Raw genomic sequence first — 495,873 nt, 5'->3', positions numbered from 1 at the left:
CGGGGGCCTAGCAGTTGTAGTTAATAAATGTTGATGGAAATGAATGAATTGGCTTCTTGGCATCATATTTGAAAATGAAATCTGGGAATCACACGTAGCTGCTTGAAATGAGTCCATTTACTTACATTTTTAAAAACGAGTGTTGAAAATAGAGTAATACAAATGTCCTAGATGAGAAGGCAAGAATATGCCCTTTCAGGGCTTTTAAAAAGAATTCAGAGCCCGGCGTTGCGGCACATGCCTGTAATCTCAGGACTTTAGGGGCAGGTTGAGGCAGGAGGATCTATATCAGTTCATGGAGAGTTTAAACTGTAGCCAGCCTAAACTGCACGGTGAAACCCAGAGTCAAACCAAACAGCAGCACCACCACCACCACCACCACCACCACCAACAACAACAACAACAAAACGAATTTGGGCCTGGAGCAGGAGGAAGAGCCCTTCAAGTTATCCTGGAGAAGTAATCATCTAAAAACTCTCATTTAAGTAGTTGTTATTACAGAAATAAAAATCGGGTGAAGGGAATGCACTACTTTAAAGGTATTTACAATAATCTATTCTTTCATTTTTGGTATTAATATTCCTAGTAGCATTTCAGATATAATTCATGAATATGCTACATAGAAAAGTAGAAATACTATTTGGTCACATTTGTGCCTCACACAAATGCAAATTTTTAAGAAGCATGTACAAAATAGGTTTACTGAAATATTACAGAGGTGAACCACTAACCAGTTAATTTCTATAAAAATCACATTTTATATATTTGTTTTCTGTTTACTTTAAACCTCTTTATCTTACACTAAAAGAAAATTTTTAAAAACCCACAAAACATTTTCTTAGGAAATCAACTCAAAAACTCATTAACTATAAAGCCTTAATGTGTTTCCTTCTTCAAGAAAAATTTATAACTTAATACTTACAAAGGCTAAAATAGTGCAAATTTAACTATGAAATATCAAGGACAGAGGTTAATAAAGGCACTTCTTGAATAAAACTCTTTCATAGGCATCCTCCTATTGGTGGGGTAAGTTTTTACTAAAGAATTATCCCTAGCAGAGTGAGTAGAAAATTTTTACCTTAGGTGGGATTGTTGATGGAGGAACCCTGCCTAAAATTTTAAAAATTCACGTACTATGTGCATTCTCTTTCGCAGTCAATCTTGTTTTAATATAAAAATAAAGTGGCTCCTCTGACTCTCCTCAAATCTTTGAGTAATATTTACACTGAAGCAAGACACCCTGTGTTTATCCTGTGGCTTTCCCTCCCTGGCGAGATGCCATTGCCTGCAGGGGTATGCATACCCCGGTTTGAAAGCTCTATCGTATCACATATGTGGGTTTGGATAAGAAGAAAGAGCCCTGTGCTCCAAGTCAGGGCATGTGGGGTTTAGTCTCAGCTCTGACATTAACTAGTTGTTAGCCAATTTCGAGCCACTTACTGCTCTCTGGCCTCAGTTTCTTCAACAGTAAAATAAAGAAGTTGAAAGTTCAGTTAAAAAAGAAACACTTTTTTATAAAAAGTATAAATGTAAAGAAAAAAAGCACTTGTTTAATTATACTAATCTACCAGGATAGTATTTACTGTTTACAGTTCATAGAGAGTTTGTGGAGATGTTGGCATATTGATTATTTTTAAAGAAAAAATTTACTGTCAAAATGTTAAGAAAAATGATGCATGTGGTGATTGTTATTAAACCTATACACCTTAAAAATTCTCTTTCTAATTTTGTCTTAAGTAATTCTAATGGCCAGTCTAGACATTCCTTTTTTAACAGTAAATATATTTATTAGATAAGATGAGCAACACCTTTTCTACTGTAAAGAATGAGAGTAGAATGTACAATATATGAACTGCAAGTAATGCATACTTATATTTCGCAAATAAAAAGAGACACCTTTTCATGATATCTGATGATCATGGAATCAATATCTTCATCCTTATAAGTTTAAGCACAATAACAACTTGCTACAGCTACAATTTTTTCACAAAATGTAAATGACAGTGGAATGTTAGCAGGCAGCTATCAGTCTCTCATATTGCTTTGTTGAGCAAAGGTACTGATTGCTTTTGTAAAAGACTGTATTTTCAAGGATGCTTATATAGTGAACACCTGTGGAAGACATAGTGTCTACCACGAGAGCAAAGGTAGATATTTTCCTTTTGTTTTTACTGAGAACTGTAGTAAAAATAATGTCTCCATCTTTACAATAAAGAATAAAAAGCAGCCTTACTGCCCATTATAAAATCTGTGGCTTCCCTAAGCTCAGAGTTCCTCTTCTGTTACACAACTCATTGCTGTACTTTTTTTTTTTTAAGAAATTGTCATTTGCATTTTTTTATAAATTAGTTTCCACATTCACTGCTTAATTTTTAATATCCAAATACCAATGACTTAACCCTTTTGAGCAGGGTAACAGGCTTCCTACGTATTTCCCAAAGTCGTCAGTGAGTTGCTTTCAGTCATCTGTTGTGCTGGAGGTTTGATCCTCAAGTAGCAGGTGGGAGTGTTGAGGAGGTAGAACTTTCAAGGGCTGGGAGCTAGTGGGCAGTGTTAGGCCACGGGTGGCACAGCCCTTGGAAGGGCTTAAGGTAGATCTCTTGGGACCCTGGTAATTTCCATGAGAGGGAATTGTTATAAAAGAGAAAATGCCACCCCTAGAGTGATCTTTGAGTGTCTCCCTTTCATCACCTACTCTCCCTCTCACGTTCTTCTGCCATGCTGTCTTCCATTGGTCCACCACGAGGCCCTCCGCAGAGTCTGGACAAATGTAACTACCTAACCTTGGATTTTCAGCCTCAAACATGGAAGCTGAGTAATCTTCTTTTCTTTCCTACACTATCCAGTATCAGGTATTTTATTATAGCGATGGGAAATAGACTAAGGGGGCAACCTTGGTAATGTGCTCATGAATCCTGCCTCTGGGTTTTCACATCCTCATATGATTGTCTGTCTTTGCATGTGGGCTGGAGTGATGAATGCCTACTGAATAGAATATGGAGGATATGAAGTCACATCTGAGATTAGATTATGAAAAACTATGCTTTCTGTCTTAAACACTCTTTTTCTTGATCTTTAGCCCACTCTGAGGGAAACCGGTTGCTGAGTTGTGAATTGATCTATATGGAAGAAAACACGGCTGGGTATTGATACTGGTGGGAGAAAAACAAGGCTTATCGGTGAGGAAGCATGGAAGGGGGTCTCTTCCCCAAGGGAGCATGAAATAACTGCTGTCCTGATCTTGACTGCAGCCTTGTGGAGACGCTGACCAGAGGCACCCAGCAGAGCAACACACAGGGCACTCCTGACACTCAGGCGTGACAGTAACAATTGTTAATTGTTTTAAATTAACTAGATAGTTTTCTCTGCATCAAGATAATGAATTATAAACATCTCCATATATATTACTATGTAATATATATATATATATATGTATATGTATATAAATTACAAACATGCAAAAAGTGGCATTCCTCTGGTCAAACACTCCACAAAAGAATCCTAGTTCTTGTCACTATATGCAGTAAAAACTTGACATTTCTCATCTTGACAATTACCAAAGTGATATTCATATTTAAAAAGATTTACTCTTGGAATGTTATGTAGATGCTATTGTATATTTAAAAATAAAAATAAACCCAATTCTTTTTACCATAAGAGACAATAATTTAGTATGAGGATAACTTTAAAAGGGTAATTACTAAGCTACAAATTAGTCTAAATTGAGTGCTGTGAAAAGTTTTTGCAGTTTATTAATCTTCACGTGGCCAGCGTTGGCGCTGACAAAACATTCTGTATCCCCTTATTGCGTAAGATTTTCTTTGTTTGTTACAATTGATAAAGTCATACAGAATCTTTACTCTCATTTTTTGCCAGGACCAGTGCTACAATTTTCAGTCCCCTGAGTGTTTTTATTTTTTTCTTGTGTCCTTTTCATTGCTTTCTTATTCCAATACATGCCATGTCTTAGAATGCTTGGATTCATTTTTCTTTGCATCACCCAAGCAATCATAAATCATACCAAAGCCAACTGTCCTACCATCACAAAAATGAGTTCTCAATCCAGATACGAAGATGGTACCCAAAGTTGTCTTGTACGTTTTGTCTACTTTCCCCCTACAATTTTGATTGTATGTACCATTGCCTCCCCAAAGTGTAGGACAGCAGTGACCACTTGTTTCCTTTGAAGAAGTAGGAGGTCGGCCCTGAGCCTCCCGGTTTGCTATTTCTTCATCATTCCTGAGGGAAGCTGCCCCCAGGGAGCCTGAGAGGAACTGAGGACTGCCGTGCGGTATCCAACACTAACACGCATGGGATGAAAATACTAAATGGAGTACCAGCATGTACAGAAAATTTTTCTGCTTATGAAAACATTTTCAGATGCGCTACACATTTAAAACAGGAGCAGAGGAACAGTGTAAACCAGGATCATTATGTCAAATTTGGGACATAATCTGTCACACTATGGTTTTGACCCATCGATATATGGTTTCTAGAAATCTTTAGAACTTAAATTTTTGAGGCTACCTGGATCTTCTGTGCCCTTTCACCACTTTTAGGTAGGTTTCAGAAAGATGATTTCGCGGGCAAACCATGTTCCTTGTTGGCCTGGAACAGTTTTATAGATGATCACTGTCAGCAGTGGCATCCAGAAGCCTTGGCCACAGGTTCTTTGTTTCTCTCTTCTGCACTCTCTGATGACGGGATGAGACTCCAGAGCCCACTCCAGGAAACCAGGGTCACCACGTGTGGCCAGACACATGCTGTGAAACCATTTGAAGTACTCTTTTCACTGCATAAGGAAACTATTTTAGATAATCTGGCACCCATCATCTATTTATTAATTTAGTCAGCAGGCATGAAATTAACTGAGTCCTTGCAATAAACCACACACTCTACCAGGGACTGGAGATGTGAATAAGAAACTCTCCAAAGATTGGAAGTTAGAAAGCAAATAGCCTAAATACTCATAGCTTTAAATGGGCTTTAATTGTGTTTGTTCTGCCTGGTATTGTCTGGCAATCAAATGGATCATTAGAGATGTTACTATTATTTGCTGAGAGGCTGAAGTACTTCAATTGTCTTCATACATAATTCCAAACTCTCTCAGTGACCACATGAACAGTGTGTTTTTTGTGGTCTTTATTCAGCTGCTAGGTTCTTATTAATGATGCTCTCATTTCTACCTTTTCATACAAAACAAATAGCAGAGTAAAGTTCAATAATCATTTTAATTAGAGGCACTGCATGTTGAAAAGTAGTTCAAAAGAAATCTTTTTCATAAAAATTTCAAAGGCTTTGAGAGGTTTTTACATTGCAAGTTCTGAAGTTCTACAAAATAATTTTCATTGCAATGAATTCATGTGTGATCATAACAAAGAAAGAAAATCTTACACAATAAGGGGATACGTGCCCAGAAACTTGGCAATGTTTCATAAATTTGCACAAAAAAAGGTAGGCCAAGAGCTAATTTAGGTTCTGTTGAATTCCTTATAATTTACCTGGCTATGTGGATAATTAGTTTCAGTAAGAAATCATGCTGAAGGCCACCACTGCCTGCATGATTGATGCCTGCAGGGGACTCCCATAGGCATGGACTATTGAGAATGCGTGGGGGAAAGGGAGACCAAGCGATTGAAAGAGAAGAAAACAATAACACAAGGCAGAGAAAGAAGAGTCAAAAGAGAAAAGTATAAAAAAGGATGGAGATAAAGGATAAGGAAAAGAAAGAAACAGAGGTTAGAGGGACGGGAAGGAGGAAAGTGAAGGAAGGGAAATCCGTGATTGGGAATTACTTTAGAGATTAATCACCCTCATCTTTTGAGAGGAAGGTGTTCTCTGGGAGCTCTGCTTCACCTCGAGTCCTGTATCCCTGTGAGTCAGACAACCATAAATGTCTAGATTTCTGACATTAAGTTAAGGTTAAGCGTTTGATCTGAGCAAGTCTAGGCAAAATAATGTCCCCTGGGTTTTTCCAATGGGAACCAAGGGAAAGGAGCCGTCCTTTCCTTGTGATGAAACTGTGCTGTAAAGCCAGTAAACCTTCCTTATCCAACAGACCACGTGTGGCTTCTGCTCACCCCAAGCAGCAGGTTTCTGCCCTTATCAGGATGATGAATTACTGAGTCTGATTATGTTCTACTGAGGGGCCACTTCCCTCTTGACACTGCAAAGGCTACCCCCAACCCCACTGTCCCCAGCCGTCCCCTCTTGTAGCCCCTGAGTTCTCTCTCCGCGGGCATATGTGGCACACAGCATCCCTTCCTCTCACTGTGAGACTAATAACTGCTGTTGGTCTCAACCATCCAGTGTCAGATGGCTCCCATTTGGCTAACAGGATGACCCTAGGTTGGGATACCTCCTACAACAATAGAGAGAAAGGAATTAAAACCAACTCTGAGACAAACTTCCTGCTGCCAGGCCAGATTTCTAGCCTGGACAGGGGCTGGTACAAAGATGGTATAGAAAGAAAGGCAGACCTGGGAGTTCCTTCAGACTTGGAATTCCTTGGTTTTAATCACCTGCAGTATCTGCTCATCCTATGACTTTCTGTAAATTCTCCTTTCAGTCTCTGGCAGGTTGATTAGCGATGCTTTCAATGGCATTAGGAGTTAAATGGATGCAGGTAGCAAGGAAAGGTGGCATGGGAAGAAAAACAGTTGTACATGGTGAGTTACACATAATGTGCACACTAGCCATTGCTCAAGTATTAGTGAAACCAGTGCTGTTTGTTTTCTATATTTGAGTTGAACCACGTAGTGCATGAGATATATTCCTTCTAGATTGACAGATATAGAACAGATCAAGAAGACAAGTAGTTCCACATTATGAATAAAAAAAAGTCATATATATAAGTCATATACTGTCATGGACTAGTGAAGACATAACTTTCCTAAAAGTGATCCTTAACAAGAAAATAAAATATTCAGAAATTAGAATATTGCCCACAAATTAGAATTTAAACTTAAAAGCCCTAAAATGATTGCAGGGTAGAGCTCAAGTTTGTAAACTCGAAGAGGGGATCTGAAAATCTATTAACTGATGATGTTTTAAAACATTTTTTATGGAGGCAAAGTTCACTTAACGTTACCATCTTCAAGTGTACAAGTCAGTGTAATTTAGTGCATTCCCAGGGCAATCTTGGTTCAGAACATTCTGATCACTCCCAAAGGAGATCCTCTGTGCAGTAAGCAATTTCTCTCCACAGCAACACCAAGCACCCACTAATCTGCTCTCTGTCTCTATGTCACCTATTCTGGTGTTTTCTGTAAATGGAATCATACAACATGTGACCTTTTAGAGCTAGCTTCCTTCACTTAGCAAAATTGTTTTGAGTTTCATATACCTTGTTACATATACTTCATTTCTTTGTTTATTAAGTTTATTGGTACAGTTTAGATACCCATAGTGATTGCATTCACCATAGGAAATTTGCACCTGTGTATGATAAGTTGGATTCCTCTCTTTTCCCCAATCCCCTCCCCTCTTTTCAACCTCTCATCTCCTCATTTCCAAAGTTTTGTTTCTGTTTTATCCTTTTAAATGTTTTATTCTTTTTCCTTTTCTTCTTTCCTCACTTTCCCCTCCTTAGTTCCTCTTTCTTTTTGAACAACTTCTTCCTATTTCACGATATCTATTGTACATTTTGGTCCTCATTTGCTTTTTCAGTTTCTCATATTAGGGAGACAATCAGACATTTACACGTGTGTCCCATTTATTTCACTGAAAAATCTGGTCTCAAAGTGGATCCATTTAGCTATAAGAGGCTCAAGATTATCCTTTATGGCTGAATAGTACTGCATTGTATTAAAAAAAAAACCCACATCTTTTTTATCCATTCCTCAGTTGATGGGCATTTGGGTTGTTGCCAACATTTAGCTATTAGAAACTGTGCTGCTATAAACATGGATGCACATATATGACTGTGGTATGATGTTTTTAATTCCTCTGGGAAGATACTCAAAAAGGGAATAGCTGGGTCAAATGGAACCTCTAATCTCAGTTTCTTGAGGAATTTTCACATGGATTTCTGCAATATTTCACCAGTCTACACTCTCACCAACAGTGGAGAAGGGTTCCTTTTTCCCCATAGCCTTGCCAGCATTTTTTATTGGTTTATTTCTTGATGATAGCCATTCTTTCAAGAGTAAGATAGAATCTCAGCTTTGTTTTATTTTGTATCTCTCACATGATCTGTAATATTGGACATTTTTCATATATTTATTTGCTATTTGTATTTCTTCAACTGAAAAGTATGTTTTCATCTCAGGCGCCAGTTTTTAGATTGAGTCTTTAAATTTAGAGGAGTTTGATTTTTTCAGTTTTTTTATGTGTTTTAGATAGAAATATTTTGTCTGAGGGATAACTGGCTAAATTTTTCCCCCACTCTGTGGGTTGGCATTATATTGATTTCTTTTTGCTGTACAAAAGCTTTTTAATAGGATGTGATCCCAGTTGTTGATTCTTTGTATTATTTCCCTTTGATCAGGTGTTTTGTTCATGAAACCTTTGCCTACACCTAGGTCTTCAAGAGTTCTGCCTATTCTCTCTCCCAGAAGACAGCTTTTATTTTAATATTTAGATCTTTAATCCATCTTGATTTTAGTTTAGTGCATGGTAATTGACATGTGTCTAGTTTCAGTTTTGGCATGTGGAAAGCCAGGATTTCAAGTACCATTTATTAAAGGGGCTATCTTTCTTCCAGAGAAATTACAGAAGAAAAAGAAATAAAAGGAATAAAGATATGAAGGAAGAATTTAGACTATCATTATTTGCAGATGATGGGACACTCTATATAACTCTTCTGACCCCCAAAACTCCACCAAAAGATTTGTAGATTCAATAACCAAATTCAGTAGTGTAATTAGATACAAATGAGCACTCAAAAACTAATAGCATACCTGTACACAAATAACAAACTCACTAAGACACAAGTAAGAGAAAAAAACCTTTCACAATAGCATCCAAAACAGTGAAATACTTTAGGAGTCAGTATAACTAAGAAAATAAAATATCCTACATTGGAAATTACACTACTCTGAAAAAGAAGATCAAAGAGGATATCAGGAAATGGAAAGATATCCCTTGCTCATGGATGGGAAGAACCAACATAATGAAAACAGACATTCTCCCCAAATTGTTATTTATCCTTATCAAACCCTTTTCAAAATAACCATTAGTATATCTTGCAGAACTAGAGAAAACATTCCTAACATTCATTTGGCACCAGAAGAGACAGACCTAGAAAGGCTAAAACAATTCTTGGTAAAAAAAGGCAAGGCAGGGGGCACCACAATCCCCAATTTGAAATTATGCTATAATGCTAGTGATAAAAACAATATGATACTGGGAAACAAGAAAGACAGAGAGGGGGGAAGAGAGGAAAGAAGGAAGGAAAGAAGGAGGAAAGGAAAGAAGGAAAGAAAAAAGAAAGAAAGAAAGAAAAACAGACCTGTTGCTCAATAGAACAAATTAGAAGATGCCAAAAGAATTTTAAACACACTCAGCCACATTGTCTTTGACAAAGAGGCCAAACACTTTTCTTGGAAGGATGATAACTGCTTTATTCCTTTTTATAGCTGAAAAAATATTCCATTTATAAGTATACCACTTTTGTTAATCCGTTCATCTGTTGACAGATTTTTAAATTATTTCCACCTTTTGGTTATTATGATAGCACTGCTAATTATATTTATTTTCAAGTGTTTGAATAGCTGCTTTTCAAGTCCTTTGGATATGTACCTGAATGGAATTACTAGGTCATATGTTAATTCCAAGTTTAATTTTTAAGGAGCCAAAAAACTTTTTCTACAGTGTTTGTAACTTCGTATATCTCCACTAGTAATGTATGAGGTCTCAATTTCTGCATAATTCGCCAACATTCATGGTCTTGCATTGCATTTTCCTAAAGACTGATGTGTTGAACATCTTTTCATGGGCTCCTGTTTATATATTTTCTTGGGGAAATGTCTATTCAAGATCTTGTTCATTTATTAATTAGGCTGTTTGTCTTTTAGTTGTTAAGTTTTAAAGGTTCTTTTCATGCTGAATACTTCCCTTATCTGATATGTGATTTGCAAATATCTCTTCCATTTTATAGGTTGTTGTTATAAAATAATGACTTTTACAAGCTGCTTATATATGTTCTCTATGTGATGCTAATTAGAATCTTTCCTACATGTACTTTTGTTGAGGATTCATTTTTTGATCTTATCCATATAATGAGAGGTTTTGTCAAACAGTAGAGTCTACGTGACTCACCCGCTGGCCATAGTCATTGCTTTAGAGGTGGGAACCTAAATTTAATGGGCCTTACAAACTAGCCACAGATACTAGTCTGGCACCTAAGTCAAAGCAATCAGAATCCTTCTCTCCAGTCTTTCCATGAAGTGGTTAATACACAAGCTGCCATCAGCCATGTGTCTTTCTACAGGATGGGTCAATAGTGGAAGAAAACGCACAATACAACAGAGCATATTTTGTAATATTTGAATGCATAGTTCTAGATAGCTCCATACCCATTTTTATTGTAATTTAATTGTGCAGATTACTTCTCTTTTGATTTAAGTTGGTGTATTTTCTATTTTTCTATTTCATATCAAAATCTGACCAAATAGATGATTTAGTAATGTTGTCATGTGAGCATATCTCATAATGTCATTGTATTGTTACAATTTTGTGTCACTCTGAGGTTCATCCTGTCTCCAATGATGCTACGTTTTGATGTAAAGAGTTTATAAATCTTCCGGCCTCTCTCCCTAAATTAAAAAATTACAGGGACATTGAAATCATTTCTGGCATAATTGTTGTATTGCTCTTTCTTGCTATGTAAAAATTTAAAATGATTGGCTAGTTGCCAAGAGCTTGAAGTACAGCTGCCTTTTGTGAATTAATTAGATTCCATAGCCCTGTTTGCACTTTAAAAAAAAAAATCAGTCACTGGAATGGATGTTATAAAAAAAGCATTTCCTAAAAGGAATGTGTTGTGAAATGTGATGTATTGTACATGTAGGTGGTCTAAAAGCTATTTTACTGCATTCCTTAGGAACTTTTCACTTAGGAACTTTTAAAATACTGTCACTAACGTGTGAATACCATTCAACTAAAGGAAGTCAACTAAGCCTTTTATATGTCATTATTTTGAACAATCCTTTCTGTATTTTCTAAGTCAGGTTGTATAATTAGCTAATCCACCTACCTATTGTGATATTAGGTGGTGAAAAATGTCATGCATCCTGTCTTTGGTGTAATTACATACATTCTTTTTCAATTTCCTTTTGTTGACTTTAGTTATATTTTGTATCATAGCTTTAGTAACTTGGGAAGTCTTTTGGGCAAAGAAAGCCCTTATTTCCGATCTTTGTCATTTACAAATTAATGACTCAAAGTATTACATGTGCACTTCCATAATTGTTTGCTTTGGCGTGGCCCATGATGAAAATGATTTCCATTGTTCACATTGTGGTGCTTCTCTGACACAAGCTCTTGGTGATTTTCTGTTTTCTGTAGAAGTTTAGGAATTGTCTGTCGGAAGTTCCTTGACAAGAAAATTTAACAAGATTATTACTGAATTGGTAAACTTGACAGCTTCTTTGCTAAGAAATTATAGCTTTCACAGTTTAAGTTTTTCTTGCCCTCTGGCTATTTTTCTACTGCTTCATTATTTCTTATCATTTTGATGTGACTTTGATTTGAATAAACAATTTTTATTAACTTTATTTAGTTTTTACTTAAATATGGCTCAGGTCTAAGTTGTATAGCTATAGAAACATAACAAGTTCATGCTTTGCACTGACTATGATTAAGAGGTTTCATTTAACTCATGGAATGACCCTGAGGCTCTTGTCTGGAATTCCACATCAGAGACCCCAAGGGGAGATCTTCACATCTGGCTGTGGCTTTCTCCCAGGTAAGGGCAGATGCTGAGCACTGGATGCTACACTGTTTGTCTATAAATTATCCTCATTGTGGCTTCCAATAATCCACAATATAAATCCCTCTAATTCATCTTACACAGAGCCATTAGCAGAGTTTTTAGCCATGATATGTGATAACTTTGGCATAAAGTTATCATCAATTATTAGTTATGGTGCTTTTTCATTATCATATTGGGAAACCAAGATCTACTTGTTTAAACAATTAAAAATGTTTTTCCTCCATTAACAAGAAATCCAAAAGGGGATCAGTTTTATGTTTCATATGATCAGAGTCAGACTTTGAAATCTCTGCTAGATCTAAATCCTATACTACTATAAGTTGGCTTTCTTTTTAGGTCAACTGTCCCCAAAATAGTGGTAGTTCCAGATTTTATACACTGGCATATCATTATAGTGACAGGAAAAGGAGGCCTATATTATTCCATTATTATCTTTTTAGAAAGAGAAACATTTTCCTGAACATCTTCATTCAGGCAGCCTTTGCAGAACCGAGTCACGCGCCCACCCCAACTCAGTCTTTGGCAAGGGGAATGGCATTACTATTACTAGTAGAAGGTTTACCTTGGAGGTAGGGTTAGCTGGGCAGATTGAAGAGACAGCTGAGCAAAGAGATAAGGCTTCAGCTGGGAGGAGAAATGTTTGGAATGGATGTTGGCAGGAAAAGGTGATTATTTTTTCCAGCCATTCATATTCCATTCTGAAAAGTTGTCTCACTCTACTGAATTCTATTCTGTATTCAGTAGAAAATGCTGATCCATAGTTCTTTCTATCTCTCCGATTTTCACAGTCTGTACTGTGGTGACTGAAAAAGGAGAGAATCTGTTTTGATGCTTTTTCTACTTGAGAACAGCAAGAAGACAGGCAGGGAGCTGTGTCCCAGCACTGGGTGATTTTCTACAAGATTTTGAGCTTACTGTTTTAGTCACTTTGGACTGTTATAATGCAGTGCCACCAAATGACAGCTCACAAACAATAGAAATGCATTTTTTATAATCCAGAGGACTACAAGTCCAAGCTCAGGTCCATACTTCCTAATACCATTGCTTTGAGGATCTGAACATATGAATATTGGGGACATAAACATTCAGTTTATAACAACTATCTAGAGCCTGGGGAAAGATGTGGTCACCAAAGGTAGCTATCTTTATTCTACACCTATCACCAACTCTATTGACCAGTCATTACAGTCCCACTGAACTGTATTCACCCCACTCTAAGGGATATAGAGTCAAATGACAAGCCGTACTTTAACTGTACCTAGTGATGAGAATGTATATGGGATTCTTTTTTGAAGGTGGAAATACTGTCTCAGGAAGCGGATGGTTTCTCCTGCAGAGGCAACTGGCCCTGGCACTCTGGTGGAGTGTTATTATGGCATTTTGTGTGTTCAGTGAGTAGGTGTGTACTGGAACCGTTCCCTATACTTTGATTTGTACCTGGCACTAGAAGAAAGAAGGGGAAAAGAATCTAGCATAGAGTGACCAGAATTCAACAACTGGAGTACTACAGGTGGAGCCCTTTATGGCATAAGAACAAAGATTTAGCAACTGTGATGTTGGAATTCAGCAAGATTGTCTCATTTACATACTGACTCTCACCCTGCTGGAGCTCTCGAGCTGCACTGTGGGCTTCCCTCCTTCTTTAGAGGTGTTTGGTTCCCTAATGTGAACTTTGACGTTGCACCTTTCCAATGGGTCTTCCTCCTCCTGCAGTAGCTTGATCAGTTATGGGGCTGTTGGATTTCCCACATGGATGTCTTCTCTCAGGTCAGATTCTTTATGCTGGCAACACTGATTGCTTACCACATCCTGTTGCAACAGGAGTTAAAACCTTCTTCAGAGGAAATCTTTACAGCAATCTATGTAGAGAAGGAAGTGGATATGGCACACACACACACACACACACACACACACACAGAGAAAGAGAGAGATAGAGAGAGAGAGAGAGAGAGAGAGAGAGCTAGTAATTGTGATTTTCTTAAGCAAGAAAATGCATGCATTTCATTTGCTTATCAGCAGTATGTCAAGTGACAGAAAGAGAGAATAACAATTTGAAATGAAATTTTGACTTTTCAGACTTTTGTGGTGATACCAATTAGAATTATAAAAAGTAAGAATCTAGCTTTCTTTCTTACAAAAAGAATTTAAAATAGAATAGTTACATTTAGGAATTATCATCATGATTCTTCTGACCAATCCCTAATACAATTTCATTGTTCTTGCCAGCAGAAGAAAACATAGAGTGGCAATAAACTTTTATAAATAATGGTAGGATGTATTAGTATGTTTTGGGTTATTATGAAATACTGAGTATTCTTATAAGGCTGGGGTTTATTTTGGCTCATCCTTTCAAAAGTCCAGTGTTGGGGAGTTGCACCTAGTAATGGCCTTCCTACTTGTAGAATCCCAAAGTGGCCCTAAGAGTTAGGGACAAGGCATGCATCTTTTGATCACTTTATTTTTTTTGGGGGGGGTCAACTCATGACCTTATGCTTACCAGGCAGGTGCTTATGCCACTGAGCTAAATCCCCTGCCCCTTTATCACTTTTTCTAAAGCCATCAGTATTCAGTCATGAGAGCTCCACTCTGATGAATTTAATCCCAATCACCTCCCAAAGACTCTACCTCTCAGCACCACTGTCAGATTGAGTTCACCTCTTAATATCTCACAGTTGAGTTAAATTTTAATACACAAACCTTTGGTGGGGGTTTGTCATATTCCAACCATATCCAAACCACCATGAAGCTTATTTTAAAGATGATAATGTCGAGCACACAGAATTTAGTAACTGGTTTAGAGTCACACAGCACGTAACAGGAACAGGCAAGATTCACCCCATTTTGTCTGGTTCCCCTGCTCTTATCCTCCATACTGTATGCTGTCTTTGGGTAAAAGGAAATATATTACTGTAGTATTACCTTTAACACAGAAAGGCTAGGAAACAGCAATAGAAGAAAAAGAAATTATTAATCATAAATTCTGTGCAAAATAGCAGGCACCACATGTCTACAAGCTCACCTCAAATAAACAATGGTCATAACTCTGGTCCATGGAGGTTCCTTGTTAGAAGAAAAAACACAAAGCATCCAAGAGATGTTGAGGTCCTTTGGGGAGCTTCTGCTAAGGACTGGCCTTTCCCAATAGATGGTCTGTGCAGAACACCCTGACCTGATTTCTGTTTAACTTGCCAGGAGTTCAAGTTCATCATGTAGTGGGAAGGAGTCTGATGCTGGGGAGACATAAAAATGAGGTGCAGATTTTGGCATGGGAGTTAGGATTAATCTTCCAGTCTACCACTTCCAAACCGTGGGCAGCTCCATTGAAGAGGTCACATTTTGGTTCTGACTGTGAGGGAGGATCAGTATCCAGAACACAGAACCCAATAGGTAAAGACAGGAAACACAAACACTCTTGTTATGATTTCTCCATTTTTTTCATACTAGTTACCACATGATGTTATCATATGAAAAACATTGGGCTTCCCTGCTAGATTCATGCTGTATTCAATGGTCAGATCTAGAGCCCAGGATGCTGGGTTCAGGATCAGAGGGAAGACTCAAAGACCATCCCCAAAAAGGAAGCTTCCCCAACTAATCACAAAGTTCAGCAGTCAGTTGGGAGGTCTTGGATCCTGCAGAAAGGTGACCCACATTCTGCAGGTGATCCCAGCATAGGAGAAGACACAGACGTCACCACTATCTAAATGTGTAGTAGTTAGTAAATCATTTGGCAAGGGAAGTTTCTTACTTGGTGTTTTTTATGGCTTGTGTCTAGATGCTACCCAAAGCCTCATGCAATCATAGATAGTGGGTGAATCTAGAGTGCATGATTGATTCATGGTGCAATGCTAGTTTTAAGTGTGGGTGATTACTAAATCAACCCCGATTGGTTTGGCACTGCCTAATTCCGCTAGCCTGGATACAGACTGGGACAGAAAAAGGCTTCTCCTGTCCCTTGCTTACTTTGCTACCTTCTGCACACTATGAAGTATCTGTCATCTGCGGCGCCTGTCTACCATGACACCAGCTTTTGGAGCCAGCTGGTTATGGACTAAAACCTCTACAAACTGTGAGCTAAATAAGCCTTTCCCATTAACTTTCAGTGTCAGGTATTTTTGTCTCAGCAATGACAGAACAGTAACTAAGACAGTGCTTTTAGAAAATAATGGTCAATTAGTATGAACATTCTGATTGAGCCAGGTGTGGTGGTGCACACTTATAACTCCAGCACTCGAGAGGCTGAAACACAAGATCATTGCGAGTATGAGGCCAACCTGGGCTGCAAAGTGAGCTCAAGACCAGCCTGAACTGCATAGACGCTGACTCAGACAAAAAAGAAAAAAGTCCCCCCCAACAAACATTCTGATGAAAGTAACATTACTCTCAGTTGTCTTCTTTCTTTGTTTATTTCTTATAGAAGTTCTACTTACCCCCAAATATTTGTTTACAATCTCCTATGTTACAGACATTGTTCTAAGCGCTAGAGACAAAACAGTTTTAAAAAATTCCTACCCTCATTAAGATTGCATTGTAGTGGTGACACACAAATTATTTAACTTTCTGTATCATTACCCATAGCTACTTCCAGTAAAACCAAGAAAAGCAGAAAGTTTACTTTTAAGCAATGACTTATGGCACCACTCGAGGTGCTTGTCCTGTGTCCAGTCCTTCTCAGCTCCTGACATATGGTAACCACGCACTTCTTTGCCCTTTCTAGTTGAGTGGAACCAGATGACCAGCAGTCACCAGTGAGTTGTTAACAGCAGTAACGTGAATAATTGCTAAGCTGCAGCCTTGAAATGCCAGTATGGCTCTTCAGGACATTTCTTTTGTTGTGACATGAAGATGGGTAACACTTGAGGCACTGGCTGCTTCGTCGATCTTGGTAACCAAAGAAACGAGCAGCGAGAAGATTGAATGGAGAATGAGGCTTAGGAGACCCACTTTTGCAGGACCTCCCAGAAAGACTGACCCGCTGAACGTATCTCACTAATACACAGCATTGTCAGGCAGGAGCTCCACTGTAGACCTTCAGGACTCTTAATTTCTACCTTTTCTCTTCTGTTCTTGTCAAAGGATTAAAGCTACTCCTAGGGCAATGGATATTTAAAAATCCAGTCCATGTTGATGAGATTACATTGAAAATCAGCGAAGGAGAAATAAAGATCAGGAAGACAGTAGAGCAAAGATGACAGGAAAGGATGAATTCTCACACACAAGGTACCAGCCAAGCAGGAAGGACCCCTGCTCTACCTAGGCAGCTGCCCGTGCAGTGTGGAAGGAGCTTGGGCAGAGGACAGCATGTGATACATTTTGAAATAGAAATAAGCAAGTACTGAAACTTTTTTTTTTTTTGCAGACTGCTTCTACGTTGTTTTAAATTACGGAAATTTCTAACGATTATTGAGTCCAAGTGTAGCTTATTTCTAAGACAAAAGAAATTCAGTCGAAAGTCATAGCAACGGAGTGGTTTGAGAAGAAAGTAACTCGAGTTCACCTTGGTATTACTTCTCCAGGGTATGTTACGTATGAAAGTATAAACATGTTTTACATTAAAGGTGGACACAGTCACTGTGGAGCCTGGTTCAGAGCCGCTCCCAGGCTTTCTTTCTCTCCCTTACTCCCCTTAGCATCCCTTTCAGCCCTCCATTCTCTCTCTGTCTCTCTCTGTCTTTGTCTCTTTGTTGTTGTTGTTTACTGATTGTAGTCAGAGTTTACAAAGGAATAGATTTAATATAGGGCACGTAACTTACAGGATTATTTGATAATATTCACCCAAAAAGTCAAATGCAGAAAAGTGCAAGAGATCTGTCCACATGTTGGAGACCCAAAGGCCTTGGTAAGAGCGAGGACCTGCGCGTCTTTGACACGCCTGGCCACATTTAAATCAGGAAGACCAGCTGTAGCAAGCTTCTCCAGGAAAATTACCATCAGGCAACCTTCCCCTCCAGTTCTTGTTTTATATGGCTGACAGCAATCCTCAGGTGGCTCTTCCACTCCCCGAACCCCACTGACCCTGTTCCGTTGGGCGTTCCCACCCAAGCTGACCATTAGTTAATCCACCACACTCACTACCCTGCTCTTAGGCCTCTGCATTTCCCAGGTCTCTTGACTGCCATGGCCTCTCCCACTGCCAGATCAGCGCATTTGTGCTCCCCCCAGACCCATTTCTTCAGTGGCATCCTTTCTGCTTCCCTCTCATGTCTATTCCCTAGACTCAAATCCTTGTCTACATTAGAAGGTTTTTCCTAAGAGCAATCTCAGTTGTCTGTTACCTCTCAGAATCCCTGCAAAGCCTGAAGTGCTGGCAAATCTCCCAGGACTCCTTGCAGTGATTTACCCAGGGACGTTTTGCCGAGTGTTCCCAGGAACTGAGTCACTCAAGCCCTGCATGTTTGGCGAAAGCTCCTGTTTTTCCAACGAGGCTGACAGGGCAGCAGAATGCTGCACGCAGCTGAAATGTACAAATTCCAACTTTCAGTATTTTTTCTTGTCACTTTTCTTGTTTTGGGTCCAGAAAACCAGCTCCTTGTCCTGTCTGCTCCAGCTGATGACAGACCCTGCCAAGAATCCGGGTATGGGGTCCTGTGGCTTCACTGTCTGCAGCCCATCAGTGGGGAGATGGCATGGCCCTGGGGAGCACAGTTTGTGGTGGCTCCCACATTCAGTTTGCTTTTGTTTGTTACCCATTGTTGTCCCAAGATCTTTTGCTTCTCTGCCTTTGATCAGATATTTTGTTTTTTCCCAATGAAATGTGGTCTCTCACTTTCGCATTAGGGAGTAGATGGGGCCAGAAAGTGCAGAGCATGGCAGAAGCCCTGGGAGGGGAGGCAGTTAGAAACCCCCTTACCCTATGATAAGATTGTTACACATTTAAAAAGTGAACAGGTGAAAGCTCGCTTTTCTTTTTAAAAGTTACGTTCCGGTTACTTCATATTGATTAACTGCGGGCAATTTTGACAGTGAACTTTTCTCAAAACAAGGTTTTTTTACTGTTTAATGAAAAATTGCTTACTGCTTTCACATTTATTACAAAATGAAATACTAACCCTTCCTACGCAAATGAAAGGAGCCCCAATACATATTCAATATGACCTTAATATGATGTTTCAACATTTTCTTGTGTGGTGACTTATTTAACATATATTTTAAAGCTAATGAATGTTTGCTTACTCTGTGTCCTGATATGCCTGCTGATTATGACATCTGATTTTTTAAAATTCTTCATTCTTTTAATATAAATCTCAAATTTACCTAAATGTAGGGAGAATATCTTGGTAATATTTCTTTATCCATCTACTCATACATTTATTTTTCTTGGTGTCCTTTAAAACAAATTCTGTATTTCATATCATTCCATTATAAAGAACTTCAGTATTAGAGACAAACATGTTTTGGAAATTTAAACATAACCACAGTGCTATTAAAACTATTTTAAATAGTGCTTGATATCATGCAGTATTCATTCCATGTTCAAATTTCTTCAACTGTCTCAAAGATAGCATTTTACAACTTATTTCTTCAATCAGGATTGGAAGAAAGTCCACAATTAATTATGTTTCTTAAATCTCTTTAAATTTATTCCTACTAGCTGCCTTTCTCCATGCTAATACCCTTTAGTTATTCAATAATGGACCTTTAAAGCAACAATCCCCAATTTCTCAGGTACCAGGGATTGGTTTTTTGGAAGATAAGTTTTCCATGAGCCAAGGATGAGGGGAGGGTGGTTTTGGGATGATTTAAAAAACTTACGTTTATCACACGTTATTTTTATTATCAGTACATTGCATTATAACATAGAATAACTGTACAACTCACCATAATGTACAGTGAGGTAAATAAAGCAGGCTATGCATGGACTATACTTTTGGATTCTGATTTAAAGCTTGCCACCAGATGCAGCTGTAAAATTAAAGTGTGTCATCTCACTTGCTGCTATAAAGCCTGCCACCAGATGCAGTTTAGACATCACTTGCCACTCACCAGCAGGGTTTTGGTATCACCTTACAAATGATGGTATTATGGATTAAAAACTGTGGTCACCTTAACACCAGCTGGATTACATCAGCATGGTGCTGAGCGTAAATGTCCCACCTGGGGAAAGCTGCCAGCATAGAGACGTGGAGAAGGAGAAGCTATGTGTTGAGATGTTGAGGCATTGTGGATTCTCCTATGAGTTACTGTTTGAGCTGTTGGTTCTCCTGGAGAAGCTTTGGTCCTCACATCGAGCGTTGCTTCCTGACCCCGGAGGGGAAGATACGTGCTGCGTGGTCTCCATGATGAACTTGTCATGCTGGCTTCCTGGCATGTACTCGACTGTGCTTGTTGTCAGAGGAGCTCGGGGCGTCTGTGTTGCTGAGAATGGCTGTGGTGCCTTACAGGACAGCCCTGGTATTTGTTTTGAGTGTGACTTCACAGCTCTAGCAGAGAACCCTCATCCCACCAGCACAGCTCCTTCACCCCGCTGGCATGGATTTTCTGGCTTCCACTGCTGACCTTGGGGCCTTCCCAGCACGGATCCATAAAAGAGACTGGCGTGAGTCCTTCTTGTGGGCTCTGGACCTCCAGCTGGACTCATGGGAGGCACTGTCATGAGCTCTGGGTCTTCATCTGGAGTCATGTGGGACATTGGTGTGGGATTCAGGCCCTTGGCTAAATATTCTATGTCTTTGGTGTTGTGGACAGATTTCCTGCAGTTTCTTGTGTTAACTTTGTGTGGCCATCATAAAAACAACATAAACATCATGTCCTGATTCTAATTGTCTCTGCACAATCCCTGACTACAACAAATGGGATCTTGTTTTTGTTGGTACTGGGAATCAAACTCAGGACCTCACCCTTGCCAGGAAGGTGCTGGGCCCCTGAGCTATATCCCCAGCCTCTGTAAGGGTGCTGCTGATCTGACAGGGGACTGAATTGGGAGGTGATGGGAGTGGCTGTGGAGAGAGGTGCAGCATCGCAGACTGGCTCAGGGCTCTTCTCCTGTGCTGCATCCTGGTTTCCAACAGGCCACACACCAGTTCGTGGGTTAGGAGTTGGGGATCCTCTGCTTTAAAAACTACCTTCTGTATTTGGTTGCTTTCTGCGGTATTTATTTGTGCTTCTATTGTTGTATTTTCTTATAAATTGGGAGTTAGATCTATTCATAGGCTTGATTTAAATTCTAGTGAAATATTACTTTTGTCTTTTTTTAGGGAAGATATTTTATAGATGGCATTGTCTACTTAACACAGCCTTCAGGGGATGATCCCTTCTGTCCTAATTCTGGAGATATTATGAAGGATGATTGATTCAGGAGCTGTCAGCCTGTTCCCCTCCCAGAATTTTCCCTATGATCCTTTCATGGAGCAACCTTTGGTGTTTTTCTAGTTTCTTTATTTCTTTAGGGACTGCAAAATGCAGATGGTGGTCACTGCTTTTTCCAACATCTGTAAGCTTATTAACTGTAAGTCTTCTGTAAATATCTTTCTTTTACCCATCAGTTTGCCACCTGTACAGCTTGACAGGGAAAATAGGGCAAATGTTTCATTTTTTCTCCTTGATTTATTTTCAAACATGATTTGGTGTCACAAACCTCCAAAGATGATCGGTGAGTTTTTATTAAAGTTTTGTGGTGAGTTTATAGACTCCTACATGTTTGATGTATTTTAATTTATTATAGTCAAAATTATTTTTAAATCTATCATTGTACCTCAGAACCCAAAACACAAAGCTTACTCAAGTTTTCTCATGTTGGGGGTTATACAGACAACCAAGAGATGCTTATGTTAACGTGTGTATTGGTGTCATTGATTAGTAAGGGTTATCGTGTCAGTGGAAACAAACATTAAAAGGATGGCTTTGTAAGAAAAGGGCTTTAATTAAAAGTAAGAGAACATAGGGTGAGTGCAGTGCTGACAAAGATCAAGCTGGTCCCCTAACAAAGAAAGTAAAAACAAATAGGGAAAGACACCAGCTTGAGTAGCGGCAGGAAGGACACTCTGGTGAGGAGGATGGGATGGGCCCCCAAAAGGGCAGGAGGACAGTCTTTAAAGGTTAGCTAAGGTGGGCCAAGGACCAGCTGATTATTTCTGTCTTGGTTTCCTGTTGGAGACCACTACGAAGCGGCTCTGAGCAGAATTTAAATTTTACTAATTGGCTTTCTATGTTTGTCTGGGAGTCTGTCCTAGGCCTAGGCCCCTTGCCTGATGACGGGAACTGAATCATAGTAAGTGAACCTCTATGAATTACAGGTCCTGGCTGAGGCCTGTAGTGGCCTGTGAGGCCAGAGATACCTCAAAGGGCAAAATAAGGCCACAGCTGCGGATACTCTGGCTCCAACCCCACTTAACAAGGCAGAGACTGCAGCTGCAAAGATTACTCCTACAGTCTCACTTCTACCATGTCTTTATGATAAGACAGTGCTACTGAATTGACTTGATTCATTACTTAGCGAGGTCTTTGAAGTGACTCCCAAAGTCCTGCTCATTGCCTGAGCTTTCCTCAGTTTCTCTGCCCTTTGTCCTTGGTCCTAATATAGTGGACTGATCCAGAAAAATCCTTTGTCTTTTCCCTCAAAGCCTCGAGCTTAATTAAAGGGTTTTGACCCTCCTGGAGCCCTAAAAATCATACGATTTGTCTTTTTTTTTTAATTTAACCTTCGCCATACACTCGTTTGGGAGATCAGGGATCTAGGACAAGACCCAATAGTTTCCTAGTTCAGCTTCAGTTCTGTGACCTGAGGGGCAGGTGTGTTCCCATGAGAGGAGTCTTCATAGCTTGAAGGGCCATCTCAGCCATGTGAGGCTCTGCTGGGATCCACGCTGACCATAGGGTCAGGGCAATGGAGACTTTTTGACATTGGTATTTTAAGCCTTGAAAGGCAAGGAAGTAGGCTGGGTAAATTTCAAGCTAATATTTGTTCTGCCAACTTTTAGACAGGTGCTCCTTAAATGACAAACGCAGTTATAGGCAGAGTTGAGAAGAATTTGATCCAAAATTAAAAAAAAAAAAATGACAGTTAAGCTTTGTTCTGCTTTTGGTCACCTATTAGACATTTGTAGGCCCAAGTGAAGAGTCACAATTTTTAGCAAAAGCCACTTTTAAGGTCTTGTCTATCGTAGGAAAAAAACTACACATCATGCTTTTAATGAGTAACAGGTGAAGGGCCAGGAGTCTGAGCTTTGGTCCTATGGTAGTTTTCTGATTAGACCGTGAGGAGTGAGGAGGGATGCTTTGGGGTATCAAAACAGACCTGGCATGGTAAAAGGGTGCAGCTAAAGTTCTTGTAAAAGGCAACAGATTTATGAGTGTTCATTGTAAAATTCTTTCTTTTATAATTTCATACTGGGAAAGGTGGAAAAACTGGTTTTTCCAAGTTGACATGGAAAATTATAATACTTCACAGGGTAAAAATGGACGTAAGGATATGAAAGGTGCTTTCCATCATATCTTTCCATGAGTGTTATAAAATTGTAACAGTGGAACACTCAGACGGCTACAATTTCTTTTGACCTCTGATATGTGACATTTCCCTCAAATTAAATCAAGACTATTTAACCTTGTAGGGATAACACAATCTTGATTTGTTTGAGAAACACATTTGGAAAAGTTATGATGAACTTTAATGGGAAACACACTTGCATAGAGGCCTGGGCATAAGATTGAAATTGATCATCACATTGTTTGTTTAGAAAAGAAAACATAACATTCAAAGAATATGTTGGAAGCATTGGATTTCTTCACATGAGAACACACACATTGAAGATGATGAGGCTTTGATAAAGCATAAATTACAGACTACTTTTATTTTCTTTCCTCCAGAGTGTCGTTTTAAAAAATATGCATATATTATTGCATATATTAAAAGTTAATTAAAACTGTTTTGCATGGGGACTCTTTTAGAAAAAAGTCCCAAAATAATAAAACTTAAAAAAAAAATACTAATGACCGACGTTTGGAAATAATTCCATGAACAGAAAACTGAGATGACAGACAATTTACAGCAAGCCAAATATGGAGATTTTAGGTGGCAACCTATCCTTGCTCAGCATGGGTGGTCTCCCATTTCCAGAAAAGAAGATTGCTAAGCTTTGTGATAGGCTGGACTCTCTACCTACGGGGCCTTTGTGTGTGGGGCTGGAGGGAGAATGGGTAATTTTTTAAACAGTCATAGGAAGAGGTCAAAAAACACAAAGGAAACTTGCAAAGTTATATAAGCCAATCCACTTACCCTCAAGAAAAACCACACCTAAATTCTTCCAGACAGATTAGAATCTTTCCTGTTTCTAAAGACCTCCTGAGAAGGAGTTTCCATTTCCTTGCTGTAGTGTTTAACAACCTTCACTCTCAAGAGCGCCGTCTTCTTGCCTGTGATATTGCCAGGAGCCTTATTTACTCTTTTAATACCCTTACAAGGAGAGAGGATCACTGAGTTAACTTGCTTCAAATGCACTTTCCCTGCCCCACAGTTCCTTCAACTTCTTAAAAGCAAGGATTACTTTTAGAATTTGGGTAGATACTATATAATTTGTAGGCTTGCAGACTGTAGGAAGTATGTACCATTAATTTATGATTTTAAAAATCCATCATTAAAATGGAGAAGCGAGGCTATTTTAAAGGTATTTAGGTGTATGTTTATTAAGAGTACCAAGCAGGCTGAGTCAAATTCAACTTGAGGATGAATTCTTGCTTGAGGGGCTATGATCATTATTTGTGCAAGGTCAATGTTATTGCATTAAGAAGCACCTAGTAGATTAGGAAAAGACACTTTTAGGTATGCCTAGGTAGGTCACAGAAGTCTTGAGTACTATATATGGTCTCTGGCCCCCCTTTTTTAGCATCATTCCTTTGCTCTGCTTCCTGGTTACCATGAGTTGGGCAGCTCTCCTCCACAATGTTGTTTCTGTCTTGGAGCCAGGCAACCATGGATGGAACCCCCTGAAACCATGAGCCAGTCATCAAAGATGACTGCTCTGAAAAGCTCTCCCTTTGACTCCCTTTGCATTTAGATGTCCCCCCAAAGTCTCATGCAGTCATAGAGGAAGCTTTTCAGAGGTGGCTGGATGGATCTAGAGTGTGTGGTGCTTGGATCAAGGGTGTGTGTTTACTAAATTAGTCCACTGATTGGTTTGGCAACTGCCCTACTCCTGGCAGCCTAGATAGCACACAAAAGGGCCAGAAAGAAGCTGCTAGAGTCAGTTGGGCTTGCTTATTTGTTACTTCATTGCTTTGCTACCTTCTATCTGCCATACACTGTGTGGGATGCTCCTCTGCCATGGCAGTCTGCCTTGGAGCCAGCATATTATAGACTGAAACCTCTACAAACTGTGAACCAAAATAAACCTTTCCCCCTCTAAATCTGAGTAGTGGGTATGTGGTCTCAGCAATGAGAAAAATAATTAACACAAAATAAACCTCTCCCCCTTTAAGTTGTATCAGGTATTTTGTTCCAGTGGTAGAAAAGTGACTAATACAGTCACATGCTTCTATCTTTGCTTTACATCTTTCCCAAAAGATCAGGGCATGGTACTAAGGTTGCATTTGCTTGTGTATACATGCTGAAAGTCTAGGCTTAATTTAATTCTGATCCCTGTTTATATTCTCCAGTGCTGTAGGCATTCATTGTAATATGATTCATTTTGGACACTATTACTCTGCAAGAGATGTTAATGTGTGTTAGCTATGAGACAGCTTTCAGCAATCCATGCCTGTTGGTATTTGTACCCTTGTGTGCCATCCTCATGCAATCTATAATACTGCGGAAGGATGGTGTGTGACTTCTGACTCTAGGTAATATAAGTCATCTCAACCCTTGTCTTTGTCTGTTAAATCACTTGCTGCAGAGGATGTGCAAACAGTTGTCTGCACAGGATCTGAGGCCTTCAACCAACAGCTAGCACACGCTGGACTAGTGAGTGAGCTACTTTGGAAATGGATTCTCTAGATCCAACCAAGTCTTTGATGACTGCAAGAGAGGCTGACATGTGACTTCAACTACTAAAGAGACTCCACATGAAGACTACTCCTGGACCCCTTCCTGGATGGCCACCCGAAACTTAATGTGATCAATGTGTCAGCTACTACACTTTGAGGGGTCAGCTGTCAGGTAGCAATCAATGACAAATGATTTACAGTTATGCATCTACAACCACAGTAATGTCTATTAAAATGAGTGAAATGACCAATCCTGGTGACCCACTTCTTTCTGTTTTCTTGGCACTGGGAAGAGGGTTCTTCAGGAATGTCAAGCCAGGAATAATGTAGGATCCAGGTGATTTTATAGGGATACTTGTCACATCATTGGATAACTCCTTCTCGGAAAAAGGAGTTTCTTGAGTTTAGAAAAAAGGATAGAGTATTCTGTGATGGCGCACACCTGTAATCCCAGCACTCAGGAGTCTGAGGCTGGAGGATAGCCATGAGTTTGAAGCCAACCTGTGCTATATAGTGAGTTCAAGGCCTGCATGAACTACATAAAAACAAAAAAAAAGGCCAGCCAGCTTGTCAGAGAGAGAAAGAGAGAGAGAGAGAGAGAGAGAGAGAGAGAGAGAGAGAGAGGAGGGTTTCCATTCTAGTCTCCTGAAGAGCCACTTGGGTCTTTTGCTTCCAGGTCAAAGGTCAGCAATCTGTTCTACCTATTTTAATTAAGTAGAATTCTCACTGGGCAGAATGAAATAAAAAGATTAGCTCTAGAGTGGTTAAGTAGAGATCTAGTATTAGCAATAAGAAATGTTGACCAGAAAAAATGATGCATAAAAATCAGTATGTGTGCCATTTGGACAAATAAATCAGGTAGATTTCTTTTTTTTTAAGCGAAACACTAAAAAACTAGCAAAGAGGCTGAAGAAATTTTGAGCTCTTCAAGACTTTCCAGCACTTTCCTCTGGCCAGGCAGAGGAAATGGCTACCAAGACCCCTAGGGAGCCAGGGAAACAGGAAAACAAATCCTTTCCTTCACATCAGTGGACACAGCAGCCACACTTGGTAGTGTGGAGAAGCAGGAGGCAGGGAGAGGCCGAGAGAATTTGCTCAGGATCCCAGCACTGGCTGCAGTGCACGCCCATTCCCTGGGCAGCTGTGTTCTGTCCTCGACTCATTGGGGCAGATACATGAGGAACCCAAAGGAAGCAAAGTCCAAACAGGTGACTCATTAGGAGCCTAGGATGGAAGACCCATCTATCTTTTGCCTTAAATCCAAGAAAAGTAAGCTATCTCCAAGCAGGATTTGGCTAGCCTTGACTTTGAAGAGATAGCAATCAGGGCAGGTCTTCCCAAGAGGAAGAAATCTTTATACAAGGCAAAAAAAAAATAGCGATCCTGAAGAAACAGGCTGCAGGGATTCTCTTCCAAAAAGGATCCAGGCAGCAGTGATGCTTAAGAGAGCAGAAGTTCCCACAGCCATGCCAGGAAGCTTATAAGTGACATTCCCTGGGGGAAAAGACATATCCTGTGGTGACATTTCTCCATCTATGTCCTATACCCCAATAAAATGGGGTATAGGACACACACACCAAAATTAAAAAAAAACACTCTCGAGTAGCAGATGTTTTTGATGCCCTGCTTAACTTCCTTCCTGCTCATCTCCTTTTTAGTGCATCTGGGTGGCCGGCTCTATGCAAGCTCACACTTAGGTTGACAGCATCCTATGTTAAACATGTGCCAGACATAAAGCTGCTGAACTTAGAGAAAAACATCTCTCTCTCTCTCTCTCTCTCTCTCTCTCTCTCTCTCTCGCTCTCGCTCTCGCTCTCGCTCTCGCTCTCTCTCTCTTTCTCTCTCTCTCTCTCTTTCCACTTTCGGCTTTGGAGGTTTCTCTGTAGCCACAGGAACCTCCACAATCTGGGTACAGAAAGTCAAGCGAGAAATACCTTCCAATGGTGGAAGTACGGCCAGCCAGCACCTATCCCTGGATGGAGAGCAGAAGCAAGCTGCTTCTCCCGGGTCCCACAGTGGCTGTCTCAGCAGCTGTGACTGTGCTGGCTTGTCCTTCTGCCTTTCACACTCTCCTGGCTGCTTCATTCTGCTCCCTACAAATAATGTTCTTCTGTTCCTTGGGAATCTATGTTTGGGAGAAAGCAGCCTAAATTAAGACAACATATTTGTGCACAGAGACAAATATGAGCCTATGTTCCCCCACAATACTATTAAATAGACATAAATTTAAAAAATGAGTTTATGGTAATATGTGGTTCCCTAATGACATAAAGATATCATTTTAGATATTAACTAAATAAAAAATCTGGCAATTTACTTTTGAAGAAGGGACAATTTCATTATTTGACTGTAAACAAACTCCTTGCTCATTATGAACTTAAAGCCTCCTGCCTCAAATCCTCACTAATACATATGAACTAATCTATTTTAGAGTAAATATATTTTAAATGTAATAATAGTTTTTTAAGGAAGTAATTGAAACAGTTTATTTAAGAATATTTGCAGTAAATTGGGGAAACTTGTGATTATTAGTCCTCAGGTAGTTTTGGTCATCAGTTTAGAATTGTGATAATACTCAAAAGTTACATTCGTTTTTGGCAGTGTTTTGCATGTCATGAACCATAGATTTCAAGGACCTTTAGACGGTGCTAGGTTCTGCATAAAACAATCTATCATCTCCTTCTAGCTGTTTGGCAGAGGCAGCTAATGACTTGTTCTGTCATGAACTGAATTCATAGATATTCATGAGGCACAGAGAAACACTGCATTGTTCCTGATTGTTTTGTTATTTTAAAATAAATCATAAAGGCACCATCCCACACATAGCTGGCAAAGAAATGTTTGCCCTCACTTTTATAGGGTAGTGTTTTGACTTGCATGGTTTAGCCCACATTATAGATTTTCTTCTTTATTGTATGTTGCATAGTTTTTAAAGTACCATGTACCCATGACCTCATGTCATCAAAATTAGGTAACAATTAAAAAAATCAGTGTGACATGTGTCCCTAAGTCAGAATGATGCTGTTTTCCCACAGACTAAGGGACTTGGAGAATGGCAAGCTTAATACAGGTGGGAATTGTCCGAGTTCCTCACCTGCATCAACCTTTATCATCCCTTGTTGGTGAAGATCTCTTTAGAATCGGTTGTAAATGAATTTTTGTTTTTTGTCCTGCAAGGATATCTTTTGGGTTTTAGCAACAGCATTAATAGCACACAACACAGAAAAAACTTGGGTAGCAAGGCTTTATACTCTGAATTCTATAATAAAAATTAAATTAAGAACAAGTTTCATAATTTTAATATAAGAAAAAATTTCACGTAGCAAATTTTACACTTTCGATAAAAAGAAAAAGGTGAATATTTATATCTGAAGCTGTCTAACTTCCTCTCTGTGTCTGCTGCTCCCTAATCTGCGTAATCATATGCTGGTGAAATCTTATAAAGTCCAGAAAGCTAAAATTCCAGAGAAGTAAAATTCAAAGGCTAGAAATCCCAGAGACAAAAAAGCCATTGAGTGTTCTGATCGCCACCAACGTGGTTCTCGGAAAAGACAGTTTATTGGATCTTCCTGGCTAAGAATTGTTTTCAGCAACAATGCTTGAGTCAAACATTTATTGCTTTGGATTATAACAATAGCTATTTGTTTAGATGGCACATTGCCTACTTAGAATTTAGTAAAATTCTTGCCATAGGGATCAACACTATTTAAAAGGACAAACATTAATAAAAATGTGGCTCCGTGCAGGGTTGGAGTCAGATTACTTAGGTTTGAATCCTGGCCCTAGATGTATTCGCCAGTGAACTCAGGTAATGTATTTGATTTTTAACCGTAGGTTGTTTCATTGTATTTACTTAACCATTTTGAGAATAGTTTCAGTGTAGAGCAGGCCTCCTATAACGTTTAGCTATTATCTGTATTATCAGATAGCGTGCAAAGAACAACATACTCAAGTCAAATTAAACAGAAAAGGACTTTGTTAAAGGAAAGGATGCCATTAATAGATGCTGGGGTGGGAAGGACCACGAATCAGAGTTGGCAGTAACATAAATGGAACGATGCCTAGATAGGGACACAGTGGATCTTACACTGAGAGCTGCAGAAATTGTGCAACCCAGTGCATGATGAAAATATGGGGCTACTTGTTCAAAAATAGGTAAATTTCTAATCAAGGTATTAAAGATAAAGCTCCTCTGGCTCTTTTTTCATTCACTCTCAAACTTTTCAGTGTACTTTTCCAACAGTACTTTTGAGGGTTTTTACTCTACTTATTCACATTCTGAGAAAAACTAAAAATCAAAAAAACTAAAATTTAAAATGCTTAGTGTGAATTTTTTCATTCATCTTTGTGGCAGTTTTAAATGCAAATAGAAGAGCATTTAATTTGCATGCAGAATTACTGAGTTAACCACAATTCATACATCATCCCTCAACTGTGCATATGCTCCAATTTTTTCTACTTTTGATGGACTTGTGAGAAAGGAAGCACTAGAAAGAAAAGTATCTGCAGGTTGTCTTGTGCTTCTCTTTCGTAATTTTTGGTGTAAGTAGTTAGCTTTACAGGGAAGCCACAGGAAGGAGAAAAGATGGGAGAGGGTTCCTTTTTCCTTGGTGCCCCTTGGAAGGACCCAGTATTCATCTGCACTGGACAGCTCCGATTCAAACAGTGAACCCAATCCCCTCTGGGGCCTGCCAGCCTCCCGGCCGCCCGATTACTCAGTGGATGCTAACACAGTTACTCTGTGCCCTCTGGGGCCTCACCGAACACCCAGGCATGAAGGTTTACAGCTCAGCTGGGCTCACCGCTCAGTAAACACGGTGTGCAAATCCACAATGAGGGAAAGGGGGAGACAGTCTGTGTCTGTTGTGCAAATTATTACATTTGCCATAATCTAGTTGGGGTGTGTCTTGGGAATTTTTATTTTTCATCTCAGAAGTCATATACCTTACTGTCTATGAATGCTCCTTTCTAAGAAGGCAAACGCTAATGCTGGAAATTGCATACATTCTGTTCAAAGAAGCCCACAGGCTGCATAGGACTAAGTAGAAGAAATGGGAATTCATCATTGTCCTGTTACGTATAATAGGCTTAAGGAAAAAGTCTTCTGATACAGTGCATTGTATAATCATGATCCCCCCTAAAAAAGGCCTATGAGGAGACACTGTATAAAGTTACCACGATACAGTGTGTTATTTTTTTCTTGAAGGTCATTTTAAAACTCACTTTTCATTCTATTTTAACAGCATACTATTCAGAAAAATTTTTGTTCTTTAACTTTAAAAGCAGATTAATTTATGGGTGTAACATATTTTGTACTACTATATATATTAATGTTTGAAAATTTTCCTAACTCCAAGCTTGTTGGCATATTAATTTGATTTTCCTTTTCAGGACTGAGGGTTGAACCCAGGAGCCTCTTACTGAGCTGCATTTCCTGCCATTCTTTTAAAATTTTTGAGTCATGGTCTCATTATAGTATTCAGGCTGAGCTCAAACTCTCAATCCTCCTGCCTCAGCCTTCCAGAGTGTTCGCATTATACTACATGCGACTATGTAAAGCTTCATTTATGATCTTAATTTATTTCATCATATAAGCAAGGTTTTACGCATTTTTTTTTTGTCTTTTTCCTTTTTGTCGGTACCAGGAATTGAATTCACGACTGCCTGCTTGCAAGGCAGACGCGTATGCCGCTGAAAGGTTTTATACTCTGAATTCCATAATAAAAATTAAATTAAGAAAAGTTACATGATTTTAAGATAGAAATAACATTGTTAAAAATAGTTTCTATTTCCTCCCAAATATTTATTTATCAATTCAAGTGATTTAGATAAATTGTATGATGTACATAGATGAGCACTGTGAGTCTCTTTTGAGATTTTCTCTCTGGCATTTTTTTCAGAACTGACATAGATAACTTGTTGGTCAAAAAATATTTATTTTAAAAAATGTCTCAAGGGGCTGGGGATTTAGCTCAGCGGCATAAGCGCCTGCCTTGCAAGCAGGTGGTCATGAGTTCGATCCCTGGTACCGGTAAAAAAATAAAATAAAATAAAATAAAAAATTAAAAAATGACTCAAGTAGGTTATAATGATGATTCTAATGAAATTGTCAGCCCATGTTCATAACAGAAAATAGACTTAGGGAAAGAAATTCCACAAAATTTGATTTCTCATTTTGGATCAAGAGTATCTTCAATTAACTTTCTAGAAATTTTTATAATTTCTTAAAAATATGAAAGAGGTTAAGTGAATTATTTAAAGAAAGTAAGTTAGCTCAAGTATTTATTTATTTAAAGTATCAGGAATCGAACTCACAACCTCACACTTGCCAGACAGGTGCTTACACCGCTGAGCTGGACTCCCATCCCTAGCACAAGTGTTTCAGGAAAGAAATTAGGCTGCTGGGGTTCTCTTCCTACCTGAGTGGTGGGGTTCCAGAGGACAGCCTGTGGCAGCTTCCTCATCCTCCTTTCCTCCTTCCCAGCCAGGTTTTCAGCTAGATTCATGGTGGTCCTCACAAAAGACTCCCTCCAGACATTCTTATATATAGCAGTGTGTGTTCTGGGACTTGATTTTCTTTTTCCTGTGATATATTTTAAGACCAGTGAAACATGTGTACAAGTGATACATACAATTCAGAATGCCTAGTTCAAAGGAGAAGAACAAAAGTCAACCTTATACAAGTCATTGTGATTTGCGTTTTATATTACATAGGCCAAACCTTAAGATCTAGTGTCTTTAGAAACAAGAGAATGTAAAAATCCATTAATCTACTTAAATAAATTACTGTAAAATGTAAATATTTGGATTATATACATGTGACTATACATGTATATATATGTTAGTTTAATATTTGAAGAAATATCTTTAAAATAATCTATTTCAACTCTATCTGGTTTTGGAAGTTCAGTTTTCTCCAGTATAAAGCACTGGTCTAGTTCAGCTCTGGATCTGGGGACCATCTGAAACATCATTGTATAGTGCATGACTGAAATAAAAACTCCTTCAGAATTCTTAAAATTTACTTTAGAGCCAAATCATCCTAGCTTGACTCCTGGATTAATGGCTTGCAAGTTGTTGATAAGAGGTGAATTGCATGCATTCCTTGAAAAGTATGGGTTACAATGTGCCTTTAGCGATGGTTGCTGTGATTATAGATACTATCACAGCACATTCATGTAGCATTGACTCTCACAGAAGAGGAATTAATAGGTGGTTGTTATTATTACTGAGATTACAGAGATGCAATTTTTGATATATTTGGTTCCAATATGTCAGGTGAGAGTTAATGGTGAAAGAAAGAAAGCCTGATAGGAAAAATATAAACTGTATTTTAAACAAGTGTACTGTGTAAGTGAATTCTTTTTTTTTAAATTTTAGCTTAAAGAGAACAAAATCAGACAAAGTGAAACAGAACAAAGCCAAACAAAACAATGAGAGCAATACAGGATTTCAAAACAAGAAATAGGAAATCAACAATGGCTGCCGTAATACATCTTGTTATCTTCAAAATAGTTGCCTGCACCATCAGACATAATAGGATCTAACAAAAAAAAAAAGAATAAAACCAAACCAAACAATGAAAATTACACAGGACTTCAAAATAAGTTAATAGACAATTAACAATGGCTCCCACTTTTAGACATTTCCTCCCCTTTCATCTTCACAACATCTATTGTACATTTTGGACCTCACTAACTCCTGTTTTTTATAGTAGGGAGACAACATGATATTTACCCATGTGAGTCCAAACCATTTCACTCATGAGCGTGATCTCAAGTTGCATCCATTTACCTACAAGAGCCTTGAGGTTATCCTTTATAGCTGAGTAGCTTTCCAGTGTATAAAAATACCATATCTTTCCTATCCATTCATGGTTGATGGGCAAGCTACCCCTGTTTTTTACTGGGTCACTGTCACACGGAGCCTTGTCTTGTCTCCTCCGATCTTCAGTCCATGAATCTTCTTTGGAGTTAAATGTGTTTCTTGTATACAGCATATTGATGGATCTTGTCTCCTGATCCACTCTACCCATGTTTCTTTTTATTGGTGAGTGGAGGTCCTCCACATTAATAGTTACAATCGACATGCACTGGCTCATCTCTGCCATGTTATACTCCCGGCACTGGCTGCCCAATATCCCCCTCCACTCAATTGCCTGCCCTGCTTGAAGGTACTCTTGAAATATGTTTAATACATAGCAAGAGAGATATAATGAGAGTTCTATTCATAACAAAGATACCCATCTCTATAATCAACATAAGAAAACTGGATAGGACAATTTTAAAAATCTACTAGCCATATATGGAACAGAAGTTTGTTAAGAAATATAAAAATATAAAAAGACTTGAATAAATTTAGAGACTCTTTGTGTTCCTAATTGATAAATATATTAAAAGAAAGTTTTACTCAATTGTTTTGTTATAGGCACTACCTCAATCAAGTTTGTCACAACTTAGGTCCTCCAAAATAAAAGAAGGTGAAATGCAATGAGATAAAAGACATTCACTATGGATTGTGTGCTGTGAAAGAAATAGTTGTAGGATAAAGCAAGAGCAGAAATAAAACAGACCCTGCACCCTCGGCTAATCCAGGAGAGCCCCCAGCAGACGCCCAGCAGAGTCATCTCAGGACAGAAGAGGAGGACTGCTTTATTGTGTGGCAGCGGCCTCAGGAAGAGCAGCCCCCAAAGCAGCTGACAGCTAGATTCTGTCTGTGCACTCCCCACAGCTGGGCAACTGGCCCTTCCTTGAAGTGGCATAGGTGGCGCATTTCCATGTTTACCATGATTGTTAGACAATTTGACAAAGTGATTTGGAAGCTCAGCTGCAAGGCTTGACCAACAAGAATAGCCAACTATTTATTTATTTATTTTTTTGGAAAAGGAGACTACTGAGAAAGGTGTTTTTTTGTGTGTGCCAGGCATCAAAATGCATTTTTAAAGACTCTGTAGTTCCTGGTGGTGTTGTCAAAGGGATAGATTAAAGGCTCAGTGACACCCATGTGAAGATCAGAAACCGTTCCCTGTACACATAAATATTTAGTGCACAGTTGTGGGGCAACAAGTTTGTTCTTTATTTATTTTGGTGATGCTGAGAAGATTCAGGCGGTGACATCATTTGTGAGTCCCAGGGTGCCGTCTGATTCCCATCGCCTGGCCTCATGTGCTGTGGCCTTGTTGGTAATTAGGTTTATTGAAAATTGCTTTAAATTAAAGGCAAACCTAGATAACTTTGTATTCATAACAGAGCCATACATGGAAGTAATTATCTTGTTAATGTTATGTTCTGCTGGACTGGGAACATACACTCCAGATATTTAAAACTCGTGGTAAAACAAAAGTTTGGTTCTTAATGTCATCCTGACAAGGCTGTATGTGGGGTGTTACTAGTAGTTATGATCCTTATTAGGAAACAAACAAACAAAGTATCTACTCCTGCTCTGTGATCTCTGCCTTTCCATATATCTGGCTAATCAATTCATAATTATAATATAGTTAAGAAAAAATAAGACTAATGAGATCTGTATCTTGTTAATTTGTAATTCCTTTGAAACTCTGAAATACTAAGGCGACCAAAAGTCAGTGGAAAAAGATTGAATGTTCAATAGACTCTATTTTAAAATGGATGTAATTATTTGAGAATAATTTTTAAAAGGTAACTACCTTTTATACTATATCAAATTTTATATAATAAAGATAATCAATTACAAGTTAAAATGTACATATATATTTATCTGATTCCGGGGAGAGAAAAAGCCCTTGGAAACCATAAAGTGCAAGATGTAGATGGGTGATGCTAATACCCATGCATACCCACCCACTGACTTAGATAAATAACCTGCAGAAAAGCATATACGACTTAGTCTCAAAGTATACACAGCTTGTGGTTTAAGACAAAAGTTTACACATGAATGGTTTATTTAGGGATTTGATCCCAAATAACAGGAGCAAGTCACAGCAGGCAGGAAACGGGTTAGCGGAGACAGGTGATAAAGGGACGCACTGCCCAGTTGACCATCCTCTGTGTGTCAGGTTATTCTGTTTCTAGCGATGTTCTAAGAAGAAGAATGTTCACTTGAAAAAAGTATGGAAGAAATATTGCTTTCAGACCCAAATAGTCAATACTGAAAATAATCCAAAGATGTTAAATCATCCAGATTTTTAGGTTGCACCATAATATACAAGTCGATTCTTTGGAGTGTCCTGCTGAGGGGTCAGGAAGCCTCAGATAGGAAGCTACAGATCTGGGACTACCGCTTGAGCAAATGCTCCTGGGTTACATGTCAGTGAAGTTGGTGGAGCCATCTGGGAGCGCGACGATTCTTTGGTGGCTGGAAAAGGGGGGAAACTGGGCAATGTGGGTGGAGCACAAGAGTCAGGTACAAGCCAGCAAGCCAACAATCACAGGCAAAATTAGGCACCAACTCAAGTTGAGAAATATATTTTCTATATATGATAAAGCATTAATGGCTCACAGGTAAAGAACTCTTAGAAAAGCAATGAAGACATAAAGGAAATGCAATTTAAAGATGAAGAGACAAATAATAAAGGAGAGAAAACTTGTGATAAACATGAATAATGGTCCTACTGATTCACAGTTTTGTAGATGATCATTCAATTGCTCATTAAAGAAGCAATTCAACTGAAATTATTGTTCTCAGTTTTGGTGTGGAAAGAAAAAAGTGCTTGCTTTCACACATGGCTTAAGAGCATTCAATATAATGTTTTCAAAGGTTAATTTGGCATTATATTTGCAAATGTTATAAAATGAGCCTATTCTGTAATCATGGGGTCATTCCCTTATCATATTTTCAGAACTCAAAATAGAAAATAGAACTAAAGTATAACTTGTGTGGGAAATACAAAACATCAATCAATAAATTGAAAATACCCCAACATAATAATGAGCAAAAAATAAAAATTAAAACATATGGCCTTGATTGGGATTGCGTTAAATCTGTATAACAGTTTTGGGAATAGGGACATTTTCACAATGTTGATTCTTCCTAGCCAAAAGCAAGAAATATCCTCCCATTTTCTAATATCCTCTGCAGTCTCCTTTTTTAGAATAGCATAATTTTCAGCATATAGGTCTTTTACATTCTTAGGTTGATTCCTAAGTATTTCATTTTTTAGATGCTATTGTGAAGGGCAATATTTCCATAATTTCTCTCTCGGTGAGTTTTTTGTTTGTCTACAGGAATGCTATTGATTTTTGAGCATTGACTTTGTATCCACTTACACTGCTGAATTTGTTTATTACCTCTGGTAGTATTTTAATAGAGTTTTTTGGGTCTTCTATATAGAGTATCATGTCATTTGCAAATAGTGATAATTTAACTTCTTCCTTTCCTATCCTTACTCTTTGTATTTCTCTCTCTTGTCTAATTGCTCTGGCTAGTATTTCCATAACTATATTGAATAGGAGAGGTGATAAAGGACATCCTTGTCTTGTGCCTGATTTTAAAGTGAAAGCTTTCAGTTTTTGTCCATTTAGTATAATGTTGGCTATTGGCTTGTCATAGATGGCCATTATAAAATTCAGATAGACACCATATATTCTGAGTTTCTGAAGGGTTTTTATCATGAACATGTGTGGGACTTTATCAAAAACTTTTTCTGCATCTATTGAGATGAACATTAACATACCTCACAGATCTAGAGAAAACACTCCTAAAATTCATTTGGAAACAGAAGAAACCTAGAATAGTAAAGGCAATTCTGGGCAACAAAAGGGAAGGCAGGAGGCATCTCAATTCCTGACCTGAAACTATACTACAAAGCCACAGTGATAAAATCAGCATGGTACTGGCAAAGAAATAGATCTGAGGATTAATGGGACAGATTAGAAGATGCAAACACAACTATAAAGACACTCAGCTATCTGATATTTGACAAAGGGGCTAAAAGTGTTAATTTGAAGAAGGATAGCTTCTTTAATAAATGGTGTTGGAAAAATTTGAAAAATTTTGTGCATGCCTGTTACCACACACAAAACTAAAATCTAAATGGATCAAAGACCTAAATATTAAAACAGAAACACAAAATCTACTGGAAGAAAAATTAGGTAGAAGTCTTGGAGACAAAGGAGTTGGCAGAGAATTCATGAACAAAATGCAAATTGCATGAGAAACACTTCAAAGAATTAACAATTGGGATCTCATATTATTGAAAAATTTTTGCACTTCAAAATAAATCACCAACAGAGTGAAAAGAATGTGAACTAATTTTAGCCAGCAACCCCTCAAAAGACTTATATCCAGAACATATAAAGAACTGAAAAACATCAAGCCCCTCAAATTCAAAGATCTCCAATAATTATCTCCAGAACTGGGCATCTGAGATGAACACACAGTTCTGATGAAGATATACAAATGGCAAATAAATACATAAAGAAATGTTCACCATCACTGGTCATTTGAGAAATGTAAATTAAAACAGAACTGAGATTTCATCTCATTCCGGAAAGAATAACTGCCATCAAGAAATCAACTGATAACAAATGTTGGCGAGGATGCAGGGAAAAAGGAACACTGCTCCTCTGTTGGTGGGAGTGTGGACCGGTACAACCACTATGGAAATCAGTATGGAGAATCCTCAGAAGACTAGCATTGGAAGTTCCATTCAACCCATCTATTCCTCTCTTGGGTATTTTCCCAGAAAAACTGAAAAGGTCATATCACAGTGATATATGTGCACACAGGTTCACAGCAGCACAACCAAAATGCCTATCAACCACAGAGTGGATGAAAAAGATGTGGTATGTTTATACAGTGGAATATTACTCAGCTATAGCAAGGATGATCATAAGGCCTTCATAGGTAAATGTAGACAACTTGAGACTATCCTTATTAGTGAAATAAATACAAATCATATTTGTAAATATCTCATTGAGTTGCTAGTGTAGAAAGTAATAAGAACTGTAGGAGTAACAAAACCCAAAATGTGTAATTGCCATTGTAAAAAAGAAAGGAAAAGAAAGTGCTCTAAAGGATATAACTGCATGTTTGTTGAAGTGTGTAGGATTGATAACCATATTACTAAGTTTTTGTTGGATTGTTGAACATAACTGTTTGCAGTCTCACTGTTTGAATGTCCACTTTGCATGCTTTAATTTTGTAACTTGAACAACTATTTTTAAGAGGACAATACGTAATTTATCAACTAGTGATTTCTTACTGTTTATTTTTTTTTGAAATTCTGTATTATTTATACCCTTTTTCTGTAAGGGGTGGGGATACAGCTTAGTTGCACAGAGCCTGCCTAGTAAGCCAACGTCCTAAGTTTGATTCCTGGTACCAAAAAACAAACACAAATATAACCTTTATTATCTATTAAATTTATAAACAATGTTTATCAACTAAAATGTGAGTTTTTAAAAATTAGCAATACAATAGAGAATTCTAATCAGAGTGGGGCTTATTGCAAGCAAGTTTGTATGTCAAGCTCTAGATACGAGTTAGCATCCTGTATCGATCATCACTGAATCCATTTTAATTAAGGAAATAAAAATATCTGTCTACGAATGATTTTGCTTCAGTGGAATTTAACCTGCTGAGGGAAGCGCCAGGGGTGGTGGTACAAGCCTGTTATCCCAGTACTAAGGAGGCTGAGGCAGGAGGACCACTGTGAGTTTGAGGCCAGCCTAGGCCACATAGTGAGTTCTAGGCCAGCCTGAACTGTATAGCGAGACCCTGCCTCAACAAACAAAACAAACAAACAAACAAACAAAAATATTTACTAAGGGATAGATTACAACTAAAAAGTGATAAACAATGTCTAGAACTTAAAGTTTAAAAATACTAGGACCAATTCAAGTGAGGAATCATACAAAATTGCCTGTCATTACTAATCTAATTTTTGTGGAAAATTTTAATCAGAAGAATAAATAAAAAATGATAGAAAAAGAAATATAAAAAGGGAGCAATAAATCTATTACAAGTATGTGATTTAACAAGAAATACTGAGATAATTGAAAAATTGTTATTACAGTAGTCCAAGGCAAGATCAACTCTCAACTTCAAATGGTTTTCGGTTAACATGCAGCATATACAATATGAGAAAACCCCATGTTAACAGCAGCCTGAAATGGAAAATACCTTTGATTAAACTTAAGAAATGTACATAACGAAAACTACAAAACTTGACTCAAGGATGAATAAATGGAATAACTGAAAAAAAGTTGGGCAGAAATTAAACAATGCCAAACTTTCAATTAAACACTTGATAATGATTGATTGATATAGCTATCAATTCAATATCATATCAATAAAATATTAATGTTGCACCTGTCTCATGATAGCACTAGTTATCTAAGGTAAGGATGAGTTTTTAATTTAATTTATTCCTAAGTATTTCTGGGCTGTCCCCTTACAAATACATTATTTGCTTTGAAAAGTTGCCATGTGTAGGAGAACAGAACTTTGGCCTTTTCACAAATCATTTGCAAAAGAATTTAAATTCTGAACAGCTTTAAGTTCTTATTTAGTTCACTAACTATTAGCCTAAAACCACAGTTGGATAATCGCTACTTTCATTTCCTTCTTTTGTATATTTAACTGACTACGATTTTGGTGATGTCGTTAAATGATAACCATTTGCAGAGTGAAGGGACTGAGTTCTCTGCCATAGCACTTTTCTAAATAATAACGGTTACTTTGTTGCACTTCAAGCTAAAAAGAAGAGCTATACAAGGAAGAATTATTCCCTGATCAATTTAGTGAAAAAATACAGGACACCGAGTTTCCTCCAGATATATCCTAGTCAGGTAGGAGCAAACAAGAAAGCCCCTTGTGTCAGGAGCTTACTTGCTGGTGGAGTGGTGGACGTACAACTGAGAGTGACTGATGGAAACATTTCTGCTGCGGTGGCTTTAGACAACAGGTATCCGAGGGAGAAATGCTTCAGGAACAGGGACAGAGCTCGTGCCAAGACCTTGGGACAGTGGTACATTTGCAACATGTAAAGCAGGAGAGATGTGACAAGGTCACAGCAAGGCACCAGTTTCCTCACAGTCTCAAGAGCATGCCTGAGGGATGGAAAGTACCCGTGGGCTCGGAGGGCAGCAGTGATGCCCGCAGGAGGAAGCAGATAAGAGGTCAGCTTTGCAGTTGCCCAGGTTAGGAAGATAACGGTGTCTTGGACCGTCGTTGAAGTGGAAAGGGCAGGAAGTGATCGGATCCTAGATATAATCTGAGAGAAGCATAGACAGTGTTTGTTGGTAGATTTGAAACACATGTAACACAGAACCAGGAAGGATGTTTGATGAAGTAAATTGGATAAAGACATTCACTTCCTAGGAATGGACAGCATAGAGATTTCAGGAACATCCTCGCCTTATTTTGGAAATAGGCCAGGTTAGAACGAGTACCTGGTCCGACAGTGCTAGGAGGTTAAGATGAATCAGAGAATCATCAGTTCCTTTTCTGAGGAAATAGAATGCTGCTGAAATGTGTCCCGCCTGCCTCTCTTCCATGTCCAGCTGAAGTCAGGATTTCAGCCACAAGCATCGCTTGTGACCGATCACCGCCACACCTTCCCCTGTCTCTGTGTCTTCTTCTGCTGTCCCTCCAGGCCCGCTTTCCCTTTCTCCCTCCTTCCCTTGCTGTCTCTCTCTGACTCTCTCTCTCTCTCTCTCTCTCTCTCTCTCTCTCTCTCTTTCTCTCTCTCTCTCTCTCTCTCTCGTCCTTCGCTGTTCAGGACTTTCTTTCTGCCCAGAAAGTCTATCTGTTCAGTCTTCTATAATTTGATAGATGTAAATATGCATACTAAATATTTGAAATTTAATTTGGCTCTACGATCCTCCAGCTTTAACTACCCAAAATCTCATGCGCATCGTGTCACTTATTTGCTCAAAATTCTTCTCCAGGACCATGGACTTTCTAATAAAATTTAAACTTCTTCAGAGGACAAACACCAGTTACTCAACATCTTGATGTGATTACCTTTTTACCTCTCTTCCGCCTACTCCCTGGGAGGCGTTTCCAGACAATTATAGTTTTTAAAATTTGTTTTACTTTCCTCCCTGCTAGATATGGCTGCATATATTATTCCTTCATTGTTGAATGCTCAGCTCACTTGCGTTTATCATTTGACTGTTTTTATTTAATGCTCTGTTCAACATTCACCCTCACTGGGAAGCTTTTTCACCAGTTTTGAGCCCTATTTCTATTCTCCTTTACTTAAAACTTTATATTTTAATTATCTGTTTAACTGACTGTCTCCCCATTGGGCTATAAATTTAGGGGAAGTGGCGTTATTCTATAACTTCAGGGCAAGTTGCAGTCCCTAGGACATAACAAGCACTCCACGTGTTAGTTAAATTATGAATAAGTGAAGGGAAACAACAGCGACAGCAAAAAAGGGATAATATAAATCCCACAGGGGAAACGTTCATTCTTTTATCACTGATAAGAAAAATTCAGTTTTCAGATTGGGGAGGTTAGACAAGAAAAACTCACCAGTTTTTAGATTGAGGAGGTTAGACGACGCAGATGAGGATTTAAGATGTGAATTCTTGAAAGGCTGTAGGCCTTGTTTTGTATCATAGGATGATTCCACTAGATCAAAGAGAGGCTTGGCAAGCAGTTGTTAAGGAACCCTGAAACCATGCCAACATTTCTGAGCTGATCTTCTCAAGAGTGAATAAATTTTAAGGAACTGTAATTATCATGTGCATTAGCCACCTTTATAATTGGAAAGGCAAAATAGTGCAGAAATGGTGCTATAAATGACAGCATTTATGTGCTTAAGGGTTGTCTTTAAAGGCTCAATTTTATACAGATTTGATCTGCAGGGATGCAAGCCTTTCAAGTGCTTCAGCCTTGGACTTGTACGGTATTTGGAGACAGAGTCACCCTGGGGTGTGGCCGTGCACAGTTGTAGTTTGTTTTGCTCAGCTTCTAAAGCCAGCCAGATTCCTGAGACTACCAAGTATGGCAACAACCCTAGCAGAACATTTAGATGGTCACTAAACAGCTCGCAATGTCCTGGCATGAGTGGACTTGGTTCAGTTTGTTTCAAGATCCTCTTTGGCCCTTTGTCAGAGAAGCCTGGTCTCCCCAAACACTGGCAGCCGATAGCCCCCAAACTGCATTATAAACATGCTGGAGAATTAAGCCTCAAGACAATATAAACTGTTAGTTGACATAAAAAAAATTCTAAACCATAAGCCATGTTAAGGATCTTCTTGGTCTTTTCTTGTGGAAAGCAATTTTCATCAATGCCCCTTAATCAGAGAATAATGGTTAAACTCTTTCCATGAGATTTTTAATTAACTTAGACTTTTGCCAACTGTAAACAAAGCCAAAAGCCTGCAAGAGATTTTGCAGCAGCATCAACTAAAGGTAAAAGCAATGGTGTACAAAAAGAGCCATGGTCACAATGTAGGCATTGCTTCTGTATAAAAAGCATTTTTCTCTTCAAAACAAACCTTTAAGTCTTATCTGTTCCTATGTGTTTCAGACTATGCTCGATGATGTGACTTAGTTATATGGTAAGCTCTTAACTTGAGGGTCTAGTGACAGCGTAGTTTATTTTTGTTGCAATTATATGATTATACTGCTATTGTCTCTATATTATTGCTAAACCCAAGACCTCACTGAGTTGAATCCTCAGGCTTTTTCATTGTTTGATTTTGAGATGGGGTCTCTTTAAGTTGCTAAATTGTCAAGACTGGGCTATACTTTCTATCCTCCTGCCTCAGTTTCTAAGAGTGCTGGGAATAAAGGTAAGTACCACCATGTCTGGCTGGCATTATTTTCTATGTGAAATGATGGATGTCACATAATCCTATATGTAATAATGTCAAAGAACACTTTACAATGGGCATTTTCTCTTTAATCAATGTAAGAAAGGTTTCTAAGTTAAAGATTGATTATAAATGTATCAAGATACACAGAATATCTTGATGCTTGACTTGAAAAGTGTGAATGTGTATGAAGAGGGTGTGAATTCCACCTAAGCAATTATCAACATTGTTTGATGTATATGTTTTTAAATAGTTTAATGAAAGCACAGAGGACCATCAGACGCTGCTCATCAATGTTCTCTCTCGTGGTAGGAGTCCGGGCCGCCCAGGATCTTTATGTCTACAAGCTGAAGACATACATATCCTTCTGGATCCTCGCAATCTCCGATGAATGTGGTCCCCATCCCTTTCTGAATCATGGCCTCCTGTCTGCGACCCTGTCAGAAAGAAGAGTTTGGCTTCTGGTCTTTCTAAAAGTGCATAATCTCAACCTCATTCTTTTCCTCCTAGTTCTCCTCTTCCCCAATTATCTGGATGAAGGGAATGAAAAAAAAAACAGTGAATGAAAAAATACTGTAGCTCAAAACAAATGCCCTGCTACAAAGAAAGGAGAAAACTTAAAAATGCTCAAAATATCCATCAATAAAGAACTGATAAATCGATTATGACATGTCCATAAAATTAATACGTTGAAGAGAACAAGGTAAATCTGCTCATGGGAAATGATCAGCATGTAAATTAAGTGCAAAATATATAAATCATTACCATGATGTAATCTGTATGAAAAATTTAAATACATATGCATGTATATGCCCACATGTATACCTATACATGTTTTTGAATACAGAAAATATATGCAGAAATCACCATAATAAACTCTTAATTGTCATTATTTCTGAAGAAGAAAATGTAGGAAGGATAGGAAAAGGCAAATTTATCCTTCTATTTAATGAACTATTTATATTTTACAAAATATATATTTTTCAGTTTTTATAGCTCCAGTGTTTAAAAAGATTAAAACCTATGTGAATCTTTTCCATAACTCAATAATTTATTTATTGAATGAATTTTTACATAAATTTAAATGTTACTAAGTAATTATGCTAACTTTCTATTTACTGCCCTGGGAACAGTAAGAGTACTTGTCCAGAAATGTGAGTATTTATTCATTCACTTATTTTTAAAGAGAAAAAAAACAGAAAAATCGAGATGCAAACAATTAAAAAATCAGAGCAAAACCAAAATGATGACAACAACAACAACAAAACAATTACAACATAGGATTTCAAAACAAGAGGATAGACATTTAACAATGATTGTTATATGGCATATTGTTATCTTCAAAATAATCACTCAAGCTACCAAATACAGGCATGCAAGATTGATCAAACAATATAATTTCCCTTTGAGCAGTGTCTTTCCCTTTTACTGTATCTCTTGTAAATTTTGCATCTTATTTACTCTTTCAGTAAATGTGAATATTTTAAAAAGCATGCCCTTTCAAGCTACATAAAGTAAATATGCTAAATAACAGCATCCTTTCCTCTTATATTTTGGTAGACAAATTTATTACATTTTAAATTATTTTACTGATCCTAAATGTGTTTGCTGTACCTTAAGGCTGGCAACATAATTGTAATATTTTATTAAGATTAAAATAACTGTCCATGTATTATTTTAAATTATATATTGGAATTATCAGAGATCCGTATCCCATATGGTTAAAGCTTACCTTTGGCCCAATTGTCTTTATGTTTCTTTTCTATTGTTCGATTAATTAAATCTATGCATTCAAGAAAGGTTGCAAGGAGAGTTTTGAATTGTTAAAAGATCACTCGTGGGGAAGAGAGGCATTCCTGGCTGGAGGAACAGTACGTGCAAAGGCAAGAAGCCATTAAATGGGAAAGGCAAGGATGAAAATCTACTATTGAAGCATATGAGACAAGTCAAGAAGCTGCAAGAAATGCAGATAGCTGGCTCATGAAGGCTTTTACTTTTAAGGCAAGGGAAGGGAGCATGTGATTTTTAAATGAGATGTTCAGATACACGCGTTCAAAAGCTCACTCTGGATCTTATGGAGACTGAGACAAGACATGAGTTAACAGTAATGACCTAGTTCAAGCAAATGCTATGAAAACTTAAATGAAGCCAGCAGCTATATAGACAATAAAAAAGATTTGACAGATGGTTATTTATGGGTTCATACAAAGCACAAACCTTATATTTTATAAGCCTGCATAAAGATAACTATTCAGTAGTTTGTTCTAGTTGGAAACTACTAAAACCATGAAGTTAATTTAAAAATCTAGGGGCATGTTTAAGTGATAGATAGACGTAGAAGTATAAATCAAAGTTTGAAACCAGTGTCGCTTGACAAGTTTTCTGAACCAAGATCCAATCGCACTAACATGTAGGACAAAATGAGTGCTAGTCTGTGCCTGAAAGAGTTCTTGAGTTCTGGGTCCAGCTGTCTCTCAAGACAATTTCTCTTGGGTTTCCATCAGCAGGCTTAAACTTTATTGTCTTTCTAACCACCTGGCAACCTAGCTTCACAACATCGTTTACATCCATCTTCACCTTTCCTCTCCCTTTCAGACTCAGGATCTTATTCTTTTTCAGCCGGGCTCCTGCAGTGATGTTCTCCTTGCCCGTGTCCCACTTTACCCACATCTACACCACTGTATACACTGCAGCTGGGTTCAGTGTGCCCAAGCATAGTGCTGATCTTATCCCTTTTTCAAACTTAACTGAGCCTGGTGAAAATTTCCATTAATAAAATTATTTTAGAAAACTTGTAGGTATTATCTACTAAGGTTGACCATATATACATCCTGTATCTCCATTTCATGACTACATATGTACCCAACAAAAATATATGTCTATTGTCACAGTTTGTGTTTACGTTCCCCCGCCCCCACAAGCCTCAGGCAATCATGGAGGCGTCTGAATTCTAGCCTTTGTGATTGGTTTGTTGTCTAGTGCTGGGATTGGTGGTGTGAATGCTGCACCCGCCCAGGGGCGGAGCTAACATACAATTTAAGGGCGGGGAAGACGGCGTGTTTTTCCTCTTTCTCTTTTGCCCTGTTGGTTCTTGCAGCTTGCAGTCACCGTGAGTGGTTGCTCCTCAGCCATGCTACCTTGCATTGGAGCCAGTTGAATATGGACAGAAAGCTCCAAAAACTGACAAATAAACCTTTCCTTCCTTCATTTTGGGTGTCAATAATGAATGAAAAGTAACCGAGGCACCTATACAACCAATATGCTTCCAAAAGACAGATATAAGAGTGTGTACGTCACTAGCATTATTCACTATAGTCCAAAACCAGAGACAACCCCAATTAATAGACTGGATAAATAAATTGTAGGGTATTCATATAAAGCCACAGTATCCAACAAGGAAAAAAGGCACTTTTGGTATTGTTTTAAAATAGGCAAAATTAATAACCAATGTTGAAAATTAGAATGGTTTAGATTAAGGAGAAGGAAAGAAGGCGTAAAGGGGGAACTTCTGGTCACTGGAAAATTTCTGTCATTCGACATGGATGGATGTTACATGGCGTTTTTACTTTGCAAAAATAAACATAAACAGCTTCACATACACATGCTTTGATGGATTTCTATGGTCTATCTGTAAATGTACAAAGCAGGATTAGTCAGTGGCCTGCTCCAAGCCATATTTCCAATCCATGTAACCAAACTTGTTATCTATCTATCAATCCTGGGGGCTATGGGACTCTCCCACTCACCCCCATGTTCTCCCTGAACAAAGTGAGGAGGAAAATAATATCATTAAGAAACATCAGAATTAAAATTAGAAATTTTATTTCCCAATGAAGACCAAGGCATTGTTGGACATAAGTCCTCTGCTAAATTCTTTCTGTCTTCCAGGTTTCTGACATAGCAGGGAACTGCAAACTGTGCAGTCTTCAAGCTCAAGCCTGTACTGGTGATGTAGAATCATACCAGGCTTTTCCATGAAGCCTGCTGGTACTCGAATATAATGCTTCTCAGAAAAGAATGAAGCAATAGTGTATGTTGCCAGGGCCAGGAACCTTGTTTGGCTGTGGCATGCCCCTAAAGCAGTGAACAAAAATCAGAACCACAGTGATCAAAGTATTTGGCCTAAACCTGGGTCAATACTGATTTCTGAGTGAATCAGGTATGGCTGCCAAAATTTCTAATGGGGGATGATACCATGGCAGGTAGTAATTCTTATGGTTCTAAGTGCCCATTTCTGTGGAACAGCACATTAGCAAGTAATGTAGGAACACACTGTCAAGTCCTGAGGCAGAAATAAATATAGCAAAAGGAAATGGGTCAGGGTTTTAGCTAAGTGGGCTGAGCTGCAGGGCAGGGCTTCCATCTGACTGTGAGAACTGGAAAAATCTAGAGCAAAGGCCCAGTTACATGGGTTAAGCAACTCTCAAGGACTGTGGTGGTGGGGTATCACAGTTATGAAGGTATGTGCATATATATTTTAACAGTGCATCTGTAACTTTAGAGAATCATGTGGGTAGTTTGTTAAAATATAGATTCCTGGGCTCCAGCCTAAGGTGTTCTGACTGGTCTGAGGTTCCACCCAGGGTTTGCATTCCTTCCTTCCTTCCTTCCTTCCTTCCTTCCTTCCTTCCTTCCTTCCTTCCTTCCTTCCTTTCTTCTTTCCTTCTTTCCTTCCTTCCTCTTTCCTTTCTTCCTTCTCTCTCACTCTTTAGAAAGAAAGTCTTGATGAGTTGTGATCTTTTTACCTCTGTATCCCAGATTACTGGGATTACAAGCATGCACCACCATGTTTGCCTCAGAGTTTGCATTTCTAACAAGTTCCCAGATGAAACACTGCCTTATAGTAACTATCAGGAAAACAAAACAACAAAACCAATGTCAGTTAACATCGACCACTAGGGGCAGGATATTTAAGATGCTGCTAGCCTTGATCAGATTTCATTTAGGGAATACATGGAACAAAAATAAACGATGAGGACTTCAATTCCTGTTGCACAAGATAGCGATAACAAAGGACATCTTACTTTTGTCTCTAGTTTGAAAAATCAGATGAAAGCCTTTCTCCTGCTGTCCTAACCTGCTTCCTAGAGTTCATAGGCAAGGTTCTGTAAATGAGGGACAGGTTATTAGTATTTGGAAGAAGCCAAGATGCTCCTAAATATCCTCCAATGTACAGCAGTTCTCCCTTCCAGAGGGCAACGCTGAGTAACGCTATCCAGCAATCTAGATTGGACCTGGAGCATTCTCTTGAGTTTTATATCAGATTACCCAGATCATTGTAAGTAGAGTAATCCACATCAGTGCTGTCCCTTTTAAGACAGCTTATGATAGAAGAAATATTTAATTACCAAATTAAACCAAGAAGCATCTAAAGAAGGTAAAAAGAAAGGACTCAACAAAAGTAATGAGAGAGGAAGAAAGAAAAGTGTACAAGGAGATTAGGTTAAGGTGGTTTCCTTTAGTGCAATTCAGAACAGGAGATTTTGGGGAAAGGAAGATGGGGCAGGCTATGCTTCATGTCGCTCTGCAGTCCTAGACCACACACGTCATCTTGGAGACCCCTGGGCTCAGCGCGTGCTGATACAAAGCACATGAAAGCGGTTAGTCCATCTCCTTGTCGAGGATTTCTTTGGATAAAGACACGACAGTGGTTTGTTGGTTTTTTTCCCCCTAAACACACGTTATCCACTTTACCAGTTAACAAATTCTATTCTATTAACTAAAACTCTATTAAATTGTTAAAACCATGAAGTACCAAATGCCATCCATCTTTCATCCAGTAAATATTCTTGTTCACATTTATCCTAATTCTTCTCTTGTCAAAGATAAAAACAACTAATTAGGCTATTTTTTTAAACTAAATTGACATTTACTTCTTTGGCAGGCTAAACAACTTCCTTTCCCTTAACCTTTTCCAAGTCATGTTTATAATTGGAAGACTATAATGAGAAATAGTACTTTTAATTCACATTCAAGGAAAATTTTCCACATTTTGTGGGCAGATTTTATGCTAGACACTTTTATATTTTTTTGTTACTCTATAAGGTAGGTATGTAAGGTCATGATTTACAGATGAAAGAAATGACTTAGTTTTAGAAAGTGTATTAAAGTTCATGCAGACTATAATTGGCCAAAATGAGATCCAAGTTTACTCTCTTTTACAGAAAGGAAGACACTCTCTTTTACAGAATGGAGTGCTGCTCAATTGTAGAGTTGAAAAAAAAGTTAAGATCTGAAAAAATGAAGATTTCTGTTCAGGTTTTCTGATTTCAGTTCCAGGAGTTGTCAGGCTTCTTCATATCAGACCAATGGTAGTAATTCTGATCCCATGATTTATTATAATGGTACCACATTGATGCTTCAGCTGTGACTTGAAAAAAGAGATCTCAAAGAGCACCCAAAGCAGAAAAGTAGAGTGGCCATGTTTAACAGTTCCACACAAGATGCTCTCTAGGACCTGGCATGAGTCATCAAATGGCTTAATGGCAATAGCTTCATTTTTATAAAATAATATTGTATTGATTATCTATGACTGTATAGCAAACTATCTGCCCAAATTACGAGCTTTTTGTTCTTGGGCTGTCTCTGGTTCAACATATTTCATAGGGAAACTTTTGGGTACAGGTCAGGACCGCTGCCTCATCTGAAGCTGTAACTGAGAGGTTTGCTTCCAAGCTTATCGTGTATTTGTTGATGGAATTCCAGGCTATTGGGCTGAGGGCCTTGGTTCCTTACTGGCTGCAGACATGGTTCCTCCCTACACAGGCTTCTCCACAGGCCGCTCCCAGCACGGTAGCTGGCTTCCATCAAAGCAAGCAAAGGAATCAAAGAAGTCACAGTCTCTCAGGAACTTGATCTTAGAAGTTTTGTCTCATCATGTTGGTATACTGTACTCATTGGGAATCATTATGTTCATCATGCACTCAGAAAAGAGATTACTGCAAGGTCGTAATACTATGAGGGAGAGGATCCTGGGAACCATAGTGCCTACCAAAAATACCGGTTCATCTTTTTATATGTTAAAAAGGTTTCCTTATGTATCTTAAATATTTAATTTACTCACTTATTCAGTGGCACTTATAAAACAAAAACAGTTCACAAGACTTTTATTTAGCGCTCGTGCCATGTAAATTGGACATGAAAAAGAAATGGATGTTAGCCAAGAAAGAAAAATAAGGGGAGGATATTCTTTTTTGTTGTTGTTCTTTTGGACACAGGGTTTTGTTATGTGGTTTAGACTGGCCTTGAGCTCACTTTGTAGCCCAGACTGGCCTCGAACGCACAGCAAACTTCCTGCCTCAGCCTCCCAAGTGCTGAGATTACAGTCTATGAGGTGAGGATACTCTAAGTGGAGGGAAAGATATATATATATCAAGACTTGAAGATGAAAAAGAATCAATTATAATATTAAATATCCATACTCATAATCTTACCAGAGTGTTTTTGTTTGTGATTATTCATAATGAAGTAAACAGATCTGAATAACTGCTCAAGATTAAATAATAGGTATTTCTCTTTTATTTCAGTAGTTTGCTAAGTGGAGTCCCACAGGACACACTGGACCTAGTAGTTCTGAAATTTTCTTGTGCACATCTATCAACTAATTTTGCTCCTGCTAGAGGGGCTCTCCAGTGGTTGAGCTTACAGAGTACTAGGCGCAGAGAAGATTTAGCCAGTGCTCGTTAATATGGTCAATTCAATAATTAAATTAAAATTAAAGTCTCGTGCTCTGGACACAAAACAGAAAAGGCAGTCGAAGAGAATTCAGATGATTTCAACTCTCTTCCTGTAGGGTTTGGGATTACAAGTCAATGGTTAATATTACCATATTAACAATGGTTAATATTAACATTGTATAACGAGTGTCAAGCGCCTGGCCAATCAGGACAAGAAATTCTGCATAGTATTTCAGAAGGATGTTTGATATATAACTTCCATTGATGCAAAATAAAGTGATACATTATTTTTCAGGAGGGATGTTAGAATAAATAACAACATATAACTTTAGGACAGAGCTCTGATTGTTATTAGGAGGATGTGTACATAGCATTTAGAATATACACAAGAATAAGCAGACTACAATACACAACCCATGACAAATTTTTCAACACACACAACCCTGATGACACCCCTTCCACATTACTTTTTTCTATATTACCTTTGAAGCTCATTATAGACACCATATAATTTCATCTATAGATATTATATAGTATTATATGCCTCCAAAGGAGTAGTCGTTGTTATGAAGCAAAACAGTATCATTTTTCTTCTGAAAAAAAGTATAACATTTCCTTATGATTGCTAAATATTAGTTTTGCATTCTTATTTTAAAATTTCTTTTTATGGTGCAATAGATGGATAGACAATTGGTTCTTAATCGGAGGTGCTTTTACCCACTAGGGGGCATTTGGCAATGTTTGGAATTCTTTTTGTTACCACTAGCTGGGGGGAGGTGTGCTGCTGGCATCTAGTGGGTGGAAGTTAGGGATGCTGGAAACCCAGAGGAAGGTCCTTCGTGATGAATAAATGCTTCTTCCAAAAAATCACTGGGGTGACTGTGACGTTCCCGCAGAGGTAGAGAGGAGTGGGAAAGAAAGGTGGAGGGAGGGGAAAGGAAGGAGGGAAAGGAGGATGGAAGAAACGAAGGAAAGAAGGAAGGGAAGGTGAATAGCAGTTAGCGTGGGTCATAGCTTATCAAGAACAGCCATACAAAACATTCAGGCTCCAGCCATTTCAGTTGTCACCCTAATGACAAAAATGGATTTATATTCGGAAAGCTGATTCACAATATGTAGTTATTTTAATCAAAATGTTCCATGAATCAAATAAACCTTCATAATTTTTTTATGTAAGGGAAGAAAATCAGTGACCTAATATTAATTAATAGAACACCTATTTCAAGTGTGGAGAAGATAGCATTTCTTACTTGGGCAGTGGAGTCAAATTAAATAATGAACAAAATGTTTAATAAATAGAGGTTATGTTCTGCAACAAAAAATACTCTGGGAAAAATTATTTTTAACTTGGTAAACAATAGTCTGTCCAAGAGAGCTTTTTTTGTGTGTAAACTGACTCTGTGAATGTCAATTCTTAAGGCACATTTTAAAGAGAAGAATTGGAATTAGTTTACTCTAACATAGATAGAACTCTGTCCATTATTTTCTACACAGAACTCCTGGCAATATTTCACCTAGCAGCACAGCATTTCAAACACATCAAAGCAGCATTATTTAAGTGTCCAGAGGGCAGCTGTTAGCTCTGTGTGCCACCTTAAAGAAATAATCTGACTTGCTTCTTGAGAGACAAAACATAGTGAACTAACTGCGGGCTTCACTCACGTCCTGCACTACAGAAACTCACATGTATTCCCGCCTCTCCCTTCCCAAATACTCTAAAATCTGAGGGGAGTACAGAACAAATGTGAGAAAGTCAGTCTTTTCAGATAAACAGCAACATATTTTCCTTTAGTCTAAACTTGAATGTAAGCTAAATTCAGGAAAGGAAACGGCACAGTAGAGTCTGTCGTTGCTATAGAAAGAGCTTGCTTGCTTCTGCTCACAGACAAGTGAAGTCCAACTCTGAAATTTCAGGCAATTTGTATAGCAAGCTCCTCCTTTTGTGCAGCCTTCTTTTCCATTGGTAAAATTCTTTTGCAGGGTCATGTAGGGATCCCACCCCTTCTCTGTGTTTTTACTCTGCAGCTCTACACAACTTTACACCTGAATGAACGCCAAACCTCTGTGGATATATAAAGGGGACCTTGAGGAGGAATCTCACAGTTACAGTGCAGAAGCAGAGGGAAAGGAATTAACCAGCTCTGCAGCCAAGCGAATCCTCCTCTCACCATGCTTCCTCCTGCCATTCATTTCTATCTCATTCCCCTTGCATGCATCCTGATGAAAAGCTGTTTGGCTTTTAAAAATGATGCCACAGAAATTCTTTATTCACATGTGGTTAAACCTGTTCCAGCACAGCCCAGCAGCAACAGCACGCTGAATCAAGCCAGAAATGGAGGCAGGCATTTCAGTAACACTGGACTGGATCGGAACAGTAAGTGTGTTTTACTTGTGCAGCTTTTCTTTCTTCTTGTTTGGTAGCATTAACTCTCATTCCTGTCAAATTGCTTCTCTGTGAACTAAGCCGAATCACATATATCTTTGCAGGACAATCTGGGAGCAATTGTGGCATGTGGAGGTTGGCATTCTTCTCTAGGTAGAGTGAGCATAATTAAAATAGTGGCTTGCTCATGACAAGTACAGACTTAAGTTTTACCAGACATCCACAATCCAGGAATTAAACTGTTGCCTTTTTAACTCTATGCCAGAAAAGAATTTTAAAGTGGTGCTGTACATACTTGTAAGTTCAGGCTCTTTTGTCAATGTATCCCAGGACATGTGCAATTTTGGTAAAGCATATAAATGCAATGAACTAACCAAGAGTACCTATAGGAAATAAGAAGAAAAAAATTCCTGTGGATATCTAAGTCTAGTGAAATAAAGTTTACTGATGCTCAATGCAAGACAGATAAAGCTCAAACTGCTGGATAGTCATATTTTTTTCCAAACTTAGCCCTCATATATCACATCAAATTTTAAGTAGCTGCAAAAGATGGGGTATTTAAAATTAACAGTACACTACCATTTCACACAGGGAGCATTCTTTTATCCTTTTCTGTTTGCTTAATCGACATACTAATTGATCACTAGCTAGGAGGATTCAATTTCTTCCCCTAATTTTTGTTTCATTCTTTTCTTTTAGAAGTACATTCTTTCCTTTTCCGATAATCAGGGAGAGAAAGAGAGAGAGAGAGAGAGAGAGAGAGAGAGAGAGAGAGAGAGAGAGAGCACAGCAGTGCACAAGAAATCTTACACAAATCTTTGTACCTCCTTCCTTAAACTCCATTCAACTACGAAAGTAGTTTTGACCTTTAAAAAGTCAAAGAAACATGGCAGTTAATGTCTTCTGGAGAAAACTAAGGTGCTTCAATTTTCCTGAAGGTTACTGCTGCTTTTAAGTATGTAAGAAATATGTGATTATTATTAGATTACTGAGCAATGTGGTGGGTATTCAATGTCAATGAACTGTCACTGCAAAAATGCTGAATGTCTGTATGTACAGGAACAAAAAGCTAGACAAGCCAAAGTCACCTCTGGCTGTTTCCAGGTGCATTCTTAAGGCAGCTGTGGGAAGGTGAAGTGGAATCAGGAGCAGGCAAGCCCAGCGCACTGTGGAACCAACCCAATGATTTCCCCTTTCACTTCAAGTCCCTACAGCTCTAGACCTATATGTATACATATATGTGCATCCATATATTTTTCCACAGTCTCACCTTCCCCTTCAGCTGTGTCTCATCTCAAAAGTACCAGGGTACAAGGATGAAGTAAAACTGATTTACTTCTTACTTTGAGTCAGCTTTTGGTATTCTATTAGAACAACTTCAGTGTCTTTTATAATTTTTACTTTTAAAAGTCCATCAGTCCTGTGCTCTAAAATATGGTTTTGCTTTTCCTGGATAACAAGCTTCAATTTCTTCTCAAGCATGTTACAGGAAAGTTTGTTATTCTAAAGTTTTGATAGCAAAGTTACGTTAAAAAAAAAGTTCAAGTATTTCAAGATTAATTTTTATTGTAATTGTATAAGGCATGTAACAAGAATCTGTCAATTAGAGAATAGACTTATCAAATCCAAATAAGTTTCAAAAAAAGTTTGCCATGACCAATATTCAGGAAATGAATACCATGGTTCTTTTTGCAGTTGTAAATCAGACATGTTAGGTATTTTTCTGCCATAAAATTCATGGAAATGTAGCCAAGTTGTCATGGCAACCATACGTTTCTGATTTAGGAGCATTTATATTCTTTAAATTTTGAGTTGTGGTGGTACTTTGCATTTCAAACACTTTACTATTTGTGTTTTTAAGACATAGCTTGAGAATTACATTTAAAATGCACTTATTAAATTTAATATGCAAAATGTCAAAGGTGGTACTCGTGTCCATGTATGATTCTGTGCAGATGAATTATATAATTGAAATCAAATATTGCTGAGTGCATATGTATTGTACACACTATTTAAGTACTTTCCACATTTTCTCAACAGATTTTTTTTTTCTAAAAAAACCTAATTAAAAGCACTTGCAGACATTAACCAACAGGACCCATGAGAAACAGAAGATTAAAGTGGATTCTTTTTAACTTATTGCAAAATGAATATTTACACAAAAGTGGAAGAGTTGCTAAGCTTTTATTGGGGGGTTAGAATAAGAAAATGAGGTTTTTCTAATATAGCAATAAACAATTAGCTAATGTTATACATAGAAAAAAAGTCAGGCCTAGAGGTTTTTTTTTCCAAAAAAGTTATAGCATTTATTTAAAATGATGTAACTGATGTTCTTCTTGAAAGTAGTATTTTACTTTCTTTTTGGCAATGTGCTACCTTTTGGATATCATTGCAATGTATTTTTAAAAAAAAATTTTAAAGGCTTCATTTGTTTTTTGTCTGTGATGCATATTCTTTTCCGTTTCCTGCAGGTCGGGTTCAAGTGGGTTGCCGGGAACTGCGATCCACCAAATACATCTCCGATGGCCAGTGCACCAGCATCAGCCCTCTGAAGGAGCTGGTGTGTGCGGGGGAGTGCTTGCCCCTGCCGGTGCTCCCTAACTGGATTGGAGGAGGCTATGGAACCAAGTACTGGAGCAGGAGGAGCTCCCAGGAGTGGAGGTGTGTCAACGACAAAACGCGCACCCAGAGAATCCAGCTGCAGTGCCAGGATGGCAGCACACGCACCTACAAAATCACAGTGGTCACCGCCTGCAAATGCAAGCGGTACACCCGGCAGCACAACGAGTCCAGCCACAACTTTGAGAGTGTGTCGCCTGCCAAGCCAGCCCAGCATCACAGAGAGAGGAAGAGAGCCAGCAAATCCAGCAAGCACAGCATGAGTTAGAACTCAGACGCTCCGGCTGGACTGACTCTAACCATCTGCTTTACAGATTGATTGCTTGGAAGACTCAAGCCTGCCATTGCTATTTTCTCACTTGAAAGTATAATGCTTTCTGCTTTGATCAAACCCAGCAAGCTGTCCTAAGATTCAGGACCTTCTCTGGGAATAGCTTTTCCTCCTCAAGTTTTTCAAGATGTGTGTATGTTCATGCATGCAATTTGCATTTAAATTCCATACATCCTGTAGTTTTAATCCCCATCATTCAAGAGACTATTGATACTATAAGCATTGCTCAGTCTTGACATTTTAAAACAGAAAAGGGCCTCTTTGTTCTTTAGCCTATTCCTGTCCTTTCCACACAACATGCCTTCAAAACAGAAAAGCTGAAAATGTGGTTGCTCTGAATCTTCACAGTAACATTTCAGAAAGGTGCTTTTCCAGTCACTTTCATGGGAATAGTTTAGCAGCCACCAGTGATCTTCTTTGAAAGAGGGAGAAAGACCATGTGACATTTCACTTCAAAAATAAGCCCTGTAGCTTTTTACAGTCTCATAGTTTGCAATTATACCCTGCATGCTGACCCTTGCTTGGAATGGAATGCCAGAAATGCATGGCAGCAGCTAATAAGTAAAGCTGATTAACTATTTATTTGTCAATGTTATTATTTAATGAGCTTTCACATGTGATTTTTTTTTTCAAAAATTTTTGTTAATTTGTTAATTTTTTATGTTTTGAAGCTTTTTCATGTGCCTATATATTTTCCTATATGATTTGTGGTTGATCTAGAAATATGAAAATACATTTTGTAGATATGTAAATTAAATATTTTAGGTTCCTTTTTACATATGTGTTTCAACATTAACTTTATCAATAGTATTGATCTTTTAAAACCAAAAAGATGCTTTGTAAAGCCGAAATATGTAATACTTTCTTGTTTAGTTTGTGCAATCAGAAGGTGACTTTACCTTCACTTCTATTGGTTTCTTTTAACAAAAATAAACACTATTAAAGTTATCGTCCTTGGCTATCCGTGTACAAAAGGATACATATTTGCAAAAACTGTAGAATAAAGTATAAGAGGAATTGCTTTTGTGTGTGCGCATGTGTGTGTGCGTGTGTGTGTGTGTGTGTGATTGAACTAGGCTTTGTGCATGCTAAGAATACATTTTACCACTCAGCCACATCACAGCCTTAGTAATTGGCTGCTTTGCTAAGTGACATTAAAGTTTGACAGAAATGTCTGTATAAGAGAGGAGGAAAAGAGAAAGAAGGCAGATCAAGTCTCTGAAAAATGGGATGGTTGAAAAGTTGGGTGGCAGTCCAGCTCTCCTAATGAGAATTCCAGATTTTCTGCAAGGGTAGATGTCAAGGCTGTTGCACAAGGTGACCACCCGGGGGAGGGTTCTAAGGCCCACTGGTCAGGCTTTCATCCAAGTTACATCAGCATTTCTGGGGACAGAACTCAGAATCAGCAGTAAACTTTTCCAGGCGATTTCAATGTACAGCTAAGTTTGAGGAAGAATGAAGAAATCAGTATGTTATATTGGGGAACTTTGAATATTTATTTATGGCCCCAAATGAAAGACTAAAACAAAAAAAATGATCTCCCTCTCCAAAGCTATTTTTTCAGTGTTTTCAACATTGCTATATTAAGCAAAATAATCATAGTCTTGAACTAGATTTTAGAATTAAATGACTGTTGGGTTAATTCAATCAAGTGATTGATTCAGTTCCTCTACCTGGAGAAAATCAGAATGTGGGTTATGTACAGGTAAAGTTTTCTGGGTTTTTTTCTTTTAGATGCTGAGCACTGAGGACTTCTTAGCACACTATTACTGCAGGTTGTTCTTTTTGTAATTATAAGCTTAAAAATAACATGCATATTACATATGACATTTAAACAAGGAGGCTAATATTGTTTCTCCTTCTGAGATGTAGAAAAGAGTGTGTATACATATATATAAACATCTCTAGACTTCAAAATAATGCCAATGTTGTATCATCAAAGAAAAAAAATAATAGTCTAGTACTGATTAATATTCATCTTAGCTAAGATGTTAAACTACATTATATCATAATTTTGGTTGAATATACCAAAATTTGTTATTACCTACATCTGTTCTACTTGTTTAACTGCAACATGGAATATTAAAAATAACAAAAAGCTTAGGACGATTTAGTCATTTATTCCTTTCCAGTAAGATTATATCTTCTAAGAAGACCTCGGAGATGACCTCAAAATTTAGTGTGTCCTAAGATCTGAGGCATGAATAGAGAAGACTGTTTTGTTGCCTGTTACTAATAAAATGCTTAAAGTTTTCAGTGAAAATAAAATGCTCAATTCTCTGAATTGATTACTAATGGTGTATTAGCATTAGAAAAATAAGTCATGAATATACTAAGAAACAGAACATGGCGGAAAAGAAGCTTATGAATAAGACTTTTGTCTTCTCTGCTAAACCAAGAATTGGCTCTGCTTCTTACCATCATCGGTCACCTTCAATTGGTTGATCTATGTCAGCCATGTTACACTGGTAACACATTCACTGCATAGAATTTCACAGCAAATGAGAGGAAAAGGTCAGCAATGAAGTGAAAATTAAGTCAAAGGAGCAGCTTCTGGTTATTATTTTAAAATGATACAACAGCGCTGGGTCTGAATTACTGATTGTATTTTATGTCTTTTCCTCCAGTTAACTCACATGCCCCAGTCTGATATGCTATATATAGTTTTATTTTACTTTAGAAACTATCATTTCAAAATGGTGGATTATGGTAATTTTAGGTGGTCTCTTGTGGATGAAAACATTCATCCATAAGAGAATTTACTTATCAAATTTATTCGGGCCACTGGATAATGAACTTTTGTCAAGTGGTTTGATAGATACATAGATACATGGACAGACATAAATATATTAATATTTATAGCCATATTATATATCATCCATATATAGACATATCAACAATGATAATGAAAGAAAAATTAATAGCACATATACAGATGAATTACATACACAGTATGCTAGACCTAAGCCAAAATGGACATGGAACCTTAAAAAATATGTATCTGTACATGAGTTAATATTTTAGTTACAAATAATTTATATTTATTAATTTATGACATTTAATAATAATTACTAACCACCACTAGTTTATTAATCACATTTATTTTACTGTTTTTGAAAAGCAATCAGAGTTAAGGTATGTGTTTAATAAAAAAAGACCCAATTTTAATTCATTTCTGCCCTTTCTCAAATGTGTGAGGTCTTACCAGGAGATATTACAGTATCATTCATCCTATAAATCACTATTAAATATCCACTATGATGTTGGAATAATTTTTATTATTAATATGAACTGTCTGATTAATACAATGCTTTTAATGGGTACTTATCATGATGGAATACTAAGAAGTGATGTGTCAAGAAAATGGTTATTTAGCAGCCGCAAAATCAGCAAAGTTTCAATTTGCTAAAATCAAAACATTGAAAGCCTACATTTAGTATGTTGTTGTTATTTTTTGCCGTCACTATGAAATTCAAGTCATCAAAATCTAATGCATTGCCTTTGGAATTAAAGCATCACATGGATGAGACTAAACTCTTGAAAGTACTTGTTAGGTATAAAATGTTAATTTGTCCCATCCCCTAAGCTCACAATCATATGTTCCTACTACTCATTAAGTCCTAATAAAAAAATGAAATGCATGGAAAGGTTTGGTGGAATCCTCATTGGAAGTCAGAAGTGTGTTGGTAAAATAACTTACAATGTTCAGCGCTGGGAAGCTGCATTCTTTTGTTAGAAAATATTTCTCTCCCTCAAGAAGCAATGGCTTTCAGTGTGGTTACATTGGACCATATGAAATCTAGCTCTGTGCTGAAACAGGTTCAGGTTTGTGAAGTAAGTAGACATTTGGCCACTAGAAACTTGTGTTACAACCACAAAGAGACCTACTGAAATAGATGCCTAAGGCATTTTTCACCTCAGTGTCATCTTCAATTTCACTGGTGTGTACATCATTCCTCTAACACATTTGGTACATTCACTTGTATATTTTGCAAATTATTTGGAAGAGATGTAGGGTAACAACTACTGCAGAAATCCTTTTAGGGAGATGTTTCAATTTCCAGGTTTAAGAATTGATTAAAATGAATTCATGCCAAACTGACTGCATAATCATTTCCAGAGCAAACTAGACAGAGAGGTAGTTTATCATTTGCACTGGCTGACTTGCTGAAGGATTTATTTTCTGTTAACAAATGAGTGAAGCAGCTTGGGGGATTCTTTATGAAAGAACTTAGAATATTTTACTTTAATTTTAGTAACTGCAACCCAAGAGTTAGCTTGTATTGCTGATTTCATTTTTAGCAGTGGGATTAGGTACTTGAATCTAAGACAGAATGTTGCAACTGAATGACACTGTCATTGATTCAGACTTAGTCAAAGTTTATTGTTCAAACTGATCCAGAGTTTCCCATGGTTTAAAGATGCTACTGTTGAAATACAGACATCGTTTTTTTCAGTAGAAATATATTCTTGTTTTGAAATTTATTGTCATTTAAACTCACACGTTTTAAAATAATTATCTTACAATATCGACAGATTTGCCACAAAATGCTCATTTGTATCCTCTTATTCATTCAGTTGTTAATCTGAATTTGGCACTCAAAGACAGCCTAATTGCTCAGTAATCAGGACTTTCAATAACTTCTAAAATCTCCAGTAGGCACAGTATTTCATGTTAAATCCTTGACAATTTTTATTGATGTATATATACATATACATATGTATATATACTCTATCTAAGACATATTTATATACAAGTATAATCTTTCACCTTGTTGCCTTACATTTCATACATAGTTCATAAATTAAAAACTAATTTCTTTTTAAAAATTTTCTGAAGTTCAACGGTTTCAGAGTTTCTTAGCTGGGTGTGGTGGTACATACCTGTAATCCAGCACTCAGGGCGATGAGGCAGGAGGGTCAAAAGTTTGAGTCCAGCATGGGCAACATAATGTGACCTGGTCTCAAAATAGAAAAAATAAATAGATTTAAAAGAGCTGGGACTGTAGTTCAGAGCAAAGACCCTACATTCCATTTCCAGCATCACGAAACCAAAATAAATCTTTCTTGCTGCAAATTTTTTATTGCAAATGAAAGGCAAAAAAAAAAAAAATTACCAAGTGCATGTAATAATCTAGTGAAGAGTTTGCTTTGTTACCACTACCTTAATTTGATCTCATATTTATGCTAATAAACATTTCACATTTAATCTGCAATTTAATTTGATACTAAACTTAAAGATCGTAAGTGAAGTTTTCAATCTGGCTCTTTTGCAGTGAGTTGCAAGTTTGAAGACATCTGAACTTGAAAACACAAAAGCAGGCATCTGGTTCACACTGCTCTACCGCCAACATGTTGGGTGAGTTCATACTTGTGTCCTCAGTTTCCTGAGTCTCGGTGACTTCATCAGTAATGGAAAGCAGTTGAGCTAGATTATGTCTAAAATGTCTTTCAGCTCTAAATATTTCACATTTCATTTTCTCAGACAGTATGATCATATTTCCAGTCACAATGACACCCACAAAAGTAGGTTTGATTTAAATCACTTGAATTCCAATTCTGTTTCCTGTTGGCTCCATCAGGAGATTTCAGAGTAAGATTCTGGTCAAAGCTGCTATGGAAAGATGATGGACTGCATCCTACCGAGTACCAATGCTAAGCAGGCAACATGAGATGGAGGAGAGACCTAGCTCCAAGAGAATGCAGATGAAAGCTTGTTTCTAGGTGCTTCCAGACTTTGTCCAAATTTGAACAAATACCAGGAGGATGTTAAGGACTAAGTAAAAGATGAGAGCCGTTGGTATAAAACAGAATAGAATTTTGCTGGTAATATTCCATTAGAGTTCTATTCTCTATGTCTTTCTAGAAAAAAAACATAAAGAAAGAGACTGCAATCTAGAATGAGAATTGAGTTCTACAGTAAAATGATAGTGTTATATCTCTTTTGAAAACATTTAAAAATATTAAGCATATATATTGTGATTTAAGTAGGATAGTGATATTTCTACTAAGTGTATTTTATGATATTTGAAAGTCATTTGGTAATTTATACCTTTGTACAGTAACTGCTGAAAACTTAGATTCTGTCTATTGGGTTAGTGTAAAACACATTGGTGAACAAATAGCAATTCAGAAAAGAACAAATGCTCTATTGCAATATGCAAAAATAAATACATATAATTCCTTCTTCAGCAAGACTCAGCATCATTGTTTCATCACCAAATCTGTCTTAAAACATGAAGATTATATCTTCAAAGGCAATAATAGTACTGCCATGAATATTTGAGGTAAACTATAACAAGTACAAAATAATAGAAAAAATTATCAGTTTTTATGATGTAAAGATGCCAAATAGAGCTGAAATCTTCATTTTTAAGCAGATAATATCTCAATAGTTTTTCAAAAGAACCAACTGTCATGTTTAAAATTGTGAGGAATTTTAAACATTTCTGAACTTTATTCTTTAACTCCATATATTCATAAGTTGCTTTTGAAGTCTACTTTCTTTTAAACATTCACATCAAACATAATTTTTGTTTCAGGACAATTTCCTTTAAATAAAATCACATTATTGTAGTTTTAGATAAATTTAATAAGCAAATGCATGGAGATTTGTTCATCTGGACCACTAAGTAGTGCCTGTATCCATTGTTTAGAAAGCTATTTTAAAATCATTGAACACTTCTGAAATACATGTCCTCGTAATCAGTTTGCCCTGGAGAGGGGTGTGCGATGATAGGGTGATCCACTTGGCTGTATATATTAAGGAAGATGTCTCCAAAGATCTGGAAAATCTTATGGCTTATGCTAGATGACTGCAGTGATATCATGCAGGCCATGATATTATTGTACATAAGTTAGTTCTCAGTCATTAACATATGTTTGAGGTTAATAACCTTTAAAGGTTTGAATTGCATTTGTGTAAATGTATATTATATTCCCATTCTTTAATCCATATAATGGGGGAAAAATTCAAAAAGATCCCTCTAGCAGATGTTGGAGCTGGAACAAGACTTCTTTTTGATCATTGTATTCCTTTGGAGTTAAGATGTTTATGATTTTATGATAGTATTAAGCTGAAACAGGTGTGGTCATTGGACAGTCTGGGTTATGGAGTTTTGGGTTGTGCTTTATTATCTTTTACTATTATCAGAAATCACAAGCATGTTCAATGGGAAGATGGCCGTAATACTGCAGGGGCTGTATACTGGGCTGAAATGAAGGGCTAGAAAATGCTGAAGATGCAGGGAAAGGGCTGTAAGGACACATAATCAACACTGTAGAACAGCTCTGGAATGAGTGTTGAGAGGCCACTGTCTCTGAATACGCCTGTCCAGAATAGGAACCTTCAAAACTGTGTAACTGAAATACTATCAGAAATCTTGCTGCTCTTTGCCTGGTAAAGCAAAGCAAAAAACAAAAACACATCTCTCTCCAACTTTTCTGTAACTACTGATAGATAATATTCTGTCATTAGAAGATAATTTCCATTGTCTAACTTTTTAAATTATTGTCAAATACAAACATCTTTGGAAGAGAAAATGCACCAAGGGAAAGTTTGCTAACTCAATGCTCATTGGGTCCAGTAGGCTGGGAGCATGGCCAGGGAAACTGGTGGGGACCATAGAAAAGAAGACAGCCTCAAATGTCTACTGAACAGTAGTCAAACACACACCAAAAATCCCAATATTATATATACATGTTAATAATTTTGTATACCAGCAGCAAATTAAAAATATTCTGTACCTGCCAAACTATATGTATCTAACTATTCACAGGGCCAGTGGAATATTTCAGTCAATTCCCAGAAGTTAGGAGAACTGAATTTTAATCTCAAATCTACTACTTTTTAAAAAATATTTTTTATGCTTTTTTTTTTGTACTGGAGATCAAACTCACAACCTCGCATTCACCAAGTAGGCGCATATGCTGCTGGGCTAAATCTCTAGTTTCAAATCTGCTACTTTTGAATGACCTCAGAAAACCTGGCTAACCTGTAAACTTCCTGAGACCTGAGTTTCTATCCCTGTATCAGTTAACAACCCTAAAGGAGATGACAGACTCAGAGTAAATTAAGGGGGCTTTATTTACAAGGAAATCAGTCATGACATTCCAGGCGGGGAAAGCCCAGGCAGGCCCAGCAGCAGCCCCACTGTCATCACAGCGGGCCTGAAAAATAGGGGAAGGATGAGGTTATTGAAGATGGAAGAAGACACAATCAACTGTGGTCAACCCGTCAGAGGAATGTACAAAGCGAGGGAGCCAGGGAGAAAATAACCCTGCCATTCCCTCTCTTCTAAGTGATCTTCTGCCAAGGCTTCTCATTGGCTGACCTCATGTGGAGACTACAGAGCTGGGAGCTGATAAATGCAGTTCACTCATGTCAGACCTGGGCCTCCTCGCCTTTCCAAAAAACATTTTTTTTTATTTTTCTGAATTTTAAAAATTTATTTATTATGGTACTGGGGATCGAACTAATGACCTCGCGCTTGGCAGGCAGGTACTTGTGCTGTGGAACTAAATCCCCAGCCCCAGGGCCTCTCTTTCTTTACAACATTTGAAACAACGTGTTAAATCTAGTTGGCAAGGAATTATTACTACTCAGTTTTGCCTTTTGTTTAATTTCTAAAAAGTAGACACTAAGGTGTTAAGGGCACATTCAACATCCATCGTCTCACTTCATTATTTGATACTTGAAATGAGAACGTAAAAGGGATAAATTTGGAAAAAATTCTGAGAATGTTAGATGCTTTATCCTAAAATCAGGAATCATGTACCTCATGACAAAAGCCAAAAGAAAAACAAAGCACAAAAACAATAAAGATGACAAAGCAATCAAACCAAACCAAAGTAACCTAAATTAAAGCCAAAAGACACCAAAATGAGATGACTTTTTTTAGAAGTATCATATAGCATATAAAATACAGGGGAATGTTTACTATAGACTTCTATAGTGTCTGAGAAATTTTCACAAATTTACCCTCATGAGGGAGGTAGGGATTGAAAGGTTTTGTTATTAATATTGTTGGATGCTTTATAACCATAGCATTAGAATATGCTATGAACCATTAATAGATACTATTAGTGCTTAATGTATGATCAGTGGATCAAATTCAATTTTAGTCTTTGTTTCAAAAGGTTACTAAAAATTTGAAACGAGTTATTAATTGGAAGAAAAAACTTAATAGTGTACAAATTCATTAAAAATTGGCAGGCACAGAAAAGAATAATAGGGAGTCATAGTATGTTATGTGCACATGTGAATCTGTCAAAGTGAAGACCACTAATCTGTACAACTAATAAAAAATGGGAAAAATTTAGACAGCAATGATGCTCACCAACACACAACTAAAACACAACAAATGTATTCTATGATAAACCCCATTCCTCAATGCTAGGAAAGAAAGCATCTGAATCTTCTCCTAGCTCGCGGGGTTGGCTGCACTGTTATCTATGGTGAAAATACACCTTCAGAATTAAGGTTGAAGGTCCGTGGCTTAGTGCAGGGTAGTTGCATAACTCTTCCACGATTTCAAACCATGTAATGCTCCCCCATTCACGTAGTGTCCTCCAGCAGTGGTTGGCATAAGCCACGAGCTGCACGGAGTTGTAGAAGAAGATCATCATGGTGCCACATGCAGCTGGCTCTTCACATGGGACAGAGATGATTACACTGCGGTTTCCCAGAGGGAGACACAGATCCAGGGAATGATGACAGTGGGTGCCAAGCCGCTTTAGACACACATCAAAGCTGACCTCAAAACTTGGCATTGGCGTGGAATGGTGGGCCAAGGAGCGCGTGGCTTTCAGGATTTCCAAGACTCACTTTAAGGGAAAAGCACTACAGAGCTAAAAGACCACAGACAGAAGGAACAGCTGTGCCCGGATTTGCTTAGGGTTGCACTGCCAAACACAACCTTTGGCTGTCCAAAGGACAAAAGTCAGTATCAGCTATGCAATGTCTTCTTCATCTAGAAATAACAAGGTCTGTAAGTGGAACTGTTTTCCTTTCCTCTCCTCCCACCCCTGTATATCAGCTTGCAAAACTGTACACTGGGCTTAATCTATTATTGGTAGTATTACTTGACTTGAGTACAGGTTTAGATGTTGGGATTTTAGGAGTGGGAATGCAATGAATCCATTCAAAATTCCCTTGCATTTTATTTTGATATTGTGACACAGAGGTAAAAGATACTAGAACTAAATACCCAAGTTTGAACCTTGCCTTGCTTCTTGAAGTTAATTAATTTAAGCAATGTATGTCTCAGTTTTCTCATCTGTAAAATGGAATAATTACGTCTATTTAAAAGAATACTTGTGTATAAGGGCTCATGGTGTTACCTAGTACTGCTATGGTTACTGGTTTTGGTTCATGTTTATTAGGCTCATATTAGCTAGATGGGTGGTGAGAATGCAGATTTGAATAGGGAATGTCTTCCATAAGCTCTTGGTACAGAGCTGACTAGAAACAGGATGGGGAGAAGCAGAGGAGAGATGGAAGAGTTAATAAGGTTGAAAAACAAGGCAGACAGAATCGTCTTTGGGAAACATTGCGGACGAGTTGTTTCAATTTTAAATAAGAATACAATGCTTTAGCATTTTTTGGTAGTTTTCAAAGGGAGGCTTTCTTTTATTAACTGAACTCTTTTTTTGCCTCTACAGTCCTGACTAATATTGCCTTTGCTTCCTTTACAAATATATCAGTGTGGGGCTCGCCCTCCTTGTTCATTTCTTCTGTAGAAGGAACAAGAGCAGCTTTCCTCTTGCTTCGTTTCTGACTTTGACATAGTTTCAACAAATAAGACTATTCCATCATGAATGTTTGGATTACCACTTTATTCTGTTTTCTCTTTTTTATAATTCAAATGCTTTGATGGTTCATAACCCTTAAGGGTCAGCTCTATTTCCAATATGTTCCTCACAAGAAAAGATATTATATTACCTTTCCTTGTATATATTTTACTTATTTACAAATTCTGTATGACCTTAATGCATTAGATGCATTGTAAGGCACACATTTAAAAGCACATTGCGTAAAATGAGACAAAAACAAATACATTATTTTTTTCCAATATGCCAATGGTTCATTAGAACTTAAAAAAAAAATAACAGTATTGCTATTATCTGAATACTTGTGCTCCATCTACCCCAGTTCATACATTAAAACTTAATCCCCAGTGTGCAGATAATAAGAGATAGTGATTTGGGGAAGGTGCTGAGTCCTGGGGTTCTGTCTCCAGAACTGGATTACTATTCAGATAGCAGACCTTTCAGAAAGCTAAGTAGTCGGTCCCTTGTACAGTTTGAGGGTGCTGTCTGTGAGAGGCAGGATCTGACCAGTCACTGCTTTGATCTTAAACTTCTCAGCATCTAGAACCATGATAAGGGAGTGTTTATCAGCCACCGGGTTCATGGTGTTATTGTAGCCAAAAAGGGGTCCAACAAAATGCACTAAATTAGCTGAATATAATAATCCCTGAATGATTTTGGAAAACTTAATGGAAGAATGTTATTTATTTGTACTCTACTTCTAAGCATTTCTTGCTCATTTCTCAATTCAGTTACTATCTCATAAAATGCTGGGTCGTCAGTACTTGTATGTCACAAATTGGTTTCCTTTGAGACTACGATTTGGTTAATCTACCACTTATTAAGTAATTTATTTGCCAAAACATGTTTGTGTTTGCTGAGATGGTTTTATGCAAGTAAAACCCAGAAGAAAATAATATAAACTGAAATAAAATGTGTAATACCAGTCATAAAAGCACTGGCTAAATTTCAGAGAAATATGTCTACTTTATATCAAATTATATTTCATTTCTGGTCTTGTGAGAGGATATTTGAAAGAATTATAAACAGAGGCTTTGCCGCAAAAGCTTCCAGCATGGTTTGCTGGTATAAGAATGTTTATATGGGGGCTGGGGATTTTGCTCAGCGGCATAAGCACCTGCCTTGTGAGCAGGCAGTCGTGAGTTCGATCCCCGGTACCGATACAAAGGAAAAAGACAAAAAAAAATGTTTATACATACCTCTATTATATATTTTACTATACATTTATATTAAATGTAATATGAATATATAATATTTATTCATATATAAATGTATATTCATATTATATAAATATTTTGTTTTCTAGATTTTAGAAACTTTATTCCTAATATCTGCATTTAATATGTCTATTAACTTTTCACTTGCATCTCTTTCATACAAGAAAGGCACGGCAGATACACTGAAGTTTTCATTTCCATAGATAGAAAAATATTGTTTAATTTTTGTACTAGAAATAAATATAATTTGGTAATTTTAAAATTATGTGAAGCTTTTTTCCCTATTTTGTGTTTGTTTTGCATGGGCAAAACCATTGTCACATAAATGTTAAGCCAATTCTAAACAGAAAGTGGTTCTCATTACAATACATATAAGTCTTATAGTCAAACTCTCCCAGGATGAAAATAAAAACATATGATTAGATGCTTATATCATCTATTGCTTAATCTAAATCACACAATACAGCACTTACTTGCATTAGGTTTTAGGTACTTTTCTGTTGAATTTGACAGGAATTTCTTGGAGGAGTGTACCATGTACAATCTGCATAGCTTATCTAATAGGTCAATACTCTCTTGATAAGGAAGAATTATTCTTGTTTCTCTTAAAGTACAGAACAGGTGAGGGAGTTAAGTTGACTGCTTCCGTGAGATGGACAGAGATTCTTAAGGCCCTCAGACAGCAAAGTGGTCAAAAATGTCCCCTCACACTCTTCTCATCATAGCATTGTATACCCAGCCATGTCAAAGAGGCCTGGCTACAGCACCACCTTTCTGTCAGTGCTGGGCCTGGCATCAGTTCTTGATTCTTGACTGGCTGAGGCCTGTCTGTAACAGATGAGTGTTAAATAGACCAATGATATTAATTAATAGAAAAACGAAAAGTGTTAGTGAGATTTACTGAAAAGGGCAGATAAAAAGTCAAACTGGATTCTGCATGTGTTAGGATTTTATGGAAAATCTGTTTTCTAAGGTTCATGTATTTCTAATGCTCATTATCATTTTCCAGCATTTCTTTAAGATCAGTATCTCAACTCAGTGTTAGTCTCCCAATATTCTTCTTCAGTCTTTTTGAGGTGGAAATAGGCATTCCAAATATGGTTTTGAACCTCAGAGGGCACGCACACTGCCCTTAGCACAAATAATCATTGTTTAATAAAATAGGAAAATTTCGACAATGTGTATCAAACAAAGTAGGTTTCTGTGTAAATTTAGTTGGTGAATGCTTTCTTTGATATGGTTTTCATACATTGAAATAGGGTTTTAGGGCTAGTTGAGTCAGGCAGTTCTGATTGTTCTGTTTCACTACTAATATTCTTGTAACAGTGTTCATAAAGTGTTTTGCAACCATATCCAAAAAGTTATTGATATTGATGTATTCTTTTAATTTCACCAACCTTGAGAGAACTTTATCAAACCTTTTACTTCAGCCCTTATTTATTTTAATTTGTTGTTTATTGGCTAAATTGTCTTTTCTCAGTGAAGATGAGACTTTGGACTTAATGGATCACAGCAATGGCCTAAGGTGAATAAATAGTTCCTTCTTGCACAGATCATACTATTTCTGTAAAGATAAAACATGGTACATTAACTATCAGTAATAAGATCAGGTGAATACAGATTTCAAAGTTCTATTTCTATCTCCATCTCTGAACCATGATTTGATAAAAGTCATTTCATTATTCTGCTTTGATTTTTTCATTTTGGCTAAAATGTGTTACTTGTGGAGAATCATATAACTTATCTAAGTTCTTGGGATAGATTTTGTTATCCAGTTGCTATGTTTCAAGGTCTGTCATATTGGCCAACATTAAATTAATTCTGTGTACTCATGAGCTATGTTCCATTTAAATTGTATGACTAATGCCTTTGAATTACTATCAAGGCTAAGACTCTTGAATCTAATTCTGAAGGAGAAAGCCATATAATTCAGGAAAATAAGAACTCAGATAAAACCAGAAGAAAAATATCATAAAGATAACTTTTGCTTTACTCATATGAAGTCTGGGTTCTCGAGAGCTAGAAATCTTACCAGAGGGCATTGCCAAAGACAAGCAATGTGGAGTTGTAAGGGATACACCCTCCATGGAGTACAGAAGCAGTGGCTTTTCAAGTCATAAGCATTAGCTTCATGTGAGAGCTCATTAAAAATTCAAATTCCGTGATCCTGCTGCATCAGGAAGTGACTCAAGAAACAGTATGTTTTCCCACTCCTTTGGGTGATTATGATGCTTAAATGTGAGACCCGCTGCCTTAGTGAAAGGCTGGAGAGACACCTGAGCCAGCACCAAACACGCCACTAACTAAAAGATCAAATATACTTTCAATGTATTATTGAGACTGTAGATGACCTAGTCAGCCTTGAGGGTTTTTCACTGTTGTTTGTTTGCGTTATCAAAAATTAATAAACTTTATTAAAATAAAATGGGAAGTATATACAACTCCTGTATGTTCACCCCCTACACCATAGGGCTTACGACTTCCCCCACTATTAACATCCTGCATCAAATATTTACCTTTGCTACAAGAGGTCAATCTGTGTCGGCATGCCATCAGCCACACTCCACAGTTTACATTAGGCTTCACCCCAGATGTGTGTTCTATGGATTTCTCAGTAATATGCAATTAAATGTCCTCGCACTGTTCTTTCAGGCTTGCTGGCTGAATTTCTTTTCAATGCCGAATAGTTTTTCAAAGTCTGAATGTACCATATAGTACATTCACCAACTGAGGACATCATAGTTGCCTCAAAGTTTTCTTTTTTGATTCAGTACAGTTGATTAAATTCAATGATATTCTCATTAACTTTCTACTAGCTGGATCTGCCCATTTCCAATAGATGGTGTTAATATGTCCAACTATGATAGAGGGATCACCTGTATCTGTTTACTGTTTATTTGTTTTTACCTTATGTATTTTATTCCTCTGTTAGATGTATGTACACATATTAAAAATCATTATGTCTTCTTTTAGAACTGACCTTTTATCATTATGTATTATTTCTCATTATGCTTGGTAACTTTTGTCTGAAATGAATATTCCTAATTCACACTTTCAAAAAACCAGTTTTAGTATATTTTTCTCCATCCTTTTACTATAATTTTACATGTGTCTTTATACTCACAGATAACATATAGTTGGGTCTTGTCTTTTTGACCCAATGGGACAATCAGTATATTTGGACTATTAACATTTAAGGTTATCATTGATATAGTTGAATTAATAGCTAGCACATTTGTTATTGTCCTTTCTGTTTCTATTTTGTTTTTCATATTTTTTTCTATCTTTTGGTTTTAGAGCATTAAATTTTTCCTATACATTTTATTGCAAATTATAATTTTATAAAAAAAAGTGACCATTCTTAATGTGTCCTATTTGTGAACTTATTCATTTGAATAAAAATGTATGACACATTATAAAAATGGATAACTATAAATCTATTCTGAAAACTAATCAATCAAGAAATACCTTTGGTATTTGGTGGCCCTCAAACCTAGCATCATAGACCAAAAATAAAGCTTCTGTCTTCACAGAACATACGGTTCAACGGGAAAAAAAACAATAATCTAGTGAATAATTTAATATTTTTATAAATATTGGGAAACAAATGCCTTTGGGCACTATTTATTCCTGTTCTTTCAAGAGACTTACTGATTCAAATGAGATTAGTCTGTGGGTATTTATTAGTTCATACCCCAAGGGTTTTGGGGTATGGTACAACTATAGGCTAATCAGAAATGATTACAGAAACTATTAAAGTTTCTTGAAATCTTGGAAGTTTCAAGTTTCAGAAATCTTGGGAATCAGTCTAATTTTGAATTAGCACCTTTTAGTCAAAGGTATAGAGTTAATCAAGTATTAAGAATTTCTATGCAACTCATCCAGTGCCAAATGACCACTAACATGCTGTTTTCAATTGTAGAGACTCCTTGGTTTGAGATAGAAGGCATAAAAATTGTTCCCAGCTATAAAATGACTTTATTTCACTATTTCTGCTCATCTATTTGAGATAGAACATATAAAAATATTGCCAGCTATAATATTGCCACTGAGCTTGCTCCCTAAAGAAAAAGCTTGTTTCATAATATAAGAAATTCACTGACTCAAATGAATATTAATTAAAGACATTTTAAGATCGGGAGAAATAAAATCTAAATATATAGGAAGCTTATGAAAGAACTCATCATTATAATGAATGATTTTCCCAAGAGCCCTGCTTCCATGAATGTTATTTTTATACTCTGGGCCAACTTCTCCAGTGCATACTCGGACTTTGTCATAGGTGTCAACCAACTAAACTCCAGTCCAGCTTGAAGGGCTGCTGCAATTTGCTGAAATTCTTCCTTGGCTGGTGAAAGAAGAGCAATTCCAAATGTACTGGATTCTTTTGCCAAGGTGTCCCGTGAGTTTATTTCCAAAGAACCTCTGCTGCCGACAACAATTACTCATCCTCCATGTGAGAGAAGTTTCAAATAATTACTGAGATTTACATTAATTAGCATTTCAGTAATCATATCAATCTCTTTTTCATCAAGTTTCCCTAATTTCATCAATATAATTAATCTCTCTCTGATTAAACACTTTGAGAATGTCATTTTTCAAAACAATTTTTGTCCCTTCTTAGTACCAGCTGTGCCCAAAACTTTTGAGTCATATGCTTTATCAGTGTGTTATGTTCTTCTAATGCAACTCTTCCGTTAGCCCCATGAACCAACGCGTTTTCTCCAGCCTTCAAATGGGCACTGTGGGGTAGAGCTCTACACTCAATAAAGTGTGCGATATTGATCACATTTCCTTGTCTGAATTCCAGTTTTCCAGCAGTGTGTAACCAGTGTGAGCTACTGTGAGACCATGGTTGCTTCCTGCCTTGAGATTGTGATGTTCCTAAAGTCTGCGCGATCTTTCTTGGAAGGAGATACGTTATTTCCACCAGATCCTGTTAGCCCAGTCAAGTCAGAGCCAGAAATATGGGGAAAAAATGATTTTCTGTTATAAGCACCAGAGCAATATATGTCTACACTGGCTTTGTACCATATAAGCAAGCTTTGGCTAGAATCTGATGATCTTTTGGAAACCTGTACTGTAACATCCAGCTGGAGTTTCTGGTCTACCAAATTCATAAGTTCTAACAGCTTTCAATAGTTTCTGTCCAGTTGCCATGATGCTCTAGATAGCATCTTTAGAGTGGGAACCGAAGTCTGCTAGGCTTCCTTCAGATTCCATAGGAGAAATAGGCAGGCCAGCTTTCTGGAACTTTTGCCTTATTTGAGCATTTATATATTTCCCCTTTTCTCATTTTTAAAAATATCAATTATACCGCTTTTTTTAAAAAGCCTTTTCTTAGCAATTTCCCTAGAGTCTGCCACATACATTTACAACTAAACAAGTCCACCTTTAAATCTTTAGTCACTCATGCTGCTTAATATTCCCATGGCCAAAGAAAACCACAAAAGTGAGGTGGGACATCACAGTCAGCACTCCATATCTATGCATTCCACAGCTACAGAGGAAAAATAATAAAAAAATTGCATCTGTATTGTGTATGTGCAGATTTTTTTCTCATCATTATCCCCTAAACAATGTAGTATCACAATCTTTCACATAGTAGTTACATTGTATTAGGTATAAGTAATGTTGAGATTACCTAAAATATATAGGAGGATGCACATGGATTTTTTTTGCAAATACTACACTATTGTATATAAGAAACTTGAACATCTGTGCATTTTGGTATCTATGGGGTGTCTTGAAACCAGTCTCCTCTGGATAAGAAGGCACAACTCTTGTCTTCTTTTTGGAAGAAACTACAAAAACAATTATGTTAGAGGGCAGTAGAATTCAAGAATGAGTAAAGATTGGAAGTAATTAATTAAAACTACTACAGGTATCTTCATCCAGATCCAATCTATGTCCCAGATGTTGGAGCACTACACTGACTCAATCCTTGTCAAGTTATTTGGAATTATTGATTAGGTACAGATAAAATCTTGAATTGGATTTCTTTCAATTTTCATTATACTGGCTATAAAGCATATATTATTTAGATGAAAGATTTAGAGCTCATTATTCAACATGGTTTGTCAAAGGCATTTGATACAAAGAAATAAACAAATAAAATATTTAGCTTAAAAAATCACTATCAGAATTGATTCTGATCAGACCATGGAAAAAAAGAAAAAAGCTTTCATCTCTCCAAAGACCTAAATGATGAAAGGATATCAATAAAACATGGACTCAGGTCTCTCCTAACAACTCTAAACACAGTATTTCACCAAGTTTTAAAGTTTTATCCCAAGTTTTAAAGAAAAAAACACACAATGTGTCCACTAATCAATTTCAGGTGTACTGTTTTAAGTTAGGGATATAACGCAATTGAACCTCTAAGCTATCCACCATACAATAAGGGGGTAGGATAGAGTTGACACTAAAACGCCTTCCTGTGTGATCATATTCACATTCTATTACATCTCCAAGTTGACACTGCTCATTCCATTAGGGAACTATTTGTGTTACAACATAGTATTTGGTGAAGAGCTACTTTCTTCATTCCTTCTTATTTAGGGATGGTTTTTAGCAAAACTGTAAAGTGGGCTAGACATTTGTTTGGCTTCTGATAAACTTGAAAACACCAATGAAAGGTCAGTGGACATTTAGATACTGCTGATTACCCAAATGTGTTCATTCAAGATTCTTAATAAATTTTGTGCTGTGACAGGTGCAGGAGATATAATGTTGAATAAAACAATTCCTTACTCACACACTCATGGTGAGGAGGAAATTTGTTTAACCACACTGGAACACTGTTTGGCATATCTACTGAAACTGAACATATGCATACCCCATGACCCAGTAATTCCGTTGCTATGTATAGATGCCACAGAAGAATATACATATGTTCACCAAAAGACAGTATTTTTCACGAACATTTATTTATAGAATTATTTGAAATATTTCTAAGTAGACACTACCCAACTGTATAGAAAAGCAAATAAATTTGGTATATTCACACAAAGTAATATAGATCAATAAGTATGAATAATTTTAAGTTCTCTATCACTATAAAGAAACACTTGACATAATTAACTAATAAAGAGAAACAGTTTGTTTTTCAGTTTTGGAGGTTCCATTCAAAGACTGGGTAGACCCAGAGCTTTGGGCCTCTGAAGGGAAAGGAATGGCAGTCCCAGGAAATATGTGATGGTCCCTCAGGGCCAGGAAGCAAATGAGAGGAAGAGGAAGGGCTGGAGTCCCGCACTCCTCAACACAGGACTATTCCCAATAATTTAAGACACCCCCCACCCTGGCCCCTGGCCTCGTCTTCCAAAGCTTCTATCACCTTCCAGTAGCATCATTTTGGAGACCAAGCTTTTACTACATGAACCTTTGGGGAACATTTACTGAAATCATAACATTCCAACAATATGAATCTTATAAATATTATATTAAGAAAAAGAAGGGATTGGTGGATTCTGAACCTGGAAGTACTCGGCTGTCTCTGGAGGCAACCAGTTTGCGAAGCTCTGCATGCGCTAAGGTTGCAGAATGGTCGGCGTCGGTGGGAAGCGCAGGCCCGGCAGGGATGGGCAGCAGTGTGAAAATACAGTTGATGTGAAGAAGAGTAGATCCTGTGAAGCTGATGTCTCCGGTGATCTTTGCAAAGAAGTAGAAAATCATTACAAGCTTTCTCTACCTGAAGACTTCTATCACTTCTGGAAGTTCTGTGAAGAACTTGATCCTGAAAAGCCAGCTGATGCACTTTTCACAAGCCTTGGACTACACTTAGTGGGTCCTTATGATATTCTTGCTGGAAAACATAAAATGAAGAAAATATCAATAGGCTTGAACTTTAATCTTCACTGGAGATTTTACTATGATCTTCCTGAGTTCCAGACCATTATTGTTGGAGATAATAAAACTCAGTACCACATGGGGTATTTCAGAGATTCTCCTGATGAACTTCCTATATATATTGGTACAAATGAAGCAAAGAAAAATTGTATAATTGTTCAAACTGGAGATAATGTGTTTGCTGCAGTCAAATTATATTTGATGAAAAAGCTTAAAGAAGTAACAGATGACAAGAAAGTTAGTTTCTTGAAAAACATAGATGAAAAACTCACAGAAGCAGCCAGAAAATTGGGTTACTCGTTGGAACAGAGAACCACGAAGATGAATCAGAGAGACAAGAAAGTTGTGACAAAGAGCTTTCATGGTGCGGGCTTGGTTGTTCCAGTAGATAAAAATGATGTTGGATACAGAGAACTCCCTGAAACAGATGCTGACCTCAAGAAAATTTGCAAAACAATTGTTGAGGCTACAAGTGATAAAGAGAGACTAAAAGCTTTTGCTGCATTCAGGAAATGATGACTTTTGTGCAGTTTGCTAATGATGAATGTGATTATGGCATGGGGCTTGAGGTGGGAATGGACCTCTTTTGCTATGGTTCACATTATTTTCACAAAGTGGCCGGACAGCTTTTACCTCTGGCATATAATCTGCTGAAGAGGAGTCTATTTGCAGAAATTATCGAGGATCATCTGGCCAACAGAAGTAGAGAGAACATAGACCAACTTGCAGGATAAATGAGTTTGCTTTGGTGTACAGTTTTAAACTACTAAAATCAAACTTGAAGTTTTGTTTTTAAGGAATATAGAAAATAAACTGAAGGAAACATTTACTAAGAAAAAAAAAAAAAAAAAAGGAAAAGAAAAAGAAGCCAGACACAGAATAGTCCATTCCTTATAATTTCATTTATATTAAATCTAAGAACAGGCAAAAGTAATCTTAGCTTTTAGGAAGTGTTTACATCAGGAAGTGTTTACATTTGGAGTACAGCAATTGGGGAGTTGTTGCCTTTTATGAAAAATCCTCCCTCCCTACCAAAAATGACATGGGGGAGCTTCCAGGTTAGAGAAGGAGACAAATAAAATAAATAACAAGCATCAAATGCAAGGAAGGAATTGAAGAGAATGGAGTAAATATTGAGTGTCTATAATGGGGAGAATGCACTGCTTAAAGTGATCCTGGTTTGGCAGTCACAGTCATTACACACAGAAATGTTGGGGATTCAAAACTGTGTTTGCTTCTGATTCTGAGGGAGGTACTCCATCTCTGTGAAGGCTGTAGGCTGGTCACCTGGCTGCAGTGATTTTTAGTGTGCACAGTTATGCAGCGTTCCTTACGTACTCTTGCTTTAAGAACTGTACTAATTCTGCCCACCATGCTTATGTTTGCTCCACCCCATTCTGCTACCATCTGTTCTCTCTTTTATGTCCTCTGCCCTGGAGGATGTACTAATAATCGGCAAGGCGTCTGAGGACTTACAGTGGAGATCAGCGAGACTACGAACATGTGGGTGGCTGATACTTTGACTTCACCATAGACAAACATAATTTAAATCTATTTATAAGTTTTAGTAATTGAGATCCAAATATTGCATGAATTTTTTTCAAACTTCAAAATCATTTTTTTTCTTTTGGTGGCTATACTTAGGCATCTGGGAAATTTCTGGAATATATTTTAAAATGACAGTAAAATCTGTCCATTTTAAAAGATCCCCACTGTGTTGCTGCAATAAATAAATATTGATAGATTGAACTCTAAGTTCGACTTTAGTCACCCACCTAGAAGTAGGTTGTGTTATACCAGTTGGCCTGTGAAAGATCCCTGAGGCCCCAGGACATGCAATGCACTAATGAGGAAGCCTTCATCTTCACTTTTTTTTTTTTTTTTGCAATTAACTTGTGACCAAAAAAACTCACTTTTTATAATTACAAACAATTTTTAGAAGCACAAAATGTGTTTACAGCATGCTGTTAATATGCAACAGACTATGTAACCTCCCAGAGATGTAATCCTGATGGATGAGGAAAAGATTCATCTCTGTTTACTCCATGCTCCCAAGTTCTTAGCCTGGTCCCCAGAACCCTCTGCATGTCGCTGGCTGTCATGCTGCACCATCAGCATGAAAAATCTACTGATCTTGAATCAACTGAGTCTCCAGTCTGCTAAGGAGATGATAATTTGAAGTCTGTTTCTGACAAGAGCTATTTTAAGTCTACTATTGACTATTTGGGATCCAATTATCTATGATCTAAGTATCTAATTCTCTTTTTTCAAAGCTTTGCCTCTCCTCATCTCTTGCTCCTTGCTTTCTGGCTAATTCACTCCCCATTAATTGAAACAAATAAGAAGTCTATAGATAGGGTAAGAAAAAAGAAGAGACTTAACTGGCCAACGTGAACTGCTGAATATAACTCTAGACTTAGGATTTTTACAATAAAAGCCAGGCAGGTGTAAAATTCTTCAACTGACTCAGAAAAGTAGTATTTAGGAAAGTAAGAAAGATTGCATTTAAATTTAAACATTAGGGAAAGCAAATTTAAACAGTTCAGAAAATACGATTGTTTTCTAAATTTTAAGATTCAGTTTCTGAAAGTAAATGTAATGGTATCTTGAATGGTTAATTTTTAAAATACATTTTATAACTTTTTCTGATTTGTTAAAAACAATTTGTTAGAGCATATATTTGGAAGAAAAAAGTGAAAGTTGTCCAAAGAAAGGCATATGCTTGAGAATGGATGTACTTCTGTTCAAACACATGATTTTTTCTTTTTTCAAACACAAAATTATGGTTTTCAGAAAAATAGGAGCTTAGATAAATTCAAATTTTAATCAAATGTACCCATTGTTTACATATATTCAAAATAAATCTGTACACACATAAATGCAGGAGAGAAATTTCGGTGTTACTTGGATAAGGGAGAGCTTAAAATATTAGCAATAAATTTAACACAAACTCTAATTTTCCAATCTTTTCTATAATGAAAGAAACTGGGGAAAACTCATTGAGCTCCATCAAATAAGTGGTTAAGCAAACACCTCAAAATATATGATGAGTACTTTGATAGTTTTTTGATAGTTGATTCCTCTAGTCACTAAGTATTTGAGTACATAGCATATTCAAGGCACTCTTCAGTCAAAGGAGATGATGCAGAGATATGGATAAACTGTTGTCCAGATAGCTTTCCTTATGCAGAAAAATGACCAAAAAGCACCAAATTGGGAAAAATTCAACAGTGCAACCATAGGGAACAGAACACAGAAACTGCTTTAATGATTAACTGCCAAACTTCCAACACTTCTGTGGGTGGCAGGTTGACTGCCTAGACAGGTATAAATCAAGCATTCACTCAGAGCAGCTTTGCCTTTTTATTTATAAAAGTGCTCAGGGGCACACGAGTTGGTACTGGTTGGAACCCCTCAGACATCATAGCATTTCTTTCTGAAAAGGAAGGGCAACCTGGAAAACAGAAGGCCACCGTTCCTTCATAAGCAGCTTCTTTTTTTTTTTTCTTCTTTTTTAAGAACTCATAATGGGTAAGACATTGTGTTAGACACCAAGAAGAATTCGATAAAAGTGCAAGGCAGAGAGAAATTCCATTTCTCCCAGTCAAATACGATTTGGCAGGAGAAGATGGTTCATAAACCAAGAAATAATAAGAAATGTTAGCAATGTTCTTTAGAGTTCATGGCAAGTTTTCACATATATGCTACATAAACATTTTATTCTGAACACAGTCCTGTGACGTGAGACAGGGAAATGACACTGTGATGCCCAATTGTTTATAAGAAGAAATTGAGCTCAGTAAAAGTGAGAATGACTTTCTCCAATATCACAGTGCTAGGGATGTAGTAGGACTTAACTTGGTTCCTCACACTTGATGATCATTTAGGTCATCACATCTTGTTTTTTGCACAAGATTGTTAATGGTACGGTATATAACTTATTCTTTTACTTACACATTTACTGAACACTTGTTATTGTCTAGCTACTGCAAAAAGTGCTGGACATACACAAATGAGCTATTGTCTGCTCTCAAAGTGTCTACATATATATGAATAGCACTTCGTATCTTACAAAACCCTTCACAAAACAACAATCAACATATCATTGTTACTTATATTTTGCAGATGAGAAAACAGAGGCTTAGAGAAATTTTATGACTTACCAAAGATCAAAAAGATAGTAGGGACTCAGGAAGGTGCAAAGGATTAAAAAAGAAGAATTAATAAGTGTTACATACATGTACCAACTCCTCACGATAAATGTAATCACTTTGTGCTGCAAATATATACTAATAAGAGAAAAGACAGAAAGATCTGAGGAAGGCTTAGTCATTGCTTAAGCAAGAGATGAGTATGAAATACAGGACATTAGCTCTAAATTTTGTTGGACATGTATCTCTCACTAAAGACCCTTCATCATGTACTAGCACACAGTTTTAGTATGCATCTCTTAAAGGTTTATATAGTATATGTGTATTGCTGTACCAATGCTACTCTACAAAAACTCATAAAAATACAGGCAGAAGTTTTACTATTTACTTCCTGTTCTCTCGTGAATTATTTCCCATATCTTCAAGGGTACACATACTTCTCTGGAGATCACAGCTGTAATAGATCATGAACACTGAACAAGTGTTCAAAGGGGTCAGTCAGTGAGGGAAAGTGGCAGTTGTCCTGAGTTCTGGCTGTGTACTAAGGGATGGTTGAATAACCAGCAATGTCGCAAAATCTGATCTTCACAACAAAGCACAAATGTCTACAATAAAACACCAGCTAGATGTCAGTTTTCCACATTTTCTTCTACCAGTTTGTTTCTGGGTTATACTTTTCAGCTTCTTGACAATCTGACAATCAAAAAGGTTGATTGCACAAAGACTGCGAACAAATGAATGTCTGCTTGACAAGCACATAAAAGGGAAATACATTCATTCATTAACAATTATATAAATCCTTTTTAAAACTCAAAAGAGGGGAGCCTTTGAAACTTAGAAACATTTGATTTCATTTCTCTATTAGCGATTAATATAATTTATGCTGTCACAATAGCTGTGTATCCTTCTATCAAGATGGTTACTTTCCGTTCATGAAGAGATCACTTTTCCCTCTAAAATCAATTCTAATTGACCTCCATTTTAATTGTGATTTATAATTTGTACAAACTGTCTGTCATAAAGAATTTTCTTACTTCAAACACAGCCATTTCGAAATTCAGTTTTTTTACGTAGATGTTAGCTCAGTGGACAGTTTTTAGCTAGGGGAAAACAGAAAATTTTAATTCACTCTTTCTTTGAAAGATCTAAAAATCATAATGCAGGAGGTTCTGATTTTTTAAAAAAAATTTCAAACCCCAAATACAAATACACACATATGTACATTTACATATAAACCCCCTCCACACCTTCTAAAATTAAACAAGAAGTAAAATAATAATAAATAAAACTTTCTATCTCCTGTTGTATTTCTCAATTTCAGGAATCAAGACTTACAGTGTATTTCTAGGCATAGTGACTCCTGGAATATTGCAACATGGTGGTCTTTTTCCCTATTAAGTAGAGCAAATTACTAGGGAAATTAAAATATGGATTTTTAAAGAGATAATTAGGTCTCCATGTTAGATGAGGACTCTTTGTAAAACTAATTGAACATATTTAAAACCAAAAAAAAGGCTTTTCAAAGTTCAACAACAAAGACCATTGAAAATTGAGTCACTGTGCAATTTTTGGGAATATTTCAGCATGAATAGAGGGCTCAATTTAAATTTATTTAGCACTTTTATCCAAAAGAATTTTAGTATTCTTTCTGGCTTATGTCAGTAAATTTTTGAGTTTTTTTTTATCCAATGCTGGGGACTTAACCCAAGACTTAACTCATATGAGATGATTTTGGAAATAAATCTTAGAACATAATTAAAGTGTTGAAATGAGATGATAAAGTGAATAAATAGAAATATTTGGAGGAAAATAAATTTATACCATGGGATGGTGATGTAAGAATCATTATTCAAGATAAAAAGGCATTTTAATTTCCAAGGCATCTTTTAGTTTTCAACATCTTTTGCACTTACCACATCTCATTTATGCAGAGAAGCTTACACTAGCAGATAGTGCTTTTTGGAGAGTAATCTACTAACACTTGTCAAAGGAAAAAGGCACGAATGATCTGAACTTCACTATAAAGAATATTGAATACAGATCGGAATCATTGTCTTCTATCTTCAGAGGGACATACAGGTTGACAGACCTGGGGTCTCAATCACTTGTTCTAGCAGGTCACTAATTTCAGGTTCCCTATTCGTAAAAAGCAAGCAGTAATAAGTTTTATCTCACAAAGCAGTTGAATGAATTATTCATAAAAGCATCTAATACTGTGCCTGATACATACTACTTATAATTTGTTGCATTTGTTCCACAAGCTTGAACCACCACACAACTTTCATGTTCAGCTCCTTATACAATACTGCCTCTGTTCACCCTGATCAGTGACAAGTTGTTAAACTATACCAGGGTTTCTACCTATGTGGAAATCTAGCATGGCAATTATCAACATAGGTGTGTATCAAATGAGTCCTTCATGAGTCCTATGAGTCCTACGAGTCAAATGAGTCCTATGTCACAGTGCGATTCACCATCCACACGTAAAAAATCTCACAGATAATTTGGATATGTGGTCCAGTTGAGAACTACTAGTCTAGGTTACATGCCAAGAAGAAAGTCATCTGCTTTTTATCTCCAAACTCTCCAGTTTATTGAGGCAAAGCTGTTTTTGCCTTAGTTGGTATTACTATGTGAACTTTCTTTGCATCCACATGAGGTGCAATCAGAAGCTGAAATAAACTAGGGAATGATAAACAGTAAAGGTGATCACTTCTGCTACTTGATCTGACTTCTCTGTTTGTTGATGATTTCTCCCACTGTTTTCTGGCCTGATATGCTCATTTATGTTCTTCAGATTTGTAACTGGAAAGAAGGCTGTAAAAGGACTCTTAAATCCAATTTCACTCCCAGTGTATGAAGAAGCAGTTTATTCAAGTGGAGCATATATGATTTCCAATGAAAGGTCTCAGGTAAATGAAGTTTGTTGAAGTGGGAGCCTATCTGGGTCAGGTGTTGGGGCAAAAATATCTGACAACTACAATTTAAAAGAAGAGAAGCTTAATTGGGCTCACGTTTTCAGTCCATGGTTGGCTGTCTCTAAGGCAGAAACATCATGTGGGGTGTGGTTGAGGAACCCAGGCATTTCATGGCTGTCTGGAAACACAGCACAGGGAAAGGGCTCCAACTAGGGATACCCTCCAAAAACACACCCGCAGTGATCCACCTCTTCCCGCTGGGCCTCACCTCCTAGCATCACCATCAGTGGTGAGCACCACAGATGCCCGATGAGCATGATGCTCCTGTGGTCCTATCACCGTTCCATGACTCTTTTAAGCCATCTGCGCTGACGACCATAATTAATGGCCACACAGAACCCGTGTCATATTAAATGAATTAAGTAGGTTAAATATATTATTTTCCTCTCAATGGTAACCATCTGTGGGTTATCAAAAACTGATAATCGGGTAGTCATTCTGTTAAAGCAAGTTTATGCATGTCTAGTAAACATTGGGGGCCTCTGGATCCCTATACAACATACTGTAGGTTTGATGTTCAGAAATTTCTGGCTGGCTCTATATATAACTCTTAGTGGAGAAATAAAACCCACATTACTTTGTAGACATTTCTCTAATTTAGAGTAAGTGGCCACAATAAACTGAATATAAAGTGCATAGGGGTATAATTCTTTTTAAATCTGCTTGATACCTATACTGAAATCACCTGAAGTGGTCTATTCAAAATACAGATAAGTTGGGCATGGAGTCTTGTACATCCACAAGGGGAGAGCTGAGTCAGGAGAATTGCAAAAATTAAGTCCAGCCTGGGCAACTTAGTAACTTAGTGAGACCCTGTCTTAAAATAAAAATATTAAAATAAATAAATAAATATATAAACAAATATTAAAAGATATAAAAATATTTTAAAATGCAACTCAGTATAATGGACTTGAGTTCAACCACTATCACTGCATTGACACCCACAAAATTGCAGATTTCTGGGGTCTTGGACATACCGAATAAAAATTTTATTAGTATAGCCAAACATTTAGCACCTGTCTGACAAGCATGAGGTCATGGGTTCAATCTCCAGTACCAAAAAACCAAAAATTATTAACCGCAATCAGAAATATTTTTTCTAGGATTATTATATAATACATAAATTATTATTTTAAAGTGGTTTATATAACATGATCATCATAGAAATAGTATTTTGTTATATAAAATATTTAAAAAACTATATAACTGTCCCCAAGTAATTATTATGAAAAGCTAAATCTTTGTACAGTTGTTTAAATTTGTCTTAAGAGTCTTTACTATTGTTTTCCTTTTTACCTATACTGTAAAGACAAAGCGGACTGTTGAGACAGTTGATAATTAACTTTTCAGAAATACTGAAAAATGAAAGACAATTTTATTGTGTAGTGTTATTTAATTTGCATCTATAGAAGATCTTAATTCTGAGCATCACCTTTATTATGTATAAAAATGAATTAAAAGTCAGAGATTAACAGGCTATCATTACATTAGATGGGAAAACAGGAATTAGAAATTCATTGGCTCACCAAAATTCTAGACCAGGCTCACAGAAGACTAATAATTTATTTTCTCTGGCTATGATTTCAAAGGGTAAACCATATTTATTAGTATTTGTGAGGAAGATTACGATTCATCTCTAGAGATGGTATTAAAGTAATATGTGTGGTCCAGGAGGAGGAAAATAATTGATAATTATCTTGAATTAACACTAGAATATTTAATCCTGCTAGATCTGAAATTAAAGCTTCTAGGGTATATTGATAGGTCAAACAAATGAATAAAAAACAAGTGTTTAGTCTTTCTAATGCAAAATGAAACCAGTTCTATTTAGTATACACAAAACTCTACTTTGAAAAATAAAGACAATAAGAAACAATTATAGCATTGCTGTAGGATATAAATTTAATACAAAAAGTCAACTGAATTCTATATACTATATCAGGAATGAACAAGAGGAATGCAGAATAAACAGGCAATACCTTTGCTATGGCTTAAGCACATACCATGAAGGCCCCTATAGTAAAGACTTGGTCTCCAGGACTGTGCTGATGGAGGATTCAGTGGACCCTTAAGACATGGGCGGGGGAGGTCCTTGGTTATGACAGTGCATGCATGAAAAGGATTGTTGGATTACAGTTTTTTTGTCCCCACTCTATCTAGTTTCTTACCAGAAGTAAAACGATACCTTCTGTCCACCCTGTGCCCATACTTGGACTTTGGCCTTCCAAAACTGTAAGCTAAATAAACTTTGCTTTTCATAAGATGGGTGCCTAAGTACTTTGTTGTAATGCAAAGCTGATTAATATAGTACAGTCATTTACATGCAAGCTACTCAAAATGAAATACTACCAAAATATAAGATCTATGTGAGAGAGGGCGGGCAGTGCTGGAGCCTGAGTGTCACCTGACCTGGGAGGCTCCTAGAGCTGTGGGTGCTTCTTGCTGCTGGCTCCAGGAGTTGTCATGCCTACAACACAGCAGTCACCTCAGGATGAACAGGAGAAACTCCTGAATGAAGCCATACAGGCTATAAAGGTTCAGTCCTTCCAGATGAAGAGATGCTTGGACAAAAACAAGCTTATGGATGCTCTAAAACACGCATCTAATATGCTTGGTGAACTCCGGACTTCTATGTTATCACCAAAGAGCTACTATGAACTTTATATGGCTATTTCTGATGAACTGCACTATTTGGAAGTCTACCTGACAGATGAGTTTGCTAAAGGAAGGAAAGAGGCAGATCTCTATGAACTTGTACAATATGCTGGAAACATTATCCCAAGGCTTTATCTGTTGATCACAGTCGGAGTTGTGTATGTCAAGTCATTTCCTCAGTCCAGGAAAGATATTTTGAAAGATTTGGTAGAAATGGGCCGAGGTATACAGCATCCACTGAGGGGTTTATTTCTTTGAAATTACCTTTTTCAGTGTACCAGAAACATTTTACCTGATGAAGGAAGGAGAGCCAACAGATGAGGAAACAACTGGGGATATCAGTGATTCCATGGATTTTGTGCTCCTCAACTTTGCAGAAATGAACAAGCTTTGGGTGCGGATGCAGCACCAAGGACACAGCCGAGATAGAGAAAAAAGAGAACGAGAAAGACAAGAGCTGAGAATTTTAGTAGGGACAAATTTGGTGCGCCTCAGTCAGTTGGAAGGCATAAATGTGGAACGTTACAAGCAGATTGTTTTAACTGGCATATTGGAGCAGGTTGTGAATTGTAGGGATGCTTTGGCTCAAGAATATCTCATGGAGTGTATTATTCAGGTTTTTCCTGATGAATTCCACCTCCAGACTTTGAATCCTTTTCTTCGGGCCTGTGCTGTTACACCAAAATGTAAATGTGAAAAATATAATCATTGCTTTAATTGATAGATTAGCTTTATTTTCTCATCGTGAAGATGGACCTGGGATTCCAGCAGATATTAAACTTTTTGATATATTTTCACAGCAGGTGGCCACAGTGATACAATCTAGACAAGACATGCCTTCCGAGGATGTTGTATCTTTACAAGTGTCTCTCATTAATCTTGCCATGAAATGTTACCCTGATCATGTGGACTATGTGGATAAAGTTCTGGAAACAATGGTGGAGATATTCAACAAGCTCAACCTTGAACATATTGCTACCAGTAGTGCAGTTTCAAAGGAACTCACCAGACTTTTGAAGATACCTGTTGATACTTACAACAATATTTTGACCGTCTTGAAATTGAAACATTTCCACCCACTGTTTGAGTACTTTGACTATGAGTCCAGAAAGAGTATGAGTTATTATGTGCTTAGTAATGTTCTGGATTATAATACAGAAATTGTCTCTCAAGACCAGGTGGATTCCATAATGAATTTGGTGTCCACATTGATTCAAGATCAGCCAGATCAACCTATGGAAGACCCCTGATCCAGAAGACTTTGCAGATGAGCAGAGCCTTGTGGGCTGATTCATTCATCTTCTTCGGTCTGAGGACCCTAATCAGCAGTACTTGATCTTAAATACAGCATGAAAGCATTTTGGAGCTGGTGGAAATCAGCGGATTCGCTTCACACTGCCACCTTTGGTGTTTGCTGCTTACCAGCTGGCTTTTCGATACAAAGAGAATTCTAAAGTGGATAACAAATGGGAAAAAAAATGCCAGATCTTTTCATTTGCTCACCAGACTATTGGTGCTTTGATCAAAGCAGAGCTGGCAGAATTACCCTTAAGACTTTTTCTTCAGGGAGCCCTAGCTGCTGGTGAGATTGGCTTTGAAAATCATGAAACAGTAGCATATGAATTTATGTCCCAGGCATTTTCCCTGTATGAAGATGAAATCAGTGATTCCAAAGCACAGCTGGCTGCCATCACATTGATTATTGGTACTTTTGAAAGGATGAAATGCTTCAGTGAAGAGAATCATGAACCCTTGAGAACTCAGTGTGCACTTGCTGCATCCAAACTTCTAAAAAAGCCCGATCAGGGCTGAGCCATGAGCACCTGTGCACATCTCTTCTGGTCCGGCAGAAACACAGACAAAAATGGAGAGGAGCTTCATGGAGGGAAGAGGGTCATAGAGTGCCTAAAGAAAGCTCTAAAAATAGCAAATCAGTGCATGGACCCCTCTCTACAAGTGCAACTTTTTATAGAAATTCTGAACAGATATATCTATTTTTATGAAAAGGAAAATGATGCGGTAACAATTCAGGTGTTGAATCAGTTTATCCAAAAGATTCGAGAAGACCTCCCAAACCTTGAGTCCGGTGAAGAAACAGAACAGAGTAACAAACATTTTCATAACACACTAGAGCATTTGCGTTTGAGGCGGGAATCACCAGAGTCTGAGGGTCCAATTTATGAAGGTCTTGTCCTTTAAAAACAAAGTAGCTCACTCCTTTCCATGTACATTCAGTAAGGGTTTTATTGAACTAGATCTCCCATCCATAGATTGTGCCTTCCAGAAATGCTGAGATAGGTTTCCTGTTTCTAATCTGTGATGTGTTTTACCTAGCACCTCAGACACTCACTTTCAGGACCTTAATAAAATTATTCACTTCATAAGTGTTCAAATCTGTCCTATCACCCCAAGTAGCATGACTAATCTGCTACTTAAAATTCCTGTGACCTATTAAAAAAAAAACTCCACTTATCTTGGCTACTAATGAAGTTCTCCTTCCTTTTGTTTCATTGTTGTGTATTTTCTTTATTACTGGGGAATATTAACCCAAAAATATCTGTCTTTTTGTTCTCTAGTCCTATTTGATTTAGAGGCAAGAAATACTGTATGTGAAATTCAGCTTGAGCTTTTCCCTAAATACAAGATAAGGCCGTGTGTAATATTTTCCCTAAAACTAAAATATATAAATGCATGTTTGAGAATCTCAAAGCATCATATTCAGAACCAGAAGCTATATTTTGCATATTGGGACTCTGCCATCCATTAAGAATGTATGTTGCCCTCTGGGTATATTTATCAAAACAATTGGGTTCTAAATAGCATAAAATAGAAAATTTGTGATTTATATAATTTATAACCTCCTTTATTATAAATTTAATGGGAAATGCATTACACTTACCATGATTTTTTTTGGCACTTGTGAATCAATAAAGTTGCTATTAACAGTGTGTTTTAATAATATCTTGATAAAAAAATCTATATGAGAAAAAATACAAAGCTGTGATGAAAGACATTAAAAACACACTAAAGTTATACCATGTTCATGGAGTGAAATATCAAGGTCTCAGTTTCTTTCAATTTGACCTACATATTAAAGGAATTTAAATCAAAATTTCAGAAAGCTGTTTTGTGAATCTTGTCAAATTGATTACAGTCTTCATGTGGAGGTGCAAAAGATTCTGAACAGCCATGAAATGTGGAAGAACAAAGTTTAAAGACTTGCACTATCTAACTTCAAGAAATATTATAAAGGTATAGTAATCAAGAGAGTGGGGTATTGAACAATAGAAACAGCCCCAACATAGATCCATATAAATATAAATCTTTGACAAAGAGCAAAAATGGTGCTAGAATAACTGGATACCCACATGAAAAATACATCTTTTTTTAAGATATAAATAGATCTTAAGACAAGATAGATCGAGACATAGACTTTCTACCCTTCACAAAAATTAGATTAAAAAATGGATCACAGATTACAGGTAAAATTCAAAACTATAAAGTTTTTAGAAGATAATGTAAAGAGAATAGGACACATTTGTAAAGCAGAGGTTTTTAAAGCAATAAAACTACTTTGTGTGATCCTGTAATGGTGAATATATGTCATTTGAAATCCAAACCCACAGAATGAATGTACAACACCAAAAGTGAACAGTAGTACAAATCATGTGACTTCCTTACATTTTCTTTGCTGGGACAAAATATCCGCCACCCACAACTTAAAAGGAGGAAAGGTTTATTTTAGTGCAGTTTGTGAAGTTTCAGTCCAGAGTGAGCTGGTTCTAAGCCAGGGCAGCCCGGCAGAGGACACACAGCCCACAGCACGGGAGGCAGGAGCCAGCAGACTTCTTTTGTCTTTCCCTTTTACTCCACCCAGGCTATACGCTACTGGCTGGTGCCACCACATCCAGGGCGGTTCTTCCCTGTTCAGTAATTCTATCATCCACATTCAGAACCATGCTAAAGGAATCAGTGGACTGATCCAGGATCACACAGCCATGATCCAGTCACTCCCCAAAGCCCCACCTATGAGCACATGAGGGTTTGTGGGGAGGGGACCATCTACACGTAAGCCATAAGCCATGGATGGTGGCTGATAATGACGTATCACTGTGACCTCATCAGTTGTCACAAATGCACTACTCTAATGGGGCTGCTGCTAATGAGCAGACGACCCATGGACTAGGGAGCACAGGGAAATCTCTCTACCTTGCTCTCAGTTTTGCTGTGAACATAACAGTACTCCAAAAAAATAAGGCTACTAGAAAAGTAAAGACATGGCAAAGTAAGTTCAGTACTTTATTTTTTCTATTATACCAGTGCGTGAAGTATGATAAAATATGGTGAATGGTAAAATGTTTGAAAAGACACATTGCCATCAATATCCCTCCAAACACACCCCGCCACACATACACTTCAGACATACTTATCTCAACGTTTTTGTCACCTTCTGAAGCAGTTCTGGGAACCCTGTTTTGTGTCTTACTTGCACCTCCACTGCTGCCTTGATGCCTGAATTGCTAAAAAATGTTTACTTTTCATAGTCATTTTGACTATGAGGAAGAACCAGAAGTTACACAGTGATAGATCTGGTGAATAAGGTGGATGAGGACATTGTAATGTTTTTATTTGACGGAGACTATAGCACAGGTTTGATTAATGGGAGGTGATCACACACTATGGGTGAATGTTTAAATTAAAATGTATTACATTGAAAGACACATTGTCATTAATTTCCTTCAGTATACTCAGAATACGCCTCCTCTCTTCAGTACATTTATTCTGTCACTCTTTGCAACATGTCTTTTACTGCAAGAAGTTTTAAAAAATGTAAACAGGCACCAGATCTTTCAATGGTTCCTTGTATTTTGTAGGTATAGCTTCATTTGCAGATTAAAGTCAAATTACCAATGTAAAGCTCTTCTGAAGTGTGCAAATGTTAGTTTTCTAGTTTTGTCACAACAAATTACTACAAACGCCGTGGCTTAAAACACAAACATTATTTACAGTGCTGGATATCAGATGGCAGAAAAAGGCAGACTTGTTGAGGACTGTCGAGAGGCAGGACTATATTCTTCTGGAAACTCTAGAAGAATCTATTTCTTTGCTTTTTCCAGTTGTAGAAGTTGCTCACATCCCTTCTCAGAACTCTGCATCACTTTCACCATTCTCTAACTTTAATCTCCTCATAAGGACTCTTGTGAGTAGGTCGGGCCCACTAGAGAATCCAGTCATCTCAATGTCTGTATCTTAAATCATATTTGCAGTGTCTTTTTAAGTAATGCAACAACATATTGATAGGTTTTGGGGACTAGAACATGGGCATCTTAGGAGAGCTATTATTTTGCACACCACAGAAGCCCACAACAAAAATCATTCCAAGAACTTTGTCACGTTACATGCTTCTCTTTGAAATATAGTTGGGATTTATTTTTTACTGGAAATACTGGGGATTGAACCAAGGGCCTCAGAATAGGGCTACATTACCAGCTCTTTTCAAACATCTTTAGAGAAAGCATCTGGCTAAGATATGAAGTTGTCCAAACTGGGTTTGAACTTGTGATCCTCCTGGCTCAGCCTCCCAGAGTGGTGATTACAGACTGGTACTACCATGCCCTGTTTAGGATCTTTTTCTGAACCCTTCAGCTGATACCATAGAACAGTTTTACCAATAGGTTTTAGCAGATCTCATTTTCTAGGATCTGTATCTTTAAAGGATGAATATACAGATTTTCTCATAATATGGCTGCTATAACCTAGTATTAAGTAGCAGAAAATCACCTCTTTTGTCCAAAATATGCATCATATGGATCTTCCTGTATCTCTAAAACAAAGATGAGTAAAAAAAAAGTCCCTTCTTGATGAGGTACAAATGGCAAATACATGAAAAACTGTTCAACAGCACTGGTCATTTGAGAGATGCAAATTAGAACAATGCTGAGATTCTGTTTCTCTCCAGAAAGAATGGCTAGTATCAACAAATTAACCAATAACCAATGCTAAACAGGATAAAGGGAAAAAGGAACCCTTCTCCTCTGTTGGGAGTATAGACTGGTACTCCTCTGTTGAGGGTATAGAATGGTACCACCATTGTGGAAATCAGTATGAGATTCCTCAAAAAAAGTAGGACTAGAGGTTCCATCTGACCCATCTCTCTTCTTGGTACCTTCCCAAAAGAATTAAAAGCATCACACTGCAGCCATATATGCACAGCCATGTTTATAGCAGTGTGCAATACTTAAATCTTGGAAACAACTCAAATGCCCATCAAAGAATGGATAAAAAAGATGTGGGTTTTATTTTTTTAATAAAAAGGAGTAGCACTTGGCCATAAAGGATAAATGTGAGACGGTTATAGCTAAATGAATGGATCATGAGGTCATAGTCTTAAATGAAGTAAATTGGGCACATATGTGTAAATATTGTGTTGTCTCTCTAGTGTGAGACACTAAAAGTGTAAATAAGAACCAAAATGTATAATACATATTGTAAAATAGGAAGTAATTGCTCAAAAGGAAAGGGAAATTGTGGCAGGGTAGAAGGGAAAAGAGAAATGAGCGAGAAAAAAGGATAAAAATGGAAACAAATTTTTGTAAATGAGGGGGGAAAAGGAGGAACTAAGATATATCATGTACAGGTAAAAATTTCCTATGGTGAACATGATCACTATGTCTATTTAAATTGTACCAAGAATTAATCATTTATTTGTACCACTTTCTCCCTCATATATTTGCTTATTACTTATACTTTTATAAAATTGTAGCAGTTACTCTAGAAAAACATTTTTTTTAGGGAAAGGTCTAAATTTTTGAGTTCTTTACAAATTCCTGATACCAGCCCCTTATCTGTCTGAGGAGCAGCTGGCAAATTTTGCTCCCATTCTGCAGACTGTCTCTTCCTTTGCTGTGCAGCAGGTTACACCTGCCGGATATTCTGGCTTCAGTGGGAGAATGGAGCCAGTTGCATAGAGAAGTTGGATGGTTTCAGAGCAAAGGGGCAGGATGGGACCTGCGATCTGAACTGTGGCAGTGATGGTGCTGGCTGGACCCAGTGGGAGGCCAGAGTGACTCAGGAGGTTGTCGTAACATAAATAAATGAATAAAGTTTTTTAAAAAAGAAATCTGTTCCTAAAATGTTCCTTTGTATGTTATACACATGAACATTGTAGTCCGTACTTATGCTCATTATAGTTGATCCATCAGACATTGTTCATACACAGAATGTAAGATCCACGCATTCATAGTGAACAAACCTAAATTAATAAATTTATTCTAAGAACAAAACTCAAACAACAAAATAAGGTTCTGGTTAAAATTTGTCAAGGTTTGATCCTATAGCAATTAGTTAAATAAGATTGTTATTACTATGTTTTTTGTATGCACTAAATGAAGAAAAGGAAAACTAGGTTTATTGTTACTAGGTTTAGATGAAAAAGTGAAGTTAAAGATTAATATTAATGGAACCAGGAATTTTCCTTTCTGCTCTCGTAGACTCAGGTATTCAGTCACTCACCCAGTTAAACAGATATTCCCTGAAAGCGCAGTACAGACCAGATACAGGTGTGATCGGGGTGCTACAGTCCAGTCATAAATTTGTTTGCTTTAATTGCTGCCTCAGCAGTGTTTTAGTTTCCTGGAAACACAGCTGCACCTCATCACTTTTCGGTCCCTTCCTTGTATATTTGCAACATAACCCACTTGTCCCCCATTCTTCAAATTCAAACTCCAACAAATACACAGCTGCTGACCTTGATAAAGGCTAACGGCTCACAGAATCATATAAATTCTCTCCTTGCATGGGTTTTAAACAACTAACCAACCCCTAACCACCACGGAAAGACCAAATTCTCACAAACCCTAATAAAGGCATGGTGCCACAGCTTGTGTCTCTCCTGCTGTGTACCTGCTAGTTGAGACCCTTGGTGTCTCCAGACTTTCTGTTGGGTCTTTGGCATTTTATCTTCCTTCTCTGGAAGATCTGTAAGTGATAAAATCCTTTGGGTACTTTTGTTGTGCTACCCACTGTAGTATCTCACTTGTCCAGTTACAAGTCAAAATTTAACTCCCGCCCACCACACACCTCTCTTGGAGTGTGGCTTTCTTGGCTTTTTATGGAAACTCTCAGGAGCATCAAGACCAAGTTGGAAGGAAACTGTTACATAAAAGTCTTAAGAATACTCTGAAGTCTTCTTCTCATCTAAATCAGTAAGTAGTGTGACAAACTTCAACTAGCACAGGAGATAACCTTTGGTCATAATGAAAATAATAAAAACCAAAACTGTTTTCTAGTACTGAGCAAAGAGGAGAAGAACAGGACGTTTTTAATTTCATTGCTTTAACCTGGCAAAATGGATAGAAATGATAAAAAAAATGGTATATTGATAATAATTTCAATATTATCAATTCTTTATGAATCCCTCATATTAGCTATTGGTGGGTGAAGATAGATCACCATGAACTAGCAAATAATTACCTATACTTTATCATTAATTATTCAGAAATTATTCAGAAATTCATTTAATAAATATGAAGCCTCTGCTGCATTCCAGGAGCTGGATACAGGGTATGCCCTCACTCTGCCTCCAAAGGAAAAAAACAAACCTTGTTCAAATGTGGTTTACATTCCAGGACCCAACACAATCGTGGTCTGGCACTTCAGATGCCTCATTATATTTTCCTGGTAACACCACCAAGCCAAGAGGACAGTACTAAATAAGGGCAAGATATGCTTTGGGCCTGGAGCTCCTCAACTCTGGTATAGGAACTTCTGCTTTGCCATGAGTGGAACAGACTTCTGTGAGATAAACATTCTGCCCCAGCCCCACCCCGACCATTGTCTTGGGGGTTAAAGGAGACCTATGTGTTGATCATTCAGCAATTCATATTACTGCTTTGGTTCTGTGTTCCAGAAAAAAAGTGCCAGCTCCTTAGAATGGTCTAATGGATCTTTAGACTCCAAAGGCCAGACCACACACCAGACCAACTAAATCCCAGTCTTTGTGGAATAGCTGGTTCCGATGCGCAGACAAACCTGGGAACCAGATCTGCAGTTTGGATTATTGTGGTTTCATGACATTTGCCTGTCTTTAGCCCAGTGGAACCTAGAAGCCTCAGAATTTAATGAAATTTGGAGAATTGAGGTGCACACAAGCTCTGGGTCCCGCACTGTGACTTGAAGCCACTTTCCCTCCACGTGTTGGAGCGGGACCGAGTCCCAGCTGACCTCTGCGACGCGCACCGCCCGGGGCAGGACCCTCCGACGGGAGGACGAGCGCCTGCACGCCTGCGGCCTCCCGGTGGCGCTGGGCCCGGGCAGTCGCGGCGGGGTCGCCGGGGCAGGGGTCGCCTTCCGCCCGCCCGTCCGCCGCGCGCTCCCCCGGTGTCCCGTCTGCCGCGCGCCCCGGGCCGCCATGGAGCGGGCAGTGCTCGGCCGCGCAGGGCCCGCGGAGCCGGGGCCTTTCCTGAGCAGCGCGCGCGGCCCCGAGCCGCCGGGCTCGGCTTCCTCCGCCTGCGCGCTCGCGGTGGCCGCCGTGCTGCCGGCGGGGGGCTGCGGGGAGCGCATGGGCGTCGCCACCCCGAAGCAGTTCTGCCCGGTCCTGGAGCGGCCGCTCATCAGCTACACCCTGCAGGCCCTGGAGAGGTAACGCCCGGCGCCGCGTCCCTGCCCGCCCCGCCAGCCCCTCGGGGACCCCCGCGCTGGCCTCTTAACAGACGGCGTTAACGGGAGCCTGAGCTGCCCACAGAGCCCGCTGTGTGTGCAAGCAGACTACGGGGCAGGGAAGTCCGGCCGCGAAGCTGGGCCCTGGAGGGGACGAGAGACTTTAGCTCCGGGCCTCCGGGAACAGCTCCTCCTGCAGCATGGCGCTTCCCGCCTCTGCGCAGGCGCGCACTGCGCCGTCCGGGTGTCAGGTCCAGTTCGCTGGGCGGCTGTCCCTTGACTGACAAATAAACGTTTCCCAGTGTGAGACAGACCGAGCCAGTCACCGGGCGCTGAAAAGGTGGAGACAGGAGTAGAATTTAATCCAAACCTTTCAGTAGTAGAAACGGATTTAAGGGTGAAATTGAGGCCAGTACACCCTTTATTGTTTTATAATAGAGGCTGGAGGTAACTAGTTCAAGACTCGTGGGAGGGAGAGGGAGAGGTGTCACAAGGACCAGGGTAAAAGTAGCTAGGAGGTGAAAGGGAGGAGCACGTGATTTTTCCTTTTTTCCTAACCCCCAATCAATGTAATGGGATGGGACCCAGGGGAGGCCGAGAGTAGCAGAATTATAGAGAGCACATTTTGCAGTGTGTTTAAAGTGCTTTTTCAAGCCCATAGGAAGCCGTGGTGGTCACTTAACCTGGGCTACAGCCATCTTTTTACCTTAGAAGATAGTGGCCTTTGCAGGAAGGAGGCTTTTGGGGAACCACTGCACTGGGCATGCTGTCCAACAAGGCGCAATTTCCTCCCCTCCCCCGCCCCCACTACCCTCACACCAGAAGCCAAAAGGCAAAAATTATTTCTTAAAAGTTCATTTTACTTTCTGAATATTGCCGTTTGGAAGATAAAAGTGTAAAGAGCCATAATCATTCTTGAAAGAATGTAATCAGCCCCGTGGTTAATCTGCAACGAGTACAGACTTTGAAACTGTTCCAGTTACTGTCAGTCTTCTGTTTTCTGGGTAGTGACTCTGGAGAGCAGTCTCTGAGACTGTAGTAATCAATCACACCTACAGTGTTCTAGTGCCACAGACATGGTGACAGCTTAGTTCATACGTGCAGGTAATTCTACGGGCCATAATGGATCTTGGCCAGCAGGATCTTTCTCTGACTGGTTATTAGATGAGGAGGGGATATTAGTCATTTTTACATTTAACATTCCTTCCCTTGGAAAAAGTTTTGTATTAATTTGTATTTTTGCATCTTCTAAAGCCATCTGAGGTAAGGAGACTAAAAATTAAATCTTTGAAAATAAAAGAATGTTTGGAAAGGTCTTGTTTATGGAAAAGGAGGCAAAAGAACACTTGTTTTCCATTTTCACTTAATTGACAACAGCAGCCATGAAATCCTAACTAATAGGCTTGTAGCACAGAAATGTGATTTCTAACAGGTTATAACTTAACTTCCCTTTGTCATTTTATTGAGGAGGAACGGGGATCAGGAATATTTGTCCATTAGTAGCTACTGGTTTGTGACCTGAATTTGCACAAGGAAAGGAACATGATTGCTCCAAGAAATCATGTGACAGTGGCCTTATTGGCAGGGATATAAAACTCAACTCCCACTGTAAAATGCACTCAGTTGATCAAACTCACGTACCTATATTTCACTGTTTAGGAATATCTGTTTCTTGGATATGAAGTAGGAAGTTGTTGTGGCCTTCACATCCATCGATGAGAGTCCCCTTGTGCAGCAGGAGAATTTTGACAAGAGAGTGTGTGCCCTGAATCCCCTGGCAATAGGGCTGCATGGGGTTGCAAAGAAACAAGCATTAAACACCGGACTGATCACTCTTCTGGGCACCAACCTAACCCTAAGCCATCTGAGCATCTTTATCAGCACCTAGAATGGCCAAGGTCATGGGCTAAAACTTTGCAGGGAAAACCTGCAGCTGGCTGGGTCACAGGATCATCACAGCACTTTGTTTTAGTCAGGACACAAAGAGTGAATGGGGGTGGGCAGGAGAGGGCAATCCAGAGACCTTGTAGATTAAAGATTCCTGCCAGCAGTGTGCTTTCTGGCTTCACATCTGTAAGGAAAGCAGATGTCATTTAGGAGGGTTGATTAGCCCAGACTTGCTGCAAAGTAACAAGATGACAGGGACTGTATGTCAGGCACAAATGAGAGATGCTTATTCAGTGTTCTGGGCTGGGAATACCTAACTGTAGACCTGAGCAGACTTTCCCGTATTTTCTGAGATTTCCTGAGTTCTCTTACATGGAGGATCTTGCTTAAGATAACATGATCCTTGATGTGATTCGTGCTTATCAAAAGCTATTATAATTTGGCCTTCTGTCTGAATCTACAGGAAAAAGGTGGGCCCTGTTACTGGTAGGAAGCATTCCAGACCTTGTGACACTAATGTCTGCCACTATATATTACTATATTATATCGTATCGATCCATAGTTCAGGCTTTTTAGTTTGACTAGAATGAATTGGTCATGATATAACAATGCACAGTAAATTTTAAAAAGTTAGTTTTGTACAGCTGCATGTGTGTAGATAAGGGACATGCAGTCTTGTGAGTGAGATTTGGTTGCTATCTTGTCTTACTGTTGATTAGTTACCAAATTATAAGGGGTGTTTGTGTGTGGTGTATGTATGTGTGTGTGTGTTTCCCAAGGTATGTTTTTCAGTGTTTTAACACATAGTTTATTTAATATACTGCTTTCTCTTGTTTTCAGTTTTTTTCTCTTGTACTTTAAAAATTATTCTGCCCTATATTTCCTATCCAAATTCTACTGAGCAAGATAAGATACAAATAAATACATGAATATTTGCTCAAATGAGCAATATTGGAATATGACTTAAGCTGAGAAAGTGGGAATGCAGTGAAGGATAGAGGAGAAATATTTAGGAAATAGCACCAGAGGTTCTCAGTGATTAACAGAATTCAGAAAGAGAAAGGTGTGGAAAACGCTTTTAGTTGAGTGGTCAGATACTTGAATTTGACTTCAGGACTCTTGACGAATAGGGTCAAGTCTGAGTCAAAGAAAGAACGGAGAGCTGCTGTATTTTGTGTGGATCATGTGATCAGAAGTTTATGCAGAATTTCCCAAGGCCCCTATGGGACTGGTTCAGAACAAGACCAAGACTAAGTAGTAGGCTGAGTCTTGATGAAAACTGGAAGTCTTCAGGGGCCGTAGTAAAGACATTTTGCTATTGTGAAGGCATCAGGAACCAGCCCATCACACCAGTTAAGTATTTGGCTGCTTAAAAAGCAGGGCAGATATGGAGAGATGGAAACTCACAGATAGTGGCCACAGTGCAGTTCAGAAGCCAAGTTTCCATGAAGGCTGTCAGGAACCAATAGCTGTCACTTTCTGTTGGAGGCCAGATGTCTGCAGGCTGGATGAAAGTGCTTTAGAGTTGTTAATAGGGCTTGATGTTCCTATGCTTTTTCTTTTTTTTTTTTAAGCATTTAAAAAATGTTTTCTATTGATCTTATTAAACTGTCCAGACAGGATTTGCTTGTAAGTAGTAGTATTTCAGAAGAAAATCACTTCCGAGATATTACATTTCTTCTTCAAAATGTCTGTAGGTGTTACAAGCTTGGGGCTTGGTTTATATTTGCCTGTGGAATGTGCTAGGAAGGAAATAATCAGTAGAACGTGATAGGATCAAGTTGCTGGGGTTTTGGTGTGGACTTGCCTTCAGCTAAGAGGTAGACGAGATGTCTTTATTCAGCAAATATTTGCTCAGTAGACGCTGTGTGAGGTACTTAGGCCCTTCTCAGTCCCATGACTTTATATTATTAAAAGCTTTTTACAGTATTAAAATTTAATTCTATAACTAGAAAAGAATGTGAATAAATCCTTTGAAATACAAACAGTGCTTATAAAGGCTTGCAAGCACTGGGTGTATCCTGGGTTGCCGAACGAAATAGCATAAGCCCGTTATCTTTTGAGTAGCTTGAAACGAGGTATTTTGGACTTTGTCCCTCGTTATGTACTTATGTGCTATGCATTTTAATTTTTCTACTCTGTTTCATTTGTCCAACACTGTTGGTTTTAACTTATGAATTGATTTCTCTATAAACTAATGGTTTCTTGAAATTTACAGTTTGTGATACAAACTGTGTTATTATATTGAGACTCTCATGAAATTGAAAGGTATCTGTGTTTATATCTACTGTGACTATTTTGTTTTTGGAACGCAGAAAGTTGTTTTATAGTTATGATAAGGCATTTTAGTAGAATTGGGAGCAAATGCATCAATGTACTGAAGGTATTTGTAATAGCCTTTTGTTTTTCTTCCTCTTTTAAATTTTAATACTTAATTCAATTTATTTTTTTCATTAGAAGTAACAAAGTGATCACTATAAAAGTTGTTCTTAACAGACTTCTCTGGTGGGCTATGTTATGGAAAGTAACACAGGTGAATGTTTGCAGGCAAAAATTGCCTTATGGGAAAATCTTACCACTGATTTGGTTAAATGTGTATTATAACTCCTGTGTGACAATGTGAGGTCACATTAAATAATCGACATAGATAAGTTGCTTTTAATAATTTGTTATAAATTAAAAGCATTTTTTTTTTTTTTTTTTGGTACTGGGGATTGAACTCATGACCTTGTGTTTGCCATGCAGGCATTTATGCCGCTGAGCTAAACCCCCGGCCCGATTAAAAGCAGTTTTATACTTAATTTTGGAGAATTTTTAAATTTATTTAACAGCTATTTATCAACATATAGTCTTTCATGTACAGAATTCTGTCAGTTTTGTTTCTTACTCTGTAACTAGCATCTGGCTTAATACTTATTTACTTAGTGAATATATGGGTGGAGGATTGTCTACATTTTCTGGAGTTATTAGAAATCATAAGAAATTCGAGTATTTCATTATAAAAGCAGCAGTGCCATATAATTCAGCCCTGGAAACATAAATGAAGTGCCTGAAACAAAATAAAATAATCTGGAATAAAAAGACAAAAAAAAAATCTGGAATAGTCATTTCTATCCTGGTTGTTAATGCTCTTCCTCTGTGTTTTAGCTACTTTTCTTTTATAGCTGGGACAAAATATCCAACATCTAGAATGAAGGAAGGAAAAGTTTATTTAGATCATAGTTTGTGGAGGTTTTAGTCCATAATCAGCTGGCTCAAAAAAGACAGCAAAATAAGAGCAAAATGTGGGTATGTGGGGAACAAGCCTCTTTTCTTCTCTTATGTTGTAATCAGGTCACCAGCACTGGGGTAGGTACATCACTCACATATCTCCTGCCCTTCTCTTGCACAGCTGAGGATGTTTACAAAGTAAGGACCCTGACCCCCTGCAGAGTTACTTAAATTTATAAACTTCTCAAATTGACACAGTGAATCAACCATTACAACATTCTGGACTGTAAAGAGCTGCCCTAGGGCATGTCCTCTACACCCTAGGATTTAGAATTCCTGAGTTACTTGATTGAGCTTCTAAACTTTCTATACTGACACAATGTATGAACAGTTATACTCTGTGATACTGTTAGTGTATTTGCATAGTAAAGCTGTGAGCTCAAAATCAGATTGACATTATAACCCAGGCCCTTCATGATCTAGGCATGGGTAGGTCATTGTCACTGTGTCCTCATCTATATAACTGAGATGATACTGATTTATCTCACAGAGCTAATAGTGCCATCCAATGAGAAGTTGCTGGGAAAATGCTCTACAGAATCCGCGCAGCTAGCCTAAATTCCATATTTCTTGCTGTTCTTTTTACTATTAATGTTTCTGAAAGTTATGCATGTGCCAAGTTCTGGGGGGGGTAGCTTTGAACTCTGAGTTGGCAGCCTAGGGAGACAGATAGAAAATGACAAATGCTGTACAGTGCACTACGATGCTTATTATTCCCCTGGAGGTGGATCTCCTGGAAACTGGGAGGAGATAGAGGGGCAGTCATGGAGGGCTTCCACAAGGGGGCTTTGTTTGAGTGGGACTAAAACAGGAGTGGGTGGCACTCAGGAGAGGGGGATAGAGGCAGTGTTGAGTCCAAGAAAGCCGCACACAACCCTGCATAGGGGAGAATGCGATTCCCTCTCTCAGGAGACCAGGTCAGTGTGTGGGAAGTAGGGTCCAGCTAGGTCTCCCAGGGCCTTGCTCCAGAGCCAGCAGGGCGTGACCTCAGAATTTGCACTTGAGGAAAGTGGCAAGAAAGGATTATGACAGGATGAACAGACAGCAAAGAGACTGACTGGCTGAGTTATGGGAGAGGTAGAGTTGTGAGAGAATGGTGGGCCGTAGTTGTGGCAGTGAAGCCAGAGCCTTGGGAAACCTCACGTGGACAAGGGACCACAGGACGGTTACTTCCTACTTGCGAAAGGCTTTGTGAGCAATAGAATGCAGTGCATACTCCAGAATTGTTAAATGTGCATGCACGGACTGCAAAAAAGTACAGGCAGTTCTTTGGCATTCTGTGTTATTTCATTTTCTGAATTTGTTATTAAAATTTTGTAGAGATGTCCAACAAAGTATAAAAAGAAACCTGCATCAAGAACCTTAGAACCTAGAAATCAGTACAGTCCAATATCTACAAATAGTAACAGGCTATAAAACCGTACTACCTCTGGGCATGCTGATGCACGCCTGTCATTCCAGTGCTGTAGGAGCCTGACGCAGGAAGAGGAGTTTGAGCTCAGCCTGGGCAACTTAGTGACATAGTGAGATGCTGTCTCAAAATAAAAAAAAAAAAAAAAAAAAAAAAAAAGAAAGAAAGAAAGAAAAAAGAAAAAAACGGGCTGAAAATTTAGTTCAGTGCACAGATCCTGGGTTCAATCCCCATTACAGCAAAAACAGAACAAAACAGGATGAAACAAAACACAGCTGCATAGGAAAGGCTAATTTGTGCTCTTTGTTTTGTTTTTTGTTTGTCAGAGTAATAAGGAACACATTTTGTTTTCATCCTCTTTGAGTCTGTGGTGCTTGGTAAGATGTTACACTGCTCCTGGTCATTTATTCAGTCAACATGTATTTATTGGGCACCTACTATAAATTAGGTGTAAGGCAATGGAAAACAGATCAGCTTTGCTGTCAGGAAGTGATGTTCGGAGACTACAGAAGCAGAATGTTTTGTTGTTTTAATGAAAAATGGTATTTTTTTATCCAATTTCAAGTCCTTTTTGGAATGAAATGATAATATAGAGATCTTTAATGTATTTGTATATTCATATCTTTCTGACTTGTTTCTTGCACTTTTATAAGGCAGTATAAAAGTGTTACTGTGAAGATTATATGAGGTAAAATAGTCAGATTGTGATTTTTTTCTAGTAATTATTTTATATTATGTGATAGTTGACTTAGTTTCAAGACTTAGCTGGTCTAACATGAGGATCCAGGGTCTCACAGGCTAAAAATTCCGTTACATTTTTAAGGCACATTCATTTAAAGGTGATGTGAGCCGTCAGAGGCAATTGTCTTGGTGTGGAGTTTCTGACTGTGAAACATTGAACCTTCAATGACCCTTGGTTCTGGGGACAGCAGACTTCTTTAATTCAGTAGCCACTTACTGATCTGGACTATTTGCAATGTGGTGGGTCAGTAGATCTTTCTTGAGCAAAATGTATACAAAAGAAGAAAATAATTCTACTGACTTATTTATATATAACTGATTATTATAGAATCCCCACTCAAACTACACATTTAATCTTGGTTAGGCAAGATTTGTATAGAGATGGTTTATGTAGCTTTGATATTTGAGTGGTGAGTTGCCAGCCCAGTGGACCTCTTGAAAAAATGCTGACTCTTAGAATTAAAAATTACTTCGACCCCAGTGAAAGGGGAAAAGTATTAGGAAAAACTTAAAAACGTATTCGACTTCTCTTTTCTCTCAGTCTACTGATACAATGGTTATTCAAATTTAAGTTAAAAAACTCCTCATATAACTGGTTAGTAGTATACTGTGTTCTTTATATACCTTATGGGGTACCCTGCACTACGTCCAATGCAAAATGATCTCTGCAGTGCGACACGTTCTTTTTTTCTGTAGATCTCTTTACTGGACCTATTAAAAATGCATAGACCTTCTTTAGTTATTAGCTTTCAGTTTATAATTTCTCTATGTAAATAACCATGATACATAGTAGTACTGTAATTTAATTTTGTAATTAGCTTGCCTGTCTAAGGATTCATATATATGAAATGTGTATGTACTTTGCTTTTAGAGTATGTTGGATAAAGGACATTGTTGTGGCAGTAACTAGAGAGAACATAGAAGCAATGAGAAGTATCATTCAGAAGTATCAACATAAAGGCATCTCACTGGTGGAGGCAGGAGTGACTCGCCACAGGTCCATTTTCAGTGGACTGAAAGCACTGGCAGGGGACCAGCCTGGCTCCAGACTCTCCAAGCCCGAAGTTGTGATTATCCATGATGCCGTGAGACCATTTTTTGAGGAGGATGACCTCCTCAAAGTTGTCAAAGCTGCTAAGGAACATGGGGTAAGTACTTTTACTCCTGAGAGTAAGGAACAAGGGGCAAACACTGGTAGTTTAGTTTGTTGAGTTCTGATAGGAATGTATTTAAATATCATTATTTAAAGTGAGCGTGATGACCTGAAGACATTATGGTAAGTGTTTTAGGAATTGCATAGTATTGTAGATTATGAGACTGGTCTAGAATTGCCTTTGCTATGATCATTTATCATAAGGTAATAGGAGCTATTTGAAGAAGAATGTACTAATGATTTCAGAGTGTGGATTGAAGTGGAACATCAATGAATGAAATTAAATAAGCAGTTATAGTAAAAGGGCTGGAAAAGTCTTTCAGAAGTGCAGCATACACGAAACTAATAACGAAAAAGTCCATTGAACTTAGTTTTGAATTTTTGAAAGTGGTCTGTCTTCTAGTACAAATAGCGATACAAGAGTTTTGCACCCTTTCAACTAAATCATCCTGAGATAACAAGATTTGTTTCTCTTTCTGTTTCACCAGAATGAATATCGGGATCACAAGTCACCTACTGTAATCACTGGAGTACTCTGTTCTTTTCTTTCTATTACCAGTTGAAATTTTATAAATGTGGTAATACTAAATTTATAGTCTGAGCTTGAAACTTAGTGGAAAAATTTGTTGCACAGAAATGGTCTAGTATGTAGTACTAGACTGTGCATGTGGACAGACCCAACCCTGACTCTTTCGGTTTTTCTAATTACTAGTGGCTTGGTGTCTTCAGTCCTCTCCACATCTTTCTGCCTGTAAAAATACAAGTAGCAATACATGTAAGGTTATTTTTGCATTGGAAATTTATTTGGTAAAGTCATAAGAGACAAAAGAGGTTTCTTTGTCTTGCCATAATTAATATGCTCAGGATATCACTGTTTTATTTATGATTAATAAAGCACATTAAAATGTATAGCAGATACTTTTCTTAAGCGTTTGTGATAATTTCTAGTAGCATGTGTAATTTCCTCAAATTATGTTCTGATTAACAAATTTAAGATTAAATCACATTATTTTTCTTAAAACCAACAGATTGTACTTTAATGAAATCTGTGAAAATTTTTGCTTATACTTCAGAAACTTGTTCAGAAGTACAACTTTATGAACTATTTATTTTGAAGACAACTTCAGAAATATGGTTTGTTTTAAGGCTTTCCTTTAATGTTAAAGTATACTTTTCACAAATGGATAAAATCATCAGTCTTACATAAATACATGTAGTTACTTATTAAGAATTTTCTTTAATTCATTAACGAGGAAACTAGGCAGATGTTACAACTGGTTCAAAATTGAATCCAGAGAAATACAAACTTCTGTATAATAAAAAGGAATGCTGTCGTGAATGTGAAAACAGGAAAAACTAGGATTTCCGTGGAGGAGTCAATTGAATCTCCACCAGAGAGAATTTATTTGCATATTTATAGGAAGAAATTATTTTGTATTGCTTATTAACTATCTATAACTTTTAGAGTTGTGGAAGAGTTCAGGATCCACATCCGTCTAATCTGTAAGGGTCTTCTCTAAGCAATATATTTTTCCACTGGAGCCACTCAGTAAGCTCTTTTGTTTGTTCTGAATTTTCTTACAATGTTGGGGTAGTGTTCCCACTGCCTCGCTTAAATCCAGGCTGTCCTTCCTGCCAACTCTAACGCTGTTCTGACTTGTAATCACAAAAACATAAATGCAGTTGAGACTTAGACTAGTAGTTGAACTTCTTAAATTGATGGGAAGTATTGGCATGTTTTCAACCTGTCAACAGAAACCGTGGCAGAATGATCTGAGTCATGTGCTGCCCCATGGCATGAAAATTCTATTGACTGCCGAGAGCCACTTCAGACTGTCTCCCAAGGCTTCCTGTTAACTTTCCATTGTTCTCTTATGTAATATTCTACACACTCTAATTGATGCGTGTTCTTGCTCTGGCTTGCTAGCTTGTGCTCTTTCTTGCTCCCAATTTTCAAATTCTACCCAAAGGTCCCATTAAGACAACTTTTTTACTAAGTTACAGTGACTGGAGAGGGTTAGGATGGCTAGATATGCTGAAGATAATCTGGTATTTTCAGCTTATATTCTATTTTTGAGTTTTAAAATAATGAGCTGGTAAGAGTGGCATCGAGGTTGTCTGCACCCAGCTCAAAAGTGTCACCAGGCAAGACCCACTTTTTCTTCCCGTCCCCTGGAGACTCGATGGCTTCTTTCGGGCCAGTGGCTGAATTCTTTCAGGAATGCTTCTCTCTTTCTGTTGAGTTGCAGTGTAAAAGTCTACGATTTTTTTTCCTTCCTTGTTATTTTGGAAATTGGTTATGTCACCGTTTCCTGGCTTTTATGCTGCTTTTGAGAAGCCCTCTAATTTATACACTGTATCCCTTTGAAAGTAATCTGCCTTTTTTTTTTCCTTAATGCTTACGTTTTCTTTCTCATGGTTGTTTAGTGTCTGTGATGTGTCTAGACATGGATTTGTGTTTTTTCTCCTTGCTTTGGATTTACAGTCTTTCATGAACTTTGATTCATGTCTTTTTATTCTAGAACATTCGGAACTCCTATATGATTGAATTTTGATTTTTTGCACCATTTCTTATCCAAACAATTTTTTTTGCCCTCACCTTATGAGTTATTATATGTATGTTAGATCTTTTAATCCTCTTTTCATGTTTCTTGATTCTTCCACAATACCGTATTTTTGTATGCTGCATCTTGGCTCATCTGTTTTCTACTTCGTTCACTGTTTAACTGTGTCTAATGTTCTGTTTAAGGGTTTTCAACTTTTTAAATATTTTTCAATTCTTTGGAGTTTTTTAAGTGTTCTTTTTTTCAGATATGACTAGCCCTTCTGTTTTTGATTTTACATTTCTGTTTTTTAATATTTAAATTATACATTGTAGCTAATTATGTTTTTAGGCTTTTGTCCAAATTTTCATTTCTTTTCACATCTGCTGAGGATTTGTTTCCGCCTTTGCTTTATAATTTGAATTTTAAGCACATACTTGGCAGGACTTTATCAGGAAGAACCCTTTGCGTATGGGATAAGGGTTTGTCTGAAGCATGAATTTGTGTTCCTTCTGCCAGTGATTCCAAGCACTTCACCAACTTGGAACAACTTTATGTTAATCTTGGTTTGAGGTTTTGCAGATCCTATGGTAATGTTAAGTCAAACCGTAAATCTACCTGAAGCTAACCTGATCATTATAACTTCTCAAAAGCAACCATCCCTGTTCCTTAGACCCAGTGCCAAGACTGACAGTCCTGGTTTCCTGTCTTCCTGTGCGTGTGGGTTTTGTTTCTGGTTGTTTTTTTAAATGATAGCACCGTTCTTCATATTCCTCTTTTAACCGAGTAGCACAGACTTAAGGATTCTAGTTCCTCATTCTTTATCATGTGTTAAAAACAAACACAAAATTAGAGCCTCTTGTTATACCAAAGCAAATCTGACCATCTTAATTTCCTTTGTTTCTCGCTATTATGATGTTTGTTACTCCTAGGAAAGTTTGCTGTCTGTATTGTCCTACTTTTAAAAGGCAGTAACATAAAGTTATGTCTTGCATTTCTTGTTCCTTTTTTTTAAAACTGAAAACATTTTCCAAGATAGCGTCATTGCCACCTTGCCAAAAATGGTAGTATTTTCATCTTTCTAAGTATGAATTATTCATATTGTTCTGTATAATTATGTCAAGAGATGACTAGTAACATAGATTTCTTATAAGGGAAGTGATGATAAGAGTAAAGTAAATTAAAACATTGAAATGACCCAAAAGGTGAGTGAGAATCATTTTTATGACTAATGCACTATCATGTACCCTAAGAATTTCCCGTAATTGCATGAATTGAAAACGAGGTGGCATCAGCCAAGCAGACTTCTAAAGACTTGTTCTTAGGGGGAGATGCTTGATAAATTCCGTGTGCATCTTTCTTTCCTCAGCTATTTGCAGGTGTTATCATCTCCTTTCTATTTAACTTCTTTTTATAGTATTTTTATTTTTTTTAACTTTTTATCGGTACCGGGGATCGAACTCACGACTGCCTGCTTGCAAGGCAGGTGCTTATGCTGCTGAGCTAAATCCCCAGCCCCTCTATTTAACTTCTAACATTCTATCTCTGTTTCTGTACCCCAAGTTTATTCCTCAGTATATGGAATCCATTTTTTTCCTTTGTTCTTTGTTTTTTAACCTCTGAGTATTATTTTAAAATCTCCTGTGACTTCCTGATTTACAGGTTAAATTATTTTTGGGTCTGTTTCATAAAGAACTGTATTGGCCTTGGTTCTAGGTTCCTAGGAAGAAGAGTCTGAGTACTTGGAATTGTCCGAGGAATAGTAGAATTTTTGTTCTTCCCAAGCCCCTTGAATAACACCTAGAGTTTATTCTAGTGAGATAATGTGACTTGGGATGCACACTGATCTGGTAACCACTGCCACCACAGATAGCTTATAGGATGTTTGAGCACTCCAGAGAATTGTCTCTTGTGCTCTGTGCCTTCAGGCCCACCCCTAACTGTGACAATCCTATGTTCTCTTCCTGTATTTTTCCTCTTCCACAGTACCATATAAATGGAATCATATAGTGGGCTAATTTTGGAGACTATTTTTTCACTTTGCTTTATGCATTTGCAATGTATACATTTTTAATTCCCTTTAATCTATTGGTATCTTCTAAGTCTCATATGATTTGCCCTTTCTCCTGAATTCCAGACCTTTCATACTCAACTTTCCACTTGACAGAACCTTGCATTTGCCTTTCTCAATGTCTGTGGCGTCTTGTGCATGTTTGAATTTGTTAATCCTCTTTAATGTCTTGCCTTGAATTTTATTCTATAAGCTAGAAGGGAGTGGCATTGATTCCTCACACTCTTCTGCTTTCCAATCAGATTTAGATTTTTGGAAAGATGAGTAGGTTAAGAGAATGTCTTTAAGTGAGATTAAAAGTTAGTTTGGAAACTGTAGTAATGGCCCCGTTGAGAGGTAATGAAGGCCTATCTAAGCCCTCAGGACTGAGAGGAGGGTAGAGAATGTTTAGGGAGCTGGATTGTCTGGACTTGATTTATGCGAGCCAAGAGGAACTGAGACACATGCATCTTGTGTTTCTCTATGCCTTTCCTTTTGCTGCTGGAAGACCTCATGATTTCTTCTCCTGAGATCTCTGCTTCTGCCTTCCCCCACCTTCCCTATGTATCTCCGAGGTTCTATGAGATTAAAGTTTAGATATTGGCTTGCTTCCTGCATTTTGCATATGTACCTTTGGAAACTGTATTTATGTAAGAGATTTAACTGCCCGGGGCTTCTTAAGCACTAGTTCGTGGTACCTTTTACAGCTTTATCTCTTTAGACAAGATTTTCTGCATTTGTCTTCTACATTCTGTTAAATCTGGAGTACTTAAAACAACAAGGACTTTTGTGCTTGAGAGCAGACTCCAAATGGTTGAATAGTGATAGGGCTCAGTGTTTCTGGGCTTTTGCATCATTGACATTTTAAGATAGTTCTTTGTTGTGGATGACAGTCCTGTGCTCTGTTGGGTGGTCATTTCCTGTTTACTTCCTCAGGTCCTGTTGAAAACCACTAATGTGGCAAGGCTATGAATTTGAAGAGAGAATGTAACTGTTCAAGTTTTAAGCATGAGGGTTTATCATTATTCCTTAAAAAGGTGAATAGTAATAACTTAATGAGCAATTGAGTATAATGTGAGTGTAAAAATGGCTCAGGTTATTTTGTTGAACAGGTTAAAAATCTGTAGTATTGGTTGAGTGTTACAGAACACTTAAAACCAAAGGACTTTTCATAGACATAACTTCTTGTATAGTAAATGAGTTTTTAGTTAGAAAAAATATAAGCCATTTTCACTATATCTCTTGAGAAATAATGAAATGTACGTAATTAGAAACACTGATAGCAGAGTGTATCTTTGTAATCTCTGGATTCTGCAACATGACTATATTTAGCACTGATTAATAGCACCGTGGAAATCCTATTAAAGTTCATACGTGTGCATTTGCAAGATTATGCTTTTCTACTACCTAGGTTTCATGCCATGTTTTCTGGGCATGTATTTTAGAATACAAATGGAAAATCACTTGGCAGATTTTTGACTCTGTGTTTGGAAATTCGACTTTAAGTAGTATTAAGTACAGCTAATCACTTGTGTTTGATTGTAATCAGTGTGCTGAAAATCAGATTTATTTCTGTGTGGGGGTGAGGTAATGATCTTTCCTGGGTGATTAGTGTCCTTATCATTATTGGAGAGGAACTTCGATATTGATTTAAATCCTAGGCTAATGAGACAATTCTGTGGCAATGTGTGGGAAAATTTTAGGCTTCTTTTGTCAAGTTAAAATACCCAGAGTGAGCTATTTTCTGGACTGCCATGGAATGAAGTGAATCTTGATGTGTTTTTGATGTTGGAAAAGCTACTGCTTGATAAGCTTTTATTTGACTTTATTTAAACTACCTCTGTGCTTCTATGCATCACCTTTAAATAAAGTCAGAACAAGGGGGTCAAAAACGATGAGTATATCTAGGAATGAAAATGAAATGATGTTTGTTATTACATAATTCTTGATCACTTCAGAATGGGAGAAAATGATAACAACTTTTAATTTCTAGGAATTAGGATGGAAGAAATGGAAGCCTTTCTATTCTTTTTTTGTTGCATATGTACTTTTAGCAGTGTTTGGTAAAGTAATAAAAATAATTTGAGCATTGGTTTTACTAGAACACTTCTATTTCTGGGCTGGTAGGTTGTTTATTCAATTTATTTATCAAAAAGGGGATAGCATATTTCACATTTTTATAAAATATTTCTCAAACCTCCTAATTATCAGTGGTTAGCTTTGAAGGTGCCATGTTCTGTAAACATTTATTAAGTAATCTTTAAATGAGACAACTCACGAAGTAAAACCATAATTATGTGGTTGGAGGATTTTTGTTGTACATTGTTCTAATTAACTAGAATATAGACCCCTGAGGAGGAATTCATGTTAGCATGTGCTGTGTGGATGGATCGTAGGTATTGTTCAATTTTGCTTCCAAAAAAATAAAGGAGGTATGGTCAGTCCTTCTGCATTTTATTATTTATATCTGTGATGATTTTCGGTCATTGACATGTGTAAGTACTTTAATAGATTAGCTGGAGAGGCAAGTAATCACTATGGTGCTGTGTTATTAAGATTCTGTTCAGAACTTACTAGGCTAATACCTAAGGAGACACTTCTATTTGATGACTTGGGGATGATACTTCTTAGAACTTTCTGGTAGCTAATGTTTTGTCAGTAATTGGTGTTGTCCATATTTGGGTCACAGTCTTGATATTTCAATTTTCACAAAATATCATACAACTAAGGGTTCATTGCTCGTGTTTGTTTCTGAGGTCCTCTAACAGAATCCTCTATGGAGTCCTGCCTGGTAGCAGTAGCATCTCTCTTGGGTGTGTTTATACCTAGGGGCTAGGTGAATAGAAGTCAGAAGGATTAGCACAAGATCTGTCTTCCTGGGTCTTTTGTTCAGTGAACCCCTGGAGCTGCTGGTACCTTGTGTGAGAAATTCACAGCTCTTAGTATTGTTTCATTTTTCCTACTGATCTTGAGGCTTTCATAGAACCAGAACCTAATTACTGGAATTTACCAATTCTGCCATCATGGTATCTGAATTGTGGATGGATTCTGTTCTGGAAAATCTAGTTTTCATTAATCAAGGCAGAAGCCTGAAAATATACCCTTTAGAGATTTTTTAAAAAATATTGATAGGTGGAGAACTTCGGAAATCTTAATGTCTCCTTATAGTAAATGGAATGTAATCATTAACTTTGAAACTATGTCTTCCCAGTCTCACTTAACTTCCCACCCATTAGGTAAACATTACTGGAAATTTATTGCTCCTTTGCATTTATCTTTAGTTACATACAATATATCCCAAAAGAATATACTGGTTAAGTTTGCATGAATTTTAACTTAAGTTTTATATATATTTTGACATTTCTTGTAGCATATATTTAGGGAAATGATTTCATGTAAATATGTAAAGCTGCCTCATTTATCATCACTACTGTGTAAATCACAATTCACTTGTTTTAGAGATGACTTTTAAAGTTTTCAATAATGCAGATGCTGTTGTTTAAACTTTGTTATATATCTATGTCTTTTGGTGCTGGTGTGCAAGGGTTGCTCCAGAGTGATATACAGTGGTTATCTCCTTCATATGATACGGGATTTCTTTCAAAACTTACATTGCTATAATGCCTGCATAGTTTGTAACAGGAATTTGAGCTGTCCTCTGCCTGTACTATCAGTGTGTATTTCCCAGTACAAAAGGTGTGGTTAACATGTACAGTGAATGGTAAAATTTTCAAAAAATCTTTGATAGTAAAAGACCATTACCATTAATCGCCTTCAGAATTACTCCCTCTTACTGTGAACACGCTTATTCCATCATTGTTGACTTGGTAGCAGCTATGGAATTCTCTTTAGAGAGTGTTTCTTATGAGTTGCGATAAAAAAACAGTGCGATGAATGCTACTGCCCAATGCTGTCCAGCAGACAGGAAAGCTTGTAAAAATACCGCAGTGTGTCCTTACTCACCTTTAATGGATGTGGTACCATGCAACTTCTGGCTCTTCCCCAAAGTCAAAATGACCATGAAAGGTAAATGGTTTGAATCAGTCGGGACACTGAGGTAGCCAGGACAGCAGAACCAGGTATTTATGAAGAAGAACTTTCAGGACTGATTGAGAAAGTAGCATAAAGAGTGGAGAAAGGCTATTCATGCAGAAGAGTGGGTATTTTGATGGATATTAATAACAGTGTTTTTTACTATAATAAATTTTTAAAATTAAACATTCACCATGTTTGGATAATACCTCAGAGTTAATGGGAAGTTCTTTCTCTCTGCAGTTTAAATTAGCATTTTGTTAATAGACTGGACATTTTAAAACATATTTATGGGTTTAATTATGTTTATAAAATGTCCATGTCAGTCTTTTGTCCTGTATCTATTTTTAAAACACTGACTTATTGGAATTATATATGTGGGACACTAATGCTTGAAATATACTATGACATATACTTTGTTTTATATGTGGCATTTTGTGGTGAAAGTACTTTGTTTTAACAGTAACAATTACTAATGTTTCTTACAGCTTTTGTTAGTATATTTTTATAGAGAATTTTTCTTACAGTGATGCCATGAAGATATCAATTTTTTTCTTTTAAAATCTTTTATAAGAATATAAAATTCAAAACTGTATCTCTTTGGACTGTATGGATGAGTAAGAGACTGATTTCATTTTTTCTTTCTCCTTTTTTGTCCTTCCTTTTTTCCTGCTTTGCTCTGTCCACCCATCTATCTTTTTTCCTCCCTTCCTTCTCCTCGCCTGCCTGCCTCTAGATAACTTGCTATCCCAGGGACATCTGTGGAATAATCTCTTCCCCTGTGACCTGCACTGGCACCTCAGTTGTTTACTGAGTTCTGCATATGCCTGAGTCTGTTGCTACTCTTATTATTAGTCTATTTTTCTTCCCCAATTTCACAAATACAGCTATTTATTGATTTTTTGTAATTGCTACATCAAGTACCTCATCATCAGAGGTTCTGACAAAGTACACTCTTTTTAGTGCACTTCTTAAACTAACGCTGTGGTCTAATTTTCCTTCATGCTATTCATATTTCTGTGCATATGTACCTTCAAACGTTAGAAACTTTTTGACATTTTGAAAATAGTAGTTTGCTCAACCATACATCCACGCAGCAAACACTTGAGAAACCATACTTCAGGAAGTTTTTTGTTTGCCTCTCACATTTTTTTCTGAAACTTGGGGCTCATCAGCTCCAATATTTTTCAGAATTATAACTTGTATTATTGCCTAGTTTTCAGTTATGTTCTCTAGACCTTAAGATCTTTGACAAGAACAGTTACTCTATTTGTGTGAATCCTTAGAACTTCCAAGTATATACTGCAAAGAAATGTTTGGTTAATAAGTAAATCAATGAAAGAATGCGTTTGGGGGAAAAGCTATATAATTAAGAACCAATATTCTTAATCAGACTATCTAGGGAGAGAGACTGTGTATCCTTGGCATATCTTATGCTTTTTATTGTTCTACAGAGGTGTATGAGAGAAGTTATTTTTATTTAAGCCGTGTCATTCTTTCAAAGTAATATGAAACAGTGAATAGTCCTGATTTTGTTGTAATGAGAACTTGTTAGGAAGTTTTTATGACAGGGATTGTGCCAAAATTAGTATCAAAGATACTTTTATTCATCAGGGAACTGATATGTAGGAAATAAGTACAGAGCATATTTATAGCACTTTAATGTCTTTATGATCAGTCCCTGGCACCACCACTGCCCCACAGCACACAGCTGTCAACCTTTCAGAACAAGGATTACCTTATTATATCAACTGCTAGAGTGTAGGAATATAGCTGTAGTCCAATTTCTTTAAGGTAATTAATATAAATCTATCATATGAACTAAATAATTGAGTGAAAATGGGACAAAACTATGGGTTTTCTGGGTATAAATTTTGAACTCTTTGTTAAATATACTGCAGTTTAATTTTAAACAGATTTTTTTTCATTTCATTTTTGGCTTATTCATTGCTACCATATAGAAATAAAATTGATTTTTGTGTATTGAACTTGTTTTATGCATACTTTTTGAATTTGTTAATTCCAAGTTCTTTAAGGAGTTCCTAAGTGGGCGTTATATACAAGATGATGCTATAATCAAATAGAGATAATTCTTTTTTTGGATAGCCTTTATTAATTTTTTTTAGTTAATTGTTCTGGCTAGATCTTCTGTTACACTGCTTAATGAAAGTGGTGACTGGATTTTCTTTTATCTTGATCATGAGTGAACAACATTCAGTCTTTCACTTGTGTATGGTCTTAGCTATGGGATTTTCATAGATGCTCTTTATCAGATTAAGTTGTCTTCTGTTTCTAATTTGTATTTTTTATTCCTGAAAGATGGTTGGATTTTGTGCAGAGTTTTCTGCATATATTGAAATGTTTGTGTGCTTTACCCTTTATTCTATTAATATGGTGTATTACATTGATTTTTTTAGTATGTTAAATCAATCTGGAATCCTGGAATAAATCCTATTCGGTCATGGTTTGTAATACTTTCTATATGTTGCTCAATATGGTTTGTAAGTATAGTCAGCCCTCCATATCCTTAAGTTCCACATTATAGATTCAACCAACTGTGAATGGGAAATATTTGGATAAAACCTACATCTGTGCCAAACATGTGCGGACTTTTCTTGTCCTTCCCTAAATAATATAATGTAACAACTATTTACATCCCATTTACATTGTTTTAGGAGTCATAAATAATCTGTGATTTAAAGTATATGAAAATATGTGTATAAAATCCTTTGGAGTTTGAATATAATTATGTACATTTTCATATACTTAGATAAATAAGATTCTCATACATACAGGCATTTCTGAAATTAATACCTTTAGGATACAGAGACTTTTGGAGGGATTTTTTTGCATATATATTCATAAGAGATATTAATGTGTAGTTTTCTTTCCTTGTGATAGCTTTGATTGGTTTTGGTACCAGGGTCTTTCAAAAAAAGTTGGGAATTATTTCCTCTCTCACTTTTCTTTGGAAAAGTTTTGTGAGGAATTACTGTTTTTCTTCAAATTTTTGGCATAGTTAACCAGTGAACCATGTAGATCTGAACATCATTTTGAATAGTTTTTAAGGTGCCATTTTAGTTTCCTTGCCATAAGTCTACTCAAAGATTCCATTCTTGAGTTAGTTTTGATAGGTTATCTTTCAAGGAATTTTGTCATCTGTTCTCTCATTGGTTGGACTATAGTTGCTCATAGTTTTATATTTGTTGCTTCTTTAAGGTTGGTGGAATTGTCACTATTTGTATTTCTGATTTCATTAATTTGTTGTCTTCTTTTTTTTGAGACTAGTTAAAAGTTTCTCAGTTTTTTCTCCAAAATTGTATTTTAGTTGTTTTTCTTTTCTTTTTAAAAGATGAAAACAGAAATCAGTGATTTGCTACTTATGTTTTCTTTAGATTTTCTTTCCAGCATCTCAAGATGGAAACTTATATTTTTAACTTGTGAGTTTTTTTTTGCTTAAGTATTTGTTGTTATAAAATTTTTTTCTAACTTCTACTTTAGCTGTGTTTTTTAAGTATTTATACATTGCTTGTGTTTTTATTTCAATTTTTTCTAATAATGTGCTTTTCAATTTTTAAATTTCCCAATTTTCTGTTATTTCTCCTTTTAGTTTATTTTAAGAAGAAACCAACTTAGCATAATTCTTATCCTTTAAATTTTATTGCGTGTTTGTGGGGGCTTAGAAAATTGTCTCTCCTACAGAACGTTCCATATGCACTTAAGAACCTGTGAGTGGTATATTCAGTAGATGTCTGATAAGTTAATTTGTCTTTTAGTGATTTTCAAATACTGGATTTCTATGTTGGTATGTCATTGATCTATCACTTTTAAATGTGGGATACTGATGTTGCCAACTGTTTTTGAATTGTTGATTTTTTTCACTCAATTGTCAGTTTTTCTTCCTGTGTCTTGGGGGATCTTTTAAGTGAATATGTTTAATTCTTCAATCTTCCTGGTAAACATCATTTTCATTGTATAGTAGTAGTTTTAAAATTGCATGTATTTATAATAGTATGTCTACATTTTTCTTATGGTTACAACTTGCGTTTGTATCTTTTTTTAGTCCTTTATTTTCTGCCCTTTGGTCTGTTTACATCTCAGTAGTGTATCCTTTACGTAGCAGTTGGAGTTGGATTTTTATATCCAGTTTGACCATCTCTGTCTTTTCATTGTTTATTCATACATATGTATCAAGTACTTGAATTTTTTGTCTATAAGTTTGTGTGTGTGTGTGCCATATGTCTTTACTATTTTTTTTGCATTAAATGGATATTTTCTTTTTCTTTTTTTTATTTAGAGAAAAAAAGCAAAACAGAAAAAAAGGATAGAAATAGTACTGAATTTCAAAAAGAAAGTAAGAAATCACTAGTTGATAAATTACATATTGTTATATTAGAAGTAGTTGTTCAAGTCACAAAAATCAAAACATAAAAAGTGGACAATCAAACAATGACAGTACAAACCATTCTGTTTGATGAATAAGTGGATATTTCTATTGAAACACTTTAATTCTTTTAATTATGTTCTTAAATTTTTGACTTACATGTTTTTGTGTTGCTGTAGAACCCATATTATACATGTTAACATGAATTAGAATTTGGCTGTCTAATTCAGTGAGTTATAGGGGCATTACTATTATCAATGGAGATTTCTTTTACTTTTTTATGTTATTATGCAGTTATATACACCTGTGTTAGAAACTCCAGTCTAAATTACAGACTATCATTATTAGTTTCTATCATCCTTTGTGGATGAAAAAAGTGAATGAGTGTATTTGTTTGTAGCTAGCTTTTTGTTTGCCATTAGTTTACTTACTGTTACGTATTTGTTACCAAACATTGTCTTCTTCTCTTACTTATTTTGTGCTTTTTTTGTTAAATATGTTACAATCTAGTATATGATAGGCTGATCATATACGTATATATTGTTTCATTCAGTTGCTAATTGAATTAGTTAATACTGCATAAGAAGGGAGAAATAATGCATTTACAATCTTCTAAAATTATACATTCGTTTTAATGGTGTGCTTTGCTTTTTGTGGCCCAGAATTGCCATTTGGGTTTAATTTCTTTTAGTTTGCAAAACATTTTATGTTTTCTTGTAAGATGAATTTTCTAGCGAAACATTTTGTTCACTTTCTATGAACTTTTGAGATTTTAGTTTTGAGGATATTGAAATCTTTAATATTCACCGCTAAAATAAAATGTCATCCTAATGCTTTATACTTTTCAATATTTCTGTTGGGAAGTCAGTTGTTAATCTTTATCAGTAATTTGTTGATGATACATTTTGAAAGCAATAAAATGACTTTTGTTTGCTTTTGGCTTTCACTGTTTTACTAAATGTGTCTAGTTATGAATTTCTTTGTGTTTACTTTACTTGGAGTTTATTGTGCTCCTTGAAATGCAGGATTTTCCATATTTTTCTGGGAAATTTTCTCTCCTAATTAAAATGTTTTATGGCTCTTGCCCTTTCTCCTTTTCTTTTGATGCTTCCAATACAAAACTGGTGTGCTGTTGGTATCCTGTGTTCTTTGGAATCTGTGCACTTTTCTTTTTGACTCTATTCTTTGGATTGCATGATCTCTATTGATGCAGGTTTCCGTTTACTGTGGTTTAGATCTAGAATGTCTCCCAGAAGGCTCCCGTGTTCGGGGTTTGGCTTTTGGAAGGTGATTGGCTCCTGCGGGTGCTACATTCATTGATAAGGTACTGGAGAGTCCGAAGCTGAATGTGCTGTGCGGAGTGAAGGTCTTTCGGGAAGAGGCGGTCACCGGGGCTGTGACCCTCCCTAGTTACTCTTTTCTCTTGCTCCTTCCCAGCTGCCATGGATTGTACAGCTTTTCTCTGCCAAAGCCCTCCCCTGTGTCCTTCCTGCACTTAGCTGATGATGGACTGAATCTTCCCCAAACTATGAGTCAAAATAAACCCTCCTCCTTAAATTGTGGGTGTTGAGTGTTCTGTCAAGTGAGAAAAGGGTGACTCAGATATAATTCATTGATTCTTTTCTAGTTCAAGGCTATTATTGAACTACTCTAGAAAAGTGTTCAGTTATTGAAGTTCTTTAAACATTTTACTGTTTTAAAATTTCAATAGTGAGATCGTATTGATATTGTCATATCTTTCTTTACTTCAAGTATGATTTTCTTTAGTTCTTGAATGTTTTGATAACAGCTAATTTGAAGTCTTTATCTGCTAAATTTGACGTGTTGGCCTTTGCACAGGCAGTTTCTATATCTTGTTTCCAGTTCTCCCTGTCTCCTGTGTATGGACCATACTTTTCTCCTTAGATGCAATTTTTTTGTTGTTGTTAAAAATGGGGTATTTTAGAAAAATATTTTTGATGTCCAGGTACTGATTCTATAACTCCTCCCTTTTAAACACTTATACTTGGTTGCTTACTTGTTTATAACTTGGCCAGCCTATTTTAGTTGAATGTTTTTTATTTATTTGTTACTTTTCAGAGAGCAGGAACTTGGACACCTACATAGTCACATTGGAATGACAGCGGGTTTGGCAGGGCTCTTGCCCTGACCTCTCATGCTGTCTGGCCCTGTTGGTACCAGCCTCACTGTTAAACTCCTTTCATTGCCTGCAGTTGCTCAACTTTATATACATTTTTGATGACGCCTGAGGCATAATCACTGTATAATGTCATCCAGTTAAACTCTGGCCCCTTTGTTGGGGTAGTTTTGAGGTCAGTATTTGAGACTGGCCCTGACACTAGAAGTGTTCTTGTTGACTGTATTTTTCTTTGTCTTTTCTGGTAAGCTAGATGCTCTGTAAGTGAGCTTTTTTATTTTCATATAGATACCACTTATGGTAATTGGTTACCATATGATCTACCCTTTAAATGAACGCCTTTAGGGTTGAATTTTCCCTCTATCCTGTCTCAAGTACACTGAGCTCTTTTGCAGAGCTTCATAGATCACTGAGACCATTGCTCCTCCTCTCTGTCAGATCTTTATATTACTGCTTTAGTCTGTGGGTGGGCGCAATGTCCTGTTTCTCTTTAAAAGTGATGAGTTTGTTGTGATCAAGGTGCTGAATGGGAGCAGCAGAAGACTGGCTGTCTCCTTGCTTCTCTCCTCCTTTCTTAGCATGTGTACAAGCTAGGAACTTCTTGTTCAAATCTCCCTGGGTGTCAACCTTTGTATCATGCTGCTAAAGAGAATGTGAAATAATAGCACCTTGCCTCTTCTTCTGGGCCTTTGGGAGAGAGGGAGCCTTGTATTTTAGTTGTACCTACCCCAGCTATGGCTTCTGCCATGCTGAGCTGGGTGGGGGATAAAAGACAAAGGTCATGGCTCAAGTGTCACACTTTTTTGAAGCCAAAATTTGGAAGATGTTCTTGTTTAAGTGTTTTTTCTTAGGGGCTTAAATTCTCAGGGGTTTAAATTGTTGTTTTAAAAATATCTTTTGCTAGTTTTGCTGGTATAAAAGTCTGCTAAACTTCTCATACTGACATTTTCAACATCTCACGTTCTCTTTTAGTGAAGTTTTTAAGAATTCATGGCCTGGTGTCTAATTTTAGGATTATCCCAGTAGTTACATTAGACATTTCATGTTTTCCTTAAAAAGCAGTGCAAAAGAAGCACACGTGCTTCCTTCCTATCTTCTAACCCCTACCAGGTGTCAGTTTTGGCCAACTGGACTTGTTCTTTGTCTACTTTTCACCTAGTTGGACTCCATTTCTTGTCTCCGTCCCAGCTGCCTCATTTTTGCATTTATGCCTGCTCCAAATTTCCACTTGAGGCACTGGAAATGGTGATGCAATTTGTAAACTGTCTGCTTGGCTCATACATCAGCTTTGATTTTCAGCCAGTCCCTTAGCTTGTATAAACCAGCATGTGGACTGTATCTTGCTCAGATGTTGGTCTCTTCAAAAGCATACTTGTTCTTTTAGGATGCTGGTTTTGTTTACTGTGATGCTCATGTAACAGTTGTATGAAAGAAAGGACATTTGTGAGTCAATGTAAGGTGTGGCCAACAGAAACTTATTTTAAGGGAACTTCATCACGGCTCCTCTCTAGTAATAACATTCAAGGCTGCATTACAAATGAAACCCCATTAAAAATAAAGGGACAATTGTCAGACACGTTGGTGTCTCTTTATAGATTTAGATGCAATAATTATTAGATGCAATCATTAATGAGACAGCTTTCATCATATTAATGGAAGTCAATGGATACGTTGCCTGGGGAGGCTTTGTGTGGAGGGTATGTCTGAAAGGAACTGTTTCTCAAAGGAGTTAGAGTGAGACCTAGATTCATTGTCATTTAGGTTGTTTAGAGATCTTGGGGAGTTTGTTTCCTTAAATTATGTAATGTTTAAATTATATGTTCTAAATACAACTAATTAGTAAACATCAGTCTGTAACTTATTTCATTTGTTTCAAAACAGCCTCTTTGTTCTTCCCATCTTCAGAGAACACACACTTTCATGTTAGTGTTTGTGTTAGTCGGCTCTTCGTTGATGTGACTCAATATCTGAGAAAAACAATTTAAAGGAGGGAAGGATTATTTTGGCTAGAGGTTTCTGTTCATGGTTGACCAGCTCCATTGTTTTAGGCCTCTGGCAAGGCAGCTGAATCATGACTAAAAAGTGGCAGGAGAAAGATGCCCACCTCACGGCAGCCAGAAAGTTGATGGCCTGAGAGAGGAAAGGCACAGCCTTCCAAGGTGTGCTCTCGGTGACACACCTCCTTCAACTGACCCAGCCTCCCAACAGACCAGTAAGCTCTGAACTCATCAGTGTACTAATTCATTGATGAGGTCAGTGCCCTCATGATCCAACCTCTTCTGTAGGATGACTATGACCACATCAGAGATCAAGCCCTCAGTGTGAGTCTTAGAGGAATACTTCACATTTAAGCCGTAACAGTATCCTTTGATGGTATTTGGTGTGAGTAACTTGTGAGGAAAAGGATTTTGAATCTGTTATGAGAGTCACAATTTTTACTTTGTAGAGTATGGAAGGACAACATTTAAATTACTCCTTGGTCTGAGATAATACTTTGAGTTGTGAACTAAGCAAACTTTGTTCAGATACTATTTTGAGATAAGTGGTTGAAGATATACATGACATTTATTATTGAAAGTGAGGTTACAAAATTTGTAGTTTTTCTTTAAAAATGCTCTGTAGTTGAAATAAGTATGTTATTTGCCTGTTTTTCTTTTTTTGTTTCTTCAGGCTGCGGGAGCAGTTCGACCTCTCGTATCTACGGTCATCAGTCCCTCTACTGAAGGTTGCTTAGACCACTCGTTAGAACGTGCCAGATACAGAGCAAGTGAAATGCCACAGGCATTTCTATTTGATGTGATCTATGAAGCCTATCAGCGGGTAAGAATCTTGAGTTTTTAAAGAAGGTGGTATTATGTCGTATTTCCTGAACCATGTACACATTTAGAGAATTTCTACGAAAACACATGGTGTATAGTTGTACTCATAGGCTAAGATTTATTGCCATGAAGTCATAAGGATATGCATCTTGATCAGAAGAGAGATATGGACAGTCTGCAGGAATTCATCTGGGGGCTTCCTTATCCTTTCTTCCTCCCCTAACAGGACGCAAGGCATGATCAATCCAGAGAAAATGCAGCAACATGTGTGCAGTGTTTCTCCCAAGGACACCGTTTAGAGACTTAGTGCACAGGTGTTTATTGGGGTTGGTTGCATAGATACCCTCTGGCTAGCATGTACAAACATTCTATTCTCTGAAGGAAAGCAGATGTTCAGCATAAACAGTGCTATGCATGCAGACAGTCCAGGCATAGTGAACCATTCCCATCCATTAACTATCAAGTGCTAACCCATGGCCTGTCTTGGAAACCTGTCTTCCTAAGCACAGTAGTCTCAGTTTTACTATGATAAATGTTTTGCATCACTACCTAGACATTTTAGCTAAAACTGTAATTAAAGATAAGTAATTTCTTAAAGTTGTTAAACATTTTTTGATGTTACTATCATATTTTTGGATTTTCTTCTTCTGTTTGGGAATGCTTCTGGACTTACATAATTTTATTACTATATATTTACATATTTGAGTAGACAGCTATTAAATGTCATGCATGTATTGGGCTTGTCAGGAAACTTCTAAATGTAGTAGATTAGAGCAATCTGCTCTGTGCTATGGTGATGTTAGGCAATCAGCAAATAATTTGAGATAGACTTAGGATTACAGGGTAAGGATAATATGAATATTGATGTTTTATCAGAAGACTGTAATAGGTATGATTTGGACAGAGGGTTATTTATACATTGCATACATTGAATTATAACTCAGTAATCTTGACTCCAGCAGTTACTGTTTTACTGTCTTTGGAGAGGTACATTCAATATAGCGGAATAGAGGAGGGGCTATGTTGAGCTGCTCAGAGAAAATCAACTAAAAACACAGGTAACCGGACGGAAGGGAAAGATGTACCTCCTGATGTCAAAGTCAGTCTGAAATTAGAAACTTGGAGATCACACAAAGCACAGACGTAGGACTTTGCAAAGTGATTATCTAGCCCACAGGGCTGCCTATGGATCTCCCACCTGTGTGTGGAGCATGGCCACCATTCTGAGAAACTTTAAAAAAATTTACCTGGTGGCCTGAAATAATGTGGCTGACTCCAGCCAAATAGGATAGATTTGGGGTGTAATAACCTTGCCCCTTTGCCTCCCTCCAAATAGAAAATGCTGCAGCCTGGCAGCAAATCGTGCTTGTACACACAGGGATGTGAAACCAGGAAGAGGCTCCTTCCCTGACCAGCCACCGGTGGTCTTTTTTTTTCACACACCATAGTAGCTAACTGGATCCTCTAGGAATGACAAAGTTAGGGGCCACAGCAGTAGTGGGGAGGGCAGTAAGTGCAACAGCAGGACCCCTTCTGCTTTAAGGCCAGCACAAGCAAGAGAGAGATGTGGCTTGCTGATGCAGGATTCAAGCAGCCTTGGGGCAGGAAGTCAGCACTCACTAAGCCCTGCAACCAGCAGTACAAGTAGCCTTGGGCTATTAGGGAGTCAGTGGTGGGGAACAGAGGAGACTGTGCAAGATCCAGGAGGAGCCAATCCTATGGAGCTGGAAGCAGCCTCAAGCTATTGCTGTTCTGAGTCAGCAACTGGGAGTGTATTGTCAAGACAAAAAGGGTAAGAAGGGTAGGCAGGCCATTGAGAGAACTGCTGGCTGAAGACACTGACCCCCAACCCCAGCATTTAGAAGCAAAGATGAACACACCCAACACTAAATGTACTGGTAGGGTTGTGCAACACAGTTCTGAGGTCTGACTTGAAAGTCATCTTATTAGAAAGCCTGTTCACAGCAAAAGAAGTCATCAACAGTAAAGAGATAATTCACAAAGTGGGAAAAACATTTTTCCCAGCTGTTCCTCAGACAGAAGACTAATACCTACAATATATAAAGAACTGAAAAGAAACCCCGAGAATTTAAAGATCCAACCCCAAAATGAGCATCTGAGATGGATAGACACTTCTCAGATGAAGAAATACAAACAGAATAAATGTTTAGCACCACTGATCGTTTGAGAGATGCAAATTAAAACATTGTTGAGATTTATCTCACTATAGAAAGAATGACAGTTATCAAGAAATCAACCAATAGCAAATGCTGGAGGGGCTGTGGGGAAAAAGGAATCCTTCTCCACTGTTGGTCAGAGTGCAGACTGTTGCAACCACTCTGGAAATCGGTGTGAAGATTCCTCAAAAAGTAGGACTAGAAGTCTCATTTAATCCAGCTATACCCCTTACTGGTATCTTCCCAAAAGAATTAAAAGCATCATACTACAGTCATATATGGACACCCATGTTTTTACTAGCACAATTTATAATACCTAAATCTTGAAACTGTCCAAATGTCTACCCATCAATAAATAGATAAAAGAAGATGTGTGTGTGACTTTTCCAGGTCAATGGATGCACCTGAAGACCATACTCTTAAGTGAAATAAATTGGCCTTACATGTGTAAACATTACATCATTTCTCTAGTGTGAGAAAATGGAAAAACATAAATAAGGACCAAAATATATAAGATATATTGTGAAATAGAAAGAAAATATTCAGTGGGGAGGGAAAAGAAAATTTACTAGAAAAGAAAGGCAAAATGGAAACAAAACTTTTGTAAATAATAATAATAAGAGAGGTAGAAGGGAGTTGTCTTGGTTACTTTTCTCTTGCTGCTGAGACAAAATGCCTGATGCCCAAAATTAGGGAAGGAAAGGTTTATTTATCTTACAGGTTTTGGAGATTTCAGTCCATACTCAGCTGGCTCCGAGGCAGGGTGGCGTAACTGAGTGCCAGCCTTTCATGGCTGCTACAAACAGCGAAGCACAAACTGGTGAGAGAGAAAAGCCACGCCTTCTTCCCTGCCCTTACACTGTATCCTGGCTCCACCCCTGGGTGACTGTAGCACTGACACCACCAATCCCAGCATCAGACAAATCACAAACGCCAGACTCATCCCCATTCATGATTGCATGAGGCTTAAGTGGGGGCCATGGGAGGACACGATAACAGGAGGGCAAGGGAAAGGGGAAAAAATAATCAAGATATATTTTGCACAGGTACAGATTCCACATGATGAATGTGATCATTATGTGTATCTAAATTGTATCAATAAACTCAATGACATAACACAAAATTAAATATTAGCAAAATCTTACTAAGCATTTATTTGTGTGAAAAATAGTAGGCCCTTTTCATATACCATTTCATGTTCATTAAACATGTTAGTACCAAAAAAAGTGAGATTTAGTAAGTGAAATTCATTAGAATGATCCATTTTGAGTTGTATTTTCTTAAAATAATGAATTTGGTATATAGGAATTTACTTTTAGGATTTGGTCATTAATTATACACATTATAAATTCCTTCAGATTTTGAGTTCATGTATTCTGTTTTTTAGACTAAATATTGCTGGGCTACCCCGTGTACCATATTTCTAAGATTGCTGGAAGAATTTATTTACTTTCATATGAATGCTCATCTTAGAGTAAATATGATGTATGATATGTATATATTAGAAGAAAGTATGAGAATGATTTATTATACATTCATTAAAGTAGTTTTTCAAAAGCTTTTTCCGGGTCTTTTAGGGGCAGAGCAGTGTGTAAAGTTTGTGAGGCTTGAGGAAAAGTGCCGTAAAGGGGGCTTGGGAGCATGTGTGTTGGGATGGGCCTGGTTCTGTGTCTGCAGGGTCCTAGAGCTCTATTACAGGCCTTTGGACTTTGCTGTGAGTGAGATGGGAAACCATGGTGGTTCTTGTAGAGTTTTATGGTGTCACCTTGTCAGTTGGTGTCAGACAGCAAAAGAAGAAGTAAAACACTCTTGTGGTAACTAAAACCAAGGCAAAGTGTGCCAGTGACAATTGAGGCAGATTGGAGAATGGAGAATATCGTGCAAAGCTCTTGTATTCTGAATATATCTGAATGTAGAAGTTGGAAAACCATTGGATGTCAGAGATAGGGAATAGTCATGAACTCAAATATCTGTTCTGAAAAACTAGAATGCAGTTGTTTGAGATGGAAAAGATTTATTTTGGAAGATTTAGAATTTAGTTTTGACACTTGAGATTCGTGCTAGACACATAATTGCAAGCATTAAAGAGGTCATTGGATATATAATTCTAGAATTCAGTGGAGAGGTTTAGCTGGGGTATTTGTGGGAATTGTCATCATAGAGCCACCGAATATTTCAGATTGATTAGGGTCAACAAAGGAGTCAGTACATACAGGGTAGAAGGATCCAAAAAGGTTAAACCAAATATTTGAGGTTGGAAGAATATTTGTTTTTTCTTGCTGCCATAACAAATCACCAGAAACTTAATTAATGAAAACAGCAGAGATGTATTTTCTTTCATTTCTGGAAATCAGAGCCCTAAAATGAGGTGTTAGTGGTGCTGAGTGACTTTTGGAAACCCTATGGTAGAGCATCTTCCCCAGTATTTTCCTGCGTTCCGAGTCTGGTTCTTCCCTTGCACACTCCAACCTCTTCCTTTCATTGCAGCATCCTCTAGACCTCAGTCCGATTGTGCCATCCTTCTCATGCAAGGGTCCTCGGATTACCCCGGAATCAGGTCTCACCTGCAAAACTCAGGACATACTTTTTTCAGCTCATCCTTAATTTAATAACATGTCCAAAGTTCCTTTGCCATCTCTAATGTGTCCACAGATTTCAAAGGTTAAGATATGACCATATTTTTATGCCTGTATTTTCAGATTCTCTCATAGCCTCTTTTCATACTTCTTTTAAATCTTTATGTAAGTGTGGCCTCTTCAGAGAAGTCTTCCCTGGTGGTGTTATATGAAATAGTCTCTGTCATTTACTTCTTTATTCTGCTTTAGTTTGCCTTATTAGATGTCGCTCCTTGGCACGCCTACTGTTTTGCTGTTTGATCATCTTCCCTACTAGAGCGCTAAATTTTCCAACCAGTATCTTCCCTACTCCATCTTTGTAGGCCTTAAGTTTACAGGCCCTTAATTTACAGGAGCTTCTTTTCTGATCAAACTCAAAACTTTTAAATTAATCACTTGAACCATGTGTTCTTTATTCTCAATGAAGAATGTAGAACTGACTACAAACTCCCAACAGTATCCAAACCGCAGGTTGAATGTTTGGTTGCCTTGAAGTTTCTTTAGTTCATCACCTCCAATCTTAATCTCCTTCAAAGTCTCAGGACATGAACAAAATGCAGACACATTTTCTGTCTGAGCATAACACAAATGGCTTAGAGTCTAACAACAGACGGAGTCCTTGTTCACAGTTAAAACCTCCTAAGCCTGGTCTTTTTCTCTGCTATTTTATCATCATTCTGGCCTTCTGATCTGTAAACAGAATCTCCTGTCAGTCTCAGCTTACTGCAGTGTAGGGCTGGTTTCCAGCCAGCATTTCCATGTATTTCCAAACTTCTTTTGCAAACCAATTTCAAAGGTTCCAAGTCTGTCTGCCATGCCATGTGGTGTCATAGCAACTACCCCACTTCTGATACCAGTTTGTCTTACTTTGTTGTCACTGGTGCATAATACTGAATGCAACAGATTAAATGAGGAAAATTTATTTTGGCTCAGTTTCAGTCCATAGTTTGCTGAACGGAAGGCTGGACAACATGGCAGACAGGCATGGCAGAGGAGAGAGCTTATGGCCTGTGGTGGGAAGTAGAGAGAAATTAAGGGAAAGAGAGGGAGATACACTCCTGTCACACCCATAGTAACTGACTTCCTCTGACCCGGCTTTACCTATCATCACATTTAGCTGTAAATTCATCAGTGGAGTAATCATATCATGCCCTTATGATCCAGTCACCTCATGAAAGACTTACTTATGAGCCTCACTTATGAGGCTTTGAGGGCACATGTAGATATAAACTTCTACATGTGACCTTGGCTGGGATTTTAAGTATAATCATTACTTATAGAAATTTCTTATTAATTAATTTAAAACTATAAAGTCTGTTTTTTGTCTTTCATTCAATTGTAGTGTAAGGTCATGAGCTGATTAGTGATTGTAGTTGTATAAATTCATTTAAATTTAGTTTTGTAAGTTTGTCAGTGTTCCTAGTTTTATTTCAACCATGTCTTCTGAAGTTTTTAACTTTCACTTTTATAATTTTATGAGTCTGGTGGGTTATTACAACTTCTATCTTTTAATTTGAATTTATTTTGTTGCTGTGATATATGTATGCTTCCAATATTCTGTATTGCTTGTAGCTTTCATCTTAATTTCCATAACAATTCTAAGTTCATATACTGAAATCTAACCTTGCGAAGGTGTTAACAGGTGGTGTTAACAGGTGGGGAGTGTAGTGAGGTGGTTAAGTCATTAAGGCTCCATCCTCATGAGTGAGATTAGTACCTTTGTTAAAGGAGGCCTGCGGCAGCTTGCTTACCACTTCTGCTATTCTAAGACTCAGCAAGAATTCCATCTACCAGGCCATACCTTCCATGAGGACTGGGGCTTTGCTAGATACAGAACCTGCTACCTGCTAGTGATTTATTCTTTGATTTTCCAACCTGTGGAACTGTAATGATTTGTTCATAAATTACCTACTCTGAGGTTTTTTTGTTTTTGTTTTTTTTTTTTTTGTAGCCTGAGTGGACCTAAGACACATTAAAATTGTATCCATTTTTCTTATTAACGTCTCCTGTTCTTTTTTCTTTTGGGTGTCTTGTTAGTGGGGCTTCTTCTTTATCCTAGAGCACTAGTGGTCAACCTATGGCACTTGTGTTATTATGTTTTTCTCAAGACAAAATATGTTAATGTATTGCTGTTTTCTAAACTACAATCTTTATTTAGGTTTAATTGCAGTGTTGACACTTTGGGATAAATAAGTGGGTTTTGGGATGCAGGGTGGCACTTGATCTTGAAAAGATTCACCAGGACAGTCCTAGATACTATTCCGTTCTTGGTTTTGTACATTGCAAATGTCTTCTCTTAACTGCTCAATGTTGTCTTTAACACACTTCTGTTTGATACAGTCAACCACTATGAGTTTTAGATCTTAATTTTCCCTTAAATGCCTCCCCCTACATACACTTCCCTTTCTTCTCCATGGTGGCTATATTCCATTTTACAGTGTTTTGCATTTTTACAAAGGTACCTTACCCTCCCCAACCTTTATAAAGTGAACTAGATTTTGTAGCATTGTTTATTATATCACCTATTCTTCTCTGACTCCTTGTTGTTTTATAATATATACATAAATTTATTTTTAGGTTCATAATCACTGATATATTTCCTGTGAAACTACTGCATTTAAAAAATTACTTTCAAAATGATCTTTTTTGCACAGGTTCCCTAGGAAATAGGGCCCCAGGCAAAGTTTAAATCCTGATGCAAGGTGATAGATATATTACCAGGCTGGCCACTGCTTCACAAACAAACACACCTGGTCACTTCACACAGGACATATTCAGACAAGTTTATCCAAAACTGTTTGCATGTTTCCCTTCTGTGGATTGTTCTAAAAGACAGAATTCATCTGCCAGTTACCTCTTAGTTAACATTTCTCATAGAAATTAACTCATATTTTCTAGACCCTTCAGTAGGCAGGGAAGCCAGATCTCATGATGGGAACTGTAGTGCTTTGTGGCAAGAAGCAGCTTCAGGGAGAAACCAGAGACTGTGGCTTTGTCCTCAGATACATGTGGGCCCACATGCAGCCACTTGTTTTTGCTGCATAGGACTGGGAGACAGATGAGACTATGAGAATCTAGGGCACAGCATCTATTGTGACTGTTAAATCATGGGAGACCTTTATTACCTTTCTATAAGTCAGATGTCTTAGGTCAAACCCCCTGTCTGGTATTTATTGGAATTGCAAACTTGGGATTGAATTGATGTCTTTAAGTTTTAAATTCTTATTTATAAACATGTCTCATATCTTTTACATTCTTCGAAAGACTTTCATTGTGTATTTTTAGCTGTCATATAACATTCTGATATTTGTTAGGTGTTTTTCTTTGCTGTATTGAGCACATAGCAGGCAGATTTCTTGAAAATGTGGTCTTAAGTTTGTACTTGCATTCTTGGTTTGTGACATAAATGATCATATCTGAAGATGATGACAAATTTATCCTTTTCTTTTTTATTTTTATTTTTCTTTGTTGCTTTGCCCAGAACAGCAAATTTAGTAGTTGTTTAAATGTGTGTCATGTGAGAATTTGAAAAGAAGGATTTTTTAATAGTGTGAAATTTGGCATGTTCTTAAAATTGTGCATTTATTTTCTCTATGTGCTACAGACTAGAAAACTGGACTAACTGTGGAATCTCTGGAGAAAAATACTACCAACATTTTAGACTTTCCCTCTAGTTCCCCCTTTTTCATTACAGACCATGTCTTAACAAATGTGAATATCTATCTTTAGCTCTTTTAACCTAGCATTTAGCTAGGTTAGATGAATTTTTGAAGAAAAAAATTCAAACAAGCGTGCAGTTTAGTTGAAAATATACCTAAGAATAAGAGATAATAAACAAAAGATGAGACAAACAGAGGACATAGAATCTGAGTGTTGCGAGAGCTACCAAAAATAAGTTGCTTTACCCAGTACCGATAAAAAGGAAAAAGACCAAAAAAAAAAAAAAAAAAAAAAAAAGTTGCTTTGCTCTTGTGGTCTGTTGTGAGTTCAATGCATTGTAGTAAGAAAAAAACCAGACTCCTGGGAAAATTTTTCACTCTAGAAGGTTATTAGAAATTTTTTGTTTGTGTTTTTCTGGTAAGTAAGTTAAAGTTGGGAAATGAAGTATGTGAGGAGGCATGACATTCTGTCATGAAGAGTAGGTAAAAAGATTTGTCAAACCCGTCAATGACTTTTTTGTTTCTAATCCTGATCTTTTCATTACAAAATTCAGCAAGCAAGGCATTTCTTTCTTCTTTCTTTCGTTTTCTTTTGGGACAGGGTCTCCCTACACAGTGCAAGCTGGCCTTGAACTCACTTTGTAGCCCAGGCTGGTCTCAAACTCTCAATGATCCACCTGCGTCATCCTCCTGAGTGCTGGAGTTACAAGTGTGCTCCACCATCCCAAGTGATGAAAGGCTGCTTTTTAAAAAAATTGGAATGACCATTGGGACATAGCATTGCTTCTTCCTGATCTTCTACTGTACGTTTCTGCCTCTCAAATCAGGTGCTGACTTCTGCTGGACAGTCAGGAGATGACAGTTTATAAGGAAGTTTCAATAAAGTGCACAAGTGGATACTAAAAAGTTGAACATAACTGGCACACTCTCAACTTTGTACATGGCAAGCACCACATACAGACACCAGTACCTAGGTGACTGACATTCTCCTAAAGGGGGCAGAGCCATAGCTGACCCAGTAATTCTGTGACAGGAGAACTTGTCACCATATCAGAAGCTACTTGTGTGTTGGCAAGGACACACCATTTTGTAGGGGAAGAAATAAAGTTCAAGATGAAAAGTTTTTATTCAGCTGAATACTAAAGAAAATCTTGGTGGTATGGGTTTATCCGAGATTAGAGGATGAAATAGGGTTGTTTCAGTCTCCTTTGGTCCTTGGATCTTGTTTAGTCCTTTGTAAGCAGATTTGTGTAGTATAGTAACATCATCTGTGCAGAACTTCCACACTTTATGGCTGGAATAAACCTATTTCCTAGACTGATCTGAGAATGTCACTGCTTTATAGTTTTGGCTAATGTCAGAAAATTGCAACATGATGGGAAAAGTATGGTAGGATTGAGAATATACTGAATCATAAAGAAATACAGATTTAAAAAATTCTACAGTGATTTTGTTCAGATCTTTCTCAGTAAGCAAATTAATTAGTCTTTTTCTCTAAGCACGATTGGGACTGGCAAAGATCTGTACCCTCCCAAATGAGTGTACGGTGAAGGCTTAAATGAGACAAGTGGTACGATTTTAGGGCTCCAGGAAGATCAAAACACTAGCAGAGTTCAAGACTCTGGTGACTGAGACAAGGAATATTTTGGGTGACCCATATTTATTTAGTTTTCAAACAAGGAAGCGGTTAGAGTGAAAAATGCAAGAAACTGAGCAGGACTTTGGGAGTGGTTCAAGGACTTTTCCAAGTAACAGATTCTGTTTATTTAGGAGAACTATGTTATGTTAATTTAGGAGAAGTATCTTAGGAGGAAGTTTCCAAATTGACTTTTAATACAGGAGTGAAATGCTTGCAGCTACAACCTCTGTCTTGTTAATTGGAGTTGGAGCCAGGTGTCCTCAGCTGTGGCCGTATCTTGCCCTTTGAGGCATCTCTGTTCTTTGATCAGCTGTGCTTCTGCCATGCTGCAGCCCTGCACATATGTTCAATTTCCAGCTTCTGTGGCTCCCAACACAGCACTATATGCTACTCATCTGTGGTGGGTGCTATAGTAGTTTTGGTTAAACTGAAAACTTCTTTCTCAGTTACATTGACTGAAAGAGCACTATGAACCACGCATGCTGGTACACAGCCTGTAATTCTAGCGCTGGGGAGGCTGAGGCTGGCAGAGTACAGCAAGTTCAAGGCCAGCCTGAACTGCATAGTGAGACCCTGTCTCAAAAAGCCCGCTCCCAATAAAAAGTAGTAAGATTTGAGAAGCTCATGTGAAACAAAAACTGTTTTTCTCCAACAACCTTTTTGTATGGTGACCAAAAAGTTTCATGGATGGGTTATGTCCACTTAGAGGTGATATAAGCAACTCTGATTGCCTTTTACCATTGCCAAATTATTTTCTTACTTAGAAAAGAATACATTTTTAGAAGATGCACTTCTAAGGCAGTAATTCTCCAAGATGCTTGGTACTAAAATCATTTGAGTTTGTAACATAACTTTCTTTCTTGGATGTATCACTAAGTATTTAGCCATTAACAAAAAAAAAAAAAAAAAAAAAACTAGAAGAAAAAGTTTTGCTTTCAACTGGTTCTGGCTGGAAAGTCAGAAATAATTTCTAAAGAAGATGAGTTGTCTTGTAATATTAAGACAAAGTTGCTTATGAGTCATGTTTGTTATAGAAATTAGTTATCTCAGATAGTTCTGTAGGATCCATATCATGCAAAATTATATATCCTTACACAAATGCATAATACAGTTGTTTAACAAAAAGTTTTCTTATACATGATTCCAAGTTCAAGTCATTATTTGTTTTATGGACATTACTTGCATTGCTTGTGGGCATTAACATTTCGAGAAAATCTTTGGTATTGCTAGTTATGAAATAGAAATGTATTTTGTATTATATGGCAAATTAGGCATTTAAATAAGCTTTTGAATAAACTTAATTTCTTAACTTATCAAGACTGAGAGATATGAGTTTTTCAGTGAGAGAGAGTATTTTAGACAAGGGTTTAGTAGTGAAATTTGTATTCATTATTGAATACCAAGATATCTAAAAATTTTAGAAATCCCACAGTAGGTAGTATGGAACATAATGTAGTGGAAATTCCTTCTATTGCATTCCATGACATAGATTCTAAAGGGCCTGGTTAGATTCTGTGTCAAATCGTTGTCCAGGCTTTTTGACTCCTAGTCATGATCGCAGAGCTTGTACAGCCACCCTGAGGTGGACAAAAACAGCAAATTCCAATGTATGTGTAGAGACTGATGGGGCGGCACATAGGTTTGACACCTTTGTATCAAGGCAATTTTGTTGCCTCTTAGCTCCATTAAATCTATAAATCTCTCTTCTTTGCCAAAGAGCTGTAAGCTTTACCAGTGGAGGGTTCTGAAAGGACACAGCAGGAGGAACTAGGTTCTATTTATTCTTGATTCTGGTATGGACTGGAACTCGCTGGCCCCACTGCTGCAATGCAGCCCTCCATGGTGTTTTTGCCTAGCAGATTTTGGGTGCCACTCTAGCCTGCTTCTGTCTGTCACATTGATGGGGTTTCCCTTTTTTTTGCTCCTGGCATGGTTCAGTGCTTTCAGCCCTGGCACCCTGGTACTACAGCCTAGGTTTCCAGCTTGCTGGTCCCATTTGGAATTCTGTGATCATCAACCCATTTTAGTGAGTGTCCCCTTTCATAAGGGTCAAACGTCCTCCCACCTGGCTACTGCTGGAGCTTCCCTACTCCCTGTTCTGCCAGGGATGTTAGACACCAGCATCAGTAAGGACATTGGCAGTTGAAAATGGGCTACTTTTATTTTTAACTCAGCGACCTTGAACAATAGTGATCACCTACTAGAATGTCTCTGGGCCAGTTTTTACACCTCTAAATGAGGACTTTGGACCAGATGGTCTTCAAGACTCAGTCTACACCTGGCTTCTCAATTCAGAAATAAGTAAAAGTCTCTCCAAGGTAATGATTTTCCAAAAAGCACTGAGTGGAGATTTAAAAGAAAACCAAGTGTAATTTGGTTGGTTATATGAGCATTATAGCATGAGAGATTAATTCACTTAGAACACTCTGTACTAATGGACAACTCTAGTTAAATTATATGGAGAGTTGTGGTAAAGACATTTGCCAGCTGAATCACCACAAGGAAATTTTAAATTGTTTCAGAGAAGCAATATTGCTTTTAAGATTTTATACTGGAAGAATAAAACAAACTGAGAAGTTTATATTCAATGGTAACATTTTAGCCTTTATATCCACAACTTCAGTAATAACAGATCCTTTAGCTTATGGAACTGAAACATTTAATAACTCATGTTTCTATTCAATGACATTGCTTCCTTCCTCTAACATTTTTAAATATAGCAATTACATTTCAGAATGTATTGCTCATTGAATGAAATACATCCCCATTATGTAGTTCAGAAGTACTTGTCCTTTGCCTGAACTGCAGTTGGGATTGGGGCTTCCGTGGTAATATCTAAGTGATGGCTTGGAGCTACCTTGTGTCTTCTGGGTGTCTGTACACATTAGGAGTTTAAGTAGAGGGGCTGGGGATTTAGCTCAGCAGCATAAGCACCTGCCTTGCAAGCAGGCGGTTGTAAGTTCAATTCTCGGTACCGGTAAAAAAAAAAAAAAAAAAAAAAAAAAAAGGAGTTTAAGTAGACTAGGGCTTGATGGAGGAGGAGTACAGTAATGGTTTTGAGAGTACTGGGTCACTTTCAACTCTGAGCTAAAATGAACTCTTCATCCTTGCCCTAGCATATACTTCAGTTATCAGATAGACATGGAATTTTCAATTTGTGCAGGAGCAAAGTAGTTCTTTGAATACTCATTCCATGGGATACATAATAACTAGTGATAACCCTATTATAAATCAAAGTACTTGCAGAAAGCATTTACGTGTCTTATTCTAGTAATGCTTTTGCTGACATGCCTGTAAAACATAATTAATTAGTCAAGTACCTTTTGATAAAATTTAGCAACCAAATATGAAAAGGCTATAAAGAATATTTCCTTTACTGGTCAGGTCAGTGTGTTTTTATCCATATGTTGTTTACCATTTTGTCTGTGGTTTTTAACTTTCTCATTTAAGTTTGTGGTTTATTCTTTATGTTGTGTTCTTTTGGACACACATGCCTTAGAGGAAATAAATCTATTTAAATATAAGAAACAGAACAGACAGATAACTATATTTTCTAAGGGCTATAGTTCAGTGAGAGGTTCAGGAAACCTCCGATTAAATCTATGTTTTTAAGAACAGTAAATTTTTTTTCTCTCAAAAACACACCTTTTTCTCAACCATCGTCATCTTTAGTGTAAATCAGAAAACTGAAAGGAAAAATCCCCCCCCGCCCCGTTTCTCCAAATAAATAAAAATAAATGTCTTTTTCTCTAAGATAATCTCATGTTTCTTTGGAAGCTAACAACAAAAAACAAAACAATAAAAAAACCTGAAAAAGCAAATTCCAGTGCCTGTTTATGCTGATCAAGATGTTACATCCTTTCACGCAGTCTGTGTGTCCCCACCACAGAATATTAAATGGAATTAAGAAGATGAGGAAGTCAGGTGGACCTTTTTCTTTTCATTAAAAGTAAGCCAGTCTTTTTGCTTCATTCCTGATTCTGATGAATTTGCAGCACACAAATGCCCTTTGTTTCCAGCTGTATTTTAAGTCATCATATCATATGATGTCCTGGTGAGTACAAAGCGGTACAACTTTAGATGGTGAGAAAATGCACTCAGACATCAGGCCTGCATTTTAAATTGCAGTTTTTATTCATACCTTGTTTACTAGTACAAATTAATTTATTAAGCCCAGTTTTATTTTAGAAAGAATGTGCGACCCATGTCTTTGTCATGAGTGTTTTTTTGTCATTATCAGATCATGTACTTAAAATGTAACCTGATAGTATTTTTAATAAGGCATTACTATTAAAACAATTTAATTTGGTAAATTTCCTAAAAATCATGTTTAAGTGATAGCAAAGTTGTTTCTTTTTGTTGCTATAGCTGCTCGCTGCTTTAAAAAGTTTTATTTTTGTCAAATAATTGTATATATTATGGGATACAGTTTGAGTGCATTTCATGGAATGATTGAATTGAGCTAATTGAAATATTCATCATCTCAAATGTTTGTTTTCTTTGGGGGATAATTTAAAAATCCTTTTGGTTATGTAGAAATGCACAGTGTGTTATTGCCATGTTTTGTGGCAGATGACCCGGACAGCTTCCCGGGTAAAAGAAGCTTTGGACTTTGGACCAGCTTTCCTGCTCTCCCTGTCCCCTGCCGCTGCCCCAGACAAGCCACTGATAAATGCTCTGTTCTCTAAGTCCATGTTGTTTGTCCATGAAAGTGAGACCTTGTTGTTGTGATTGTCTTTTCATGACCGCACGGTTACAAGGCAGGTGCTTATGCCGCTGAGCTAAATCCCCAGCCCCGTTATTGAATATATTTCAGTTCCAGTTTTTTTTTTTTTTTTCTGATGTGGAGTCTTTTAGAAAACACAATTTAATTTTTCCTATATAGATGCCTTTTCTTCCTGGTTAATAACTTTGGCTAGGTCTTCTACTATTAGATTGAACAGAAGTAGAGAATGCAAGTCTTCATCTTGTTTCCTAATCTTCGTGGAACGCCTCCAGTTTTTTACCTGTGAGTATGATAATGGTGGTCTTGTCATGTATGGCCTTCCTTGTGTTGGATACAGTCCTCTGATATCTAATTTGTTCAGAATTCTTAGCATGAAGGGATGTTGATTTTTATTGAATGTTTTGTCTGCATCTGTTGAGATGATTCTACTTTTTTGTTGTTGATTATGTAATTCAGTTGGTTGAACCTTCCTTCTATCCTAGGGATAATGCCTATTTGATCATGGTGAATGATACATTGATCTCCTGCTGAATATGATTTACTAGTATTTGTTGATGATTTTTATATGTATTCATCAGAGGTAATTTTCCTGTAGTTTTTTTTTCTTTCTTTCTTGTATTAGGTTTCTGGTTTTGTTGATAGCAGAGTGATTTGGCATCATAAAAATACTTTTGTATTATTTTTATCTATTTGTTTTGGAAAAGTTTGCAAGGGATTTATATTAGTTTGTCTTTAAATATTTGATAGAGTGTAGTTGTGAAGGTACTGGGTCCTGGGCTTTTTTTGGAGGAAACTTTTAACTGTGATTCAGTCTCATTATTGGTCAGTTCAGATTTCTTTGTGATTTAGTTTTGGTAGGTTATGTGTCTCTAATATCTGATTATTTTCATGGTTCACAATTGTTGACATAGTTTCTCATAGTTATCACTTAGGGTCCTTTTTACTTTGTAGTATCAGTTGTAATGTCTCATTTCATTCCTGATTTCAATTTTTATTTTCTTGATTAGTATCACTAAAGGTTTGTTGGTTTTACTGTGGCAAAATTTTGTGTATCTTTATTGTGCTTCTATTCACAATTACATTTATTTTTGCTCTGATTTTTGTTTCTTTCCTTCTATCTTTGATTTTACTTTGTTTTTGTATTTTCTTGTATGTTGTTGTTTTTTGGAGATTTGTTTTGATGTAGATGCTTGCTGTGTTTCCCTCTTAGAACTGCTTTTTCTGTATTCTATATTTTTAAATTTGTCTTATGCAATCTTTGAACCAGTAGTTGTTCTGGGCTATATTTTTTTTTCAAGTCAAATGGGTAATTGCTGATGTTGTAAAAAGGTTTGAAGGAGGCGCATGTAATGCATGCAGCATGAACTCCTAATCACCGTGCTTATGAACCTGAGGATCCCGAGGTATATTTTTAAATTTCCATATAGTTATTAATTTCCCATTGTTCTTTTTAATTTATGACTTCTAGTTTTATACCATTGTAGATGAAAAATACTCGATATGTCTATAAACTCATTAAAACTCATCTTGTGGACTGTCATAGGATTTATCCTGAAGCATTCTCCACTGCACATCAAGAATATGTAATCTGTTGCTGTTGGCTAGAAGCTTCTGTATATGTCTGCTAGGTTCATTTCATCAAGAGCACAATTCATCTTCCGCGTTTCCATGTGAATTTACTATCTGACTAGTTTGCTGTTGAATTTGGGTTATAATTTTGAAATCTCTTAATTTTGTTTTGTTGTCTGTGTCCCTTCAAATTTTGTAACATTTGAGATACACAGAGACACAGACATGCACACACATATGCTGTGATGGATGGTTCACATATATTTATAATGTTTATATCCCCTCAATGAATCAACTTTTTATCACTATATATTGACTTTCTCTGTGTTTGTATGTCAGTTTTGGTCTAAAGTCTTTTTTTTTTTTCTAGAAATAAGTATAGGTACTCCTGCTCTCCTTTGGTTCCTGTTCCATACAGACTATCTTTTTATATCTCTGCTTTTAGTCTGAAAGTCTTCTAAGGTACACTGAGGGTCTTGAATGTACCATGTCACACTGTCTTGTATTCATACCTGTTCAACCCTGACTGCCTTTGCATTGGGAAACTTAGTCCAGTTACCTTCAAAGTACTCAGTAATAGGGGATTTTTGATGCTTTTTTGCTATTTGTGTTTGTAGCTTATTTATTATTTTCTTTCTGTCTTGATTTCTTGTTTTGTGATTCGATGATTTGCCTGGTGTTAAGTTTTGGATCTTTTCTTTTAACTTTTTTTGGTGTATTATAGCAACAGTATTGAACAGCAGTAGTATTAAGGTAGGATAGAAGAAATGAAGCTAGGTAGGAAGGAGACAAGGAAATGAAGATTTTTAAAATTAAGAAAACTGCAACTTCAGGACATAACAGTTACTCAAGCCTTTTTCCCTTTTGGGAAACTCACTCAAAAAAAAAAAAAAAATCCTAAAGATCCTTTTACAATAAGCCTGTAAATCAGGGCTCTGAACACATGTGGGTGGCTTGTATTGTCACCTGACAGTGAAAATATATATCCTAGAGCACTCATCTTGAACACACCTCCTTAAACATACCCCACTCTGTCTCATAATGTCTCATTTCTGAACACCCACCCTCCATTCTTTGAGAGCGTCCTGAACCTATATATCTCTAATAAACTTTGTCATGTCTTGAAAGTTTATTTTCTTGCAATAGCAATCAGAAAGTTGCAAAGTTATTTTAAAGGATGGGATAGGTCCCAACCCAGTGACAATCTTATTTTCTTTAGTTTGTACCCAGCTAAAGTAGAGCTGACTGGGGCAAGCACAGCCGGAAACACAAGTACACAAGTACCTTATTTTTTTCCTTTCATTTTATTCTTTTATGTTCTTTTTTAATTTTGAAAATAAAACAAAATAGAATAAAAATGATGGTATAGAATTTCAAAACAATAAGAAATTAACACTAGTTAATGTATTGCATATTATCTTCAAAGTAGTTGTTTAGATTACAAGATTTAGGTATAAAAATGATCAGACAAACAATGGAAGCATTAGATGTTCTTTTCGATGAACTAACAGAGATTAGTAGTATAATTATCTGTCTTGGGCCAGATATTTAGCTCAGCAGCTTAGCGTAAGCGCCTGCCTGGCAAGTGCTGGGTTGTGAATTTGATCCCTGGTACCAAAAAAAAAAAAAAAAAAAAATCTATCTTGTGTGTGTGTGTATGTGTATTATATATATATATATATATATATATATATATATATATATAATCTTTTCCCTTCTTCCTTTTCTCCTATCCCAGTTGTTCTTTCCTCTCAAGCACTTTCTTTCCCTTTCATTTTCACAATATCTGTTGTATATTTGGATCTTTTTTACTCTTTCAGTTTTTTTTTTACACTAAGGGAAACAATATGACATTTACACATGCAAGTCTGATTTATTTCACTTATGAGTATGGTCTTAGGTTGCCTCCATTTACCTATAAAAGCCTCAAGTTTATCTTTATATCTGAGTAATACTTCATTGTATAAAAAGAAAACATCACTGGTCATTTGAGAAATACAAATCAGAACAACAGTGAGATTGCATCACACTCCAGAAAGAAGGGTTGTCATCAAAAAATCAACCAATAACAAATGCTGGGGGGATATGGGGAAAAAGGAGCCCTTCTCCACTGGTGGTAGGAATGTAGACTAGCACCACTACTGTGGAAATCAGTGTGGAGACTCCTCAAAACACTAGGGTTGGAGGTCCTATTCAGTCTAGCTCTTCCCCTTCTGGGGATTTTCCCAGAAGAATTGAAAACATCATGCCACAGTGATGTGTGTGCACCCATGTTTATAGCAGTACGTTTTGTAAATAGCTAAATCTTGGAACCCACCTAAATGCCCATCAACCACAGAATGGATAAAAAAGTACTTTATTTTTTACAGTTCACATGTATAAGTGCTATACTTAAAGTAGGTCAAGGATATATTTACTGATGCTAATGTTAGAATTTAGTCATTAGGAGGGAGAATTTTATAAGTGAGACCGGGTCATAGGACTTGGGAATCTGCTGGCTGGGTGGGATCCTACAGTGACTGGTTATTTAATCTGGCAGTCTCAGGCTTTGATAAACAGGACTAAAAGTAGTATCTATCTCCTGAGGTGGTAGGTTTGGATGAGCTAATCTCCATCCAATGCCTAGTACTGTGTGTAATATTATAAATACTTGCGAGCTTTTGTTATGCAGATAGTTTCAAAGCTGTAGGTAACAGCCATCATTTGTTGTTCAGTGTCTTCAGGTTGACTGGGTGATGATTGGTCTGGGAGGGACCTGACAGCTGCTCTGCTGATGGCTGCTGTCTGGCTGTGCACAGCTCCTTCCTGAGGACATGCTCTTGTTTGCTCCCTTTCTTTGGACCCTGGGCTGAAGGGGCAGCAGGAGATATTTCCTCACTGGCAGGAGATGTACTATTATAATTGGAAAAATGTGATATTTTAGAAGGAATATACATGGACTGCCAATTCCACTCACATTTCTTTACTGAAAGGAGGCCACGTGAAAAGGCCGCCATTGGTGAAGTTCACATCTAGTGTATTCACACCCATGAGGCGGTTCTGGGGTGCGGGTGTATCATTCTATTACAAGAAGAGGACTTACAATTGAATCTAATGCAGTAGTCAGGAAGTACTACTAGCTCCTGCTTCCACTGCTTTTCTTTTAATTATTCTTACCCTCCTTCTGTTCTCTTGCCATGAACTTTGTGGCATACAGCATATAGGTACTGAACCCGTAACATTCTTGTGGTTTTAGCAGCAATACAAGCCCGAATAGTAGCTACATTTCTTTTTCACAACCAACAATAGCTCTTTTTCTTATACTTCGGCTTAATTTCAACCCCGCGGTTTCAGTTCCTTCTGGAGCCTTCCCTGGTGTGTGCGTTTCCTGGTTTTACCATTCTTCTCCCTGGTTCCTGGTGATGTAAGCAGTGGATGTTACTGGCGAACCCTGTGCATGATGGTAAGTTCACTCTTGGTTCTTTCAAGTCTCTTGCCATGGCTTTTTGATGGTTTGATTCTCATGGACGTAACTGTGAATCTCTGTATTACTCTTACTTGGAAGTTCATGCGACTTTTTGGATGTGTAGGTTACTTTTTAAAAAATCAAATATAGAATGTTCTTAGTGATTATGTTTTCTAAAAAATGCCTTTTGCTCTTTTATCTCTCCTCTCTCCTTTTAGATGGCTCTTTATACATATTTTGGAGTGCTTCATTATATACTACAGATCTCAGAGATTCTGGGTTTTTTTTACCTTTTTGTTTCTCAATTTAAATTATCTTAGCATCTTCATATATACTGGTACTTTTTCCTAATTGCTTAAGTGTGCTGTCATTTTTGTCTAGAGAATTTTTCTTTTGTATTAGTTTTCAACTCTCAAATTTATATCTCTTCCTTTCTGAAAACATTTCTAGCTCTTCATTTTTAAGAATTTTTTTTATTTTTTGCTACCTGGAATTGAACTCGGGACCTTGTGCTTATCAGGCAGGCACTGTGCCACTGGGCTCTATCCCCGGCCTTCTACTCTTTATTAATGTCATCTAGGAAAGTAGTGTTCTTGTATCTTGATTTACATACTGTTTTATTTAGTTTATTCAATATATGTAAATAATTTATTTGCTTTGTCTACTAAGGCCAAAACCTAGGTTTCCTTAGGTCAATTCTCCTCATTGCTTTTGTTCTTTGTAAGTGGTCCTATGTTCCTGATTGTATACTTCTCTCTTGTTTTCTCAGTGGATACCTTTAGGACTATAATTTGACAACACATGATGTCAAATCCTTTGTTCAGAGTTTGCTTCTATAAATGTTGTGTTGCTATTTATTTAACAACTTTCCTGAAGTAATTCTCTACACAGGGTCCTGTGGGGTCATTGGAGTACCTTTGGATAGCTTGGGGTCAGTCAGCCAGTGGATACACAGAGATTTCCTTTAATATTTGTTTCCTAGCATTCTCCTAGCCTTTGCTTAGGGACTCTACAGATATTGGGGAATGCGTTTTCTTTCAGTGCACAGGGAAACAATTTAAAACTCTATTTTAGACCACTTTTCCTATGTGTGCAGAGGTACATGACCGTCTAGGGCTGGTAGTGTGTGTCCTTCTCGGGTCTTTCTTAGGCATGAGCACAGCTCTGATCATATACGTGGCTTTTCTTAGTTCATCAAGAATAGGTTTGAACTTTTCAGAATCTGTTATGGGCATCACCTTCCCTGGCTTATTCTTTGAAGTATTTGATATGCTTGTTTGCCCAACTATTATCAGCAGTGTAGACGTGATATTGAGCAATTACTGCTGATTGTTTTTAGCAAAAACTCAAAGAAAACCGAGTAAACTAGGAAGATAAACCTTAGAATTAAGAGTTCCTGGGGAAGTTCTAGACTGCTCAAATTGTAGTAGTTCTCTGGAAAATGGAATTACTCCAGTCTTGGTTTGCCTCCCCTGTTAGCTGCTGGGCTCCTGTGGTTTTGTTCTGTGGTTATAGGCTACTATCATAGTTTGCAAAGGAAGAGTCAGTATCGAAAGAGATCATGGTCTGGTTTCCTTGGTCTCTTGTTATTTTAAAGGTGCTTCCGTGCATATGATCTGCATCAACCTCATTGTCTTCTTCTGATTCTCCCTCTGTTGGTCATTTCTACTGCCCACAATTTCAAGAGTGTTACATCCTCTGTTCCATCTTGATATCTTTTCATGGTCTCTAATTCTTTGTTAAAATGATCATTCAGGTCTTATATCACCTTGGCTAGTTCAGCCAACATTTTGTTTGTGCCTTCTGTAAGAACGTTGATCATTTTGTCAATTAACTCCTTATCTGTTTAGCGACATTGTCTTGGAGTATATATTGAAGATGCTCCATTTACTTATTTCTTCTTTTATCCCCTGAAATATGTTTGGTTTTTAACTGTTTAGTTTTGCTATTTCTTCCACATCAGTGCAAGATCAGCTTTGGGACCGTTAAGAATTTTTGGAGGCAACTTATTGTCTTGATTTCTCACATTTCTATCTTTGCTTTCTTGCTTTTTTTAATTTCCTGCACAAGTTTGAGGATAAATGGGACTAGAAAAATTCTTTTGCTAAAATGGAGAGCTCTTTAGTTTGCATATGTTTCCCTATGATGGGTCTTGGCTTTGGCTATGTTTTGGTATTTGTTTACCTCTTCAACCTACTCAGTGTCAGAGGATCAGGCCCAGACACTGCCTTGCAGGGAGAGAACTGCTAATGGTTACATTAGCATCTTCAGAGCCAATGTATCTATCATGTAGTATAAACATGTGTCAAAAACTTCGCCCCCCCCCCCTTTTTTTAAATGATTTGTAAATGCTGTGGTACAGTACTAGTGATAGGTAGGCTGGCATCTAGAGGACCAGGGAAGGAAAAAGGAAGAGAAAAAGTAGGGAGTAGATCTGAAGGAAGAAAAGCAGAAAAACGATAACAGCAAAAGAAGGGAAGAGAAGAGATCAGACTTTGTTGATAATTTTATAGCTGGAGAGGTGGTTTGAGTGAAAATTTGTGGGGGCAGGAGAAGCAGTGTGGAGGGAAAGAAGTTTTCTGGTGAAAGAGTTTGGGGAGCAATAGAGAAGTAAAAGTACAAAACATTCTGGACGTGGAAAGGAGCACACGACCCATGGTGGCTGCACTGACTCCTTTGACCCGGATATGGGAGGTATGGACATATGTAACCTTGGAGCAGGGGTGGCGCTTAGGGTGGGCATTGATGACCAGTGAGGAGCTGATTGGAATTTTCTTTGGGTGCAAATAGGAAAGGGGGTTGCAATTAAGGCTGAGGAAGAAGCAGGAAGTGGTCAGCGTTCCCTTTGGCCTTCTGCCACGTTAGACCACCGCCGTACCCATACAGTAATTTATTCTAGGGCCAAACTCTTTCAGCTGGACATTCAGGGAAGCTGTTAGGAGGTTAAAACTTGTTAATATACAGATAGTGTATATTACAGATAGTGTATAAGCTTGTGTTTGAGTCTGCTGTATATAATTTTTGGTGTGTCCATCACAGGCAGTATTTAGATGAAAGCACTTGTTAATTCCTATTCTTTTTACATGTACAGAAAAAAAGGAACAAGAAAGAAAGAATTTTTATAAAAAGGAAAATCGCCCATATGTTACAAAAGCACAAATTTAAATTGTTCTGTTAGTTCTCCTGTTCTGTGATCTGAATTGGACCAGTGCGCTTTTTAGGGTGCTCACAAGTGGAGACGCTTTGATGCCTGGGGGGTTCTGGAGAGACTTTGTGCTTTCTCCTTGTCCTCCACCAGTCTAAAGAGTGCCTTTTCGTCTCCCTTTTATCCGTCCAGCGCCCATCCTTGCCCCTCACCGAGTGGACATCTCTGCTAATACCACTGCTGTGTGCTCTTGGCTGCCACTGAGTGGAGGGACTTAGGGATCTGAGTGGGCTCCTGAGACTGCCTGTTTGCTGCAGGGAGTGCTGGGCCTTGTCTTGTGATGTGAAGCTTTACTGAGTAGGGGTAGGAGCACAGGAGGGTGCAGTGTGGTTGAGCTGGAACCTAGTCCTTGGTTGATTCCTGAAAATGAAAGGGTTTTGGCCCAGATGGGACACTGTAGCCAGAAAAGACCTCAGCCGGAATCAGGGAGCTCCTGTCTCCCCGGCCCCTGGAGATTTACCTGTAACTCTATATCCCGCCCCCCCCCCCACTTCGGAATCTGCCCTTGGCTACAAACAGGTGCCAATGAAATACCTGTGCATCTCTAATGGCCCTAGGGCACTACCCTAAGCTTAGGCTACTTATATCCCCCCCCAGGCCACGTGTCCGAGAGAGAGATCACAGGACTACAGCGGCCGGGGTGTCAGTCATCTCTTGCCGTGTTCTCAGAATAAAGGCCTCTTTTTGTTTTATACTTCTCATCTTTTGGAAATACTTTTCATCTTTTGGAAATAATCCTATCAGAAAGGACTGTCTAGATCTCTGCTTTGCTTCCCTCCACAGTAATTCCCAGGACCAGCCTCCTGCCTTTTAGATGGATGCAGAGAAGAGAGCTTTATCTTGCCCTCTGGCTAAGCTGCTCCTCCAGCTCTTCCCACACTCTTGCTCCTCTTTCTCTACACTCTACATAGTGCGCTGTCTAACCCTTGGATTCCGTGGTATCTTAGGGCTCCTGGTGCTTAGCTGTTTTTGACTGGAGGTGCAGGGGATGGGAGTTCCTGGGTCGGCACTGACATTGAATGGTGCTCAGTGGGCAGGATACCCCAAGAGTACAGGACTCCTCAGTGTTTGCGGGAGCAAAGGGAGAGCCTCTGCTTTGGTGCTTGTCAAATTGTTTTTCTCCCCCAGCTCTTGCTATTTGCGATCACTGCCCAGCCCTGCAACTCCCTGAGGCTCTGATTCCTCATTGTGTAGTTCCAGGTGCCTAATCAGGACCCTGTTCTTGTTTTCAATTTCCCCAGGGCCTCTTCCCTCTGGGTGACACTGGCTTTCAGTTTTCTCTGGTGCTTTCATCTGCAAATATCTTGCCTTTTGGGCTCCTTCTCCTAGTGGAGAGAGTGAATAGGTTAGGAGCCTGTCCCAGAGTTCAGAGCATTTCTTTTCAGGTACTGGCTCACTCTCTCAGGGCTTCGGATCCTTCCCCAAGACTGACTTCCCACAGACCTGCAGTGTTCTGGTTCAGAGGCATCCCGCTTCCTTTTCTAAATCCCTTGATATTGAACTCATTCTGGTGGGTTTCTCCTTCGCATTCTTTTGGTATCTGTCCACCTTTGTTTGCTTCACAGATTTCTGAGTCCCTGCACTTCCTGGTGCACACTTTAAGCTGCTTCTTTGCACTTGTGCCTCTTGATGACCATGAAGGAAAAAGAGAGCTTATCTGTGCCCAGGGGCAGAGCCTACAGGAATGATCACTTCTTATTAGGCTTGCCTCCCAATGCCATCCCATCAGAGATAAAGATTTCACCACAAAAATTTTGAGCAACACAATCAAACCTCAGTAGTATCCTCCTTTGCTAATTAGCATTCAGTGCTATAAATTTCCCTCTAAGACCTGCTTTTTTTGGCATCTCAAAATTTTGATATGTTGTTTTAATTTTAATTCGAAGTAATTTTGAATACCAATTGACTTCCTCTTTGACACATATTACTTAGAAATGTGTTTAATCTGAAAATATTTTGGGATTTGCCATCCGTATTTCTGTTACTGATTTCTAGTTTAATTGTACTGTGATCTGATAATTAGACGTTATGTGATTTTTGTTATTAAAAACATATTAAGGTGCTTTTTATGCAATGTCTGTACCCTATCTTGGTGAATGTTTTTGAGAATATACATTTTCTAATGTTGAAGTAGTCAACAGATACATATTCTATTCAGGCACTGTTGAGATCAACTTTTTTTTTTTTTTTTTTTTTTTTTTACTAATTTTCTGTTTAGTCTTTTGCTGATAGAAAGGCTTTGAAGTCTCCAACTTTAATGATGGATTCATTTATTTCTCATAATGTTCTATCAGTTTTGCCTCATGTTTTGACCATTTCTTAGATGTATAAATGAATCGGATTATGTCTTATTGGACAACTGATCTTTTTGTCATTATGTATTGAACCTCTTTATCACTAATAACTTTCTCTGCTGAATTTGGCTGTGTGTGATACTAATTTAGTCATTCCCATTGTTACAGGCAGCTGATTAGAAATATTATAGGCAGTCAGGCAGGGCAAGGCCCTGGAAGAAGCACTCACAGAGGACCAAATATCTTGTTGATATAGGGGAATGAAACTCCCAGTCTACTATGTCCAGTATGAGTTTGTGTTCTCTAAAATTGAAGAATGAATTTTAGGAACAACAGAGGCTAAGCACCGAATATATTTATTGAGAGAAAGAAAGCTTCTGTCTGAGAGACAGAAGGGGTCTCCAGCTAGTTGCTGAGGACTCTGTCTTTTCCAGGGACTTTTATAGAGTAAAATCATGGGATGAGACTGGTTTAAGGTGGGGAAAACTGGGAACTCACAAGGCAGATGGGCATAAGGTGGGACAGAACTGTGGTTAGCCAATAAGATAGTAGTTCAGGTAAAATTGATTAAATTGGAGACAAATGAGGAAGCGAGTCACATAGAAAGTGGGCATTCTTAGAGAGCAGTGACTCTTCCTAGGGGGTTGGAATGGTGACTTTTGACTTCCTCGGGGTGATAGAGAGCTGTTTAGAATATCAGTCCTTAGGATATCAGTACATTTGTTTGATCTTTTGTCTTAAGGCCTGGTCCACAGCGGGAGGTGTGTGTCTCCCCCAGTCGCAAGGTATCTGGGCCTTTGCACTGGCTCCTTTGAGGACCTAGCCCTGTCTCACTGCCTAAGGTATTTCTAACTAACTCAGCTGCCTGCAGCATTGTGATCTTGGAGGAGACACACCCCTCTTGCTGTGGGCCAGATATCAAAACAGAAGGCAAAACAAATGCAACCACACCCTTAAGTATAAACATTAGGGATTAGATACAGATCATCTAGAGAAGCCCTATAGGAGGAGTCACTAATCCATAAAGAATGCTTGCTTACTACATACACGACTGGCTTCCCCATTTATGCCTAATTTGGTCAATTTTACCTGAACATTTAAACTTACTGGCTGACCATGGTTCTGTCCCACATCATGCCCCTCTGCCTTGCAAGTTCCCAGTTTTCTCCCCTTTAGCCCCGCCTCACCTCATGGTTTTACTCTATAAAAATCCCAAGAAATGCAGACTCTTTTGGCAACCCACTGGGGGCTCCTTCTGTCTCTCTCTGACAGAAGCTTTCTTTCTCTCAGTAAATAATTCTTCCCTTAACCTCTGTTGTTGCTAAAATTCATTCTTCGATTTTTAAAGAACTTGAACTGGCACTGGACATAAAGTAGATCAGGAGATTTGTTTCCTTCTATTACCATTATATTTTGGTTAGTATTAACATAGCTTATTTTCCTCAACCCATTTATTTTTGATTTTTATATAGATTAAAATATATAGATTTTATATAGATTATGGATGATTTTTAAAAGTGAGTTTCTTGTAGACAACATCAAGTTGGGTTTTTAAAAAATTCAATAGCAATGTATCTTTAATTGGCATACTTACAACCTTAACATTTAATGACATTATTGATACAGTTGTCAACTACTTTTTTGTTTTCTGTATAGTACTTTGTTCCTGTTTGACTTTTGCTGTCCTTTTAATTGAGTTTAGCATTTTGACTTTTATTTTTAAATCACTTATAGCTTGTTTTGATATTTGTAATAGTTATCATATATGTTTATAACTAATCTCAGTCTATTCTCAAAAGACATTGAACCTCTTCATAGGTAGAGTACTGCATAACGACATAATCTTACTGTCTTGTACCCTAGTACCATTGCTGTTACTCAGTTCAATCCTGAACGTGCTTCCTATGATAACACATGGGCACGTACAATTGAATATATCTTTACTACATTGTTAACCTGAACATACTTTATCTTTTAAATAAAGAATGATAAAAATAAGGGAAGGGAATGTAGCTCAGTGATGTAGTAGTCATCTACCATGCACAAGGTTGCCACCCACAGTACTGCCAAAGAAAAAGACTCCTCCCAAAAAACCTCTTATGTAGATTTACATTTCTAGTGTGCATCATTTCTACCTCTCTATAAAGTTTCTTTTAGCATTTCTTATGAGGCAGGGCTATTGGCAATAATTATCCTCAATTTTCGCATCTGAGAATGTTTATTCATCTCTCTTTTCTGAAGGATAATTTCACAGAGTATAGACATCTAGACTAGTGATACTTTTTTCCCTCTGAACACTTTAAGAATTTCACTTATTTCCTTGTTTGCCTTGTTTTCTGAGAAGTCAGATGTAAGCATCTTGTCTCCTCTATTCATATTTATTTTTCTGGTTGCTTTAAAGATTTTCTTTTCCTTTCTTTGATTTTTCTGTAGTTTGAATATAACATACCTAGATTGAGATTTTTTGGCATATTCTTTGCCGGTGTTTGAAGCTTCCCAGATCTCTGGTTTTCTATATGATGCTAAACTGGGATGATTGTCATCATTATTTCTACTGTTTCATCTGACACTATTCTCCTTTAATTTTGTTGTTGTTGTTGTTTTGGTATTGATATCCTGCAAATAGTATATCTTTGGTCATTGTCTGACAATTCTTGAGGATTCTGATTTTTTTTTTTTCTGTCATTATTTTTTTACTTTGGAGGTGTTTAATGAGTCCTCAAAGTTTAGAGATTCTTCTGTAGTCATTTCTAGTCTATTATTGAGTCTGTCCAAGACATTCTATCTACATTTCTTCTAGACATCCTAATTTTCTTCTTAATGTTTGTCTCTGTTTAATTTGCCTGTGTATACTTCTACTCCCTGTGTACTTCAACCACAAGATCCTTTTGTATGTAATACTTATTTTAAATTCTTTTTCTGATAATTCCAGCATCCCTGATGCATGTGATTCTAATTTTGTTCATTCTCTTCAACAGTATTTTTTGCCTTTTAATTACTGTGTAATGTTTTGTTGGAGGATGGACACAGTGTATTAAAATAATCTAGATCGGACTTCCGGGAGAACATGGCGGACAGATAACAGCAACTACTGGAGGCTCTCTGAAAGGCTCGGCTCAGAAGTCAGGAACGATGCGGACTAAGGAGACATGAGCCGGTAGAGATATGCTCTGCTGACTCAGGAACGAACTGGGCTGAGAAAAACCAACTTGGAATGCAGTCCTGGCGCTAAAATAGGAACAGAAAAGACTCGGTGTGGAGGCTGGGCCCCGTGCCATTGGAAACTGCAATTTGGGTTTCCCGCCGCTTGGCGGCTGGCTGCCTCCACAGCGGCTCGGCAAGGAGAGATGTGCAGAAGCTCTGGGAACGGGAGTCTGCGAACAGAGTTGAAAACAGGACGGACAAGGAGGCATACACTGACTTGTGGCGAGGTGAGTGAGAGAAACTGACACTCTACCTCAGTTTGACTCCAGCGGAGGACTTTCTGGGCTCGGGCAGTCCTGTAAGAGCAGGGCGCGGTGGCGACTCAAGCCACACATTCCCCTCTCAGACGGGATTGGTGAAAAGTGCCTGGCCTGCGTGATGCTACGGGCGGTCTTGGTAGGCTGGCCTAACCCAGATCCCAGAGCCTGACGGTGGCCCGGAGGGGCAACTGACTCCCGAGTAGGCTTCCTAGTACGTAATTCCCTGGTGCACAGCGGTGGGCGGGAACACCTAGCCAGCGCAATTTGATCAGGCCATGGCTGACAGGCAGGGAAGCTGGGCCTCCTATATAAGCTTGCATATATATAAGGAACAGAGAATATGGGGAAGGGAAGCAACAAGAAAGGCTCCTCGGCCCCCAATTCTGAGAAACAGGCAATAGCGGACACCGCACCAATAGACATTAAGCGCCATATAGAGAGCCTCATAGACCAATTCAGGAATGAAGTTATCAATGACCTGAAGCTAGAAGTATGCAGAATAATTAGAGAAATGCTAAGCACCACCCAGGAAAAAACAGATGGTGGAATGGAAGAACAGAAAAAGAGGGGAGAATTGTTTGATGGAGAAAACAGAGAAAGCATAGAGTACGTGAAGCAGGTTCAAAGGGACTATCAAGAAATTAAGAAGTCTATCCAAGACTGGCATAACAGCTTGGAAGAAACTAAGGACAGAATATCTGAACTGGAGGGCAGACTTGTAATATGGGAGAATGAAATGAAAAACTTCTTAAAAATAACAAGAAACAAACAGCAATAATACAAAGACAAGAAGATGATAAGAGGAGCCATAACTTAAGGATTAAGAACATAAAAGAAGAAGTAGGGACACAAACAAGTGAACTACAAAAGCTACTCACAGAAATAATCCAGGAGAATTTTCCTAATTTAGCAAAAGGTAAAGATACTCAGATGTATGAGGCATACAGGACCCCAGCTACCTACAACCCTAACAGAGAAACACCCAGGCATATAATAATAAAAATTCCAGAAATTCAATACAAGAACAGAATATTAAAAGCTGTAAGAGACAAGAAACAGACCACTTACAAGGGAACACCCATCAGAATTACAGCAGATTTCTCTGCACAAACCATCAAATCACGAAGAGCATGGGGGGAAATAATTCAAGCTTTGAAAGATAATAATCTCCAGCCAAGATTGAAATATCCTGCACAACTGTCCCTGGAAATTGATGGAAAAACAAGGTGCTTCCAGGATAAAGAGGAACTGGGGGAATTTGCAACCACCAATTCAATCCTACAGAAAGTATTGCAGGATATTCTAAAAAAAGAAAAATACAAAGAACCCAGAAATAGTGGCAGGGAGGCCACAATGAATGGAGCAGAGAACAAAATGAAGAAGACAAACTGACAGCTACTGACAGAAAAAGAGCTCAACAGAAATGAGACAGAGAAGATTGGATGATAGGAACAGCTATTTTGGAGAAAATGACATCTTAATAGGTAATACTGATTTAGTATCATCTTGTTTTGAAGTCTCATCTAGCTTTTGTTCTTCTGTCTCCAATGGTCTAAACAGGTTGTATCTTATTGGATTTTATTATGTACAATAGTATAAGCAAAAACCTTTTAAAGACAAGGAGATTATACAGAAACCATTGTTCATTTTCTGTTAGTCGATTCTAGATACCCTGTAATGCTGTCATTCTCTTAAATGGTTTTACATTGTTTTGATATACTTAATGCTACAGTATACGAAGTTGTACTCAAGGACTTCAAGGAAAGAGTCAATATGGTAACTACTTTTGGGTCGGAATTATCTGGTGGTGAAACACTATTCTGGTTAAATGGTTATGTTTTGATCTGTGCTGTTTCGCTGTTATGCCCTCTTTTTTCTCAATCTCCACTCCATTATTTACTTTTTTATTTTTATCCGTTTAATTAAAGGGAAAAAAATAGCAGGATATAATATAGTAACCCACTTTGACTTTCTATTATCTCGATTTGAAGCCCTGTATTACTCTCACCATCTTGTTTTTGACTGATGTTCCCCTATTCTGTTTTGCTGGATAGTATCAGGTTCGAAAGTTTAGGCATCAGCTGAGAAGATAATGAGATTCATTATAACGCCCATTCTTGTTGACTTTTATCTACTTTTGAAGACCTACAATGTCTCCAATGTTTTGGTTTTGTCAGTTTTGTTCTTTACTGTTTTGTTCGATTGTATTATAACTAATGATATAGGCAATTCTATTAGAGATAGCGGGAGGCATTATGGTAACCATTGTTGATCACCTTGTATTATGTTTTTATATTATCTATTATGTCCACCCTTTTGACTTGACCGATTGTGTTCTGTTATGTCTCATTTGGTTTTACTCTCTTCCAAAAAAACAATAAGAACTGTGGGAGCAATGAAACCCAAAATGTGTAATAGTCATTGTACAAAAGAGAGGAAAAGAAAGTGCTCTAAACTATATAACTGCATGTATATTTAAGTGTATAAGATAGAAAATGATATCACAGAGTTTTATTGGATCATTGAACAGAACTGTTTGCAGTATCATTGTTGGAATGTCCACTCTACAAGCTTTAATTTTGTGACTTGAACAATTATTTCTAAGATGGCAATATGTAATCCATTAACTAATGATTTCCTACTGTTCATTTTTTTTCTTCTGTAAATCTGTATAACTTGTACCCTTTCACTGTTTTTTTTTTTTCTCCTTAAATAAAAAAAAAAAAACTAAAAAAAAATAATCTAGATCAGTGGTGATGAAGCTCTGGCACATGTGTTATTTTTCTTATAAGATGAAAGTTGTTAATGCATGAGGTTTTTTTCTAAACTGAAACCTCAGTATTCACGTTTAATTCTAGTGATTGCATTTTGCAATAAATAAGTGGAGTTTGGGTTGCAGTTTGGGAACTCATCTCTAAAGCTTCACCATTATTGATCTACATTAAGAAAGCCTTTAATAATTTAGTAATTTAGATGGTGAGTTGGGTGTGGGAGTGAGGATACTTTCCGTAATCCTAGCATTAGAGGGTCTCAGTCTTTTTGTGAGCCTATAGCTCTGTATTGTGAATTTTGTAAGATGAATTTTTCCTTACTTTTTTGGTGGGATAGAGTAACTGAAAGGCCGGAGTGGGTATTTATAATCTGCAGGGAAGAGGTGGCTCTAATTTGATATTTCCATTTCTCCAGGTCAGTTACACTCTGAAAATCCCGCAGCAAATTAGGCTCTCATTAACTCTGTGACAATTAAGATTACTTGGTACCTTTAATGGCATGGGTACCACCTAGCAGGTTAGTAAGACATACTTCTGGGTATATGTTGAAGGTCCTGAAGGTGTGACCTTGAGTACTGTGTATGGTCTCTGGTCCTTTCCTCTCTGGAGCTATTCTTTTGCCCTGATTTCCAGCTGCCATGAATTTTGCTCTTTCATGCCCTTTTGCAACAGTGTACCTGCCTTGGAGCCAGTGGGTTGTGGACTGAATTCATAAGACTAATTAGACCTCTCTACCTTTAAACTTTGCACAGAGACAAGAAGGATGCTGTGAGAACAACTCAGAATTTAGCAGGAATTCATCCACGATACAGTCAAGAGTGCAAAATGTCAATCTTTCATTTGAGAAGAGAGTCCTTGAGACTGCTGTTCAAGAAGGGATTCCTAGAGAATTGGTTCTCCAGCAATCGTTTCTTCTGTGCTCAGTCATCTAGGCACTCAGAAGCTTCTGCAGCCATGGTTCAAAGGTGCCTGGCTGCTGCTTTTAGTGACAGCAGATGTTGGTACTGCCCACATGATGCCAATTTTACCAGCATGCAGAGTACAGAGTTGTTGCTTCCAAGAGGCTTCTATCCACATAACGAAGGAAGGCCTGAATGGCTGGGCATAATCCTTGTACTTGCCTCTGTTTTGGGGGCAGCCAATCATGGACTGAATTTCTTGAAACGAGGCTAAACTAAGTTTAAATTGGGTAAAATTATGTCTCAATGGGAAAGCTGACTAATACAACTAATTTTTCTTGAGTAAGAAATTTTCTGTTGAAAGCAGGAGATTTTCTACAATTTTTATTGTAAGAATCTCATCAGGCTATTATAGATAATTCATAAAAGTATGAGATTCCATATATAAAGCTTAAATATTTTCTTTAAGACTTGTCCAAACTTGAGCTGTCAAAAATTAATCTTTTGGAGAAAAATGAGTAAATTCAAAATATGATAAAAAGAAACAAAAAGAATGCCCTACCTGTACTTACTGCTTTTCTCTGTTCTGACATGAAAAAGATACTATGATTTAAGGCAATGTTTTTTTCCTCACTGTAGCAAGAGAGCCAGAAATGATACTAACTGATACAATCACAGTGCCACTTGTATGACCGATAGATTTTCAGGTGCTAGAGGAGAAATTTAATGTTATTTGGAATTATATCAGGGAACTGTACCCTTTTGCTTTATACTTGTATGGTGTAGAGATAGCTTTTAGCTTTCAGCCTTGTCCTGACGTTTTTTACTAGTATGCATTATACTTGGGAAAAATCATTGTACATGCTATTCAAAGTCTATAAGGTTGGACCAGAATTAGGCAGTATGTAAAATTTGGAACATAACACAAAGAAATTTGTTAAATATATTTAGCATAGATTAACATGTTCGCACCAGTTTTAATCCCTGGTGACACATGCATGACTCTCCCATAAGGCACCTTGTAGCACTGTTGGTACACATGGACCTCATCATTTTTATTGATTTTCTTTCTAATAAAACTAATACAAGTCACCCAGTGGTGCAGTCTTACGTGTACCACTGATGATTCCAACCACTCAGCAATGAGGACACATGACTTATTGTCCTATTGTGAATGTTATGCAGCCCCTTCTCCCCTTTAGGAATATTGCTTAACAGTGTGTGTGTGTGTGTTTTTTAAGTGCTTATAAATCGAGAATATTGAGATAAATTGAGATAATGTTAGTTCACGATGGGCATGATTGTTATTAAATCCTCTGTTCATATGTGGATTCCCTAGAGGAATAGGAACTGTGATTGCCTTTGTAGGACATATGATCTATCTTGATCCTGTGACATCTACATTTTAAGAGATTTTCTACTTTAATATCTAAATATGTTTCACAATGAAAACTCATCAGCAAGCCTGTTTTGTCCTCTTTTTTTCATATTTAATCAAGGCCTGTGTTAGACGTCTGCTTAATATCCTTTTTGAGATAGAATGTGCTTTTGATTAGATGAATAGCAATAAATAAATGTCAACACTCAGGAAATAATAGCTATTAATCTGGGAGGGAATGTAGTTCTTTCAGAGGACTTAGAACTAGTTATGTGCAGGAGTCGTTTTTAGCCTCAGTGTTCTAGTGACTCACCCAGAGTTTCTAAAGCGTATTTTGTATTTTAGGAGATAGTTGTTATGATTTGGGTATGATGTGAATGTATACTTCAGAGTTTCAGTGCTGGAATTTTTATCTTCCTATAAAGGTATTGAGATGTGATGGCTCTTTAAGAAGTGGGTGCAGGGAATGTGACTAGGTATAGGGCATCATTGTTGGCGTTCTCTCGTGACTCTGGTGATTCTAAGAGACTGGGTGGTTATGAAGCACAGCCACTTCATATGCTTGACTCCCTTCTGTACTCAGCTGTTTGCCTTTACTCTGTCATCTGACACAGCCACTGGGGTGGGTGGGGGTTGGCGCCTATCGCATGCCCGTGTTGTAGGATTTGGACCTCACCCACAGAACCATGGGCCAAAGAGACCTCTTCATTATGCATTACAGTCAGGGATTTTGTTATAGGAACAAAAATTGGACTCAGACAACATCCTTATTTTTGGGAAGAGTATTATACACCATGATTTTTGAATGTAAAGATAAAGTTAAAAGTAGTTCACAGTTACCCTTTATCCTCTTATGTTGCCAAGTGTATACATTATCAAAATTCTATTTTAAAAGGAATTTCATTGGTTGGTTGCATGGTTGGTGGAATCCTTTGTACAAATGTACTTTACAGTTTAAAGTGGTATCCTTTGTCTGAAAATTTGTGGTATCTAGAATGATTTTTGCATAGAGATTCCATTAATGTTCGTAAGTATTCTGGAGCTGGCATTCTGGAGATTTCGTATGGCCTATTAATCTAGCCAACACTTTCATACAGTTTTAATATAATGACTTCTTGTCATTTTGCTGTGGAAAATGTTCTTGATAATTTGACAAATTTACAAATGCTATCATACTCATACAGTCATAACTCTTCTGGAGATTCTTGAAATCATTGTCTCTATTTATACTTATTATCATGCCTAGAATTTTCCATCCATGAAATCTTCCAGATTAGCTCCTATGTTTCCAAGGGACAGAGACTCAAAGTTTTCCAAGAAAGACATAATCTGTTGGAAAGCCAGAATTAGTTGGTAACCATCAAGTTAAAACTGAGTTATTTCTAGAGTGTGTAATTCTTTATGTGGATTTGTTATTTGTTTTACTTCCCATCTGCTTAATCTATGATTTTTGTCTACCTCTGATTTGATCCTTAGTTTCTGTAGATCTCTAGTTCAAGAGCACTGTGAAATTCTTTCATTATGTTGTAGCACAAATTCCTTGCAGATGACCCGTGATTTACTTGACTTTGTCATCTAACTCATTTAGATTGTAAATCACAAACAACCAGCAAACTGCTTTGAGAATAGGTCCTGAGTAGCAGACCAATGAGAACTTACGGAATAGAGCAGAGGAAGAATATTAAGAAATAAAAAAGGTGAACACGTTCTCTCCCTCCCCCAGTTTTTACTAGTGTTTATTACAGATTAATGGGTTTCGTTCTGGCAGATTTTTGCATGTACATCACATATCATAATTTTGCTACACTTTCCCCTACTTTCCTATTTTGAGAGGCTTCTATGGATAAGGTAGTTTATCTTGTTCATGCACCCGATTATTGGCTCTTAGCACCCTGCCTCTTCCTCCTTCCACTCCTTCTGTTCCTCTTTGTTTTCTTGACACCTTTTTAGATTCCACACGTTAGGAAGAAAATCCAATGTCCATCTTTGAGAGTCTGACTCACTTTGTTCAACAGAATAATCTCCAGATCCTCTCATTTTGCTATTATTACTATTAAACTTTATAAATTTTTATCTATGTAGTGTACTCTGTGTTATTGTAGCTGATTTATTCTGTATTGTTAGTGGTGGTACAGATGTTACTTTTAGATCTTTCCTGTAAGTCAATATCTGCTTTGTCTTTGTGTCTCTGTTGTTAAGGGTGGCATAGCTTTCCCTTGGTGCTAAGGAATCTTAGGAAGTTACTCAGGATAGATTGTTACTTATTAGAGAAGAATTACTGCAGTCTAGGTGTTCCTGGCTACCTTCCCAGTGTGCTCAGACAGTCCTGAGCTGTAACTACTAAATGCTTCCTCTCATCTTCAACTGTTAGCAGTTGAAGATGCTATACAGTTCATCTTCATCCAGGGATTCCATCTTCACTGTCTTCTCTTAGGGAGGGCATGAAGGGCTTACTTTGTCAGGAATACTTTGTATTCATAAGTGTATCAGTTTAAATGATGTAACATATTCCTAAGAAGGCACAATATACAGTTGATAGATTGATCTAAAGATGTTATGGCTTATATCTAGATGTCACCCAGAGCATCATGCACTCAGGTGAGGCTTTGGAGGGTGACTGGATCATGTATGTGTGATACTGGATGGTGGGTATATGATGCTGGAATGGTCTACTAATTGGTTTAGCATGGTTGTGGGTGTGGATGATGGATTTCCTGAAGAGGGGATACCCACCCCCACCCCATGGTGTGGGTGGCACCAACCAATAGGCTAGATTGGAATTCAAGGGGAAAGAGGAAGGAAGTCTTGCCGCTTCCTGCAGGCCATGGATGAACTCTTTCTTCTCTGCCATGCTGCCCTGCCTTGGAGCCAGCTGTGAACTGAAGCCTTTACAAACTGTGAGCCAAAATAAACCTTTTCTCCTTTGACTTGAAGTTTTTGGGTATGGTGTCTCAGTGATGAGAAATTAAGAGCAAAGACAAATAGTAGGTATTTAACTTTGTGTTCATTCAGCTTTCCAGACCAAATAGTGCCAGTATGGTATGTGATCTCCTCTGTATTCTTTCCTGTTTGCAGCCCATTTGTGATTATATTCCTCTGTTTTCTAGTATTGTCCTTAGTTTTGTGTTAATAAATTCATTGCCTTGGTATTATTTAGCATATATGCAAGTGTTTCTAAAATTGCTTATTTGGATGTTTTTATTAAATGGAATCACAGAAGCATTATTTTTGTGATGTTTTGCACAGTGATTTTGCTATTTCAATTGTACATATCTGTAATTCATTAATTTTGATTGCAGTAATATACTAGAGACTGGTTTATCACAGAATTCTTTTTAGTTTTGGGCTAATATGGAACATTTTCCAACACTTACATGAATTTGTTGTTGTTATACAAATGGTGTGTAATAAACCATCTAGGAAGACAGTCACTTAATGGAAACCAGTTAATGCTCAAGTTTCTGTGAGTTAGCTGGTGCTTTGCTGATGTAGAATGGACTTGAGTAGGCAGCTGTGGTTTTCACTACCGGTCTGGACAAAATTCTGGTCGATATTGTGTCATCTTTCTTTGACAAGTAGACTGTTAAAAAGCATGTTCTTATGGAGATGACACAGGTACAAGAAGGGAAAATCACGTGAAGTGTCTTAAAGGCTAGGCTGCAGCTGGTACATTGTCATTTCTGCCTCATTCTTGGTTAGGTAAATCACATAACCAAGGTCCACGCCAAGGGGTGCCAATACAGACTTCCCTGCTGTGTGAGGAGAAACATAAAATTACATGGCCGAGTGTGTACATATGGGGAGGAGTTTACCTTCTTAGCCACAATTACTTGCATTCCTCCAGTACTTAAATATACTGAGTAAAATTCCAGGATCCTTTAAATGTTCAGGTAGTCATATCATTGTTCTCTCACAATGTCATGATTCATCAGATCCTAAATCCTAATATAGCATCTTTTTTTGTCTGGAGATTTTTAAGCCAAAATGAGGGATACAGTTATGGAGCTTGAAAAAATTACAATGAATAGATGTCTTGAAATGGGATAAGGATGGAAGGCAAATGCTCATCGTTGACCCACAGGAATATTAAAATTCTCCTGGAGGATGTTGTCAAATTTTCTTACCCTGATCAGTTTTTCAGTTAAATTCTGGTTCTGTTCCCTAATGGATTCCAGGGTTGTGGATTTCATGGGTATTCTCAGGTTCTTCTTAGAATCTTTTTCTAGGTTGATGGAAGGTCAGTTTTTCAAGTTGTCAAATACTCGATTTTCTGTATTATTTTTAATTTCTGTGTACAAACTTGTCCATTTTTAGCTCTTCCCATTCATGTAGTACCTTCACATACTCATTGTGGAAACCAGATCAGGCTTTTTTTTTTTTAATAGGAAGGAAAGATTTATTTAGCTCACAGCCTGTGGAGGTTTCTGTCCATAATGAGCTAGCTCCCAAGCAGGGTGGCATGGTAGCAGTTCAAGGTCACTCTAAGACAGCAAAGGCAACGAGAACAAAAAGGGGGGAAGCAAGCCTGTTTTCTTCCCTTACACTATAAGCGGGCTGTCATCCCTTTGGGCAGGTGTAGCACTCACACCATCTTCATGCCCTCCTCTTGTACAGGATGATGTGAGAATGTTTGCAAAGTGAGGTCCCTGTTTCCCTGCGAGATCATGCTTTTAACATGCTTCCTAGTAGCCATCTTCTCCTAGTTCATTCATCTACTGGCTGAATTATTTGTCTTCCAGCGTATTGCAGGCACTTCCCTACCTGTGCCACTATAAAGAGTGCTGAAAAATAAGATGAATGCTTAAATTAAGAAAAAAACCTTATTATAGTAAAGATGCATTGCTATAACACCTCTGCCCCCAAACATTCCACCTCACTTTGAACAAGCATACTTTTCCTATCATTCTTGCTGGTTTATAAAGTAGTTCCCTACTTTGTGTGGGCAGATGGTTTCGTTCTGCATCAAGGCAGTGCGTTCTGTCACACATCATTTGTTGTATGGAAATTTCTACCAATAAAATGGTTATTCTGGGTCTTCATTGACGTTATTCACCGTGTCTGGCACTGTGTGGCTTCCGAACCCTTCTCAAATCAGTGCAGCCTTGACAGCTCAGCTATAGATACAAGACGATTTCCACAACTGCTTCCAAAGGTGGCAAGCATGATGGGATGACTGTGTTAGAAGCAAGAAGGAATATTTTTAGGGGCATTAATGCCAATGTATTGTTTACTGTAAGGATTTTTAAAAATTTAATCATTGTATATTTAGATTATACCTTATATGTGACAAGGTTTTTTTTTTTTTCCTTTCAATTTCTTTGCCTTAAAATCCCAGGTTCTTAAAGGAAAAGCAGATTTTAAGTTTTCATGTTATTGTCTGTGTTTTAAAGGTACATGTGTCTAAAGACTGTTGTTAAGAGGTTTTGAAATGGAGTGTGTTAATAAATTAAGAAATTTATGGTTTCACTTCTGCAAAGTTCAAAGTCACAGTGTTGGAAGGTCCATGCGCTCTTTTTGACATCTCCAGGATTGAATTTTTGCTTGCCTTTTCCAGCTTGTGGCGTTTCCCAGGAGTCCTTCCCTGTCCTGGGCTCATGGTGCATTACTGCAGTCACTTAACTGTCTTCTGTCTGTGTATCTCCTCTTTGTCCAAGATTTCACATTTTTGTAAGAATTAGGACCCATCCTAGTGAGCTCATTTTAATTTGATTGCCTCTGTCAAAACTCTGTTCCCATCAAGAAGTTCATATTCTGACATACTAGAGGTTAAGATCTCAGCATATCTTTTTCCTAGTATACAGTTCAACCCATAATAGATCATTATCTTATATGAGTGATATCTTGATACCCATGTCCATATCGATTTGCTATTGCTACACAAATATTCCGTAATAGAAACCACTCGTCAGTGGCCTAGAACAAGAATCATGTGTTTGATATATCTGCTGCTAGCTGTGCTTCTTTCTGAAAAGGGGTTGGTTAGTTTGACAGCCCAGTCCCAGGTCTTTGTAGCCAGAATATCAGAGAATGGGGATGAGCAGAGATATAAGAGGGCATGTGCATACATGAGACCCTTAAAGTTTTGGCTTGGAACTGCCCCAGTGTCCTGCTTCATTCTGTTGTCCAGGTAAATTTTAGGCCATACTCAAAATCAAATAGCAGGAAAAAAATACCATTTTGTTGCATTATGAGGTCATGTAGTCATTGATATGCATGGATAGGCAGGGATAGTTCCATCCACCACAGTGGTCCTGCTCATGTCTGCTGGGCCTCTGAAATATATACCTAAAAGAGATATTTGTGAGAAAAATTTGTCATATGATATGTGCACATTTAAATTTGTTAGATGCTCAGCGGCATAAGCACCTGCCTTGCAAGCAGGCGGTCGTGAGTTCAATCCCTAGTACCGATAAAAAGTTAAAAAAAAAAAAAAAGAGCAAACATTTAAATTTGTTAGAGAAGCAAAATGTTTTCTGAAGTGATGGTGATGTCTTATGCTCCAAGCCTTGGATGTAAGAGCTCTTATTTCTTGAGACTCAACACTTATTATAGATCATCTTTAAATCTTTCTCAATCTAGTGTACTTTAATATCTTCTGGGTGTTTTATTTTGCATATTTCTGATTATTAGTAATACTGTATTTCAGATATGTGTAGATAACTTGCATTTTGTTTTGTGAAATCCCTTTGCCAGTTTTTATGTTCACATCTTACTGATTTCTCGAGTTCTTTTTATAATCTAGATGCAAATTATTTGTTATTAATGGTGTAAATACTTCTCTCATTGGGCTCCCCACCAAACTTTCTGGGGGTTTTGGATGAAGAAAATTTCTTAATTGAAACATAGTTGAGATTGTCTTTCTTTTAAGGAAATTACATTTTGAGGCCATAAAAATGTTATTTTTTGTGAATTTTCTTTATATTGTGTGAGTGTATATGCAATTTTTACTTTTTGTAGTCATAACCATTTTCACTAGCACTATCACAGAATAATTCTTAGCGTGCAGCTTAACTGTAATTTCATGCATGTCATGTGTCAGGTATCCATATGCATATGAATCCTTTTCTGCTGTCAAGTTCCAAGGGCTATTTGTCTTTTTATTACTAGACTCAATATCTTAATTGCTGTTATATTATTGTTAGACTCTATCTTAATTGCTATAGCATTATAATATTTTACATTACACTGATGAAATAATTTTAATAAACATCACATCATATATACTTTTAATGGCAATATAATTATAACATTTAATATTTACTGAGCTCCATCTTCTGGCCTGAATTTTAAGAATAATGTGGTAAATTTGGACCTTATTCATTGTAGAATTTTCAGGACCAATTCATCAAATTTCATGAAAAGCATTTTTGGCATTTTATTTGATTTGCAATGTGTCTATGTGCCAACTTGGGGAATGTTACCATTCTAAAGTATTATCTATGCCTAGCAGTTATTTCTCTGAAGATATTTTTTAAAAACTTAAAACAAAATTTTAGTTTTCTCCCTAGAGGTCTTATTGCTGTTTTGGTTAAATTTTTTATTAGGTAGCTTGTTGTCTGAGTGTTTGGTTTTGTTGTTGTAACTATAAGTGTTTTGATTTTATTTTATGTTTAACGTTTATTGAGGTAATTTAGATGAGATGAACTTTCACCTAAATATTCAGTGAGTATTGGGAAAGTTACACATTCCTGTAAACCTTACCTCAATTTACCTAAGGAATGTTTTCATCACCCCAAAAATGTATTTTGTGCCCTGTGGATGTTGGTTTGATTTTATTCCAAAAGGTTCTAGTTACCCATTATCTGTTTGGTAGTCTGTCTGTCTGTCTGTCTTTCTTTCTTTCTAGAAGCTTGTGTAAGCAAAATCACCAATTTGTGATCTTTTTGTTCTGCTTGTTGCTTTAAAACATGATTTTGAGATTCATTCATGTTGTTGGATTTATCTGTATTTCATTCTACTTTATTGTAGACAAGCTGTATTTGATTAGCATTCAACCAGTGACCAAATTGTTTAGGCAAATTTAGGTTTTTTTTTTTTGCCTGTTGTGACATCTCTGATTGGAGAGCATAAATTCTAGCGAACATAAAAAAGATATTTGTAAAACAACAGACTGCGTAGTGTTTCTTAGAAAATGTCAAGAGTCAAGAGTTGGATTGCAGAATGAATGAGTTGCAGGAAAGGTTTGAAAACATATGGACTAAGAACTGGAGAGAGGGCAGAAGGTTCTAAACATTAGTATAAGGATTAAGTTCTGTGCGGGTCAAGCTGTTTGTGTAGAAAATGGGTCAATAAATGACTTGAGATGATTTCTGACTAGGGTTTAAAGCTCACTGTTACACTTCTAATTGCTCATTTAACTCTATTATAATGTACCTACTTTTTTAAAAATGAGAACATGATCTTAGTAGAATCCTTGGGCCACTCCTCTATTTCCCCAGTGTGTGAACTTACCTCCATTACAGTGGTGATCTTGCCTATGTGGTTGTTTTTGGAAACTTTAATCATTCTTCTCAACTGTATTTCCTGGTAATCTTTCCAGAAATATTTGCTTAGTTAATGAGTAAAATGTTATCTAATTTTTTCAATCATTTCTTTTCATGTTTCTTCCATAAAAGAGTGGTCATATATTTCAAACTGCCTATGAGAATTTTTACCAGATAGTATACCGTGAATTTATATCTAACCCACTAGCTTAACCAATGTGTTTGTTCCTTTTTACTGCATCATCCAGTGTGGTTAATACTGTGGCCCACTACTGTTGATACTGAAGTAATTTCTGAATCTGGGCCCTCCTTTCTCTGCATCTTGTGGCTTATTTCATATTCTTATAATCTCTCAATGAAGTTGTTACAAAAGCCTCAAACTGTTCTCCTCAAGAATTTAAGCTTTTTCTCTTGTGTTGGATAATGATACAAGGTTTTGATTTTTTTCATTTAGTGTTTACATTGATATTAGGGAGGTCACATGATGCATAGCTAGTTATTTCTTTGTCACAAAAAGTTAGTAATTCATGTTTCATGGATAAAGTAAACTTTTTATCAGTCTACTTTATCAAAGAAGAAAAAGAGAGTATGTTCCAATAGAATTCTTGTATTTTATAGCATTTGACAATATTTGATTGTGAGGTTCAACAGCAGTGGTAGGGGATGCAATTTTAAAATTAATGGTGATACTGTTACAAATCTTCTAAATTATTTGGACACACACAGACAAATCTAGGATATGTTTAACTGACAGGGGTGATGGTGTTGCCCGTGAATTCAAAATGGATTATAATAGCTAAATCTCGGAATCAATCCAAATGCCTATCAATTGAGGGATGGGTCCTTTTTTCTATAATGGAGTACTACTCAGCCATAAAAGAGGATGGACTTGCGACTTTTATAGTTAAGTGGAATCAGTTGGAGACCATACTCATAAGTGAAATAAATCAGACCCATGGTGTAAACATCATATTGTCTCACTAGTGTGAGAAGCTGAACAAGTAAATAAGATCCAAAATGTGCAATAGATATTGTGAATTAGGAAGAAACTATGCAAAAGAAAAGAGAAACTGATGGTGGAAAAAGGAAATGAAAGAAAAGGGGAAATATATATATATATATATATACACACAAGATAGTTATTCATCTAGTTTCTCTTAGTTTATTGAAAAGAAAGGTTTGTACTAATATTGTTTGATCAGTATTTTATGCCAATATCTAGTACTCTGAGTAATTACTATGAAAATAACAATATGCAATATATTAATTACTGTTGCTCTCCTATTAGCCTTTATGGAAACTTATTTTTATTTCTATTTTTATCTTTAAAATTAAAAAATTTTGAATAAATTATTTTTTTCTCACTGATAGTTATTTAAAAGACTTGTGTGAACATAATTCTATGTAAGCTCGTTAAAAATTTTCTACCCAAAGAAGAAATCTTGTTCTTCTGTACTTTGATTTCTCTTAGAATGTTTTATTCATGTTGTTAGCTTAATGCAGACTTAGTCTGACTTGGTTGTCTGCTTATAAAATGATCTGATACATAATGAAAACAAAGCTTCTTTGACAACTGTCTCATGCGATTTTAAAGTATATTGCATAATTCAAGCAATGTAAATGTATGCAAAGTATTTCAGATTTGATTTTCAGATGATAAATTGAATGCAGGTGTTCATTGTTTTCCTAATTGTCAGATAGTCTATTTTATTTCTACTTGAAATATGATGAATGCAGCCTTACAACTGCACTGCGAGAAGCCTGTGCATACATGCCTTTGGTTTAATTTTACTCTAATGTATATATGATTTCTTGTTGGGCAAACCTCCCAGGTTTCCTTGCCAGCATGGTATTGTGAATGATGTTAAGGCTTGAAGGATCTGTAATCAGATTACTTATAGCTGTGGACCATTACATTATTATGATAAAACAATGGTTTCTAACTTTTCTGTGTTACAAAACCTCTGAGAGTTGTAGAATCCCTCCCTGAGAGAATAATTGCATTATACACAAATATATTTTTCAGTCCCTTTGAATCATATTATTTTACCTCAGATTAAAAACTCTGCCATGTTTTTGTACATTGTTTATGGGAATATCAGTGGAAACCACCTTTGGCAATTTGGAATACTTGTTCTAATTAGAATACACGTACTCCTGTTTCTGGGTAGACATTTATGTGATTTTGCTCGCTAATCAACCCTTCTTTAAAGCTGCTAGAAAGTGACATAAACTCTAGAACAAGAATAGAAGATAACTTTGGCAAAAACTGGCTGGAAAGCAAGGGTATTACTAGTGATAGCCTCAAAAGCTCTGAGAAGGCCAAATTATAAGCAAATAGTCAAGCAAGCAAAGATTTTGTTTGCTGAAGAATTCTAAAAATTCAGGATCTGGTAGTACCAGCTACCTTAGGAACTGGATGGATCAGGAGTGTTTGTTAAAGGCTGTAAGTGGCAGTCTCATCTCTAAGTCCCTGTCAGCAGCCTGTGACTGTCTCAAAAGACATGTGTGTGTTCTTTGTTGACTGGGAAAACATTGGATGCAGTCAAGGACTTGAGTGCATTCCCAAAAGCAGCGAGGAACAGACCGTGCATGTATGACTGCTGAACGGGGAACCCACAGTTTCTGCAGTTTTACAGCCACTATCCTGGTGGCTTGACTCTATCATGGCTGGAAATGGGAAGAGTTTAGTTTCTACAATCTAAGTCTAGTCTAGAAGGAAAGACTTACATACAAACCTCAGAAGTTTCCCTAAGCATCTCACTGCAATTACACCATAGAAAGCTATTGGAGAATTTGTTCCAGGAAAACAAGTCAACTATGAAAGAAGATTGGATGGGATATAGAAATTAAAAGTCTATGATACAATAGAGATGAAGAGTTATCCCTGAGCTGGTGGTATAGTTCTTGGTCGAAAGCTGTATGACTAGCAGAAAAAGGTTAGGGAACTCCAAGTGTGACTTTTTAGGAATATAAAAGTAGTGAAATGTTTTATATGTTAGAACATCTTGAGAATAGATTTAGATGAATAGCTAGTGTTTGGTGTTGAGGGAATCATGAGCGTATAGAAATCTAACCACATCAAAACAGAAGATAAGCTCTAATTCTATGGAAAACAATGAGTTATTCAAGAAAGGAATTTTAGTAATGTGTGGTTCAGCTATGAGTAGTGTTTCTATAGTCAAGGATGTAAACACTCACTATTGATTTAATCAAAATGATGCTATTGAAAGGATGGAGAATAGGAAATGTGAGTGTGTATTGTGGGTTTGGAAACTTCATTCTTCTATAGGTAATAAAGCAGAACCATCAGAGGGCAGTATGGAGAGTTACTAGGTGGAGGTATTGTAAGGTAATTAAATTACTAAGCATGATGCTTCATCCTCTGGAAAGAGTCTTCTGTTTTTGTGCCCTGGTCATGGCCTCATTGTGCATGAAGTATGTTCTCTTATCTTTGTTTCTGGATTTGACTGTCTGACTTGCTTTGGACAATGGGATTTTACCAGATGTACCGTAGGCAAACCCTTAAAATGTGCCTCTGCTGCTGGGCTTGTCCTCTCGTGCTGCTCTCACTGCCATAAGAAGACAGACTCTAGGTGCTGCCCCTCCCGTGTCCACGGCAGATCCTACACACGGATCAGAGCTCCACAGCCCTGTGGCGGAGCACAGTGAGTTTTCAGCCACCACACAGCTATGTGAGTGAGAATGAAGTTTGTTGCCCCATGCCATTGAGGTTTATCATGTACTTGTTACTCAGCAAAAGTTAACATTACACGTAAAGGTAAACAGTAGAGTAGCTGGTTAAAAGAAGGAAGAAGGACTGCCTCCCAGGACAACAAAGTGGGGCAAAACAGATGAGATGCATGGTTTTTCATAACAAATCTTGTGGAGATGTTTGGTTCTTTAAACCTGGTGTGTGACTTTTAGGGTCATCGAGTGGTGTATTCATTATCCTTTCAGTGGAATGAGGGGAAAAGTCACAGTTTTTGCTATTTTTGGAATCTATCCATGTGTTAAGGGAAGAATGCTGTTCACCATGCAACAATTCGCTCATATACTATTAGGTAGTATTGTGCAGGTGCTGAAAGTACAAAGTGGTATTCTACAAAACTTTTATATTCATATATGCATTGCTTCAAATTATATTTTCTTGAATCCAGAGTCTTCACACTGACCTACATCTCCAGACCCCTTTAGTTTTCGGGTTTTTAGTAGATGTGTGCAGTACATAAAGCTTGCCCCCCTCGTGTGGAGTTGGTGCGTGTATAAGACACATCTTCATTCCTTTCCCTCCGTTTCCTTCTCTCCTTCCATCTCTCCATCCCTTCCCATATGAGAAAGAGCTATCTCTTTATTTCCTTTTTTCCATCTTTTGTTTTGCTCTTTAAAGACAAAAACAAGCAATATCTTAGCCCATGTGTCTGATTTATTTCACTGAACGTTATGGTTTTAATCTGCATCCAGTTTCTTACAAATGACTGAAGTTTATCTTTCTTTATGATAGAGCAGCACTCCTTTGTGTAAATACCCCATTTTCTTTATCCATTCATCTGTTGATGAACATACAGCCAATTTAGCTGGTATGATTCGTGCTACTTTAAACATAGATATGCATGTATCACTGCAGTATGATGCCCTAAACTTTTTGGAAAGATACCTAAAAGAAAATAGCTATGTCTGATGAAATTTCTAGTTTTAGTTTTGTGAGGAATCTCCCATCTCTTTTAAAAGATATTTTATTCTGATACAAATTCTCTCTAATTCACTAAGTTTTCCCAGGCTGGGCTTCTACTTGTGATCCTCCTTCCTCAGCCTCCCAGAGTATGAGATTACAGACAGGTGCCACCGTGTCTATCCTGTTGCAAATTATTTAAGTTGGCCTCCTTTTTTTGGCCTGAGTTCCTAGGGCCAGTATTCACGTGTCATTTGTCTTGCTTGGACTGGCATTAATACAGAGCTTGGCAACGTGTAATCACTCAGTGAGTATTTGGCTGAATTATACTATTGCATTATTTTGGTGACTCTTCTCAAAATGCTTAAAATGTTATTTACATTTTACTGAATCTGAAAGATATTTCCGTTTTTTCTCACAATTGAAACTCACTATTCTCATGTTCGGAAATGACATGTAGCTCTTTGAAGGAGGATAGATTGATATTTTATGTATTAAAATGAATAAGAGAACTGTGACCTATAAATGTCTTGAGATACAAATACAGAGGATTTGGGTTTTACAGATGTGTATGTTTCTTAAATGAAGAGTTCTTATACAGTAATTCCTCAGCCATAGCTTCAGGCATTTTATAATGGGTTTAGGGGAGTAGTTTATTCATTTATCTGTCACCTGAAACTATTGAGGGGACTCTATAAACTGTTGGAATTGTACCATTCCTGTTTACTCATTTTGTTTTGCTTTCAGGGAACAGGAATCCTATTATAATGTAATCAGTGGCTCTTTAAACGGTTTGTGAGTTGGCTGGGCTCTTCCTCTTGTGTTTGCCATTGTTTATGAAATAAAAGGCTTGTTTTTATTTAAATTGCATTGTCATTTCTTAACTCCCTGTCTTTGTTTTCCTTTTTACACTAGTGTAGTGACTATGACTTGGACTTTGGAACTGAGTGCTTGCAGTTGGCTCTGAAGTACTGTTGCACTAATGCCAAACTTGTGGAAGGATCCCCTGACCTCTGGAAGGTAAGAGAGAAGGTTGATTGCTCTGTCTCTTCTCCCTTGCTTGAACACACGTGCGCATGTACACGCCCTTATATTTTAAAGTGATAGAACGTAGGACTTTAGAAGAAGAGTCTCACTGGGTTTCCTGAGCTTTTAAAGTACGATTTTGTTTCTGTTCCTTGGCCTCAAATAAATTCACTTTCAGTAATAAAAAAATGACACCCTTTTAGTGCATCGGTCTGTTTTTGTCACCATTTCCCCCTTTTTCCCCTTGTGTATCTCATTCACTCAGTTGGAATGAGGCTTTGCTGTCCCCGTGCAGTATTCCCTTCCAGGCTGGACTGGTAGCTGCAACTTAACTGGGTTGCAAGCCTGCCTGCCTCCGTGCAGGGCAGTGGCTGGACACATTCTTGGCCCCAAATGAGGAAACAGACTCTTTCCTTTGGCAAGGTCCAACTTTTATAGTAGCAGGCTTATTTCTTTTGGCCAGAATGAGTGGTAGAATGGTGGTTGGACACAGGGCAGTCGCATGATCACACTTGCTGTTAATAGGGAGTGTTTTTACGTGGTGACTTTCTTTTGTTTCATTAGGTAGAGATATGTTGAACTGAACTGTACACTCCAAGCTAGAGTTGTAGGATCATCTCGCAATTTAAAAATAGGTACCAATTCTTTGGGAATATTATTTGAAATGTTTGGAAATCTTTATAAAATGTCTACTAAATTCTGGTTGCACAGAATCTTCCTAAATGAGTGATATGAGTTTCTAAGCATATTTCCTTGTTGATTCTTAAGCTAGAAAGCCCTCTCCACTAATTGGGGTATTTTCCACAGTGCTGTGGTGGGCCTTGCCACATATTAAGATTGTTTCAGACGCACTAAACTTCCAAAGATATTGACATGTTTGCATTGTGGCTTAGTAAGAAAAAATCATACAGTACTTTTTCTTAGTTAAGTATGTCTAAATACTATCAGCCCAGCAAAGCAAGTGTGTTTTTCCATTTTGTTTGGATTTTACTGCATATGTCTCCCATCAGCTTCTCTCAGTTGCACTTTATAGACATTCCTGAGGCTATCCAGGGATATCTTTGATATCTTGCCTCTGGAATGAGTCAGGAAGAGGCAGTTATTGCTATTCATCTCTGGGATTTAACCATGTGTTGCAAAGAAAATTGCCTACTCTCTATACCTACCACATCCTCCTGGTGTAATAGGGTAGTAATATAACATTAGCATGCTATGCTGCTTATGGTGACATTAGTATTAACTATGAGGATTTTGACAATTGTGAACTAGGTATTTTGTCAAAGATCCTGGCTGTATCTCCATATAACTGCTTTGCCTGTCCATTAGATCTAATTTGAAGATCCTGATAAAAAGTGGAAATACAGAGGCATTGTGCTACTACTCAGCTCTTAACACTCTGACTTCAATTGATTTCTTTGGAGGAATAATTATTTGCCTCTTTGGGTAAATATGTTGAGCCTTCATTAATCCAATAAAGCACCAATATAATAAAGATATGTAGCTAACAGAAGCATCACCTTGCATTTTGAATTAGATCTTCACCAAGTTATTTCAAAGGGGTCCTATTTCACTACTGTTTTTGGCAACAGAGAATTAATCTTCAGATACATCTTCATCCTGTGCCTCCTTGTACATGCACTGAAGACCAGGACCCTGTGAGGTGCCTGGTCTGCCCACAGTGCTTTATTGGCTCCACTGTTATGACGAGGTCTTAACAAGGTAGGGTAGGCCCTAAAGCCATCATAACTGGTGTCCTTGTAAGACTAGAGAGTCACAGAAGAATGCTGTGTGACGATGAAGGCAGAGATTAGGGTGAGGTATTTATGAGCCAAGGAACGTAAGACATACCAGAAGCTAGGAATCAAGCTGGGAAAGGATCCTCCCAGTGGCTGTTAGAGTGAGCCTGGGTCTACCCAATCCTGGTTTTCAGACTTGGAGCCTCCACAGGCAGGAGCGAGTGGATTCCTGTGCTTTAAGCCCCCCAGTTTGTATTACTTTCTTACAGTAACACTGAAAACATTTGCTCCTGTTCTTGTTGGTAGCATCGTATAATTTGTCTGTAGACTTTTAATTTACTCTTGTAATATTGTTTTTTATGAGCAGAGTTTAATTGCTACTGAAACCGCAGGAATGAAATCTGCTCTTTGAGATTAGTCTTAGATGTGCTACACTGTCAAAACTGGGTCCAGATGGCAGGACCAAGTACATGGAATGTGATGTGGAAGTCAGATATAACAAATGAAACTCACCTCTGAGAGGTAACCAAGAGCCGCCCATACCTTAAAACAGTGAGCTCAGTGAAGCTTCTGAAATAGGGCATAGTCTCTTTGCCTGCCTGTCAGAAACCAGAGGAAGAATGACTTGAAATTTCTGATGATTGCATATAGGACTATTTTACCTGCTGCCTGAAATTCTAGGAGGAGGATTAGTTTGAATTTGACATACACATTTTGATAGAAGTTAATACAGAAATATAATGTTCAGGGTTGATGCTTGCTGGCTTCCTCTGCTAGCTAGTTAGGTGTTTGACAACACATCATTTTTTTTCTTTTTACATCACTATCTAGGGAACCACCTCCTAGAATGACCAATGACAAAAACGTACAGCATTTTCTTCTAGAAACCATTGTGCTCTCATACTTTCCCTGAATAGTTGTCTGCGGTAGGCCATGGTAACCACTTTTGTTTGGGAATACAATTTTATATGATCTTCATAAGAATTTAAGTTTATAGTTTTGCTGTGTTTCTGGCCTAATACAGGTTTAAATGCTAACCAGCTCACTCACTGTACTGCAGTCCAAGTTGAACAGACTTCTTGTTTCTGAATGTCAACACCACCTTCAAGGCACGAGATTTATAACCAGCTATTGAAGAAATTTAATGGCTGTATTTCATTGCCTGGAAATACTAATTTAAGGGAGCATTTTTGTCATCACAATATTAGTGAAATGAACAATTAAAGGATCCCTTTTGATGGAGTCTGCGTTTTTTTAGATCTGGCATCTTTGTTTAAAAACAAAAGAAACAAAATAGATTCATTATTTGGTTTTTGACTTCAGCAATACAATATGGTAATGTATCTTTCCTAAAAGTTTTGTACAGTTGTCTATCTAGAGAAAAGTATGTTTTTTAGGTGTGCATAATTGATGAAATGAGAGGAAAGTTCCAAAAAGTATCTATATGTGTAATGAATATTGTATATGTTTAAAAATAAAAGAATTTCCAGCTTTTAAAACAAGTCCTAAGTGTTAGAGTTATATACTCATTATCTTGTGGGGTGAAATGGCAGATGGTGTTAAATGGAGGTTTACTCAGAGAAGGAAGTTGTTGGCCACTGGACTCAGCTCTCTTCCGAAAGACCTGATGTTGTCTTGTGTCTCAATGCAGAGAGAGATCAACAAAATCTAATTTTAAGCATCACAGCTGGAATGGACAATTCCTTGAGGTAGCTGAGAGAGTCCTGGCCTAGGAAAGAGAAGACAGTTATGTCTGTTGCTGTGAGCTTCTGGTTTCTTTTCTCTTGAATTTTGTCTTTCAGCTAAGTATATTACTCCTATAAATTATTACGTAGAGACCAAACTTGAGTTGAACTAGACTAGTGGCAGATGCTGGGTTGGGGTCTCATCTGCTCCAAACACCAAACTCTGTTGCCATTATTAATGTCTTGATATCCCCCCTTGAGGTTCCAGTTATCATAGTTTGGACACAAGTTGGTGAAAGAATTGACATTCTATTCCTCTACTACCAGGCTTTCAAGAGTAGTATTTTTCATAATAGGATATTGTGCAAGGTCAAAGGCAAACTACCGATCATGCTGCCAGAAGAAAATCATCTTCAAAAGTGATTGTTAGGATGCCCTTTAAGAAATTAAAAATCAGGAAAGAACAACCCCTTTTACTGTAAAATAAAAACGAATAACTCAACAATTTAGAATTACAACATTTTCCTGTAACACTCTCTTTGAAGTACATTAGCTGTTTTAGTTAGGAAAAAATAATACTGTTCTTTCAAAATTTGTATACTTCTGAAGCTTGTCAGATGCTTTCCATAGTTTATTCTTATTAAATAGTAGTTTTTGAGAATTGTAATGGAGGTAATCAAGGCTTTGTGCAGGTGGTAATCTGAGTAAAGTTCTAACGTGTGTGTAGTGGATATCTATGACTTATAGGATGATTTATTAGGTGAAATAAGTTTAAGAACCTTTCTCTTTTATATACTTAATATTAGAAGAAAGCAAACTTTTAGGTAATAAAATGTATATTTAACTCATAAGTCTAACTCCAATGCAAAAATTGTCCTGTAAGTACTATGTTCGATGTCATTTTAGTATTTGAGAATAACTTTTCTATAAATTTAAAAATCCATCACTAACTTCTATTTTTCAGTTACTTTCAGAATACTATTATATTTAGAATATAATTTTATCCTTTAAAACAGGGTAAGGTAAAAAATGAATAATGGTAACTAGGAATCTTACCCTTAATATCTGTTTTAAATTTGTACAGCAGTTACTGTAGAAAAATTTCTCATTTAAATTGATTTCAGATATGCAGTTACCTTTTCAAAGAAAAGCATTCAACTGGTTTTACTTAGTTTCACAACAAGAAGTTCTGGACTAAATTGGAGTCTCTACAGGTTAAAGATTTTGCCCAGTGTTTTTTTTTGTTCTATTCCACACACTTACAGCTAGGCCTACAACATAATCTCTTGATAAACTGTTTTGAGAGACTGTATCACATCCATCCTTTTGGTGACACGTGTAGCATGTCCGTTTTCTGTAACTTGTTACAGAATTACATTGTGGGTCAGTAATCAGCCCTAGAATTCAGCAATGCTTGTAGGTATGTGCTTGTGTTAGAGACAATGCAGAGGTAACCCATTTGATTTTAATAGATCAGGGGAATGCTTGAGCAACTTTCTGACTTACTCAATACACTGCTACTTTGATTTTGGAAAGTGAGGTATCCTTTTGGTGCAGAATTTACCTGCCAAGATAAAGGTGTAAAAAGGGCATCTATTTTGGGCAGGAGTGCTTTGGTTTGCTTGATCTAAACAAAGCATCTCTAGAAATCCATTTCTGAGCTAATCCAGAGGAATAAAACCCCAAAACATAGGTATGATAAGGTGTGTACTGAGTGAGCATTTGTTGCGGTGGGTAACTGGATGATTATCATCACAATCATGGTGGTACTAGAATGGTGAGCTTCTGTGACATTAGTCTACTTACTATGATACTTTAAAACTGACTGCAGCTTTCACTTGTGGAGGTCTAATTCTCCAGTGCACTTAGGTGTTCTCTACCTGAGGTCACCAGTAAGATCTGGGAAGTACCTGCCACACTGAAAAAGCATATCCTGTGACCAACTGCATTGCAACAAGAACATAATTAGGCAGCGGTATGTTCCTAAAGAAATAACAGCATCAACTCTTTAGCTGTACAGTAGTACTGTGTATGTTTTTTCTATCAGAGCTGTATTTTAATAAAAAGGCGATTCTCATCTAGATATGTAATGATGTACTCAATTTGAATATGAGTTGATCTTTCAGAATTTCTGCTGAGAATAATTCTTGGATTTTTTTTTTTTTTTGTTATACAAAACCTTTTTGCCTTCTTTTCAATATTAAACTTTTACTATTAAGTAATCCTAACATGTTTATTTGAACACTATCACCTTTTCTGATTATATTACTTCAGTTATATTATTAACATTTCAGTAACTACTACTAAGTAATATCTTAATTCAAAGATTTAAACTGAAACCTTCAATCATGTGTAGAAATAGATTCAGTGTGCATTTGCTAAGCCTGTTCTAATTTAGACATTGTCAGTGTTATATGGGTGTAGTTTCTCCAAAATGAAGAATTTCCTTGGGGGCATGATTATGCTGCTTTCACATTCCTTCCTGCTCTGTTAAGTCTAATGAAGTTTATCTGTCCTCCAGGTGACCTACAAACGAGATCTGTATGCGGCTGAATCGATTATTAAGGGTATGTTTGGCCTTGTAATTGTCAGTTCCTGTGTTTCAAAAAATGTAAGCCAGTTCAGAATTTCTCATGACATTTTAAATCCCAGCTGTCTCAAAAGAATAAATGGCTGTAGGCCACTGAGGTCTGTGATTTGTTTTTAGAAAATAATTATATTTTGTTTCCTGTTATGAAATATCACTCAAGGCACATTGGCTTAATTTTTATAAAAGAAATACTTTTAATTTAAGATGGGGCATTGGTACTCTTGTGAGTCAACAGTGAAAACTGATATTTTAATGACATCTGTAAAAGTATCTCATGTTTACTGCTAAGATGCCTGCTCCATCCCTTAATGTTGAGACAGCGTCTTTCTTATGAGAAAAATATTTTTAAATTCATTTTTTTGTGTTCTGACGGTGATTGCCATTTTGTTTTGTAATTTTAGATAATATATATTACAAACCCTCTCTTGTTTTTTTTAAAGGACAATGCCTAACATTTCAGCTACACAGCCTATTTTAATTAGTACTCACAAAGTCATTATTATTTTTACGTGTAATTTTTTTTTTTTTTTGGTATCGGGGATCAAACTCACGACATCATGTCTGCCAAGCAGGCACTTACACCGCTGAACTGAACCTCTGGCCCTATAAAGTCATTATTATTGTCCTTAATATCGTGTTAGGATGCAGAAGGATATTTCTATATTTTTACATCATTGATCTTTAAATTGGATTTCTTAACTGGGGCATCATATTGGCATTTTAGATCCTGTCGTTTCTTGATTTAGTACTATTGTGCATTGTGCCTTGTATAGTAGCATGACTTATCTCTACTCAATAGATGCTTAGAAAGACCATTTTATCACTTACCTCCTCCCTGGGTTGTAGCTGTTAATTTTGTCAGATGTCCCCTCAATCATAAAATTAAGAACTATTGTTTTATTTTTTATTTTAAAGAGAAAAGACCAGAAAAATCAAGAAGCAAACAATTAAAAAAACAACAAAAGCAAAATGATGATAGCAACAGCAACAACAACAACAAAACAATGGCAATATAGGATTTCAAAACAAGAGGTTTTAACAATGGCTGTTTTATTGCATATTGTTATCCTCAAAATAATTGCTCAGGCTACCAGATAACAGGCATGCAAGACTGATCAAACAAAAAAATTTTCCTCTGAGCAGCTGCTTTTCCTTTTACTGTATGTATTGTAACTTTTGGATCTCATTTACTCTTTCAGTTTTTTTATACTAGTCAGACAATTCCATGTTTACACATGTCAGGCTGATTTATTTCACTTATGCATATGGTTTCTTGTTGCATCCATTTACCTATAAAATTTTGAATTTATTAGAGAACCACTGTTTTAAATATATAGACTTAGAAAGATCAGAATTGTTTACTTCAAATCATAAAACAAGTAATGTTTTATAAGAAGTCAGGGATTGACTATCAAAATCATATTATGGATAGAATTATAACACTCAAGTTTCTATTGAGAAGTAAGCTTTAAATTCAAACATTTATTGAAGTAGCAAAGGTGCTTAATCTGAGTTCTGATTGCATTAGTTCATTCTAAAAGCTTGGTAAATGCTTTTAACATTTCATTTTTGATAAAAACTATCAATTGACTTCACTTGCAGAAAACTAAGATCTGTCTTCTGATTACAACACTGTGTTTGTAGTTTTTGCTCCACTTCTTTGTTCCTCAAGCATATTTAGTTTCAAACCATTAGTGTACTCTAATTTGTGTATATAAACAGATGTTCTATAACCATAAATCAAAATGTTGACATATATTTATATATCAGCCAGGCAATGTATAAATATTACTTCAGAGAGGTTGGCTAAACCATGATGTAGTTGGTTATGCTTTCAACATAAATACAAATCTCAGTTTGGTTTTGTTACAACTTCATATCTGAAATACTTAGGTAAAATGGAACTAGACGCTTTTGTGAATAATTAGTAAGTGGTTCAACTGAGGATTCTTATGGTATAAAAACTATATTTTAACTATAATTGCAGAGATTATGACTTTGGAAGTTGTTAGGAGAAAGAATTTGTTTTCCTTATTAAATATTTGAAAAGTATTCTATTTTATGTCAGAGAAAATTATCAGGCTGCATGGATAAAAACAGTGATTTATGTTAACAAACTCTTAACAGTTTCTTTGTACTTTGAAGTTTGTGTTCTCAAAACTTTCCAGAAGACTCACACTGCTGGTACTAGAGGACTATTATTCTAGTTACACCCCAGAGCAGCAACATTGTGGTTAACAGAGGACTTGGAAGTAGAATTCCTAGCCCTGCTTCATCAGTCAGAATCTGCATTTTGAGAAAAACTCTGGGTAGTTACTTTGCACATTGAATTCCAAAAGCATTCCTGTTGCCCGCCCCCCAACCTTTTGTAGGTCTTTTCTTTTGAAAGCCACCTTATTGCATTCAAACTTTAAAGTGTTACTCTGCTGTGCCAGCTCCAAATGCTTATTGCTCACCTCAAGTAGCCCCCTGACTTCATAAATTGTACTAAATACTGATAACTGAGATCCTCTGGACTTACAAAAAAGAAAACTTCTGGATTAAGCAAAAAGTAAGTTTCAAAATATAATATAGACACAAGGCTATCCCAGTTATATGTTCACCCCTTTTACCTTTCCATAGTGTATTAATCATGTTTATCCAGGGGAAGAGAATGGATAGGGTGGGTGTAGACATACAGAGATTCACTGTGAGAGCTTGGCTCACAGGATTATGGAGGCTAAGTACGTGAGAGATCTACTATCTCGAGCCCTAAAAAGTTGGGGATTGGTGCTTGTACAATGCCAGAGACTTGAGAAACAGCAGGACCAGTAAGTAGTCTTTTAAACTCAACTTGGGACGTAGAGTGGGAGAAAATGAATTTCCTAATTCCAGAAGAGGAGGAAATTGCCTTTCCTCTTTTTTTTGTGGTTAGGTCTTCAGTGGATTAGAAGATGCCCATCCATCTTCTCTGCTCAGTTCACTCAAGCAAAGGCTAATTTTCTCAGAAACACTCGCACGCACACACTCACAGACACACCCAGCAGTGCTGCACCAGCTCTCTAGGTTTTCCTTAACCAAGTGAAATTGGCACACACATTTAACCATCACACCTAGTAAATGTTCAAGTGTTTTTCTAAACAGTACTATTATTATATAATACTTATTAGGCACTTACTTTAAGTGATGCATTGTTTGAAGCATTTTGTATATATTGTCTCTATCTTCTTCAAGAACTCAGTGATGTGAGTAGTGTTACTGTTACTATATTATAGTATATTTAAAGATTGTAAAGCAAACATTACCTTGAGAAGGACAGAAAGTAAATTCTAAATACAAGCATTTGCCTTTGGCACTTTCCCCTCTTCCATTATTGTCTTGGTTACTTTTCTGTCATTGCTCAGACAAAATACTTGATATACAGAATGAAAGAAGGAAAGGTTTATTTAGTTTACAGTTTGTGGAGGTCTCAGTCCATACTCAGCTGGCTGCAAATCAGGTTGGAATGGCTAACAGGCAACCATTCATAGCATCCACAAGTGACAAGAACAAAAAATGGGAAAGCACACCTCCTTTTCTCCCTTATATTGTATGCTGGCTACCTGCCCCTGCTGGGTACAGCACTGACAGTGCCAATCTCAGCAACAGATGATGAAACAATCACAAATGCTAGATTCAGCTGCCTTCAAAAGGCCCACACCCTATGACTGCATGAGTTCTTGGGAGACATCTAGACACAAACCATAATTTTTCATCCCTGATGCCCCAAAGACACATGCACATTCTTTATGTAAAAGGCATTTACTCTATCTCCAACTTGGACTTTGCTGAAAAGAACAAGTCTCAAGTCTCCTCCAAGAGCTAAGACAAACTCTTTTTCAAATGAAAACAAAGTTAAGCACTTTCAACATTCAATGGTACAAGGTAAACATCACCATTCCAAAGGGTACAAACATTCAATGGTACAAGGTAAACATCACCATTCCAAAGGGGGGATACAAAGGAATGGAACCAAAAGGAGCCCAAAATCCAGCAGGGCAAACATTAAGTCCTGGAATTCCACATGGAGCATCTCAAACAATCTGGTTATGAGCATTTAAAGACTTGAGTGACCCCACCCCCATGGCACTTCCAGTGGTTGTAGCTCCCATGGCCTCTCTCTTGGGCTTGCTTTGCTCCCTCTTTGCAGGTTTCCTTGGGCAATCAATTTTCCTGGCTTTTTCAAACTTCTGGATTTTCCATTGCACTTTTGCCTTCATGCCCACAGCTTCACATACTGCCCTTTCAGGGGCACGTTGCCTTGCCTCCCAGGTCTTCTGAAATCAAGGTGGAAGCCTTTTTCACCTCGGAACTCTTGCATTCTGTATGCTCCTAAAATCTGTTGATGCTGCTGAGTTCTCTGCCAGTTGGAGCAATAGCCAAGCTTTCCTCTCTGTTGACTGCAGAGGTTGAGTACCTGGATCATTGAGCACTCTGAACCTGATTGTGAGGATCAAGTTCTCTGTGTTGCCACCATTCAGGAATCTGGCACAGCTGCTACCATTTTGGAACCTTATGTGGCCTCTGCCATCATTCTGGACCTTGTGTGGCTGCTGCCACCATTCTTGAACATGGTGCTCTGTGACTTTTTCCGCAAAGCAAAGTCTTTCACTTCTGCAGTTTTGAGACTTCAAAGAATGGAGACATGCTGCTTCCTGTCATGTTCCCAGGCCATTTTTCTATTCTTTTGTTCTTTCTCAGCAATTGTGATCTCAGCTCTATCTCTATAGTCCATAGCTTTATTAGTGCTTCCTTTCTGGTCAGAATCACAATATTTTAAATCATCCTTTTGGGATCTTTGCTCTTGATACACAACATAAATCTGGCTAAAACTCTCAAATAGCCATGCCATTGCCTCTCCATTCAATTGCCTTGAAATTTCTTTTGCTGGATTAATTAATACATTACCCTCAAGTCCCAGACAGTCTCTGGACAGGAGCAAAATGCAGACAAGCTTTGTGCCAAGCCATAACACACATCATCTTGAGTTCAACATCCAATAAGTTTCTCCCAGCAAAGGATCTTTACCAGCTGGATTTCTATCAGCCTTCTGGTCTTCTAAGCTCTGACCAGAATCTCCCATACAAAATAGCATAAGCTGTTCTAGGGCTATTCTTTCAGGTGACATCTTTGAGCCTTTCTGAACTCTTCCCATAAGCCATTCCCAAGTCTCTTGAACCACACAGTCAGGTACAGTCACAGCCACACCCTACACCTGGTACCAAATTTCGTCTTGGTTACTTTTCTCTTATTGCTGAGACAAAATACTTGACACTTAAAAAATACTTGACATTAAAATGAAGGAAGGAAAGGTTTATTTAGCTTACAGTTTGTGGAGGTCTCAGTCCATACTCAGCTGGCAGCAAGGCACAGTGGAATGGCTAAGGGGGCAACCATTCATGGTACCTGCAAGTGACAAGGGCTAAAAAAGGGAAAAGCATGCCTCCTTCCCTCTCTGATACTGCATGCTGGCTGTCCCCCATCCTGGGTGGGTGCAGCACTCACACAATCAATCTCAGCACTAGACAATGAACCAATCACAAACACTAGCTTTAGCTGCCTTTGAAAGGCCAAACCCCATAACTTCATGAGACTTTGCCGGGGCATCTAGACACAAACCATAACAATTATGTATCAGTTATACTTTTTTTTTTTCCTGCTTTAAGTAGAGATTTTCAGATTCTTTTACTTGGAAGCTGTGAGTTACATGTGTTTAGGCACTTGGAAACTTTGTACTTTTGGAAACTAAACCATACCATATATCACAGAATGAAACTTATGATGTATAAGTGTTTAAAACTCATTGTGATAATAAATACTGTGGACCTGGTAGACAGTTTAAGTTCAGGAGTGATTTTCCAAGTTATATATGAAAACAGTTATTTTTGTTTTAAGAATATTTTTTTTCAGCATTGCCCAGTGTAGGATGACCACATTTCAGATTACAATTCAGTGAAGGTGGGAATACTGTCTATATTGTTGTTTCTATTGTATCTTCTAATATTGAGTTGCATTGAATTGTGTGACATGCTAACAGATGCAGCTAGTTATTATTTTCTCTAAAGCAGTGGTGGTGAACCTATGTGACATACATGCCACAGCACGGTGTTTATTATTATTGAAAGCTCTGAAAGGTTTGCCATCACTGCTCTAAAGGTGTAAATTGTAGAAATGTATGATCTTACTTACCCATCTTCCTGTTTGCTGTACTTGCTTCAAGCAAATGTATATGGGGATCTCACAAGTGTATTCCTATATCACATATCTTCTTTTTCTTTCTTCTTAAATGTTGAATGTGGAAATGTTCCTGTGTTGAGCTTTGCGATTACCTGGGTCCATATGCTTTATATGTGGTACTTCATTTATTCTTTACAATAATGATGTAAAGATGAAATCATTGCTCCCATATTTTTGTTGGGAAAACTGAGACTCAGTTTAGGTATTTTTCTCTGGATTATACAACAAGACCCACAATTTAATCTCAGGTCTCCACTGGCCTTCATTCTGATGCTATTTTGGAACATGAATGTTTTGTATCTCTGAATCGTGTATTTGTCACCCATGGTTGTCAGTATTGGCTTCAGTGAGCACTCTGGTCATTCATTCTGCCCAGCTCTGATTCCTTGGGTTGGGAACCATGCCTTCAGCTGGCATTTAAGCCTGGAGGTCTGAACCACTCACTGCTTTTTCTAAGCATAGCATGTAGTGTTTTAGACAGTGATTGTTGCTGGCATTGTAGGTGTATGGAAAATAGAAACTAGTGAAATAACAGATTTCTAGACATTCCCAGAGAGACATAAAAATTCAGTACCAGAATAATAGTTTTTAAATTATGAGTTGCATGCTCTTTATTTATTTGTTATTTATTTGTGATATACTTGGCAGTTTAATGCTGATTATATAGACATAACAGGTTTTTCTTTTTCTATGTTTGAACTTTTTTCATGCTGTTATATGAGTATTAGTGTTCCATAATTTGTCAGTCTGAACTGCATTTACTCTTGGTTATGACTTACTGATGTTCAACAAATGTACTGACATATGATGTTCATGTTTATTTGTTTTTCAGAATGTAAATCATTGCTAGGACAGATATCTCTTGTCTTAAAGAGCATTTTGTACTTTCTGGTTTACTCAGTAGTATAATAGCATATGTGTATTTTGATTCATCTTAATTTATGTTCACATCAACAATGAAATTTAAATCTTAAGGAGAGCAATTTCATTTTATTGGTATTTGACTTAGGTTTCCTAATTTTAGGCAACCTTCTTTATCTAAATTGTTAAATATGGTAAGTGTGGTGATGAAGTAGAATTTTAGTTGATTGACTTTGCGATCCACCCCTGGATGGAGTATACTTCTAGGTGGATCTGGATGGATATAGAGGTGTGGTCTCTATATGAGACCACACACACACACAGAAAATGGCCTCTATGCCTCGTTCTTGCTCCTGTCTGTCTGACTCTCTTTCCTCATTTTCCATGAACTAAGTAGCTTTGCTCCGCCACACCTTCTGCCCTAACATTGCATTCTTGGCTCCTGATAATCATGGACTAAAACCATAATCAAATTAAACCTACCCTCCTTTACTTTTTGAGCACTGGGTGTGTCTGGTGTAAAAAAGTTGCTAAATATAGTAAGTCTTCAAATCTGTTTTTGATCTTATCTTGATAATTTTTTAAAACCTGTATTTATTTTAGCATCAATGTTTGCATGGACTTCCACTTACAGAGATGTAAAAAAATGTGGAAAAAGTGATACTCTTATATTTGCTTTTCACAGAATTTCTGATAATATGTAGTTAATCACAAGTTTCATATTATAACTATGTAGAAGTTTCAAAATTCTTTTTTTCCCTAAGTTGGAGAGTAGGCTTTGGTCACTGTTTGTGTTTAACTCTTTTAAGTATCTCTGAAAATTAAAACAAACTTTTCCAGAGTAGTGTGATTAATTGGTGCAACAAGGCATTGGGCGACTGATAAGTTTACAAACATCCATTTAACAAAGAGGCATTGTATTTTTGTCTTACAAACTGGTTGAGCCCACCCAAGCCTTCTGTACATGCTCAGGCGAACCCAAGCTATATTAAAGTGGTAACAGATGCCAGAAGTAATATTATCGAGATTTGCATAAGCCGTACAAACAATCCCAACCCACACTTGATTTAATATTCTGACCATATCCTGGCAAAAGGGTCAGTATTCTAAGACAGATCTTCTAAGACAAAAACCCCTTATGGATTTTAGAAATAAAAGATTGTGTTTCTTTTCTGCCACCATTCTTTAGCAACCTTCTAATATATTCAATTGTGTGGCTAAACAGTGTTGAAAAACAATTTCACTTTATTCTCTCCTGGCCATAACTGTACAAACTCAAGTAAATTTATGTTATAAAAACTGTCTGTAGTGCCTCTTTTCATATGGTGGTTTGTATAAAAATGGAAAAATAAAAGTTAAAATTGAAAATCATTTGTTTTAACTGGCTCTAGTTAAAATTAGTTAATAATAATGTTCATATAAAATGTATGTCTTTTCCCTTTTTTATGTAATGCTTTCCATTTGTTAAACATTTGCCTTATTTTAAAGGAAAAATAATTCAATTTGATTTCTTTAAAGTAGAACATCTTCTATTGGGTCAGAAATTTACAATTCATTCAGAAAAAACACTTTTGAACATCAATGATAAAGGGGATTTTATATGGTATTTAGGAGGAGTCAAGGTACATATATATATAAAACCTCATTTTTTATATAGTCATAGAACTTGTGCTAGTGGGAAAGCAGTGGGGTTCTTTTGCATTAGTGCCTCGAAAGTAGCTGAATATAGTTTTAAATTGGCTGTCACTGAAAGGGATAAAATAAAATCACATGTGAATAAATATAGTTCAGTATTAATGAGATTTAAGAGGACTTACTTGGCTTTCCTAAGCATATAAAGAATTTAGTGCTATAATCTCATAGTGAGCCTTAAACATTTTCACTTTAGGATGGTGATTTTAAGTGCAAAGTCATTCTGAAACTTTTGAATCAAGTTAAAAAGGTGAACACTATTAAGTGAGGTTTTCTTCATCTGTAACTGAATAACATTCTGTGTGCTATGTCCTCACCAGGCTTTTCTTTTCAAATACTATGTGATATTACCATTTATGTTATTAATTATGTGTTTTTGGAAAATGCAAAGTGACAGGTAAGATTTACTTACAAATGTTGTTTTTGATGTTTCTGTTGCTTTTGACTGATCCTTAATTTTCCACATTTTCTCATTAGTACTCAAACTTCTTTGTACATAATAGGTTTTGTTCCTTGCTCTCTTGAAAATAGCCGTGCGACTATATCTTATGTAAGTATGTAAGAACGTGTGCGTCAAGCTTTAGTGAGAACCGGAAGGCTGAAAAATGACTCAAAAGGATTTTGGTTTCCTTGGAATTTATTATTAAAAATGATGTAAATTGGAAAGCTAAATGTTCAGCTCAAGAGGAGAGAAAGTAAAGTTCACTTGTTTGTTATAATTTTCTTAATTTGTCATCAGTGAAATGGTGATTCGAGCATGAACAAGTAAATCAGGCATTTTCACCATTTCAGAGATCACAATGTGATTTATTTAACTAATTAATTAACTAATTAAATAAATCTTGACAGCAGACATAAGACAGCCCCTTGTACTTCATTCTGACCTAGGTGCTTAAAAAACACTGCTGTGGTATTAATGTTTAAAGCAGTAGTACAATACATTCGTAGATACTCTGATGAGTGCATAACCTTAGAAAATTACATTTCTTTCAAAATTGTTTTTCCCAACTGAGAAAGTGTATACAAGAAAGGCAAGAAAAGTCTGATCATTCTTGGAAAATAAGAACATGTACAGGAGATAAAATGTTAAATACCTGCTCATTTAATTATACAGTAGGAAATTTTGTTCTGTATTCTGTGAGTCTCTTAAAAATGTGGTTAGGATCTGAGAATATAAAACATCCTTAAAAAGACTCTGCTTTCATGTGATTGCCCTTTATTTGAAACATGAACAGTTAACAACGCAGCTAACTGCTTGGAAGACCACTTTGACCTCTTGATGTGAGTGCCTACAGTTTTCCGAGAAGTTTCTATTTACTGACCCTGATGTAACCTTGTCTTACAGTCTTGGCTCGTTGGCTGCTTTCTCCTTACTGTCTGTCTGCCTTCTCCTTCCTACACGAATGGCTTGCTCCATTAAGTTGTTCAGAGAAATTTTAAGCCTCTTCTTTTACTTGAAACTGAGACAAAGGCATCAAGGCTGAGTAGTGCTGATTCTTTCTAATATCACATTAAAATCTTTGAGAAGCAGAAGGTAGACCCTGAGATTGTCTTTCAGGTCAGTGAGTTATACGAGCACATGCAACGTCTGCTACACCTGGGCTCCTTTTGCACTTCCTGTGCGTGGTAGCCGTAGGAGGCGGAGTTAGGACTGCTGCCCTGTACTTTCCCCTACACAGTGTTCCATTGCTGCTTGTGCAGTTGGTGTTTGAGTACTGCATGATTAAGTCATGAAAAACACTGCTAAAAATCATGTAATTCTAAAAGTTTACAACCTTGTGTGACTGCATGGAGCCTGGGACCCAATGGGTTGAACACACCTTGATTAGAGTTTGAAGTATCTCTTCAGAACTGACTCCTTCCAGATTCGATACCGTTCTTGTTTACTTAGGTACACAAAAACTGATTTCAGAGGTCAGTACGGTGGACAGAGAAGCCTGGTGGAAGAATAGCAAGGTGTTAGATGATTTCAAGAAAATTGAAGACTGATTTGTAGAGTTTTTGCCTGTTTCTTATTATGCTTTATCTGAAGGAGAATTAAAAAGTGTTACTAATTTTGTCCTCTTTTGTAAACATTCAGATTTATATGCTATAACTCATATAGCTTATGAAGGAATTTAGTTATAATAACACTGGATTTTGAGCATTTGTGAAACATTATATATAACCTCATATTGCTATACCATGCATCCTAACAAAAAGTGTTGAAATTTTACGTTGTAAAGAACATTGCATCAGGGATGGAAAAACCTGAAGAAATTCTATGTACTTAGAACTTGATTGAAACTTTAGAGAATTTTAAAGCAGTCTGCCAGATGGAGCTGTGATATAGTTCAAACTATGGCATTCAAGACATCAAACTAGAGGTTCTTTGATGTACCTTGCAGGGGGGTTGGTTAGAATCAGGACAATGTTTCTCCCTCTCTGGCACCATCATCTTCTTGAAGAGCAAGGGAATAAGCAGAAGGAGGAGCATCTTCTGTCTGAGTCCTAAGATCTGCTATTAGTTTCAGCTAATGGAATATAGTAATTGTTGAATTGAAAGGTCCTGAACAAAAGAACAACTAACCTCCAAGAAGTTGTCTCCTCCAGTTTACATCTGCCTGTGTTTCAGTGACTGTGATTTGTTTTCGTATTTGAATGTATTTAGATTCATTGTTAAAACTTGTAGTTCTATACCCCTAAGCATGTGTTTTAGAGTAGTCTTAGGGAATATTCTCATCTCAAAACTGATTAATATAACTACACAAGTGGGAATGTTTTGAAATTCAAGTGCCTGCCTACCTTTTATTGTTTTGGCACAAGATGGCTAACATTCTGTTAGATAAACAGTTGTGTACTAAATGGTTGTGTTGTGTGATTAGAGAGACATGTAATAGGTTCTTTGATTCTATCATGTTCTATTTACCTAAAGTACAATTGATTATAAGAACTATTTTATATACTAATAAGAAAGACATTTGAACTGTAAGGTTTATTTTTATTTAGAAACTGTTTTATATTAAGTAAACTATGTTTAGACAGATTTGCATCTCACTTGTTTAAGAAGATTTGAATAGGGCCTTATTTTTACATAAGACGGACCAACAGACTTACTGCCTTCATCAAATGAAGTTGGAAGACCTGGAAAGAATACATGGACTAGCCATTTGACTGAGGTAAATGGTAATGAAAAAGAACTAGATTTGGCAGTGAAGTTTAGCATTTTAATTCTCTGGACCTGGAGCAGCCCCCAAGCAAGAAATGGGTCTCAGACTAGACAGAGCTTCAGATGATGCCCGTTAAATCTTATTAGAGTGGCAGAAAGGTATCCTGCTTTTGAGAAATTCCACCCTCTCCTTTTCCTCTTTCTCATACTCTGATACTGTATTACATGCATAATCCTAGTAGTAGCACTAACAGTGGGAGCTCACTGGAACTGAAAATCCTGAGAGAAGAGAACATTTTGCTTTGATCTGAGTTGGTACGGTCAGCCGGTGGGGTGAGTGCCGTTACTATTCCTTCCTCTCCTCTTGCTGTTTAGTTCTGGACACAGGTGTAATCACTGGAAATGTGGGGCAAGTACTGTAAACCTAGCACTTTTTGCTATGAGTATTGAAAAAGGATGTCTAAGGAAAAGGAGAGATTGTGGTAGATCAGCATGAAAGTTCATAAATTTCTGTATGAATTTCTAGCATACTCTTGAGCTAGTGGATTTAATCCTGAACTTTAAGAACTAAACTATTGGATGGACCAGGTCTCAGATTGTGTACTGAAAGGTTGATTCAGATGGTATCATGAAACTTTGCAAAAAAGGAATTGTGGTTGGAAATGTGACAGACAATGGTTAAAATTGAGGGCTGAGAGAAACTGGGTTGAAATATTGCTAAAGCAATACCAAATGGAATAAGACCCAGAGTTTCACAGCAGAATATGATCTAACAGGTGCCTTGACGTAAAGAACGTAATCTTAAAATTAGGAAAATCTGAACAGATGTCAGAAAAGAAAATCAACAGATATTCTTGCCAAAATGGCAAATATAAGTTATCATCTGAAAAGTATATTAAAGCATGGGTTATAAAAGTACTACCGCAATTCTTGTGAAATGAAAAATGGAAGACTCTCGAATAGAAAACATGAGGCACTAAATGATAATTTTGGACTGAGAAAATTGTCCACATCAAGAAAAGTTCTTGTTGGATGGGCTGAATAATAGAATGGAGATGACAAAAGAGGTAGTGAAGTGAAACTGATCCCTCAGAATTTCTGTGTGAACAACAGAATAAAGACAGATTATGGGTTATAAATAAGCAATGACTGGCACTTGTGGGGGGACACTAACAAGCATTTCCATCCTAGAAGTATAGGAAAAAGATTGAAATGTAAGAAAAAGCTTGAATTCTGTAAAAGGTCCCAAATTGGACAGAACACACAAACCTACCAATGTAAGATGCTTAATAAACTCCAATATGATATTCCAAAAGAAATCCCAGTGAGATGCTTATTAATTAAACTACTGGAAACTGATGTCACACTAAAAAAAACCTGAAAGTACCTAAAGAAAAATGGTATATTATGCAGAGAGCACTGTAGATTTCTCAGCAGAAACTATGGAGGCTAGAATAAAGCTGAGGAAGATTTTCAGAGGGCTGTTGACATGCTACTAACCTGGTATTCTATATCCAGATATTATTCTGAAATAAATGAAATAGTTTCTTGGATGAAAGGAAATTAAGAATTCAGTACCAGCAGATGTACCCTAAGAGAATATCTAAAGGAGGCTCTTCACAAAGAAGGAAATAAGAAGTATTAAGAGTTTGCAAAAATATCAGAACTGACAGATGCCTGACTGACTAGATTCATAAAATTCTCTTTAATTTTTAAATGTGTTTGATAGTGAAAAAACACCACTTACGTTTTCTAAGGGAGATTTCATGTGGGAGCCAGAAGTATCATTGTAGATATCCACATAGAGAGGATGGGGTTAAGGGACTTATCCCATGGGTAAATGTCTGCTTTCCAGTTGAAGCAGAGAAATATTTAATGTCGATATTAGAAAGTTAATTATGCATATCACAATTTCTAGAGAAAATGCTAAAATGAATTGAAAGGAAAAACAACTGTACAGAGATTGTTACAGACACAGAGATTTAATAATACTAAAACAAGCCAAAAGATGCCAGGCATAGTGACTGATGCCTATAATCTCAGCCCTTGAGAGCTGAGACTGGCGAATCACTGCGAGTTTGATGCCAAGCTGTACTACACAGTGAGACCTTGTTTCATAAAACAAAAGGAAAAAAACCAAAAGGAGGTAAAAGAGAAGCAGATGAAAACAAAAATGATCTATATTCAGACAGAGAAATTACCATACGTTACCTTGATATGCTGTTGCAGGAGCATATCAATTAACAGGAAAGTATTTTTGTAATATTATACTATGACCTCTATATACTCTCTATAAGACCTCATTATTATTATACAGGTTTGTTAAAGACTGGTGAGGAGAAGGAAAACATACACATACACTGTTCAAAAGAAAATAGTGGTGGTTACATTGTCAGTCAAGGAGAGTGGCACATGAAAGCTTGCCTATGATGAAGAGGGGTATCCCATCACACAATCCACAGTCTTGGTCCATGTTCTGTTGTAATAGAACATTACAGAGTGAGTAATGGTGAAGAACAGAATTTCATCTCTCATAATTCTGGAAGCTGAGAAGGTCCAGGTGGTAGTATGTGATGTGGGCCTCTTAGTGTGTCCTCTCATGGAAGAATGTCGAAAGACAAGAAAATAATCATTGAGTTCTTGTGTGGTAGGACAGCAAATGATACATTTTTCTTTTTAATTTTTACAAAGCCTAATTGTCTGATTTTTAAAATGTCTTTGCCTTTGGTGATATATCCAAAAAGTCACTGCTAACTCCAGTGTCATGAATCCTTTGCTTTATATACTCTTAAGAGTTTTGGAGTCGTAGGTCTTCTATTCATTTAGAAGTTTCAGACAACAGCATTATGTTATGGTTCAGTATTATTGTTTTGCAGGACCATTTATTAAAAAGACTTCTTTCTCTATTGAATAGTTTTGGTTCCTTTGTAAACAATAAATTGACCATTTATGTGTGGGTTTATTATTGGGCTTTCCATTTTATGTTGTTGGTCTTTGTGTATGTGTTTATGGCCATGCCACTCAGTTTTGATTATTATAATTCTGTAGTGACTTTTGAAAGCAGAGTACAAATACAGGTTTTATTCTTCTTTCACTTGGGCTATTCAGGAATCCTCTAAAGTTTTGTATGATTGTAGAATGACTTTTTCTTTTTCTGGAAAAATAAAAACAAAAAACAAACAAATCATTATGGGAAATTTGAGCATGTGAAGCTTTAGGGAAACATCTAAATACAAGCCATAATAAGAGTCTGGAAGTGAAGTGTGTGGTAGAGTTCTTCTGATCTGTGATTTCATATGACTGTAAGATCTGGATAGTCTGTGGATAGGTTTTAGGTAGTATCAACAGTGTTAAATTTCTCAGTCTGTGACCAGTGATTTATTTTTATTACCTCCTTGATTATTTCAACAATGTTTTTATGATTTATGTTGTGTAAGTCTTTTACCTCCCTGGTTAATTTTGTTCCCAAGTTTTTGTTCACTTTGATACTATTGTAAATAGAATTATTTCCTCATTGCCTTTTTAGATTGCTCATTGTTAATATATAAAAATGAAAATAATTTTTATTTGTTGTGTTTGTATCCTACTGTTTTGCTGAATTCATTTACTTGGAGAGTTTTATTTATTTGATGGAAAAAAGATACAACAGAATTTCATAACAAAATTTTAGTTAATAGATTACATATTGTCATCTTCAAAGTAATTTAGACTACAAAATACGGGCATAAAAAATTCTCCAAATGACATTTCCATAAACCTTTCAATAAAATAAGATGCATTAATAGTATAATTAACTTGCATTATTCTGAGAGCTTTAAATTGAATCATCAAGATGTTTTATGAACAGAATCATTTCATTTGTGAATGAAAGAATTTTTATTTCTCTCTTTACTATTTAATTTTTTTGTGTTATCTGGCAACAACTTCCAGCAGTATAATGCATAGATATGGATAAAGAAGATATCCTTGTCTTATTCCTGATCTTAGAGGAAAAGCCTTCATCTGTGGAGTATCTCTTAAATAATCTTTGGAATATTTTGGAACCAGAAATACTTGAGACTTTTTAATCTATTTGGAAATGTTTTTGTATAGTTTGGATATCTAAAATCTGAAATTTTAAATGCTCCAAAATCCCAAACTGACAGTTTGTATTTTTATATTTTGTATCTCAAAGTTTTAGGTTAGGGATGTTCAACCTGCACTAGCAAACTGAATTCAGTAGCTACAAACAGGATTATGTACCATGATCAACTGGGATTTATCCTGGGATGCAAGTGTGATTGGATATAAAAAACTCAACTTCTATAATATACTGCATTTGTTGGATAAAAAATGCTTATTACATAATCATATTGATACAGAAAAACCACTTTATGAAACTGCTTTTCTAAACAGTACAATTTCATGATAAAGTCAATGAATAGAAGGAAATTGTCATTGTAATAAAATCTGTGTATAAGGAAAGTACATTGAACACTATATACAAATGGTTTTCATTTACAGAAAGCTGGTAACATATTTTTACTTAGTTATATTGAATTGACTAGAATTTAAACTTTTTAAATTAGTTGGAGCTTTGACCCTTGAAGCTATATATAAATAAAAATACCATCTCACTGGTTATTTCATGTTCTCATTAGTTTTTATATTGAGTTAAACTTTGTAAAGTTTCCCAGCTGTTTTACTAGTATGGTACAGATATTTATGTACCTTTGTGATATATCCAAGCCATTCTTTTATTGCTTGATTATAAAAAGATATTTTTGGAATAAGTAAAAATAGTATAGATAAAAGAGCGAGAGCACATTCAGATAATATTTTTAAACTAGCATAGTATTAAATCAGAAACAGAAAACTAAGTGAAATTTATAGTTTTATAGCACTTTGCATGGCTGCTTAACCATTTAGCTTGAAGAATAGAACTTGCCACCCAAAGGAAAAAACTTGCCTACACATTCATCCAATTAGGACCTATGCCCTATTCAAAAGTATCAGCTATCTAGATCTTACAGTCATATGAAATCACAGGTCAGAAGAACTCCACCATACACTTGCATTTCTAGATTCTTATTATGGCTTGTATTTAGATGTTCTCCCAAAGCTTCATATGCTCATAGGTGTAGCTTTTTAGAGCTTTCTATATCTAGGGTGTGTGATACTGGGATTCAGGGCATGTGGTTTTGCATTAATTCACTGATTCATTGGAACTAGCATAGTTCTGGGAGTGGCTGGATGGATTTACTGAAAACAGAATTGCCACCCTGGGTGTTGGTGACATCACCCAAAAAGCTTGCAGTTTGGATGGGATAAAAGGAAGGCTTCCTTGTTGCTGTTATTTGTTGCTTTGCTGCCTCTTTGCCATGGACAGTTTCTTCTCTGTGATGTCCCTCTGCCAGGAACTTTCCCTGGAGCCATTCAGCTATGGACTGAAATCTCTACAAACTGTGCACTGAAGTAAACTTTTCCTCCTTTAACTTTGGGTGTTAAGTATTTTGTCTCAGCAACAAGAAAATTGAGACAACACTATAGCTTATTCATGATTTTAAAAAAAAACCATAAAAACAAATTACATGTAAAGGAACCAATGTTCAGATGGGTGGCATAGAATTTAATGAAAATAATAATATAGAACTTTCTGGATATTCTGAAAGAAATAGATAAAACTGTAATACTGTTGAACCTCCCCATGTTGTGTCATAGTGAAATATGAAGAGTTCTGAACTAGAAGAGCTTAAAGAAATAAGTGCAGAGTTGTTTAGAGAAGTAAACCTGTCAGAATAACTACAAACTTCTCTGTGAAAATCTTAGAGGCCAGGTGAGCATGAAATGATATATTACAAGACCTGAAAAAAAGTTGTCCCTCTCATAGTATCTAGTATAGCTGTCCTTCAGAAATGACAGAGAAATACAGATGTTCGAGTATAATTGTAAAGAAATTAATGACCTTTATGCCAGTGTTGCAGAAGATTCTTAAAGGAATCTTACCTAAGAACAAGAAGAATAGATAAGTTATTGACAATTAGGAAAGAATCAAACATTAGAAAAATGATCAAATGGCAGAAGCTAATACATTCCTGTATATGATAATTTTGAATACAAATGGTCTTATTCCATGTAAGTATATGAAAGCAAGCAATAGTAGCTGTGCCTATATACAAGACACACTTTTAAGACAAAATTAGAAGTGAAGAGACCAGAACACATTAATACAAGAAAAATAAATTAAGAAGATATAATTGTAAATATATGCATTGAAAATTGGTGTATCTAATATTGTAAAACAGATAATACTCAATATAAAGTGACATGTAAATCCTAGTACAGTAAAAGTGGGAGAGTCCAGTACGCCACTCTTCCCAAAAGACCAGGCAGCCAAATAAAGAAAAAAATCAACAGAAAACTCAAGAGTTAAACTGTACTTCAGACCAAATGGATACCTGCCGAATATTCCATCCAACAACTACAGAATACACAGTCACTTCATCAGCTCAAGAGATGATCTCCATAAAAGATTACACTTTATACCAGAGACTAAAGGAACAATACACAGGATCAGTGCAGCACATAACTGGTTCTTGAAAAAACTAGAAATTGCTAAACCTACAACCAAACTAACAAAATGAAAAAGGAATTAAAAAACCAAATCAATACAATTAGAGACAAAACATGGTGTGTTATCACAAATATCACTGAAATCTAGAATATCATGAGTGACTTTTTAAAAACCTATATTTAGTAATTTGAAAAATAGAGAAGAAATGGATAAATTTCTAGGCACAATGACCTGTAGACATTTATTCAAGTGCATATTAAAACTTGAGCTGATCAATAAGAAATAATGAGAGCAAAACAACAAAATGTCTCCGGACAAATGGGTTTACTGTAAACATCCTCATAATGTTACGTGAAAAAGAAAAGAAATGAATAGTGACAAACTCATGCTACAAGGCCAGCTTTGCACTGCCACCAACACTGGACAAGGACACAGCAACAATTCCAAAACTATAGACCAATATCCTGGATAAACACAGATGCAGAAATCTTTAATAAAATAGTTGCAAATAGGAATGCATTAAAAAGATCATTCATCTGATCAAGTTGCTTTCATTCCAAGGATACAGGACTATTTCAACATATGCAAGTCAATAAGTGTGACATAATACATTAATTGAATCAAAGATAAAAATTACATAATCATCTCAGTTGACACAGAAAAAGCCTTTGACAAAATCCAACATCCCTTCATGATAAAAGACCTGAAGAAACTAGATATTGATGGATCATCCCTCAACAAACTAAAGGCTGTATGTAACAGAGTCACAGCTAACATCATTCTGCATAAGAAAAAACTTAAAACACTTCTTCAAAATCAGGAAAAAGGCAGTGCATATGCACTCACAGCCCCTCTGTTCAATAAAGAACAACATTTTCGTTAGAGCAATTAGGAAAGAGGAAAAAATAGAAGGAAGAAAAATAAAGGAAAAATTCAAATTATCTTATTTGTAGTTGGTGAGATACTAACAAAGCCATGTGAATCCCACCAAAAACTTTTAAATATATTAAATTTAGAGCTGTCAGGGAGGCTTCTGGCTGGTAACCAACTTGGCTCAGGAGGCAGTGGCCAGCCCCGAGCCTCCCAAACACTCCACCAGCCATCTGGGAGCCAATACAGGCTGGGAAAAGCAGCAAGTGAACTTGCTTGCTCCACACAAGTGAACTCAGTGGCCACCATCAGATACCCATAGCCAGCACTGGCCAGGAGAACCAAACAGTCTTACTTCAGAGAAATTGAAGCCAATGCAGGAAGTGTCTGGGACCCCACTACCCACTTGACCAGAAGAACCAAGAAATGTGTCAAGATGAGGAAGCAAAAGGCAGTTTCTGGCCTCTAACCCAAGCAGAGCAAGTCCAGGAGTTATAAACATGGAAGAAATGGGAAGTTGCATACCTGAAGTTCCTGAAGTGATGGCAACAGAAATAAACAACTTCATGAAGCTATAAAAGAAATTGGAACAGAAATACTGTCTTGATTAAAAGAAGAAATGAAAAACATAAAAGAATTTTTAATCACCTCTACAGAAGACATAAATAAAAAAACTAGAGGAGCATAGGAAAATGAGGGAAACTGGGAGTGAACAATATAAGAGAGATGTAGAATGCATGAAACAGACTCAAAGAGATATCCAGGAAATCAAAAACTCCATTGAAAGTTGGCAAAACCACTTGGAAAAAACTGAAGATAAATAAACCTTCAGACCTTGAAGACAGGGGTGCAACTTGTGATTGTAAAAAGGAAGATCTCTTAAAAATAACAAGCAACCAGGAAGTAACAATTCAAGGGCTGCAGGACAATGCAAAGAAACACAACTTAAGAATAATAGGTGTGAGTGAAAAAGCAGAGATCAACACAAATGACATTAAAAGTGTATTTACAGAAGTAATAGCAGAAAACTTCCCAAGCATAGGAAAAGGATGTGACATTCAGATAAGTGAGGTATACAGAACTCCAGCTAGCCATAACCAAAATAAATCTACACCCACACATATAATAATAAAGACCCCAGACATTCAATACAAGAATAGAATATTAAAAGCTGTTAGAGAATAGAAACAGATCACCTACAGAGGAAAGCCCATCAGAAACACAACAGACGTCTCAACACAAACCGTAAGTCGGAAATAGGCTGGAGTATAAAGTATTGCAAGTCCTGAAAGAAAACAACTTCCAACCCAGATGGATGTACCCTGCAAAACCTTCTTTCAAAATTAATGGAGAAACAACATACTTTCATAAAGAACAACTGAAGAAATTCATGACCATCAAGCCAACCCTACAAAGAATACTGAAGGACATTCTAGAGAGAGATAAAAATGACCACAGTTTCAGGAACAGTGGCAGAGGGATCACCAACTGGGCAGATAGTTGAATGGAGGATAAAAATAGGGAACCAGTGGCAGGAAAATAGCATGGCAGAGACACGCCAGTGCATGTTGACCATAATGGTTTTGTAGATGGCCTCAATTCACCAATAAAAAGAAACAGGCAGAGTAGATAGGAGACTATACCCATCAATATGCTTTATACATGAAACATTTAACCGGAAAGAAAATGCATAGACTGTAAGTCAAAGCAGAGAGAACAATGCTCTATGTGACAGGGAATCTGAAAAAAGTAAGGATAGCTTGCCCAGCGACTGCAGAATGAATAAGAAAGATACGGCATTTTTATACAGTTGAAAGCTACTCAGCTGTAAAGAAAGTGAACCTCAACATTCTTGTAGGTAAGTGGATACAACTGCTTGTGGATGAAAATGGGTCAGAGTCACATGGGTGAACATTGTGTTGTCTCCCTCGTATAAAAAACTAAAGGAGTTAGTGGGATCCAAAATGCACAATAAACATTGCGAAAGTGAAAGGGGAGAAAATGTCTAAAAAGGAATGGCAGTGGCCATTGTTAAACATTGAAAACACATTATTATGTTTTGAAACCCAGTATTGTTTTCATTGTTCTGTTTAGTTTGGTTTTATTCTGTTTTGTTTTGATTTTATTATATTTGATGGCATAGACAAGAAGATATATTATGGTAACTATTATTGATTTCCTATTATCTTGTTTTGAAATTCTGTACCACATTTATTATTTTGTTTTGATTGACTATTCTGTTTATTTCATTTGGTTTTATTCTCTTCAAAATAAAAAATAAAGATACTAAATTCAGCAAAATAACAGAATAAACATAAATATTGAAATAATTAATAGTTTTTCTGTGTACCAATGAAGAACTAACTAGCTAACAAAGAAATCAGGGAAACAGTTTCATTCAGAGTAGCCTCAAAATATAAAAAATACCTAGGGATAAAGCTAACTAGGAGGTAAAAGACTTCTACACTTAAATTAAAAAACACAAAAATTAAAACTGAAGAAGATAGTAGAATATGGAAAAATCTGTCCTGTTAATCTATCAACACAATATTGTTAAAATGGCCATTTTACAAAAAATGACCTACAGATTCAGCGCAACCTCATCAAAATTCTAATGACATCCTTCACAGAACTACAGAAAAAGTCCTGAGATTCATTTGGAAATAAAAAAAGATCTAGAATAGCCAAAACAGTCCTAAGGACAGAGAGCAAGGCTGAATGCATCATAAAACTTGTTATCAAATTATACTATAAAGCTGTAACCTCTATGAAAATAGACACAAATCAGTGGAATACAGGACACAAATAATTCCATGTAACTACAGTCATTTATTTCTTGACTAGGGACCAAAAAGTACACAGTAGAGAAAAGAACTAGCCTCTTTAATAAATAGTGCTGGATACTCACATGTAGAAGATTGAAACTAGATTTGTATTGCACATTCTTTCTGAAAATCATCGCAAAGTGGATTAAAGACCTAGATATAAGACTGGAAACATTGGAACTACTGGAAGAATCCATAGGAAGTAATACCTGAAGTCACGGCATAGGCAAAGACTTCTTGGTTAGGGCTGTAATAGCACAAGAAGTGATAAGAATCAAGAAATGGGATTATATCCCATTAATAAGATCTCGCACTATACGGGAAACAGTCATCAATTTGAAGGAATGGTTTACAATATGGGAGAAAATATTTGCTAGCTCCTTTTCCAACAGAGGCATATATAGAATATATGAAATCCAAAAACCAATCAACAACAAAAAAATCAAATAGCCTAACCAATAAATAATCTAAAGAACTGAGTCAACACTCTTCAAAAAAAAAGTATAAATGGCCAAAAAGTATATGAAAAAATATTTAACTTCTTTAGATGTTAGGGAAATGCAAATCAGAATTACATTAAAATTGCATTTATCACAGTCAGAATGGCTATAAATACCGAAAACATTAAGTGGAAGTGAGGATGCAGAAAAAAGGAACCCTGACTTGCTGATTGGAATGTAAATTAGTGCAGCATTTGTGGAAATCACTATGGAGACGCCTCAAAAAACTATGGAAATACCATTTGTTTTACCTTTACTGCTCCTTGGTATATACCTGATGGTATTAAAGCCAGCATGTGACAGGGACACCTTCATATCCATGTTATGGTGGGACAATCTACTCCAGCATGGTATTGAACCTGCCTAGGGGCCCAGCAGCAGAAAAATGGATAAAGAAATTTTGGTATGTTACACAACAATGGATTATTGTTCAGCTGTAAAGAACAACAAATTTGTCATTTGTAGAAAATGCGTAGAAATAGAGATCGTCATGTTAAGTGATATAAGCCAGACAGAAAGACAGTCTTGGATTTTTTCCTTAATATGTGGAATCTACAGAAAATGACATTAAAATGGAGAAGAGACTAGATAAATAGAAAGGAACAAAGGGGACATATTATGGTGACTAGTGGTGGATCGGACATGCTACATATGTGACTGAAACTCAGTATTTTATAAAATTAATAAGCATTAATGAAGCTATATTTAAAATAAATAATCATTTAATCTAGTTTTCCTAACTTTTATTTTTCTTACAGTTTTTATTTTGTTAAACCAGCCCATCTGGCCAGTACGTACTCTTGTCTAAATCTTGAGTACATAGACATTAACTGTGCTGTTCTATATTTCTTTGCCATTTTTAAAGTAATTGCTTAATCCTGGACTTGATCAGATTTAAATTCTTTTTTTTTAGCAAGACTAGAGATGGTATGCGTTTTATCAGATGGCACCCTAAAGGTGATAGCCACTGATAGTTAATGCTTGTCTTTTTTTAATTGGAGGGAGATGCAAATAGTATTTTAATATAACCATTAGTTTCATGTCATAATGTTTTTATTAGTGTTTCTCATAATCTCTTTAGTGTACAGTAATACAGTTCATATTGAAAAGTATAAATATTTCATTATTTTTCTTTGAATTTTCAAATGAATGAACAGAAGAAAAGATGCAAGAATTGCACAAATAATTTTTTCTATCCTTATTTTAGTTCTGTAGAATACCTGTGTATCTGTATTCATTTCTTTGAATATGAATCCTTCTCAACTACTCACAACTCTAAAATTTGGCAAATTACTTCATTTTCCTGAAATCCAGTTTCCAGAATTTGTTCATAGACTCATTGCTCCTGTAGGGTCATCTCAGGGTTTATGTCCTTATATAACTCCTGAAATACAGAGTGTTTTTTTCAGATAGTTTTCTTCATTAGTACATGTTTGCAACACACGTAATGTTTACATTCTTTGTGAGAAGTTGTTACATGTACACAATATATCTTAATTCTCTTCCATCCCTTTATGAGAAATATGTGACAGTAATAGAGGAATCTTTTATTTTAACTATTTTCCTCATCTTTGTTTGGAAAGAGTCATTGTTACTTGATCAGTGATGATATAGAACACATTTCATAGAGTTACTCATGCAAGAAGCAGCTCGGGTCAAGTGTTAATCAGACAACATGTTCACTCCTATTTGAAATTAAGCTTTGTTTACTTTATACCTAACATACTATAGAATGGTTCCTTTCTTAGTCACTATAAATCCCCTTCAGAATTGCTTACTGTAGAGAGGGACTGTGCTTTTTTTAGGAGAATGCTTTCCAGAGATAAATATTGTTGTGTCATATAATTTCTCTTTTTATATCCAGCCATCTCAACCATAGTAGATTTGAAGAGACCTGAACTATTTGCGCTTGTTTTAGGAAGAGTCCAAACAGGAATTTAGTTGTGTTGACTTGAAAATCTGGAGGAATGCCTGGCATTTTTGCATAGGAGATAAACTTTTAGCTTAGAGAGTGAATCTGTCTGAAATGTGAGACTCCTTCAGATTCTGGGAGACTCTTTGTATAGAGGGAAACACTGAAGTGCCCAGCCAAATGGTTGTCACTTTAAATCATTTCCTGTCAAATTTGAAGTAAGATCTCTTATTTCTGAAATAAGATATCTTATTTCTGTTGGTTGTGTGACTACTGGATACCCACCCACATCATATTTAATGCATAAGTTTATTGCCTTGTATAGTAAATGATTCAAGGACATAATACAGGTCACTCCACTTGGTCTGAAGCCGGGACCTCTCTGGTCTTGGCCAAGGATTTTGAAAAACACTCGAGCCTAACTTTCAGCACAATTGGAGTTTATATTGAACTTTTTTCTTTTAATTTCAGAGAGGATTTCACAAGAAATTTGCATAATTGTGGATAGAGAAGACAAGGAACATGTAGCTCATCTTCTTGAAGCTGTACTAAAAAATGAATTAAATGTAAGTATTCAGACTAAGTTTGATAAGCTTTACTTCAGTGCCCCAAAGCTGTATAGATAAAGGTAACTTCCTTGAAAGAACAAGTAAGGAAATCATTCAGTCTTATTGCTGACTTGATGATCTTTTGGTCTGCTAACACTTAGGACTTGAAATAAACTCCAGCCACTTTTTGATACCTCTGGAGGCTTTCTCCGATGCTCATGTGGGACTTTCCTTGGAAAATTCTGTTTGATGCTTTGGTACTAAGCAAAGGCCCAGACTTTTCTTGAGAGCCTCATTGACCAAATGCTAGGGGCTTAGCAAATTTTGTTGATTATATAAAACAAGAGTAAGATTACGAAGATGAATGAGGATAAAGAAAGACAGATGGTGGAAAAAGATGAGATAATCGGGATATTAAGTGTATGAACCTCATTTTTTAAATTAGTTAACTCCTTATTTAAGCTCCTAATATTAGGAGTAGGGAACAGAAGAAGCAGTAAGTGTGAGGGTGTCCATAGAAACAGTTTACAGCTTTTGCCACTAAAACTTCCATCACTTTTACAACTTTTCGGTTTTGAAGTATTTTAGTTGCTTACCCAATTTTAATAAACTTTAATTTCCCCATTTTGATTAAAATAGTAAACATATCAAGGATTTTTGATCAACATATAGTGACTTTTTAATGTCCATGATGCACGTTTCTAGTCAAAAGCAGAAGAAAACTCCTTTTAGTTAGCCTTTCCGTTTATGATAACACAGTTGGAAAGAACCGCCTCTGATGTCAGTCGGAATATCTGTACCTGGATGTCACTTGTGTTGCTTAACTTCTCGATCTGTAAATTAAATACACTTAAAAACATTCGTGAGGTGTGATCAAAACATGACTAAGAATGTAAGTTTAAAAAATATGGTACAGCAAAAACCTCACCGCCTGCTCAAGACTCATCTTTGCTTCGAACACACTTCGCTGATCATTCTTGCTACTCTCACAGGCAGTGCTGACTGTCGTCTTTCGTGAGGGTCTTTGGGAGGTGGGAACCAAAATGCAGTGAGTGCTGCTCCCCAGTGCCATCCCACAGCAGAGAGGCTCCTTTGGGCATTACGGTGTAGACTCATCCACCTTCCTCACCTGCTCTGGCATCGGCCACTTCTGGCTCTTCTCCGAAGTCAAAATGACCATTAAAGGTCAATGTTTTGAATCATTTTAAGACATTGAGGCAGCTGTGCCTTGAAAAAGGTACCCTCGAAAGAGAACTTTCAAAACTGCTTTGGAAAGTGGCACAAAAGAAGGGATAAGTATTTTTTTTTAAGAGTGGAATGCATTTATTGAGAGAAAAAAAGCTTCTGTCTTCATAGACAGAAGGGGTCCTGAGTGAATCAAAACAAACCAGTGTAAGAGATACAGGACTTCAAAACATTACGAAATCAACAATGGTTACCACAATGCCTCTTGATGTCTTTAAAATAGCTGCAGATAACTTCGGACATAGTAAAAATCAAACAGAACAGAATAGGATAGTAACAATAAAAACAAAACAATGAATGCAGTAAAGGATTTCAAAACAAGCCATAGTAAATTCAAAGTTGCTACCATATTTCTTGCTATCTTTGAAATAGATACTCTTGCCATCAGATTTGGCATAATCAAACAAAACAAAAGAAAATAAAACCTAACCTAAAAACAATGGAAATGATATAGCACCTCAAAATAGGACCATAGGGAATCAATAATGACTGTAACCCTCAGAAGGAGATTCCCCCAGATGCCACACGGCATACCACTGTCCTGTGAACCCAGGATTAGACCACTGACCCTAGACCTGCAATGTCAGTGAAACACCAAAGCACCACAGGCATCCAATTACATTTCACCTTAATAGCTATGATCACAGCCTGTGTTTCTCTTGATAAGCTGGTTGTTTATGGTGGTGATGGGAGCTGGTACTTCTTGTTTGCCAGTCTGCATGATGGAAAGACCTGGGGTCTATCTTCCAGTCCAGCGGTAGCCCGCACATTGCGCTGGTTCCCAGACTGGGCTTGCTTCCTGGTATGGCCTTCTCTCTATACCCAGTAGGCGAATGACCACACCTCACACTATATAAAGGTGGTAGGGGTGGATCAAAGTACTTATTCTGTGTTGTATAAATATATATTTAATACTCACCATAAACCTAAATACTGATAATTCTGCAAATCTTTTTTTTTTTTTTTTTTTTTTTGATATTGGGAATTGAACTCAGGACCTTGTAATTCCAGAAAGGTATTGTGCTACTGAGCTGTATATCCCTGTCCCAATCCTGCAAATCATTTTAGCTGTCTAAAACTAATCCTTCAGCAGATTTTCCAAGAAGGGCTCACAGCAGTCTTTCCAGTTCCGTGTAAATAAAATTATTCCCCAGGTCAAAATCTTCAAGGTGATTTTGATTAGATTAAAAACAAAAAGCACAAAATACCTGGGTTAAAAATTTTCCTTAAGGATGATTAATTCCTGTAATAAGTAAATTATATCCATTTTCCTGTTCATAATTACTATAATAAGATAAATATTTTTTGTTTTTGTTTCTAAGTTATTCTAGTCCTACTTGAAATTTCATTTAGCTTATTAAATGATGATTCCATTTTCATCTTTATTTTGAGTAATTCTCTTTGGTATACCATACATCACCTATGGGAACATCATTATGTTCTTTGGTTTGTCGATTTTTGTTTTTTTTAGACAGAGTCTCACTACATAATTCTGGTTGGCCTTAAACTCACTGTGTAGTCTATACTAGCCTCCAACTCACAAGCAATTCTCCTGCCTCAGCCTCATGAGTGCTGGGATTATAGGCATGCACTATCATACCCCGCCTGTTTATTTCTCACATTAAAATTTTATGAGACTTGTTTGAGATTCTGTGCTGGAACACCTTTCAAAGAAAGACAGTATCTCCTTTTCAGAGGAAGGACTGGGTGAAAATAATTTTTGTAGCATCATAGTATAATATTTCTCATTTATTTTCACAAAAAGCTGAAAGATAAGGTCAGGCTCTTTGAGATTTTTGCCCTCCTTCTGTGCCTGGACTTTTTTTTTTCTCTCTAGCCTACCTCTCATTGCTGATGTAGATCCTTTAGGGTGGTGCTTTCTTCCACAAAGGTACTGCCATGTATAGTTTTGAGCGTCCCTTGAGTCCAGCATCCAGGTATCCCTAGCCAGATGACAACCTTCATGGTTCTGTTTGTATTCATCTGTGCATTGGCATCCATAGTGGCCTCTCCTTGTTTCTGTTACTTCCAGACTTGCCTGCTAAACTAACCAGAATGCATCTCATGGTGAGTGTGGCAGTTCTGTGTTGATTTTCTTCTTTCTGCAATACTGTGGGTCTGTAGGTGCTGGAAATTTATTTCTACCCACTGACACTGGTAGATACTGCAGATAGATACTGATAGATATTGCAGATTTCTGATTTTGTTATCCTTCTTACATTCTGTTTTGATGCAAAGATCTGCAGAAACTTGAAGCAACATCTTTGTAGAATCTTTTCCCCTTTCGTTCTTATGTAATCTAGCTCTTTCAGCCATTTCTAACTTTATTTATTTATTTATTTATTTTTAAATATTTTATTTAAAAGGAAAAAGAGAAAAATAAGCAGAACAAAACAAAACAGTGTAAGGGTACAAGTAATTCAGAACTACAGAAAAGCAAAAAACAAAAAACAGTAAGCTATCACCAGTTAATAGATTACTCGCTATCATCTTAGAAATGGTGTTTCAGGTCACAGGATCAAAGCACACAAAGCGAACATTCAAACAGTGAGACTGCAAACAGTTGTGTTCAGTAATCCAATCCAAAATATTAATATGGTCTTCTATGTAACACACCTAAACACCCTTGCTGTTGTATCCTTCAGGGCACTTTTCTTTCCCTCTCTTTATTACAACAAAATTTATACATTTTGGGCTTTATTGCTCCCTTAGATCTTATTACTTTTTTTTTTAAGAGAATAAAATCAAGCATGATAAAACAAAGCTGTCAATCAATAACAAGGATAGACATAGCACATGATGTAAAAACAGAGTACAAGTTTATCAACAATGGTTACCATAATGCCTCTTGCATCCTTAAGAAGAATTGTCTATCTCTTTAGGTATTATAAACAAAACAGTAGAGAACAAGACCAATAAAACCTAAACTTTGTAAATCTTACAGCATCTCATAAGACGATAATAGTCAAACCAGAATGGGCATCATAGTGAATCTTATTGCCTTCAAAGTAGTTGCCTATACTCTGATACTTGACACTTTCATACAGAGCAGAATAGAGTCTAATCAGTCAAAACAAGATAACGGGGGTATTACAGGACTTCAAGTTGATAGGAAATCAAAAAAGTTACTATAATATATCCTGCTAGACTTTTGATTTTTTCCCCTTAGTTTAAACTCTTAAATTTCTCTCTTAATTTTAAATATAGGTAGAGTTGACAACTTTGAAATTTTTTAAAAATTTAGGTTTGTTTTAAGGTTAGGTATTTACTTATAGAGGAAACAAAGCTAACTAATATACATATATTCCAAAGGAAAAAAATACCATTTTCTAAAGTACTTTTTTATTGTTCTGCCTTCTTTTGGCAGGATACCTTACACTATTTGTTTTTCAGTGAGCTATATTGTAGAACTTTTTTGAATTTTAATGTTTAAACACTTTTATTTTGACTTGATGTACAATTGTATATATTTATGAAATATACTGTAGTATTTCAACAAAAATATATAATGATCAGGTCAACGTTGGCATCTTAATCACCTTTCACATTTATTGTTTTGTCCTGTGGCAAGCATTCCAACTTTAACTAGCTTTTAGGAGATGCATTGTGCTTGCCAGCTTTAGTTACCCTATTGCGTTGTAGAACGTTGGACGCCTAACGTAGAACTAACAGAGAAATATGGATGTCCTGCTGTCTTACTTGGAGAGTCTTGGTTGACCTTGGAAGATGTGGTCCCTGCTTTCCACTCTGTAGCTTCTAGAATTGCATAGCAAATGTTTAAGCCACAGAAAGACTTATCACAATGTCTTCTCCTCATAAGATCCACAACCTCACAATTTTGGGTAATTTTCTTTGTGCCTGCAACAGTACTGTACACTTTTGTCTTTAAAATCACCCTGTAACTTTCTCCTTTGTTTTACAAATAAACTTTCTGATTTTAATGATGTGCATCAGTAAATGTGGGTGCCAGTGAGTGGGATATGGTTTCTACAAATTAAAATTCTAAGAAAACTGAAATGAGAATGAAAAGAGAGATTTTCATTTGACAGAAAGCCTAGATTTAAGGTTTGAAAGAACTTGTTGTTTTAGGAAACAATTTATCTATACTTTTATGTAAGTTTTCTCTTTCCTCATAAAGGAAGTTTATCTTGTCATGGTTTTTACCCAATAATCTACAGAAAACAAAAAATATCATATATTCTAACATTTTTTCTTTCTTTCTTTTTTAACCTCTGAGAACTTTGCTGTATTTTGAAAAGAATATATGAACAGGATGAAGTCATCACTTTCGAAATCTGCAGGGCAAATCAGTGTGGGTGTGGAGCAGCTCAACGAACAATGAAAATATTGTTTTGTTGGTGTGAGAAGAAAAAATTCTCTCATTGAAAATGAAGGAAGAGATTGGGTATACTTATGGTAATTACCTGGGTTAGAATTTTGAGACATACCTTAGGGGTGATCCAAATGTCTAGCTCTCCTTTAGTGGAAAACGTGAAATTCATGCGAGTGATTGCTAAAAGGTAAAAAGGGGCTAACTCCTGAGAGACACCTATTTCACCCTCCGGACACATTTCATTGATACGTGAATTTCAGGTCTTTATTGTTAGTCTTCTATACTCCTTGTTTTGTTTTTTTAAGCATCTTGAACAGAACTGTCCTGCTTTACAGAGAGAATTGACTAGCGAGACTTCAAGATATCAGAGTGATGAAAAATATTGAAAAATAGTCTGAAAGCAGTAAGGAATGTCCAAGTAGGAAAATGAGATCAGTCTTTTGTTAGATCCTTAATTCATTATTTATCAAATAACAAATGTCTATTATGATCTGAATGAAGCAAATACAGTGGTTCTGGGTTCTAAAGAGGTTATTGTTTAGTTGGAGACAAAACAGTAAACAAATGCAAGTGTGAAAGAGTGCTTAATTACAAATCATTATGGATATTAAAGGGAAAGTGAACGGCTTGTGTAAGAAAGCAGGGAAAATGATCTATTGGCAGTGAGTGAGAGCTGTTGAGGGAGCTGACAGGACTAAAATGGTAACCAGGAGCTGGCTGTTCAAAGTGCAAACCAAAGCAACAAGATGGGAAAGGAACAGGGCGAGCCTGATTCGAGGGAACTGGAGTAAGGCTTTGTGGTCTGAGTGGGGATGGCGTGGTGAGAGATGCTGGTGAAGCGGGGGTCAGCTTGGAGGCTATGCCAAGCAGGCTGTCTAACGGCTAATACTATTTACATTTTGTATTAAAGAGTGAACCAAAGTGCTAGAAGACTTTAGCTGCGGAGGATGTGATCCGATTTACCTTTTCAAAAAGTTCACGATGGTTGTTGCTGCTTCTTTCTGTAGCTGATGACATGGCAGTGTTTTAATGTTTCATACATCACACTGACCATCACACTGACCCTAAGAACATGTAAGTGTGTTCAATCCCATTCTCATTCCTATAATAAGAGAAATGGAGCACCTAAAGAATGCCAGTCTATAATCCTGAATAATCAAGGACTATAGAAATTTTTTGTGTGTTTTGATTATCCACTCCTTCCTGTTTCCTGGAGCACATGATTTAATTATTGTTTTGTGTAACCACAAATGACAAGCAGGGTATGACTGAAAATCTTTTGTTTTCTGCATTATAAAGCATGTACTGTTTTGTTAAAGTTGTTTTATGGAGGCTATGTTATTTTTTTCTAAAGTCTTCCCAAGCTGTGTCCAGTATATCCATCTGTGCCTTTTCTTATAGAAGTCACCAAATTCAATTTATGACACCAAAAATAGCAAATGAAGCGAGAGGAAAGTCAGAAAAGAAAGAAAGAGCACATGAAGCCATAGCAACATCTTAGTACACATGCAAAGTAGTTATTTTGTGCCTATTTTGATACAGATGATAGGATTTTAATCTGAAAATATAGAATTTCCCCCTTTTGATGCTGAATGCAAGCCAAGAATAGTAAAATGACACTATAAAACTTCATTTCAGCCTGTGACTCTGAAAGATAGCGATCAGTTCACCTTGCTGGGATGGTGTATGAGTGGATAGAACAGTGGAACCAGCTGAAGACTGGCCCATTAGTCCATTGGATTTTTAAAAATAGCTAAATTCTCTCATGAACATGTATTCTCTAGAGCTGAGCTACGCATTGCTCAGTTTAATGTTAATCCTATGTATACCGTGTTTAATAAAATTAGCAATATTTAAGAAAAATAGTTGCTTTTCATGACTTTATGACATGATTATTAATGAGTAAGTTGGAATACTCTGTCATTTTATTATTTTCTATGAATTCACCATGCTTTCATCTTTTTAGGTAGCTTTTTATCTTGAGATAAAAGAACCAGTCAAAAATACTAATCCTTTTGGATAAATCAGAAGTTTGTAGAAATGTTCTCTGCACCCCCTTTGTATTTAGCTCACAAATTCTAGACAAACATTGTGCTGAGTTTACAAAAAAACAAATTAACAGCCAGTGTTTATTATTGAGCATATATTTGTGAAGCTGGATTTTCTAATTCAGGAAGCTTTTATGTGAGAGTAATATTTCTAGAAGGAAAATCTATATATAACATTAGAAAAATTGCTGTTTCAAAGCTCAGTGGTAAAGCACTTGCCTAACATGTGTAAAACTCATAAAAAAATGTTGTCTTTTTGTCAGTTACATTATATAGTTGTAGCTCTCAACAATTTAGCAGTTCATTTCAATGAATATATATACATTTACTTGCTTATTTTATTTGAATTGAAGTATAATTTTAGCTCATACTATGATTGTGCTTCATTCTACTGATTTTTAAAAGCTGATTATGGGGTACATGATGTTTTAAAATATCTTCTTATATTTTAAAATATTTCCCTTACAATTGAGTTAGGCAGTACATTTCACTTCCACTGTTTGGGTGAGGTATATTTGTACTTTACAAGACCAAAAAATAGTGTTTTATTATTTTAGTGGCTTTAGCTAAATAATAGTACCAAGGTTTTGATGATTCTAGGAAAAACAGAACAACTCCTTTGTGCTTGTGGGCAGAAAAAATTATCTGTGGCACTTCATTACTCGAAAACGTATTCCCAAGCTTACAACTAGCAACTTACCATCCACTTGGGGTCAAAATCCTGTCCTTTTTTCCCTCTTACCTTGATAGTGTGTATCTTCAGGGACTACTCAGTGTGTGGGAATCAGACATAATTCCTGCAGACTGGCCAGTCAATTGAGACCTTTCCCTGTCTGTACCGAACATTTCTCTCACAGTGTTATTGCTTTTCATAGTCAAACACTCATAAATGTCTTAAAATTATGTAGTTTCATTTTTTTTGCCTCATTTGTACCCAGCATCTTACTTGATTGCATGCCTTCTCTACTTGTTGAGTTTATGTTTTAAAATATAGTTGGTTATTACCCTACCCTTTGAGTCGTCTCCATTTGTATACTTTCTGGACCTCTTTAAGTACTCACCCCCAGTGGTGTCATCCTGCACAGTCTACCTTTGCTGTCATTGTGCTCATCCCTTTCACCACCTCTTATCACTGATCCTAGCACAGTGCTGTGTGTATGGTGGGAGTCAGATAAATAGTTGTGGTTAACGATGATAGGATGATGTATAAGCAGGCTTCCAGAATACTTTTCCACCTGGACACCAGCCAAATATGTTTCTGTAGATAAAGAGGTAGCTGCTGGGTGTCCATCAATCATGTGAATAGTTGAGAAGAGTTTAAGAAGCGAAGTACACCCAAGACGCTCTAATTGAGTTCCTAACCAGAATATTCACAAGAGGAGGGAAGGGATGGGCAGGACAGATTGCAGATGTTGCAGAGATTAGATTAGTTGGTGTCAGCACCAGTGATGAAATAAATGATGAGCAGCCTTCAGGAAAAAGACACAGTGATGGAGAAATGAGCAGGCCTAGCGGGTATGTGTGTGTGTGTGTGTGTGTGTGTGTGTGTGTGTATGTGCATGTGCGCACTTGTGTGCTTGTGTATGTGTAACAATAGGTCCATAAACAACAATTTAAAATTCTTTAAAAAACTGTTTAAAATTCTTGAGAATATGCAATAAGATTCTATATCAAGGTTGGAGTCTGTCTTTCTGTTTGGTCTGAAAAAGTTCTACTTTAAAAAACTATCTGAAGTAAGCAGGGCATGGTAGTGTGTGGCTGTAATCCCAGAACTCTGGGAGCTGAGGCAGGAGGATTGCAAGTTGAATCCCAGCATGAGCAGCAAGGCTCTGTCTCAGAATAAAAATGAGTAGGGTTGTAGTGTAGTGCCAGGACCTTCAGTTTGATCTGCAGTACTGAAAATAAAATGTGAGGTACATACCTGTTGGCTCACGTGTGAAATAAATAATGTGATTGTGTTTTTGCCCTTTTGTTGAAAATGTGACTCGCCCTTAAATGTTTGAAAAGTATTTTGAAACTGTAAGCCAAGCAATATATGTCTAATAGGTTAGTAATGTAGCTCTTGTAGAACAAAGTTGTATAAGATGGAAAATTTTCATATAAATATAGTAAGCATATTTCTCATCGAAGAGGAAAATGCAGTAACAAAAATAGCTTGTGTTACTGTGTACATCTAGATGAAATATAATAGCAGTATTCAAGTTAATTCTAATTGGTAATTTTAAGTTAACATTTTACTTAGAATATAACTTGTTTGTATGCTTTAGTGTGTATTTATATGGAAAAAGTCTGTAATTATACTTTTATATACATCTAGGCTATGTTCATATTACTTGGAAAAACTTAAACCTTGCATATGTAAATAAAATTAGGCTTTGATATAAATTTGGCAAGAACTTGAAGGAAAATCAGTTGAAGTCTCTAATTTTAATAATTTATGTTTGCCCTACTGGTAGATTGGATAAAGATACAGGTAACTAATTTTAGATGATAGAGACAGACAGTTATTTTGGTTTTTGTTAAAGCTAAAGTTGTCATTGCATTGCTAGCACAAAATGAGAAAAGATTTCAGATTAATATAGATTTAAATGACCTAAGCTCTTGTATTTCAGAGTGGGGTACATGGATCAGTAATATGAATGTTAAGGGAAAAGTTATTAGAAGTATTTCTTCTTAGGCACCATCCAACATCTAAAAGAACATTACCAATGCATAGATAAGCTACATGATTTCAAAATGTGTATTTTTAACAATATTCCCAAGAATTGTCATGCACATTAAAATTTGAGAAACAGCAGTCTATTTTTTTTGCATTCACAGTTTAATAGGGCCTCCGTGGGGGCAGAAGCTTCCCAACCTTTCATGTACTCTCAATATGAAATGTAGTCCTCAGTAAAGATTTGTTGGTTAAATAAGTGAAACCTTATATAAATCCATCACTGGAAAGGATACTCCACTTTTCTTGACTCTGTGTTTTAAAATAAATAGGAGTTGTTTAGGTCAGCCTGGGAGATTTTAGCTTGCAAATGTTTTATGCATTACTGTTAAAACAGATTGCATTTCTGTATGTACCTTTACATCATATAATCCTTTGTCATGTTAACTCAGTAACTAAAAATTATGCTAGCTAAGCATGATTTTATGGGTCATTGCCCATTATTTCCTAATTCACTTACTATATTTTCTACTGGTTATATGATAGTATAATAGTCTCTGGTAAAAATTCAGCAGAAAGAGAATCTTGAACAGATTTGTATTTGGTACCTTGATATTTTGTTTAAACTCTATCCATCTTTGGGTATACAATCTGTAGAATAAAAAGGGAGCCTTGAATTTTTATGTTAGATTGTTCAGTTGTGTAAGCATTAGAGATCATTGTTTTCTATTCACAGTCTTTATCATTTTCTATCAGAATAATCTTTGGTCTTCAATGTGAATTTTAACAGAGAAACGAATTTCCAAGGGAAGACTTCTTAGTGGAGCATTACCACAATAATCCTTCTTGCCAGTTGCTTAGCATCCTAATTTATATATTTGCAGTGACTCAAAAGTGCTTGACACTTCTGAAACATCAAATCTGAAGAACTGAGTTAAGTGGCATGGTTTAAATATTTTCTTCCATTTTTAAGACCCAGAAAGATAGAGATTGTGTGAGTCAGCAGTTAGAATTGTTAGTACTCCACTGATTATTGCCAAATGAAATGTTTTTTTTGAGTTGACTTTGTTATGTTACACTGCTTTAAGTAATAGTTTTGTGATTTCCATGACAAGGTAAAACTACTCAGAGCAACATTGAGCAGGGTACTTTAGATGTGCGAACCTAAGGAATTCGACAGACTGAAGTCTTGAGTAGAGCTTTCTTTGCTGTATGATCGTGGTTTTGTGTCTTGTCTTCCATGATGAGGACCCTAAGGGCTGCCTGTGTACAGAAACACAATGTGATTTCAATTTGTAATTGTTTAATGTTTTTACTGTAGATTCCAGCAAGTGATAAAGCATCAATAAATGTCAGATATTGATTGCGAAGAGGTAGTTGAGATATGATAATGCATTGTCTTAGTTACGTTTTACTCATCACTGAGACAAAATACCTGATGCTTGAAGTTGGGAAAGGAATGGTTTATTTCTTACAGTTTTTGGAGGTTTCAGTCCGTACTCAGTTGGCTCCTAGGCCGGGTGGCACAGTGGGGCTGCAGTTCATGGCGGCTGCAAACAACAAGGCAGAAACTGGCAAGAGAGAGAGAGAGACACCTTCTTCCTGCCATTACATTGTGTGCTGGCTCCACCTCTATGTGGATGTAGCACTAACACCATCAATCCAAACTCTAGACAATGAGCCAGTCACAAATGCATAATGCAAATGCATGAGGCCTGGGGGCCACTGACATAAGCCATGACAATGTGTTAGAATGTCATGAAAAAATATGGCAGTTAAGTGAGTGGCATCTCAGTAAATATGCAGCATGTCACTGTGTGCAAGTATGGTTATTAGTGTAATAGTGAATATTTAAGTAAAAAATACTATTACAGGTAAGGACACACTGCCATTAATACCTCTTAAAATACCCTCCCTGTCTTCAAACACACTTAGTACTCCATTATTCTAGTGACTTTCTGAAGCAGTTCTAGAAGTAGTCTTTCCTGAGCGTCTTTAGTTGTATTATTGTAACTACTTGGATTGCCAGAAATGACCCAAAATGTGTACTTTTCATGGTAAATTTGCTTGGGGAAAGATCCAGAGTTGCACGATGATGGATCTGATGGCTGAGGACACACTGTAATGTTTTTTCAAGTCTCCTTTTCCTTTGGGTAACACTCAGCAGCAATATTTACTGTAGTCTTTATGGAATGTCATAAAAGTATTCACAAAACAGGACCTCTAGAACTGCTTCAGAAAATGGCAAGGATTGAGAGATGAGTATATGCAAAGCCAGAGGATGTATCTTGAAGGGGCTCAATGGTAATGTGTTCTTTACTGTAATTAAATTTATACATTCACCATACATTTTAATCTCCCTTTGAATACTAGGCTTCAGACTTTCTAGAACAGTGTTTGTTGGAGAAAGCCTTTGGGCTCAAAAACAGACAGTATTTACATTATATAGCATTGCAAAGGTGCTTTAAAAGTCCTGTTAGACTACAATCTTTCTCCTGTATGGCTTTTTAGACTGTATAATTAGAGAAGCACCAGCCATTTCCCTGGTGTGTTGAGGTACTTGGATCCAGTAGCAATATGACACAGCACATCTTGGATGTAATGCTCTTCTATTTGACATGTAGAATTGTGAGTACACCAACATATCCGTTGCTATGACCAGCTGGCTAAGGTCTGAATCTCTGGTAGCAGGTTTTGAACTAGAAGGCTGCTTGTATAATCCACCAACTTACCATTCAAAGTTAGCCAATTCGTACCCTAATTGACTGTTCACTTCAAAATGCTACCAATTTTGAATATATTAGGGCAGTAGCTTTTTTTTTTTTTTTTCTTTTTTCCTCAAGAGGCACTCTTCTCCAAAACTATCCAGGAGGCTGGCCTCTATAGTAAGATTTTGGAAAATCTAGCCCCTTATATCTATTATGTTAATGTAGCAAATTCTCGTATTGATTTCTAGGACATGATTATTTTACTTATGAATGAAATGAGCCACAGGACTCATTAAGTAGCTTGTCAAATATCATACAAGTGTGTCAGAGATAGAGTCAAACCCAGGAAGTTTAGCTGAAGTCCATGTTGTTAATTACAAAGAGCCCAGAAGTTGTAATCAAAGGAAGATAATCGTAAATGCCCAATTCTTGGGGAATAAAACAACTTTACAGGGAGGAAGGAAAATGCTTCACTCTCCACTCTCTTGTTTATCAACAGTAATGCTGTTGTTTCAATGTGGGAGGGGTGAAACTCTGGCAGATTGAAATGCAGAGATGACCCAGCCAGCATGTGTAAAGAGCACCGACTCTCAGAAACACATTTCTGAACCTCTGACATATGGGACCCAAACCAAATCCTTTCAGACTTAGTTAAGCCTTGGTTCTTCTGGAAATTAAAACTATTTTTTGACAACCCATCTTCTGTCCTATTATCCATGCTCTGAATAGTATTTTGAGAATGCAGTTGTTTGTAAATCTTTATTGAATTCTTACTTGTTACACTGTAAGGAAAGGATTTAATTTCTTGGTATATTTCTTTAATTTTACTGAGCACATAGGAAAATTGTTTTATATTTTGTTTATATGTTCTTTGATTCAAAATATTTACAGAACAAGAAGTTCTTCTAGCCAGCAGATTGTTCCATTTGTTGTGTATAAGTGTGGAAACATTAAGAACAACAATATAGGATGCCATGAGCTTTTTCATAAACAACCTAAACATGGTCTAATGTCTCTGTTTATTAAAGATGTCAAAGATTCTTTTGATATGTTTAGGTAAAATTTAAGTTTCTTTACTCAAGCATGGAGAATATTGATTGTTTTCTGTTTTGGAGGAAAGCAGTATGTATGGATAAATAAATGAATTGCAGTTAACTGTTAATTGTTATTAGGAGATTCAATTACAAGTAGAGAAGAATTGCAGTTTGGGTTGTGTTTTTCTATAAAAACTAATTCTAAATGCTTTTTATATAAATATTATTGTCCATCTCTCAGTCTATGAACACTAGCTGATGATTGGCATTATCTTGGATTTTTAATTTATCAAATAGCTAAGCAAATACATTTTTATTATAAAGCGATAATATCTAGCACTATCTGAGCTGTGTACTCTGTATTTTGAGAGTTTAATTTTTATTAACTTTTATCAGTGTGAATTAAAATTGCCCCAGGAAAAATGAGCCCAGTGACTGTGACTGTACAAGGAAATGGTTTTATTAGTTAAATATTTGTGAAGAACAGAGTTGAATGGTTGGGATTTGAATTGGTAAATTAGAAAGAGATTATGGAGGACTTTAATAAAAAGTTAATGATTTTCAGTTTAATCTAATAGGAGTTACACACAAACACATAAATAAAATTGCAAGTCCTTATTTAGGAAAAAATAAGGACTTGTGGATCTCTGTTTTGGCAATAATGATGTTTAAATACTCTTACTATTTACTGAGTACTTTTCCTTTTTAGAATGAGCAACAGAAAAGTAAAATAATTTCTTGAGGTATTTAAGAATAATAATAGCAACCAGGTCAGTGTGATACAATAAAGATCATGTACAAAATCTCTCCTATCTAGTACTTTACCAAAGGGAAAAATACTTAATAAAGCATGTAAAATGTTAACGGTAGCAAATCAAAGCCATCTAGCCAAACATTGGGCAGAATTTTTAAAAAAGTAACAATGAAGGAAGAAACTGAACATATTTTCAGGATCATGATGTCCCCTCAGCCCTGTGTGTGGACTCTTAAGTCTTTTTCAGGAAAGGAAAGGTGATTCATTAAGCGTAGATAAATTCTAAATTTTTAACATAACTCCAGGAGTGACTTGAAGACTCAGGGAGAAGTCAAAAACAACAATAACAACAACAACAGCAACAACACTCTCAAGAGTAGAAATGTTCCTTAATTTTTGTGGCATCTCTGCAGAGTCCAGGACTCTTTATCAATGTCCACTGTTTTCTAACTGTTCAACTCATAAAAAATTGCCAGGAAATTATATAATTTCTACTAGCAGTAATCATGGAACACACAGATCTAATGTGATAAATCTGGAGAAGCCCAGGACTCTTTTTGTGCTTGAAATATCACATCTATATATTCTGTAGAACTCAAAATCTGAATTCAAAGAAAAAAATACTAAACGCTAGATTGTAAGACATTAACAGTGATTGAATGAAGGAACAAAATTAAACTAGAAGAGCACCATTGTAGAATTAATTATCTATTAGAAACCCAGTATAGCAAAAAAATTCTGTTACTATTATGAAGACAAAATTTGAGATATCATAGTACATTCCAAGTAAAAGGTAGGTAAAATAGAATAGATGTGAATGATAAAATCATCTAATATAGGGATAATTTTTGTATATCAAGTAGAAAAACCAAAACATTCTTTAGGAAAATAGAAGAAAAATTCCTTGTTGTAACACACTAATGCTGTATGACTTGAAGGGCTTTATTTTCAGCAAAAAAATGAGTAATAATTGGTAATAAAACTTACTATCATTAAGGTTGTGACCTATATATAGAATTTTGGAGGAATATACCTAGGTAAAAAACCTAAGACTTCAAGAGTACAGACCTCTCAAATCCCCAGATTTCCCTCCAAATATAACGATGCCTTGCCAAAAATCTTCAAATGAAAACAGAATTCAGAAGTATTTCTGCTAGCCAAATTGTCTTTCAGCTATAAAGGAAAAAGGAAATAGAATTTCACATGTAACATCTGAAGATTTTTTTGGGAAAAACTGAAATATAGCCAATAAAATGAAGACCAGAGTGTGGATGAATCATGAGCAGTATGAGAAGTACCAGTTAAACACGCTGTTTCAGCAGCTTTTCGGCACTGTTAATTTCTTGCAATATGCTCTTCAGCATTTTTTATCTTGAATTCAGATTCTAAATTCTACAGAATAAGTGGGTGTGATACATGGGGGACCAAAAGAGTCTTAAGATTTTTTCTAGATTTATTTTATTAGATTTGTGCGTTCCAACGTTAGCTAGCAATCTCTGAGGAAAATGCAGTGTAAGCAAACTTTTGTAGATTAGCTGCATTTACAGTATGAAAGCAAGAGCTTGAGCAGCGAAAATATGGTTAAAACTTTGTGTAAAGAAGCAAAACCTAAATACCTATGAAAACTTGTAGAGAATATTGTTTACAAGTTAGTGTTCTTGAATTATGTGTCTAAAATATTTCTATTACAGTTATAATACAGAACACGAGTCTGATAAACCTTAAGAGGATAAAAATATGAGAACTAGGCTGCTGGTGAAAATTAAGATGTATTACTTCTTCTGTCTCGTATAAGTCAATACTGACATATAAATGAATTGGGGAACCACTGAAAATCTTTATCATACCTTTATTATGTGTCTGTTACCTCTTGTTAGCATTTAGAACTAGCTTCCTTGAATGTGGAGAATAACCTGAAGTGGTTAGCAGTGCTTCACTTTTCCTGTATTTGGTTTTCTTTCATTAAAATTAAGTAATTAAAAATGGCATGAGTAGTGCAATATCATTTTAATAAAATCCAGCATTTTGTCCTTCAGGTTAGTGCGTATGTTACTGCTTTTTTTTTTTTTTTTTTTTTTTTTTTTTGGTATTGGAGATCAAACTGATGCTCTCACAATTGCCAAGCAGACTCTTATGCCACTGAGCTAAATCCCTGGCCTCCCTTACTGCGTAAGTTATTGATAGAGAATTCTCAGAATGATACCAATCCAGCGTTCAAACTGACTTCCTTTGTATTAGTATTTTTTAGTGACTTGGTTTTTTACCTTTTAAATTTTTTTTCACATTGCTAATTTTAAGGACAAATCTAATGTTGTTTTGGACAAAGATCTTTTTCCTTTACAAAAAACTGTTACAAAATTTTGAACTATTTGTTAAGCATTTGATGGTTGTTAAAAACATGCACTGTTTCTGTCCTTAGTAATTCCGAGGTCTGTTTTAAGGGATTTTTACCCATTTTTTTGTTGTCTTGTTTGAAAAGCTGAATATGAATATGTGTCTCATTCTCCCCCTAGGCCTCATTTGTTTATATTCAAAAGGAATTTGTAGTGTAAGTTATTTTTCTAAGTGTAGGACTCACTTATGTATCTTCGTTGAAGCTAAGCTCTGATGATGTCTTGTTTTCTGTCTGTCACAGAGGCATGTCAGGATCTGAGTTATCCCTACTCACATACAAAGAAGTGAGTGTGACACAGGGCCCTAGATAATTGGCAGAATGCCTGGGACTCTAAAAAACAAAGCAGCACTGATTTTTTAAATTTCAGATCCCACAGAGAGATAGAGTTAGGATTTCATACTGTTAAAAAGAACCTTGATATTAGGAGGCTTGGCCTTATAACATGGGCTGCTGTCAAAAGAGCTCATCCTGTCCCGAGAGAGTCATATCTTTTTTACCCTGAAATCCTATGGAAATCTACTCCTAAGAGACTGGGGTCTCTTTGTTTTCTGGAAAATAAGTAAATCTGCCTTGAAAGAGATGTTTCTTGCAAGTCTACACACTATGTGTGCAAATGTTCTTGGAGACAGTCTGGAGCTAAGAAAGATCTAAAAGGCCTAAGAAAAAAGTGTCTCCTTGTAAAATCTGAAAGACTAGATGATGTGACTCCCTGATCAAAGTTAACACCTCACAGTGGAAGCTGATGTCTTTTACAGTGTCTTACCATATAACTGGTGGTATGGAAGGTTAATTTTTAAGTTTTCTTCTTGAACAGTGTATCCAATACAAATTTTGAGTTTAAATAAATCTCTTAGAATTTATAATCCAACTAATTTCTATAGCAAAGCTAAGAACTTTAAATCTTTCCTTTCTCAGTTCCAAATATTTTGTTGAAGTTATGTAAATTAAGCTGTTTAATGGGTAATGGTCTTACAGGTTCATTTTTATTTTTTAGTTGAATACAACATTGTATTTTGAAACTGTAAATTGTAAATTATTCTAAATGGAATGCCAGTATGAACCACTGAAATGTAAGTTCTATGAAATTATTGGAGCAAAGATACAGTTATAAAAGATCCTTTGTGTATTAATTTTTAAGTTTTCGTTCATACAGTTGTAATAGAAAGAACTTGAAGTAGAGTATTAAGTTATAAGAAATAAAAATCTTATTCAGAAAGGTGATATATACACCATTCCTTGTAAGTTTGAGACATCTCTGTTTACTTTGGCAGTCTGTTTTTTTATCAGTAATTATTGCCAAAATTCAAGTTTTTTTCCTCTCTTTGATGGACACTATCATGATTTATTTTTGCATTCCTTGTTTTGAGTCATTATAGGTTTAGTGATTTCTGCTATTTGCTGTTATAATATTTAACTTCCTTCCAGAATCTTCCAAACATCCTTGTCTAACCCACTTTTCTATTGTAGTTTTTCAGCATTCTTTGCAATAAATTTAATGTAAATTTAAATAAATAAATGTCAGTTAAACCAGAGTGAGGCTTGGTGGTCTCTGCCTGTAATCCCAGCACTCTGGGGGACTGAGGCAGGAGGGTCACAGCCTGGGAAATTTACCACTTTACCAAGATCCTGTTTCAGCAAAAGGGAAGGGTGGGGAATTTATCTTAGTGCAAAAACTTTGGATTCATTCCCATTCTGCAAAAATTAAATAAATGAATCATAAGAACTAAAACCAACTACTTGTCTGATTCTGAATATATCTTTGCTGCATTTTTCTTACCTGAAGCAGTTTGTTATATTCTTGTTTGTTAAGTGTTTACCAAGTATTAGTAAATGAATGTGTAGTCATGGCCTGGATGGTCTTTGCTTGATAACCTGATACAATTTACCCTGGATTTATTTTTGTGTATTTTACTAGGCTTTATGTACCTCTCCTATAAAAACTGTATGCAAAGTTGTTTTTGTGCATGTTTTTTATTTCTATCCAGTTTGTGAACTTTTTTCTGTACGCATTTTCTCCTAGCATGTAAAAGTCACATCTGGAGCTCCGTGTCCTTCCGGCAGCAGTGTTCAGCGCGTCATGTTAGAACAGTGCTACAGTTTTGTTTGTGTGAATGTAAGTAGTCAATACAAGTGATTGAAAGAGGCTGACGATCTAAACAAATACAGTATCAAAGAGAAATACTAACTTTTCTGGTTCTTTAAACATTTGAATGTGAAATGCTGATAGTTGAGTTGTCTTATATAATATGCATTTGGAAATTTTATTTTTTTTTTATTTAAAATAGGGAAATAACATTTCCTAATAAGCTGATGCCCATGATGGGTATTTCTTTAAATGTATTTTTAATTTTTTGCTTTGTACTTGGTATTGAGTAGATGATAAGATACAAATTTTTGAATTAATAACTCAAATTTAATACATATATATAACTTACAGGTATTCCATTAAATTGTTTGAAAAATACACTTGATAAATATTTTGAGTGTGGTGCCAGATCTCTCCATTTTCCCTTTAACTTTTAAGTCATGTGAAAGCTTCTTTTTACTTTCTTGGTCTTTCAGGTTATGACAACTGATTTTCAAAATACCCAGAAATTCCTGCGCATGCTTGAGGAAAGCAACCTTTCCATTTTATATCCTGTAGTAGTTGTTTCGGTAAGTGAACAGATGCAGACTTTTCTCATCAAACTCGTTCTTCCTGACCTTTAACTCAGAATTTTTACTAGCAGTGTTACACCCAACAGAGTACTGACCAAAACTCAGAGGAAGCAATTTTTCTTGTGGATTTGTGAAGTGATTTTTTACAGTGATTTCTTTGAACACTTGCCTTTATTATCATTTGTGTGGACAGACAGATTTGAAAACTATTTAATTCCATCTAACAGTCAATTTCATTGCTTTTTCTTCATTAAAGTCTCAAATTATATTGGTGGGTTCACTAAGTGTTTAAATAAAGTGAACGAGTTCTATTTAACAATTTACTATAATGCTACTAGATAAGATATTCAGAAGTTGAGAAAAAATAGAGAAAATTGAGAAAGAAATCTAAAGGAAGAAAATTTATTCTTGCATTCTCCTTCTTTGTTCCGTGGAAAGCATGAATAGGATGAGTAATATATTAAAGAGAATACCTAGGAGAATGGCTCATGAAAATCTTGGAAAATGTTTCTTGAAAAGAGTAAAAGAATATATTTAATGCAGAATATACACGAATGCCCTATTGAACTGTTTTCAAGGGGGATATCAGCATGCAAAGCTAGTCAGATAGAAGATTAGAAGCCAAATTAGCCAAACTGGCTAACGAGCAGGATCTGTAATATATAGTAGCTAGGTGTGGGAAGGGATTCCAGAGACGAAATTCTTAAAATTTCTTAGAAGTTGTGAGTATCAGAAAGCTCAGGCCCATCCCACAGCATGAGAACTTCATTGTCATTAGGTAAAATAATGAATACTGGATAAAGATAGTACTGGGTATTAAAAATAAATAACTCTAATATAAACAAAGCAAATAGAAACTAATTAGCAGCAGAAAAGATTCAGTCAATACCTTGGCATCTTGTGTTTGGTTCTGTACCATTAAGGGAGGCTCCAGGGAGGGCTGCTAATGGAACCCAAGTCTGCTTACAATTGATGTACACAAATATGGAGGCTGTCATTGAGCACTTTGGGAGGCATGGCAAGAACCCAGTGCTGGAGGACTCTAAGGCTCTGTAGGATAGAGGCAGGTTCTAAGTGCGGTGTTTACCTTTCAATTCTTATCCACATTTACTCTTAGAAATCTCATTCCTTTCATGTTCTTAATTATTATGTCTAAGAGGCCGTGCAATATATTTTGAGGGGTAAAAAGGTGGCTTTGAACTCAGAATACCTTAATTCTTTCCCCAAGCTACTTAAATTTTTCAAGGCTCCATTTTCACTCTGTACAAATGAGGCTAAGATCCCCATTTCTTAAGTACTAAGGACCAAAATGAATGAATACAAAACTTCATGCCGCATCCTTGGCAAGCAGATATTGTTAGCTTCAGGTCTAGATGAGAGTCTTTCTTTGACACTTCAGATAACTCAAAGTTCACTTCCATTGTTCTAATCTGACTTCTGAGCTCCCGAGATACTCTTTTGCATTTTTCTCTTAGTTACTTCACTTCTCAAGTTTATGTCAGATCAATCACAAAAGCACATTGCCCCCCAGTGAATGTCTCCTAATGGCGATGCAGTTGTGACAACACAGGGCTCCAAGTTGGAATCTGTCATCTTCAAGACTTTTTTCCTCCCTTTCTTTCTCTTGTTATCAAATACACACATACCCATACTGGCTTACCTTTTAAACAGTTGTTCATTATTTTCCACTACTGTATGTCAACCCTAAGCCCTTGTATTGCTTCTTTATATGAATTTAGTTTTATGGTGACTTTTCTTGAGTTGAATTTCATGGTTCCTAGAAAAATGCCAAAATTGTTTGGCTCCCTAGCATTCTATATCCAACTACAAAAAGATGGGAAAATTTCCAGTTATAAGTCAAATGTTTCTTAGAACTAGTTTAAGAAGTATTATAGGCCTATGTACTGCAAATACTCTAGTTGAAAAATTGTCACTCCCTAATTATAATACTCATTTTTCCATTGCATCAGACTTCTCAGGATGGTGGTATTGAAGTTATTATTAAACTTAGTAGGAAAATATGTTATTCAAATATATATGTAGCCTTAGGCTGAAGCATGTCACTAGAAATGGTGGAGTGAATTAAAAATACTATTTCATGAGGTGAGTAGTGAATACTCCTCTGGATGTTTGAATTGTTCTGTAAATGATTGTAACTATAGCTTACCAGCCTTCATCCTTTTCTTTTATAATGGCTGCACAATAAATTAAAAACATTTTAATCTAAGCCTGAGTATCTTGCTTGGTACCCTAGTAAGAATTAAAAATATATACAGTACATAAATACGGTGTTTGGATGTGTAACTGTGAATATCCATGCAAGAAAAATGTTCTGGTGTATGTGATTGAAAAGATGTATTATGTATTAGGCAACTCCGAGACTATACTGTCCATTGTGGTTCTATCTGAACTTTGTTAAAAAGTCAAACAAGGATAAAAGACTTCTTCATGGTTTTTATTGTTGGTTCTTTTTAAGTAAGTTTTTGCTAAACAATTCTAAATTCTGAGAATAGTTCAAAAGGAATCTGATTATTTGCTTCCTCAAACGGGTAGCCTTTGCCATCAGAAGCATATTAAAAATGCCATGAAAATTATAGATGTTGTTTATTTTTATATTGGAGTTGGGTAGTTCATAGATGTCGAATGAATGTATTTCATTTCATGTATTTCATGTGTTTAAAGGCCTATTTTATCTTAACTGAGTTGATCCTTTTTCCTATGCAAGGGTTTTTAACTTTTAATTCTATTCCCTCTAAAGAGAGGAAGATTTAGCAGGAATTAGCCAGATGCAATTATGTGGTTACTAGACATTTGTTAAGTTTTTCAAGATAGATAATGTCAATAAGGTTGTTATTTGAAATATCATTGTGTTTCATGTATAAGGACAAATACTTGCAAAAACAAGACTGACGGTTAGTTTAGCAAGGGCTGTTGGTACAAATAACGTGGTGTTATATTTAAAGTGCTAAGAATTGGTATTAAGCTACAGTACTGATAGGGCCCAAATCATCTGGTATTTTCAGGTAGGTATAGAAAAATATTTTAAAATTCCGTTGTATGTATCATTCAGTAGTCACTTAAAAGGGACACATAATTTAATCTCATCTAGAATGTGTAAGACTCTTAAGTACCAAAAGAAGCAAAATATTGATGGCTGTGCTTTTGGAATAGTGATATTTTCCATGGTTAGTTTTAGATTAGGTTCTACTGAGGTCTCATTTATATGGTCAGTTCTCCTGAAAAGTGAAATGGGTTAAAAAAATATTTAGGTTTGTGTTATCTAAGATAAACTAGCAGAGATAAGTGGCTATTACTTTAGGATTCTCTTAAAGAAAGGTATAAAATTTCAACCATGAAGAGTAGAAAAAGTAGAACTTTATCATGAAAAGAACTGGATACTAAGAACTAAGATACTTACCAAAACAAATTTAGTTTTGTTTAAAAAATTTCTTTAAAAAACATGTCACTATTTGTAAACCTAAGCTTTTGCATAATATTGTCAACATTATGTAATAGTATGTTGTGACTTTAAATGATTAGTGCTCAGAAATATTTTTGGTTACTTTTAGTTCTCTTAAAAATCCTTCATTGATCTTTAACATTCAAAATACTCTTGGAACATCTATTTGATCTTCATTCTTATTCTTTTTTTTGATCTGTTACTCATTTGACTTGATTGGTTTATAGTCTAATTTTGTCAACATTGAGACTTCATGTCAGTAGCATTTCATATGATGTATAAAATTAACCTTATTTGATTCAACCTAAAATCTTTATACTTTGGTAATCATAATGTAATATAATAGAATAATCAAGAGTTTACAAATTTCTACAACCAAAGACTGGTAGTATTAACTACTTGGTCTAAAATAGATGACTGATTCCACATGGAAAAGATTGTTAGGTGTGTCATTTTATAAATGTTCTGTTTCTTAATGAATTTGTATGTGTTTATGGTGACATTGGTTTTGTGCACCTTTTATCTGTGAGTTTTTGCAAATGCATACTAAGATAATGAGTACTCTGAACCTTGCAAGAATTCTCCCTATTTGAAAGAAAACTCTTTTTCACTAGAGATTAATAAGCACAATAGAATTCTGAAATTGTAGATTTCTTATGTTCATCAAGACAAATCTCATTAAGCACATGTTAAGCACCAGTGCTATGTAAAATAAGATCATCCCGTCCTTCCAACAGTCTAGTTTATCAGTAGTACCCTATACAATGTTTTTTCCCCTCATGATCCCATGGTGACTGTGAGCTGGAACTCACTGCTATCACCGGGCATCACTGGAGAACATCATAAGGATAGTCTAGGAAAACATCAAAACCCAGTCTCAAAGTAGGATTTCTATTGAATGCTTAGCTTATTGCTGTTACACCGCAATAGTCAAATCATTGTTAGCGGTCCTGTCTTTATTTGGGGCCTGTCTGCATTGCTGCCTGCCTTGTGAGACTGTGTCCCTCAAGAGGTTGATCTGAACATTGTTTTCAGACTGGTCTGACCCAAAAACTATGAATACAGATGTCACTAGTTCTCTGATTACTATTTGTATGTGTTTATGGTCACTATTTAAATAGCAATAACAAATACTTAGAAAAACAAAGTAATGCATGTCTTAAAATTCTAAAAGACATATTCATAAAAAGTTAATCGGAGAAAACATATACAGTTCACAAAAGCTAAGAGTATGAATTAGACTGAGTTCATTGCTTACAAATTAATGAAAAAGCTATTTTTCCTTTTGTATAACTATGAAAAGAGATTTCAGGAGGCAAAACTAGAAATAAAATGGACTAGAAATAAAATAAAATATACAAAATTAATTGTAAACCCCTTAAAAATGCCTTTCCATGTACAAAGAGTAAAATAGGAATTCTAATTTTTTTGTTTCTGGAAAAGGTTACACAAAACATCCTTTGATAATATCAGAGAAAATAGTAGGCAATACATTTATATTAACTTCACTTAAAAGGCACCAAATGAATGTTTAGTTATTATATTTTGAAAGAAATGGGTGACAAATGTAAGTAGAAGTTAAAAAATAAGAAGTGAAGCAAATTCTTTAATTTTGTTTGGGAAAATAGTTTGTCACTTTTCCAAAAGCAAAATAATATTACTATGATTATCTAGATAATTATATGAGAGCTCTGCTTTTCTCTGCCTGTGTTCAAAATTTTATTAATGTATCATGAGGAAGGAATCATTTTATAAATTTACTTTAGCAAAGGCATAAATTACCAAGTGGAATTCTAATGCTTTGAAAAGTGTAAATAAACCTTGAAAAGTATCTGATTTTGTTCTACTTAGTAGGAAGTAGTTTATTAACAGATCAAAATAGATGATGTTTAAAGCACTTCAAAATGTTTAATATTTGAACATGTCAGCAATTTATAAAAAAAACACCCAGAAAATCACCGTCCATTGACACTTGATACTTTCACATATGGGGAAACTGTCAGAGGGACGTAAATTGTTTCCAGAAGGTTCCATAGCTCACAAGGGCAGCATCAGGGAAGGAATCAATTCAATGTGCACTGTATCCTATACACTTGTTACTTTCATGCTCTTACATTAATGGAGAAGATTAAAAAAATGCATATACATATATGTATTTAATATTTGTTCCTAACAAGGAACAAATGACAACAGGGAAAATATAGTGATTCTTCTTTCATGTGCTAATGGCTTCATTTATTTGTTTCACAGGGTATTGAGCCTTTACTGAATTTACATTACAATAATCTAGGGTCCTGTAAAATTTTTAACCAGATCCGAGACATGAATCTTTGTCACTTTTTACTTAACTGCTTATTGTATATATTTCCTCTTGTTAATCCTCTTTTTACTAGATTAAGAAAATGTGTTTTCAAGTTACAAGTTCTTGTAAACTGAGAGGAGAGAGAGAGCCAGCAACACCATTTTAATTTCCACTGTCTCCCTATTTTGTTTGCTTTTTACAATCTATGTATTTCAGGTCCCTAGATTATTTGTTCTTATTTTCAACGGAATGTGATGTGTGCGTGCATGAAGATGAGATAGAGATAGAGACCGATACAGAGACAGAGACAGAGACAGAGCCAGAGCGATAGAGACCATTGACAGACCTCAGGGACAGATCCAAATACCTGTTCCATTTCAGTCTCACCCTCCTTGATATTTTAGCCTTACGAATACTATTCCCTTTGCCTTCAGAGAAATTATAGTTTTATTATATATTGAATTTTTAGAACGTTTTACTTAAGGTATATTAAAGTTTTCTTTTTTGAGGCACAGCCAAAACAACAGAAATAAAATTACTTGTAGATTCTAAACATTCTTTCATTTGTTTTCTGCAAAGTGTAGTCAGTCTCAAGTATTTCCTGCCTAAATCAATAATAAAACCTAAGTAAACACTGGTTGAAAAATACCTTTAGAACCTTTTTCCAGCTGTGGTCATGAAGGAATTCATTTCTAACACAAAGACTAGGAATGATGCAATCGTTGTATGGGAAGTATTGAATAGAAAGAATTGACTGTGTTGTTCTAAGTTTTAGGAGATCTTTGCTTATGGCTAAGTGGTTAGTGAAAAGCTTGTGTTGTGGGCTATAGAAACTCCCTAAGATTAACTATGATGGACGTGTAACTGATGATGTGTAAAGAAATGATTCTCATGGGTCACACCTACCAAGTATTCATTCTTTTGAAGAATAGAGGTCATTTGTTTTCTGATACAGTGGAGTTCTAATAAAATATTCAGATAGAAAAGAATTCAGAGAACTTTTTCTAATTTTCATGAATACATTTTTCTTAATGGAGCCCTGAGTTTGGAATTGCTGTTTGACTAGCTTTAAGCAGTTTGTGAATTTGGTTAGTTAGTTGTCAATGCTAACCTAGTGAATCACTTTATAAAATTTAACAAACCAAATGCACAGAGGACTAAACAAATGAAACTAGACTGCTTTGTTAGGCAGCTTATATTCATTTTATTACTATAAGGAATTGCATAATTGATTGGGTTACTCAGCTTCCCAAAAATATGCCTGGGAATTTATCACTATATTTTGTTGGTGGCACTGAATTCTGTTTATTGACAATGCCCTTTCACATAGTTCTGTCACACTTTTTCTTTACAAAGAAGGAACCAAGTTCATTTTCAGTGTTATTTCAAAATTATATATTGTGCTTGTATGATGAACAGCATTTCATATATAACTCACAATACTTATGTACAGGTTTAGAATATTCAAAAATGATTTACTTTTTGGAGAAAAATAAATTATGTTCTTGTAAAACAACATGCTAAACAGATTGAGTATGGAGTTAGGTTAGGATACATGTAGTAGATCTACAATTGATAAGTACAGTATCTCTTAACCTGTCCAAGTTAGTTAATGTTTTGAAATTTCTGTTCAAACATTCTTTATCCATGAACAAATTGTATCCTTGATGGATTCTAAGTGGCTTCTCTTTCTTAAGAATATTTCTTATATAACAACATGTTGGAAACTCATCTTACTTTTATATGCGATACTGTGGATGTTTTTTAATATATAGTTACACCACAGCACTTTGAATTATAACAAGCATGTTAAACATGCGTCAGGTGGAATGACCCAGCTATCTGTGAGACCATGTGTACTTTAATCTTTAACGAAAGATTCATGAATTGTTTTTATGTTCTGTCTTTATTTGTCCCTCTGTAATTTTCAGTTTTTCATATTTTGGTTTAGACGTCCTCTTTTTTAGCATTTCAGCCAGCTTTCTGTTTTGCTGTCTTTTCATTTTCCACCAATCTGTTCGTCTACATGTTTCTTTGGCCTTATTTTGTGATGATGATTTAGTGATTAAAATCACACTGTTTTTTGCGTAACCATTTCATTTTCAATGTACTTTAGATCCTATGTAGTTAGTACTTTACAAAGAAACATCTTGTCCTCTTTCCTAACAGAATGCTTAATATAGATTCATACTGTATTTATTGAACATCTGTGTGATATGTATTTTGAATACTTGTAGCCTATTTGATAATCTTTTTAAAAGTGGTATCTTAGGTAACTGAGGTATTACAGTGTAAGGTAAATGTGTGAGAAGTGAATATAAGGTACATTTATATTCCGCTTTATCAGTTAAGGAAATATATTTATGTTTTTGTTTCCTAAAGTAGAACTTGTTTTCTAAAATGAGAATTAATAATAATAGCTTAAATAGCATGAGTGGCCCAGGGAAGTGCTCCAGGGCTTTGAATTCAAGTGATCTGGTCCTTTTCAGCCTACCATCCTGAAGTTTAAGAACCTGCAGACAAGAGCAGATTAGCCTGAGAAGTCTCATTATGGGTGTAAAGAAGCATAGATTCAGAGGGAGGAGCAGGTTTCAGCTCTGCAGTGTGGGACGAATAACTCCTCAGCATTGACAGCGGCAGAGAAATTGGTCAGAAGTGGGTCTGATGGGGCAGGAATCACATATTAGGGAGAGGCTGGGACCGACCAGAAACTAACACAGCTGGGATCTACAGGGACACACAGAAGAGGGATACTCCGATTCTGTTTTAAGAAACCAAGGATTTAATTATTGGTTCTTGATTAAATGACACAAGAAATATAATTTCTAATTTTATGTCTGGGAAACTCATAGTAATGCAGGGAACATTAGAGCAGGTCCCTCTTGTTTCTTAAGTAGATAAATGGTTACCCCAAATTTGTTGGGAGAGGCTAGTTTGGAACATTTGAGACATATTCAAGTACATTCTATTCCTGTGTGTTTGTGTAGAGCTCATGTCTTGAAGCTTATTTGGAAAATTAGGTCAGATGTTTCCATAGGTTCTATGAGTAAAGTCTGAGTTGCAGTGAGAATCCTAGAATTTTAGACATGCCAGGAATGTGCGATACCTGCTGTTTTATATTAAGGATAATAATGTTGCTAATTCTGTCTAAATTTTTAGGTCATCATTTCCCTGTGTGTAAATTTAAACTTAATAAATTTTACTATTTTGACTTTATATTACCCTCCATACTTTTTAGTGTAGTTCAGTTTTTTAATTTTCTAGATTGCTTTGGAGAAAACTTTTTATTTCAAAATTTTAATTCTCTACCAGATGACTGCTTTTAGTTTTTAATGAAGTATATCTACATATCAATAAATAACTCCTGTTATCTCACTTATTTTGTATATACACCAAAAAGTAGCACTAACTTTTAAAGTGTTTCATTGTTAAATGAGATTTTAAACTTAAAAACTGAATTTATGAAGTGACATTCAAACAGTTTTAGAGTAGTCATCTTTTTTCATTTGTCCCAAAATATATTTTAAATGAATCACTATATAAAGCAAACAGAGCTGAACATCATTTTGATCTTTTAGTTCTTATGTTCAACTTATATAATACTTATATGTTTATTAAATATGCTAACTTTGATAAAGATGAAACTCTGAAATAAACTCTTGCAATTCTCTTCCTGCTTATTTATTGAATTTGTTTGGATCATGCCATAAATTGATCTATTAGATAGTTATAATATGAACTAAAGGAAGGAAGTTGTTTCTTGCAATCTGACTATCCTGTTCAAGAAGATATGTTCAACAGCCCGAAAATGAAGTGTATACACTTCTCTTGAATAGAAAATTGGAGGTGTTGCCTTCAAATTTATTATAAGTGCTAAGGTTCTATCAATAAACATGAGAATACTGATTTGTTGTTAACTTATACCATGATGAAACCATTTGCCAAGCAGATGTTCTCCTGCCTTCTCCAGCCATTTATTGAGCTCATAATGCATTCCTGTGATGGAGAACCTCCCTGGACAAGTTATGGGTGCAGTCATCAGCCGACTTGAATTTTTTATTTTAAATGTAATGCATTTTTTATTTTAAATGTAATTTTTCTCTAGAAGTTTAAGTCCTTTTTACATTTTGTATTTCTCTATATAGCTTCTTAATATATAAAATAATGTGGTTAATGTATAACAAGTTTTAATATCCTTGCTCACTAATCTTAATATCTCTTAGTTTTGGGTGAGTTTAAAGTAATATGCATATCTCCTCATTAGTGGGTCATCATTTCCTGCTTTTTGTATCATTTTATTTATAATATGTGGACTTCTAAATTGTCATCTAATCTGGAAAATTTTCACCATTGTTTTCAGATTTTTTTTCCTGTTACACATTTTTTGGAGCTTTAGTTTTTATGTACTGGCTATTGAAGTGGATCTGCATGGCACTGGTAGTCATTTGATTTGTTCTATTTTTGAGCCTCCTTTTTCAGTTTCATTTTAAATAGTTTCTGTAGTGTTTTAAATTTACTAGCTGGTACTGTCTCAGTAATCAGCTATTAATCTCCCTCAGTATTTTTTCCAAATTTCAGATACAGTTTTCAGTTGTAGATGTTACATTTAGCTCAATGTTACAGCTTCCTTTTTCTGTACTTTTAATGTTTTGCCTTTCTATAACTTTTGAGCCTCTGGAATACTATAATAATACTTGTTTTAAAGTCCTTTTTAATTTTAATATCAGTATCAGTTTTTATCATTGACTTTACCCTTTATAATGTGTCATGTTTTCTGCTTTTTTATTAGTTGCAAACATCATACATTCTACTTATTGAATGCTAAACATTTTGGTATTTTTATCAATATTCTTGATATTTTTTCTAGGATCTGGTTACCATTTGATCCACGGAGGACTTTTATCAATCTTATGCAGAACTTATTGATGTATTTAATGTAGGGCTAATTGTTCCCTACAACTGAGGCAAGACCATTCTTAGTACTTTACCAAACACCTTAAAATTACAAGAATCTGGCTCACGCCTTCCATTACTTCTCCAGCCTCATGTACATCAAGCACCATTTCTATTAATCTGCGTAGTTCTTCCCCGAGTCTGAATTTTCTCACATGTTGTGCATTGATTGTTAACTGCCATCATAAGTGGGATACTTTGTTAATCTTGAGACCTCTCTCTCGGGAGCTCTCTTATCTTTGGCATTCTGAAGATCACCTTGATCTTCCCGCACTGTCCACTTCGTCTTTTAGCTCGGAGTTGAAACCCACATTCCCTGAAATTCTTTCAAGGCAGTAAGATGGGAGACATGGATTACTCACTTCACTTGCTTCGCATCTCGCAAGGCTTGTTCTCCCTCCATTGTCTCATAAATAGTGTCTTTAAAACCACTGTTTTCTATAGTTTGTCTACTTTTTACATTTGTCTTAGTTACTTTTTACTCATCGCTGAGACAAAATACCTGATGTCCAAAGTTGGGGAAGCAAAGTTTTATTTCTTACAGTTTTTGGAGGTTTCAGTCCACACTCAGTTGGCTCCAAGGCAGGCTGGCATGGCTGGGTCGCAGTTCATGGCAGCTGCAAACAGTAAAGCAGAAACCAGCAAAAGAGCAAGACACACCTTCTTCCTGCCGTTACATCACATCCTGGCTCTATGCTAGGCCAGTGTAGCACTCACATCCCCAATCCAAGCGATAGTGAACCAATCACAAATGCACAATGCATGCATGAGACTTGGGGGCCACAGACATAAACCATGACAACATTCATTATAATTGTCATGAAAAATCAAAAACAGGGAAGATCCTAAATGCTACAGAACAAGAGAAATAACATGTAAGTATCTTGTGGTGTAGCTAGCCACAGATCTCTCAAACTGTCTTGGCCAGGAAACAATAGGTTGATATAGTCTAAATATTGAAGGGGAAAAATAAACAAGTTGTTAACAACCTGTGAAGCTGTCTATACCTTGGGAAGCTGTCTTTCAGAAACGAAGACATAAGGTCTTTCCCAAACAAACAAAATCTGAGTTCTTCCCTATGAAGCCCATCTGACAAGGAATGTGAAACAGAATTTGTTAAGCTGAAATAAAAGAATGCAAATCAGACACTCAAGAGCACTTAAAAATATGAAACTTATAAAAATATAAGGTCAAATTCAGAATACTAAACATTCTAAAGTGCTAGAGTAATGGTGGATTGTAAATTACTTATCTTTGGTATGAAGGTTAGAATCAAAAATTAATACCTAACAATAATTTGTTAAGACACAGGAAAATATAAAATGGCATTAATGATGACATAAAAATTCAAGTGGTGCAAGTGTGATGTAAAAGGGTTGAATTTTTTTCTCATCAAAGTGAATAACCTGTTTTAGGATGTTTTATGTTAAACTCACGGGAACCACAAAACAAACTTTACAGTAGGTACACAAAAATAATGACTAATAAAACATAACCCTAGAAGAGGACTTAGCTACAAAGAAAGGAAGAAATTACCTGTAAAATGGTTTAAAAATTTGATTTAATGGTAGTAGTGGCTCCTCACCTATCAATCATTATCTTGAGTGTAAATGAATTATTAAATTCTTCAGTTAAAATATGCCAGAGCCTGGGAAGTATGTGGGGAAAACGGAGGATAGTTAACACGTACAAGGATAAAGTTGGATGGCAGAAATAACTTCGTATGTTCTACAGCGTGGTAAATTGATGTACTTGACAACAACTAATTGAGTATTTCAAAGTAGCTAGTAGAGAAGATTTTGAATTTTCTTCACACAAAGAAATGATAAATAGAATGACATGCCAGTTACGTTTATCTGATTATTATATGTGTTTTGAAATGCTGTAGTGCATCCCAAACATGAACAATTTTTATGTATCTGTGAAAAAACACATTAAAAGCAAAGATATACCCTATTTTAATATAACTGTGCTTTTAGAAGAAGAAATTTGGGCACACTCCTAGAGAATGGAGGCCATGTGTGGTTATGCCAAAAATACATATCTGCAAGAAGAGGCTTCAGGAGATACAAATCTATAGATAATTTGGTCTTTAGCTTTCAGCTCCTGGATGGTGAGGGAATGTCTGCTTAAGAAAAAGAGCAGAAGAAAAAGTCCCTTATGTTTCCAGAAAGTAAAACTGAGTTGCTTGTCTCCTAGGAATCAAGAGAGAGCACTTGCTTACTATTCCACACACACACCATTCCCTACACAATTTTGAAATCTTTTAAAAGTATTTTCAGAATGATTACTTTTAGCTAGATTTACCAAGAAATTGAAAAAAAATAATGATCTGTAAATAGTACTGCAAAGAGAAAACTGCTGTTCTGAGAAACAAATGCATGATGGAGAACTGATTAAAGATTGTGTCCATTATAAATCTAAAATGGTAACTGATGAATTTAAATGTCATTTGACCATCGGAGTCTGACTTTCTTCTGTAGGAGAATCTGAGTCTTATACTATATGTCAGTTGCTTAGAATCTCGTGTTTGATTCTTGGCCCTGCATAGGTTTTTTCCTTAATTTTTGAATGCAGGTACTTGTTATTGATTGCAAATGCATATGCTTTTGTTCCCCCATTAGTCACAAGTCATGATGGCCATAATGTAAAATTGATACAATGTTATCAATTTTATTCTTGGCCATATTCTTTATGGGGCTTGTAGATTTCTGCTTCTAATTTGTGCCAAGATTATTTGTTAAATTTCATGTCTCTTATTCTGATTTACTAAAGTCTAAAAGTAATATCTAAATTGCACGATCTTCTTTTGATCCTGAGGGAAGGTTTTCAAAAGGTGGAATATTAAAAAAGAGTTTGAATTTTTTGGTAAGAAAATTGAATTAATGAATCAACCTACTCATTTCCTAACTAGTGTGTTATGATTTTTGAGATAATACATTTTCTTGATCATTTAAACCAGTTGGGGTATAGCAGTGAGGGCAAACCTTTTAGAGACACATGTGCAAACTGCACCCCAAAAGCCACTTATGTATCCCAAAGTGCCAGTGCTGAAGTTAAGCCAGAGCACTGATGATTTAGTTTGAAAAAACAACTCATCTTTTGCCTTACAAGTACAACAAATAATATACATGTTTTGCCTCTACTGGTGTAGGGTTTTTTGCTACTTGTAGCTAAGTGTATCCTAATTAAGAAACTAGAAATTCAAAATTTCTTTTCATCAAATGCTGAATTCGTTTCCTCTCTTGATCTCTTATGTTTTATTTTTTCTGTAATAATCCCTGTTTTGTGTTGCATGAATTTTTTTCAGATAAGCTTTTCTTTCGAAGGGTATGTGTAAACCATACTTCCTGAGTCATAGTATATTTAACTACTGTATATATTTTGTCTATATACATTGAAAGATACATATTTAACTTTACAAAGTCATGGAGTGAGTGAATGAATTTTTAAAAATGACTTGCAACATTGTACTAACTATAACAGAATCACTTATGAATATGTATAGAGTGATGGTGAAGGGCTGGAAAAATCTGGAAGAGAGCAGGATCATTGTGCTTGTGTCTGATAAAATAGACTTTAAACCAAAAACTGTGAAAGGCCTTTGTGTGTAATGAAGGAGTTGGTTCAGCAAGATAATGCAGCATTTGTAAGTATATGGAGCCAATAGTGGAGCACCTTACCGTATAAAGCAACTGTGAATAGTCCTGAGAGGAGAAATGGACTGCCATGCAGTCAGAGAGGACTCCAGCATCTCCCTGTGAGCAATGGACAGACCACCCAGACTTAGACTGCTCTCTGATCAAGTGAATTTAGCAGACATATACAGAATGTTTTATCCACCATCTGAAGAGTATACCTCCTTCTCAGTTCCACATGCTTCATTCTCCCCGATTAATCAGGTTAGCTCATCTAATAATTCTCAAGACATTTATAAATACTAAAATGATTATATCTCACATTATTGTTTCGCATAGTAAGAGAGGATTTGGTGGGGGTTATTTGAGTATTGCTTACATGTTGTACATGCATGAATTTTATGTATTTTGGTCCTATCTTTGAAAACTTTACGTTTCCTCTCTGTACTTCAGTCACTGTAATTTCTGTGAAGCTCTTTTACAATTATGTTCCCTGTTGAAACACATTCAATGCACATATATATCACATTTATGTATGATTTATATACATATAAATCATCTACAAGTATAGGTGTATACATGAGAATCACTTTTTACAAACTCTAGATAGTGTAATACACTTTATAGTAGTTTGCCAATATGCACAAGGTCTCTTTATTTGTAGACTCCAAAAATACTCATTGCTTTAAAAAAAATCTTGCAGTGCTAATCCAGGTGATTTGCAGACAGCATTAAAATCAATTCTTGTTACATTAAACTCATTTCTGCAAGCAATAAAATATTGACAATTCACTGCACTATACAGATGGAGCTGGTTTAAAATGGTTCAACTTGAGATCTTTTTGAGTTTGTGATTGTGAAAAAGACATACACATTCAGTGCAAACTGTTATTTGATTTTTGCGTTTTGAGCTTTTCCTGGGCAGTTTGTACAGTGTGATGTTCGTTCTCCATGCCGCAGAGTGGTAGTGAGTTTCAGCTCTTGGTTAGCCATGCAGGCCCAAAGCTGAACAACTGGCTATCCATAGAATACTGTGTTGCTAGGTTGTGATGTTTGGGAGGTTATACATATTAAATGCATTTTTTATGTATGATATTATAAACCTACAGTTTGCTTATCTGAATGTAGCTACATTGTTAGTGAAGGAGTATTTGTATAAATATGGTATAATAAACAGTGGAATTTTGATTGGATGTAACTTCCTTCCTGGATGATTTGTTTTCTCTGGTAGTTTTTTCAGAGAGGAAAAAAATAGATAAAGACATAGGCATTAAATAATATTGGTGAGACAAATTGATATATATGTTAATCTCAGAACATTTTTAACTTTTGATTCTAAAATTTGTTATGAATGATACAGATGTTAATTAATTGTAGATGTGTGCTATACTTAAGGTAATTGTGCTCCACTACAACAGTGGCAAAATTAAGTTCTTACAAATAATAGCCTGAAGCAAAGTTTATGATTTTTTTTTAAAAAATGCTTTTAAAGTTTTTTGCTTGATTGCTTAAATGTGAAGTGATTGTGTTACGTTTATTTCTAGAGTAAGGATCTGAAACAGTGTGTACTTAAAAGAGACACTCATATTGAGATATAAAACCCTTACTTTTTAATTGTTTGAATTGAAAAATAAATTTAAATTTCTCGTATGGTGAATGTTTGTCTGTGGTGCTTGGGATTGAAACCAAGGCCTGTCGCTTGTAACGCGGGCACTGTGTTTCTGAGCTACCATTCAGCCCAGCTTGTGTGGTTAATATTTTAATGTGATATGCTGCTTCTTTTATTTACTACCATATTGTTAAAAGCCACTATTACTCAACCTAGTCGTATTTCTGGTTTTGTATTTTGTGAACATTCATAAATGGGGTTTTAAGCATTTGCTCTGAATTTCAATGATAGCTTATAACTTAATTATTTTCTATTCATTAGTATTGTAAGTTGTCTTTCGTGATGTTTATTTAAAGTTGTTCTTTAGTGAAGTGGTTCAATATTAGATGTTTGTTCTTTTTTTACTTTTAAAAAGTACTGTTTATTAAATTAAAGTAATTTTCATTAATAGAATCCGTATAACTCATAAATAGTTGAAGTAGGATGAAAGTTTTCCTAAAACTCTTTCTAATTCTTGAGATAAACTGTTCCTTTGATCTGCTTAGTAACTGGCCAGTTCCATCATTTATTAGGTTTTCTTCATACTTCTTTTGAAAAGAGATATTGTGAAGATGCTGGGACTAATTCATCCAATTTATTTTTCTATACACATATGTAGATAATTTTGAAGGGTCTATTGTGTGGATTCAAAGACTCTCTCTGGCCTACCTACTGATTCAAAGTTCTTTATTTGATAATTACCAGAACTTTCATTTGGACTGTACTTCCTTCCACCATGGTGGGCATTAAGCAATATATTATTTGGGTAAATACTTAAGCTTCCCAAATTAACTTTCTTCTTAGTCAAATAAACAGAGTATTTCCCCTCATAACATCAGCCTTAACTTTCTTCTCTAGCCTTCCTGTGAACATGGACTCTGAAATAAGGGGAAAATGTTACATGTGGGGTTTCAAGAAATGCTATGTTCAAATAAGTTATACTCTTTTAATTAACATATCTGTCCTGAGGAACAAGTGGAAAAAAATCACATTTAAAAATATAAAAAATTAATTGGAATTCATCTGAGGCCAAGAATATATTAAATGATTGCTGGGCAAATCTAAAGCATGTGTTGAACTGGATGTGGAAGACAGAGGAGGTTCGGAGGAGCCCTTTCCAATCCCTGAGTGCCAGGAGCTGCGCCCACCCACAAAGTCATGCGGCTGTGCACATGGTAAATGTTTAGGCAGTTTGTCAGTGTGCTTGAGTAAATTTGCTACCTTCTATTCAAGTGAAGTTGGAGATTCTGTTTTGGCGAGGAGGAACAAATACCTTTTATCTTTTTCTATGTATGTATATATAAAAAAGAATTGTTTAAAATGTTGTATTAATAGGAAATAGTTTTACTATAATTTCCATGTGAATTAGTGAAGAACACAAAAGGATACTTAAAAAGAGTTGCGTGATGTAGCTGTTAGCAAATCTCTAGAACACAACATAAATGAAATATTTTGCTATGTTTCAATGAAGGCAAATCTGTCGCGTGCATATATTTTCTTTACCTTCCCCCCAGTTGACATTTTTCTCATTTACCACAATACTTGTAAAACTTTGCTGCGATTGTATAAACTTTCCTGATTTTAAAAATTAAAATAATTGCTTTGTACCACCTGCCCCTGCTCCAAAAATCATTGTAGAAGTTGGATGTTATTAGCACTGCGTAAAGTGTGCTCTTAAGATTCATGGTACGAAGGACAATACCTGCAGGAGATTACCTTCTGTTTTTCATGCCACCATGCTTTTGCTGCTGTTGGAAGAGAGTTTTAAGAGGCATGCTACTCCTCTACACTTGAAGTTTGTTAAAGTGGCTAGACATTCCCAAGCATCAATGATTATACTAATATTTCCTTAGAAGTTATAGTATCAACTATAGCTCAGTGCCAATCAAGTAGTGAATATTCACAATCATGACCTGTAATGTTACTGCTACGTCTTGCTATTTCATGTCTTCAAGTTTCCTTATGAGTTTAAGTACTTGCTAATATACAATGACATGAGTAGGCTGGTTAGTTATATAGCAGCTTGTTTACAGCACACTTTTATATACCATAGCTTTGATTTCTTCTGGTTTGATGTAGTTGTTCATTTTAGTTTATTAGTATTTGTGTTGAGTGCATAATGCTTATATTCCTGTGGAAAGTTGGTCCATGGCGTACCTAACACACCTCCATGCCTCTTTCATCCCTTCTCCCCCCCCCCATGCCCATCCCTTGATCACCTTCCTTATTTTGCATATTTGCAGTAATAATGTTTACATTCTTTGTGTGGAGTTGGTCCATGTACATAACATGTTCCAACTCCTTTTTTTCATCTTTTACCCCTTCCTTCCTTCTCTCCATCCTCCACTCCCCTTCCCTTTGAGAATGGTCTGTCACTTGCTTCCTATCATATATCTTTTATTTTGCTGCTTATTTTTACTTGGGGTTTCTCACACCAGAGAAACAATGTGATGGTTAAGCCTGTGTATCTGCTGTACGTATCTTTAAGTCTTGGAATACATAGTGAAGAGCTGTGGTCTACTGATATTTTTGAGTGACAAGAACTTTTGTTTCAAGAGACTAATGTCTGCAGTATCTTAGAGATCTACATTGGAGTGAAAACCTTCCCGTCCACTTTTAGGTGTCTCATGAGTTTGTAGGACTTCTAGAAACTATTGTCTATTTCCTCCATTTTATGCTAGATACTGTTCTATCATGTATGTCTGTAAGGAAAGCTTTCATGTGATCGGTAAGTAAGAGAGTTAGTGCTGCATATTGTGAATGGTGCATCAGATCATAGGCCGATTTTCTAGATGAGAACAGTCAGAAAAACCGTGATAGGATCACAGCCTGAAAAGGAAAAGGAGAAAACCCTCAATTTGGCCTCTGAGCAGGAAGCACAAGCTTTTAACTTAAACTGAGAAATAGGCACTTGCTTTCCAAACTGACCTCCAGAGAGGCTCAGCAGATGGCAGGTGCAGCTTCTGCTGGGCCAACTTCCCTGTTTCAGTACTTTGTTTCTTCTCCAGTGTGTGTTCCCATTGCTTCTTTCTTGTGCATCTTCCATATCTACAGAGTTTATTATTAAAATTAAAGCCATCATGTATTCTTTCCCATAAGTTCTTTTTCCACTAATCTTTAAATGATACATTTCAAAATGTAAAATTTGTTTGGAAAACTTGGATTAAACCACAGTTATGATTTATTTTAGTTCAGCAATAAGGTTGAACTATTTATCTTAGTTCTGCAGTAAGGTTGTCCAGGTTGTGTATTGCAAAATTCCAGGGCACTTTGCTCACAAAAACTGTGAGGAACTTGATGCCTAGTGAAATTTCGTGATATCTAGGAATACAGGTAGTATTTTGAGCTTTTTAACACCAAATGGCAGTGTGCTCTTTAATCCTGCTGGCTCTGTCTCACAGTATCTGGAGGCATGGGCTTGGGAGAGGATTTTACATCTTCAGTCCTCTTCCTGGCTTCAGATTATTACATGGTTGACAATTTCTGAACGTCTGTTCAGTTTGGTGAATTCACCTTTTTTTGTTTGCACTCCTTTGCCAGTGGCATGAGTTTAGCTAAATATTTCAGACTTGTAAGAAAGAGCCTTTGCGGCTCTAACTTGTTAACTGTGTGCAGCAGTGGAGGTGGGTGTGTGACTTCATCTCCACCTCACAGAGATGGACTGCTGCACTCCATTCTGCAGCAGCTCAGGAGTGAGACCACAGAAAGTGGGGTGTCGGTTCCCCCAGTAGATGGATGAAGCTAGCATAGGAACCACCATCTCTTGAGCTAACTTACATGAGCATTTGGAGTCCAGGTCCCAAACACTTGGACTACGTGGACTACAGCTACAACATTTATGATTCGTTCACGTTTTTTCCACCCGACCTGTGCTTACCAGGTTAAGCATCTTACTTTTAGTGTAAGCAGTGCTGCCTCCAAACAGCTAAAATTCTAGCATAACAAGTTCCACGGAGACAGAGCTAAGAGAAGGTAACCCCAAGATTTCAAGGCACCTCATCAACTGTAGAGCAGATAGAAAAATTTTCTGGTTTTTCCAAAAAAAGTACTTTCCTTCTTTGTCTACACATTGGATTTCATTATGGATTAAACCTTATAAGGTTTTATGTATATGTGCATTTCAGTTGGCATGCAATATTTGTGTTTATGTCATTTCAGACTTCAGGGGGAAGTAACTATATGTGTATTACTTTAATGAATTACGTTTAATAAACATTTCTCAAAGTAGTTGGCGAATATCTCATAAATCTGTAGGTTCTCAGTATATAATTCTAATTAGAAATTGATGTTTTAGGGGCTACAAGTATAGCTCAGTGATAAAGTGTGTGGCTAGCACACAGGTAGCTCTGGGTTCAATCTTCAGCACCATTATAAATAAGTAATATATTTTCCCTGAAAAGCAGAATGCAGTGTAACAGGAGTAAAGAATCACATTGCCATGTGTTACAGAAAAAACGTAAGATGGTGGTGTTGTGAGTTTTCTGTGGAGCGTATTTGTGTGTGGGTGAGTAGAAAGTAAGCCAGTGTATGAGAGTGTGAGGGTGGATTGCATTTTCAAATACTTCTAGTAGTTAAATACATATGTGGGGATAATATGTGATTCTTAGATTTGTAAAATTTAATTTTGCATTAGAATGTGAGTGTTCATTCTGTGGGCATTCACCTTTAAATTGTTGCTTTTAAACCTGTCATGAATTAGGCCTCTTATGTTTCATAAGAGATAATCTCGTGTGGGACTTCAATAACTCAGAGAATTGAAGGAACATGATCCTGAGATCCTTAAAAGTAAAATAAATAGCGCCTGCCTTGCAAGCAGGCAGTCGTGAGTTCGATCCCCGGTACCAATAAAAAGGAAAAAAGACAAAAAAAAAAAAAAAGTAAAATAAATATGTTTTTAAAATGCTCATTTCAGCATTTTTTTAAAAAAAAATCTTTATTACTGCTTTTAAAGAGCATTTATATGATACTTTCTGGGTTTACTTTAACAAATAGATAACTATTAGAAATGCCAGTTACTCATTTTTCTAAAAATCTTTACTTACTTAAGTACTTTCTACCCTTAAATTTCATTTGTGTTTCTTACTGTATATATTGAAATGTCTCTGGTCATGTTATAACTTCTGTGTTTGAATTAATAAAAATATATTTATATATTTACTAATGTAAACTAAAGTAGAACGAGTAGTTATGTTTTTAATATTGTGATCTCAGCATTTATCATATTTTATAAATGATTTGTTGACCTTGTAATTATAGATAGCTTGAAACACGACTAGAAATTAACATAAATTAATAAAAATAATTAGAATATTATAATGCACTTTGAGCCTTTTTTTCAGGTGAAACCTGTTGCTTTTTTTATTTTGCAGGTACATTTTCTTGATTTTGAAGTAGGATCTCTCAGTCAGAAAATGGAAAACTTAATGTGGATTAGAGAATTTGCAATAGAAGCGAAAAGAAGAAATGTTTTACTATGTGGCCTTCTAATAAATTACTCACAGGTAGGCAAAGTGTTGATACCTTAAGAATGTGTATACTGTAGGTTATAATTTTAATAGGAAGCTGATTTTATTGAAAGCAAAGGATATTAATGATAAGGAAAATTATTCATCTGTTCATGTGCTGTCATAAGTAGAACCTCGTGACTCTAATAGAAAAATAAAACATAAATGTTTTAGGAAAAAGATGTAAATGGGCAACTATCTCATACTTGGTAGCCCATAGAGAGTTGCCAGTTTTAGTAAATAAACTTCAGGAAGCCCAGTGAAAATCGAAATTTAGATAAATAATATTTTTTTGTTTGCCAAATGTGGAATTAAAATTTAAAATGTAATTTAACTCCTATAACAGGCAGCTCTGTAAGCCTACGTTTTGTAACCTCTGATATTTAAAATGCTCGCACTTGTTAGTTTCAAAATACTAGCATTCAGGTCTTTTTCTTTCCTAGCACATTATTTAAGTACTTAAAATCAATGCCTAGAGTTCAGATTTTGAGAGATTGTGGGATTAATTTTATATTAAACTAATAGCATCAAGTTAACTCGAAGAGAAAATGAAGCATTGTAGCGTCTTTGTGTGGAGACATATTGGAAACCAAGAGTTTGGAGAATCTATTAGAGAAACTGCAGGAGACCATTGTGTATACTTCCATCAGACCTTGACTACTTCATAGTCTCTTCGAGGTGTGCCACATAGGAGGCCTAGGAAGTCGCTCAATTGCCTTTTCAGAGGTCTGGAATAAAGGTAATTTGGTACTGACTGTCCAAAGAATATTTAAAATTGTATATGGCTTATGAATAACCTTGATCCTTTAGGAAACTGTCAAAGATACATTTTTAGCCCATAATGTACATTTTTTAAAAACACAAATTTTAATTAAATGTAAGGGCTACCTTTTATCCAGTTTTGTGGTTTTAACTTTATGGTTGTTTGTTTTGCCTCCAAAGCATAACATCAGTTTAGTCATCAAGAAGAGGGCAAATTTTAGCTTATTTATGGTAATGGAATTGTAAAATGTTGATACAGTAGGGCTGGTGAAGTCAGAACAAACAAGGAGCCAGGACATACAGGAATTTGGCCAATGACAGATAACTGGTGTGGAAACAGTGATCTCAGGTCTGTATCCCGGGTTAGAAATAATTCCTCTTCAGTAAATTAGCAATTTTGATTATGCTGCATATAATATGATGGGGAAAATAAATCAGTTCTTCTCTTGGTGGTAAGCAAAGAAACCGTGGTTGCATACTACAAATGCTACATTTTGCAGATAAAAAATAAAACGTATTAGCGAGGCCTGGTGGTGCATGGTTCTAATATCAGCAATCTGGGAGGCAGGGGCAGGAGATACCAGTTTGAGTCCAGTTTAGTGAGATCGTGTCTCAGAAAAAAAATTAAAATAAAGTTTTAGTATCTGTATGTATGTAACTCAGTGTGAAGGCCCTGTATTTACTCCTTTGTATTGTAAAATTAAATAATTTATGGCAAATCACAGCAGAGAAATGGAAAAAGCATATACAATTCCTAGAACACTCATGTTTCCATAATTTAGACTAGGCGTCTACATGTACTATAGCTGAATTGCAGTAGAAAATAGGGTTGCTGGGTAAATATTGAATGCCTAGTTAAATTTGAATTTCAGGTAAACCACGAATAAATTTCAATATTAAGTGTGTCCAAATATTACATGGAGCATGAATAGCCTGTATTTTTATCTGCTAACTCTTACAACAGATAAAATGGAGTGTTCCCATAGCTGGTGTGCTCTACACAGTTGTGGACTGTGGAATGTACTTACATGTTTCTGTACCTATGAAAAATCCCAGATCGTAAAAGTGAGCCTCTTGGAAAGGGGAGGCTTTTGGAGCCTATTGCTTGAGATCATACCCTTGGTGTTCTAAGATACCAAAAATAGAAAGCAGATAAGTCTGTAAGGAGGCAAAGATCGCTATGTAAGGAGATACGTATATTAGAACTCCTATTCACTGCACATTTAAGACTCACAGATGGCACTGATTTGCACTTTCCATGCAGGTATAAAATAGAACTGTTTGTTATTTTTATACATTGGGCTATGATCCTTAAATCGAATCCTTTTCTGTGGTTACCCTTAGCTTGTTTTCCTAGGTTATTATTATGTACCTTTCTTAAACTTCTAATTAGAGAAACCTTAGATTTTTACTCATGTTTTTCATGTGTAGAATCAAGTGCTGTTTCTTTAGATAGATTTTCAGCACCTTTTATAGTTCCATTTTGGAAGAGAGTATGTACTGAACTGACTTCAAAGTACGTGCTGCACACATGATTTTTTCTGGATTAAGGAAGATCTATCTGCCTTTCTCTGTACTTGATATTTCTGATAGTACAGATAGTCTTTTTTTTTTTTTGCTATACCTTTTTTGGCTGATTTATATAATGTCTATAGATAAATAAAATTATTTAAGCTTTAAAAAAACTCAAGACATGCTGTTCTTTATTTGTGGGTATGTAGGCTTATTTTATCCACATGTAGAAATTCCTGTGTTTGGTGAATTAAACACATTAGTATTATTCTATTGGTTCAGCCTTAATATTTTTGATTTATGATATAATTCAGGTATAACTTCTTGCTTCCTATTATGAATTCATTGTCTATATTTTGTGTGTACTTTCAGACAAAAACTGATTTGGAAAAGGACAAAAGTTGATCCCTTTACTAGTATCTATACATTTTCTACAGTGTTGTGAATAATCAATTGCTGACTTCTTTGACAATTCATCTAAACATATCTATCATCAATTTCTCTACATTTTCTTTAATTGTATCAGAAGAAATTCTTCTAAATACTTTGTTGAACTCCTGATATGCTCCATATGTATATATTTTCCAGCTCATAAAGGTCATTTGGTAAATTATTAAATATAGTTGACTTCTTAGCTGTGTTTATACAAGCAAAGCACTTACTAACTTCTTCCTAAATGGATTTTAAAATGTTTGTGAACAAACACCAAAAAAAAGTCATTTAAATTAACCCCTTTGTGGATAGTTTATATATTTGGGCTATGGGTCATATTATTAGGTTGGCCATTAATATGTAACATAAAGTTTTCTGATTTATTATTCAATGTGCATTTGTTTATGTTGCCAATGAGCTAGGAAAGATTTGAAATTTATACCCTAGCCTAGATGCGCATTATAAAATTTCATTGTAGTTTATTGGATGAATTTCAATCATGTTGTATCCTTCTTTCTAAAACAACCAAACATATAATCATGCAAATATAACCAGGGATAATGAAAGTGAGATTTTATAGTTTAATCCATATAAAAGATCTTAGTTTCATGAAGTATTTAAATCTATGGACAAAATACTACTCTTTATGTATCATTTTTAATAAAAAATTTCCATATAAGTTACTGAGCCCATGATATAAAATTATATTGGGGAAACTTTTTTAATAACCTGAAAATCTGTGCTGCTTTGAGTAGTGATATAGCAATACATGATTTCTGGTGAGAGTGTTTCAGGTCATTCATTTTTCATACTATTTTGTTGAAATCTAAAGTATTTTATAGTGATTTTAATGCAAATATTTATAACTGTTTCAATAAATTTTACATATGAATTTCTATAACAAAAAATTTTAACAGCTATAAAATTTATTAATTCCTTTGGCATTTCTCTATCTTATATGTATGTGTATTTTACATGCTCAGGGATTTAAAGATACAATTACAGAGCTTCAAGGTTACAGAGTTTTCTGTATCTGTCATAACTGATTATTGATTCTGCTGAATTAGTATTTATGCCCTTCTATATTGAAAAGCTAGCTGTGTAAATCTGGGAAAGTAACATAAGCTTTTTATTTCCAGATTCTCCATTTCACGCAAACTTCAGCTCTCCTACCTTACACCCTGCACTGGATGGGTGGACGGAGGATGGGGAGAAGGGTGGCTATATCTGCATAGGGTACAGCTCATGCATCTGTCTCTCTGACACCTATTAATGCTAGAACCTCTGCCTGGTTTTGCTTCAATATGTTATCACAAACTTCACCTGTGCATTTTCTTTGCATTGATTTCATTGAGAAATTATTCATTGTAGCTAATATATTTTATTAGCATTCAGATAAGGAACGTACTTTAGACATAATAAAAATAGTGGAAGACAATAAGAGAATTATGATGCAGCCAGGAAAATTGAAGAAAATACTAAGCATAGTATCATGGCAGGAAGTAAGTGGGACCATTTAGTGTGTTATTTTCTTTCTCTTTTCTTCACACTGTGTGGTACAGTAAAGAAACAGGGCTCTTGAAAGCAGTTTTGACTTCCTGAGCATATTCCCAGGGTGAACCAGAGCCATAGACAGCAAGCGTGGAGGGGTCAGGGACTTCATTACCTTTTTCTGCTCAGTTCTGGTCTTTCTTCTTCGCATTGCTATGGATATGGAAGGCATGCAGAGAAAGAATACAAAGCTTTTTTGTTTAGCAACTATTTGTAAAGCATTTATAAGAGTCATTGTATAACCCTCCAAAACAGTACTTAGAACTATGAAATGAAGCTTTTGTAACAATACTAAATTATATGAAGCTATATAAGTTGTTTTTACATTAGAGAGTGTAACAGACCACTCTACATGATGAGGTCAAAGTATCACTATTGTCTGAGTTTTAAATGTTTTGTGTATTCTAGAAATACATTCAGGAACATTCTGGATTTCTTTTATACTGGGACTTGAACTCAGGACTGCGTGCTTTCCTGGCAGGTCCTGTGCTGCTGAGCTAAATCCTGGCCCTTTTGACTGTGACTCTACTTGTAATTATCAAACTCCTAATATAACATTAGGGAACATATGGACAGGTGGAAATGCTCTACAATACTTTGGGGCCTAAAGATTGAATTTTATCTCAAGTGCTGTCCCATTTGCTCTGTGCCTTCTCAGTGTAGGAATCGTCTGTGAAGTGTGCATGTTGTTTCTATAACAGGCAGGGGTATACTATCAAGAAGAAGAAGGAAAGGAAAAAAGATTTTTAAAAAACCATAGTAATCTGAAGGGCAGTTAGACTTTGTTTCCTGAAGTGAGCAACTAGAATTTAACTCCTAATTATTTATTAAATACTGTACTTGCCATGACACTGAATCATCCGACCAGCACACTGAACTGCAACACCAAGCCTGCTTGCAGAAGTCCGTACTCTCCCTAAGCAGTTGGACTTTTTGATATGCAAATGTTTATGATACTAAAAGTTTTTCCACTTTCAATATGGCTTTGGCTTTTATTGTTTAGTCACTTGGGGAAAACGTGAAGATCATAAAATGCAGCGTCTTCAAAATTGTTTAAGTTTAAAAAACAAAATTTTTATGAGGGATTTTTGGTTAGCTTACTTGGTAGACTCAATAAAGACCAGCAGTAAGATCATTTTGCTCAGATATGTTTAAGTGAAATATAATATTATACACAAGGTTTGGTATCGATTTCTCTGGGTTTTGATCAAAGCAGGACCATTTTGTATGAAAGTGAAGACAGGTATCTATAAGGAGTGGCTACTGTGGACAAGTCTAAGAAATGATTCTTTTGAGCAGTATATTTTTTATTTGTTACTGCATAATCAGACTTGTGGCTTAAAATAGCAGCATTTATTCTTTCAGTCCCTGGGTCCTGTGGCCGTGGCTCTTTCCCTAGGCTGCAGTCATCGCAAGGTTGTCCTGAGATGTGAACATCAGGTGCTAGTGGTAACCACTGGCCGCCATGGCAGCCGTAGTGAGTGTCATAGTGGGTGTCACATAGTGGGTGTCATAGCTAATGCTGTACACTGTCTTTCTCAGTACCTACCTCCAGGTAGACTAAGGTGTCTTTAAAGTAAATAGGACTCGCAATATGTAAACATGAAAAACACTGCATGTATGTGTGTGTACGTATGTGTGTATGGACATTTTTCTTGATGTACCAATAGAAAGATAACAGCTGGAGAAGGTACAGCAGAGTTATGGACGGCCACAGAGATGTGAATTTACTGTTGCATTATCTGCACAATTGTCTTTAATGCGTTTGATATACATTAGCGTAATTGTATCACTGTTTTCTAATTTATTTTTTTTTGGAGGAGATGGCAGTTGCATAAAAATGGAGAAATATGAATAGAATATATAGATGTGCATCTTCAGCTATAATTTTTAAGGTCTTCATTTACAACTTGTTTATTTTTTTGTCTTTTTGAGAGGATCTTGCTGTGCCATTCAGGCAGGCCTTGAGCTCACTTTGTAGCCCAGGCTGGGCTCAAACTCATAACAATCCTCTTGTTTCAGCCTCCTGAGTTCTGGAATTTCAGGTGTGCTACCACACCTGGCTAATCTCTTTTCTTTATTTTCTTTTCTCTTCTTTCTTTCTTTCTTCTTCCTTTTTTTTTAGAGAATAACAATACTTAAAATACCATGTACCACAATTTTAAAAGAATGGCTAAAATGTTATTCAGAATAAAAGTCACAGCAAAAGAGTCTTGCAAAAAGAAACAGATAATAGCCCCAAGTTTTCTTTTCACTGAACTGAGAGAAACCAGTAATTTAAATGAAAAAATTAACACATTTATTGAAAAAAAAATTTTTTTTTGTCTTGGGAATCTATCTCAGGACCTTGAGCTTGCCAGCCAGGTGCTGTGTCGCCGAATGGTGTCCCTGGCCCTCCTATTGAAATATTTTTGAAACAGTAGAATAGAGAATTAGAAATATGTGAACTTCTTACTTTTTATATCTCCATCTTCTGTTTTGTTCTTTTCAAAATATTTGTATATATTTTGAGTTCCTCATATAAGACAAACCGTGTAGTATTTAAGGCATTTGTAGGCAAATGAATGCAAAATGAAAGCATAATGTTAATTTAAATAAGTCAGATATAGAAGCTTAAGTTTAAATTAAGCATTCTCACATGACAAAGACATAAAGACATGAGGTAGAAAAAGGCATCTCTTCTTCCACAATGTTTTGGTTTCATGTGGTTCAACCTAAAAGTTTGCATTTTAAATTTGTGCCTAAGTATTTGCATTCATTCTCAGTCCAGTCACTCAACTTATTTGCTGAGAATCCAGTGACTATTTTGAACTACACCGTGCTCAGCACCAACATAGAGTAGTTTTCAGAGCAGGATTCAGTCTGTGTGGAGTTCTCAGGTTGGTACAAGACACTAACGTGACAAGGACAGACATCTTGTGTTCAGTTAAGGAATTAAGGAATATAGGTGTATTTATGTACTTTTAATTGTATTTCTATCAAATATCTATGATGAATTAGTCACAGACAACTTTCCTAAGGGAGGGCTGGCAGGAGCTGTTAGAGTTCTCCTAACAGTGAGACAGGGAGTTGTAACACTGACTCTGCCTGCCTGCTGAATCCCCAGGCACAGGACCACTTCTCTGTGGCCTGGCAGGACCCCAGACTGGTCTGTTGTACTTCACTGTACAGTAATATCATATCTAGCAACTTTTATGAAAGATTATGAGAAACGAATAGCATTTAAGAGATTGCTATTAAAAATGCGTTATCTCAAATTAATGAGTTACAGTTACCTCTTTTGTCTACCTAGTGTAATAAAACGTTTTCAACTCCAAAGACATTTCAGTATAGAGCAAACATTGCAAAAGTAAAGAAAGTAGTGTGATATACAGAATACAGGCTGGTGCTGCATCTTTAGGGTACAATATTAGCAAAAATATAAAAGTAGAGATATCTCAATGATAGTAAAAGAACCTTTTTGTAAAATACTTAATATCACCTGCACTTTATTGTGTTTTTATATATTTTTTGTGAGATGTGATCATTTTCCCACGCCATGTCATAAAATAAGAAATTATTTTGGTACTGTGTTCTCTCCTTATGTTACAATTACGGCATTATTTAATAAAGTGCATACATTTGTAGGTAAGCTGTATTATTTCAGTTCATGTCAAGGAAGCCAGTATTACAAAATAATTGTTATCAAATGGAGATTTCACATGTGAGAAAGTTGAGATATATTAAAAGATTTGTACACTAGGAGATATGTCTCTGAGGCTTGGGAAAGCAATTCCAAAAAACAGATTGCTATAATGAGTCAAGCAGAATAGGGAAACAGAAAACAGGCTGATGACCATGACACCTGCAGTTCTGTTAGTCATCTTAGGGAGGACCTGTCAGTGAGCTTCAGCAGGGAATCCTGTGCCTTCCTGTAAACTACCTGGTACAACTCTGGGTTTCTCACTAATGTTAAAAAAATTAAACTGGATTTAATTGTAGTCTTTATCTGTTTTTTATATTTTGCATAGTAAAATATGCAAAAAATAACCATGAAGAATAGGGTTAAAGAACAAACTAAACAGTCCTGGAAAATTAAGTTTTCAAATGTAGGTGACATAATTTTAGCCAATGGAAATAAAATGTGTCTATACTGCTTGTAGCCGGTTCGTGTAGACTTGCCTTAAATAACATGGAGTGAAGCTATTTTTCTGTTTTCATTTTGCATAACACTAGTGCTCCAAATGCAGAAGCAGCTGCACAAAGAACTCTTAAAATTTCAGTTTTTGACTGAGTTGAATAATGAGCATTATATGCATGCTGCTATTTTGAAAGCGTTAACTAGAGTGGGAAGTGAACTAGATAGGGGATGATAAAATAACTTAGGATTTGACCTTCTAGGCCAGTGGCAGTAAGTCTGGGTACTTAGAAGCACTTGGTGCCTACTGATAGTTAGATATTTCATGTCATATTTATCAAAAGTCAGCGATTTCCATAGAAAGGAACTGTGTTTGTCCAGGGTTCATTTTCTGAGAAGAGTTGAGAGGTGGTAGCCTTTGTTCCTATATAATTTGCTTATTTTCTGCATGAAACAGTGCTTCAGAAAAGAGTTTGTATAGTCAGGTATTTGTGTTCATCGTCTTTGAGAAACCTATCAGCGACCTTCTCCACTGAGAATCAGAGAGAAATGAGTAATGTTTGGCATATAGATTTCCATATAACAAATGAACAAGGTTTATTAGTTTCACCTCCACCTCGTTAGTTACCTTTGATAACTGGTAAGGCAACATGTTTAATTAATCTTCAGTTTCCTCTTGAGAAATGGAGAATGCCAATTATATGCTAATGCTGTTAGGAAATAATTTGTTTTAATAAATGTATGACTCCTTTTATATTCTAGATTTTAATGGGCAGAAAAAAATGTATAAATTTGACAAAGATGCTTTTCATGATTGTTACACTTCTATCATCATTTATAGTTTGTAATCACTATATGGTTCTGAAACTGTATCAATAAAAATAGAAAGTAGAATTTAACAAGTGCAGAAAGACAATTGACCACACTTTAAAACTGGATATTATATAATCTCCATAATCATTGAATCATAGAAGAAATCAAGGAAGGATAAAAAGCTTGTAGAATCAAAAGACAGTGGAAACACAGTGCAGCAAAACATGGATACAGTGAAAGCAGTTCTAAGAGGGAATTTTAAAACAGTGGATACAAACATAACAATAAAAGACAATCTTGAATAAATAACCTACCGATGCATCTCAAGTTCCTAGAAAAATGGAAACAATCTAAATCTGAGACAAATAGAAATTATAAAGCTTATAGTGGACATTAATGAAATTGAGACAAAAAAGAACAGCATGAAGGATCAGTGAGTCAGAGTGTTGGTTCTTTGAAAGAGCGGGAGGGGGACAAAGTAATGGGAGGTGACAGGAAGGAGAGGGGGGAAGGCAGGTAATGAGTATTCCAATTAAGATCCAAAAAACATTTAGTTTTAGTTCATAGGCTTTCACACTGAAATTGGGGCCAAGTCAAATGTATTAAAATATGGAACACTGTGTTATTACAGTCAGTTTGCTGTTTTGAACCATTATAAAGAGTGCAAACAAAGTTTGATTCTGTAGTGGGGATATATATATTCTTGAAAAAAGATACTACTCACCAAAAATCCAGCCCAAGAATAATTTTATTTGGTATGAACAAATATGGTTTTAAATATGTGTGCATTACACACTTGGATTCTTTCTAGTGAAAGAGGACTTCTCTTGCTTCCTTACTGGTTATATATTTTATATTCTGTCTAGCTCTATTGGGTTTTGAATTTTTAGTAGGAGTAATAAATTTTGCTGTGGGTGCTAGAATATAAAGTTAATTGTGTCATATGCTTTACCACTTGATCCTCTTATCCCTTTATTAAATTTCTGTCTTTTTAAAAGATGTTTTGATGCAATCAAAGGATTTAGGCTCTTCAGGGAGGGTGGTCTTGTTTTCTAATTTAAAAAGTCCAGCCTTAACACAGACTTAATGGTATTTCTCTCACCCTTATAAAGAGAAACAAACTAAAGCTCTAGATAAGAAGTTGCCACAAATCTTACTGAGTTCAGTTATGTACTGTAAAGAAATGATTAGGCATAATCCCTAAATCTAACTTTGTATATAAAAATGTTTATATACTTTTTCTAAAATATGCTGTTCCTAGAATAGAGATTAAGACACTGACAAATCTTTCTGAACTTTGATAGCAATTTCAGAAATGAAGGCGTGGCATGCAATGTAAAAGTTTCCAGTTTAAGCAAGTACATAGACATAATCAGTGTGACTCTTAATAATTTTATCAGATGACCTTCTCAGTTGCTTTGGTTTGAATTTACCCACCAAAATTCATCTATTGGAAACCCAGTGCTCAGTGTAGTAGGGTTATGAGGTAGAATCTTAGAGAGTTGATTGGATAATGAGGTTTAAATGGGTGCATGCCATTGTAGAGACAGCATAATCCTCATAAAGGATGTTTGGCTTCTTTCTTGCTCTCTCTCTCCTCCACCAAAAGCCTTATGTCATACTCAGCCAGATACACCACACATTTCTCAGCCTCCAGAGTTGTGAAACTAGTAAATTTCTATTTATCATAAAATAGATGTTGTGTCGTGTTGTATTACAGCAGCACAAAATGATCTAGCATAGTTTTAAGCCTCATTTCATATTTTCTTCACTTAAGCCTCTTACAAAGTTGTATTATTCAGCTCCCCAATATCTATGAAGTCAATTTAATAGTAGAAAAATACTATTAAAGGAGGATGTGTCTGTTTTGGATCATGGGTTCGGAGGTTCCAGTCTATGGGAATTTGACTCTGCTGTCATCTGTGATGAGGCTGTTCCCTGTGAGTGGGGGAAGTCTGGTAGATCAAACTCCTCATCTTATTGAGGAAGAGGAGAAGAGAAAGAGGCTGGGGACAATGTACTTTTCAAGAGTACATCTTATGGCACCCTGTCCTGACGAGCCCCTCTTTCCCAGATGTCCCTCAATTCTCAGTGGCCTATCAATTCAGATTAGAGCCTTTGTGATCCAACCTAGAGACCCTAACTGTGAATACTCTGCTTTGGGGAACAAGCCTCCACCACATGAGCTCTGAGGGGACATTTCCAATATAATCCATAACAATTATGATTGCTCCAACAAACTAGACCAGCAAACCTCAGCAGCAATATCATAAGAACATGCTTTTTCTTCACAGATACACATAAGTAAATCACAAGTGTATGTGTTATATTTTCCTCAGAATTTTGCTGTGTTTTCTAAGGCCTTGGGGGGGGGGAAGACATTTTGTTGTGGTTTCATTTTGAAGCATATTAAAAGCCTTTTGCAGATAACATGCCGAAGTAAAGTGATGGTTTAATGATATCCTTATACCTCCAGGAAAAATTTCATTAAAAGAACTGTGACAGGTTATTTGGGGGTTAAAAGCAGTGTGTGTGTGTGTGTGTGTGTGTGTGTACCAGGGATTGGACTCATGACCTTGCACTTGCCAGGCAAGTGCTTACACCACTGAGCTAAATCCCTAGTCCTGGGGCTTTATTTCAGAAAGTATTCTGAATTAAGCCGATCTAGATGCTACGGAATTTATGAGTTAGATTATAGCCTAGATCCACAGGGAGCCATCTATGTGTTGGAGAGCTAGAGAATCCAGAAGCTTCTCGGCCAACAAATGGAAGCAGCAGTCCTGGAAGGACCCAGGACGCATCATAGCTCCAAGGTGAAAGGCCTGAAAACTCACTCAGGGCAGTGGTGTTGGTCTGCTTTGGAAGAAGATAAAGAAACCAGAGACCTGGACAGCAGTATCCATAAGTGGCCCCAACAAAGAATAAAGGCACTCAAGAAGACTAGAGCTCTTCAGTTTGGGGCATTTCCAAAGGGTCTTCTTGCCCTTTTTATTTGATCCACAGTACCAGCCTATTAGATGGTCCACCCATAACTGGGGCGGGTCTTTTCCTCCCAGGTTGTTGGCCTATATGTCAATCATCCACACAGAGCTGGAGCTGTGTTTACTAATCTGTGGACTTTCTTAATCGGTTCAAGTTGACATATCATGATTAATGTCCACGAGTAATTTTTGTTAAAATTTAATTATTTCTATGTGTTTCTCAGGTATTATGACTCTTCCAGTAAATTCATGAAAGTAAGCAGTACAAGTGGCTCTTTAGCTGTCTGCTAGTGTGGCTTCATGAGAGGAAGCCCTTAGCTTCTAAAACTCTGTTGATGACAGTGAGATTACACATTCTTTTCAGGTGGTCTATTTTGGGAACTCAGTAGAAACCCATACAAGTTGGGATAAAATAGTAGAGTGTTACTCTTCTGGACTTCTGTGAGTTACGAATTTCTTCACTAGAATAAATGGTTAAGAAAAATAATCAATAAAAATCTAGAAGGCTTCCAAATTATTAAAAAAATCTTTTAAGAAAGACATATATTTCTAAATTTAATTTTATTATAGATTCTCTGATTTTAATAAGGCATGAGAAAGAATTTTTCTATGATCTTTAACTTTTACTTTAATTGCAGAATTACCATGGACATTTTAAAATTCCACAATTGTCTCATCACCTATGTGGAGTTTCAGTTTTCATTTAACTGTCATATCTAACTCCTTACCCTTTCAGAGTTTTCATTGACTTGTAATGTTTAGATATTGATTTGATTGAAGATAACCTTTGTCTATGCAAATGACATCATTTTTCTGATGTTTATTATAGTTTAGGTGGGATGCATATAAAAAAGTATTTGATCAAAGTACTAAGCAAAAAATTATTATAAAAAGAAAAAATACAGATTTTAATATTTGTAAACTAAAAGTTATAACCTAGGTAAACAGATTGGTAGTTTTTATTTTGTTTTATTTTGGTGGTGCCTGGGATTGGTACTGGGGATTGAACCCAGGGCTTTTCCACTGAGATATATCCCTTTATCAGCTAGAGAATTTTACAAGGTAGGCTTACAGTGGCTGCCTGCAGAGTCAGAGGCAGCAGAATGCAAAAGGGCTGTCTGGGACCTGTAAAGCCAAAGGATCTAGGCAAAAATCAAAGATCTGAAACTCACTGCAGAGTCTCATATCAAGAATTTAAGAAATCTGCTGGAAGGCAGAAGAGTTTGGACTGGAAGCCTGGAGAAAGAAGTCAGAGGTGACAGTGAAGCCTGGAGTCCTCTGAAAAAGCAGCAGTGTGACTTCATTCTTTTTTCCCTTTTTATTCCATCCAGGCTACCAGCCTGTTGGTTGGGGCCACCCACAATGAGGGTGTCCCTCTTCAGTTAAGTCAATCATCTACTCAGAACTTTGCTCAGCTAATCTGCTAAGCATTTCTGATTCAAGTTAACACTAAAATTAACTGTCATAATCCCTAATCATTTTTATTTTTTATTGTGATATGGGGCTTCCTTCAGTCTCTGAAATACACTATACAAAGGTGGGGCTTAAACTTGTCATCATCCTGCCTTAAACACCCGAAGGACTGAGATTACAGAGGTGTGCCACCATACCCAGCTAAACTGATATTTTTTAGCTAGAGAAAATAAATGATTTCCACAGTTTGAGAAATAGCTGAATTTTAATTTCATTTCTAAAATTTTAGATAGTTACCCTGAAATTTTGTGTATAGTTTTTTTATCTCTGTATTTGGCAGAGTATGTATAAATATTTAGCTTTATGGTGATAAAAGCTTTCAGTATTATGCTTCCTAAACAAATTTTTGCTATCATTTGAAAACTGCTTTTAAAGATTCAATGTTTAGCTTTAGCTAAATTTATGTGGGAAGTTCAGACAGTATGGATTTTTTAAACCAATTGACCTAATTGATAAACTAATTTATTAGCTGGAACTTTTTAATTGTAATACGAAAACACAAAGCAAATTGATTTAATAATATAATGAAAACATCCTCAATTTTGGCTATAGATATTGGACTGAAATATTAAAAGTGTAATTGCCTTTCTTCTATTTTCTGTTTCACTTCTTCACCTCTACCCATGTCATATATTTTGGTTCTTGATTCTCAAATATTTTCTAAATATCAACGAATGACTTGCTGGTCCCAGTTATATTCTATAAGGCTTTTAAGCCTCTATGTCAATGCTTTTGCTGAAAATTCTTGTTCCATTTTCTTATGCATGTTTATTAAACATGTCTTTATTTTCTGACGCAATCACCATGGCCCATGTGGAAGTTCTTTCTTTTTGCTATTCATTAGTAACTTATCCACACCTAGAACCAGATTAGCCAAGTATATGGATAAGAACAAGGGTAGAGTGCATTCACCCAAAAATTGTGTTCCCATTTGTCTAAGTCACTTTCTCATGGCTGGGACAATTTAGAAGAAGGAAAGGTTTGTTTAGCTCACACTTTGTAGAGGCTTCATTCCAAAGGAGGCTGGCTCCAGAGCAGGATGATACCACAGACAGGCAGCAGGGGAAAACCAGGCATGGGGTGTAGGAGAAAAGTGAGCCTTCCTGCCCCTTTTTATTTCACCCATGCTGAAAGCTCATAGGTTGGTACCACCCAAACCCAGGGTGGCTCTTCCTTCATCATTAAATCCATCACTTACATTCAGAACTACACTAAGCCAATTAGTGGACTAACTCAGGGTCATTCACCCATGATCCAGCATCACCTCCCCCATGACACAGTCGCTCCCAAATGCCCCCCAATCATGAGCACATGAGGCTTTGAGGAGACCCCTGGATACAAACCATAACACCATTCTCTGTAAGATGGGTGACAAATGTGGGACACACCTGCGCAATTCTTCATTATTTATTTATTGTTTGGGCCAGCTCTCCCTTCTACTAAACAAGTAAAACTAAGTAATCATTTGTGTCCATATGAAATAAAAGCTGCGAACTGTAAATTTTCTGCAGTAGTACCTTGGTTCCCAAACCCTTTTGTTTGCAAACAGAAGTCTTGGGAAAAACTTTGTTTTTATTTGCAAACTCTGCATTGGGTGATAAACATGACTGGGACCATCTTTTCCCGGCAAATATGATTATAGCCATCTTCTCCAAAATAGTAGAATTAATGAAGTTTGTGAGCCAAGGTATCATTGTATTAGTAAAAGTAGGTCTAAAGTTTGAGACTTATTTTAATAAAGTAATTACCCTTAATAATAGTAATACCTATTTGTCTGACTTCATACCATCATACTCCCTGGGCAAGGAAGGAAAGGATAGGTCACGTCACAAACATCATTCATTAGTTTTGGCCCACTGGAAGGAAATGGGCTAAAAGTTACTGTTCTACCATGCTTGTTGGGTTTGCCAAAACTATCTTTTTTTGCCATAAGGAAGAGCTTTAATGTGCTTACTCTGTTTTATCACACTGCTTGGCTTTATTTTGTTAGTTTTAATCAGTACTGGTTTATTTTCAGATGTGCTTGGTTTGTATTAAATGTGTACTGATTCTCTTTGCCCTGTGCTGGGTGCACCCTGGCACCTCGTGTGCATTTTCTCCATGCAGTCCAGTGCACAGTGCTTGTTTATGCTCGTTATCTGTCTCCTTCATCTAGAGTTTAAACCCTGAGCAGGCAAGCAGTTCTTGTTTTTTCTTAGTCTGGTTCACTTTTTGATTTCTAGAGTGTAGAAATAGTGACTGGTGTGCTGTAGACCCTCAATAGCAATTCGTTGAATTTAGTAATATGTAAAGTTAAAAAAATGAACAAATACCTGCAAGTATTATGTGACTATAACAGATGCGAGTAGTATAATCACTTTTCCTATTTAAAGTATTGGCTTTTCTGTTTGTTTATACTAAGCCTATTGCTTTTTCAAAAGTGTGTAAAATGTTAACAGGAAGGCAGTGAAACCCTTTTCTAGCTTGGTATGTGTTGAATTAATGCAGCAGTAAAGAAGTCCAAATTGTAGAAAGAAAATATTTCATAAATACGAATGCAAATTGGCTTGTCCCAAAGATTCAGACATAGTTTACTTTTGTGTTTGTTTTTGATGATATCTGATAGTGAACCCAGGGCCTTTACACTGAGCCACACCCTCAACCCTTTTTAAATTCATGTTTTGAGATTTGCTCGAACTTGTGATCTGCCTGCCTTTTCATTTCAAAATTCAACTTTAATGATTTCCCATGTTTTGGAACTAAAGAAAATAAATAGTGGTATCATTTCAATGGTTAGAGTAAAGATGTCTGAGGAAATTCAGCAGCCAATTATGATTACACTTAAACTGAAAGTAGATTTAAAATGTTCAAATTGAGGAAATTATGTACCAACATAATTGTATAAGGCAAGTATCAATATGAATGTGTCAGGGCATTATCTTTAAAGTGAAAAGTGTAATTATAGTCACCAGTTCTAGTCAGCCTTGCACTGGAAGCCCTAACAAGAACAGTAAGATAAGAGAAAAACGAAAGATAAAAGGTTTGGAAAGTAAGAAACAAATCTGTCATTATCTGCTAACAGTATTGTCTACATAGAAACCTTGAGAAGGCACAGACAGAATTTTTAAGAACTCAAGAATGATACACACTGATATTTTTATTTCAACAGAAGTGTGACAAGTTGTTAGAAACTTCAAATGTATATTTTATGAAACTTGTACTTTAAGGGTGAGGGGTATGTGTTCTGTCATCTCTCCTTTGAGCTTACATGGTAAATGATTATTATTTTATTTACTTTGCAATGATTTTGATTTCTTAATTTTTCTAAGTGTGTGTTATAGTTATTCACCTGTATTTTTAGACAGCTTAAAAATAGGAAAATGCTTAGATTTAAAAAGCTCATAAATAAACAAAAGTACAATGTCTTTGTATTAAAAGATTGCAGTGATGACTTTTTTTGGGGCAAACTGTTAAGCAATCACAGTGTTTGATATCGGTGTGCAGGATGCTTCGGTTTCAGGTTCCTGCATGCTTCGTCACCGCATACCGTGTGAACATGCATTGCCTGGTAGCTTCACATCATTGCCTAAGGGAATTGATAATATGCCAATTTATGAATCCTCCACAATACGAGTCATATAAATACAAACTTACATTTTGTTAAAAGCTTTGTAATTTTATTTTTGTCTCTTTTGCAAGTAAACACTAACTTTTAAGAAATCTTAAGATGTACAGTTGCTGCAGATTAATATGCCATTTAGAAATCAAATTGGGAGATGACTTACACTTTTATTTGGATTTCTGTATGTCTGGTAACTGTGGAAGTTCTTAAGTGATTTGAATTTGTAGGAGTATATAGACAGCATGAAGAAAACATTTAGTTTGGATCAAATATAGAATATTCAAAGATGCTCATTGTAAATATAGCTAATATTATTATAACTAGATAATATTTTATTATTCTTTTAGCCCATGCTCTTAACGTAGAAGAAGCTCTATCTATCTATCTATCTATCTATCTATCTATCTATCTATCTATCTTTAATGCTGGGGCTCAAATTCTGGGCCTCATGCATGTTAAACAAGCACTTAGTCTGAGTTCCCAGCCCAGAAGAACCATTCTTTGAAATAGTGTGTAGCTCAGAGTTTAGCAGATTCACATCCTAATTTCTATTGTAAGAGAGTATTTCCCAAGATCTTTAATATTTAAAACAGTCTCTAGTTATGCCTCAGTATAAATTTGAATTCTTAAAATATTGATAAGCTCACACTTGTAATCCCAGAACTCAGGAGACTGAGGCGGGAGGATCATTGCGAGTCGAGACCAACCTGGGCTACAAAGTGAGCTCAAGGGCAGCCTGAACTGCATAGCAAGACCCTGTCTCATAAAAGACAAAAAAACAAACAAACAAACAAAAAAACATTGATAAGAAAGTCACCTAGTGAGTGTGCAAGTTTAACTAGTTTTCATTTTGCACAAGAGCTCATGTGAGGTGTTACAAATTCACTTATTTGTAGAAAAACAATAATATCCATAGTAAGAAAGACATTCCTTCTCAAAGTTCATGTATTTCAAGATAATGGCTCTGGTTCACATAAGAGTGGAAAATCTAGCGCTATGAAAATCACAAAATCCGTAAACCAGAAACAACATCAGTGAACCTGCCAAAATGTTCTCTAGTCAGTGCAAAAATATTTCATCACGTGAGTTAACTCTATACTTACTTTTTTTTTTTTTTAAAGTTAATTTATGGTTCGGGTAGAAGATATACAAGCTTGACGTGGAAATGCAGGAACATTTTATTGATGGTAATAAATATGAATTTTAGTTTGCTTTTATAGGATTAACATTTTTTGTTGTTAAAACTTAGAATTGTACTAAATAGCACAAACATGTTCATGTGTGTTTATAGAATTATTTTAGGGCTAGGGATTTAGCTCTGCAGCATGAGTGCCTGCCTGACAAATGTGAGATCATGATTGCTGGTACAAAAAAATGTCTTTTAAAAATTAAGGGCATTAAATGTTATTTTTCTTTTACTTTAATGTGTATTATTAGAACTTTATGCTCTATTCCTAGTCTTGATTTTAAAAATTAATCATTAGACATTTTGCTACAAATCAGAGGTACAGTAATTACTATCAAAGGAAAGACATGAGTTAAAGCAGTAAAAACAGATTGTATCCAGTAATTATCTGACAGTGGGGGAAAAGGCCAATGTCCATTTCTTTCTGTAGAGAAGGACTGGATATTTTAGAAAGAAGCCCTCAATTGGAAAATTATAAACGCTTGGTGTAACTATGATTACACCAACCCCGAATAGCTGCTAAAGAAATTAGGATTCTGTTTCCCAGGGAGGCTCGGAGAGTGATGCCCTGTATTTTCTGATGATTACATTTAATAGGAATGGCTCTCAGATCTTTGAGAAAGGCTTTGGAGAGTTTTAGCTCCATATATACATCTCAAAGGAACAGAGAAAATATTTATAATTGTGTGATCTTTATAGTAAAAGCTCCAAGAAAGTGAGGTCGGGGGATTATCAATGGGTGTTGGCTGAAACAAATAGCAAATTGTCCTGGTGACTTTGAGCTCTCTCGGCATTTTATAGAGGATTGAAGTCATCCTAGGGACATGCCCTTTATTGCTCCAAGTCATGCTGGATTTGGCTTTCTCTTGAATGCAGTGGTTTCGACAGAGTTGTTATGTCTTGGGAATTCTGCGGTTCTCATGTTATACAAAACTCAAATGAAAAAGTTTACTAATTTCACGGTAGAAAAGAGAATATTACTTATCTGACATCAGGTGGCAAACAAAATATTCTTTCTTGAAAACTTGTAAAAATTGTTGTGTGTATGAAACATAAAGTGTGTGTATTTCTTCTCTAGGGTTGTTTGCTTTTTTAACGGTGATACACAGTGGAAAGCCTCCTGCCATCATATTCCGGTCAACATGGTCCCCAAGTTTCTCCCTAATAATAGCTTCTGTTATTGCCAGGTGTGTCATTTGGTTTCATAACTAGGTTTTCCCTTTTGCCCTGAGCATTCTTCAGACTCACAATGGTGCATTCATGATGTAGGTGTGTCCTGTTGATCATGTTTACCTTATTTATCTGACCTGGATTTAGGTAGGTCTCGCTTTGTGATTCTTTGGAAAGGGTTTTTCCAACCACATTGTCAGATGAACAAAGATGCCTGTTGTGTTTCAGACATGATCGTCATCATTTGAATAAGCAACAGGGTTTGCTTATTTTCTAATAAAATAAAACACATCATCAGGTTATGTGAAGGTATTTTACTGTGGAAACAGCAGTAAAATTTGGAGAGCAATCAAGCTGGCTTTACTGTGTTTGCTGCTCAGGGAAAAGGAAAGCAAATATCGTTACTACTTTTGTATGACCATAAAGTTCAGTGTGATGGGAGCAGACCAACTCCCCTGATCTGTGAAGATGGCCATTGTGTTTTGGACAGTCACAGCCATGAGCTTGGTTCAACTCTTTAAACACTCAGATCAGAGGCTGTCTCTCTGTCTCTGAACTTCAGTATTCCATGTCATTGTGAACAGCACTGTATTTCTCCTAAATGCACATTTTAGTAACAGTGTCTTTGCTGTCATTCTAGTTTAAGACTGCCACACTAACTCAGGTTGGGTATCCTACTTTCTTTTGTACACGCCCAACATAGTAAAGCTTTTAAATAAAGGGCATATGTTAAAATCAGTCAGAGTATGAGAAAATGTTAAGTATTTTTTGTGTACTGTGCTATGTACTTTCACATGCACTCTGTTGTGTGTGTGTGTGTGTGTTGTCCTGGAACTGAACTTAGTGTCTTCACCATAGGTTGAATTTACTCATTCATTCATTTATTTATTCATTCATGGTGGCATTGAGGTTTGAACCTAGGGCCTTTGCACTGAGCTACATCTCCAGCTCTTTTTAAAATTTTATTTGGAGACCAAATTTTCCTAACTAGCTGACTTGCTAGTGCTGGGCTCCAATTTGTGATCATCCTGCCTTAGCTTCTCAGGATTATAACTATGCACCACAATGCCTGATTTTTTTTTTTTTTTTTTTTTTTTGCCTTTTGAGACGTGGTTTTAAATCACTAGATTACCCTGTTGGGTCTGAATTTACAAACATTCTGCTGTGCACTCTTATTGAGAGCCCTACCCAGTCTGTACCATCATTTCTCAGTGAGAAATGAAGAGCCAGAAATGTCGCGGAAGCAAATGAGCAATCCTAATGTAGAGAGGACGGATGTCCAGGTGTGAAAGGGGCTTAGAAAAAAGCTTGAACAGATTTCTTGAGGAAGAAGTCATACAAAAGGAAATAGGTTTTATAATGTAGCATTCAGTCTGGCCCTCAACATGCTAAGAAAGACATTGAGATTCCCTGGTCAGTTCACGTACTACTGCACTTACTAGGAACTTGTCAAAGGGAAGCAGAAAATTCACAGAAATTGATATCTTTCTAAAAGCTGGAAGCTGGGGCCCTTCTCTGCTCTGCTTTGATATGCCCGTGTCAGTACAGTTGGATCTGACCTTGGCTGTGGCATCTCATGAGTTATTTCCTGGGTGAACTTTGTCTGTTGCAGTGTGATCAGAAAGAGACAGCCAAGAAGAAAAGAGTAAGTCAATTTAAAATCTAAGTGTGTTAAAAAAGGAAAATCTCTGGCAATGCTTGAGTACAAGACTGGTTCTCAAAAACACGGTCTTTCACTGCCAAATTCGGCTTGGGATGTGCTGCAGATAGCACCAGGAAGCCGTAAGCACTGTTTCTCCAATGCTGCCCACTTTAATTATCAGCTTACCTTAATTATCTTTACTTCCAGGCATCATTGTGTGGCTTACTTTGATTTGGGTTGGGCACTTAATTGTATATTGTATAGAACACTGTAAACAGTGTTTTTCATGCCTTTCTAATTTTTTAAAAAATTTATCTCCAAATTCTTAGTGGGAGTGGGATAATAATTGTGATGTTGCAGAAACATGTCAGAATGACCTGAGGAGCTGCCTCTGGTGCAGAATTCTCTCATCTCTCACCCTCTTATTTTCAAGGTGACATTTCCCTAACAACATCTTTAGAAAGTGCTGAGATGTTAAGGCTAAACAAAACAAACAACAAGAACAACAACAAAGACAAACAAACAAAAGTACTAGAAAGCAAAGCAAAGTTTTAAATTCATCATGACTTTAATTTCAAAAGTTTGCATCGTGCCGGTTTTGGAGTGTAAGCATAGACCAGACTATGGCTTTCACTTCAACAACTTGATCTTCCATATTCTTCTTACTCTGACCCTTAAAAGAGAGTGTATCTTGCTCGTGTAGCTCAATTGATTAAAAAAAAACCTTACTCATGAAATCGTACTACCAAATAGAAGATGATGAAAAAAGTAAACCCCAAGTTAGTTTTCTTTGGCACTCACATTCTTCAGGAAGAGAAATATTTTCCATCAGTTTTTGTCTTTCCTGATCATGTTTAATTCCTGTGAAAGCGTAGATGGCCAATGTGCTCCCAGAGATGTACAAGCCAAAGGCTGGGCAGCCTGTGATGCTATTTGAGAGGTTGTGGGACCTCCTGGAAGGAAGTGAGATCTTTATGGGAGTTAGATAAAGCATTGTGTTTCAGCGAGGACTTCTACTTGAGCAAAGTAGGCTTAATGTCATATCGTAGGAGCTCAAGTGCCTTGTCTCATCCTTCAGAAAAGGAAGTCCCTTATGTCACAGGTGTAGGAAAATAGCAATGGGCCTGGAGAATAAAGAGCAAGACCACAATCTCTCCTCCCACCACATGGCCTAAATTAGGCTTCTCCTACATCTAACAGAGAATCCTACTATGATTAAGAACCTCTGTGTCTCCTTGCATCACTCTAATCCCCTGTCTGCTTGCTAATGAATTTTTTGTCATGAGTGAACAGATGTTTAATTCTACAATCAAGATTTAAATGGCCCAATCCTGATAAAAGTTTGGCATCAATCTTTTCAGTTTTAGTAAAATCATCTGATCAACCACATTGTATGCAATATCAGATCCATGGCTGTTTTATTGGTGGAGAAGCAGTTTGAGGGTGAAGCAATCAGAAGGGTTTTGAGTTCCTGAAGGGAACTGAGCGAGAGAATCTTATATAAGGTGAGGATCATTGGTGCTGCTCACACCCAGGGCTGGCACCTTGTGTTTTTGTCCTGTTCAGCCAAAGCAGTGCTACTTGATTTATGAAGATGATATTTATTTGTCTCTTCTTACATTTATGTAAGTATGATAATTAACTTATTTTATATTCATGGCATATATACTTATTTTATTTTTTCCTAATTTTCTATGAGCAGCATATTAAAATATAATGTAATTATTATCTTAAAATTTAGATTTCTTAATTTATGGGAGACTGGTTGAGAACATGAATGTATCATAAGGTATAAGCAGTTGTTTACTGAAGGAAATGTACCTTAGAAGTATCTTTTACTGTGCTATATATAATATTAATTTTACAAACTTTAAAAAAATGTTTTGTGAAAAAGTCCCATAGTTAACTAGTATTAGGGGATTATTGTATCCTTTAATATGAGGTTATTATTTTATAGTCAGTTTTATTTTCATGTACTACCAACAAAAAATGGGAATTAACTTTAAAATGAACTATCACTTTAAGCAGCATGAGAAAATATGGAAAACTTAGAATACAAGTATATAAAAATCTTAACTCTCTATACTAAAAACAACAAAGTATTGGAAAATAACCAAAGAATACCAAATTGGGGTGTATACTGCACCCCAAATTGAGGTGTATACTGCATCATGTTAATGGATTTACAGATGGCAGTTCACTACCAGTTGAGATATAATGTAGTTCAGTCCCAATCAGAATTTCAACCAGCATTTATTTTTTCAAAATGATAAGTTAATTCTATTTTTAAATGGAGATATAAAAAGCATAGAATTACTGTAATTTTGAAAATAATAAATTTGGATGGCTCAGATCAACTGATTCAGATATCTGCCGGGCTACAGAATTAAAACTGTGCAACTAATGAAAGAAAAATAAGTAAAAATTGAACAAAATAGAGTCTAAAAAGAGACATATACACAGTTGACTGATTTTTGACAAACTCACCAGTGATTGAATAGAGATAGAAAAATCATTTGGATAAATTATGCTAATGTAGTTGGGAATATACACTAGGAAGCAGTGAACTAGAACCTCTATCTTTCATCCAATGCCGAAACAGATCCAAGATGATTAGAAACCAACACATAACAGTTAAAAAGCAAATCACATACACATATACAATATCAAAGTCAAGTGTCAGAAACATGTTGAGCAGAAGAAATCCTTTCTGAAATTGCGTAGTATATGATTTCCTTTATATAAATGTCTTGAACAGGAAAAGCTAAAGTGCCCTAGTAAAAACTAGAATCAGAAAAGGGTGTAAGAGATGATGAAATATTCTGTGTGTTGAGATGGTTCATACACAGTTTTTATATCTGCCAAAATTCAGAGAGAGTTTTATACCTAAAATGTACCTTTTGTGGTATCTGAATTACGCCTCAATAAAAAATTTTCTTATGGCATGGCTTTAAACTGCTCATGTTTCCTTTGCACCCATAAACAGACATTTTACTAGCATTGTTTGCAAAGATAGGCTGCATCAGAGCCCACATATCAAGCGGTGGACTCCACATCTATAGCGATGATATGTGGAGAGGGCAAGAAGGAAAGAAAGTTCAACACTTGGTTATGGGAGTTAGCATAACCTGAATCTATAGAGCAGGCCAGTAGCCTGGAAATGCAGGTCAGATTGTTACATTACAGTTCAAGGCAGAACTCCTTCTCTGTGAAATCTCAGCTGTAGTTCTGAGTCTTCATTTGTGATTGGATGTGGCACAGTATTATGGAGAATAACCTATTTTACTTCAGGTCAATTGATTGTAAATGCTAATCATATCTAAGAAATATTTCTATATTTACATCAAGATCAATGATTGGCCTAATAGTTCAGCTACTTTAGGCCCTTCACATGTCCTTGTCTGTCATACACCATAATGTATTGACTAACTGACATATAAAATGAATCATCATACCTATGACTGTGTGAAATCTTGCACAACTGAAGAGAAAGAGGAAATTTTAAGGAAAGGAACATGGAAAATTTCAGGACAATGGCTTCTAGATTGTAAATAAAACATGTAGATTATAGTTACAACTGACAGTCATGTCAATGAAATGAATGATATTAGGTCCATGAAATGAGCTCTACCTGGATACAGTGAACTGATTGTCACATAAATACTAATCCTCCAAAACAGAAGAGATACCTTACGTACCCTTCTTACCTTTACCATTTTATGTAAAAGAGTTAAATGTGTAATTATGTAAATTTCCAAATAATGATTGACTCACATTTACTAATGGGAGACTCACTTGTTTCTCCTGAGTGCACTATAAATTGAGCAGAAGAGTCTTCATCTGTTTTCCTGGAGGGACTTCATTCATCCCTTCTCGGTAAGTGAAAGGTTAGAACACTAAGATGACTTGGCTTGTTGAAGAGTTAATCATTTAAAAATCACTTATTTTGCCAGGCATCATTTTAAACTCAAAAATGTACTAGTGAATAAACCACAGAAAATCTGTGCATTTATGGACCTTACATTCTAGTGGGCGGGAAAGAGTGTGAGACTCATACAAATGAGTATATAGTGATTTGAAGAATGATGACATATGATGAGCGCTGGGAAATGGACTAAAGGTATGGGGACACTGAGAATCGTAGTTGGGGTTTTCCTTTTTAAGAAGATTGTGTGCAAGCAGATGCTCGAGGGAGCTAAGGAGGGAACCCTGCAAGTACCCACTGCACTAGTGGAAGCACCAGTCTAGGCCATGGTCCCATGTAGTTCGTGCTTTTAGCAAATAAGCAGTGAGCACACTTTCTATACACATTCACTGCTGAGCATGGCAGCTACAACATTAAAAATAAGCAGAGTGCACAGGACATTTCTAATTTCTTACTGTAGTCACCATTAGAGCAGTTGATGAATCATAAACTGTAAAGCAATTACCAAAGTCTTCAAATATACTTTGCTTCCAGAATTCTTTCTACACAATGAATTATTCTTGAGTGTATGAAAATGTTAGAATTGTGAAGTTAATTTAAAAACATTCCTAAATTCATAACAGTAATCATGCACTTTCAACTGATAAACCCTTACGTTTGTCTGGTGGTATAGCCTATGAATGATTCTTAGTTGATAAGACTGATTTTTTCACCATGGTAGAAAAACCTCTGCTATACATTATACTGGCATTAATTCTAAAACCTATACTAAATATGGTTTTATATAGACAATGGAACACATTTAAAGTAACAATAGCATGATCAGATCTGTATTTTTTGCAAGATTACCTTTCATTACCAGTTAACTATTGAGGAATGCTTATTGTCAATTGTAGTTGTATGATTCACGGTGATCCATGCTGTGGTATGCTTAATTCCTTTGTTCTTATTGACCAAAACAGCTTCAAATCCCAGGGTTTTGTTGTTGTTATTGTTACTGTTATTGCATTATATAAAACAGTGCTTCCAAGTTGGAGCTATCTTCAATTAAAGGTTAATAACTCAAAATAGCTTTCTGTTAGCATTGCCTGAGAAGGTTCAAATGAAACTTGGGAACAGTTGAAGCAGACATCTGTGGAGGTATATGCACATGCTTGCCAATAGACATCTGGTTTGTGTGTCTGAGAGCTGGTTTGACATTTATATGTTTGAATGAACTTTCATTGTAGTCTTATGTTCAAAAATGTACCCTTCTATGTTTGAGCTTTTTAAGTTGATCTTGCTAAATTAGGGTGAACCAAAGCATCATTGCCTGAGGACTTTGATGTTGAATATTGAATTTGCCGTAAGTAAAGTTTCCTGTACAGTTACTTAATATTAAATGGCTTTGGATTGAGATACATGCTGTTTAAGAAAATCAAGACAAGGATAGAAATCAATATATTCTGGTTGGAAAGACCAAACCTCTATATCTTTGTAAAGGATTTCACTTGACATCCTCCACATGTTCCCTCTACTATTGCCTGTGTAATATTTTTTCTCATTCAGAAAAGCCTTTCTGCTATGGTAATTGTCCTTATTTGTTTCATTTTTTTTCACAATAATCAAATACACATTCTTGATAAATTTTCCTATATCATGTTAGAGTTTGATCTTTGATGTTGCTGTCAGGCAGAATACGAATGTGAAATTGTAAATGCTGTTTAATTCGACCTATGTGGTTCTGGAATTAGGATGAATATTCATTTTTTGGCAGGATTCATGCCTTTGGCTTTGTTGGTGACTTAGATTTTCCATGCATATGGATGTGTGGTAACTCTTTCTCAAATATCTAAATGCTCATTTGCAAATGTTTCCCACTTGCCAGATGGTAAATATGTGGCCAGAATTTTCCAGACAACATTTTTCTCTGAGTAGAAATCCATGTATGCTTTATGTTTTTCTTGTGTCTTTCTTATCTCTGTGAATACTAAATGAGATCAGTCCAGAGCAAAACGTCGGTTCTGTGAATCTTCAGATTCCTATATTTGTGGTTTCATTCAGTATCGATATTGGGGAGCATAGGCTTTGTCTGCTAATGTCTCACCTGCTAGTGAGTAGTGAGATAATCCTAGCCAAACTCTTGCTGAGATATATTCTAGTCCTGAGCACTAAGGTCAGCCAGATAGAAAAAAATTTTTGAAATGTTTAAAGCTACATGAGGATTTTATATGTGTGTGGATCCACTTGGGCCTCAGGAAATGAGAAATAATGTTGGAAACACTGAACACTTTCTTGAGGGTTGTTTCAATATGCATTTATAGTTGCTGTATCTTTTTTCTTTTTCCTTTCTCTTATTTATTTTTTGTTTAATTTTAATATTGTGCCTAGAAAAGCCGAAATTATGGTCCTATATATTATGGAAGTTGTGAAGGAACTTGTAAAGAGATCTGTAAGTGACCTGTTAGTATTAAAAAATTCTTGTTTATAAAATACATTTGAATTTAGAAAATGACAGAATACCAATGTAGCCTTCAAATTATCATTGTAAATGAGACATTCATTTCTTTTGAAATAAATATGTATAAAAGTCAGTGTGGCACTACATAAATTACACTGTTTTTGAAAACTTGGGTAACTAGGTGAATAGTGTTCACTGTAAGCCTGCGGTATTCCTTGTACTGAGCTTAAGTCTCTGAGTCATCAGATTTTAAACTTACAGTGATTTAATCAGGGGATTACCATTTTACAGCTTAGAAACACAAAGAGTGGGAGACATAGAATAAAATAACAGAACAGCTAAAAAGTAAGCCTTTAATATCCACAACTGTTGTCTCATAAGATGCATGGTTTGAAATAAATGTATGTTTTTCAAAAATCAATTAAACTTTTTTGATCAGTGATTTTGGTGTTGAAATCACACGGCTGTCATTCGTATGAACTACGCACTAATGCTAATCTATTAATAGTGTACGTTCACCTTGTCATCTCTCTTTCTCTCCCACTATATACCCGTCCTTGTTGTTAAAGATTGAAATAATGATTTCATCCAAATTCATGCATATCCTCCTGGCATTGGTTCAGTCCCTTAAGCTGATGTAAGGCTGCCAAGTAGATCACTTTGCATCCTGAAAGGCTCCTCTTGGGTACTGGCACTTGCCAGTCTGTAAAGATGTCTTAATTATATCCAATGCAATTATTTATTTCAACCATGCAAATCTCCAGACTCTCTTATGTGATTCCTGGTTTATGTTTTATAAATTTTCTTATCTTCTTCATAACAACTCCGTGTATCTTCAACTCTTTCCATCTTGAGAAATTCCCATAATTCATATCCATTCCATCTTTCCTAAAATGGTAGGATTGTGTGTATATCTACTGAGTCACTGTCTCTTTTTTTATATGAAACCTTAAGTATTTTGGCTTAAGAATTTCATATTTACATTTTCCCAAGGTTTCTGCACTTATGCTAAGCACATCATGGATACTTGCTGTTTGTTGAATGAGTCACTTTGGATATTTTAAGATTAACATAAAAGTGAAATAATAAGTCTGTTTTTAAAAATTGATTAGGCGACATGAGACCTGAAAAGCATTCAAGAAAATGGCCCACTTCTTGCTTTCTGTGTAATGGTACTTGTGGATTATTGAAATGCTAATAAAATCTTTTGTCTAAATAAGATACTATAAATGTACTTAGTATGACATAATTCAGATACATCATGAGGTTCAATTTTTAGAAAGTCCTCTAGGAATTTGCTTAGAAATGGAGCATTATCCACTCTACTATGAGTAATTAAATGCATGATAGACAGGAAAGGAAAGTACATGGTACAAGTACACTGTAAGTCACCATGCTTTTATAACTAGACAGTATGGCGGTGACACTCAAGAAAACCTTGTCTTCACTGTTTTTATCTGTAAATTCATGCATAAGGTTTGAAAACCAAAGCTATATAATACTTTATTTTTTAACTTTGCTAATACTATGAAATTAAAAAATAGAAAGTTCCTTCATTGTCTGGTTACATACAGTACCCTTTTAAAGGGATTACCCTAAAGCCTTTCTTTCTTTTTTTGTGGTACCGGGGATTGAACTCATGACCTTGCATTTGCCAGGCAGGCGCTTATGCCACTGAGCTAAATCCCTAGGCCCCCTAAAGCCTTCTTTAAATATGGAAATTCTGAAAACCTGAATGAGGGACTTTCTTCATTTAAATCATTTCATCTTTTGTGTACATGAGAGGAAAATTATAAAATTATGTACTAAAATTGGAATACTAGTTCTTGTCTCAGAGCTGGTTTCAGCTGATTTTCTCTATAAATTGAGGTTGCTGAATACTTTGCATGCACGATGATGGGAATGGGTCCTGTTCATCTGTTTCTCTCTCTAAGATCTATAGATCTTCTGTTCTTCTGGGTATATCTGGGGACTCCTGGAGCACATTCTGTTCTTTCCCTTAGTTTTAGAAAATCAGGACTTTCATAAAGTGCCATGTTTTGATGCCAAGACTTCTTTGATAATCTATTATTTTTATTTAAGTAGGCTATATATTTTTTAGCATTTTTATTGAAAACTAATAGATACATTGACCAATAAAGTTTTAGTCCCCTTCCTACTCTCTTAGGTTGGGATACCATGTCAGCTTTCTATAGAGTAGATGACTTACTAAACATGACAATGTATTCTCACGGTTCTGGAGGCCGGAAGTCCCAGATCACGGTTCCAGTGTGATTGGGTTTTAGTGGCAGTAGCCAGCTTCTGATTTCTGACCAGGACTGAATTCTGTGTTCTCACATCATAGAAAAGAGCAATCTGGCCTGTTTTTCTAAAAGTACTGATCACATTCGTGAGAGTTTCATTCTCATTACAGAACTACCCTAAATTCTCCATTTCTAAATACTATATGTTAGGCAAACTGAAGTACATTAGAATTAGGTTATCAACATTGGAAACTGTGAGAGGGAAGCACATTGAATCTGTAAACTCCTTTAAAGAAAATGACTGCTAACATTTTAGTGGGTTTTTTTCATAAATGCATTTATTTCCATTATCAAATCTGTTTGTATTTATATATGTATGTATACATATGGAGTTCTACACCCTGGAGGATTTTCCATGCCGGTATAGTTAACTTCTTTATTTTGTTATAACTGCTATAAACTATTTCATGGTCTGTTGATACTGCAGTGAACATTAAGAGGTTTTCTTTTCTTGTTTCTTTCTGGCCTTTTTGAGAAAGAGTTTTACTATGCAGTTCAAGCTGTCCTTGAACTCACTTTGTAGTCCAGAATGGCCTTGAACTCACAGCGATCCTCCTGCCTCAGTGTTTTGAGTGCTGGGATTAAAGTGTACACCATCACACCATGCCTATGGGGTATATTTTTGTACTATCAGGTCCGGGTGTGTTTTTAATTTTTTTTTATAAGAGAAATAGTCTGTGGAAGTGGAATTCTTAGATTAATAATATGTGTTTCCTTTTTTAGCTGCTACCTTCTTCATTACCATGAACAACCTCATTGTGATGACTGCCTCTTGTTTCTGTTTGCATTTTTAATGCTGTCTGGCCATGTCTTTGGCCATAAATGGTGTTTCCTATAAAATCTGAAACCTGGAATATTTATTTTTGGCTGATTTTTCAACCCCTATGGGGAACATGAAATATATATTATAAATTGTTCTCATATTGCAATTCTTATTACTTTCCTAATCATCAACTGACCTTAAGAGAAAATGAAATAATCATCTGTGGGTGTTCTTTGTATATCCAGAGTATGAGGAGCTGGACAAAAGCCACATACAAAGCAACTGAGTTTCCTTTTTCTGCTCCCACCACTTTTGTTCACCATAATTAGCTTATTGTAAGACAGAAGCCATGGGTTAAAAAGTGAGTCTTTGAAATAATAATTTTAAAATTGTCTGCATTCCCCAGAAACTATCATTTTATATCTGTCTAGCATTTAAATTGTTGTAAAAGTATATAAAATCGTATGTAAAAAAATATGACAGAAAACATTAGAAGTCCCTTAACTTACTTACAGGAATGATTGAATAAATTGATACAGTTTCAATGGTGTATTATACATTTGTTAAAAACTACTAATAACAATTATGAGAAAACAGCAAATATTTGTTGTGTTAAATAAGCAATAAGCCAAAATAAGTGAAAATATATGATTTTGGTATCTTGATCAATCCAAGCACTAGAAAAAAATGAGCTAAAAAATAAAAAAGATGTACTTTTTTATATTTTCATGGTACCTATGCCATGGAGAAGAAATAAAATAATTGTTTTTCGAATAATGTCTTTTAAGTTTTTAAAATTAGAGTAATATGATTGTTATGTTCATATTAATGTGTAGTTCGTTTTTAGGCTCATTGCTTTTTAACCAAGTGATTTATTTGTCAGGAGGTAAAATATCAACAAAATTCTATAAGCATTAGCCAGAGCAATTAGACAAGAGAGAGAAATAAAAGGAAAAAAGGATAGGAATGGAAGAAGTTAACATTATTTTCAGATTGCATGATACTCTACATAGAACACTTTTTATCAATAAATATTATATAACAAAAGTTACACCACCATTTAAACTCATTTAATTAAAAACCCAGGGTATTTTTCTGCCTTAAAAGAGAATAAATACTATCCATATTGTTCTGTGTTTATTAGTTATAAAGTAGAGATGTAGGGAATATTGTGTATTAAAATGTACATGGTGAGATCAAAATACACAGTGAAAATTTAAATTTTAAAATTTTATTATAGTAAAAAACATACTGCTAATTAATAATTCTTAATATACTCCCCTCACTTTACACACACTCACCTCTTTGTTCTTGCGACTTTCTAAAACAGTTATAGAATTCTTCTTTTGTGACTCTTTTTAAGAGTTGTGTACAAAAATACTATGAATGTTGCTGCTTAGTTTCATCCAATGGAAAAGAAGTCTGGTGAAAAATTTTGGCTGGTAAGTCGACACTAAAAATCAGTAGCATTCCTGCACACAAAGAACAAACTCACTGAGAGAGAAATTAGGGAAACCACACCCTTCACAACAGCACTGAAAAGTGAAATCCTTACGAGTCAATCTAACAAAGGTAGTAAGAGATCTATATATTGAAAATTACAGTACTCTGAAAAAGAGATTGAAGAGGATATCAGAAAATTAAAAGCTATCGTTGCTCATGGATAGGAAAAACCAACACTGTGAATAAAGCCATACTCTCAAAATTGTTACACAGATTTAATGTAATGTTTATCAAAATACCATTAGCATACCTTACAGAACTGGAGAAAACATTCCTAACATTCATTTGGAAACAGAAGAGACCTAGACTAGCCAAAGCAGTTCTAGACAACAAAGGTAAGGCAGGAGGCATCACAATCCCTGACTTGTAATTATACTAGAAAGCTACTGACATAAAATCAGCAAAACACAGATCTGAGGATCTATGGAACAAATTAGAAGATGCAGAGGCAACTCCACCAGATATACTCAACCACCTTATCTCTGACAAAGGGACCAAACAGGTTCACTGGAAAAAAAATAAACTCTTTAACAAATGGTGCTGGAAAAAATAATTTTCCACATGCCAAGACTAAAACTAGGCCCATGTCTGTCACCATGCACTAAACAAAAGTCAAAATGGATCGAAGATGTGATAATTAAAACAGAAACACTAAATCTGCTGGTAGAGAAAGTAGGTAAAAATTTAGAAAACGTAAGTATAGGCAGAAAGTTCATGAACAAAATCCAAACTGAATGAGAACTACTTCAAAGAGTCAACAACTGGGATCTTACCTTAATAAAAAAAGTTTTGCACATCAAAGATATCACCAACAGAGTGAAAATACAGCCTATAGAATGGGAAAAAATTTTAGCCAGTTATCCTTCAGACAAAAGACTTCTATCCAGAACATATAAAGACCTGAAAATACTCAGAACCCTCAATTTCTAAGACCCAATTAAAAAATGGGCATCTGAGGTGAATATACATTTCTCAGAGGAAGAAATATAAATAGCAAATAAACATATGAAAAATTGTTCAGTATCAATGGTCTCCTGAAAGATGTGAATTAGAACAACACTGAGATTCCATTTCACTCAAGAAAGAATGGCTGTCATCAAGAAATCAATCATTAACAAATGCTGGTGGAGCTATGGGGAAAAAGTAACCCTTCTCCATTGTTGGTGGGAGTTTAGATTGGTGCAACCACTATGAAATCGGTGTGTAAATTCCTCTAAAAGATAGGATTAGAGGTCTCATTGGACCCAGCTCTTTCTCTACTGGGTATCTTCCCCAAAAAAGTAAAAACAGTGTACCACAGTGTTATATGTGCACACATGCTTATAGCAGTACAATTAATAATAACTAAATCTTGAAAATAACCCAAATGCCCAAAAGTTGAGGAATGGATGAAAAAGATAAAATATTTTATACAGGAGAGTATTACTAAGCTAATAAGGAAAGGTAAGCATGAGACTTTTATATAAATAGATGCAACTGGACACCATATTCGTAAGTGAAATAAATCAGATTTCCTTATGTAAACATTGTATTGTGTCTCTGGTGTGAGAAACAGAAAGCATAAATAAGGTCTAAAATACAATAGATATTGCAAACGGAATAAATTGTTCAAAAGGGGAAAGGAGAAAGAAAGGAAGAGAAAAGGGAGAAAAAATGCAGGTAGTTCTATAGTAGTGTCTCTTTATTTCATAGAAAAGGGAGGTTTGTGTTAATACCAATTGGATTAATTTTATCCCCTTATCTTATAGTCTAAGTAAATATTTAAAGATAACAATATACAATGTACTATTTATTCTCCTATTATCTTATGAAATTTTATTTTACTTTTGTTCATAAAATAAAAATAAAAAATGTTTAAGTGGTGAACCAAATTATTTTACAAAATAAATATGAAACAATATGGGGTAAACCACTGAGTATTTTAAGCATTTGCTGCTAAATTGGACTATTGTATATTGTTTATGCAGCCTGTTTATGACATTTTACTGAAAAAGTAGTGCTTGTTGCTAGGCTGAAAACTGTAAATGCGGGAAAATTTAGAGATTATTTTTTGTTTTCCTCATCTTAGTTAAATAATCAACTGTTTGAATTAAATGATGAAATAAATGTGACCTTATATAACAGTAATTACTATTTCAAATAAGGGGTCTATATAGTAGGCATCATTTTTATGTTCATAAGAATGTATGAGTTACATAGATTAGAATTTTTATATTTTTTTCTGATGCTATATTATAATGTTAAAACTTGCATGCTTCAAAATATTGGTTATATTTCTTTGATGGATAAGGTAGATTTTAATAAGATGCTTTGGGCAACAGTGATATTAATGAATTTAAAGTAATGAAGATACACCTCACTAGCAAGACCCTTAATATCTTACTCAAACATCTAATTTGTGTGAGTACTTACGTGGAGTAATAGCTTTTGATTTGCACAGAGGATATTCGTGAGAAGAAATTATGCTCCAAAAGAAAGGAAAGTAGAAGTTAATTTCTGGAGTGTCCAAGGCTCTCTAGAGGCTTTGCACATGTTATTTTACTTGGCTTTTTCAGTAGTACTGTGAGAAGAGATGATATTAATATTTGTATTTAAGTACTAAGGCAAGTTTGGGTAGTTTCCCTAAACAGTAAGTAACTATCGCTATTGGAATTCAAACTGAAATTTTTGTTAGTCTACTGTGTTCCTGGAACTTGTTATGACCTTATCCTAAAGAAAAGAGACTGTCCAGTCCTAACAGGTGGTAATGAGCAAGCAACATGATTGTTATCTCACCTTCACTTCTTAGGAAAGTTTGGAACATTTTGCTGGGAAGAGAATGGGAGAGATCATGTTTACCTAAGAAGAACCCTTCACTTAAAGACCTTTGCCACCAGATAGGTCTTTCTTTGCTCAGTAGATTTAAACTTATTAGAGCAATAAGCACAGCTTTTGTTCTGATTATATTAGTTTTCTGTCATCATCACTTCTATCCTAAGTTCTTGGTGCAGTCTGAACACTTCCCTTGACACTGTTTTCTCTTATTTCCTGTACTTTTTATTTCTAAAACCTTCGTGACCATCTAGCTAGCATTTTGTCAATGGAGCTGAATTAACGATGACAAATCAGCAAGATATTGGACTTTGGTGATACAGTTCTACCAACAGATGAGCTGTCCTTAGACTATATTCATCTGACTTCTCTCATGTGAACCAAAAGACTTCTTACTGTGTAATATTTGAATAAATAATATCCTTTCATTACAGTCCAGTAAACTCTTTTCTGGGGTAACGTTTATTGCATGTGGTGGGTACTGCTAGTATGAGGCTTTAAAATGTGTATGAATGAGTTAAATGGATACAAAATAGAGCAGAGAAGGCTCCCTCTCTCAGGATGGGATGTAAATGACCCTTGGTGCTACTTCCAGAAACACCCTATGCTTTTGGAAAATGACCATGTGCCTGTAAACATCAGAGGAAATTATAAGAAAGGTCAGTACTGGATTGTGTTGATGATGTTTGCAATGTAGACTATAGAAGGAAATGTGAGCTAAAGTTTAGCTCCTTTGAAAATTGAGAGGAAAAATTAGACTTTTACTGTGAAAAGTCCCTCCTTTCTGAGAACTGAAATCTAAGTTGAAGGGCAGTCTGATAATTTGAATGTTTCATGGTTATGACATTGGAATTTTGTGCCTTAAATTAGAGATACTGCTAATTGTACCTACCAAGTTGGATATTTAGTGGAAGATAAGTTTGGGAAAAATGAATCTAATCTCTGTTGCTTCTCATAGGCACCTTGCATTAAATATTCATTTATATCATCAAAAGGAAGGAGTCATAATTTATATGTGAAATTCTGTTTGACAGTATTTTTTAATTGCCTTATGGAGAGGCCATAAAACTGAGAACTGTATGCTCCACAGCTATAGAACCCACTGGGGAACTGGAGTGTCCAGACACTTCAAGTGGGTCTGAAACTCACCGATTGCTTCTAACATCTCCTGGATTTAATTATTCACAGATACTCTAGAGGCTTCCTGCATCTTTGTGATAAATCAGTATGCGAAGCCTTGATAATCCTCCTGACAGCTATAAATGTTAACTCTGTGAGCAGGTCTCCAGGCTCCCTAGCTCTCTGAGGAAATGACCTAATCTGGCTTGCTGAGAAGGCATTTTCCACGATGTAGGTTAGGGATTGGGTCTTATGGCCCCACAAGGGCTCATGTGTTGATGGTAACAAGGTCAGTTAAGTGACCGTGGACTGAAACATCTGAAAGTGTGAGACAAAAAAAACTTTTATTTTTTAAAGTTGTTTTTTGCACACATTTTTATCATGGTGATAGAAAACAGACTAACAATATTTAATCAGATTTTTTTCCAGGACATGGAAAAAAATCAATGTGGACAAGTCTTTCAGAAAACAGAACTTGGGCTATTGAGGGACAGATTCTCTTTCCAAATCCAGAACTCTCGTTCCCCGTTTAGAAGTATAAGCTATGCAAGTGCGTGGATCAGTGTATCTTTGGATTGCTTTGTATTCCTTTCCTGACATTTTTTTCATACTATTTTTTCCCTCTACTGTTGGCAAGTGTGTGGATGTGAAGATTATATATGTATATATATAATCTTCATCATTTAGATACAGTTCACTGAGCAGTTTGAATTAAGTGGCTGCTACCTAGAAATCCTAGATTGATTCAGGAACCAACTGAAGCTTTGGTTCTTTGCTCTTTTATGGAAGGAATAGAAGCATAATTAGCGCTGGGCATTTTTGAAAATACCTAAATGGTAATAAAGATGTGTGTAGAAATTTTGTAGCTAAAATTATAGTCAACATTGTCGGCTGCCACTGAGCAGCTGTTATCCTCTCTTTGCTTGCTAAAAGAACTCAAATTTTGGGTATATGTGTCTTTGCTGCATCAAAGCATGTGCGTGGGGAAAGCCAACCGACTTTTGCCTCAGATAACTTGGTTGCTCTAAAGATAATTTCTTATCCGTTGCTATTGTTTGCTTCAAAGCATGACTGAATTTTGGTCATTGGCTTGATAAAAGTCATTTTTGGGAGGTTTCTGGAAAAAAAAGTTTTTCTTCTCTTTTCCAAGAAGCTTGTAGAAAAATCATTTCTCCTGGATTTGAGAGCAAAATCTCTAGTTCATCTGCACGCTTATGAAATGAAGCTGCACTGCTGACACCAGATCCAAATGATGGAGATACAAATGGCCAACAGCTATAATGGAAAAAAATCTCCAGTATGATTAATCATTAGTAAAATGCAGATGAAAACCATAATGAGCTAATACTTCTCTCCAATAACAATGGCTAGTATAAAAAGCAAAATAATAAGTGCTGGCCAGGATGTGGAAAAGGAACCCTTGCCCATTATTGGTAGGAGCCACTATGGAAAATATTATGGAGCTTCCTAAAAAAATTATAAATAGAAGCCACAAATTTGGTGTATAAGCAAAGAAGATGCAGTCAGTATGGCAAAGAGATACCTCAACTCCTACAGATTTTAGCACTGTTCAAAATAGCCCAGATACAGAAGCAGCCATCCATCAATGATTCCTTAATAAAGGAATTGTGTATCTATTACTATGTGCACACATTAGAATACTGTTGTATTAGAAAGAACAAAACTGTCACTTGAGAATTTAAATGAACCTGGAAGACATTATCTGAAGTGAAATAAGCCAGACACAGAAAGTCATGTAATTTCACTCATCTGTGAATTCTATAAAAGTTGATCTCATGGAAGTACAGAGAGTGAATTACCAGAGGGGTTGGGGTGGAGTAAATACAGAGATTCGGTCAAGGGACACAAAAGCACAGAGGAGGAACAGTTTTTGGTATTTTATTTGTACAGTATGGTGACTACTGGTAATGATAATATATTATGTGTTTCAAATTAGAAAAGAGGATTTTGAATGCTTCATCTTAAATTGTGTAATTACCCTGATTCAATCATTACAATGTGGATACATGTTTTGAAATTTCACATTGTACTTCATAAATTTGTGCAATTACTATACATAAAAATTAAAGTTTTTTAAAAAAAATCATGAAGAATGTCTTAACAATGGAGAGACCTTGGATCCTCAATGAGAAGCTGTTGGCCTGATTGTAAAGAACTTGGAGAATAAGAGAAAATATGCCTTTATTAATCTTGAATAAGCCTGTGTGATTTATGATTTTCTGTTATGTAAAAGGTGAAAGTCTTTACTGATAATGATTTTCCTTGAACATATACAGAAAGTGACTTAATCCAAAGGCTTTGTTTTACTTCACCAACACAGGGTCCTTGGCACAGTCTAGAAGTATATGTTTAATAAGACTAGAGATGGGCTATCAAGATTTCTTTGTCATGATTTTTTTTAAACTTGAAGTTCAAGTGGAGGGTTGCAAAGTAAACAGAAGAAATTCAGAAGAGTAAAAAGACAAAGTTGGCCCAAGTTGGCCCAAGTCACAGATTTTTGATGAATTTGTATCAATGGATTAAAAATTGCTATGGATGATTACGGCACTGAAGTGAGACTCGGGGAACAAGGACTGATACTTCACTAACACATAACTTGGCTACGAAAAAGTGAACGTAACTCTTTGGCAGCACGCTCCTCTCGTTAAAATGAAAAGATTACTTGGTTATTCTCCTCAGTCCCGTTTGGCTCCAGGATTCTTAAGTTGTTTGATCAAGTGAACACTGGAGTTTTGCTTTGCATAATTTATGAAATAGTTCTTTTTTCCTTTTTTGTTACAGATAAGTTTTGTTCCAAATGGGCCAACTTACCACCATTGTAGAGAAAAGATGTTTACAATCTCTTGTGCCAATCTATATTGTGATTAAAAATTTTTTAACAAGGAATTTTTACCATGAGTTGTTGACCAACAGCTCTGATCTCTTCTCCCTAAATATCCAAAAACATTTGTATTTCATAAACTTTACAAATAAAAATAATTTAAGCATATAATAATTGATATAATTTCATTAGAATGAAATAATTTTTTATAGTTTATATTAGTATTTCTAACACCAATTATAGAAGAATCTGAAATAATATATTTCAGCCAAATGGTAAAAGAGATTTTGTGAAACAAACTCAGAATATGGATTACATATGTTTTTATTTATTCAATGGTAAATGTTTAGCAACCTCTATAAGAATTGAACATTAGGTTTACAGATTGCGAAATAAATATTGATGATAATCAAAGTTACACTAGTTCTGTTGCTCATTAGATTATAATTACATTGTTTATATGTATGTATGTGGGTTACATATGGAAGAGTTTAAAAATCTGTAAGTTATTTACTGTTAACAGAACAGTTTAAGAAATAATGGAAAATATAGTGTATTTTTTTCTTCATTAATTATCAGTATTAGGTATTTGTAGATGCTTTTATTTCTTAGTGTGTGTGTTTTAAGCATTGTTAATGTATGTGAAAGAAAATATCAGGTATCACATCCTTACATTCATTTAATTATGCAATCATTTTTCATTAAGTATTCCTTTAAAAAGAATATGATTCTGAGAAAGTGTACTTGTACAGGTAAATTTGTGTTACAGTAATGAAAAAAACATCAGCTTCGTGCAATTAGATATGTTTTTCTTTTAGTGTATTTCATACCACATGTTTATTTTGTTTATTCCTTGAGACTGGAGATTCCATAATTAGAGATTTTGAGGGTAACAAAATTCTAGAATTTAACTGTTTTTAACAACATGTAGATACTTTTCCATTTGTAATATTTGATCATTATGATAACAAATGAATGAAGAGCCTAGTATTGTCTGACAACTTTTAAATTATATCCTTTATGGATATTAACATACTGTATTTCAAGTTCAATGAGAGAGTATGTTTTTAAAGTTCAATAATTAGAGTACAGTATGGTATAGTTTGGATGTTGACTGTTCCCTAAAGACCTACGCTTCTGTCTGTTCATATTCTTATTAAGATCTTGAGGCAGATATAATAATGAGTCAGATATAACAATAAGTCATTGATATTCTGTTTTTAACTAATCTATTAATTATGTGTAAGAGGGACATTTCAAAGCACTCTGAGAGGAACAAAGAATGATTTTAGTTCAACAGTGAAAATGTTTAGTAGTATTGTGTTTATGCTGTTTGTTTCCTGTAAAATGTTTTATCCCACTATTTCCTAATACTTCATGGAAACATTGTTACAGGTATACATACACACACCTGTCTTCTTTAGTCTTAGTATTCTACCAGTGACTTTATTTTAACTTATAAAGTGTTACAGGAATAATTGTGACTCCGCAGAAGTCTTGCTCAGGACTATACTTCTTAGACTTGCGAATTACTAACCAACTGTATTTACTCGTTCCTCAATGATCCAGACAAATCACACTGTCTGTCACTTCCCATCATGCTGCCCTAAAATATGTGCCTAGTTATCCAGGTGCCAGGATCCTCTGTGTTGGTGCTCTCCCACTAAATTCAGCAGCCAAAAGTTTTTACCAGCACCTAGGATAAGATTCTACACTGTAGTTGTCTTTAAAAATGCTCAGTGATCTTAAACAAGTTGTAGCCAAATTTGCCTCTTTTTCTTATTTTGTACAACTTAGAAACCTTCATTTATTCTCTTCTCTTTTATTCTTACATTATTGCAAATATCTCCAGTTTCCTGATTTCATGGAAGACGTTAAGGCAGTGAGTATACGGGAATATACAAAAACAATTTGCTTTGTAGAACCAAGGCTTGGATGAACCACGTTTGTTATAGTATGTTCACAAAAATCCCACATTTTCTATTTTATGGCTCATGAAGATGATATAAAATTTTAGAAAATGATAAAGTACCTATTATTACTGTTTAACTCTTGCTTTTTCCTATTTTAAAAGATAATTGTAGAGTTAAATTTAATTGAAATGTTTTCAGAAGCTATATTAATTGATGTAGCTTTTAAATCATTTACCTTTAAATTTTTACAACTTTTTCTTAGAAGAAATGTATGTATATATTCTTTTCTGGAGTGATTATATTTGTTTCATTTATTTTCATGGATATAACTTCACAATGAAATATCTTCAGTTCTAAATGATCATCTGATGTCTAGAATCTTAATTATAACTATTTAAAATATTTTGATTCTGTTTATTGTACCCAGGCTTGTTGATCAGAAGATTCAGTGAATTAACTTATTGTAAATATGACATATATATATATATATATTACCACTTCTAATATATCTTATATTGAGCACTTTGTTCTGAAGTTTTATATAAAACCTACTCGATATAATAGTCCATTAATTTTAAGGAAAGTGAATCAAGAAACCATGAGTACATCAAGACAGAATATTTCTTCACCACAAAAATTCCTTCAGTCTGTTTCATTTTAGTCATGCTTACACCCCAACACCTGGAAACTATAGGGTTTTTTTTCTGTTCATAAAGTCTTTGGTTTTCAATTATATCATATAAATGTAATCAAACAATACATATTCTGATTTACATTTCTTTCATTTAGCATGCCATGGAGCTTACGCCATGTTAATGCTGAGTAACATGGTGATTTTTATGGTGATACAATATAATGATTAGTGTGAGCCTATAGGAAAGTACTTGGTTTATTCAATGTTGGTGATTATAAATAATACTGGTATAAACATGCATGAAGGTTTTTTAGAGTAAATACTTAAAAGTGTGATTGTTCAGTTATATAGAAGTATGTACTTAAGGCTATAGAAACATTTCCAAAATAAGTTTTGGAGTAGTTTGAACATTTCAGCTGAAACTGGAAACATGCAATTTTTAGTTCTTTGTATTACACTCAGTATTACCTGTTTGTTTTTATTTTAATCATTCTAATAGGTGTGTAATGATATATCATGTGATTTTTATGTTTCACTAGTGACTAATGATGTTGAAGATTATATTAGTTTGGTGTTTATTTGCCTTCCATATAAGTTTATTGATAAAATTTTTGCATAAGTTTTTTGTCCATGTTTTATTAGGTGATTTGTTTTTCTACTAGGTATTGTAAAAGTTCTTTAAGTCCTATAAGTCCCTTGACTGATAGATGATTTGTGAATATTTGTCTTAATTTAAATATGTCTCTTTATCTTCATAGTGCTGTTCTATTATATTATATTATATTATATTATATTATATTATATTATATTATATTTTTTTACTGGTAATCAGAATCAAGACAGATGCTGTGTCACTGAGCTATATTCCCAGCCCATAGTGCTGTCTTTGCCTAATAAATATATAACTTTTTATGGGAGATTCATTCCAGAACCACCATGTAAACCAAAATCTTTGAATTCTTAGGTTACCTTTGTGAAAGTAGCATTTCCAGTAACCAATGCAGTCCTCCTGAGTATATCATCTCTAATGATCTATGATACCTAATACAACGTAAATAGCTACTAGGTTATATTGTCAAAGAACAGAAGGGAAAAAACCTGTATGCATTCAGTGCCAGTACGGTTTTTTTCACAAATCTTTTCTTTCTGCAGTAGGTTAGGTCTGTGAATGTACAACAGAAAGATGCAGAGGGATGACATGCCAATTTTTGCTTTTATGGAGTGTAATTTTGGCATTTTGTCTAAGCCATTTCTTAATTCAAAGTCAAAAATTTTGTTGTTTTCTAGGTATTATGTCAATTTTTGGTTTACACGTAGGTATATGATCTATTTCAAGTAAAATGTTTTGTAGACTGCAGTGTAGAAATTTTATACACATAGTTGTCAAATTCTAATACAACTTGTTGAAAAGACTGTTCTTCACCAACAGAATTCCAAGATAGCAACTTTTTCAAATATCAACTGGTGATGTGTCTATTTCTCGAGTCTTTCTGTTCTGCTAATCTATGTTTATGCTCTTGCCAGTACTCTGCTGTCTTGAATCCTGCAGCTTTATGATATCTGAAGATCTATTAGTGTTGTCTGAGTTGTAACTTACTGATGGAGCATTCAGGAGACACTGGATTGCACACTCAGCACTGCAAAGTAACAACAACAACAGAAACAAATACACATACAAAACCACAAAATCTGTCAATGTAACATTCTCAACGGTTTCTTCAGAGTTGTTACTAGTTCATTTGATTTCCCATATAAATTGTAGAATGAACTTATCATTATATATTTAAATGCTTGTTCAGGCTTTACTTTGGATTCATATAATCTGTAGATCAATTTACTGACAGTTGATCTCTTAAGAGAATTCTCTCAAACTGTAACTATAGCATTCAAGGTAAAATCAGAAATATGGTGAATGCTTAAAAATTAAAATTTTTTCACAGTAATAGACACGCTGCCAGTTAATTTCCCTGAAAGTATTTCCCTCAGTATATTCCCTCTTACTTTGAACACGCGTATAGCAGTGTCCTTGTCACTTTCTGAGCTCACTTTCACAGTTCTAGAAGTCTTCTTTTGAGTGTCTTTAGTTGACTGTCATGGCTGCCTTGAAGTACTGAGTCAATGCAAAACATTTATCTTTCATAGTCATTCTGAGTTGGGGAGGAGCGGAAGTCTTGTGGTGGCAGATCTGGGAGGGTACACCGTGGTGGTCTTAGGGTGCTGCCTCTCCATTGAATGGCACTGTACAGCAGCACCACTATATATTGATCATACCTCATAAAGATCCCCAGAAAAAATGACTTCTGTAACTGCTTCAGAAAGAGGCAAAAGTGACAGGATAAGGTGCTTTAAGTGAAGAGGTGTATTTTTAGTGAGATTAATGGCAGTATTTCTTTTTAGTTCTACATTTGTTCACTGCTTGGTTTTCTTCCTTTATTGTATTGGCTGTATTTTCAATGAAGAAAAGCTACTAAAAAGAGCATTGTTTACTGTTTTTAAATTTTAGTATGAATGTACTCAGGAAGTATGTCGTTGCCATAGAATTTTCTATAGATGATTTTTATCATTTTGAGGATATTCTTCTCAATTTTGGTGTTCTTGTCAAAGAACCAGCTTCTGACTTAATAGATTGTCTTCCTCCTATTTTTCTCTTTTTAATTTTATTAACCTTAGGTCTTTACTTCTGGCTTGGGTTTAGTTCATCATTCTCTGTGGCTTTCAAGCTAGACATATAGATTATTGCCGTAAGACATTTCATGTTTTCTAATATAAATTTTAATGCTGTGCATTTCATTTTTAGCTTTGTCTCAAGAATCTTAATGTTGTATTTCCATTTTTTGTTAAAAACACTTTGTAATTTTTCTTAAACCTTTCTTTTTAATCAATTATAATTTATGCTAGATTTTAAATATTTATCCTTTACATTTTGGGTTTTATAAAATGCTGAATCCTGTTAAAATCTTCTCAACAATATTAATGTTTTATTTGAACATGTCAATGGCCCAAATATATTCAGATGACCAGTCCTACCCTATATCTAGAAGGCTGTAGAGTATCATTGGCTATGATTTCACTTTAGTTTTTTATGTCTTTGCAATGCTATATGTTTTATGGACATGTGTCCCAGAGGGGCTAGTCTGCAGTTTGGGCAAAGGTCTATAAGAGTGTTGTTTTTAAATCATTTGAAGTATTAATTTGGGTCAGTTTGACACATACAGTTCATAATTGACCAGTGCTTCATCAGATTTAAAGACTGTCCCTCGTTTATTTTATCTTCTCTGTGATTTCTGTAGCCCACTCTGGCTTCCACTGTGGTCTTGCATGAGTTTATGTCGCTTGAAGTCTAATGATTAACAACTGCAGTTGCAGAGTTTTGGGTAAAGAAAATCATAGACTTCCCAGTGAAACTTATGTAAATATATTACAAAGCAAATAAGTTATGATATAGTCCTTAAGTGAATATTAGATATGACTTTTTAAAATAAAATTTACTATTAGGAAGAAAATTGGTAAGCTTCTGTTTGTAGACTCATGTTTCCAACATTATAAAAAGTGATAGAACATTCTATGTTAAAGGGAGATATTAACTGCTACAGAATTTTAGATTAAAGATATCATACTGCTTTTGTTGGCATCTCTGTACACATAGATATCAGTTTTTTCTTGTACTAAACCTTCTATATGAGTTATTATATTGATCACATTTCTCTTGCCCAAAACATAGAATAAAATTCTCTCCCTCAGCAAAGCTTTGAAGGGCAAGATCCAGGTAATGGAAATAGAGCCTGATGCTATCAAGATCCATGTGGTTTACACTGTATCTTTTTCTTTTTACAGTTCTTTATAAAAGACTGGTAATTTAGGTTCTCATCATTTACATAATAAGTGAGAAGTATGCCAGGCATAACGACGTGCACATTTAATCCTTGGAATGTGAGGCAGGAGGATTGCCATGAGTTCATGGGCTACACAGTAAGTTCAAGGCCACTCTGAACTGCATAGTAAGACCCTGTCTCCAATAAAATAAGAAGAGCATGATGTTTATATCTGGCCTTTTTTCTTTCATTGTTAATTTTTACTGGAGAAGAGGGAAGTAGAGTAACACGTGCACTTAGAATAGATGTTCATTGTTTTAGAAACTCATTTCTAAAAACAAGGTATATAAAATATTATAATTGAGACTGGGACCCTTTAACTGAAAGAAATAGTATTTGAGAGATGACTTTTAATCCATTAAAAGAAGTAGAATCCATTTAATCCAGATTAAAACAAGTAGAATATTATAATTTGTATGTTAAAAACTATTCGGTTAAAGACTTATCAACAGTAAGTTTTCAAATTGTTCTAGTTTTTAAACTTCATCTATATTCACAGATTTGCTAACTTTAATGTTAAACTAAGAACCATTTTCACTAGTTTCCTGGACTGCCTATTAATGTAGCACATTTCTAGCAACCCAAATGAGCATATAACTGAAAAGTTTCCAGATGTTACTTAAAAAATGGCAACAAAAATATCCTGTTGTCTCTGTTGGAAGCCTAAGATGTGTCTCCTAGTTTGTTTTAAAATATGCAAAAATGTTTACACCTCAGCCCTCTACCCCACATATGCCATTTTGTAGGGATATTATAGATTATTTTACTAATTTGAACATTTTGCTGAATATTGTAAGAGTTACTTTGAAGCCCTGTTTAGAATTAGTAGCTTGATTTTTTTCTAAATAATTTAAAATCCATTGAATTTCTTTTTGAAGATTTCCATATAAAATCTATATTTTACATTTTAAAAAATGAAATTATCTCATTTAAAAATGAAATTATTATTTTGTGGTTGATTGAGTACTTCTTTTTGAAAAACAAGTATAACTTAGAGCAGTTTTACCTTCTAATTGTGTAACTTTTAAACCTATTTCTCTGTCTTCATCATTTAATACATTTTTTTTCCTCATGAATGTATATAAAAGACTTGTGTTCTATGATTGACTCAATTTGTAGATTTTGAAAGCAAGATTTAGCAACCTACTGCTCATGGCCAATTATTTTTGCTGGATCATTTTTATAACTACAGTTTTATTGGAAGACAGTTCCTCATTTGTTTGTGTTGTCTGTTGCTTCTTTAGTGCTACAAAGCAAAACTGAATAGGTGCGACCATATAGTCCCTAAAACCTAAAACACTATTCGACCCTTTCCAGAAAGTGTTGTTGACCTCAACTTCATGTAGTTACATGTTATCATCAATCTGGATCTTTGTGTGTACCCCTGCACGTGAGGTTGGGGTACCATTCAGTTTTCTGAGTCATATCAGGATGATTCTGTCAGACTGCCATTTGTTTGCCCTGAAAATAGGTTTTCAGTGTAGCTTTTAAATGAAGTCCTGTACTATGTTACCTTTCTTGTCTGGCTTAGGTTTTTAATTCTTAAAAAGAAATTCTTCCTCACAAACAACAAAATGAACACATTTCTGTACATTGTACTCTATTAACTCCTTGATTTACCTTCCATGTTTACAAACATTAATGCATCAGAAGTCCAATGATTTATATTGTCTTAAGAACTGGATTTTTTTAGTATAGTGAGCTGATTGTTTCAATACCATCTCCTGATTAGTGTCCTTAAAGTAAGGCGGCAGGAATGTTTTTATTGAGACTGCACTGAATACACAGTTAACTTATAGAAAGAGTGTGGTCATTGTTAACACTAATAAATCATCCCATGCAGTAAAATGGAGTATCTCTTTCTTGTTTTTATGACTTTTAAAAGGATTTTGACTTTTTTGTATAGAGATTCATGAATATTTTGTTAAATTAATTTTTGCATACCTAGTAGTTTCTCTTACTGATGTGAAGGTTTCTCCTTTTTTTGTATTCTATTTGTTATTAAATTAGAGGAGTTCCATTTTTATAAATCGATCTTAATTGGATGTTTTCTATCAGTTTCTGATTATTTTCTAGGGTTTCTTGATTTTACTAGATTTTTCTAAACAGTCATATAGACTGCAAGTAGTAATAATCTAGTTTCCCCTTAAAACTATTCCATAGCTTAGTGCTTTTTATCTATCTCACAGCATTGACTAGACTTTCACAGATACTCTACATTGTAGTCATGAGATTAGAAATGCTCATCACAGCCCTGGCATGTCCCTGTTTGTCTCAGGTCACGACTTTTCATGTCATGTGCACACTGCCCCTGGCCGTCCCACCCTCGGAGGAGGACGTCCATCTCTGCGGCTATCTCATAGCCTCACTGTCCTCTCTATCTGTGGATCCTTTTGACACCAGCCTCCTTCTGTTCTTTCTGACCATTCTTCCTTATTTGATTACAGAGGGGAAATCCCCCTGTAATTCTATTGTGCTATCCACAGTAAATGAGAAATCTCTTCTAATCACCAAAGCAAAGAGTATGTAGGAGGAAGAAGATCAGTCCCTTTGTCATTTTCAGGAAGGAGGTAAAGAAAGCATCCTAAGAAAGGAAGAAAAGTATGGCACTACCCATAACATCTTTTATTGTGTGATTAAGTAAGCCACTTGAGAGCATTTATACATATTACAGTAATCAAAGGAGTTGGTGGACAAGAGATGGCAGTGAACAACTATATCTAATAAGAATGTTTAATATCGTCTAAGTTTTTTTTTTTAATTAGGTAGGGGGCAACACACAGAACCACTGATAGCACTTATTTAAAAAAAAAAAAAAAAGCACTCTTTGTTGTTGTGTTAGCTTTCAGTCCCTGTGGAAAAAATACCTGAGGTAACTGATTTAAAAGGAGCAAAGGTTCATTCTGGCTTGGTTTCCATCTATAGTTGGTTGGCTGTTGACCGTAGAGCTGTGATAAGCAGCACATCAAGGGAGTGTGTGGTAGAGCTCAGATGGTCACCTCGTGGCTGTCAGGACGTGGGTGACCAAAGGAAGGGACTGCACCCACTAGGCCTCCGCCGAGGTTCCACCACTGCTCAGTAGCTCATAGGCTAGTGACAGGCCGTAGCATATGCGCCTCTGGAGACATGTAGGATCCACAACCGTTCTAAACAACTTGGCTTAGCACATACTTGTAGATACAGTTAATGAGCTCAAAGAGTTTTGAATGTCAAAATCAAAATACACGAGCACTGAGAAAATGATAAGCAAGAATTATATAAAAGAAAAGCAAATATTGTAAGAGGAAATGAAATGCTTGAGTTTCCCACATGAATTTTAATGTGAATTTGTTATATAATAATAAAGGGCTGGGCAGTCAATTCTCGGTTACATGAAAGGTTGGAATACTGTTTTAAATTTTTGCAGATGCCATATAGATGTGGCTTGATATATCATAGTGAGAAAATTTAAAATATTCAAAATCTAAAATTCCAAAAAAGCTTTCTAATGACATTGGGTTCCATTATTTCTCAGGCTGTTTGATTACTGGTTAATCATGTTTACTTCTGCTTTTACAAAGAACTGGAGCACATGGGCAAATAATGCTCCCAAAGATAAGATAGAGTCTCAATTCCAAAAGTTAACAGATGCAATCGTAACCTACCTTATGACATATTTATTATATATACTTTCATATTTTAATTGTTTATAATAGTCTGCTTTAACTTAATCATTCTCCTTTTGGCAGATGGACTAATTTGAAATTCTAACTATTGGTCACAGAGACATTTATAGCTTCTTCAAACCCAATTTATTATAATGCATATCAGGAAGGTCTGAATTATTTACTTACAGCTTAGCATTAGCATTCGTGTTGTCATCCCCTCCAAGACTGCTTCTTGTTTTTCCTGGATCTAAGGAGAGTTTTCCATTATCTAATAGACAAACTGACCATTGTTGGAAATAGCTTGATTTTATTCAGCCATTCAAAAGTCATATATGATTATTATACTTCCCCAATGTAGTTCTTGAGAGCAACACTAGTAAAAGGGGAAATAAAATGTAGGATTTGGTTTTGATTATTCTTAGGCTACTGATTCACTCTAAATTAGGTGGACCTGACCACATAAAGTTCATTTTTCTTACTTGAAATTTAAAGCTTCAGTTTTTTACCCTTAAACTGATGTTTCATCATCTGAATAAGTGTACTTACCTATGAATGCTTCATATACTGTAATAAGGTAAAACAAAGCAATCATTTTACCAATTTATTAGAAGTATTCTACTTAAGTGTAGTTTGCCTTCCTGGTATTCAGTTTTAGATTTTTATTAACAATGTTTAGTTATAAACCTGTGCTAAATGTATTGTAGGATTAGATGCACATACATTTGAAGCTTGTTTTATTTTTCGATTGCTTTTAGTTATTCTAACACGATAGACTGAATTTTTCTACCTTGAATGATTTCCTATCCTTATTTAATTTCCTTACTATTAATGCAGTTTGTGTAGTTTTTAGCTTTCTCTGCACTGTTTTTCTCTATTTGAATGATGTCTTTGTTTTTATAAATTAAGGGTGATACTAGAGTAAAAATAAGTTGTAATTTCCATGATCTTTTTTTATTCATGTAAGACAGGCATGATGATGAGATTCTGCCAGCTAGGACAACAGAAAGCCGTATTGCTGGGAGTTAGATTGCTTTTGTTTCTTATATCCTGGATGCCTAAAACACTCTTCTATAGATTGACAATCACTACAGTCTTTTAATTGTGTGGGGTTGGGATTTTATTTGAGAAACCCCCTCCGGGACTGTTTGCTTTGCCAGGAACTGTCAGGCAAATCTAATTGCAACTGTGTGAGTGGTTATCATCACCTCATTTGTTGAGAAACTTTGCTTTCATTAACAGTTGTGTAAATAAAGCCACATAGTATCTACATTTCTTTTTTTTTCTCCCTCTTAAAGTGTACTTGTTAACCTTAACCTTCAGCCTGACTGAAATTTAAAGAAAGAATTTATTTGTGTAGCTTTTGAGTTTCTTTTTAGAATATTCCATAGATATTTCAGGCTGAAAAAAGTTAGAACTCTCTTGTGTTGTTAATAAGTGCCAGCACTTTCATCAGTGCTCTATTGATGGGTGTGTGTGTATTTTATTTCAGTTAATGACATATTATTCTGAGTTCTTATTTATGCAAGGTTAATTAAACTGAAACATTAAGGCTAGTGTGAAAATATTAATAACTATGTATTCAATATTTTCATATTCTCCATAATATTAGTCTATTCTTATAGAATAAATATTAGTCATGATTTATCTACAGAGTTCAAGTGTATTCTAACATAATTCATATTAATAATATATAAATCTCTTCTAATGTAGCATATATTAACCACATTAGTCTACAATATAGTATATATTAATAATGCATTACATACAAAGAAATATTCCAGAATTAACTTTTTATTATATCATGAAGTAGTTCTTGTATATTCACTTTATTTCACAAGTTAACTTTTCCACAGTAAAACTTACTTTTTCACAATAACTGGCTTTAAAAAAAAATCCAGTTAAATACATTTATAGTGAATCAAGTTAGAGGAAGTATTTATTGGTATCAAAGTCAAAAGTTAACTTAGCAGCAGACATGAATCATCTTTTTAGTCATTTCACACAAAGAAGATATGGAACCATATTTTTATGTTTATCTGACTTTGTCACTTTCTTTATGTAAGTTTTTATCCACATCAGATAATTCCCAGATGGTTGGTGACCATAACCAAATACTAAGAAACATATCAAGAAACATGAAAAGTTACTTCTGGGACTTGAGCTAAAAGTAAATGTCACATAAGTGGAGGAAAAATCAAGGAAAGAAATATTTAATAATTATTATTTGCATATTTACATAGTATCTCAATATATGGTGTGGAATAGCATGATGTGATGTATTACTGCAGCTTACACTCTAGGAGGAAAGAATAACGGTTCAATACAGTGGGGAGAGGAATATGGAAACTTTGTTGAGAATGCGATGTTTAAAAGTAAGAATTAACTAGGAAAGTGTGTGGGGAAGAAACATTCAGACAGAGTGAAAAACCTTAAGGCTAAGTATACACAGTATATAAAGGAAATCAATGTTAGTAAAACGAAAGTACCCTTAGCCTTGATTTTATTGAGCAGCATTAGCAGCCCAGAAATTGAATTGCTTGGCTAAATGAGACTTGCAGTAAGTGGAAACCTGGAATATCTTTGAGTCCATTCCTTTTCCAGTGTCCTATAGTGACTTAGTAATAGAAACACACTGATAAGTAACTGATTAGGCTATTTGCACTCTGTGTCTTTATTCCAAACCGGGTAATTCTTGAGTAACCTGGGGAGAGACTTTAAACTCTTAAATTGCATATTTGCATAAGTTGATCATATTCTTGCATAGAAGTCATATTGCATAGAACTTCTTGCATAGAAGTTCACGATGGTGGCATGGCACAATGGATGACACACTTGGAACTGTGTACAATCCAAACTCCAAGAAGCCCCAGCGGACTGTCCTTAACTGAGACCCCTGAGCATGAGAATCTCATAAAGATGCTCTAAACTGAAGCTTCTGTGCTTTTTACTGATAAACTAGGTAACAAGTGTAAAGCACAAAGGAAAGATGTCTGTACAGGAATTCATGTAGACAACAGGGGAAGGAGGGAAAGGTCAGGGAGTTCTATGACAAGACTGACCCTAGGGCCAATTTAAGTAATAAATCAGAGTATGAGGAAGACGAAGGCCAGAACATTGATTCCTTAAAAGTGTGTTTTGATCCTACTTGGGTCTGTGGCTCTCTAAGCTTTTAATCTCTATTCATGTATTCCAGAATGTTTGGGATGTCTGGCTCCAGAAATCTGTTACCTCTGCATATCCATCTCATACGTATATCCATCTCATACATACCTGTAAGGAAATGTGCCAAGAAAAGATGGCATTTTCCTATACTTTACAGAACTTGTCAATTAGATGACAAGATTGGATCAGATCAACTCAGTGCCCGGTTAGGAAAATGCATATAAATAAATGCCAGGTTGTAAGATAGTGCGATTTGGAGAAGCCAGTGATGGAAGTTGGTTGGAAATGGCTTTTTTGAAGAGGTTGAATTTGAATATATAATTGATTGTTTTAGGACTGCATTGAAAGAAAGTGAATAGAAGGATCATGCCAAGGTTGGAGGTCTGAAAGAGCTGATTATTGCTGGCAGAGACATGCTTGGTTAATACTGAAGAAGAGTGGGACCTAGCAAAGCCAGAAAACTAGTCAGGTAGTTTAACACTGGCATGTGAGCCAATGGGAGAGGGGTTGCCCTTGAGTGGGCCAACATACTTTTAACCAATCTAGAACCAGGGGATGTTGTAGAATGTTCTTTAGGATGGTTTGTTAAAAATAGTGTATGTTGTGCCAGTGGAATTAAAACATACTACAGTGTTCTAATGAACCACTTAAATACACAAATGTTTATCATTTATATCTCCCTTCCTCTAAGACTACAAAAGAAAACACACAAAAGTGGTGTGATCAACAAAGCTGCTGAACAGAAACGGGTTTATTTTGTGTACAAACAAGGGTGTTACCGCACTTCACGGGCAACAAACAACATAAATGTTCATAAGACAAAATGTTACCAGGAGAATTCTGTGCTTCCATTCAACTAAGGAAACTTTAATGGAAGCTTTGGGAAATACTCCAGTGAAGAGAGGGTGAAGATACAGCAGTTACAACCTCCTGGCGTATTTCAAACTGAAAATTTTGCCGTGTGAAAATAGACTAAAACTGATCGCTGATGAACGGCTAGGCTGTGCCTAGCAGGCCCTCTGTGGGAGTGTCCATCCCCAGAATTATGTACATGCGCTGTACATTTTTGTGATGTGTGAGCGCTGATGATTTTTGTAGCAGTTTTACTGGGAGTAGGGAGGGCGAGGAAGGAGAGATGTGGAACAAAATAATCATGGCATTTCATAAGCTTATTCTAAGCATTTTATGAGGAAAAGGCTATTTTTGAATTTGCATTGACATGTGGGTTCCATGTGACAGTAAGCTTATAAGGAAGCTGGTTAATTGGTGAATTTTCCTTGTGTGTGGTGGTTCCATACGTAGATTGCTGCTAGAACATATATAGTCTTGTATTGTTCTTCAATAGCAAGAACATGTTTGTGGCAGTGATCTTTCCTAGAACTGATGAGGAATAAGCATATTTTAGGAATGTAGCTCTTTTTCCCCAGATGCCAAAACTCAAATATCTGGGCTTAATTTGTAAGACAGATTTAAATATATTATCATTCTAGTACTATAGCTTGCTTTTTTTGTATAATCAGATCATTAATCTTCCTGATTCTCCTTTATCGTATACAATCATAAATAAAAAGTTGCAGACTTTATTAGTTAAAAATGCCCAGAATGATTGAGGTTTTCTTGGAGAAAGAAAAAGATGAAAGGGAAAACTTGCAGTTTTTACATTTATGTGTGAAAATGTATAAATTGATAGATGTCGGCTGGGCTTAGTGGTGCAGACTTGTTAGGCGAGCACTAAGGAAGCTGACGCAGGCAAGTTGTCTCCAGTTTGAGCCCATCTTTGGCTATGTAGTGAGTTTAAGGTCAGCTTGAAGTACATAGCAAGACTCTTACCTGACAAAAAAAAAGGCAGATCAGTTTATAAAAATTCTATTTAAATATAGCTTCCACAGTCATTTGTATGTTAGATTTTCTCTAGGTTTTTCTGTTCTTTTAATATAAATAAAGCTGTAGTAGTGTTATAAAATTAGTTTTAAGCATGGCCTCAAATGCTTTATGTATTTCTCCCTTACTTCAGTTAGTAGGCTCTGCAAAAACTAGAGTGTAGAGAAAAAAAATTTTTTTGATTCATTAAAAAGAAAGATCTAAAGTAAAACATGTTCTCTAAAACTTTCAGCTTCACATCAAGCAGGATGTTCTAATGCTAGGGAACCTGTCTAACTGACTAATTGCCTGTGGGGAAAAGCGTGGTAAGGCTTTCTACTGTGGACTTGGAGCCTTGCCAGAGTAGAGCTTTAGTCTGGTAGCGTTATGAGCATCCCTAAGGAAATCTAGAGACCAGATTATCTAGTGTGGACTTTGTGTGTCTGTAACCAGCTAGGATTGTTTGGCTGAATAAATGATTCTGGACTTTACTATCCACATCTTTGAAACTGGAGTTAAAACATAACTTTCATCATGGAGTTGTAAAGGTTGTGTTAAACGTGTAAATTGCCTATGGTAAAATATGACTTACAGAAACAGTGTCTATAATCATTATTATTAGAATATGAAAGTGTCACTGCCTTAAAAAGTTCAGGCCCTAAGATTTGATAAGCTTTCCAGGCAGATAGTGAAGAGTGGGGCACCAACCCATGACAAAGCTAAGGGAGATAATATTAGATGATGGGGACCTGCTGAGAAGGATTTACTAAATAAATAAAGTCTCATGGTGATGCTTTAGCATTGGCATGGAAACCTGAGAATGTCATTGGTGGTGACATTTCAGTATTTGGATTTATTAAGCATTCCCAAGAAGGCAAAGAATATTTACAAAGGGAACCCAAATTAGAACTTGCTATAGTTTGTGTTTAGATGTGCCCCAAAACCTCATGCAATCATAAGGCTTTTTCAAAGATTTCTTAATCTAGAGTATGTGATGCTAGGATTAAGGATGTGTGATTACTAATCAGTTCATACATTGGTTTGGCGTCACCTTAATCCCAGCAATCTGGATTAGATAAAAGGGGCAGAAAGGCACTGTCCTTGTTGCATTTGGTATCTTGTGGGCAATATAAACTTTTTTCCTGTGATGCCCCTCTGCCACGTCACCCTACCCTGAAGTCAGCCAATTATGGACTGAAAAGTCTCTAAACTGTGAGCCAAACAAACCTTTCCTCCCTTAACTTTGAGCATCAGGTATTTCATTTCAGCAACAAGTGAAAAGTCACTAAGACAGAGACTTTAAAATAATGTGAGAAGTGGTCCATAGAGCTGTTAACTGTGCTTTTTCCTCAAGTAAAAATGATTTTTAAATGGTAGGCAAAAATATTGGTAAATCTCTATTGCTTCACTTATTTATTTTGCTCAAAGAACTCCTTCTTTTAGTATTATCCTGTAGAAAATCAGTTTCTCTTAATAACCCCTTTTTTTTGGCAAGAGTGTCCTTTGACAACATAGAAACTTTACTACAGTGTTCATTTCTATAACCAATTGTAAATCAAACATGATGCAGACTAAGAATTTCTATTCAGAATGAAGTCAACTTGAAAATTAGCAGATGTTAGATAAAAATTCTATATTCTATTTATACAGTTCTGTTTTCTAAGGAGCGGGGGCCCCTTTAGTAATTATCCCATGTGACAAAGTAACTGGCACTCTTCTTATTTGGAGTTAAGATTCCATATTTATACTGAACTTTTAAAACATTGTAATGTAAGCCAAAGGTTTATGAAAAACATCAACCTGGTAGTTTTGTTCCAGATGGTTCTATTTTAGATTTTTGCATTCCTCTCTCTATAGAGCCTTGTAACAGGAAATTTCATCATGTCCATTCTACATAAATGTTGGTTTACCTCACTAGGTCACTTAGAAATATAGATACAAAATTAACTTTTTAATAAAGTTTTACAAGATGTAGTATTAGAAGCCTATTTTTCACTAAGAATATGAATTCATCATTGCAAATACTAATATTTACTAGTTTTAAAAGGTTTTCTTTGAGGACTGGTCAAAACTGGATAAATTAAAATATCTTAAGGAGTATATAGTTTACAGTTTTCTAAAGCCTGATACTGTATCAATAGGTTAATGAGCTAATTTGCCCTAACAAAAATATCTGTAAAGGCAGATATTCAAACAGTGTAGAAGCTTTTCATTCTTCTTGGAGACAGCCCAGGCAGACCGTCCAGGTATATTAGCAGTTGTTTTCATAAGACAATGACTCTGCCATTTGTTTCATCCACAACTTCCAGGAAGAACAGAATAGAGAAGCCTTGGGTCAAAGACATCCTTTTACGCAGGTCAAACAGAAGTTGCTTCGTAATTCTTGCTTCTACTTCCTCGTTAATAAGAGATAAATCACATGGCCAGTCGTGTGCCAAACAGGACTTGGAAGTGCAGTCTCTATCCAGCAGCCACATCTCAGCCACACTGCTGTAACAGGAGGGAAACATTTCTCCAGCAGGCAGCTCATGACATCCAGCAAGGATGCCATTAGAGATGTTTTTAAAAATATAACATTTTAAGAACATCTTTCCACCCATAAGAGATTTTTTGAAAAGTAAAATTTAGGTTGTCAAGTGAATATTACGTCAGATTATCTCTCCTGCTTTAGAGTGCATTATCATATAGGATCTTAGGGTAATACATTTTAGATATGCCAAAGAGAAAGAATGAAGGGAAAAGAAACCTCCTAAAGGAGAAAAGAATAGTATAAAGCTATATTAAAGACATGATGTTACAAAGTTTCACCTGTACAAATTCTATTTTTCAACTGAGGTATTTTCCTAAAGTAACTCCTTTAGAAATTTTGTTAGAAATTTATTCAGAAATAAATTTAAATAAATAAAGAGCCTCATATTGCGTTTGGCATCAGGGATCTTACTAACTACAATGTTAGGATTCACAGGGGAAAATACGTGAGGACAGTAGTGTGTGATACATAAGGTTGAGGGGTGTCACAAAGGAAAGATGTGCCAGGCTAGCCAGCGTGACCTATGGAGTTAGTAAACCCACTGAGTAAGGAAAAGCGTCTATTTTTTTCCATACATTTATTTGCCATTTGCATTTTTTCATCTGAAAAATGTGTATTCATCTCAGATGCCCATTTTTGGATTGGGTCATTGCATTTGAGGGGCATTATTTTTTTCAATTCTTTATGTGTCCTAGATAGAAGTCCTTTGTCTGGGGAACAACTGGCTACAATTTTCTTCTATTCTATGGGTTGTCTTTTCACTCTGTTGGTGATTTCTTTTGCTGTGCAAAACCTTTTTATTAAGATAAGATCCCAGGTGTTGATTCTTTGATGTATTTCTCATGCATTTTGTATTTTGTTTATGAACTCTCTGCCTACCCTTATGTCTTCAACATTTTCTACCTACTTTCTCTTCCAGCAGATTCAGTGTTTCTGTTTTAATTATTGCATTTTTGATCTATTTTGACTTTAGTGCATGGTGATAGGCATGAGACTAGTTTTAGTCTTTGGCGTGTGGAAAGCCGGTTTTTCCGGCACCATTTATTAAAGAGGCTGTCATTCTTCCAGTGAACATGTTTGATCCCTTTGTTAGAGATAAAGTGGTTGAGTGTGTTTGGAGTTGTGTCTGCATCTTCTAATCTGTTCCACTGAGCCTCAGGTCTGTGTTTTGCCAGTACCATGTTGATTTTATCACAGTAGCTTTGTAGTATAATTTCAAGTGATGCCTCTAGCATTGCCTTTGTCGCCCAGGATTGCTTTGGCTAGCCTAGGTTTCTTCTATTTCCAAATAATGTTAAGCATATTTTCTCTAGTTCTGTGAAGTTCTGTAAAAATGTCGAGTGGTATTTTGATCAGGTTTGCACTAAATCTGTTGTTCACAATGTTGCTTAGCCTGAGTAACGATATCTTTTCATTTTCTGATATCCTCTTTGATATATTTTTCCAGAGTACTGTAATTTTCAATGTATAGATCTTTTACTACCTTTGTTAGATTGATCCCTAAGGATTTCATTTTTTTGAATGCCATTGTGAAGGATGTGGTTTCCCTAATTTCTCACTCTGAGTTTGTTGCTTGTGTCCAGGAATGCTACTGATTTTTGAGTGTCAACTTACAAGCCAAAATTTATCTTTTACGAGCCTTCCTTTGCATTGGATGAAACTAAGAAGCACCTTTCATTGTATTTTTGTACATAATTCTTAAAGACACAAAAGAGGAATTCTGTAACTGCTTCAGAAAGTTGCAAGAACAAGGAGGCGAGTGTGTTTAAAGTGAGGAGAGCATATTAAGAATTATTAATTGACAGTGTGTTTTTTTATCATAATAAATTTTTAAGATTTAAACTTTCACTGTGTATTTTGATGTCACATTTTAATACTCAATATTCCCTATATCTTTTCTTTATAGTTAATAAACATAGAGCAATATGGATAGTATTTATTCTCTTTTAATGTGGAAAAATCCTTGGCTTTTAATTCAATGAATTTAAGTGCTGGTGTAAATTTTGTTACACAGTCTTTATTGATACAAAGTGAGCTGAAATAAACATTTTACTTTATCTTAAACCATGCCAAGTGATCAAGTGTTTATCATTAAAGCATTTTTTGAATTAGCGCAGAAACTGAATAAAATACTTGGGAAAGTGTTGCAGTAGTGGCTAAAGAGGGCCAAACCAGAGGATAAGGTGGTTAGATTTGGTGGATGGAGAGATCCCCTTTAAAGTAGCTTTTGGATGTATTGGAGGAGTAGAGGTATGCAAGTAAACAGCCCAGGGGAGAGGGTTGGCAGCTTGAGATTTTCAGGGAAGACAGAGAGGAGAGCCTTGAGTGGACATGAAAGATGTTAAGAGAAGAATTGATAGGGAGCAGACGCCAGAGGAAAAGGACCTGCCAAGATGATTCTGGCCGCAAAGCTGCTACCGGTGTAGGTAGCGTAAGGGCCTGGCGTTAGTGTGAGGGACTGGGAGAGACAAAAGAGCCCTGGAAACACGTTTTTATTTAGAAATTTGATTAATATTATTATTAATATAATTAAAGTAATGTTCAGAATGGTTTTATCCTAATAAAGACAGCCTTATAATCACATTGCTTCCTTATGAAAACATCTTGTAACTCTTGGAAATCAGTCCAGGTGCTTCTCTTAATTCTAGCTGCTCATTTTATCCAATTCTATTCTTCAAGTCAGAACACCAAGAATAAACCTAAGAATTTTACTTTTTGCTCTTTAAGAAAAATATAAGGAGGCCTTCATTTTTACTCCCCAAAATTGTTCATGACTCAAAAATGCAAAATCCATGTTTTTTCTCTTTTTGAGGATCTTCCTGCAAGTCATATGAATATGATACCAAAGGAATTAATTTGAGTCAATTCAGGGCATTCAATTGGAAGTGATACAAAGGCCTAAAGTTTTGCTGCTAACTTGCTGTGCTGCAAGAGACCCACAGGCATATCCATTACTAATTAATTTTGCCTGTTGTAAAATTAAAGGAATTATATAAGATGTTTCATCTGATTTATGAGTTCCTGAATATTGTAATAAATTTTGTTTCTGTGTACATTTTTTTAAATAGCAACAGCTTTCATCAGAATTTTAGAGTTCTAAAGTCCCTCATTTTTTTTTTTTTTAAGATTATCATTATTTGACATGGAGACCTCTTTCTTGCTGTAAAGCTTCTGTATTTTTTGGGCAACAAAAACCTTGAATGAGGTTTCTGTAGGTGTAGTGCTGTCATTTTATGAATTAATGTGAAACTCATGAGGCATTTCTCTAGTGCCTTTATGATCTTCTAAGGGCCTCTGCACGTATCTGGTCCTTGAGGGAGAGGAAATAATGGCTCTGGAGAATTAACCAGTTTTACGAAGGTTACCGGAGGGAGGTTCTGTGTGTGGTCAACATTCTTGCCACCTGAGTCTCAGAAGTGAAAGCGTATTTAGATTTTGTTCCCTTCACGCAGGAAAGGATGTTAACCCCTTTGGTACAAACCTTTGCAGAAGCAGCCATTGTCTGTATTAGATACAAAAATTGGCTAAAAAATAGAGGTGTGGGAAAAACTAGCCAAACACTTGTCTACCAGAGATATAACAGTGACAGTTACTTAGATAAAGCAAGTGAAATAAAATATATGTTGACCTTCAAGCAATTTTTAAGACTGACTTTTCCAATACTTTAATTTATTAACTCACATGATAGTCCTTTTTTGGATCTACATAGCAACTATAGGCAAAGTATTTATATTTATTTATTTTGCTTTTCAGTAAACATATGCAGGATTTAGGTTCATTTATGTTTGTTTATTTCCAAAAAATGGCTCAGTTCTTAAGAAATTTATACAATTTCTGAACTGGCCTTAGTCATGTGTATCTATGTGAATTCCCTGTATCTCTCTCTTCTAGACAGCCACATTTTTCAAATTACTTATTTGATTTTATAACTATTCTGTGTCATCATTTACCTTTTGCACATGCCTAGTAAGTAAACTTGTAAGTGTGATTCATTACCTGAGTTCACCAGTATCTGAACTGGTCTGTAGCTGCCCAGTAGTGGATACCCACTGATCACTCCTTTGTGTATGGCTGGGATTTATACCTTTAAAATGGCATGATGGCTGATGTATGTAGAATATTTATGATAAGGAATAGTTCATAGCTTTGAGAAAAGACAGCACTGCACACATAGCACTAGTACTGTTTTGTATTCAGACTAATAGTGATTCATAAGTAATGACATTTTTCAAACTTTCAAAATGAAATCAGTGGTAAAATATGAACATGTACAAACATTAACTGAAGAAAACTATAATGGAAATACATCGTACAACTTTTGTTACAAGGTCAAACACCACGAAGTGTCTTAGTTACTTTCCCATTGCTGAGACAAAATACCAACACCCAAAGTTAAAAGGAAGCGGTGATTGTAGCCCACAGACTGTAGATATTTCAGTGCATAGTCAGCCGTCTCCAAGGCAGGGCGGCATGGCAGAAAAACATCACAGAGAAGAAACGGTTCATGGCAGGCCGTAAAGCTGTGAAGCATGGAGAAGCAGCAAGCTACCTTCTTTCCGGTCCTTATATCCTATCAGGTTACATGCCCGTAGAGGGATAGGACCCGCACCCAGGGTGAGCTGCACACCCAGAACTATACCAAATCAGCTGGTGAGTTAGCATAGTATTTACACACCCTTGACCTAGCATCACACTCTATTTCGCCGCCTCTGAAAATTCCCACCTATGGCCACCTAAGGCTTTGGAGAGACATCTGGATACAATTTATAACAAGAAGATCCAAATATAGTCTCTAATCCTGATCAGGGTTAAATGTGTAATAGCATTAATTCATCGATGAATGTATACTTAATATCCAGGCACAAATTTTTACCCTTCATGACAGACGTTTGATTTTGTTACTGAGTACTTAGACAAGAGATATTCTCTATAAATATTCCTCCCATTTAATTTATAATTCATGTGGGAAATCAAGCCCATAAAACTTAACCAGTGTTCAGTGAATGTGTTTATAATGAAATTCCTTAAACAAAAACCTGATGTTCTGTTTTTGGTTGGTTTGGGTTTATCCTATTGCAGCGAATGGGAGGCAGACCACTACACATGCTAACATCAGCCTGCTACTACGGTCCATGATTAGTCTGCTTGGACATACAGTATGTCTGCATTGGACATACTGACTGACCCGATGACTGCGTGCTGTTGAATTTCAGTAATTTACTCAGGAAGAGGCATTCCAGATAGATTATTTCAAATGAATGTCTATAATTACAATTTTGGGTTGTGGTTAAATGTCTATGTTCTGCTACATTAAACACAAATAAAATGGGTATTGCTTTAATAGATTAATTAAAAATTTGAGAAGGCGTAATTTTACTTGAAATTTAATTGTATCAGTTGCTGTTCACGTCTGCCTTCAGTTTATCACAATGGCACCGATTAGAGAGTTTAGGGGAACTCAAAACTACTTAGATTAAAAAATTATCAAGTACAAAGTGAACACAACTTATCTTTTCTGAGAATTACTCAGTATTTTAGAGATTTAGGTTCTCTCTGTAAAATGGACACTATTGGGTCACTTATGTGAGACACTTTGAGATAAAATCATAAAGCATGTTGGATAATACCTGACTGCTACCTACGGCCTTAATTAGTTTCCTTGTGTGAGAAATACATAGGAAATTGAGAAATACATAGGAAAAGGACTTGGTGGATACTGATGTCTGTATTTTATTTACCTGATGTTTGCTCTGATATGTGCAGTAAATACATTCCAGAAGTAGCTATAAAGGTAACAGGGCCGGGGATTTAGCTCAGCGGCATAAGTGCCCGCCTTGCAAGTGCGTGGTCATGAGTTTGATCCCTGGACCGATTAAAAAAAAAAAAAGATAACAAATTATTCAGTTTTGGGTATCAGGAAACTCTTTGTAAATGGTAAGATTATAGTTAGCTGAGACTGCATGGATACTTTATATTTCTGGCACATTTTCCCCCTTTTTTCTTTTTAACAAGAATTCTTAGCTGATAGGTTGAACAAAAATAGGTCACAGGGCAAGATTTGGCTCATAATTGCAATTTGATAACTTTTGATTTAGATTGTAGTGTGAATATCTCACAGATAATTTATGTGTAAAGAAATTGGCAAGGAATTGTTCTGATAGGCTAATAGATCTTTAATGTTTACCCTATTGCATAGACAAAAATTTGTGTTGTTAATTTTGCTTGAAGGTAAGAATAAATAAAATCAGCTGGGCTACTACCAAGATACTCCTTTTCTCTAAATGTCAGAACTGTAAAAAGCTAGAAACCAGCGTCAATTTTTATAAACTAAGGAAAATACAATTAAACATACTGTAATATATGCAGAGTAGAATTTGTTCGGACGAATAATGCTGATTTTATTTCAGAAAAAGACTGTGTACTTCCTAAGAAGCACATATTGGTTGGAAGCTAAAAACCAACTTATTATAGGAAGTAAACAATCTAAATCTCTGCAGATATTTTGAAAACTTCATGTATCATAAGATTTTTATAAGTTGTTTCAGTGCTGTCCAAATATGAATTACATCCTGCTCTTACAGTTCAGAATAACTATTATATTTCCTTTATACTCACAAAAGACCCAGAGACAGAGCACTGATATGTTTAGTTTCTTCCTTACTTAATAGTCTATGTATATTTCATATTTAATGCAAATTTTAAAGTCAATATTTAGAATTCTATTTTAAGTTGTAAGTCACCTAAAAACTTTGAAAAGGACTTAAAATCTTATCCAAAACTTTATACCAAGCTGTTGCCTTTCATTTTAACTTAAGACACAGTAATATAATTTCTTTATTTGGAACTATAGAAAGAATAGTGATTAAAGTGATTTTTAATGTGTTTCAACTTCAGTTTGACCACATTTCAATCCCATAAATGCTAACTCATTAAATCTTCACTAGAAGTAGTAAAACTAATTAGTACAAAATCTTTTAAGTAATGCTAATTGTATTTGTAACTCATAGAAAAATAAAGTATTTATTTAGAAGTAATAATTTAATGTTCATTGACACTAACCAGAGAATAGTTACTGATTACTTGAAGCTTTTGTAAGTCAAATTAAAAGTTATTTTTCCTTTTTAAGTAATGTCATTCATATTACATAATTTTAAATTTCATGTAAAATGTATTTTATAAACCTCACTTAATATATATATATATATATATATATATATATACACATTTTTATATGTATCAAATTAATGTCTCATTTGTTTCAGGTATTTTATAATGTTTTCCTGCTTATTTCTTGATTATGATTACAGTGTTTGTCTACTTGTATATAAACCATTAGAATTATGTAGTCTAATATTTCTTTCATGGTTTTAAAATGCTGTTTTTTCCATTAGTTAATTTTTTACCATTATACAAGCATTTTTTATTTGTGGTGATTTTGAGAGTATTTATGAATGGAAAGAGCCTACATTTCTTTGCTGTTTTATAATTCTTCAGAATTTAAAATGCTACTAAAAATGTGTATTATTGATCCTTGTTAGTAATTTAATGCCATGAAATTTTGCTGTGAAGTTTGGGGTTTGGTCATCAAATTTTCAGTCAGGAAGAACATAATCTCTAAAAGTTTTAATCTACTTTCAAGGGCATCATTGTGTTTCTGCTGCAACTCCATATAATATTTACTATATATGCGTAGAAAAATTACACTGAAAATATTTAATTCTTGCAACCCCTTTGAAATATTTTTTCATAAAGTAAGTTAATATATTACATCCTGGAAGGTCAAATAATATGCATTAAGTTTATAAAAGTATGTTTTATATGAATGTAAATCCATAAATGCAGAGAAAACACATTGGACAAAATTCTTCAAAATCTCTAGGAAGAAGATATGGATTTTATTTTATGTTCTAATATTTTCTGAGAGCATTCTTTTCTACCTTAAGCAATGAAAATAATTTTTATAGTTAGAAAAATGTCTATGCTTCTGGGATTGGGTATAATTAAATGTTATTGCTGCCTAACAAGACACAGGCAAGATTGGATTTCTTCTTCTCTACTACTTTAAAATTTGTATCTGCTTCAGATAACAAATCCTCACAGACCACACTGCCTTTACACAAATATTTCAATCAATTTTAAGCCTGAGATGAATTTTAAACCTGTCCTTTTATTTCCTATTTCCTTTTCAAGGCAACTGAATAGATTTTTGTAAATTGATGGTCTTGGTGATGGTTTCTAGTTCATCGAATCTCTTCTGTCTTATATTTGTCATGATCCAAAATATTACATACTTCTAAGAGGCAAAAAGTTAATGATTTATTATCTTCAGCTTATTTACTGACACATTTTTTTTCTGTACATTGTCTCATTGTACCATTTTACTGGGAAATCTGAGTGTCCTAACAGAATTCTAAGTTTATTAGCAGTTTAAATAACGTGTTCTGTAACTTAAATCTGTCTGCTTGAATGTATGTGTTGGAATTTTTTATTTTCAAAAATACATTAATTTTTAATTCCTGATGAGCCAGGAAGGGCCTGATGAGAGGTGATGGAGGGGAAAGAGACCTTGAGGCTCCCCCGCCTCAATGAGAGAGCTCCTTTCCTTCCTCCAATCCCCCTTTTGGCAGGGTCTTTTAACCTTGGGACCAGGTAGTAAGCCTGGGCTGTGCCAGTGCCAGCACCCTGGTGATATTGGATATTTCTGCCTGCAGAACTGTGAAAAATCAGTTGCTTTTATTTATAAATTACTCAGTCTCCAGTATTTCATTTTAATGGTACAAGATCTTGAAGATTACAAGTTCAGGTCCCACCTGGGCAGCTTGGAGAGACATTGTTTCAAAATAAAAACTGAAAAAAGGCATGAGGACGTATTTCACTGGCAGAAAACACTTGGGTTTAGTCCCCAGTACTAGTAAAAGAAAAAAAGGGCCAAGACTATGCACTGTCGGTATTTCTTAGTAGCTGATAGATTGTCCTCTCAGAGAATGCTGCTGACGTAGGTCTAAAACAGCAAAATAAAATGAACTTTCTTCTTTTCTACTAGAATCTTAAAGGGAGATGAGAAGAGCCATTGAAAAGCCATGACTCATACTTTGAAAATATTTCATCTGATTCTTTCACACTCAGTCTTGTTTAGTGTCCCCAACAATGATGATTTGTTACTAGTCCTTTTAATGGTCTCCATTGAATAGCTATTCTGTTAATGTGAATGATATCCTTAAGTCAGGGAAATTTTTGCTTCAGTGTATAGAATAAATTTTTTTAAAAAACTAAAGTATAAAATGAAGTTACTGGTTATTTTTAAAGTTGAAAAGAAAAATTGAACTATTAAATACATCCTAGTCCATTAAATATTCCATTAAACTGGGTAGTACATTTTTTAATCTTTCATTAAAAAATCACTGTGCTAATTTAAGTAACAAATATAAGAGTAAGAATTTTAAATAAGCACTACATTAATTTACTGTATGTGATAGAAAACACCAGTTTCATTTTAAGGAGAGTGTTCCAATGCAGATTGAAAAAGACTTTCTATGAATATGCAATATTTCTGTTTTTAGGAAAGTACATAATTTCTTTGATTCTATAGATACAATTAGAACTTTTAAGTGCAACTTTTATGGATCTATTTTCTGGTTTTCTACAGAACTACTTCAGTTTATAGGGATGTTACATATTTTAAATATGTCTTAATGTGATTGAAAATTTGAAGGTCCTTGATTTCCTCAATACTGAATACTATCTCTGTGTATATATTTATTCAATGTTTAAAAATTATCAGACTTTTTAAGACTCTAGTAGGCAATGTCTGGCCATGGTATTTAAAGGGTATACCTGTGTTTCCGGTGTTTTCTTCGTGGAGTACTGTGTTAGTGTTTCCTGTAATTCTATCAAAGACTTGGTCTTTCTTTCTGTGCTGTGGTGGGATAGAGTCTATAAGTTTCAACTTATTCAGGTTTTACATTGTTTAGATTATGTGTGATCTTGACCAAGAGGACCCCCATTAGGCATTAAAGAAAAACATTTAAAAATATAATTACTGGAATCGATCGAATCCAAGCCAACTAAATCCCTTCTGTGACTTTGTTCATGATAACTTGGTGAAACAAATCATGTACAGACCTAAGCATTTTTAATCCTGTTAATTAAATTCATTTTTATTCTGATATATGAGATTAAAATTGAGGTACCAATAAGGTACTGATTTCCCCCTACTTGCAATAAATATATTATTTTGAAATATCACAAGATATTACTTTTAGTAATACAGAAATTACTGAAAGGTTAAAGAACTTTCATCCTTTGTGAGAATTAAGTGGAATTGAAAAACATGGAATAATTTTTAAAACCTGAGAATAGTTACTTGCAAGTTCAATTTCAAACTTTATTGTTCTCTGACATAATATTCATTTTGCTGGAGACAAATTGCACTTCAATCCTAAGGGGTGTATTGTTTCAAAATTTAAACTGAGAAAGGCATTTTGTTTGTGTTTACTATTTGAAATTATTTTCTCCTGTACATGGAGTTTGCTGCTGCCTGAATGCTTTACTATAGCACATCAACTAGCTTTTATTACAATTGGCTTGTTTATTTAAGTAGGCTTTAAAGAACATTTTTTACAATTATTTTTTGCAAGGAAAAAATATCCTATCCCTGCTCCACAATTTTGCTTTAAGATCATCTTGGGAGGCAGTGATCACATATTCAGCCCAGGGAGTAGAGCTGTGCATGCTGGAACTTCTTTAAGATACCAGGACAAAAAAAAAAAAAAAAAAGGAGAGAGAGAGAGAGAGAGAGAGAGAGACACGGGAGTGATTTAAATGAACATTCATCCTCAGAACAATAATTAGCATAGGTTTATCCATATCTCACTACTTTTACTTGGAAATCAGTCTGCATACTTACTGTTGGCCAAAACTCATGAATATTTCATGGTAGATAAAAGGATTAAGCACAAGGAAATAGAGAATTACAATGTCATACTAGAAAACTTATCCTCCCAAGTCTTTATGGAGATCATGTTGTTAAGAGAAAAAACATGTTTTATCCATTGATGCTGAAAGTTTTTATATATGTACATGGTATGTGTTTATGTAACTGGTGGCTAGGGGTGTAGCTCAGGGGTACATTGCCTGCCTACCATCCGTGAGATGCAGGTTCAGTGACCAGTGCTGGGGGAAAGAAAGACAAAATTTGTACTCCATATGCATGTAAAATAACTTAGAAGGCACCTTATAAGACAGTGCACTGAGAAAGATAAACTGCACACATGAAGCACTGCTGTATGAGACAGGTGAAATGGTAAGTGGAAAGGCAATATTGAGGACGAGAGGAGGCTGCTTGTTTATGCTTGAAGGATAGAGAAATAGATGGAATAGGTGCCAATATTCAAGGCACTAGGGCTGAAAAGTTATAAGGATAAGGATTGCATTGTGAAAAGATATGATGGGGACTGGGGATTTAGCTCAACAGCATGAGTGCCTGCTTGTTAAACAAGAAATAATGAGTTCCATCCCTGGTACCAAACAAATAAACAAATGATATGATGAACCTGGTACACATTGCTGTACAACAAATATTTGTAAAGGGTAGCTGAGTGCTGAATTTTATTAAAAGCAAAATTTATAAAATGTGAGTTAGGTGAGTTTTAGTTTTCTGCTGCTATGACAAAATACCTGAGATGAACAACATAAAAAGAAGAAAGGTTTGTTTTGCCTATTTTAACAGGTTTTAATCTCTGGTTGCTTGGGCCTGGGGTAGAAAAATACTTTGGGAATAAGTACAGGTTGGAGGGAGCTACTCACTTCCTGGTAATCAGGCAGGGCATAGTCCAAACAGGGGGATTTCCCTAGTGACCTTGTGTTCTACTAGGCTCCATATCCTAAAAGTTCTTCTGTACCCTAGGATGGTGACCAAGTGTTTATTGGATATTGGGGGACATTTAAGATCTCAAACATAACAGCTAGTGATGATGTGACAGTGATAGAAGACATGGGAGTCCTGCTAATGTGCCTTCACTCTTTCTTTAAACAAATACTTTTTGAGTTAATGCCATGGGCTACATCTCTGACAGGTGCTAGGAATAAGGCAAATAGGTGAATTTCTAAAAAGCTGAGAACATTAATTATTTTAAGAAAAGGTCAAATTTTATTTTTTTTCTACTGAGAAGTTCTTGATTAATTACTTGATTAAATCTTGACTGTTAATAAAGCACAGGTGAGAAAGCAACAGCATGAGCAGTAAGTCATGAAAAGGCTGGATGTGTCAGAGACAGGACAGGAGGTGGTGTGTGATTGGGGAAGTTAAATGGGCAGTGTTGTAATTACATATCTTTACATCAGGTCACAAAGGGAAGGTGTGTGACCATGAATCCTTAGGACCTTATAAAAGTGATCCAGGTGATCACTGGCATATGGCATGAACCAGGGAAGCACTTTTCTGGTACCTAGAAAGATTTTAGAAGTCTTGCATATATGGTGAGATGAGCATTTGAATTTCATGATTTTTAAGTTTGATGAACAAATGTTCATTAGATTTTATTGAAACCAATTTTTTAGTTAAATGTATTTTTATCTGTTAATAAAAATCTTAAAAGTTGTACATGTTAATGAGACCTCATAAGATGGCTCAATACTTTTCTATTCTCTAGTGTTTAAATCAGATTAAACATATCTGCTTACCCAAACATTTCATTTATCATAAAACATTCAAAATCTTTTTCTCTTATTTTTGAGATATAGTTGCGAATTATCTACAGTCACCCTGCTGTGCAGCAATAAACTAGAACTTCCTACTTCTTACTATAGTGTACTGAACACTGATCAGCCTCTTTAGTGTACCAGACTTTTGACCCACAAAATTATAATACAAACTGAACAAGTCAATAAGATCCAAAACGTACAATAGATATTAGGAATAGAGAAGAAACTATTCAAAAGTAAAGAGAAGTTGTGATGATGGAAAGGAGAAAGGAAGGGAAAAGAATATGTAATATACAATAAATATATATTAATATTGTATATTATGTATAATTACATATAATTAATATATAATATATATAAATGTATGTATTATATATAATGTAAAAGTTAAGACATTTATGCAGCTAATTTCATTGCAAAGCAAGGTTTGTGCTGATATTGTTTGGGCAATATTTTATGCCTGTGTCTTGTAGTCTGAAAAACTATTATGAAGATAATATACAATGTTTTAATTGTTGTAAATCTTGTTCTAGCCTGTTTTTAAATTCTGTTTCATTGTTATTTTTATTTTTTCCCTTTAAAATAAAATTTTTTAAAAAGCAAACCAAAATTATAAGATAATAAATTTGTGCCTTTTAAGCCACTAAATTTGGGTTAATTTATTATAGTTATCTATAGAAAACTAATGAATCAGTATTCACTTGGTAAGGATCATTAATAGGCTATTAGAAAGGGCATAAAATAAATAAAGAAAATATTGTATGTTAATTACGCAAGAAGTTATCAAGTGCCTGCATGCTTACCTTTACTAAAAAGATGATTAATATATCCCATTCTTGGAAACTTGCAATTCACGTTGGCTTTAATTTCAAAGATGCCAAGAAATAAGGCATTCAAGAGTTCTGTGGAACTGGATTTCTCACATTTGGTTGGCAGTGAAACCCTTTACCTGTAACATACAGTCCATCTCATGTACCTTTATTTGGAAAATGCCTTCACAGAACTGTATGCATAAGGAAACTGAGGTTTGGCAGTTTATGACTTAGAGAGAAATCACTATAATTTTACACTCAATAAAATTCCCAGTTAGTTCCTTTATTTCGGCCTTCCCATTTCTATATTTACGGCAAGGTTTTTGTGGTAGTTCTAGGGGGGTTTAGAAATAATTACATATTTGTCCCTCTCACCCCATAGCCTTTATTTTCTTTTTGTGTATTGTCATAATACCCACTTTGATTTTAACTAGCCTGCATTTCAGATGTTTTGAACTCCAGTAAAAGTTGTCCATGATGTCACTTGTTTTAGGAGTTATACAATTACAATTTCACAGAACTCTCTCTGAAATCTTACCCATCACTGGATCACGGTATAAAACTACACATTCCTTTCACAGACTTCCGTGCAGAGAGCCCTGGGGCATGTGCTCACGCAAAGCCACCTAAGGGTTGCTTCCTTGGATTCGTTTCCTAGTGTTTAGCCCCAAGGAACTCAAGTAGATGAATGACTAACGCAGCAGTAGATTTGGCGTCATTCAGATGATGCCAGTTTTGCAGGCCTAGAGCGTGCAGTTTTGTAGAGTTGTGGATGCTTCACTGAGATTTCTGTAGAAACCCTGGGAGACATCAGTGTCTTATGGTATCGATGTCCATGCAGTTGGCTGCTGCCAGGGCACTGTGTGGAGCTGTCTGGGTAAAGCTTAGGCTGCAGTGGAGACCTTAGTGCCTGTATTCATCAGCTTTCTTACTGCAGAGACAAAATGCACAACACTGGCAATTTAAAAGAGGAGAGGTTTAACCTCAGTTTTAGAGGTTTCAGTCCATCCGAGGCAGAAATATCATAGTCGAAGTGCATGGCTGCTCCGTTCATGTCAGCTGGGGAGCATAGCACAGGCGAAGAGTGCTTGGGAGAGAGAAACCCCCCAAAGACGTGCACCCTGTAACCACCTCTTCCAAGTGAACCCCACCTCCCAACAGAACCTTTAGCTATGAGCATCAGATGAGTATAGCACCACCATGATCCATTTATTCTCCAGAATCCTCTTGATCTAGGCAAGTTGACAAGATTAATTGGTACAGGAACTCTTATAGATAGAGTAAATGCATTTCACATCGTGTGAAGGACATGAGCATCTGGGGTCGGGGCGGAAAACCATGGTATCTGTCTTTAATGTCTTCCAAAGGCCCATATATAAAAGATTTAATCCCCAGCCCATGTCACTATTGGGTAGTGAAGGAATCTTTAGGAAATGAGGAGATGTTAGGTCATTGTGGGCATTGATTTTGGGTCATAGGGATGGTGTGTGTCGATCTCTTCCTCTTTCATCCTTAACATGAGCTATAAGGGCTTCTCTTCCCCAGCTCTACCATAATGAAGTACTATCTTGCCACAACCTCCAAACAGTGGAAGGGGGACAAACGACCATGGACTGAAACCTCCAAAACTGTAAACTTCTTAACTTTGTTGTCAGATATTTTTGTACTGTACTGGGAGGCTGACTATCAGAGTGCATCTATATTGTTTTGCATGACAGAATTTCCTTCTTTTTGAACTGAATAATACTATCTGTCTACCTTACATTTTCATTGTCCTGTCGTCAATCAGTGCACATTTAGGTTATTTCACATCCTGGCTAATGTGATTAGTGCTGCAGTGAATGTGGGTGTCTCTTTGAGACAGTGATTGCATTTTCTTTGCCTGTTTAACTAGAAGTGAAATTTCTGAATTCTATAGTAGTTCTGTTTTTCATTTTCTAAAGAAACTCCACACTGTCTTTCATAATGATTGTACTAATTTGTATTCTCTCTTGCATTATAAATGAGTTTCCTTTTCTGTACATTATTTCTGGCATGGGTTACTTTTGATAATTCCTATGTAGCAAGTACTCTATGATATGTGTGTGTATAAAACCGGGGACTGAACCCAGGTTCTTCACACAGAGCTTCATTTCCCCCTTTTTAAAAGTTTTGTGTGTTTGTTTTGAGACAGGGTTTTGCTAAGTCACTAAGTTTTCCATGCTGCTCCTCCGGCCTCAGCTTCCCTGAGTACTGTAATTCCATTCTATGCTTGGCTCGTGGTTTTGATATACATTTTCTGAATGATCAATAAGCACATTTTCCACACATCTGTTATCCATTCTATGCATTCTTAGGATAAATGTACTGTCAGGCCTTTGCACATTTTTAAAATCTTTTTTGATAATTTTATTATACTATATAGATCTGTATTCTTACAATCCAAGAAACATTGAAATTCTAATTTAAATTTTTCTTAAAAATATACAATATTGCACTTTAATTTTTGGTAGTTTAAGGAGTATCTAAGTAAAAAAAATTATACAAGACACTACAGTTTTAACTTGGTTGTAACTGAGTTCCTTACGTATTTTGGAATTAAGATCCCTGTCAATTGAATAAGTTGAAGATACTTGCTCCTACTTTTTTTCCATTGTCTCATTCATTTCCTTTCCTGTGAAATAGTTTTTAAATGTGATCCAATCCCATGCATCTTTTTTTACTTTCATTGCCTGTGCTTTGAGCTCATATTTAAGAATGAGCCAAGACAAATGTCAGGAAGGTTATTTCCCCATATTTTCTTCCAGTAATTTTTACAGTTCCAGTTCATATGCTCAAGGCTTTAATGTACTTCAGTGTTCATGAGGTAAAGGCCCAACTTTATTATTTTGCATATGAATGTATATCCAATTTCTCCAGCCTCATTTATTTTAGAAACCATGTTTTCTTTATTGTATGTTCCTAGTATTTTTGAGATAGATCAAATAATTGTGACTATGGATTATTTCTGGGATGTTAATTCTGTTTGATTTACTTAGATGCTTCTTTTTATGCTATTTTGAGTACTGTGTGGTTATAAAATAATTGAAAAGTTATGTGATTAGCTGTAATTTCACTCGAGATTACAGTGGCGATTTGAGGTCTTAGGTGGTGCCAAATGTACTTTATGAGTGTTTTTTACTTTTCTGTGAAATAAGCCATTTGAATTTGAATTTTAATCCTTAGATTACTATGGGTAGTGTAAAAATTTAACACTATTAATTCTCCTATTACATGAACATGGAATATCTTTTTCATTTATTTCTGTTGTCATTTCTTTTATTAGTGGTTCACAGTTTTTAGTAGACAGAGACTTTACCACTTTAGTTAAATTTATTCCCATTTATTAACTATCACTCTGGTATTTAAGAGACTATTTTCTTAATTATGTTTTTGGATAGTGTAGGTTTTATATATCAAAATAAAAGTGATTTTTAAATATTTTTGTATCCTGCAATGGAATTGAACACATTTATTACTGAGTTTAATTCTATCATAGTCTTTTAAGGTTTTTGCTATATAAAATTGTCTCACCTGAAAGGAGATCACTTTATGTCTCTCTAATTTACATTGCTTTTATTTCTGGTTCTTTCCCCATTCTGCTTGCTAGAACTTTGAGTACAAATACAGAAGCTTTCAAATATTCACAAATAAGTGTGATTTTAGTTGTAGGCGTATGATATATATGACTTTTATCATGTTGTGTTATCTTCCTTTTGTACCTAGTTTTGTGACAATTTTTAATCATAGAAGAATTCTCTATTTTGCTAATTACCTTTTTAGTTCTATTGAGATGACAGTATGACTTTTATGTCAAACTATTTTTTGCATCTCAAAGTTTCTTTTATTGATGATATTTGAATTTGTCACTATGCTGTTGAATTCAGTTTCACTCTTTTTAATGGATTTTATTTCCTTATTATACCTCTCATTTTGTTCTTATGTTGTTTTCCTGATTTTGTGTAGTTGTCTACCCATGTAATGTTGTAGTTTATTGAGCCTCTTTAAGGTTATTCTGAATTTATTATCAAGAGCTTCATAGCTCTCCATGTTTTAGGGTTAGAGTCTAGAGATTTTGTTAGCCTGATGTGTTACCTTGTGTGGATGTCTGCCTGGAAGCAGATACTTCTTCCAGTCCTCACTGTGTTCGGCAGGTTTAGCCCTCCTGGCTGACCAGCCTCCTGCAGCTGTATTCTAGTAGTATGGAGTCAAGACTTGTGGTTGCTGTCAACTCCTCTCTCAGATCCATGGTTCTCCTATTCCCAGGGATGTGACCCTGAGGGAGATGACTCTTCCTGGGTCCTTGAACATGCTCAGCTTGTTCCCAGTGCTGCTTCATCACGTGAGTCAAGTCTGAGGGTTTGTATTGCCAGCGTACCTTTGGGTGAGGCTCCTTGACAGATCTTGTGGTAGCTCAGACTGCCTTCTGGCTGAGGTGCAATCCAGTTGAAGCTGGATCACAGAAAGTCCCGTTTCAGGGGGCAAAATTGGACCTGAGGCTGGGGAGTGTGTTACCTAGGATGCTTGTAAACCTGGTTGTTTCCAGGTCCCTTTAGCAAGTCCCTGAGGAGCCAGGACTGCTATTGGACTGAGGAAGAACAAGCATGGTGTAGTTTACTGTGTTGGTTCAGAAATTGCAGAGGTCTGAGGTTGGGAAGCCGTTAGTGTTGGCACAGTGAATGTGGGTCCCCTTGTGTCTTTTGGTGTAAGAGGATGCTGGCAGGACTACAGACAGGCAGGGCTGGCGATTGCATCACATGGGGACAGAGCTGCTGCCTGTCATCAGGAGGCATCACAGCCAGGGGGCTGGCACCATTACCTTGGCCTACTGTAAAGCAGCCCTCTCTGGTATTGGATCCTACCAGGTTTTGCGGTTTACTCCCTTGGTCACAAAGATCCCACTAGGTCTTTGAATGGGTGTCAAAGACTTATTTTGAGGGTGTAAACAGACTGGAGACCATACTGTGTCGTCTTGCTGCCACCTCCTGCTAAATTCTGTGAATTCTAGTTAGGGTTCTCTGCCATTTCTTACCCCCAGCCCTCTTTTTGTTCCTGTATGACTGTGATGTAATAGGACAGCAGTAACAGGTTCCTAGGTGGCCCCTTTGGTCATGTCTCCCCTGAAAATTGCTCTAAATCCCTGAGGTGAAACATAGTCAGATGTTTCCTGATTCTGTCACCCATCCAGTTATCACCGTGTTATGCTCCCAGTAAGCATGAGGCATACGAGGTGCATTAGCACTTTGTGTGTATAACTAGAGGAAACCAAGTCACTCCCCTGCCAGAGGAAAACAGCATTTAAAAATGTTACCAACGTAGTCTGAATGTGTCCAACTTTCAAGGAGTCTTTTGGGGATGAATAGCAAATGTGCATGCAGCAACATTATTGGCACTCCAGGAGATCAGGAACAGGTTTCTATAGACAAACATCCTGTTTCCCCTACCTAACATGAATCTTACAGGACCTAGGTTTCACTATCATACTTTTCTGGATCTTATAGTACATGGGTTTCACTGCTATGCTTTTCTGGTGTTTTATGTCCATGGATGTTTTAGTTTTGAAATTGATGCATAAAAGAATTTTTTAAATACCTGGGTGTTATGTGATAAAACCTTTCTGAATGGTGGAAATTTCACCTTAGTTAATACACAGAAGCGTACATTTCTTTTTTTTTTCTTTTTTGGCTTTTTCATTTTTATCGGTACCAGGGATCGAACTCACGACTGCCTGCTTTTGAGGCAGGTGCTTATGCCGCTGAGCTAAATCCCCAGCCCCAAGTGGACAGACATTTCTGACAGGTGCTTTCAGGTACTTCTCTCCCTGAAGAGATAACGGTCTACAGATGAATTTTTGTTTGTTTTTGTTTTATTTCTAAGATGTGGTGGTGGTGGTAATGATCATGGCACAGAGTTGTATACTGCCTACCCTGGACTGAGCTATATTCTCAGTGCTTTGAATACATGAATACATTAACTCAGCCAATTACAAGCCAAAAAATTTGTCTTCCTTTTCCCAAGAGTGTCAACTGTGAGTTTCAGTATACTACAAAACTGCCAACCATACATGGTTACAAATACCTACTACAATTATTTTGTTCTTGATATATTACAGGCATTTATTACTCATCTTTAAATTGTCTTGGTGAATTATTATTATAGAACTTAAGTGAATATGAAGAAATCAAGTAGAGGTGAACTAGTGTTGAGCTTCATTACTCTTTACTCTGGTGATTTGACAATACATTAATATTTTGAACATCTGAAAGTGTCAAATACTGTAGGATAGAATTTTGAATTATACATTATTTCCAAGAGATTTATTACACAGCTATAGTTAAACTGTAAATGTTATATTGTGAGTAGGTTATGCAATGAATCTAAAGACATTTTAAATAGTGGTATATCATATAAACCCAGGAGAAAACTCACAGATTTTACTTTTATTTAAAAAATGAAAATTTCTTGGGAACAATTAAGAATAGCCAAAAATCTAAAAGTTCAATCAGCACTTACACTTAAATTACTAGATAGCTCAAGGTGTAAATTTTTTCTCTCTTTATATAATTGCCTTAATACAGTGTAAACATTCTTGAAAGAATCAATCTCACAATAAATATAGTTCTCTATGTAAATCAATGTACAAGTTAAATATTTGACCTTGGTAGATGATTACATGTATGTTCTCTTAGTGGAAGAGCCAGGCTTGCATAAATGTTTTGATGATTTTGTCTTACATAATTTTAAATACAGTTAAATGACCTATGTAATACACTGATAATTAACCTGAGAAAGATACAAGAATTAAAGTGAATAGCAGAATATATAGGATGCTTTTATTTGCCCTTTAAATGAAACACTGATATTCACATTTGCATACATCATTTAAATCTCTTTTGTTTAATATTTAAGATTGTCTTCATAGAATACTAGATTAAAATTTCTGTTTAGTTTTTAGCTCATTTCAGATTTGTTTTGAATTCATTTTCATAAGTTAGGAAAATATGGGAAAGTTGGTTCTTGACATTTTATGTAGAATGAGGTAGTCAAATGTTGATTAATTATTTCAGAAGTTTTATATTTGAGAAGCATGTGTCAAAATATTTGGTTTACAAATTGTTATAAAAATAGTTTTATTTTTCTTACAAAGTGTAGCAGAGTTATAAAGAATTTTGAGTCTTAAATGCTGCTGTATTACTGCACAAGCAGCCGTAGACAAAACATAAATGAATGGATGCCCCTGTCCCAGTGACTCTTTAATTACAAACTCAGATGGATCTGGTATCAGGGCCTTCATACATAAACCTTGGAACAGAATGTGGACATAGAAGAAAGAAGTTAGAGCACACAGGATTAGACAGGGAGCAAGAGGACAAAATAAGGAACAGTTCTGACATCAGGTCCACTGACCACTTTTAGGGTCTCATGTGTAAAATGTGCTTTGATTCCTTTTTTTGAAAAATGTTCCATACCCCTCTTTAGTTCTGAGGACACCCTTAAATCCTTAAATATAGTTGATACCATAAACGAATGGTTGATGTGATTAGAATGATTTGTTTTTACCAGTTTGTTTTCCTCAGTGTTAGATCTAAAGTTACCTAATCTCTCTCCCTTCATAACTTTCAGAGCTTTGACCTTTCAGAGCTCTGCCATTTCTTCCTCCTCGTATTTTTGCTAGTACTCCGTGCTGCGCCTTCCACAGTTAATGCACTCGTTTTCTCATATAAATGGTAAATAGTTCTTTAAAATGTTTAATAGATATTAACTAATGTTTCTTACTACCACGGGTCAAATAAAAGATAGTTTCAAAGAAATCATTTTATAATGATTTCATAACACGTAGGCATTTTATGTAATGCAGATTATATCAGGATTATCCAGTTACCGTTTTTTTTCTTGTGTTTATATTTTGAAGTTTGTTTAGCATTGCAGTTCATACCTCATGACAGATAAAACATGAAATACAGGTTAGTCAGGTAAGTGTGGACTGGAGACTAAAATTACCCTCTCATATTCTGTTATAAGCTCTTGAGTTATTTTAAAATATTCTTGTTTAATATCTGAAGATACTTCAGATTTATTATTTGTATTCTCAAGCTATTCTCAGGTATAGTTTTAGCTTCTCCCCTTTACTTTAGGGGATCATGCCAGTTCTATCCATGCATAAACTCTTTTTGAGCCATTTATAATTGATGCTTCTTTTGTGAATGGTTTGTCCTGACTGTGAGATTTTCTTTGCAGGTGGTAAGTAGACAGCAGATGTTCTCTAAAATGATACTTTAGTTTTCACATAAAGAGTTTTAGCTATAAAACATTCACTAAAGAAATATGTCACAATATGTATGAACTGTGGACACAGTTTATTATATATTATGTATTTTTAACAGTGTAGTGGGTTTTTTGTAGTTTATATTACCTGTACATTATCACTTCAAAAATGAATAAGGCTTATGTTTTGGAATACTTGTCCTACATTATATATTCCTTAGGTCTTAATAAATCATTACTAGTTTGTTCAGTGCTCACATTTTTTGCAAGATTATAATTGCAAAAATTTATCATATAATTCACCATGTATTATTTACACACTACATATAATAATGAAAAGCAAAGGCCAAATGTAGATGATATGGTAACGAAAAAGCAAAGGCCTCAGATAAAATCTGACTCATAATTTTTCAGTATTTTATTCTCCAATTATTTTTTTCTGCAAGAAATGCTATAGAAAAAAAAATAGAAACCCTCAGAGGATATTTTAATGAAAAACTGAAGTCTAGCATCAGTCTAGTTGAAAGAAAAATTTAAAACCTTGTTGGATTAATATAATTAAAAATAATATATTCTTTAGTATAGTATAATACAGAAACATTTTCTGTAGCTATATCTAATATTGAGCCCCTCCTTTGGGTATTTAATTTTCTTTTTTTTTTTAATTTTATTTAAGAGGAAAAAGAGAAAAACACAAAACAAAACAAAGCGGTGTAAGGGTACGCATAATACAGAACTACAAAAAAAAAAAACCATAACAGTAAGAAATCACCTGTTAATAGATTACATATTATCATCTTGGAAATAGTTGCTCAAATCACAGTATCAAAGAATACAAAGTGGACATTCAAACAGAGAGACTGCAAACAGCTGTGTTCAATGATCCAAAAACATTAATATAGTCAGCTATTTAACACCCCTAAACATACTTGCTGTTATATCCATTAGAGCTCTTCCCACCCCCCTCTTTTTTACAACAAAATTTACACATTTTGGATTTTATTACTCCTTAGTTCTTATTACTTTTGGGGGGGGGAGAATAAAGTCAAATATGGCAAACAAAGCTGTCAGTCAAAACCAAGGATAGACAGCACATGATGTAGAACAGAGTACTAGGTTATCAACAATGGTTATCAACGTTATCTCGTTTCCTTAAAAAGAATTGTCTATCTCATTAGATATTATAAAGTTGGACAAAACAGTAGAGAACAAGACCAATAAAACTGAGGCATTGTAAACATTACAGGACTTCCAAAGGAGACAATAGTCAAACCAGAATGGGCATCTTAGTGAATCTTATTGCCTTCAAAGTAGTTGCCTGTACCCTCAAACTTGATACTATCGCACAGAATGGAACAGAGTCTAATCAGTCAAAACAAGATCATGGGAGTATTACAGGACTTCAAAACAAGTTAATAGGAAATCAAAAAGAGTTACTATTATATATCCTAATTTTTAAAATTTTTCCCCTTAATTAAAATAAACATAAGAAATAATTAAATAATTTTTTTAAAGAATAAGGGAGAGATTGAGTTAAAACAGGACATAACAATATAACAATAGAGGTCAAAGCATGACTGTTTCAGCAATCTCATGCTTCACCACCAAATAACCTGATTTAATAGTAGTTACCATAGTGTCTGTCTTTTTCCTTGAAATATTTGGATAAAACTTCATATACTATAGCTTCAAATATTTCCATATCAAGAAGCCCAGAATAAAGCCTTTCTATTTAATAAGTGAAATTTTTATAAGGCTTCAAGGCCACATAATGGGGAATCATGATTACCACATATTTTTATATATTTGAATCATCACTTACATTAGGGAAACTATTCGGTATTCATACATGCGAGATTGATTTATTTCACTTATGAGTATGGTCTCAAGCTGCGCCCATTTATTGATAAATATCTCAATGTGATCCTTCTTTATAGCTGAATAATACTCCATTGTATAGAAATACCACAGCTTTTTTATCCATTCCTCAGTTGATGGACACTTGGGTTGTTTCCAAGATCTGGCGATTACAAATTGTGCTGCTATAAACATAGGTGCACATATATCACTGTGGTATGATGCTTTCAGTTCTTCTGGGAATATGCCTAGAAGTGGAATAGCTGGAATAAATGGTATTTCCAATCCCAACTTTTTGAGAAATCTCCAGACAGACCTCCACAAAGGCTGTACCAGTCTACACTCCCACCAACAGTGCAGGAGAGTTCCTTTTTCCCCACAGCCTCTCCAGCATTTGTTGTTGGTTTTCTTGATCCTGGCCATTCTTTCAGGAGTGAGATGGTATCTCAGTGTGGTTTTAATTTGCATTTCTCTAATGACCAATGATGATGAGCATTTTTTCATGTATTTATTTGCCATTTGCATTTCTTCATCTGAGAATTGCGTATTCATCTCAGATGCCCATTTTTGGATTGGATCTTTGAATTTTGGAGGTCTGAGTTTTTTTAATTCTTTATATGTTTTAGACAAGAGTCCCTTGTCTGAGAGAGAGTTCACTAAAATCTTTTCCCAGTTTGTGGGTTTTCTTTTCACTATGCTGGAGATTTCTTTTGACATGCTGAAACTTTTTAATAAGAAGTGGTCCCAGTTATTGAATCTGGGAAGTATTTCCCGTGCGGTTTGAGTCCTGTTCATGAATCTCTACCTACTCCTATGTCTCCAAGGTTTCTACCCAATTTGTCTTCCAATAGATTTAGTGTTTCTGTTTTAATATTCATATCTTTGACCCATTTAGATTTTAATTTAGTACATGGTGATAGACATGGGTCTAGCTTTAGTTTTCAGCAAATGGAGAGCCAGTTTTTCCAGCACCATTTATTAAAGAGACTGTCGTTCTTCCAGTGAACCTGCTTGGCTCCTTTATCAAAGATAAGGTGGTTGAGTGTGTTTGTAGTTGTGGTTGTATCTTCTAATCTATTCCATTGATCTCAGCTCTGTTTTGATTCCAATACCATATTGATTTTACTACTGTTGCTTTGTAGTATAATTTCAAGTCAGGGATTGTGATGCCTCCTGCTTTGTTTTTGCTGCTTAGAATTGCCTTTGCGATTCTAGGTCTCTTCTGGTTCCAGATGAAATTTAGGAGTAATTTCTCTAGATCTATAAGGTATGTTGATGGTATTTCTATTGGGATTGCATTGAATCTGTATAACAGTTTTGGGAGAATGGCCATCTTCACAATGTTTGTTCTTCCTATCCATGAGCAAGGGATGTCTTTCCATTTTCTGAGATCATCTTCAATTTCCTTTTTCAGTGTATTATAGTTTTCACTGTATAAGTCTTTCACTTCTTTTGTAAGAGTAATTCCTAAATATTTCATTTTTTTGCTTGCTAATGTGAATAGTCCAGTTTCTCTTATTTCCCTCTCTGTGATTTTGTTGTTTGTGTATAGGAATGCTATTGATTTCTGAGTATTGATTTTGTATCCAGCCACATTACTGAATTTATTTATTGTATCTAAGAGTCTTTCAATGGAGTTTAGAGAGTCTTCTATGTAGAGTATCATGTCATCTGCAAACAATGATAACTTAACTTCTTCTTTTCCTATCTTTACCCCTTTTATTTCTCTTTCTTGTCTAATTGCTCTGGCCAGTACTTCCAGAACTATATTAAATAGGAGTGGTGATAAAGGACATCCTTGTCTTGTGCCTGATTTTAAAGTAAAGGCTTTCAATTTTTGGCCATTTAGTATGATGCTGGCTGTTGGTTTGTCATAAATGGCCTTTATTATATTGAGGTAAAGACCATCTATTCCAATTTTCTGTAAAGTTTTTATCATGAATAAATGTTGGACCTTATCGAAGGCTTTTTCTGCATCTATAGAGATGATCATGTGATTCTTATTTTTGGCTTTATTGATATGGTGGATTACATTTATTGATTTGCGTATGTTGAACCATCCTTGCATTCCTGGGATGAATCCCACTTGGTCATGGTGTATAATCTTCTTGATGATTTGCTGCATCCTATTTGCCAATATTTTATTGAGGATTTTTGCATCTGTGTTCATTAGGGAGATCAGTCTATAGTTCTCTGTTTTTTGTTGGGTCTTTCTCAGGTTTTGGTACTAGAGTAATATTTGCTTCCAGGAATGACTTAGGAAGGATTGCTTCCCTTTCAATTTCATTGAATAGTTTGAGGAGTGTCGGCATTAGGTCTTCTTTGTATTTCTTGTAGAATTCTGCAGTGAATCCATCTGGGCCTGGGCTCTTCTTGGTGGGTAAGGACTTAATTACATTTTCAATTTCATTAACAGAGATTGGGTTATTCAACAGTTTTACATCCTCTTGATCTAGCTTTGGCACTTCATATGCTTCTAAGAATCTGTCTATTTCTTCTGTGTTATCAAACTTTTGAGAGTAGAGGTTTTCGAAATAGGTGTTGATGATCTTCTGTATTTCTATTGGGTCTGTAGTGATTTCTCCTTTTTCATTTCTTATTACATGAATTTGAGCTTTTTCTTCCCTTTTTTTAATAAGGTTGGCTAGGGGCTTATCGATTTTATTTATTCTTTCAAAGAACCAACTCTTTGATTTGTTGATTCTTTGGATTGTTTTCTTAGTCTCTATTGCATTGATTTCTGCTCTGATTTTTATAATTTCCTCTCTTGTTTTGGCTTTGGGCTTGACTTGCTCTTCTTTTTCTAGCTGTTTGAGGTATAGCATCAAGTTATTTATTTCTATTCGTTCTGTTTTCCTGATGTGGGAACTCAGTGCAATAAATTTTCCTCTCAGGACGGCTTTCATTGCATCCCATAGATTCCGGTAAGTTGTATCTGCATTTTCATTTTCTTTTAGGTATTGTTTAATTTCTTCTTTAATTTCTTCTGTGACCCACTGATTACTCAAGAGTGTGTTATTCAGTTTCCATGTGTTTGTGGGATTTTTGCAGTATCTTTTATCATTAATTTCTAATTTCAGAGCGCTATGATCCGATAACATGCAAGGGATGATTTCAGCTCTTTTGCACTTGTTTAAATATGTTCTGTGAGCTAATTTATGGTCTATTTTAGAAAATGATCCATGTACTGCTGAGAAGAATGTGTATTCTGATGTTGTTGGGTGGAACATTCTGTATATGTCTATCAAACCCACTTGTTCACAGGTATGATTCAGTTCTGTTATTTCTTTGCTCATTTTCTGTCTGGTTGATCTGTCCCTTGGTGTCAATGGCGTATTAAGGTCTCCTGTTACAATTGTGTTACTGATAATTTGAGTTTTCATTTCTGTTAATAATTGTTTTATATAACTGGGTGCTCTGGAGTTTGGTGCGTATATATTTAAGATAGTTATCTCTTCCTCTTGGAGTTTTCCCCTTATGAGTATGTAGTGACCTTCTTTATCCTTTATGGTCATTGTTGGTTTAAAGTTCACATTGTCTGCAAACAGAATGGCTACTCCTGCCTTTTTTTGGATTCCTGCTGCATGAAGAATTGTTTTCCATCCTTTGACTTTCAGTCTGTGAGTATCCTTCTGGGTTAGATGGGTTTCCTGTAAACAGCATATGGTTGGATTTTGTTTCTTGATCCAGTCTGCTAGTCTGTTTCTTTTGATTGGTGCATTGAGACCATTTACATTAATGGTTATTACTGTTAAATGCTGGTTAATTGTAGGAATCTTATCTCTCTGCTGGTGCATCTTTATCTTTCTGTTCTGTTTAATTAATTGCTTTGCTTAGTGGTTTTTTCCTTTGTGTATCTAAACTGTCTTTCAATATTTTTTGCAGGGTCGGTTTGGTGTTCATGAAGTTCTTCAGCTGTTCTTTGTCATGGAAGTATCGTATTTCACCATCTATTTTGAATGATAGTTTTTCAGGATATATCAGTCTAGGTTGGAAATCATTTTGCTTTAGGATCTGGAATACTTCACTCCATGCTCTTCTTGACTTTATTGTTTGTGATGAGAAGTCTGCTGTGATTCTGATAGGTTTTCCTTTATAAGTGATCTATCTTTTCTCTCTGACAGCTTTTAATAATCTATTCTTGTGTTGGATTTCTGGGATGGTGATTATTATATGTCTGGGTGTAGTTTTATTTTGGTTATGACTACTTGGAGTTCTATATGCTTCACTGATCCTGATGTCAGTTTCTGATCTCATGCTTGGGAAATTTTCAGCTATTACTTCTCTAAATATCCTCTTGATATCCTTTATGTTGTCTCCTTATTTTTCATTAATCCCTATCATTCTTATGTTATTCTTCTTTGCATCGTCTTGCAGTTGTTGAATTGTTGTTTCCTGATTCCTTGTTATTTTTAAAAGATCTTTCCTTTCCTGTTCACTAGCTGCAATCCTGTCTTCAAGGTCTGAAATTCTATCTTCACTTTCATTAAGGCGTTTTTCACAACTTTCAGTGGAGTTTTTTATTTCCTGTATATCTCTAGGCATCTGCATTATGTATTCTGTTTGTTTCTTACATTGCTCATCTAGGGATTCTATCTTTTTGTTTAGTTCCTCCAATTTTTTAATCTGTGTTTTCTTTAGATATATTTAGAATCTCTTTCATTTCTTTTCTCATTTCTTCTTTTATCTGGGAGATTATTTCGAGTTTGAATTTCTTTAAAGCTTCCTGGATTTGCTTGTCAATTTCAGTAGCTATTGTGTCTGATATATGAGGTGGATGGGATATATTTTCTTCTAAATACATTCCTCCTATGGTTTCCTGAGATGGGCTGGAGGTTTCAGGTTGTAATTTGGTCTTTCGTTTTGTCATTTTCCTATATTTCTGTGTTTCAAGTGTTATTTGAAGCTTCCTCAGGATCTGTTGAAAATCCCCTTCTATGTTTGCAGCTACTGAGACTCTGGCACCACGCTACCCCAAGCCATTGGGCCTGCAGAACCAATGGCCCTCCTCTGCTTGCTCAGAACTCCGCAGTTCCAGACAAGCTGGGCCTCAGGGACACTGTGCGCCCACCTGCCCCTTGGAAGCTCCACAGCTCTTCAATCGCAGCTGGGTTAGGGTACTCACCACAGGCCTCGGTGCCTCAGGAGCCTGTGATCCCTCCCTGCTTGCAGAGATATCCACAGTCCTCCAGACAAAGGAAGGCGCGGCAGCAAATAGGCTGGGCTCGGGGGATAGTGTGGGCCCGCCCACCCGTCGGGAGCTCAGCAGACCTCCAAGTGCAGCTGGGATGGGGAGGCGGATGTAGTGGTCTCTAACCCGCTGCTCCACTTCACTGCACCCAGAAGCCTGGGGGGTCCGGAACAGTCTGAGATTTGGGCAGAGTGTGCTGAGCACTCACCACAGGCCGAGGTGCCTCAGGAACCTGCGATCCCTCCCTACTTGCAGAGATATTCAGTCCTCCAGACAAAGGAAGGGGCTTCTCGGGTATTTAATTTTCAATGTGTTATGTGTTTGGTATCATTATCATTTAAAAAATAAATACATGAACCCATGCTTTTTATAGAAAAAGTTTAAAAACTCAAAGTGTATCAAATACCGAACAAAAGTCTCTCTTCATCGGTTCATGCCATTTCATTCCTAGGGTGTGTTAGTCTTTTTGGTTTGCTATAAAATAATCAAGGTAACTGGCTTATAGACAGCAGTAAAATAATTTCTAAAGTTTTAGAGACTGGGAAGTCCAGGGTTAAGGATCTGGCAGATTTAGCCTCCGAAAGGGCCTCTTTCCTGTCTGTTTCATGGAAGGTGCCTTTTGTCTGGCCTCACATGGTAGAAGGGGCAGGATGATCTGTGGGGCTTCTTTCCTTAGAGCATTAATTTCTCCACGATATCTCTACTTTCATGGCCTATTTACCTCTCAAAGGCTCTGCCTCTCACTTCATATTATCAACATATTTGTTAGAATTTCAGTGTAATAGTTTTGGAGGTATTCAAATAGTAGTGATATCATAGCACATAGGTAATCATATTTAAAAGGCTGGAATCTAGCTCTACATCTAGTAGCACATCTTGGTTCTACTTGCTGAAGCATCTTGATGTCTACAAGATTGTGTTTTAAAAGTTACCTTAGTGGACTCAACCTTCACTCAAATTATAGGGTTCATATTTCAACTACAGAGAATGTTTCTAGGGATCATGTGTGAACACATTATAAAATAGCATAAAGGTTCTATCTATCTATCTATCTATCCATCTATCTATCTATCTATCTATATTTCCTAATTCTTTCCTTTCACAATGAGCAACTGATTTCTTCCATTAATCTTTTTCAGTGATAGACAATGTTCCACATATTTGACATAATGGCCACAGCTTCAAAAAACATTATGTAAATAAAAATGCTACACTAAACTATGAGTTCATTAAGAACAAAGAACATGTGGTTGTTAACAATTGTTTTCATTAATTTGTAACTGTTTCAGGATCTATATATTTAAAGTCAGTCTAGCTTGTCATTAGGTACTTTTTGAACTTTGAAAAGTAAAAGCATAAAGTCACAATAAGCAATTATTTCTGAATTGAGATGGAACTAAATTCACTGCTCATGGCCATCACTTGTATTCCTTGTAAACTTGCATAACATACTTAGTCTTTGCGATATTTACTTTTCTTATTACAAAGTTAAAATAATGTCCTATGTGGTTATCAAATATAGTAAATGAGTTAATTTAAAACATGTGGAAGAAAGTACCTATGTTAGTTTAGATTACAGTTAAGGATCTGTGGGTTCCTATACTTTTTAAATATCAGTTTCAGAGTTATATCGTTTTATACTTGATACTCATGTGATCAAGATACATTTTGAATTTCATTTGGCATTTAATCTTTTTTATACTAATTGATTTCACACATCTGAATTTTTTAAAATCTAAAGGTAAAATTGAAATACTATAAAAAAGTAGACCAAGCAGTTTGAGAATTTCAGAGACAGAAAAGGAGCCAATTGACAAGAAAACGATATGCTTCTCAACTTTTGTTTTTGGGAGAAAAATGTGAATTTTCCTTTTGCCAAGGACATGGAAGAGAGAATGGTACATGAGTATGTTAGAAAGAGCACTCTTGAGAGTTTTCATGCTTCAGAGATAAACAGAAAATCATTACCATATACAAGTTAAAAATAGTATGGAAATAGTTTTTCATGGGAGACTAAGAACTGAAGCCAGAAATGTTTGTGGTTGCTCGTATGGAAATTGCTTTGTTAGACAAATGCACTGAGTGGAAAGAAGTAGTCATTTGTGTGAGCTGTAACATTCAAAGTTCAAAACTACATAGGATGGTTCGCATTTCAGATAAAGTTGCATACATTGGTAGAATTATCGTCTCTCTTTTGGCTTTTGAATCATTTATGAACAGAATTTTTTAGTGAAAAAGAATAACCTTCCCTCTGGCTTTGTTTATTATCAGAGTATTACGTTCCTGAACGCTTGCTCTTAAACATTCATAACAAGCCTGTGGATGCCAAAAGGGGCTGCAGAATTATTTCTGGTGGTCTTTCAGTTCATAATTACTGCCAGCTGAAGAAGCAAAATTCCCAATAAGTTGAAGAAAACTTTCACAAATAACACTTAGCATAATTACAGGGCATAAAGCTCAGTATGTAGATTATGTAATAAACTCTAACCTGACCACAAAGCATTCAAGGACCAGCCAGAGACCTTACAGAGGTGGATAGTAACCCTTTGTTGGACATTCTACTTGTTTATTAAAACTTTCTGGGTTTTGTTTAACAAACCCTTTTCACGTTTTCCTAAGCAATTCAAAGAGCATGTGACAACTGGTAAAAGCATGATCTTCGAAAGGTAGAAATCCTCCATCTTGGACCAGTGTTTGCTCAGGAATGTTGGAATTAAATTGTTTTGAGATAAAAGCCAAGGGCATGTGCTTTAGTACTTATTTGAGGCACGGTGTTTCCATTGTAAGGAAATATAATCTAAAATTCAGCCTCTAGAAAGGCATCTTAGAGGTCACACTACAAATTTCTGTATTTTTAAGTAAAGTTTGATATTAATATCATAGATAACAGAATTATCAGATGTCTTAAATTATGCTACAGACCAGAAGATGATGGAAGGAAAGAGAGAAGAAAAATGTATTTTACTGACAGCTTCAAGACAAATTTACAAAGAAAAAGACTTCATGCTGCTGGTGACCTGGGATATTTGCATTCTTATTTTGGGCCAATATCTGTAGATGATTAATTAACCCTTCATTTCAGAGACCTCTTGGTCCCAAAATATTGTCATATCAGATTATTCACTTAAATATAGAGCTTACCACAAAACCTTTTCTTTATGAGTAAATTCAGTTATGTGCAACTTTTTACAAGCATTCCTGCTATTTTTTTTTTTTTTTTTGTCTTTTTCCTTTTTATCGGTACCAGGGATCGAACTTACGACCGCCTGCTTCCAAGGCAGGCACTTATGCTGCTGAGCTAAATCCCCAGCCCCATTCCTGCTATTTTTTTGACAAGAAAGTAAATTTGTATGTGATCTGGATATAATTCATTATAATTGGCAAGAGCAAGTCTTAGAAATATTAGGTTTGCCTAAATTTTCAAAGACTTTCTATTATCATTTGGGCCTATTTTTGTTTTTAATGATCCATTAGAGCCTCAGAAAAGTTTTTTGGATTATTATGGTGAAACCTATTGTAGACTTAGGTTTTAAATGACAAATTATCTACTTACCATCTCTTTGTTATCTTTCCTTTTCTTTCTCACTTCATTAAGATATATTTGCCCCGAATTTTATTTTCTGAGTAGTATTTTTCCATTTTCAAGGTTTTGAATCATTCTTAACTCATTGTCTTCTGACAAGGGAACTGTTGTGTTCTTCACTACACACAAAATGCCTGCCTGTTTAGATTCTGCCCTTCTCACCATATTCACTGTCTCTTGAAGCACATTATTCTCAGTTGTGAACCTGTATAACCAACGTCTTTTATGTTTTCCCAAAATATAATGGTGCAACAGAATGTTCCAGCCTCAAGAGGAAAATTTTCCTTCAAGTTTGAAACCGGAGAATAACAGAAGAGCTTCTTCGTATAACAGAAGAGCTCCGTGTCATTTCCCCCTCAAAATAGTAGGGTTAGTAAAACTATTTCAAATTGGATGAATTGATATATTTTGAATCTTTTATTTGTGTGCTTTTGTTCCTGTTGTTGAGCTACAATAATTGAAGTAACACCAGTGTCTGTTGTTTAGAACAGTACTGTAAGACAAATAATTTTGTATGTTGGGCATTTAATTTTGAATGAAAAGTAAATTCCTCTGCTCTCTAGATTACTTGCTGCTATTTCTTCATGGCATTCTTCTTCTCTTAGACTCATCCTTGTCATAATAATTTTGCTTTCCATTTCTATGGTCATCATAATCTGTTATAATTACAATATATTCTATTTTTTTTTTCTTAATTTTGTCCATTACAGGACCCTACTGAGTTGGTATGCTATTTGGGTCCAATTTTTTCATCTGTCCCACATGTTGGAAATTATTTGGACTCTTCTTTGATTTTTAGGGTTTTTTTTGCCAGTAAGAAATCTCGGGTTCATGTTGTGGCCCAAATCCATTTTTCCTCCTGAGTTATTCTATTGGCTTTATTTTTCTTCTGCCTTCTCCTATTTTACTTTAGAAGTCAGAGGTTAACTCTATCCCAGAATAATAGACTTATTTTAAATAGTGTTTTGATTTTTTTAATCATATACATCCTTTGAGTTTTATATGTCACTTTAGGAAGTTAAAAAAATGACATTCTTGGTTTTATTTAAGGATCTTGAGATAATTGTAGATCTAAAATACATCCTTATTTTTTCCCATGTCATACTTGAAAACAGCAAAATAAATACCTTCTGCACCTATGCGAAGTTAAATTACTTACTTTGAATATCCTTCAGTTTTATTATTGATTTATGTATGTTAATTTGGAAATGTTAATGTTTTATCTTTCAAAACTTCATTATGACTATTTTGAGGGGTTTGGGTTCATTTTGTTTTATTATATTGATTGTGTTTTATTAAACTACATTTTATAATTCATTATTGACAGTGTTTTAAAAGCTATATAATGTTATGAATGAATTCTTTAAAAGTATGAAACTTTGTAAGTGCTAGTCCATCTATGCAGGACGGCATGTAGGATTTTGCCGAGCTCATACTTGACCCCTTACTGAACTTTGTTAATGGTACTTTTATATTTTTGAATGACTACCTTCTTTCTTGGAAAAAAGGATAAATTTATGTCTTTCTTGTCTTATTACATTGACTAAGATGACAAATATAATAGAACATTTTAGTAGTGACATCAGTTAGTCTTGTGGTAAATCTGAGGGAGATCCTCCTTTATATCTTTTGTTTTCTTAAGGATAAGTGTTAAATAGTACAAAACGCTTTATGGCTTCTATATTAATCATCTTTCTTTCCCTGTGACAAAATCCCCACTGTTATAGATTATATTCTTTTGGCCCCTCCAAACCTCGTGTAATATAGATGCAGCTGAATCTTAGTATTTGTGATTGGTTTCTTGTCTAGCACTCAGTTTGGTGTCGTGAGTGAGTGTTTCACATCTCCCCAGAGGTTGAGACAGTGTAATGGCAGGAAGAAGGTGTGTCTTTCTCTTTTGTTTTGGCTTTTGCTTTTGCTGTTTGCAGCGGCCATGAAGGGCTGCCCCACCATGCCACACTGCTTTGGAGCCAACTGAGTATAGACTGAAACCTCCAAGAACTGTAAGAAATAATTTTAGATCTACAATTATAGATTCTAGATCTACAGTTATCTCAAGATCCTTAACTTTGGGCATCAGATATTTTGTCTCAACAACAAGTAAAAAATACCTAAGGCAGAATTTGGTACCAGAGGAGTGGGGTTGTTGCTGTAACTATACCTGACTATGTCACTGGAGAGTCTTTGAAAATGGCTTGTGAGCAGAGTTTGGAAAGGTTTGAAGATGTTGCCTGAATGCATAGAGCTGGAACAGTTAAGGCTGTTCTGTAGAAGAGATTCTGGTTAGAGCTCAGGGGACCAGAAGGTGGATAAAAACCCTGCCAGTAAAGAACAGGCTCAGGAGATTTCTGCTGGGAAGAAGAATCACATTGGTTGTTGGTCCCCTACATGATGTGTGCTATTCTTGGCAGAAAGTTTGCCTGCATTTTGCTTGTCTAGAGACTTTACCTGAGACTGAGATTAAAGGCAATGTACTGATTAATCTGGCAAAGGAAATTTCAAACCAGTCGAGTATCAAGTCAGTAGCATGGCTATTGTTGTAGGTCTTTAGCCAGATTTATGTTGTAAATAAAGAGTAAATAGCCCAGCAGGATAATTTAAAACATTGTGAGTTTGGCCAAAAGGTAAACTACATTAAAGCTGTGGATTGTAAAGATAGAGTTGAAGCCTCCAGTGCTGAGAAGGAACAGAGAAATAAAAATGATAGCCTGGCTCCATCCTGGGAAGCACTGGGTCTATCTTTTGTAGACTCAAACCAACAAAAGTGAAAGACTACTCAGGGGAGAAAGCTGCAGAGTGCCACATTCCAGAGTGGCAACAGAGGCCACTGGAGGTTCAAAAATGATAGCGATCACACCAGATTCTAGGATGGTGGCAGTATAGAGAAACTTTCCTCACAATCAGGTTTAGTGAGTTCGGCAATCCAGGCACTGCACCCCTGCAGCCAAGAGAGAGAAAAGCCTGGCTACTGCACCAGCTGACATTGGACCTTGGTGGCATCCATGTGGCACTGATTTTAAGTGCAAGGAAAATGCACAAGTTCTGAGGACATGGCCGCTTCCAACCCAATTGCAAAGGACTGGGAGGCCAAGCATATTGCCTGTTAAGTCAACATGTAAAGATGTAAGGGTGAAACCAAAGGTACAGTGGTGATTGAAGAAGCTTGAAAAAGCCAGGAACGTGGATCATCCAAGGAAAGCTGCAAAAACCAAGCAGAGGAGGCTTAAGAGAGAAGCTGTGGTTGTTAAAATCCCTGGAAGTGCCATGGGGGTAGAATCACCCAAGCCTTTGGAGCTTGCAAACATATTGATTCAGATGCTGAGCATGGAACTCCAGGATTTAATGTTTGCCCTGCTAGATTTTGGCCTTGTTTTGCTTCTAATCCTTGGAATTCCCATTTCTAACTTTTGGAATGGTAATGTTTATCTTATGACTTTGCATTTTGGAAATGTTTAACCTTGTTCCATTTGTACAGAGGTTACAGTTAAGAGTTTGCCATTGATCTTGGAGGAGATTTGGGACTAGGACCCTTTAACAATGCTGAAACTGTTAGGACTTTGGCAGCTCTTGCAGATGGACTAAATATCTGTTGTAAAAGAATATACATAAGTCTTTGAGGAGTCCAGGGGTAGAATATTACCAATTATATATTCCTTTGCCCCTCCCTGCTCATGTAATATGGATGCAGCTGAATCTAGTGCTTGTGATTGGTTTGTTGTCTATCATTCGCATTGGTGGTGTGAGTGTTTCACCTGCCCAAGGGTGGAACCAGTGTAACAAGAAAGCAGCTTAAAATGAGAAATGGTTTATTTTGGCTCATGGTTTCAAAGAAGTCAATCCTTGGTAAGTTTGCTCCATTGCTTTCGGGCCTGTGGCAAGGCACAATATTGTGATACAGCAAATCTTGTCATCATTTTGGTCCAAGGATACAAAGAGAGAGGAAGGAACCAGGGCCAAGTATCCCTGTCAAGGATTTGTCTTTAGTGACCCATCTTTCCTCTACTGGGTCCCTCATTATAAAAGTTTCATCATATAATGGTGGTTATCTCAAATGTTCCTCAAAGGACTCATTATGTTGAGGCCCTTTTGGCAGCTGCTGGGCTTTTGAAGTGATTGAATCATAAGGCTTCTATCTTTTTCCATTGATGGTACCATAATTTGATAACTTATTAGGATGTGATGGAAACTGGAAGTGGGTCCTGCTTGAAAGAAATGGACGATGGAAGCATGCTGGAACCTGTATCTTATCCCTAGCCCCTTCTTATGATTTTTCTCTGTTTCTCTGCTTCTTGGCTTCTATGGAGTAAATAGCTTTGCTCTGTCATGCCCTTCCACCATGATGTTGTGCGTCACCTCTCCCCAGGATAATGAGCTACACTCTCATGGACTGAACCCTTTCAAACCATGAGACAAAATGTAACTTCTTTCTTGTTTATCTCATTTCCGATTCACTTGTCCATCTCACTGATTTCATCTTCATTTGTATTCATTCTAAGTTGTAGTCTATTGGGTTTTATTTGAATCATAACATTTTCAGTATCTACAAATGCAATTCTTAATATTTTAAACATGAAAGATACTTAATTCTCATTTGAATATCAGCCATCTATTAGGAATGGTTTTCTTCTGACTCCTAACTCATCACTTACACAACCTGCTTCGTAAAATTAAAACATAATTGATTTTTCTTAAATATATATTCTTAGAATTTATGACATTGTGTTTGCCAGAAAGTCCACTGTTATAATTCTCATTGTAATTCAGCAATTAAAACCTCATTCTGTTTGGCTATTATCTTTCTCACATTATCATGAAATTTATGGTGACTCCTCTCCAGTGAATTCACTGTATTTATTTTTAATAAGCTTATAAATTATTCTACGGGGTTGTATGAAAGAAGCAAAGTATTTTTAGATATATTATACACTGTATAGATGTTTCTGGAGTAAATGACAAAGCTATGTTTGGTATTACTTTATTTCTAGAAAAAAAATCAGTATTCACTGCAGCTGAAGTAATAGAAACTGTTTTATGTTTATTCAACATATAAATTTAAGAGTAGCATGTTATAATTATTTAAAAAGGGAGCTCTTCTTTTGTGGCATTGTTTCCTCCCTCATTAAAAATAAGGGATTGTATTTTAATTCCAGTTCAGATTCCTGAGCAGCTTTTTTAAGGTGTTTAACAAGAGGACAAATATTTGTCACTTGAATGCAACTTTATGCACAATTTTAGTTCATTTTAATTCTTAAAGTAAAATCTTATTTTATAAAACTTTTGGTTCTTGAGATTTTTACATATTGTCTCTCAACTTGTTCAGTCATTTTTCTAAAATGTGGAAGTTATAAGCAAAGCAATTAAGCAATGCAAATTTGAATTTCTTTTAAATCCTCAGTCCATGGAGTTCTGCAGCATTTAATGTGATGAAGTTAGGTTTTCTCATTGTTCTTAAGCATTATACAACTTGGCAGTAGTGGTTTATATCTAGACGTCCCTCTAAAGCACCATGCGAGTGTAATCACCATGTTTGGAAAGGGACTGGATGACGAGACATTATACCTGACTTTCTGTTAGGAATTAAGGCCTGCTTGGAATGACAGGTCACTGTAGGGATGACCTGGAAGGTTATGTCTCTCTTCTCAGCTCCTCCTTTCGTTCTCTGCTTCCTGTCCACCATGCTGTGAGCAGCTCTCCTTCACCAAGCCCCTCTGCCATGCCATCCTGCCTTAGAGCCCGCTGACTGTAAACTGAAATGCAAACCTAATTTAAACTTCTCCTTCCTTAAATTGTGCACTTGTTGTATTTTTGCCCCAGGAATGAGAGAAGTGACTACAACATTGGCACAGAAGCTCTATTTTATCATTTATTGTAACCATCACATGATATTTACTGGATGGCTAGTTTTTTTGTGGGTTCATTTTTTTGGTAATAACTGTACAACAGTTACTTTTAAAAAATATCCTTCGCCTCTTGTGGTTAAAATGAAAATAGGAGATGCTGGGTATAACTTTAAGATACTGAGTTTTTTAACCTTCTTATTAAATACAGTGAATCTTTGTGAATCTGATAGTTTTCCTTTTGACTTACCTGAAATTTGAGTTCCTTAGGGTTTATCTATATTTAGTGTTACCCTTCCTCAATTACAAATGATTTCCTGCTGTTCCCTTAGAAATTAGCAGCGTCACAGACTGAAGGAAATGACAACTAATTATTTTGTTTTGAGGGGAAGAAAAATAAGTACTTAGCAGCTTAATGTAATTTCTTAGAATGCTTAAAGATCAAGCATATTAAAGTATGGCATTTATTGATTACATTTGTAATCTTCCATTACTTTTGTGGATTAATAAGCTTATTATGAGCAACCATAGCAGTGTTGTGAAATGTTGAAGCTATTATCTTCTACTCTTTTAAAATCATATATTTAAAATCTGTTTAGCTAAAAAAAAAGCAATATGTTACTGTTCTTTTGAACAAATCTATTTTATTTCCCTCCTAAAATATTCACTCCATTCCTCTTATATGCCATTTGATTCATTAATGGCAGAAAGTTGACATACACTTTAAAGTTAAATATAAAGTAATTTATCACCTCCCATTGAAATGATTGCAGATGAGAATATTTTTCAGCATGCAGTATAGAACAAGCCCTAAGGCTTCTTCCATAGTAATTAGAAAAATTTCTTTCCATTCCTTCTTTGATAAAGTCATAAGAGTGGCTTAAAAATGAGTATCCAAAGAGTCAAGAGTGAGTTACACTTTTAAATGGATGGTTGAGTTTTTGCTTTTGTCCCTGTAATGATGACTTATTTCCATGTAAGTACTTAAAACCAAGCAAAACAAATCTGAGCAGGCTGTTTTTCACAGCAAGTTTTTCTTTTTTTTTAAGTTATGGGATTTAATAGTTGATCTTGTTAGAGGAATAGTTTTGTAAGAATGATGTAAATAACTTTAAGAACTTGATATTACTGGATTTGAATTTACCATTGTCTTTCAATGTGTTCTATAAGTCAGTCGGTTTTGTGTTTGACAGATACTGTTCTGCATGTAGTAGTCTCTCTCTCTGTCTTAACTGGAAATATGCATAATCAAGATGGACACTTTCTTTCTTGTAGTAATTATTGCTCTTTGTTAGATTTTAATTATTTATAGCCACCAAACATTCATTGGCCTTTAAAGGCTTTCCAATCCCAATCAGAATGTGTAAACAACTAAAAGGAAAAAAGATTTTATACTCCTTCTTTTTCTTTTGATTGTGTGTGTTCTATATAACACTTAAATTATTCTTTATGAAATTAGTATATCCAGGAAACTAGAGAATTACGTTTTCGGCTGGGAAGATGGAAAAACATGTTAGTGTATCCTTTGTAGGGTGTCCAGGGTGCCACAGGAGATTACTAATGTGCTGCTTTTTGTATTCTCCCTAGATCATTTTCAGTTTATTATAATGCTGGAGCAATAATTACATGATGCATGTAGTTTCCTGTGTCCTATACCTCACTGAAACATGTCAGCAGAGAAAGCACACATTCATTAGTCTTCAACACAAAACAGACCCTGCCAGGGATCATGCTAAATGCTGCTGACCGTGACAGTCAAATCAGTGTGTGTTTTGGTTTAAATTTTTATTTTTGCCTTTGCTTTAGCAGTTTGAATCTGGTGTTTGTTGTTCCCCATACTTTATCATTTTGTGGCATGACAGCTTGTGAAATTGAAAAGGCTTCCTGCCTACCTTTGTAATGTAAATGTGTGCCTATATAAACTGTAACAGAAAATGACATTTTAACTCAGTAAATGTTTGCTTTATGTCCACATCTGTTTTACATATTTTTTTATTCTCTCATAATTATTCAGTAAAAAATGCTTGCCTCTACCTTTTGTCTGGATGCTACAAATTCTTGAATCATTAATGTCCCAGTTTTCACGTTAGGAGTTTTATTATTGACCAGAGAGATTTAATTCACTCACTAATTTGCATTAATTTGCATTCATGTCATAAAACATGAATAACTTGTTTTTATTTTTGGTGTTGTTACAGAGATAGCTATACATACAATGGAGATGTAGTTGTGGTAGTTACAGCTATGTTTTAGTGTTAAATCATTTAAGATCTCAAGAGAGGAATTGTATTTTGTAAATTAATGTGAAATTACTCAAAATTAATGGAATGAGACATTATTTGCTCATAAGCAGGCTTTCTTATATAAGACTGCCTTTAATGTGGTTATTCAGTGGTGAGGGTCATTCTAATTCTGGGTCAAAGCCTATATTTTTTTAAAAAGTCACTGTAAGTATGACTCTAGACAATCTATTTCACCTTTCTTGGTTTAGTTGTCTAAATAATAGAATTTACTTCTTAGAGTTTGTTATACTGGTTTTCCTCTTTTCTTAGGTATTTTATAAGCTAAGATTCTGACTTGTTGATGGTTTTTGGCTTTTTTTTTTTTTTTTTTTTTGTCTTTTTCTTTTTTAGCGGTACCAGGGATTGAACTCATGACCACACACTTGCAAGGCAGGCGCTTATGCCGCTAAGCTAAATCCCTAGCCCCTAACTGTTCTTTTTTTTTTTTTGGCTCTGGTTTTTGGCTTTTAATCTGTCTACTTTTTCCTTATTAATTTGAAATCAGTGAATACTTGATACGTTTTTACATATCTTTATGAAAATGAAAAATTTATTTTTTTATTTTAAAGAGATTAAGACAAAAGAGGACAGAACAAGGCAGATCAGAACAGAACAATGTAAGCAACACAGCACTTCACCAAAAGACAACAGGATATTAACAGTAGCTACCATAATGTCCCTTTCTTTGAAATAGTTCAGCATACCTTCACATACAATAGTATCAAACATAACAAAATAGTATAAAACCATTCAATAGAATGAAAATATTACAAGGCATTCAGAACCAAATAACAGAAAATGAACAATGACTACTCTATTATCTCATTTTCCATAAAAAATTGTTTATACTATCACATTTATTAAAATCCAATATGACGCAGCATTATAGAACCAATAGAAACAGAAGAACAAAAGTAGAACTTCAAAGCAAGATGATATTGTCAGCAATCATTGCCATAATGTCTTGTTTTCTTCAAAATAGCTGTTCATATCATCACACATAATAAAATCAAACAAAACAGAGTAAAACCATCCCAACTATGGAATGAAAACATTATAAGGCTTCAAAGCAATGTAATAGGGAATCATGATTAACATAAAATCTTACGTACTCTTGCCATTTCTTACACTAGGGAGACTATATGGTATTTTTACATGTGAGTTTGATTTGTTTCACTTACGAGTATGGTCTCCAGTTGCGTCCATTTATTTATAAATATCTCAATGTGATCATTCTTTATAGCTGAGTAGTACTCCATTGTATAAAAATACCACAACTTTTTTATACATTCCTCAGTTGAGGGACACTTAGGTTGTTTCCAAGATCTGGCTATTACAAATTGTGCTGCTATAAAAATAGTGCACATATATCACTGTGGTATGATGTTTTCAGTTCTTCTGGGAATATTGCTAGAAGTGGAATAGCTGGGTCAAATGGAATATCCAATCCCAGCTTTGTGAGGAATCTCCACAATGGTTGCACCAGTCTACATTCCCACCAACAGTGCAGGAGAATTCCTTTTTCTCCACAGCCTCTCCAGCATTTGTTGTTGGTAGTTTTCTTGATCCTGGCCATTCTTTCTGGAGTAAGATGGAATTTCTTTTAATTTGCATTTTTGTCATGAGTAATGATGGTGAACATTTTTTCATGTATTTTCCATTTGTATTTCTTCATCTGAGAACTGCATATATTCATCTCGGATGCCCATCTTTGGATTGGGTCTTTGAATTTTGGGGGTATGATGTTTTTTAATTCTTTATATGTTCCAGACAGAAATTCTTTGTCTGAGGGACAGTTTACTAAGATTTTTTTCCCAGTTTGTGAGTTTTCTTTTCACTATGCTGGAGATTTCTTTTGACATGCAGAAACTCTTTAATAAGATGTGATCCCAGTTATTAATTCCAGGAAGTATTTCCCACACGGTTTGATTTCTATTCATGAATTCTCTACTACCCACATGTCTTCAAGATTTTTACCTAACTTGTCTTCCAACAGATTTAGTGTTTCTGTTTTAATATTTAGATCTTTGATCCATTTAGATTTTAGTTTAGTACATGGTGATAGGCATGGGTCTAGTTTTAGTTTTTAACATATGGAGAGCCAGTTTTTCCAGCACCATTTTTTAAAGAGACTGTTGGTCTTCCAGTGAACAAGTTTATCAAAGATAAGCTGGCTGAATGTGTTTGTAGTTGTGGTTGCATCTTCTAATCTATTCCATTGATCTTCAGATCTGTTTTTATTCCAGTACCATGTTGATTTTATTACAGTAGCTTTGTAGTATATCTTCAAGTCAGGGATTGTGATGCCTCCTGCCTTGCCTTTGCTGCTTAGAATTGCCTTTGCTATTCTATGTCTCTATTGGTTCCAGATGAATTTTAGGAGTGATTTCTCTAGATCTAGGAGATACGTTGATGGTATTGTCATTGGGATTGCATTGAATCTGTATAACAGTTTTGGGAGGATGGCCATTTCACATTATTTATTCTTCCTATCCATGAACAAGGGATGTCTTTCCATTTTCTGAGATCCTCTTCGATTTCTTTCTCAGGGTATTATAATTTTCCCTGCATAGTTCTTTTACTTCTTTTCTGAGATTAATTCTTAAGTATTTCATTTTTTTGGATGCTAGTGTGAAGGGTGTGGCTTCTCTTATTTCTCTCTCAATGATTTTGTTGTTAGTGTATAGGAATGCTATTGATTTTGCAGTATTGACTTTGTATCCAGCTACATTGCTGAATTTATTTATTATATCTAGGAGTCTTTCAATGGAGTTTTGGGGATCTTTTACATAAAGTACGATGTCATCCACAAATAATGATAATTTAACTTCCTCGTTCCCTATCTTTACTCCTTTTATTTCTCTCTCTTGTCTAATTACTCTGGCTAGTAGTTCCAGTAATATGTTGAATAGGAGTGGTTATAAGGGACATCCTTGTCTTTTGCCTGATTTTAAGGTAAAGGCTTTCAGTTTTTGGCCACTTTAATATGATGCTGGCTGTTGGTTTGTCGTAGATGGTCTTTGTCATATTGAGGTAAAGACCATCTATTCCAATTTTCTGTAAGGTTCTTATTATGAATGAGTGTTGTACCTTATCAAAAGCTTTTTCTGCATCTATAGAAATGATCATGCGATTCTTACTTTTGACTGTTGATATGGTGGATTACATTTATTAATTTATGTATGTTGAACCATCCCTGCATGCCTGGGATGAATCCCACTTGGTCATGGTGTATAATCTTCTTGATGATTTGCTGCATCCTATTTGCCAATATTTTATTGAGGATTTTTGCATATGTGTTCATTAGGGAGATTGGTCTATAGTTCTCTTTTTTAGTTGGGTCTTTCTCAGGTTTTGGTACTAGAGTAATATTTGCTTCCAGGAATGACTTGGGAAGGATTGCTTCCCTTTCAATTTCATTGATGAGTTTGAGGAGTGTTGGCATTAGGTCTTCTTTGTATTTTTGTAGAATTCTGCAGTGAATCCATCTGGGCCTGGGCTCTTCTTTGTTGGTAAGGACTTAATTACATTGTCAATTTCATTAATAGAAATTGGGTTATTCAGCAGTTTTGCATCTTCTTGACCCAGCTTTGGTACTTCATATGTTTCTAGGAATCTGTTCATTGCTTCTGTGTTATCGAACCTATGAGAGTACAGGTTTTTGAAATAGGTGTTGATGATCTTACACATTTCCACAGAATCTGTAGTGATTTCACCTTTTTCATTCCTTATTACATGAATATGAGATTTTTCTTTCCTTTTTTTAAATAAGGTTGGCTACGAGCTTATCAATTTTATTCATATTTATATTCTTTCAAAGAACCAACTCTTTGATTAATTGATTCTTTGGATTGTTTTCTTAGTCTTTATTGCATTAATTTCTGCTCTGATTTTTATAATTTCCTTCCTTCTTTTGGCTTTGGGCTTGACTTGATCTTCTTTTTCTAGATGTTTGAGGTGTATCATCAGGTTGTTTATTTGTTTCATTCTGTTTTCCTGATGTGGGAACTCAGTGAAATAAATTTTCCTCTGAGGACTGCTTTCATTGCTTCCCACAGATTCCTGGTAAGTTGTATTTGTATTTTTATTTGCTTGTAGATATTGTTTAATTTCTTGTTTAACTTTGTCTGTGACTCACTGGTTCCACAAGAGTATATTATTCAATTTCCATGTGTTTGTGGGGTTTTTGCAGTTTCTTTTATCATTAATTTTTAGTTTCATGGCACTATGATCCGATAACATGCATGAGATAATTTCAATTCTTTTGTATTTACTTAAGTATGTGCTGTGAGCTAATATATGGTCTGTTTTAGAGACTATCCCATGTACTGCTGAGAAGAATGTATATTCTGATATTGTTGGATGGAACACTATACGTCTGTCAAATTCATTTGTTCACAGGTGTGATTCAGTTCTGTTACTTCTTTACTGATTTTCTGTCTGGTTGATCTGTTCCTTGATGTCAATGGTGTGTTAAGGTCTCCTGTTATAATTGTGTTATTGCTTATTTGATTATCATTTCTGTTAATACTTGCTCGGTATAGCTGGGTGCTCTGGAATTTGGTGCATATATATTTAAGATTGTTATCTCTTCCTCTTGAAGTTTTCCCCTAACTGGTATGTAGTGGCCTTCTTTATCTTTTCAGATGATTCTTGGTTTGAAGTTCACATTGTCTCCAAACAGAATACCAACTCCCACTTTTGGGAGGGGTGGGAGGTTCCTGTTGCATGAAGTATTGTTTTCCATCCTTTGACTTTCAGTTTATGAGTTTCCTTTTGGGTTAGATGGGTTTCTTGTAAACAGCATATGGTTGAATGTTGTTTCTTGATCCATTCTGCCAGTCTGTTTCTTTTAATTGATGAATTGAAGCCATTTACATTAATGATTATAACTGTTATATATTGGTTGATTATTGACAGGTTATCTTTTTGTTGTTATATCTTTTACCTTTCCACTCTAATTAATTGTCTGCCTTGCTCAGTGTTTTTTTTTTTTTTTTCCTTATGTGTATCTAGAATATCTTTCAGTATTCTTTACAGGGTAGGTTTGGTGATCATGAAGTTCTTCAGCTGTTCTTTGTCATGAAAGTATCTTATTTCCATCCACTTTGAAGGACAGTTTTTCAGGGTACATCAGGCTGGGTTGGAAGTCATTTTCCTTTAGGATCTGAAATACTTCGTTCCATGCTGTTCTTGACTTCATTGTTTGTGTTGAGAAGTCTGCTGTGATTCTGATGGGTTTTCCTTTATAGGTGATCTGTCTCTTTCCCTCTAACAGCTTTTAATATTCTGTTCTTACATTGGATTTCTGAGATGGTGATTGTTATATGTTATATGTCTGGGTGTAGTTTTATTTTGGTTATGACTATTTGGGGTTCTATATACTTCACTAATCCATATGTCAGTTTCCATTCTCATGTTTGGGAAATTTTCAGCTATTCCTTCTGTAAATAGCCTCTTGATATAATTTGTGTTTTCCCTTCTTTTTCTTTTATCCCTATCATTATTATGTTGTTTTTCTTTGCATCATCTTGCAGCTGCTTAATTGTTATTTCCTGATTCCTTCTTATTTTAGAACGATCTCTCCTTTCGTCTTCACTAGTGGCAATCTTGTCTTTGAGGTCTAAAATTGTATCTACACTTTTGTTGAGATGGTTTTAACAACTTTCAATGGAATTTTTGATTTCCTGTGTATCTCTTTGAATCTGCTTCATGTATTTTGTTTCTTATATTGTTCATCCAGGGATTCTTTTTTTTTTTTCTTTTTTTTTTTGCATTGTTCCTCTAATTTTTTTTAACTGTGTCTTCTTTGGATGTGTTCAGCATTTCTTTCATTATTTTATCATTTCTTGTTTTACCTGGGAGATTATTTCTAATTTGAGTTCCTTCATAGCTTCCCGAAGTTGCTTCTTTATTTCAGTTGCTATCATTTCAGATGTGTGGCTTATATTTTCTTCTATGTACATGGCTCCTGGCTTTCTTGGGATTGCTAGAGGTTTGACATTGCATTTTGTTCTTTCGTCTTATATCATTTTCCTATATTTCCGTGTTTCCAGCAATGTTCCAAAGCTTCCTCTGGGCATGTTGGAAGTCGCCTCCTATGCCCTGGCTCCTGGGACTGAATGGAGGTTGTTGAGTGTGACCCACACAGACCCACAGGACCTCTCATGCCACCTTCAGTGTTCCAGGAAGCTGGGCAGGCACCTAACCACTGTGGGTGATGGTCCAAAGCTCTCCTCTGGGCTAGCACTAATGCACTGGAACTCACCTTGCATGCCCTGAGCTCCCTTGATTGAAAGATCACTGGGCATGGTCTAGTGAGGCCCAGAAACCTGTGGAGCCTAGTCCAGTGTGTCTGGAAGCTGGGATGGCACTTAACCCTTGGGAATGATAGTCTTAAGCTTCCCCCGGCCTGTGCCAGTACACTGGTACTCTGAAAATGAGAAATTTAGTACCCTCTCATCATCTCATCACATCCCAAGGTTTTATGATACAGTGTTAAAAACTGTATCTTTACAGAATTATTAGCTATGTTGCTTTGTTTCATAATCTGTTACATTGTCTATCTCTTTGTAACTCATTCATTTTCTATGATACTAAAGAAAAATCACTTTGACAGTTTTTATAGATAAGAACTATTCAAGGGGTTACTGGAATAGGGTCTTGTGGTAGAAGAGAAAAATTGAGATCAACTTTGAATACAGCAAAGAAGCATACAGATTCCTAAGGAGTGTGGGCAGTGAATGGAAAGAAAGATTAGGAGAACAATGATATCATAGCTGTTCCTGCTTTCTTTAAGACAGTACTTTAAAATGCACATAAATTTGGCTCTTAATTACCTACCATAATTTAAGAGCTGACATCTGTGCAGTACAATGTTTAAAATTAGTAAAAGGAAACATTAGAATAACAAAAGCCTGATTAGGCTACCTGGATGGGATTCATGCTAACAGCAGCCAGGGTGATGAGTTATCACCAGGGGGTGGCTGGAATATGATCAGGTTTGGTGGCTGAAATCTGAAGGTGAGGGATGCTTGCTAAAATGATTTAGCAGGACTCCTACAAAACTGGGTGATGCAAACACAAAGGTAAAAGCCTAGAAGAGCCTGACTACTTTGATTGTGGAGAAAATCTTGTCAGTAACAATCTGTAATCCTAATGGATAACAAGGTGCTAACTTCTCTGTCTGTCTGTCTGTCTGTCTGTCTCTCTGTCTCTCTCTCTCTCTGTCTTTCTCTGTGTCTCTGTCTCAATCTCTCTCAAGTATTTTGGTATTTCTTTGTCTTTAAATTAAATTGGAAGTAGTGTGTGTAGCTATATTTTATCTTTTGTTACTGTTTTTGAACAAAACATTGAAAGAGCTGCTACTGGATTTGGCCACAGAGAAGTCCCAATTGAGTTTTACTACATTTTTTTCTGTACTGATTTAGAAGTTTCACATCCTATTTTTACATATCTTACCTGAAATTTTACTTTGCATATTTATATGAAAATTTAAAGTTTGTGTTTTAATCACGTTCCCCACTTTTACCCATTTCAGATCATTTTAAGGTTGCTGGGGCTGGGGGTTTAGCTCAGCGGCATAAGCACCTGCCTTGCAAGCAGGCGGTCGTGAGTTCGATCCCCGGTACCGATAAAAATGAGAAAGACAAAAAAAAAAAAAAAAAAGGTTGCTCATCCTCTCTCATCTTTCATACTTTGATTCTCATCTAATGTTTGCTTTCCTTATTGTAAATGTAGCCTACATTTATAATTTTTATTGTTTATTGAAACTCCATAAGAGTTTGGCATTTTATATTTATGTACATATTTTAAAGTTCATTTTATTTTCCATATCTTCTTACCTCTCTGGCCTTCACTCTAAGACTTTTTTCTTCTGCTTGAAGTACATCTTTTAGTGTCAGAAATTTTAGGATTTAACTGTTTTTTTTTTTTTTTAATCTAAGGAAGCTTATATTTTCTCTTAATTGTTTTTTTTAATTTTTTTTTTACTTCTTAAAAATAGTTTTTGTGGAAGAATTGTAGACATTCCATTTGATAGTTTTGGGGATGTTTATTTCTGTTTTCTATTTATAACACTTAAAAAATATTGCAATTGTGCTCTTGATAACATTGTCACAGTGAAAAAGATGATCGGTAGTCTACCAATCATCTGCTGGTATGCTTTCTCTGTCTACATTAAGATTTTCTTTATATTCAGTTTCCACAGTTTTCAATGACTTGTCTGCTCATTGATCTTCTTTTTTATCTATTCTTAGCGTCAGAATGTTTCCTTTATTAATGAATTTATGTTTTCCTTAACTGGAAGGCAACTTTCAGACTAAGCATTTTTAAGATTTTCACCAATGTCTCTACTCCTCCTTTCTGGGATCCTGTAGTGTACATTTATATTATACAGCTACATTACGGGAGGTATGTACATTCTGTATTATACAAATATAAATATGTGTTACACATTTTAATGTCTGCCAAATTTTTTAATCTTCTTTTACAGTTTCCATTGAATTCTTTTCTTTTATATGCATTTTAAGCAATTTATTCAATATGTCTTCAGAATTCTTTCTTTAGCTATATCTGCTTTATTATTTGATCTGTCCCATGAGGATTGTTAATGGTTTAAAATCAATGTTTGCCTATTTGAAAGTTCTGTTTTATGCTTCTAGTTATTTAAGTAGATTATATAGTTTAAAAAATATTTTATGCCTGAAAATTTTACTGCTGAATTTATTTTGTTGCTTACTTGGCCTATTGTTTTAATCGTAGCTTATAATTATGAATGTTTGTATATGCATATACATGTTTACATATTTATCTGACTGACCTGACTACATTTTCTAAAAAAGGGGAAAAAATGCCCATATGTTCACATTTTCATGTGTGGCTTACAGCCTGACATTAGGTAAATTTCTGAATATAGTTATTGAATGAATTCAAGCATTTATCACTCCCAACGCATATCATTGTTGAATAAGCTACTTTAAAACTTTCATTTTCTTTAGAAGGACTTCACTTGTCCTTTTACATACCACAGTGTCTCCATTTTTACTGATCTGACAGGATTCCTAGCAACCTTTCCCTCCGATCTCATTGTTTTCTGGTAGCGAGTATTCTAGAGAAGTTATGCAGTAACCCTTTTTGTCTGTTGAAAATAATTTGTATTGTCCAGTAGGGCCTGTTGAATCTTCTGTCTTGAATGTAAAGATGTCAATTGAATATGACTTCCTTTGGTGTTCTTTAATTTTGTACAGTACTAAATGGTATTTCTCTCTAGACCATCATCTTAACTAAATTTATTTTCTTTTACATCTTTATAATGATTTCTGTAACATTTTTTGCTTTGTTTCCCCAGACTTTCCTCATATAATTTAACTTAATGCTATCATTTGTCACTGTTTTTAAATCCTGTAGTTTGTGTAAGTTCTAGACATTTTCAAATCTGTCTTCCATTTATGAAATTTAGTTTTGCATAATAAAGTTAGGTTTTACATTGAGTGTACTGCAGTTTTTAACTCAAAATACTCTATTTAATATCTGCATAATATCTTTTTGATATAAGATCACCCCTATTTTATCTATCTTGAGTGGTAGCATTTTCTTTAATACTCCTGAGAATCAATATAATCATCTAAGTTTTTTTGTCTCGTTCAAAAGCAAGATTTATTTTTTTGATACCGGGCATCAAACTCACAACCTCGCACTCTCTAGGCAAGCACTTATGCTACTGAGCTAAATCCCCAACTCAAAAACAAGATTTGAAAGAGAGGATTGTTCATTCCATTCAGAGAAGGATTTTTGCCAGACTAATTTTTTTTACCACCTAAGACTGATAAAAAGTGGTACTAATCTGTCCAAAACAGAACTTTTTTCACAGGTTGCAATTTATAGCCTTCTTCTGAGATGGAAGTAGAGTTTTTAAGACAATGATGGACAGTTTTTCATGAAACTTTGAGATTAAAACTTCACTTACTGACTTTCACCATTCAGTTGACTACGTTCAGTCATCTAATGGTCACTAAGCACAGGTCTTTTACTTTTGTAACTGTTCAATAAATCCACCCCCCCCCTCCCAGAACACACACTCGCCTTGCACGTAGATAGATTTGAATTGGTCTATTTCCCATTTTAGTTTCTTGTTTTTGAAATAAATTTATAAGTCAGTATTTGCAGCCAGGGAACTGTGACTGTAACTCAGTGATAGAGTGCTTGCTTAGGATGCCCAAAGCCCTGGGTTCAAATTCCAGTACTTACACAAATAAATAAAACTGAATTTTATGACTTAACAGTCTCTCTGTCCTAAAATAAATTATTGATGTTGTTCTGCTAACATGCACTTAAGAAAAAGTGCTTTGAATACACTTCTTCTGCCTTCTGTTATTTTCATGTGATTTGAAAACTACCTGTTGCCGGCCGATATCTAGTGTGTACCTTTGCTTCTTACACAACACTTGTGTAGGAGGGTGCCTGTCCCTCTGAACTGAGTGTGTTACTGTAGTTTTCCAGGATCTCTTAGGCATTTGACCAGTGCTTTTTTTTTTTTTTTTTTTAAGAGAGAATCATGTAGCACAGATTCCTTGCTTTTGAAGCTCTTTCCAGTTTTCAAACAATTTTTTTCTTCTTTTGGGTGTTAGTTCAGCAATGATATATCATTTGTCTAAAACTGTTGATGTCTCAAAGTTATCTTAATGGTGAAGTCTAAAGCAAGATCTTTATAGAACTAGATAACCTAGTTAATAAATATTTATTGAGTATATATTAGAGATGACATATTTTATGTTAGGATGTAATTTGGGAGAGTTACCTTGTAGTATTCTATAATTTAGCTGAAAAAGCATTACTATAATTGTGCAAACCTGAGAAAAACACTAGGAAGAGATTTTAAGGAAAAATATGATGATGTAGGTTGCTGTGCTGCGGTAAAGGGAAACCAACCCAGGATTCAGTGGGTGGCCTTGAATGCTAAGGTAAACTGCTGAAAATAATTTGTGTTTGATCTAGTAAAAAGTGAGTGTTCCAGGGAGCTCTGCACAGTAGCTTAAGGCAAGGAGGTGACCGACCAGTTACAATATCCTGGAAGAATGCAGGTACAGGATGGCAGGAGTGCTGGCTTAGAGTGGTTTAAGTATGATCGATGAAGAAGTCTTAATGGAAAACTGACAGGACATGGTAACTTTCGGGTGAGTTGTATAGAATCAAAATGTTTTTACTGATTACAGGGGTATTATATGTGAGACCACTGTTGCAAGTTTATTGAACTGTGGAAAAATATTACGAGTGATGTGGTAAGAAAACAAAGTATGACGATATGACAAGTTCCAGATCTAGAAATAATTGACATGGTAATTACGTGTTTGTTCCTTAGACCAGATGTCTGATGCTTTCAGCTGCCCACATTTTATCCATTGTAATATGGCTCTGAACATTCTATAGTTTGGGTCTTTATGTTGTTACTGTTCAGCAAGGTATTTGTGCTGCCTCCCAGTGGTCCATTTGTTTTTAATCCTGTGCTTCCCCCCCCCCCCTTTTCTTATTTAAAAATACTTATCGAGCATCTATTATGTTGCTAGCTGTAGAGAATAAAAGGGACTAAAATTGTGTACTAATTGTTGATCACTAAACCCTACTACATTTTCAGTAGTTGATTTTCTAGGCCTCATTTTCTGGAAAAATAGTTGTTTTAAAGGAGAAAGGGAAAAATATTCTTTACTTGGAGAGGGTTTTGTTTTCTTTAAGCTCCGTTTTGGAACTTTATAAGCATGCAACATTTATTTTGTTGTCCACTAGGGGACAGTGTGTCATCATTACTGTTTTTTCTTCCATCTCAGCAAAAAGTATACAAAAAGAAACTTCTTCTCAAATTAGTTTGATTTGATATTAGTGATTTGATATTAGTGATATTAATGATCTTATCAGCTTATAATGATTTATAAAATCTGCACTTTTGGTTTTTGTATTTTGTACATGGCATATGTAGAGATATGTATACATAAATACAGCTATAATTAAAACTATTGTTTTATGATATTTGAAATTTTGTGGCATTTAGAGAACAAACATGTAAACATGCATTTACAAAAGAAGGCTAGCAAACGATATTAATATCAAACTACAAGCAGTATGACTTTCAGATATTTCTGTGATTCATGGAAATTGAGTCAGGCATTGGTATGGAATTTGCTTAGACAATGCAATGTTTATTCTTCCAAAAAGATTGTATAATCTCCCGAGACATCTAAAGCCTAAATATATACACATCTCTTTTAACTTTATAGTTGTCCTTTTGGCAGGATGCATTGTATTCTTTGGGGATGATGTGTATGGAGGATGAATATCTCTAAAAATTTCCTTCCAGGTTGTCTATAAAGATTTGGGAAACCATGATGTCACAGTTCTTCCTGCCATTCTTTGGGACAGAATTCCACAAAATCTACATGATTTTTTGAACAACCTATGATAAATTTAACTGTACTTCTTTAGGTACTAATATCTATGTAATACAGTGATGAGATTTAATCTTTAATGATAAAATTTTAAAATAGTTCAAGTACTTTAGGAATAGTTTGTACAAAAATTGTCTTTGGAGGAAAATTACAAGGCATCATAAGTAAGGAATTGGGATGACACAGCCACCGTAGAAAATCCACCACTGATATTCTTGTCAGGTTTACATATAGTAATCTGCTTTCCTGTCTGAATCTTAAGAGTGAAGGCTGAAGAGGAAGCGAAAGAGCTGTCATGAGTTATGGAGGTGTTACTGTCATTTCCCAGCTTCTGTGAAATTAAGGCAAATCCTCTTTTCCCTGCTTTCCTAAAAACTTCCCAGAGCTCAGGGGTTCCATTTGCATTTGTCCATCAAGGCTTTATTACTTTGTTAAAGATAATACATGCAATCAGCGTAAAGAAACCAGTCCTTCCACCAAGGCAACAGCCCAAAGACAAAAGAGACCAAAGGACTGCACCACATTTGCTGACAAAGCTTGGTTACTGTGGAGTAAATTTTGAATCACTTTAGGTGTTTAAAAGCTAATGGCAATTAGAACTTTCCTTTTGTGAATTTTTCAGCTAACCACAGCATATTTCATCTTATTCTTGAAATTACAAGTGATAGAGAAACAGGTAAATAAAACTTTATAGGTAAAACGTGATGAAGTAGAATCCTATGTAATTCAGTTTGAGAACGCAGAACATTAAAAAACACTAGTAAGTTTTCTTGTGATATTCTTAATAATAGTCATAAAATCCAACTACTAAACTCTAGGGTCTCTGTGAAAAATTGTTATATACTGAATAAAATTAGATCTGGAATTATTGTTGCTTTTAGCTTGGCTTCCATGATGTTTTCATAACATATGGACAATGAGGCTTTGTAGGTTACTAACTTAGTTCTTTTGGGGGCCTTTTGCTGAGGACTATAATTTTCAGACAAAAACTTTTTTGTATAGATTTCAAATATATTTATGGAAAAATATTTTCTAGAAATTTGAACCATGTTCTGTTTATTGATTTTATGTGATTAAAAAATAAAATTTAATTTCCATAATGGACTTTGAAGCTAAGTTTAAAATAATGTTTGTGTGTGTGTGTACAGAGTATAAAATAAGTTCATTATGGAAAATTCGAGAATATAGCAAAGCATAAGGAAGAAATACTGTCATAAGTCCATTATCCAACAAGTGTTAACATTTAATATTTTTCTTCCCAATAATTTCAGAATGCTGACTAAGGAGAATATATATATATATATTTCCTTTTAGGTGGTTTGTGTCTTTTTTGCTATAAGGTAGTGTTAATGAAGAGAAAGAATGAATGCTGTATTTTTAACAAGCTGTTAAATGTTTATTGCTTTATGAGATGACAGAATGTAAACATTTTTAAATTCGTGAATTCTAACATGGTTATCAAGTAACATTAGCTAAGGAAAATTTAAGAAAATAGTGTAAACTGGAACACATCTTGTAGCATCTTATAGTGTAAATCAGTCTCTGTTCAACTCAACAAATGCTTGCTTATTATTTTTTTGTGTGGACTTGTAAGCACTGATGAACAGTAATTACAGCTCATGCTCTTTATGGTTAATGAGCTGAAACTGAAGTAAACCTGAACCCTGAAGATTAGTGTTGTCAGAGCTACAGAGAGAAAATAAATTGCTGATATATTTAACTTTATTTTCTTTTCCTTTTACCATGAGAATTTGGATACTCATTTTCTCCTAATATTTTTCTGTACTCTAACTTATGACATTAATGTGCCACCGTAAGAACTCTTATCTCTGGTTTCCAAAATATTTTTCCTCCATTCTGAGCTCTACAGTTGCATTCTGATCTCCCCATGCTCTGCATTCCCACCTCCCCGCTGCCTGGAAACACCAATAATCACCTTGAATCTCATCGTGTACAATCCTTCATACATTGCACAGCATTTCTTGTCTAGCAGTGGAATTGACTTTTTTGTTTTTGTTTTTGTTTCATGAAGGAAATATTCTCAGATCACTTGGCTGCTGGGACAACGCAAATGTTTTTCTAAATGTTCCAAACAGGTTTCTTTGTGATGAAGGCAGTGGCTGTAGATAAAGAATGGATAGGAAATGTGTATCATTTCTGGATCTGCTTGCACTGATTTTTGTTTTCTTCTCGGTTAGGCGTTACATTTTTCTGCTTCTTTCCCTTCTGCTTCTTTGCTTGTTTTGCAATACTTTATTGTGTGTCACAATTTAATTGTAAGATTATAAAGGCACTACAATATTTGAGTTTCCTCCAAAGAACACAAAAACTTAGAACCAGTTTTATTACGGGAGATACATTTGATCCTGTAGAAGTTTTTTTTTGACTTTCGCTGGGGAGACCAAGTTCAGTGCAGCCTTCATTTGCAGACTGCAGTCCAGTCGTGGCCTTTCAGAGACCTGAAGGGAAGCCTTGGTGCTCACCAGGGTCTCTGCTTTCTGCTTCTGCTCAGCTCCCCAGCTTCCTGGTGCTTACCCTCTGAGTCCTTATTGAATCTCCCCCTGGGTGTCTGCAGTTAGGAGCTGAGGAAGAACTAACCAGGGCACTTTTAGCAAATCCTTAGGCTTTCTGTTCTCCTGCTTCCTGTCGGGAACTTTTCTTGCACAAATTCAAGGCATCTTTTCACCAAGTTGTAATCTTATCTTTCCTGCCCAGAGATATTACCATTCTATATTTGAGCTCCATTTCTCTTCTTTGCAGTCTGGAAAAAAGTCTTGGTACATGTTCTTTCAAGGATTACAGCCATACTTGTATCACTATCCAAAAACGTTTATGTCTTTTACACACATTTTTCCAGATTTAATCATTATGCATATTTAGAGTAATATGAGCTACTTGATCAAAGCTGAAATCAGAAAATGCCACAAAAATAATTCTTAACACTATTATTATTGAATACTTATGAGACTCAGTGCTTTAAATGTATGTCATACCTGATTTATTTTCCACCAAAAACCCCATATTTCTTGGAGTATTATTGTTCCATTTTCAAGTGAAAATGTGCTATCAGCATTCTCTTTCTCTCAGCATGATAAAATATCTGTGATAACATAACAAAGAAAAGATTTACTTTGGCTCATGGTAATTTCAGTGCACAGTCAGCTGGCTCCATGACTTTGGGCAGGATGTGGTGAGGGAGGACATCGTGGCGGAGCACACGGCACAGGGGGCTTGTTCACCTCCTGGCAGTCAGGAAGCTAGCATAGAGGAAGAGGCTGTGAGGGCCCATGCCCAGTGACCTCATTTCCTCTCACCAGGCCCTGCCTACTAGAAGTTGTACTCCACCCACAAGGTGGTACCTTAGACTGGTGACTAACACTTTATCACATGAGCATTGGAGAGACATTTGAGGTTCAAACCGTAGCCTGGGGAGCTATGCAACCTCAGTAATCAAAGGTCACTAGCAACTGTCCAGGGTGCTATGTATGAATACCAGTAACCTTGGTCCTTTTCAACAGCATAATTTACTAAAGGAAAGTTGTGTTTTATTCAGTGAACAACAAATGGGCCAGTGTGCAAAAATGAGTAACTATGTAACTCATTTTATAATGATAGTATATAAATACTTTTTAAATCAAGAAAATTTATTTAAAAGAATCGTATTTTCATATGGACAAAAAATTGAGGTGCTAATACAGAGCTCCCAGGTATACTATGCATGGTTTGTTATATTGTTTTTATAATTTTATATTACTGTACTGCATTTGTGACAATTAATGAATTAACATTGACATGGTATTATTAACAAAGTCCGTACTTTACTCAGATTTCCATAGTTTTACCTATTGTATTTTTCCTATTTTAGTTATTTCATTTATCTATTTATTTTGGTACTGATAATCGAACTCAGGACCTTGTGCTTGCCAGGCAGGCACTGTGCCACTGAGCCGTATCACTGCCCTCTGTTTTTCCTGTTTTAGTGCGTGCCTTACTGTTAGTTGTCATCTCTCCTTAGGACTTCTCTTGGCTATGATATGGCTGGAATGACCGTATTTGGATGATCATGGTTTTAAATTTTGTTTTCATTTAAAGTTATGATGTGTATTAAAAGAACATATTAATGGACTCAGTGTGACATTTCCATACATGCTTGTAGCTTGCATGGATCAAATCCAGCCTCTTTTTCTGCCTCCTCTCCTCCTTCCTCATCTGTAGCAGTCTCTATTCTACATGCTAAGGAGACTTTTTTTTTCTTTAGATTTCACGTTGATCTTAATAGTTTTGAGGAATGCTTGTTAGGATTATTATAGAAGGTACTTCTTTTGGAATTTTAAAGATGTTTTTATCATAGTTAGAAAGGATTATAGGTTTTGTGGAGGAAAACTGTACACGTAAGTGCCACTCTGCCATGTCAGATCAGAAATGTATAGATAGTACCACTCTGATCTTTTAGTGTTCGTATTGACCTTCTTTGTTTAGCTTCATGTTAAACACTTTTATTCTAAAATATCCAGAACTCACAAAGGAGTGTGTGTTTCCATAGTGTCAGTGATAAAAAAGACAATCTGTACTTTTCTATTTCCACTTTTCTTATAGATTGAGTTTTTTGCATATCATATACTTCTTTAAAAACTGCTTCATTGAAATACATGTCATATATCATACCATTTAATGTATGCAATGCAATGATTTGTTCAGAATTATGCACCCATCACCATAATCCATACTAAAATATTTTGTCACCTAAAAATAGAACTCCATAGCCACTGGTAATTATTCTCCATTTTTCTCTGACTCCCCCCCTCATTTCTCTCCCCCACCTCCCAACCTGAGGCAATCTCTTATATGGCTGTGTATGTTTGCCTATTCTGGACTTGAAACATAAATACTCCTATCTGACAGCTCCATTTTTAATATTTTGAGGAATCTCCATGCTATTTTCCATAGTGGCTGCACTGATTTATGTTCATGTAACAGTACGCATAGATTCCCTTTTCTCAACATCCTTGTGATATAAGGGAAAGAAACTCACAGCCTGCTATGTGTCTGGTATGAGTTCGTGTTCTCTAAAATTGAAGAATGAATTTTAGGAACAATGGAGGCTAAGAGCAGAATATATTCATTGAGAGAAAGAAAACTTCTGAGAGAGAGACTGAAGGGTCCTGAGTGGTTGCCAAAGAGACTGTCTTTTTTTCAGGACTTTTATAGTGTAAAACCACAAAGTGAGGCAGTCTGAGGTGGGGAAAATATGCTAACTAGCAAGGTGGGCATGAGGTGGGACAGAGCTATGGCCAGTCAGTGAGATTAATTGCTCAGCTAAAATTAATTAAATCAGGAACCAATGGGCAAGAGAGTCACATAGCAAGAGGACATAGATAAACAACAGTGACCTCTCATAGGAGGTTGGGATGGTGACTCCTGGCTTCTTCAGGGTGATAGAGATCTGTTTAGAATATCAATTCCTGCTGCTCATGCTTAGGAAGTATGTGGATGCATGATTTGTCTTTTGTCTTGACATCGGGACCACAGCACAGGTGTCTCTCTCCTCCAAGGTTGCAAGGTATCTGGTCTTCTGCACTGGCTCCCTCCAGGCCCTAGCCCTGTCTGACAGCCTATAATGTTTCTATCTAACTCAGCTGCCTGTAACACTTGGCCACATTTTTTTTTTGTCCCTTTGGTAATAGCTATGTAACTGAAATGAAGTGATATTTAGGTGATTGTATATAATAAGTGCATGAAAAAAATTCTTAACAGCACTAATCATCAAAGGAATTTCTCAGATAAATATTCATTTGCATTTTCCTGTGTTATCAGTAGTCTTTTAGAGATATAGGTTTTTGAGATGAGTTCAAAATTTATAAATTGTTTATCTGATCTTTATACAAAAGTTTTCTGAGTATATGTGTCTCTCCCCGTCTCCTTTAATCAGTTTTTAAATCTGCACATTATTAGTGGGCTACTTTCATCTTATAAGTATAAACTGGTTTCAAAAGAGCTATAGATTTATACCTTTTCTGTTTATTTTTAAAAGGAAGCCTTAATTATCATCATGTGTGTTATATTTAAATCTAATAAATGAGACGAGAGGGTAGATGTGTATTATAGATCATGCACACTGTAATTAGTTAATCATTGAGTATGAAAAATGCATGCTAATAGTTGCTTTTTATGTTCTTCAGTTATAGAATACTTACTTCCGTGCTTACAAATGATGTGACATGGGTGATAATCCCCTCCTAAATGTTACATTTTAAGCTTAAACATTCTTGGCTTAGAAAGATTTATTTATGTGAAACAACCGTATGGTAGCCTCCAGGTTAAAAAAAAAACAAAACAATGGAAGTATAATGTTGACATGTCACATGACATGCACTTATGAGAAACATAAAGTAGCCACCATTTATTCCCCAGTTCCACACCTTACAATTTCAGGGAAATTGATGGAAAGAGTAGCATAAGCCATTGTTCTCATGCAGGAGGAGCCCAGGGCCCGCCTGGGGAGGTATCTTGGTGGTAGTGAAACTTCAAAGATGTTTTTCTCTGTACTATTGCCAGGCCTCAGGCTAAATATTCAAATCGGAGTACACAAAGTAACCAAATAACAGCCAATGTCAACAGATGAGTTAAACTGAAAGGGTGATGATATCTCTATCACAGTCAGAGCCTCCCTTGCTTTGAATTCCTTGTCATTTATGGAGTGCCACCATGTGTTAGGCATCCGGCTAAGTGTTCCATATTCACAGATAAAATGAAAAATGCTTTACATTACGAAAATTGTCATCTGGTGGCATCAGGTGGTCAACAGAAAAGATCATTGAAAATGTAGCCTGCTAAATGAATTCATAGCTGAGCAAAGAGTCACCTCTTCCAAACTGGGCTAGCAGATAGAAATCAGGGTAGGTTTTTCAAGAGTCAAGGATGCCTGGATTGAGCCACCAAGAGTAATTAGGATCAGCCAAGCTGAAAGGGTTTGGGAAAACTTTCCTGGCAAAGGAATCACCAGGGATAGAAAGTATAGAAAGATTCAGGAAAACAGCCTTGTGGGCAGTTTGAAGCAGTTCTATGTGGCCTGGAGGAATGTAAGGGGGGCTGGGAGGAGAAGAGGCTTTTTATTCCACCTACAGGGGCGCAGACTCTCGACTGAAGTTTGAAAGTAGCCTTTAAAGGATGTTAGGCAGGACAGTGATGTGGTCTAAGATATCTTTTAGACTGTGCATAGGATTGCTCTGAAATGAAGAGGAGGAAAGATTGGGGAGGCTGCTTAGGAGAGCACTGCAGTCACTGAGGACCAAGGTGCCTTGCTGGCATCATTCTTAATGACATCTTAATGTACAAGTAAATGATAAGGAAATTGAGGCAGATGTTGGCGTTGAAAGAAGACATTAAAAGACAACGCCAGGGTTCAGAGTTTGCTGACCATGTCTTTTTAAAAGTAGCACATTTCATAATCGTGTTATTTGTTTCTTCTTTTCCTTCCCATTGTATCTTCGTACCTTCAAGAATCTTAAATAAAGTTAGCTGGTTTTCACAGGCAATATGATTTAAGGCAAAACATACCTTAGCAAGTTGTGAGATAACTCATGAATGAATTTGCCCTGCTTCATCTCACTAGCAAGTCTTTCCCTGCACCAGTACTCAGAACAGTTTGTAGCAAAGTTGGCGAACACTCAGAAACAAGGGCAGAAAAGGGTCCCAGTCACCGAGGAGGCAGTCACCCTTCAGTGCAGAGCCAGAATTGGTCAGCATTGCATTAAAGGGAAGTAATCCCTTGGGTCTGTTGATTAGCATTTGAAATTGTGTCCCTGATTTTCTTTTTATCTGTAGCAAGCTCTTTTTTCTTCTTGTCTCTAGGAAGAAGTGGTTGCAAAGTACTTCCCCTGTATGTAGGGGACTCAGTCCCTGCCAGTGGTTAAGATCTGAGTTCATGAAATGGGAAGTCCGGAGAGCAGCGGATTCTGCAGAGTGATTCTTTATCGAATTTTATGTTTTCTCCCTGAAATGCTTATTGTTTTACCCTTCGTTTTCAGGATGAACAGAAGGTACAGGAGAGCCTAAGACAAGGTGCCGTCATTATTGCTGCCTTAATGAAAGACAGAAACTCTGCGCTCACTGGTCAGCTGCTGGTGGCATGAAGCACATGGACAGGAAATCACCTTTCGGGCTTCTGATCATGTTTGCCTGTCTCTACTGCATTTCCTTCCCATCCTGCTGCCTCTTATTGTGTGCACGAGAGATGTTCAAGTTATTTTCTCTATCTTATAAGTTACAGGATGTGATACTTAGACAATAAAAGTGGGTCAGTGTTTGTGTCTGTCGCGTTGGGTATGTCAAATATAAATTGTCTGACTCACAAGAGACAATGACTCGCTTCACATAAAGGATCGTCTCACAAAGGAGAAGTGAAATTGGAATCAGCATGGTGAGCCATTCATTCCTTAAAGGTGTGAAAATTTAGAAAACTTTCGCTATGATCTTAACTCTGTTATTTAATAAATCACAGTATAATTGGCTAATGAATAAGATTCTAAAGTTGTTCTTTCAATATGTGACATTTTGTCTAAAAAACAGGTTACAGAAAATAGACCTGCTTCACACATTCTCACATTTTCCCTCTTTCCTATCTAGATCCCAAAAAGAGATGTAGCCTTTTGCTTTTCCATTATTTTTAAATTGTATGTTTTCTTGGGTTTATGAAGCATAATTTTGACTTTCATTGTTTTAAGGAGTCTGATTTTTCTGAATAAGTTTTTAAAAAGCCTGAAGAGCTTAATAAAACTCCAGTGACACTGGTTGGCCATGCTGGTGGTCTTCTGAGAAACCTGGAATCCACAGTTGAATGACTCTTTTGCTGTAGATATTACTGCCTTGTCAAATCAAGTTCTTCTTTTTCATTTTATTTTAAACAGAAAAAAACCCAAAGGTTCATAACGGGATAATAGGAGAGTAGCAGTGGTTGATGCATTGTGTATTGTTATCTTCAGAGTAGTTAGAGTACAAGATATAGGCATGAAAAAACTGTCCAGACAGTATTAGCACGAACCTTTCTTCTCAATGAACTAAGAGGAATTAGTAATATGTCTTAGCTACTTGGAGTATATATAATATATATTTCCTTTCTACTTCCTTCTTTTCTCCTTTCCTCCATTCCAGATTCTTTCCTTTTGAATAATTTCTTCCCATTTCACGGTATCTATTGTACATTTTGGATTTTATTTAGTCTTTTGGGTTCTCACACTAATGAGACCATATGATATTTACACATGTGAATCTCATTTACTTCACTTATGTGCACGGTTTTGAGCTGCATCCATTTACCTGTAAAGTTCGATGTTATCCTGTTTTGTGGCTGAGTAGCACTCCATTATATTAAAAAAAATTTTTTTTAACAGTCCTCAGTTGAAGGCCATTTGGGTTGTTTCCGAGATTTGGCTCTTACAAATTGTGCTGCTATAAATATGGGTACACATATATTGCAGTGGTATGTTTTTAATTCTTCTGGGAAGATATCCAGAAAGGTATCTTAAAGAAAATAAAAAGAAAAATGGAAGTAAAATAAAACAGTTTCAAGTCAAACTAATAGGAAAGTAACAATAATTAATGTATTACACATTGATGTCTCCCTGTTAATTACTCAGACTACAAGATAAAGACATGCCGAATGTCTAGATAATATTAGCACAAATCTGTCCAATGAACTAAGAGAAACTAAGTGTATACTTATCTTAACTATCCTGTGAATGTACATATTTTCCCTTTTCCTTTCCTTTCTGCTATTAGTTTCTCTTTTCTTTTGAACAGTTTCCTTCTAATTCACAATATCTGTTGTACATCTTGGATATTATTTACTTGTTCAGCTTTATTAGTGAGTTAATTCATTGTTTACACACATGGGTCTGATTTATTTCACTTATGAGTATGGCCTCAAGTTGCATCCATTTACCTTTAGAAGTCTTGAGTTTATCCTTCTTTATGACTGACTAGTACTCCATTATACCTTTAGAAGTCTTGAGTTTATCCTTCTTTATGACTGACTAGTACTCCATTATACTTTTTTTTTTGTTTTTACCCATTCCTTGGTTGAGGGGAATTTGGGTTGTTTCCAACAATCTAGTTATTAAAAATTATGCTGCTATAAAAATAGGAACACATGTATTATTGTGGTTTTTAACTCTTTTGGAATTCTTTAATTCTTCTGGAAAGATATACAGAAAAAAATAGCTGGCTTTAATGGGACCTCTAAACCTAGTTTTTTAAGGAGTCTCCACACTGATTCCACAGGGGATATACTACACTATATTCCCACCAACAGTATTCCTTTACCCCACAGCTCTGCCAGCATGTGTTACTGATTGATTTCCTGATAGTAGCCATTCTTTCTAAAATGAGATTAAATCTCAGTATTGTTTTAATTTGCATCGCTTGAATCACCAGTGATGTTGTACTTTTTTAAAACATTTATTTGCTATTTGTATTTCTTCTAAAAAGTACATATTCATTTCAAATGTCCATGCTAATCCTAATTTTTTGAGGAATCTCCACACTAATTTCCACAGTGGTTGCACCAGGCAACGCTCACATCAACAGTGGAGAAGCATTCCTTTTTCCCCACAGCCCCTCCAGCATTTGTTATTGATTTCCTCAAGATAGCCATTCTCACGGAGTGAAATGGACTCTCAGTGCTGCTTTAATTTGCCTTTCTTGAATGATCGATGAGGTTGAAGATTTTTTCATGTATTTATTTGTAATTTGTATTTCTTCATCTGAGAAGTGTGTATGCCCTCATGTGCCCATTTTTGGATTAGGTCCTTGCATTCAGGGGATCTGATTTTTTTTCAGTTCTTTATATGTTTTAGATATAATTTCTTTGTTTGAGGCACAACTGGCTCTAAATTTTTTCCCACTGTTTACTTTGTCTTTTCCTCTGTGGTGATTCCTTTTCATGTGAAAAACTTTTTGATAAACTAAGATCGTATTTATTGATTCTTTCTAGTATTTCCCATGCCGTCTGCCTACAGCTTTGTCGAGATTTGTACCTACCTTGTCTTCCAGGAGATTGAGTGTCTCAGCTTTAATATTTAGGTCTTTGATCCACTTTGACTTTATAGTGCAGAATGCTAGGCTGGGTTAATTCTTAGTCTTTGGCATGTGAAAAGCCAGTTTTCCTAGCATCATTTAATAAAGAGGCTGTTTTTCTTCCATTGAATATTTGTTTTCTTTGTTAAAGATAAAGTGGGTGAGTGTGTTTGGAGTTGCATCTACATCTTCTATTCTGTTCCACTGATCCTCAGGGTTGGTTTTGTTTGTTTTGTTTTTGTCTTTGCCAGTACCATGTTGATTTTATCACAGTAGCTTTGTAGTATAATTTCAAGTCAGGAATTGAAATCGCTCCTGCCTTGTCTTTGTTGCGTAGAATTGCCTTTGCTATTCTAGGTCTCTTCTGGCTCCAAATGAATTTTAGGACTGTTTTCTCTAATTCTGTGAGGCATGCTCATGGAGTTTTGATTGAGATTGTATTAAATCTGTATGGCAGTTTTAGGACTGTAGCAATTTTCACTATGTTTGTTCTTCCTGTCTGTGAGCAAGAGATATCTTTTTATTTTCTGATACCTTCAATCCTGTTTTTCAGAATACTGTAATTTTCTAGGTATAGAATGTCTACTTCGTTTGTTAGATTGATTCTTAAGTGTTTCATTTTTGGATGCTATTATGAAGGATATTGTCTCCCTTTCTCTCTCTGTGAGGTTGTTGCTCATATATGGGAAGATTATTAATTTTTTTGTACCTGCAGTTGAACTCAGGACCTTCTGCTTGCCTGGCAAGTGCTTATACCACTGAGCTATATCCCCAGCAAGCTATGGATTTTCAAGTGTTGACATTGTATAAAGCCATGCAATTGAATTTGGTTATTAATCAAGGAGTCTTTTGGTGGAGTTTTTGGGGTCTTCTATGTAGAGTATAATGTCATCAGCAAATCATAGTAATTTAACTTCTTATTTTCCTATCCTTATTCCTTTTATTTCTTTCTTGTCTAATTGCTCTAGCTAGTATTTCCAGAACTATATGCAGTAGGATTGGTGAGGCTGGACATCTTTGTCTTGTTCCTGATTTTAGAGAGAAAGCTTCCCACTTTTGACCAATTCGTCTCATGTTAGCTGTCGGTCTGTCACAGGTGGCTTTCATTAGATTGACGTAGAGATCATCTATTCTAATTTTCTGCAGGGTTTTTATCATGAATGGCTATTGGATTTGTCAAATGCTTTTTCTGTATCTCTTGAGATGATCATGTGATTTTTGTCTTTGGCTCAGTTTATATGGTGTATTGCATTTATTGACTGGTATATGTTGAACCATTCCTGCATCTCTGCATCCGTGGGATGTATAGTCATGTTGATGATTTGCTGTATTCTGTTTGACCATATTTTATTAAGGGTTTTTGCATCTATATTCATTTGGGAGACTTCAGTTTTCTTTTCTAGTTGTGTGCTTCTCTGGTTTGGGTATCAGAGTAATGCTTGCTTCTGGGAATGATTCAGGAAGTTTGATTCCCTTTCAATTTCATTAAAGAGTTTCAGCATTAGTGGAGGTAGGTCTTCTCTGAATTTCTTGTAGTATTCAGCAGTAAATCCATCAGAGCCTGGGCTTTCCTTCATTGGTAGGCTTTCAATTATATTTTCAATTTCATTGACTGATACCAGGTTCCTTATATCAGATATTATAATTAGGTTGCTTATAGTTTCCTGATTTAGTTTTGGTATTCATATGTGTACAGGAGTCTGACCATATTTTGTGTTTTCATTTTTTTATTGTACAGGTTCTTGTAGTAGATATTGATAATCTAGATTTCCACAGAATCCATTGTTATTTTACCCTTTTCATTCATAATTTAGTGAATTTGAATGTTTTCTCGTTTTTGATAAGGTTGGATAGAGATTTATCAATTTTATCAAATAATCTTTTAAAGAACCAATTCTTTGATTCATTGATCTTTTGTATTGTTTTGTTAGTCTAAATTGGATTAATTTCTTCTCTGATTTTTATAATTTCCTCTCTTGCACAAGCTTTGAGTTTGATTTGTCTAGCAATTTGGGTTCAACATTAAGTTGTTTATTTGAGCTCAATATATTTTCCTTTTTTTTGCATTTTTTTTTGTCTTTTTCGTTTTTATTGGTACCAGGAATCGAACTCATGACTGCCTGCTTGCAAGGCAGGCACTTATGCCGCTGAGCTAAATCCCCAGCCCAATATATTTTCCTGATGTGGGAGTTTATCACTATAAGTTGCTGTGATATGCCTCTTCTTTAACTTGCATTTATTGAGGTGACCATGTGATGTCTTTGGCTGTTTATATGGTGTATTACATTTATTGATTTGCATACACTGAACCATCCCTGCATCTCTGGGATGAATCCTTGTTGGTCATGTTGTATAATCATCTTGAACCACATATTGAAGTAGGAATTGATAATCTTCTAGTTTCATTAAACTTCAATATGTTTCAATATGTTGCATCTACATATTCATTTAATTGTAAATACTGTTAACTTTCTTCCTTAATTTCCTCTGTAACTTTTCATGTGTTTGTTTAATTTTTGTGGTATCTTTTGCAATTGATTTCCAGTTTTATTACATTGTGGTTAGAAAATATGCATGTGATAATTTCAAACCCTGTGCATTTACTAAAGCATGTTCTGTGAGCTATTATTTGGTATATTTTGGAGATCATCCCATGTGCTGGACTGTGGTGGTGTATACGAACTCATACAATCACAGTGTTTTCATACAAGGGAGGAAAACAATATAACGTGTATGGCTTCCTGGCTAAAGTAGTACAGTTAGCAATAACAATAGTTTCAAGTATGTCTTAGGTACTGATAAGCTGTGGAAACTATTAACTTGATACCTTTAACCACAGGAGCAAATCCTTAAGTGATATAACAAATTCAGTGTATACCATGTACTTATATGCAGTTATTTTCCCCTTAATGGAGTAATTTTACCTTGTTGCAGGGGAGGGGATCTTAAGATGGGTAGGAAGCAATAAATATTGATGAATTAGGTCAAGTAGAGTAGAATCAAGGCTGCAAGTCAAAGGATTGGTCACTGGATTTTTGAGAAACTGGAGGACCCAAAAGGGAAAGAATGAGAGAGAAAATGAAGGGGCATTAAAATAGGTCAGGAAGGGAAAAGACAATGTTTACTCAAAAGTATGATGAATTCAAGAAATGGTTGAGGAAAGAGGATCAGTAGATGAAAACAAAAAGTGACATAAGAAATCTAAACAGTGATAAAAAGGAAGAAGAAGAAGAAAGGACAAAAAGAAAACAACAACAAAAAACAATCACAAAATACAAGACAAAATCCAACCAGGCAGGAAAAGCATAATCAATCAAGATAATAATCAATCAAGATAACAAGATAACAAAAGGAGAATAGAAGTAGGAATATTCCTCTGATGTTCACAGTTGTGTTGTCGTGTCCAAGATAGATCTCAGAAGTGTGCTGTTTGCTCCAGTATAAAGAGCCCTTCTCAGACGTGGTCTTGGAATCAGAAGTTTATTTTGTGATCCTACAGAAAAGTTTTTGGAATTCTAGTGAGTTAACTGCAGTCTACCACTTCCAGTGCAGCCCACAATAAAAATAAAGACACTGAGGCTTATTTATAGTTGCGGGGAGCCAAAAAGATCCTAAGTCCAGGTAGGATGATGGTTAATTGGAACAAAAGCCTTGATCCAGGGCCAAATCTAGGTTTAAGTCATCTGTGAAGAAGGGAGTGGTTTGAAGATGAGTGCCTGTGAGAATGGTGGGAAATATTACACAAGTTCTGTGAGCTGGGCTAGGTAAAAAGTCTGAGATCTCTGCAATATGCAGAGAGAAGGCTATACAGAAAGATATCTGCGTAACACAACTGAGGCAGTGTCTAATGTTTTGGGGTCCGTGCTTCAACTCTGATGTGTAATCTTTATGCCCTGGGAAGTCATAGTCTCTTATCTTGAAGCTCGATCCTTGTCAACACCATGGAGTCTGGCTCACCTTCCTGCCTGGCTCACGTGATCTTTGGGAGTTACAGGGATGGGGGAACACTGCCGCATTGCCTTATTTCAAAGACTTCACATCAGCACCTCAGCCAGGCCGATTTACATTACTTAACACCAACTGAAGGGATAAGGACAAATCCTAGCCAGCTCCATACATATTAAAACATGGAAATAGGGTCAGCTTTAGCTAAAATGGAGGTAATTGTTCTACTTTCTAGGAAAGTCATCCAGTTGGATCTCCACACACCAGCCAAATTTTCTGTGGGATTTGTGCTGGGTATGGAACTGATTTTGCTTCTGAATGTGGGAGCTGGGCAAGTCTTCTGTTGGTGGAGTTCTTTCAGGCCCTTTGAAGGACCTACTGTAAGTCTGTAAGCTGAAGCTCAAAACTGGTTCAACTAACTTACCAACTGCTCGCTCTTCAATGCTGCTTCAGACTTCTGGATGCTGCCGGTGTCGCCTGGACCTGCTGTGTACCTGCACCAGTGCCTGGTTTTGCTGGTCACACCTGTGTGTCTCTGCCTGGGCTTTGCCTAGTCTTGCTGGTTGCTCTGCATTCCGTAGACATGTGTGTCAAATCCAGAACTTGTTCTTTCCAATTTCCATTGACTCATGCATCTTAAATACTGATACTTACCTTACATTTAAATATTGTATTTTGTCATTAAATATGACCTTATTGTATAAGTATGTTTATTTTATAAAATAGATTAAATCATTCCAGGGCTTAGGTTGTGTGTGGAATTCATAAAAATTGCACCAAATGTATTTCTTTAAAATAGAATAATGTCTACCTTATGGAATAATTCTGTAAGATACTAGATGACTTTATTTCTCTGTTTCTTAAACACCAATATAATTACCAATATAATTAAGAATAAAAGTAGGATATAATGGGAAAGAATAGTTATTGCAACTCATTCTCCTAAATGAAATGCATTCTTTGCATGTAGGCTTGGGGTTAACTTCCTGGCTTTACCACTTTTTCTCTCTTTAGGGTTGTTAGGAAACATAAGTCAGTTGACTCAAATTCTTGAGGGTGGAAGGATGTGGGCTGTGTATAGATTTTGATCAGAATGTCTGTGTCCCTGTTGAGCCCTCAGCTTCCTGGTAAAAGGTGTTAGGTCAAATTCCACACCCTGAGCTTGTGGACATCTTTAGGCAAAAACGAAAGGCTTTGAAAGTTCTCATAAAGGCAGAAGAGGAAATGTTACTAAGATTTTATAAGAGAGTAAGTGGCTTTATCAAGAAGGTAGGAAACTCAGCACAGCTATGGCCTGGCAAAATCCTTCTACTCCATCTGTGAGATGCTGGCTGGGTCAGCATAGATTTCAGTTTAAGAAAGGAGTGTTAAATGAATAAGAATTTATCCTGGAGCAGTTAATGCTCAGAGCACCAAAGACACAAAAAGGAGGAGGAGGAAGGATGAGGTGGAGGAGAAAGAGGAGGAAGAAGAGAGTGAGAAGGAGAAAATAGCCTTACAGTCTTCACTGTTTAGATGAGGAAATTAGGACACTTGGAACATACTTAACCTTGCCCAGGGTCATGAGTCTGTGTTGTAAGAGACAGGGCTTAACCTCAGGAAGTTTTAAGCTTGTATCTCTATTAACTCTCACTTCTGGCAAAGACATCCAAAAGAGAGGCCGTAGGGTGGGATTCAGAAGTCCCAAGATAACATGGAGGAATGGACCGAGAGGGAGAGGCAGTGTGTCCGGTGACCAGATGACAGTGTCTGATTTTCAAGCCACCTGTCTGAAATATAGAAACTAGAGGTGTGGGTAAAGGAAATGGAGAGATTTAGTGGCCAAAAGACAAAGATAAATTATTTTATTGTTTGTAAGAGATCCAGAAGGAACCTTAGACTTATGTTTTTAATCACTGCTTTGCAAATTTAATTACTTTAATAAAAACTTCATTCTCACTCTATTTTTGAAAGTTCCTGGAGAAATAATAATATTTTTACCTCAGGGTTAATGAAATTTTTTCTGGTATTGGGAATTTTTTGGAAAGATTTTTATTTCTAAATTCATGCTACATAATTAAATGCAGCTTAAAGTTCATCTTTCTAGGAACTGGACACTGAGCAGTGTGATCAGTGGCCTCTCTGGGTAAGAAGTAGCTTTTTCTATTAAAGTGTACAGCTTAAGAGATGACACTGTAAGCTTTCTCATCTACAAATAAAAGTCACATCTCTGTCTTATGGGATCCAGTGTTACTGCAGTTATTTTAATCATTTTGCATTGGCTTAGTAGGAAAATTATTTTTTGCTAATTTATTATAGCTCAAAATTTATTTCACATATATAAATGCAGCAGTTTTTATGAAAGTTAAATTAGAAAATATTTTCTTATATTAAAAATTAAATAGGTATGGGATACTACTCTGCCATGAAGGAGGATACACTTGAGTCATTTGTAGGGAAACGAGTGCCTCTTGAGACCATAATGATAAGAGAAATAAATATGTAAGCTTAAATACTACATGGTTTCTCTTATACGAAGAAACCTAAAATATAAAGAGATAATAGGAATATGTGAATATGAGTATATGAGTATAAATGAAACATAACAGCAAATAAGAGGATAATAAGAATATAAATAGAAGATAACAGTAAATAAATAGGAAGATAGACCCTTTTCAGATGTGAATTTCAGATCAAGAGACAGAGGAAGGGATGAAGAAAGGGAGGGAGGTGAATGAAAAAGAAATGAGGATGTTTTACGCACCAGCTTGCCATGAAGAATGTAATCCGTGTGTACTACAAATATGTACAAATAAAATTTTAAAAATCTAAATTTTACTGTTTTACTGTTGGGAATAATTGTGGATTCACAGAAGCATAAATGATAATATTTTAAGAAAAACATTAAAAACATTTGGAAGAAGAAATTCAGAAGTTATTTTAAAAGCTCAGTTTGGAAATAGAACAAACAAAATAACAGAATGACTTAAGATTTGTTAGTGAAGGAGGAGTGATTGTAGGTGACATTTGGAATTGTACTACTGTTATATCACCTGTGTACTTCTGAGTTATGAAAATGTATGCATAGTTTAAGATGAAAAATAAACTATTAGGGATTCTAAACATATTCTTTACCAAAGTATATAAATAATTAAAGAAATTGATATCTAAAATTCGATAGAATGTTTATTTATATTTAGAGCATGTGTATAATTTTCAAACTCAACATTGAATAAATCTCAAAATATAACAATGTATTGCTTTTTGTTTTAGAAAAATAGAATTTTAAATCTAGATTTGTTAATTGTATTTTTAAAAATCCAGTACCTCAATAGTCTGTCTCCTTGCCCCCCTCATTTTTAGCAGGTTTCCCAGCAGCTCTAGTGGCCGCTAAGTACTAGATAAACATTGTTATACTCCAGCACAGTAGTGCAAAATTTTGTGAACACAGTAATGAGATGTGTTGTTTTTCAGAAATACTCTGTTCCTTGCCTTCCTTTCCTTCCACTGGAGGGACATGTGTGTTTACCTGTTGACATGGGCTTTTGTCAGGTGACCCATTTTAGTCAACAAATGAGCCAGGAGTGACATTGTATCACAGTCCTCAGGATACCTGAATCTGCTTCCTGTCCTTGACTTCTGCCATTGCCACAAGGACACAGTCTGTCTAACTGTCCAGAGGAATGGGGGTGCCTGGAGCCTACATTGGCTGACCTCCAGCTCACCCACAAAAGGATGCAATGCCCAGATGAGACTGCCAGAGCCACCTAGCCCATTAGCCTCTGGTCAGCATGGGCACTAAATAAATGTTTATTCTTTGTTTGCAAGTAATGAGTATTGAGTATTTGTGTTGTGTACCTTGGTAAACAAAAAGAGAAATTCTGTGGGAGTGTGGTGTTTAATTTCCTTCACAAATCTAAGAAGTAGCTGAAATTCACACTTTGCTGCACCAGGATGTTTACAGGAGAAAACCCGTCAGTGGTCACTGATCAGAACAGTAATCCCAAAGATTTGGATAATGTGCTCCATATTCAGTAATTTCTGAAGCAGAAAAATAGACCTCAATGTTTGGGGAACATTTTCAAAAGAGGTGAGACTTTCTTAGATATGAAGTGATTTGTTAGAATTATAGTCATGTAAACTAGTAAATAATAAGACTGACACTAATTCATTACCTACCATAACTTTCCAGCACTTCAAATGTACATGATGACCCAACTTACTATTCTTCATAATAAGTTTACATGCAAGTAGCATATATGTCACCTTTTAAATACAAGGAAACTGAGAGACATACACATTTTAAATAACTGAAGCAGAGTCAACTATGCAGCAAGTGGGGAGAAATAAGACTCAGATTTGGTAATTTAGCCTCAGAGTTTCTATTCCTAAACACCATACTATGTGATATAACAAACCAAACTAATTTAAGATCACTTAAGGCTCTCAAAGATAGGACTCTGAGTATTTTTCTATAATAATAAGAAAATTAAAATGGATACAGTTCATTACTTTTTAGCATTTCTGTATTGTTTCTTTCCTGAGCCCTTTGTAACCTAGCAAATATTTAGTATTTTGGAACCCACTTGGATCTGCATGCAAAATCAGCAAAGACTGATACATACCTCATATTATTAAAGTCATCCCTGTGAGCTCTAAAGTTATTGGCATTCCTGGGCACTAAGTGATTAGACATTCGGTTAATGAAAGTGGAAGGTAAAAACCAAAAGCAAGTACTTCCTTGATTAACAAGAGCACTTACAGCCATTTGTGCCTCAGCAAGACAGCAAGAGGAAATTCATTTACCAACTTTAGGAGAAAAAGGAAAGGCTTGTGACTTAGAAGATGTCAGCTTTCAAATTCTATTAATCGCATTGCTCACTGATGTTTATTCTTTAGGAATTTTGGGGAATGCATGGTGGCCGGTCTGATGAGCAAGACCAGAGTGGAGTCAGATTTTTTATCATTGTTTTGTTTTTGCTCTTTGTTACCCTCTGAAACACTGGGTTCTTTAATTTCTATTAATGTCTTCATAGCTGAAGTATGCAAATTAATTATTTAGTGAGATTGCTACCAAATAATTTGAATAGTTGTTAAAACATCTGGATCTACCTAGCAGCATAAAACCTGGTTTGTCAAAAGCTTTTTTTCTTCCAATCTGTGCTCAATTAATCTTTAAGTGGTTTCTGAGGTACAGCTGTATTCGACCTTGTGATAGGACAGCCACACAAAGCCAGAGACGCAGATGCAGGACTCAGCATCACCCTGTGCACTGAAAGCCACACTCACCCCTGCTTTGGACAGTTTTTTTTAGAAAACCGGATCACAAAGAGGGAAGATGGTTTTTTACTTATGGTTTACGAAATCTGATTTACATATACATCCAGAATTTTACTTGAATGTACTTCCTCATTTTCCATTTAGTAAAACTGCAAAAGTTTCAAAAAGGCAAGTCTAGTGATCATTTTGACCTGAGTGGAAATGTGATTGGAGATGTCACATGGAGAGCAATTTTGTAAGAATTTCCTAGACTGTCATAAGAGTCTGTTTGCATAAGGCTTGGAAAGGTATCTGGTAGATTAACCCAATGAAATTTCTGGAGCTTTGCCGTTTGGAGGTACGCGTCATGTTCTGTTCTACCTCATTACAAAATGGGCTATTGAAATTGGTTTACTGGAATGTCAGGTCATATATATGCATATTTCCTTTTCTATTCTTTACATCTGAACCCTTAATTTTGTTGAAAGCAAACTCTTCAGTTTAAGTGGATAGCAAAACATCCCTTTGGAGAGGAGGAAATAGATGATAAAATCTGTGTTACTAATTTTCTTCAGTAGTTTCAAGGATTTTTTTTTTTTCTGTTCTGTGTGTGTTTTTAAGACTCTGTTCCTAGTTCCTCTTTCTCTTCTTGTTTGAATAGAAAATAACTCTTTAATACCACCTGAGTTTTAAAAAATGTGTTAGCGAACTGCCCAGTTCAGGAATTCAGTGGCCTATTTTCCTGAATGGAGGTATGTATGACTTGATGGTAAAAGAATGCCATTCAAGACATTTCCGCCTGTTTGTTTCTTGAATTGGTGCCGTTTCACATAAACCTGGAAAGAAGCCAAAAATATGTAACTGAATTGAGAATTCTGAGGTTCTCACTGGGAGTATCTGTAAGTTCTGCCATATAGTCCTCCTGATAAATGTATTAGTATGTGCAAACATATAAAAATATGTAATAAAAATAGCCTTCAACAAAAGAACTTAAAATGAATGTTATATAATTGCAAGGAGAAACAACTATAGGACAAATACTCTGAGCCTTGATTTAGAGCTCTTAATATTAAAAGTTTGAATTGATTATGTAGTTATACCTAACACTGCTCTTAAAACCTATGTATATTGCCAAAATGGGATTTTATTTTTATTTTACTAAAGGTTTTTTTTGCTTAGAAAAGCAACTGTTCGATTCTAAAGCCACTATCTTATACTTTAGCCCACCAAGATTTATGATATATAATTATTTGACTTTATGGTGGTAAAGAAGTGTTCTCTTTATATAGCTGCAGATGTTAGTGATAACAGTGAAGGACAGCCGGAAAGGTTTTCCCCTAAAGATTTTTGATACACACATTTGACATTGGAAGTGTCATTTTGGGCATACGAATTGAAAACTGTTTTGGAAGAGGAAAGGGATGATGTAGTATTATCTGGTCTTTACATTGTTCTATCGATTTGTCTGTCTAGCTATCTCTATCTCTGTCTGTCTGTATATCTGTCTAAGATAGGGTCTTGCTTTGTGATTCAGGCTGATCTCAGAGGCACTGTGGAGCCCAGGCTGGCCTCAGACTCACCGGGATCCTCCTGTGTCAGCCTCTGTGTCCTGGGATTATAGGCATGCACCACCACAACCAGATTTCATGACTCTTTAAGGAGTGGTAAAATTTAAATTTAAAGTTTCCTCTTTAGAAATACAGTCCAAAAGTTTAACGACCGGTGTGTTTTCATTAATCTCTCTCTGTCCCTCCCTCCCCCTTCTATTTTTCTCTTCCCTCTCTTTTTCCTCTTCTCTCCCTCTCCCTCTCCATCTCTATGTGTGTGGGCACAGAATGAGATCATGTTCAGAGAAACAAGGAAATGTATTTATTTCCATGTGGACATTTTCTTGAAAATTCTAAAATAATTGTAGGGCTAGTTTATGCTTTGTATCCATCAAGAATTTCTAGAGGCTAGATATCTCCGAATTTGCAAAGTGGGAAAACAGAGAAAAAAGGTCTGGTGTATGCACATAATAAATACCTGTTTGTACCTAATAATTGCACATAATTAATAAAATATATTGGCAATGAAGATTGAATACTTCAAGTGATTTATATCTTGTCTGTTGGCAGCCTAATTAGTTCATTAAATAAAAATAAGATTACAATTTTACTTGATTCCTTTTTAATCCTAAATTATTATGAATCCATATGGTTTCTGTCAGAAACTAACCTGACTTATAGGATCCCCAGGCAGTCTCATGCTCACTCCAGCAGACCCTCAGTTTCCTGTGTTTTTTCTTTTTCATCTTGCCACTGGTCCCCTGCCTCTTTTTCTGTGAGAATCCTCATGATCCTCAGCAAAGACTGCCGGCCCCACTCTTGCCCAGTGCTGTGTGTCCCTCTGGGGGAGCTACGTCTGCAGCCCACAGAATCAGACCTAGCTGCTCTTCCACTCACCTGGGCATCTGCATCTCAGCCGCATGCAGTTGACAGAGGCAGAAATTATTACTATCGTAGATGCCATGATAATCTTCCTGTTGTAACAGAGACATGTGCTACCACCAGAGAGAAGAAAAGGCAGGTTGGCCACTCATCTCACTGATTCACCTGAACCTTTCATGGATTTTTGATCCCGGTGTGTTTGGCCCCAGCTGCTCCTGAAACCTGTGAGCAGCCAGGGCTTATCCTCATCCACCCCCAATCTGTGCAGAGGACTCACCTCATTTCTTTATCAAGATTAGTAGATACTCCCCTGAATAAATGATAAAACCCTTAGCCGTTCCCTTCCAGAAAAATGCTCACGTGTCTAAGTTAAACACCAAATAGTGTGAATAATCATACACTTTCCAAAGGGTGGATATTTAAAACTTTCACGACAATCAGAAAACTCTGATTTTTAAACATACAACGGAGAGAACTATTTCATGAGGCTGAATAAATTCAAGATTAAATGTTATAGAAACACAGTATGAACAAAACACATATGTAGAAAGCTTTGATAAAACCTCACTGATCTTTAGTAAAATGGTGTCCTGGAGACAAACTAGTTATTTAACAATAATTGCCAGTCAGTTATAGTTTACTTTTTGCCCAACAATTTTTACGTCTACTGTGATAGGTCTGTTTTGAAAACTCACATTGATTCACACGTCACTGAGGGACTTGTGGCTCAGATCCCTCGCTGAGGATGTGACCATCATGGCCAGTGAATGGCATGGCTGGATTCCAAAGGCTGATTGTTATGCTCCCCACCGTCTTGTTTCTTGTCAATTGGAATTAAGGATGATCCTTGGTAACAATAAGAAAAGATAGATACAGTCATAAAATATTCAAAGTACACTTCTTCAGTTTTGTTCCAGGATTTTGTTCTGATTCACTCTCCTATGGACTCCAGGCCAAATGACAGTTAGCCATTAGCAATAGATGGGGGTCTCCTGGCCATTAAGCTGTGAGCTGTGTGGCAGACCAAAGTCCTGGTCCCTAATGATTTATTAAGAATCTTTTATGATCAAGAACTCTTGCTTCCATGGAAATCACACAGAAAGACAAAAGGCAAGATTCTTATTCTTGAGACACTTTCTGCCTATGTGGAAAAAAGCACATAATTATTATGACAATGGAAATAGCATACTGCGAAAGTCAGGGGCCATTGTTAGTGCTGGCTCAGAAAAAAGAACCTTCCAGAGTGTGCTGTGCAGAGAAAACTCTTGCTATGGCCTTGGTAGCTGAGACTTGCCTTAGGCTTCTGTAAACTCCTCTAAATTTTCCCATAGACCTGCACACCCTCCGGGGTTCACACAGCACTTGCGGTATTTACTATGTATTATACTGATACATTCTCTTTATGCGCCATTGTTTGCTTTTAAGATATAATCTCTGTGAGACTACATAGCATTACATTTTAGCCATCTGGTTAACTCTGGTTTTTGTTGAAAGTAACAGTAACCTGCTAAGATATTTTCAAGCATAAAATGTAATTTCAATCTAGTAGCAGTATCAACAGGGCTTAGAATAAGCCTTTATCTGTTGCAATGTAAGTCCTTGCAGAATTTACAGCTTTGTTTAGAAAAGGAGACAGATTATATAAACCAAGTGATATTTAAGAATCGATTGAACCATATACATATTTTAGAAACTCAATTTATAAATTCATATGTCTAAATATACCTATTTTTGAAAAATCAGATTAGCCTTTATTTCAAGCCTCTAAACTATTAGGTTAGAACAAAAATCCTTCTCAGGCATTTTTCAGACTCCTTTGCATCAGGGATGTAAACGACTCCTGGATTTCAGCATCCAAGCATCAGAACTGTTGCTCTAGTCCCAAGCGATGACTTCACTGTTGACCTTTGAGAGTTCACTGTCCTTCAAAGCCAGGCATAAAAGGCAGTGACACAGCCTGAACTCCTTCCCTCCAGTGTCCCATCCTCCTCCTTTTCTTCTCTAATTGTCTTTGATTTTTTTCTCCTCTTACCTTTTGTCCTTTTATTCAAGGCTCTTTAATCAGCATGATCAGAGCAGCTGATCAGAACCAGCAGCATCTACAACTTTAGGCTCTTCCTGCTTTAATTCTTTCCAAATCTCTTAGGCGAGGAATGAAAAAGGAATGAAAAAGCCAGGCTACTGGGTTTAAATGAAAGAGGGGCGGGGGGAGCACAAGGGGCAAAATACTACAGATAGCACAAGAAGTCCCGTGTCCTGCGCCCTGACTATGAAGGGCAGATGTCCGGCCCCTACCAATGAGCGCCACATGGACCTCCAACCTACATCTCCAGTTCCTACTGAACAACACAGCTGCTCTGTTTACACCCGAGTATCTTTTCAGTCAGACTTAACTGAAACTGAGCCTTTATTTGTCTCCTCCTCATCAGGCTTACTGCCCGAATTGTGTCTTGGTTGGGGACACTGATGCTTGGTGTCTCCTTTTTCAGGTGTTTTGGTCTCTTTCCCTTTTACCAATGTGCCCACCTTGGTTTCTCTGACTGTCATTAAATCTGGTCTTGCTTTTCTCTCTTGCCATCTCTTCAGTGTGTGTCTTCACCAGCACCCGTGCCCTGTGTGCCATGCTTTCCTGCAAACCCTTTCCCGTCTGCTGAGCAGCGCCTTGTGACGGAACCCACTGTTCCCGCCTGACATGCTCTGTTACTGTGTTTTCACACGCATTCACTTCATCGTCATCTATCCTGATGTTGTACATTAATTTCAAACATAAGTTATTTGGCCACAAAGAGTCAAGGATGCTTTGCACATCATTCTTTTCTTTCAATGTAGAACAATGAAAGTTAGTGACAAGTGTAAAAAACTTCAGGCTAGCAAAAAGACAGGCTCAATATTGATGATCTTCCCAGATTTTCTTTTCCTTTATATCCTCTGAAAATAATGCTCTCATTTGTATTCCCAACACACTATCTTCACTAAATGCTATACCTTATTGGCAAACCCAGCTTTTTTTCTGTTCCTGCTGTCACCTTAGTCCACAACAGCGCCTGCAGTCTGTGCTGGTATTTCATGCCTCATGTGTGTTTAATGGACTCATACCTGTTGGCTTTCTGACCACAGAGCTGCTCAGTCGCCTCCTGCTACTGAACTTGGACAGCTGTCCTTGGTCTTTCTGGGAGCACATCATGGGCCTTCTGTTAACTCAATTTTCATTTTTCCTACACTATTGATTCCTCTTCCTGCTTGACTGCCTTCCCTTCCCTTTCCTCTCTCCAGTGTTTTAGAACACACAAGTTTATAAAAACAAATTAAGGCCCAATTGCAGGTAGAGTTGGGGAATAATTTGGGGGTATGATTTGCATTTATTTGCATAATTTTTACTCAGTGTAGGAGCAAGCACCAGCTCTTGGTTTATGATTTGCATCCTTCCTCTGTAATTCAATGGTATGTATTATATCATGGGCTGTTTTCTGAGGTCCAGTCCTGCTTTGGGCACAGAGTGGACATTTTGTGGACAAGGAGCAACACACTGATTTGGTCAGATTAGTTGTGAAAGGCTTGTCTCCTTTAGAAATAACTTTTAATACCAGCTGACTCTATTTCAAGCCCTGCAGTAGATGCTCGCTGTGCTGTATTTAATTTCATCTAATGGAGAATACATGTTCTGGACTGCAACTGAGAGATCAGTCTGCACACAACACAGCATGTTTTCTTTTGATAATTTTACTTCTTAGGCCATGTTATAGTGATGATTTGTAATTATTGCTTGAAGGCAGGCACTTAAATGTACAAGAATTTAACAGCATTCTCATACAAACAAAGAGAAAAGAAAGAAAGGAAGTCAGTTGTCAAAACATTTGTGAGTGGTTACTTAGAGCCCGATCAGTGAAGTACCCCTATAAAAAATACTTAAAGTCTCCTGATAACTGGTACTTGTAACAGGCTTTTTAAGACACTCAGTCTTCTTTGAAGTCTCTCTTTTCTTCAGTCTTTTGCTGGTATATACAAAGAACTCAAACTCTTGAAATCCTTTTTTATATATCTGCTGTTTTAATGGAAGCTAAGCTCCCTCTGGTGGTAGCATTTGCCTTTATGTTAGGACTTCAGTTTAAGCACTGGCTGGGAGACAAAGTTTGTTTATATTTACACATATGGCTACATATATGTATCACAGAAGTCTATGTTTTTCAGCTTTTCCTGTGTCACAAATAGTATAAAATATGCTTGTTCTTTATTTTGACACTTAAAATATAGAATTCAAAGCTTATTTCAAGTGTTTCAGAATGTGCAGGCTATCAGTGACGATCAGAATATCTTACTGTGAAAATCACAAACCAAATAGTTCCTCTTACCTATGCCTATTATCAAGATTGTTTTTGAAAGTATTTCACTAATGCTAAGAAAGGAAGTTTGATTAAATGCTTTTCTGATAAATATAAAATAAATGATAAAATGCATAAACATTTAAAAGATTGTTATATTGTCAATACATATATATGTCCTTTCTTAAGAAACACACAAGAGTGTTATTACATATAACCCTCTTGTTGAATAGCCTAACTTTGTAGCTCTCAGATTTGTAAAGTCTTGAAAAGAAGCTAGAGTTTACACCCTGGAAACTCTCTAGTTGGTTTAAAGTCCATAGGTAGGTTTTATCCTGTCTCCACTCAAAATATAAAGTAATTACCTATGTATAAAAATTAGAAAATTTTATCACAGAAATGCAGCTATTCAGTAAGGAAAAGCCTTTTGCTTCCAAAGTAGGTGATCTCAACCTGAGAATAAGCTACTCTTTTTAGAAGAGTAACACATACTTGTGTTACAGAGATGCCACCAGTCTTTAATGAAATACAGTCTCTTCTTTATTCTTTATTGTCTGGTTTCTGCATTGTGACCACTATGATCCTTTTGTGATTGATTTGCATGAAGGAAACACTGCAAACATGGAACACAACCACTTTCTCTAGCATTTTGCACTGGGCCGAGGTGGTAGAGGAGGGTTATTTCAAATGGCCTTTAAAAGAAAGGTGTTATTCAAATAGTATTTAAAAGAATGGAAGGTCTTTCCTAACAATGGTGGGTACAAATTTTAAAGGTTTTGTTACCTGTAAAATACAAACCCAACCTGGAAAACACATGACACTACATTATTTTCACTTTGAGATCATTTTGGTTGTTTTAGGCATCATTAGATCCAATCACCTGCCTTACACAGATGATGGGCTTCAGACAGGGTGATTTTTACAAGGACACACAGGTCCTCTGCTGAAAAGCTAAAACTACAATCCTAAAAGTCATTTTTACTCCTACATACCAGCGAGAGAAATCATAGTTAAAGAGCTGTACACCTATAGTGAGGCAGGATGTGAGCCTTGGAAAACAATGAACATGATAAAAAGAGCATAAGAAACAGGTACAGGGCATGAAAAGATAGTTTTCTGTTCTCATGATTTTTACAGTCTCTCCATAGATTAAAATGACCTACGAGTATATTCCTGAAAGATGGTGATTGGTTTTGCCGACTTTAGTGTATGCGAAAAGGCTGTAGTCAGTGGTGGTAGAGACACAGGATGGTTTGATTCAGGTAGATGGATTTTCCAGATGAAGCTGAGTAGAAGAGTTTGAGAATGGTTGCTCAGGGTGGGGAGTTAACAGTCCCATCTAAGAGTTTAGATATTAGATTACTGAGACTTTATAAATAAAAGTGATTTAAGTGTGCACCAAGGATTTAAAATAAATAAATTGCAAGAACGTTCTTTCCATCCTAGAAATGCTTTTCTTAAAGCACAGAGGTAATGCAAGTCACCTCTCTTTTAGGTTTATTATAGACAAAACACTTTGCAGAAAAAAGCTTACATTTTTGTAGCCCTTTTGGGCCCTTGTAGCTGACCTTTTTCAGCATAGAGAGTATATTTTCAAATTATGGTCATCACTGTCACATGATTGCTAGCTATTTTTTGAGCTACATGCTGTTGTGAGCTTTTATTTCTGTTGCTTTTGAGTAACCAAAGCACAGAATCACTGTTTCCAAGAAATGATGGCACGGAAAGACCCTTCCATGTCTTACAAAATATCACTGAGAGCACAGTGAACATCAGGTGAGTGAAGGCAGACCCTGCGGTTACACACATTCAAAGCCCGCAGAACACAATCATGCCACCAGGCCCAGATATTCATGCACATAGAGCTGCTGGGAGATTAGCGTGAGACTGTGCCAGGTTTGCAAGCGGAGGCCTGGCGATGCCAATGCCTGTAAACAATAATAACTTCGGTTACATATGCCAGGGAACCATGATGCTCTGAAGTGGATATTTAAACAAACCATTCTACAGAAAAATATAGTTTGTTTTCATTATCAACCTGTGTGCTAAAATTCATCTCTGCAACTCCACCCAATCCTGGTTCTTCTCCCCTCTACTAAAATATTCACTGTTTTAAAGTATCTGGGTGACGGTTTAGTTTTTATTTTTTCTTAGTGCTTTTTGCCGGAAGCACAGCAAATACTAACCTCACTGTTCATTTTAATATTCACACCATTAAACATTATGTATGTAGTGGTGGTTCAATATTGGCTGAAGGACCCAAAATGGAATGGATCTGTGTTTGCAGTTTATTTTCAGCATAAGGCAAGCTCAGCTCCAAAGCTTCTGCTTTGTCAGCTGGTCTCAGTTTGCCCTGAGCATCTCAGACTATAATTTCCCCCAAGCTCAAGGTGGTTCTAGAATTTAATGACACACATTTTTCAATATGATCTCTCACCATTAATCAGTAATGTAATGCAATGCTCATGCAATTAAATGAAAATTTTTCCCACATAGAAGGAACATATAATTGAGAAATGATATATTTATCTTCAAATGTCAGCTTTTAAGGAATTTATAAAAGTTTGTGCCTGATTTCCCCCCAGTGGCGGTTATTTCAGACCCACCTCCTTACAATCTTAGCTCTTCCCTGCTTGTGGAAAATGTCTACGTCTCTGGTGTGAAGCTTGAGTCTTACCCTTTGGTATTTACACAGAAGACAGCTGAGCATTTGTTAATGTATTGCTTGTGGACAATGTTACTAGTGATTCAGATCCAGTAGCCTTGAGTTGCATGTGAAACTTGTAGGTTAAATTCAAGGCTACAGTTTGATGACCTCGGATTGCTTGATGTGCTTACAGTGCCTTTTAGTCCTACAAACATCGTGAGTGGCCCAAACAAATCTACCATCTAGGTACCTGTTACCTTTCTACATCACACCCACCTTCCTCACTGTAGTAACTATGTGAGGGTTGTATGAAGAAAGTCATGCTTGGGAAACGACTTCAGGCATATAAAATTGTAGAAAAGGTCCCGCAATTCTCCTCTGAAGCTGTGCTCTTTTCCACCCTACACTGATTGTGCTCAGTCTGTCCAAGTTAACCCATCATCCTCCTGTGCTAAGTTTCATTGACTATACATCATTTCTAACCTTCCTTCCCACCAGGCACTTTTTTCATCAGCAGATACTCCAAAAGGCAAATCAGTCTATGATTTGGTACCAATGAACATTAATGTGCATGAATGTGAGCAATCAGCCTGGGGTGTCATCTTCTTTAGCATTGTGTAGGCCCTGTACTAAATCAAAGAGGCAAATTTCCCTTGTGAGCAGGAAAATGATCTGATTTCTTTGAGCACTAAATTGTAGTTAACACTTATTACTTAACCTTAAATTCTAGAACCACTTTGTGTTTAGAAAAATAATAATCCAAGAAGCTCAGAATAAACAGACCAGCTAAGGAAGAAGATGAGAATTTGGGCAAGGAGCCTGTAACATACTAGTGCATATTAATTTCAATGAATGCTTTTTCAGCTTTATCAATGAAAAATTGACAGGTAAGTTTATATGTGTTCAATATGTACAATGAGCTGTTTAAATATATGTAAACATTGTGAAATGATTAGTCTAATCAAACTACTTAAGAATCTGTCACTCACATAATTGCCTGTTACTGGCGTAATGAGAATATTAAAGTCTCAGCAGACTGGAAGTATACAGTACGTTTTTTATTAGCTATAGTCATGGTGCTTCACATTAAGTCTCTGGAGTTTATTCATCTTAAAACTGCAGGCATTTACCCTTCCATGTACATCTTCCTGTTCCCTACTCCTCTTCTCCCAGCAACTCCTGGAATCCAGTTCTTTCTAGAACAGTTTTTAGTTCTCTGTTTAAGGGGATCATGCAGTATTTGCTTCCTATGCCCGGTTTATTTAAGGTTAACGCCATGTCCCTGAGGTATGTCCACACTGCTGCACCCAGCAGAACTTCCTTTCTTCAGGTGATTTGTATTTCAGTGCGTGTACACTCGCAGCATATTCTCATCCGTCCACAGAGACTCCTTTCCTTACGTGGGCTGCTGTAAATGATGCAGCAGAGGACACGGCAGCGCAGAAGAGATAATGCACATGAATCTTTCTGATAAATACCCCAAGATGGAATTGATGGACCACACGGCAATTTTATTTTTTAAGTTTTTGAGAGCGCTCCAGTGTCTAGCCCATCTTGTGTTACTATGGCATAGGCTGGGTAATTTAGTTTTCAAAAGATTATTTCTCCTCATTCTGCAGACCAGAAATTCCAAGGTGGAGGGCCAGGACACAGAGAGGCAGGACAGTGGACTCACAACCCTAGACCCTTGGTGGTCAGGAGGAATCCATGCCGAGGGGCCCTCATGACCTAAAGGACTCTTATTTAACCCAGTCCTAAAACTCACAGTGGGTTAAGTTTTCAACTCATGCTTTCTGAGCAATTCAGCTAAACGGCAGCACCCCAGCATGAACCCTTATCAGTAGAAAAGATTAATTTGAGCACCAGGCGAGTCATAGTCTGACTAAACCCTGCTACTTTGTACTCATAGATGCCCTTCTGTAAATTTTGGGGGGCCACTTAGGCTCCATGAAGTGCTCCCTTCCCACCGTGGCCTAAAAAAAATCATAAGCTGCACAGCTCTTCCATCTGGTAGAGGGTATGCAGCACCACACAAGGAGAACTATTTCTCAGAATGCAGATGCACAAACATTTATCGGGCATGTGTATCCGTTTGAACTATTTTTGTATGTGATGGGCAATCCATAATGCCAAGAAGCAACCCATTTTACGACTTTAATTTTATAGATTTTTGAAGTATTCCTATTTCATTCCCCCGGCTGAAACTGTACTATTTTCCATTTTAATATTTTGTTAGTGTTTGCAGTCCGTGATTATTACACTTCTCCTGGGGATCTGGCACCAAACCTATCTGCTTCTTAATGCTGTTCGCTTTTACTCCTGTCGCTGTTTTTATGCTGAGACCATGCCCGAGGGTAGGATGGGTGGAAAGACAGAAGATTCTTCCCAGGTCCACGTCTTCAAGTGGTCCAAGAAGTGTGCATTATGAAGAGTGGAATTTGGATCTGGATTTGGCATAAACGTAAGTTCCTAACGCTAGTTACCCCTGATACAAATCTGAGCTTTCTTCAAGGAGAGAGAGGGCTGATTGTAAAGTTTCACCATCACTGAAACTGTTATGCTTTTCACTCAGGAACGCGATTGTCACAAATTGTCACAATTTGTGACAATTCACAATTCACAAATTGTCCACTAGAGGGAGTAGAACATCATAAATATTCCCGTGCTGCTTTGCTTACCGGGAGCAGGAAAGCAAGAGATTCAAGTAGTGATACCTAGAATTTGTTTTTCTAGTACTTTCTCCAGTATTTTTTCTTATTTACACCTCTTGAATATTCTTATGAGCTGAGAAAATGGTGCTAAGAAGAATTAATATGTGATGTCGTCTATAGCAATACATTAATACTTTTACTTTTAGTGTGAAATTTTCACAACTTAAAGTCATACGGATTTGGGATCCAGAGAAATTGTTTGGCCCTAACAAAGTAAAAATCTTGGGCTGTGGTATGCTGCACCACACTGTGTTCGATCTGCTGTTTTATATGCTGCTAATGTAATTCATATATTTGTTTGTCTGTGTTTTGGGACTTGATTTTTCCAAGCATTAGTGATAAACTACAGCTGTTCACTAGTAATTCTTTTGGGTTTAGCAAAGCCAAGCCAAATGTTTAATTTTCAGGATTAAAAGATCTGCCACCTATTTTAGGAAGAATTAAAAACAGGTAATTCTCAAGGATAAAAGGACTAGTGATAAGGAAGCGTAGCCTGAGTTCTTTTCTTCCTAATTTCATCAACATTTCATATATTTTTCTCAGTTTCTGTAAATAATTTAAAATGCTAAATTCTGCAATAGATTTTCAAGTTTAATTCGGGATTAAATTTGTTCATGTTGGACTATTTGGAGAAAGATTTACAGTGATTTATTTTATCTGTTTTAAAACATACAACAATAAAATGGAATTTAAAATTTTCAAAGAAAATATGAAAGATTCAGCAATGAAGTTTCTATATGGTAAAGATTTAAATTTAAATTTGCCTAATTTTTATCAAGAAAAAGAAGCACATGGCTGGTTATATCAAATTTACCTTTAGGGAAAAAACAATTTCTTGACATTTTAACTGTTGAAAAGTCATTTCTAACTCATTTTCTTTCTTATTTTTCTACTGTTAGCATCAAGGCTTGTAAACAAATTTTTCCAGACTCCTCCTAGTTCATTAAAAATTGTCTTTCTATTTAAGTGGAAAATTTTTCTTTTACTTTTCTCTTGCAACACACACACACACACACACACACACACACACACACACACACCCTCTTTAAATGGTGGTCAGTGTGAAACAGTGACATAGCCTAGATTTTACACTGGCGTGTAGTCAGTGACTTGGGAACTGCCGTTCCTTGATCTCCTGTTCATTTTCTTCCCTACCTCTGCTTTCCTCCTTGGAATGATGTTATAACTAGGCTGGGACTTCTCCACTTACAAGTAGAACCCTATCTCCTGCCAACCTTGAAAGCCAAGCTTATTCCTTTCCATTTTAATTTTATTTATATTTAGCAAAGTTCCATGTGCAGTTAATGCATACTGATGGTTAACAACCAAAATACATGAGCTGGACCGTAGGATAATAATTAAGAAGTGACTATTTTTTCTCCTTTCTCTAGACTGTCTGTCCGTTCCTCTGTGTGGTTTAAATCTGTCCAGGTATTTTCTAGCATGTGTTCCTCTGTATATGCTTTCATTACTGTAAGTGTACACTTCCATGTTTTAACAAATGAGACGTATGAAAAATTACTCATCAGCGACTTGTCTTTTCTACCAGCAATGTGTTTGTAAGATGTTTCTGTGTCGGTTCTCACAGAATTCCTCCATTTGTTGTAGTTACATAAGACCTCATATTTTATTTATTTTATTTAGACACCAATCTTATACTGATAGACATTTAAATCATTTCCAGTACATCAAACAGAGCTGCAATGCAGACTTGTGTAAATATCTTTGGAATCTAGTACATTTCCTATACTTAAATAAAACTCTATAGATACTGAAAACATGGCTAACTTATTTCTTCTTTTCATTCATAATCTGCCCAAAGGGTTTCAAACTGCCAGTGTCTCTGACACATTTATTTTTATCAACAAAACATATTAGTTGACAAGAGAGTTTAAAAAAAAATGCTGTTTGCCAGAGTACATCTATACTAGAAAGTGAAAGAGAGAATTATTTGTCTTCGTAATTATTCAGGTAATACACTCTTACACAAAAGATTGGAGGAAAAATATACTTCCCTCACTATTTCACCAGAATCACTGTGACTTTAGATCAGCTTGGTAAACATGAAATAACTATTGAATAGTAACATTTTTGTTGACGGAATGATTAGCATTGATGTAAACATTTAATAACATACACTGTGGATTATTCTGTAGTAATTAAAAGTGCCAAATTAGATACAGATGAAATCTTACAAATATTGTGAGAGTTTATAAAATGAAAAATAAAGCAGAATGAATCAAAATCTTGTTTTGTTGATTATTAGTTTATAGATCAAAGTACTTTTAAGTTAAAATGTACACAAGACACATTATACAAAACTTATAGGAAGTCAAAGCTGTTTTATACAACAGCCTGGCTAAAGAAGGGAAAGTGAGTTGGATGGTGGAGTAGACAGAAAAGAGATATAAAGGAAAATAAAGTGAAGTCCATGGATTGGAGCTGATATGGCACTACACTCGTGTGGCAGTGCAGGATGGTGTGTTTTAGAGACATCTGTAGTTACGAGCTACTTTTATTCTGGGTTCATTGTTTCCTATTCTAAAGAGGCTAAATTTCTAAAAAAAAAAAAAATAGAAAAACAACAATAATACCCCCCCCCCAAAAGCAGCGTATGGTGCTGTGACACCTTTCATCTCACGACGTGACCTCAGAGCAAGCGCGCAGGAAACACCCAGGCTGCTGGCCACTTGAACTTTCCTTGCAGGCCACTTGAACTCTCTCATTCCAAGAGGCCAGAGCCCAGCCTGCGAGAGGGGAGGATTGCCCAACTGGCAAGGCACAGAGCCCAGGGGAACTACCAGAGTCTGCATCTGGAGTTCACGATAAAAGCCAACCGGTAAAACTCAGATGGCGCTTTAAGTGGTGCCTGGCAGGATTCTGAGGACTTCTCACAAGATAATCATTCAGTCTTCAAAATGATGCTGTGAGGTTAGAGATGAAGAAAAAAGGTCTCAGGGAACTTAGAACTGGCACTTGAAATCCAGGAAGATTGCTGAAGTGTCTACATGTGTAGCCCGTGTAGACTCTTGGAAGGGGTGGGGGGAGCCCGTTTAATTTTGGGGTTCCAATGTGCTTCTAGAGGCTTGGGGTCCAATCCTAGGATCTGCAGGGAAGCCTGGCAGGATGTGGGAGGTAGAATCAGGAAGGTAGAGTTGGGAGACACCCCTGGAGGTGCTAGTCTGTGGGGGCAGGAGTAGTGAGGTCCCTGAGTCCACTTAGACAAGACCAAGGTGTCCATCTACCTCATTACTGTGGCCACAGAACAAATTTCACAATAAGTTCGCTAGGGTTAGGGTTAGGGTTAGGGTTAGGGTTAGGGTTAGGGTTAGGGTTAGGGTTAGAGGCAGGGCTCTGGAACCCTGATATTCTGTTTTGGTGAGGTCTGCAGCTCTCTCCCAGCGTCCTTTGCGGGTGAATAAAAACCCCAAACATCATGAGCAGGATGTTTGAATGTTTTTAAACCTTGTAATTTTGTAAACTGTATTTTCCTGCCCCTGCCCCTGCACCCCTACCCTGGCTGAATATCTCGAGGTTCTTCATTTGCGTTGAATTTTGAAGGAGGAAAGTGTAATGTGAGTTTATTTTCTCAGCAAGGTGGTAGCAAAAGGATATTTATGGTGATGAAGAATTTTGGCTTTCCCTCGGACATGTAGGGAGCATATTTAAAACCCTCCTCTCCCAGATATCACCATTCTGTGGAGATAATAAAACTGATCAGATGTTTTGAGGTTAAATAAACTGCAGTAATGATCTGGCAGCTGCCTGCTGGTTGTGGTTTTCAAAAGCAATTACTCACTCTGGAGTAAACTTTGAACTCTGCATTTTAATTGAGAAAGCTAATTGTAGGCTATTGCTCCTGATTTAGCCGATTAGGAAGTAAATGGATTTGTGGAGGAGAGGTGAAAAGAAGGGAAAGTAAGTAGGATGTTGCTCAGCTGAAGTTACTGTTTATGTGTGACGGTTTTTACACACACACACACACACACACACACACACACACACACACACACACACACACACTGTGAGCTGTGTGCCTATTGGTAAGATGCACTTGGACCAATAGGTCTCTGAGGCATCCGTTTGAGATTGGTCTACAAACTTTATCTTTGGCTTGTTTGCTTCCTCCATGACTCTCCCCTCCCCTTCCATGCTGTGTATGTATGTGTGTGTGTGTGTGTGCGCGCGCGCACACGTGTGCATGTGCTGCTATAAATGTTAACTTCTGCAATTTAATCCAAATCTGAAATTTTCACCTAAGAATTTTCAAGACTGTTATCAGACCTTGTTATGTGTCTAATCAGAAGCTGCTTAAAATGTCACAGATGCTAATGTGTCAAGATTCTTCTTTCACTAAAGCACATCTAACAATTGTACTAAAATTCACCTAGCTACAGGAACTGTTCACATGTCCAAGAGGATCAATCAAGTCTGTATTTGAATCATTAAAATTCTTAGATTACAAAAGAAGATAGTTCCACCCATAGTTTTCACTCGGGACAATTAATAGCATCCTTAGAATGGTCAGAAAACCATTAGAATTGATCTCAGAAGTATGTGAATTTGTTTTTTTGTAGTTTTGTTCCCTTTTAAAAGTAAACTTAATCTTTCAGGGTTACTTAATGCAGCTGGTCCTGTGTATTTTGGAGATACACGTTGTCTAACTTTAAGACGTACATGCGTGCAGTGTATGACTCTTTGGTGACTGTGTACTCTAAGATCAGTTGGCAACTTGTATGGGGACTATCTGTGAATTGAGTAACACATTTGGAAGTCTAAATTAGGGCTGCAATAAAAGACAGGGATATGTGGATGCATTAATTTTATAAGATGTTTCAAAATGGGAGTTACATGTTCATTTAGGACTTTAATTTTAGGCATTTTGTGGAATGCAGACTTGGCTCATAACAGTTCTGCTGATATTTTCACTGACCTCATAAATATAATGTAATTTGTGTGTATCAGCTTTCCGATCTGTGAAAAGAAGATAAATCTCCTTCCCACACACTTTGGACTCCTCTGTGTACTTTGTACTCCACTGTGTTGAAATAGTAAGCAGAGTGGCCGCATAAGACTCCGAGGATTGCTTCAGAATCCTGTGTCCTCTTTACTAGCAACCAAGTGTGGCTGACATTTATTTGGCGTTTCCACATCAAGCTTGAAGATATGATAGTTACTGAAAAAAAGAAACATCTGTGTTGGCATTATGAGACTTACCCTGAAGTATGGAATCAGAAGAATTGTTAGCTTCCCACTACACAATTTCCAAGAGCCAGTTTTGTAACCCCAACAATCATGTGGGTCCTCCAGTAAAAATGACTCACTAAGAAAAGTGACTGTAGGTGCAAAGACCACTTGATTCCTTCTAAAGAATTTAACACAGAATTTATTTATTGATCTCACTTTTTACCAAATGCATTGGTTTAGAAAATGAAAAAAAAACTGGTTTTTGCAATGGCATAATTTTTCTCTGTGGGGGTTAAAAAAGACTTGATGAAAAAGTTAGGATTTTACAATAATATTATTTGTAGCAGAATGGAGAGATAATAGATTAACATTGTAGTAAACAGGACATCTTTAGACTTGAAAAAATATTTAGTTTCAGGATACTTCTTTAAAAAGACTGCGATTAGTGAAGTACATAGAATTCTCTTTGACAGTCTTGGGATATAGGAAATATATGTTTGAAATGGCAATTCTGGAGTCTGGATTTTATAAACAAAAGAAAATAAAAAAGACCTCTAGCATGATGGCATAACACATTGCAGAATGGTTGTAGAAAATCAAGCATTATATCTCAGGTACATTGCTTACTTTTGATTTTGGACAAAGCATAATTATCTGATAAATCAGTTTTCTTGTCTGTACATGTTGAGGATAACATTTCTAGTTACATGATGGTCCAGATTAAATGAATTAGTATAACCAATATAAGATAAAAATACCTAATATGTTAAATACCTAATAGTTAAAGTTTTGCCATTATATAATATTTATTTTTATAAGTAATTATAACTGAGTTTCCTTAAAATCATCACAAAGAGATTATAGAAATCAAACCACAAAGTCATTTGATACGAAAAAATGAAATTAAGGTTTTAGGAAAGTTAAGAACAATAATCATATAAATCCATAATTTATATCCTGGCATATGAATAGATTTTTCTTTAGTTGTCAAAGCATATAACGGAAAAAGGGAGAGTAGATTTATAGATTCTTGCACCTCATTTACAGATGTACACCATTAAGATCAAATTATTAGAGTGGGAGAAATATAGGCAAGTATAACTTTTTATCTTGAGGTAATTTCTCATTTTATTTCTATGCAATATATTTTGATGTTAGACCAAATTAGTGGGTAATTTGTCCTTTGCAAGAAAGATAAAATGATTAGAATTGTACTGTTGATATGAATAAATATTTTATCACTAGTAATAGCTTTGGGATTTTATTGTAGTTAAAGCCCACACTTCATATTTCTGCCCTAGGTATGATTCTTTTCTGTCGTTTGGCATGCAGGCATTAATATCTCACTAGCAATTCTCTAACATTACCTGCATTTCTCTACATTAAAAGAGAACTGTGTGTGTGTGTGTGTGTGTGTGTGTGTGTGTGTGTCCCTCGAGAGACCCCGTAGCACAGTGTGCGGGTCACCAGCTACTACCTGCAGTGGGATCAGGTTCACTGAAAGCAGAGTGCTAGCCAAAGCAGAGGCACGACGCCTAGTGTCTCCAGTTTCTTGGTCCATCTACCCTCAGCTCTGGCGGAGGTTTAATGATGAAGACTGTATTTTTGCTTTGCAGAGGTACGCTTGAGTCTTATTGAGATAATTTGCTGCACAGAAACTCTGGCTACTGCTCAGGTGAAAAGGCTTTTTTCCCATACGGTTTCACTTTACAGGAGGTGAGATCCAAGAACTGCTTTTTAATGGGAGAAGAAGGATTTTTCCAAGACGACTTGCTGGGATTTCTTTGTTCAATCTTCTTTCTTTCATTTTGAGTTGATTGAAGAACATCAGATAGGACTCTTGTTTCCCCCTGAATGCTTCTTGTCAACTATCTTGCCTTTCACAGCCTGACTACACGGGGACATTTACAGCCTTCCACTGGAGCCTGCCAGACCTAGGTGTTATGCACCGTACCTCCAGGGATCATTACCATATGGTATTTTAGGAGAGGACACAGTTCATTTCAATGCAATTCAAATGAGCAGATTTCTTTTCTTTATTACACCATTGCAGTTGGCGGCAATCCACCAGAGGCAGAGTCTAACTCTCAAAGGAATGCTCTGCCCACTCTGTCCATTTAACAGGACATTTGGCTCAAAAACCTAGTCGGTTGATCACACATGTGCAACAGATGTGTGAGCATGCGTAGCGAAAATAAAAAATAAAAAATCCCAGCAGTGTACTGTGGGAAATGTAGCAGATCTACTGGAAAACAGGGACACAAAGAAGTCTAGTACTAAAACTTTGATTTTTGTCGTTGGAAGGCAATGTTTCTCGTTAATCTTTTCCTCCTTTCTTTGGTGGGAAAGGTATGGGTTTCCATTATTATTTTGCAGTGATTATTCTTATAACACTGGGGGAGGGAAATTTGTTCATTTTCACAGACCTCGTCATATGAAGATATAATTCTAAATATTTGGACCAGACTTTCTAGGGCCCTACCTCTCAGGAACTGAGCGCTGGCATAGTTCCACTGAAAAAACCACCCATTTACAAGAGAGGATATCAGAAATACACACCCTTTCATCTGTGCCCTGCAGGCTTACATGGAAGAGACTGTATACACCAGCTGTTTTTCTCATGGTGAATAAGGGTTGCTTGGGGAAATCTCTCTTCCTGTTTTTATATGGACAGCTAAATTGTTGCATAGCCAGTTAATTTTGGTTAGGTCAACAGCGAAAGGTTAATTATTGGAACCTTCCTCTTTTGCCTGGGTAAGATTAATAGGAACCAAAAGAAAAAAAAAGGAATATAGTAACTTAGTCTGAAAGTGCTGTTGATTTTTCGTTTTTATTATATGTGAGGAGATTTTACTCATCCTTACTCATCCTTGTCTTCTAGGAAATAGTGTAAGATTTTGGAAACATGAGCAATGTGAACCTAATCAGATTCAGAAAGAATTTTATAATAAGTTAACATTTAAAGGAAAATATACCCCTTTTATTTTATAAGGGAGCCATGTTAGAAAAGCTAAAACTGATGCGTCGCCTATGAGACAACTTTGAAACCATGTTTCCCCACTCTCTGATACCCGTCAGTTTGGCTCCAATAATGTTATACCTTTTTAAAGTTTATATTATGATGTTCCACTCTGTTTCTGACCTTGGGTTAATTAACCCATCAAAAGGCATATGGACTGATTTCCTTCAATGTACTATAACGTGTTTTTATCCAGCTGCATGTTATTAGGTAACCTCAGAATAAAGAAGCCGTATCACTGTTGATATATTCCACTTCTGCCTTTGGATTTGGTCAGCATTACATTTGGAAGGAGAAACCCACCCTGTATTGTTCTAAGGATGGTTTTTCATTCATATCCTTGTTGCTCTTAATAAATGTCCTGAAGAAAAATATTCTGCAGCAGCTACTCATAAAGAAGCAGAAAATGGCAAAACCACAGCGTAGAAGGAAACCTGTGTGAAAACAGTGGTTGTGTCTTCCTGGATACAGAAAACAAATAGAGCTCTTGAAAGAGCTTGCCAATGTATGCCTGCCAAATAAAATATTGTTTTATGGAGTCAGGAAAAAACTAATTTTAAAGGTTATTGTAGGTTATTTGTGGTCACTTCTGGTTGTCCGTGCAGCATGATGTCATCCTGAATTCTGCTGTATTTGTATTTCAGTCCTAGAGGTCTTTTGTCTAGGACTCAAGCTCAGCTACTAGAGACCTCTGAAACTCTTATTATTCAATACTTATAAAAATCTAGACTGAAAAAAATTAGAATAGATGGCAAAATATTCCACCAAGAAATCACTCAGGCAGACTCACGTCCTGACATTGTACCTCCGTGGTACACATCTTCTTAGGACACATTTGATGGAGAACTTCTCAAATGATTGGGAAGTCACCGTGTATACCAGGGGCTGTCCTGAAAATGGTCCTCTTTTGAGTGCAGAGAGATGGACCCCTGGTCGGGACATCCCATCTGACAGGGAAAGTAAGGAGATCCTTGCACAGCACAAGCCTCTCTCCTTAGATTGACTTGCCTGCTGGGCCCCCAGTGTGTGTGTTTCTATTTGCTTACGTGATTTCTTGCAGCAAATTCTCTTCATATTGTACCAGGGCCAGCTTGAGAGTGTGTGTGTGTGTGTGTGTGTGTGTGTGTGTGTGTGTTTTATTTATTTTTTGCTTGGAAAACCCCTGTTTGTAAAAGTAGTTTTCATTTAAAATAGGAAATGTCAACCAGCCACTGAATAAGGCAAATTGACTGTGAAATGTTAGTAACTGGACAGAGTGAAAGTCGAAGAATTGCTTGAATAAAAAAAATCATAGCATTTAGATATTAAAATGACCACGTAGCTTTATTGAAATATGAAAATGCACGTTTACAGTGGGAAAATAACATTTTCAATTTCTATCCAGATACCAAGCTAACATCGCCCAAACCATTTTTAAATCCATTCATTCTTTCAAAATATAGTTTTTGAGCAGCTTGACATGTAAGCCACACTGGTGTTAAGCAAGAGAAGAAATAATAAGTCATAGAACATAGATGTTAAGAGCTACCAAGAAAAATGAAGCAAGGAAGAAAGGTAGAGAATATTGAGGTAGTGGGGTTGAAATTTTAAATTTGGTGGCCCAGTAATGAAGGGATTGTTGGAGCAATGCATAAACTTATGGAAAAGGTGACGTATGTGCCTGTCTCTAGGAAAACTTTGCAGGCAGAGCAAAAGCAATGAAATCAGAGTCTTGAGCCAAGGGGATGTGTGGTGTGTAAAAGGAATAGCAGGTAGCCCCATGTGAGTAGTGTGTTTGTTGACAAGTGGGCATCAATCGCACACATGTACACATGCACACACATACGTGCATGCCCCTACATATACCCTCTGTATATGCAAGTACTTCAAAATGCCTGCATCATTCAGCACACTTTGATAACATAATTTTTTCACCAAGCTGGTTTATGTAAATTTATGTAAATTTGTTCACAAATCTGGTTTATGTAAATTCACAATCACTTCATTACTGGGTCACCAAATTTATGTGAATTTTTGAAAATTTGCTTCCTACAGGAGAAGGAAGTTTTAGCGAATCCAATGAGCTGAATATTAATTCTGAAGTCACCTCCCTAAGTCAGCAGCTGCCAGGTTAGGTGTCATGGTTATTTGGTCATGACCGTGATTATAACACAGCAATGTTTTACAGTGTATTAAACACTCCAAGGCTATAAACAAATTTTATTGTGAGATTGGCAATGATTCCTTATGGAACTTTTCTTTTGAGGAAGCTTAGTCTGTGAAATTATTTCTTCCTCTTTTTTGGAGTAGCTTTGAAAATGCAAAACATGAAATTCCTTCAGATCTGATACAGTAAAGCTGGAAAAGGTTCAGGACATAGGAGTATGTAGTAGATAAGTAAAGATAGAAAGAAATCAAAACTCAGATATCAATCATCACATTAGGACAATTCTCCAGTGCAGCAAATAGTTGTTCTTCTGCTAATTTTTGAAAGGTGTGATTTGGTGTTTTCATGTTCCTGGGTTGCTGTGTACTTGGAGAAGTCTCTTGAAAGAAGAAAGACAAAATGAGCTGCAAGAAAAAATGACTGGCAATCTGCATTGTTTCTCCTTTGGCTTCTGGAGGAAAGCCTTCCATTTCAGCCCTTTGGTACGATAATGCTTGCTCATTGAGAGTCCTGCAGCAAACCCTTGGAAGAATGGAACACCCATCAGTCACCTTCAGGGGGACAGGTTTACACCTTGTCAATACTGATCCTACGTAAAGAGAGGAAAAGTATCTTATCTTCCAATATTTGCTTTATTTTAAAGTCTGAAGAAAAAACCAAAAGGACCAACTAAGCACAGGCCGTGGAAACATGGCCAGGAATAGGATGGATGGAAGCCCTGGGGGAGTTGATTGCCACTGGCTCCTCCTGTGTCACTGCAAGGTTCACTGAGTGGCCTCAGACTGGAGCTTTGTTATGTCTCTTTGTTATGTTCAGATTAAGGGCAGTGCTGTTCGCAGGCTGAGCAGCCGGCCATCTGTGCGACCCAGAGGGATCTCTAAATTTCACTTGGGCTCTGGCTGTAAATCAGCTTGAATGATTCTGGGGACCCTCGGTTGCCTCTTTCCATTCCTTCTGTTACTGACACTGACAACTCAGCTCTCACTTCTAGTGATGATTAGAAAATATTTTACAAGCTCTTGAAAGAACTTCCTGCAATTTCAGTTCTGAGGTTTACTTAGGCTTTCCCCCACCCACGCAATGAAAGGTAGGTATCATTACACACCATGATGAGGGGTACCCTATCCTGATAGAGGGGCTGAAATATTGAGTGACGGTGGAAAACAGAGCTAGTGACGTGAATGATGGACGTTCTGCACAAGGCATTTTATTTTACTCTCTCAATATTTACTTATTCATTCATTTATTCACAAAGTCACAAAAACACAACTCACATACCTCGATTGATTGATTTTTGTTTGTTGTTTGGCTGGTTTTTTTTTTGCATCAGCAGGACTGGCAATTTCTACTGAGAAGTCTACATCTAAACTTTGGTCTCAAGATTGTAACAAACCCAAGTTTTATCACCCATGATAACATTTTTTTGAAAGCTACATCCTAAAGAGGCATAATTCCACAAATTCAATAAACCGACAACATTGCAGGTCAATGCCTTGTTTGTGATCCATGGTTTAAACTACACTTTAACATTTCCCTCAGGCATAGCCCAGCCCCTGAAAGACTCAAACAAGTTGAAACTTGATGCACACTGTTGATAAGTGTTTGCCACTTTTCATATTAAGATCTCTTTGTTTCTGTTGGGTGATGCATTGTAGCAGTGTTCACCGTATTTTTTTTTATCATACTGCACTATTTTAATGTATTTATTTACATAATTGTGGATCTTCACAACAGTAAACAAGTTTTAGAAGACTATGTTTGATTTCTCTTGAAATATTATCAACTGGATATCATGCATTAAGTGAGCTTTTGAGACTTACTTGTTTTTAACGTTGCCTCTAACAGTCATTCTATGCTGGTACAGATAACTTTGGTTAATTTGTTTTTGGTGCAATATAATTCTCACTCTATGTATATATCTTATCTTACTGATGACATTCATTTAATAGGGTTACTAATTTATATTATAAAAACTACTAAAATGAATATTGTTACGGTTTGTGTCTACATTTCCCTCCAAAATCTCATGGGGTCATAGGTGGGACTTTTTCAGCAGCAGCTGGACCTACAGTGTGAAATGCTAGGTCTAAATTTGCTAGGATTAAAGATGGGTGATTAATAAATTAGATCACTGATTGGTTAGGCCATATTCTTATCCCAGTAGCCTGGATACAATATAAAGAACAAAAGAGGCTTGTCATGTCCCTTGTGGTTTTGCTACGTTCTGACCAATATGAGCTGTTTCTCTTCTGTGAAAGTTGTCTGCCAGTCAAACCTGCCTAGGCATCAGCCAACTAGGGACTGAAACTTCTGCAAACTGTGAGCTAGATAAACCTTCCCTCCCTTTACATTGGGTGTGGGCTATTTTGTCTCAGCAATGAGACAAGTAACTAAGAGAAACATTATTATTTATACTTCATATCTATGTTTATTTGGTGAAGTTATCAGGGTACCGAGTATATGACTACTCAATTTCAAAAGATAATACATATATATTTTAGTGTGCTGGAATAAAAAATTTTTTCTAACACTAATGCACAAAAGAATGGAATTATGTTAACCGTGTGACTTGGTTTTACCCATTTAATGCTGCTTTTTAAAGATAATTTCATTGATTTTTTTTTGCAATTACATACAAGATAATTGCTATTAACTTTAAGAAGAAAGTTAATGAGTTTGGAAATTGTATATAGTTATAGAATCAGTACTACATTAAAGTATAAATAAATTCTGTCACTCTGTCACTTCTTTCTGTTTGCTCCGTTGCCCCATCCAGTCCCTGAGAAAACACTTATCTCCTCTCAGTACATTTTATCTTCTAAAATTTCGTACGAATTGAACTATGAAGACTATAGTCTTCTATCTGCTGGTTTCACTTAGTATAGTGCTTTAAAATGTTCAACCACATTCTTGAATCTACTAGTAGTTCATTTTGTCTTGTTGCTGAGTAACATTCCAGGGTATAGATAAAATATAATTTTTTATATTTGATGATTAGCAGAAAATCGGGATGTTTACAGTTTTTGCCTACTATACGTAAAACTGCTAACCATAAAGTCTTTGCTTACAAGGATTTTTGAGTACTTGTTTCTATTAAGTAATAGGAGTAGAATTGTTACATAATTTGTCAATGCTTAATTTTAGCAGATATCAAACAATTTTTCTAAAATGTTTAAACCATCTCGCAGTTTTTCCAGCAAGATATCAAAATTTCAATTACTTCACGTCTGCCTTAATCTTTGCAAGTTGGATCATTCTAAAGGTAAATTTTGTGTATCTATGTATGTATGTGTGGGCATACATATAAACATTTTAGAAATATTTTTCTTACTTTTATCATATTATTAATTTTACCTGTATAGTCACCATTCTATTTTACTAAATATTCATTCTGCAAATTTTTCCCAGGTACATGGCTTACATTTTAATTTTGTTGACAATGTCCTTTGATAAGAAAATTGGATTTCTTACTAATTTCTACATAGATAATCACAAAACCTACAAATAAAGTGTGTCTTCCTCTCTTTCAATGTGTCTATATTTTTCTAAGTTTATGTATGGACAAAAGTATGCTTGCATTTTTGCCTTATGTTATTGGGTGAAATTCCTGTAAATGAAATTTATCTGAGGGACATTCTTGTACCTTTTCCTCAATCTTGCACGTAGATGTTCATCTTTAATTATTAAGTATATTTTTACTTTTAAGTTTGACATTGGTATTTTAAAAAAAAAAGATCAGGGCAACAAAAGTCCCCTCTATGCTTAGTTAGCTGGAATATTCTGCTGTAATTGATATTGCATTTTTCAAATAGTTTACTTCATCAATTGGTGATGAAATATCAGTTCATATGATTTTTTCCCTCATTTTAATACAATGTGTGCTTATACGTCACCTTTATGTGTATACTTTTGAGGTTCTTCCCGATGCCCCATACACAGTGAAGTCTCTTTCTGCAGTCATATGGAGCACTGTCCTTGGTTTTGTATGAACTCCAGGCATTATTTAGCTGTCTCCAGTCGTTTTTCTGCTGTCTTGGTTACTCATCTCATGTGGGCATGAGCTAATGCTCCAAGTCCTTGTTCTCCAGAGCTCTCTCCCTAAGCAGCTCCCTCCTCTTCACCAATCTACTCCACAAATGCGATTATGGTGGCCTCCCAAATTCCAGTCTTTTTAGCTTAAGTACATGATTAGGCTCTCTCTGGCTTTATCCCCCTGTATTGTCAGCTTTCCTTTCCTTTTTTACAAAAAATACCTGAGAATTTAACTTACAAGGAGAGAAAGAATTATTTTTGCTTGAAGTTTTGGAAGTGTTGGTCCATGACCAATATAATGGTGAAACCACTCCTTACGTGACCAGGAAGTCAAAATTAGAGAGGAAGAGACCTGGCTCTCACAATCTCATGTAAAGACATGTTGCAGTGACTTAAAGTTTCCCACTGGCTTGTTTTTGAAAGGTCCCACCATCTCCCAGAAATGGTGTGCTAGGAACTAACGCTTTGACAATTTAAGATATATTGAGCTATATAAGAGCCAAACTGTGGCACACAGTGATTCCCTTCATTAGCTGCCCTTCTCTTTGGGACTGAATATCTACATTGTCTCCTTACAATGCCTGAAAATGACAGTTTATATGTTATTGTTTAAGATGGAATAATAAAGCTGTTCCTGAGACTCTAATAGGACCAGAAACCAACATCTGTTGTCCAGTTATTAGTTTTTTATTAAAAAGTTAAATTTTATTATTTTCCAACCCACTTAAGTATTTTATAGTCTTTTGTTCTTTAATTGTATATTCCAATTTGAATTTTTTGGTAGAAAAATATTTAAGGATTTATTTGTTCTATTGAAGGCTTGAATCTGTGTTAATTCTCCTGTTCTTCCTCATAGTGCTTGAATTCTACATGTTTTATAATTTATGAGTTCGTTATTCTTGGAGGGTTATACATAACTTATGGAGATATTTCATTACAGTTTTGGAATAAAGTTGTGTCCTCCAGAAAGGATCTGAAGTTGTTTCTCTCTGTGCATATAGTGATCCCACTCTACTGCAAAAGAAATTCATGATTTAAAACCTGTCAGAAATTTCACTCCATACAGTATCAGTTTGAAAAACTCATCAGGAATGTATTGCTGTTTACACATTCTTAGGAGCATTATTCTTTCCTCCATCCGCACTGACTTTCAAGATAAGAAAAATTTGCTTTTTATTAGCAGCAGTGCTGTGAGTGTGGGTGGGAAGTGGAGGGGTGGGGTGGGACGGGAAAGCAAGAGACTGCAGGGGACAGAGTTCATGTGTCTGCTGACCAAGAATATGTCACCGTGTCCTCTCCAGGGTAAGACTTTCCATATTGAGTTGGCTCTAGGGCTTATCTCATATTTCTTGTGACCTCTGGGACCCTGAAAGTTGATTCTAAGTTTTAGTTAGGTTTGACATCTTCAAGTGAAAACATCATTGCTTTACTTTTTCAGTTTGCTTTTTAACTCAAATAATTCTTATATTTTTATTAAGTATTCATAAATTTAATTGACATTATGTACAGTGTATCCAGCATTTTTGGAGTTATTAGGGTACATTATCTTAGGTTACATAGGCTACTGTACTACTGGAAAGTTTTCTTATCTCCTTTTGTTGTTCTTATTAAATTTTCTTATATACTACTTATTCTTTTCCATTTCTTGCACTATTATGAGAATACACTTTTATTTTTACTATTATTACTGTCATTTTAAGGGTGTTGCCACAAGAGGACAAATTTGTGCATTCTAATTTCTTAAGCTAATTTTTTATAGTCATATTTTAATTAGATTAAATATGTTAATTTTAAAATCAATATAGGAAACTCAGAAAATAAGTACATATTATTTTATATTCTTGTTAATATTAATGGATTAATGAAAAGGGTTTATGTTAAACTTGTCATAAAAATTTAAATAATAATACTTGATGTTATGCTAAATGGTTACTTTATAGATTTATGTTTCCATTTTATTCCTTTGATGAATCATACAATCTTTCTGAGTACATTATTATGTGTTACATGCCAGATCGAACTGATCATAGATGCAATGAATTAGAAAATTTTCTTTTGAAATGTACTTTAGGAATAAGAATGTTCTATTTTGAATATTGTACACATTTTAAATATTATTTGAGTCTAGTCATGTAAGTGTGGAATTTTAAAATGCATTAAGTGAAAGACTTGGATATAATAAAAACTTTTTTATTCTGTTACTTTTAAAAATCACTGGGATGGCTGAGATTTCCAGTCCCCAATCAGAACTCATATATTAACATTTCATGAAGAAAAGGAAATTTGGATCATGTCTATGATATACCAAATAGTAAAATAAATATACACAAGATAAGGATATTTGTCTGTGGTTTGGCTTACACAAATGCATTCCTTGGCCAGCTGACAACTGCTCTCTTGGAAACTGCGAATATAAAAAAAAACTTATTTTTGGCAACAGTTGGTCTAGAATGTATTTGACTATAGCTGTAGCCACAGAAGCTGCAGTGCAGTATTGGTAGCCTTTGCAGAGATGACCCAAAAGGGAGAAAGTAGAAGGTATTTTTTAAAAAGTGATATAAATATAAGCTTGTCGAAAATTTTCTCAGATTTGCTGGTTTGAGGGCTGTGACCTGTGACAACTCTGTAAGCTCCTTGTAGTTAACCTTATGTCGGTGATCAAGTAGACGTGCGCTGTACTAGAGAGACAGGGAGAAATGGCCTTGACAGCATATTTCTTGTTCAATAACTGCAGTGATCCAAACTTAAACTTCAGGAGGCTTGATTCTTACTTTTGAAATGAGAAGTTCTTGCAAATATTGCAGAAACTTGAGAACCCAGCTGGCTAATCCTTTGTTTTCTATTTTCATCTGTTCTAGCTGTTAGTTATCTTAGTGATTTGAATAAAATTCCAATTCAAAGTTTTCTAAACCAGCCGATAACAATACAACCCAAAACAGAAATAAATGTCCTTGTTCATTCAATATGATTGTATTTCAAAACACCACACAGAGGTCTGATTTTGCAATGCAGATATGAGGATTATACCACAATTTAAAGTTCTTCTCCTGTTGTTTAAACCATGTAGTCTACTGATGGTTTCCAAATGCATCTGATAGAAATATACACACATACATGTATAATTTGTGAGTCATGAAAGCTATTGGTAATGCAATATGTCAGTATTAATTTTTGGTTATTGGATTTGGTATCAGTGTATCATACTTATAGTTCTTAAAAATGAATTCAGGTAAAAAATTTAAAATGGCTTCTCTTTTTTATTACTAAAGAACTGAGAAGGTTCTTTTAAACTTGAACTAATTAATGAGTTGGTACCGTAACAATTGCAACTTGGTACGATACTTTGTACCAAAGTACTTTGTACCTTATGATTATAAGGTTCTTATTTTTAATGCAGATTTGCAATAGGTGCCATTTCCTACTGTATTGGGCTATTTTTTCTCATGAATTGTAACCCCCAGTACATTCAACTTAAGACATAGGCCAAGGAAGGTAGAACCCCATAGGTGCAATAATGTGATTAACATAAAACCATATGTCTTGATTTATCTCTAGACTCATGTACAATGCAATACTTTGATACCCAGACAGATGACATCACAAAGTATAGTACCAAGTTGCAATTGATACAGTACCCACTCATTAACTGGGTCAAGTTTAAGAGTCAGATACATTTTTCCCACATTATAACTAGCCTCAAGTTTATCTTTTAAATAACATTTCCCATATTTATTTTAATTCTTAAATGTTAAGAAAGTAAGTTTGAATTGAGTTAAAGCTAACACACAATGAATTGTGTTTGATCCTAGATATGCTCATGGAAATATTTTTTTCCATTTCTGTTAATCTTGTAGAATTTATTCCTTTTGATTTAAGTTTATTTTTTACTTGTGCATTTTCTATCAGACTGTAAGCTTCATGAAGGCAGAATCATTTTTATTTTGTTCATATTGTATGTCCAATATTATCGTAGCGTCTATCTCAAAATAAGAACTCTATTTGTTGAATGATAATTGAAGAAATACATTACTTTTTGGTATAAGAGAAAGTTTAACATTTTTACTCTACTATGAAAATTCATAATACACAAAGATGGTTTAAAAATGGAAACATACTGAAGAGAATATACAAAGAAGTGTGTTTTCTAAGCTTGCAGCTCCTTCTACTGTCATCTGAAGGTTGGCCTGGGTTTCCGGAGGCTGTGAGTATGCTAGTTCAACTTTATTTTGTGGAATGATAGGATGATTTCATGGCTACAGAAGGAGGTAAAATTAAGTAGGGAATGTAAGGACAGAAGTGGATTTTAGCCATTAATTGTCATACTTTACTAAACTTAAAGGCCGTTTTCCAAGATTATAGCAATGTAGATTTCCTCAGAAATGACTAAGCCCAACTAGGAATATAAGAAAATGAAGTATGGAGGTCAAGTGTGTTGTAAATTTAGAAGTAAAAACCTTGTGATCTAAACAGACATTATTATGACATCCTATACCTGATTTACTAACATTCTCTAAAGTGAACACTTAATTCAGGCCAAGGACACCTGTACGAACTATTTGTCAGTTGTTCGGCTTTTAAGAATGGATTTGTTTTAGGTTTGCAATGAGCAGTTTTGGGTATTATAGTCCTGGTAAATGAACCATTGTCAAGCATAACTGTGTAATTTGCTTATTTCAAATGAAGATTTTTTCCTATATTATGTTATTCTTAAACTTTCACCAAAAATGATAGTACCGTCTGGAGATGTGCCTGACTGGAGGGAAATATCTGTCCTAAGGCATTTCCTTGTCCTTAGATGATGGGGAAAAGCCTTGTGAAGTTACCTTTACAACAGAAGCTGCAGCAAGAGAAAAATTGTAGGTGGCTGGATTAGGGAGTGAAGATTGTCTAAGCTCCATCACATACTAGATACATTATTATTCCTGAGTGGCAAATACCTGGTTGGATCCTCAATCTCCAAATTTTTACCTGTCATATTCCCAATCTGATCTACCTCAGATAATGAACATGGAATTGTACCCTAAGATGCCATATCCACTTGAGATATTACTTTTGTGCACCAAATGTCACAGAATTCCAGAATGTTGCTATTTAGAAATGGGATTTGGAAGAATTAGAGATATTGAAAAATAAAGGAAATTGAAGGGGGAAAGAAGGACTTAAAATAATAGCAGAATCAGAAGTCCTAGGCTGAAAAAAAATTATATATGTTAAGATTTGTTGTTCCTTTAAATTGCCATTGTGTGACTGCAGACCTCAGAAGACCTGCTATATTCTAAAACGTTCTGTTGGCTGAATTTCCTGGCTGGTAATCAACTCTTATGCCTGTAAGTGACAGTTTTCAGAGTGAAAGAATGGCCTAGAAGGAAACCAATCCACCTGAATCATCTCCGATTCTTGCTCATTTGGCAATTTGTTTTTCTACGTAGAAGATGACATCCTCAAAGAAGTAATGCCAAGTAGCACAGATAATTGAATAAAGATTTAAATGAAATAATTCCAATGTCAAGGAGCCATGGATAAATAAAGTGCAGGGTTTTAATAAACTCTGTGAAAACACAGGGGTGTAAGTCTGAGATCAAGGTGTTGGCAGAGCTGGTTCCTTCTGAGTGTGGTGAGAAGGAATCTTTTCCAGGCTCTCTCCCTGCTTCTGGTGGTTTTCTGGCAGGTTTTTGTCATCCTTGGCTTGTAGATGTACCACTTCCATCTCAGCTCATTTCTACATGGCTTTCTGCCTCCTGCTTCACTTGCCTCTGTCCAAATTCCCCTCTTCTAGGAGGGCACCAGTCATGCCGGGTTAGGTCCCACCCTGATGACCACATCCTGACTACGTGCTCGGTGCCCTCATTTCCAAGCGAGATCACATTCTCAGTTAAGGGAGATCAGGACTTCATCTTTCCCAGGAGACCTCATTTGATTCCTAATAACTGATGTACAAATTCCTTCATTAGGAAATGAACCAGGTGTCTCCCTTACCTGTCCTTACTACAGCATCCAAATTGCAATAATATTTTTTCTTTTTTCTATTAGATAACATTTAGATGATAGTGATAGTTAACAGTTTTAGACTCCTGTTTAACAGCATACTTTGGTGCAGGTTTATTTTTGTGCAGGGCATCAAACTCACTTTCTTGTGCTTGCAGGTAGGCACTTGTGCCACTGAGCTAAATCCCTAGCCCTAACAGCATACTTTGGAACTATTGTTTTTATTGCATTGTAATGAAAGTATATGTCAGGGATACAGATAGGCTGCCTATGAATCTGAAAAAAAATAGATATAATTCATGTTATAGCTGTTCATTTACCCACTTTCACAGCTTACTTTCTCACAATGATACTTTTTCAAGGAGAATAACAACTCTTTTTATCCCTAGTTGCATTAAATATAATATATCAATAATATTTCAACAGTATTCTTCATAAAAAGACAAACTTAACACAATAATTTCTAAGCAAATAGTATCACGTGGATAGTCTTTGATGACAAAACTGTTTTAGCACATTGGGCAAGAACAGTGAAGAGGTAGAGTCCTCTCAGCCCTCCGTGTGTTTTGACCAAGTTAAGTGTTTGCATCTGGAACTGGCCTCAGGTTTAGCCTTGATTTTGTTGTATTCTCAAGGCAAAAGAACTTCTAATCCAGTGGGTTACAAGGAGCTCATCAAAAGGGGTAAGTTCAGGGGCTGGGGATTTAGCTCAGCGGCATAAGCGCCTACCTTACAAGCAGGCAGTCATGAGTTCGATCCCTGGTACCGATAAAAACGAAAAAGACAAAAAAAAAAAAAAAAGGGTAAGTTCAAGTCCTAACCTCTGGCCTTTGTAAGTAGGGGCCGTGTTTTTGGAAATAAAAGCTGTAGATGTAAATAAGTTATAACAAGGTCATAATGAAGGGTGAGTCCTCCTACAACTGGTGTCATTCTAGGAAGATGAGCAATTAGACCAGGGGACTCAGAAAAAGAAAGTCATGTGAAGACAGAGACAGGACTGGGTGACACATCTATAATCCAAGAAATGATAAGGATTGCAGCCATCACCAGAAGCTGGGAAAGAGGCAGAGAACAGATTTCTTTTTGTTGTTGTTAGAACTTCTAGACAGAAGTCATAACCTACAGAGGTATTCAGTGAAGGGAGGCATTGAATTTGCTTCAGAGCAGGCCATGTGGATGACAAAGAAGGCCATTGTGCTTCTTCTTCTTCTTCTTCTTCTTCTTCTTCTTCTTCTTCTTCTTCTTCTTCTTCTTCTTCTTCTTCTTCTCTTCCTCCTGCTCCTCCTCCTCCTTCTTTATCTTCTTCTTTAAAACTATTTTAACTATTTTCTAAAATATACATATACATACACATATATCTCAGCCAAAGCAATGACTCAGGTCACAACTGCCTTTACTTTAACCCACTGAGAGCCATTTTGAGCTGACTTTTGATGTCTTAAGAAATTTTTGATGTATTATAAAATTTGAGTTTTTTTGCATGTGGATATCCAGTTGTTCCAATATGTTTATTGAAGGTACAATCTTTTTGCTACTTAATTGCTTTTGCATCTTTTACAGAAATCCATTGTATGTTGTGTGGGTATCTATTCTGGGACTTCATATTGGTACTTTGGTGGTCTGTCATCTTGATATCAATGATGTTCTGTCATGATTGCTGTAACTTTGTGATAAGTAGTCGGATTGGTCTCTAATTCTGTTCCTCTATCAAAGTTGTTTAGCCTATTCTGAGTCTTTTGTATTTCTATAGACATGTAAGAATCAAAATGTTAATTTTTATGAAAAATGATGTAGGCATTTTGATAAGAGATTGTGTTTTCTGATCTTTATTATTTTCTTCTGTGTTTGGTTTTATTCTTTTGTTTCTAATTTCTTAAGGAAAGATATGAGGATATTTCATAACTTTCTTCTTTTCTAATAAATGTACTTGGTGTTTTAAAAAAAGGAACTTCTAAACAGTTTGCTGACACCTTCAATTTATACTTTTGGCCTTCAGAACTATGAGAGAACACATGTCAATTGTTTAAAGCTCCCTGCCTGTGATAATTTGTTATATCAACCTTCAAATACCAATGCATCAGCATAGCCAATTGTGATGTCAGATGCCTGTGAGAAAATAAACAGTAATTGCCAGTTCAGATTCAAATTCTCTGTTCCTTAATGACACTATAAACTTTATCACATTTCATGCTTGAGGAGCATTTTACTTTCACATGGTTTATTTGTATGAACTTGTTGTTCACTTGATGTATTTTTTAATCTATAAAATTGGGAACTTTGAACTTATACTATGAATGACAATTTTACTTAGAAATAATGGAGTTTTATATTTGTAACTTCTCAGCTCAGAGTATGAACTTCAGAGACATAATTAAGTCACTGAATGAGACACTTACTTTACTGTGACTGTGACGGTTACAATATGAATAAAGAAATAAAAGGGTTAACAGCAAGATTGAAGTAATTGCGTGCATTAGTGTCTTGCAAAAACAGTACTGAATTATTGTAAGTACTTATAGTTACTTCTATTGATTAAAAATACATATCTATGGGGGCTGGGGATTTAGCTCAGCGGCATAAGCGCCTGCCTTGCAAGCAGGCAGTCATGAGTTCGATCCCCGGTACTGGTAAAAACGAAAAAGACAAAAAAAAAAAAAAAAAAAAAAAAAAATATATATATATATATATATATATATACATATCTATAGGTAGAGGAACATATGAATTTGGCAAGGAAATAGAAAATCAGTAGCCAGAAATAGAGAAAAGGGAGCTATGGAAAAGAAACACTTGGTGGGCACGAAGAGAATAGCTTGAAGAAGGGAAGTGTTTTTTTAAACCTTCACTCGTGTTTGCTGACATTTTTAACAATTAGTCTTTGCTCTGTTCATCAGATTGGTGCAGCATTTCAGACAGAATTTTTACATCTTCATATTCAATTAGCTATTATTTAAAATATAACTACTAATCTCCTTGAAAGGTTTGTTTAAACATCACCTTGTCAAACAGTACACTGACCGCTCAAATCCTGCCGAGAGCTGCCGCCCTTCCTCAAGCCCTCTCTGTAATCTTCCTTTGCTTGCTCTCCTGTTTAGCTTTTGTGCTTCAACTCCCTGCGAGCCTCGTAACTGACTTATCATCACTGTTTACCTCTCTTAGAGTGGTAGCTTCTTGAAGTTAGGAGCTTAGTCACTGGTAAAGCTCCTGAATCTAAGGCAAGGTGTGGTATTGCATGCCCAATAATTTTTCTAAAGCATAAATGAATAAATTTTCTTTATAATAAATAAATTATTATAGTATTTTCAGGAATTAAAATATTCATTTTATATTTTATAGGCATCTGTGATCATTATATTTTGAGCTAGGAGTTTGGTGGCTCCTGTATTCTTTCTTTATCCTTGACATGGAATAATTTATGTTTAGTGGGGATTTATTGTTTGCCTGGTGTTTCCTTCTTGAAATTTCACTTCCTGAAATTTATATTATAGTTTAGTAAAATGCTAGCAAATCCCAAAGAAACACAATTGCTCTGCCGTTGTCTCCAGCTCTTGGTCTCTTCAAACGTTTATAACTGTCATTGACCAGTGGAAACACGACTGCATTTGAAATCGATTCAGTTGAACAGTAGATGCAGATGCTCCATTAAGGATTTTCAAACAAAACTGTCAACCGAATAAAATGGCTTGTAAATGTCTAGCCATGACTCCAGTGATCCAGGGATGCAGAGGTGAGTCTTCTGGCAGTGAGGGAAATGGAGCTCCCTGCTTGCTGACATCTAAATGACCAAGTTGGAGAGATCTCTTCATTTGTCTGCTAACCAGTGGTGTGGATGTGAAACTGGATGCTAGTACTGCAGTGTCCTGGACATGGAAATCCAGGAGGTGGTGAAAGATAATCTACCATAACAGAATTGGAGGAACTCAAGGGATCAGCCAGATACGGTCATGTTGCTCTTCTTCATTTTTGTGAGTTTTTCTGTGTATCTACAGAGTATAAGGGGTCTATTTTCCAACTGAATTGATAGCTCACTTTGACATAAATGATTTTACATAGTGGTTGACAAATAATTCTTGGGTTAACCTCCTAGTCGAGAAATAGATCTAGCAAGATTTCCTTTTTTTCTTATAAAACTATCATTTGGCTTCCATGTATTTATTGCAGATGAAATTTTAAATATTTCTTAAATTGATGAAACCTCTTGTTCTTGGTTTTGGAGGAAGCTGGAACATCATATTTTCCTTTGATTTCTCTCTCTCTCTCTCTCTCTCTCTCTCTCTCTCTGAGTTGATGGATGGTTTGAAGTACAGCAGAATCCTGGGGTCTTCAGAAGCATGCTTTAGGTCAGCTTTGCAGTGTAACTTACTAGTATCTTTTTACATCTGTACACATGAAAAATTTCTTTTAAATCACAATATCAATTTGGACTTACTCAAGGGATTTAATAGAAAGGCTTGGAGTTTGACATTGGTTATGTATCTAAAATGTCAAAATTTCTCAACTAGAGAACAGTTCAGTATGCTCATTTATCACATTTCACTCTTCCTTGTACGAAACAAAGATGTACAACCACATACAATATACACACGCAACCAGACTTCAAAACAGTGTGTTAAATCCCAGCTTGCTGTCAATTCACAGATATAATCTTTATATTGCAGATGTTTTAAATTATTTTCCACAAACTCATGGGAAAAAGAAAATTCAAGTGATAAATATTGCCAATACCCTATATTTCATGTATATAGTATATTTCATCTAAAAATACATGCACTATTTAACCTATTTATACTAAAGATTGCAATTTTTGAACTTATGCATGAAATTTCTATATATTACCTAGAAAAATTAAAGGCACAAAAATTTGAAGAGAAAAAAAATGTTCATTACGTTCCATTGTTGTGGGCATTCCAAAAAATGGAACACGAAGCATTAAAGGGTTATTTAGCATGTTAATAAGCTTTCAATCTAAAATTCTGAGTAAAATATTAGAAATTTGTCAACAATCAGAAAGAGACAATTTAGAGGAAATAAATGCACCCTTAATTTATTGAGGAGGCTGGGTTGGAACGAAAGCTTTTTTTTTTTTTTAGCATTCTTGGAAAGTTTCCATTTTAGAGTTCACAGGCTGGGATCCTCAGAGGAGGACAGCTGCTACTCATACACCTCACTGAAGCCAAGTGGTGGGAAGATGCACTGTGTCCACCCTGGTTCCATGAGAGAAGAGGCTCTGGCCTTCCTGGATAGGTTCTCAGTGCTGGAGGAGACATCACACATTCTTTGGAAGTTGAATCCAACCCAAAACTTCACTAGATCTCCAAGCCTGCCTCTGGGTGGTCTTATGTGAGCCAGTTGAGTCTGAGGAAGCCTTGGGAAACTTGATATGGTCACTTTCAGTTTAAAGATTACTCCTGGGTGGTCCTTAGCAGTTCTTAGGGTTTGGTTCTGGAGTCACTGTAAGAGATTTATAGAAGTCCAGGAAGCTGAACCTGGCTAAGAGTCAATCTATGAACAGTGACTATTTCTCCTGGGTATCTCTGTGTAATAAACTGGAAAGACCAGGGTAGATCTGTGAGTACTATGTACTGCATGCCAAATACACCTCACCATCTCTGTGCTGCCAACCTTGGTTAGCATTGTCCAAGGTATAACTCAAGGTAACATATGGTCAGCATGGGAAATAATTGAGCTGTGTCAAGATTGATCAGGTCAGAACTTTCCAAGTGTTACCTGCTGGTTAAGAAAACACAAAGAAATTTGCTTTTTATCTGTTTAATTCATGTGATATAAATAATATAAATTCATATATATATATATATATATATATATATATCCAATATAAAATCATTTCAAATTTACTACAAAATTATGTAGGACAGTGAAAACAACCTATGCTTTGAGACAGCCAATCTTGTGCTCCAATATTCACTGCCATATTTGGTGATAGAATGAATAGAACATTATTCCAAGTGGTAGCAGGAAAATTCAGAAATTGTTCAGACATATATTTTTATCATTCTGTTCATGCAAGTAACTACTTCAGAGTGATTGATCTTTGATATCTTCCATAATGAAACTGCTTTGCAATCCCAGTGAGGTTGCTTGAGTTTCTCTCTCTCTCTCTCTCTCTCTCTCTCTCTCTCTCTCTCTCTCTCTCTCTCTCTCTCTGTGACTCCTTGGAGGTAAGATGGAGCTGGGCAGGCAGATTGAACTCAGTAGAGATACTTGGAAGCAATCAATTTTCTTGTGGATTCATGATGAAAAGTTGACCATCCTCCATTTGTCTCTCATGGTTCAAGAGCCCAAACCACTAAGACTGTGACCTTTGAGGAGTCTGATATCTTACAATGTGATTACTATGCCTTTGAGCTACCATTTGTGGCAAAGCGAGTAACATCACTTCTCAGGCTGCTAGCAGGCGAAGAACATGCACAGCAGAGAATTCAGAACTGGTACCTTGTAATACAGGTTGTTAGGTAAAGACATTTCAGAAATTTACCCGCAGTATTATCAGTGTGCATACACAATTTCTCCCCTTAAAAACATTGTAAATTTTAAAAATTAGCAAATAAATTGAGGATAAGGGAGGATATTATCATGATAGATCTTTTAAATAAAACCCAAAAATATATATTAAAAATAGGGCAGAAAAAATGTTGAAAGAGAAAGCAGAGAAAACAGTGCAGGAATTGAAGGTGTTCTTAGAAAAACTAGAGGATGCATATTCTTCACATACTGGTGGAGAATCTGTCTTTGGCTTGCCCCTAGGTTCCAGACTCACTTGGGAAACTCCTTATCTGAGATCTCATCTTGAACATTGTAGCAATTGTATCCAATTTAAGAACTCCAAAATTGAATTTCTTTTATTTCCACCCTCAAATCTTTCACACATTGGCTTATGGGAGCTCCACCCTTCAAGCTGCTCAATAGGAAGTCTTGGCTCATCCTTGACTCATTGTTTTTCACTCACACTCCACACCTAATTTATCAACAAATTTTGGCAACTGCATCTACATTGAAACCAGTGACATCTCTCACCTACTGCTGACAGCCCGCCCTAATCAGCCCGTCTCACTTAGATCATGTTTGCAGTCCCTGTTACTTCTTTCGGCTTTCTCTACTTTGCCCCTTCTCAGCTGCTCGAGGAATCTTATTAAAACTTAACTTGGATTGCATCTCATTTGAATAAGTCCTCTGTCTTCACTCTGTTCCTTCTTAAACTAACAGAGAAATGCTTTCTAAAAAGTAAGATAATGTTACTCATCTGAATAATCCCTTTGGTGACTCTCCAGCTCAAAAGTAGGGCCATAAGACCTAAGGGACTCACTTTTTTCTCTACCTGACTCCCATTCTACTTAGAACCTGTGGCTACACTGGAGTTTATGGCTCACCTCTTTGTTTTAAACCCGTTGACATCCTTATTTCTTAAATATGCACGGTGGTACTCTCCTTTTTCTTCTTGGAACTTTCTTCTCCCAGATATTAACATGTTGTAGTGGTTGATACATTGTGTCAATTTGAGGATTGAGAAGTTTAGAATATTAATTAACTCAGCAGGAGGTCAGGGGTCTCACTTTGTACCCATCCTCAGCTTATGCAAGAGGAGGAATTGGAGTTGGTGTGAGTGCGGCATCTCTCTGGGTGGGGGCAGCCTGCTTACAACATAAAGAAGGAAAAGACACTTACTCCCTCTCTTTTGATTTTGCTGCTTTTGCTGTCTTCTGCTGCCTTGAACTGTTTGCCCCTGTGCCACGCCACCTGCCTTGTAGCCAGCTGTAAATGGATTGAAATCTCCAGAAATTGTGAGCTAAATAAACTTTTCCTCCCTTAATTTTGCATGTTGGGTATTTTGGTTCAGCAAGAGAAAAATAACCAAGACATGTGTCTAACCCACTTCATCTTTGAACTTTGTCAAATTGCAAACACCTTGTGTTTTGTGCGTCTTTGTGATGATCATCTGTACTGAACATACCATATACTTTATGTATCTTTAGAGTAAAGCTTCATTACTGCAAGAATTTGCTTTATTCTGTTTTGTTTTGTTCTGTTCACTATTGCATCTTAAGGAACTACAAAGGAACTCTCTTTACAGTGTGAATTGAAGTTTCCTGTTTGTAGTAGAAGTGGTCAGTGCCCATGGGTCCTTTCTCTAATCACCTGGGAATCAGTCTTACAACACCCCTTAGAATCTGTTCCATCAACTTCCCCAAATCCCGGAAGCAGTAATTAAATAAATCAATCTTTTTGCTGCTTATATTTGCTGGAGTCAGTCTCACTTTTAGATTGAACTGCTGTTATAATTTAGAGAAAGGAATTATTTGAAAACAGTTATACAGTGAATATATGCCCTAAAGGCAGAGAGAAGGTAAAGAGTTGCTTCAAGTTTATTTTACATCTAAAGAAGACTTCCACAACACTGTGACCCTGGTATCAGTTTAGGAGAGACTCAGTAGGCTGGTATCTGATACCATCTTATTAAATCTAAAGGTCACAAGCAAACATAGACTGGCCAGCAGCTGGTAAATGAGCCAGCTGTTTTCAGAGGTCATCGCTAGGGAGCATTTGTGGATGCTGATATGGGCAGTGCATAAGAGAAAGCCCACCTGGGGTTCCTCCTAGTGCCAGACTCAGGACACCCTAGGGAGGTGAGGCTGGAGGAACAAGAGAAAGTCTGACTGAGGGATGAAAAGGGAGCAAGAGATGTGGCAGGCAGGAGATAGAATACATGTGGTAGTGTACTAAGATGTTTCTATAGCTACTTCTATGGCAACAGACCTGAAAAGCTAAAATGTAGTTTCCAAATGTCATTTAATTTTGCAAAATTTTGTCAGGAGACAGTGAAAGATTAAACAAAAAATCATAAAAATGCTTGAGAGGATTAAAAATCTAGAACTACGGATTTTCATAATTGAATTCTGTCAAATCCTTAAAAGGTAGACAATGCCTCTTTTATAGGAACCATTACATTTCACTGTGAAAAAGCTTGATTATGGAACTTTGTAGAGTTAATATAAAGTGTAGCTTAACTTCGTATATAAACACAGTTACAAAATATTTGTAAAGTGCAAGAACTTTTAATATAAGTAATTTTAATAGTTATTTATATAAATGTATAAACATCAAAACTATTAAGATATAGCATGCTTAGGTACAAAATTCCTTATGATGAATGTCATAAGGAATCATTATGTATATAAGCTTAATAAAACAAAAAAAAAAATCTCCGAGATTCAACCAGGTTCTCAGTCAGAAAAGAAAGATATTAGGTGACTGTGGGGATGTCCACTTACAATCTCTAGCACTCTGGGAGTTGCAATAGGAGGATCTGAAGTTCGAGATAAGTTAGGGACTTGGCAAAAGACTGTCTCTAAAAGGGCTGGGACTGTAACTTAGTGCAGAAATCTTGGGTTTAATTCCCTGGTACTGGGGAAAACAAAACAAAACAAATCAAAACAAGATGTTCATCATTTTAGTAAAAAAATGAATTACATTTAAAAAATAAACTGTAGTAAATATTAAAGAAAAATGGTATTCCTAATTAAAAAACAAATTCCCCTCAAATTATGAAAATTTAGTAAGCATTTTCAATAAGAATTCTAAATTAAATAGAAATAGAAGCAAACTGCATCAAGGGACAAAATGTTTTACACCAAACTAAAATAATTGCTCTGAATTTAAAATCTTAATTAATATAAAATTAGATCAAATTTTTGCTATTTGTCTAATTGCATTGGTATAAACATTGGTAAATAACATTTTTTCTTATCATTTTGCATGTCCTGAAATTGAAGGACTATAATCAAAACGAAAGAGAAGCACTTGAATAAGAAAATTTGCTTGAAAAACGTGATAAGTACATAAAGATCAACGATCTTGCTCTATATTATTTATAGGTAAATAGTCACAAAAATGAAAAATATATTTTCAAGATATTTTAAAAATACAATAGAATCTATGCCAAAATATTTCATGAACTCTTACCAAAGAATATAGAGAGATATGTAAACTATGGAAAAACATACTGTATTCCTGGATGAGAAGAATTAATATGGTAAAAATGCCAATTCTTTGCAAAATTATTCTATAAATTTAAGGCACTTTTAAATAGAACTTCATCAAGTGTTGAATTTATAATTGGATACAATGATATTAAAGCTTAGTTGAAAAAATATGTGTGAGACCAGCCAAGAAAGTTTGATATAGGAGAAAGAGAAGCTAGGGGAACTTGCTTTACACATTCATCAGACTGCAAAGACCCTGTAATCAAATCAGAGCGGGCTTTAGCCATATGTGTGCATGAGAAAAATAGAGAATCTAAAAAAAATATCTCTATATGGAAATATCCTGCCTAGTAACCTTATTTCTATTTGATGAGAAAAGAATGAATGGGACTAAAAATTAGTTATTCATTCAGATGAAACAAAATTGGACTCACCTTCTCTATGCTGTTCATGATGTTAGCCAGAAGTAAGAAATGCTGTTTCAATTTAACTTAAAATTAATTAAACCAAAATAAAAGACAGATAGTATTGGGCAAAATAGAGATGGTGGGCGGAGTCCTTGGGAGATGTGTGGTTTCTACTCTTAGGCCAGAGGGGAGCCACTGAAATGTTTTAAACAGTTTACAAAAGCACTCTTGTTTAAAACTAGATTTATCCCATCTTTTGTGGTGCTGAGTGGACTGGAAAGGGCCAGGGGACACAGAAGGAGGAAAATCAGGAGGTACGCTTGTGGTCCGGGAGGATATGGTGGCGGTAGCAATCATTGAAGAGTGATTGAGGGAAGGGAGGAGTAATGAGGAGCCCTAAGTGACTTCTAATCTTCTTTTACTTTTTTTCCATAATAATTGGTGAATTCTGAATATGTCTGTGGAGGTGGGGAATGATGAGAAAAATTTTGAAGACAAAAGTCAAGTTCTAGCCTGGAAAATTTCAAGTGCAAAATGAATATCACAAAATTCAGCCAAAACAAAACTCATAGAGATTGGTACTGGGGCATGATTTGGGGAATTATGAGCGTGTGGTATCAGGTGACCAGTCATGTTGTTCTGCCTAAGACTTTCCCTACATCAGCACTGAAAGCCTCAAGTTCTCAAAAATCTTCAGTCCTTGGTAACTGTTGCTTCCCCTGAAGAGATGGTAGTTATGACATGCAGCTGGAGGAGAACAGCCAAGAACACCAGAGAACTGAGTTAGGCTAACACCTTGACCTGTGAGCTCAACTCATTCCTGCATGCTGGTTGTGACTTAAGTTGTCAGTCAAGGGCTCAGGCTCCTCTACACAGCCTTCAAAGTCTCTCTCCTGTATACAGGCAGATCTCAGTGCTCTTAGAGAGACATTGGCCCATCAACCCCCTACAGGAAAGGATGTTGTAATGTTCCTTCCAGAATTCAGTATGGATTGAATCTGTATCTGATACCATCTGGAAACACAAAAGCCTGGCATTTAGGTCATAACTCAAGACTTTGGTCATAAGTTAAATCTACAATTCTGGCCATAACCCAAGTTGTTTGTATGTCAGTCTGATTGTTACTCAAGGGTCCACTGTATTTTAAGTAAGCAAAGTTTAAAAACTATAACTAGTAATGTCAGAGGAAGAAAGGTGTAAAAGTTATGGAATCTGATGGAGAATGTTTCAAGAAAGGGAGTATCAATCATAGAATGCTGCTGAGGGCCGGACAAGCAGATTTGACACGGCAGCAGTCACACATGACCTAGCTAGAGAAAACTCTGGAGAGTTACGGTAAGGAATTACCTGGGGTCGTTGAAGAGTAAATGGCAGGAAAGGGGGTCCGTAAGGGCTGCAAGCCACCCCAGCAACTTGGCATTTAAGGGGAGTAGGGAAGGAGCACATTTATTTGAAGATGCTCGACAGGATGCATAAAAGGGCCATTTGTGATCTTGCTGGGGAGCCTGCGAGGTCTGCCAGCCAGCGCTGAGCCTTCATGTGAAAACGTTAGCATACATGTCATGTGATTTTATTTTTCATACCAGGTGATTTCCTACATGTATATTCAGCTTCTCAGGTGCTGGCATAAAAAGAGTTTTAAGGTTTCAGTCATTTTGGAGGTTTTCTAGAGGAGGTTGCTAGAAAGAAAAGAAGGCAGACAAGTTAAAAGAAAATTATTTTGATTTGGAAACAGACTAAAAGGAAGGTAAAAGAGGAAGAGGAAACAGAAGTATTTAAAAGAAGGTGAAAAGGTGGTCAGTGGTTTATATGTTTCCATGAAGGGAAAGGATTGCTGCAAAGAGTGTCCTTCAGAATGAAGCTGCAAAAACGGCAGAGACAACCAGAAGACAGAGAGACGGCTGCGAAGATTTTAGCTGTTCTGAGTCTCTGCTAATGGCATGTGTGAATGCTGAAGTTATCAAGAGTGGGGCATAGAAAAGATGACTAGAAAGTGAAAGAGACTGAGTGCGGAGCAAACTTGAGGGGTAACTGGGTCAGTATCTGAGAGTAAGAAGACGCAGTTTGTAGTTGATTGTGGTCTTGTGAGTTTCAAGTGGGAGGAAGTGACCTGATAGGAAGGAGCAGCACGGAGCGCAATCCTCGCTTTCTGACCCTGTGATGTGAGGGGAAAGGAGCAAAAATACCTCTCCTTCTAGACTGCTTTGGTGACAGGGGCCATGGAACCCACAGTGAGAAGCTCATGGGAGCATTCACAGAAGGCTGAAGTTATAAGAGAACTCCATGGTCACCTGTTAGGATCTGTGCCATGACTGTGGGGCTCCGGTAGAAAATGGAAATGCAGGATATCAGGTCAAAAATTATTAAGAATCTCAAGATGGCAATGCATGAGCATTCTACCAAGTGTGGGCCCTTCTAAATGTAAGGCTCCACTTGACGATGTGTACCTGGTGGGCATTAAGCTGGCCTGGCCCACTATGAAATTCCTTAGACCTAGAAAGCAAGATTGGGGAATGAGAACACAATTAGGTCAGGCGAGTTATACTGCAGGCTCTTACTCGGTTACACATAACCATATTGTGTTCTAGTCATTGTTCTAAATGTTTAAAGATTATATCTTGATCTTCCTAACACTCTTGCTATTCTTTTCCCATTTTACAGATGAGAAGCTCAAGGTTCTTGATAGTTAAGTGACATCTCTCCACTGCCACAGGATGTGGCAATCTCATTCTAGACTCCGGGTCCCTATCAGGCTATGGGCCTCTCAGTAGTGCTAGAAGTAACAGTAGATGGGTTGAAAGATTTAGAATCAGACCAAAATAGGCAGGACTTTGAGGCATGATAGCATTAGTCTTCAGTAGGTCGCCAGAGGAAGGAAAATATTCAGTTGCAAGGGTTAGTTTTAAAATACCTAAAGTGTAAATGTTCTCACTTCTCTCCCTTTCCTACCTTTTGAAGAGGAAGGACACATTACAGTGGGGAAGTTTCCAGGCCTAGTGGTGTATGACGTGGTTCCTGCATGCTAGTATGTGATTTGGATGGAACGGAGGACCCAGGACTCACCCGCCTCTCAGAAGTGCAGAGCTCTGTGGTACCCTAGAGAGTGAGTGAGCTTGACAAGCGACAGGGAAGGCGGCTTCCGCCCCTTCCTCTTTACATGCATAGACTTTTCAGAATGCACAGAGTTTGTTTGCAGTAATTAACCTCATTTTATGGATTATAAGTAGGTGTTATCTAGAAATTTTCATGTTTATTTCACGTAGCTCCTATGTCAGAGTGTTGTAATCAGAAATAACTAGTTGTTTAATGAAAGTTTAAGAAATATAATTGAAAAATAGAGCAATTACTTATGGAATGTCACAAAAGGAAATAAAAAATAGTCCTAATGCGTGGGTGAAGTTTCACACATTCAATTCTCATTGCTTTGACTATTATGTACATAGCTCAATGAGCCTATCATGTGTTACTTGGTATATATAGTAAATAATTGTTGTTTACATCATCTATGACAACAGTCTCAGATTTATTCACTGTTTACAGTTAATCTCAGAATGTGGAAAAGATGCAATTTAGTTTAGTACATCTGATTATGATTTTTTAAAAAAATGATACAGCCCCTTGCATGATTTATTGGTTTATATGATTATGTATATGTTAAAATTGAGTTGATTAATGTTCTGTCCAAACTTTGATTTTGTCTTAATGGATTAATTATAAATGTGAGTTTTTGTCAGTTTAATGCAAAGCAGAAAACAAGGAACAACTAAGACATTGGCCTACTAATTTCTTTAAAACATTCTCTAGAATAGGCCCTTTCCTTTACTGAAATTAGATTTTGATGAATATAACTTTTAGCACAGTTAAATTTGTGGCAGGTTAGGATGGCACAGATGAACAGTGAAGAAAACACATTCAGCCTCTTTCCAGTTTTCAGCGTTGTTAAAAAGGGAGTTTTCAATTAATTGTCTTTCATAGTTAGTAGCATTATTATGTAGGTAACCAAATTTTCAATGAATTAGAACGAAATGAAATACACAGAAGAGTTACTATATAAAGTCATTTTAAAAATCATTTTGAGTATCAACTTTATGCGATTTAAGTGATACAAAAGCTTTTAGCTTCATACAGTAGGGTGGTTAGGATTCTTTTATAATGTATTGCTAAAAAACTCACATTTGTACTTGTGTGACCAATTTTGTATGACTATATCTTGCAACCTGAGCAACTACTTTGAAGATAACAATAGGCAATATATTACCTATTGTTAATTTCCTATTGTCTTGTTTATTAAAAAGTTTTTTTTTTATTATTTTGAAGGTAGTAAAATACAACAGAACAATCTCCAGCATAGTGAAAAGAAAACCCACAAAATGGGAAAAGATTTTAGTAAACTCTCTCTCAGACAAGGGCCTCTTGTCTAAAACATATAAAGAATTAAAGAAACTCAGACCTCCAAAATTCAAAGATCCAATCCAAAAATGGGCATCTGAGATGAATACGCAATTCTCAGATGAAGAAATGCAAATGGCAAATAAATACATGAAAAAATGCTCATCATCATTGGTCATTAGAGAAATGCAAATTAAAACCACACTGAGATACCATCTCACTCCTGAAAGAATGGCCAGGATCAAGAAAACCGACAACAAATGCTGGAGAGGCTGTGGGGAAAAAGGAACTCTCCTGCACTGTTGGTGGGAGTGTAGACTGGTACAGCCTTTGTGGAGGTCTGTCTGGAGGTTTCTCAAAAAGTTGGGATTGGAAATACCATTTATTCCAGCTATTCCACTTCTAGGCATATTCCCAGAAGAACTGAAAGCATCATACCACAGTGATATATGTGCACCTATGTTTATAGCAGCACAATTTGTAATCGCCAGATCTTGGAAACAACCCAAGTGTCCATCAACGGAGGAATGGATAAAAAAGTTGTGGTATTTCTATACAATGGAGTATTATTCAGCTATAAAGAAGGATCACATTGAGATATTTATCAATAAATGGGCGCAGCTTGAGACCATACTCATAAGTGAAATAAATCAATCTCGCATGTGTGAATACCGAATAGTTTCCCTAATGTAAGTAATGAATCAAATATATAAAAATATGTGGTAATCATGATTCCCCATTAGGTGGCCTTGGAGCCTTATAAAGTTTTCACTCATTAATTAGAAAGGCTTTATTCTGGGCTTCTTGATTTGAAAATATTTGAAGCTAGAGTATATGAAGTTTTATCCAAATATTTCAAGGAAAAAGACACTATGGTAACTACTATTAAGTCAGGTTATATGGTGGTGAAGTACTAGGTTGTTGAAACAGTCATGCTGGGACCTCTATTGTTATATTGTTATGTCCTGTTTTATCTCAATCTCCCCCTTATTGTTTTAAAAAAATTATTTAGTCATTTCTTATGTTTGTCTTAATTAAAGAAAAAATTCAAAAAATTAGGATATATAAATAGTAACTCTTTTTGATTTCCTATTAACTTGTTTTGAAGTCCTGTAGTACTCCCACAATCTTGTTTTGACTGATTAGACTCTGTTCCATTCTATATGGTAGTATCAAGTTTGAAGACATAGGCAACTACTTTGAAGACAATAAGATTCACTAAGATACCCATTCTGGTTTGACTATTGTCTTCTTTGAAAGTCCTGTAATGTTTACAATGCCTAAGTTTTATTGGTCTTGTTCTCTACTGTTTTGTCCAACTTTATAATATCTAATGAGATAGACAATTCTTTTTAAGGAAACAAGGGACAACGTTGATAACCATTGTTAATAAACTTGTACTCTGTTCTACACCATGTGCTATGTCTATCCTTGGTATTGACTGACAGCTTTGTTTTGCCATATTTGACTGTATTCTCCCCCCCCCCCAAAAAAGTAATAAGCACTAAGGAGTAATGAAATCTAAAGTGTGTGAATTTTGTTGTAAAAAAGAGAGGGAAAAAAAAAGAAAAAGAGCTCTAACGGATATAACAGCAAGTGTGTTTAGGGGTGTTAAATAGCTGACTGTATCAATGTTTTTGGATCATTGAACACAGTTGTTTGCAGTCTACCTGTTTGAATGTCCACCTTGTATTCTTTGATACTGTAATTTGAGGAACTATTTTCAAGATGATAATATGTAATATACTAACAGGTGATTTCTTACTGTTATGTTTTTTTTGTTTTGTAGTTCTGTATTACGTGTACCCTTACACCGCTTTGGTTTGTTTTGTGTTTTTCTCTTTTTCCTCTTAAATAAAAAAAAAAAAAAAAGAAAAAAAAAAAGACAGAACAAAGCCAACTGAGACAGTGCAGTGAAATTGATATGGAACTTCACAGCAGGTTACCAGGATAACAGTAATAGATACTGTAGTATATCTCGTTATCACAATAGTTGTTCTTTCAATCAGGTATACAAAATCAAATGAAATACAGAACATTATAGAACTTACCAAAACACAATATTGAATAGAGCAATACAATTAATCAGAACAAAGCAAAACTGTGATAACAATATTCACCTTCAAAGAGATGGTAGAAGGAAATCTCCCTATTTGCTATATTGTACAGGGTCATCCTCCCAAGAGATGCTCAGACCTCTGGCTCCCATTTGCTAATGGAGGAGGAGAAGAGGGGGAGGATGGGATGCGTGATTATCAGCCCATGTGTGGTAGGCTCACGGCTGCCTATCAGGGAGGCGAGCTGGTTGCTTGGTTTCCCAGCTCTTAAATTCCAACATGGCATGGATCTTGGGAGACAACGGGTGGTTCTTTCCCTGGGGCGGCCACAGCCTGCCTGAGTCAAGGTTGTTTACCAGGGAGGTGAGCTGGTTTCTTGGTTTCCCAGGGCCCTAAGTTCCAACACAGTGTGGATCTAGGGAGATGCTGGGTGGTTCTGTACCTAGCGTGGCCACAACCTGCCCAAGCCACCGCTGCTTACCAGGGACCTATTGTCTTGTTTTGAAATTCTGCATCACCATCTAGATTTATGCATGACTGTAACATGAATGTCAATTCTTGATGTCTTAAAAATTCAGCTTGGATAAAATCAGATGTGTTTTTCTGTCTCTGAATGTAATATTGCACCATTAGAATAGTAAAGATTCTCACCTTTACAAATAACTTGTTTCAATCTCAACACAAACGTTCATTTTGAAATATTTAGAAAACAGGGGAGACAAAAGAAATAGGAGAACTATTAGGGGTCCCCTCAGTGTGCCCCTGTCTGCTGCCAGGTGTTAAGGCACTTGACAAAAAGAAAGAGCAAGAGACAACATGGCCATGCAGGGGTGGGATACGGGAGTGCCCAGTTGCTCACGGGAGCACAAGGCCACAAGGCAGCCAGAACTTTGGTATTTAATGATCACATTTGCCTTGAGGAAAATGGGAGGGACTGTGTTTAGGTGTGCTAGGCAAGAGGATGGCAGGTAAGAATCCTAAAAAAAGGAACAAAGCACTGGTTTTTTAGGATTTTATTTTAGAGAGAATAAAATAATAGAAACTGACGCAGAATTTCAAAACAAGAAAATAGGAAATTAACAATAGGTATTGTCTATTGTTAGTTTCAAAATATTTGCTCAGATTGCAAGCCATAGTCACACCAGATTGATCACACAAGTGCAAATTATTCTTTTCACTGAACTAAAAAAATTAGTGTAATTATCTTAGCAAGTATATATATATATATATATATATATATATATATAATTTTCTTTTCTCCTCTCCTCCATCCCAGTTGCTTTTTCCTTTTGAGCAGTTTTGTTCCCTTTCACAATATCTACTGCAGATTTTTTAAATCTTATTTACTCTTTCAGTTCGTTACACTGTGGAAACAATATAATGTTTACATATGCAAGTTTGATATGTTTCACTTATGAGTATGGTCTGTAGTTGCATCTATTTCCCTATGAAAGTCTTGAGTTTGTCCTTATTTATTGCTGAATAGTACTCCATTATATAAAAAAACCACATCTTTTTTATTCATGCCTTGATTGATGGACATTCTATTTATTTATTTATTTTAGTACTGAGAATCGAACTCAGGATCAGGTGCTGTGTCACTGGTCCTGTTTTGTCTTTTTAAGGTCAAGTCTCACTATGCAGTTCAGGCTGGCCTTGAGCTCACTTTGTAGCCCAAGGTGGTGTTGAATTTGCAGAAATCCTCCTGCCTCAGCCTCTAGTGCTGAGCTTACAAATGTGCACTGCCATGCCCAGATTGATGGACATTCTTTCAAAAGGGACAGAACAACCAGGATTCAGATTTTAGTTAAGGAGTAACCTGTTGTGTAGTAAATTCTGGAAAAGCATTTTCACTTGAGTCACACAGACCTCAGTGGAAACTTCATGTCATATCTTAGCCCCACAGTATTACAGCCTGCCTCTCTAGGCTCAAGGGTGGCCACTGGCAAAAGCCAGTACTAGCCTGATGCCACCTGTTTGCTGTCATGAAGGCAGGTACCAGCCTTGACCAGAGTTACTGATTAAACAAAAGCCAATTTAACGAAGTCACCTTTATATGGCCTGTGCTGTTTGCGAATAAAAACAATCATATTTGGGTCTGGGGGAGGTGATGTGGAATCCTCCTCGTGAAACAGTTTTTTGTCTGCTATGTAATGATAATCACCTAGGAATAAATTTAACCAAGAAAGTGAAAGATCTCTACAATGAAAATTATAAAGCTTTGATGAATGAAACTGAAATGGGCACAAATAAATGGAAGGATACTAAAGGCTCATATATCTCAGGAAATAATATTAAAATATCTTTACTACCTGAAATAATCTATAATCCTTACAAAATTGAATCAAAATAAAATTAAATAAACACCAATCTCTATAAAAAACCAATGACTTTCTACACAGAAATAGAAAATAACACAATTGTATGAAAATTCATATGAGACCACAAAATACTCTAAGTAGCCAGAAGAATTTTGACCACAATGAACAGAACTGGAGACATCATATTTTCTACTTTAAAATACACCACTAAGCCACAGTGGCAAAAACAGCAGGACAATGGCATCACAACAATACATAGACAAGTGGAAAAAATATGGAACCCAGAAATAAGTTAACATACAATGGCACCTCAGTTCATGAACTTCATTCATCCCACAGATCTAGTTGCAAACCAAACTGATTATGAATTGAATTGAATTTCCCCATAAGATCAAGAACAGCGAACTGACCTCTGAATTTACAATCAACTGATATTTGATAAGATTACCAGAAACAAATAGTAGGAAAAATCTCTTTAATAAATGATGCTGAACCAACTGAAAGAATGAAAGTAGACTCATATCTCCTTCATTAAAAGATGAACTCAAAATGGATGGAACACTCAAGTATAAAATCAAAGCTGTGAAACCACTAGAGGAAAACATAAACCTCTCATGACACGGATCTCGGCAAAGGTTACTTGGGTATGATCTCCAAAACACATGAACTGAAAGAGAGTTACAAATGGGACTACACGACATGAAAGGCTTCTGCATAGCACAGAAACAAGCAATGGAGTGAAACACAACACTGATTAGGGATTAGTGTTCCAAACACATAAAGGACTTGAACAATTTAATAGCAAGATAAAAGAGAATATTTTGATACATCTATCTAGAAGGTGGTATAAAGTTGGTGAGATAAACTGTATACATTAATTGTATCTTGAATTTTTAGATTTAATAGCTTTTTATTGCCCAAAGTATTCTGTTATTAAATATATACATCATATATATCAAACATATATATACGTATGGCATATACACACAATTATTCCAACTAAGACATTAAGTTTTGTTGCACAAATTTAACATTATAAACTTAACCAATCCATTGTTGTTGGATAAATAGATTTTCAAATTTTCCTCTGTTATAAATTTGATGGAACTTTAAGAAACAGTACAAATGTTCCTAATCTTCTTATTTTTCTATTTCCTAAAGATGAGGAAACTTTTGCCATAGGGAGGATCTAGGGACGGAAGTTCTGCCATATTACTTCAGAAAATGAAAGAATTGGAGGAGGCTCTGCACTGGCTCATGAGAAGAGATTCAAGAAAAGAATAAAAGATTGAGCTGAAAAGAGGGAAAAAATAGAAAAAAAGAAATTACAATATTAGAAAATAATTTGAGGAAGTTTAATTGAGAAACAGAGACTTCAGGAGCAGCTACCGTACTGTAATTTGTAGGATTTTAGAGAAAATAGACGACAGATGATTATCAGTGCTGCCATGTGTTTATGACTAAAATTTTACCTTCATAATTTTTCTTGAAAAGTATAGCAATGTAATATTTTAAGGTGTTTTTGAATATTGGACTGATATTTTCTTTAAAACAGAAAACAAGAAAGAGGGATCAAAATTGCCACATCATTTATATTATTAAAACAAAGGATATGAACATACTTGTAGTACAATACTCAAATATGCTATCTTATTCAAAAAAGCTGCATGGTAAAATGCTATGGGAAATCTGAAAAATTGGCCTATATTGGCAAATAGTTGGCTAAGAAATGTGCATTCCTTTAGATTCATTAACACTATTTTAAAATGTTTCTTTTTTATACCATATTTTAAAATATGACAATTGGATCATGAACAATAGCAAATTATTTTTTATTAAATTTGCTCACATATTCTTTGTATATCTATCATCTTGTTATATTTTTGAGTGGCCAGCTTTTACATTTTATTTTTATTAGAGATTTTATATTATTTCAAAAAATGTGCAATTTTCTGTATTTACTTCATAAAATCCATAGAATGATTTTTCCATTATTAAGTGAAATGCTAATATATTGCTAAGATATTGTCTTAAAATCGGTTTTAGGCAGTGATACACATACAGAATTTTCTAAAGTTATCAAATGGAAACTTAATAATGGATTTTGTATGTGTAATTATATGTCTTAATTGCAATTATATTGTCTTAATTATTTGTGTCTTAATTTTTGGATTTTTTTGGTCTTTTTTTTTTTTTTTTAAATTTTTATCGGTACCGAGGATCGAACTCACGATGACCTGCTTACAAGGCAGGTGCTTATGCCGCTGAGCTAAATCCCCAGCCCCTTAATTTTTGGATTTTTTCTGTGAATTTGTTTTCAGGCAGTTTGATAGTGATATATTTTATTTGTATTTATTCTGATTGTGCTTTGCTGAAATATTGCATCTAAATTTAATCATTTAGCAAATATAGGAATATAGTGGTCACTATTCTAAAAATATTTAGTATTTTCCTTTTCTCTTGCATCTTCTAAATGCCAGTTTTCCATGGTTCAACATTTTGACACTCACGTTATATCTTATATTTGCTTTCTATGCTTCAGTTGCACCATATCTGCAAATTTGTTCTCAAACTGACTCTTGCATGTGTAGCCTATTATTAATCCACTTAGTTATTTTTAAGTTTTCAGAGCTTTTCATTTTTAGTTCTAGAATTCCTGTTGTTTCTTTCTTTCATTTCCTATTATTTCCCCAAGGGTTTTCACTTTTCATCAGTATGAGCATGTATTTCCATTAGAATTTTAACACTGTGAATTTGCCATTTTCATACCCTTTTCTGTTGATTGGAGTGTCAATTGGAGTGTCATTTGGGTGATGTTTTCTTTCCTTTCCTTTTGTTTTCTTCTTTAAGAATACTGATAATTTTAGATTTTTATCTGGATACTGCGAATATCAACTTGTAAAGACACTGGATTCACTTATGTTCTTCTGAAGAAAATATCTTTTAAGCTAATAGGTAACTTTCTGTGTTTAAATAGCGAACTGTTTTTCCTGTGATGAGAAACTGCCGAAACCTCAGTGCAATATCATGAATTTTAGCCAGATTGCCTGAGTCTGCCATTTGTATGGTTTAGAGGTCACCATCCAGAGATTTGGATGCAGTTTATTCCCGAAACCTAGCCCTTCCTTTCTCTGCTTTTGCTTTTCCCTTTCTGAAGTCCTTTGTCCCATTTTTTAGTTGCTGTGATTATCTTGCACTGGGTCCTTTTCAAACTGCAAAGACTGTGCATGTCCTAACTTTCTTCAAGCCACCTGCTATAGTGCGCACTGGAGCACGCTTCAAGCTGTAAGCTTGTGGGGGGTGGCAAACTCAGTACACTCTAGTTCCCTAAATCTACATATGGATGCAGCTCTTCTACCTGCCTCCATTCTAAACATTGTCTGTTGAACTGTATATAAGTTGCTATCTGTGAGAGAGCTGATCAGTGATCTGAGAGGAGGTATTTGGCCATTGTTGGAGTTTTGGAGAATGGAAGTGATAAATTTTTGCCCATCTGCTATCTGTTCTGCTGAACTTAGAGATGTTCTGTGGACACCATCTACTAACATGCTCAAAACTGAGATCGTGTTTCCCTGCCCCTTCCACTGTGTCTGCTACCCAAGTAGTGAAGCCTAACAGACAACTAGTGAGAGTTAAAAAAACTGAAATCCCATCCCATATCATCTTCCCCTTCATTGCTGTCAAGTGAAGTTTTACTAAAAATGCTCATGTTTATCTTTTCTTGTTCCTGGTGATGCATGTGTTAGCATAAGTGCCAAATATACATATTGGATTTTTAATGGCTTTTAATCATGTGGGAGATAAAATCCAAAGTCTGTAACCTGGAAAATAAAGCCCTCCTTGATCTGCTAAAACTTGCTCTTTTGTTTTCTTCTTCCATTTCTCCATCTTTTCCATTTTTTAAAATTCAGAATTACTTGTAGTTCCTCTAGAATTCAATATTTTTAAAAATTTCTTTGCATTTCCAAGTTGTTTCCCTGTATGTAACCGTCATTTCATTCTTCTTTTCCTCTTTGTCTTAATTTTACTTTAGAGCATGTTTACTGTCCTCTTGGAGACTGCTGATCTAGGCCAGGCATTTACGTTTAGTTAAAAACTTTCTATACTCTTTCAATTTATTATACCGTGATTGAATTCTTTGGTTATTTTCTGTTTCCCCAAAGCTTAGAAGTAATGTGTATATAAAACTGTCTTATTTGTCTTTGTGTTTGCAGGTCCCATATTGCATCTACTTATTTTTATTCTTAATAAGTGAAATTTTGATTGAAGAAAGTATAGCATATTAATTTCTCATCTATTGTAAACCATATAAGCACTGGGCTACTCTAATTTTGAATAAAACTTTAGATATTAATTTCAAATAATTATCATTCTACTTGTTGTTTTAATGAAAAAGGATTATGCTCCTTAGCTCAAACTTTCTCTTTTTAGCATTAACCAAGTATCTCACAGGTCTCCTTAGTCAGACAGAAAGTCATGTTCAAATCTTGAAAGATCTTCTTCTTTTGGTTTAAATCCCGTATAAGTGTATTGAAAACTTAGGTTTTATGAACCATGAATCAATTATCTTCAAAAAGCAGTATAACATTACCCAGTGAAGGGAAAGAGTAAAAACAATGATAATACCTAGAGAAAAATAAAGAAAAATAGGAGCCCGAAGGGAGACAGATGAAAGATGGCCTTGAAATTCACTGTACTGGATCAAATAGTTAATAAGTTTACTGGCTTCATATAGCTGAACAAAGTTGCATTCTATCCTTAGATTTCCAACAGTTTTCTACTGCTTGATCTTGTGGATAGACAAGGCCACTGAAAATGTCTTGCCGTGGAGTGAGATGATATGAGGTGAAGGGATCTAGGGAATATGGTTGACTTAGGCCCTGCCATCCCACAGAGCTCTCCTGTATATAAGTTTCATAATTCTCCTTCTCCTCCTCTTGCACCTCCTCCTTCTTCTCCTGTCATCACACACAGATTAGAGTGTATTCTTAAATACTTGGTAAAATATTGTGTCCTCCAACTTAATTTCACATTCCTTGTAAATAAGATGTGTGATGTGCACTTCTGAAGTCATTCACATAACACGTGGATTGTAGTCAAATATCTACCTGATACTTAACCTTTCTCAGCACCAATGCATGCTTGTCATGCACCTTAGTGAATACACACCTCCTAAGTTGGCAAAACAATTGCAAAGAGCTAGCAGCTCTCCATAATGGAGGTCAAATGGAAAGGAAAAGTCTCTGTTCTTTTACCTGAAGGACTGTTTTCCTCTAAACGATAGGCTCATTGCAGTCAGTGTCAGGGGTTTACTGAAGTTTATCTCTAGAGCCTGGCACATAGTGAGTACACATGGGATATTTAAATTAATTAACGAAAGAGAAAAGTCTAGGTTATTGACTGTGTGCACCATAACTTTGTGGGAAGAAAAACATCTGGGTTAGGGATTCTGATCAATCCACACAAGCAGTTAAAAACTGAACTTTAGTTGAGTTAGAACCAGAAATAGTCTTCCTTGTGATAGTTAACTGACTGTATCATCTTGAGTAAGAAACCCCCAACTAAATTCTATTAACACAGTTTTGAGTACGGCAGGGAGGATTTATGGAAGACACAAGACCCACCCTAAGGCGACTTATGGCTCCAGTGGTATCAAGGGAAACAAAGGGGAATCTCGCTTCGGTTCCTGTGGAGGGGCTCCAGTCTTTGCTTCCACATGGGATGCCATCTTCTGGTTTCCAGCACAGGCTCCTCAGCCTCCTGATTCAGACTCACACAGGACACTGCAGTGAGCTCCAGGCATTGGACCAGATCCCTCGGATTGCAGACTGACCTTCTGCCCTCTTCCACACCTGACTACGTGGGTGGCCCTTGTAAGCCAATCTTGTAAATTCTTACATTTGTGTATCTGGCTTTGAATCTATTTCTGCAATGAGCACTGCCTGATAACCTCCCCCGGTGACTTGAATTTTGGTTAGAGCTAAATGAGTTTCAGATCACATCTCCTATTTGACTTTAGACCCTGACAAAGTGACAAAAGTCTGGCGTAAAGAATAGCATCTCTCCTTCCTGCGTTTTTAGTATAGAGCATTTGATTTCATTTTCTTCTTCTTTTTAAATATTTTCAGGTAGAAGAAGAAACACAATCTACTAGCATCACAACAAAACACACATCGGCCAATATAAACCCAACCGTAAATGTCTGCAGGGCAGCTCCAGGAACATAGCCCAGTGAATACCCAGTGATGACTCTAGTGTTATGCCAAAATGAGAATTTTATTTAATTATTGGCAAAGACACCCATTCTCTTACTATTGAGTGAAGAAAGGTACAAAAGTATACTTTCGCTGAACTGTGCCTATCACTTTGAAACTGAGCTCCTATAGTCCAATGCAAGAAGCAGAGAACACCGGAATTCCTAAAAATAAAGGAAATGGAGTTTGAAATGTACAGAAGCCGGGAAATCTAACTCGTCCCTTCCTTTGCTTTTCAAGTTTTGCTTCAATTGGCTTACGGATTTATCTACAATTCATTGCACATGGATATTTTTGTCACCGCATATTTTACAACAGCTGTGATCCCGATGGGGATTTAGTTAACTAAAGGCCCCTCTGCATGTGAGCGGTCACCAGGCAATGCACAGAGGGCTGCAGGGACAATAATGTGAGCACCACCATGCAGCTGTGAACCAAATGGAGGATAATAACTAGCAGTTGGCCATTACAGGGTTAACTGCTGGTGTTCTGGCAAGTGTAAAAATGTGTTGAGGTTCTGCTCAAAAAGCACAGCCAAAATTTGAACATTTCCATTGAGTCAAAAGAAAAACTGCCTCTGCTTCCTTTTAAACTGGTGATTATTTTTAGGGGGCCAATCTCATTGGAGTATCTAACACATATATTATTACAATTATAATTTTCAAGATAATTATGTTATACTTTTGCCAACATGCTTTTAATTTAAATAAGGCACACTTGCGAAATATCAGCCTGCTGGTCTCTGGGGTTTCAGCCATCAGTGTCTGCAACTTTATAATTTCCAGACTTGTTACATTTACTCCGGGAAGAATTTTTACCTACATTTGTTGAGTTAAAGAACCATCCCTTCTGTTGTTTTAAACAAATAAAATGGTATCACTGCACTGTCAGACCAAACATGTGTAATTAACATGGAAAATATGTCTCAGCCATATTGGTCAAGATAGATGACTTCCTTGCGTGACTTATAAACAGTTAGAGGCATAAAGCCAGGATGTCAGAACCAAGTTGTATACCACAAAGGTTTATCTGGGAGGACTTGCAAATCACAAAGGAAAAAGACAGACAAAAGCAGCCTGCTATACTTTCTTAACAAGGAGAGCACAGAGGGCTGCAGTGACAATAACGTGAGCATGAGTATTTCAGCTATCTGTAGGAAAAAATAAGCTTCCTGTCTTGCTTTTTGAGATGCATTACACTACCAAAGCCAAAACAGACATTTCATTCTGGAAATGCTCATCGAACAATATAATGGTAGGTGTCAGAGCTTCTAAATTATTCTGGATTTAAATAGGTCTGTGAATGCCTTTTAAATTTTAGTGGTGACTGTGTGCAGAATTGTCTCTGATTAGAAAGGTGTGGTCCCCAAGGGAAAGAGTTTCAACTGTGCCTCCTACCTGTTTTTCCTAAATCTGTGGAAATCCACCAGCTCTGATCTAACTTAGTTTTCCTAGCTATTTGCTCAATATTGCTATCAGTGTGGTAGTAGATTTGCAGCCCTCAGGAGCAAAATGGACTTACCTGCCAATGCCAGGTTCTTGTTGCGTGAAAGGAGCTAACCTTGAGTATTCCTGAAAACGCCTTCTGATTTCATGTGAATAGCACTCATGCCTTTATGTCATCAGTGGCATCAGTTAGAATTAAGAAACAAAAGTCCAAAAGCTCTTAGAAAAGTGCTTGTGACTAAGTCCGTTTCAAAGCATGTTTGTTTACTGAGGCACCTTATATAACTCAGGATGTGGAAAATCGAGTTTCACTGTGGCTCTACATCAAAGTTTTTCATCCCAGGAGCTATAATGTGTTTTCTATGCAGAATTTAGTAGACCTGTTTATGAACAATGCTGTTACTGGAATGTCTCCCTATGCAAAATGTTCCCTCATTCCATTCTAGTGTACAGTAAGAAAGTTCTTTTTTTAATTAATTGGTAAAGATTTTTATTTTTACTCGGTACTGAACTATGAGGAGCAGTGTTTAATTCTGTACTTAATTTTCATGGAATTTTTCCCCTTTTATTTTATTTCATTTCTTTAAATTTTATTTTTTCTTTTATTAGTGCAAATTTGTAGTATTTGATTACATTCCTCATGGGGGTTGGTATATACACAGTGAAGAAAGTTCTTAAGCATTAGATCTATGAAACCTTATTGCTAAGGAACTAGAGTCATGGGTCTTCTAAGGAATTCATTCTTTATGAACAGCTTGGCTTTCGAGTGGTCATACACACGCTACTGCTACAGGTAGAAGTAGAGAAAGAAAGAGGAGAGCCAGAGGAGAGAGAGAGAGAGAGAGAGAGAGAGAGAGAGAGGAAAACACAGATAACTGCAGGGGAATTTTGCCCAAATTTCTCCACATAGGAGAAATTTGTACTTCCTGAAGGGGAGTGAGACAGTGTGTGCAGGGCATGAAGTTTCTGGAGAGGTCAGCTTCACTGTGGCTTGCAGGAAAATTTCAGATGGGATTTCAATATCTGTCAAGAAAGGGACGCTAATGTTCTACTAAGCATAGGTACTCAAGTGGGCAGGGGAGGAAAGTATGCGGACAATACGGGATGCCTGAGAGCTGGGGGAAATCCTGAGGGCTTTGCCTCTTCTGGGGAACGTAGGACACTAGTGAAAGCAAGAAGGATTCCCACTGACCAGCCTTTCCCGGCAGTAGCCACGTGCTAGGATTCCAGAAACTTTATCCTTTTCCCCTCCGTCCCACTCTTCTGATAAGATCTGAAAATTTTGGTGGAAAAGAGTTGAAAACTTATGGAAAAGGGACACATCTTTATCCCCAGTGGATACCTTTCACAGAATCCAAATAAGGACACTTCTTTGTCAGGTTCCATCTTTTATCTACAGGATGACTGAAAAGTATGATGAATGATTAAAACAGAATTTATTACAGTAAAAGATACTGTAATAAATTAGTATACTGTAATATTAGATACTGTAATAAATTATAGTATCTTTTACTGTAATAAATTAGTCCCTCTCAAAAGTACTCCTCTTGGCTTTGAGCACACTTAGGTTGTCATTCTTGTGACTTGCTGAAGCTGTTTTGGAGGTCCTCTTTCCAAAGGTGTTTTAGGGTGCTAGTGGCAAGGTGTGTTCTACTATTATACATTTTTTAAAAAATGTTGAGCTAAGCACGGTGGTGCATGCTTGTAAAATCCTAGCACTTGGGAGGCTGAGGCAGGAGGATCATGAGTTCAAGACCAGGCTGGGCTACAAAGTGAGCTCAAGGCCAGGGAAAAAATGTAAATATTTTATATATATATATATATATATATATATATATATATATATATATTTGTATTCACACTTCATATTTCTTTTTTTTTAAATAGCAGAATATATTTATTGTGAGAAAGAAGGTTTGGGGTCCTGAGTGTGTTGCAACGATCCTGCCTTTTCCAGGGATTTTTATAAAGCAAAATCACAAGGTGAGGCAGGCCCACTGTGGCATACCTTGTATTTCTAAAGGCCAGCCTACCTTTAGCACTTTGGCTGCCAACCCTTTCATGAGCAAGGTTGATCAAGTCTGCTAGGTCAACTGTCCAGGACCCAGAGCAAGTAATGTCATTCTGGCTATTTATCTAAGCTCCAAGCACTTCTGAATATTGCAGCTTGAAAGTATTCCTTTTTATTTGGATAGAAAACCTAACAGAAAAGGGAAAAACATCTTTAGAAAGTATCTTTAGAAGGGAAATGTTAAGAAATTACCAAATCAGAAAGATTTTATCTTTAGCCATAAGCATAATTTAATTCGTTTTAAAATTAGCATTAGTGCCACATGTATAAACAACTGCCAGTACATCAGCAAATGCAGATAAGCATATCTATTCTTCAAGATGTTGAAATATAAAGTTAAATTATTGTTGAGATACAATCTCACACCAACGAACCTGAGGATGTGTTACATAAGCATGAGGTATGCTCCTGGGCATACCACCACACATATATATGGGAAGGAATGAATATATCACCCTGAATATATCCAGTCCCTTAGACAGCATTGGCTCCTGGAAGCTGGCATCTGCAGCATATGACACAGACATTTCAGCTATTAAAATATCTGACAGTTGTCAGGTGCTTTCAGAAATGACAACTCTTGGGAAGTTCATCTTGAATATAAAGCCAAAGGAATATCTTCATCTGTCAGATGCACAACAGGTGCTCAAGGAACGGTGATGCTGTTTAACAGGAGGAGGTTTTAAACAGTGTGAAATCTTCTGCTTAATTCTGATCCAGACCAATTGAAAGACCCTAGGGCCACTACTCCTTAGGAGGGATCGTACCTTTTAAAAATAACAATGCATAAAACATTTAATAGGGTACACTTCAATAGTAAAAGTCCTTTAGGAATTCTAAAGCTTAAGATCTATTTTTTCAGACAAGGAGCTTTAAGGATTATCCCATATGTCTAAAGCTACAGAGACGCCAGTGTGTCCTTACCTGGAGTTTATATGTCTTTCCTTTCGTCTACAGAGGTGAAGGCAGGAAGCAGTTTGTCTTAATCTTTTATTCACTCTGGTTCTTGCAATAGACAATTTTTTTGCCTTAGATTCCTATTTACCAAGTATTTATGATGTCTAATGCCGAGCAGTTATCTCAGTTATTTCTCAGTGACTCCTTTCTTAGAAGCTAATAGTGACAATAGTATGTCCCAACACTGACATATCCCTCACTGTACCTTTGGAATCTAGTTTTGCTTGCAACATAACTAAGAATACATTAGAGAGGTCTTGATAGCTGTAGTAACATTGACCAAAATATTTAGACACTGGTGTCAAGTATGTCAGATTCAGAGTTTTAAATCCTGCATGTGTGGCCTTGACTTGATTAACCTTTCTCAGCCTAAATTTCCTTTTTGTGTAAAGAAAAGTTTTTATATTAAAAATTCTGTTGCATATAACTAAAACCTTTACGTATTCTTTCTAGTCTACCTGTTCTTCCTCCTAATTTAATAATGTGCATCACAATACCTCTGTAATTTTTAATCCGAACATTTGCTTTCTAAAATTCAGATGTCCATACAGTTCCCTCAGAATAACTGCCCCTCTACTTCTGGATATTATTTTATTGTTTTCTAATACATAGTAGGCCCCAACAAACAGTGTTGGTAAAATCATTTCCTCTTCTCTGATCTCAAACACCTTACTATTCTGATCTGGTTGCCAGATTTTGACTTACTTATTTTTAGTGAAAACAATAAGATTTACTATTTCTTACTCTTGATTTTGAAATCAAAATAATGTCAATATTGGATTTTATAGTTGAAAAACTGACAGGTACATATCATTTCGTGATTCTGTAAATAGTTTCTTTATTAATTACATTCTTGATTATTATAATGATCTTAAGGGCAAAAGTTTAGGAGGAAAAAAAAAACCTGATAAATTTTGACCAAGCTTAATAAAAGAAAAATGTATTTAAATGAGTTGGAATCAATTAGTTTATTCAGTTTAATCTTTTAGAAGACACTGGGAGTTATTTGGAGAATAGAAGGATGCTGGTAAGGTTTTTCCCTAAATTTACATACTTTTTCTCCAAATGACATTTTCGAATTTCATACTGCCTTTTGTCTTTTTAAAAAGAGAGTCATGATTTCAAGGAATCCAGGTATTTTCCATACTGTTTTTTTCACTTATAACACAAATGCTATCTCATAAGAAAGCTGGCCAAGCACGTGTGCTAACAAATTGCCCCAAACGCCACAGATGAATTTCACAGTGCTCTGAACTGCTCATTCTCACCTCATGAATCCAGGAGTGTCTGCGGATTTGAAAGGTTGCTGCTTGTGGATGATCTCATCTTCTGTACTTACCTTGTCTCCAGTTACGGTTTTTCCCTTGTAAGAGGTTCCCTACACTTAGGGCTGCTGTGCCGAACTTTCTAGACGGGTGTAGATTACTGCTAGCTACCTTTGCCTTTCATTTTATCTTCATTTATATTTTACACTGCATGATACACAGAAACCCTGAGTAAGGAGTGGTACCAAGGGGCAGTTACTGTTGATTGTATTTTCTTCATATTCATGGCATTTTATGTCTAAAAAAATTAACTGTACGATACTGAGTTATATGCCTGAGATTAAAAAAAAAGACCTTAAAACTAGCCTTTGTTTTCTAAAAGCAACAGAAAATTAGGCTTTCACTGTCAAATGAAAGGAGAGGTTGCTACCTGCAGTCAGAAAAATGAAAAAGAAAAAGTTGAAATGGTAAAGTACACGTTTCCTCTTACATAGCTTATGGAATCATTCACTGGGCTGACATTCCTGCCATAAACCCACTTGCAGAGGAAAAAATTTGCTTTCCATTTAGAGAGAGAAAAAAGACTGCCTGTCAGCCATGTTACCTAGACCACTGGGTGTGCACCAGGACAAAAGCTCTCTCCTATTTGATTCATTTTAAATTTATAGCAATTGTAACTTTTTATCAATTAACTCCTTTCCTCTCTTCCCCTACCTTAATTTTCTACTCCAAACAATTTAAAAACTTATCTCAAGAAAAAAGACCAGCTTTCTCCTCACTGTTCATGTGATACATGATTTCTGCCAGTTTTTATTTTCACCGTAAAGATAGAGCCTATCTTGTGCTCCAGAACAGACTGGATGCCAGTGATTCTTAAGTCGCAAAACAGCCAGGAGTGGTAAAACTCTATAATTTCTTTCCTAAGTGGTTTTTAACCAAAATAAAGGATCCAAGGTCTTGATGTTATATTGGAACTGAAAACACTCAAGTTAAAAGGAAGGAAATGAACATTTATTGAGTGACTATTATGTGCCAGAAATTTTCCGTACATGATTTATTTTAATCCTCCTAGCAACACCGTGTGAGAGCGGTTCCTCTCCCTGTCGTTTGCAGTTTAGCAACTGGAGTTCATGGCTTCTGTAGCGTGCCCAGCGTCACACAGCTATTAAGCCTATAGATCCCAAAGTGTCAAATCTTTCCCACTTTATTTAACTCCTGTGTCCTCGTTTTGTTAAGGAGAGCCAGGAGATATAAAGAGCTTATAAGGCTACATCGGTGCCTTAATTCAGACCCAAAACGCATCCTCTGGTTCTGTTTATGTCACCATGCCACCGGAAATACAATGATGGGCAAATAATCTCTGAAATTGGCCTGACAAAAAAGTCACATTTTAAATTCTTTTAAAAAGAATTACTATCTTTGTATTTTGAGGAACAGAATCTATTAAATGTTTTCTTCCTATTACTGAAAAACATCTCTTGCGATGGCTGTGATTTCTCTGTCTCTTTCTCTCCTCAGTGGCACATGTGACCAGATGACGACTGATGCTCCTCCTCAGGAATTTTGAACATGAGCACACGCATGACAGTTTCGTTATCTCCAGGGAACCGGAGCTAAGGTCTGATCATTCTGCACCAGAAGTCCAAGTCTATAGCATGGAGTTTCTATTTTCTAACTACTAAGACAGACTATCCTAAGTAATAAGTTTGTGCAACTACCCAAAACACAGGCTTTGATTTATTCATATTTCATTGTCTTGGCCTCCTCTTCCTACTTCCAGAAGTGACAAACGATAGGGACTTGCAATGAACAATTTTGCATATTTAAATTTGGCTTTATATTCCATATATGCAGGCTAAGCTAGGGCGTGGCTGTTCTTCAAAAATGTCCTGTTCACTTCTCTGTTCTTTGTAAGATGTTGCTTCCTAATTAGTTTTCTTTACCCCCTTTATACCAGGCACTTCTGTGCAGCACTGGGCTTAGACATCAGGAACCAGCCACGGGAAGTTCGTTCCGTCGCCGGAACTGAGGCATTCCAATTACAGCCCTGTTGCCTAGACCACTTAATGCGCTAACTTTGAAGTATTTATATCTTCTTTTCTTTTCTTGTTCCTTAATCAAGCCATCCTGCGTGTTTTAATTCACTTGGCTTCCATGCATGGTTTCCTAAGTGTTCTTATTCCTTGCAGCCCGTTTCTTTCTGTCTCCCCTTCAGTGTTGCTTCATCAATCTGGTCTTAAATATGGAACACGGAGTATTTGGACTCAGTCAGTATCTTCAAGGATCTCATGGCATTTTAGACCTTAGGTTCTGTCTTTAAATTGATGGACTCCAAATATATATGTCCTGCTGGACCTCACATGGCAGTTTCAGGTGGATGTGTCTACCAGATGCCAAGGTCTCAGTTTCCTCCCACAAAACTTAGTTTATTCCCCTAGTAAGTAGAGATGCTTTTATATTTGCATTTCCAGGAAATGCTCAGCTGTTTGTTTTTGCGCTTATATTGTATATTTACTCTTTCAGCAGGTCCTTCGGGTCCTATTTTTCAGACTATGTCTAAAATCTAATCACTTTTCTTCATTGCACATTATGACACTAGTTCAAGCCACGACCCTCTCTTTTCTACGGTATTTACTAGTTTTCTGGCTGATTTCTCTGTTTCTTTGCTCATACTTTATCGTGTGTTTTGAACAGAGCAACCATGCTGGTTTTGGCCTTATATTAAAGCACAAATGACACATCACCCTCCCTTTTGTCCTTTGTGGCAAAATAGAACAAAACAAGGCAGAACTAGACCAAACCCACCAGAGTCCTGTTCATGGCTTACTCTATGCCACTTGGTGCCTCGGGCATCCATTTATGCCTTTAGTGTTTTTCTTTCAATCGTGTCCAGGAGTCTCCATCTCAAGGCCTTTGTTGCTACCTCTGTGGAGAAAGATTTTCCCCCCAAAGACCTGTGCTGCTTGCACCTGCATTTTGCTAATTTCTTCTTCCATGTTTCTCCCAGGGTCATTTTCCCTGATGACCCTGTTAAAGGCAGCTTCCACCCAGCACCCTGCCTTCCTTTTCCGCTTGCTATCATTTTTGTTTGTTTGTTTGCTTCCATGGCCCGCGTTATACACTCTGCAAAGATCAGAGCCTACATAATCATTTTCAGACTTACTGCATCCTATGGTGCCCTTGCTTGCATTTAATGGGTGCTCACTGTGTTTCTATTGATCAACAATGTGAAATTCCAAATTATATTTTACACCGGAATGGGGAGCACATATTTTTTTCCATTTCATGCATTTTTCACAGTTAACAAGAATTGAAAGTGGTTGTATATCAGAAACAGGTGTGTTTCTTCTGTGTAGTAAAACATGAGGTTTCAAAGAATGGAAAATTTTGGTCGTCCATAGGGAAAGGAACTGTTGAATCAATAGGGACCCTGAGCCAATGGCTATTTTCTCATATAGACTATGCCATACATCTAGGAAAACACTTACTAAAATTCTCTAAGGGCACCTTTGATCATCTTTAATTAAGCGAGTTATAACGTGTACTTTTTACTTAATGTCTTCTTTTCCCAACCACAACTGGACAAATTTTTCAAGGCTAAGAGCAAGAAAAAGATAAGCCATAGTGGCTTTCAGCTCCCGTGCCCCTATGAGTAATTTTATACTTTATAAATAAAACATTTAAACTCAAGGAAAGACTTTCTCAGTAGACAAAAGGAGAATACTTTTAAGAGCAATTCCTTCTGTGGAAGCCGGTCTGTTTAGCTTCAGCTTTATTCTTTTTAATTTTTCCTTTATTTCTTCCTTCTTGTTCTGTACCTGATGTTACATAATTCATTTCAAAGACCTAAAATGCACCATGGAATTCTACACAGAATTAAGAGCAATTGTACAGAGTAATCTCTCTTGGATTTTGTTACTCTTCTGATTCATACACTTCCCTAGTACTGTACATACACACTACACATAATTTTCCACGGACAGGGATAGTTTGGTCTTTGCTCTGGCCCAGTGCCTCCACACACAGTGTCCTCCTTCCCCAGGAATGACAGTCTAAGTTGAAATAGATAGAACTCACGTTGGGACAGCCAGTGAATTGTAGTCCAGTGAAAACCATTAGCAATTCTCAGAGGTCACTGACTTTAGAATCTAGAGACGGAAACTCCTACGTCCACTTGTCACAACGTTATTGTGCTAAGAACTCTACAGTGCCATTTGGAACTACCTAAAAAATTTTCAGCACCTCTGGTGTAAAGCGCCTAGAAGATTTATTGACAAAAGTATGTTTTGCATATTTTTAAAGCAGTAGATTGGCAAAAATACCCTGGGTATTTGAGTGTAGTATACTTTGTCTTTTCCCCTTAACCCAGCCAGACCTCCCGATGATATATGTGAAAAAGAAGCTCAGATCCACTTGTGTCCGTGATGAATGATTTGGGAAAGGTCCAAGTAGTAAGGGAGGGATTTAGTCCAGTTTCCTTGACTGTAGCCCCATTTATTTATGAGAAGGTTGTGAGAAGATTTGCAGGGAAAGTGAAAAAAATTTCATAATGTGGCTTTTCATTCAGACTGGTTCTTAGGAATAATCATCGCTGTCACTGGTTCTGCATTGTGGGGGCGGGGAAGCCTGTATAATCCATGGAGAGAAAGAAAGAAAAGAAAAAGAACTGGAGTGGAGCAAAAACCAGTTTTGTGGCTTGATGATTCCTTTCTAGCTTCCTGTTTTGTCATTACACCTTTGCTAACAAGAAAGATTTATTTTAATTTCATCAAATTTATCTTCTGTGTTTTATCTAGTTATGTGTCGTGTGTGTGTGTGTGTGTGTGTGTGTGATGGAGACAGAGAGAGAGAGAGAGAGAGACAGACAGAGATGCAGCGAGAGACAGAGAAGACAAACAGAGAGAGAAATCATTGCAGCTCATGATCCTGTTATTTTCTCAGAAGGATTTTCAGAATTGCATTCCAACTATTTGTCTGTTTTGTAAATGATGAAATCAAGGCTCAGAGAGTTTTAGTCGTGTTTGCAAGGAATAAAGCTAAGGAGGGGAAGACCCAAGCTGAGAGTTGGATTCCGTGAAGCAAAGCCTGTGGCTCCTCACTGTGTCTTCCTGCCTTCCGCACTTAGAGGAAGAGCTGACCCACCCGCTGACCCATCCCCTACCTGCTCTCTGTGCATTCCCTGGCTGTGTAATCTCTACATTTGTTTCTGTCCCCTCATTTTTAAGACAGAGTCCTTTGAGACAAGGAAAGAATGTTCACAAACATACTGATTTTAGCCCAGTATTAAGCAGAATATAAAAACCTTCTACTTATATTAGTCAGCATATATTCAGTGTTTCTTTTGCCTGCAACAGGACTCTATTATGTTTTTGGAGGGGTTATATTTCATCTATTTATCCATCAATTTATTCCTTTATCAATCAATTGGTCTTATTTTTTAATGAATTTCAAAGTTAAATGTAGACAGCAATATTCTTCACTCCTAAACATTTACATCTATCATAAATTAGGGTTTGAAATACATTGAATTTGTTGTTAAGATAAATTCTCTATAAGGCAAAATGTATAAATTTTTCATATTATTTGATAATTTATGGGCCAATTTATACACATGTGCAACCAAAACCTTTTTTTCTGTATAGAATGTTAGGAAATTCAACTTACTCCCCAATGAGAAGTCTTCTATCAAAGCAGAGACAATTACCGTTTGAGTTTTTGTGCCATACATTAATTTTTCTACTTTAGACTTTAGGGTCATTCAAAGAACTTACATATTCTCCCGCTCATTTCTGTAAGAGTTTTTTTGTTTTTTTTACTAGCATTTTAAAAAATAGAATGTTGTTATGTTTTTTATTTTTGGGCAGAATCCCATTCCATGAACATATCCCAGTATTGATCCATTCTTCTGTTGATAAAAACTTCAGCTCATTCTCAGTTTAGGATTTAGAAATATGACTGATACGAATAGTCTTACATGAATCTTCCTGATGGCTCACACATTTTCATTTCTCACAAGTAAATACCTACGAGTAAATACCTAGTTCTTGGGATGAGCATTTATTTAGTTTTGTAAAGGATCTGTCTGATCGTTTCCTAAAGTTTTGTAGCATTTCAAATTCTCATCAACAATATATGAACTTTCTGGTGGTCCCTCAAGCAGGCCAACATTGCAGGTTTTCTGTCTTTTACATCTTAGTTTTTCTGAAGTGTATCTGATGGTATCTCATTGTCATCTTAATTTTCATTTTCCTGATGATTGGTGACAGTGAATACTTTTAGCTATGTCAATATCTATCAACCACACAGCTGTAAATGATTTGGTGCTGTTCCCCAATTTAAAAAATTGAATTATTTTTCTTGTTTTTTTGCTGAATCATTGTGTTGTGGAAAACTCAGTCATAAAAAAAATCACCCAAATTTCACTAGTTATAGTAAACGAAGCAGAAAAATATGATACTAGGTATAATCTACAGATTGTTAAGAAAAAGATAGGTAATAGGTAATTTTGATTGCAATTCCTCCATTGGCAAGTGTGGAGTCATCCTTGCTGGAGCGAAATGAGCATAAAATAGTCTGAATTTGTCAGGCCATCTTTAGATTTCAGTTTAATTCTTGGAAATCTTAAAAATACGGTCTCGCTTTGTGACTTTGTCCTTCAGAGCTGTCATTTTTTTTTGTGCCATTAATTATTTCCTTGGAAAACTCAGGTAGCCATTAGCCATCAAACTCATTACTCTCCATATTATTTAACAATTCATATATCTATGGCTAACTGCTAAACTCAACAGTTGAGGATCAATTTGAGAAGGAGCAGGGGGGGGTAATAAAAGTATTCCCCACTCCCCTTATTACTGTAAAGTTGGAAAATTATGACCATATGCAAACACCGAGCCAGAGGGGCAGAGAATTCCTTTGTCTCCTGATTATTCACCCATTGTGCTGATCTAAGTTCCTTTAGTGGTCAAAAGGTGACAGAAGCAATACATCAGGCTTTTGCTGTAAAATGTTATCTGAAGACAAAAAGTGGACCTGTAGGACAGATAGAATTCTAGTCTGAGCCATGGGAGTTATGATAAAATTCTATGACCAAATAAAAAATATCTGTGACTACATTTATGTGAAGCAATGGTGCCATTCTTTGGCTGGTTTAGGTAATCACAGGTGCACGTTCTTTGTCATACTAGAGATATATCCCAGTAGACATTTGGGGATCTGTTTTGAATTTAAGCTGAGGTTACGGGACAGATTGAGCAATTCTTTTCAAATTCTTATTTTTCAAACAAAATACACATTGTGGGAAAACCCTGGAAAAATACAGATTGTAATTCAAAAATAGTGTACTATACGTATAAATGTGAAACATATCATTTTCATTTTGATGTATTACTTTTTGTGATACCTCTGCCTATGCATTGGCCCATATGAAGGGAAATCCTTAAGTAAATAAATATAAATAAATTCCACAAATTGAAGCAGGGAGCTTAAACAGTATGCACATATGGCAAACAAAGCAAGGATTGAATGTTAGAGACACTCAAAGTCAAACTCAGTATTAGGTATATTAGACCATGATAGAGTCATTGTAGTATTTTCAAATATGCAAAGTGATTATTCAAATATGCAAATGTAATATTTATTGTCCCTTAGCCTTTCTTCTTGCTCCCATTTCTTTCCTTTTTCTTCTGAAAAATTGGGCAGAGTGTCAAAGAAAATTTCCATTTTTTCTGTTGGGCTCCACACTGCCCAGATCCTGACTTGCAAGTCATGAAGTAGCTGCTGGCCGTTAGCATCCTGCATTTCACTCTGACATCTTGGAATGACTACGAGCTGGATAAGATGGTGGTCCTTACTAGCTTTGGTTAGAACTGTTTAGTATAGTAATTTATCTTTTCGCTTTACCAGTCAAAGAAAGAGCTCTTTCCACCCTTTCTTCCTTTTTATTTCGTAAGTCCTCTAAGCTAGTAAATTCAGCAGTTGAATGCATTACTCTGTTTGGTCTATCTGATTCTCAGAGTCTTCCTTTAAGAGAAAGTGAAACACGATAAAATCTTCTGCCCTTTATGCAGATAAATTATGTATTCTGGAAGAATACACAGGCCTTGGTTCTGCAACTGTTTTGTAAGGCAGACTTTTCCAACAGATCTCAGGAATAAGTTACAGACATACAGTCCTGGACAGTCCAGATGAGGCTTCAGGTGTTTGACACCCTTGCTCAGTAGCCTCTAGCAATCTGAATGGTCTTTCTCTGTTTAAAGGAAATATTTTGCATATGGACATTTATTCTAGACTTTGATTCAGACTGTGTTCAAGTCCCCTCCACTCAAGATAATGGCACAGACCTGTAGGTAAGAGAAGTTTTGCAGAAACCCATAGTAGTTCCTGACAATACCAACTTCAGTTTTTGTTTTCATATGTATGTGGCAGTTATACTTTTTTTGTCATTTGTTCTTTCAGGACCATTTAAGCTTACAGTATGCTGATTACAACGCATAAGAAGACTGAAACCCAGTGTAAAATATCTTAAATGAAAAGTTACATTGAATTAAAAATAAATTCTCCTTTAAAAAAGGTCAGCATTACATTTGTCAGTAAAAGACGAGTTCTTGAAGCTTATCTATTAGGTGTAGTTTGTACATAGACATCAATTCAATTTCTCATTAGAATTTTGAAAAGATATTATTTGGAAGCATGATAGAAATTCAACATTTAAGATATTTTCCAATGCGTTGTGTATTTATAGTTACATGATGTTGAAAATATGATGATTTCTCTCAGAAAAAATTTTCTAAACACTCTTAAATCCATTTGGGTTTTCACCAGCGAGCTACACAATTTCCTCTGAATGCTCTGACCAAGAAGCACAGGAAAGCCCTAAGTGAGGCACACTGGTGGCATGTGTTCTTTGGTAATATCACATGCATGATATTTGTTGTAGGCAGGGTTTGCAAGGAAAATAATTACAGGTCACACAATTTATAGAATTATTTTATAATAGTCACCCAGGGAGTTAAATATGAAAGGAATAGGAAATCTGTCCACACACTAAGGAGCCACCCAAAAATCCAGCTGAGTATTTGGATCCAACAGCAACATCCTGCAAGAGTCCAGCTGAAGACCTTGAGCCCACAACAATGTCTCATGCAAGTCTATTTCATAGATCTGCACAGGGAAGGCCCAAAGGTCAGTGATGGAAGCCAGAAAGTCTGTGCCAGGAGGGTGAAGAATCTGTGCCAGTAGATGGAGAATTCTACACTAGAGCCAGGAAGCAACACTCAAAATAAGGACCAGGTCTCCCTTAAAAAGTATGATAACTATCCTCAGCAACCATGAGGTCCCAAACTCATCCAACAATGAGAACAGCTGAGTTCATATCATGAAGCCAGCATGACAAGCTTCTCCTGGGAATTGAACGGCACACATCTTCCCCTCTGGAGCCAGGAAACAGTAAAGGAAAGACCAGACTTTCTCCAAAGTGAACCACAGCCATTCTCAGTGACAACAAGGTCCTGAGCTCTTTGATGGTGAGAACACTGAAGTTCAAATCAGGAAAGAGACTCAACAAACTGAAGCAGGAGAACCCACTGCATTGTTTATTCTTCTTCAGTTTTCCCTTTTACGTTGGCAGCAGTCTTCAGGCGTACCATCCACGCTCAGCACCACACTGATTCAGTTCAGTCGGTTGTTACAAGATGATCAACAGTTGTCAATCCACTACAGTGTTCATATGGATGAAGGTTGTTCATCACTGTTTACTAAAGAATTAAAGCTTCTTTAGTGAAGAAAAAGTATAAAAGAACTACAGTCCATGGAGAAGAGCACTCTGGGAGGTTAAGGCAGGCAATTTACAAGTACTAGGTCAACACAGACACCTTAAGAATTTAGCAAGACTCCAACCCTTAGATCATTTACACAGATTTTCTTCTGCATTACAGGACCAGAGTGTTGATTCAGCCTTTCAGAGTTTCCCTAGGATCCGGAGGATGTTTTGGATTGGTTTCATTTCTTTGAACCTCCATGTCCACCATCTTGGCCCAGACCATGATCATGCTTGATGGCTCCAGTGTTGACATGCCTGGGCTTCTTGCTTCTGTCCTTTCTCTAGGATCATCTGTCCTTCACAAAAAGAGCCAGTAATAACATACATACTGCCCTTTTTAACACGACCAAATCTTTTCTTTTTTTTTTAAGATAGTGTCATACTAAATAGCTAAGTTGAGCAGGCTTGCCCTGAGCTGCCATTCCTTTACCTCAGGCTCCCACAGACCTGGGATAACTGGTGTACACCACTTTACTTCTTCTGACCTCATCATCTGTTCTCTGTACTTCCTGCTCACCAGGACCTGGCCACACACCTCTGCTTTCTCCTTCTCAAACACTCTGAGTTATTTATACACTTAGGAGCTTTCTACTTGTTATGCTTTCCATCTATTGGATCTTCTCTATCTTGCTTCTAATAGCACCTGTACTCAAAACCCTCTCAAATTTCTGCATATATTCTATGTACTATGAGTCACAATTTTTATTTATACCTATGAATATATTTGTGTGGTTTTCCTCATAACTTCAGGGAGGGTATAGCACTTATTTCACTACTGTATTTACAGTCTCAGATTAATGAGTAATTCTATTTAATGAATAATTATACAAAAGAAAATTATTTTTGTAAATGAATTACAGAAGGTTATTTAAGAATCTCCAACCAAGATTCAATGAGAAAATGCCCATTTCAAGGGTATCAGTAGCTATCAATACAAAGGGTTTAAGTGTAACTGGGAATCCTTTTTGGCAACTGTCTTGTCTCATCTGCTTCTTCCTTTTCTTAATTGCCTTAGAATCAGGGATATTTTTGTGTCAGGGCAAAAATCTAGCTTGACAGCACTTCAACCAAATCTTCCCTGCAAAAATATTACTAGTGTAAAATCTTTGAGTTTTTATCTATTTCTCTTTACCAAAAATGCAAATGATTATTTATTTACTACCTTTAATTTCCAGCAAAGAAGCAAGTGGAACAAGCCATGTAAACTTTAACTTTTCATGGACATTTCACGTTTTAAAAAACATTATTTATGCAGAGAAAAAAATATTCAGTGAGTTATTTCGGAATACTCCTAACTCCCACATTTTTTTGTGTCTTGAGTTAGAAAAAAAAAAAAGGATTTAGAAGCTTGGCATCTCGTGTCTGAAAGGTTGCCAAGACCTTGCTGAAAGCATTCCAATATACATTAATCTATAGTAAGTCTCATTCAAGGTTTTGGTCTTCCTTTTAATTTAGCCTTCTGTACCTCGTTTTCCTTTTTTATAAATGGTATAGTGGTAAGAATAATCTGTAAGACATATTACATATTCAGTTGATGCAAAACAGCATTAGATGTATATTAACATTTTGTTCACATGCATGGTATTTAGGCAACCTTGGATTATTTGTATCAAAATTCCACTGGCAGAGTTTTGCTTTTGATCTGTGAGCTATTAGAAGCCCCGTTACTACAGATGAAAGGAGTCAGGAAAGTTCTATATCATAGCACAGTGTGATCAGTAATTCACAGAGCAGGTAATTTGCAATGACTTCCCAAGCCTTTGATTGCACCGGGTTTATGGCTATTCGCAGTTTCCCTTTTCAAATTTGTATGGTTCCATACTTCCTTTTTGACCTCTTTTTCATCATTTATGGTCCAATTTGGTAGTGAAAAAACATAACTGCTTGCTTAGCCCATGGCTGTCATTCAAACCCTGGTGACTTACTGAGCACTTTGACATTTGTGATGATGAAAAAAACATTAAGCAGGTGTACAGAACACTAACCAGGTTTCTAAAACAATGCTTTATGGGATTCACAATGTACCTCTGGGCTATAAACCAATTCAGACTTGATTTTCTCTATTGATTTAATCTTGCTTTTCAAATTCCCATTCAAATAAGGAGGCACAGTTTTCATTAAAATCAAAGTTCAGTAAAATTCCCAATAATATCGTTAATATAGGATCTCATAGGAACAATTGGAAAGGCAGCGAGTGCTTGCCACTAAAACAATATGAAATTAGGGCTCACATGTCTACTTTGAAGTCATGCAATTAGGAGTAGTACTTGATACTGGACTATATAAAATTTAAGCCCTATAAAATACTTCTAGCAATGAGAACCTGGAGCTAAATGGCATGATTCAGCTCCTTCACTGTTTGAATTGCATGTATAGCATGTGAAAAAAATATTATTTTGTGGAGGTTTTTCTTTGCACATTAAAATTAGTCATCTGTTGTACAGGTGTGCAGCACATCTTGGTGTGAGTTAGTCTGCCCTCATGTGCAGTTTGTCTGGGAGATGTGGAAGCCTGCAAAATTCAACATAGTCCAGGTCCCCAATTAGAGTGTTTGAGAAAGCTTTCAAAGTCGGTACCACTGAGCATGGGGAACAAGCAGTCACTAATTCCCCAATTACCAGAATTCGACCCTAGTTACTATTAGACACTGTAGAATCCATCATTCAGACACAGAATATTTCTCAATTTTCAGTGGAAAAAAATGGTTAAATGCATGTATAAGATCACACATCTTTTAGAACAAAAGGTCATCCAATTCCCTATCATCATTTCAGTAAAAAAGAAAATACCATTGTCAGTAGTACAGAACTTTGCACTATGGCTTTCTGGATATTTAACATAATCTGAAAATCATTTGAAAAGCATGAATCTAAAAAATAGCTAGTTTTGAATTGTTTTATGATTTATAAATGGTAGCCTCTAATAGAGAACGTTATATACGAAGTAGAACTACTTTCTTGTCACAGGATCCCATTCCAGAACAGTTGCAAGCAAAATGGGAAGAGATGACTGCAGGATGCCCTGCTTGTGGATGAAGACTACTCATGCAGAACAATGCATCGGAAAATCAAAGGAGATAAGAGCAATCTCCCCAGGACCATGACTCAGCTAATTGCAAAAAAGTTGTGTATGTTCTATTCATACACAACAAAGTCAATACATGAAAGGAAGCAACAGTAGTTGTATCTTTGAATGCAAAGCACACATAGCCATAAAATCCCCTGCTTGCTAGTAAACCCAATGATATAGGCAACTTCAGGGCTCTTCCTATCTTGGCAGCTTATTGTATTTCGCCTTTTTGCTCTGTGCACATCCATCGCACATTCAATATGCTGACCATGCGCACTTACCATCCACTTTCTTCCTTGCCAAATGTGTTATGCTGAGACCAGTGACATGAATGAGTCTGAGACAGGAAGTTCAATTTAGAAACAAGGCAACGGTGATGCTTTATGAGTTTTACAGAGATGGCAAGAAATTTTATATCTGCTGTGTCCCTCAGGCTGGTTGTAATTTCAGTGCAGAGTGGAACTGTTTCTGAGAAATTATTGATCTTGACTTTTACCAGGCCTGCAGTAAAGCGAAGGTAACAAATAATGTCATGCTTGAATTTGGTGAAAAACTGTTTGCAGTCATGGTTGTAAGCTGGAACCAAATTTGAGACTACTGGACTGAAACCCAGTAGTATCCTGACTTACCTAATATTTTTATTTGTTCAGCTTTACAGATGAGATTTTTAGGTTAATGAGATCTTCTTGCTAGCTTGGTTTGATAGCTTATCAGATCTTATCTGCAAAAATATGTTGTTTTGCATACATGTGCTGACAGTTACTTGAATCTCCCATCCCGTACTTACTGTAACCTTTGCTTATGCTTTCACTTTTTCAAAGTTTGTGTATGATCCTTTGGTGTAAGTTATTTATAAAAATAAATGAATTGATGGGTTATAACTTTACAGGCAAAATATGGGCATCTCATAAAAAAAGTGTGAATAGAAACCAAATGAGGGAGGGTGTTAGAATGTTTACTTACATATACAAAACTATTGCATTCTACTTCTTCTTTGTAAAAATTCATTCACCTTTGACTCCAAAGTTGCAAAACTTTTCCAAAAATGGTTTTGCATTATAATGTGAAATGTGAATGAATTCCTTCCACAAGTGGAAATACCAAGGAAAATCGTTTCAGTTTATGAAATTACACTTAACAGATTTATTTGTTCTCTCTCAACTTGAAACCCACAAGTTTTTACTAAAGCTATGGTTCATATTTCAAATAGCAAGAAATCTTCAGGACTCTCCCCTCCTTCCGCCCCTCAAAATAAATCTACAAAGCACCTGGATTTAGAAGAACAACATCGCTATATTGCCCATTAACTCTGAAAACTAGCAAACACTTACATAATAAAAATAAATAGCGTGTACTGTAATCGATGAGGAGGCAACATCCTACATTCTTTATTGATTCATAAGGTTAAGATTAAAGAGGATTCTTGCCTGTGTTTATCAACAGTTTTTTTTAAGCAGTAAGTGAACCTGGAATCCCACAAACCAATCAATAAAGTTTAAAAGCTTCAGTGAATCTAACCTATAACAGGTCCTTGTTTGGAGAACACACTCAAGAAACACATGTGCCTTTAAGAGGTCTTGAAAGACTTTACACCCATGGACCATTACCATTTCCAAACACCCTGCAGCATTACCAGCCCGACATATGCTGACTGTATATCACCATGACCCCCTCACTAAAGCTCTTTTGACTGGAGTGCTTTTAATACCCACTTTCTCAGCTGAGTTCAGGAGTGATTTGTTTTACATGCCACATTAATCCTTTCCACATTTTCTGGATGAGGCAACCACAATTCCACTTGTGAGGTGTTTCTAAAACACAGTTATAGGAATAAAGCAGCAGGGTCCCAGACTTGACAACTTCCCTCTAGGCAGCTGACAAAGTGGGCTATCGTGCCTTGGTTTAACTCTTCAAACAAGCAATTGTGCCCAGCCACTAGGGTGGGCCAGCCTCCGAGGCCAGTAGGAGGCCCCATTTATTGAAGGCAATTTACTCTCAATTAAAACGCTGTAGGATTCTTCATAGACCTAAGGCCTTATTGTGTACTCATGTGCATTAGTAAAATGAAGATCAGGAAGAATTGGGAAAAACCAGCAGAACCAAAGCTATATAAAACACAACTTAGTAAAACCAAAGCTCACGTATTACAGTTTTATAATCACAGGAAAAACGCTTTATTTTTTCTTAATAAATGGGCAATTAGTGTTCAAAGCATAGGCTTTTATTATGTGGTAATTTTACAGTTTTAACTTTAAAGGCAACTTCCTTAACTCTCAAATATATTTCAAGACCAATGAACTTCTATTGCATACATTTATAAACTTTTCTACAATTTTAATGTTCATTGAATATAAGTAATATAGGCTTTTGAAATTTCAAGTTGTCAACAAGGCTAACTGATTGGACCAACTAGTTGTTAAAAAATGTTTTTACATGTCAGCACTGGGCTAATTTTATTAACTTGTTACTATTATACTCCCAATTTTATGTGTTAAAATCTAACTGTACAAGCAACTTGAGGCTGAAAATCATACCTTTATCCAATTCTAATTTATTGTTCTTCCCCCATAAATTTTATTTGCAGCTACAATAGTCTGAAGAAAGCAATAAATCCGGATGAGGTAAGTTTTACATAGTTTAGATTGACTTCCTTACTTTTGTTTGAAATTAATCCAATCCCTTTCTCTGGTGTCATCATCAGGTGGCTTGTATAGGTCTCTAAGCAAGAGATCACTTGAGTCAAAGAAACCTTCTTTCTTCCACACACAGGATATCGGTTCCACATGCTCATGCGATAAATCCTTTACATGAATTATGTGAGGGTTTCTGTAATGCTTACAAGGAATTTGGAAATTGATATATGCAAAAAAGTTCTTTTTTATCTCTTATGTCAGATTACCTTTCTAAAATAATTGGGAATAATTTTAGTTGCTTTTCTGAAGGATCGTCTTAAAGAAACATTGTCCTGAGGTGTCATCACCACTGGTGAAATCCCAGCTGTTGGACTGGGGCTGAAAATTGATCGTCCCCATTTAATATTTGTAAAATTGAAGAATTGAAACACATCCTTTCACATTCTAAAGAAAAAGTCTAATTTTAAAACAGAAATAGCAAGCGACATTTATTTTACTTTAGAATACTTACAAAAAGGTGCCTATTTAACTCAATTACATGTCTACTATCATTCGAAACAAAAATATTGAATCAAGTGAGGCAAAATAACACTGGTATAATCTCCCCATATCACACACACACACACACACACACACACACACACACACACCCACATGCCACACTTACCAGAGATGCTGCTTTAAGAAATTAAGGTTTATTCAAATGTAGAAAGTAAGATTAATAGAACATTCAAGGAAATGAGGTCATATTAAGAGAAATCATGTTAATTTTAAAATTATATAAATGTTTAAAGTGAAAACTAGAGTGTAAATGAATGTGAACAATTGATAAAAACAATTGTTAAATCTATTTATTCTGTTTTAAGTTGATTTATAAAAAATAAACTTTAGCTTTAGGGGCTCTTGACTGTGTTGAGAATCATCTCAAATGAGAGGAGGCTTTAAAAAATATTGTGTGAATATAAACTTAACTATTGTCTTAAACTTCAATTTAAATATTTTGATTTAAGTATCTTTAGAGAATGTTTTCTAGATTACTTTTTTCCTCTAAATTTGTATTTCTTTAAAAGGATCTAGAATTCCTCGACTAGTTTAGAATTGTAAAAGTACTACATTTTCCTCTACTTGGACAAATTTGTTCAGCTGAGTTTGAGTTCAGATTTAGTTTTATCCACTGAAATGGTCTGTTCCTCTCTTACCAGTGGGCATTTTTTCAATCTTAACAAAACCAAGTCCATATTATAGGCCTCCTGGCCAACATTCCAGGTAAATGAATGGTTTTAAAGAAAAATGGTGCTATTTTTCAAAAGCCTGACATTTAAAAAATACAAGTCCAGAATTGAAGCCTTCAATAATTTTTCCATGCCTATATGCTACAAGAAGCAAAGAGTTGCATAAATGAGTACATCTGGGATTGTTTTCCAGCTGTTATTCCCCACCAGGGAAAATATTTAGAAATAAGACTCAGTCTTTGTTCTGGAACTACAAAGAGACCAGCCATATTGATGCTTTTCCATCATTTAATGATTTTCCTCATATTGTGTGGTGGCTTTACTGCCCTGTTGTGTATGCCTCCCCGTTCACCGTTGGTAACCATTTATGTTGGGTGTGTTCCAATTTCCAAATCTGTTTTGTGGCATTCATGGCTTGCAGCTAATAAGGCCATTCAGTATTTTAATATAAATATTAAAATACATTTTATCATAGAAATCTAGAGGAAATGATTCAAAATTAAAAAAGAGCCCGACTAAAGAATGCAGTAACCTTGTCTTTAAACTGGTAAGATTGAGTAATTACGGTTGTGAAGTAGCATTTGCCTCTACAGTTCAGGAGATGCAGGGTCAGATTTATGTGTTTATGCTTACATATTATATGTGTATGCTTATGTAGTACATATAGATACACATATGCATACATACATATATGGTGTGTGTACATACATGTGTGTACTCACATATATGAAATTGTGCTTACAATTAAATAACAAGTAGATACTAGCAATATATATATATATATCCTAAACATAGAACCTTCAGGTGTATGTGTTTGTATATGTACATGTATATGTATATGTGTATTTTGGTGTCATTGTTATTCTCAGCTTAGATTTTTGTGTTTTTGAAGTTTTAGTTTTTTGCCCTCCTTTGACTTTCTATAAAATAAGAATTTTTTAGGGCTAGTAAGATGGAGAAATATTGTCTCTAACAAACCTACAGTATCTTGAGTTAACTACAAATTAAACCACGAAAAGTAAGAATAGTAAGTATTATTATTAGGGTAGTCTTTTTATTGAATATATAATTAAGAAAATAACATTAAACATGATTTCATGTCTCATTTTCAACTCAGTAAAAATTAATTAATGTATATTTTCTAATTTCAAATATATTAGATTGTTTATAGTTTACTTTGATACCTTCTATTTAAATTTGAACATACTATATTAAGACTTTTTGCTTATACCTTAATTTAACTCACAAAACTTGAGTAGATACTTTAATTATGGTCAAATTCTGAAATAAGACAAAATCTTCTGAAAACAGGATTTTACACTTTTATATTATCCTCAAGAATTTCAGATTAAATGTCACGATATCTTATGAGAACAGTTTCTTGGAAAATTTATTCTCTAGTTATGCACAAATACTCCACAATGGGCACGACAGGTTGGTTAATTATAATGTGGCTCATTTATTTCCACCTTTGGAATTCTGAGAACATCTTCACCCATAACTCACAGAGGTAAGATAAAGAACCCATCATTACAAACTACATTTATGTTACTAAATGAGAAAACAATACCTGTTTGAGGGTATGAGCATCAATAGAAGTATTTATAGTGCATAGGTCTGCAAAGAGCTAGGCTAAATCCTCTGAAAATAATTTTGGGTGTGTCTATCTATTAAATATCACCACCTTAGTAGTGTGATGCTTGTAAATGGACAATATTTGAGCTCTTGGGAAGTACATTATAGCAAGAATATCACTTTAATAGGTTTTCATGTATATTAGATTAACTCCAATTTGCTTTAATACAAAGGCAACCTGCTTAATTTGATCGATAAAGCTACCCTGCAAGTTAATAATGTATTCTTGTGGACATCCAAACTAAAAAATTAAGTAGTTTTTGAATTAATAATAATGTGTGTTCTCTTTTCTCTGATTTTTCAGAGCATTAAGGGCTTATTAGAAAGTAATTATGAAAATGAGAGTAGAAATTTAGGTGATCCCTTTAATCTTACTCTTCCAATATAACAAAAGTTAGATCGATGTAATGGAGTCATGTACGTTGTTTCTGAATTTTCACACTTATACACTAATGGTATAATAGTTCATATAGTTATTACATAACTAATACTGTTATTGTAAATGTATAAAAACTGAATCAATTTTAATATTGGTCTGAAATTTCTTTTACTTGGCAACTCATGGTACACTTCTGCCAATGCATCTGCCAATACATAGAAATCTCCTCCAGTGATTTTAATATTTGCTCTGTTCCTTTAATATCTAAATAAATAAACCATGAATCACTTATTGATGCTTTATAAAAAGTAGGTTGTTTTAAAATTTCAATATTAGAGAAAGTCTGCAGCGAATACTGTCTGGTGAGTCTGTCCACTTGGACTTATGTATCTACTGTATTGTTTCAGAAACTGTAATTGGCTCATTGTGTATGTACATCACTCAACTTCAGGATGCTATCAAACGCTTTCCACAACTGCAATAATTTACATTGCGGCAAAACTTTTCTTGAGTATGCCCTAAAGATACTTTTGCAATATCACAAATTCGTTTCTTCTGATTTTAGAACAATGCAAATAATACAGTGTCAAACAGAAAGCTGTGACTAGTGCCTGGCTGTATAAATTTGGATGGCAGAGCATTTTCCACTCTCATTTTTGCGGCCTTTGTTTTTACATTTACATGCTGATGACTCTACCTTACTATGCACTCTGTGAACTGTCAAAACTTTAATTTGGGACATATTTTCTTAACAGAAATACTTTTTATTCATCATAAATAGGATCTTATTCTATATTTTGCTCCATATCACCCGTTTCACTTTCAGTTGTGTCATAGATATTTTTATTTATTTTTAATGGCTGCATATCACTGTATATAATTTATTTAATCATTCTTCACTGAATAATATTTAGATTATTTTCAAATTTTCTCTGTTACAAAAATTATTTGGTTTTAACTATGCAGGAACTTTATTACTATGTATTAACAACAAAGAAGAATATTGCATTAAAATGAAAGAGAAATTCTGAAGAGTAGAAATGTTGATAAATACTTCTGAGTTGCTTTATTAACCATTTAGAATGCCACACAGAATCACAAATTAATCTCTTCATAATTTTGTTGCATGACAAATTTGAACAAATATTTTTAGGTCATCAGATGTCTTTGACTCTTAATATCACCCTCTAGTTTGAGTTAATGTTAGAATATCTTATAAAAATATTTCCTGCAAAATAATTTAAGCTGCACTTGTTCAGAGGTGGATAGATATTACAGATGGTGGAAGACGCAGTAGCTAAGGTTGATGGGTACTGGCTCAGGCAAGTTGTAACAGTTTCTTTTGTTGACTATAGATCACATTTTTGTCTTTCAAGCTGTTAAGAATTTATCTTATGTTTATATATTAGAATAAGTATTTTCCTTTGTGCTTTTGAATTTTGTAATACATTTAGTAAAAACAAGATGTTTACAAGTGATTTTTATAGTACTTTTTGCATATTTAACACTTTGAAGTTTATTTGGGACTTTTTATTGGTGGAAGCAAAGTAGCTGTCCAAGTTTATTTTCAAAGTTTGTTTTACTTTTACTCAAATGTAATCCGACTGATCAGTACTGCTTAATGAATTTAGACTACTTAGAAATGTTAACTTTTATGCACCTTGATTTCTCATGGATGCTTGCCTCTATTTTTAGATTCTCTATTGTGTGCCACTGATATATATTTTCTATGCCAATATCAAATATATTATAAATCATTATATAGTAAAATTTAATGCTCTGTGGGACTTCATAATGCTGCACATGCTTGAGACCAAATAGAAGCAATGTCTTCTTTAATTGGCATTGCATTGAATATTCATAGTAATTTAGAAAGGACTGACATTTTAAAATATATTCAAATATACTTTGAGCTATCAGTACATTTTTCTACCCAAGACCCCTACTGGCTCTCAGTAGCATTTATAATCATTTTTGTGTGCATATTAGCTATTTCTTTAAGTTGATATCGATATGTTATATCTATTCTATAACAGGTAGAGAAAAATAATTCAGTTTTGAGTGGCAGTGTTATTGAAATTTGTAAAATTTCTAATAACTACCTTTTCAAAGATATTATACAATCTACAAATATTTAAAATTATGTATTATTTTTTCTTTGTTGGTTTTTCTTATTTACCGAATTGTCAAAGTGATAGCCAATACTCTTATTTTTATTCTGATGTTAACACTAATTAAACTTCATATTTTACCCCTAATATATTTCTCTCCTATTAGTTTGTTGTGGAAAGAATACTTTAACATTGTTAAGGATATATATATAGCAATGAATATATATGTATAGCAATGAATATATTGTTACATTATCTACTTACATTGAGATGAATAGAAGTCTTTCATCTTTTATCTATATATTAAAACTTATTAACAAATTTCCTAATAGTAATTATACATTAGTCACATGAAAGAAGCTCTTAAGATATTTTAAAGTACCATTAGATTCTTATGGTCATTGTTTTATTATCTTTATATTCTAAATTATGTTGAAATGTGCTATTTTGGAATTGCCATTTTATTAAGTTAGATAGCCCAGGCAACATTGAAAATTATTTTTTTGTGTGTGAGACACTTAAAAAATCACATTTTAAACTTCTTTTGCACTTTCTAGTTATGTGAATATTGTCAGTACACTTGTCCAGAGGAAAAATTAATCACATTTGTAATAAGTGTAAACTATAGCATAAACATGGGAGACATTAACTCTGCTCAAAGATTTTTAAGAAGTTGAACATTTAGGCTGGATACTTGACATGTAGGAAATTGACATGGGACATTATAAAGGCCTATATTTTATAAGAGTAAGAAAATTAAAGTCATGCAAATACAAAATCACTTGTGTTTCAGAAATTCCTAGCGAACAAATGTTTTGAGTTTGGATGTCACAGTGTGAGTCCAGAGTATTCATTGGTGAGTAAATCATGCAGGATATTTCTACCTTCTAATAGCTGTGAACATTTTCCAAGAAATGTAAGTCATAGAGAACTTCAAAATTAGAACACAACCCAGTTAAAGCATTCCTTTAGAATGGTAATGGGTTACACAAGAAGTGAGTTTGAAGGCAGAAAACAGGACAATGTTTCACAGTACTGAGAGGCAATCAGGGTGCCAGGCAGCGGCCCTGGAGCTGGGCAGGGGCCTCTCTCAGAGCTGCTGAGTGAGGGAATGCTGTGAAAATGAAAAGCCAAGATGACAGAGAGGATAAAGGAACTGTGCCTGAGTGACAAGATATCTGTTAGTGCGATTGACAGAAATGAGAACAGTAACCGGAAACACTGGCGTGGGCTTCGCCAAGGCGATGAATATGGCTAGTAACTATTTATAAAGAACAGAGCCGGGCACTGAGTCGGGCTGTAGGAATATTACATGGCCCTCCACTTATGGAGGGAGGAGACAAATAACCACAGGGCAGATTTCTGCAATTCAGTGTGGTAAGAGCTCTCCACAGTAGTTACTGGATCCAGAAGTATCCTTGAATGACATTCATTAGCTTTACTTTGTTAAGCTAAGGAGAAATTCTCAGCAACATATAGAGAAGAGTGGCTGGTGAGACCACATTTGCAAGTGCAGGCAGGAGTCTCCACTGATGGGGCTGAACCTTGGGTATTCTTAGGGAAATGAGTGCAGACCCGGTTGGTAAAAGGGAAGAGAAGGGTGACATGATTGTGTGGAGTTTGGAGATGCTCAGAAAACAACTGCAAATGGATGGCAATAAATAGGCCTAGGATCACTCACCGTTTCAAGTCATCGTTTTTCAGACCTCAAAAGCTGGTATGTTACACTACCTAAAAAGCACTTTCTAAAATAAATGGGTCACACTGTATCACAAACCAAAGTATGAGTTCTGTGATAAAGTATACAAAGATTCACAGAATATAGTATAAATAATATTATGTTATTTCAGGTGAGGTTTCGTTACTAATCAATTTGTAACAAAAGAATTTTATGGCTTTCAGGATGGCCAGCAGGGTTTGTGAGTCTGAATTTAACCTTGGGTATCAGGCTTTTTTTTTTTTTTTTTTTGTACCAGGTATCGAACTTATGACCTCACACTTGTCAGATAGGCACTCACGCTGCTGAATTAAATCTCGGGCTGCAGGTATCAGGCTTTTTGATACTGTTTTTATTAGTGGGAGTGGGTATAATGGTTCAAAGCAGACAATGAAGGACTCTGAAATTAGAGAAGACAGAGGGCTTAGTGAATAAAAACTAAGGAAATCTGTCATTCTGAGGAAATGTATCATTTAATGAAGAAAACTTAATGAAGCCTGGAATATGAACGGCACCTTTGAGATAGAAATGTGAATCAGAACAAGTATGATATGCCAAGCCAACAAATAATTATGAGCCATTAATACAAATGATACTGAAAGAAAAGCAAGGAATTGTAGTAAAATGTGCTCAGGAAGGTATTTTGGAGCGGGCAGTCAGGAAGATGTCTGAAGAGTTGTTGTTCAAGATGAATTCTTTATGTTATAAAGGAGGAGGAGACAGGAAGGAGGACAGATAAAGTGGGGCGGGGTTCTGTATATCTTTATGCTACAAATTATAGAAATGTAGGACCCCTTTTTCAGAAAAAATATTTTCAAATGCATATCACCACGAAAATAAATTACATCAAAATACTATAGCAAAATATGTGAAAGATAGAGCTTCAGTAGTGTACTTTTGAATTAAATCATGAAATTCAAGAACTGGAAAGTAGGCCTAATAACTCATTATAATAATGATATATGAGATTAATAGTTTGAGATATGAAATAACCACATTTTGATATTAAAAATCCGTGATTTTGATTTCAGGCAAGTCATGCATATTGTTGATGCATCTGTGGAACTTGGCAGAAGAAAATGTTGAATAAAGTGACAAAGGATTTCCTATTCAAATTCATAGACCTTGAATCAAAATTCAAGAGGAAGCTGGGGATGCTAGTGATCTGGATATTTCTTTAGAATAAATGGAAGAAATTGTGAATATGAAGAAACCAAGAAATGATAATAAAACTTGGTATATTTTAGGTTCCTGTAGCTGTCATAGTCTATGTTTAGCAGTAATGTCCCTATACATTAAGTGCGATATGGCAGGCTACCAGTTTTAGAGGGACAGAAAGCAGAAAAGTTCTCTATTGGACTCTGTCACTTGAACCACACTGTATCATGATGTCAGAAGTTCTGTGATAGAAGAAGCAAAATGTAGACCACATGGTACTATGCAACCAGAGGTCTCTGTGGTAACAACATTAAAACACAGATTCCTGAAATTCTGGAGCAAAGCCTCCAATTTTTGCCAGGAAAATGTTACACACTGTCCCTTAGAGGGGCAGAGCTTCTGCTTATGTGATATCAAGTGACAAAGCCACCCAAGATGACATCATGAACTGACTCGTGTTACTCAAATAATGTGATCACAGTTAGCTAAACCTAGGAAGAATTTGCCATTGGATAAAAGTGATATATGCAGAATCAGGATCAGAATAAGCCCGGCTACAGAAAAAAAACTAAATTGCATAGCATTTGGCCAGATGTCTACCTTATCTACTTCTGTTGCCCTAGCAACCTTCCTCTTCCAGACAAGCATATAGTAGTGGTGAGGACACTTTTTGAGCTGATGGAGGAGCATGTCCGTCACTATGGAGTCCGGTAAATGATCACTATTTCCTTTGATATTAGCGAATGTGATGCCTTGTTCAGTAAACCTCCAATCAGGTTGCTTTCTGAAATGCAATAATATAGGGAAAACTTCCCTTGGGATGATATATTTGTCATCCACTTTGCATAGAAAAGAAATTGATGTAAGAAACATGCACCTATGGACAGTGGTAAAGAGCACAGATATTTGGGCAGAGGGATTTTAAAAAGGAAGACTGAAAAAAAGGTTAAGAAAGTCTAGAGAAGTGCTATGTACAGAATCTGATAAAAGTTACTAGTCAGGGCCATTATATTTGGCTTCTTGAATATACAAGTTAAAAATATTACCATGTAAAGGAAGGAGTATGCTTCTTCCAGGGTAGTAGCACCCTTAAGACTGAGCATATGCCCTAGCTCATAGATGTTTTAGCTTCAAATAGTATATGACAGGTCTGGAAAGACATCAGAATTAGAATTATTGCTAACTACTGTTACATATGTGCACATACATACCCAGAAACATACTTGCGAAAATTATGATTCTTGGTGCTACAATTCAGTTTCTCTAGATTGATAAAGGTAGTTTTATTTTTCCTGGTAATCACTGGTAGACCCAGAAAAGTAACTCAGCAAAAAGCTGAGGGAAAGTAGAGACAGAAATTCAGAGTCTAGAAGGTACTGTGTAGGGACTTTCCAGAGGCAAGGAATGAGAATGGGGCTAGGACAAATCACAGAGCTCAGGGTTGAAGTAGGAGAGTCCACATGGATTGGCAAAGACTGAGTAAGAGGAAGAGACCAAGAAACTGAGAATCGCAGAAGCATGTTGGGTTCTGTAAAGAACTGAGGCTGAGGTGTCATCAGAAAATACAATGAGAGAAGACAAAAGAGAACATTTACACAAAACAAGATAGATAATGCTATAGACAGAAAAATGACCCTAAATTTCTCAACATAAAATCTAGTGGAGTTTATTATGTTGGTTCTTAATAATTGTGCAAAGAAGTGTAAATGGCTTTGCGTTATTGAAATTATAAGTAATTTTGATTTAAACTACATGTGTGTGTTTGTGCATATATAACCTAAGTCTGATAAAAGCATCAGGAACTGTTATGGCTTATGTCTAAAAGTCCCCTCAAAGCCTCACGTGTTCATATGTGGTGAGGCTTTGCAGAGGTGACTTGCTGTACGGTGTGTGATGCTGGGATTAAATTGTTTGGTGCTGGAATTAAGGGTGCATAATTGCTGCTGATTGGTTAGGCGTAGTTCTGGGTATGGATAATAGAAAAACCCACCCTGGGTGTGGATGGCACCGCATAAGAGGCAGGTAGCCTGGAAGAGATAAAGGGAGGGTTTCTGCTCGCTGCCTCACTGCTTGCCTCCTGGTTTGGTGCCTTCTGCCTGCCATGGTTGTTTCTCCTCTGCAATGCCCTTCTGCCATGCTGCTCTGCTTTGGAGCCAGCGATGTGCTGAAATCTCCACAAACTGTGAGCTACCATAAACCTTTCCTGCTTTAACTTTAAGTCTAGAGAATTGTATGTTTGCAATGAGAAAAGTAGCTAAGACAAGAACAATGCATTTTTAGCCCTTATATCAAGACAAGCCCTTTTATCAAGACAAGGTATGTTTTATTTATAAGCTAGGTCTGAATTTCACATTTATTTATAAAATTTGCTTGAAAATAGGATTCTTTCTGCTGGAAAACTGACCTTAATTTTCTTGATCTGTGTTATGGATTAAGAACTGGTGATCAACTTAATGCCAGCTAGATTACATCAGCATGACATTGAGTGAAGATGCTCCACCTGAGGAGGTTTGCCAGGATAAATAGGTGGAGAAGAAGGGAGGTGTTGAAGGTTGAGGCGTTAAGGAGGCATTGTGGGTTCTCCTGTGAGTTGCTATCTGAGCTGTTGGTTCTCCTGGAGAAGCTTTGGTCCTCACACTGAGCATTGCTTCCTGGCTCCGGAGGGGAAGACATGTGCTGCTTGGTCTTCAGGATGAACTTGTCACGCTGCTGCTTCCTGGCAGGTACCCAACTGTGCTTTTCGGAGGAGGAGCTCGGGGCCTCCGTGTCACTGAGGATGGCCGTGGTGACTTTGAAGATAGCCCTGGTCTTTTTTTGTGAGACTGACCTCTTGGCTCCAGCATAGAATCCTCATCCCACTAGCACAGCTGCTTCATCCTGCTGGCATGGACTTTCTGGCTTCCACCGCTGACCCTTGGGTCTTCCCCGCACGGATCCGTAAAAGAGACTGGTTTGAGTCCTTCTTGTGGGCTCTGGACCTCCAGTTGGACTCGTGGGAGGCATTGTCCTGAGCTCTAGATTTTTATCTGGACTCATGTGGGACATTGCTGTGTGGTTTAAGCTCTTGACTAAATAATCTATGTCTTTGGTGTTGCGGATTAGATTTCCTGCATTTTCTTGGGTAAAAATATTATAAACTCCATGTCCTAATCCTAATTGTTCTCTGTGTACAACCCCTGACTACAACAATCTGGAATGTATTCTCTGTTTTGGTGGAAGGTCATTGGTTGTTCTCTGTAGTATGTGCACATAAAAGCAGTCCTATTACTGAAGTACATTACATTTTGCTGCCAAGACAGTTAAATAATAGTTTAAAAAAAAGGGTTTGTTATAAGTTTCTAGGTAACCATGAGGAAAAATGATGCCATCTGTATTTCAGACCCATGTCATACATTAAATAAGGTTGTGGTGGAGAAAATATTTAAAGAAATATTTTTCTACCTCAGGTTAGAAGTAAGCACTATTTTATACCTTGATTTCTGTCCTTATGTCAAAGTTTCCCTTTGATTTACTGTAAATTGCCGCCTATTCACTTGCAATGACATTTTATCTAATGACATTATCTCTTAATTATACTAGCTTGAGTACCAGTGAAACAGTAGAGTAGTCTACACATATATTTAGTATCTAATCTCAAAGTCTAATTCAGGCTTTGAGGTGTTTGCTTCCTATTCCTAAATCCATTGATGCTGAAGGCACTTACACATGCATCAAGAAAGGTGCCTGTCTTCTTTGAAGTTATTTTCTGAGGAAATCACAGCCACCAACCAAATGATTTGAAAAGATTAAATTGTGCTTACTTTATGACATTCTAAAACAGCAGGGTTAAATGCTGGGCCAGCTGCCAGGTGCTCAGCGCCTATCCTTTCAGATACCGCCACACAAATTATTTTAGAGCAGGAATGTTGAAGGATGCCAGTCTAGAGAGCAGAGCTATGGTTTTTGGAGTTTTACTGCTATGAAGAATGGATAGTCAAATCTATTTTATGTGCATAAAAGTATTTTTTAAAATTCAGATTGAATTTCAGTTGCTGGAGAGATTGTTTTTCTTCTCTTGGAGAAAAGGCATCCCCTAATTAGTTAAATTATCATTTTCTCTGTTCTAAGGGAATATGGATTGTGTCTCCAACAAACTCAAAGTTAGCATGTGCAGTTAGCCATTTTATTTATAATATGAGCTACTTTGAAATATATGCATGTGTATAAATATATAGACACACACACATATATTAATGAAACACAACTACCTGTTAGTGGAACACACTTAAAAATATTACCAGGTGAAAATTATAAAGAAATCAAATAAATGTATTTAGATGAAGTGGAATGCTTTTCTATGCTAATTTACACTAATCTCAGCCTTAGTCCCCGGATTTCTTCCGAGTTATGACTGCTCACTCATCTCTGGCATCTTCATGGCAAGGTGGAATTGTTCACTGATACGAATCTTTTCAAATACAAGTGGAATAGTAAAAAATATAAAACTATGCATTCAAAGAAACAGTAAATGGTACAAGCAAACAAGTCTGGGAGTTTTTGGACAAGAAATACTACTGTTTTTGTAGAAAGATTGTGAAACATTTTTTGGCAATGATAGACCCTGATACAGATTGAGAGAACTTTGCAGGTATCCCCAGTTGTGCAAAGAGAGTCACTATATTCCAGAGAAATAATTTCCATGAAAATGGAAGATGTTGGATCTGTGGCATAGATGGTACCATAAAGGTTTGCCCAGATTGATCAGAGCATTTTATTTTTTGGTTTGTGTTTCTTTTCTATTCTTTTTTGTATTTTGAAAAACATACGAGGAAAAAAAATTAGGTTAGGAACACATTTTAGCAGAATGGAGGTCCGAGTTGAATGGGCGAACTTAATGACTGTAAGAAGGATAAAAACTGTGGACAGGATCACTGTTAGGGTTTTTGGCCCAGTAGGGGGACAGAGATAAAAAAAATCTATATGCTGGTGCAGGAGGGCTTCTGGGGCCTACAGGGACCCTCAGAGAAGATGAAGCTGGGGTTGTTTTTAGGGGTTTAGGTTAGGGGTGAAGACTATGAGAGTGGACAGGTTATTGTCAGGAGAGGACTGGAGAACCTTTGGGTGTGGGAGTGGAGGCCAGATGAGTGGACAGTGTTAGGAGAGGATTTCAGGACCTTTGACACACATGAAAGACTGATGAATAAATTTCACATGCGAGCCTCTTCATAAGACTTACAAATGCCTTCTTACTTTAGTCTGCACTTTCTCAGGATGGATAGAAGCCTTTTTTACTGCCTGAGAGACTGCAGATATAGTTTTTAAAACTCTTATACAAGAAATTACTCCCCACTTGGCTTGCCCAAGCCATCTAATCAGACATCAGACCAGCTTTTAGCTCTCAGGTTACACAACAGTTATCCTTGAGCCTAAACATCACTTGGCATCTAAACATGCAATACTACCCACAATCCTCAGGAAAAGTGGAAAAGGCAAACCACCTTATAAATACACCTCTCACAAAACTCCTCCTTGTGCTGCACCTACTCTGGCCTCAACTCCTTCCCTTCACCCTAACCTGACTCAGGGCAATTTCCTGAGCTCCACTTTCCTAAGTTCCTTTGAGCTCATGTATGATAGACCCTTCCTTCTTCACAGCTTACCGACCTTGTGAAGCCTTCACCCTATCACTGACTATACCTCAATCTTCCTCTTAGACATCTTAAGACAACACACAATCTATGTCTCTCACAACCAATAGATAAACCAAAACCATCCCCTCCTATAATTCCTGGAGACTTAATATATCTCAAATCCTCTAAGTTCACGGGACTCTAAGTAAGGTGGCTGGGACCCTATCTGGTCACCCTCACAGTACCAACAGTGGTCAGGTTTGCTGGTTTTTCATCTTGGTTTCACATCACACATTTCTTCCAATCCAAAATACAGGCTTTCACTATTAGAGAACTCTTGTCCTGACCAAGATATCTGGCACCAGTTTCTACTTGGGGCTAATCCATCACCCTGAAGACTGCAACAACCCTCACCATGATGCTGCTTGTCAGTGAAAAGCAGTTTAAGAGAAGCATTTCCCCAAATAGCAAAAAGATGGGAATGATGGGTTCTGCTCATACGGGACTCTATCAGGCTCTCCCTGGCATTGAGCATCAACAACATATCTCTCCTATAATAACTTCTGTTTTTTTTTTTTTTTTTTTAGTCTTTTTCCTTTTTATCGGTACCGGGGATCAAACTCACAACTGCCTGCTCATAAGGCAGGCGCTTATGCTGCTGAGCTAAGTCCCCAGCCCCTATAATAACTTCTGTATTGTTCTCCTAGTCTCCCCAAAAAACTTCCCGCTTGCCTTTCATGCCTGCCAAAAGTCCTCCAATCTCCTTCCAACACCATCCCCTCAACTAGTCTCCACTCCCACACCAAAAGGTCCTCTGGCCCTCTCCTGATTATAACCTGCCCATTCATGTAGTCTTCACCCCATCCCAATGCCATAAAAGGAACCCCTAGTTTTGTCTCCTTTGAGGGTCCTTGATGTCTCCAATAGCTCTCCTGTGCCAGCAATAAAGGCTTTTCTTATCTCTGTCTTTGTCTCTCAACTGCACCAAAAACATAGCAATTACCCCAAGCTAAACAGCATTGTTCAGAGACTTGTGATACTGCACAGGATGACCTGAAAAGAAATTTTTTTTTTGTATCTAAGCATTTGATTAAACAGAATTTGCTGGAGAAAGTCTGTAAGGAAACAAGATTGCCCTCAGTGAAATGCATAGAAATTAGTGGGCAGAAGACTCAGTAGAATCTGGTAACCAAGTGTCTAGTGAACATAACACTACTGATGAAGGAATGTGCTTATAAACAGAATCCCATTTGTATCAATAACTACTTATGAAACTTTGCATATCAATGAATAATGTGTATCATTTTTCAAGACTTATCTTGCAATCACTACTGCAAAAAAGCAAGAGAAAGAAATTACTGGGATGGATGAAGTGGGAGAGGGGATTCTAGAGTGAGAAAATAAATTTAATTTGTGTTTAAGGGAAATCAATCAAATGTATCTGAAGCAATATTAGGCATGTGCTCCATGATTTCTTAAAGTGTGTTGCTTCAAAAGGGCAAGATAAAATATCTTTCACATTTCAGTTCAGATAGCCTTAAGATTAAAAAATCTGCTGATAAACCCTTGAACTTTTTTATTCATTCTTGTGGTAATGTATTAATTAACTAGTGTTTCCATTTTCTACCTATCTCCATTCCTGCATTGTATCCTAATAGTGATATTTGTCATTCCTTTCCTTGAAATTTTTTTTCAGGGTAAAAGCAGAAGCTTCATAATGTAGTCCTTTCTTAAAATTAGTAATACCATAATGTTTGGCTGTCATGGGGAGAGGAGAAACAGCTCTGGCCTTGAGAAGCAGAAAAATTACGGAGCTTTTCTGTGGGCATAAAGGGCATAAAAGCCTCTGAAACTTGGCTGGGGATAAGCTCCTGTATTTCCATGTTTTTCTACGATGCTGAAAACTGAGAGCAATGAACTGTGAGCCTCCAGGCAGCAGCCACTGCCAGCTGCTTAGATGGCGCATTCTTAACAAGGCATCTTGGTAGTACTTTGTTCCAAAGGAGTCTTCAAGGTGCCTGAAGCTCACCTTTTAGGATGAGAGATGAAAATATTTGACACTCCCCTCTGCCAAACAGATCCTGATCATTAAATGATATAACATTCATTATGTTATTTTCAGGTGAGGGCATCTCATATGAAATATAAGCAATACATTAGACAACAATAAAAAGCCTTAAAAGTGATATTTTTTTTCCTTCAAATAAGAAAGCCTCATGGAATCAATGTTCCTGTTATAGAATTTTTCACTGCCTCTTTTGATTATTTTTCAATATTACTAAATGAGTAATAAAATGTGCTGTATTATAATTCAGATTTTAATTTCTCTGGGCAATTTTTGCATACATCATGCTGTGTGAAGTGGTTTTGAACTCTTGCCATTAGTGGTCTCAGCCAAGCCTGAAATACCATTATTATTTCTTTTCATTAATGACAAAGTAGTTTGCATTTTTGATAACTGTAGTGAGCCTCCTGACTGTCAACATTTGCCATATATTTTCACTTTCCCTCAAATTATTTTTGACATTTTGGTTTCCATTTACCAAATAAGTAGCTTCCCTTCTTGGAGATGTTATTTAATAGAGACCACATGTCCAAGGCCATAAATAAATGACATTCATTGTAAAATAGGTTAAAAGTACATTTTGAGTATTGTTGCTATAGTCCTGCCTTACTCAACTAAGAGCAAACTAGTTTTGAGGCAATTATCTGAAGTTGCCAAAAGCCAACCAGAGACCATCATGCCTCAGGTGGGTATTAACACGAACTTAAATTGGTACTAATCTCCTTGGAGGAAGGAAGCATTAGCAAATGCTCCATGGCAGCTGCTCATTTTACTATGCAGCCAAACGTTACCCATCAGGGGGCAACGCTTAGGAGACCAATCTGAATTAACACATTTGGAAAGTTACTTAATGTATAAACACATATGATGTTCAAAGAAGTTGAAAGGATTATATATACAATTCTTCCTTAGAGTAGCACCTTTCTTTTTAGATTTTTCTTGATGTTTTCATCTCTAGACATTCTACCTGGGCCCACAATCTGTGTGTGGCTCCCTACATAGATGATTTGTTGGAATATCAACTAAAAATGGAGGAGGATAAACAACATGTGATCTCATTTCTTGAAAAATTTGGAATATACTTCTTGGGACTCGGACAGGGTAAGAAGGATTTTTCTCTTCAGGGACTTTCAGTTTAAGGAAGGCAAAGAAGGAGGTTGTCAGATGTCCTGATTTGATATAGAATGATCAGGGATTTATTCTAGGAAAAGAAAGATATAGAAGGTAGATTATAGGGAGACCAAGGTAGAGCACTTAAAGATGTAGAGCACCAATAATTTATGTAAAGAGGATATTAAAAGACTGGCTTTGTTAGACCAAGAGGTCTGTGCTATTCTAGCCTCAAGAGGTGGAAAACTAAAAAAAAAAAAAAAAAAAAAAAATTAAAACGGGCCGGGGATTTAGCTCTGTGGCATAAGTGCCTGTCTGGCAAGCGCAAGGTCATGAGTTCATTGCCCGGTACTTTAAAAAAAAAAAAAAAAGAGTTACTAAGATAATAGCACATGAAAATAAATATTTCATTTTGCTATAACCTCCCCTCTTTATTATGTGACTTTTAATATTTTTTATTTGGATACTGGCTCTTCCTAAGTCACTAAATTGGCCAGGGCAGCCTCAAGCTCGTGATTCTTTCACCTTAGCCTCCCAGATGGCTGGGATTACAGGTGTGTGCCACCACATATGATTGTATAATTTCTGTTTAATTCATGTATTCTTTGTATATAACAAACAGAAAATACCAATAAATGGCAAGTACTGAGGTAGCCTTAGGGATCCTCTTGCAATTCCTGCTTATACAGATTTTACAGTACCTTATAGTTTTGTGGTTAATTCTTGAAAGATACCATTATGCACTTTTAACTATTATATCTTGTTTCTTGGTGTACTCTTTCATCAACATGACCTCGGTATTTATGGAAATGAATTAGAAAGAGAGTGCTTCTTTTTTCAAATTTGAGGAGTTATATTGACAAACATAATGAAGACCGTCAGACAACCTGGCTGCTATAATAAAACACCACAAAATGAACACTCCAAACAGCAGTGCATACGTTTACAGAAACCTAGAGGCTGAAAATCTGAGATGTGGGGGGCAGCATTGTTAGGTTCTGGTGAGAGATTTGATGTAGGTTGCAAGTGGCCACTTTCTTCCCGTGTTCTCATTTCTCTCCTTATAAGGGCATTAATTTCACTATAAAGCGCTTCACATTCATGATTTCATGTAAGCTCAATTTTCTTCTCCCAAAGTCCCCTTTTTTTCTTATTTTAAAGAGAATAGAAAGATAAAAAGACATAGAATTTCAAAACAAGATGATAGGAAATTAACAATGGTTATTATATTGCATATTGTTGTCTTTAAAATAGTATATAGTTGCTCAGATTACCAGATATAGGCAGGCAAATTGATCAAACAATATAAGCACTAACTGTTCTAAAAGCCTCTTCTTTAAATACCATCACATTGGCAATTAGGATTTCCACGTATTAATTTGGGAGGAACACAATTCAGTCTAAACTATTTATTCTTGTGCCTGACTTGATGAATATAAAATTTTGTAATATTTGCTGCAAGGTTTTGTTATTTAACCACTTGAGTATAGGATGGCCTGTCATTGTTAATGAATTACAAACATTCTTTCAGATAGCTCTTTGTCACATTTGGGAGTAACTATACTTTATTTTAAGGGTATTGTTCTCTATTATATGAATATATAAGGAAGGACGGAAGATACAGTCAATGTTTACATAAAAATTTTTAAAAATTACAGGAAAGGACATTGCTATTTATTACTCTGAAAATATACTTATTCCACCATTCCTGTCATTTTCGTGTCATTATATTTGCTTAATAATTCTTGTCATTAAACATTCTTGTCTTAAACTTTCTTGTCATTATATTTGTTTAATAAATTACTTGCCATTTAATTCTTTTAATAGTTTTGATGAAAAAAATTCTTAATTTTAATGCACTCTAGTTTTTCAGTCTTTTACTCTATGATATTAGTGAGGATTTTTTTTGGTATGGGTGTAAGAAAACTTTAAAGTTGTAAGGATATTTTACTATGTTATCCTTTAAAACTTTAGTGTTGCATCTTTTTATCTGGATTGAATATATATTTGAAATAAATTGCATTTTTCATAGGATCAAGAGATACAATTGTCATTTGTTGTTGTTGCTTCCATGAATATACAGTTGAACAAAGTTATTTATTAAAACGATTTTCATTGCTTCTGTTATTGTCCAATAGGTTCATGAACAACATGGGCACTGTATCAAGAATTTGGATTATTTATAGCACCAGCAATATGGATTTTCATTTATTAGTACCATTCTGGTTAAAACCACTGCCAAATGCCAAGTCTGCTGGCAGCAAAGTCAGCTCCCCAAATGGCACCACTTCCAGGGTGATCATTTTGCAATCTCATGACAGCTCAATCCCATTGGATTATCTCCATCAGGGAAGGGGTAGCATTTTGTTCTTAATGAAATGAAACTCTGCATAGGAATGTGTCTTCCTTGTATAAATACTTGTACCAAAAATGACATGCATGAATTTATAGAATGCTGTCTCCAGTACGATGATAGTCCACACTGTAATCCTGCTGGTGAAAGAACTCACTTCATGTCAAATGAAATTGTGGCAATGAGCTTGTATTTATCAGATTCAGTGGTTATTGCAATGTGTTCTAACATTCTGAAGACACAGCCTTGATAGAGTTATAGGCATGGCAATTGTAGGCTCAGTTACAGTGTAGGCTAGGTACAATACCTTGAAGGGTGGGACAATGTTTTCTTGGAGATTCTATGTGCCAGAAATCAGTGCCATCTGATGATACTTTCCTCCCATTCCTGGATTTATGTGCCCAAGGAATACTTATTTATAAATATCAGCTATGACCATGTGTGACTACTTGCAGAAATGAGGATTATAATTGTTAAATATTCCTTATGTGACATGAATATGTTTACATATGTATGTTTTATTTATTTTCTATAATTTCCCTTATCATACAACAGTATACTGATAATGTATAGTTTTTTTTAACCTTTTTCACAATATAAGTTACAGGATATCAAAGGGAAGAGTATCTTGAACTTCATATCCCCTTCTGATGAAAACGTTAATATATTTTCAGTTGTATGCAGGATAGGTAGTTGTATCTTACTAGGAAAAATTTGTTATCAGGAGACTTTTTATTATCTGTAGAAATTAAATATGTTTTAAGGAGCTACACATGTGTCCTAAACAAGTGGACTGTGATGTTTTATTTAATGTGTCAACTTGGCTAGGGTGTAGTGCTCTATTGTTCACCCAATAGTCATTGGGTGAAGACATTGTTGTTTTGAAGCTCTCTTAGTAAAAGCAGTTAATAATTAAATCATTAGAAGTTGAAGGGGGCAGATGATTTTCCATAGCATGGGAGGACTTCATCCAGTTGTGACTGTCTGAAGAGCTCAGCAAGTTTTCTGAAAAAGTAGCCTTCCCATATCAGGAGAGCCATGGTCCAGAACCCCGCCTGCCTGCAGATTTCAGACTCAACTATGCAACACCAGCTCTTACTTGAATTTCCAACCTGCCAAATTCTTTCAGATCCGTCTTGCCAGCCCTCACAATTATGCCATTTCCTTATCTCTTCCTTCCCTGCCTGTCTGTCTCTCTCCTTCCCTCTGAATAACATAGTCTTCCATCCAGCTTTTTTTTGCTGTACTTATCAATTCTAATGACCAACATGTAGGTGATTTTGAACTTTCTGATTGTGAAGAATGAAATTTCAATTATCAGGGATAACAATAACATGTCGAGTAGCACTATGAACAACAGATTAAGGGAGAAAATTTTCCAAATTATTTAATTTTGTGTCTCACTGTGGTGTTTTGTAGATATCTTCATTTCTAATGATAATTTTAATAATTAATAAAGTTTGATATTTGGCTTATATATGTTTTTGCATGTGGAACCCAAATAACTAACTTTTTCTTTATTTGATTAGTATAAGTTAGCATATCATTTGATTTGCAAATATGGAACCAACATTATTGGAACAATTTCCCTCTGATTGGAATACGTCACTGTTTATATTTTTTGGTGTTTGTTTTGGAAATCTTTTCTTTAACATTTTCACATTGTGGCTTTTAATATTATTAATTTTTGCTTTATAATCCAGTATGTGGTCAAAATTCATAAAAATTTTATGTTTTCTATTTTCCATGTATTCCTGCTAATTACATTTCACAAAGTTGAAGCTAGGTAATACATGTTTCTGATCTATCATTCTCATCAGTTGAAGTTTTTATCACTATGTATGAAATGCTTTTTATGTATATAAATTTCACTGCCCTCATATTTTGATATGAGAATCATTATAGTTGCTTCATTTTTTATTTTCTGCTTTTTACTTTATTTTACTTAGTTATTAAATTTTTACTTCTATTTTTTTAGTTTTAGATTTACATGTTGCAATGAGCATACTTGCCAGTGCTGATAAATTCAGTTAAAAAAATATTTGACTTTAATAGGAAATTTAACCAATTACATTTTACTGAAATTCCTGACACTTTTACATTTGTGTCTATAATTTATTATTTGCTTATGCTATTTCTCACATTATAGGTGTACATCTTTATTGTACCTTCTTCTTCTTCTTCTTCTTTTTTTTTTTTTTTTTTTTGTCTTTTTCCTTTTTATCAGTACCGGGGATTGAACTCATGACTGCCTGCTTGCAAGGCAGGCGCTTATGCCACTGAGCTAAATCTCCAGCCCTCTACCTTCTTCTTTTATAAAAATTCTAAAGTTTTTTATTATCAGTTTTAAATTTTAGCTGATTATACTGAAGCCAGAGATTTTTTTGTGGCTATATAATGTTTTACTACTGTTTAAGACTTGAATATCACCGATAATTGCTGCAAAGTCTGATGTAAGATTTTTTCAGAGGGGGCTGGGAATTTAGCTCAGCGGCATAAGTACCTGCCTTGCAAGCATTCGGTCGTGAGTTCGATCCCCAGTACCGATAAAAATGAAAAAGACAAAAAAAAAAAAAATATATTGCTGGGGGTTTAGCTCAGCGGCATAAGCGCTTGCCTTAAAAGCAAGCAGTCGTGAGTTCGATCCCTAGTACCGATGAAAAATGAAAAAGAAAAAAAAAAAAAAAAAAGAGACAGAGGGAAGGGTGACAGAGACAGAGAAGAGAGAACTCTCTGATATCTTTCTTTTTGTGCTCTAAAGGATACAACTGCAAGTGTGTTTAGGGGTGTTAAATAGCTGACCATATTAATGTTTTTGTTGGATCATTGAACACAACTGTTTGCAGTCTCTCTGTTTGAATGTTCACTTTGTATGCTTCGATACTGTGACTTGAGCAACTATCTCTAAGACGATAATGTGTAATCTATTAACTGGTGATTTCTGGTTTTATTTTGTAGTTCTGTATTACTTGTACCCTTACACTGCTTTGTTTTGTTTTGTTTTTTCTCTTTTTCCTTTTAAATAAAATAAAAAAAAAAAAAGATTTTTTCACAGTGAAGCGGATGACCAATGTCAGTGAATAAAGAACCATGTGAACACAATCGCAATGTTTCTAAGAAAATTAAATTGTCTAAGAACTTCATGCTTTACCCTAAAATTTTATGTTTTCCCTCACAACATACTTTAATATATATTCTGATTTAATATTTGCTAATACTGTTAGGTTCCCATTAATAACAATGAAAAATGGACAACTTTTATTAGTTATTTCATGCAATACTTGTATCCTTACATCAATCTATTCCCCAAAACTGGAGTGAATGAAATGTGACCCCTGAATCCTCAGGTCATCACCTACACAGTTCTATTTCTCTATCATGTTATCACAATATTTAAAAGAGCCAGAGTCACAGAAGTGAGTGTTTACAAACATGCACTGTTTCCCCCACTGAGTTTTGAGCTAGTCAGCATAGTCAGAGAACCCTGTCAGAAATGTGCTGGTTTTGTCAGAAATAGGAGTTGCATAATTTTGGAGTTGGGAAGGCTTCTCTCCTAGGCTCTTCCTTTCACAGTATCTGAACATATTTCTAGGCACAACCTGGGCACACAGGAAGTGTGTGTCATCGTGGTGCTAGTGTTGCTACAAGGGCTTGTGGATAACTTTATTTTTTGAAAAGCTCTTGCCTGAAGGGATGCCTGCTATCTTAGACCAAGGGACAGTGTGATGACTCTCGAGGATAGCTCCTTCTTTTAGAAAAAATAGTGTCTATGATACTTATATTCTTACAGTCTTTGGGCCTTCTATAAACACAGCTAAGAAAACGAAAACACACAATACATATTTTAGACAAAGGATTTGCATGAACGATACACAAAGCTCTTACAAGTTGGTTACAAAAAAGACAAAAATCCACAAAAGATTTGAGCATGTACCTCACAGAAGACTATGAACATTAAAGAATCATACAAAAATGTACTCAATAATAGATTAAGATTAAGTCCACAATGAGATGACACCACACACTAATTAGAGTACCCAGAAGTAAAGAAAGTGGGTATACCTGTGTGTGTGTAAACATGAGATTAATGGACATTGAATGCTCAAAGTGTTGTAAATGGTACACTGTCTCTTTTTCCAAAAGAAGAAAATATACTTTTCTAGTCCCTGGTCATCTCAATCCATAGCCAAGGAAAATGAGAACATATGTCTTTCCAAAGACTTGTTCTGTTTTTTTTTTTTTATCTTTTTTTTTAATTTAAGGAGGAAAAAAAAAAACAGAAAAAGGGTACAAGTAATATAAAATTTAAAAAATAAACAGTAAGAAATCACTAATTAATAAGTTACATATTCTCATCTTAGAAATAGTTGTTCAAGTTACAAAATTGAAGCATATAAAGTGGACTTTCAAACAGTGAGAGTGCAAACAGTTTTGTTCAATGATCCAAAAAAACTCAGTAATATGATTATCTGTCTTATACACCTAAACACATATGCAGTTATAACCTTTAGAGCACTTTCTTTTCTTTTGTACAATGACAATTACACATTTTTGGTTTTATTACTCCCACAGTTTTGTTCTTAAATGTTTAAAGATTCTTTATTTGTAAAGACCTCAAACTGGAAACAACCCAAATGTCCATCAACAGATGAGCAGCAGCAACAGAAAGGAATGTTACCCAGCAACAAAAAGGAATGAGCTATTGACATACAGGAAACAATGAGTAATCCAGCATTCACGAGCAGCTATAAATAAAACAGCAATTAATTCTGAAGACACTGACAACCAAGAGAGAAACAACCTAAAATGTGGCCGTTGCTTACAGAATTTAAAGAAAAACTGACTTTCTGTGAGGTAGCTTTCCTCATTGATGAATCCAGAAAATACTTACAATACACTAATCTAAACATACTGTATTCATAAATGTGTCATCATAAATCTTAATATGATAAGTGCATTTCAAATTCAACCACTTTCTTTCAATGCTAAGCAAGTGATGAGTAATTTTGGCTGTTATTTATAGTACCCTATGTACATACATGTGTGTGATATTTTTCGTAATTGTCTTTCTCCTAAATAATATTAATTAAATTACATTTTTGGGGGGGTACTAGAAATTGAATGCAGGGCCTTTGCACAGAGCTTTATCTTTAGCCCTTTCTATTTTTCATTTTGGAACAGGATCGGACTAATTTGTGCAGGTGAGGAGAACATGTAATCATGCCACAGCCTCTCAAAGTATAAGAATTACAGGCATGCTCCACTATGCCTAAATTGCACAATTTTAAAACATATATTAAATCACCATTTCAAAAGTGTCATAACAAGTACAATGTATAGATTTAAGCAAAAAACTGACATAAGCAAAGTTTCAAGGTAATTTGTTTTTTAAATTTTTCTTCTCCAACCTGTTCTTTGCCTGTAAATCAGTAGGCTCCTCCCTCTTTTGCTTCTCACAATGCATCTCAACTCACCTAGGCCCACTCTTTTCTCCTCTGCTTACCCACTACTACCTCCAGAATTTTGGGGGCAAGAAGCAAAAAGGAGCCGGGCATGGTGGCTCAGCAGCTATGATCCCAGCACTTCGGAGGTTTGAGACCATCCTGGGCTACAAGATGAGCTCAAGGACAGCCTGAACTTCTTTAGTGAGACCCTGTCTCAATGAGACGAATAATTTATAATAATATAAAAAATACACTGTAAATTTTTTTAAAGAAAGAAGCAAAAAGGCTATTTGTAAAATCAGAAGTCTTCCTTTGAGGCAACTTTGGTGATCATTGGGGCTCTCACCAAATGCATTTTGGTCCCCAGCTTCCAGTACTTATTGAATTTTCTTGCTGGCCATTCTATGTCTGCGGACACCTTGAGACTAGAGCTGACCAGCGAGTTGTAGGTAAAAGTGATTGCTATTACTCTGGTAGGTTAAGCACCTAATCGTTAGTGAAAGTCTGTCCTGGGAATCGCTTTTTCCTTTGGAAGGACGATGAGAAAAGTCTGTGAATGACAGCGGTGAATGGAAGCTCCTCTCTGCAGAGATAAAGACACAACATAAATCAGAGAAAATAAAACATTCGTTGTATCAAGTTTCTGTGACATGAGGGCTATTCATGCTAATAGCATAAGGCAGCCCGTACTGACAGTAGCATACCGTATTGTCATCACAGCGTTCTCTGCAGCATTCCAGGAACACAGATTTAATCTTTGGCATGGACTCCAAAGGAATGTCTCTAATAGTAGACTTTCCTATCAGGGCAAAGGCAGAAAGAGTCTCTGTGCTGCGGAAAAAGTGAGACCAATAGAATCTTTATATGCTCCTCAAAGCATGTACATAGACAACTCCATGTCCAGTCTATCACAAGGTCAATTCTTGATGATTGTTTAAATTAGGGGCACTTTTGTGTTTTAGCTTTCTGATTAAAAATGAACATGCAACGTGTCCATTGAAGATAATGTCTGTCTCCAATCACCTTCTTTTACTGAATTTTTTTAGTTTTTTGATTTTCAGACTTTTCAGTGAATAGGACCATTGACTGAAGAATTCCCTTCTTAAAGTGTAACACTGTGAGAGAGTTTTTGGGCTCTCATGTTAAGAAATGTGATTAGTATAAAATCAAGGGGTCAGAAGGACTACTTTACAATTATCAGAGAGATTAAGAAGAAAATTCAATTTTTAGATTGATAATATTGCCCGAGTCTTCCTGAAAATAAACATTTCTAAAACTTAAATAGGAAAATGAGGGATGAGGGAAGTTCACCAATAATTCTGTAAAATATGACCAATAGCATTGGAAAAAGAATAAAGTTTTTAGATTTGGGGGAGGAAACACACACATACGCAATGACTGGTTTGTTGTTGCGCTGCTGCTGCTATTTTATGGACTAATCAGATACAACTTCTTAATATGCAAGTCAGCCACCTGCCAGAACATGAAAACATCTTCATGAACAATTTTTAAAAGACATCCTCAATTCCTCTTTAAATCAAATGAAGCGTTAAATCAGCAGAGAATTAAAACATATTTATTTTAAAAATGCAAACAAAAGGGCATCTGATGTTTTACAGACATTCCAACACCTTCAGGAAATTTGAACTCACACCAAAGGGTCTGATAGTCATTTGAGGTTCCATCTGTACTGGAACACATGTGCACACACAGTGCACATTGAATCACTCCAGCCGGGGGAAAAAAAAATCCTTGGTCTTAAATTATAGAAGCTTTCTGCCATTCTTCTTAACCACAAAGTCTTTGGCAGGTTGGAACATCAGTGACTTGGGCTGATCTGGTCACAGAGCTTGCTTTGGTGCTGGCAGCCACAATGCTGACTGTGAGAAGCTGCTGCTCCGGGGACTCGGTGACTGCAAACTAGATGGTCCAGAAGAAACTTAACATTAAAGGGCCCTTTGGGGAGCAAAGGAAGGAGACATTACTTGTTTGTATTTATTTTAGACAGCTGCTTCTCAGTTTCTTCTAAGTTTAATTATTTGCTTTATGTCATCAACTTGTTGTCAGTCATTTGAATGCTAAAAGTAATCTTCAGATTTCTGTTCAGAACCCAGAAACATCCCTACCACTTTCAAATTCGTAGTGGTTTATATAGAGGCCAACTTTTAATGTATATTTTGAAGATTAAAATATAAGGAAAGTTTAGATTTCATCGGGGTGAGTTCAGAAATAGATCCAGAAGCGTTGTGTGTTACAATCATTACTACTATTTATTGCAATTTTATTGTACTAGGTATGTTACTTAATGTGTCTGCTAGGTATCATCTCATTTCATCTTCAAAGTCATCTTGCTGTTGCTACCCCCATACTTAGGATGGGAAAAATGAGCCATTAGGGTATTATCAGGCACATTGGGAACTATCAAAAGAAAGATTCACGCTGACTCTCAGCCACTGTTGTGTGTTGACTTCTCAGAGATTCCTTCCTTTTATGCCTTTATAAAATGTTAGTGCCTATTACAATGAATATCTTTTCTTCATGAAAATGATCATGGCTTCCCTTGGAAGAGAGTGGCAGATGACATAGTGCTCTTGAGCACAAATTCCCGAGCCATCAGGTCCCAGGGCCACTGTTTCCTAACTAGGAGATGGAGATCGTGCAGGGGTCATATTCATTCCCTGTGCTTCAGGTTTTGCATCATTTTGCCATATTAGAAAGATTAAATGAGTTCCTATTTATAAAATCCAAATAGTGCTCAGAGAACTGTGTGAATATACTTGCTGTTATTACTATTATTTTTATTATTATAATACATCCACGAATATTGTGTTTACATACTGGATCAAATCACAGCCCACAAATACACTTTCTCAGCTCAGCCACCTAAGTGACAAGGTATTTTCCGGGAGGTTAGCTAAATAAGAAAAAGCTCCACTGCAGCTGTGATTCAGAGTCATCCTGACACAGAGCAGGATCCAACAGAAAAGTGATGGTGCGCTCCCTGACTCATAAACTTCAACTCCAACTCTGACCTCTCATCTGCCCCCAAGAAGAAATCCACATCTCTGACACAGTCATCTCGCTCTCAACTCCATCTTACATTTCAACAGCTCTTTGGGCCATCTCAGAGGATGCAGTTCAAATTTCCTGCTGGCCAGTAGCACTCATATTTGCACTTCCCCTTCCCTACCTCCCCTCCACCTCAGAGCTTTCTTCACTGAGGAGGCGCTTCCAGATTCAGGGTGAAGAGTGAACCGTGGGGTAGCATTGGAGCCAGGAGGCCAGAGGCTGGGAGGATGCCTTCATCATGCAGAACGGCCACCAATGAGGACTCCAGGAAAGGGGCGCGTTCTTTCTCCAGGCTGAATGTGGAAGTGCCTGGCCCCTCTCCTCTTTTCTCTTTTCCTGTGGTGCCTCAAAAAGAAAAAAAAAAAAAAATGTGCAAGCCCTGGCTCCTTGCCAGTGGGGCCATTTCTTTGTTGCAGGGAAAGTGTAAAGTATTTTCACATTAAATGAAGAACTTTAGACATCTCCAGGAGTCTGTCCTTCAAGGGCTTGTTAAACTTCAACAAAGACCTATTTATACTTTAAGAGAACCTCTTCTTCTTTTGCTGGGTTGCTGTGAGGATTTTCATTTCTTTTTGCAGCACCATTCTGTTTGTCTAGCTCTTCTTTTTGGAGAATTATGGACAAAATGTATTCTTTTCTCTCCCTTAGGTGTCACTTGGTTTTATTTAGTCTTGGTTGTTTTCTTCGCATTTATATATTTTTTAATATTCAGATATATGAGTTGTGTTTAATTTCCTGGTCAGCATGACAATGCAACAGATTTTGATTTGCAAAATCACTGGAAATTTTATCTCAAAACTGGTTTTCTCAGAGTTTGTGATTTGATTCTTTAGTTGAAGTTTTGTAAAACCTCCTGAATATCCTCAATATGTACCAAGTTTAGGAGGAAATATTTGATTAAAAATCAATGCCTACCCCTAGCTTTATGTGGATTCACACATCTATGTGTTTTAGGGGACGAATAAACCACATTCTTCATAAAGGTAGGGAGATTATAAACCTTAGGAAGTTAGAGTTTCATTCAGTACTTGGATCATTAGCTAGCAGAGTGCCTCACATATACTAGGTGACACTTTTTGCTGGTAGACAAACATTGAATTTCTGAGTATTTTGAGTGTTACGCCTACAAAATGGACAGCATGGACATAGCAAGAGCACTTACTTCTCCATGGCTACCTGACCCACCTGCAATTCTTTCAATAGGCATCTCAGAGTTATATCCAGTGGCTCACTTGATTTAGTAGTTTCATCCTATGTAGAAAGTGGGATTGATCTTTATCATTGTTAGATAATTCCCATTTAATACCAAAAGAGTGTTAATTTCCTGCCCGTTCATGTGTGATCAATTTTCTAGGATAAAGTAATACTTCTTTACAATAACCTGGCTACCTTCTCACTAGATAACCAGGGCTATAAATAACGACACTCATATAATTCAATTGTCTGAAAAATTGGATTAATACATATGGCAGGTCTTCTATGAGAATTAGGATAAAAACTTTGAACAGTGGAACAAAAATAGATACAAAAAATCTATCGTTCTATCACTCATCTAGCTACTGAGCTAGCTAGCAACCGATCATCTATATAATCTATTTTGAGAATCACTCCTACAGCTGCAATGGCACTGTCTTGGAGGACAGCGTTTCCCCTTTTTGAGTGGCTCTTTCCTATTCCACACTGGCACCCTTGGGCCTGCATTTGGGCCAGATGTGCGTCTTCCTCCTCACGGCTTCCGGGCAACGCATGTACTAGCCTCCTCCATTCATGAATCCTCGAGGTCACAGCACTGCTCCTTGGGGCTACACATTACTCTGTCTTGGACTCATCACTGACCTCCAGATCCCTCCCCCTTTTCCCTTTCCTTCAAGAGCTTTAGCTTTTTTAAAACTATTCCTCACCTAAACTTGATGATTTAGAAACCTATATACTACAACTGCTCATTCAATTTTCCTTCTTGGTTTCTTGATCTCTTCACCCCCAAAATTATCAGCTTCTCTTTATGTAAAATAAATGGCTCTGCAGTAACATCATGGTTTATTTTGTACCAACATCTGTTAGCTTCTCCAGAAATCTTAGTTTTAGGTTTGTCTTCCAGTGCTCACCAGCTCCTATCTTTCTGCTTCAAGCCTATTTCTATCTCGCAGGCTGAAACCAATTGATCATCAATTTACTTTTTCATTGCTCTAATCACACCTCTGCATTTTATGATCCATACCATGATAACTTTTCTCCTTGCAGTGTTATCTGTCTTGCAAAATTTACTTCACAGTTAACCTTCACACTACTTTGCTTCCACACAGCTAAGCATGGCTGCAGAAAAACACAACCATAATGACTGTCTTCCTGTGAATTTATGACCTCTAGTCTCAAGTGAGCTCTTAGTGCTGCCCGATAATCATATTATATTTCCTAATCCATTCATTCTCCCACTCGCCCTGAAAAATGTTTCCTACCTTTCCTTCTTTCCCCAAGCCTGTAATATTTCCTCCTAACTCCTAGCTGATGACCTTGCTTCTAGAGAAAATAGAAGCAATAAGAATGAATAGGAACCCACCAAAACAGTTAGCCCCCTTCTGGTACGTGCGCCTCAGAAAATGAAGGACTACGGTGTGACTGCTCAAACGAACTTCATTTGGCAGGCTAGTTGTTGCTTTCCTGTCTTCAGGGCAGTCTTCTTTTTTCCTGCATCATTTACTCTCCTTCCATTTGTAGCAGCCTTTCAATATGCTCTTATTTTTCTCATGTAAAAAAATATTTTATTCAATCCAGCCTCAGTTCCAGTTACCACTAGTTTTCTCATGTCTTTTATAGAAAGTTTTTTCAAAATGTAGTCATCTAGTCATTCCCAATTATTTACCTATCTTTCTTAAACCCTAGGCAAGCTTCGAACACACTGCTGTAGTGAGAGATTCTTATCAAAAGCACAATGACCTCTATATGGTTAAGTTCAGTGCTTGCTTCTTCATCATCTAACTTGATGTCTTCAGAATTTGGTGCAACCCATCACTCTCTCTTCCTTGAGAGTTTCCTGATGTGGCTTCTGAGATCCCTCATTCCATTCTACAGTCTCTCTCTCTCTGTCTCTCCCTCTCTGTCTCTGTGTCTATTTGCCTCTTCTTCTGCCAGTCTCTGTCTTTCTTTCTGTCTCTCTCTGTCTCTCTCTGTCTCTCCCTCTCTGTCTCTGTGTCTATTTGCCTCTTCTTCTGCCAGTCTCTGTCTTTCTGTCTCTCTCTGTCTCTCTCTGTGTCTCCCTATCTCTGTCTCTCTCTCTCTTATACTTCTTGGTCTCCTCTGAGGAGTCTAGTAATCTGTCTGACCACAAACCACTGGAGATCCCTTAGGGTCAGTCCTCAGTCTCTTCTCTCCTCCTCACATTCATTACTTGGACAGTCTTATCTTTCTCATGATTTACAATTTTTCTTATTCTTTTGACAACTCCCAGAGGATATCTGTAGCCCAGACTGCTTTCTTCAATTCTGGACCTGTCCCTTAAATATCTAGTAGGTATCCTAGTTCTGCAAGTCTCAGTTTATACTCCACGTTTCTCACCAAACCTGCTCCTCTCAGTCTGCATCATGATAGGAAATCGCGAATCCATACTTCCGTTTTCTCAGGTCTTCTAATCTGCTGACTTATTTTCAAATACAACCGCAATCTAATAAATTTGCACTTTCTTCATGGCCGCCAGTCCAGCCTATGTCATCATGTTATACCTGAACCACTGTAATAGCCTTTTAGAGTCCCATTTATTCTACTGCCATCCAACAGTTTATGTTCAATAAGCAGATTTCTGGAGCATAACTTTATATAGGTCACTGATCTATGTAAACTCGCCACTCACTTCTCATCTTTCACAGAACAGAAGTCAGTGTCCTTACACTGGTCTACATAATCTGGTGTGTTCAGAACTGTGATCATCACCTTCTGATTACTCTATTCCCACCATATGCCATATTGACCAGCCTGGCTGTTTCTCTCCTATGTCATGCGTAATCTACATTCAAACTTTTGCACTCATTTTTCCTACAGAATATTTTCCACAACAAATCAGTTACTACTTTTATGTCTCCTCTTCATGGTTGCATTTAAATAGTCTTCTCAAACATTTCTGGGTCACTGTATTTAAAAGTTCATTCTTCTTCTTTAGATATTCTTTTTACGCATTTTTTTGTAAACACCCGTTGGTATCTGATTTACTGAAATTTTACTCATTTATGTTGTTTGAATTATATTTCAGTAGGGTGTGTAGTCCATTTTGGTTTGCTAACTCTTGTATTCACAAGCATGATGCATAGTATATAGTTGGCAGTCCAAAAATATTTGTTGAGTGGATAGTTAGATGAATGAATGAGTGTAGCCATGCTTCTGATTACCAATGGCCAAAATAATAATTGAGATCAGGGTAAAGGGGGACTCAATTTAACATAGAAAAGAGACAAATGCCTTTAAATGTTTTCAAAAGATTGCAATGAAATAGAAGAGTCTTCCTGAGATTTATGTTAGGATATTTAAGAGCCAGAATATATATACAACTTGCATAGAATTCTTCCCCAAATTATAGCTATATTTCTTATGTGAGAATCATTTATTGTTAAGGAAACTTTTTTCATAAGAGTTTAATGGAATGTTGGTGTGAACAATCTATCTTCTCAGTGTAGTATATAATAGTCAAACATTAATTTACAATAAACAGAAAATTCACAAGCCTCTACCACCAATACTAGAAATGAAACAAGATGATTTTGAACATCTTGTTAATGATTTCATTAATTTTATGGTGTGCTTTCCTGGGTTAGAATTGGATTACCTAATATTCAGGTCCAAAATGAAGTATCCTGTGGTCCAATAGGAAGACCTGTGCTTTGTGACCTAGATTTTTGCACATGGATTTCAAATAGAATTCTGAAGAATTCGATTAATCCTTATAACATTTTTATTATAGTCAGTTGTTAGCATTTCTGTACTTGTGGAGTTTTTCTATCATATTGTTAGTATTTCCTCTCTTGCAGTAACTATTAGGTTACTTCAGAAGGTTCAATCTTTTTTTTTTTTTCCTTTCCTTTTTCAGTGAGCATAAAGCAACCAGAGACAGCTTGAGGAATTCCAAATGTCCAAAAAAAAAATTCAGACTGAATTAGCAGAGGGAGGAGAAGGGAAGTGGGAAGGAGCAGCCGCAGGAGTTCATGGGCCTGGCGTTTTATCCTGCCTGCTCTGGGGGCCACGGCAGTGGCCTGGCTTTCATGCCAGAAGCAGTGCAAGTCCTAATTAGAATACGGAGCATTGCGAAGTAAAGGGGGAGAGGCCCCATCTGCACAGCCACTTTAACTACAAGTGCAGGACCTGTTTTACAGCTGAGGCACAAAGGCTGTATTAATACATGTGGTTAGTTCCTTCCCCGTGCATACTGTGGATTCATTGTGTCTGCTTTTCCTAGGTGGAGCAAACACAGACATACAGTATTTTGTTCTTTCTGCTGTTACATTTCCTTTCTTGCCAGATGCAGCAAACCCTCCCTAAGCCATTCTGTCTGTACTGCTCCGCACATTGACACCAGTCAGCTTGCAAGTGAGCAGGGCTGTCAGCGCTGGATATTTTCTCCTCCATTGTCACTGGTCTAATGACATCCTCTGGTTTATGTGCTTTTCTCCCCAACACCACTGTAAGCTAGAATAACTCACTCAGTCTGGGTGTGAGGCACCCTTCCTATAATTCATGCCAAGTGAAGGAAATCCCTAGATTTAAGGACAAATAGTGCAGCGTATGTACAGAGCACTGGGCAGTCTCCATGTGTAAACTTTCCTTCTAATATAATGAAACAAAGCGTCTCAATGTGCATGGTGTTTTTGTGCAGATAAAGAAGTCAGAAGGGATGGGAGGCCTAGTACAATAGGACCATTATTCTTAAAGCCACTTTAGGAATAAACAAGAGCTTTGTATATTTAGGTTGACGTTAGAGTATAGATTGTTACAAGAGCTTAACAATTGATTGTTAATTATTACTTTAGCACAAGCGTTGACTGAATCATAACACTAATGGATCTCTTTGGGAATATTCTTTTGTATAGCAATAATTTATCCGGTCTTTGTATCAGGGTTTGATTAAATGTGTTTATTCTAATATTAGCATAAAAATGCATTTGCAGCTTTCCATTTGCAAAGGCCAGTAGGTCTCAGTACCTAATAGGTGTTCAAAAGTTTAATTTACCAAGATTTTATAACCTCTTTGGATTTTGTTTTGATTGCTAAACTCAACTAAGTGCCATATTCTGCTGCTCAAAGAATAACTGCTAAGGAGAAATGATTTAAAATTTTGTTCAGCAATACTTGTCTTTGAAACATGCACTGCATTAGACTTTTCTTTGTGTAAAATGAGGTAGGCCCTTAGAATCAGAAAGAAAGTGTGGAGGAAATATATTCACTTTATCTGTTTAGGTTTTTATCTTTTAAATTTTGGACATTATTTTGTTTTAACTTTCAGTTACGATAATTTTGTAAATCAGATGTTTGTTAAAACCCAAGTACAGAATATTTTAAGATTGGTACCATTCTCTTGTTACCATTAAGGAAAAGTAGTATGCAGTGTCAACACTTGGACTAAAGACCAAAGACAGCATAAAACAACATAGTAGTTTTGTTTGGTCTAATGTAGAAATCACCTTAGTGCAGCATGAATATATCAACACGAGATCAATTAATAACAAAGAAAGAGAAAAGGTAGGATAAAACATAAGTGTGAAACAAAGTGTTGAGAAATTTTTGTAAAATTATGAGTAGAAAGATGTATGGAAAAATATACTTCCTCTGCAATGATGATGAATTTATATAAAAATGCTTACTTTTCTTAACTTGCATGAGAAGTTTGACTGACTGAGGTCCAAAGGAAGAGTTGAGATCTTTTTGTACAGTTATGGATTCCCAATCTGATCATTTAGCTTCTCAAATTCTTTTTTTAAATTTTATTATTAGTTTTTATTTTATAGAATTTATTTTATTTTATTTTATAAAATCAATCAAAACACAAATGAGTGTAAGAGATATATGGCTTCAAATCATTGTGAAATCAATGATAGTTACCATATTGTCTTTTGATGATTTCAAAATAGCTGTAGGTAACTTCAGACATAGTAAAAATCAAACAGGACAGAATAGAATAAAAAAACAATAAAAACAAAACAGTGAATGCAAAAAAGGACTTCAAAACATCACAATAATGAGTCCAAAATTCCTACCATAATATATCTAGCTATCTTTGAAATAGCTGCTCCTGCCATCAGATTTAAGGTAATCAAACAAAACAAGAGAGAATAAAACCCAACCCAACCCAACAAAATAATGGAAATGATATAGGACCTCAAAACATAAGGGATCAACAATGGCAACAGCCTTCAAATGGAGTCACCCCCAGATGTCACACTGAGTACTGCGGTCCTCTGAACCTGTGATCAGACCACTGGTCCTAGACCTGCAATGTCAGTGAAACACCAAAGCACCACAGGCGTCCAACTGCATTTCATCTTGATAGCTATTATCACAGCCTGTGTTTCTCTGGAAAAATCAATAGCTTGAGGGGTAGATGGGGGGGGGGGTTGGTACTTATTGTATTGCAAGCTCTTGCCCAGAAAGAGGTTGAGGTCTGGCTTTTCCCAGTCTGGCACTGGCGTGGCGCCACTTCCCAGACTCTGCTTGTCTGCTGATGTGGCCTTGTTTTCTCTCCCCGAATCGGTGAATGGCACTCACTCACAGGGAGAGGCTTGGGTCTAGCTATTCCTGGTCCATTGGCAGCTGGCACATGTTATTGGTCCCCATACTCAAAAGCCAATTATTTTTAAAGAGAATATTTCAAGAATTTAACTACAGCATGTTGATATTGTTTTGCTCTAGCTAAGAAATAACTTGGTCACTTGCCTTTGCTAAAGACTTTCTCTCCTATTTTTGTTCTTAGATATTGAAGATGTAAATATTAATTTTGCAAAGTTTGTTAAATTATGCATAAGCATTACATTAAACAAACTATTTCACTTCTGTTAATAAATATACAATATTTTTTTGATACTGGGGATTGAACTCACGGCTGCACACTTGCAAGGCAGGTGCTTATGCCAGTGAGCTAAATTCCTAGTCCAATAAATACACAATTTTGTATAAATGGTCTCAGCATTTTACTGTGACTGATATGCCTAATACAAAATGAGGCAATAAACAGTCTTTCTTGATTTTAAGCTAGTGTCCTATGCTTTTTGAAACTGCTCTTATCTGAATTGTAGTGCAAATTCTTTTGTTAGGGTAGAGTGCTTATCTGACCTATGAAGCACACACATTTGGATGGATTCTTTTGGCAATAAAAATGGATGGGAGTGGATAAAAAACCAAAAGCTAATATCAACATTTAATCTCATTATAACCACATTGTTATTGACTTCTCTACTTAAATGACATAGCCTAAAACATATCACTGGGGCCACACCATGTGCTACCCAGCTGTGTTATATCTTACCATTAATGCCTGGCACCTGATCTTCAGACAGTTGCTTGGGGCACAGATGTTGTCTTAGGGAACGTTTTGGAAGAATCCTACATTCTTGGGTCACCGTGTACTGGACAATTGCTCTGGAGAATCTACTTCCCTCCAACCTTTGTGTCTTTTATTATCTAAAGATCAGACTTTAAAATTATTACTGTAGCACAGCATAACACAATCTCTTCTAACAAAAGTCCTTTTATCGCATTTATACATTAATACTTCATTTTCTTTATTAAATTTGATGTAAAAGTTTTGTGACTTGTAGAAGCTTGTATCTTCTTTAATGCTTATGGTGTACTTAATGACCAGCATATGTAGCAACTCTGCCAAATAGCTGAATGTACAATGAGAAAAAGAAATTGAAGTTACCAGACATACATGTACATAATTATGTGTGCATATATATGTATTATGTATATAGATATAGATATACAGTAATAGAAGTAGTCTTACAATCCAAGTTGATTTGGTCATCTTTCAAAATTTAAGAAATCGTTCACATTAATTTACCAAATTTCTACTGCATAAATATTCATGTTAGGATAGAACCACATTCAGTTCGTTTTCTTTAGTGGCTGTTAAAAGTAAACTGCCCAATTCAAAAAAGAATTGAATTAGAAAGTCTTAGGAGAATCTGAAACATTTATTTTTCAGATATTATGCTATTTTCTTGGCCTCTGATCTCCGGAAATGTTGGCACGCGGCTCCAGTTCCTGCTCTTCAGATTTGTTTCCGGAGTAGAGAAACCCAGGCACCCTCTCTTTTGTTAGGTGGTTAGCGGTGTTGCAGGGTGGTACTCACCAGGGAGGAGCACTTTCATGGCTCCTTGCCTCTGTTTGACCTGCCGTGCCAACCTCTGTTCCACTTGCAGCCAGTGAACCCAGCTCTGGAGAGGTTAGTTTCCCACCCAGGCTGCCCACCCAGGCTGGAAGCTTGAATTTAGCCTTTGCTTTCCTTGTTGATTTTATCTTTTTCCATTTGCTCTCATTTTAGTCTGGTTTTCGTTGAGTGGAATCCAGCCTGGTTTTCCCTTAGTTCACTGGTGTGTTGTTCTAGGCATTAATATCATTGTCATCACAGTTGTGTGAACAAGTTTTATTGGTTAGGTTGGGCTTCTTCTGCCAGTGGGGAGACAAGTTTATAATAGTAATCAAATTCCTTGGAGGACCATTCATTCCAATTTTGTCATTTGCCAGTTCCACTGAAAAGGATTTCAACTTGTTATTTGCAATAGTGTTTACTATTTCTGAGTAAAAGTGTCAGTAGAATCTCAATGAAAAATACAGAAAAATTTTTTTCTATCATTCGGAAATAAACACAATTAAAATATTAGTATAATTTTCAGTTCTTATTTTCCTTAACAGTTGCGCACAGCTGTACATACAAAAACATGTGCACCGATACTCTGACATTCTTCTAAAATTAAATTCACACAATGCATATAATTTCATATTCTGATTTTTCAATTTAACACCATATTACAGAAGTTTGCATGGTTATTTGTAATTCTGAGTATGTTTTTTGATGCCCAAAGCAATTTCTTATACAGATGCATCATTTTATATGTAAATGTTCACTTCTTGATGTGCCCAGGGAATGTTTCTCAGGTTTGGTTATTTTGAAAGGATCCAGATTCATCGTCTTTATGCATCAATTTGTGCATTACAATTATAGTCAAAACAATTCTCTGGAACTGAGTTTCCTGGGCAATGAACAAACATGAAAACTTTCTATCCCTCACTCTCCCAAATTTCTTTTCCAGAAGATTTTGGCAATTTGTACTTTGCACTTTTCATAGCTTTAATATTGTATTTAACCACATGAAACATTAAAGTTAGTTAACTTTGGATGTAATTTATGTTTTTTGAATAATAATTATTGAATAATGTCTTCATGGTTTTCTTGGTTGTAATTTTTCTCAAAATAGCTCATTCAATATTTTGTATTTTTTCATATACAGTATAAAACTTCAACTTTCCTCTAACAATTAAAGAATAAGACATTCGATATTTCTTTCACAGGTTGATAATTTTCTTTGCCACTTCCCAGTTTATCATATCTTCAAAATATTGTTATTATTCACAGAAGTCATTCATGGATTCCTAGAATTTTCTGGGTGTGGTTTTTCTTGCATATACAGAAACAGAGTCTTCACAGTGAGACCAGACAAATATTCTGTTATCTTTTTCTTGAAAATTAAAAAAAAAAATAAAAAAATTTGGATTGAGAGTCATTTTAGGAATTGATTTTTAGCAGCTATATCAAAGAGTAAGATATGAGTAGATAAGAGTAAGTAAGTATGATAGCAATTTTGGATTTACTATACGTGTGTTTTCAAATTCTTTATTGCATTCATTGTTTTGTTTTTATTGTTTCTATTCTGTTCTGTTGTGTCTGATTTTTGCTATGCCTGAAGTTAGCTGCAGCTATTTTGAAGACATCAAAAGACATTATGATAACTATTGGTGAAATTCAAATATTTAAATACAGCATAGGACTTCATTTTTAAATTCATATTTTTCTCGTATTTACTTTGAGTTAATTTCCCTGAAAAGCAGTCTATCTGCCTGTTTCCAAATACCATTTGTTTTTTGCATCACAGTACAGGTTATTGACATGCAGAGTTGCCACAACACTAGCAACTTGCTGAATATCACTATATTTTTATTATGTGTTGTATGCTTTATCAACACAAAATGATCTTTCATTTCGTAGTGTCAAAAATTAGAGGTGTTTGAAAATGTTTTTGGAGATTTTCCTTCATTACTTTGATATTTTGGAATAAACCTTTGTCCTTACTACTGTATTGTTTGAGTGACTGAAAAAATTACATCAACCCTTTCTTTCATTGATATATGAATATCAAATATTATTAGCATGAAAATTAGTACTTTTAAGCTCAAGGAAAGAACAATATTATCATTACTAGGTAAGGCTTTCTGAATAAGGTGAGCTGGGTAGTATTCACATAGCAATTTCACAGTTACCTGTTGAAGAAATCAGAGCTTGAGGTCAGGAATAGGTCCCCGGATCATTGCAGTCTAGCTCTAGAGGGCTGTGGTGTAGGACAGTTGCTGGTCACCTGTATGGACATAGTAAGGGAGACTGGGAACAGTCTGCGTTTTCTGCTTTGAAAACTAGTGTAGATAATTCTCTGTTCTCAGAAGCACTTCAGAGAAGAAATTTTATATGGAATGAAAAAAGAAACAAGACCTTGATCAGTGCATGATTAAATCAATATCATACGTATAAAAATTGGGCTAAGTTCACTAGATATTTTGTATCTGGAATTCAGCTGCCATCATGAGAGTTTCCATCCTCCTCATCCAAGATATTCCGTCTATCTGCTGTTGAATTTTGTGCTCTTCCTTTTTTTATTTGCTTACTTATTGGATTTATTTTATCATAGTCTATAAGAGTTTTTAAAAGATGGTGGGCTAATATTTTGAGAAATTGATGGCGTGAAGATATTTTTTATCATAACACTTGACTGATTTATTAGTTGCAAGAGAGTTGGTAATTATTTCCTTTCAAATATTTGAAGGCACAACTTCATATCTTAGTTATTAGTGTTGCTGCTTAGAAGAAAATTATGTTCACATTGCTCGTTTTATATACATCTTCCCATTTTTTCTTTTATTTAAGCTTATGGAATCTCTTTTTTCTCTGTTGATATATTTAGAAATCTCATAGTTATCTGCATTGGTATAAAACTTTTTATCTGTTATCTTAGACATCAATTGGAGATTTTAAATACAGAATTCTAAATATTTAATTCTAGAAAATATTCATAAATTATGTCACGGATGATCTATTCTATTCCAAGTTTTCTTTTTTATAATACCACTTAATCTGATATCAGATCTCATTTATAGGTTTCTAGTGTTCTTACCTGTTAGTTATTGCATTCCATATTCATTTTTTTGAATAAAATCTTTCATAATTTTCCTATCTTACATGACATTATTACTAGGAAAACTTTTGTTATACTTTACACTGTTTTTTCTTCAAAATTTTATATGCATACTTAAGTCATAGATTCATAATACAGATAATTAATTATAATTTTTCCTTTCCCTTTTCGTGGATTTCTCCCAAATTGTTTTCATTTTCTGCTTATTTTGACCTCTTACCTTTCATCCGAGGGTAATAAGCCATTAATTCCTATTCCTGTTAAATTCCTATTAATCCTGGCTTCCTTACTACGTTTAGTGTGAAAGGCTTGAAACTCTCATCACAAGCTCTGTACCCATGCATGGGATCCGCTAACCTTGAGAGTCATAGTGAGATGTTCTGACTGTGGCATTTGTTGGTGTTCTCCGAGAACCAGTTTCCTAAATCCTCTCCTGCCAACTATCAAGGAGGGAAAAACCTGTAATGCTTCTTTTAAATACAGTCTTCTGCTGAAAGGTTGGGAAACCTGGCTAGGAAATGTCATTTTGTAATTCTCAGATGTTCTCTTGATCTTCCTGTTTTAGCTGTTTGTATAATAGCACGTATACTCTTAGTGCTAGTATTCCTCTGTTCAGAGACCTCTGGAGTTGCAGAGCGTAAACCTACTGATAAACGACTGGGTAGGGCTGTGGTAGCTGCTTTGGGTACACAGTTGTGGTATCCAGACAACAACCCCTCTCAACAGAACTCATCCAACCTTCCTTTATTCAGCTCCTATCTTCTTATCCCGAGGTAACTGAGGGCATCAATTCCTGGACTTTTGAAGTTTCTGCAGGACAAATTAGGCCAAGGCCACTCAATCCTGTTCTTTCCATGCTGCAAAGCTGTGTTGCTGTTTCCTCTCCTACATTCTCTGTCCTGTGGGCTGAAGTCTTTGGAACAGTCTCCTACTGATGGACGCTCCACTGGAGTTTCAGGAGAGAACAGTATGGCATGGCTCAAAGCCATCTTTTACTTTAGGTCTGTCACTTATTATATCATGTAAGTGAAGTATTTTTAAAAATGTAAATGAGTTTTGTATTTTAAGAGAGGTGAGCTCATTACCTCATTATCTTAAGTGGCATGGCTAGAGTAACTGTTCATACTAGCATTCTGCTATTTATCTCCCTATCTTCTATTTTTTCCCTTTCTTATTCTTTGAAATATGTTGTAATATTTTTAGAAACATGTTTGACTTTATATTATATAATTAAATGCTTTAACAAAAAATTTGACTCTTTTTTAAGCAAATTCAAAAATTGAGAATTTTTTTCATTCTTTTTTCCTGTCTTTGTTCATGTAATTTGAAAGTAACAATTATCTTTGAACTATCTTTCTTATCTGAAGTGCTTTATTTTGAGACAATTTTTCTCTTTTTAATATTGAACTGTGTTACCATTTATATTAACATATTTGAAATTTGATTGATTTACCTTCTTGGATATGACTTCTTGCAAAATAACTTCCCAATTGTTAAGCTTTTCTTTGGGCATTTTTCAAATAGTAACACTTCAAATGAGTTTTTTAGGAATGCTGGTTTATTTTCCAACCTTTGCAATGGTGGGACTATTTCTTTATTGCTTGTGCAACATATTGTAGCTTAGTAGAAAATTAAGGGCTAGCAATTTTCTTCTCAATACTTGTGAAATTTTTGACTTTAATCATACTATTCAATTATGTTAGGTTTCACTTTTTGTCCATAGGATGTGCTGTTTTAAAAATAAAGCTTTATTTTCTACTTTATTTTATAATTCTGATACTGATTCTCCTTAATAAGTAGAAGGCTTAGTTTCTTCCGATTTTGACTCTATATGTGTGTGTGTGTGTGTGTGTGTGTGCGTGTGTGTGTGTGTGTGTGTGTGTGGTGGGCTTTAAATCAGGGTCTCATGCATAGTAGACAAGTGATGTACCACTGAGCTATGCCAATTTGAGATTCCCTTCCTTCACATCCCTGTGCCACGATTTCATGTACTAGTACAACATAGGTGAGTGGAAGGAAAGATATCATGGTTGCCAGGGCACCAAGGGATTTTCCTAGATCTGTGTTTTTTCCTGCTAAAACTTGGAAAGTTCTGGCCTGTCCATTTCTGTTTGATACCCTCTTGGACCTAGTCCTTGGCTCCTGTAAGTTGCTCCTGTCATGTCTACGACAGAGGGCACTCAGTGTTGTCAAGATCATCTCTTCTCTGATGCTCCATACTTGGCCAAAACAAACAACAACAATGTCACTACCACCACCACCAAACTGTAATTTCTAACTTCCGGTACCAAATCTGTTGGATTAACTGACACTCAGATCTCTCTCCCTCTCTCTCTCTCTCTCTCTCTCTCTCTCTCTCTCTCTCTCTCATCACCTACTTACTTTCCTTCTGTTGGTTTTGTTTCTTTGGAGAACCTGAGTAACAATACAAGCTCGTTCTGCACAGCACTCAAAGACTCTATGTATCAACCTGTGTTCCACAGTCAGGAAATTTTTGTCTGAAGTTTTTGTAAGCTGCTCAGAGGAGCTCGTGTGGTTGTCCTGGTACATAGCTGTCTCTCTAGTGTTGTCTCTTCAGGTCAGAGGCTTGCTTTCCTAGTGTGGAGATAATTCTCCCTCTGTATTCACAAGTTTATGTCCATAACATTTTGATTTCATCAAAAAATCTTCTAGATTCTCCTGTGAGCTCAAATACTTTGAAAATGTTCACCATCATTTCTGGCTGGTTTCTTTTTTCTGCCTTGCCATGTATCTGTTCTGAAGTAACTGAGTATAGAGCTCAATACCTTCTTAAATAGGAAAAGAGAAGATAAATTAATATCTGTACATGACAGCCATCTCCACAGATTCAGAGAACAATATTCCCTTAAAAATTTTATTTTTTTAAATAAGAAACCTACTTATTTCTATTCAAATTACTGGGATTGTTGTGAATTTTTAAAAATTAACAGAATACTGGAAGCCCATCTGCGATGTAGTTTTAGATTTTTTGTCAGTTCAGCAAAAATGATCTCATAATCTGTTACCAGGCTGTGATTTAGCTGATATTCCAAAGCATAATGGGCTGGTTAGAAATGTGTGTCCCGTTCTTCTGGATCATTTTGCTCTCTGTTTAAGATACCTACCTTTCCTTTGATACAAAATCAGATTGGCATTTATGACAACATTGGGGTAACACAAATGACTTTTGTATGACTGGGAAGAAAGGGACCAGAACACTGACTTTGGGTCTTGTGCTATTTGAGTTTTTATTTTATTACTCTACAATAGGGACAGATCACAGAATGTTAAGACCTACACTTTCTCATTCTGGGTTACTGTCCTTTAACGATACCCCCAAAGATAGAGCCCTCCCTTTTAATGTGTTCCTCTGCAAATATCACCGATACGCGGTATCCAGGGAGTGACAAAGAGAGAAGCAGCGTGGTCACTGCAGGAGGCCAGCAGCCAAAAAATAGTGGGGTAGAGACGAGAGACTCTGAGACTGAAAGGCTCTTGTTTGGACTTGGAATTGGACAAGCCCTACCCGGGATAAAACCAGAGCTTGAGACAAATAAAGAAAATAAAATATTTGGAAATACACTCTTGGATTAATATGGGACTTCGAGGTCTGGCATTAACCAGCATCTGGGACTGGTGGCTCCTTGGTCTAAATGAAACAGTTATTAGAAAGTTAACAAATACAGCA

General features: G+C 36.2%; 5 protein-coding genes and 1 non-coding gene across 7 annotated transcripts; 4 read left to right on the top strand and 2 right to left on the bottom strand.

Moving 5' to 3' along the window:
• The first annotated feature begins 53,238 nt into the window (after nt 1-53,238).
• Nucleotides 53,239-57,567, top strand: Sostdc1 (sclerostin domain containing 1). The gene is made up of 2 exons (XM_003469838.5): nt 53,239-53,649; nt 56,130-57,567. Exons 1-2 carry the CDS (start codon nt 53,445-53,447, stop codon nt 56,543-56,545), a joined length of 621 nt encoding a protein of 206 aa, XP_003469886.1. The 5' UTR covers nt 53,239-53,444; the 3' UTR covers nt 56,546-57,567.
• Nucleotides 57,568-67,886: 10,319 nt separating this feature from the next.
• On the bottom strand, nt 67,887-76,181 carry LOC100713930 (quinone oxidoreductase-like). Its single transcript, XM_013152390.1, is given in 6 exon segments — nt 67,887-68,068; nt 72,896-73,094; nt 73,195-73,277; nt 73,280-73,316; nt 73,319-73,591; nt 76,131-76,181. Coding segments are annotated over 6 exon segments (825 nt in total).
• LOC100717555 (histone PARylation factor 1-like) lies at nt 76,143-77,332 on the top strand. The gene is given in 2 exon segments (XM_063239050.1): nt 76,143-77,002; nt 77,005-77,332. Coding segments are annotated over 2 exon segments (1,038 nt in total). The 5' UTR covers nt 76,143-76,197; the 3' UTR covers nt 77,238-77,332.
• Nucleotides 77,333-86,033: 8,701 nt separating this feature from the next.
• Nucleotides 86,034-89,235, top strand: LOC100714205 (vacuolar protein sorting-associated protein 35-like). The gene is given in 4 exon segments (XM_063239043.1): nt 86,034-86,587; nt 86,589-86,959; nt 86,961-87,531; nt 87,533-89,235. Coding segments are annotated over 4 exon segments (2,388 nt in total). The 5' UTR covers nt 86,034-86,095; the 3' UTR covers nt 88,487-89,235.
• A 6,143-nt stretch (nt 89,236-95,378) lies between these two features.
• On the top strand, nt 95,379-365,951 carry Crppa (CDP-L-ribitol pyrophosphorylase A). 2 transcript variants are annotated; one of them, XM_023565081.2, is made up of 10 exons: nt 95,385-95,926; nt 104,125-104,401; nt 122,223-122,372; nt 170,283-170,387; nt 176,336-176,381; nt 201,492-201,586; nt 220,762-220,854; nt 221,304-221,396; nt 242,770-242,901; nt 360,480-360,972. In XM_023565081.2, exons 1-10 carry the CDS (start codon nt 95,697-95,699, stop codon nt 360,582-360,584), a joined length of 1,326 nt encoding a protein of 441 aa, XP_023420849.2. In that variant the 5' UTR covers nt 95,385-95,696; the 3' UTR covers nt 360,585-360,972. The 2 variants fall into 2 exon arrangements, with proteins under 2 accessions (XP_063095104.1, XP_023420849.2); XM_063239034.1 differs by lacking the exon at nt 242,770-242,901 and having other exon boundaries at nt 95,379-95,926; nt 360,480-365,951.
• Nucleotides 138,484-138,584, bottom strand: LOC111756898 (small nucleolar RNA U13). Its single transcript, XR_002791283.1, has one exon. It is a non-coding gene; the product is annotated as a small nucleolar RNA U13 (small nucleolar RNA).
• Nucleotides 365,952-495,873: the final 129,922 nt, after the last annotated feature.

Source organism: Cavia porcellus, unplaced genomic scaffold, assembly GCF_034190915.1.
Source record: "Cavia porcellus strain 051 isolate PalLab524CR breed Dunkin Hartley unplaced genomic scaffold, mCavPor4.1 scaffold_2, whole genome shotgun sequence".
NCBI lineage: Eukaryota > Metazoa > Chordata > Mammalia > Rodentia > Caviidae > Cavia > Cavia porcellus.
This window is presented reverse-complemented; position numbering and strand designations above follow the sequence as displayed.

What these genes read in the sequence shown, in the direction of transcription:
- Sostdc1 (XM_003469838.5), top strand. Translation starts at nt 53,445, where the DNA reads ATGCTTCCTCCTGCCATTCATTTCTATCTCATTCCCCTTGCATGCATC. An exon ending in CACTGGACTGGATCGGAACA is followed by an intron (nt 53,650 to 56,129) that starts GTAAGTGTGTTT and finishes CGTTTCCTGCAG; the next exon opens with GTCGGGTTCAAGTGGGTTGC.
- Crppa (XM_023565081.2), top strand. Translation starts at nt 95,697, where the DNA reads ATGGAGCGGGCAGTGCTCGGCCGCGCAGGGCCCGCGGAGCCGGGGCCT. An exon ending in GATCCCCTGACCTCTGGAAG is followed by an intron (nt 170,388 to 176,335) that starts GTAAGAGAGAAG and finishes TCTGTCCTCCAG; the next exon opens with GTGACCTACAAACGAGATCT. An exon ending in TTCTAATAAATTACTCACAG is followed by an intron (nt 242,902 to 360,479) that starts GTAGGCAAAGTG and finishes CTTCGTTTTCAG; the next exon opens with GATGAACAGAAGGTACAGGA.